The 487,808-nt window shown below is 43.5% G+C and overlaps 2 protein-coding genes and 1 long non-coding RNA gene across 9 annotated transcripts; 2 read left to right on the top strand and 1 right to left on the bottom strand.

Moving 5' to 3' along the window:
• The first annotated feature begins 72,568 nt into the window (after positions 1 to 72,568).
• On the top strand, positions 72,569 to 87,483 carry SSR3 (signal sequence receptor subunit 3). Of its 2 annotated transcripts, none has more exons than XM_040974849.1 (5): positions 72,569 to 72,777; positions 73,698 to 73,824; positions 81,559 to 81,699; positions 85,784 to 85,915; positions 86,893 to 87,483. In XM_040974849.1, exons 1-5 carry the CDS (start codon positions 72,645 to 72,647, stop codon positions 86,957 to 86,959), a joined length of 600 nt encoding a protein of 199 aa, XP_040830783.1. In that variant the 5' UTR covers positions 72,569 to 72,644; the 3' UTR covers positions 86,960 to 87,483. The 2 variants fall into 2 exon arrangements, with proteins under 2 accessions (XP_040830783.1, XP_040830784.1); XM_040974850.1 differs by having other exon boundaries at positions 72,573 to 72,777; positions 81,559 to 81,657.
• A 4,458-nt stretch (positions 87,484 to 91,941) lies between these two features.
• Positions 91,942 to 462,085, bottom strand: KCNAB1 (potassium voltage-gated channel subfamily A member regulatory beta subunit 1). 6 transcript variants are annotated; one of them, XM_040974843.1, is made up of 14 exons: positions 461,761 to 462,085; positions 199,075 to 199,118; positions 165,341 to 165,378; positions 160,728 to 160,807; positions 158,447 to 158,491; positions 154,240 to 154,284; positions 152,406 to 152,449; positions 142,286 to 142,372; positions 115,657 to 115,742; positions 113,961 to 114,081; positions 112,728 to 112,822; positions 103,011 to 103,131; positions 97,311 to 97,399; positions 91,942 to 92,730 (listed from the first exon to the last, which is right to left on the bottom strand). In XM_040974843.1, exons 1-14 carry the CDS (start codon positions 462,033 to 462,035, stop codon positions 92,641 to 92,643), a joined length of 1,260 nt encoding a protein of 419 aa, XP_040830777.1. In that variant the 5' UTR covers positions 462,036 to 462,085; the 3' UTR covers positions 91,942 to 92,640. The 6 variants fall into 6 exon arrangements, with proteins under 6 accessions (XP_040830777.1, XP_040830778.1, XP_040830779.1 ...); XM_040974844.1 differs by lacking the exon at positions 461,761 to 462,085 and adding an exon at positions 447,211 to 447,452; XM_040974845.1 differs by lacking the exon at positions 461,761 to 462,085 and adding an exon at positions 322,082 to 322,712.
• LOC121152675 lies at positions 117,527 to 119,988 on the top strand. Its single transcript, XR_005883295.1, has 3 exons — positions 117,527 to 117,654; positions 118,953 to 119,065; positions 119,434 to 119,988. It is a non-coding gene; the product is annotated as an uncharacterized LOC121152675 (long non-coding RNA).
• Positions 462,086 to 487,808: the final 25,723 nt, after the last annotated feature.

Here is a 487,808-nt window from a genome sequence, read left to right as displayed (position 1 = left end):
AAAAGAGACAAGGGAACTGATTTTATCAGCAAAGGTATTATTGGAAGTATGGACCACAAAATATATGTTAGGAGCAAATTAAAAGCAGGAGGGGCTAGTGGTGACAAAGAAACTAAAGGAAGAACGAATGGGGGAAAGGTCCTCTTGAGACCATATAAATGGTCCCAGTGAGAATTGTTTAATAAGGAAGCTAACCATTTCCTAAATTTAGGGAGCAATGTGCCATGTAAACAGGAAGTTCAATTGGGGCTCTTTCTGGTTTAGTTTTGACAAAAGCCATAACATCTAAGAAGAAAAACCACTGATGCAAAAGGGAGGAAATTGACCAAGACTTGCAAAGGAAGGGGCAAACTGGTTTGTGGGACCTTTAACCTATCACCTGCAGAGAATCTACAAGCATTAAAATCAAAACAGGAGAGAAGGTGTTGGTTTTGGGTTTTTTTTTTTTTTTTGAGAGTTGCTGTTGTGACTTACTTATTTTTTTCTTACTATTTTTCCCAAGTTGAAGGAGTAGTGCTCCTCTCTCTTGAAACCAAACAAGAAGGACACTTCATGGAAACTGTCTGAAGAGTTTTGAATGTGCCTCTGGTGTCCGAAGACCAGGAAGGGTAGCTCTGGGCAGATCAGAGCAGGTGCACTCAGAGAAAGCTACACATCCACAGCAGGTGTGTGTGGTGTATTTGAAGATTTATTTATTTTTATTGCAAAGTCAGATATATATATAGAGGAGGAGAGACAGAGAAGAAGATCTTCTGTCCCGATGATTCACTCCCCAAGTGAGTGTAACGATCAGAGCTGAGCTGCTCGGAAGCCAGGAACCAGGAACTTGGTCCAGGCCTCCCACATGGGTAGGCCACCCCACCAGGCCGTGTGTGTGTGTGTGTGTGTGTGTGTGTGTTTATCCCAATTTCTGGGGCCAATTGTGAGGCTGGGAGGGGCCAGCGTACAGGGATATCAGATTTGAAAGGTGGCTGGTAGGAGGATGTGACCACAGCAGAGGGAGTGGCCACCACAGAGGTGGCCTGGGCTGGAGGAAGGAACTGGAGGACGAAAGCAGGAAGAATGGGCTTGCCTCCATGGTATCGCAAGGAGGACAGACTGAACACAGGGAACCTGCGACATCAGAAGCGGCGACGGGAGCTGAGACTGCCAGTCAAGGAAGACCCAAACCACCTTGCCCCTTCCCAACCCCGGGAGACAGAGAGCCAAACCAGGAGGTCGGCTGGGGTAGGCGTGAGGAACAGCTGTTCCCCTCACAAGCCTTCAGGCCTGCCGCAGTTACTGCATGGGGGAGGGGAAGTTCAAATTTTATGATGAATGTGGTTCCAATTTTATTGAACATTTTAATTACAGAAACAGGAGTATTCTTTTTACTGTCTAAAGAAAGCTTTTATGACCCCAAAGTCGCCAGGAAGGACAGTGTTCTGCTGCAGGCCCGGGGATGTGGCGGGTGGAAAGTAACCCAAAATCCAGCTAGCCTATTTAGAAGGCTGGAAAGGGCAATTGGGAAAGAAGAAGAAAAAAATGAGGCTCTCATGTCATACCTCTGCCCTGTAGAACACTTGTTACGCTGAGTTAGTGAAGTAATACGAGAAGGTCCAAAGTGTGGCTGGAGGAGTGAGCAGCTCTGATGAAATGGACTAGAAGGTCATTGAGGACAAAGAGGTCAAGGCATAGGAGGCCTGGAGACGCGGTTCGTCTCTGCAGACTGTGAAGTCCGCTCTGACACCGGCAAAGACGAGCAGAAAGACTGCACAGCATGTGCCCAACACTCGTGGTTCTTAAAGTAAATTAGTCACTTGGGCACCAATAGAAGCTACGGATGCTCCAACTTCTGGAAGTGGGACCTGGACATCTATATACATGTATTTTTTTTTACCAAATTCCAGGCAACCTCGAATATACAACACAGCTTGAGATTCATTGCTCAGGACTCAGGGAGAGAACTAATTGATCAACCAAGAACACGAAGTAAAAGGACAGAGTAGAATTTCGCTAAATAGCGAACATCCCAAAAAAGCAAGTTTTGTTCTAAGAGGGGAGGAGACAGTGGTCTACAAACACTAGTGAGGGCAACTAGCTCCTTAACCCGTGACTATTGCTAGCTCTTTCTTTTGTGAAAATGAATGTTATTAATTATGTCTCCCCTCAAAAGATCTGCTGAAGTCCTAATTACCAGTGCCTCCAAGTAGGACATTGTTTGTAATTATGGTCACAAAAACGTGGAAGTGGATGTGATGAGTGAAGAAGAGGGCGTACTGGAGTAGGGTGGGCCCCATTCCAAAATAATCGGTGTCCTTACAAGAAGATAACCGCAGGGCTAGCATTGTAGCACAGCAGGGTTAAGCCATAGTTTGCAGTGTCAATAGCCCACACTGGAATGTTGGTTTGAGTCCCACATGCTCTGCTCGCAAGCCAGCTTCTTACAAATATGACGGTGAAGGCAGCAGATGATAGCTCAAGTACTTGGGCCCCTGTCACCCATTTGGGAGGCACGGATGACGTCCTAGGATCCTGGATTTAGCCTGCTAAAGCCCCAGCTGTTGCAGCCAACTAATGAGTGAATTGAAAGATGGAAGGGTCTGCTGTCCATTTCTCTGTGTCAGTCTCTCTTTAGAAAATAAAAATGGGACTGGGAGTGATAGCATAGTGACTAAGTCCTAACCTTGCATGTGCCAGGATCCCGTATGAGCTCTGGTTCGTTTCCCAGCTGCTCCATCTCCCTTCCAGCTCCCTGTCTGTGGCCTGGGAAAGCAGTTGAGAATAGCCCAAAGCCTTTGAAGCCCAAGCCCTCATGGGAGACCTGGAAGAAGCTCTTGGCTCCTGCCTTCCGATTGGCTCAGCTCTGGTCATTGCAGCCACTTGGGGAGTGAATCGGCTAACAGATCTTTCTGTTTCTCCTTCTCTCTGCAAATCTGACTTTCTAATAAAAACAAACAAATCTTGAAAAATAAATAAAGAGAGCGCATGTAGTCACAGAGGTACCCATGGAGAGTGCCTATGTGATCTTACACACAGACTAAGCAGACCTGAGCCAAAGAATGTGAACATTGCTGCCTAAGCACCAGGCAACAAAAAGAAAAAGGACTCCCGCACAGGCTTCTGAAGAACCTTGGCCCCAGTAAGTTGGTAGTTTTAGGACTTAAAGCCCCTGGAACTAAGACAATCAATCTGTGTTGTATGGCTCCACCCCATCTTGGTTCTTTATTACAGCAGTCCTAGGAAACTAATTCACTGAAGTTGCTCTATTCCTTGTCTTATATTCCACTAATAACCTCTGCTGTATTCTGCTCACATTGTCTGCTTGCATACAGCTTCTCAGAACAACAAAACCAGATGGAAGCCACTAGATTAGATGCTGTTAGAACAAGAAAAAGTTATTTCCTACCTGGTTCAAAGTGCTTTACATACTGTTGCCAGAGTAGTCAACCCCAACACCCGTGTCTACACTTACTACTGAACAAAGACACACTTCACAGGCATCTAGTAGCATGTCTAAGGAGACAGATATATATATGTTGAAGTTATTTTTTAGGGATGAGTATTTGTAGCAGTTGTCACCTTGGGAGAGGTTTCCTGGGGACTCCCCAACTAGATGACTGGACTCAAACCCCAACACAGGGAAAAAGCACAATGTATGTGGTATAATCTGGACTGGGCATCTTTAATTGCTGATACCTGTGTAGTGGACAGCATGCCCAGGTACACATGGGTGTGACAGCCTGCACATCTAGGCCAGTAGAGGACATGGTGTGCCTAGTCAGAGGATGGAAAGCAGATGACGCTAGATAACTCCCCTGGCCAAGCTTTGCAGCAAGTGTCTGGGTCTGTGGTTGTACTAAAGTGGACATGGTCAGCCAATACACCTCGAAAGATTTTCTAAAGCCTAGTACAATGAAGCCAAGAATGGCTCCGAACTATCAAAACCACTAAAAACAAAATAACAACAACAACAGCAACAAAACCACTCAACTAACCCCCTCAGAACATCCTTCCCCACATAGGCCTCTCTGAGATATCATCAAATGGCCATCTTCCATCACTGTATGCTGATGTCCTTTGATAGCAAGCAGCAGCCCCTTCCACCACCACGCCCCTGTAGTCACAGGAGGAAAGAAAGGACAGAAACATTCGACCCACCCATCTTCTTCCATACCAAGACCCTTGCCACCCTAATCGGAGGTCCACATGGGCATGCATCTCTCTCAATATGAGAAAAATATTAAAAATAAAATAAAAAGCTGTCCTTCGGGATACCTGCGTCCCATAATGGAGTTTGAGTCTTAGCTCAAAGCTCTAGCTCCAGTCTTATGCACACTGTGGGAAGCAGCAGATAATTGTTCAGATACTTAGATTCTTATTACTTCCAAGGGAGGCCTGGATTAACTTCGGGGCTCCTGGCTTCTGCTAGTTTATCCCCAGCTGTTGTAGCCACTGGAGGAATTAACCAGCAAGTGGAAGATCTCTGTCTACCTTTAAAATATAAATGAATAGATACAAAACTACTCAAATTATTTTAAAAGAATAGTTATTTTGGAAGACATACGAAAAATAGACATGCATGCCACTTTCACAAGGAAATAAGGAATTTTAAAAGTCTCCATAAAAGTGGGCTGACATTCTGGCACAGCTGGTTAAATCACCCGCTGCAATGCCTGCATCCCTGTGGGAGTCAGTTTAAGTCCTGGATGCCACACTTGGCACGAGCTTCCTGCTAGTGCACCTGAGAAAGCAGTGGAAGATGGCCCAAGTCCTTGGGTCCCTGCAACCCGTGTGGAAGACCCAGATGGGGTCCCAGCCTCTTGACTCACCTTGCCCAACCCTAGCTAATGTAACCATTTGGGGAGGCAACCAGAAGATGGATGGTCTCTCAATTCTGTCTCTCCCTCACTCTCCATGGTTCTTTCAAATAAATCAATATTTAACAATAAAATGAGTATCTCTGACACTTCTTTAAACACAATCAATAGTTATTAAAAGATAGTAATTCCAATAGAATTCTGACTTCTCAGCATAATTCCCTTTTTCAAAAAAAATTTTTTTTTGAATTTTTATTTGAAAGGCAGAATTACAACCAAGAGAAATCTTCCATCTGTAGGTTCATTCCCCCCACATGGCTGCAATGGCTGGAGATGAGCAGGTCAGAGCTGAGGCGATCTGAAACTTTTTCTGGATCTCCCACGTAGGTGCAGGGACCCAAGAACTCGGGCCATCGTCTGTCACTTGCTAGGTACAGTAGTAGGGAGCTAGGTTGGAAATAAAGCAACCAGGACTTTGCAGGCTGAGGCTTAGCTTTGCTATGCCACCGTCCCAGCCCTGCAGTGTGATGTTGTGTCTTCCAGGCATCTCGGACATAATAAGCCCTTTACAGAAATTTTGGTTCCTTTCTAAGCCACCCAGGTCCAACCTGCCCTTCCCAAGTTTTTCCAGTTCAGCAAATGATAATAGAAAGCTTTGCTTTCCCCTCCTGTTAAGTCCTACAGCTGCTGTCACAATAAATCACAAATCTGTTTCTTTTTATTCCTTTTCTATCATTTTGGTCTATGTAGCCTCAACTGTGATTTTTCCAACATGGTTCTAGCTCCCCTGATCCCAAACCGTACCCCCAATATCTTTACCAACGAAGGTCATAGAGTTGAAAAACATCTTGCCCTGGCTCAGGTGGGATTTTGCCTTTTGTTAGTCTCTCCAAGCTCGACCCATTCAATTCATTTCTAAGCCCACAGAGCTTAAGCCTGTTGACCTCTCAGTTCCTGGGACCAGCCCCACTCCTTCTCCCTCAGGGCTTTGCATAAACTGTTCCCTTTTCTTTTGAGCGCTCCCTGCAAGCTCCTTTCAGTGGCCTAGTTGCTCTCTAGTTGGTCCAGTGATTGTGATGCATTGTAGGCTCTCAGTACTTGGTGAGTAAGTGCAAAAATGGATTTGACTGGAAAATTCTAGTAACCACACATTGACAAGTGAGGAGGACAAGAGGAAGTGCCTGTTGGAAAAACCGAAGTTCTAATGGGGAACCAAGACCCCTTCCTTAACAAGTCTGCCATTTCATTGAGCAGATAAAAACAACCAAAATGATGAAAACTGCAATATTTAGCTAGGGCAAAACAATGCAAATGCTTTGCAGAAGGTAGAATATGAATTACAAATGAATAAGAAATACCCTGGTGGCAGCACTGCCGACGATGCTTGTCAGGTGATTAGCACAGACTCGTGATCACCAACATTTCATCACCAAAAACTTGTTTCATTATACTTCTCTCATAAGCACCTCATAGTTCCTAAAGTGTTTGTCTCCCAAGAAACACTATTTACCATGCAATAATTAATGTATTTCTGAATGATATGTAGTCCCTAATTGGGCATACATTAACCCCTAGTTAGGGCATATGAACAACATTATTAACAGTGTAAACCCAAAGTAGGGCCAGATGGCTTTTTGTGTTTGTACACAGATAGAATTTCTCACTGGGCTTTTTGGGATACTTCAAATACTTTGCCAACTCCCACCTGACATTCCATTCAGAGCTTTAGGTTGTATCTTTTGTAATGAACACAATACCCATGGTTTCTTTCTTTTCTTTTTTTTTTTCATTGCGAAAGTCTGCCTGTGGCTCTTTACAGATTAGTAGCTGTAAATGAATGAGATTCTCTGGGGGAAAAGAGAAGCTTTTTTATCACTGCATTTTAAAAACTAGGTAATGGAGGATTGATAGTCTATCAGAGCCAGCCGATAGAGCAGACAGTGCTGTGTGGTGGCAGAAGCCACCTTGGAATCTTACACGCTGCCTCTTCCCTCTTCTCTTTTCAACCAGTGGTTGCCATGCAGCAGCAAAGAGAGATTATGGAAAGAAATGAGTAACACTTTCATTTGTAATGGGACTATTTGGTGTCTTTGTATCTTGCCTTTATGACAGAAAGTAACAATATATACTAGTCAAAACTAATTTTACCACTAAAACTCTCTGTTCTTTCTCTGTGCTTGTTACGTAATTTTGATTATTTTAGACACTGAGTTCCTAAGAAGTAATTTCCGTCAAGGGAGGGAGGAATATGTAAATATTTTATAGACATTTGATCAACACTCCTTCCTGTGCTTTAAGACTATGTGGAACAATCAAGCTAATGATACTTTTCCAGCTGTCAGTTTGAGAACAGTTTCTAAAACAATGAAAATTACAAGAAAATCAGTGTTGCTGTAGAATTATTCAAAATATGCAAGCAAATCATGTTATATAAGTTCCAAAGAAGAGGAGTGTTGATCATGTGGTTATTGAGCAATCTAACACCGGAACTCAAGATATTTCAATTCATAATTTTACTAACAGGTGCACAATCTTCCATATTTTTATAGCTTTTGTGTGGGAAGTAAGCTGTAGTGGGGCTGGTGATAATTTTGGCTTACTAGACAAATGTTTGATAGATCAAACTTTTTTGGTGCTTTATGCATCCCAAGATGGGTCCAAATTTCACTTTTCTTCCTTGTCAACATGTTTATAAATACCCTCATCTTGAGATTTTAAAGGACTCTGCAAATGGATATGATTTTTCTCCACTTGGGAGCCACGGACGAGAAGTCACAACCACGCAGACTCTTGTAAGATGGCACAATTATTACAAAGTCATAATACGAAGCACAGGAGATTCTTGAATTACCTGTATTTTCACTTTTTGTTTTATCGAGACAAATACATGTCATTTAACATTTTTCTGTTTATTTACCTGTTTGAGACAGAGTCAGAGAATGCCAGATAAATGAGCAGCAAGTGTCCTCCTGAGCTATTGGCACTCACAACACACAGCTGAGACAGGGCCGCGAAAGCCAGGAACTGGGGATCAGTTCAGGTCCGTCAGGAGGGAACCCCGTTACTGCCGTCACTGCTGCTCCAGGGTTCACACGAATGGGCAGCTGTGATCAGTAACTGGGGATTGGACCCGTGGAATCAGATGTGGCAGGCCTGTAAGTGGCTACTGCTAGATGAAATGCCCACCTCCTTTAAGCCATGTTAAGTGTCCAATTCAGTGGTGTTAGTAACATTCACAATGTTGTACAGCCATCTATTTCTGAAACTTTTCTATCACTAGGCATATGTTGACTAAGTAGACATTTGTGAAATAATGCATGCTCTAAAAAAACATTTATCAACTATTCACCATGTACTGTCTTGTACCAGAAACCAAAGATGCACAACGTGAGATGAACAAAGAATGAAAAGTGAAATAAGTGACCCATTTTCAGTTCTTTGTGCCTATAAGTAACCACATGACCAAATAAAATACCATTAATAATATTAACACTGTTGAATTCAGTGTTTCATGTGTGTTAATTTCATCCACAACAGACTTATCAGACAAATGATTTTTTTTGTCTTTTTAAAAATTTATTTTTAATTTTAGATTTTTAAAAAAGATTTATTTCATTTTTATTGGAAAGTCAGATATACAAAGAGAATGAGAGACAGAAAGGAAGATCCTCCATCCGATGATTCACTCCACAACAGCCAGTGCTGTGCTAATCCGAATCTGGGAGCCAGGAACCTCCTCCAGGTCTCCCACACAGGTGCAGGGTCCCAAGGCTTTGGGCCGTCCTCGACTGCTTTCCCAGGCCACAAGCAGGGAGCTGCATGGGAAGTGGAGCTGCTGAAATTAGAACTGGCGCCCATATGGGATCCCGGGCGTGTTGAAGGCGAGGACTTTAGCCGCTAGGCCACCAAGCCGAGCCCAGATGCTGTTAACATAGTTGATCAGAGTGGGATGGATCAAGGGCTAGGGAAAAGTGGGTGTGATTATTGTTTTCAAAGTTTCTAATACTCCCACTTGTTTCGGGGAGGGGGTTAGTGGGAGAGAAGAGATACTAATTCTGATGCTAAACTGAAGCAAAGGGTGGCGGAGGAGCTTACTGAAGATTACACAACAAATAAAACTTGGAGGTGGGCTTCCACCCTAACTGACGACTCTTGAGTTTGTGTGCTTAATCAATCTGCAACATTTTAATAAAAACTAAATTAGGTCCTGACACTGTGTTGTGTATAGGATGACTGCCACCTATAGCACTGCCATCCACATGGCTGCCTTTTGGACACGCACATGTTCCACTTCTGATCCAGCACTCACTGACACACCTAAGAAAGCTGTGGAAGATGTTTAGGATTCTTGGGCTCCTTCACCCAAGAGGGAGACCTGAAAGAAGATTCTGGCTTGACTTCTGACCTGCTCAGCTCTGGTCATGGTAGCCAAACATTTGAGGAGTGAGCTGAGGTAGATCTGTTTCTTTCCACTTACCACCGCCTCCCCCCACTAAAGTGTCAGGGACTAGAAGAAAGCCACGGTTAGGATTTCAACTTTGAAAATGGAAATCAGGAATTCAATTTCCTAAGTAGGATCTGAGCCTAATCACCAATCACCTTTGCCGTTTCTTCTTGCATCAAGATTGGTTTCCTTTAAGCTGTCAGATCAATTGTAACAATGTTCCCATTCCTTCCCTAGGGAGTGTTACTATTAAGATACTTAGGGATAATCTCTTTTTAGTTGGCAGCTGTAGTCCTCTTTCTTCTGGATCAGTTCGCCTGGAGACTCACCCAGCCCTGTTGGGATCTCGGAGAGCCAGTGTTTGCTTTCATCATGAACTTTCTCTTCCGTTTGTATTCTGTTTGGTTGATTTTTGCTCTGTGTTATTTCCTGATTGCCTTTGGCTTACTTTGATTTCATCTCCTTTTCTTTTCCCCCCTCTGCCTCTCAATTCAAAAATCTGATTACTGGTCTTCAACTTTTCTAATGTAAACATTTAAACATTGCAAATTTACACCAAATCATTGCTTTTGTTCTATTATGTTTTCTTATGTGGATCTTTGAGCTTCTTCTTTTTCTTCTTCTTTTTTTTTTTTGAAAGATTTATTTATTTTTATTGAAAAGTCAGAGAGAAGGAGAGAAAGAAAGGTCTTCCATCCACTTTTGACTCACTCCCCAAATAGCTGCAAAGGCCAGAGCTGAGCTGATCCAAAGACAGGAGCCAGGTGCTTCTTCCAGGTCTCCCACATGGGTGCAGGGTCCCAGGGCTTTGTGCTGTCCTCAACTGCTTTCCCAGCTCGCCAACAGGGAACTAGATGGGAAGCAGGGCCTCTGGGATTAGAACGGGTGCCCAGATGGAATCCCAGTGCATGCAAGGCAAGGATTTTAGCTGCTAGGCTACCACGCTGGACCTCCTCCATGCATTTTTTTGAAGTATCCTTCCATGTAAGTGTTGCTGAATGTTCAGCCGAAGAAAACACTGATGCATGCATCAGTTACAGATGAATAATGGGATTTTCATGAACTGGTTTTTTTTTTTAATTAAGATTTTATTTAGTTAGTGTTTGAAAAAGAGAGAGAAAGAGTAAGAGAGAGAGATCTTTTGTCTTCTGTTCACTCCCTAAATGACTAAAACAGCTGGCATTTGGCCAGGCAGAAACCAGGAGCCAAGAACTCCATTTGAGTCTCCTACTTAGTGGCAGAGGCCCCAGTGGACTGTCTTCTGATGCTTTCCCGGGCGCATGCATGAGGAGCCGGGTGGAAAACAGAGCCACCAGGACTGGACCAGCACTCCCATAGGGGATTAACCGAGTGCGTCACAGAGCCAGCCCAGGGAACTCTCTTTTCAAGCCTCTTTCTGTTGATGTTAACTTCACAGTGTTTGTTCCTGCCATTACCTGGACTAAACGTCCCTACGTTTCCAAATTACTTGTTTTCGCATTTGTTGCTTCACCTCCTGAAACCAAGTAAGGATTCACAGCAGTGAGTCAAAGAGGGGACAGTGGAGCAGGGGACAGTGGAAGAACCTTGAATGATGTTAGCAAAGACACCGAGATTGTGTTCATCAGTCAAAGATGGGCTGGATTGACTGAGCCGCTCTCAAAGTTCAGTAACTTAGGACTTCAAAAAACAGAGGGTTTTCTTTTGCTCATGTTTCTTGTCCACTGCACATTAGTTCTGACCCCAGCCTACATCTTTATCTGGAACTGAGAGTGATAGAACAATTGATGTCTGGAACATTGCTGATCATCACGCCAGAGAGAAAAAAGAACACAGAAAACTGTGTGCTGACTCCCAAATCTTCCTCAAAATGTCCTGTTACCTCCACTCCTATTTCCTTAAGTTCAATCAGTCTTCTGGCTTTGGCTAATATCAGTGGGACTGGGAAAGCTAGTCCTCTCCCAGGAGAGAAGACCAAATATCTGTGAATAACGCAACATCACACCAAGCATTCAAATATTTTCTCTTGTAATCATGTCAACCTTCTGAAAACAGGCAGTGTGGTATTGTTCCATTTTGCAGATGAATAAACTAAGGCTCAAAGAGCAATCTGGCAAAAGTCAAATAATGTGGAATACAGGACCTGAGCCCAGCTAGTCTGAGCCCAGTGCTACACGGCTATTAAGGAAAGAAAAGGGTTGGGTAGATAGGTTTGGGAAGGACAGTAGCAGTGATAAAGGAAAGAAAAGGGAGACATTAAAAATAAGTGCAATGGGCCCGGCGGCGTGGCCTAGCGGCTAAAGTCCTTGTCCTGAACGCGCCAGGATCCCATATGCATGCCGGTACTAATCCCGGCAACTCCACTTCCTATCCAACTCCCTGCTGTGGCCTCCGAAAGCAGTTGAGGACAGCCCAAAGCCTTGGGACCCTGTACCCGTGTGGGAGAGCTGGAAGAGGTTCCTGGCTCCCAGCTTCGGATCGGTGCAGCACCGGCCGTGGCGGTCACTTGGGGAGTGAATCATCGGATGGGAGATCTTCCTCTCTCTGCTCTTCTCTGTATGTCTGACTTTCCAATAAAAATAAATAAGTCTTTTTAAAAAATAAGTGCAGCTACTTTGTTTGCAAATTAGATGCAGTGATTAGGCAGGGCTGAAGAGATGCTGTTTGTACTGTGCAAAGATAAAGCCCCAAATCCAAGGGTCCAGATGGAGTTAGCATCCACAAAGATATCCCCGTCCTCTGTGCCCGGCATGTTATCAAAATCTCAACACTTATGACTGTTTTCTGTTGTTGTGCATTGTTGTTTTATATTGTAAAAATATTAGTGACTTGCATCAGCGCCTTGGAGCAAAACCAGCATCTACAGCTTTCTGGAGCAATTCTGTGGGAACTCAAGGGACAGATGCTTATTAACATAAGCATAACAAATGGAAAACATTGTTAGTATTTTTGAAAAGGCTTAAAGTCTTTGTTCTGTGAAGTTTTTCCTTGTACAAAAATATTAAATACTTTAAAAAATTAGCTGGGGAAAGAAATAGATACTTCATTCAAGAGGAAATAACCAGTAGTCACATATGGGAAGGCTGGCGTGTTGACTCAAACAACTAATCCTCCACCTCTAAGTGCCCACATCCCGTACGAGTGTTGGTTTGTGTCCTGTGTGCTCACTTCCCATCTCGTTCCCTGTTTGTGGACTCGGAAAGCAGTAAAAGATGGCCCAAAGCCTCGGGACCCCACATCCTTGTCACAGACCAGAAGTTCCTGACTCTTGGCTTCAGATCGGTTCAGTTCTGGTTGTTGCAGTCATTTGGGGAGTGAAGCAGCAGATGGAAGATCTTTCTTCTGTCTTTATTTCTGTAATCTGCCTTTCCAATGAAAATAAATAAATCTTTAAAAAATAAAAATGGGACCTGGTGCAGTAGCCTAGCTGCTAAAGTCCTCACCTTGAATATACAGGATCCCATATGAATGCTGGTTCTAATCCCCGCAGCTCCACTTCCCATCCAGCTCCCCGTTTGTGGCCTGGGAGGGCAGTGGAGAATGGCCCCAGGCCTTGGAACCCTGCACCCACATGGAGACCCAGAAGAGACTACTGGCTCCTGGTTTCAGATCAGCACAGCTCTGGTTGTTGCGGTCACTTGGGGAGTGAATCATCGGACAAAAGATCTTCCTCTCTGTCTCCCCTCCTTCTCTCTGTGTATCTTACTCTCCAATAAAAATTAAAACAAAATGTTAAAGAAGTGTACAACTGTCACAACTTAAATTTTTTTTATTCAATTAATTGCTGTTAGCTTGAAGGGCTGGCATTACACCTGGGGAGCTGTAGGGGAGCATATACTAGCATGCAGAAGTCAAAGTTCATCATCTGGGAGTGGACATTTTTCTGAACATGAACGCTGATCTAGTAGTCCGAAGTGGGCGAGTGGGGAGTTGGTGCCATTGCCCAAATCCCGCCTGTGATTCCTTGAGCAGCTGGAGAAAAGTGCTCCAAGTCTGTCCCTTGTCTGTTGACATAAAACTTTTCAATCTTTTATCCTACTTCTTGGAATGGATTCTTGTTTTTTTTTTTTTTTTTAATTGGAACGTGACTTACAGAGAGAGCAGGCAGATCTCCCATTCGTTTGTTCACTCTCCAAATGGCCACAACCGACAGAGCTGAGCAGGTCAGAAGCCAGGAGCCAGGAGCTTTCTACAACTTCCCATGCGGGTGTAGGGGTGCAAGGTCTTGACCTATCTGCTGCTGCTTTCCCAGGCCATAAGCAGAGAACTGGATGGGAAGCGGAGCATCCAGGACACGAACCAGTGTCCACGTGTGCTGTCTTAACCTACTATGCCAGGACACCAGCCCATAATTTTTTCTTAAAAAAAAAAAAAAGCAAGAAAACCTAATTAAACAAAGGTTCATTGTGGCATTATTTATTATAGATAAGATTATGAAACAAATGCTGAACAACAGAAGAATTAGAAATATGATGTCGCTATTAATCTATATTACATAAACTACACACTACATGGAACATGCTTCTGACACGGTGTTAATTGAAAATGGCAGAATGCACTTTGCAATTATCCACTACAGCTAGAAAACAGAGTCAAACAAAAAGTTAATATGCTGAGGTGACAAGAATCTAGGCAGAATTTTTCTCTTACTTATTTAGATTTATTGTGTAATACAGATAGAATATTTATGTAATAAGAATTCTATTTTTAGCGTAAAGAAGAAATAGGACACTGTGACCCTTTTCCAGCCTGCCTCTCACTCGAGGCTTCAGGGCTTCGTTAAAATGCAAAGCCCCGTATCCCCCTCGTATTTGGGATTTTCTGATAAATATCTCATGAGATGCGTAGTCTGAATCTGAGTGGGTCCTCTATAAGGGAGAAGGGCGCTGTGCTGGGAAGCCGATGACCTTGGGAAGACCGCATAGGAAAACAAAGTCCACTTGTTGGGTCGAGAACATTACAGATGTTAAGCGGGCTCTTTGGAAAGTCTAGAAGGCATAGGACTTTAAGCATTTTAAACTCGTGGTAGTCATGCTTTGAAAAAAAACCCAGTATATTTTTGTCTCCAACAACGTTTCAGGTGTGAAATCTTTACATTTGAAACCGTAGATTTAATAGGGACTCTGAAAAAAATGGGTAAGACACAAAGATCTGTTTCCAGATCGTTGGATTGTGAAGCGAGGTTCTCTCCTTACTTTTGCGCAGGTTAACAGATAGGTCCACGGTAACAGATAGGTCCACGGTAACAGATAGGTCCACGGTAACAGATAGGTCCACGGTAACAGATAGGTCCACGGCGTGACACTGACACAAATCTCTCCCTCTGAAAAAATCTGATGCTTGGAGAAAAGCATTCAGCCATTTATTTGGAAACGTAACTGAAACAATGTTTAAAGGCCTTTCTCCTTTGTGTCCTCACTTTATTGAACACCTTGTGGCGTATCCCCTCTCATCAACAGCAGAAATACACAAGCCAGACCCGGCCGCCCAGCGTGGGCTGGGGGAAGGGGCCGCACGCCAACAGGAGCACGGTGAGCCTTCAGTTTTGGTGGTTAGGTCTCCATAGCAGCGTTGACATGAGTAATGAGCCCGTGGATGGATGGGGGCTGGGACGGGGAGTGACGAGGTGTCTTCCAGGACTCCTGGGAGCCGCCTAAGTTTGGAGGCAGAGGACGCGCCGGCAGCTCCCCTCCCGCGGGCTGGCCGGGTGGAGAGTGCGCACGTCCGCGCGTGGGGCGCGGCAGGTGGCAGGGCAGCGCACGGGGGACGGAGAGGATAATGAGGCTGTGGAGTGTGGGAGGCCGGCAGGCAGAATCTTGGGGTGCTAGAGAGAGACCGGGAAGAGGCTTTTGTGTGTGCGCCCGTGTTTCCCTTTTTAGATCTTTTCATTCAGGAGGCGTCTCCGTGGAGACAGAGATGCTGCGTCCCCTGGGGGGCTGTCAGCGCCACTGGCAGAGTTGCTGGGGGAAAGTGAAATACTAGGTAAAGTAGATACCTTCAGCAAAAGGCCAGAGGCGGCGCTGGGAGGAAGGGGTGGCCAGGGGAGAGGAACCCCCGCCCCCGACAGCAACTGGCTGAAAGAGTTTCCAAGAGTGACTGAACAATCCCGACCTGCTGGTTCCGTGCTCCCTCAGTTCTGGGACAGCTGGGCGAGGGCTGGGCCAGCTCTGCTCTCACCTTTGCTGTTGCTGACAAATGTCACAGTCTCAAAGCACGACGTTTCCCCGGGACTCTCTGAAGGAAACCCAGGTGGGGGCTGGGGAGCACAGGCTTGCAGGGACTGAAGAGACCCTAGGCTCTTGACGCCCTCTCAGTCCTTTTTCTGGAAGCAGCTGCTGGTCAAAGATGGCCACCAGGAAGCACTTGGGAGGAGATCACACACACACACACACACACACTTGCAACAACCACATCTGGGGCTGCCTTTCAATTCAAACGCGGAGTTATCTGTCAACATTCCTGCTTCTGCGGTCGTATTTATATCGTGACTTTTGGAGGAAAGGATGCCCTGGGTTGAACAAAACCAAACCTGCTAACCACGCACTTAAATTATGGGTAGCCGCTGGGAGTGCCACGTAGGTACTCCAACTGACGGTTTTTGGAAATTACCTTCCACACCAGGCTTGGGAGGGCTGTCAGGCAGCCACTTCACACAGCGGACCTCTGCTGCTTTGCCAATGGGATGCCTTTACGCTGTATCCACCAAACCAGATAGGGAAGAGGTTAATACCCCTCTCTCCGGTTATGCCAGAGAGGAGGTGCGAACAGATGCTTGTTTGTTGGAAGTGCTATTTCAATTACCGGCCACAGGATGAGAGAATTTGGCATGTTTCTGGCTAGACTTGAATTTGTTTTTATGATTAATTTCTGCTTATGGCCATTGGTACTGATTTTTTTCCCTTTATGTTGAGGTTGTGTATTTGAAACATAAGCTTATGTCAGAAATCAGAGGCCTATGTAAAGAAAGATGTAATGGCCATGTTGTACAAACATGGGAAAAACGTAACCCAAAACGCAGGTGCCACAGTGCTCGCTCAGACCGTTGTGATCAAGAAAAGTGGTCCAGACGAACTCGCCTCAGCCCGGCTTTGCACTCCTCGGCTTGGGTTTTGCTTTCAGTAATTTTCACTTAGCACAGACCGGGTACTTTTGCAGAATCTGAAGGTGCTTCAAAAAGTTCATGGCAAACGAAAGTAAAAGATAACGAACAGAGTTGGGCCTGTGGTATAGCAGCTGCCTGCCACATTTGCATTTTTCTTTTTTTTCTTTTTTTGGTTAAGTTTTATTTATTTTTATTCGAAAGGCGGATCTACAGAGAGGTAGGTTTGTGTGAAAAGAGGACAGCCCATATAGTGCAACCAAGGAAACTGAAACAACGGCGGGGCCCTTCGTGCCGGCCTGAGCCCAAACTCCCGCCATCAGTATGTGCCTGCTGAGTGTTCCCCCACACCATTTCTCCTTGTGAAGTCCTAAGGTTCATCCCAACCCCGTAGCTGGGAAGGCAGAGTTGAGCCAGTTTCCCTTCCTTGTTTACAAGCAGGAATAGAGCCTTTAGAACATGATGGGAAGGGGCAGACCTGGGCCATACAACCAGAGGAGGTTTCTATTGCAACAGGTGAGTCTGGGAAATCCTTGCTGAGAAGGTGCCGCTGACGTGAAAGCATGGAGAGGGTGAGCCCTGGGATACCCCAGGTGAGAGTGTTCTGGGCAGAGGGAAAAGAAAGTGGAAACGTCCTGAGGCAGCAAGGAGCGTGCCTGGAGGCTCGAGGGACAAAGCTGCAGGTCTGTTGATGGATGCAGCAGGTTAGGGAGAGGGCTGTAAGAGGTGAGGTCCAGCAGGCAAACAGCGCTTCAGGAGATGTGACAAACAGCTTCTTGGCCATCGTAGTGACTTACTCAAAATAGGGTGAATAGCCACTGGAGAATCTTGAGCTACAAAATAAGAATGTTTTGACTTAACCTTTTGATATAAAGATTCATTTTTCATTTAAAGGACAGACTTAAGGGGGGCGGGGAGAGGCAGAGAAACAGAGAGTGTGTGTGAGAGAGAAGGAGAGACCGAGAGAGATGTTCCATCCACTGGTTCACTCCTGAAATGCTTACAACAGCCAGGGCTGAGCCAGGTTGAACCCAGGTGCCTCCTCTGGATTTCCCATGTGGGTGCAAGGGCCCAAGCCCTTGGGCTGTGCTCGGTTATTTTTCCAGGCACATTAGCAGGGAGCTAGATGGGAGTGGAGCAGCAGGAACATTGATGGTGTTGCCAAGCCTAAGTGTTTGCTGCTCTTTCCAGCCCAGGCTCTCAGTGAGTTAGCCAGGCTCTAACACATGGTGGGCCCTCAATAAATATTTCCTGGATAATGGAATGATGGGCTTTGTCTCCTCTACGGGAAGAATTTGAAAGAATAGGCTTTTGTGGGGAGGAAAATAAGAGCTGAATTTTGGATATACTGAGGTTATTAAGTGTCTAGGCAGCTGGATTTCCAAACCAGGAGTTGAGTGCAGGGTTCTAGGCCACACCTACACATCTGAGATCATCAGCATTGAGATGACATGGAAAGCCACGAGATTAGATGAGATCACCTCAAGAGAATACACACAGGAATGACACATTTAGAAGTTGAGATTCAAAAGAACTAGCGTCAAAGACAACAGAAGGGAGGCGTGTTGAGAAGCAAGGCAGGAGGCAGAGCAGGCAGGCCTGGATTCCTGTAGGCTGTGCGAATGAGCCGGGAAACTGCTTATGTAAATGCTGCCCACGGGCCAAGTAAGACCAAGCGCCGACCCTGGAATTCGACAGTGTGTGTGGGCACACCGATTCTGACAAAAAGTGCTGGTGGAGGGATGAGGGCAAAAGCTGATTAGCATAAGCTCCATGGAGAAGGGAAGGAAAGAAATGCGAGGCAACAAATACAGAAAAAAATCTTTTCAGGAGTTTTGCTACAAAAGGGAGGAGAGAAGTGGAGGAAGAGAATCAAGGCTGGCTTCATTCTGTAGACTAATGAGAACTTTCAGGGCTGTTGAAGAAGGTCTAAACGGAAAGGAAGGGTGGGTGGAGCAGTGTGAAGGAGAGTTGTTGATGAGGTGACCTCGATGGGAGGAAGTGGCAGGATTCATTGCACGCTCCAAAGGGTTGGTCCTTGCTAGATTCATCCAAACAACAAATAGAAGCATTTGCTGGTGGGTGGTAAAAATGTTGGTGGCAACTTGGAGAAATTTTGTTCGAATTGTTTCCATTTTCTGAGAAGTAGGAAGGCAGCTATCAGCCTGGGGTGGGGATGGAGATTTGAAGAGAGAAGGAAGGGTGGGAAATAATCATGGAGGAGAGTGGAAATGGACGAGGAAAAGAAATACAATTCGAAGGCAGTCTTTTATTAAGGGAACTTGTAATTTATGATGATGGGTTTGAATGATGTTCTGCAGTTGAAACATTGTGCTGTCTCACCTGAAGTCCACCTGACAGAAAGACAGGACAGGATTATTGCTCCAACTCACCAGTGGGGAAATTGCTGTTCTGTGACTGGTTAAGGTCACCTAACTGGTTCAGAAAGAGCAGTATGACCCAGTTCCTCTGACACTTGCTGTACTTATTTCACTCAGGGCTGCCCAGGGGCCACGGTACCCTGAAGGCAGAGATGGGAGATTACTCAGGGTCAATGTGGTCCAAAGAAGCTGCACGAATTAGAGGTTGGGTTCTAGAAGGAGCCAGATTTTCAGCTGAAGAGCACCATGGGATGTGTGCCAGCTTAGACAGGAACTGTGGAAGAAAAAAAAAATTGTAAGATGTGTTTGATGGACAGGGACTGTCTACTTGATAAGACAGAATTCCAAAGTGGTGTCTCTGAGGATACAGTCAATTTATAGATGTTGAAAAAAAATTTTTTTATTGTTCATGATGGTTACATAGTTGATCAGGGTGGGAATGATCGAGGGTTAGGGAGAAGTGGGTGTGATTGATGTTTCCAAATTTTCTATTTCTTCTTGTTTCTGGGGGAAGAGTGGCGATAAGGGAATGAGCCATAACCAGCCCGCCCCCCCCCAGCGCTCTAGCGCCCGGGGGTAGGGAAAGGCCTCCCGATACCCACCCACCATCCTGATGGATTTGCAGATACTCCTGAGCCAACATTTACAATTCAGAAAAATTTGCCGCACAAACCCATTTTTTAGCATCTGTTGAATAAGTGGAACTCCTGGCAAGCCTGGGCCCAATACTTCAGGTTTTATCTTTTTCTCCTGAGTTTATAGGGAAAGAGGAGAAGGAAGCTACTCCTTGCTATCAAGCCACATCGGCAAGCAGGGCTGAGACATAACCATTTGACGGCGCCTTAGGGACCCCAATGTGCGGATGCGTGTTCCAAGGGCGTTACTTGAGTGGTTTTGATAGTTCTGAGCAGTTGTTGGCTTCATTGCTGCAGGGTTCAGAAAATCTTTTCTTGTAAGATTATTTTTATTTATTTTTTTTTAAAGATTTATTTTTATTATTTTTTCATTGGAAAGGCGGATATACAGAGAGGAGAGACAGAGAGGAAGATCTTCCGTCCGATGATTCACTCCCCAAGTGAGCGCAACGGGCCGATACTATGCCGATCCGAAGCCAGGAGCCTCTTCCGGGTCTCCCACGCGGGTGCAGGTTCCCAAAGCTTTGGGCCGTCCTCAACTGCTTTCCCGGGCCACAGGCAGGGAGCTGGAAGGGAAGCGGGGCTGCCGGGATTAGAACCGGCGCCCATATGGGATCCCGGGCGTGCTAGGCGAGGACTTAACCACTTGCGCCACCGCGCCGGGCCCGTAAGATTATTTTTAAAGGAAGATCAGATTTATGGAGGGAAGGAAAGACAGAGAGAAAAATTTTTCCATCTGCTGACTCACTGCCCGATGGCTGAAACAGTCAAAACTGAGCCAATCTGAAGGCAAGAGCCAGCAGATTCTTCTGGTCTCCCACATGGGTGCAGGGTCCCAAGGTTTTGGGCCATCCTCAACTGCTTTCCTAGGCCATAAGTAGGGAGCTGGATGGGAAGCAGGGCCGCTGGGATTAGAACTGGTTCCCATATGGGATCTAGGTATGTTCAAGGCAAGGACTTTAGCCACTAGGCTATAGCACCAGGTCCTACATTTTTTACATATGAAATAGCCAAAAAATTTGAAGCAGTAGAGGACAAATTCTCTGTCCCCTAAAATTTGAAATAGGAGCTTCCTATTTACCTTCACATAGAACCTCTATTTATGTAACACGCAGACTGAACCGTAATTATGATTTTGCTAACATTGGCATTATTTGGCCTTCTTTCTTATTCTCCTGAGCTCAATTTAGTACGTGCAAAGACTTTGAACAAAGCTCGGACGTATGTCACTTCTTTCTTAATACTTGTAGACGCCTCTTGGGGAAACATTTGCCCTGGTGTGGATAGAGTGTGACTTTTTAGACAGAGCTGCCGGTAGCCCGGATGAGGAGCACAGTGGCTCTGCCTGGGAGCTTGGCAGGTCTGTGTGCTGCACCCTCGCAGCAGGTGCTGCAGCCCAACCTGGCCTAACCTGTTCCCAATCCTGACTCATGTTCACCAGTGGGAGTTGTAGAGTAGCATGGGAGTTCCCCAAGTTTCCCTAGCAAATCCCCTCCCAGCAACAGATCTCACGTTTGCCATTGGGTGCTGCCATGCTGACTGACATGGCTGGCACTCATTGCTGTGTACTGCAGCCTAACCTGACTGACCTGCACCAGTTCTGGCTCTTACCAATGGATACTGTACCCTTGCCTAGCATGGCCTACTCCCAGACCCAGCTCTCACGTGATCTGGTGGGTGTTGTTGCTTAGCCTAGCTGATTCCACACTCATTCCAATTCTTGTGAGCACAAGTGGGTGCTGCAGCCTAGCCCAATCCAGCCCAGCCATAACCCAGCCCACACCCAGATCTGCAAAGTTCCAATGTTATGGCCATTTCAGGAGTCATCCAGTGGATAGAAGACCTTCTCTTTCTATTTTTCCTTCTCTCTCTGTGAAATTTGCCTTTCAGGGCCTGGTGCAATAGCATAGTGGTTAAAGTCCTCGCCTTGAACGTGCCACGATCTTATATGGTCACCGGTTCTAATCCCGGCAGCCCTGTTTCCCATCCAGCTCCCTGCTTGTGGCCTGGGAAAGCAGTCAAGGACAACCCAAAGCCTTGAGGCCCTGCACCCACGTGGAAGAATTGGAACAGCTCCTGGCTTCGGATCGGTGCAGCACCAGCTGTTGCCATCACTTGGGGAGTGAACCATCAGATGGACGATCGTCCTCTGTGTCTCTCCTCCTCTCTGTATATCTGCCTTTCTAATAAAAATAAATAAGTCTTTTAAAAAGCTCAAAATCCAATAAATAGGTCTTAAAAAAAAACAACAAAAAAAATATTTTCTCTGATCAAACATAGTTCCAAGAGAGATTTTGGGTTTAATTCCAAGTTTTCTCCATAGGAAAGATAGTTGGAGATTCGATTTTGAATCGAGATTGCATTCTGCTGCAAGCAACACAAAATCCTACAACTAATGCTCTAAACAAACAGGGCTTTGGTTTTCTTACAGCTGGAATTTAAAGGTATGTTTTAATCGGCATTGACCAGCATCTCTGAGCTTCTCCTGGATGTTCTTGGACTGTGTTAGCTTCATAGTCCTACCTAGCCAACTGTGATTTCAGAGATCATCAACTTCCAACTCCGACAGGCAGGAAGAAGGAAGAGCATACCACCTGCGACATCTGGTTCCTTTTGTCAAGAAAGTAAAAGCATTTCCAGAAGCCGCCTCCTTCCAGTAGGCCTCTCCTGAGTGTCAACGGCTGGGCCCGGATCACAAGACTTCCTTATTAAAAGGGAGGCGAGAAAAAAGAGAACAGGACTCAGACTTGTTCTTCTCAAGTTGTGTTGAATGGTGGCCTCCCCAAGAGCGTTTGTTGACATACAGATTGCTGGGATCAGTTCCAGTAAATCTGAGATCCTCATGTACTAGGCTGGCTTAGGACTTGAGCTGCATATTACTGAAAACTTCCAGCTAATAGTGATGCCTTTGGCTTTAGAAAAATATGGACAATCACTGACCTTACATGAGCCTCAACCCTTGTGGTACATTAGAAACATCTGGAGACCATCACTGAAGATGCAGGTTTGATGTTGTGCAATGTAGGTTAAGCTGCCTCTTGAGACGCAGCATTTTGGATCATAGCATCCATTTGAGTCCAAGCTGTTCCACTTTTGATCCAGCTGCCTTCCATTGTACAGAGGAAGGTAGTAGATGATGGCTCTTGTACTTGGGCTGCTACCTTCCATGTAGGGACCCAAACGGAATTTGGAGGTCATGGTTTTGGCCCGGCCTATTCCTGATGTTGCAAACATTTGGGGAAGAATACAGCAGACAAAAATCTGCCTATCTCTCTGTGACCCTGCCTGTAGATCGCTTTGCTTTGTTTTTAAAAAACAGATTCTGTGGGTCTCACCCTTAGATATCTAACTTTAATTTGTTGATGAGGTCCAGGCATTCTTGATTGCTAGGCTCTCTAGACTACCCTAATTGTAGTCACAGATAGGAACCCTTGTTATAGAGCAACCACAGTCTCTTATCGAGGACTGTTATCAAGGTTGTGTAGTAAGGAAGAAAAGAAAGAAGGAAAGGAAACAAGACTACAACAGAATTAGATAGTAGTTCCTAAACTTTTTTTTTTTTGGTCATTTGGAAATCTTTAAAGAAATCAAGCACTTAAAACAGTTACCATAGGGCCAGTTCAGTAGCTAATCCTCTACCTGCCAAGCCTGGCATCCTGTAAGAGCACCGGTTTGTGTCCTGGCTGCTGCACCTGCCATCCAGTTCAATGCTGGTGGCCTGGAAAAGCAGTAAAGGATCCTGTGCACGCATGAGGGAGACCTGGAAGATGCTGCTGGCTCCTCGCTCTGGATTGGCTCCTGTTTGATGAAGCATTTGGAGAGTGAAGCAGGATCTTCCTCTCTGGTTCCTTCTCTCTATAAATCTGCTTTTCAAATTATAAAAATAAAATAAATCTTTCTAAAAAAAAGAGAGAGACACACAATTACCCTAGACAATTACCATCTCTGGGAGATGAGAGCATCACATTTTTAAACTTCCCAGGGGATTTTTAAAAAAAGATTTAATTATTTTGATTGGAAAGGTAAGCTTACAGAGGGAAGGGGAGACAGAGAAAGAGAGCCTCCGTCCACTGGTTCACTCTAAGTGGCTCCAACGGCTGGAGCTGAGCCAATCTAATGCCAGGAGCCAGGAGCTTCTTTTGGGTCTCCCATGCAGGTGCAGGGCCCCAAGGCTTTGGGCCATCCTCTCTGCTTTCTCAGGCCAAAAGCAGGGAACTGGAAGGAAAGTGGGGCAGCTGGGACACAATCCATGTCCATGTATGGGTTCCCAATGCATGCAAAGCAAGAATTTAGCCACTGAGCCATTGCGCTGGATGTTACACAGACAAGTTTGGAAACCCTGAGGGTTAAGAGAAGATGGTTTTATCTGAAATTAAGCGGAAAGTGTGAAGGAATGTTATTCAAATTAGGAAAAAGAATCCTAAGAGTTATTTGATGGTTGTTCCCAAGTAGGTGAGAAAATCTTACAAACAAAATTGCAGTTATGCCTCTGAAGTGAGGTACAGCAAGCAGGAAACGGGATCGCCCTGGTCGGAGCCCTCGCGTTAGATGTAAGGAGAGTAAGGAAAAGTTTCCTGGCTGCGTATGAGTCCAATGAAACGTGGTATGGTGAGAACAGACTGGGTGTAATCCTGTCATTTAAGAACTATAAAAATAATACAGATTCTCATCTATTTTGAATGTTTTAATGTCATTCTTTTCTGAAGCTGAAGAGGTGGATGAAATGACCTGTCTAGTCTTCTTCTTTAAAAATTTCCTATTTTACTTCTCTTCATCTCATACCTGAACTTTAAAGACAGACCTCTGCATTAACAATTCAAAGAAAACATGACCTTTGCCTGTCTGTCTGCCTGAACGGATAAAATATCTGACAGCTGGTAATAGGTTGAGATGCCACTAGCTCAAACTGCTTGCATCTCTAAAAGGCTATTTTGAGCTTCTGGATGACACTCAGTACAGCCAAATGGAGAGGGTCAGCCACATTTCATGGGAATGGGGTTCTGCATCTGAAATGTAAATGCTATACCTAAGGACGATTCCCTATTGGGGCTCAGCCCTGCAAACACACATTCAGACATATACACGTACACGTGTGAACAACAAATGGCAATTATGTGTGTCGAAATAGAGCCATATTTAAAACATACATTATTTTGAACAAGACAATGTCCCTTGTTAAGATGAGCAGGAGTCACCCTCTAAGCTGGCTTGCAGGCAAGGCAATGGATGTTCCCAGGTGACGTTTAACCTTTTACCGGTAACATGTATGAGTGTAGCTGCTGCAGCTTCAACAGCAGTGAAAAAACCAGCAGGTCATCATCCCTGGAGCAGAACTACACACCAGTGGATGGTAACTTGCAGAACCCATGTTAAAATGAAAGGGAAAGAGCCCGGCGCCATGGTGTAGTGGTTAAGGTCCTCGCCTTGAACCCGACAGGATCCCATATGGGTGCCGGTTCTAATCCCAGAAGCCCCGCTTCCCATCCAGCTCCCTGCTTGTGCCCTGGGAAAGCAGTCGAGGACGGCTCAAAACTTTGGGACCCTGCACCCATGTGGGAGACCTAGAGGAGGTTCCTGGCTTCGGACCAGCATAACATCGGCCATTGCGCTCACTTGGGGAGTGAAACATTGGATGGAAGATCTTCTTCTCTGTTTCTCCTCTCTGTATATCCGCCTTTCCAATAAAAAAAAAAAAAAATGAAAGGGAAAAAGAATATTTTCTCTCAATAGTTGAATGGCTCCCAAATTTTGCTGCAGATTAGGATCTACATGAGACTTTAAGATGCTTTGATTCATTGGTTCCATTTAATTTTCTTTTAAGACACAGAGAAAGAGACGTTGGTGAGAGAGGTTGATAAGGAGGGAGAGAGAGGGACAGGCAGAAAGAGGGTGAGAGAGAGAGATTGAGAGAGCTTCTATCCACTGGTTCACTTGTCCCAATCTGTCCATGTCAACTGGGCTGAGCCAACAGCAGTCTCATGGACTCAATCCAAGTCTTTCCTGCAGCTGACCCCTTCTACCTGAGCTTCACCTGGCGTCTCCCACGGTGCGCTTGGCAGGAGTCTAAAATCAGGAGCAGAGCAGGGACTCGTACCCAGCCACCCTACTCGAATTTTTGTTAAGATATTTTTCTGTCTTTTTTGAGTTTGTGTTCATGTTATTTGAGAAGTAGAGTGGCAGGAAGAGAGAGGGAGAGTGGTGGAGAGAGAAAGTCTTCCATCTGCTGGTGGCTTGCCACGTGCCTAGAACAGGCAGGGCTGGGCCAGGCAGGAGCTTAGGAGTCCAGCCCTCCATCTGAGTTCAGTGTTTGAAGCACCTCTGCCGACTCCCGGGATGCTTGAATAGGAAACAGATGGCAAATGGAGTACCATGTAGGAGATCCAGAAGAAGCTCCTGGCTCCTGGCTTTGGATTGGCCCAGCTCTGGCATTGTAACTGTTTGGGGAGTGAACCTATGGATGGAGGAAAAATAAATGTCTGAAAAGACAATAACAAGTGCTAATAAAAATGTGGAAAAAGTGAACCCTGTAAGTATTTTTAAGAGATACAATAGTATCAAATTTGGCTGTTTCTCAAAATATGGAACATAATTATCTCAGGATCCTAGGAATATGCTTAGAGAAATCAAAACATGTTCAAATAGAAACTTGTATGAGTGTTCATAGTGCTGTTATCCATAATAACATGAAGTTTAAAAAAAAGCTGAAATGTCCATTCACTGATGCATGAATAAAAATTCCATCCAGGGGAATATTGACTTGGCAATAAAAAGGAAGCATTGCCATATGCTACTATATGAATGAACCCTGCAAACATTATGCCAAGTCAACCACAGGAAGCTACACATGACATGACTATTTTTTGTGAGATGCCAGATAGGCAAGATTTTCTATAGAATCAGAGAACAGATTAGCAGTCTCTCCCTTTCTTCTTATCCCAAGTTCAAATTTATTTTCTGATTCTATAGATTTATCTATTTGGGTATATCATGTAAACCATAGTTTGTTTTTTAAAAATTATTTATTTATTTGGGATGCAGAGAGAGAGAGAGCACGCGCATGCTCCCATTGTTTCATTCCCTAAATGCCTACAATGACCAAAAGTGTGATGGACCGAAGCTAAGGGATGGGAACTCAATGCAGCTCTCCCACAGAGGTGTCAAGCACCCAGTTGCTTTAGCGATCACTACTGCCTCCCAGCAGCTGCATCAGCAGGAATTGGAGTTAGCAGTCAGAGCCAAGACTTGAGCCTGACTACTTTGATAAAGGACACAGATGATTAAAAAATATGATCTTGCTTATAAATTGAGTCAAACTTACAAAGAGAGGAAGAGACAGATCTTCCATCCCCTGGTTCACTCCCCACATGGCCACTTGGGCTGGGACTAAGTCAAGTGCAAGTCAGGAGCCTGGAGCTCCATCTGGTCTTCTGTGTGGGTCCAGGGACCCAAGCACTTGAACCGTTTTCTATGCTTTCCGAGGCAAGTTGGTAGGGAGCTGGATTGGAAGTGGGGCAGCTGGGATTCAACAAAAACTGGTGCCTATATGGGATGCTGGCACTGCAGATGACAACTTAATTCCTTGTGTCACAACACCAGTGCCCTAAGCTGGTGTCTTAATTACTAAATTAACTGCCTATCTCTGCTGTATTTTAGTGTAATTAAATCATCTGTACAATTACATGACAGGAAACGATGGAATGATTTAAGTCTCTATATACTGACTCAGAAGAATTAGTTTACTCTCACGTAACACTCGCACGCCTGAATTCCTTTGCTGAGAAGTTGGCAAACCTCTTGCCACAGAACTTGGTTCTTGTCACTTCTCTTGGCCCATGTCATTGGTGATCTCATGCTGTCTCCTCATTTCAAATATTTCTTTCTCCACAGCTCACAAGCAATCCATCAGGAAATTCTGTTGACTTGAGTTTGAGAATCTATCCACAGTCCAGCCATGTCGTACCGTTGTTGTTCCCTGCCTGGTACAAGGTGTATCATCTCTCACTTCTGCAATTTTGCCCGAGCCTGCCGGTGATTTTCTCACTCTGTGCTTGTTCTCTCCAATCACATCCCAATCTAGGAGGTAAGGCAACACTATCTATCCCAGCTCTGGCCAAATCCCAGAACACTCAGCCTAAAACTGGAGTCGGTTGTGGCTTCCGAGCGGGGGGTGATCGTTTCTGCTGTTTATCCTTCTCCCCTCCTGGTAGTCTCTTGCAGGAGTTCCTGAGTAAGTCAAGTGCATTCCCGCACGGTCTTTGGTCTAACTGAACTTTCTGACTGAAATACATTTCCACAGTGATAAATACTGGAACATGTGATTTACTGGACTCTCCTTAAAAATCACAAATATAAATAATGCCAGGCCCCGAACAGGCCCCTGTAAGTTAGGCATCCTGAAATGTGTGCTGAACTAGCTTCATAGTAAGTCTTCTCACAGCCTCTGCTGGCTGATTCCCCACCTGCTTCAAAGCTTTGCACATATCTCCACGAAGCCTGCATGGCCTCTGTGTCTAATATTTCCACTGTACCTCCACTCACCTCTCTTATTTTTTTTCCAAGGCACATACTCTCTCCTGATGTACTATATAGTTAACATGTATTATCTTTCCCTAAATACTTGTCCAGCACATTGATAGGGATTATCTACTATTATGGTGCTATGACATTGTGTGGATATTAAGACTTGACACAAGTTGTGTATCTTTTCATTCAACTATTATTTATACCCCGTGTTTATTTATTTTCCTTCTGGACGTTAGTCTCTTTACTTTTTATTTGCAAAACGCTCTACTTAGTAGAACTATTAAGCCTTTGATTATAATATAAATGAAGAATTTGATCTCAAAAGTAGGTAAATACTCCTTTCAAAGGAGCTTATGGTTGAAACATACACACGCTCTCCCAAATAGCATTTGGAGGAGGATGTGAGCCAGTTGCTATGCAGGAAGCCAGTGGCGGGCCTGCCAGGCATTCTTAGAGCCAACCTCAAGAGAACAGTGTGGGAGTAGGGCAGAGGAGACCCGTGTGGCAAACCACCAAGAAATGAAAGGGAGACTCCTTTGCAGTTACATTTTGTTCTCACCTCCTACAAGTTGGCTTGCTCACATCATTCTGTAAAATCCTAGAGTAGGCCTTTTTTTTCAACACTTCACTGTACAAGTGTCACAGGATACTTCAAGTTTCCTGGAAGTGACTCATCCCATATGATTTCAAATATTTTAAGTGTTAAAGAAAACTCTAACTTCTTGTCAGAGTTCTGAGAGGCTTCTTGGGGATGAAGGCAGACAAGTGATGCTCTCAGGAGGAGAAGCAGAACTCGAGGCTGGGATGGCTCCTGGGTCAGGTGCAATGGATGTGCCCAGGAGTCCACAGATGCCTGCTTGGGGCCCAAGGCTAGTCACATGCACCCAGGAAGGGCCCACAGCTCACAACAGTCCTCGGGGGTAGGGGGAGGAGTATTAATTTATGTTGCTTGAATTTTTTTCTAATGTCTCCCGGAGACATTTTGGATATTCTTAAACCATTTAATCTTATTATTTAATCTAAATTCATTTGAAAAATATTATAAAATTTAAATACCCATAAACTTACACCCATGACTAAACATAAGTGTTTTCAATGACTCTGTCTGTGTATCTACCACGTGACATTCTTCGTCTTCTGGTTTATAATGTGATGCTCTGGAATTAAAGACAGAAGGATCCCAGTGTATGTAAAATATGCCGGGATTAAGTCCAGCTGTGAAGAGTGAAGTCTGGAAACCAGTAACTGAGACAGGACTACTGTTTTCCCGTTCCATCTAGCAGAACCTGTTGGGTAGCCCACCGACCTTCAGGGAGCATGGTGGCCCCCGGGATGGAGCTCCTCCGAGCTTCCCAAAGCTACTGTCCTTGAGCTATAGTACTTAATGACTAGGAGAAGGTGGAGGAGGGGAGATAGAAGATTAAGTGTCTTTTTTTCAAGGAGACTCACTATAATTTCTATAGTTACCCATTTATTTTTTCCTGCTTATATATGATTAGCTTGTCACCTGATGACATCCCGCTAAAGGAAACCTGGAAAATGCAGTTTTAAAAATGGAGCACAGTGTGCCCAGAGGAAAAACAGATTGTGCTATTAAAACAAGAGGGAAAACAATATTTGGAAGCCACGTGTAATCTGTCCGCCTTTGCTTTCTAGTCCTGGGGGCTGTGCTTGGAAACCGGTGTCTGTGATGTTGTAAACGCTCTGTAACTAAATCTGTTTTGGGTTGTGGAGGCTTGTCACAGTGTGACAATCCTCCCTCTGCAGGGTTAGCATCCCTTGTAGATACTGCTTCTTGTCCTGGCTGCTCCAGTTCCCACCCAGCCCCCTGCTTATGGTTTGGAAAGCAGCAGAGGATCGCATTAGTCCCTGGGCCCTCTGCAATCATGTGGGAGATCCGGAAGGAGACCCTGGCTCTTGGCTTCAGATCAGCTCAGCGCCTGCGACTGTGGCCATTTGGGGAGTGAACCAATGGTTGGAGGACCTCTCTGACTCTCCTACTCTCTGTAAATCTGCTTTTAGAATAAAATAAATAAATCCTTAAAAATGTTGGGCCTGACACATCGGATCAATGGCCAATTCTTACCTTACTAGTGCTAGGATCCCATATAGGTGCCAGTTCGTGTCACAGCTATTGCACTCCCCTTCTGGCTCCCTATTAATGGCCTGGGAAAGCAGTAGAGTATGGCCTAAAGCCTTGGGACCCTGTACCCGCATGGGGGACCCAGAAGGAACTCCTGGCTCCCAGCTTTGCATCGGCTCAGCTGCAGCTGCTGAGGCCACTTGGGGAGTGAACCAGCAGATGGGAGATCTTTTCAGTTTCTCCTTCTCTATATAAATCTGATCTGCCTTTTCAATAGAAATAAAATCTCTTTGAGATTGAAAGTCTGTTTATATATAGTTTCTTGCTTAATGCTGACATACTTAACAATGTATGCCAGGATGAGAGTCAAGAGTCCCCTAAAGTTATTTATCAAAGTAGATTGAAGCTTAATACATGGTTTCCAGGAACCAGCCCTGTGGCCTAGCTGGTAAAGCTACCTCTGATCCTGGGGTCCCATGTGGGTGCCAGTTCACGTTCCAGCTGTTTCACTTCTGATCTAGCTTCTTGCTAATGCGCTGGGGAGAAGCAGTGGAAGATGGTGAACTGCTTGGGGTCCTGTGCCCTCACATGGGAGACTCGGATGAGGTTCCCGTCTCCTGGCTTCAGCCTGGCCCAACTCGGGCTGTTGGAACCATGTGGGGAGTGAACCAGCAGAGGAGGATCACGTTCCCTCTCTCTCTGTAGCTCTTTTACAAATAAATAAATAGATTTTTTCTTCTCTAACCAGGAATATATATCACATGTCAAAGACAAATAGATAATGTTGCCCTGTTCATTATCCAAGCAATATTCCTAACGCATAAACTGTTTGTGATGCTTTTTTAAAAAATGATTTATTTCTTTTTATTACAAAGTCAGATATACAGAGAGGAAGATCTTCCGTCTGATGGTTCACTCCCTAACTGGACACAATGGCCGGAACTGCACCAATCCAAAGCCAGGAGCCAGGAATCTCCTCCAGGTCTCCCACATGGGTGCAGGATCCCAAGGGCTTGGGCCATCCTCTACTGCTTTCCCAGGCCTCAATCAGGGAGCTGGTTGGGAAGTGGAGCTGCTGGGATTAGAACTGGCACCCACATGGGATCCTGGCGCATTCAAGGCTGCTAGGCCACCGTGCTGGGCCCTGGGACGCTTCTTTCGGCACATGTGGGACATGCCACAGCTCTCTGAAGCACAGGCTGGCAATGGCGATCAGAATGACAGGTGCTGTACTTGAGGGAATTGTGTCTGGATGTGCCTTAGAATTACAGGTTATCTGCCATTCTTCATTCCCCTCTATCTAGTTGTAGCAGGGTCTTCTCCTGATGGAGCCTGGGATAGCTCTGCTTCACTTCGGGCTTTCAGGCCTTCGAGAGATGCGTGCCTCTAAGCTCTTTTGTGCAATCACTTTACAAAGCGGGAAGACCTGGAACTAGTCTTGAATACCAGGAAGCAGAGAATTTCCTGTTAAAAAATTAGTGAGAGATAACCTTGAGAACTTTACGATTACCAGGAAATTTTTAAAAATAATCATAAGAGAATCTTGCAGACATTTCTAGCTATCTGGATGCTAGAAGTACATTATTCTTCCCTCCAATAGACTCCTATTTATTTATTTTTAAAAAGATTTATTTTTATTATTTTTTTTATTGGAAAGGCGGATATACAGAGAGGAGAGACAGAGAGGAAGATCTTCCGTCCGATGATTCACTCCCCAAGTGAGCGCAACGGCCGATGCTATGCCGATCCGAAGCCAGGAGCCTCTTCCGGGTCTCCCACGCGGGTGCAGGGTCCCAAAGCTTTGGGCCGTCCTCCACTGCTTTCCCGGGCCACAGGCAGGGAGCTGGAAGGGAAGCGGGGCTGCCGGGATAGAACCGGCACCCATATGGGATCCCAGGCGTGCAAGGTGAGGACCTTAACCACTTGTGCCACCGCTCTGGGCGCTATTTATTTATTTTTAAGATTTATTTATTTTTATTTTTATTGTAAGATCAGACATACAGAGAGAAGGTGGGAAAGAGAGGAAGATCTTTTTTCCGTTGATTCACTCCCCAAGTGACTACAACAGTCAGAGCTGCGCTAATCCAAAGCCAGGAGCCCAGGGCACCTTCCAGGCCTCCCACGCAGATGCAAAATCCCAAGGTTGGGTCATCCTCAACTTTTTTCTCAGGCCACAAGCAGGGAGCTGGATGGGAAGTAGAGCTGCTAGGATTAGAACCGGCACCCAAATGGGATCCTGGCATATGCAAGGCGAGAACTTTAGCTGCTAGGCTACTGTGCTGGGCCCGACTCATTCCTATTTAAAGTGAATGTATTAGCTGATATTCTGCAGAACTTGGCACTGAGAGCTAATTCTGTCAAGTTAAACTCCAGAACCACCTGGAGAGTGCATAATCCAGGAGTGGGAGTGGCCTAGAGGGGAATAGTGGGTTCCTCCCTCTTGGGGTGCCACTCCCGCGGGAGGGCACAAAAACCAGGACAGGGGCTGGGGTGGCTAGACGGAGAGGCACCCAACAACATCTGTGTGGGCTGGATAGGGGAACTGGTTAGATGGAACTAGGGTTCAATACCCATTGACATGTATGAGAGCCGAATGGGATGTAGGACAGACTGGACTAATCTGCTACACATACTGGCAAACCAGAGTAGCGGGTGAGCCTGGTGTGGGTTATTATGGGTCGCTCCGACTAGCCTGTAGCTCCCACTGGTTTATGTGAGGGCTGAGTATGTGCTGGGCAGAACCAGGCTGGACTGCAACATCCATTGATTCCAGTGGAAGTCGGGGCTGAAAACAGAACTGACCTAGCAATTGCAACCACCAGCTGATTGGGGTCATGGACTGTGCCGGGTCCTGTACTTGCTAGTACATACAAGAATCTGGTCTGGGATCACCTCAGACAAAGTTTCTTTGGGGATCTCCCCAACTGAACTGCTGGACTCAGAACCCTAACCATGAAAAGACAGAAGACAGAGCAAGTCCATCAACCACCTCAGCTACATGTTGGCAGTGAAAAACTGGGCAAAAGGAGACTCTAAGATTGACTATGTCAGCCAGTGGATTCTTCAATGATCCCATCATGCTTGGAGTGGCGAGATTGGCAGCAATTCATAAGTGTTGAACTATCAAAACCACTTGAGCAAGACCCTCGAAGCATGCCCCACATCCGGGACCTGGGATGGGTGGGAGACCGGGTGGGGCTTCTCCCTTAATATTTCCCTTTACCTCAGATCCATGATGGAAACAATATGGAAATAATAGTCTTACCCACTTTCCAGTAGCCCTTGAACTTTTTACCCCAATTAAGTATGTAAAGATTGTCAAAAATATAATACAAATGAAAAAAGTTAAAAAAAAAAAAAAAGATATTCTGGGCAGGAAGCAGAGTAGCCTTTGAGCTATCCAAATCTGATGGCATCACCTTCTGCTCAGGCCTCTAGCAGCTTTTTACCTGACTTAGAAGGACAGCATGTACAGGGAGATCTGTGATGTAAGTTTTTGAAGTACCTGCACATCTCGGCCTCTGTACTCACTGTGCTTAGGTTCGTGCACGTCCGCTCTCTCTTGCTCCTTGCTGCTTTGCTGCTGCCCGTGTGCCTAGTTCATTTCCATCACACAGTGTCTGTGTTTTGGGGCTGCTGTTCCTGGAATGTTCCCCAGAGAGCTCCACACCTTACTACTTTAATACATTTAGTCTCTACTCAAATATCTCCTTCTAGAGACAATGCCTGTCATCATATCCCCTTCACCCTCTTTCCATTTCTGCTTAGCACTTGTCCCTCCCCAGTATGTCAATCAGTCATTTATTTGTCATCTCCCGTGATTAGAATATGAACCCCAGCAGATTAGGTTCTAGTCCTTTTTAAAAACGTATTTTTAAAAAGATTTATCTATTTTTATTGAAAAGTCAGATTTACAGAGAGAAGGAGAGATGAAGAGAAAGATCTCCCATTTGCTGGTCACTCCGCAAGTGGCTACAATAGTGGTGCAGGGTCCCGGGCCATAAGCGGAGAACCAGATGGGAAGTGGAGCAGCCAGGACACGAACTGGTGCACATATGGGATCCTGGCACATGAAAGCAAGGACTTTAGCCAGTAGGCAACCACGCCTGGGCCAGCAAGTGATTATTTATTGAACAGTAAATGTTGATTGCTTATGAATGATCTTGTTATTCAACATAGGAGTATTTACAACTAAATAGGATACATGGATTAGTCAACAAATGTATATATTTCAAACATATATATTTGAAAGGCAAAATTACAGAGAATGGGACAGATCAATATCTTATGTCTCTGGTTTGCTATCCAATTATTGGAAGTGCTGGGGTTAGCTTAAAGCCAAGACTGTCCACAACTACTAATATCGTGGGCACCCCTTCAAGTGGGTGGCGTGGGAAATGCTCAGCTATTTCCTAATTAGTTGAGAGATCACCAGTGGGGAATATCATCCCTTCAGCCCTGCAGCTTCCTGCGCAGACAATAAAGGGTCAGGGAACACTCAAAAACCCAAGACCCTTCCGAAAACCCGTGTGTCTCCCTCTCTGCTTTGAGGGCGCTCCATCTCCCCAACCGCTCCTGGTGGGTGCTTTCCCTGTCCTTCCACGGTCACCTGGTCACCTCACAAATAAAACTTCTCCGCAACAATTAATTCCCGGCTTTTTATTTCTATGGTAAGCTGAGGAAGGAACCATCAAGCTTTGCTGGGAAGAGAACCCAGAAGCTAGGAGCTTCACCTTGGTCTCCCAAGTGGGCCACAGGAGCCCAAGTACTTGGACCATCACCCACCAGTCCCTGCCACGTGCTTAGCAGGAAGCTGGATTGGATGCACAGAATAGTGGACTTGAACGAGGCAATGTGGCATAGGGTTGGCTTACGCTGCTGTGGCACAGTGCCCACCTTGGGTGTTGCTCGTTCTTACATGTTCGGAGGTGAACAGTCCTACACAGGAGTAGCATTTCCCTGCTAGCCAGGTCCCTTCTACTTCACCATTTCACCTTCATTGGTCTAGGACTTTTGTTTTTATTTTTTATTTTTTATAATTTTACTTAGTTGATTAGGGTACAAAGATCCAAGGGCATCAGGAAAATGGGTAAGACCATTGTTTCCACACTAATATTATTTTCCCCCTTTATCTGGGGTCAGGGTAGAAACAAAGGGAGAAACCCCACCCAGCCTCCCACCTACCCCAGGTCCCCGGTGTGAGGCACGCTCCCAGGGTCCTGCTCAAGCAGTTTTGATAGTTCAACAGGTCTGAATTGCTGCCAATCTTGCCGTTCCAATTGCGAAGAAATCTATTCAGGATCCATTGACTGACACGATCTCTTCATGGTTGGGGTTCTGAGATCAGCAGTTCAGTTGGAGGGATCTCCAAAGAAACTTCGTCCAAGGTGATCCCAGGCCTGATTCTTATGTGTGCTTGCCAGTACAGGGTCCAGCACCGTCCGTCGCCCCAGTCAGCTTATGCACATACTGGTCATTGCAGTTGCTGGGTCAGTTCTGTTTCCAGCCCTGTCTTTCATGTGAACTGATGGGTATTTTAGTCCAGCCCAATCCTACCCACTTCATACATGGCCCTCACATAAACCAGTGGGATCTACAGCCTAGTTGGGGCAACTCCCCATAACTCCCACAAGACCCGCCCCTACCCTGGTTCCCATTTATGTCAGTATGTACCTCAGATTGTTCAGTCTGTCCTACATCCCATTTAGCTCTCATACATGTCAACAGGCATTGAAGTCTAGTTCCATCTAACCAGTTCCCCTATCCAGCCCACACAGATGTTGTTGGGTGCTTCTCTGTCTAGCCACCCCAGCCCCTGTCCTGGTTTTTGTGCCCTCCCACAGGAGTGGCACCCCAAGAGGGAGGAACCCACTATTCCCCTCTAGGCCACTCCTACCCCTGGATTATGCACTCTCCAGGTGGTTCTGGAGTTTAACTTGACAGATTTAGCCCCCAGTGCCAGCCTCTGCCAGCTGGTGCTGCGGCTAAGCCCAACCAACCCTCACCCCTCTAATTTTTGCTTGCACCAGTTGGAAGAGTCAGCCCAGCAGATCCGGTTTTGCTGCTGTGTGCTGCCCTTGTGGTTGATGTTTCTTTTGTTTTTCCTAGACACAAAGCAGCAAGGATAAATTGGGAAGGAGAAGGAGTTTTTTGTGGTGCCTGCTCACAATTTCTATGATTTTCTTTGTCAAAATTTATTTCCCTGGATGGTGCTGGATACACATGGAAAATTGCTACTATTTCACTGCCCCCTGTCCACCTCCAAAGGGGCTTTGTTTTTCCCATAAACTTAGTTTTTCTTCTGGCAAAAAATACAACAGTTTATCACATTTCTGGCTTTTCTCAATTAGCATCGCATTCCAGTCTTGTCTCTGGGGTCTTTTCATTCATTGCACACGAGGCCTTCATTCCAAGAACTCTCCAGGCTGAATATTTCACCCTTGAAAAGGCACTTGCATGGCTTCTAAACACAAAGAAAATAGAGGTACCCCAACTCATTAAATATGTAGTGAAATGTCTAGAAAATATACTGTTATCTTTAACGCGTTAGTTGGTAAATTTAATATTCGCAAAAATGGTATTATGCTTGAAATGTGTTCATAGATTATGGTCTTGCTTTCAGAGTATGAGTAATGTCTGTGGAAATCATGGCTGACCAGAAGTTAAACGCTGTGCTCCTGGCTTTTAGGAGCATTGCCATGTCTGTGTTCTTTCAGCTTCATTACAGCTCCAAGCCTTTCACAGGACCTGCCATTAAGAGTGAGTTGAGAAGGGACAGGCTGGCCAAAGAAGTGTGACTAGATGGTGCCTTCCAAGCGTGAGGAAGGAAGTATTTTGCCCTTGTTGTTACTTGCAGCCATCTATCTAGCCACCGTAAAGAGACGCAGGCTTGGGACAAAGCCTACACTACGGTGTGTAGGGCAGAGACAATAAAATGCTCTGGGGCCTTGAACATGCACCAGTGTACTGAATTGATGAGTGAGCTGTCTGCCCTTTTTCTGAATCTCAAGCTGTGTGTGTTAGTGAAGCTTAGTGTTTTCTTTAGCGCAACTGCTTAAAATAAACCTCATAATGAAAGTTTAAGAATTGTGTATGGGGCCAGTGCCGTGGCATAACAGTCAGGACCCTGCCTGGGTGTCTGCATCCCATATGATCACCAGTTCATGTCCTGGCTGTTCCATGTCTGATCCTGCTCCCAGCTTTTGCCTTGGGAAAACAGCAGAGGATAGCTTAAGACCTTGGGACCCTATACTCATGTGGGAGATCTGGAAGAAGCTCCTGAATCTTGGCTTCAGAAAGGCTTAGCTCCAACCATTGTGGCCATTTCTGAGTGAACCAGCCGATAGATCTCTGCCTCTCCTTCTCTTCATGTAACTTTGCCTTGCAAAAAAAGAAAAAAAAAAAAAAACAGTAAATTGGGCCCTGCCCGGCATGATAGCATAGTGGTTAAAGTCCTCGCCTTGAACCTGCCAGGATCCCATATGGTCGCCGGTTCTAATCCTGGAACCCTGCTTCCCATCCAGCTCCCTGCTTGTGGCCTGGGAAAGCAGTCAAGGAAAGCCCAAAGCCTTGGAACCCTGTATGTGTGTGGGAGACCTGGAAGAAGCTCCAGGCACCTAGTTTTAGATCCGTGTAGCTCTGACCATTGTGGCCACTGGGGGAGTGAATCAACAGATGGAAAATACCCCTCTGTCTCTCCTCCTCTCTGTATATCTGGCTTTCCAATAAAACTAAATAAATATTTTAAATATGTTTTCAATATATCTGAAAGGTAAAGACACAGAGACAGACATAGATCTTTCTGCCCCCTGGTTCGTTCCCCAAACACCTGCAACAGTGAGAGCCTGGAACTTAAACTGGGTCTCCCACACGAAATGGGGACCCAAGTACTTGAGCCAATGTCCGTTGCTCCCCAGGTCAGTGTTAGCAGGGAACTGCAATCAGAAGTGGTGCCCAGATACGTTTAAAGAAAAGGAAAAACAGAATAGAGTAGGCAGTTATGCTAGCACTGACATAGTTAACACTCATTTGGCATTAACCAGGCCCAGGATGCCTGCCGACGATCGGCAGCCTTTCTCCCAGCAGTGTAACACTTGACTACATGTAAGGCAACCTAGGCAGTTGCCTACGACTGGGGCAGAAAACATTTTCATATCCTTTATCTGCCAAAGGGTGAATAACTGGAACGTATTAAGAAATTACTATAACTCAACAGCAACAATACCAAAATAATTCAATTTTTAAATGAGCAAAAGACTTGAACAGTTCTTCAAAGAAGATCTATAAGTGGGCAACAACTGTATGACAGATGCCAACATCACTAATCACAAGAGGAATGCAGATCGAAGCTACAACGAGCCATGACCTCACACCCATGAGGATGGCTGTTATCCGACGAAGGGAACGTTACAGGAACTGGCAGGGACACGGAGAACTTGGAACCCTGTGCTTTCTTAGTGGGAGGACAGCTATTACTGAGAATGGTATGGATGTGCTTCTAAAGAATAAAAACAGAGCTACCACACAACCCAACAATTCCACTTTTTGATGATACATACAGAAGAATTCCAAGTGGAATCTTGAAGAAATATTTGCCTAGCTGTATCCCTGGTAGCTTTAGTCACATCAGTCTGAGGGTGGAAGCAACCTGGATGTTCACTGACACTGAATGGGTAAGGAAGACGCGGTGTGCGCCTTGGAAAAGACACCTTGTCCTGGTCTTCGCAATGGATAAGCCGTAAGGACTTGATGCTCAACGAAGCAAGCTGGTCACAAGAAGACACACACTGCGTGGGTCCTAATGACAGCAAATGGTTGACAAAATGGTAGAAACAGAAAGTTGAAAGGTGATCGCCGAGGGCTGGGAGGCAAAGAAGGAAATCAGTGTTTCGTGAGCCTGGAGTTTTGGGTTTGTGAAATGCAAAACGCCTGTAGGTCTGACTCACAGTGATGTCAATGCACTGCCAACACTCAGCTGTACATAGCAGCGGTTCAGAGGGCACACTTAATGTGTGTGCTCTATCTCAATGAAAATAGAACATTCTAGACGTAACAACTGTGGTATATTCTGGTTCTAAAACATCTAAGTGAATACTTGCAATTATTGGATATATAGACATGAAACTGTAGTATCAAAAACTAGTGGAAAATATGAAGTCCTATACCCTATGAAAAATAATTTCCCTAAACATTTTTAAAGATGGAAAGCTTGTTTTTGAGTACTAAGAAAAGCCTCCATATCTAGTGGCTAAATTCAGAGCCCTTTTTAAAAAGATTTTAATTTTTCTATTTGAAAGGCAGATTTAGAGAGAGAGAAAGAGAGAGAAACATCTTCCATCTGTTGGTTCATTCCCCAAATGGCTGCAGTGGCTGGAGCATAACTGATTCTTAAGCAGACAGAAGCTTCTTCCAGGTCTCCCAAATGGGTATAGGACATGGGCCATCCTCTGCTGCTTTCCCAATCCATAAGCAGGTAGCTAGATGGAAAGTGGAGTATCTATGACATGAACCAGTGTTCATACGGATACCTGTGCCACTGATGGAAAATTAACCTGCTATACCATCATGCCTTCCCTAATTAGGAGCCATTTTTTTTTAAAGCAAATAATTATTTTTACTTGAAAGGCACATTTACAGAGAACAAACCACATGGCCACAATTGTCAGATCTGGGCCAGTCTGATGCCATGAGCCTGGAGCTTCTTCAAGGTCTCCCAAGTGGGTGCAGGATTCCAATGATTTGGACCATCTTCTGCTGCTTTCCCAACATATTAGCAGATGTAGCAATACAAGAGCAAGCTTTACCTATTCCACGTCATGCTGGCCCCAGCAGTCTTTTTCTTTCTTTCTTTCTTTCTTTCTTTCTTTCTTTCTTTCTTTCTTTCTTTCTTTCTTTCTTTCTTTCTTTCTTTCTTTCTTTCTTTCTTTCCTTCCTTCCTTCCTTCCTTCCTTCCTTCCTTCCTTCCTTCCTTCCTTCCTTCCTTCCTTCCTTCCTTTCTTCCTTCCTTCCTTTTATTCCTTCTTTCTTTCTTTCTCTCTCTTTCTTTCTTCTTTCTCAGTTCCTTCAAGCCAGCAGCCATTATTGCTAAACATTACATACAAAATCTGAGATCAATGGTGGTATTTCACAGAGTTCCTAAAAAACTTTAATTAAAACACAGATTTAGGGCCTGACACAAGAGCGTAGCAGCGGTTGAAGTCCTTGCCTTGAACGTGGCTGGGATCCCATATGGGCGCCGGTTCTAATCCTGGCAGCCTGCTTCCCATCCAGCTCCCTGCCTGTGGCCTGTGAAAGCAGTTGAGGATGGCCCAAAGCTTTGGGACCCTGTACCCGTGTGGGAGACTCGGAAGAAGCTCCTGGCTCCTGGCTTCGGATTAGCTCCACCTTTGTGTCCGCTTGGGGAGTGAACCATCAGATGGAAGATCTTCCTCTCTCTTTCCTCCTCTCAGTATATCTGCCTTTTCAATAAAAATAAATAAATCTGGGCCCGGCGCGGTGGCGCAGTGGTTAAGGTCCTCGCTTTGCACGCCCGGGATCCCATATGGGCGCCGGTTCTAATCCCAGCAGCCCCGCTTCCCTTCCAGCTCCCTGCCTGTGGCCCGGGAAAGCAGTCGAGGACGGCCCAAAGCCTTGGGAACCTGCACCCGCGTGGGAGACCCGGAAGAGGCTCCTGGCTTCGGATCGGCATAGCATCGGCCGTTGCGCTCACTTGGGGAGTGAATCATCGGATGGAAGATTTTCCTCTCTGTCTCTCCTCTCTGTATATCCGCCTTTCCAATAAAAAAAATAATAAAAATAAATCTTTAAAAAAAATTAAAAAAATAAATAAATCTTTAAAAACGAGACAGGTTTAATTTGCTGCAAAAATCATGTCCACTTCAGTTCATAGGTTTTACATCATGCGCACTTTCCCAGGTCTTTCTGAGAATGCCTGGCCCCTCGTGCTGTGCTCCTCGTGCCGTCAGCATGGGACCTCCTGCTTCCCCTCGGGTTCATGCCTTGCCTGGCCCATCCCTCAGCGCCAGTCTCTCAACGTTTGCTGCCTTAGTGGGCTGCTTGTTCACATCTTCTGGGGCTGGTATGGAAGACGCATCCCAGTTAGGAATTTAGCCCAAGAGATTTGCAGCCCTCTCCTCTGCATGTAGAGCCTGCTGAGCTGCTTAGGCCGGCCTCGCTGGCTCCCACACACCTTGGGTGAAATGTTTTGTCCCTAGTAGCCAGCTGTTGGAGCGGCTGGGGAACAAGCTCTCCCCCTGGTCTGCTCCCTGCACGCACTTTTCCTGCTCTCCAGCAATCACCTTATAATTATCGCTGGATCTGCTCATCTCAGTGTCCTGTGCGTTTTACCCGCCCTGTCCATTCTGGGAGAGGGAACAGAGAGAGGCTGGGTGTGGTCTAATCCAGGCGCCGGACAGGCGTGCTAAGAAGGGCCTTGTGCTTGGCTTCCAGCATGACGCTGGCTGGAATCTTTGAAGGATCATTTTCCACTAACTTGGTTCTCATGTCATTTTTCTCGCACAGAGTCCAGGCAGAAAAGCACATCATGACATTTCTTGTTTCAGCAAGGAGTGACGGCGATCTGAGATTCGGTCTGCTTTCTTGATGCCCTCTTCCTGTGCAGAGTCCCCACCACGCCTCCCTCATTGCTCACCCGGAGCACAGTGATGAGTGCTGGGAGGCCAAGAGGTGGGTGCAGCTTGGAAGCTGGAAAGGACTCAGGAGAGCTGCTGGCAGGCAATGCTTTTTCCTTGCAGCTTTAGGATAGTAGCAACCCTCAAATGTAAAAATAATTTGTCCCCCACCGCAGAGCTTGGGAAACCAAACGGATAAAATAACAGAGTTACAGGAAACTCTGCCCAAAGAACTAATATGTTTAATACTAATTGCAGATTCTTGGAAGAGTCGATTTGCTTTTCAGTGGCTCCAAGTACTGACGTTTTTGCTCACAAGGAAGTGAAATACATAGAGGCAATGAAATAGATTGCGTAAATTCTTGCGTGGCAAAGTCCTGGGTCTCACATGTTTGCAGTTGCTTTTCCCGTCTTGATTATATCCCATACTGACCAATAGCTGGGATCCTATTTCCCTAACTTGACACAGTGTTACAATTTACCTCTATTAGTTGCTAAGGATTATAATGTAAATGTCAGGTCAGTCATATAGAAATTAAAAACAGATTTACCTTAAGGTAATTTTGGTTTTATTGGTTAACAGGATGGCTAGCAGTAAAGATTGCTTTGAAATGTAATTATGCAAATAGAAGCCATTGCTATGTAATTCAAGTGGATTCTTTGTGGGAAAATGAATCCATAGTCATCTTATCAAATACTTATTTAATTGCCAGACTGCTACCTGGCCAGGATTTCCACAGAATAAAGATGATGCAATCAACACTCTTTTTTTTAAGATTTATTTTTATTGGAAAGTCAGATATAGAGGAAGATCTTCCGTCCAATGATTCACTCCCCAACTGGCTGCAATCGCTGGAGCTGTGCTGATCCAAAACCAGAAACCTGGAGCCTCTTCCTGGTCTCCCACGTGGGTGCTAGATTCCAAGGCTTTGGGGCCCATCCTTGACTGCTTTTCCAGGCCACAAGCAGGGAGCTGGATGGGAAGTGGGGCTGCTGGGATTAGAACTGGCACCTATATGGGATCCTGGTGCATGAAAGGCGAGGACTTTAGCCACTAGGCCACTGTGCTGGACCCCGACAAATGCTTTTGCTTGAGAACCTCGTAGGATACTGTTCTGGTTACTCCCTCTAACCCCATCCTTGAGATGAAATCCCCCACTCTACATTAGGGCGTCTCCCATGGTGAACACTGCTGACAGCAGTTGAGCTTGACAGCAGTTCATTAGTCACACAGAGCCTTGGGGAGGACCCCGCATGCCGCACAGGTCACCGGGAGGAGTGACGAGGCATTGCGGCGGGAGGCTGCCTGGCACACAGAATGAGAGACAGAGAACCTGTATTCATTTGTTCAGGTCCCAAATGCCCAGAACAGCCTGAACCGGGCCAGAATGAGGTCAGGAGGCAAAGTTCAAGCAGGAATTCCCACAGGGGTGGCAGGAACTGAAGCACCTGAGCCCTGCCTGCTGCCTCCCAGGGTGCCCTGCACATTGGCAAGAGTCAGGAATTGGGAGTGTTAGTTATTGCAGGAATCCCACCTTGTCACTCAGCTAAGGAATCTAGGCATCCCAAGCAGAGTCTATTTTTTCTTTAAGATTTATTTACTTTTATTGGAAAGACAAAATTACAGAGAGAAAAAGAGAAAGATTGTCTGTCCCATGGCTCACTTCCCAAAAGGTTGCACTGGCCAGAGCTGAGCTGATCCAAAGCCAGCAGCCAGGAGTGTCTTCTAGGTCTCCCACATAGGTGCTGGGTCCCATGGCTTTAGGTCATACTCTACCACTTTGCCACACCACAAGTAGGGAGCTGGGACATGAACTGGTGCCCATATGGGATGCCAGCTCTTTCATGGGGAGGATTAACCAATTGAGCCATCATGTTACCTCCTGCATGCCCCTGCCCAAGCGGTATCCTAAACAGTGGACCACAAGTAGACAGTGTTGGATGGTGCTGGCTTTGTGTGTTGGACTGCCTGGGGTGAGTCAGTACTGAAGGCATTTGGTCCCAGAGCTGCCATTCATTGATTCTGCAAATGGAAACTTTAGTAGTAATCTCCATGAGGTGAAAAAACTCCAGAAACATACCAATGAGATAAAAATTTGTTCTATTTATATTTTAAATTGTAAACACTTAAAATATGCAACACTTTTAATATGTTTTTCCACATTTGCTTTTTAATATGCCAGGATCTTTGAAACAATGGAATTAGCGAGGCTGGCATTGGGGTGCAGCAGGCCTAAGCTGCTGCCTGTGACCCCAGCTTCCCACATAGCCCTGGTGCCTGGCTGCTGAGCAGCATGAAAGAGTAGTGGTAAATGGCCCATGGCCCCCATGTGGGAGACCACCATGGGGTTCCTGGCTCTTGCTTTAGTGTGGGCCAGCCCTGCCTGTTGGCACCATTTGAAGAATGAACCTGTGGCTGGAAGATCTTTCTCTGCCATTCAGAGAAAGAAAGAGAGAAAGAAAGAAAAAAGAAAGGAAAGAAAGAAAGGAAGAAAGAAAGAAAGGAAGGAAGGAAGGAAGGAAGGAAGGAAGGAAGGAAGGAAGGAAGGAAGAAAGAAAGAAAGAAAGAAAGAAAGAAAGAAAGAAAGAAAGAAAGAAAGAAAGAAAGAAAGAGAAAGAAAGAAAGAGAAAGAAAGAAAAGAGGAAGGAAGGAAGAATGGAGGGAGGGAGTAAGGGAGGGAAGGAAGGAAGGAAAGAAAGAAACAAAGAATAGAAAAATAAAGTCTTAAAAAAAAGAGAAGAAATTGGCCCAGTGTTCTTTAACTTGTGGGAGGCCCTGCCAAGCAGACTTCTCCCCAGGGCCCCAGCCCCGGTGGCCTCTTTGGGCTTACCTCTGGGCTCTGTCCTCCTTGGTCTGCACTCAACATTCCCATCTCTGCAGGCCTGCAGCACGTGGGCTTGTTCTTCCTTGCAGAGCATTTGGTACTGAATGCTCCAGCCAACAGGGCTGCCCAGTGTGCCCAGGCAGCCTGTAAATACTGAGGGGAGCTCTGTGTTCCTTGCAGCACAGGCTTATCCAGCAGGAGTGTGTACCCCTGGAGATATTTTTCAGGACTTGTTTCACCTCTTGTACTTGGCAATGAAAGCACAAAGATGCGTGCCAGCACGTCCTCAGGTTTGCTCTAATTTTACATCTCGAACGGCCTTTGAGTGAAAAGATAAAGGGCGTTCTTTGGCTCCAGGAGGTTCATTATGACTTCTCTTTTTCTTTCCTTCCTTAGTGAATTACTATGCATGATTTATTTATGATATATCAAATAGTTGCATGGATAAGACAGAAACCTCACCATCTCTTCAGGAATCATCAGCAGTAATAACAAAGGAAAACTTTCTGAAAAGAGAGAGAAGAAAAAAAAAGTCTTTATGGACATAAATATCCCAACTGACAACATTACATCCAAAAGCTATAATAGGAAATGGTTCAAATTCCCATGCAGGAAAGGAACATGTTCCAGAATAATGGCTGTACAAACGAGTCCAAAGAGTTCCAGCTCAGTCAAGTTCATCATTCCGTTTTCCGGGGGTAGATATGCACAAACAGCCCATGAGCCGTTCTGAGAACTGTTTGCGGAGTCCAGGGCAGCTGTGGATGCTTTGATGATGACCCTGCGGATGGTAATGTTCTCAGATCTGGACATCAGGAAATCCTTAAATATGTCCTAGATCAGAGAGAGGGAAATCATGCTGACCCTGAACGCGATTAGGAGTTCAGTGACACCTCAGGAGGGAAACAAAATATCCGAAGTGGGTTAATGACTCACCGAGGCATACAGTGTCCTGGAACAGGGAACCGGTGTCCTGCACGCTCCTGCAGGGGGTGGACGCTCTCAGACGTGTTCTTTCAGACTGCAAATCATTTGACAAATGAGTGCATAAGAGCCGCAGCAATGAGACAAATCTCCATTACCTCCTGATGCAATTCTGATCTCATTTGGACTGTGGCTTTTGTTGGAATCCTGTGTTATCTTTGAACTATAAATTGTGCTTAAAACCTGCTAAGTAATTTTAATGTGAAGCTTTGCAAGATATAAAATTTAGTTGAGCCCAGCACAATGATTCAGTGGCTCAATCTTTCCCTTGCAAGCCCTGGCATCCTGCTGTTCCTGTCCTGGAAGCCCGCTCCCATCCAGCTCCCTGCTTGTGGCCTGGGAAAGCAGTCGAGGATGGCCCAAGGCCTTGGGACCCTGCACCCGTGTGGGATACCCAGGAGAAGCTCTAGACACCTGGCTTTGGATTGGCTCAGCTTTGGCTGTTGCGGCCACTTGGGGATTGGCCAAGTGGACCAGTGGGCAGAAAATCTTTGTCCTTCTCTTTGTCTCTCTGTAAATCCAGTAAAAATAAATAAATCTAAAAAAAAAAAAAGGGAGGTGGGGAAGAAAACTTAGTCACAGCACATGGAAGTATTAGATTAGAGACACTAGACAGTAAAGTACTTGGGGAGTGCCAAAATCCCTGGCTTGGATGTGAGGTATTAGTGGCAGGTGAGCTTTGCATCGGGCAGATTCTTCCACTGGGTCCACTGCACTGAGGAGCAGAGTACAATGGCTTTATCTTCTCTCTCGCCCATAAAAGCGTATTGTAGTGCAAAGTGGCTCTATTGGAGAGAAATGACATACACATCATGCACATGGAGCTCTACTTACTGTTACATTATTTCCTTTGCATAACTATTTTTTTTTATTCAATTTTGCTTATATCTGACCTGAAAGGAAGCTATGATTTGCCAGGTCCACATCAGGGCTAGTAAAGGCACTCACAGACACCAAAGGTCAGAAAACTCAATCATCTAGTAAAAAAATGTTCTAATGCAGTGTTTCCAAAAGCCAAAGGCAAAGCATGATTCATGGTCCAGTTATCTATTTTTTTCAATAAAGTTTTATTGGAAAGAGAACCAAGATTAGAGTGAGGCAAGTGAGGCAGGGTGACACCAATGCAAGGTTAGATCTTGTCTTTTTTTAAAGGTTTTTTTTTTTTTTAAATCAGATTTACTGAGAGAACAAGAGATTGAGAGAAAGATTTTCCATCTGCTGGTTCACTCTCCAAGTGGCTGCAATGATCAGGGCTGAGCTGAACTGAAGCCAGGAGCCAGGAGTTTCTTCTGGGTCATCCAAGTGGGTGCAGGGGCCCAAGGTTTTGGGCCATCCTCTACTTGTTTCCCAGGCCACAAGCAGGGAGCTGGATGGGGAGTGCAGTAGCTGGGACATGAACCAGCGCCCTATGGGATCCTGGCACAGGCAAGGTGAGGGATTTAGCCACTTAGGTTATCCATGCTGGTCCAGCTCTTGTCTTTATTTAGACTTGTATAGCTTGATGCATTTGGGACAGGAGATATTAATTTTATTTTTATTTAATTAAAAACATTGATTTATTTATTTGAAAGACAGTGTAAAAGGAAAGGAGGAAGGGAAAGGGAGAGAGAGAGAAATCTTGCATCTTTTGGTTCACTCTGCAAATGTATGCAAGAGCTGGGCCAGGTTGGACGGAAGCCCGCAGTTTGGATATCTGTGCAGGTCTCCCACATGGGTGACAGTGAATCAAACACGGGGCCCGTCTTCCAGAGCTTTCCGTGGAGTACTGGCATGGCATCGGAAGCGGAGCAGCTGGATTCAGTGTTCTGACCTGGGGTGCTCGTGGCACCATGGCGTTAGGTCCTATTGTTATTTTTTCAGTTTCCTCTTCTTCTTTCCAAACAATTGCAGAAGGAATTTCCATATGGGAGATGCAAGGCAATCTTAATTCTTGTCTCACAATTTTGATTGAGGAAAAAATATGGATCAATAAAAGGCCATAATCTTATCTATCTCTTTGTTCAAAACAAAAAAGCCATCAGCAGGGGGTGATGGAGGGCCCCCTCCTTCCATTCTCCCCCAAGAAGCAGGAATGTCAGGCCCAGTCGGCTTGCTTTCTCATGATAAAACTCAGGGCTCAAAGCTGGGGAACTCAAATCTGCTGGCCGATAGCTTCGGGGTGGCCCTCTGCATCCTCTAAGGCTTGGGAAATGCCATTCACGTTCCCGTAGGGGGTTAACACTTGGGTCTGGCCACCTGGAGCTTTGGGGGAGAGTTGGTATTGTCAAAGTAAACTTTAACCAGGAAATAGTAACGTATTAGCCCACCTGACTGCTTACAAAATGATCAGCATGAATTTTTATCAGAATATTAAAAAAAAAATTCCTCATTTGGAAATCAGGAAAGCCCGTGTGGTAATAGAGTAATTTTACCTGATTTCCTCGGCCTGGATGGAGTCCATTTAGAATTTTACATTTTCTGAGATGATTTTTTTTAAAAATTCTTTTTTTTTTTAAGATTTATTTTGTTTTTATTGGAAAGTCAGATATACAGAGAGGAGGAGAGACAGGAAGATTTCCAATCCGATGATTCACTCCCCAAGTGACAGCAACAGCCGGAGCTGAGCCAATCTGAAGCCAGGACCCAGGAATCTCCTCCAGGTCTCCCACACGGGTACAGGGTCCCAAGGCTTTGGGCCATCTTCGACTGCTTTCCCAGGCCACAAGCAGGGAGCTGGATGGGAAGTGGAGCCGCCGGGATTAGAACCGGCGCCCATATGGGATCCTGGCACATTCAAGGCGAGAACTTTAGCTGCTAGGCCACCAAGCTGGGCCCAAATGCAAGTTCTTAACCGCATCCTGTAACTACTTCCTTGGCATCTCAATTTTAGTATATACACAACCAACTGTTATAAATCTTTTTTTTCCCCCAAGCTAACATGTTTTTGAGTTTAACCTAAGTCAGAGTAGCACAGGAACAGTGGAAGGATCAACATTAACATTCATCACATGTATAACACCTGAGTACAAACTTATCATCAAAGTTTCTTTCTTTCTTTTTCTTTTAAGATTTGTTTTTATTAAAAGCCAGATATACAGAGAAGAGGAGAGACAGAGAGGAAGATCTTTCATCCGATGATTCACTCCCCACGTGGCAGCAACGGCCGGTGCTGTGCCAATCTGGAGCCAAGAGCCAGGAACTTCTGGGACTCCCACACGGGTGCAGGATCCCAAAGCATTGGGCCATCCTCGCCTGCCTTCCCAGGCTACAAGCAGGGAGGTGGATGGGAAGTGGAGCTGCTGGGATTAGAACCGGCGCCCATATGGGATCCTGGCACATTCAAGGCGAGGACTTTAGCTGCTAGGCCACACTGCCTGGCCCAACATCAAAGTTTCTATGCAATTGCATCTTGTTTAGCATTAACAGTCATAAATTAATAAAATATTTTGGGGAGAAAATTAAGCCACAATTTAAACTTTGCAGAATATAGTGGTTAAGCATGCTTTACAGAACCTTGCATTTTAGCAATTGAAGAATAGAAAAGTTTTAGGCAGGTTTGCAGGGAAATCAACAACCCGGTGAGTGAGGAAGAATTTAACTCTACATCCTACCTAGTAAAGTCCAGAAGCAAATAGGGAGCCGGACCAGTAAGTACAGGCTGAGCGATTCTAGGCTAGTTGGCCTTTCCCTGGCTGTTCCAGACTTTGCATATCTGTCTCTCTCTCTCTCTCTATCTGAAATCCCAGGTGGGAAACCTGATCAGTAAAGTACAAGCTGAGTGATTATCAACTAGCTGACCTTTATTAGTCTCTATCTGAATTGATTTTGGGGCTCACAAGCAACCCTGATGGTCGGTGTAAGAGAGGCCTGGGAGCCAAGGCTGGAACTAGATAAGGACCAGAGAAAGCCTCCCCTGAGTCCAGAAGGAAATTTACAACCCTTTTACCTCTGAGTGCCACCTGGGGCTCCTGGGTGTAGTTCTGATGTCACCAGACCCTGTGAGAGGGTTTTGGGGGAGATACAGTAATTTTCAACCTAAATATCCCAATTTGTTGGCTGGCCTTTCAGCTGCTACTCTTGTAGTAATGAGAAAGGAGCCCTGTTTCCTGATTAGCAGTGTCCTATGTGAATGGATTTAGAGTGGACAATTACATACACTTACACCATATTTATTAAGTTAATGAGAAGAACCTTGAACAAAAATTTCCAAAGGACTTACAGCTGTGATTCAGAACTATTGAAAACTACAATGAGTTCATTTTTTTTTTGTTTATTTTGTTTTTAGATCTTACATCAGCTAGATTTAGTTTTAATATTGAAAGTTGCTTGGATTTTGGCAGCGTGACGAGTGAAAATATGCAGCTTATGGACATTCTCAAGTGAATTTATTCCGCCCGCCCGGTCAGCAATGAGGGCGGCTTTTCTTCCATGCAAAGGCTGTGAAGAGAGGAAGAGCCGTGCGACAATGACAGGAGGCAGGGGAAGGGAGACGCGCAGAGCTGAGAAAGGCCTGCTCTGGGCCACCAGGGAGCTCTCTCAGCCCCTGCTGGGGGAGGCCCTTTAGAAGTTGCCCACATGCCTAGCATGGCATCGTGGGGACATGGGGTCACCTTCCTCTCCTTCAGTTTCATGGGTAGACTTTTTGTACTTTCAGAAAGTATGTCCTCACCAAGTAGGCAGAAATAAAATTAAATGATTCGCATGCTAGACATTTTTAAGTTTATCTAATCTTCCGACTTACTGCCTTGCCCCAGATCAGAAACAATGCTGAGTGAGCTTTCAGTGCTCAGATCTGGCCACATGGTTTGTTCACCGGGCCCCTGGGCTTCTTGCAGAAAATCCATCTCTTCTGGCTTGGCACGTAAGCCCCACTTGCTTTCAGGGCTGGAGCCGTGGGCCACCGCACATGCCCCAGTCTATCTTCCATGTGCTTTGTAAAAAGTTTATTTAGTTGAAAGGCAGAGAGACTGAGAGCTAGAGTGAGAGACACAATGAGAGTGAGAAAGTGAGAGAGAGAGTATATCTTTCATCTGGTGGCTCGCTCCCCAAATACCTACAAGAGTAGGAGCCGGTCCAGTGTGAAGTCAGGAGCCAGGAACTCAGTGTAGGTCCCCCACGTGGCTATAGTGATCTGTATTTTTTATTTGCCCATTTTTTTTTCTTAAAAAATTTTATTATTCAGATGTTTATTTGAAATATAACACATGTGCAGTTTTATGGAGCACCGTGTAATATTTCAATACATGTTCATAGCCTAAACCAATGAAACATTGTTAGATTTTTATTATCCTAAGTTCTTTGCTTTTGAAACATACTAGCCCCTATCTTTAGTTATTTGTACAGCAAGTAATACATTATTGTGGACTAGAGTCTCCCTGTTGCCTGTGAAATGCTAGGATTTGCCAATTTGTTTTTAAAGAGATTTACTTTCCAGATGTCTGCAACAGTTGAGTCTGGCAGTCAGGCCTAGCTGGAGGAAGGACCTGAGAATTCAAAGAATCAGGCGTCTTAAGTGAGAGGGAGGGCCTCAGATACTTGATTCTTGGTACTTCGTCCTCCCAAGATGCGAATTAGCAGGAAGCCAGAGTTGAAATGGTGGAACTTGGAGCCAAACACTCCAATATGTGGATGCAGAAGTCCCAGTTGGTACCCTAACTGCAGCACCAACAGTTGGCCTGTTTGCCTCCCATTTCCTTCTGCTCCTTTATGCAGTACAGTCTATGCGCAGTGCACTAACCATAGAGTACACCTTGTGTTGGTTATGCTCGCACACACCTGTATAGAGCCATGGCCACATGAATACAGTAACAGGGTCTTCTTCCCACAAGTTTCCTTGTGTCCTTCTTGGTCTGCCTGCGTCCCACACTCAACTTCAAGTCTTGCCTATTATTAAATTCCAAATGAATAGGATGTATGATACTTACGGTTTTATTTATGCTTTTTTTTTTTATAGAAATGCAACTGGAAGGTTTTATAACACAGAAACGGTGCAGAGGGGAAGAAAAAGAAAACACTTTTTTTTTTTTGATAAAAGAGTTGACAACTTCATCTTCACATTTCACAATAAAATGAAAATTACACTTTCAAATATCCCACTTCTTCCCTCCAAAAACTACTCTTTCTTACAGAAAAGGGGAGTAAATAATCTTTGTAACGCTATTAGCAAACACCTGGAGTCCGAGCACCAGGATCTCAGGTACAGCAGAACAAGTGACACCACCTGCTGTGAAGAGGCCTCCCCGCTGTCCTTTCCTGCCCGGCCGCCGTTCCTGGATGTGGGCACCATCCTGGGACGGGCAGGATGTCTCATCACTGCGGGCCCTGGCATCATGGGTGGTCCCATTCAAGCAGCAGGTCTCACTGGCCTACCCCCAGGAGGAGGGCCCATCAATGGCACTGTGGGAGGGTACCCATATGGAGTGCTGGTGGGGAGGTGGGATCATCACCCCTGCAGGAGCAGAAGCAGCCAGTGGAGTGGGAGGTGTTTCCTGGTTGAAGCACAGCCATTGTTCTGCGAAACAGGCTCCCAGCCTGCTCTTCCATCCATTTCTGATAGCAATCTTACATTCTCTTGGTGTTTCCTGCCACTGCATTGTGCATTTCTCTCAGCTGGAGAGTCATGGCGAGGTGTGTATTGCAGCAGTCACAGTAACACTTGGACACGTTGCTGGGCAGGCCCTCGGCCTCTCTGTTCCCTGCTACCTGGAAATGCTGCCACACCTATGGTTTTAGAACTATCTCCTTCCACACCTCTGCAGATATTGACCCGTATGGATAATTTTGTCTTTTCTTCTTGCCAAATAGCTTGCTACTATGAAGATAAGTCCCTGTCTATACATCCATTCTCTTGCTGCTGCTTTGCCTTTTCCTTTTGGCACTTGAACATGGAAGAGAGCTTGGAAAAAAAGGCACAAGAAGGCTGGTCACTGCCCATGAGGCAGTCTCCTGGCTCTTTGGCACAGCTCATACCTAATAGCAAACCTGACCTTCTTCCCCAAAGCCTGGCTGAGCCACTAGGTCCTCAGGACTCTGATGGCAAATCCGCACCCACTCATTTATGCACAGTGAGAAAGTGCAGCAATTCAGGTGATCACATTTCATATATTTTTTAAATGGGTCTTGTAATATTTATGTAGTCTTTCTTCCAAGAAACTATGAATACATTTAAATAATGAGTTGCCATTATATCCTGGTAAATAGACTGCTAGAATTTACAAATGAACAATTGGGGTGAAATAAAGAACTCTAGGTACAACTGACAAACTCCTGTGTTTCCTCCAAATCCAAGAGCCAGGGCAGCTAACTGGGTTGTGGGCAGGGGTCCAGCGGGAGCTCCAACAGCACCTCTGTGACCTTGGGAAGTGACAGGGCCATCCTTGCCTCAGGCATGGCACCTGTAAGGTGGGGTGATGATACTGTTGACAGGGCCCGAGGGCAAGTGGCAAGGAATCAAACCACTCGAGTTCCTGCTGTCTTGAGCTCTGTGCATTGCCAGGAGTTGGTACTGGACTACTGCAAGGAAATTAGAGAGATGAGACCAAATATTAGTGAAAGCATCCCAAGATGCTAACAAGTTTTAAACGAACACTTTGTGTTAGGGATACTGGCTTGCTTACCTGTATCTTCCCCTCTTTCTTCTTTTTAGAACACAGGGCAGAAACGTAGGAGAAGTGAGGCGTCCAGGAGGCTAAAGTCTCTGCTGGGATGTTGCTCACAAAAAGTTAGAAAACCAGGGCTGCTCACTCAAATAATGCTACATGCATAAATGAGGTCCTAATGAGTTGAGAAACTGCAGAAAAGAGTGAAAATAAAAACAAAAACCAAGGAGGCATTGCATGTTCAACTCTAGTTTCTCTTCAGCTGCAGCTAGATGAAAAGGAGGCAGCTACAAGAGCAGGCTGAGCAGGCCCGGTAGAAAATCTAAACAAAGCGTGTCCAGCAGTTACCCTTGCAACCTGGGCAGGGCAAATAGAGCACCTGGGCAAGAAAAGAGAAGGCCTCCTTTGTGGACATGCGAAGATAAGCTGTTCAGCGGCTTTGCAGCCCAGGGCCTGGCCGGAAACAAGGCACAAATGTCCAGGAAAGGATTCAGAACTGAAACCAGAGCTGCAGGATTATAAAACGTTGAGGATTTGTGTCAGAAGAACCAAATCGTGCCATAATCACTTGTGTCTTTCCGAGGTTACTCTTTAGCAAAAACTCGTGTTGACTAATGCGTTAGGATTCCACTGTGCTAATGAAAATCTTTCTGGATGAAGATCAAGGGAGAAACGAAGAAAAAGGAGGATGGGCAGACATGGATGAAGAGTGAGGGAGAGGCAGAAAACAAAGCAAAACAAAACACAGAAGGCCGAAGGTTTTGATGTGTTGGGTTTTCAAAAACATGAGAGGTCCACTGGGACTTCCTGGAAAAGGCAAATTGCAGGCTGCTGGTTCTTGGTAAGACCAGGCATCAAACACAGCGAAGGCAATGGACATTGGGTCTCTTGCAAGCTCAATTTTGGTTATCTACACTGGATTTAAATGTGTTTTTAAAATCTTAAAAAGAAGTCATTTTGAGTAAAAAAAAAAAAAAAATCCCCATTTCTGTTATCTTACGAAACCCAGCGTTCTGGCAGCTCTGGGCCAACATGCCTGTCTACAAAGTGTTGGCAGAACCTGTGTGTGGTGGCTTCCTCCAGACCAGCACAATGCCAGCTGGGCCCGCCCCACCCGTCTGAGCCACCATAGGCTGCAGGGTGTTTCTGCACCTGGAGGTATCTTGGAGGTAGGACATAGGCGCTTCTGGACGGTCTGGGCAGAATGCCTTTGTGTGTGACGGCACAGGAGAGGAGAGAGAAGGGAAAACTGTGGAACAATCGTTGGGATTCCTAATGCACAGGTCTTTGCCGCATCTAAACATAACCATGTCTGGAATGAAATCTTTTCAGGGCAGAGGATCCTGCCTCTTTAATCATGTGTCTCCAGGTAATTTTTGGAAAGGCAGAGTTGTGCAGAGAGCGAGAAACAGGGAAAGGTGTTGGGGAAAGAGAGACTCTAAGTAGCTGAAATGGCCAGGGTTCAGCCAGGTCAAAATCAGGGGTCAGGAACTCCATCCGGGTCTCCCAGGTGGGTGGCAGGGGCCCAAGCACCTGGACCATCCTCTGCTGCTTTTTCAGGGACAGTAGCAGGTTTCTGGACAGAACTGGAGCTTCTGGGACTCAAACTGGTGCTCATATAGGATACTGACTTCACAGGAGGCAGCTTCTCCCTTGTGTCCATGCTTGAGGCCAGAGGATGACACAGTGTGTTCTCAATATGCATTTATTAAACAGCATATCAGGTGACAGTGATGCTCTCAAAACAGTACTTGCCTTTAAAAATATTATTTATTTATTTATTTTTATTGGAAAGTCAGATACACAGAGAGGAGGAGAGACAGAGAGAGGAAGATCTTCCCTCCGATGATTCACTCCACATGTGACAGCAATGGCCGGTGCTGAGCTAATCCGAAGCCAGGACCCAGGAACTTCCTTCAGGTCTCCCACGCGGGTGCAGGGTCCCAAGGCTTTGGGCCGTTCTCAACTGCTTTCCTAGGCCACAGCAGGGAGCTGGATGGGAAGTGGAGTTGCTGGTATTAGAACCAGAGCCATATGGAATCCCGTCGCCTTTAAGGCAAGGACTTTAGCTGCTAGGCCATTGTGCCAGGCCCAGTACTTGCCTTTTTAAAATGTCACACAAGGGCCAGTTCAACGGCTCAGCAAGTTAAGCTGCTAGCTGCAGCACCAGCATTCCATATGGATGCTGGTTCAAGTCCAGCTGCTCCACTTCTGATCCAACTTCTTGCTAATGCCCCTGGAGAAAATCAACAGAGAACAGCCTGAGTGTTGGGGAGCCTGCAGCTATCAGGGGGGACCAGAGGAAGCTCCTGGCTCCTGACTCCTGGCTTTGGCGTGGTCCAGCCCCTGCGATTGTGACCATTCGGGAAGAAAGGGATGGAAGACCTTTGTCTCTCCCCTTCTCTCTGTGTGTAACTCTGCGTTTCAAATAGATAAAATGAAGTGTGGTTTTCTGAATATCACCTGTTCCCAGCAGACCTACAAACCTTTCTTAAGGTTCCAGGGAAGCTAGTCTCTTGCTCACCGGTGAACTGAATAGGAAAATTACTGGGCTCTTCCAGGACTTAAAATGAGCCTCATAGGAAATGAGCCAAGAGCCCAGCTGCACAGCCGGGAGGTATGCGGGGGATTCTCCCCGTGCATAGCTAAGCAATGTAAAATGTTTAAACAAGGACATACCGGCTTCCACCAATTCAATGACTAACTCTTGTGTGAAGCCGCTGCTTTCACTTTGTTAAAAGGAAACCGCTTTCCGTTGCTCCAACATACACTCAGATTCCCCCCAAGATGTTGATGCGGACAGCAAACGCTGGCCACTCATTAACCCTGTTTATGAACCAGGGATTCCAAACTTGGTAGCCCGCGGGCTAGGAAGGTAGCCGACAGCAGCGAAGGCCGTGGGAAAGCTGAGCAGGGCAGCCCCTCTGCGCCCAGGAGCTGCAGCTGATGCACGAGGGCTGCACGATGCCCAGGGCTGCCAGACGTTGCAACTTGTCAACAGGAGCTAAATACACAGACTGATATAGACATTTTCCGATGAAGCAAAACAAAACAGGCCAGGCGGAGACCTCAGGCTTTTGAAATCCAATGTTTAGGCAGGTGGAGGATAATGTTCCTTTGTGTAGGTTTTTGTGGAAGGCACCTTGGCAACCCACCCTCCGTCCCACTGCCACCCACCACAAAGGGCCTCGAACCCTGGGAAAGGAAGCTTTGGTTTGATTTTTTTTTCTTTGAGTGTATTTTTAAAAAAGCATACTGAAATTATTACAACGAGAGAGAGAGAATCATGTTCATGTATCAATATGCAGAGTACCCATGTGGAAATGAATTAGTATTAACTGGAGGCAGCACCAATGCACGTCGCCAGCCGGCCGCTGAAGTTGTGCACATTAGCATAAGTACATGAGGATGTGTGTGTATAGGGATGGCCATAAAAGGGCTTCAAAAGTTTCTTGAAAATGTACAACACTTTGTCATTCTGCTTTCCATGAACTTTTGAAGCATCTTCGTATTTTGGCTATAGGTAATTGACATTTGTTTTAAGATGCATTTTTCAAAAATTCCCCGGTTGTTTTAGTATTTTTCTTTGTTTCTTCATTATAACCATGGGGGTGGAAGCGTATCCCTTGCCCAGAGCTGTTTTGTTTTGAATGTGGGGAAATGAGAAAACTCTTCAGGCTTTGATCCCCAGACCAGACTGCTTTCTGTCTCACAGTGAGGTCGCAGACAGGACATGGGAATGGAACAAACGCTGAGAACCTGCACTGGCCAAGACCGAGGCCACGCTGTGACTCCTCGCACTTGGCTTCTCTCAACAGGAATAACGGAAATCAGGGTAAGGGTGCTGTCACTTCCACTCTGCTTGTGTGTCTTACTTCGTGGGGAACAAATTGTGACTCGAAGCAGAGCCAGTTCTGGTTTATAAGCTTTCCTTTGTAAAGTGGAGATATTAATAATTAACTTGAAGGATGTTTGAGACCATCTCATGACACCCAGATGAGCAGCCAGTGCAGTGACGGATTCAAAGGCAGCGTAGTGTTATTGCTGCTACTCGACATCTTCTCTTGCGCTTTATTACTTTGATCTTCCAGCGTGGCCCAGGGCCGGCAGTACCGGAACTCTCTGGATGGTTGTTGAAGATGCTGTGTCTGACCAGCATTGAGGAGTGATGGGTCCAATACCTGTGACACCCACATGTCAAACCTAACTGCTAGTTCAAGTTCTGGCTGCTGTGCTGTCGATCAAGCTTTCTGATAATGCACTTAGAAAAGCAGTGAAAGATGAACCAAGTGTTTGGACCTTTGCACCCACATGGCAGGTTCCATTGGAGTTCTAGGCTTCAGCCTGGATTTGCTGCTGTGGCTTTTTAGAGAGTGAATCAACAGGTGGAAGATATTTCTTTCTCTGTGTTACATCTATCTCTATGGTTCTGCCTTTCAAAAAAAAAAAAAACACAAAAAACTTAAGAAAAAAAGAGAAGCAAAGCATGGCGTCTCAGCACCACCCCCATAACCTCTAAGTCAAAACTCACACCGTGGGGACCAGTGCAATGGTTCAACTGGCTGAATCCTCACCTTGCAAAGTGCCAGAGATCCCATCCAGGTACAGGTTCACGTCCCAGCTGCTCCAGTTCCCAACCAGCTTCCCACTTACAGACTGGGAAAGCATGGCTCAAAGCCTTGGGACCCTGTACCTGCGTGGAAGACTCGAAAGAGGCTCTGGGCTCCTGGCTCCAGATCAGCTCAGCTCTGGCTGTTGTAGCCACTAGGGAATGAACCAGCAGCTAGAAAATCTTTCTCTCTGTCTCTTCCTCTCTCCATAATTCTGATCCGCCTTTCCAATGAAAATAAATAAATCATCAACATTTAAAAAATAGAACATTGTAGCAAAACCTCAGGTAGGGCAGGTGAGTTTGGGCCTGCACAGTCCAGAGAACTGCTTTCTAATGTGTGCTTTTTTTTAAATATGTAATTTGGAAAGGTAGATGTACAGAGAGGAGGAGAAACAGAGAGGAAGATCTTTTACCCATGATTCACTCCCCAAGCAGCCACAATGGCTAGAGCTACACCGATCTGAAGCCAGGAGCCAGGAGCCTCTTCTGGGTCTCCCATGTAGGGCAGGGTCCCAAGGCTTTGGGCTGTCCTTGACTGCTTTCCTGGCCACAAGCAGGGAGCTGGAAGGGAAACAGGGCCACTGGGATTAGAACCGGTGCCTCTGTGGGATCCCGGCACATACAAGGCAAGGACTTTAGCTGTCAGGCTACTGCGTTGGGCTCATGTCTTTTGTTTTTAAAACTTAATATATTTTAAAAGTTCTTATATAGTGTTCCAACACTTAAATTGTTTTATACTGTCTACATAATATATACGTGTATATATATATATATATATATGTTTAAGACTCATTTATTTTGACAGGGACCCAAGCACTTGGACCATCCTCTGCTACTTTCCCCAGATTATTAGCAGGGAGCTGAATCAAGAGTGGAGTAGCTAGGACTCAAATTGGCATCTATTTGAGATGCTGGTACTGCAGGCAGCAGCTCAACCCACTATAGCACAAAGTCAGCTCCTCCTTTCTTCCAGTTTCATCTGTTGAACCAATATGACATGTTTGGACTGTGTGTGGCTGATGGAGCTGGGGGCTCAGCGCGTCTGCCCCAGGGTCTCACGTGTTCGTTGGCTGTGGCAAGCACGGTGGAGTGTGATAAGAGCATGCGCAGGGCCTTGTGGCAGCACAGGGCAGGGCATCTGCACCCACTTGGGGTCTACCTGGCTTCCTGGCAGGAAATCAAAGCTTCCCTCAGATGCAGAGGGGAGCAAAGCGGCAGAGCAAGAAGCAGAGATGCAAGCCTCCCGGTCTCTGGTTTTTCCTGTGGGGTCTGAGACAGGAAGTTTGCTTACCTCACTGGATCACGTAGAAGAAAGCCGCCGTTCATGGCCCACACAGAGTGGAAATCCCTCCTAGGCATGCAAATGCACAATGTCCAGAGCACCAGTGTTCTTAACTGCCAAAATAATGAGAATGAAATGGTTCTGATAGGTAAGTAAGATTGGTCATATCTATACAACACCATGTTTTTAGTAATTAAGAGAAATAAATTTTGGTACCTGCTGACATATGAATCAACTTGGGAATGGCAAGTGGAAGAAGCTGGAAACAAAAGCTTAACTCTTGTGTGATGCCTTTGGTCTGAAATGTCCAGATTGTGCTATCTATATTCTATTGATTTCATATATCGACACAAAGTAGATTAGTGATTGCTTAGCGCAGGACATGGGCTGCGGGATGGAGTGGTTGTTAAGAGATATTGGGTTTCTTTTTGGAGTGCTGCAATGTTCTTAAATTTAGTACAATGATAGTTGCACAATTCCATGAAAAAAAAAACATTTAAAATCGTACAAGCCATGACTCTTTGAGTTCTGTCATGTGATTGATACCTCAATAAAGCTTCTTTTTTCAAAACACAGGAACTAAAACACCTTTATGGACAGAACCCAGGCACAGTTCTAAGTGTTAATTTGCTGATTTCTTCCACACCCGGTGAGGAAGAAGGTATCACTGCATGAAGGAAAACCCGAGCTCAAGCCAATGGCTGCAGTGATCCACAGAGGCTTTCCGGATCCACAGAGCCAGAGCACAGTGGGCTTGGGATGCAAAGCCAGGGGCTGGCTTGAGCGGACACGCAGTTTAACTAGGATTCTCCATTCTCCTAGCTCGGGTACCCGTGAAATCTTGAGTGCTATGTTCGGATTGTCCTGGGTTCTGATCTGGGCCCTGCCTCTTACCTACTCTCACTGATCCTAGGTTAGCTGCTAAAATCAGTTTTCTTGCATGTTCCGAGCAGATACTAACAGATTTCTCACAGGGTTGGTGCTGAGCACAGGAACTGTGTACGCTGAGCCATTGTTAACGCTGAGGTCCTTCCTTTATGCAGTATTGGAACTTGTTTGGGAATTGCAAGGCAATGCCCGACGGGCAGCCTAGTGCTGTGGCAACACTGGAGAGTCAGCTTGTTATTTCTTCAAGGACAGATTTTTGCCTTCCTTGTAGAAACGATCTGATATACCAGTAGTCTGGCATGCCAACTTTTACGTTCTGTAACTCAGAATTGAAGTTTCAGATGAGGCCAAAAAATGATTTTCCAGAGGCAGTAGCATTTGAAAAGTTGAGAATTTGCTTTTTAATGCATGAAAATAAGCAAAGTGTGGGATGGAGAAAGAAATGTGTCACTCCCCCTGTGTTGCCCTGCAAGGGCAGAGTGACCTTACACAAGAAGAAAAATGCCAGTAATTTCCAAACTAATCTAATTTTGCATTTCTGGATTTTTTTTTATTTAATCATGCAGAGACAGATTTATTTTTGGAATGTATATATATAAAGACCCCAGCAACACAGTGACAAATGAACTCCTGTAAGTTTTGCTGGCAGAAACCCATGGCACAAGGCTATACGAGCTCATTTGCAAGGCAGGGCAACAAGTCCAAGGCCACGGCGGTTCTCTGAGTATCCAAAATACTTCTTCAAGCACAGTTTGTGACCAGAATTTTGGTGGTTTGGCGGGGGGGATGAGGCAGGGGGGAAGGGGAGTTTGGCACAGAGCAGTATGATTCATAGCTGCTTTCATCGCCTGTTTCTTCCTCTCACTCCATCAGCTGGCTCTGAGATGTCCACACCGTGGGAAATGCATCGCCATTGGTCCTGTCGTTTAGGTCACCTCTGCGTCCTTGCCCCTCTGAGGTCTGTGAGCGCATTCCATTGACTTCCTCCAAAGCTTGTATTGAATCTTCCCACTCCTCTCTTAACCGCTTTGCTAGTACTCACCCAGGATACCCACTCTCATGCCTGAATGACCACGATAGCTTTCTGAATGTTCCTTTTGTTTCTCCTATGCTTTCTGCAGGGACTTATTCACAGAGCACCCAGAGGGGCCCTTCAAAATATAAAACTGGTCAGTCCCTTGCCTCGAAGTATTATCCATGATCAAAATGGTAAACATAAAACCAGAACATAGAAAGCATATGATTGCAAAAATCTGTATGTTTAAAAAAAAGGTTTATTTTATTTATTTGAAAGAGTTACAGGGAGAGAGATCTTAGAGCTGCTGGTTCACTTCTCAAATGGTTGCAATTATTGGAGCTACATCAGGCCAAAGCCAGGAGCCAGGAGCCTCTTCAGGTCTTCCCATGCAGGTACAGGGGCCCAAGCTCCTGGGCTGTAATCAGTTGCTATTCCAGGCCCTTCACAGGGCTGAATCGGATATGGAGTAGACCCGGTTTGCCCTTTGAGATGCAAGCACTGTAGTTGGTGCTTGATCTACTAAGCCACATTGCTGGCCTCTAAAACACTACTAAAAATCAGATCATAGCATTAAAACAACAATGAAATACTAGAAATTTAGGGATTAGAGGCTTGATAATGTTACATGCTGTTAAGGATGTAGAGAAAATGGAACTCCCATACAAAGCTAGTGGAGGAGAAAATATAACAGATTTAGAAAAATTGTTTGGCAATATTTAATAAAACTAAATGTGTGCTCTATGACCCAGCAAACCCCCTGCTAACATCCCCTTTGCTGGTTCACTGCTTAAATGCTTGCAGTGGTCCCAGCAACAGGCTGAACCTCGGGGGCGAGGCGCTCAGCCCGGCTCCCACATGGATGGCAGTTACTTGAGTCATTTCTGCTACCCCTCCCCCCCTCGAGTATGCATCATCAGGAAACCAGAATTGGGCTAGAATTGGGGTGGAGCCAGGGGTGAATCAGGTACTTGGATATGGGATGTGTCCATCCTAGCCATCAATCCTTTCTTTCCTGTCTAGCAGCCTTTTTAGGAAGTAACATGACATAAATTTAGAGAAACTACTGTTTACACTAGGCTTTCTGTGGAGCTTAGTGGGAAAAAAAATGGAGACTATCCCAAGATCCTAACTACCCAGTGTAGTTTCCTCTTTCACACAAAGTTAGGAAGCTTAATGACCCCTCTTCATTATTATCAAGTATAAAGACTGGTTTTAGCAGTAGACCATTTTGTCGTGGTTGTTTTAACTTGTAGGGAAGGGTATTAGAAATGACCTTGTACAGCAGGCGTTTAGCAGCCAGGAAGTTGGTACACACTCATATTCCGTACTAAGAGTGCTCGGCCCCCGACTCCAGCCTCCTGCCTCCTGCTAATGCAGGCCCTGGGAGATAATGGTGATGGCTCCAGCGGTCATCTGGAGACCTGGACTGAGTTCCTGACTCCAACTTTCAGGCATACAGAGGGTAAGCCAGCATATGGGAGTTCCCACTCTTTCCTTCTCTTTGTGTGCCTCTCAAATAAATTTTTAAAAGTTGACTTGAGTTTTCCTCCATGAGTTGACTACTTACTGTTATGTAAAAATATCTCAGTCATCTCAGTAAATGCACAGAGCTGGTACCATCCATGTAAGGATAGGAGGGTACCTGGAGCAAAGACCAAGTGCTGTGGAGCTGCGAAGCCAGCTTCTCCCTCCACCATAGCAGCACCATCTGCAGCAGGAGACTGGATCCCCTCCAAGAGCACACCACCTCCTTTAGAACTTTTATGGGCCCGATTTTTGAAAGCATACTCATTCCATATGTAGTGGTTTGGATGCATATGCGCACTAATGGCTTTTATGCATGCAAACTGTGCAGATGGGCAAAGGAAAATGAAGTCAGGGGGTTGATGCTGAGACAGATCATTAGCCCTGGACATTCCTGCAAGCCACATATGGGTCCTAGGAAAATAGCCTCTCTCAGAACTGGCAAATGGAACTTATTGTAGACTTTAAAATTCTTGGATTAGAAAATTATAAGGGAAAAGGTTTTTGGAGCTTTCCTTTTTCGGTGGGGGGAAGGGGTTTCGTGTTTCTCTTTTAAAACACACATCTATAAAGGTCAGCAATTTCAACTAGCAATGTTATCACCAAACTCCATCTTTCTTCTGAGGTTCCTACTACATATGGACCACATCACCCTTAACTGATGCAAAAAAAAAAAAAAAACAAAAAAACCCAAAAAGCAAAAACCCACAAACCTATAAAGAACAGGTTTCCTTAAATTAGCTATGAGCTACACAAGATTTTCTTGTTAGAAGGAAAACTAAGCAGATTTCGGGGATGAATGCTGTACAATAAATTATATTATATTATAAACATTTACTATCTCATATACAATTCATGAATAAATAATTGAGCTTGCATCAGAAATACCAAGCTCTTTTATTATGAGTATTTTTTTCCACACAAATTTACTTAGGTCTAACAACTTTGGAATTTAGGCATTTCTGGGCCTGGTGGCTAAACCCTTGCCTTGTACATGCTGGAGTCCCTTATGTCCCACTTGGGAACATCTCATTACCTGAGTCAGCAGCACTGACTGTTGACACGTGCTGACCTCTGTCCTTCTTGAAGCATTCCCTTGCCCTGACTGCTGCCTACTGAACTCCAAGTTGCCTTCTTGCCCTCATTGCCCTCCTCTTTTTCTTAACGTTTCTCTCCTATGCTTCTGTCTTTGTCTTCACTCTATACTTGTTGAGCAATTTCATATGTTGCCAATAAAAACAAACAAATCTTCCAAAAAAGGAATGTGAGCATTTCTAAAATAGATGCATTGTTGACTGAACAGGGTATTGAGAGAATAAGGCAAGGGTCATACTCATGGAATTTTGGCAAGTAGATATACCTGAAATTGGATGCAACAAAGACAGAACATGTTGCAATCTTGGTATTGAATTGGAGGATGATACCTATTGAAACAGAGTGGTTCGGGAGGCATGTGTATATGGGAACTCCCAGGAATGTTGCGTCCATACTTTATGACTCATAGTGTGGCAAGAAAAGCAAAGGCAACATATGAGATTTATTTTTATTGGAAAGTCAGATACACAGAGTGGAGGAGAGACAGAGAGGAAGATCTTTCCTCTGCAATGGCCGGTGCTGTGCCAATCCAAAGCCAGGAGCCAGGAATTTTTTCCAGGTCTCCTACGCAAGTTCAGGGTCCCAAGGCTTTGGGCCATCCTGGACTGCTTTCCCAGGCCACAAGCAGGGAGCTGCTAGGATTAGAACTGGCGCCCATATGGGATCCCGGCGCGTTCAAGGCGAGGACTTTAGCTGCTAGGCCACGCCGCCGGGGCCAACAGTACCTCTTTAAACATAATCTTTGCATTCTTTGTGTCATGCTGTTAGGAGAATTTAGCTGGGTTAGGCACAGCAGCCTAGTGGTTAAGGTCGTAGCCTTGCATGTGCTGGGATCCCATATGGTTGCTGGTTCTAATCCCGGCGGCCCAGCTTCCCATCCAGCTCCCTGCTCGTGGCCTAGAAAAGTAGTCGAGGATGGCCCAAGGCCTTGGGGACCCTGCACTAGCTTGGGAGACATGGAGGAAGATCCTGGCTGCTGGCTTTGGATTGTCTCAACTCCAGCCGTTGCTGTCACTTGGGGAGTGAACCATCGGACGGAAGATCTTCCTGTCTCTCCTGTTCTCTGTATATCTGACTTTCCAATAAAAAAAAAAAATCTTTAAAAAAAAAAAGGAACTTGGCTGAAAAAGTGAAGACCATAGATGCACTGTGCTAGGGGCTGCAAAACGGTGGCAAATTAACCAAGACATTCCTTGTAAATTATTACTTTCTCTAAATCCAAAGCAAATGGACAAAGAAGAACTTCTCTAGATGTAAAAGTTGATATTTAACAGAATGGGAGTGTCAACAGTATTACAAATTTTAAATGGTTCGAAAGAAAGCCTTAATATTGTTCCCATGTTTGCTAGCTATAACCACTGTAGAATCTCTGTTTGCCCTGGGATGTGAACAAACTTTCACAGACTCATTGCCCACACTTCCCACAAGAGGTCTTGTCCAATACTCACTGCCCTCCAGCCTTTATCACCAAGTAAATGGTATTTCTGTACATGCAATCTGAACATGTTGATGTTGTGGGAAAAAAAAAAAACTACCAAGTGGATTCCTGTGAACTCGAATTTCCCATCAAACCCTTCAGGTTGGTGAGAGGGCACGCAGACATTCAGTGTTGGAAGGAACCGAAGGATTCCCGGGTCTCAGAACTTAACAATGTAGAAACTGAAAGAGTCCTCGCAAACCAAGAGGATTGGTCACACTGCCACTTGCTCACCCACAGTGGTCTCTAACGTCCTTATTGGTGGCAAAATACTTGCTGTCATGTGGTTTTGGTCTGTGTGCTAAGTTCATGGCAGGAAGCCAGCATGGTGCAGAGAGGCACGGAGGATTATTGAATAGCAGAATTCTATTTCATGATCTTCCTTTTACTCCATCTGGCTTCTTGCTGCACTGTGGCAGAACACACACACACACACACACACACACACACACACACACACACACACATAGACACACACACACTTCATTCCTAAAATCTCTGCCCTTTTTTTTCTTCACCATCAATGCTCCTTTTGAGGAGACTGTTCTGGCACCTCTGACTACAAACAATTTTTCTTTGCAGTTAATATTTAAGACCTTTTCCCAACTCATATGTCTTCTACATTCCTTTAATCTTTTCCTCCTTGTATAAGATAAACTTAATCAGGTACAAAATTCATTATCAGGCCAAGGTACTTATGAAGCTCCTGACTTCTGGCTTTGCATGAGCTCAGCTCTGGCCACTGCAGCCGTATAAGGGAGTGGGCAGACGATGGAGAATCTCTCTCTCTTACTCCTTCTTGCTTAGATCCGCCTTTCCAATAAAAATAAATAAAATTTTAAAAACCGGACTAAATGTCTCCATACAAAAGGGTGCTTTGTTTGGGAGAAGTGGTGAACTCTTCCTGACTTCTTCTGCCCTTGATCAAATGACGATGCTTCAAAATATTACTGCACTGAGTTCCCAACCCCTTGCTGCAGCCTGGACCCAGCCTGGACCCAGCCTGGCACACCCGTGACTGTGGCAGATATTTGGGGAATAAGCCAACACATCTCTCTCCCTTTCAAATACAGAAATAAACACAATTTAAAAAAAAAGTGTTTACAGGTTTCAAGTGAACAGTCTGTGTACTGAGTCATATACCAAAGTAAGATGGATCGTCTCTGAAACCTTAACGAAACGCCAATCCTTGCTCTTGGGGTCCTGCAAGAAGCAGACACAGCCCTTACAGGAAGCATCTCCCCAGTCCCCCCAGGCATGGGCCTTTTCAGCCCTAAAGAGCTCGACCTCTGTACCGTGTGGCTGCCCTTCACACACTCTCCCACCTCCAGGCTGCCTCCCAGCTGCAGTTGGCTGGCCCAACTCCTGCTCCTAAGAGCCAGCATTGCCAACCAGCTCACCAGGCTGGAGAATTCCTTCAGCCCCTCCTGCTGTTTGTCTCTGCTTCCGGCACAACAGAATTCCCAGAGTGCTCTCAGAAGTGTGTGCTGCCTCTGACTCTTTGGTGAAAAGAGACTGGGGTGTTGCTTCTGGTGAAGACAGCTCCCTACGTTGTCCTCTGTGGACTCCTGGGTGGAGAGGATTCTGTGGACAGCGTGGGCAGCTGAAGGTCAGCAGGGTTCAACTGAGAGAAGTGAATTGAGGCTGAGGGGCAAAGAGGGGTTTGTATTCCTGTGAGTCAATCCACTATGATAGCTGTGTAAATTCAATGAGAAACTCACAAATTAATCTGTTAACAATATTCGATTGTGTTGAATGACAATATGAGCTATCTTATCTTTCTGCATTTTATCATAAACATATTTTTATTTTCAAATTCAGACATGAAATATTATTTTAAAAGAAGGAAAAGAAAATAATGCCTCTTGGAATAATCGATGTAAAAGGAAGATAGAAGCAATGTAGCTGGCTACTAGCAGCGGGATGTCTGAATCCGTAAGAGGCGTTCCTAAGGTGATGCCCTCTAAGGTCGGCCCCCTGCTCCTGGCTCCCATCTCTTGAATGTGTCAGGGTGCTTCTGCTGCTTCCTGCGCTGTCCTGACTCTGGGGCTGTGTTCCTTTCCCCTCCCAGCACCCTGCTGCTTTCCTGTTTGAATGAGACACTGTTGCCTGTTGTTCTCTCTTTGGAAGAATCTCTTCCCCCCCTCTCCCCTGGGCCTGTTACGTGGTTCAGAGCAGTGGATCCTACAGTACAAGAAGAATTGTGGTCTCCAGACACTAAATCAGAGGCTCCATCTCTTGACATGGTGACTGAGTGAGCTGGGACGACCAGAACACTGGCTGGTAATTTTCTTCAGGAGCCCCCAGGATGAACACTAGCTATTCTTTGCCTTCAAGAGCTATGGAGATGATATCAGCTGCGGAGTCACAGATCAGCTTTCTTCCAAGAAAAGAACCATAATGTCCACCTTGAGAGAATGACACCCACACAGACAAACATAGATGAGATGACGAAAAAGGAAGTCCCAGTGTTATTGTTAGAGCCTCAGGGTTCAGCAATGACAGAGCTTCCTTTTTACTCATCTCAGCTAGAAATTTTTTCTTTTTTATGATTTATTTTTGGGGCTAGTGTAATGGTTCGACAGGATAATCCTTGCCTGCCATCACCAGCATCCAATACTGGCACTGGTTCAAGTCCTGGCTGTTCCACTTCCAGTTCAACTCTTTGCTTATGACCTGGGGAAGTAGCAGAGGCTGTCCCAAGAACTTGGGCCCCTGCATGTACGTGGGAGACTGGAAGAGGCTCTTGGCTCTTGGCTTTGGATCAGCTCAGCTTCAGCAGTTGTGGTCATTTTGGGAGTGAACAATCACATGGAAGATCTTTGTCTGGTCTCTCCTTCTCTGTAAATCTATTTTTCCAACACAAATAAATAAATATTTTTAACTCTGCTGCTCTCCCAGGCCATGAGCAGGGAGCTGGAAAGAAGAGGAGCAGCCAGAATATGAACCGATGCCCACAAGGGATCCCAGCACTTGCAGGTGAAGGGTTAGCCAGTTGGCTCACTGTGGACCTTCTTCCTTACTTTTGATCTCTGGGTTACAGTTACTTTTGCTGGGTTTTTGTCTTTGCACTTGAGAAGGGGATCTGTTGTTTTGTGGCTGAAGGCGGTCAGACCTCCTTACTCCTCTTTGGAGATGATCCCCTGAGTTTGGAAGGGGCCACTTGCTTTTGTATGCCACGAAAGCCTGTATTTTTCCATGGAACCTTCTACTTCCCTATCTTTTCCCTCTCTATCTGCACATTTTCTGTTTTTTTTTTTTTTCGCCTGGAAATTTCTCTCTTGTCTGTAAGCAAGGGAGTGAGATCAGAGATCCTTCATTTAATGTTTTACAGATACTAAAAATATTTTGAAAGCATTTTGAATGACATGGGAAAAATATTTGTAATTGATGGCTTCAATTATTGTAAGTACATACTAGCTAGTCATAGAAAAATATTAGAAGAAAATATATCAAAATATTAACAGTGGTTATATTCGAAACATAAGATTGTGGGTGATTTATATAGCACAATCTCTAATTTTACAAATGGACATAATTATTTTGTGATTACAAAATAATGAGTTAGTAAAATAAATACATAAAATGTGATACATTCATCTAAAAGACAATTTTGCAGTCATTAGAATGTTTTAAAGACATTTTCATTGACATTGAAATATGTTCACAATGGGGCAATTGAAAAAGTAATCAAAATTATATAGCACTCATTGCAGATATGTGAAAACAACTAAGAAATCTTTCAAAATATTAACAAAAGAGTTTTCTCTTGCTTTTGAAATCATGGCTAATTTTTGCTTTCTTCTTTATATGTTCTTGTATTTCCAACTCTCAAAATCCTTTTAAAATTGTATTAGTCAAGGTTCTCCAGAGAAAAAGGACAAATAGGCTGTACACACACACACACACACACACACACACACACATGAATTATAGGGATTAGCTCATGCCAGGAAGTCCCATGATACGCTGGATCCACTGGGAGGCCCAGAAAAGCTGGTGTGTACTTCCAGTCCAAGTCCAGAGCCCTGAGAACCACTGGGACCCACAGTGCTCACCCCAGTTCAGCGCCAAGAACCAGGAGCAGCAGTGTAGGGCAAGAGAACAGGAACCCAGCTCCACCTAGACTAAACACACCCTAACTCCCCCTTTGCTTTGTATCTGGGTCTTCAACATGCTGGCTGAAGCCACCCTCACGGATAAGGATACAGCTTGCTGACTCAAACACCGATCTCTGCCAGAGTACCTGCTGATGCCCCAGGGACGGTGCTTTACCAGCCTTAGGGACACCTCTTAGTCTGGTCAAGTTGACCTAAACCAACCGTTACAGTAAGCAAGCAATAATAAGTTTCTCTGGAGGAGAACAGGTTTGAGAAAACAATTCTTTCTCTCATCTATAAGTCTGCTATATCATATTGAACACCTCTTTTTCTAACTGCCCTGTCCTTACTGAAGCAAGTAGAAGAAAGGGGTTATCCTTTTTGCTAATCAGAGACAAGTCTTTAAAATTTTCAGCAAGAAGCACTCTGTCTTCTGGGAACCAGTTTTTAGCTGTTTTATTTTCCAATTTACACAAACATATGTATTTTTTGGATTTATTTATTTTTATTGTAAGATCAGATTTACAGAGAGAATGAGATACAGAGAGAGAGAGATCTTCTATCCATTGGTTAACTCCCCAAGTGACTGCAATGGCTGGAGCTGAGCCAATCCGAAGCCAGGAGCCAGGAATCTCCTCCAGGTCTCCCACGTGGGTGCAGGGTTCCGAAGCATTGGGCCGTCCTCAACTGCTTTCCCAGGCCACAAGCAGGGAGCTGGTTGGGAAGTGGGGCCGCCAGGATTACAACTGGCACCTATATGAGATCCCGGCGCACTCATGGCAAACACTTTAACCGCTAGGTTATCGTGCTGGGCTTGACTCAATTATTCTTAATTACTGTAATAATAATAATCATTATTATTCTAGTGCTTCTAAGATTTTAGTACAGTATCTCTCATATAGTAGCTTCTCAATAGATAATTGCTAAATGAATACATGAACTAACCAACTAATTGCAGTGACTGGAAGTGGCTTGTGTAAATAAATCATCTCTCCCGGGTATCATTAAACATTATACCTAGTAAATGTTCTCTATCTCTTCCTTTAAATTAATTTGCATAATTATTTTGCATTTCAAATGGAGTTTGAAACAGGAGCTTCTTTGTTCCTTTTCCCTCTAGATGATCCATTTGTCATTTTTCATGGGCCCTGGTGACAAGCCGCCAGTTGCTTTATGTATTGGTTGGTCTAGCTGCCATGTCTGCCACAGGAATGTATGCTAACTGTGACCTTGGCGGCCTTTCTTCCACAAAGCCATCCACCGCGGATCAGAGAAACTGGTACCCATATCTTTGAGAGCAATAAATGTGTTGCTAAAATTATTTACCGTAATCTGATTAATTACAGAATGATATAATAGAAACATAAAGTGTGAAACTTGCAGAGTAGAATGGTTTCATCATGGAATTGAGCTGTGTCTGCAGAATTCCCTAACTTTATTTCGTTATTTATACATATTGTTTATCCTGCTTGTCTATTGTATGGTCTGACCTGTATATGCTACAACCTTAGGTCCAGGTGCACTTCAAAGTATATAGGTTTGGGAGCAAGAAAACACAACTTTACTACTTAGTGTAACTCTGGTGGGGGTCACTGGGGGCTACTCCGACTGGGCTTCAGTTCCCGATGGTGTATATCAGGGCAAGAGTGTGTGGTGGGCAGGGGTGGGCTGCAGCATCCATTGCTTTATGTGGGAGACAGGGCTGGGAACAGAACTGACCTAGCAATTGCACTACCAGTGTGTGCGTAGGCTGATGTGGGGGACGACAGAGCTGGACTCTGTACTGGCCAGCACACATAAGAGTCAGGTCTGAAATCGCTTCAAATGGGGTTTCTTTGGGGATCCCCCCAACTAAACCACTGGAGTCAGAACATCAACCATGGGGAGCCACTAGGTTACTGGGCTGGGCCTGGCTGCTCCAGTTCTGATCCAGCTCCCTGGGAAAGCATCAAAGGATGGTACAAGTCCTTGTGCCCCTGTACGCAGGTGGAAGACCTAGAGGAAGCTCCTGGTGATTTGCTGGCCCACCTTCGGCTACTGTGGTCATTTGGGGAGTGAGTCAGTGGATGGAAGGTTCGTCCCTTCTTCATGTAACTCCGCCTTTCCAATAAAAGTAAGTTAAAAGGACATTGACATAGAGAAACAAACCCGAAACATTTTATTTATGAATTGTTTATATACGTAGCAGTGAACAAATGAATTAGTATTGCACTAAAGCATTTTTAACTAGAGTAAATGGGGGAAAAGGATGACATTTGCTAAGGTAGGAGAAACTGGAAGAGTATGTTGTAAGGGAAAACAGCAATTTCTTTTCCTATCATCACCAAATAATAAAGACAGAGAATTTTAGGTTATAAACGGAAAAAGAAAACAGGTATTTTTTTTAAAAAAAGATTTATTCATTTTTATTGGAAAGTCAAATTTACAGAGAGGAGAGACAAAGATCTCCCATCCACTTCCCACTTGGTTCACTTACCAAGTTGCCACAACACAGGAGCTGAGCCGATCCGAAGCCAGGACCCAGGAGCTTCTTCTTAGTCTCTCACATGGGTTCAGGGTCCCAAGGCTTTGGACTGTCCTCAACTGCCTTCCCAGGCCACAGGCAGGGAGCTGGAAGGGAAATGGAGCAGCTGGGACACGAACTGGCACCCATATGGATGCCAGGCATGAGGACTGTAGCCACAAGGTTACTGCACTGGGCCCCAAACCCAGGTATTTTTAAATGAATACTTTATGTTCTCTGAATTATTTAGTAAATCTTTTTTTTTTTTTTCCAGTGTTCTGTGAGTTAATGAATACCTGCAGACTTTGGGAGTACAAAGTGACTTCAAAAGTTCCAGGAAGATGAATTAAAAGCTGATGTGCAGTCTGAGCTTTCTTAAGACTTTTCTTGACTATTGGAGAATGAGAGGATTTCTATTTCAGGAAAACACTTTGGTAGAGAATCAACTGGAGAAGATGCAAGATGGAAACCCAGTTAGGAAGGACGTTGTGGAGGCCGATCAGCAGTTGGAAAGCTGAGGAGAAAGAGATCCTGAAACATGTTGATATAAAGACTCACAGCTGTTTCAATAGGCATCTTCAAGCTTTCCGAACTTCAGAGGAGACAAGCGCTACCATCTGCCCCACCACCTGCCCTCCATTGTGATTCTTCACTCGCAATAACTCGCAATGGGAGTCACTATGTGCAGCCCAGGGTTCCTCAAGTATTTAATGGAATATCAATGAAACAAAGCAGAAAGGGCTCTACATGTGTGCTGGGTGCACACTGAGGATGCTGAGCGTATGTGCGTTCGAGGAACGCACACCTTTAATTTTGGATTTCGGAAGACTTTAGATCGAGCCAAGCTGTCAGGAGCTGGAAGACACAATGCCAATAAAGTTTTGTTACTCTCTAAAAAGTACGCACGAAACTACAAATCCCGACCTGCTCTTCGACGTGGACGCGTCACACGGCTGGTCAGGACTACGCAGGTCTGGCCCGCTTGCCCAATCACAGAGGGAAGCCTGCGTGGAGTGACGCCAGGCTGGCCAATCGTGGCGGAGCTCTCGCGGCGTCTCGCCGAGTCCCGCCTCCTCGCCCAGCGCTGACGGGTCGTTCGCGGATACGGCGGCCGCCCGGGCGGGACGGAGGCCTGAGCTGGTGCGGCGTCCTGTGCGGCCTTCCCGGTCCGCGCTCCCGCTCCGCCATGGCCCCCAAAGGCGCCTCCAAGCAGCAGTCCGAGGAGGACCTGCTGCTGCAGGACTTCAGCCGCAACCTCTCGGCCAAGTCGTCCGCGCTCTTCTTCGGGAACGCGTTCATCGTGTCCGCCATCCCCATCTGTGAGTGCCGGAGCGAGGCGGGCCGGTGGGGGACGTGGCGCGGCGGGCCGGGAGGTCCGTGCCCTTCGGGGCTCTGGCTCCGGGGCCGCCGCGTTCCCGGGAGGGGTCGTGCTGCTGCATCGCGGGGCGCCTTGCGGAACCCCTGTGCTGAGGCCGGGGTGCTGGGATGGCAGCTCCGAGTCCGGGTTCAGACAGGCCCCAGCCGGGAGTCCGCTGCGCCTACGCGGCGTAGCGCCTGCAGCTCCTGCCCAGCCGAACGACCCACTTTAAAGCGTGTGCTTACGGCAACAGCTGCCTGCCCTCGAGCCGGCAGAAACGAGGGAGGTTGGCCCAGCGCGCCAGGGGTCAGCCGTCCGCCCCCCTTAAAACTTGTGGTAACCCTTTGAAGAGCAGTTAGCGGGCTCTCACTTGGAGCAGGAACTGTTCGCAGTCCCGGCCCGGATCAGTTTTAGAGCTGGGAGTTGCTGAATTTCCGTCTTACTGTATGTCTCATCGGTGCACTATTTTTGGGCAGTGGAATCCAAATGTATGTTTCTAAAGCCTTTATAAAACCCGACGTTTCCGAGGAGTTGGGGTGGAGCCTCTCGCTCGCCAGCCAGCCCAAACCCGCATGGCCTTGATTTCACGGACAGCCACGTCACCAAGCGAGGAGTGGTCTGGGACCGCACGTGGCGTTGTGCACGGCCCCCACTCAGACACGAAGTACTGGATGAATGAAGCTTGAGGTCTTGTGATGTTGGTGGGCTGGAGTTTCATTTTAGAAGCAGCAGGGCTGGTGGTAGGAAGGTTATGTTTTCCAAGGGCTCTGAGCTGGCCGTCCCTGGATGTCTGTGTTCGCGGCATGTTCCCTAGCCCTGACAGTACTTTTGCAGGTGACTGCTGTGCTGGTAGTGACTCTGTCCCCTTTTGTCTCCACTCAGGGCTGTACTGGCGAGTCTGGCATATGGACCTCATCCAGTCAGCTGTGCTCTATAGCGTGATGACCCTGATCAGCACCTACTTGGTGGCCTTCGCCTACAAGAACGTCAAGTTTGTTCTCAAGCACAAGTAAGTGCATTTTCTCGGGAGAGAGCGTGTGTTATTGCATTTGCTATAGTGAGATGCCCAAAAGATCGTTTGTGCATGTTGCTTTGACGACCTTTTAATTTGAGGAACGTATTTTGAGGGGAAGAAGCAGGTGAAGCAGGGCCAGTGGTCAGCGATGGACGCAGGCTTTGCAGTAGAATTTAAACTCTGAGGCAGCAGCCTTGAGCCTGGGGTTCATCAGAAAAGCAGATTCAGAGCTCTGTGAACACGGCAGAAGCTCTGGCAGGAGTTGTTCTGAGCTCGCCATTTACCACATGTATTCTTTATGGAAACAAAAGAAATGGCCTTTTCTTTGTGTTCAAATTAAAGTAATAAACTCTGAAGTTTTCAGTGTTAATTACATTTTGAGAAAATTTATTTTTATTGGAAAGGCATATTTATAGAGACAAGGAGAAGCAGAAAGATCTTCCATGCATTGGTTCACTCCCCAAATGGCTGCAGTGACTGGAGCTGAACTGAGCTGAGCTGAAGCCAGGAGCCAGGAGCTTTTTTCGGGTCTTCCATGTGGGTGCAGGGTCCCAAGGTTTTGGGTCATCCTCGACTGCTTTCCCAGCCACAAGCAGGGAGCTGGATGGAAAGTGGAGCATCCAGAATACAAACTGGCATCCATATGGGATCCTGGAGCTTGGAGGTGGAGGATTAGCCACTTGAGCCCATGTGTCAGCCTTGTTTTTCTTATAAATAAATGGAATGGAATGGATTTCCTTTGTGCGCTCTTTCCCCACCCTGCAGGCTGTGGGTGGTGAGCCTGTGGGTGGGTGCGGCTGTGGGTGGTGAGCCCCAGGGTGGGTGCTTTCTGTCCTGCCTGTCAGCATGGGGATCGGTAGTTTAGGGTGCATCCTGCTTACGTGGTGTAAAGCACCGTACCCTGTGTACCCTCAGCCACGTGACGCAGGTGCTGTCCTTGCATGCAGAGTCTTGGCCTCTTTGTTTGCTGTCACTTGCCTTGTGTCCCTCTGCTGTGTTGCAGTGTCCTCTGGGGCCCTGGCATGCAGCTGGCCAGCCTGCACTTTGAGAAGTGAGCCTCAGCTCTTTGTGTCTGTTCTTGAATGTGACTGCGCTCTCCTCAGGCACAATTCCCCTCATTTCTGTTTCTGCATATCTGTGGAGCACCAGGGTTCTTGCCTGGAGAACTCCTTCCTGTGCTTGGCTGTCCCCATGATGGGCTCCTCCTGGTGAGATGATCTCGGCTGAGCTTGCGAGGAGCGAGCAGAAATGCCCTGGGCAGCCGCACGTGGCCGCAGCACCTCCTTCCCCTGCCGTCATTCCGGATGCAGGAGCTCGGGTTTTGCGGCTGAGTTGTGCTGGACCAGTGCAGTAAGCAGCTTGTCATCCTGCTGGGCAGCCCGCTGCCAGCTGCCGATCCAGGATCCAGCCCCATCCAGCCCCAGCCCTGCTGGCTGGGATAGAAAGTCCTCAGACAGGACTTAGCCCTTTAGGATCCCCGTGGATCGCAGCCTCTTGGCGCCTTGGCATTTTCACTTGTTTGTGAATCATTTTTTTGTTACTTCTTTGGATTCAAAAGTCGGGTTCTTTTTACCAATTCATTTTTAGGTTAGGTTGCCTGAGAGTAACTGCTGTGTTTAAGTCCTTTAACATAGTTAATGGTGCATTTGGTTGTGTCAGGTGTCAGTGTTACTGACTTAATAGAGTCCCTGAGTGGAAGTTTTTTGTCCCAGTTTGGCTGAATGCGGCTGGGTGTTGGTGGCCCTGGGACTTGACTTCTGAGCCAGTGTCATCCGGCTCTGCGCTCCAAGCTCTGCTGCTTTTCTGTGCATGGTCACAGCATGCATTTTATCCATGCAGGCTTCAGATCCCTGAGCTGTAAAATGGGCTCACTTAATACCTCATATGTGGGGAGAATAAAATATGCTCACGTGTACTTGCCAAGTATAGTGGCTGACTTTTCATTTTCAAGATTTATTTTTATTGGACAGTCGGATATACAGAGAGAAGGATATACAGACAGAAAGATCTTCCGGCCACTGGTTCACTCCCTGAGCAACTGCAGTGGCCGGAGCTGAGCCAATCCAAAGCCAGGAGCTCTTCTGGGTGCAGGGTCCCAAGGCTTTGGGCTGTTCTTTACTGCTTTCCCTGGCCACAAGCAGGCTGCTGGATGGAAAGTGGAGCATCCAGAATACAAACTGGCATCCATATGGGATCCTGGCGTGTGCAAGGCGAGGACTTCAACAACTAGGCTACCACACCGGGACTGTGGCTGTCTCTTAATAAATGTTTATTTGAATGCATGTACAGGCTGGGGATAAGTGAATCCCTAGGAATTTTTTTGAAAGATTTATTTATCCAAAATGCAGAACAGCTGGGATCTTCTGTTGATTTATTCCCCAAGTGTCCCCTGCAGCCATCTGCTGGGCCAGGATGAAGTCCAGAACCCAGAATTCCATCTGGGTCTCCCATAAGGTGGCAGGACCCCAGCACTTGGGCCATCACCTGCCTCTCAGGCGGACTAGAAAGACACTAGATCTCAATTTTTGTTAATAAGATTTATTTATTTTTGTTGAAAAGGCAGATTTTCAGAGATAAAGAAAGATCTTCCATCTACTGGTTCACTCTCCAAATGGTTGCAATAGCTGGAGCTGAGCCAGTCAAGAGGCAGGAGCTTCTTGTGGGTCTTCCCTATTGGGTACAGGGTCCCAAGGGCTTGCGTCCTGCTCTGCTGTTCTCCCAGACTGCAGCAGAGAGCTGGATCAGAAGAGGAGGAACTGGGCTGTGACTGGTGCCCATGTGGGGTGCTGGCGTAAGCAGGTGGAGGGTTAGATCTGATTCTTGAACCAGGGACTCTGATATGCAACCAGGACACTGACAGGCTGGGGCTTCACTGCTCTGCCACACGGTCTGCCCATGCAAAGACGTTTTTAGCCCAAGAAAAGGCAATAAATGTTTTTCTCTGCGAGAGGTTCTGACATTTTGGTGTAAAAAATGGAAATGGGTTTTGTGGGTGCCCTCTTTTTTTAAAAAATTTATTTTGCTGATCTTTACATTCCCCCTTGTTCTAACACTGCTCTAGTCCTTTAGTGACAGTCACAAGTCCACCGTCCTTCTATTTACGTGTATCCTACCTTGTAGATATGAACAGTGGAACAAAGTCCAGGATCCTATTGTCAAGATATATTTAACAGTTTCATTGGGAATCAGTTTTTTATTCAGAAGTAGAGATGCTTTTTGAAGGTTTATTTTATTTGAAAGTTAGAGTTATAGAGAGAGACAAAGGTTTTTTTGTTTTGTTTTTTTTATTTATCTTAGTTTTTTAGGGTACAAAGGGTCAAGGACTACAGGGTGAAAGTGGGTAATATCATTGCTTCCATGCTAATATAATCATTTTGCCCTGTATCTGGGGTTAGGGGAGTAACAAAGGGAAAAGCCCCACCCAACCTCCCACCCATCCCCGATCCCCAACAGGAGGCTCGCTCCAAGGGCCCTGCTCAAACAGTCCCGATAGTTCATCAGTTCTGGGTTGCTGCCAATCTCACCGTCCCAACTGCAATGAAACCTATTCAGAGTCCACTGGCTGACAGTCTCTTGATGGTTGGGGTTCCAAGATCAGCAGTTCAGTTGGAGGGATCTCCAAAGAAACTTCATCTGAGATGATCCCAGATCTGATTCTTGTGTGAGTTTGCTAGAGCAGACTCCAACACCATCCGTCACACCAATCAGCTTATGCACGTGCTGGTCATTGTGATTGCTGGGTCAGTTCTGTTTCCAGCCCTGTCTTCCTCGTGAACCAACGGGTGTTGTAGTCCAGCTCGATCCTACCCACTTCATACTGGGTCCTCATGCAAACCAGTTGGAGCTGCAGCCTAGTTGGAGCGACACCCCAAAACCCCTATCAGTTCTGCCTCCTACCCTGGTTCCCGTGCTTGCCAGTAGAGACAAAGGTTTTTTTATCTGCTAGGTCATTTCCTCAGTTGCCCCAACTCTGATATAGGCTGGGCAAAAGCCAGGAACCAGGAACCTCACCCAGGTCTCCCAACACTTGGCTATCTTCTGCTGTTTTTCCAGACACAGTAGCAGGGGGCTGGAGGAACTGGGGACTCCAGGCTGCCCTTGTATGTGGTGCCAGTGCTGTGGGCAGCGGCCTCTCTGAGTTAGTGTCTAGGAGTCCTAGTGAGGGCTTCTCCCCGAGCTGTGCTTCACCAATTCTGCTTCTGGACACTAGCTTGTGTCTGTGTCCCAGCACTCTGACAGTGGAGGCGTCCATGTGGTTTTTACATTCAGCTAAGAGAAGTTCCTGCTGTAAGCCCTGGCCATTCTTCTTTGCTGATATTTTGTAGAAAAAAAACAGTTAAAAACAGTTTGATACTAAGTTACAAAAACTTAAGTGTCTGATCTCCTGGAGAGGTTCAGAGAGAAGGGTCGGCCTAGTGTCTCAGGAGCGAAAGTGCCTGGAGAGACAGTTGTTACATAATGTTACTCTGGTGAAGTGCAGTCCTGCAGCGAGGGCCCTAAACTCTTTGTTTTTAAATTTATTAAGTATTTGAAAGGCAGGATTAGAGAGATGGTAGAGATAGAGAGCATGCAAGGATACTCCTCTGTCTACTAGTACATTCCCCAAATGGCTGCCAGCCTGTGGCTGACCAGGCTTTCTGCCACGTGGGCGCAGGGTCCAGGCTGCTTTTCCAGGTCATTAGCTGAGAGCCGGATTACAAGTGGAGTTGCCGACAGCATTGCAGGAGTGGCTCAGCCTGTTGATCCAGTACCACTGGCCCCATTTTGTAGTTTTTCCCCCTAGAATTATTTGACAGGCTAAAGTAGAGGGGTACGCATGCACACATGATCATCCTCCTTACTTTTTAAATATTAAAAGCACAAGTTCTAGGGTTGAGTCTTTGGTGTCCGTTGAGATGTTACTGTTGTGGGGGTTGGGGCAGATGCAATAGCTCAAGTGGCTAATCTTCCAATTCCAAGTGCTGACATCCCAAACAGATGCCAATTCATGTCTCAGCTTTTCCACTTCCCTTCCAGCTCCCTGCTTGTGGCCTGGGAAAGGATGAGGATGACCCAAAGCCTTGGGACCCTGCACTCACATGGGAGATCTGGAGGAGGCTCCTGGCTTTGGATCAGTTCAGCTCCAGCCACTGCAGCCATTTGGGGAGTGAACTGGTGGATGGAAGATCTTTCTCTCTGTCTCTGCTTGTCTTTGTAAATCTGCCTTTCCAATAAAAATAAATAAAATATAAATCTTTGAGACAAAAATGGCAGCTGTTACTTGGGATGCACATATCCAACCTGAGTGTCTGGGTTGAGATCCCTGCACCTCTCTGGAGTGCAGCTTCCTGCTAGGTAAGCCCTGGGTGGCAGCAGGGGTGGCTCCATGAGCTATGTCCCTGCCACCAGCCGCCCACCTGCCACCCTCCCAGTCCTGGCTACTGCCTGGCCCCACCTTGCCTTGCATTTGGAGAATAAACCAGCACAGGGCAGAGGTCTTTCTCTCTTTGTTCCTTCCTCTCAAATAACATTTCTTTTTTATAAAAAATTAACTAATTTATATTTTGAGAGGCGTATTTACTGAGAAAAGAGACAGAAAGATCTATCCATTGGTTCACTTCCCAAGTGGCTGCAATGGTTGGAGTTGGCGTATCTGAAGCCAGGAGCCTGGAGCTTCTTCTGGGTCTCCAACATTGGTGCGGGGCCCAGACACTCACCCAGCTTCTGTTGTTCTTCCTGGCACATAAGCAGGGAGCTGAGTTGGGAGTGGAGCAGCTGGGACCAGAATCTGTGCCCGTGTGGGATGCTGGTACTACAGGCAGAGGGTTAGTTTTCTGTGCCTCCACACTCAAATGACATTTTTTTTTAAAAAGATTTATTTATTATTATTGGAAAGTCAGATAAGCAGAGAGGAGGAGAGACAGAGAGAAAGATCTTCTATCCGCTGGTTTACTCCCCAAATGACCGCAGTGGCCGGTACTGTGCCAATCCAAAGCCAGAAACCAGGAACCTCTTCTGGGTCTCCCATGTGGGTACAGGGGCCCAAGGCTTTGGGTTGTCCTCGACTGCTTTCCCAGGCCACAAGCAGGGAGCTGGATAGGAGGTGGAGCTGCCGGGATTAGAACCGGCGCCCATTTGGGATCCCGGCGTTGAAGGATGTGCTAGGCCACGTCGCCGGGCCCCTCAAATGACATTTTAAAAATATAATAACTGCTTCCTTCTCTTCCTTTTCTTTAGATTTCTAGAACTTTATTTCTTTTTCATTTTTTCCCTCCTGTTCCTGATCTTTGTGAAGTAACCTAGTTAAAAAGAAACTTGTAAAAACTTTACAAAAAAGGGCTAATTAAAGATCTTGTTTTTAGCAATATTAGTTTATTGAATTTTTGGCTTGAGAGAGGTACAGATGGGGTTATGGGAAAATTCACCGTTTGTGTGAAATGTTTATCTCAGACTCTTGTGGTGAATGAAGTTTGGAAACTGTCGTCTTGCACAATGTTTGAATTTCCTTTCCAAAGTCCTTCCCGATGGTATAGGAACGGGGAGGTTGCTGGGACACGGTGAGCTCATTTCTGTCTGGTCTACTTCCTGCTGGGAGGTGGCAGATGGGGAATTTGTTCAATTTTGCTGAAGATCATTCTGTATCTTGTGTATATATAGCCAGCCAGTAAGTTGCTCTTGTACTATAAAAGAAAGTGTGTTGTATTAAGGTGTCATGGTCTGCAGAGACTTCTAAATTTTATCATCCTTCAGTAGCAACTCCTGATGACTTGGACCTGTGGATTTTCTTTAGATATGTAATTTAGATTGACGGTTATTATGTACATTTTTTCCTCCTCTGACTTGACAGCAGAGGTCGCCTTTTGGATAACACTTCCGACCTTTTGCAGCTCATTCCTTGTTACCTTTTGATACAACCCACAAAAGTCAATGTTTAATTCAAAAGTGACACGGTCAGTCTCTGACTAAGTGGTATTGTTTCTTTTGAATGAAAGTGCCCTTTGGAGTAGAGTTAAAAGCATAACCTGAAGAAATTACAGCTTTTCTTTTTTTTAAAAGATATGTTTCTTTTTATTGGAAAGGCAGATATAGAGAGAGAAGGAGAGAGAAAGATCTTCCATCCACTGGTTCACTTCCTGAGTGGCCTCAACAACCAGAGCTGAGCTGATTAGGAGCCAGGAGCTTTTTCTGGTTCTCCCACGTCCGGGTGCAGGGTCCCAAGGGTTTGGTCGTCCTCTACTGCTTTCCCAGGCCTCATTGGATCCTGGTGCATGCAAGGCGAGGATTTAGCCACTGGGCTACCATGCCACACCCACCCACAGCTGTTGGTTTTTTTTTTTTCCCATTTGTTTATTAGCCTTTTTTTCCACTCTCCTGTAATTTCCTTGGAATTAAAATCATGTATCATTTGCTAATACTTTCTGAAATTTATTTGTTGAATGATTAAATTATAGGTCAGAACAAAATGTAGTTATAGTGATGTGTAGCTGATTGTGCTAATAACATTTGACTTTTATATCCATATCAGATACTTAAACTTTGGAAAATTTTCCCTTTTAAGCAGAAATCAAAGCACGTCTTGTAAGTTTCTTGGACTCCTTTTTTGGCTAGTTATACAGTGTAATAAACTCGGAACTTTGTGTCCGGTTGATGTGACTAAAGCATGAAGTGTCCGGTGCCTTCCTTGCTGTGTGTGTGTTTCGGAGATGTGTTCGGCCCCGGGACGTGTGACAACATCTTTCTTCTCTTCAGGGTAGCACAGAAGAGGGAGGATGCTGTTTCCAAGGAAGTGACTCGGAAACTTTCGGAAGCCGACAACAGGAAGATGTCTCGGAAGGAAAAGGACGAAAGGTTGGACTCTTACGGTGTTTGTGGTCATCGGAAGAGGAATGCGTTGGGGAAGCCCAGTTTTTATTTTGGAATATAGACTTTGGGCTTCGGAGTCGTAGAGGTGGCAATGGGAATAGTAGTAGCTGATCTTTTGAGTCTCTGATACTTATCAAATGCCTCTCTTTGGGTTATATGCGATTGACTTGCTCTTCTAAAGCCCCTCGAGAGAGGTACTGGTGGCAGTCCCACGTTATGCGGAGGAAACGAAGGAAGAAAGGGCTTGGATTTCTTGCGTAGCTTTGTAGATCGGTGCGTGGTGGATCCACAGTGAGAACCCAGGCAGTGTGATGAGCTGGTGCCGTAACTGCTGGACTGCAGGCCGGGGAGCTTCATCCAGTGCTCGGTCAGCCCGTGAGAGCTGAGCCACCTTAGAGAATAACTGGGTTTGTCTCCTGTCACTGAAATCTGTTCCACATTTGTTAGCCTCCACTCCCCGTGTTTCAAGCCAGCTGTTTTCTGAGAAGACTGGGGGAACAACAGTAACGTGAGAGTCATGAGGGGTTACTTTTCTTTAGATGTAGCATTAGTAAGGTGCTTTGTGGAACAGAATTTCTTACCACACTTTGTTCCAGAGACACTGGGAGACTTGCACTGTCAATGTATATATAAAACAAAATAATGCACTTTTAAAAGATGAGGAAGAAGTGTTTGAACAGGACTTTGGAGTCGGTCACAGTGGCTGAGCCCCAAACTTGCTTCTGAGCTTCTGAGAGTGTGGGAAGCGCGTGAGGTCATGCTGCTTTCACTGCCTGATGAGAAGCAGTGTGCGAGTCCTTCTGAAGAGAAACTTTCCTGGCACAGATTCCTGGAAGGACTTTATCAAGTGAATACTTATTTAAGGGACACTGAGTAACTTCATGAACAGTTTCTTCTACCGCGGTTTGGGAAGGGCACCAAAATATTATTGACATGATTATTTCCTGTGGCGGCTTTACAGAACGCAAGACATAATACTAACACCGTGCTGGTGAGAGGCGGGTGGGGGAGGCGGTGTGAGGTCTGGCTGCAGAGCTTTGTCGTGGCCTGCTTTTGCACCCTTTTGGAAACCCTTTCTATTGAGTTATAATTATTAGAACAGACTTTCGTAACTGGGATGTGTATCACAATTATCCAAATTCAAAGTGCTTGTTAGCGTTCCTTCGGATTGTGTGCACTGCATTGGGGTGGTAGGTAGTTCTCTTCTGACCGCCACCCTGGGCCTGGCGTGGGTGGGCACAGATCTCTTCTGACCGCCACCCTGGGCCTGGCATGGGTGGGCACAGATCTCTTCTGACTGCCACCCTGGGCCTGGCATGGGTGGGCACAGATCTCTTCTGACTGCCACCCTGGGCCTGGCATGGGTGGGCACAGATCTCTTCTGACCGCCACCCTGGCCCTGGCATGGGTGGGCACAGATCTCTTCTGACCGCCACCCTGGCCCTGGCGTGGGTGGGCACTGATCTCTTCTGACCGCCACCCTTGGCCTGGCATGGGTGGGCACTGATCTCTTCTGACTGCCACCCTTGGCCTGGCGTGGGTGGGCACTGATCTCTTCTGACTGCCACCCTGGGCCTGGCATGGGTGGGCACAGATCTCTTCTGACCGCCACCCTGGGCCTGGCGTGTGTGGGCACAGATCTCTTCTGACCGCCACCCTGGGCCTGGCATGGGTGGGCACAGATCTCTTCTGACCGCCATCCTGGGCCTGGTGTGTGTGGGCACAGATCTCTTCTGACCGCCACCCTGGGCCTGGCATGGGTGGGCACAGATCTCTTCTGACCGCCACCCTGGGCCTGGCGTGGGTGGGCACAGATCTCTTCTGACTGCCACCCTGGGCCTGGCGTGTGTGGGCACTGATCTCTTCTGACCGCCATCCTGGGCCTGGTGTGTGTGGGCACAGATCTCTTCTGATTGCCACCCTGGGCCTGGCATTGGTGGGCACTGATCTCTTCTGACTGCCACCCTGGGCCTGGCATGGGTGGGCACAGATCTCTTCTGACCGCCATCCTGGGCCTGGCGTGTGTGGGCCCTGGTTCTTGTTGCTGGGAGCTGTGTCAGGACAGGTGGGTTTCTCGGACATGGAAGGTGCTGAGTGTCATCAGCATTGTTGGTGTCGCACAGGAGCCCCGCACTGGGTACAGCTTTGCCCGGTCTGGGCTCATGGCTGATGCTGACCGTGGGTGGGACCAGACTCGCGTTATAGTCTTGGATATTTCTCATTTCAAGAGACTTGAAATAAGATCAGGCTCATACATTCCTCTTTGCCTAGTTGTGCGTGCTTCAAAGACCTGGTCACTTGGAATACAGACTGCTTACCACTCTGAGCATGCTTTAGAAGCACCGTCTGCCTCCTGATGGGCATAAGCAGAGGAGAATCACACTCAGTAACGTTTGTCCCGAGGCGTGAGGGTTATTTCCTCTTGATTTCCTGCTGCTCTGTCATTTGACGTTATGTGTAACAGCTGCCTTGCAGTCTCAAGTTTTCCCTTCGTGTAGGAAGCTCTGTTTACAAAAATGACTCCTTGGGAAGTGCTTGCCCAAACCAGATTTTCTACCAGTGAAGCTTTCCTGCAACCATTGGCAGTAAAGATCTGGAGGGATTTCTGATTGTTTTGAGACCAGAATATGGGTGGGCTAGAAAAAAGTTGGGAACGCTCTCGGGCAGTTCTGTATATTCACTGATGAAACCCATGGCCTCATTGGTAACTAGGGTCACCTACGAGACTGGGCCGCTGCTTTAATCAGAATCCTCAAGATGGTTCTGATTCAGGGCATGACAGAAGGAGAGGGAGGGAGAATGCCGTGCTAAGGCGGAGTTTATGTAAAGTCTGTGAGTGACCCACTTCAGGCACCTGTTCTCCTTGGGTCTTGAGCTGGAGCAGGGGTGGCCCATGTCCAGCCTGTAGACCGTGTAAGGCCCCTGGAATCTTCTGATCTGGTCCTACCAAGGCAACTACAGGAGAGACTCAGGATTCAATAATCCATGGCAGACTTATTTTATTTTTAAGCTGATAGTTTTTGTGTGATCCACGAATGATGTAATAAATATCCCCATGAGTCTTGATAGAGAAAGGGTTCCCCACCTCTGTGTCAGAGTCTCAAAAATGGAGGTGATTGGTTATCTAGCACTAAGCTGTGTTAGGACTATGCATCCTACTGGGTTCGATTTTCTCTGGCCAATATTAGGATTTTCTAATGATGTTAGGACAGCAAGATTCCCATATTTACAATTTCATATCTAAACTCTGAGTTCAGAAGACATTTGATAGTTGGCAGGTGCATTTAATGTAATGTCCTTCCCTTTGATTTTTTTGTTTAAAATGACCTACAATAAATATGTATATATACACAAAATGACCTACAATAAATATGTGTATACACCCAACTAGTGGGTTACAAGATACCCTTGTAAAAACTGCTGCTGTCCAGAGTTAATACTGACGGGGAATAAGGGCTGCCCTATGCACTGGCACCCAGGACTTTCCTCCTTTCTGTGTGAAGAGGTAAGGCTGGTAACATGCTAATAATATCATAACAAGTAAAACAGATAGGAAAATGTAAAAGGGTTTTTGCAAAAGTGAGAAAATGCTGATCCAGCAGATTGAAGTCAAGAGGTTTAATAACAGTCTGTTTCTGAGAGAGCACAGCTAGTTTTGGGCGTTGGAATTGTCTTTTGCGGTGTGAACTTGAGGGTTGAAATTCATAAGCTGTAAAGATCCTCAAGTCACCAGGACACAGGTAAAGAAAGTTCCGTCAAGCTGCTCATCAGTCAAGCTTTAGGGGAGGTGCTGGGGCGGGTGCTGGGGTGCTGGGGCAGGTGCTGGGGCGGTGCTGGGGCGGGTGCTGGGGGCTCCCAGGGGTTGCAGTGAGGCTGTTCCTTCCCCTGTAGCCCTGCCTGATAGGCAGCAAGTGTTTAATTGTTCTTGTTTTTAGCACTAACAGAAATAGCTTTTTCAGTGACACAAAGGATCGTTTTCACTAAATTTAAAATCAAAAACACATTCTCACCTTTGAGCATAAAGAGAAACTTGCGTTATGATCAACTAGAGCTCTATAGTATTTAAGGTTTTTAAATCATAAACTTGTTTAATTTGTTTCTGTGTCTCCAGAATCTTGTGGAAGAAGAATGAAGTCGCTGATTACGAAGCTACAACATTCTCCATCTTCTATAACAACACTCTGTTCCTGGTCCTGGTCATTGTAGCCTCCTTCTTTATTTTGAAGAACTTCAACCCCACAGTGTATCCTTTGTAAGAAGCCTGACAGCAGTGGGTCCCTGTGGTTTCAGCCTCTGCAGACCTCGGAGTGGAAGAAGGCTGCTCGGGAGTCAGTGGGATAACTGATTTTAGACAAGTTTGTAGGCATTTGCAGTAACTTGGTTTGACTCAAAATTCTCTGAAGTTTGCAGATGGTATGATAAGTAATAAGCATTACAGAACCACCCTACATTGTGGGATTTATGTACAGCTTCTGCCAAACAGGTTCTAAGAATCTTAACAAACTGGACTTTGATAACTGCTGGCTTAAGGCATGAGCCTGCTGCTATTCTCGGACTTGGGGTTGGATGGGTGGCTAGTGTAGTTAAATAGACACAGTTCATAGTATTCAGCAGTGTGTCTTTATTTGAGCTTGTGGGCAAGACTTGGTCGTCTCTTATTAAAGTAACACCCTTAAAGGAATGTACCGGAATGTGCAGCCAAATTGTGAGCAATTGGAGAATATGGTGTGGTAGAAGATCAGATGCCCTCAGTTTATATCTTCTGGGAACGCTGAAGTCGTTTGCTGAAAACTGTCCGTTTTGTAGGCTGGGAATAGCTGTGGATTTTGAGAACCTCCTTGCTTTTTCGAGCCAGTTACATCAAAACAGTGATTGACAAGGAGAACGTGCTTTCCCTTTGCTGCTGGGGGGGAGGGAGAACAAATTTCTCTCCGTGTTCTTTGATCAGGCCGCTCCTGAAGGTTAAATAGGATTCAGATGTGTTCTAGGTTTCTGTCCTGAGTTTTCTCTTTAAAATTGGAACCCATTTCCTGTGAGTGTTTTTCATTCCCAGTGGTCTCCTGGCTTGTAAACTGAATTTGCAAACAATGGAGCCGCACAGCCTGGTGAGTTCACTGGGCGTAGGGAGGGGAGCAGTGCATTCCAAGAAACGGTCTCTTTCATTTTGTTGACAAAGTAATTTTGTTTTCTGAATTTTGCCTTAACACGAAACTCTTACAGGAACTACATTTTATCCATCAGTGCTTCCTCCGGACTCATCGCCCTCCTGTCCACTGGCTCCAAGTAGACCACGGCAGCTTAGTCCCCGGCTCTGTAGCCGCGGGTGGCCTGCGGTACAGGGTGGTCAGGGTGGGAGGCACACAAGATGTTTTTCTAGTCTGGAGTTTGAGGGCTTATTTAAAAAACTCTCCAGAATGTAATCCAGTATTTGTTTATTGGCTCTTTTTGACAGTTGTTTAAATTAAATAATCAAAAGGGAGACTCCAAGTACCAGGACATTTATTAAAAGGCAAGAAGTATCTCACAATGTGTAATAATTACACAAGTGGGGAAAGTCACTCGTTTCCTTGGTCTGTCAGAGGTCACTGTAACCTGGGTGAGGCTGTTATTATTTATAATAGTAGCAAGAAGTTAATAACAGGTTCTCTGTGTTCCCAGCACAGTATTATGACTTTGTAGAAACCATAAATATCAGAATGAATCCTCTTCCCAGGGGACTGGACAGAAGCTTCGTGTTGACACCTCTCTGAATTTCTCATTTGAAGTAACTCAATATTAAAAATGTGGTTTTTCTAATTTGTGGATGCAAAACGTGTGGAAGAGTTGTTATTTTTGAAAGAAGAAAGGCAGCCAAGGTAGTAATCTAAAAATAGTGCGGAGGCATCTGAGCGTGGTCGTGCGGGGCTCAGGCGGGCTGCTCGGCCTGCGCCTCTGGCCCCGGTGCCGGAGGTCGGTGTGACCTGCCATGTTCTGATGTGTGAAGACATTGGACTCATTGTTTCCTCTGGCCAGGGACTCGGGCCACTGAGATGTTGAGAGCCTCTTTTGCTGATTATTGACATGTGAAAGAGACCAGAGTCAATTTTAGGGGTGGAATTCTAAGAAGCCTTTGGGTGCTTGTCAGCATTTTCCGTGAGGACTTTCCCCACTGGCTGCTCAGGGCGCCCTGGACTCGGAGTCCATGAGCTCAGCTCCTGCAGTCCAGCTCGTGGCAGGCTCCTGTAGGGTTTGGGATTTTTGATTTTTTAAAAAGCAGATTTTACCATTTCTGCTGTGTTTCATGACTTAAAAAGGTTTGGGAATTTTTTTAAACTGATACTATGATATTGATATCATATCACTGTTAACTCTTGACCACCCTAGTAATTTCCTATAAATGTTATCTTAAGGAAAGTATATTTCTAAGCTTTATTTCCCACTTGTTGTGAGATGATTGGCTTTCAGCTTTAGAAGAGGGCGAACGTCAGAACTGTTGCTGCTGCGCACTGTGCCTGGATCGCGTGCCTGGAGGGAAGCCGGGCACCGTGGTCCCTTCACTCAGTGACCCGGATCAGCGTCTGCAGCTGAGGATCATGTCTCAGAGTTGCGGTTCTTTACCTTTCTTAGGTGTGTTATTTTCTGAGTGTCAACACTGGATCGTGTGTAGTGGTTTGACTTTACCGTTGGTGGTCAGGAGTTTGTTGATCGAACGCATTCACTTATCCCGTGGTTGAGTTTTGGGAAATGCTTGCCACTAGGTGGCAGTGCCTTGCAAATGGGGACAAGCCCACCAGCATTCCCAGTGTTCTGTGAGAGAGGGGAGATGGGGGAGCAGCCTCATGCTAAGGAATTCCTCAAGTTAATGAGCCGGGAATATATACAAAAATGAATAGAATAAGTAGAAATTTCTGTCCTGAGTTTTTCCCAAGGTATTCTTTTCTGTAACTGTCTATGCTGTAAGATACTTGTACCAAAGCACATAAGGCATACGTTACCGATTTCCATTAAGGATTTATTCCTCTGGTACTTACTGTTGGCTAAGACCTTTCCACAGAATTCTCCTCCGCCCCAAAAAAGCTTCTTGGCACATAGGTTTGTGATGTGCAGAATCTGATTTAGATAAGAACACACTGCAGAATCATCCTAACAAGGCTCCAGACCAATACCAGCAAGTAAGATCCTGCTGCAGTGGGATTCAAAGCGATTCATGTTTTTTAAACCCTTGAGAGGTAGAAGGTTAAAATACTGGAACGTCTTCGTTTTCCTACTCTTAGTTCTCTTGTTTACAGCAAAATAAAAATATTGGGTTGAAATTTACTGGTTGTCTTTTTTGGTATGTGGCAACTTAAAAATACTAATACCTCTGATTAAACTTTGATTTTTTTTATTATTATTATTTTTTTATTGGAAAGGCAGATATACAGAGAGGAGAGACAGAGAGGAAGATCTTCCGTCCGATGATTCACTCCCCAAGTGAGCGCAACGGGCCGATGCTATGCCGATTGAAGCCAGGAGCCTCTTCCGGGTCTCCCACGCAGGTGCAGGGTCCCAAAGCTTTGGGCTGTCCTCGACTGCTCTCCCGGGCCACAGGCAGGGAGCTAGAAGGGAAGTGGGGCTGCTGGGATAGAACTGGCGCCCATATGGGATCCCGGGCATGCAAGGCGAGGACCTTAACCACTTGCGCCACCGCGCCGGGCCCTAAACTTTGATTTTTAAAGTTTCGATTTCCCCTAGAGTTTCTGAGAACCCTGTGGTAAGTACAGGACAGTGGCACTTTGTCAGCTGTCACTGCACCGGAAGAAGTGAGTGTCAGGGCTCTGCCGCGTTGGGCCACTGTCCTTCCTGCCCTTGGTTTCCGTGTCTGTAGGGAATGTTCCAGTCCATGTTGTGCCAGGAGATAGGCCAGGAAGGGTACATATGTTGTACATGGCTCTGGTGAGGTGACCTTCCCTCCTGGGACTCTCGGGCAGGGAGTTGCTCTAAGGTTGAGGGGTTGAGAGGATCTTTGCAGTGTTAGAAAGGTGGGAAGAGCGGTCTTCCTCTGGCTGGCTCAGTCCCCACGTGGCTGTGATGGCTGCAGCTGGGCCAGCTCAGAGCCAGGAGCCAGGAGCTTCCCATGTTGATACAGGGGCGCAAGCACTTGGGGCATCCTTGATTGCCTTCCCAGGTGTGCTAGTAGGGAGTTGGATTGGGAGTAGAGTAGCTGGGACTTGAACCAGTGCCCAGATGGGATGCTGGCACCCACCACAGGTAGCAGCTTTACCTGCTACATGTTGCAGGGGTTTACTTTATTGGAAAAATGGCTATCCAGTCTCCACATCTAAGTAATATCTGTTTGCTTCTTTTTTTTTTTTAATTTTATTTTTATTGTAAAGTCAGATATACAGAGAGAAAGATCTTCTGTCTGATGATTCACTCCCCAAGTGACTGCAATGGCCAGTGCTGTGCTGATCCAAAGCCAGGAGCCAGGAAGTTCCTCTAGGTCTCCCACGTGGGTGCAGGGTCCCAAGGCTTTGGGCCATCTTCAGCTGCTTTCCCAGGCCACCAGCAGGGAGCTGGATGGGAAACGGATGGGAAACGGGGCCGCTGGGGCCACTGGGGTTAGAACTGACACCTATGTGGGATCCTGGCGCATTCAAGGCGAGGATTTTAGCCACTAGGCCACCGCACTGGGCCCTGTGTTTGTTTCTTATTTGATGGTTCTTCTTGTTGAATTTGAGAAGCTTTAACCTTAGTGCATAGTATTCTAAAATCCAATGAGAAACTAGCCATACCTGTTTTCCAATAATAAGGGAGACGAAAGGGGGCCAGTGTTTTATAGTGGGTGAAGCTCCTTTGTGCCTCACCAGCATCTCATATGCAGCAGTTGGTGTCTCAGCTGCTCCACTTTGGATCCACTCACTGCTGATGGCCTAGAGAAAACAGTCTGAGCCCCTGCTACTCATGGAGGAGACCCAGTTCTTGGCTCTTGACTTTGACCTGCTGAGCCCTGACCGCTAGGAGGACTATCATGGGAGTAAACCAGCTGGTGGAAAGTATGTTTAACTCTGAAAGGAAGAGAGCGAGATCTTCATCTGGGTCACTCCCCAAATGGTCACCACAACCTGGCCTGTGCTGGGCTGAAGCCAGGAGCTTGAAATTCCATCTGTGTTCTCTGAAGTGGAGCGGCTGGCGTTCACACTGCATGCTCGTGTTACAGGCAGTGGCTTAACCGGCTGCATCACAGTGCTTGCCCTGAAGTTTGCTTTAGATTCCTGTACTCAGCACTGCTGAGCTGGTGGCAGTTTGTATCTAGATGACATTTACTTTATGTCATCTGTGTTTTTTAGATAGAAAGCATGCCTTATAATGAAGGATCAGATAGTAGTTCGTGAGATTGAATGCACAAAATGCTTTTATTGCTCTGTGCTAATGAATTGCATTTTCCAGTTGACAACTCAGCTGACCTAGCAGCCCAGTGAGTTCCTGGGCTGACGACTCTGGGAACAACTGAAGAAATCCATTTGCATCCATCTCATTCCCACAGGCCCAGCCCCAAGCTCCCTGGTAGCATACAGAGGTAGTAACGGACAAGAACATGTGATGTTATCTCCAGCTAACATTTTAATGTTTAGAACTTAACCGTGAAATACATGTCCGGAGGTGATGACAGAAAACAGGACTTTAAGACAATTCTTTTTCTTGTAAACCCCAAAGTGATTTCTGTATGGGGAGCCTGCTGGCCACATAAATTAGAATTTCGTACATGCTCATGTCCAAATAGAGTTCAAGAACCACCCTTAAGCCCACCTTTCCCCTCTGCCCGCAAAGGAAAACCGTGTTTCCCTCTTGCGCAGGTAACCCACACACCCAGTGTCAGTGCCGGGTTTTCTGCGGTGGGGTATGTTTTGAGAGTAGCCGGTAGTACCAGAGCTAGTGTGACAGTGCAGCAGCGAGTCCGTTTAGTCCATGCAGAGAGCTTTCGTGCATATAGTTGATTGCATATACTGTATTCTCTAATTAGACAGGCCTTTAACCTCCTGCCCATCCCTGGGCAAGTTCAGAGACCCCCCATATTCAGAGAGAGCCTGTGGTTAACTTCGTGTTCATAACTCCTCAGGAGTGCCAAACATTGAAAAATGGCAGTGCTGTTAAACAGTGAACATGGGCTTTCTGGTTGCTTTATCTACAGAACAGTGTGTGTATTATTTTTAAAGCTCAAATATTTAAACTTACAGAAGCTGTGCCTACAAGCAATTGAAAGTATAAAGCAAGTTTTAATAAAATGTAGTAAAAAAGAACACTTAATTGCAGGTACATTACATTTTATTCAAAGCTAAGTTTCCATGTGGTGCAGTAACTCCTTCCCTCATAAACTATGCATAATATTTCTCAAGTTATGGGCTTTCATATTTTAGCATCTGTACGCATACATGGAGGAAATACCATTATTAGGATCCTATTGGACACCCTGGGTAAATTGTAGCACAGGGCCAAGCAACAGTAAGTATTTAGAAGGTAATGAGCAAGTTTCTAGAAATTTCAGTCTTGTAGAAACACAGGTGAAACAAAACTTGCTAATATGAATGTGAAAATGGAAAACTAAACTTATTTCTGACAAGGATATCCTACTGTTTCTTACACAATTCATACTGCATCTGTGGATTTTGTTATTTGAAAAAATAGATCTGTACGGCATTTAAACTACCAAGTGCCTGAAGCTGTGGGCTTCCCCCCGTTCCCACTGCGTAAGCGTGAGGTGTACAGCGCAAGGACAGGCGACTCCAGTCCGAGGTAAGAAAATAGAATGGAATTTCTTGGTTGTGAGTGTTCAGATGTGCTCGCAATCCAGGGGCACAGTGGTAGTGACAGCAGACACCGCAGAGAATCCAGGGACACTAGAGGCTGAGCAGCGGGCTGCTAAGTGACTCGGAGAACTGGCTAGTAACGCGGTTCGGTGGGCTACAGGCCGCTGTTGGAACCATGCAGCTTCTGGGCTCATGCACTGCCTTAGGATCTGTAGTCCTTTTTGCTGTAGGGTTTGTTGCGCAGTATGTTATCAATCTCATTGACCACGTGGGATGTCATCTTTGGGAGAACCTAAGAGCGGAAGTACAAATGACATAGTTAGTACTGCTGGTCACGTGTTTTCTGTGATCATTAATAAGCACCACCGTGTGTAAACTGCCACTGGGATGCAACCTCCCCAGGAGACTCGTCGGTTCCTCGAAGCCAGCTCTTGTTTGCTGACTGAAGAATAAAGACAAGGAGTGAGCGAGTTCATGGAAATAAAAGTGGGTCTATCCAGCAGAAATATAGTAACAAATGTTTTGAAACTAAAGTGAAATTAACATTTTATTCCATTCAGAATTTCAGTATATAATCAATATAGAAAAGTAACATGCTTTCTTTAGTCCGTCTTTAATATGCCCGTGACTGCTTTATGTCTCTGCATTTGGACACGGCCCAGCCTACTTTCACGCTCTCGGGCCACAGGTGGCCAGAGGCTGTGGTTGCTCACAGCACAGGTCAGAGAACAGTCACAGCAGTCCGTCTGCAGGAACCTGGCACAGGGTTCATCACATGGGCATGGAGTAGCGTGGGACTATGAGGCGGTGGGAGTGTGGCAAAGTTAGCGATAGGAGGAGCTGGGGTAGAGTGGAAATCCCAAATGCCAGGTTATCCTGGCATTGGGATTGGGCTGTACCCTGCAGCCCCTCTCAGAAGGTCTCGTCTGGGAGTGATCTAACCCTGGGAGGCTGTTTGAACAACAGCTTCTAGGGGCTGAAAGAGGACGCACATGTTAGAATATGCAGTCCAACCCAGAAACAACACGTTCCTTGATAAGGGTAGCCATAGCAGCTTGGGAAAATGGGAGCCGAGAGGCATTTTGGAGGATAATGCAAGGCTGACACTAAAGGGTTGGTGTATGGAAGAAGTTGTCGGGGGAGAAAGCTTGCAGCAAGGTCGTTTGGAGTTGAAGGTGCCCGTGGGCTGTCTGTGGGAAGTGCAGCTGTGGAGCTTCATGGTTGTAGGGGACTGGATGGAGGGCGTGGAGCCCTTTGCGGGACAAGCTAAGTGAGGCCTGGGAAAGGATGAGCTCACCCGGACCAGTGTTTACTGTGAACAGTGGGCCAGGGGCACCTGTTGCTCCATAGGAAGAGGGACAAAGGCTGACTTTCTGGAATGGTCTGACCCTGTGTGGAGACCGTGGTGAATGCAGTTATGACCGGCTCTGAGGTTTCGGCTTCCTTTCTGCAGCAGTCATGTTGGCCGAGGTGACCTTGTCTCCACTAGTGCTGTTCTCAGAAGTCTGGAGGTTTGGCAGGACAGTAGAGCAGCTCAGCCTGGGAAAGTCGTGGCGCTGGGTAACACTGACCGAAGCTAAAGGCACCAGCTGATTTCCCACTGCCGTGTCCCTAGATTGTGAGACCGCTCACAATCTAGAAACTAGATTGTTTTGTGTCTAAATACAATGTGTTAGCTATGGGAGGAGGAAAAGTCTTCATTTATTACATCCACATGTCAGAAGAGATTTAAACACCACATGCAACAGCCCTCCCTCCCCTGCAAAGCATTTCAATGAAATGTGAAAAAAAATCAGAAGATCAACATTTTCAAGGGAAGCCACACTTTCAGGATTCTAGATGAAGTCTCTAGACTTCTAAAGCATGTTTAAAACATTTGCAACTCTATAAAGTTATGAAACACCCCCGCAGGCCTTCAGTATTGGAGCTGTTACACTTCTGGAATAGTGATGGCACTGGAGGCCTGGCTGGCGGTGCCAGGCTAGTGGCACTGCCCCTCTGGACGTCAGGGTGCAACAGGTTTGGCTGGGCTGTGGTGGTGGTCCCTGTGTGGGCGGAGGAGCAGTGCCACATCTGGGCATTTGAATTGTTGATGGCAGCTGGGGATTAGGTTCTGGGGAGGTGGAGTAGGGAGCTACATGGCCTGGATGTGAAGGGCTTGGCCGCAAGGAGACTGATGGGAGGGTTGTAGAGCTGGTGGCGGGAGAGGTGCCCCTTCTGGGTAAGGGGAAGGTGGCCAGCCGTGCAGGTGCTGGCGCACTGTGGGCAGTGAGTGAGGCTCTGACTTACACACACACATACACACTCACACTCCTTGCACTTTTGCACACATTTGGGCACATTTCATCCCTTGGGACAAGCTGCCTACCTAGCCTGTGTGAAATGGCCTTTCCTCACAAATACTGTCATTTCACTGTCCCAGTCTTCTACAGTCAGTGCTGCTGGCCCTCTGTCTCTGCCCCCAACTTCTTCATCATCTGCTTTTTGCCACATCAAGGGGGCCAATCCCCACTTGCCAAATGCAGCCACTTGAATGCGAGGTCTGTACAGGTGTGTACAGGTTGGCCTGGTAGGTCGCCCTTTCTAGCTCTCCCTGGGCGGTCTGACCTCTCTGGTTGGCAGTGAGTACCCTGTGTTCACACGCTGAGAAGCCCCACTCCTCGTTCTGCCTTCCAATACAGGATGTCTTTTTCTCAGACCTGCAGGATTCGTTCTCTCCCCTCTGGCCTGGACAACTGCTCTTGGCTTTCCTTCTCAGCACAGTGACCAGAGCAGTCAGATAGGAGCATGTCTCTGCAAACCTTCCAAAGTGTCTGTTACTTGGAGAATGAGTGCTGAGCCCATGGTGGCTGGCTCCAGCCTCTTGAGCTGGGTCACACTGGCCTGAGGTTGCTGTTCCTGGAACAAGCCCAAAAGCCTCTCACCCAAGGGCTATTTTCGTGTTCTCCATGGCACCTGCGAACGGACTCTTCACATGGGAGCGAGTGTGAAGAACGTGAAAGCATGTGGAAGGCAAATGGCACTGGAGTTCAGCTGTCCCAGAAGGGCCTTTTGCAAAGACTGCTTAATGGAGGCCCACACATTTCTGAATTAGTCTCCCAAGGTGTCCTATTTATTTACTCGATAGCCCTTTTTGCTATCTAAAATTAGACTGTAGGTTTATTTGTCAGTTATATTGATCAGTGTCTTCTGTTGGAAGAAAAGCCCCTGGCAATATTGTTCTTGTTCCCTGTGGTATCCCTAGTACCTGGCCCCTAATGGATCCTCACTGAACTGCCGAATAAATTCAGGGAAACAGTTTTAATTTACTCTTAACCTGCTCACAAGCTCTGAAAAGGCAGACTGTGGTCCTTAGCTCCTCCGGTTCCTCCCTGTCCTAGCTCGGTGCCAGGCATAGACTCAGTGCTCCAGAAATGCGAGTAGAATTGAAACCATAGGAGTGAATTACAGTTCTTTTGTGCCAGACTGTTCCCCTAGCCTCTCAGGATGGTGGGACCAGAGCTGAAGTGAAAATGAGAGGAGGCAGGCTGTCACAGAACAAAGCATTCCCCATGTAGGGGGCAGGGATGTGTGCAGGGAGCCCGTGGAATTGTGGGCCAGGGATGGGGTTCTTGGCTGTGGAGAGGCAGTGGGACTGTGTTTTACAAAGGATTTTCTAAGCTTAATCAAATTTGTCCCCACCTTCATCTGCTTCCTTCGGGCAAAGGCAGCGGGGCTACTGGCTTGTTTCAGTGACAGGTGGGCAGGGGAGAAGCTGGGAGACAGTTCTGGTCTCCAGGGAGCCTGTCTCAGCAGGCTGTGGCCCTGGCAGGAGTGGGGGGTGCCATCGTTTGTGGGGTTAGCGTCTGGCAGGACTGGGAGGGGGGCAGGCTCAGTACTGAGATGTGACTGTTGGGGAGCACCAATCTTAGCCCATCTCCCTAGACGGGAGCACCCATTGTCCCACCCTTCTGCTGTCCGTAGCAGGCAGGTTCCAATGCCCTGCCTTCCCGGGAGGCGAGGGGTTTGGGGTTGGGCCTCTTAGCTTGTTTCTAGGGAGAAATGATGCCTCAAGTCCAAGATAGAAGACAGAGTCCATTTCTCTTGAAACACGGCAATTTCCCAAAGCAGACAGTTCTTAAGTGTTAATTTAGGGTCATAGACTGTGTGGCTAACTGGAAGGTCAGTAGAACAGCAGGAAAGACGCAGGTCTCTGACCCCAGGGGCCTTGCATTGCTAAGGAGGGTCACGCAGTTAAACTGCGTAATCATAAATGTTACAACGGGGAGAGGAAATACAAGGGTGCTTCAAAAAGTTCATGGAAAAAGGAAGTGATGCTACAAAAAAAATCTTAAAATCTTACATAGTACATAGTTTTCTTTTGCATAACACATTTTCCGTGAAGACTTCTTGTGTACATGGAGTCTTAAAAAAATTTTTTTTGCCTCCAAATATACCTATCTCAATTTTTTTTCCATGAACGATTTTTGTTCCCTCATTTAGGAAGCCTCAGAGTAGAAAGGAGGTGTGTGGCACACAGTAGGGATGCGGTGAACCTGGTGGAAGGAATGCACGGATGACTGATGTGTGTGTGCTGTTGTGTGACAGTTACATTTCAAGCAGGTGCTGCAGTGGGCTGACAAGGTCAGTGCCAGGTGTGGGCCCGGAATACAGTGTGCCATGGACACAAGCCCAGCTGAGAAGTGAGCCCCAGGAACCTCGCCTGGAACTCAGCAGGGCACAGCCGTGGATCTGGGCTCTGGGAGCTTGTTCCGGCACCCCTAAGGTCTGCTCTGCCCTGACCCTGCAGGTCAGCCATGGCAAGAGCCAGGCTGTGGCCTGGAGTTCTCCTGGAGCTCCCTGAAGTCAGCCCTGGAGGGCTGCGGGCCTCACCTGAATGGCACCAAGGTTTTCGATGAGTTGTTCCGGAGTGGATGTTCCCAGGAGTACGGAGCTCACACCCTCGTTCCTCAGGCACCAGGCTGTGAAGAAAGAGTACTGGGTCAGGGTCCCCGTGTTTGCTAGTAAAGAGGAGCTACAGCGAGGCGTGCTGCAGCTCAGACCTCTCTTTGTTGGGTGGAGGAGCTGCAGCTGTGGGAGTGTGAGACTGACAGCCCCTGCTGTACACGGATGCTGCATAGAATCCGCACATCGAAAGGCTGGGCAAAGGTCTCCCTCTCTTGTCTCAACCATGGGGCACTGAATCCAGCTGCATTCTTGTTCCTCACATCACTGACACTGCTCGTCTCAGGTGTCTGGATGCTGGCTCGCATCAGGCCTGCTTGTCTCCCGTTTTGCCTCTTTAGGTCATTCCCCCCACGTGTTGCCCAGGGACCTGCTTCCTGACAGCACTCATTATCTAAACGACCCTCTCTGCAACCCTCCACACTCTCCCTCCCTCCTTGTTCTGTTCCTCCAGCACATCACCATCTCTGCTGCATTGGTTTCTGCCCTCCTAAGGGCAGCTCTGTGCCAGAGGGAGCTTCCACAGAGCCAAGGTCGGCTGCCTCTTGTGTTCTCCACCATGCTCCCCTATGCTGCGCCTTGGCCACTTAGCAAGCTTCTCTCCATCCCTTGCACATCTCTCTTTCCTGTTTCTGAGATGACCTTGTAACCACTACCCTAAAGCCCCTAACCTGTCTTGGTGGATGACCTTTCCCTTACATTAGGTAGCAGGTTAGCGCTAGCAGGTGTAATATTCCTTAGTTCCTCACTTTCTTGCTAGGTGAACGTGTCCGCATCCATATCCTGCAGTCTGAGTACACACGCTGCTCCAGGCCAAGGACGCACTACCCTTGCCTCTGTCTCCTCTCACTGCCTTCACTCATTCCTTACCTCCTCCCTACTCCTGGATTGCTTTCAGTTTCTGACAGGTCAGTGTAGACTCCTGTATCCTTCTCCTTCACATCCCTGTCTCCTCACCGTGTTCCAGAAGCCAAGCTCATCAGGAAGTTCCTGTTGTACAATGGCCGTGTCAGTCCTGCGCTGCCTGGGCTAAATGTTACTGCCCATTGAGGTGCGCGGCCTGCTTGATGCCCCTGCTCAGGAACCCCGCAGGCGTCACAGACGTTGGCCACTTGCGCCTGGTCTCTTGTGGTGCCAATCTCCTTCCCAAGCTGCTGGCTGTGCCCGGGTGTTTCTCCAGTTCAGTTGTCTTGCTGTGCCTGTTCCCTGAGTCCCAATTCAGGATGTCTCAGTCAGGTGTGTGCCTTTCTTGGAAAAGCTCCTGTATGGTCCTGATGCTGGTCGGGGGCTAAGGCCTTTTTTTTAAACCTGTTAGGATGGAGTTTAACACAAAATGTATGTGTTTCATGTGTACCTTGTATAATTTTTTACCTAATTTACCAACCATTGTTGGTGCGCCTGTCACCATTTTCAGTCCAGTTTTAGCATATGGCCATCACCCCAGGAAGGCCCCTCTTGCCTATGTGCAGTCACACTGGGCCTTCCTCCAGCCCTGGCCAGCCAGCAGGCGGTGACTTTGTCTCTAGTTTTGTTCTGTTCTAAACATTTCATCCAAATGGAATCACACAGTATGTGGGCTGCTGTGCCTCGCTCACTGAGCATGTGTGTATTTCTAGGCTCTTCCGCCACGGTGCGGCTCATTTCTTTGAGGTGCTGGACTGTATTCCATGGTGTGGATGTGGGGATGACCGCTGAGGTTTCAGCCCCTTCTCTCTGCCTGAATCTGCTTCCTGCACCCTCGGCTCTGCCTCGAGCTTGGCTTGCCCTCCTGCCCCTGCTCCACACAGCTTTCCTGCACCCAGAAGCAGTTTCTCTGATAGTGCCGCTTCACTGGCTGGAAGTCCTTCAGCGTGTGCCTAACATAATCATTGACCTTGAAGGTGACAAAACCTGATGTTTTATCCTAAAATCTCTACTTTTCAGCCCATCCGTCCAGCCTCAAAGTCTCTATTTTAGGAGCACCAGACTGTAAATCCTCTGTCCCCAGGCGTCAGACCAGCTCCCTCCTCCCGTCCTTCCCTGGCCTTTCCCCACCAAGCTGAAATGTCCTTCTGGCCCTCCTCTCCTTTGCCCCACCAAACGCCTGCTCAGAACGTGAGATTCCCCAGGGGTGGCGTCTCCTGAAGCTCTACTCTGGATCCTGACTTTGGTTGGGTGCCCAGACTATTCCTCTCGTGTACCCTACCCCTCCCATGTCCTTTCATGTATTATAGCACTCGTATTAAAATGATCTGTTGCCACAGGCTGTGAGACGTGGCACTGCAGTTGGATGCTCAGCGACAAGTTCAGTGCCTGGCACATATTTGACAGTTTATTAATAAGTTTGTTAAATGCACGCCAGCGTGGATTGCAGGGGTATGTTGCCAAGCACCTCTCCTGCTCTCGTTTGCCGAAGGCCCTGCAGTCCACTGTAACTCTTGTGTTAGCAAGCTCAGGCCTTTCGTGGCAATCACTAGATCATTCCACCTGGACTCTAAGAAACGTAATCTAGGGCTGTCTTTTGGGGAACTATATTATTACCTCTGCACTTAGAACTTCTCTTGGCCCTAGTGGGAATTCTGAAGGCAAAGCAAACCGTTGCCCATAAACGGTGTGATGTCGGCAGCTGCTGATTGCTCTGACAGTTTGCCAGGTGCAAGAAAACCCACTGGGCCGAGGTGGCCACGCCCACGGTTAACACCTGCAGCTCTGTGGAAAGTTAGCATCCCTAATTGAGTGTTACCAGCAAGCACACTCAGAAATGTCTGTTTATTACAGGTGTGCGACTGGGGAGCCGGCACAGTTAGCTTCAAGCAGTTTGTTTCCTGCCCCCGGATCTCCCTACCCCCACTCTCAGAGCAGATCAAAGGCAAGATGACTGGAAATCATTTCCCTTTTGGTTCTGGGGCTTCTGTGGTTAAAAACAAAACTACTTATGTCTAAGGGTTTGAGCAAGGAAAAGGTGGGGGTGCAAAGCATGTTTTAATTTAAGCTGAGATGTTGTAAAGAGAGCGTTGCATGTGTGGCTCACCTCCAGGGAACGTGTCTGCAAAGGGTTTCTCTCTAGAAAGGCACTGATCTTCAGTTGCCTTCAGAGCTGACCTGCGTGCACTCGGGTGCTGGCGGCTTGGTTCCCTGTGGATACCAAGCTTCCCAGGCATTCAGATCCCTTATATGAAATGAGGCCATGCTTTTATATACTCATAGCCTTTGCACATCATCTCTTAGTTGTCGCATCATCTGTAGATTACTTAGAAGACCCAGTGCAACGTATACACAATGCAATAGTTGCTGTCTCGTTTAGGGAATAGTAACAAGAGGAGTCTGCACATTCAGACAGGTGCAGTTTTTCTTTCCTTCCTTCCTTTCTCTCTTCCTTTTTTGGTGTGAGCTTGGTTGAATCCATTTATTCAGAATGTAAGGATGTGGAAGCTGACTACACTCCGTTCATATGATCGCCCAGCACACGTTCATGGCTGCGCACGGTGCTGCTCTTCCTGCACATTCCTTTGAACGCATGCCTGACCAAGGCTGATGGAACTGCAGGTCCGGGGCGTCTGATTCCTTATAGAATATCAGCATTGCCACTTCCTGAGCATCTTTGCTTTATAAATTTTCAAGTTTCACTTTCTCAGCAACTTTGTGAAGTGTCTCTTATACCTACTTTATACACAACAGTAAAATAGTTAATGTTTTTAGCATAATTGTTAAAATTGCGGGGTACTAACTGGTCACATTAAGTATATTTGACTTTTAAAATATTTATTTCTTTTTGAAGGAGTTACAGAGACAAGTAAAGACACACAGAGACATCTGGCTCATTCCCTAAATTGCTGCAACACTGGAGCTGGGCAGATCCAAAGCCAGGAGCCAGGAACTTTCTCTGGGTCCCCTGCATGTGTGCAGGGGCCCAAGTTCTTGGGGCAGCCATCCTCCACTACTTTCCCAGGACATCAGCAGGGAGCTGGATGGAAGTAGAGCAGCTCGGACATGAACTGACACCCATATGGGATGGCAGTTTTACAAACAGGATTGGCTTGTATGCCGCCACACCAGCCCACTGATTTTTTTTAGACGAGATTTAAAGAGAGTTTTTTTCAAAAGAAAGGATTTAAGGGGCTGATGAGGTGGCATTTCAGGCTAATCCTCCACCTGTGACACCAGCCCAGAAGAAGCTCCTGGATCCTGGCTTTGGACCAGCCCAACACTGGCCATTTGGGAAGTGACCTAGTGGGTGGAAGATCTCTGTCTCTCTCTCTCTCTCTATATATATTACTTTGACCTTCAAGTAAAAATAAATCTTAAGAGAGAGAAAGACAAACAGTTCAAGCGGCAGTTATTCATTTACTTAGGTGCATTTTCTTCTGCGCTCCCACCTCTTAAGTGACTTTTTATCCATCTTCCTGACTGTCAGAGGTGACTGACTCTCAGTTTCAGAGGTATCAGGCTACTGACAAATACCCTTTTATTCGTGTGTGTCTTGAACTTTATATCTCACTGGGTAATTGGGAATTCTTCAACAAGTTGATGAGAAATATGTGACATAAAAACCATGCATGGATTTCAAAACTGTTTTGCACCAAAATAAACTCTCTTGTGTTGTTTTTCATGACTTTTTTTTTGAAATCCTGTGGTGTTCTGATTAGTCCCAGTTTCTGCTATTTACTAATTCTTACAAAGTAATTTTTTTTTTTTTGGAATGGGCATCCATCTTATTCCTTTCTCACAGTAAATGTGTCAGTTCTTTTATCTTCAGTTTCTTCATCTGTAAGGTGGCAGTAGCAGTGCAAGCCCACGATTGGCACCTGTAAGGTCAGGGCTGGTAACAGTGTGTGTGGGATTGTGTTGACCATCAAGGAGACGAGAACAACACGATCCTGGCACCCAGTGTCTGTCCAAGGAACTGAAAGCTTGAATGTCCTGCTGTCCACTGGAGCCACTGATCATAAGATCTGTCCAGCCTGACATGAGATGTGCTGCAAATACCAAATGCGTCTTAAATTTTGAAGACTTAGTATGGGGGAAAAAAAGCATAAAGTACCTCAATGTTTTTATATTTGTTACATTTTGAAATGGCAGTATTTGTCTATATTGGATTAAATAAAATTAACTGAGGTTAATTTTACTTAATTTTTTAAATGACCACTAGAACATTGGTGATGTGTAGTTTCCAATTGTTACCGCTGACCATGACCTTTTCATGAATCCATAGCCTTAGAAAAGCAATTTTCATGGTCCACAGGATACTTCTGGGTAAGGCTGCTCCTCTGGGATTGATATTCCGTGTGGCAGTAGCCTGGGGCCTCTGTCATTGCCCTGTCTCCTAGCCTCTGTCACCAGCCTGGGCTCGGCTTCAACAGAATACAAACTCAAGCCAGGAGCAGTGGCTGTCCCTGCACAGTTCACTCGTGACACTTGAGCGGGTGTGTGTGTTTTCACTGGCGTGTTCTTTAACGGTTCTGTGGCTGAGGGGAAGCAGTCAAGAGGAGGTCCACGTGGAGATGCCCGTGAAGTGTTTCTCATGGTACTTACCAAGAGTTTATTCTTTAGGGATCATTCTTGTTCGGTGGCGATTTTGTCATGAGAGGGGTGCGGACCGAGAGGAGCTCCGCAGAGGCCTCCCTCCCTCCCCGCTGCTGATGTTCTTACCCACGGCGAGCTGAGGTAGGGTGCAGCCCAGCCGCTCCGCGATCGGGGACAGGTCCTTGAGCTTGTTTTGCTGCTTTCTCCCTTCTTCACTCACGATTCGTTCCTTCAGCCACTGGTAGCACTAGGGGTAAGAAGAACAGCACCGCCGAAATGAGACGTGTGGTGAGGATGTGATGGCAAAGGTGGTTAATTCAGCAAAAGAACCTTGTGGCGAATTCCTGAACCTTCTTGACCCCGACCCTCATGTTTCTCAGTGACAAGGACACTGCGGCACAATGCCAAGAGGTGCTTCCTGTGGTCTTATTCCTTGCTTATTAATTATTCCAGTTGATCACCATGAACAGAAGTTAAAACCTTGACATACAAGCGATTATATTCTACCAAGTGGAAGGGATGATGCTTCTTACTGGGATATCCCAATTTTAGAATATAGCAAAGAAGAAAAAACGATGGTGTTACTGAGGCCTGTTGTTTACTTTTTGCTAAGAAAGTTGGGTGCCAAGCATTCTGATTGGAGTAAGTCTGTCTCCTGTGCTTCCTGACGCTGTCTCTCTTGCGTCCAGTGCACTCCTAATTTCCCGCTCTGCCTATAATGGGACTTTGTTGTAGCGCTCTGCTTCTTCCTACAAGTAGACCTGGCGCATCTGATAGGGACCAGGCACATTGAAAACATTTTAAAATCAATAGGCCTTCCCAAATATACATTACCTATTGGGTAACTATTGAGACTTTAAAAACAACAAAGAAAAAACTAAAGAAACTCGACACCAAAAAAAAAAAAAAAAACCGAAAAACAAACTATAAAAAAGCCCGGTCCTGTTCAGTGCACTATAAAATGAGCCTAATTTTCTACATGGAAAGAGAAAAATGGCTCAGAACTTCTTCTCAGCGCCCTGCTTTCCAGGAGGCCGTGCTCTGCGATGCAGGCAACAGTAGTCTGTTCTGTGCGGAGCTCGCACTAAGCTGCGACACGCAGAGGAACGAAAAGGCTCTGAGAATGCTGGTCTGCTCTAGTGAAAATACTAAACCCCCTAACACAGAGCGGCAGCGCGCGTTCTGTGCTGCGTGTATGTGTCATGCGGGGGCGGCCGTAAGGCTTCACCTTCCCAACGACAGCAGAGCGCGCCACAATTGCACTTGCCAGTAGACACCCCACCCACATGACTGCAACAGGCTGTTGGCTTTGGGTTGTCTTGCCTTTTTTTCTTCTTCTCATCATTCTGTGACTGTTTCTAAAGAAAAGGGTAACCGCATTGTTTTGTGATTCACTGTGATTTTTGGAATGATTCAGCAAATGTTAAAAAGAGAAGGGCAGGGCGCCCCTGCTACATCTTAGGCTGATGGTCGGCCTCCTCACTTGGGAGCTTGCTTGGGGAGGTGGCCAACGCTTTCCGGTCCACGGCCCTGGGACGCTTCGGCCCTTTCAGAGGAAGGGTGGCCTGGAGTGGCCCTCCAGAGAGGACAGCTGGTGCCAGTGGTGAGGGCCGAATAGCTACAAACAATAAGTGCTGTGGGGGGGATCCCCTGGCTGCTGGCTGCATGAGAAAGCCCTGAACCTTATTTTGCTGTCCTCTATGGGCAAAATATCGTCAATTCTTACTTAAATTTCATAACATCTTTCGTTGGCTAAAGTAACTGAATGTTACCCAAAGAAACAAAAAAATATTGAAAGCTACCAGTCAGATGCTTTTGGATAATTGCTTTTTCTTATAACCAAGAGAGCTCCCAAGATTTGAATATTTGTCATGCAAGCAAAGAATGGCTTATTTGTCAATCTAATAGAACTTGATTATATGCAGTGCTTTTTTTCCTATAGAATTGGGTTAAAAGTTAGGTGTGTATGCAACCAAAATACGTAACATATTAAGTTGAGAGATTTGTAAAAGTCAGAGGCCAATTTATTTAATTTATTTAATTAATCTATTGAATCCCTCTCTCCCTACCCTCAGCTGTCATTGTTGCTTTACTCTGGAAAATTTATGGAGGTTAGGGTTTTTAAAAAGTAGATGCATGATGTTTATACTGTTTTTCTGAAGCAAAAGGCAACAGGTTGCTTCAGAAATAAACAGCTTTAACTACTGTCCAAATGGAGAAATGTTAGTGGAGGGAGGGAAGTTGAGGCCTGATTAATATATTAACTAATTGGGGCCTGGCGGCGTGGCCTAGCGGCTAAAGTCCTTGCCTTGAATGCGCTGGGATCCCATATGGGCACCAGTTCTAATCCCACTTAGAACCAGCTCCACTTCCCATTCCAGCTCCCTGCTTGTGGCCTGGGAAGGCAGTCGAGGAAGCCCAAAGCCTTGGAACTCTGCACCCATGTGGGAGACCTGGAAGAAGTTCCTGGATCCTGGCTTTGGATCAGCATAGCATCGGCCGTTGTGGTCACTTGGGGAGTGAATCATCGGACGGAAGATCTTTCTGTCTCTCCTCCTCTCTGTCTATCTGACTTTGCAATAAAAATAAATAAATCTTAAAGCTTAAAAAAAAAAAAGAGAGAGATAGTAACTAATTGTGGAAGCCAACCAATGTTTTCTATAGGAGTTGATGGTGGGGGCCTGATGTGATGACTCAGTGGCTAAATCCTCACCTTGTATATGCCAGGATCCCTTATAGGCTCTTGTCCTGGCTGCTCCACTTCCCATCCAGCTCCCTGCTTGTGTCCCGGGAAAGCAGCAGAGGATGGCTTAAAGCCTTGGGACCCCTGCACCCCTGTGGGAGACCTGGAAGAAGCTCCTGGATCCCAACTTTGGATGGGCTCAACTCTGGCCAGTGTGGCCACTTGGGGAGTGGAACCAGCGGCTCTTTTTCTAAGTCTCTCCTCTATAAATCTGCTTTTCCAATAAAAATCAATAAATCTTAAAAAAAAGTTGATAGTGGGTGTCATTGTGTGCAATAATTAACCCAGCTTGCTGAGCATGGGCAGTAATACAAGCATCAGAAGATGGAAGACTGCCCCTCTGCCCACTTTATTGCATGGCTGACCCTACTGCACTGATTAGATGTCGACCTTTCTTTTCAAGCTGAAGAAGTGGGAGGCAGGGACATCTTGTTCCTATCAGTCTCCAGGCATGGCTCTGTGGCTGCCACTGGTGAGGGGCTTGGCCAATGTGGCAGCCAGGCAGAGTTCGAGAAACTGGAGCTGCATGGGTTATTAGATTGACCTTCAGTTTCTGATTGACCATGAATACCTCTGCCTCCGGGCGGCATAGCTTTGCTGGCAGTCCTGTGGGATTCCCTAGTGCTTGTGGCCGCCACGATGCTTTATGAGTAATCTTTTTATGGGTCTGTCTCAGCAAGGCCCTGAGCTAGTCCTTGTAGGTAGAGACAATCCAGTTTCTCCCTGTACCCTGAGCATCCATCGGGGTCTAGGGCTGAGTAGATCCTTAGTAAATGTTTACCAAAGGGACAGTTGAGTGAGTTATTGCTTTGTGGCTTAGTGGACTCTTTCATATGTGTCTCAAAATTCTCTGTGTTTTCCTAAAGCCTATTTTTTTGCCCTCTCAATACTGTGGTCATTCCCTGGGTAATAAAACTGGGGTGGGAATAATACTTGTCTCCAAGCCTGCAATGGCTAGTGCTTAGTCCTGGACTAGAACTCGGGGAAAAACAGTAGACCTATGGGCAGAATCACATTTCCTGTCCAGACCTTGTCTGAAATAATTTAGCATTCATCATCATTGAAGGCTTCGATTTAAACTTCCAACTCTTGGATCCAAAGCAGCAGTCTTCACTGTTGAAACACCTAGGTAAAGTGCCAGACTAAACAGTCTTCTTCTGAAGTTACACTGTAATGCAGAATCTTTCATTTCTTAATGTCAAAACCTGGGCTCTTTAGGCTGGCCTCACTCTTCTCCCAGCTTGGATTCAACTAAGGTTTTCAGACTTGTTGTTTCCCCTTTAACAGAGGGTATATATTTAAATTTTTTTTCCCAGGAAGCATTTTGCTAGCAACAGGAAGAGCTTCCAATAACTTTTATTTGCACTGTTCATTTCCATTTAAAAGCTGCACGCCTTTTGATCTTCTCTTACGGGTTCTTGCATTCATTCAACAAATATTTATTACGTCTCAGTTATGTACCAGGCTTTGGGATGAGTTAGATAGCTCTGCTCTAGAAATATCCACGGATTGTTATGTAGTAACTTGAGAAGTGTTTGGTAGCTAGGGTGTTTCCTCTTCAGTACCTCCCTCGCAAGCCGTGTTTGTACTGCTGTCTTGGGGAAAACACCCACAACTACGTAATTGACCTGAGCTCATCATTGAACTTCACCTTTCCCCACTGTCATCGATCTCACAGTTGGCACATGATCTAATCTTGGCTTGTCTTCTCTGGACTGAAGCTAGTAAAGGAACCAATACTGTTCTCTCTTAAGGATGGAAGCTTGCAACCACTAGCTTTTCAGCTTTTTGCTTCATGAAGAAGATCCACTCCTAGTAGAACAAATTATACCTACAGGCAGAGCACTAGAGGAGACTAAAAGTTTCTGTGAAGTTCAACTCCATGGGTGGAGTCACCATTGATGTCTGCCCCCAACTCCACCTTACCAAGGATTGTTTGTGTGACCAATAGAGTTCTTCTCTAACTAAATTAGTCTGAATTGAGATCCGTCACTTGCAACAAAGACATCCTATACAAAGTGTTCATGGAAAAACAAAAGCGGTGCAAATGCTCTGTTTTATAGAGTTGGACAAGCTTCACAGAAGTGGAGACAGCCGAGGTCTGTCTTTGGAGATGAGCAAGGGTTCCACAGAAGGATGAAAGAGAGGGCATTTTCTGGGAAATAAAAGAGAGCACAATGCTTTTGGGCAGAAAATATCGTAGGTTGTGGAAAGAGACAAGCATGGAAAATAGGCTCAGTTAGATCTCCAGGGGATTTCCTGAATGCTTTGCTGTGGAGCTTGGACTCTGTCCTGTTAGCAGGGATTGGGAAGTCATGAAAAGCTTTTAAGCAGAATTACAATTTGGTCACATTACGCTTTTAGTAAGATCATTGGCCACCATGATGGGTTGTTGAGAAAAGAGAAAATTTGGGCCTGGCGTAGTAGCCTGGTGGCTAAAGTCCTTGCCTTGTAAGTGCTGGGATCCCAGATGTGCACCGGTTCGAATCCTAGCAGCCCTGCTTTCCATCCAGCTCCCTGCTTGTGGCCTGGGAAAGCAGTCGAGGACAGCCCAAAGCGTTGGGACCCTGTAATCCGCATGGGAGACCTGGAAAAGGCTCTAGGTTCCTGGCTTCAGATTGGCACAGTACCGGCCATTTGGGGAGTGAATCAGCAGATAGAAGATCTTCCTCTCTGTCTCTCCTCTTCTCTGCATATCTGTCTTTCCATAAATAAATAAATAAATAAAAGTTAAAATAAAAAAAGGAAAACTTTTAGGAGGCTACTGCTGTAAATCTGGCAAAAAGGGATGAAGATTTAATCAAAGGCTGAATTGGGGGTGGCTCGAGGATTTGGTGCGTTCTTGGGCAAGAGCAAGGAAGGCAAAGAACAAAGTGTGAGGTAATGCCTTGGCTTCTGATTGGGACGACCAAATGGATGGGTGGGTGTACAGTTAGCCAAAAAGGAAGGGTAGGCTCAGGGGGTTAAGAGCAGATCCTGTTAAGTAAGACTAGTGCTCCTGGGACATCCACTTGGACACATCTAAGAGGCTGGAAGTATTACTGCACTGCTCAGCACTGAAGTCAGCTGTTGACGTGAATTTCTTTTCCCGTCTCTTCCCTTCCCTTCCCTTCCCTTCCCTTCCCTTCCCTTCCCTTCCCTTCCCTTCCCTTCCCTTCCCTTCCCTTCCCTTCCCTTCCCTTCCCTTCCCTTCCCTTCCCTTCCCTTCCCTTCCCTTCCCTTCCCTTCCCTTTTCCCCTTCCCTTTTTCCCTTCCCCTTCTCTTTTCCCCTTCCCTTTTCCCCTTCCCTCTTCCCCTTCCCTTTTCCCCTTCCCTTTTTCCCTTCCCTTCATCCATAACTGATTTACTCTCCAAATATCCCCAACAGCCAACTCTGAACAAGGCCAAAGCCAGGACTTAGGAAATCCGTCTGGGTCTCCATGCACATGGCAGGGGCACAAACACTTGGGCCATCTCTGCTGCTTTTCCCAGGCCATTAGCAGAGAGCCGAATTGGAAGTGAAGGAGCCAGAACATGAATATTTTTCATACTGGGTTAACTCATCCTTCACTTGCAGTGTAATACTTAGACACAAAATAATGACATCTTGATTTTTATTGGTATCACAGTGCTGCATGTTTATATATTATTTATTGGAAGATTGAAGTTGCCAACTTATCTACCTCTCCAACTAGTTATCTTTGTTTTTTTTTTAATACTGTTAGGGATGTTTCAGTATTTACTTATTTTATGTTTGATTCTTTTTTTAAAAAAAAATTTATTTATTTTTATCAGAAGGACAGATCAGATTTACGGAAAGAAGGCGAAACCAAGAGAAAAATAGTCCATATAATGGCTTACTCTGCAAATGGCCACAACAGCTGGAGCTGAGCCAATCTGAAGCCAGGAGTCAGGAGCTTCTTCCAGGTCTCCCATGCAGGCACAGGATACCAAGGCTTTTGGCCGTCCTCAACTGCTTTCCCAGGCCACAATCAGGGAGCTGGATGAGAAGTGGAGTAGCTGGGATATGAACTTGTGCCCAGATAATACTCACCCATGTGCAAGGTGAGAATTGAGCCATGGAGTCCTTTGAGTTTGATTGTTTTGATTTTTGTAAATCTACCTAGGTGGCTTTTCTAAGGGCACATGTGTTACTCCAGATCACTTCGGTTGGCTATATAGAGTCTGGAGAGTGTGCGAAGCTTGAGAGAAATGGCTGTATGAGTGTCTGCTTTTCTCCTTGGTGAGAGCTCTACACGCTACGGTTAAGGGTGTTTAAGTAGAAATGGAGATGACTTAGTCACCATTAAATAATTTGTATCTCCCACTCCCTGCTTTCTCCTTTTACTACTGCTTTTGTAAAAATTTTCCCAGCTTTGTGCAGGTTTTCCCCAAACACTGGTGCAGTTTGGACGATCAGACACTCAGCTCCCTCTTCCTTTAAAAACCTGCTGTTGACACATTAGAGACACAAATGGAGTTCTTGGTTGCTGGCTTTGGTCCAGCTCTGGCTATTGAGGCTGTCGGGGGAGTGAATTATCAGATGGAAGATGAATTCTTTATGTGTCCCTCAAAACCTGGATTTGAGAGAAATTAAGATGTCTGTGAGGGAGATAGTTAACTAAGTCAGGAAGCCCAGATGCTAGTTATCAACTTGATCTTCAATGAGTTTTTGGTTTTGGATGGTTTTACAAAGTCTGTATGTTTCAGTCTTTGCATCTGCAGAAGTCTGCCCTTAAGGAGGAGCAGAGTGAGAATGAGCACGCAGTGTGTGTGGTGGTGACTGGGATTGCCTGGCTAACCTCTGAAAGGTGGTTCCCATCATGTTATAGCTCGCCGTGTGACGTTCCAACTTCACGACATCCGTCACTTTCCCTTTTTAGGACAGCATTCAGTAAAGCACATGAGGGATTTAACACTTCAGGATAACATAAACTTTGTACTAGACGATTTGATCCAACTTTTGGCTAATTTGATGTGCAGTAATTAGCTGTATTAAATGTGTGTTCATGAGCAAGTGTTGTGGGGCGGAGGGTTATGATGCTGCTTGCAGCATCAGCATCTCTTATTGGAGAGGGGTTTGTGTTCTTACCGCTGTGCTTCTGATCCAACTCTATGTTAACGCACCTGGGGAAGCAGGGAAGGATTTGCCCACGGGCTTGGACCCTTCCCAACCACACAGTAGATCAGATGAAGTTCCTGCTCCTGCTTCTGCAGCCATTTGAGGAGGGAGACAATGGATGGAAGATCTCTCTCTCTCTCTCTCCCTTTCTCTTATTCTATGTTTCATATAAATAGATATGTAGATAATTGAAGCTTTATAATAATAATGTTGAGCTTAGAATATTTTCAATTTATGGGCCCATTGCAGTAACGTAGTGGCTAAAGTCCTTGTCTTGCATGCCCAGGAGCCCATATGGATGCTGGTTTTAATCCCGGCAGCTCTGCTTCCCATCCAGCTTCCTTCTTGTGGCCTGGGCAAGGAGTAGATGATGACCCAAAGCCTTGGGATGCTGCACCTGCGTGGGAGACCTGGGAGGAAGTTCCCGGCTTCTGGCTTCAAGTTGGCTCAACTCAGGCCATTCTGGCTACTTGTGAACCAGCAGATGGAAGATATTTCTCTGTGTCTCTCCTTTACTCTGTAAATCTGACTTTCCAATAAAAATAAATAATTTTTAAAAAAAGAATATTTTCAATTTACTGTGTGTTTATTGGGATACAATACCATTGTGCATTGACCAACAACGGGTACAACAAGTTGAAAACCACCTGTATCCATTTTTCTTTATAAGGATAAGTGGAGATGAGTGAAAGCACTTAGCATGGGCTTGGCACATAGAGGGCTCAATAGCATCCCAATTCTCAAAGCTTCTTTCTTCCCTCCACCCCCCCATTCTTTACTACCTTCCTCCCTTCCTTTTTTATACCTTCTTCCCTAAGGTACTTTCAGTGTTTCTTGGCTGACTTGCCTCGATTTGGTTCAAAATAATCTTCAATTTTCATGACCTTATTCAATACTGTAGGATAATTGTTTCTTATGATAATACAAAACTAGAAACTAGGATTATGTCAACATGCTTTAGGAGATATTTATATTGGGTTGCTTTAGAGGACAAAAAAGTTAAAAGCTCAACTGTTGGAGGCAAAAAGAATGGAAAAAGACCAATGCCTTGAGAAGGTTTTAATTAGGGAAGCCGGAGATGGGCATGGCCACACTGATGCAAGGGTGGGCAATGCGGGCTTCACCTGAACTGTCCTCCTGCGAACTCTGTGCCAAGGGTGGCTCAAGGTCTGGCCAGACACATGCTTCCTCCTCGGAGAACTAGGCTCTGTCTGAATGTTTAAAACACCTCTGTTCTGCCTCCCTTGCTATCACAGAGTAATCTGTGATTCTAATGTTATCGCACATTTCTCTCAAGTTTTTAAAAACAGTCATGTTACTAATAAGGAGAGATGTCTGGAGTACTCTCCAAATAAATTAATCATCAAACTGTCTGAGTGGAAGTAATTTTGTTTCTCTGGTCTTGAACATCTTTATGCTTTAGAGCAGGGTGTAAGCCCAGAGGCCAAGCAGCCAGAGCGGATCTCTACAACCCCCAGCCACAGAGCGTCAGTCTGTCTGCCGAGGCCCACCCTTCTCTCCCCTGCTTGCCAACACACAATAGGAACCCTCAGCCAACCTTGGGGCATACTTAGCTGCTGCCCTTTGCCTGCTGGTGGATTAAGCTGCCACAGCTTGAATTTCATTTTGTCAAAGAAAAGGACTAGCAGATCTTACAGAGAAGAGGAATTGTTATACTTTGTTAGCCCCCAAGTAGGAAGTGCTTGCTGTAACATAAGGATGAATAACCACAGAGGACATGAGCTCTACAAGTCCAAGCAGGTCAGTGTGCACTTTGGCCCCAGTTCCCAGAGGAGGAGGATTTTCTGTGTAGGCAGATTAGGAAGGGCTGACTGATGTCTGGCCAGCGGCAGAGTCCTCCGGAAGGCGCAGGGGAGCCTGCCAGCAGCCACTGCCGGGCCGAGGCCATGGCCTGCCCGAGCCGGGAAGCCCCGGGCTACTGCCGAGCTGTTCCCATCTGTCTCCCTCCCTCCCACTCCCGGACTTTTCTAAGACATACCTTCAGTGAAGCCCGGGAACTTTCGGGCACCCCGTTGCCGTACTTTCCCGAGATGATTCCACAGGCGAGGGGAGACCATGTCATTGCACCAACTCCTATGAAAGAAACAAGTTGCTGTTGTTAACTGGGATCAGAGGTGTAAATGTTAAGACAGAGTCTGGTTAGCTCGGGAGGCAAGCGGCCAGAGAGATGAGTTAGTGCCAGCATGCATGTCTGCCTTACGACGCAAGGATTTACAAACCGTGACCCGGTCTTTTACGGGTTAAGTAAGCCGGCACTGTCAGTTCTTGGGCGGGAGCCATAGGAGAGGGCTTTACAAAGTTCATGGCCCCTGCGCCTTCTCTTTTAATTCAGTATCTCCACTGATGTTTTGAAGTCCCCACATGGAAGCGTGACTGAAAATGTGGCTTACCCAGGAGATTTTGATATTTGATACCAAAATTCACATTTCTGTTTATGCTGTGAGGCAAGTAGGGTTTTTTTTTGTTTTTGTTTTTGTTTTTTTTTTTTTTGCACAGAAATTGGGTGCTTTGTGTGTCTGCTCAGTGCCTCACCCAGAGCAGCACCCAGCAGGAACACGTGCCTCTTCCACAGTGAACACTGGCCGAGTGATAGCAAAGCGAGAGGAGTGGGCATCACTCCTGTTGCACCCTTTTTCTTTTCTTACCCAGCATTTTCTGACTGAACCTCTATGTCTTAGGAAGGAAAGGTATTTCTGGAAATTGTTTGGCTACATAAACCTGAAATTGTGACTTACTCCTTCGCCCCTGTCTTAATGTATTTTTATTGTCCATGTTTCTTCCCTAGAAATATTGTGTGCATGTCTGCCCCTCTCTAAAAGGATGACTACCTACCTACATGAGCATGGAGTGCCTGCCCTCTTTGTTGCTTTAAAATGTATGGAGCACAGTGCCAGGCACCCTGGAGATGGTCACATAGGTGTGTGTGAGCGTGGCTCCTTGGGAAGGCGGTCATTGGCAGCACACAGCTGCATGCTGGGCTGAGCAGGCACCCTAGGAAACCGGAGTAGGTCTTTTCCTTTATTTTCTGAACACCTACTGAGTACACTTCTGTGCCAGCCCGTTTCCAGCCCTGCTGGCCTTCCGTCCCCGATGCCCTGGAGACCCCATACCAGCGCACTGGATTCTGCCATTGTCTCAGCAATGCTGAGTTCTCACAGCCACTGATTCCCTGTTGCTAAAAATGCTCGGAAGATTTGATTTTGGTGATTACCTATTTTATGGTAGAGTTCTGGCAGCTGGACCTCCACTTTCTCTCTCTGGAAAAGATGATATTCAGCTTGTTCGCACACTGGCGGGATCATATTGAACTGTCTTGCTACGGAATAGGCTTCCTAGGGAGAAACAAGATTGCAGGTGAATTTATAGTGTTGCAAAATAGGCTTCCCTGTGATTTGTATGCATGTAAAGTGTTCATTTTAGGGGAATCAATATAAGCCAGGAAAGCATGTAAAATGTCAAATAACCAGCAAAGTTGTGCCCATCAGTGCCACTGACAGCAATACCTCACTATTTTTTGAGAAGGTTTCAATACTGAGTAAAGTCTGGGGCAAATTTGTCCAAGCAGAATTAAATAGATGATTATAAAGAAAATGTGGTTTGACTGTTTTTAGAATCCTAAAGATATAAAAATATGACTCACATATACACGTGATCTGTAATTAGTGTTATAAACAGTATTGTTCAGTGATCATTTTAATAAGACTGGAATACTGTTCATGTGTCTCATTAACTGTAATACTCGCTGTACTCTCTTGCTCCCAGAGAAGATCTAAAACATGGTGCCTGCCGGAGATCTAAGCCCTCCCTGTTGTCTCGACTCATCCCCAACATTTGACTCTGCAAAGATGGAATTGACCTCAGAATTCCACTTCCAGAGTGATTGTGGGACAAGTTTGCAAAATACCTTGCTATTTATACATGTATCTGAAAACAATCATAAGATATTCAATCACAATTAAAAATAGAAATGACAAGGCTGGTGCTGTGGCATAACAGGTGAAGCCACTGCCTGGGATGCTGCCATCCCATATGGTTGATGGTTTGTGTCCTGGCCACTCCACCTCTGACCCAGTTCTCTGCTAATGGGCCTGGACAAATGTGGGCAGTGGCCCAAGTGTTTGGGCCCCTGCCACTCATGTGGAACCCAGGTGAAGCTCCCAGCTCGTGACTTCAGCTTGGCCCAGCCTTGACCATGGTGTCCATCTAAGGAGTGAAGTAATAAATGGAAGCTGTCTCTGCCTCTCCCTCTGACTTTCAAATAAATACATAAATCTTTTTTAAAAATAGAAATGACCAGTGTGGAGTTTGGCCTAGTTAGGACTGTTGGGAAACCACTTGCAATGCTTGCATCCATGATTATGGTTCAAATGGTTAGGTCCTTGCAGCCACATGGGAAATCCAGATGGAGTTCATGGTTGCTGCCTTTGGCCTGGCCCAGCCCTGGCTATTGTGGGCTTTTGGGCAATGAACAAGCAGTTGGCAGACTGGTTGCTCTCTATCATTGGAAGAAATAAAAATTAATATAATAACAGGGCCTGACACGGTAGCTTAGTGACTAAAGGCCTTGCCTTGCACTGGGCCAGGATCCCATCCCAAATGGGCGCCAGTTCTAATCCCAGCGGCCCACTTCCCATCCAGCTCCCTGCTTGTGGCCTGGGAAAGCAATGGAGGATGGCGCAAAGCCTTGGGACCCTGCACCCGTGTGGGAGACCGGAAGAGGCTCTGGGTTCCTGCCTGTGGATCAGCTTAGCTCCAGCCGTTGCGGTTGCTTGGGGAGTAGGAATTAGTGGATGGGAGATCTTCCGCTATCTCTCTTCTTCTCTGTATATTTGACTTTCCGATAAAAATAAATAAAATCTTTAAAAAACAGAAATATAGCAGAAGTAAAAATACAGAAAGGAGCTTACCATGATCTCCATAGCACTCCACCGTGAGGTGCCCCAATACATTGCCATGCCTTGGTTGATCACATGTGTCATGGCTCGAACAATCTCTGTGGAAGACCATATAGAGCACATGTCATGGGTTTCTCTACTTCTCAAGATTAATGTTTTACTTCCCTTCTCATCAAAAGTTAGACGTTTAGTGCAACTAGCTGTTTGATTCATGCACTGACTTTGGCATTATCTAACTGGCTTGAAGGCTGGCAGTACTTTTGGGCAAACTGGCATTCTGTTTTTAGTTTGTGGCAACAACAGAAAATGGTACGAGAAAACAATGACCATTTAAGCTCTTCCTTTATTTTTGTTGCTGGGTAGTTCCTGGCCTGATAAAAGAATACATGATTAGCCTCCGTCAGAACCTGAATGTCTTGGCCACAGGAGTGAGAAGTGAGAGAAGGCGTCTGTTTTGACTTGGCGGAGGGGAAGGTCATTGGGGTTGCAGGCCTGTCTTTCTTTGCATGTTGGAGCTGCAGAGCTGGCCCTCACACCAAGCGGGCTGTTTCATAGTGATGAATCAACAACAATCTGTTTAGTGCAAAGATAAACATATTAAATGCTGAACAAACAGCTGAAGCCACAGTGGCTCACAGCCCACAATGACACACCCTGTCCTTGACCACTTGAAAATGAATTTTGTTCTAAGACACCCGTGTCATTGATTTCACCAGGGCCTGCTGATGGTTCCACCCAGTTTGCTCATCAGCCTCTTTCAGCCTGACATCACACTTCCTAAATGGGAAAACAAATCCCTTCCCCAGAAGGGTGGAGTTCTGCTACTCTTTTTGGCAGAGTCGGATGGGAAGGAAGCAGAACTAAAGAGCATGAGGCGCTTCAGTTTGACCGAGTGAACATTCTCAGACAAATTTGGATTTTTAAAAGAGCAGGTTAATCAGACACCCAGGACGCCAGCTTGGCTGCCACTTCCCACCGGTCGCAGGCCTGTGGTTGTTGAGTAGGCTGAGTGTTTTGCAGAGAAAGTTCTTGCCCTTGTCTCAAGGGGTAGCTGGGCTAAGTGCGTTCTTTCATTTTGATGAGCGAGCCCTAATTGACGGGGTACACGCTTTGCTTGTATGGCTTGTGTCAGCTAATTTAAGTTGCTAATTCTTTGTGTGGATCACAGGCATGCTTCCATTCACATTGTCCAACACAGACAGAATCTGATTTATAAACAAAATATTTTTCTTTGTTGGTGAGAGAGTCCCAAGTATCAGATTATAACTAGAACTATGACAATTCATTCTCCATTTCTAAAACACATCCGGGGGCCTGAATGGTGGCATAGAGTGAGCTGTGACCTGCAAGGCTGTCGTTTCCATATGGGCACTGATTTAATCCCAGCTGTTCCGTTTCATATCCAGCACCCTGTTAATGCGCCTTAGAGATCAGCAGGGCATGGCCCGAGTGCCTGCACTGCTGCCACCTGTTAAGGAGACCCCAGCAGAGTTCCATGTGCATGGCTTCAGCCTGGCTTGGTCCAAGGTGTTATAGCCATCTGAGAAGTGATGGCTTTCAAATAAATAAATCATAGAAAAAGAAAAACCCCAAATCTGATAAAGAAATGAGAAGATTTCCTTCTCTTTTATTGTGCAAATGGAGATGAGTGCCGAGGTAGACGTTTCATTTGTGGAAACTGAAAACCATTTATCTGAACCTCTGCTTCCACAGTGCCAGCCAGCCAGCAGTGTTCACGAGAGGCGTGCCGCAGCTGCGACGGTGGATCCGGCTTAGTGCTGAAGCTGAAGGGCTTCCCAGAAAACAGCCTGAGCCTCGCCTCTGCAAGCAGAGCAGGTGTGGCCACGTGCCCTCCACACGGCCAGTCTTCCTGCATCTGTTCACTGAGTCAGCACATGTGTTAAAAACTAACATTTTCCTAGTCACTGTCAGCTGCTGGGCTCATCTGTGTCACAGACATCCAAGTTCCTGGAGCTTAGAGCTGAGTGGCCAAGATGGAGAAGTAACCAAGTAAGTCACCACAAAATGTGAAGGGTTAAGGTGAGCACTGGATGGGAAATGAAAGGGAGGACCTGTCAGAGCAAGGAAGGTGTCATGTAGCAGCAGGTTTAAGCAAGGAAAATGCAAAGGAGCCAGCCATGTGACGGACAGGAGGAACGCTTCAAGGACAGATGGAATGGCATGCATTAGGGCCTGAGACGCCTCACAGCTGAGCAAGTTCAGTAACCAAGTAAGCCATGGGCAGCGACCTGGTAAGGAAGGAAGCAGGAAATGAGATGAGGTTGGCAGAGGGCAAGCCAGATGACTTGTCTGTTCAGAGTTCAGTGTCCTGTGGGGGACCAAAGGGAAAGGTCAGGCAGACGCTGAGTGAGCTGGGCCTGGAGTGGTGGATTTTTCAGTTGATGTGTTCACTGATTGCAATCAAATTCTTGGAAGTTGATGAAAACTGCCCAGGGAAAGTCTGCCTCCATGAAGTGGTAATTGCCACAGCAGAAGACAGAAAGACCCTGGACAGGGTGCTGTGTCATCAGCATCCAGAAGGACAGTAGGGCACCCAAGGCAGGTGGAGGGACGTTCCAGAGCAGAGGTGTGAGTACTGTGGACCACAGGAAATATTGCAGTCAGAAGGGTGTACAAGGAAGCAGGGGACTATGGCTCTAAGTGGCCGTAAGAGCCTGTGCCAAGGCCAGGCTGGGCAATGAAAGCAAGCTTCATTCCCCCAGCCGATTCACCAGCACCCGGGAAGACAGCCCTTTGAACAATTTTGTGAGTGAATGGAGAAGAGAAATAGGGCCTGACAGAAAGGTATCCATGTGAAAGGAACTTTTATTTTGAAGAGGAGAGGTGGAAAGGCAAGCCTTATACCATTGAGAATGATCTAGAAAAGACGGAGTTTTATGGAATAGAGGTTGGGAGGGAAGGGAAAGGCTGAGTGAGATGCAAGAGGTGTTCTTGGAGGAGGGAGCAGCATGGAATTGTGGGAGACGTGGGAGAATGGAGAGGCTGGGGCTGGAGATTTATGTTGTGACAAATCAAAATTAATAATGTATGTTGAATTAGTTCATTTTGTTATTAATATCAGAGAGAAATTTCCCCAATTTGTTCAGCCAACAAGAGAACGTCGTGATGAATGAAGTGGGTTTTCGACATGATGCTGGTAGGTGAGGGCACTAGAGGGCAGCATTGTAGAAAGAAAAGATCTGCAGCGTCACCTCTGTGTCCAGGAAACACTCTAGTAACATCCTAGCCAGAACACCGGGTGGGGCCGACTTAGCCCTTCTGTCCAGTCTCCTTTCATGCTTTTCCAGAAGACCCGGCTTCTGTGGTTTTAGCCCTCGACTGCATGTTCTGACAGCCGCAGGATTTTGCAAACTGCACATCCAGACTCCACTGAATTTCTAGTCTACTGGGATCTCGGCAGGTGAGACCCTGGTGTTAGTATTTTAAAAATTCATTGCAAATGGTTCTAGTGTGCAGCCAGGGTTTTGAGCCACTGTACTGGTCCACATTTCTGGTTGCAAAGTGCAGCTTCTGCCGCAGCAGCAGCTTTCAACACTTACCTGATATATTATTTTTTACAAATGCTAAGAACCCTCCTAGGTTAAGGCTCATTGTGTATGAAAAACTTCCAGTCACACACCCGCACGTGCATGATTTGCAAAACCATGGCCAAAATGAGTCTTGACAACATGGCATCCAGAGGCGGCTCAGATATCGTTTCCCCATCTTGTTGAGCAGCAAGCACACCCAAGTCCACCCTTGTTCTTTACGTCTACTCTCCATCCCCAGGTTAGCATGGTCCTCTATGGAGAGAATGTGTTTTCAGGGATCAGTGTCAACTCTGGCATTTCTGCGGGCCCACCTTGGCACAAGCGAGTACACCTAGCTTGAGGATGCACATTTCTGAATGGCGGGGAAACCCACCTGGGCGCTATTTCAGTCGAGGGCTGCCATGCCCACTGTCTGCCTGTGGAGCTCCGTGTGGAGTCTGCAAGAGAGTTAAAGCTCAGAGGTTGGAGGGCTGCCGTGGGTGAGGGGGAGCAGCCTGCACTAGAGCCTGCGTGGTGGATTGCGCTGGACCCCAAATAGTGAGCTCCTTGACCTTGTCAACAGGTGCAAGTCTGCATTGCTCGACACTCTGTATTATGATTCTGAACTTGGACATTGACTGGTCATAGGAGTCTCTGGCTCTGGAATTTATATAAGCAACTTAAGGACAGTGGGCTTTGAATTTTCAGTTTGAGGATGCTCAATCTATGTCCCTATCTCCCACTCCTGTGTTTCTGCCCTCCCTCACCTCATTCCAAACTGAATAAAAGTCTGAATAAAAGAATAGCTCCTTGGCCTTGTTGTGGCTTCCCTGGTACAGTCAGACACAGGCTCATCTGTGTCCTCAGCTTAGTCTTTGCCAGGTCTCGGAAAGAGGTTCTTGGTGTTTCTCGCTGTTGATATGATTTCTTCCTCCACCAGGCATCTATGCTTCAGTCCCAACGAGAGTGACCTGTTCATCTCACATGTGGATGAGAATAGTCAAGTGGCTTGCTCAAGGCAGTGACGTAGTTTCCAGTGCGTTAGCCTCGTTTCCCTGTAATTCTCTTATCACCAAGTCCAGCATTTCCACCTTGCCACCCAGACCCACTACTGCCTTTTGACATTCTCCAAGAAGTAATTATGTAAAATATGACAGCAGCATCTAGGTGAATGGATACTCTAAGGTGGACTGTGTCAGCCGATGGACGTTGAAAGCATTCCCTCCTCTTTGAATCGGCGAAATCAACAGCATTTGAGAACTATCACAACCACCTGGGCAGAACCCTCAGAGTGTGCACCACATCAGGACCCTGGGTCCATATTGGGTGGCCATTCCCCATCCCTGGGTGATGGGCTGGTTGGGATGCTGGGTGTGGCTTCTCCCTTGGTATCTCCTCTCTGTCCAGGCACAGGAAAAAGAAATGGAAAACTTGGGAACCATTATCACACCAACCTTTCCCTGACCCTTGATTTTTCCCACGCTGACACCCTGAACAGTCATGCAAACATCATCTAAAATAAAAATTGAAAAAAAATTTAAACTGGCAAAATCATGTTGAATTAAACCCTTCTTATACACTGAAAATAATTATAACAGAAGACCTCAAAATCTAGTCAACCACATATAGAAAGCTATGATAAATATTATGCATTCCCTTCATTTACCTCATTTAAAATTCTGTAGGGTCTTGTGTCATAGCTTAATAGAGTAAGTCTCTGCTTGTGGTGTCAGCATCCCAAAAGGACACCGGATCATGTACAGGTTGTTTCACATTCCATCCAGCTCCCTGCTTGTGGCCTGGCAAGGCAGTGGAGGATGGCACAGGGCCCTGGGACTTTGCACCTGCGTGGGAGACCCAGAAGAGGACCTTAGCTGCTGACTTGAAACTGCCCCTGCTCTGGTCATTGTGGCCATTTCGGGAGTTCACCAGCAGATGGAAGATCTATTTCTTTGCCTCTCCTTCTCACTCTGTAAAATATGCCTTTCAAATAAAAATTTTTAAAAATCTTAAAAAACTGTCTAAAGGTGGTATTTTTAAGAATCACTAACTTTCTGTTTTGTGATTCTCTTCAGGTTTGAGCTCTTCTTCCTGAGAAATACCACAAATGATGTATCAGTGTGTGTGTGTGTGTGTGTGTATCAGTATGTGTGTGTGTATCAGTATGTGTGTGTGTGTGTATCAGTATGTGTGTGTGTGTGTATCAGTGTGTATGTTTTCATGGACTGAATGGTCAGTAACTCAGTTGAAGGTCTTTAAATTTTCAAACAGATTTGTCAGCTCTTGTCACTGAACATGGCGCTCCTCTTCAGGGCTGGTTGTCCAGCAGGTCACTGAGGACTAGTTGCATCTTTGACTCTGTTCTACTATCTGAAGCCTCGCCTCCCCGGTGCCTTGGTGCAGCCGTCGCTGGCATCGGAGGTTGTATGCTTCCTTGTATGTGTTCAGCAGTATCCTCTTTGGACCAATCTGAACAAGACTCCCCAGATTCACTCTGATGGGGTTGTTTCAGTCACATGGACCAATAACTGACCAAAGAAAAACTAAGTGGGCTGATTGGCTTACAACTCTATCCTGGATCCAGCAAGGCAAGGACGGACAAGGAGAGGGAGGCAGTCTTCTTCCAGTTGGCAGCATGCTGGAAGAAGATCTGGGCGCCTGATAAAGTAAGCTGCTTTATGGGCAAACACCTGATTATTTTCGTTGTGGTTGGGGCACACAGAAATATGGTAGTGGAAACTGACTCCATTGAGTTTTATGCTGGGCTCTATGCTGAGAGCTTTCCTAACATTACTGCATGGATGTTTAGCTACAGTCCTGTGAAGTGGTATTATTATATTCCCATTTTATACTTATAGAAACAAGATCTGAAGAGATAGAAAAATAAAATCAGCTTTAAATTTTCTGCAAAATTAACTGTACTGCTCACTTCCACGGTCAACAAAATGAAGCATAGAAATCTTTTCCCTTTTTATTCATCTACATTTGTCTTATTAAAATATTTATTTATTTATTTAGATGATTTTTACATGGTTAATTAGGATGTAAGGGTCAAGGGCTACAGGAAGGTGTGTGAAACCATTATTACCACATTCTCTTTTTTTCTCCTTTCTGTATATGGGGAAGGTACTGACATTCAGTCAGATACTGGGATCTAGCCCTGCTAGACAGGCCCCCAGCCCTAGCTTTCGAGTGGACAGGCATGTGGTCATCAGCAATGTTACATTCTAACAAGTCCGGATTCCCATGTGGGCTGGTGCATGAGTCTGACTATACAGATCTTCCAGTCTCTCCCAGTGCCCTGGCAAGTACCACTGCCCTGTCATTGGGAGTCCCTCAGGATTCATTCCTCACCTACATGTATAGTGGCCTTTAGCATGGATGCCCCTAGGTAGTAATTCCACACCCCTAAGACCCCAAAGCTCATCGCCAGGTAGCCAGCGGGTGTAGCACAGTTCCACTGTTGCTCTGGCTGCCCACAAGCCCAGGATTCGCCCACGGCTTGGTAGCAGTGGATGGGAGTTAAGACCTCCCGCAAAAAGCCTGTCCTGGCACGGATTTTCCCAGCCACAGCCATGTGTCTGTGAGATTCAGACACCTGTGCCTCTGAGCGGACTTATGTGGACTCTGCACACCATCATGGCAGCAGGAGGTGCAGCCATGGTCCTGAGCATGCCCAGAGTTGTCCGAGATCCACCTGCAGCATGATCACTGTGGATGGAGGAAATTCTTGGACTTCAATCCCCAACAGGAAGCCTGTCCCGGCACGCATTCTCCCAGCCATGTGGCTGTGGCTGGGAGATTCAAACACCTGCACCTCTGAGCAGACTTACCTGGACTCCCTACATCTGTCTTTTATGCCGACACTTTCAATACTGCTTTTAAAGCACAAAGATGGCCAACAATATTCATGTCAACTCAAGAAATAAGACCTTGGGCACGTTAAAAGGAAATGTCCTAGACAAAACACTCACTAAAGAATAGTTCCCCAAATGTTCTCTGAGCTACTATAAAATAAGCTTGACGAAATCCTGCCAGTTCTGCATGGCATCTTAGTATTTCTGTATCTGTTATCAGTAGGACAGTTATTCTTAGAATTGGGTGCAACTGTTATTGTACTACAGATATCAGACAAGTCTAGATTTCTGATTTTTAAAATTGTGTGAATGTCAAGCTCATTGGTCAGATGGAATTGGATATTAACACATTGTTGCTTAATCTGTCTTCCTGCCTGAAGCTTTTATGTAGACACATATCTACCTTTGGACTTCTTAGAACTAGCCTTTCACTTTGTTCTAAAAAGGAATTCTGTCTCCTGGATGCAACAGTAAAGCAAGCAACCTGGCAGAGAATGGGTAAGAGTATAGAATGTTTTTGCCCTAATGAGATTTTGTTTTGGCAAATCTAGCTTCCTGCTCAAACAGGAAGTGATCCTCACTGCTCCCTCAGGAGTGCAGAGTGGGCTTTGCTTTCTGCTGCTGCTGCCAAGGCCTGGAAGGAGGTGCTGCCTTCGAATACATGACATTAAAACTTCTATTCCTGCAGCCAACGGAGCACACTGGTGGCCTCGTGACCAAAAAATACCTCTTTGGGGTCAGCAGTGTGGCCCAGCAGATTAGGCTACTATGAACTATGATGCTGGCATCTCCCATTGGAACACCAGTTTGAGTCCTACCTGCTCTACTTCTAATCCGGCCATTTGCTAATGCAGAATGATGGCCCAAGTGCTTTGGCTGCTTACATCCACATGGGAGACCCAGATGGAATTTCTGGCTCCTACCTGTGGCCTAACCCAGACCCAGCCATTCCAACCATTTGGAGAAGGACCAGAAGTTGGAAGATTCTCTCTCCCCCTCTCTTTGTTCTTTCTTCCTCTGTCGCTCTGCCTTTCAAACGAATAACTAAATGTTTTACAACAATCTTTTAAATTTGACATAATGAAGTGTGATGATATTGTCTTTCCAGTGGTGCATAACCTGGTAAAGAGGAGCTACCCAGCCGCCAGCATGCTCTGTCTGTGAAAATGGAGCAGCTGTCTGTGCAGGAGCCATTGTAGAGGGACTATCCTGCTTCCCCAGGCTGCCCAGGGCTCTCTTCTTTCCCTTTACCTATTTCACTGTTCCACAGCTGTCTGCTCTGTCTGGAGTCTTCAGCCTGCTCCTTTGGTGCTTTCCTTTCCGTTTCTGAGGTTATTCCTGATCCCCATGCAGAAAGGGCCATGCCATTTCCCTTGTTTTCTCCATTAGGCTCTTCTGCTAAGGAAAAGATGGCATTTCTCTGACACAGGCATGTAAAGTGGTCACAAAACAAATAATACACCTCTGTCTTTATTATGAAAATGCATGCAAGCTGTCCCTTCTGTACGGCAAATACAGCATTTGCTGTAAAACTGCAGTGATGGTTTTCTTTACAGACACAGCGGGAGGCTGGCTCATGCTTGCTGTCTAGCTGGTCTATCTCGGCACCATCACCTTTTCCACACACAGACTCCCTCCTTGCCGTGTGCTTTGGAGGAGCCACGCCTGGCCATGAGGCCAAAGGCAACGGGAAGCGGTCAGAGTATGAGCAAAGCTGTGGTCCTCTTTCCTTCTAACTGGGCACAGAACTCAGGCCCAAACCTTCTGTGTGTCTTCAAACCACATGTCGTGATGCTTATATTAGTACTAAGGCCTTTATCCCTTCTGAGATAATAAAAAAAATAGTTGACACTTATATGGCATCTAGAATATGTCTAGCAATATGCTAAGCACTTACGGGTTTATTATTGGTATTCTTGTTCTGTGCATAAGGAAACTGAAGTATAATGAAGGTGAATAAATTAACTCAAGTTTACCCTGACAGTAAATGATGGGGCTGGGATGTGAAGGGTGGAAGATAGGCTCTAGTTTACTCCTGGCCACAGAGAGCTCTTCAGATGTTAGAAATGGGCAGACCTGCATGTAACCAGCAGAGCGGAGAGGGAAGCCCTGATAGAGAGCCCTAGGTTATATTAAAGGAACAAAATGCTAACTGTGCAACTCCTTTGTGAACAAAGAAGAACCATATCTGCTTCCAGAATTCACCCACTTCATACAGGCACTGCCCTGTCTGTGTGACCACAAGGCACTGCACCATGACACAGTTTCTCTTCCCTAGTTGGCCTTCATTGCTCTGCAGCTTTTACACATGACCCTCTTTCAACATAGAAAGGATGCAGGACAAAGACCGATGGAGAAAGAGGTCATTGATTTCCAAGTTGCCCTTCACCGTGGACTACCAATTACAATATAGGAAGGGAAAAGGCGGTGCTAAGCAGGTGAGAAGGGGCAGGGTGCTTATTCCAGGTAAGAGGACCACAGTGCCTTGCTGGAGAAATTCCAGTCAAAAAAAGAAAGAATTAACTGAGAGCAGAGCTCTTCCAGATTTTTATTATGCATTCCAACCAGTCCAGAAAAAGAAGGAAAGAGGAAAATTCTAACAGTGCGGAAGGACACACAAGACGTATGGAAGATGTTCCAAGTGGCCATGCTGGGCATAACTGCAGCAACGAAACAATGACTGCATGGATTGTGAATCACAGAATAAATCAGGATCCTGGAGCTCCTGTCGATATAAATATTAGAATCTATTAAATAAGTCATGACAAGTTAAAGCCCTTCCCTCAGTAGAATACAAAACAAAACGTGTAGAAAGTATGATGGAAATAGAAAATCAACAATATTTGTTTCAGGCAAGAATCATAATGAAAGCCAAAGTTAAGCAGGTGGGGACTTGTGATAGCAAACAGGATATTTGCTTAGTTCCTAAGTACTTCCTTCCAGTGTTAAGCATTACTAAAGGAAAGGCAGTAACTTGACGGTGAGAAACCTTGTAAGGATCATCTTAGAAGCAAGAATTCGAGGTCAATGTCATCAGCACTGAACAACAGAAAATCTACAGGCCTGGGGTGACGCACTGCAGGGTCATTCCTGTCGCTCTGCCGACAGAATGGCTAATCTGGATTTAATCTCAAAGAAATACCTGGAAAATCCTACCTGAGGGACATTCTACAAAATAACTGACCAATATCTCTAATGTCATGAAAGACAGAGTCTGAGAAACTTACCCAACTTAAAGGAAAGGAAAGACCCAATTGCAACGTGAGAGCCAGGCCAGGAAAGCGTGTTCATGGGACAGCGGGAAGCACATGAATAAAATCTCTATATTGGTATTGCTGTGTTAATTTCCAGATTTTGGTAACTGCACAATGGTCGTAGATGTTAACATTTGAGGGAATTCCAATGACAATTCTTTTCTACTGCTTTTGCTACTCTTTAAGTCTGAAATTATGAGTGGAAAATTAAAAGTCACAATAAACAGGTGCTTTACAAGGGGCGATATAAAGGACTGGCGTTGTGGTACAGTGAGTTCAGTAGCCACTTGTGGCATCAGCATCCTATAATTGAAGGTTGATTTGAGTTCTGGTTGCTCCACTTACAATCCAGCCAACAGCAAAAAATGATCCGAGTGCTTGGATCCCTGCTTCCCACTTGGGACACCTGGGTGGAGTTGTGGCTCTTGGCCTACTCTAGTGCCTGTGGCCTTTGGGGAGAGTGAACCAGCTGATGGAAGATCTCTCCATCTGTCTTTATTTCTCTATCTCCCTCATCTCTCACTCTTTTGCTTTCTATTGCTATACCTTCCAAATGAATGAATCTATACATCATATATATATATCACATATATGTGATGCTATAAGATAAAATATATAATCCTTTGATGCCTTCAGAAGGAATGAGTCTGACTCTGCCCAGCTTGTTTCACAAGTGGCAGGGGGTTCTGGCACTGGTATATTTCTTGGGGATTGGTTGATTTCTGATCTTGGAACCTGGCTGGGTAAACTAGCATTGGTTGTGAATTTCTGAACCCCAAGGACTGGCCCTGGCATTGCTTCTGTGTTACAACTGTGGTCAAAATGGTAGTCATGGAGCTGGTCCTTCGGTGGTCACGGAGCTGGTCCGTCGGTGGTCATGGAGCTGGTCCTTTGGTGGTCATGGAGCTGGTCCTTCGGTGGTCATGGAGCTGGTCCTTCACTGGTCACGGAGCTGGTCCTTTGGTGGTCATGGAGCTGGTCCTTCACTGGTCACGGAGCTGGTCCTTCGGTGGTCATGGAGCTGGTCCTTTGGTGGTCATGGAGCTGGTCCTTCGGTGGTCATGGAGCTGGTCCTTCGGTGGTCATGGAGCTGGTCCTTCGGTGGACACGGAGCTGGTCCTTTGGTGGTCATGGAGCTGGTCCTTTGGTGGTCATGGAGCTGGTCCTTCGGTGGTCATGGAGCTGGTCCTTCGGTGGTCACGGAGCTGGTCCTTCGGTGGTCACGGAGCTGGTCCTTCGGTGGACACGGAGATGGTCCTTTGGTGGTCACGGAACTGGTCCCTCGGTGGTCACGGAGCTGGTCCTTCGGTGGTCACGGAGCTGGTCCTTCGGTGGTCATGGAGCTGGTCCTTCGGTGGACACGGAGCTGGTCCTTCAGTGGACACGGAGCTGGTCCTTCGGTGGACACGGAGCTGGTCCTTCAGTGGACACGGGGCTGGTCCTTCGGTGGTCACGGAGCTCGTCTTTCAAGAGTATGAGCCTGTGCTTCACAGCAGCTAATTGAAAGCAGCAGCTAAGTGTTCAGGCAAAATCGTTTCAGTCATTTCGTCCCTTCTAGGACTTGGTATGGTCTTGCGTTTGTCACAGGTGAGAACAAAAAGACATCAGATTTACTTTTATTCTCAATTCTTGAAATGGGGTGTATCCAATCCAGTCGTAGTCAGAGGTATGATAGATATTAGGACCCACTGACATATCCTTTTATATGATCCTGAGGCTAGCAGTCAGATGGTCTGGAATCTAGATCAAGTTTCTCCAATAGTCATCAATGGGACCTTGAACGAGTGGCTTAGATTTTTGAGTTTGTGTGTTGATATTTTGAAGGAAGTTGTTCTAAGCCAATTTATCCATATTAGTGTCCAGACTTACACAGCTTCCTGGATACTGTGCAAAGCTTAGTGTTCTTTATCTGGCTCTCTTTTTCTTACCTCCTAATTTTATCACCTAATTTCTTTTTTTTAAATGAATAACCTCTTCTTTTAAATTCGAAAGTCAGATATACAAAGAGGAGAAGACAGACAGAAAAAAAACCTTCTATTCAGTGATTCACTCCCCAGGTGGCCACAATGGCTGGAGCTGCACCGATCTGCTGTCAGGAGCCTGGAGCCTCTTCTGGGTCTCCCATACGGGTGCAGGGTCCTAATGCTTTGGGCCATCCTCAACTGCTTTCCCAGGCCACAAGCAGGGAGCTGGATGGGAAGAAGATCCGGCAGGATATGAACTGGTACCAATATGGGATCCTGGCGCATGCAAGGCAGGGACTTTAGCTGCTAGGCTACCATGCCGGACCCAATCACCTAATTTTCAAAGGAGAATATGATACAGCTGGCAGGTATAAGTAGGTATTCCTTATTTATAGAGTACTGGATCCTATAAGAGGAGCAAGAAATAGAAGGTCTCTGAAGTCAGATAAAGGCAATTTAAGAAAATTACAAGCCATTTTGTTTACGGATGTTGGAGCAACATTGAGCATTGATTTACGAGATCCGGCAGTCGTGCAAATACATCATGAGCAAGTGAAGTTTATTTCAGGAACAGCAATGTGACTCATCATGTTTTCATTTTTATGACTAAGAACTTGGTGTCCACGGCTGAGAGAAATAGTTTAAAAGGATTACCTTTCCTTTCTCCTATCAGTTTCCATTTTCCTTTGGGTAACAATTGCTTTGTTTACTTGGAGCAACACTAAGTCTTCCCATATTTTGTGCAAAACATCTCTCAGTGTAGCTTTCCACATGGTCACGCCTGTAGGAAACACGCGTCTCTGTCTGTTGGCAGTGTGCTCTCTGCAGTTCTGGCCTCTGCTGCAGCCTCCTTGACTGCTCTCGGCTCGTTGCGCAGGAACTGGCCTGGCACCTGCCATTCCAACATCTGGGAAATTCTCCTTTTACTTCGTGAGTGAGATCCCCCGGCTTCCTCTCTGTAGCTTTAGTCTCACATCTTGACAGAGCACATTTTCCAGTGGCTTCTGAGAAACTATATTTGTGAGCTAACAGGGTCAAAATGGCATTATTTCCTCACCCTTGGTGAGGAGGGATGGAGTGGTGATTTACTCTCAAGATGCCTGCAACAGGTGGGGCAGGGCTGAGGCCATAACTGGGAACTGGGGACTCAATCCAGGTCAGCTGAGTAACTAGGATGGAGACAGTGACCCCCCCGCCCCCGAACCCGGAGCACACACAGCCTTGTCACTTGCTTTCTTCATTGCCTTCCAATGTTCTAACTGAATTTCCGTTACTTTACTCTTTGCTTCTCATCTCCTTTGCTAGTTGGAATGCGTTCTGCAAGAGCAAGCAACTTTGTTTTGATTCCTGGTAGGTGCCAATAAGCACTCCAGAAGAACTCATTATCAGAGTCAGAATAACTGACGGAGCCTCAGTGTTTGTGCCCTGAGTGCCACCTGGTGACATTTTAGGTTTATTCAGGTGCTTTTACGTTTTGTTTTTTAGACAGTCTGCCGAATTTCATGTTCAGAAAAGGAGTAGGAGAAATGAATGAAACAAACAAAAATTGCAGTGGAGGAACTGTTTTTAGATTAAAAAGGATTAAACATCCATGACAAGTAAGACATATGGGATTCTTCATTATATCTTGAGCCACCTCTCTCTAAAAATTAGAAATATGTCTTATAAAGGAAAATTTCCTGTGGCTTGTGTACTATGTAATACTGGTGTGTAATGCCATGGCGTGTGAGTATGGATATCGTGCTACTGGAGTTTAGGAGACTATCTTTTCTTTGGGAATAGGAGAAAGTTTTTTTTTTTAAGGTTATTTATTTTTATTGGAAAGTCAGATATGCAGAGAAGAGGAGAGACAGAGAGGAAGATCTTCTGCCAGTGATTCACTCCCTAAGTGACAGCAACAGCTGGAGCTGCACCGATCTAAAGCCATGAGCCCAAAGCTTCTTCCGGGTCTCCCACATGGATACAGGGTCTCAAGCCTTTGGGCCGTCCTTGACTGCTTTCCCAGGCCACAAGCAGGGAGCTGGATGGGAAGCGGGGCTGTTGGGATGCAAACCCGTGCCCATATGGGATCCTGGCACGTTCAAGGTGAGGATTTCAGCTGCTAGGCTACTGTGCTGGGCCCAGAGGCAAGTTTTTGTTAGGGAAATTTCATGAGAGTCAGGGGGGAGAGTGATAAAGTAAAGGCAAATTCAGCACAGTTTGGTATATGTAGATAAAGAGTAATGGATGTTTGTTCTTTCAACTTTTCATAGTTTTTAACTCCTCAAAATAAAAAGCTTGGAGGCAACCCAGAGATATCCCAAAAAGAAGGACAGAGAAGAAAAAAACAGCGACCCCATAGCCACTGGACCTCTGGTCTCTTCAGAGACTGACCCCTCGGCTGCTAGCCGCAAGGTGCATCCTCTCCACCAAGCGTTGCTGCCTCACTCACTGCTTTAAAAACACAGAAAACACGAGTTTGAAATCAGCTCTTGCCCCTGTCCTTCGGAAGTACAGAAACAGAAATTGCTGCCTCATTCTAAAATTTGATCTCGGCTGTGTCTTGGTGTTTGACTGGGGTTTTGATGATCACATCCTATAATGCTTGTATGGTCCTAAAAGTGTGCAGAATGTTTGTGGAAGGCACTGTGACTTAGAAAACATTTCCCCTTAGGTCACCTTATTTTACCTCCATAGCTATGTTGAAAATAGCCAAGAAATGTGATATTTTCTTCTTACTTGACAAACAAAACCTTGAGAAATGCAAAGTTGAACAGCACAGCTAAGTTCATACTCCCAAGAGCAGTCACCTCAGCCCCCAACACCAGAGCCCAAGTTTCTTCATCACACGTGTTAAGATACCCTGGAGCGGTTGAAAAAAAACGGTGCTTCTTGCTCCAATTTATACAGCTGTGACGACAGACTGGGTGGTATTTGCTTCTGCCTGCTGACTAATTTTAGAGCAGCAAGGACACGAGTGGCCAGAAACTGGTGCTACGCTGTGCCCTGGAGCCCACCTCCCGGCTGGCTCCAGCTCGCCTCCAGGCCCACACCTGCCACTGCAGATGGGTCGCAGCACATATAGACATGGAATCCCCCACGACTGAGTCAGCACGGAGCTCAAGCCTATCACCACCTCGTGCTCTGTCTGAGACACGGCAGTTGACCCAGACAGCAGGGGCTCACATGAGTCATGAAGCCACAGCTCAGCACACCAAGCAGCTTGGTGCTTTCCACCTGACAGCTGGACGGGGCGGAAGTACGCTCCGTCCTCTCACTCTGCTTTTTCCTTAACAGGAAACAACTGGGAAAAAAAAGAAGATGACATCCTTTCTGAGGTGGGAGGGGTTGGCACACGTCTGTAAGACGCAAATGAAGAAGCACATGGGACCTACCCTGTCTTTCCGTTTTGCATCTCACCGCTGCTACATACTGAATCTCTTCCTCTTTCACTGTGGGGTGAATATGGGAAGAGGAAAAAAAAAAAGATATTGTGTGTGTGTGTCTGTTTATTGGTATGCAGCAAACAACTCAACTGCAGTGTCGGAATATTCTTCGGATTCTCAAAGAAAGCACAAAATAAAGCAGCAGCTGACAGCAAATTGTTTTCTGGAACATAGTTCTCTTTAAAGCCAGCACTTATTTCCCTGTAGCCTTGGCAGTCTTCACTTCGTGTGCTATAGTGGCGGGAACTTTTCTAAGGCTCCATGTATCTGTCTTTGGAACCTAGCTGGAAAGAATATCCTATAACAAAAACTCTGCTCTTGATAGGTTGAGTATCGGCCTAATCCACACCCAGAGCTTTGTGGAGCTCTGTCGCTCTAGAATGCCCTAGAGAAGTCTTGCGGATGTGAGCTGGAGTGCAAACATCTAGCAGTGGTGAATTCCAGTGGATGCGCCTCCGCGGGGGCATTTGAGATTACTCAGTCTGCTTAAGGAAGTAGGAGAAGCAAAGGTGATAAATGAAAACTGGTGGAGAAGCAAGTGGCAAGTGAGGCATGGGCAGACTTTACACAGCGTGCCTGACAGAGAACAGGATGCGTCAGCTGTGAGTCATGGTAGCCACAAAGGATGAAATGTGTGTGCCGAACATGTAAAGAGAATGGAAAGATGCAATATATACATATGCTATTTTGAAATATGCTAAATATACTAAAAAGCAAATTGGAGACTTAAATGAGGTATTCAATCGAGCAACCAGTTGATGAGCTCCGTTCTGGTTTCGGAAACTCTTTGCCTGAGAAAGTCAGTCCTTAGCTTTCATAAGACTAAATGATTAACTACCTGGTGGCCAGGTGAGTCTGTCTCTGAGTCTTTCCAATAGAGCTAGTACGCTACTAACCTCGATACTATCTGCCCTTGCTCAAACCTCATTCTGGAGCCATGACAGGGAAGGCCAGTTCATCAGAGAGAATAGATCACATGAGCTCCGTGTGTCCCAAGGTTCAGGTGAGTGGTGGGGCCTTGTATTCTATCTATCCTAATTGTTGTAACCTCTCCTTTCTCCCTCACCATCTCAGGATTCCTTTGATTTGATCAGTCTTGTGATTTATACATCTTAATTTATTGTGTGCATTTGTATTTAAAACCTCTAAGACACGCTGCATCAGGCTAATTTCCCACATGAGAAATTTACAGGTGGACTGTGCATACAGAACAATAAAAAAAAGGACAGGCCTCACGTCCTAGGCAACACCCTAAGCATTTTATACATGTGATCTCAAATGAGCCTCATGATCACACAGAGTGGATGATGTCATCCGCATTTTACAGAAACTGAGCTGGAGGGAGTCTCAGCAACTCGCCTATGCTCATTCAGCTGGTAAAGAAAGGGGATGTGAGTTAGGATTTGTTCGACTGTAGAGTCATGGTTAGACTTCTTGGGAGGAGGCCACGTGTTCCCCTTCCTGCATTCTCAGGTCTTGAGTTTCCCTGTCCAACTTCCAGCCCTCGTAGCTTTCTGCTTCCATGTCAGGACTGATTTTTCTGCCGCACCTATCACTGAAAGCCACTGTGGTGCTCTGGCTGTGTGCTCTTTGCGTCCCCAGGAAGAACCCACTTTTTTTTTTTTTTTTTGCGAGAACTCTGTCTCTCCTAGGGCTTCCGACAGCACTTAGCACGGAGTTAGGTATTCAACAGATTGTGATGGGACAAATGAGTTAATTCCAATGTGGGGATTTTTCTAGAGAAGATTTTGGGAATAAAGTCACAGGCATTAGATAACCTTTCGTGCTGAATAGACTAACCTTGGAAAATTTATGACTAAAGCAATTTAAGGAACATGAAGAGTTTTATAACACATTTTTGAAAGGAAAAAATGGGTTCAAAAAATTTCCATTGTCAATCCCGTGGCTTAATTCCTGGTTGACCTTGCAGCTATGTAATTTTCATCACACGCCTACCTCTGGGCTTACTTTTTTCACAGTCAACTTCAGTTTGAAAGTATTCAAAGCAAAACTCCCGAAATGCACAATTTATACTTTCCAAGGTGTGAAGTAAGTGCTGTTTTGAATGACACATTGAAACTTCACAGAATGCGGTCTCCTTCTGTCCAGAAGTGATCCATTCCTTTGTGCTAGGCTTCCAGCTGTTGGCTGTGCAATAGTTGTCTGTTTTCACAGTGGCAGTCCTGGGGTTACTTCAGTTCACCCTTATCTTACTTGATGGTGGCGCCAAAGGTCAAGAGTAGTAATGGTGGCAATGTGAATACACCAAAGGAAAGCTGTAAACTATTTCATCAAAGTGAAAAGGTGCAAGTTCTTGAATTAATGAGAGAAAAACCATGTAGTGAGACAGTTGAGACCTATGGTAAGGATAAATTTGGGAAACTATACAGCAGGAAAGCGTGCAGGCTAGTTTTGCTGTAGCACCTCAGTTTATAAAAACACAGTGAGTGATCAATTATTAGTTAAGATGAAAAAGGTATTCAATTTGTGTGGGTGGAGTGTAGAGTGATAAGCAGGAGAGAGCAGGCTCAGTGTGATCCCACGTCCCAGGCATCCCCTGGGAATCTTAGAAGGCAGTCTGTGCAGATAAGGGAGGACCAGTGTGTTGTGTGTGATTCAAAACTTCAGACATCTCCCATTGTGGCCTTCAGGAAGCTATGTGAAGAAAGGGAATTTTATATATAAATTTATATATAAAAGTATACATTTCACATATAATTATGTATAATTTTTTCTGTGTCACCTCTGCTCTCAGGTGGGAGGCCTCAGTGGGAAGGGTTACCTGCTCTGGGTGCACAGTCTGAAAGGATGCCAAGCCAGGGTTGGCAGGTGCCCAGCTACTGCCCCTGTCCATGTTGTTCCAGGGAAGAGGTCCCAATAAAGTGGAACCAGAGAAGGAAAGAACTCTCAAGGAATCCAACCATCTCCATTCTCATTTCTTTTCATTCTTGAGTGAAATAAATTTCTGTTTTTGTAATACGTTTTGAAAAGGGTGAAATATTAACTTGAGTAGGTTGAAAGAATCAGTAAAAGTTTTGAGAAACTGTTCAAATGGGGGAAAGAAACCTGCTTTAGTTAAATTGGGACACTCCCCACCCTTCCAACAGGCCTGGTAGAGTTTGACTCATCTTCTTGGATATGAAAATCTTTTTGTCCAGACTAACTTCTTGAAAACTCAGCTGTCCCAGCTTTTTAAGCCAAGAGGTTGAGCTGATGGGATAGGCAGTAGAGGCCCTCAGTAGCACCCAGTCGGGGTTACACATGAAAGATGCTAACTAATTTTAACTAGATGCAGTAATCCTGGGGGACAACAATACTACTGAAGAATCAGCTGCCATTCACTTCTGCTCATTCAGGTGTCGTTAGTTTTCAGGAGAGGGGGTCTCTGGATGTGATTGTTGCTGCAGATGAGAAAGGGGATACAGGGGTGGCCCAGCAGTATTTGCAAACTACCCTGGGAATCTTACCACCACCTTGAAATGTGTTGAACTAAGTCAGGTGCCAGAATGCATGTAGATGTTAGGAAACCAAGGTAGGTTTTAAGTACAGAAAAATGAATTTAGATATATTTGCCTTTCACCCAAACACTTGTTCGTTCATTCATCCATGCAGTCCTCCATCCGACAGATACCTGTAGACACCTGACATGTGTCCTGGGCTCTCCTAGGTGAAGGTTACAGACTGGTGTGGTCAAACATAGAGGCCACTAGCCACATGTGGTTACTGAGCACTTTATATATGCTGGTCGAAATTAAGGCATACCCAAGAGACTTCAAGGATTTTATATGGAAAAAAGTAATTATTTTTGCGTTTATTACACATTGAGATGATAAGCTTTGAAATATTGGATCAAATAAAATACGGTATAATTAACCTCCCTTTTACTTTTTAAATGAGAACAGAGAAATAAATTACAGTTGTAGTTTGTATTATATTTCTACTGGACAGTGACATTAATTTCTTTTTGCTATTATATGTTTTAAGGGATAGGTTGAAGGCCAAAGATAAAGGCAAAAAGAACTAACAAATGATTTTTTTCCCTAGGTTTTAGTGACTAAATTTTTGTTTTGAAACTACTTTGGTCCATATTGTAGTGTTATTTCAAGTTTCTAATCGAGGCGTCGGAGGATGGCCCAGGAGTATAGAGTTCTGACATGAGAGAGGCAGATGGAGCTCTTGGTTCCTGGTTTTTCTGGTCCCGACCTGGTTGTCGTGATTCTTTGTGGATGGAAAGAAGATCCTTTTCTACCTATCTCTCTGTTACTCTGCCTTTTAAATAAATTAATTAATCTTAAAGAAATTTAAAAGTACTTCAGAAGTTAAATATACTGTCTCAGTATTCTGAAATTAATGAAATATAGAAAATCTTATGCTTTCCATTTTTGGAGTTTGTTGATTAATCTAAATTCTGGATTATTCATAGATTCCTGCTGGCATATGGCAACACTCAAAAGATGGTTTAGAAAGAAAGAAATACTGGCACAATGGCTTGATTGACTAATCCTCCACTTCCAAAGCACTGGGATCCCCATATGGGCGCCAGTTTGTGCCCCGGCTGCTCCACTTCCCATCCAGCTCCCTGCTTGTGGCCTGGGAAAGCAGGGGAGGACGCCCCAAAGGCCTGGGACATTGCACAAACATGAGAGACCCAGAGAAAGTTCCCTGGCTCCTGGCTTTAGATCAGTTTAGCTGAGGTCATTGTGGCTTCTTGGGGAGTGAGCCAGCAGATGGAGGATCTTTCTGTAACTTCCTTCTCTCTGTAAATCTGCCTTTCATATAAAAATAAATAAATTAAAAAAAATTCAGCTGAGAAGTTTCAAAACATGATACTCTCATCTCCTTAAGATGGTGATTAGATGGTAATTGTCTAGGGTAATTGTCTTTTTTTTTTTTTTAAGATTTATTTTATTTTCATTGGAAAAGCCATTAGCCAAGAGATTCTTCCGGGTGTTCCATGTGGGTGCAGAATCCCAGGGCCATCCTCTATTGCTTTCCCAGGCCACAAGAGAGGGCTGGTTGGGAAATGGAGCAGTTGGGTCATGAACTGGTGCCTATGTGGGATCCTGGTGCTTGCAAGGCAAGGGCTTAGGCCACTGAGCCATCACACCAGGCCCCCAAATAACTAAAGCTTTAAAAAAAGAAGAAAATAAATAAATAAATACAGAAAAGATTGATAAGATGGTATTGTGGGAATTAGGTAAAGCTAACTTTGTCCTTACCACTCTTTATTTGTAATTAAGACATCTGGAAAATTTTATGTCTGTACTAACATGTTAGCAGGAAAAACAAATAGTTTGAACTGAGATTATTGCAAAAATAATATTTAATAACTCAGAAACTTTATGAGATTAAGTTGTCTAAACAACAAACTTTAAGGAATTTTCAATTCTAAATGATTTTCAAATTAAAAATGAATTAGAACTCAACTCAATCTTAAAAGCCACTATGTCCACGAATAAGTGAATTTTTTCTTTCCTTTTTTCTAATGCTGTGTAAACTAGAAACTTGTGCCTTCAAGTGGCACAAGGTTTTCCATCTTGAATCATAACTGCTGTCGCGTTCATTCATCTCCTGCCTGGAGCAGCAGGAAGAGAGCAGATAGAAAAATATACCTGGGACTTGGGAACGAGAGGAGGGCAAAGTAGAAGCTCCCAGCTCAGTCTCTCCGTCACAGACATTCCCTGTTAACAAGTCCACGTGACTTGGGTTATTCTGCACGTTCTTTTGCCTGGTGGGCTCATGGAAGATATGAAATCCTCATGGGAGTGTATAAAAGTGAGGAAATTAAGAGTATGAGCTCCATAGAACACAAGAACTGTTAGTGACTTTATCGGGAATGATACAATGTCGTAAGAAAGAAGAAATGGGACGTGGGGCTGATTTTTCTCCAGGATTGGAAAACATGCCATGGTTGCCAGCGATTGTAGCAAGAGGCAGATGGCGTGACAGATGCTGTGAAAGAAAAATGACTTACTAGTTGGTGAACCTGAAAAAATAAGTAAGATGGATGAAGGAAAAAGTCCCCAAGTTCCTTCCGTTGCCAGGAACATCATCCCAGAGCTGTGACTGACCACCTGTATTCCACAGGGACTGCAAAAGAACTGTGTCGCTCCTGTCTCTTCTGATCACGTATTTGGAACTTACGGCTCTTCTCTTCAGATAACTTTATTTTCATCTATCGATTTTCTAAGAAAGAAGAAGGGAAGGTGACAGCTAATCGGGTAGCCAGTTTCAGTGCGAGATGAAGCAGGTGCTGCAGCTAACCCTGCTCTGGCTCCGTGGGCTGCTGCATGATATGTAGACACTGGATCAAACTTACATTGCTGTATTTAAAAAATGCTCCCAATGAGCATTAGCTCTTGGTACAAATCACATGCATGGATATGATATTTTAGTCAAACTGAAGTGGAGTTTGTTTAAAATGTGTCTCAGGGTTAGATGCCTGATGCAGGCCAAGGGTGACATTTACAAGGCTAATGTGCGAGGACTGTCCAGGGTCCCCAAGTTTTAAATTCTGCTCTACGTGGGAATCGGTGATGTGGAATAGCCAGAGCTGAGAGTCCAATATAGGAGGGTACTTCTAATGGTTCACGTTTATTTTCGGTACAAAATAATTGTGTAATCCATACATAGCTTTTTCATAGTACATGTTTTTTTCATGAACTTTAAAAAAAATGTGCCCATGTGTAGATTTCAGGTATGTAAATTTAACAATATGTGCTTGACACTAAATATTAGACAGGAATAGGTGTAACAGGCTGAAATAATCCTTGTGAGTCACTGAAACAAGAAAAATAAGTGGATAAGATTCACAGCTTTCCTGTTATTACAAAAAAGAAGGCGGATGGATGTGGTATGCTGTGATAATGGGATTGTCACTGTGTTTTGCACAGGTATCGAATAATTAAAGACTACAGAGTAACTAACTAATATAAGTTACTGTATGGTTGTAGGAGTCATTTCAGTTATGCAGAATATTTGTCTCACCTATTGTTTTTAGAAACACTGATTCCCCTGATAAGACAGAGCTCATTTACATGAACAACTTCCAGTCACACACCCGCACGTGCATGATTTGCAAAACCATGGCCAAAATGAGTCTTGACAACATGGCATCCAGAGGCGGCTCAGATATCGTTTCCCCATCTTGTTGAGCAGCAAGCACACCCAAGTCCTCCCTTGTTCGTTACGTCTACTCTCCATCCCCAGGTTAGCATGGTCCTCTATGGAGAGAATGTGTTTTCAGGGATCAGTGTCAACTCTGGCATTTCTGCGGGCCCACCTTGGCACAAGCGAGTACACCTAGCTTGAGGATGCACATTTCTGAATGGCGGGGAAACCCACCTGGGCGCTATTTCAGTCGAGGGCAGCCATGCCCACTGTCTGCCTGTGGAGCTTCGTGTGGAGTCTGCAGGAGAGTTAAAGCTCAGAGGTTGGAGGGCTGCTGTGGGTGAGGGGGAGCAGCCTGCACTAGAGCCTGCGTGATGGATTGTGCTGGACCCCAAATAGTGAGCTCCTTGACCTTGTCAACAGGTGCAAGTCTGCATTGCTCGACACTCTGTATTATGATTCTGAACTTGAATACTGACTCATGATAAAATAGCTTACTATTCAGCTATATTAAATTTTATATTAGAAACTTATATAAGAAACTCAGAAACATAAAGGTTTTTTGTGACTCTAGTTTAGGCTAGACAATGCTACAGTTACAAAGCTCATGCTACATTTAAGTATCAGAATGTTAAACTTGGAACCTGTATTGAGGGATTATACTATTGTGATAACATGGGGACAAATGGTGGAAGGAGAAAAAGGGAGGGGAAAAGCAGGCAGTGGGATGGACCCCCATGTCTATAAAACAGCATCGTGGGAAATAATAAAACATTTCATGAAGCATTGACTCATTGTTTAATTCTTTGAAACTCGTTTTTAATGATTTTAATCAGTTTTTATATAAGATACAATGCTATCTTGTCAGCATTACATAGTTTGGTTCCTAATTGAGGATTTTCTCCCTCTTTTCCAAATTGTGTTTTCTGTTTGAATGACTCCTACACTATAAATCCCCATATTTGACGGAGGAAAAGGGCTGAGGTGGTGAGTGGGAGAAGGAGCTCCCCAAATCCCAGCCGTGTGGCTGTCCTGTGCATGGCGTTATTGCAAAGGACACTGTGCCAAAGAAAACAGTCACTAGGCATTTTCAATGGAAAGCAGTTTCCATGTTTCACAGAGTTCACTAAGTGGCATTTTATTTGACCTTTGTTGACAAACTAGCTTCGGAGCTCCATTTTAGTGTGTCATTTACTGCTGTGTGACTTCATATTACTTGTGCAACAAATACTTTTTATGCGAATAAAAGGCTTAAGATTTGTTTTATCAAAAATATTCAATGTTTGTTTTGCTCAAAATATGCTTTTAAAGTATCTTCGATGGATAATTTCTGTCCTACTATAACTTTATAGTAAATTTCCAGTTCACCCAGAATTAAAAAAGTAGAAAACTAAGAGAAAATTAGTTATAAAAATGTATATATTTGACACATATCTGTGGTTGAGAAAGAGATCAGCAACAGAGAACTACGGCCTGCAGCTGCCCTGGGCGGGTGGGGCTCAATGCTGCTGCCATGTGACCTGGGGCCAGTGTGCCACTGCAAGACCAGATGATGAGCCAGCGATGAAGTTAGCAAGAGAAAAGAAACTATTTGGAAGAAATGAAGATGAAATCAAACACATCAAAACAGATGGGATGCAGCAAAAACAGTATGGAAAGGGTGACTGAACTTATCATTTGCATGATGGCTGCCTTACATCAGAGAGAACATATGGCACTTGTGCTTGTGGGATTGGCTTATTTCACTGAACATAATGGTGTCTAGTTGGGACCACCTAGTTGCAAATGGTAGCAATGTTTAAGTGCCTGAGTAATATTTCATGGAATGTATGTACCACAATTTCTTTAACCACTCCTCTTTGGACAGGCGTCTGGATCGGTCATGTCTTTGTCATTGTAGATTCACTTCTCCAGTTTCCGGTGGATTCCTGCTCCCACCTGGCTGCCGTGGGAGCTGTAGCTGCTACTGGATCTCTGGCTGCCACTGGAGCCTGGACAACTGTTCCTCAGCTGCTGGTGTGTTTTCTGTTCACTGCAACACTTCTCCATCATCACTGCTGCTTCCCTGTGTCAAGGAGGCCTCCAGGTACCTGCTTCCAACTGCCTGACCTCGATCTTCCCCTGGAATCTGCTCCTTGTGCTTCACCCTGTGTAATGATCCCCTGCCATCCCAAACCTGCCTGCTCCCTAAACCACACTGATGACCACATTCTTCCCTCCTAAGATGTCATCAAGTGGCCATCCCTCATCTCCATATGCTGGTGCAGTCTGGCAGCAAGGAGCAGCCTTTTCCACCCCCATCTACCCGGACTGTCTAGAGAGAAACGATTGAAAGCATTTGTCCCTCCAACTTTTCTCCAAACTCAACCTTCCCCACCTTAATCGATGGTCCACATGCGTGTGTATCCTTCTCAACTATGTCAACAATATTAAAAATAAAATGCTAGAGAAAAGATAAATACCAAGGAAAATAATTCCCATAATAGTTTCTATGTTTAGAAATGCTATGCACTCATGCTATTTCAATCATTTATTTCTTCCTGAAGATACTGTAGTTATTCTGTAGTCGCATAACACAAATAAGTCTTCACTGAAACACATTTGTTTCAAGATCTTAAACCACCTTATGAATCATCAAAGACAAAATTAGCTAAAGGGAATTTTGTGCGGATTTTATACTATCCTAATTCTTTGAAAAATGGTAAGCTGCATCGTACTGCAAAGCTCAGTAACCAAAGCATACCTTTTTCATCTTTTTTTTTCCCCAACACCTTTGTCCTCAGTCACCTGAGTCAGGTAAGTGATAACCCATATGATGTCAAGCCTGCATCAAGTGGAACATCCTTCAAACTGTCCCCTTTCCCGTGCATCCCAGGCAGGTGTTGTAAACAAGTATGCATTGGAGAAAACTGCCCTTCAGAAAGTTGTGATAGTTCCCACAAGGACAGGCTTGAGGCAGGTCTTCACACGGTGACAACAGGAAGGGGCTAACTATTGGAATCCTTTGGAAACCAAACAACCGCATTGCAATGAAGGAGCTTTTGAAATCGTTCTTTCTGTAGAGGATCTTATTTTGAAGTTTTTCTCCCTGCTAATACCTTTTCTTTAGGGTTAACACTTAGCATTTGTTACTACAGGCCGGCAAGTACTCAAACCTGGGGTCATTATAAAATATCAACAGTTACGGCTAAATTATAAATTCCCTGTCTAATTGACTTTATTTTGTGACTGATGAAATCGTAAAAGTGGATGAATGTGGAAACAATGAGACCCGTACCTCGGGGTCCTGATACCAGAGCCTTTGAAGAAGAACCTTCAGGAGGTGCAGCCCTGGCCCGCAGGCTGGCTGCAGAGGTGGGAAGGCGTCCATCAGCCAGACAGCTCCTTGTTTTCCCAATCAGCCGCATCAGCTTAAACACATTTCACTTTCCACTGTCAGTGGAGCAAGTACTCAAGCTAGACTCACCGACTCCGGAGTCTCTCATGGCATTCTGCACTCACCTTCCATGGGGGTGTTGCTGTCTGGCCGGTTGGCAAAGACCACGTCCACATACTCCAGTTGCAGCCGCTGGAGGGAGCCCTTCAACCCTGGGAACATGAGCAGGGAACCCATGAGTCCAGAGCTGAGCGCTATTAAACACGGCTAGACATGGGATTCGTTTTTAAAAATACATGAAATACGATATTGTGTCAGCTGGCCCCTTTAAAAATATATCAGAACAGACTTTGCTCCCGACAGAGGAACGTCGAAGGGCTTTTCAGCGACCAGCGTTCTCACTGGGCACATGCTTTGGAATGATATTCTGTGATGCATGCGTGGCAACATCCAAGGTTTGGAGTGGAAAGAAGCTTCTCTTCAGGAGTTATTTTTTTCTTGCATCATTCAAATGCAAGTTGATGTTTATGTTTAGAATTATTCAGTGGCCTTCTAGTGTGATGGAGAAACATTTATTACATATCAACCTACTAAATTTGCATAAATCATAATGATTGCTTTAACAGTATTTGATGGACATAGAGATTTAACAGTACAATGAAGGGGTTAGCAAACATGCTTTCTGTGACATTCACTGGAACAAAATTTAAAGAACCTAAAATATATCTGTATCCCATGATGTCTATTATTTGCCCCTCTTTAGGGTATAAACAAAACACAAGAAACCACTAACTCCAAGGAGACAAGAAAAAAGAGAACTCAAAAAGAAAAAAATCTGGAGTCAATAGCCTGTTTGTTAGCCCTAAGCATTGGGCCACATTCCTAAGAGGACTCAGAAAAAAAAAATACCCAAGTTCAGTTAAATCAATAGTGCCCTGAAATAGAAGGTATTGTATGTGATATTATGTAACTGAACGCTGGCTGTCTTCAAGAGTCACTTTATTTCATTTTCATGAGGCACTGCATTTCCTTATCAGCCTTTTTAATTCCCTAGGAAGACCGGAGGTTTCTCTCTTTTTATTACAGGCATAAAATTAATTGCATGTTAAATGAGGCTCTTATAAATTTAAATTTGGCTCATTTAAATTTGATTTTTCAAGCTGGTTTATCAGCCAGCCACAGTTACTTTCCTGACAGGAAAATGGAATGCTTGAATATAGTTCCGGAAATATTTCCCATTCGTGGAGACAGGATCGTCCGCGATGCAGAGGTGGCTTGTCAAAAGCCTTGATGGGGAGACTAGGGCAGCCACGTGTCGGGGGGGCCGAATGCCTCCTCCTAAAATCTGTTGTTACTCTCAGGTCCTGGGTATCACCAGCTGTCCCAAGAGGCAGCATAAAATCAAGTTCACCTTAAAAAAATTGCTATGATAGGGCTGACGTGATGGCTCAGTGACTAAATCCTCGCCTTGCACAGACTGGGATCTCATATGGTGCTGGTTCTAATCCTGGCTACTCCACTTCCCATCCAGCTCCCTGCTTGAGGCCTGGGAAAGCAGTCAAGGATGGCCCAAAGCCTTGGGACTCTGTAACTGTGTGGGAGACCCAGAAGAGGCTCCTGGCTTCGAATAGGCTCAACTCCGGTTGTTGGGGTCACTTGGGGAGTAGACCAGCAGGTGGAAAAAATCTCTCTCTCTCTGTTTCTCCTTCTCTCTGTAAATCAGTCTTTCTAATAAAAGTCAATAGTTGAATTTATATGTATTTCTACCTATCTATATCTAGATCATCTATATCTATATCATCTATATCTATATCTATATCTATATCTATATCTATATCTATATCTATATCTATATCTATATCTATATCTATATCTATATCTAGATATCTACTGTGATATAAGCCATTTTTGGAAAAATTGTGTGTAGGGAGGAAGTTGGAGATAGGCAACCAAGGCAGCAAGTATCTGAGGTTTGAAAGGCTGGAAATCTGAACTCTGACATGCCTGCCCTCTCGCTGGGTTTTTTGATTTTCCTTTTATGCTTCAGCTCTCCAACCTACAGCGGCGTTAACAGTGCTTGCCACCTTCAGAATCCCTGAGTCAGAGTGTTGTGTAAGAATGACGACAGAAATCTAGTGTGGCAGTGATCCAATCGTGTTCACATCTAGAAATTTCCAAAGGGAGAGAGAGCAAAGACTAAGTGCCCCCAGTTTTCCCTGGGCTCTGTGGTATTGGAAGGTGGAACTACTGAGAGTTCTGGCCCAGAGCCTGGCATTGGAAGTAAATGTTCTCTGATCATGATCCCCTTTCCATTGTGTCTCTTTTTTTTTCTTCTTTTTAAAGATTTATTTATTTTTATTGGAAAGGCAGATATACAGAGAGGAGGACAGAGAGGAAGATCTTCTGTTTGCTGGTTTGCTCCTCAAGTGGCCGCAATGGCCAGAATTGAGCCTATCTGAAGCCAGGAGCCAGGAGCTGCTTCAAGGCCTTCTTCTGTGCGGGTGCAGGGTCCCAAGGCTTTGGGCTGTCCTTGCCTGCTCTCTCCGGCCACAGCAGGGAGCTCCCGTATGGGAACTCGGCACGTGTAAGGTGAGGACTTCAGTCACTAGGCTGTCTAGCCAGGCCCATTTTGTCTCTTTCGAACAGTTCTGTGGACCAAGAAGAAGTTGGTGAAGGAGCTGTGACTCATTTGGTGCCATTGTACCTCTGTGTGATCAGGCCTTTCCCCAACAAGTCATGACTTAAGTAATTGACTAGTCCATGTCACAAACAGGCATCAGGTCCCAGATTGATCCTGCAACTATGCTGGACTCTGGGTATACAGATACTCAGATAACCTTCATCTCCAAGGAGGCAACAACGCGCATGGAGAACATATGCTGGTGTGAAGTTCACAGTTCAAAGTCATCATGCATACCCATAATGACATGGACTTGCGATGAAGGCAAGTCTCACGGCGGCTGACAATTCCTTACACCTTTTGCTTGATAAATGCAGAAATTGTAGTGTATCCATGTGAGACCATGAGAAGCGGTGTACTGTGTCAGTCATCCCTGCTCCTGCTTGCTTTGTAGCCCTATGAGACACTGCTCTGAAAGTCTCACTTTGAAAATCTCAAATCACACCAAATTTGGATTTTATTCTAAAGCAATGTCAAGTGGTGAGAGTGGTGGGGCATAAAGAGGAGCCAAAGAGCCATGTGTGACTTCAGTCTTCAGTGGATGAGTTACCCTGCTGCAAATGGGCTATAGGGGAGCAGTCTCAGTGGGACTGGAGGCCCATGGGGCTATGCTGAAGCCCTGAGGAGGCTTGTGAGAAAGGTCCGGAATGAATATGAGTAGAAGAGGACCAGATGGTGAGCTGTGCTCTGCGGGGTAGAGGTGAGAGGCAAGCAGGAAGACTCTTTGGTGCTTGGCCTGACAAGGGAGGGGGCGACAGGTACCAAGATAGGAAGTCAGGACACTATCTGACGGGGGTGGGGAGTCTGAGCTGCACACCCACCATCCCCGAGGGACCTGACAGCATATGGGATAGTCCTGTATTCAGAGGAGGACAGTGAGGCCCAGGGCACTCATTTGGGTTGGCCTGGATGACCTGCTGTCCCTTAGTTTCTCTGAGCCTGTTTGTTATCCACAACTGCATCGCCTTTCTCCTTTGATCTCTCGCTTGTGACTGAGAACTGAATCGGGTGGACTTGCCTTTGTCAGTCTGGATGCATGAATCTTACAGAAACAGGTCAATCAGAGGAATAGAAAGACATGTTCAACAATTGTCTCCTTATCAGCCGTTTAGGGTTTAGCCCTAACCAACAGGCACTCCTGTCCTAGCTCCATTTAGCAAGTTTGTTGAGTACTGGCTGGGGGGGTCAGACATTATTTTAAGTTTAAGTAGGCATGCTCCAGACAGAAGTGGGGGCAGCTGGAGGATGCAGTCAGAATCCCAGCAGGTAAGTGCTTTTGGGCGCCAGGGAAGTAAACGCAAGGGCAATGCATGCACTTGTAGAAGGCACCTTTGACATTAGGCAGAGTCTGGGCGCTGACCCAAGTCTGTGTGTAGTGGTGGTGGGAGGCGGGGAGACAGCAGGCTGAATGTAGGAGAAGCAGGAGGAACCTTCCCGGAGAGATAACTAGATGTTAACTGGCCTCAAAAGCCCACAGCATGATAAATTATGTAGAGAATGCTGTTTTTAAGTGAGAATAGTAAAAAAAAAATAAATTCATTGTTCCTTAGATTATGATCTTGAATAGAAACCACATGGTTTGGCAGGTGAACTTTAATTCCACTGAAGCCTATTTCACAGGTTTCTAAAGAAACAGACTTTTTCCAGAAGCCAAGCAGATTAGCACAGTTGGGGTGAATCTAGTTTTAGTGTGATAGGTTGAACTGTGTAGAAACAAGAACATTGATTCTGCAAGGGTTCTATTCAAATATGCTAGGTGGTGACCTTTTGCATCCAACATGCTTGCTTTCCTTCCTGGCTTGAAAAACGTTGCCTTATGGGCCCATCACGATAGCATAGGGGTTAAGGTCCTCGCCTTGAATGTGCCAGGATCCCATTTGGGCGCCGGTTCTAGTCCCGGTAGCTCCACTTCCCATCCAGCTCCCTGCTTGTGGCCAGGGAAAGCAGTCGAGGATGGCCCAATGCTTTAGGACCCTGCACCCACTTGGGAAACCTGGAAAGAGGTTCCTGGCTCCTGGCTTCCGATTGGCGCAGCATTGGCTGTTGCGGCCACTTGGGGAGTGAGCCATTGGACGGAGGATCTTCCTCTCTCTCTTCTGCTCTCTGTACATCTGCCTTTCCAATAAAAATAAATAAATCTTTAAAAAAAGAGGAGGCAGCTGAATAGTAATTTATAGCTATGTTAAGGTGTATAGAACCCAGTTGTTTCTAAACTAATAATTGTAATGTCAATGTAGAAGTCATAGGATGTGGTTCAGAACTTGCACTCTTTTTTTTTTCTCTCTCTCTCTCTTTTAACATGCTGGTTACACAATACCATGTGAACTAATTCCATTATGTTATAAATTGTTACTGATGTAATGCCAGGGTTTTTAATTGATTGGGATGATACTCTGTTGGCTCTATCTTCAGACCAGAGACAGTCTCCCCAAGAAACTGTTGAACTTATCTGGACAATAAGATGCTGGACTCTATGCTTTGTAGATGCTTGCAAGGAAATAATCTCAACTGAATCTGAACCATAGTAATGCAGCAAGAATCCACCATGGGGGGGGGCGGGTTTTGGGGAGGGAAGGGGGGAATTCCAGAGCCTATAAAATTGTGTCACATAATGCAATGTAATCAATAAAAAAAAATTAAAAAAAAGAAAGAAAATGTTGCCTTAAATAGCATACAAGTCTTTCCTATATAATTTTCAGTAGATCTCTCAGCCAAAATTTGAAACAGATCTGGTTTTTCTCGAGGTTGTGCTGTATTAGAGTCACATATGGGGCTGTGCCTCCCCTATAAAATGTGGTTATTGTGGATGAGTGATATGAATTTACATGAGCAGGGAGCATTGGAAAGAAGTCCTGTGGTGTATCTATTTTGTTTTAAATATTAGTCTGAAAGGCAGAGACAGGTGAAATACTCAATCCACTGGTTCACTCTCCAAATGCTGGTAACAGCCAGGGCTGGGCCAGGCTCAAACCAGGAGGCTTGAACTCAGTTATGACTCCTGCATTGGATCCAAGTACTCAAGCATCACCTTTGCTCCCCTGGAATGTGCATTAGCAGGAAGCTGAAATTAGAAATGGAGCCGGTGAAAGAGGTAGCATGATGGTTCAACTGGCTAATCCTCCACTTCGAAGTTCTACCATCCCGTAGGGCATCACTTTATGTCCCGGCTGTTACACTTCCCATCCAGTTCTCTGCTTATGGCCTGAGAAAGCAGCGCAGGATGGCCTAAAACCTCAGGACTCTCCGCTTGTGTGGGAGATCTGGAAAAAGCTCCTAGCTAAAGGCTTGCAGTCGTTGGGGGAGTGAACTAGTGGATGGAAGATCTTTCTCTTTCTGTGTCTCCTTCTCTATGTAAATCTGCTTTTCTGTTAAAAATAAATAAATCTTTAAAAAATGAATGGAGGGCCCGGCGCGGTGGCGCAAGTGGTTGAGGTCCTCGCCTTGCACGCCCGGGATCCCATATGGGCGCCGGTTCTAATCCCGGCAGCCCCGCTTCCCTTCCAGCTCCCTGCCTGTGGCCCGGGAAAGCAGCAGAGGACGGCCCAAAGCTTTGGGACCCTGCACCCGCGTGGGAGACCTGGAAGAGGCTCCTGGCTTCGGATTGGCATAGCATCGACCGTTGCGCTCACTTGGGGAGTGAATAATCGGAGGGAGGATCTTCCTCTCTGTCTCTCCTCTCTGTATATCCGCCTTTCCAATGAGAAAATAATAAAAATAAATCTTAAAAAAAAAAAAATGAATGGAGTTAGGACTGGAATCCAGGCACTGCTGTAGGAGATACGGTGTCCCAAAGCAGCTTTTTAATTGTGGGACCAAACTCACGCTTATTAATTCAGAAACTCTTGAGCCAGACTCATTGTCATTTATTCAAAATTTTACTCTTTGATAAATCATGATTTTTTGAAGTGCTGAGGATAGAGGTTAGCATTTATTATTCATTGGAAAGTGTGAAACAGAGCGTTCTGATTGCTTGCTTCTCTCGCTCCTGCGTGACAATAGGCTTGTGGCTTGAATCACACAACGAAACAAATGTAGACTCGGACACAGCTTCTGACCTTAAAAGCCTGCAAACAATTTTCTTGTTCTGGAAATTAGACTTAACGAACGATTTCCACTCTTTTCTGTCAAGCACTAAAGGAATTTGATCTGCTAAATTCTAACGTTGGCATAAATTGGGGCTTAATAACTGTTTGTGAAATGGCTGAATGAATAAGTGGAATTTCAGAGCTCTGAAAGGACCTTGGCCTTCCAAGGAGACGTAATAAACCTATTAGTGAAATTTCTTCTCCTTCCTTGTGAATCTACTGAGCTGTTATTTTAAACTGGATCTAAGCCAAGCACTTTGGGTTTGTTAAAAGAAAGGCTGTTCATCTGAATGTTTTCAAAAGAATATTATACACAAGTGAAACTGATTTTAAAGGGTGTAAATGAACTCAGGTGGTCAAGGTTGGCCAGCATGCAGTGGTGTGAACTTGACATTATGTAGACTCCAACTGAAAGCATATACACATGCCCAAGACTGAACAAGGTCACTTTCATCAAGAACAGATACCAGTGAAACCAAGGATGATGATTTGCAAACCTCCGCACACACTATTTTGTGTTTAGAAGTCTCAAGTCCCTGCATGTCTTTACAATTCCTTCTTTAGTTTCAGCTAGCCCACGCATGTCCTTTGAACTGCCTTCCTTGTACTCAGGAGCCCTCATCTTTGGCTGAAACCAAGAACTGCAAAATCACACCAACAATAGCAGCAGAATAGTAAAAAAAAAACACCAGCTCTTCCTCAGCCTCCAAAGTTTGTAATTTCCTGTGCAAGTTTGAATCTGGGTCAGTTTGAGTTTCAGTTGAACTGGTTCAGCCATCCTGAGAGATTAATCCTTAAGAGAATTCCTGGCTTATTTAAAGGAGATGAAATTTAAGAGGGAATTTCTATTAAGTTATATGAAGCCTGAAGAAGACAGAGTTGAAGGAAAGAATTCTGAGATTCTGCACACACTTCAGCAGACATTAAAGCAATAGGTATTTGAGGAAGACTGTCTCCACTCTTTTTCTCTTTGATTTTATGTCTCTCTTGATCACCAGTGTGAACCATTCTCTGAATTTATCTCTTCCAATCAAATAGGTTAAAAAGAAAAGAGAACAAAACAAAAACAAAATCAAACAAAAAACTAAGACCGTTTCTGGCAGCTTCGACCAACTCTGTGGGAGAAGACACAGCCATGAGGCAGGTTGGGTCGGATTTCAGCTTTACATTGGACATGGCTTGAGATACCCACACCTCAGGTCGGAATGCCTGGGTTCAAGTCTGACCCCAGTCTCTGTTTGAGCATCTGCTAATGTACATATGGGAGGCAGTCCAGGGTGGCTCAGGTGCTTGGATTTCTGCCTCTTAGGAGACCTGCGTCCAGTTCCTGTTTCCTGGATTCAGAAAGGTTTCCCCCGACTGTTGCAAACATCTGGGGAACAAGTCAATGGATGTGAGATCTGTTCAGTTGTTTCTGACTCTCAGATAAAATAATATTGAGTACTGTGGATTCTGTTTGGACAAGGAATTGGAAAGTGCCTTAATAAAGACTGCCCTTATCCACAGACTGCGGATTGAGATATAATTCAAATAGAACAACAATAATGTTAATGATGATGATGACGACGGCGATAATGGTAAAAATAGCATCTATCATTTCTTGTGTTCTGAGTAGATCACAGACGTGCTGCTCAATGAGGTCTTTCTAATTTCAGTCCTGATACAGCGATCCTGTGAGGTAAGAGTATTTATAGTCTGTTCTACAGTCAAGGAGACCGAGACATAGTGAGGTTCAGTAACTTGTACAAAGTCACCCAACTCATCAATCACAGAGTTGGAATAATTACAAACATATGTCTGATTTCTAAGCCCATATGCCTACAAATATGTTAAAAATCAGTTAGTAAGAAATATCAACCACATACAAAAACTTTGGAAACAATGGAACTATATTGTTAAAAGTACATATGCACAAACATAAATACGTATTTATGATTTTTGGCTTCAAAAGCTTCCATTTTAAATTAAATGACTGAACATTAGAACTATTTTTTTTCCTACGCAAATATAAGGTATTTGGAAGTAGTTATTTTTACAAAGGTTAATAAGGATTTCCTTTTTCAAAAATCTTTTGAAAAGATTTAAGAAAAAAATCTTAAATGACACAATAAATGGGTATTTGTAACACATATAACCTACAAAATCGAACTTTGCTAATGTATAAAGAAATCTTCCGAGTTAATAAGACCAAGACAGAAATGAAAAGAAAACTTAGTTTAAAAACGTGGAGTTAATTCCCAGTAAGACACAGAGATATGAAAAGAAACTAAACTCACTAAAAATTAAATGCATACATAAGCAAGGAAATAAAATAAAATAATAAAGATTATCTAGCCAATTTTTTATATTCTTTTTAGAAAATACTATGCTAAAATATGCGATATTCTATTGGCCCAGTTATACCACCTTCAGAATCTCTCCTGTTTATGTAAGGATGGTCACTTCTTTATTCATTCTTTATAATTTTAAAAGCTGGAAATAATCCATAAGCTGTGTGTACGTAAACTATATTTTAATTCAGAAAAAACAAGGTTTAGCTTAATAGTGACAGCCTGAATCCTTTGTTGTAATCCATGCATTGCTGCATCCCTAGCTAAGTGAGTGTACAGATGGGGTAGATGAGTCAGTTTATACTCTCAGGAAACATTGGCAGGACTAAGTAGTGGGTCATCAACTTGTGTAGGGTCAAATGAAGTGAGCAAAGAAGTGTTTTACTTTTTAAATTTTTAAGGTGATGGGCTTAATTGCTATTTCATAAATTATTCTGAATTATAAATGATATAAATTATAGATTATTAGTTAGAATATGATTTATAAATTATTATAGGTAATTATTCCATAGTATGAATTACTCATAAATAACTCAACATTATTTCTGAAAAAGAGAAAATCATTTGTTTCAATGATACGAATATAAAGTTATAAAAATCCTGGGCTTTCATAAAAACTTACTTTCTAATTTTCATTTTTTATATGAAAGGCTATGAGACAAAGGAACAGACAGAAAGAACTCTTCACTCCCCTAATGCCGTAACAGCCAGGGCTGGGCCAGGTCAAGGCCGGGCCTCAGGGGTTCAAAGCTGGTCTCCCGTGTGGCTGGCAGGAGCAGCGCCATCTGCTGCTGTCGGGATGTGCATAAGCAGGAAGCTGGATCTGAAGCAGAGGCGCTGGGGCTCGAACCAGGCACTCTGACATGGGATGAAAGCATCGAAAGACACATCCTAATAGCTGCACCAACTACTTCCCTCCCAAATCTGGCCTGTAGTTCAGGGACTAGTCACTGAGGAAAGTTCTAGATGTTTGGCTTTTCTCTTCGGAGATCTTTTTTCTCCCCTCTGTGTCTCTGCACCTCACGCCGAACTCCAGGAAGAAACCCAGGTGATCCTGACTGCTTTGCTATCAGATTCCACCCCCTCTCCCATTACATTTTGATTTTTTTCTTGAAACAAACAAAAATAAAATGGAAGCAGCAGCACCTACCTTCGATAATATGCTTTCTTGACAACCCTCTTTCTGTTTCCGCCCTGCCAAAAACAAACAAGAAAGTAAATGGCTTTAAAGGGAGGTATGCATGTGTAGGTATTTAATCTGTTTCAAAAGTGCAAAAGAGATGTCATTCTTACTTAGGCTGAGTTGCTACTTCTATCCCCTATTCTCACTAAATTCTGCGCTACTGGAGCCTGCGGAGGGAGAGTTGGTGGGACACATGCCGAGGGAGCCTCTTCCTTGGAGGTTCCCAGAAGATGAATTGGCCATGATTGCCACCACACCATTAATATCACTCAGCATCAGGTTCAAGTTAATCACGACTCAGCCATGCACACCTTGTCCGCATGACACACAGTTCAACTGTCTTGCCTTGCTGTTAACCTTGCCAAAGGGAAAAATAGACAAGATTGCCAGGCTATTGATCTCATTATCTTTTCTGAGAAAGGAAATAAATCTGAAGGTGTCTTTAAGCTCTTAGGGAAATTTAACAGCTGTTTGCTGTTAATGCAATGAATCCTTGAATTCGTGTCCAAAGAAGACAGCCTCAGAGGCAGAAAGAAGTGTGCTCCTTGAATTCTGAGGAATTGAAGTGCTTATTCAACACCAGAGTCTTCGGCAGTCTCATTTTAAAATGCCATGGTTTGTCCTTCATCTTTGTGAATGTACCTTCACTTGTACCTTTGATAAGTACATTAGATAATGGGGTGTGCAATACTCTACCACCCAATGGATCTTGCAGATTGCCTAATTTCCGGTCTATTTCTAGACATGCTGGCGAGGTTTTGTGCACCTTAGCAAAGGCATCAAGCGATGACATTCTAAATCAAAGCACAGCCCACATCCTTCTCACTGGCACTCCCTGCCATTTATACGCAGACTCTTACAGCGATAGAAATCAGAACTCCATTTTTCGGTCATTAACACCATTATCCACTGGCTCAAAAACAATACCACACTATTACTGTGTGTGTCCACATATGCATATTTTGATTAAAAGGTTTCTAAAGAAGAATTGGCCTCTGGCTCCTGTTTTATTTTTAAAGTGTTATTGTATCAGCTGCAGGAAGGTAAATAATGCTTTTATTGTTTGACTTGAGTCTTTTTGGTTAAGCTTTTCCAGCAGTTTTTGGAATTTCCTCAAAAGCAAACACCCAACAGTTGTACTGGTACATGGATTAGCTTGCTGTTGTCTTACTTGTATGTCAAAAAGGCCAGCAGTCCTCTAATTCCTGCGCAAGAATTGAAGTACCAGTTCAAACATTGGCAGTCTGACCCATTAGAAGCTCATTCATCCTGAGAAATTTGTTCTGCATTCCACCACAACAGGAAGGTTTCCCCTTGTTTGCCTAATAGCTAGTGACAACAGTAGCTCTGTGTCATTCTCCAATGGTGTAGCCTTTTTGATCAGCATTCTTGGAGGCCTCTGCGAAACAGTTAAAAGCTCACATGTGGAGCCAGGCAAGACCTTTTAATCTTTGCATTCCATCTATGAATTCTGGCGGGTTGAATGGTTTTTCCTCTCGGATGCTCTGTGCTTGTTTCCTTTTCCTGAAATTTGAAGTCTATTTTGGAAATAGATCCAAGTGTGAGTTTGATAATTGCAAAATCTCAGTGAATCACTTAGTAATCAGTAACCACATGCTATGGGAGTATATTGCAAAGATGGAATCATAGGCTAACTGCTATGTCCTTAGAGCGAGGGGAAAATCATTCTCCAAGACAATTAATTTTGCATGTTAGATATAAAGCTGTTGCCTAGATAGGTGAAGTCATGGCTGATTGGCTGCTTCTTGTCTGAAAGGGAAATAAAAGACGTTTCACTTACTTTCCACCCCAGTAGAGTTTAGTTGTTATGACCAGGCTGGACCTCCTGTGTATCAAGCAGACAAGCAGAAATAGCAAATGAATGGAGATTATTGGATCCATCATATTATAATTTATTACTATTATTAATATAACACCATATAGAATTTGCTATTGGGCATGGTGTAACGGTTCGATTGGCTAGTCCTCCCTCTTCAAGCACCATGATCCCATATGGGTGTTGGTTTGTACCAGCTGCTCCACTTCCCTTCCAGCTTCCTGTTGTGACCTGGGAAAGCAGTTGAGGATGGCCTTGGGATCCTGAACCTCCTGGCTCTTGGTTTCAGATCAACTCAGTTCCAGCTGTTGTGGCCAATTGGGAGTGAGCTAATGGATGGAAGATGTATCTCTCTGTAAATCTGCCTTTCCAATAAAAACAACTACATTTTTTTTAAAAAAAGAATGCGCTATTGTGCTCCATAACTTAAAAAATTAATATAGAGATAAATTTGCTAACTGTGTCACTGAAACGTAAGGACAGTGGAAGGCTGATGGCCTAGGTCTTGCAGCCAGCTCTCAGAGGAAGAGGCTGAGGGGAACAATCTTTGCCTGGGGATAGAGGGTGAGACTGGAAAAGAAAGAGTGGTGGAGGGAGAGGAGTGAGAAGCCTACAAACGGTACACAGCGAGTCAGCTTGCAGGGATAACGGTTGAATAGGAGAATGTAAATGAAAGAACTTAATGGATGCATTGATTATCTTAGTGGCTCAAGTGAGCAGCCACCAATGAACGCACTTACTGTTTGACATTCATTGCTCATGTACTTTCCCTGAGAGCAAAGCCAGTCTCTGCCATGGACCAAGGGACCCTATTGACCCCAAGTTCTTATACTCTGTGCCATTATGCTCTGGGGCAGGAATTGACTACAAAGAAATAGGAATGAGAAAGTAAATTATAGTAAGCAATCATAAATATTGAAAATAAAAAGGAAAATGATTCCTTTGAGTGCTTTATTAATATCATTTTAGGAAATTAGTCCTTAACTTAAGGCTGCATCTGAGGGAATGAAATGTGGAAAGCTTGTCAGGAAGCTTATTATTATCTCTAAGTCATACCGAAGGGCATGAGGCTTAGCAGCATGATGTTAGAATAAGAAGTATGCCTTGAGGACCACAGGTTTCTAATTTAAAATTAGGAAACCTATTTCAGAGCAAGTAAGTTATTCCAGATATGTATCCCAATTGAATAAGTTTAAAAAAATTATTTGCAATTCAAATGTTAAGACCATGGGCTACCACGGTGGCATGGTAGGGCACTTCTTTCTTTCCATGCCAGCATCCCATACTGGGCACTGGTTCCCTATTTGGGCACTGATTCAAGTCCTGGCAGCTCCACGTTGAATCTAGTTCCCTGATAATGAACTTGAAAAGTAGAGGGAATGGCCCATGGCCTTTGCCCTTGTGCCCACGTGGGAAGAAGTTCCTGGCTCCTAGTTTTGGATTAGCCTCAGCTCTGACTGCTGTAGCCATTTGGTTATTGACTCTGTTTCTCTATCTCTTTCTTTAACTCTGATTTTCAAGTCAAATAAACAAATCTTTTTAGAAAAGATTAAGATAAAACTTTTGAAATAAAACATTTGTAATTCCATCAACTCTAAAGTTGATACTTTTGGATTCATAGGTATGAAAGGATAGCATGATTAATGATAACCAATAGGGAATGATGTGACAATTCTGACAACCTGGTTGCTACAGGAACAATTTGTTGAAAATGTTAGCAACCCCATCCTACAGAAGTTAATTCCCTGAAAAGTAATTTGAATCCTTATAATGGAAGGTGTACAGATACATGTGCCTGGAGATTACATTCCCCAAATGGGCTGATGCACTTTGCAGGTTAATCCATCAACTTGATGATACTTATTATAATAGTAATCTGCCAGAGGGGAGTGAAGTCTCCTTTATTAAATACTTTCAATCTCCAACGAAAGCTGTGTGGAATGTTACAAACAATGCACAAGCACTTTTGATTATTTAGAGCAGTTGGATATATCGACGCTTCACATTTGCTCAAAACACCTCTATGCACTTTTTCTCCACAGTTGGGCCTTCTGTAAGATGTTGGTTCCATATGGGTATACACAACGGTGGATTGCAGCCTGGCAAATAATCACTGACTTCCAGCAATTCAGTTCAGACATGTACACTCGTCACCTTGCTGGTATGGCCCTTCAGCAGCAGGTATGCTTTCCATTGTATGCAGGCAGGGAAACTGAGAATCAGAGAAGTGAAGCAAGATGGCCTGGATAAGAGCTAGCAGGTGGAGTGCCAAGACCAGATGTCAAGTGTGTTAGCTGACAGCATTTGCAGGATCAGTGCTATGATGCTTTGGTTTATCTCGTTACTAGTCTTAAGGGAGAAATTGTGAGCTATTGTATGGTGACAGCTTGGATTTTTATTTATCAGACTGAAAGACATTTTGTGAAATATGCACATTAATCTGTTTTCTCTAAAAGGTAGAGGTAATAGATTCTGTGACTAACTATGGAATGATTGCGTGTTTTCTGGGTAAGGCAAGGAGAAGTTACAGCACTGAAGTTCCTCCTTCTGCTTCAGTGAATCTTGCTGCATACATCACTGTATTATTAGTAGACAGGTCCCTGTTGGAAGGTAAATTATATCCCAACAAAGACATGTTAAAGTCCCAACCCTAGTGCATTAGACTGTGAGCTTATTTGGAAACAAGGTCATTGTAGATGTAATTAGTTAAGATGTGGTGGGCTCTGCTCCAGTGTGCCTGATGTTCTTACAAGGAGACGTACAAAGGGAAAACACAGATGGCAGATTAAGGAATGCTGAGGCTTGCTGGTGACCACTGAGGCCAGGAAGAAGTAGGAAAGAATTTCCACCTAGAGTTTCAAGGGCTGCATGGTACTGTCCACACCTGGATTTTGGAATTCTGACTTCCAGAACTGTGCAAGAATGTCTATGTTTCTCTAAGCCACCCAGTTTGTGGTGCTTTGTTGTACTGCCAGTTCTTCTGTAGGTAGTGCTGCATGGACCAGCAGTCCAGGCCACCAAACAACCCACACAAAGTACAAGACTGTGTGCTGATGTGAATCATTTTCCACATTCAAGGTTAAATTTTCTTCTAACATTCTTGTTACCTGGGACGAACCTGGGGAGGTTTCTCTTGCTGAGGAGAAGGGGGCAAGGAGAAAGGTGGCCAAGTATTATTTGTTTCCACACCCTTAAATGTCTGGGTTCCCACTTCCTCAAGGCCCTCTATTCCTACCGCACACTTATCCCAGACTGAGGGGTGAAACAGTTCTAAGGATACACAGGGCTCTTTCCTACCCTTCTCATTTCTGCTGCCACAGGAAGAGTCCATGACTTGCTCAATAGGAAAGCCTGTCTTGAGAATGTCTTTGGTTCCTAAGTTGTGGAAGCGGCTGTAAGTATGTACACCTGAAAACAAAGTTCTTTGTGTAGCTGTTTTCCCTAATGTTGCAGCATTGCTATCTACTTGGCCATCCCAGATATCACCCCCAGACTTGTTGGATGGTCATTGTTGGCTTTCTTCTTCTCAGGTTGGGAAACAATAGCTGTGGTAGAGGAAAGTCACAGAACTGGAGGGGCACTTCCCCTCAGCTCCTCATTGGCTACAGAAGGTGATGGGATAGAAAGGTAAACACATCTTCTAAAGCTTTTTGGTGAGACTACTCAAGATTAAGAGAAGAAGCCCCTTTCTGAACATCCAGACAATCTGGCTTCCATGACAGATGCTTGCTAACAGTGTCCAGATAAGAAACCTTTGTGGTATTCATCTCAAGGACTCCTTTATTGACCATGTCTCTGCATCCAGAGTTGTTAATAAAATGAACAGCAAATATGAATATGTGTGTGCAGGCAATCAGCATCCTGCTTCCTTCTTCAAATGACTGCAAATGGCAGTTATAGCCATGAGAATGTCACTTTCTTTTCTGTATGAATGTCTTGTGAATATACCCTCCTTTCTGCCTCAACCTTCTGGTGATTCATTGTGACCTATGACTAGTCCATAATTTTCAAAACATAAGCCATGGACTCACATTGGCATTTGACATTTGGCATCAATACTTGATGCTTTCTGACAGCCTTTCAGTCAAGGGTCGTGTGATTTCATTTTCCCTTCTCTGATGCAAAAACAATACATCTCTCCAGGCAACAAGGATGAGGGTAAATGTGTTACCTCCAGCCTTTCTTCTTGATGATGCTCCCCAGAATCACTTCAGCCCTGCAGGGGGAAGCAGATCACATCTCAGGGTAGAGTTCCAGGAAAGCAAGAGTCAACCCAAAACACCAGAGCCATTCCTTGCTTGAGCTCTCATGTGCCTACAGATCCTGAAAATAGAAGCTGCTTTGGGCTGGCAGCACAGTTTCTGCTGTTTCTGCTTGTGCTTGCAGAATCCTGCTCCGGAGCATTTCAGAAGCACCTGCCAAATCCTGACGTGCTGGCAGGAGACCTGCAGTCCTGATACTGAGAAACATTTGGCAGTGTCATTTGCCAGTTTGGTGTTTTTTTGAACCGCCCATCCCATACGTAAATGTCCTGTTTTAAATGGTGTCTGATGGGGGTCAAGGTTACCTTCCAACCGCTGTGGGTCAGCTCAGCTGTGGCTGGGTCAGATAATGAAACCTCACCCTGCTCAAGCAGAAATACTGCCTTCCAAGTAAATTTGCAGAATAATTGAAGACACTGTGTGTGGGATTGGATATCCCAAAGGCCAGGGCTATAGATGTGGCCCAAATAGAGAATGTCTCAGGATCAGGGACAAATTCTGTCGTAAGGCCCAGATATGAAAAGGACACGTACTGAAGTGACCTTCCTGGTCCCAAGGCTGGCTGTGGAGAGGGTGGCTGAAGGTATCTCAATCTTCTCTTCCACCTACCCACGTGGCTCTTGAGACTGAGAAAACTTTCTTGCATGGCCTTCTTGACAGTACCAACATTATGTGCAGTTTGGGCTATCAGAGGCTTTGCAAAAGGTGAGAGCAACGCACGCAGTTAGCATTGTGTCCGTTTGGGTGTTACAGGCGGGAGTGCCTGCCTACCCTCATTTGTCTTAACTTGCAAGGTTGGCCTCTGTTAGGTGGTCTAACCTGTGGTAATTTGCGATGCAGAATGTGGGGTGAGCCCCAGGCAGTTAAGCACTGGATGTTATAATGGCCAGCTTTTTTGTTTCCGCCCATCTGTCTGACTGTTGCTGTTTGCAGTCGTGTATTCTTGCAGGGAGAACCCTCCTGCATCACACACTGACAACCAGTCCCTAACTGATCAGAACGATCATTGTGTTTACATCAGGAATGAAAACAAGGCTCTGTTAGACTTGCTGTTCACTCCTTTCTTGCCTTAGCCTCATTCTGTATCAAGGAGTCAACCAGGCATAAACAACAATGGCAGAGGGGAGACTGTAGGAAAAGGAGGACTGAATAACCTTTATTTTATCTCTTTGAACTCAACAGAAAGCATCAGTGATGTGGGCTCTGACCCTCCCTAATGATCCTTAAACATGGATTTGCCCTTGAGAAGGACGAAACTCATGTAAGGAAAATGCACCGAGACCATTGATGATGAACCTGTCTTGGCAAGGCCATATTCACCTGGAGTGGGATGTGTTCAGCCTGAAGGTAACTGCTCCACAGTTCTCTTAGACAATTGCAGGGCTGCTTGAACAGTTCTTGAAGTATTTAGCTGATATGGTTCTGGGAACTGCGTATCTGGGTTCCTGCCAGGAGGCCAGGGGTCCCCAGGTGTATCCCAAAATGTATTGCTTGTGCTGGGATTGAGATGGCATGAGCTTCATGTTCACATTACTGAGAGCTCTGATGAAATAAACCCTTTCCTACAGCCCCAAACCTGCTCGTGGCTCCAAGGGAAGGTAGTTACTAGATGGGCCTCCTCATGCAGAAGAAGGGAGGCTCTCTGCAGTGACCCCTGCCCCTGCATTCAGAGAGGGCTCTGCGTGACTTTGTAGAAAAGCTGTTGGGTCTCTTGACAGCTTTGGGGAGCCCCACATTGATGTCTGAGCAGCCTGTAATACTAAGGTGGAGATGGGCTGTCAAACAGGAAGAGTAAACCCTGCTTTCCCACATGGAGGACATGGGATGAGAGGTGGCCAGGGTACTGTGAGACCAGCTTGTGGAATCTACGCACCCCTGCTCACTTGCATGTCCAATCCCCGCCCCCCCCCCCACTTCTATGAACACAGCTACCTCAGCCCTTCCCATAGACGATGGACTCTATTTCCTGGTCCTACCTCACTCCAGTCCTTTCCTCATCAAGGACCAGTGGTGGGAAGCTTTGGGTGAAAAGAGAGGGCCAGAGACAAACAATGTCTCCAGTTGTAGATATGAGTGAAGAACAGGGTTCCCACTGTGTGCAGGAGTGCTTCCCCTCCTCACCATCACATCAGAAATGATCTGGGCAGAGAGCCTCACTCCCACTGGTGCCTCCAGCAGCTACTGACTTACTTTCCAGCAGCGTAGACCTCAGCTGTGTCAAAGAGGTTAACGCCACTCTCATAGGCAATCGTCATCAGCCGCTCAGCAACCTGGGAGGGTACAAGAAAGAAGGTCAGTCCAGAAAGCCAAATGCCATTGGCTTTCAAGAGCACAGAAATTTGACTAGCCACTCCTTGTTTTCCTCAGTTGTAATTGTAGGGAGATAGAAAGCAGATCAAGAGACTATATGGAAAGGCTAAAAGTATCCTTGTGTGCAGACACCATGGGTCAGAGTGTGCCCTCATAGGGCAGTGAGGCCGGTAGATTTGCATTTCTCACTCTGCTGGGGTGACTGGTCTGACAGCATTGTCTGTGGTATCCTAATCTGTCTGACAAAGTGGGTCATCTGTGCAGCTGGGGACCAATGTAATGTCTCCTTCTCAACGCCTTTCTCCAAGCCAATAGGTTTTGGCAGCTGGGTGGCTTCTGGCCTGAAAGCCTGTGACTCTTCCGAGAGGCCAAGCAGACTTTGCTGGAGAAACAAACACTACACAAAGACCTGATGCTTGTAATGTTTCTGCTGCCCACAGTTTTCAAAATGTCAGGCGCCATCGCTGAGGGGCTGCTGAATCAACAGAGAGGAGGCAGCCAGTGGCAGCCCTGACTCACCAGGGATCCAGTTCCCCATGGTGCTGGCAGCAAATAGGACTCAAGGTTGCTTGTTCCTGCTTCTGTGCTGCTGAAGCTATGGCTGGGGGGCAGAGAGAAGGACAGCTCTCAGCCACAGCTTCGGGGGACAGCTGGAATGGGAGATCAATGGGCGACAGTGGGTCAAAGCTGCTATTCTGTTATGCTAATTCACTCACTAGTCTGAAACATTGCACGTGGCACACATAATTATAATTGATTTTTCCATTATGGTTTTTGATGGTGGGCTAAAGTTGCTGCATTGGCATCTCCAAGAGGAAATATTTTTTGTTGTTTGGAAAATTAGCATACCAGGAAAATGAAGTCCATGCAGATCTTTTAGCATAAAGTCTTTGATTTGCTGTCATCAAAACATTTATCCTAGCTCAAGATTGAAAGTTGAGTTTCGTTTTTCTCACTATGACTATCCTATGCTTGAGAAATTATTGTGCATGCTATGCTATGTGACACACTGGTGTATTATTACCGGGAAGCATGACAATTAAATCTTAGCTAGAGGGCAATTTTAAGAAAAGATGGAGAATTCTAGATGGAGATTTGGGCTAAATGATAGCAGAGATGTACCCCACCCATAGAATTTGGAGACTTGAATATGGAACAACAACAACAACAAAAAAGTCACTGAATTAAGAGTGAAGTTTGGCTCTGGCCTGAGTATTCTACTTACTGAGTAAATAACCTTGGGCAAATCATTTGACCTCTCTGAATTTCCATTTCTGCATCTTTCAAATGAGGCTCTCCTCAGGGAACTTATGCCCTGTGGAGTCTGATGGCTTCAGGGCAAACTGTTTTCACTTTCTTTCAATCCAGGTCTGCAGCTCCACAAGGTAATGGGTTAGGAACAGTCAGGTGACACTCCTGAGCCAGTGCAATGTAAGGAGAGGTCTGCTGAAGACTCGGGGGGGGGGAACATTTCTCCCCCATCAGAGCTTCTGGGGACAGCATTCTTTCTTGAAATGGCTGTTTTAACGGGGCAGGGGGTTTCTGCAGCTGATTTAAGGACCGAAGAAGTGTTGGTGCGCAAAGGAGTAGTGTCAAGAGGATAACCGGGGAATGATGTGTGTGTACGCATGTGTGTGTGTGTGTGGGGGGGGGTGTCAGGGTCAAGAGGAAATTGGGGAATGGAGTGTTGGTGCGGCAGGAGAGTTGTCCCTGAAGTTTGCTGCACTTCTACACTGCTAGTTTTAAAGTAAAAATAATTTTCCTTTTCTTATTGGGTATGGTTATTTGAATTGGGTTCCTTGTTGTTGGCAGCTAAAAGCATCCAAACTCTGGGGATCAAATGCTATAAAATGATAACATATATACTTACCATTATTTCTTTTTAAATTCTTTATTATTAATTACATTGCATTATGTGACACAGTTTTATAGGTACTGGGATTCCCCCCACCCCTCCCCAAACCCTCCCCCATGGTGGATTCCTCCACCTTGTTGCATCACCACAGTTCAAGTTCAGTTGAGACTCTTTCATTGCAAGCATATACCAAGCATAGAGTCAAGCATCTTATTGTCCTGATAAGTTCAACGGCTTGTTGGATTGCCATTATTTCTTAAAATTGATTTTTAATTTTTGTGTTCTACCTTGGTTTGATCTTGACAGCCAATTATTTTTGAGAGGCATCTTGCCAAGGAATTTCATTTGGTGTTTGAATGCTTTTTATGATGTCCCATTCATGATATGGTTGACCTTTGTCACCCCCTGCTGAGGCAGCATTGGTGGTTGCATTACTCAGACATCACAGTGTGGTCATCCCCATTAGCCTACTTTTGTATCTGATTTGTGTTGAACTTGTCTGAAGTCAAAGAGGAAATGGGGAAAAGAAGGGAGGTAATTTATTGCTGCTGGGTTATCTGTACCACGTAGGGATTGGTGGGCTTAAGTCATTTGGCCACTGGTATGCCTGGGCCTGGCTGTGCCTCCCAGTCTTCTCCTTCTGGGCGTCTCTCTGCAGTGATGTGGGCAAGGCCACAGCTGCTCTCTGAAAGGTCACTACGTATTTGTTTGGTCTACATGCACTGTGAGCACCTCTGTAACCATTCATTACTATTGTACAGTTTTGAGATTTGGAATTTCAAAGTGATTCAACTCAGGCTAGCCCTGAACAAGCTGAACTGGGAGAGCTGATCTAACTGCATTAGGGGGCAGACAGCTTGAGAGTGCAAAGACCAAAGGGACGGTCAGTTACAGTCGGCCTATCTGCTCTGAAAGGGAAGATGCTTCATCTTATTTTCTCCAACTACCATACCAGGCAGTAGAAGGTTACATGCATGCTAGAGACAATGGATTTTTACTGTTAGTGCTCCCTGCTTCCTTGCCACTTCTCATCTGATTTAGAGTCTGGAACCTCTGCTGTGTTAGCTGTACGTTTGCGTCTGTGCCTCCTCCATACACTCCTACCTGATGCCAATCAGCAGGCTCTGTGGATTCTGTGATGTGGCACCCAGGTCTTCGATCAGAAACAGAAGACTTATTCTAGCTGCTGAGAGTGTTGCTGCTGAATGACCTTCAGCTCTCTGAAAACTGCATTTTGCTAGTCTCATAGCCCAACATCAGAGGCAGGTCAGCCTCTAGCTAATGATTGGTCTGCAGGGTTACAAAAGCCTGGTTCTCTTGTTCCAGCTTGGGACAACTCTGTAGGAAGCCGTAGAGCTTCCCACAGGGCCAGTCAAGGTCACTGTTAGACTGTGTCATGATCTGCTCTATCCTGCTCCCTTCCCTGCCCTGTGTTACCTCCAAGAGCGCTTGCTAACAGCTGTACTGCCTGCTAATTTGCTTTTCAGAGCCCGCTTCCAATGGAAACTCCCCCCTGACACCAGCCCTCTAGGATGACCACTACCCAATACCTAGACAGGCATTTAGGTAGATAGGAATAAAATCAGTGACTCGTCCCTGCCCTGTCCTCCTTCTCTGATTTTTTTTCAACCTCTATTGCCCCAAGCTCCTTATGAATGAAGCTAAGCATTGCCTTGGTACTGGGTCTGCTCTGAACCAGGCATCCCTCTAAGCGTTATATAGCCACCATCCCATTCATCTTAACTGTGGTTCTGTTAAGTGAGGAGCCTGTTTCCATTATGCCACTGTGTCAACTGTTTATGTTAGTGAATCGGCTACCCAATGGCAGTGAAGTGGATTCCTTCAAGTGAACCCCCTTACACACTATTTCTCTGACTCCCCAGGGACCTAGTGAGGTCAAGGAACGGTCAGAGGGACCCAAGGTTGTTGCCCATCAAGGAGTTCTTGATTTTCCATGCCTGCAAGTCTCACTTATGCCATGAAGCTATTCCTTAAAGACAAAGATAATGTCACTGTTGTGAGTGTGTCAGGGAAGATCTGAAAGAACTTCCTGGTAAATATTCACTGTGGTTGTCAGCAGGCTAAATAAACATCTAGCCCGGGTGACCTGGTAGTCTTAGCAACAGAACCTCAAGGTCAGCACTGTCATCCCATTTCCCAGAGGGAGAACTGAGAGTCAGGGAGTTGGGGTTATCTTGCCCAAGTCAGGGCAACCAGCCACCGGGTTTGTGGTTTGATTTGGGTTTTCAGGGCTAAAATTGAGACTGTCTTTTGTAAACTGGGACCAGCTGATCACCTTCCTTGGTGCTAAAATAAGTAAGTAAGTAATCAAGTAAGTAAATAAATAGCAGCAGCAATAATTTTTTTTTCATAAAGTGGCTAACACTAATTTTAAACTTTCATTCTTTAACTATTGATCCTTCACATGAGATTGACAGCTTTGAGGGTTATTAATAGACTAAATGTGAAAAATATAAGAGGTAAGACAAAATGGAGAAAGAGTCTTAGTTTTAACTATTTCCTGTGATCTAAACACTCTCCCTTTAAAATGTTAGGATCCTGAGAAGAAGATTTCTTCTGTAGCCCCCTTCAGCAGCATCCCCCCTCCATGAACACAGTGCACGCCTGGATAACTTACCTCATCTGAAATTTGACCTCCGAATGTCACCCATGTTCCTAGAGAAAAGACAGATATTTGCAAATTACTCATAATCACCAACACTGTACTGTGCGTAACAAGAGAAAACTCTAATGTCAGGGTGATCTCTATAGGTGGCGCTGTTGGCTTATAGAGGTACCTGGAAAGGGACCTGGGAGGCTGCAGTCGCGGTGATCCTCCTCTAAGTTCCGGAAGGGTCTGGTCTGCGTCCCTGGGGAGGAATGCAAGCCTTTTCCCCACTCAAAGCCACCAACTCTGCTAATGCCAACGTTGGCCTGAAAGGTGCTTTTTCTTCAGCTAAAGGATCGTGAATACTGGCATCCAAGAAGTCACTGCTCTTTGGCCCATTTTGGCTGCACATCTGTTCTTACTCTCACTTTGCTAAGAAGCCACCTGTTTTAGAAGTGAAAACAGGGCTTTGGGCCATACCTCTCCCCTTTTTGCCAAAAATAAAGCATGGGGCTCTATTTTTGTGTTCTGTCACTTTTCAAAAGGAGCTCTCTCAGATGTCCTGATAGACCCAAGAGGTGACACGTATCTTTATTGTGACTAGTGCTACAGACTAGAACTCTCCATCGGTTTTAGGGTGCGGTTAGGAGTAGTCGCTGGAGAAAGGCCTGGAGGGGGGAGGAGCACTAACCGCAGCCCAAACCATGCATTTGTAAAACAGTAGGGAACAGACAGTGAATGGACACTTAACATTTGGGTCTCCAGGCACCTCATTCTTTCATTCACCCATTCATCCACTTAAAGTTTTTTTTTTTTCTTAACTGCTAAGCATTTATTTCAAAATGGAGTCTTAGAAAAAAGTAAAACAAAGTTTAAATAAAAAAATGCACGATGCGTGGAACCTGCGTTATGGGGTAGCGGGTGAAGCTGCCGCCTGCAGTGTTGTTTGCCATATGGGTGCTGGTTTGAGTTCCAGTAGTTATGATACCACATTGACTTCAAGTAAACAATCTTTAAAATATGTGTGACTCGGAGTTTTGAATAACTCCATGCCAGGCAATGACATTATACCCACGTGCTAGAGCTAATGAAGTGATTGAATCAGTTACTGTCTTCCGGGAGCTTGCAGTCTACAACACTCAATCATAAGTGCTGTGGTGACACAGATCAAGGCAGTAACGGTGGGAGTGTTCTCCCTGGATGGGAGGGGGGTGGTGCTCCAGAGGGGCTTCCTAGATGAACTGGCACTTTTTAAAACACTTTTTAATTTTATTTTTGATGTTGTTTACACAGTTGATAAGAATGCAGGCCTATGAGGACCACTGAATAGGGTAGGGAGGGTCAAGGTATGGGGGAAAATGGGTGAAACAAATGCTTCCTATTTTTCCTTTTCTTCCTTTTTCTCCTGGGAGAGGGAGCTGCTCCCAGCTGCCAAACAACATCAGCACCCGGGGATGGGGACCTCCACCTGGTGTCATTCATCACTCCAAGGTTAAGAAAATCCTTTCAAGGTCCATTGGCTGACAGTTCACTGCAGTACATCCACTCCACCAGATACTTGCTGCCGAATCTTGGACAGGAGAGTTGTCCAACCTGTTCTCTCATTTTCTTATGTGGCATTCGATGTCCTCTGAAGGCTCAAATAAACCGGCTGTCATATCCGATAAGCACCGGGACATGCTGTCCACTGCATGGGCATCAGCAATTGAGCAGGCTCAGTCCTCATACGTGCATTCCAAGGATGGATCACAATTCCTGTGATTGTATTTTGAGTTCAGTGGTCTAGCTGGAGATTCCTCCAAGAAACCTCAGCTGGGGTGACCCCAGGCGTGACTCTTGCATGTGTCAGCCAGTATAGAGTCCAATTCAGTCTGTCACCCATGTCAGTATATGCATACGCTGGTGATTATGGCTGCCTGGTAAGTTCCATCTTCAGTCCCACATCCTATGCAAACCCACAGATGCTGTGGCCTAGCCCAACCCAGCCTGCCACAGACCTGATCTTGTGCACACCAGCAGGAACTGCACTCTAGTTGTGGCAATCCCCGATAACTCCCCACCAGGCCTGTCCCCAGCCCTGGTTCCTGCACGTGCCAGTATGTTCAGCAGACTGGTCTGGTCTGTGCTGCATCCCAGTCAAGCTCTTGTACACACCTATGGGTGTTGCAGCTTAGCTCAGCCCACCCCACCCCACGAACCAATCCACATAGATGTCAATGGATGCTGTCACCTTGTCCAGCCTGGACTGCCCCCAACCCTGGTTCTCACGCACACCTCAGGGAGCTCACACTGTGATGTAGTCATATGGGAGGTAAACAAAGAAGGAAGGCCAGGGCGAGAGTATGGGCAGGCAGAGGTAGAAGACTTTGGGGTGTGTGGTGAGCTGTGTGTGGGGCAGCAGGCACTCTGTGTTAGAGATGTAAAGAAATGCTTTTGGAAATTTGTAGTTTGCATTTCATAACAACAGTTATGGCTACGCTTTATAGAGTTCTTCCCAAATGCACAATAGTTTGGTAAAAAAGTTTTTTGTTTTTTTTTTTTAAAGATGTATTTATTTTCATTGGAAAGTCAGATATACAGAGAGGAGGAGAGACAGAGAGGAAGATCTTCTGTCTGATGATTCACTCCCCAAGTGGCTACAATGGCCAGTGCTGCGCCGATCTGAAGCCAGGAGCCAGAAACCTCTTTCTGGGTCTCCCATGCGGGTGCAGGGTCCCAGTGTTCTGGCCTGTCCTTGACTGCTTTTCCAGGCCACAAGCAGGGAGCTGGATGGGAAGTGGAGCCGCCGGGATCAAAACTGGTGCCCATATGGGAACCTGGTGCGTTCAAGGTGAGGACTTTAGCCGCTAGGCCATGGCACCGGGCCCCAGCTAAAAATATTTCATGTTGTTATCTCTATAATTCTGACAAATTTGCAAGGGAATTTTGTTAGCTGTATTTCCAGATGAGGAATCTCACATATACCAACATAATACCTGTAATACACAGAATTCCCCAAATATGCTTGGTTCCAGTTTAATTATGGTACTTGAATTTTACATTCTTTAGAATTAAGCTACTATGGGCCCGGCGCGGTGGCGCAAGTGGTTAAGGTCCTCGCCTTGCACGCCCGGGATCCCATATGGGCGCCGGTTCTAATCCCGGCAGCCCCGCTTCCCTTCCAGCTCCCTGCCTGTGGCCTGGGAAAGCAGTCGAGGACGGCCCAAAGCTTTGGGACCCTGCACCCGCGTGGGAGACCCGGAAGAGGCTCCTGGCTTCAGATCGGCATAGTATCGACCCGTTGCGCTCACTTGGGGAGTGAATCATCGGACGGAAGATCTTTCTCTCTGTCTCTCCTCTCTGTATATCCGCCTTTCCAATAAAACAATAATAAAAATAAATCTTAAAAAAAAAAGAATTAAGCTACTATAACAGCATGTTTTCTCTTGGTTCTCAGGGAATAAAACAAAGGTAGGGTGTAATTTATTTTGGTGTTATACTCTGTCTTTAGAGGACATCTATATGCAGCTTGCAGGCTAACGTGGTGGAAATCTATTTGGTATTTTAATACGTTTTGAGGGGCAGATATTTGGCACAGCAGTGAAAATGCTGCCTCATGAGGCTGGCTCCATGGCATAGCAAGCTAATCCTCCACATGTGATGCCAGTATCCTGTATGGACACTGGGTCAAGTCCAAGATGATCCACTTCCAATACAGCTTCCCGCTGATGTGCTGGAAAAGCAGCAGAAGATGGCCTAGTGCCTGAGTCCTACATCCACGTGGGAGACCCAGAAGAAGCTCCTGGCTCCCAGCTTTAGTCCAGCCCGACTCTAGCCAATGCAGCCATTTGGGGAGTGAATCTGTGAGTAAAGTCCTCTCTCTCTCTCTCTCTCTCTCTCTCCCCCCTTCCTCCATCCTTCTGTCTTTGTAAATCTTTCAAATAAGAACAAATTCTTAAAAAATGCTGCTTCAGATGTTCAGATGCTTGCCTCTCATATTGGAGTGGTTTGAATGCCAGCTCTAATTGGGAATGCAGAGTCCTGCTAATGCATACTGGGACACATCAGGTGGGTCCTCGTCCTTGTCACCCACTTTGGAGATATGGATTGAGTTTTGAGTGGCTGTTGGGAGAGTGACTTAGCAGTTGGAAGATCTCTGTCTCTCTCTGCCTTTCAAATATAAATAATTTTTTGGCTCTGCCCACTGCTGCCATGTTGATGGGTGGAGTCCAGGTGAGTCTGTTCAGAGGTACAAGTGTCTGAATTGCCCAGCTCCCAGCTCTGGCTGGGAAAACCCATGTAGGGCCAGGTTTCCTGCTGCAGATCCTAGCTCCCTGTCCACCACTGCTAAGCGGCGGGTGAATCCTGGGCTTGTCCAAGCAGGAAGTCCAGGAGTTTCTTCTGTCCACAGCAATCATGCTACAGGCAGATCTTGGGGATGGCTCTGGGTATGCCCAGGACCCACTGGTGTGCACGAGATCTGGCATTGGGAGAGGTTCTGATGGAGGAGCTTGGGCAAATATTCTTTCATGACATAGTCCTTGCAGGTAAGCACAAGAACCAAGAAAAAGAGCAGTCTGGACCATACCAGGTAATGGTACCCACTGGCACATATTTGGTCCAGGTTGGGGACAAACAAGGCTGGGCTAGTTCATATCACCTGCTGGCAAATCCAAGCACCAGAATGGAGTGTGGGTTGGACCCATTTCACATGAGGGGCAGTACTGGGGGCTAGCTGGGCTGGGCTAGGCTGTAGTCTTTAACAGATGAACTGGGACTGGGTTGGGCTGGGCTCAGCCAGGCTACATCACCCAATGGCAAATGCCAAGGAGAGGTGGGCAATGCCAGACTGGGGCTATAGCACCTAACCAGCACACATGAGAACCAGGGGGTTGGGGAGGAAGCAAAGGCAATAGGGGGGCTGCATGGGGCTTCCCTGTTGGATCACCACTCCTACTGGAAAGCATGAGTTGGGATGGGGTGGGGCAGACCAGACTGGGCAGGGCCACAATACCTGTTGGCCTCATGTGAGCTAGATCAGGCTGGGTGGACTGTTCCTACTGGTGCATGCATAAGTCAGAATGAATGTGGATTTGATGGGCTCTGCCATAGCATCATTTGACAAAGGCTGGCACAGGTGGCAAATTCTGTCAAGTTAAATTGCAGAACCATCTGGAGAAGGTAAGATTTTGAATGAGAGTGGGCCCAGTAGGGAAACAGTGGGTACCTCTCTCTTGGGTTGCCACTCTGACTAGTAAGCATGAGAACCATGACTGGGGCAGGCATGAGTAGACAGAGTGGCAGCTGCCAGTACATGTGTGGGCTGGATAATGGGCTGGTTGGGTTGAACTAGGCCACAATGCCCATTGACATGTATAAGAGCTGAATGGGATGTGGGACAGACTGAACCAGTCTGCTGCAGGTACTGTATGTGCATGCTGTACATATGGAGCCTGGATGTGGCTTCTCCCCTTATATCCCCCTTTTCCCCCCAGATACAGGAAGGAAAAAAAGAGAATGTGGAAATGATGATCTCACCCTCCTTTCTGTAGCCCTTGACCCTTAATCACCCTAATCAACTGTGTAAAAATCATCAAAAATAAAAATTAGTAGTTAAAAATAAATAGTTCTTAAGAAAATAAAACATTTGATTAAGTAGCTAAAACATTAGGAGTGTTGTTAAAATTTTCTGATTTCCAGTTTCTCTTGACAACAGAGAGCTGATGGCCACAAGTCTGTGAAGAGCTATGCTTTTCCAGGTTAAAGCCCCACATTTGCTTTTATATCCCCAACACTGAAATAAAACAACAGCTATCATTTATATTAAATGCGTACTACTATGTTTCCTGTTGTAAAATCTCAAGGAAAAAAAAAACACAACTGAATGTTTTGGTGGGAAAAAATTGTCCTTACTTTGTGGTGCATGGGAAGAATAGCCAAAGAAAAAGCATTTGATTGCACTGAAAAATTGCATTTTCAAGCACCATAAGAAAACCAGCCTTGACTGCTCCACAGGAAAAATGGGCATTGAGAAACTTAATGGAGTGAAGAAATGGCAGCATTTGTTTTTTGCATGAGAATAAAATAAATGAGCTGCTGTGAAATGAAATTCTTTATTAAGTGAAAAAATTGCTTGGACATCATAAGCTTTTTGCAGATAACAAGTTTATAAAAGAAGTCTCTTTTGAATGTTGCAGAAATTATGTGTCCAGAGTATAAACAGGCATTTGCAAATGTTCATATACCCAGCACCACTGTAGCTCAGCATGCTAAAAATATGGCTAAGGAACTTTTAGAAGAAGTTCAATTATTGGTGGCATTTTCTATTTGAGCAAATGAGAACAGAGATACCAATAATAGCGCACTGTTAGCGGTATTTATGTGTGGTGTGGTGAGAATTTTGAATGGGTCAAAGAACTTGTAAAAGGCAAAACATCAGAAAATGGCTCACTCTGTGTGATGAACAAAGGTCGCAGGCCATGTGGGAGTGTAACCTACATGTCAAACGTGCGGTGTTGCTATGGACAGGCTGCTAAGCCTTGGCACTGCTCTGTCGGGATGCTGTATTAAAGTCCATTGGTTCTCTCATTCATCAAGAATTACTCTGGACTAAAATGCTAAATTGGGACAAGTCACAGATTCAGTCATTAGCACCCCAAATTGTCTATTTTTCTATGTGTTCAAGTGAAATCAGGTCAGTATTTACTTAATGAATTTGCTGGCGTGTGCTGTGGTTGTATAACTGCTCCTGTCATCAAAGGCAGCATCCAATGTGCACGTGGCAGTGAAGGTTTGTCCAAAGTCCCAAGCTTCTTGCTGGTGCTGCAGCTCATCCAAACACTCTGAATGTTCTTCTAGAGGGGCAGTCACAAGTATCTGCGCAAATGTCATTTGTTTCTGTGATCCAGCCAAATTTCAGTCTTTGACAAATCGATTTGTTAGGGAAAAAAATCGATTGTACTTTCCTACATTGCAATCTGTTTCCAGACATGGAAATAATAATTTGAAATTCATTTATCAGAGGCCAGCACTTCAGTGTTGCTGGCTGAGCCCTTGCCTGCAGTGCTAGCATCCCATATGGGAGTTGATTTGAGTTTTGGCTGCTACACTCCTGGTCCAACTTCCAGAAATGGCCTTGGAAAGCAGTGGAAGATGGCTCAAGTATGCCACCCAAGTAGGGACCACTAAGAAGCTTCTGGTCCAGGCTTTGGCCTGGCCATTCACTGTCTCCTTCTCTCTTTAGTGCAGTTATTGAAACCAGGACATTAACATTGGTATAGTAATAGACATTTTACAGCGTAACACTTTTTGAATTTTACAGTCCTATTTTCTGTTCTGTAACTTATGCAATATCCAACATTGTGTTTAGTTGTATTTCTTTTGACTCTTTTCCGGTCTTTCAAGATCTTGATTTTTTGGGGGTTGATGAAAAACTGGATAGATTCGGTGATTGCTGTGATTTGGTGATTTCTGCTGTGCAGATGGAAGTGTTTATACACTGATTACACTTTCAGAACGTTCAGGCAGGGAATTTGCACATGCAGTTGCAGTATTTATTATGCCATGGTTAACATTCCTTCACTCGCATTCAGCAAGTATTTATTGAGAGTATGCCCATATCAGGCACCATGCTAAATAATCACATTACAACTCTGAGCATCACTAGTTATTCTTTCTCCTCTTGTGGAGTATATTTATGTAAAAGACATAATAGTGAGAGAAGAGTTCCTAGGGCCCGGTGCGGTGGCCTAGTGGCTAAAGTCCTCAGCTTACACACCCAGGATCCCATATGGATGCTGGTTCTAATCCTGTCTGCTCTACTTCCCATCCAGCTCCCTGCTTGTGGCCTGGGAAAGCAGTCAAGGATGGTCCAACGCCTTGGGAAACTGCACCTGTGTGGGAGACCCAGAAGAAGCTCCTGGTTCCTGGCTTCAGATTGACTCAGTTGCAGCCATTTCAGCCACTTGGGGAGTGAGGCAATGGATGGAAGATCTTCCTCTGTCTCTCCTCTTCTCTGTAAATCTGCCTTTCCAATACAAATAAATAAAATATTTAAAAAATATTGTGTATATAACTATTTCTTTCAGAAAGAAAATATGAAATGCATAGTGTTGATTGATAAATGTTGAAGAGTCACTTTTACAAAAAAGCTATAATATATAGAATATCAGGAGAATGTGTGAAAGTTTTAGTATTATTTATTTGAGGCATTCAAAAAGAAAGAGAGACAGAGGGACCGTGAGAGAGGGAGAGAGAGTGTATGCTTCCATTGGCGGTTCACTCTCCAGATGTCCAGATTGGCCAGGATTGAAGCCAGGAGCCAGGAATGCAATCCAATTTTCATATGGGTGGTAGAAACACAGCTGCTTGACCTATCATGGCTATGTGCCTGGCTCTGCTTTAGCAGAAAGCTGGAGTTAAGAGCCAGAGCTGAGTTCAATCCAAGATACTTTCATGTGTGACACAGGTGTCTTGGTAAGTGTCTTAACTGCCAGACTAAACATCTTCCCCAGGTGTGAAAATTTTAGCTAGAATGGCATGCTAATGTTCATTAGGAAACTGGTGATTAGAACAAGACCTGATGAACACGAAGGGTCTCATTGTGCAGTTATCTGGAGGGAGAACATCCTACCTGGAGCAAACAGGGAGGCAGGGACATGCTCTACATGCTCAAAGACAAAAGGAAGCCAGTATGGCCAAGGAAAAGAAGGTGAAGGCCAAGAGGTCCTGGGGGTCATGTTTGCTACAGGAAAGACACTGGTGAGGCTAACAAAGATTTCTGAACAGGGAAGTATACATTTGACTTTTTCTCTGTTGTGCTGAGACTGGATCATAGAGGCAAAGCTAGACTGAAGATGCCAAGGCCAGGCAGGAGGACGGTAAGGAGGCTACTGTGACCATGCAGTTGAGACATGGCAGTGGTTGGGTCCAAGGTAAGGATGAGAACCGAAGAAATTATTGAGGCAGTTTTGAAGGAGAGGTAACAGAATCTGCCGACTGAAAAAGGATGTAAAGTGTGAGAACAGTCTACAGAGAATGAGGAGTAAATCTAACATGCTTCAATATGGATTTAACAATGATGACTGTAGATTGATAGAACCAAGGTCAAATAGATGTGGTCACCATGTAGAAGGTATTTAACTTAAGGATGGTTAAAGACAAAGCACATCCATCACTGAAGAATTAAAGATTTAAGATTCAAATCCTGGGACTGGCATAGTGGTGTAACAAGCTAATCCTTTGCCTGCAAATGCCGGTGTCTAATATGGGGCTCCAGTTCTAGTCCTGCCTGCTCCACTTCTTTTCCAGCTCACTGCTTATGGCCTGGGAATGCAGTGGAGAATGGCTCAAGTCCTTGGGCTCCTGCACTCACATGGAAGACCTGGAAGAAGCTCCTGACTCCTGGTTTCAGATGGGGTCAGTTCTGTCCATTGTGGTCATTTTGGGAGGGAGCCAGTGGATGGAAGACTTCATTCTGTCTCTCCTTCTCTCTGTAAAGTATGTCTTTCAAAATCCAGACCTCATTGAACATGTGCAGTCTCTTTGTATGGAATTACTCTAGACAAGGGTAGAACTGGAGGTGGGTCATTTCCAAATTGTGTGTCCAGCAAGGAACAGAGCAGAAACCCAGACTAGAGCTGACATAGCACTGAGCTGTGGGTGGCCTTTTAAGGCCGGGTTAGCTTGTCCGGGTTAGCATGTGAGGCTCTGCCCTGCATTAAAAATTGATCTCTTCCCTATATCCTTATGGCCAAAATCCTATTTTCTCTTCAATACCCAGAGCTTCAGCCTTGGAGCTTAGTGCTGCTAAACCACAACTTCTTTAGCTCTTTCCTTTGGTCAGTCAAAATGTGTCTTCCTACATCATTATAATATTTTAGGTCTCTTTGCACAGACTCTGATCCTGAGAAGCTACCAACTGCTTGATTTCTTGTTTCTTTATACACAAAAAGTTGGGATCTTCCTTCATCTCTATTATTTCATGACTGTGGTTGGATTTTGAAAGAAGTTATTCCACCCACTCTTCTCTTAGCGCTTTGAAAAACTGCTACTGCCAGCCTGGTTGTGTCGCTTTGTAGCTGCATGCTTTGTTTTGCCCATCTCTCCATCCAACTGCAATTGTCTTGAGGGCAGAGACCAAGTCAAATTTAAAATTTAAATTTTCACCATTGGAGTAAAGCCTGTTATGCAGCAGATGCTTAAAAATAATTTGTTTCAACATTTAAGAAACAGACAGGAAATGTGTTGTGGCATGGTGAGTCAAATTACTGCTTGGGACTCCCATATCTGACATCAGAATGCCTGGTATAGAGTTCCTCTACCAAGTCTGACCTAGGTGGTTAGTGACGCAGATCTTAGGAGGTGGCAAATGCTGGCTGGAGGTCATGCGTTCTATCATTTTCTCGGGAGAGTAGGATGGAGTTCATGGCCCTAGTTTTGACCAGACCTAGTACTGCTGTTTTGGATGGTTGGTTGGGAGTGAGCCAACAGATGGAAGATCTCTCTCCATGTCTCTGCCTTTCAAAGCAAACAAGTACACATTGAAAGTAGGTATCTGAGTCTTAACTAGAAGGCCCCGCTATCCCAAGGACACTCACACCTGTGGTTTACCACCTTGAACAAAAGGTTTTTACCTGGACCACTCATGTGACGATCTCAGAGGCCTCCCAATGACACTGCTGGTCTTCTATAGACTGATTATATTTGGGGTCTCTGGGAATGGGATGACCAGAGCAATATTTTTAGAAGATCTTCAGGCCATCCTAATGATAGGGTTGAGTACCACCATTCTAACTCTTCCAACTGATAGTACCTCCTCCTTGTATTTACTCCCTGACTCACTTCTCTCATCTTTTATTCAGTGCCCATTTTCCACAGAGGAAGGGGACTGGCCCAAATTTCAAATACTTGGTGAGGGGCAGAGCCAAAGTTAGGGTCTGAATCCAGCAGACTTAGCCATCTCCTATGTGACAGGAGGGCGTAGAGAGGCCTCTGGTCTTACTTTTACTTATTTATTTAGTGTATTTCTTTAAAAATTTTTGACATTGTTTACATAGTTGAGAGGGATGCAGGGCCATGCAGGTCTTCGATTAGGATGGGGAGGGTTGTGGTATGGAGCAACAGGGATAAATGTTTCCATTCTTTTTTGTCTTGTGTCCATTGTGAGGGACAGAGAAGGGGCCTCTCCTTGCTGTGAAACTACACAAGCACCCAAGGATTGAGGACAGTCATTTGATGACATCTTATAGACCCCAATATGTGGAACAGTGTGCTGGGGATGTTACGTGAGTGGTTCTGAGAAGTTGTCGGTTTCTTAAGTCCCAGGGTTGAGAAAATCTTCCCAAGCTCTGTTGGTTGATGAAGTCCACCTTAGTGCATCCATAGACCCAGAAACACACTGCAAAGCTTGGCCAGGAGATTTGTTGTACTGTGAGTCGACCAAATCTATCCCCCAAAATGAGTCGGAGGCAAACTCTTAGAAGCTCAGGCATCCTTATTCACCAGGTGAGGGTGCCAACCGGTGTCCCATTCCTCCACACATTGAAGAGGGGAGCAGCTGTCTCTGGTCTTTGAATAGAAAAGGCTAGGTTGTACAGTTGTGGTAGGTTTCTTCACAGTGATGCTGAATCAAAAGCAAACAAACACAACCTGAATTCTTAGAAATCTGGCCTGAGGGCTTGTCTCTGATGTTGGAGCTGGGATGTTTAGACAGATGCAGAGGTGAGCAATGGGGTTCTTTACCTTGCTCCTTCTTCAAGAAGGCCATGGACCAGACAGCTGCTCTGCTGGGGAGCCGGGAGAGTGCAGGGTAAAGCAGGCACAGGAGGGCAGGCATGGGAGGTGATTGGGATTGGTCTTGAGTCCATCACCTGCTCGCTAGCAGGTGGTGTGGTGGTGGTGGTAATCGCAGCTCTGCAGGGTTTTTAGGAAGATTCAGTGAAATGGGAAAGTGCTTCTCAGCCCTGCAGCAGCGAGAGCCTTCGTGCCCAGTCTCAGCCCAGTGGGTCTTGCACCCAAATCCTTGAGAAACCTCATTCTGAAATTCCGTCATGCCAGCCTGAGGCACACACCAACCTGTGTGCAATGTCTTGGCACATACTTGTCAACAGAACGAGCATGCCAGGAAATCTGGAGACAAAGTGCCACTCGTAGCACACCTGTTATAGCCAAGGCGGAGATGCTGGAGGCTGACCTGTGCCTTGGCTTCTGGGTAAGTGCAAAGTGCTATCTTCTGCAATGATGCAGGCAGTGTTCCTCCTTGTTCTGGCTTGCATCTTTCAGTGTTTTCCAGAGTCTTCCCCTTATTTTTGGATCCGCGCTGCAGGCTGGTCTTTCATTTTTGGCTTTTAGAATGTTGCTAATGAGCATCTGGCCAGAGTTAGCAAATGCGATAACAGCTTGGCCCTTCCTTTTTTTACCTTTTTTTTTTCTTTCAAGAACCAATAATGTCCCCCAGGATCTCCAGGGTTGGAGATGGGATGCTCTCACACCTGCATTTTACAAAGGAACTTGAAACAGCTGTTCAATGAGGCAAGGAAGCAGCTGAGGCCATAGCAGTGGTCCTCCCAGGTAGAAGAACAAGAAGTATTCTTGTTTTCAGGTGAAGAACACATACACGCATGTTTTTTTCCACAGGCCCCAACATTATCTAAAACTCTTTCTTCTGCTGAAAGTTTCTATATAAGTAGTTGGTAAAGTGGAAAACTGTGGCCTAATGAGAAAGAAACTTTCAGCCTCCACCCAATGGACCCATTGTGTTTTCCTAGATCTTTCGGAGCAAGGTGCTTCCCATACCTCAGCTTGAATCCTTAGGACAATTTCTGCAGGGTATGGGTAATTTTGGCCATCCCAGAGCCGAGGAAGCAAGTGCCGGGAAGCGATGTGCTGCAGCTGCTGAGCGGTGGATTTATCCAAGGTGAGACTCTTCCTCGCTCCTACCTCTCCCCTGCACTGTTTCATCCTAGTAACAGCATCCTGCTCCATGGACTGCCCGCAGGCCTCTACTGAATGTTTTCTCACCAAACTTCCTTCCCTGTTGTAAGCTTGGCACCTTTCTCTGCCTCTATTTTGAAGGTATGGGGATGAAGACTGTCACCCCTGCGTCCAGCTGCCTGGCCACTGTCCTGCTCTCAGATTCTCTCCATTTCACCCGAGGTTAAGCTGGACCTCTGGAGTTTTTCATCCTGTGATCAGCATTTTCAGCCTACTGCACAGGGCCATCTGAGACTTGAAACTCTTAAACCTTTCAGAACTCTGGAGCCAGGGCTGAGAGCTGGGTATAATAGAAGGAGCTGTAGGGCCCGGCGCGGTGGCGCAGTGGTTAAGGTCCTCGCCTTGCACGCCCGGGATCCCATATGGGTGCCGGTTCTATCCCAGCAGCCCCGCTTCCCTTCCAGCTCCCTGCCTGTGGCCCGGGAAAGCAGTCGAGGACGGCCCAAAGCTTTGGGACCCTGCACCTGTGTGGGAGACCCTGGCTTCGGACCAGCATAGCATCGGCCGTTGCGCTCACTTGGGGAGTGAATCATCGGACGGAAGATCTTCCTCTCTGTCTCTCCTCTCTGTATATTCGCCTTTCTAATAAAAAAATAATAATAAATCTTAAAAAAAAAAAAAGAAGGAGCTGTGGGGCAGGCTGTCTGTAGTGGGAAAGGTGCTGGCAGAGGGGAGCTGAATCTCCCATTGTGAGGGGCTGGGGTAGGGATGCCTGGCTGGGGCTCCCTGGAAAAGCTATAGACCTTGAACTATCCTGATGTCTGTGTGAAGGACTGAGGTTTGAGAAGTATGTTGCTGGGAATGACATGGTTCTTTATGATCTCCACGGAGAACTTTCAAACATTTGCTATTTTCTTCCTTTATTAGATTTAAAGATTTACTTAAATGTGAAGGGATAGTGCCAGCTACATTTTGTTTTAAGATGTATTTCAGGGTACTTTGCTTATTTCTCCACTGATCTAATTAATATGGTTTAAAGACCAAGGTGAGACATTGGACATAGTTAAGTTTAGAAAGGTAACTGTGTGATATAAAGCAACTTGCAAAGAATATCAGTCTTCTCCAATGAACGTAAGCCTAAAATAGGGTGAAATTTCAATGTGCTGAGTCTTCCTTCAGAAACAATGGCCCACTCTCCACCCTTGTGTGTCAGAATTGATGATACAAGGATTTAAATTCATTGCTTAATCTACTTAAATTTCCGTATGTAAACCTGATTCCTGAATTGAGCCTGTTAGGATGTTTTAAAAACAAAGCCAGATAGCTCCTGGATGACTTTTTCTTTGCACATTTTAATTGTATTGATCATGTGAGTGAAAAGAAAGCAGTACTTTCACAGTCAGAAGCTGCAATTTGTTTTGTCGTCTTTGTTTTACTCCTTATTAATGGAAATCCACTCATTAAGAAGAATTTTAGAAAATCTCATCTCTTCCAACTTTCTGGGCATTAGAAGAGACCATGTTTGTTCACCTTTTGTCTGAAGCTTTTTTTTTGGTCAAAATTTCCCACGTTTTGTTGTACTGACATTTACATACTGCAAATAATTTCATGCAGTGAGCATCAAGGTGGATCTTATTCATTCTGTTCTTTGAAGAATTCCTATAAAAATATGCAGCGAGTCAGTTTACACAGAAGCTGTTAGAATTAAATTAGATCCTTACTATGAATCTACTAAGACTAAATGACAATTTCTGGTTTTAAAAAACATCTTATTATTTTTTGAAACTCTATTTGATAAGCGAAGGGATGCAGAAACTGAAGGAGCTCTTCCACCCTCCAGCGTACTCCCCAGACTCTGGCAACAGCTGAGACTGAGTCAGGCTTGGAGCCTGGAATTCAATCAGGACCTCCCACATGGGCGGCAAGTCCCAAACACTGGACTATCTTCTTGCTTCCGATGGTGTGCATTAGCAGGAGGACGGATTATAAGTGGTGTTCAACATAGGCACTCTGACAAGCAGCATTGGAGCCCCGGGCAGCACTGTATCTGCTGAGCCAAAGGTCTTTTCCTATTGTTCAAACAAATGTGAATATTTTCAATATCTTGTAAGGTGGGATCTGTTTACATTAGCTCAGCTCTGGCCATTGTGGCCACTTGGGAAGTGAACCAGCAGATGGAAGATCCTTCTTTCTGTCTCTTCTTTTCTATGCAAATCTGCCTTTCCAATAAAAATAACAGATCTCAAAAAAAAAAAAAACCCCAGTTTTTATCCCTCTGTGAACCCTGAGTTCCTGGAATATAATATGTGATCTATCTATCTATCTATCTATCTATCTATCTATCTATCTTCAATTTGTTTCTGAATTTACTAGTTGCTTTCTTCCTTTTTAAAGATGGGTAATTACAGAGGTAACTAATACAGAGCAAAGAGACCTGCCTAGTGTTTCTCCATCTTGGGTCATTTGGTAATTGATCAGGAACCTCGGGACCCACTCACTATGAGGAAGAGCTAGCTATTCATTAGGAAAGTACAGACAAGTGATGTGAAGAATGTGTATCGGGGATCTGACGTGCGCACTGCGTGATGGCTCCTCCAGGACGCGTGCAGAGTTCAGAGTCCCCCTGAGAATCCACACTGTTCATCTCTGTCTCTTCCACACCGGAAGAGTTCAGTTAGTAGGTCAGCTCTCTTCCAAGTCCTAGCAAACAACCCTCTATCATTTTATTGAAGATGCAACTGAGCTCATATTGAGGAACAATCAGTTCACCTTTGAGACTTTGCTCCTGTCTAGAATGGTTTAGAGCTAAGAACACAAGTGCTCACTAAGCCTTACTTTTCTTCTGATCTCAAAAAAGATCGTATTTAAAGCTGAAGCAGTTCCAGGAAAGGATAAATGATTGTTCCAGAAGCTGCGTGAAAGCCGACGTCAGCCTCAGAGCACATTGATTCCAACAGCACACCCATCCTCACGAAATTGGGAAAATTATTATTTACTGTGGAACTTTTGGAAGTGACACATGGAGAGTTATGAACAGATCAAAAACATTTTCAGATTCTTGAAAATCTTGAATTTTAATTAGATGCCAAAAACCAAATGAAAAAGAAATGCTGCAGCTGCCACTTCTTTGTACATTGGTCACTGAAAGTGGCATTCAGCCTATCTCTGTTTGACTGTGCCTTCTGCATTCTGCCTGGGAAGAAAAATGCACTCTGGTGCTGGGAACAGGAGTGTTTAGCTCAGCAGTCTGATGAGCAAGCAACTCAGGAATGGAGCCATGTTGGAGCTGGGCAAGAGCAGAGTTGAAACTCTAGTCCAGGGACCCTCAGCTCTGGTTCAATTAAGAGGACCACCTCGCATGGATGCACCACCCAACCCAATATATTCTGGCTTAGCAGGTCTCAGGAAAGGCCCAGGCATGGGTCCCTATGTGACTGGTGGCAGCCAAAGTTGACAAGTGGCTTAGAAAGTGGATACGGACATTGTAGGAATGGACTCAATCCCTCTCTAAGTTCCTAGTACAGTGGGGAACCTCAGAGCAGCAGGAGGAGACACAGTCAATACTGGACCTAGGGGACAAAGAACAATTCAGCACAGGAGGTTGAAGGTGGCCTTGACCTCAATCTGGAGTTTGTAATGCCTCATACTGTCTTTAGCCTAACAGACTAAAGGATAACAGACAGTTCCTTCAAGATTCTTTTTGGTGCTTTGCCCTTCATTTTATTAGCACTATTAACCTTCTGCAAAAATCCCAGTGGCAGCAAGTGTCTCAAAAATAGCTGAGTGGAAACACAAAAGGGTGAAATGAAAAGTGCCTTGGCAGCCTTGTTTCTGGGACAAGCTTACAAGAGCCCCCAGCCCTGCTAGAGCAGAGTGAAGAAAGACACGTCAGTTTGATGGGGTCAGGCTGGAATCTGCCCCCACTGGAGCTGTATGGGATGATTAAATTCATTTCGAACCTTTGAAAGCTTAACTGAAGCCCAGCTGGACATGGGCTAGTACATCATTATATTGTTCCTATATATTTTATTCACTGCAGGTGACTTGACTTTGCTTTAATAGGTTTTTAGGCTTGTGACACTCCTGTTCAAATAGAAACAACACATGGTCCAAAGACAAATGTAAATATATTTCTGTTTTCTGTGCTGCTGTTTCCCACTCACAGAAGAGGTAATTGAGAATCTACTGTCTTATTCACAGGGTTCCAGTGTGTCAACTGGAAGGGTGACAAATAACCTCCAATCCCTTTAAATAAAATGTGCAGGAAAATTACACTACTAAATATATTTCATCCATTTAACCCGTCCTGTATACCATAAACTCCTAAATAAAAGCTCCAACTTAAAAGAAATGTTTGTAAGATAGGTTTAAACAATAGAAAATGTTGATGAAATTGAATGCTCAAAAGACCACAAAGATACCAAGCAGATAGTCTCGAACATGCACATAAGAAGTCTTGGGTGATTCATGTGCCTCATTCATATTCCATAGACATGAATTAAAGACCTTCTTCAACCCCCATGTGCTATAATCTCTCATTCTTTAAATTTATCTTCATGTTATTGAAAGATAAAAACAGAAAGACATGGAAGCATATGCAGAGAGATCTTCCATCTGCTAGTTCACTAGACAAATGTCCACAGCTGCCAGGACTTGGCCACGCCAAAGTCAGAAACACAGAACTCGTCTAAGTTTCCTCCATGTGGGAGGCAGGGACCTAAGCACTTGAGCAGTACCTGCTGCCTTTCAGGTGTACATTAGCCGAATCTGAGCTGAAGTTCAAACCAGGCGCTCAGATCTGGGACATGGGCATGCAAAGCTGCAGCTCAACGTTTTCCTTATAATCTCTCACTTCTGCAGATCTTGGGCAGTTACCTTCCTCATATGCCCTGACCTCAAATTCTTTCCCTGCTTCCAGGCTGTCTACTTGATGTCTTCAAGTCCTTCTTTAACTGGGATGGCTAGAATTCCTATATGCCGTGTTTCACCATTTAGAAGATGCCCTTGCTCTATTTTCAACTCCGCTGTTTCCCTGTTCTTTCACTGATGGAGCCTGTTAAAAGCCTAGATCTGGGTGAACCCAACTGCCTGGCCTGCTGCTCATCGCCATAGTCAGGATGCTGCCTATACTGGAGGAATATCGTAGATTGCAGAGACTGATCCTTGTAAGTGTGCATCTGCAGTAACTGTGCATGTCTTGCAGAGCCTACACGGTCCATGGTGGGTGTTCTGAGCCTGCCTCATTTTGTCAGGCTCACGTCCCACCTCACTCATTCCAGCATTGGCAGGTAACAGCACCTTTTGCCTCATGGAGAAAATGAACCGTCAGCCCCTTGACATCTGTACCAGATGCACCCACCTACCCACAGCAGAGAGTATCAGTGCCTTTCCCGCCTCTCCTTGAGTTCTGGCTGCCTGAGGACTTCACGCATACCCACTACCAACACTACTTCAGGTGATGTGTGCCTGTACCGGCTCCCATGTGTCCAGGAGGCTTCGGTCTAGAACCATATTGATGATCTCACATATCTATTCCTCCACTGATTTTTACAAGTTATCTCTGAATAGACAAATCGTCTTCAAGTCCTTGTCTTAACTTCATCACCAAATAAGCTGGTACCACTCCTTCCTGCTGCTTCCGGCTGGCAAGGAAGAGGGTTGCCTGTTCTGTTCCAGGCTCCTGTTTGCACTATAACTCGGGGACCTCACTTCATCAACCACTTCTTATCACTGTGTCTCTTCTTTGCTTTGAAAGCTATTTTATTTATTTCATTCCCAAACCACTTTTTCTTCATACTTATCTTCTATTTGCCCATTTTTAATTTTCCTTTTATCTTTTTCCTTTGTTTAGAGAAATATCTAGAAACTACCACTTCTTGTATAAATCTAAAAGCATTGTGACTTAATAAGGACATCCATATTAGCTCTTTTTCTGGTATTTCATTTTCTGCCTTTAAACATACTTAATTTTACCTGTTTTTGCTGGTTTAGCCAAAACCCACTTACCTCCCAGTTGCAATAAATTTCTGCACAGGTTCTCCTTATGTGCTCACAGTTAGTGGGCAATTACTGTATTATTACGTTTAATTGCTGTAAAAGTGAGACAGCTTGGGTCATGGTGCTAACCTCCCTGCCTCTACTTCCCGTCCCCTCCACTGCCATCTGCTCTGTGATGGTTGCTGAGTCACAGTAGAAACAGGATTCACAAAATCAAGCCCCTCCCTCCGTCTGACAAGTGTTCATGTCAGACGGCGTGTGGTAGTTCCACCAACCTACAAACCAACCCCCTACTCCCCTGTTAGGGACTTCCCTTACCCAAGTACATGCCCAGAATAAGTCAGTACTACTCCTGGGCTAGTGAACAATATGCCAATTGGATCATGTTATGCACAAAAGAAGGAACTGTGCCTGTGCAGAATGCTGAGTCAGGTGTATCTGCAGGAAATGCTGTAGGTTGGCAGGGAGCACGCAACCCTCCCCAGCCTGTGCAGTGCCTGATGGGGAGCTAATGGGAAGACCTGCTCTCTGCTGCACTTCGCCATTTGTGAGCAGAAGTCCCTCATAAACCTTGTCTGGGTTGAATAATGGTTACCCATTTCTATTTGCAAGTGAGCCTGAGGTTGGTAACCCTGTGACCAGAATGGCCAAGTGACTCATGGAGTTAAATATGACTGTAATCCCCAGAGTCCCGGGCACGGCCTTGTGCTTTCTGTAATACTTCTGAGGTCATTTTCCATCATTGTCCTTTCCACAGTTTCCAGGTCATGCTCATTTCAGTTCCTATGATTTTCCTCTTCCTGAGATTTGTTTATCATTTCACTTGGGAAATTAGTATTATTGAGTTCCCCAACCATGCCAGATAATGATTCAAATGGTGAGTGATCATATACCAGCTCTGTTTTCTAGAGCTCTAGTCCAATGGGAAAAGTAGATTCTCAGATGATTTCAATACAGCATCTGAAGGGCCAGTGCTGCTAAAGTGATTATGGAGGCAACCTATGGATGGTTCGGGAAGCAACAAATACATCCACACCCATGTGAGGGGTGAGCAGGAAATTTAACAAAAACAAATGTCTGGGCCTTTCTTTCCTTATCAAGCTGACAGATTCCAGCAGCATTTTCTTACCTCCCCAGAATCAGTTACTTCCTGGTCTGTTCCGATTCCATGTCTTGGTCCTCTGTCTCTCCATGTCTCTGTCTCTATCACGACATTGTCTCACTGCCCCATTCCTCGTTTCCTCTCGCTTACTCCTGGCCTTTGGTACGCTTCCACCGCCCCTAACGCCGGCAGCCCTTGTATGTGTTTTCATAACACCTTGCGGTTTTCTTGGAGCGCTGATTGTATCTTATTGCATTCATTCATTCCCCCAAATGAGCCCCTTCTCTGGTCTATGCCAGCCTTCTAGTTTGTTTATTTTTAAAGTTCTTTATATAGTGTGTGCTCATGTGGGCCCCTGACGAGAGTGAGGAAGTTCAAGGCGTGGAACAAGGTGAGTAGAACATGTTTCAATGTTTTTTCTTTTTCTCCTGTATCTTATGCCAATGTTCTGAACTTAGAAGCCAACAGGAAATAATTGTGATGAAGAGCTTATCATGAGCAAACACAATTAGCAAATGTAGAGTCCTTTATGGACATGAGCCCCAAAACTTTGATGTCACCTTCTCTTCACCCTACAGACTGAATGCTATTTGCAGCCCTGCTATACTCCCCAGCATGGCATTAGCTGTATGTGCCAGCCATAAGCACATGGATGGCTGAGGCACAGAATACAGTGCTCTACAGGGTGAGCAGCAGCACGTGGAGCAGCCACTGCATCAACAGGGTTAGAACAGCAACCGGTCCTTCCTGGCAGGAACTTCAAGGCAGCATATCACTGTGCCACTCCCGTTTGTCTTGCAGATATTGGGACAGGAAACAAAGTCACGTGGAGTCACCCAAGACCGGTGTGTCAGGATCAGTCTGTAGATGGTTGCTACAAATCCCGATGCCCAAAGAAATCTGGCCTAGCTAGGCTGCTGCTTCTGCTCTGCTGGGGCCACAGGGAAGGCTGTTACCAAGCGTATGTGGTGATACAGGAAGGGAGCTGAGTGAGATACAGAGAAGCAGAAAGAGGGGCCCGACACCATAGCCTAGTGGGCAAATCCTTGCTTTGTGTCTGCCGGGATCCCATTTGGGTGCTTGTTGGTTTCCTGGTTGCTCCGCTTTCCATCCAGCTTCCTGCTTGTGGCCTTGAAAAGCAGTAGAAGATGGCTCAAAGCCTTGGGACCCTGCACTTGCATGGGAGGCCTGGAAGCAGATCCCGGCTCTAGGGTTTGCGTCGGCTCAGCTCCAGATAACGTGCAGTGAACCAGTGGATGGAAAAACTTTCTGTCTCTCCTTTTGTCTGTAAACCTGCCTTTCTCATAAAAAAAAATCTTAAAAAACAAAACAAAACAAAAACGGAAGGAAGCAAAGCGCTACAGAAAGCTTGTTGCGAGGCATGGTGGACAGAGCAGGTGGGGCTCCGCCAGCTTCCTGACTCTGCCTTCCAGTGCACAGAGACCCCTATGGTAGACTCGCAGCTCTGATTTCATGACTGCTTGCTACCTCATCACCCATTTCTGAGAGCTGCTCGTTGGGAGCCTGCTTCTGCTCTTGTTTTAATTAGCTGACAGGCATATCACGAGCCTTGGTAGTATTTTTGCCTGGCTCTCATGGAGTCCCGTCTTTCCATGTTTTCCTCACGTCCCTGATCCTTTCAGATGATTGCAAATACACAAAGGTGAACAGTAGATTACCAAGGCAAAACTATAGCTTGGCCCTAGAAAGGGGATACTTTGCAAGTTAGGCAAACTGAGGGCGCAACCAACAAGCATCAGTTGACCTGCTTAAGCTCTGAGCCTACCTCATGCCATAGAGAAGGTTAGGAGAAATTTCTGGCTGCTAAAGACACAGAAAGGCCTCAGATAAGCTCTAACAGAGGGGCGGGCACCCAGGGTCTGAGAATGTATGCTCTTCTTAACTCTCCAAAGTGTTCATGTGTTTATCTTACCAGCCACAATTCCTCCTCTTTGGGTAAGAGTTCTTCAAACGTAAGGGCGGATATTTGGTGTAGTGGTTACAGCACTGTCTGAGATGCTCACATCCGGAAGTGGAGTGCCTGGCTTGAATCTCAGCCCTGCTCCCAATTCCAGCTTCTTCAGAGACAGTGGGTGATGCTGAAAGACGCGGTGTCTTTGCCACCCAAACGGGAGACCTGGATTGAATTATTGGCTGTCAGGGGGAATTGAAGAATAAACCAGTAGATAAGAGCTGTCTCTGTCTCTCAAATACACACACACACACATATATAAAACATATATTCATGTGTGTGTGTCTATCTATCTATCTATCTATAGAGAAATTCTCAAAAAATGTTAAAACAATATGCCCCAACCTACTTCTGGGATGCAGTTTGAGTGGATTTAAACTGCTCTGCAGCTTTGGGGGAATTTTTGATTGACTGCAGTTCTTCAGTGTTCGGTTCAGCAAAGGATGTATAAATCGGCCACAACAGTGGACTCTGTGGCTTGGGACATCTGTGGTCATCCTGCCACTCTGAGGGCGGCTTGAGGATGGGACCAGTCTCGAGCCTGTAGTGCTAGTCTGATTCTCGGACAGTCTATATGGGTCTACTCTCCAGAAATTTCTGTTTTTGCTTAACTTGAGACCTTTGCTTTGAGTTCTGCTATTTCCTTACTCTGAAAGATTCCTGATTAATTTCTATTCAGTACGCCCAAGGAGAACTTGGCCTTTCTAATTTTGCTCAGCAGGAGCCCCGATGGCTTGTGCCATGTCCAGTTTCCCCCTGTGTTGACCCTCTGAGCCAGTCACCCCCCAGGCACCATGCCCTCTGTTCAGGACAGCACCTGGGATTATTTTATTACCTGCTGGAGTACAATCCAATTGCATTATTGATTGAGATCATGAAACTTTCATCTGGGTTTTCTGCAGCATAGCATAGGGTTTAGAAAAAAGGACCTTTCCTCAGCTGGGGGGAACTACCGGGGTTGCCCTGTACCGAGGCAAGTGTTACACTGCTGGGAGAAAAGCAGGCAGTAGCTGGTGGGCATTCTGGGCTTGGTTTATACCAACTTTGTATTCACTATTCTAGTATGCCAGCATAAATTGTTCATTTTTTAAAAGATATGTCAGGAATACAGGCCCCAGGGAAGGGTGCTGCAGATTGCCCAGGGAAGGGGGTCTGGGGATATACTGCAATGGGAGTGGTTGAGGGCATCTCTGACAGGGAAGGAATGACCTCTGGGGTCTTCCATGGACCAGGCCACTGCACTCGTAGGTAGGCAAGAAAGTTGAGATGGAATGGTTTAGAGGGGGGAACCAGAGGGTATGTCTGGATCACACAGAGGCGTCCACTCATGTGGGAAACCTGAGTAGGGATAAATAGCATTGCCTGCTGCCTGTTGATGCACATAAAACCTAGGGCTGGGAGCATCCCTGGATGGGTTAGGCTATAGTAGCTTCCTGAGACTGTTGGAGCAGGGGTGAGCCACATCAGGCTGGGCTGCAGCACCCAATAGAATGTAGAAGAAACAGATCTCTGGGCATGTTTTGTAAGGAACTTGTTGGGCTCACCTCTGTGGGACTGCAGCATCTGCTGGTTTGTGAAATAAGCTGGAAGTGTTGATGGGCGGAGCTGGGTGGCACTGTGGAATTCACCTGTCAGGAATGGATCTAACACTCACGAGAGCTAGGGCTGGGCAGAAGTCAGAATGGGCCAGACTGCAGCACCCACCAGTACATGTAAAGACCAGGACTGTGGGCAGACCATGCCAAGCAGGACTGCGGCATTCAAGGCTGGGAGCAGACTGGTAGAAGAACTTAAGGAACTCCCCTTTTAGGCTGAAGCTCCTCCTGGGGAGCAGAAGAGCTGGGGTTACAGGTTGACCAGGCCAGGGCTTGGAGTTGGCCAGGTAAGGGAAAATTGGGGACTCTCCTGCTGCTTCTACTGCTGAGTGTGAGAGATGGAACTGGGGGCGTGGGTAAATGAAGATAGAGCTGCAGTACCTATTGGCCTGCATTTGAGCAATATCTGGGGGCGAGCCAGGCTGTGCTAGGCTGCCACACCTGCCGGCATGGGCACAGGTCAGCTAGGTTAGGCAGCAAGATCAGCTAGTATATGTTGGGACTGGGTCCAAGTCATGTCAGGCTGGACCACAGCACCCCTGGCAGGCACAATAGCTGATGCTGGGAGCAGGCCTGGTAGGGGAACTGTGAGTACTTCTCTGTTAAGCTGCAGCTCCCACTGGTGAGCACTAGAATCAGGGCTGAGGGCAGGCCAGTCTGCACAAGGTGACAGCATATGTGTGGACCAGGTCTGAGCGCATGTCAGGATGAGCTAAGCTACAATGCTTATGGGTGTGAATGAGAACCAGATGGGATATGGGATGGACTCAGACTCTGGCCACAGAGAAAATCACAGAGTGTGTGTTTTGACCTTAGAGAACATGTGTCGGGACAGGGCCTCCTCAGTTGCTGATGCCTGTGCTGTGGAGAGCATGCCCAGATGCACACAAGGACATGACAGTCAGCTCATCTAGACCAGCAGAGGACATTGAGTTCCTCATCAGAGGACGGAAAGCAAAATAGATTGAACCAATCTCCTGGCCAAGCTTTGCAGCAAGTGTTTATGGAAGCACACTGAGATGGACCTAATCAGCCTGCAGACCTTGATAAGCTTTCATTGTTGTGGTGCAATAAAAGCCAAATACATCTCAGAACATCAACATTACTCCAAGGGTAAAACCCTTGGCACATTCTTCCCCACATCAGAGTCTCTAAGACATCACTAAATGACTGTTCCACATCCTGGGTGTTGACACAATTTGACAGCAAAAAGTGGTCTCCCTCTCAGTCTCCCATCCCAGCCTACCAGGAGAACAAAAAGAACTGAAAAAAAAAAAGCAAAATGACCTTTATGTAAATGAATAGATCTGCAAAGTACAGCAACTACTTCAAGTGTGGGAATTATGGGGACTTCATGGCATCTTTACTATTCACAAGGGATGGGAAGAGCCGTGTTAGACATTTCATCCAGGGCTTCCATACATAGAACAAAAGGTCTACCATCACTTTCTTGTTTTGAAATCTCTTCTGGAGAGTGGTGGGGGTGACACGATGGCTCAATGCCTAAATCCTCCCCTTGCAAGTGCCAGGATCCCATGTCCTAGAGGTTCCACTTCCAGTTCAAATCCCCCCCTTGCAGTCTAGGAAAGCAGTAGAGGATGGTGCAAAGGATTGGAATTCTGCACCCACATGGGAGACCTGGAGGGGACTCCTGGCTCCTGGCTTCGGATTAGTTCAGCTCTGGCCATTACAGTCACTTGGCAACTGAACCAGCAGATGGAAGAGCTTTCTCTGTGTCTCTCCTTCTTTTCGTTAATTTGCCTTTTCAATAAAAATAAATCTTTAAAAGAAAATCTCCTTTGGAAAATCACGCTGGTGTTGGGGCTATGACATGGATCCTGGTCCCATTCTGTCTGTGGAGCTTTAGTAATCATTGTCCATGCTACCCGTAGGGGGGCGAGGAAGGGTCATTCAGGTTCTAACGTTTTCTAGTTCAAGACTAGAGTAAAGGCATTTCCACCCAGGTACCAACTGGCACCACGCTGAATCTGACTACTGTGCATGGCACTGAGGGGCAGAGTTAGAAGGGGCCCTATGCACCTGCTGCAGCCACGCTGTTCCCAGGGAGGAAGCTGAAGTCCAGGAGATGAAGGGATGTGAGTGACGCCAGTGGCCATGTGCATTCAAGGGTGATGGTGGATGGGGCTGCTGTGGTGGAGGGGAGAAGGGTGTGGTGTGGAGTGTCAACTGTGTCCACTACTGGCCTTGAGCAGGATACTCCTCCTCTCCCGAGTCTGTCTTTCTTGGTTGAAGTGGCTACATGGACTAAGCCTCCTTCTCACGACTGCAATGCTTTTTATTGAGACCTTGATTATCAGTTGTTACCAGTGCTAACACACTGCTCACATTGGTGCTGGGGAGGATCTCCTCTCTTCCACTCTCTCATGGTTTTGTAACCATTCGTTTCATCTTTGAATCATAGATTAGCAGCTGAGGGCTGTTTATCCCTCTGCAGCTGTACTGAGGGAGGGGTGTGTGTGTGTGTGTGTGTGTGTGTGTGTACCCAAGCAAGCAGGCACACATGGGTTCTTGAGTGAATCCCCTTGGAAGAACCCTTTCTTTTCCTCTCCTCTAGTTTCCCCCTAAGCCTCGATGCTGCTAGTGTGAGACATCAGGCTGTCATTCTGTCATCTGAGCTGCAGCTTCACTCTGAACAGATTCTTGAGAGCAAAGGCAAAGATATACGCCCACTCCAGCAGTCTCTGGTTATTCAGAGGGTAACTGAACTGTCAGCAATGACAAAAACAGCTGTTTATTTGGGAAGAAGTCGCACACAAGTGTTACCACACACACACATGCAGTGACACGGAGAGACAGCACCGGTCTGCCGCTGGTGCAGCCCACAAATGCCTGTACACGCCAGGGCTGGGCCAGGCTGCCCTGGGAAAGCAGGAACTCAGTGCAGGCCTCCCAGATGAGTGACAGGGTTCCATTACTTGAGCCATCACTGCAGCCTCCTGAGGTCGGCATTGGCAGAAGCCTGGAATCAGGTATCAAACCAGCACACCAACGTGAGAGGTGGCATCCTAGTTGGGATCTTAACTGCTGGGCCAAACGCCAATCCAGTGGCCACTAAAATGCCTTTTCTCCCATTATCAGTTTTTAAAAACTTATTTTTTTCCCTATAAAGTGAACAAATTTTACAGTACAGGTTTAGGAACATAACGCTATGCACTACCCCCCCTCCTGCCCACATATTCCACCCACCCTCCTCCCTCCTTACCCCATTTGCAAATTTAAGGATTTTATCCATTAAACATTTCTCTCTATAAAATCATAATTTCAAATTAGAAATATTGTGAAACAATTTTCTAAAAGTACAGATGCCAGTTCATTTTTAATGTGTATGGCATTTATTCAAAATAGTCTTTCCAGGAAGAATGACAGCCTGAAACTCCTCTGTTGTATGTTTAATATTCATGTACCATTTACATTCTGTGGGTATTTTCATCTTAAGATCACTATGTGTCATACAGAAAACTTGGTGAACTGTTTCAGGGAAGAAATTGTACTTTAAAAATGATCTCTCAAGTGTTTCTCAGAGACACATTATAAATACTCGTGACTGTTGCGGTGATGTTGGTATAATAATGGGTGATGTGGCTAGTTTTCACAGGCTGTAGCAGTAAAATGGGACCCAAGAAGGGTGTCACAAAACTACTACCATCCATGTTAAATATTTAATCTCATGTTCTCTTAGTGTCAAAATATTTAGAGAGATGCGGTGAGAGCCTCTCTAAGGCAGAGGGAGATGAGCCAGGAGTGCATTCTGCACATATGCAAAGCATCACGGAGAAGCCCACAAAGTTTATTCTTAAGATTCACTATTTTTGCTGTAGCAGGTTTTTTACTTGGGGAAGGTTCCAGGCAAGGCTGAGACCCAGACAGCAATGGCTGAATGGCCAGCAATGACAGCTCTACCTGCCTGCCCAGGAGCCTTCTATGGACTTCGCTTCAAGAGGAACCCTGACCAGCCCTCAGCTGGGCAACGTGTTCAAGCAGGGGAGAAAGGTGGTTGCTGGCATGTGCTTACCACATACTGGTTCATGCTTTTTCACCTCTTCCTCCTCTTTACTCAGCTATAGAACAGAGTGCCAGCTCTGGGAACACCTGTGCCTGGTGTGCCTCACTGGTTGGAGAAGGAGATCTGTGTTTCTCAGAGCTACACAGACAATTCCAACAGAAGCCAGAGTTGAGAGGAAACACCTTGGGAGTCCCAGAGCAGACAAGTACTCTATGACATTCCTTCAAGAAAGGGCCAGGGGCAATAACACAGGGCACTAGGGTGGAGTCAGGGGGACTGCCTGGGAGTTACAGCCTGGAGGTTTGAGTGAAGCAGTTTCCCTAAGGCATGGAGGCATGGAGGGTTCTTTCCCTTTGTGCTTAGACCCAGGCCATATTCTGCTGGCAGGGCAGCATGAAGTACCCCTGGGACTGTGATCAGCCTGGAGAACTACATGTAGAATGCTACTGTTTTCTGTTGCTTAGCTGGAAAAAGTGTAAGTGACCATTTAGCCCTAATTTCTGTTCTCCATAGCTTCCAATGTCCTATATCATTAACCACCCACACCTCACTGTTCACTGTGCCATTCATACCTGCATAATGTATAAAAAAATCAGCAAAAATTCCTTACCTGAGTTAGCTGAGCTCTCCAAAAATTAAACAAAACAAAACCCCCAGCAGTTATGGTGTGTGTGTGTGTGTGTGTGTGGTGTGTAGTGATAGAGAGAGGAAGAGACGTTTATGATGAGCAATTGGCTCACGCAGCTATGGAAGCTAAGACATTTCAAGAGCTGCAGTTGCCAAGCTGGAGACCCCAGGGAGCTGATGGTGTGGTTGTGGCCTGACTGCCGGCAGACTCGAGACTCCAGAGGAGCTGGTGCTTCAGTTTGCATCTTGAAGGCTGGAAAAGCCCAGTGTCCCAGTGCCAAGCATGCAGGCTAGAGGAACTTTCTCTGATTCCTAGGAAGGTCTGCCTCCTTGTTCCCATCCAGCCTTCAACTGCATGGGTAAGGGAGGGAAATTTGCTTTATTCAGTCCACTGCTTCAAATATTAATCACATCCCAAATGTCCTCATAGACATACTCAAATATCTGGACATCCTATGGCCCTGTAAAAGCTGACGCATAAAATTACCCAGGCCATGTCTTTTTGCTGGCAGACATCTTGTCTGCCAGGAAGTACATTTGGCCCAGAGTCAAAGGCAACCCCTTTTAAGCACCTATAGGAGACCTGCATACTGTACAATTGCCATGGCTCCTAAGAGGACACTGTTTGGAAGGGTTTGTCAGATGCCTTTGCAACTGTGGGAGAAATAGCTTTTCCCAGTTATCCCTTAACCACAATCCAGTCTAGACTCCGTGCCATTGTGCATGGGGAAGACTCCTTGTTTCCTTTGTCCATCTCCTCCTAACCTCTGTTTCCTTTTCTTCACTGTTATGCTGCTGGGGAAGCCAACGATCGGTCCAGTGGGGTCTCAGCAGTTCGTGATTTCTATCTGGATTCTCAGTATGACCCAAGGAGCTTCTTTCTTCATTCCTCAGCAATCAAGCCATCCATCCAATCCTCCATTCAACAAATACTTGGGAGATCCTATTGCTTGCAATGGACTGTGATTTACTAGGAGTACAACAGGGCTGTAGACAAAACTAGTATGTGGTCTGGCTGACCCCAGAAACTGGGTGTCTAAACCAGCCCCAGTATTTCAGTCTTCAATCTCCAGATGAGCTCCACACATGGGCTCACTATTGTCAGAAGTTTTGGATCTGTGTCTCCACCCCGGAGCTCCCTCTAGCTCTCCGTTTATTCTCGCATGTCCAAAGGCCAGAAGATCACAGCTCTGTGCTGCCCACTCCTCAGCAGTGCTCCTGCGTCCTGCCTTACCCTAAGATTTCAGCTCAAAATCTCGGAGTTTGGGCATGTTCCCGAGTTAAGAGAATCTTCCCTTCTGCACTCCAGGGTCACCAATGCTGTTTTTCTCCCTCCTAAATGAGCACCCCTTTCCTCTACATTCTTCCTAACGCTCCCTCATCATCAATTCAGATTATCCCAGTCTTCATTGCCATCCTTTTCTCAAATCTAGCATTCACATTGCTGTCAGAAAAGAATTCTGACACATTAAATCACATTCTACTCCCAACCACCACATTTTCAATAGCCCCTCACAAGGTACAGCAAGATTCTAAAACTTTTTTTTTCCTTGGCAAAGGATGCTCCTCCTACCCCTGAATGTAATATAAAACACTAAAAAGAAATTCACTTTCAAGACGCGAGAAGACTTGGAGGTGATTAAAAACATGCCTGGAAGTCAAAGAAACCAATCTGAAAAGGCTATGCATAGGGTAAGTCCAATTGTATGACTTTCTGGAAAAAGTAAAGCAGCGGAGGCAGTTTGATCAATGGTTTCCAGAGGCTGAACGGAGAGATGAATGAATATACAGAGCTTAAACGATTTTTCAGGCAGCAAAACTTTTCTGTGTGATTCCGTAATAGGAAGTTTGGTAGTACTACAAAAAGCTCTGGAAAAATAGAATTAAAAGCCACGTTCATTTTGATGCAAAAAAAAATTTGAAATCCATACATCTAAATGTACTTCAAAAAGTTCATGGAAAATGTGTATCACAACCAAACTACCCATGAATTTCAATTCTTTTTTTGCACCACAATAAGCTTATCCTTTAATACTCTTCCACATACTTTTTGAAGTGCTATGTACACTTTACGCATTTGTGTAAGCAATGGCGGTTTTACTTCTTTCTCACTGGTTTCTTTGCTTCCAGTCTGGACAGCAGTACACTCTCAGATCTATTGGTGGGAATTTTGTTTTGCTCTCCACCCTTTTCTTCTTGGCAGAGCTGTGTTCCTTTAGATACATGAGTTCAAAGCCCAGTTATTTCACTTCTCTGCTCCTGTTTATGCATGTTTTTAACTTAGTCAAAGAAAATTTGACCAAGCAAGAGCTTCCCAGTCACACCTATTCTGGTAGTCAGAACTGTTAGCTTTAAATGTGACCTTCGGAGCATTTCAAGAAAAGACATGTGTGATCTTTGGGTTACCTAGAAGTTATTGTTCTTAACTTCTACAACCACAGTTGAACATTAGGCCGTGACCGGGCTGGCATCTGAAGTCTACAACAGTAACCCAGCTCCATTGGGCTTGACAGCTGGGGTCTACGGAGCCTGACAAATTATCTCTGCCAGGTACATTATTCCTTTGTGCCAAGTGTCTCCTCTGGCTTACAGGGCAGCTCAGCAAAGTTACCCACAAATGCTTATTCAAGCTGTCAAGCTTTGTTACCTGTTTTGAAAGAGGCTAGTCAGCTCCGTGAACTTCCTTGTTTCCCATTTTTTACTTAGTGTCTTATCACTAATGTTCAGGTTCTCAGAAAAACTTGAAGCTCAAACTCCTGCCAGTATCACAGTTGATGAAATTGCCTGCAGCTCACACATGTTGTATTTTTAAAAAGTTGTCATTTGTCTTTTGGAGGCACTTCACTGGCACCTGAGTCTGTTACAGTATTAGGGAATTTCTTTTAAAAAGATTTATTTATTTTTATTGGAAAGGTAGATTTACAGAGGAGAGACAGAAAGATCTTCCATCTGTTGGCTCACTGCCTACGTGACTAAAATGGCTGGAGCTGAGATGATCCAAAGCCAGGAGCCTGGAACGAGGAACCTTCTGTGGGTCTCCCACACAGGTGCAGGGTCCCAAGGCTTTGGGCCGTCCTCTAGTGCTTTCCCAGGCCACAAGCAGGGAGCTGGATGGGCAGAGGAGCAGCCGGGACAGGAACTGGTACCAGTACCCATTTGAAACGCTGGTGCTGGCAGATAGAATATTAGCCAGTTGAGCCAACACATGCCCCTGTTAGGAACTTTTGGTTGGATTTTCTGTGTACTTAAATGATTAAGTTGTTTCTCACCATAGATATAAGTCTGGAGATAACGAATCAATGATTTTATTAATTTACATTTCCAGATAAATTTCTTTTCTCTTTTTTAGAAAATTTCTTTTTTAATATTGTTTACATAGTTGAGAGGGATGCATGCCCCTCTGGGTCTCTGATTAAGGTGGGGAGGGTCAAGGTGTGGGAGATGGTGGGTAGGACCAGTGTTTCAATATTTGTTTCCTCCTGTGTCCAGAGCAGAGGAAGTGGTGGGGCACACCCCTTGCTGTCAAATTATATCAACACTGTGATTGTGAAGTGAACAGTCTTAATGCACTAGTTTTTAGTGACTTTCGTGACCCTGAAGGTAACACTTCCCTAACCTTTGTCTTCTAGTTCCTCAAACTCATCTCTATTGGTCTGATCTTCCATACAACCTCAGCCACCCTTTCCCAGGGGGCACACTTTCAGCTTTGTCACTGCCAACAAATGGGATCCCTCCATTAGCTATTTTAAATACTTTTCTTTCCCAAAAGATTTATGTATTTTCATTGGAAAGGCAGACCTACAGAGAGAAGGAGAGATTAAGAGAAAGATCCTGCATCACTGGTTCACTCCTCAAGAGGTTGCAACAGCCAGAGCCGATTTGAAGCCTGGAGCCAGGAGCTTCTTCTATGTCTCCCACATAGGTATAGGATCCTACGTACTTGCCTTATCTTCCACTGCTTTTCAAGGTGTGCTAGCAGGGAGCTGGATTTGAAATGGAGCAGTCAGGACTTGATTGTTGCCTGAAGGATGGTTGACACAGCAAGCAATAGCTTAAGCTACAACACTCTACACTGGCCCCTCCATTTTCTCTTGAGTCCATTTTTAACATGCCCTAGGCCCTACCACTCCACTAAAATGTTTTTTCAATCTTTAACAACCTTTACATTTCTAAACCAGTCAGTTCTTGGTCCTCATCTTGTTTGATCTCAGCAGTACTGGATTGATCACCCCATCCTTTCTGAAATGTTTTCTTCACTTGGATTCCAGGCTTCATTTTCTCTTGATTCCTCCTCCTCTGGTCATAGTGGCTACTCACTTTTAGTTTTGTTTCTGTACTCCCACTCAGTTTTCCATTTTTTTTTTCATGTTGCATTTACTAGGTCCAAGACCATGTGCTTCAGTTCCTATGCTTTCTGTATACATGTCTGCGGTTAAAATCTCACCCAGTATTGTTGTTTGAACAGTAACTATAGCTTGATGACTCACAAGTTATATATTGTGCCCAAATTTTCCTTCTAAGCTCTAGGTTGATACATACATTTGTCCATATGACAAGTTTTTTTTTGATATCTGATAGATACAACAAGTTTAATAGGCCTCAATCTAATTATCCTAAGCATTCCCTCATTCTCCACCCTCACTCATCAATAGCTCTCTAACATTAACCAATAACATCAACACTTTCTACAAGCTAGGCAAAAAGCCTTGAGAGTCATCTTTCAGCTTTGTCTTTTCTCTCATCGCTGACATGGACTCTAACTTCACTATCTGCCTTCAAAGCGTAGCTGCAATCAGACTACTTCCCATGAGTTCCGCAGTTACCAGCTATGCTGGATTCTCCCGGGAAGAGCTGTGTGGTATTGTGTATCTCTTACCACACCTGGGAGATGGCTGGAAGCTTCATGCATCATCGTTTCAGACTCATCCTGATGCTATTGGAGCAGCCGTCTTTACTCATTTCTCTTTAACTATTCACATTTTCCAAGAAAGCAGTTTTTAATTCATTAGTGTATATTAATATGTATGTATCCCACCTTGATCTCCGAGAATTTAAAACAAATTACAAAAGTACATAGCATGCATTGCAGTATAGAAAGATAAATAAGGAAATTAGATAAAGGTAAAATAAGGACAGGAAAAGTTCAGGTGACGTAAGAGGGGTGGGATGAGCAAGGTAAGTCCATGCTCTGAGATCCTTAATGGGGGTGACGCCTGAGCCGCGTCCTCTAAAGCTAGCACTAGGATCAGCTCCTTTCTGTGTAAGGTGGCCTCATAAAGCACCATGGACACAATATCTGAGATGATTCCTCAAGATGAACCACGAACACAATGATTCTTTGGGTCTAGAGAGCAGCAGAGAGCCTTACCGGGTAGGGAAAGATTTGGAAGCAGACGTATAGCAAGACTTGGCAGGTCTGTTGATCTGAGGCTAGAGATCTCCCACCCCTCAGCCCACGCCACAACCAGTTCCTGGGTTCCTCCCAGTCCCCATGTTCCCACCCATCCCCATTCAAGTTACCTCATAAGTACTCACCAAGACCCAAGCAAGACACTCTGAGTCCTGATTTTCCAAGATTCCTAGAACAAAAGTAAAGTAACACATGGTCATTGCTTCCCATGGAATGACACATATCGTACTGTGATGAAAGCATCTCATTTTTGGTGGCTTAACCCTTGCCAGGAGCAGTGACACAGGCAAGCTGCAGTGCCAGACGTCTGGTCATGGGAATGTCTGAGTTTGCCATTTGTGTAATGGGAAGCTCAAAATCTCAACCTGAGAACAGCATACCATGGCCACAAGACACAGCTCAGCAGTTCCAAATAATCTTTTTATAGATTTGTTTACATGTTTATTTTCTTTCTCTGTCTTTCTGGAGTCCAAATTCCTTAGGGCAAGGAGTTACTTATTCACTGATTGTGAATTCATTGACTGATTACAATGCCTGGTGCACAGTAGTGTGCACCTGAATGCACAAACTGGCTTCTAAAAAGAACATTCTTTCTAGTTAAATAGAACAAGTACAAAGCTATCTTTTTGGTTTGACTTCTTTGTTTTTTTTTTTTTTTAAGAGAATACAACATAAAATTATCATAGGAAGTTCATTTTAATTGGCTTATTATTTTATGTTTCAATATTCTTTGCTTTCATCCCTAAAAGTTTACCAAGAAAAAGCCATACAGTTTTGGTTTTTAAATAGAGATGAAAATAGGAATTCTCATATCCATTTGCCTATTCTTTTTTCCTGTGGAGATCCTGGTTCACCCCACTTTTCTCTCTTCTGCCCAATGGCTGTCAGAGCAGAAACAAAATTCAGAGTAAGGAGGCCTCATCAAGTTAGTGAGGGAGTCCCAGTGGAGAGCAGTAAGATCTGCAAGAACCAGTGCAAGAAGTTGTATGCTAGTGACACTGGTGAGCTGTGCATGCCTTGTTCTCTGATCAGTTGCAGTTTGTAATTTTCCTCTTTATTTCCACTCCAAATGAATGAACAAGAATAAAACTTCCCCACCAGTGCCGAGGCTAGGCTTTCTCAGGCCCCCCCCCCCCCAGGATTTGCCACCAGTTTTATTTTTGTAGTATGTTTATTTCTTCTGCTTCTCACTGTTGTCAATGCAATGACACCTAAGCAACACAATTAATTTGGTTATGTACCCAAAGTGCATCATGTGGAGCGTACTAAGTTGCTTCCCAAGACGCCTGCATCACACATTGGAGTGTCTAACTTGAGTCCCAGCTGCTCTACTCCTCGCCAGCTTCCTGTCAATAGGCATCTTGGGATATAGCAGATGACTCAGGTACTTGGGCTCTGGCCACTGCCACTGGACACCCAGGCTGCCCAGGGTGGCCTCTGGTTTTAGCCTGATCCAGCCCTTAATATGGTAGACATTTGGTGAATGAACCATCAGTTGGAAAATTTCTGTCCCTGTCTCTCTGCCTTTTAGATAAAACAAAAATAAGTACATGAAAACAATTTTTAAGTGCAGCATTTCACAAGAAGTTGAAAGACCCTGTTTTTATAAGTAGATGAGTGATCCTTTCCCTTCTTCACTTGTAAGACGGCATATTGATGTATGTACCATTCAGCTAATACCGCTTTTATTGGTTCTAATACCATACCTAATACCATTCATCTAATACCACTTTTATTGGATCTATCATGTGAATGCAGGATCCCAAGGTTTTGGGTCATCCTGCAGTTCTTTCCCAGGTCATAATCAGGAAGTTAGATGGGAAATGGAGCAGCTGGGACATGAACAATTCCCATATGGAATCCTGGTGCTTGCAAGGTGAGGATTTAGTCATTGAGCCATTGCACCAAGGTCCTATCTTGATATTTCAAGCCTGTAAAACCATGAGCACAAATAAATCTTGTTTTGCTGCTGGTATTATGGTACAGAAGGTAAAAGCCTACCTGTGCAACATTCTATGTGAGTGCTGGTTTCTGTCTGCTTCACTTGTGACCCAGCTCCCTGCTGACGGCCTGGGAAAGCAGCCGAGGACGGCCCTAGGGTACTAGCCTTCGTCATCCACATAGATGAAGCTCTTGACTCATGGCTTCAGCCTGACTTAGGGTTAACCATTGTGGCTATCTGGGGAGTGAACCAGTGTTTGGAAGATCTCTGTCTTTTTCTCTATCACTCTCCCTCTGTAATTCTGTCAAAATAAATAAGTCAATATCAAAAATAAGCCTCCTTTCTCTCATAAATTACCCAGTCTCAGATGTTATGCTGCAGCAGCATAAAATAGACTAGTACTAGGGAGAATAAAGGAAACCAGACCAACAAAACCTACAAGCAAATGATAATAACCACACACACACACACACACACACACACACACACACACACACAGAGCCCGATATTCATTTATATATGAAGAATTTGGTCTCCAGAAGGACACACTCAGCACTGATGAATCAGTAGGTATTTAGTGAGGGGTCAGCAGCGCTCTGTCCTCAAGGAGCCTGGACTACAGTGAGGTACAGAAAAGCAAACGTTTGCTTACAGACAGTGGTGTGGGCGCTACCAGGTTGGTCTTTGGGCGGCCATGTCAGAGGCTACCGAGGCTTGGCTTTGCATAACTGTGTGGGTGTCCTGGGGCACAGGATCTAGATGTGGGTTTCCATGTGATCTTAACTTCTCACTGTGACCCTGAGGATCACATGGAGAGAGCCTTGGTGTGGAGCACTGTGCTGAGTGAGACTGTAACAAAAATATTCTTTGCAGCCAAGAGATTTTCCTAGCAAGCTCAGACCAGTGAGAGTATGACACTGGGAACTTCCTGGGCAGTACGCACAGTGGAAACACGTGTCCTATTTTGCTTATAATAACTTAGGAAGAAAACATTGACTTGACTCTGAGCTTGGAAGACTGTCAGGAACTGTCAGCAGAAATGAACTGCAAAGCAGCAAGTACCAAACATGGCCCGTTTTCCTGTCCCTGTTGTGTAAACAGCTGGGAGAACTGTTCTGGAACAAAAATCTTAGAAAACATTCAAGTGTAAGACAAGTTCAATTATAGGTAAATATTCGATGCATTGGAGGTAAGTCCTCATCTTTGAGTCTTGGTGTCTATTTCCTTTAACCCTGCAGTTCCTTTAACAGCTTCTCTAAATATCTCCTTCCTCTGGAAGGAATAATTACCAAATTAAGGTGGTCACTTTTTTTTTGTGTGTGTGGCAGTGTGGTAGACAGGCTTCCCACTTGCTGGTTCTCTCCCAAGACACCTGCCGCATGGGATGGATGGCCAAGCCAGAGCCAGCATCTGGGAACTCAGCTGGGTCTCCAATATAGGGGCCAGGAACTGAACTGCTTCAGCCATTGTGTTGCTTTCTGCTTTCAATGTACACATTATCAGGCAGCTAGAATTGGCAGAGGAGCTGGGATTTGAACCTATGCGCTCTGATCCAGATGTGGGCAACCCAACTTGCAGCTTAACCCTGTGCCAAATGTTTAACTCCAAGTGGCAACTTTCATGTGAGAGGCCTTTCCTGAACCATGCATCTGTGCGTGGCTCTTATTTTATGCAGGTGTGTCTCTGTCTGTGAGCCTGTACCACTTAAAACTCTCTTGCTACATGAAGGACTTTGCTTTCTGGAGAGGACAGAAGGAACGACCTGCCTTCAGTCCTGGGAAAGGGATTTCAACACTGTTTCTGTGAATCTGAGCGGCACATCTGTCTCCTCCTGCTCTTTGTGTCTGCACAGTACTAAGTATAGATGTGGCAACTGTCCAGATACTCTGATCCATTTAACCTCTTTTGGATAATGCAAATACAAAGGAAACAATCTGTGGAAAAATAGAAGGTATACTTTTTTTTTTGGTTTGGAAATATTTTGGAATTCATGCATCATTTTCTTCATAATATGCATCTTCAATGAACCTTTTGAAAACCCTATACATTTCATACATTTGATCTAATACATTATTCACTAGTTTGTGTGACTATCACACAAAATAATGACCAAGTTAGCCAGTCATGCTGGGATATATCACACTCTGGAGTCCTTACCCTACCTTTATGGAGATTTTGTAAACTCCCCATGATCTTATATTACATACGTAGCAACAATTTTTACATAATTTCACTTCATTTCTTAGTTTCTTGTTCTTCACATGAAGGGAGATACTTAAAACTTCTGTAACCACATCACATTTTCAAACAGATTGAACTCCCCATTTGATTCAAAATAGTTTCACTGCACAGGTTCACCTATTTTATCTGTGTCAGATATACCAGAAAGGAGTCTCATCCTGTTCATTTTTAGTATCTGCTCCTGTTCTACTCAAAATAAAAGCTCCTCTTTCTCAAGTGAACCTCAACTGTTCTGCTGCTAATATTAGAAATGAATGACATCAGTATGGGGGCACAGGACTCTCAGCTTTGTCAGTCAAATTTTGGAAATCCTAACACTTAAAGCTTCAGGAAAGAGTTACCTGGAGAACTCAAAGGCTGTGCCTCTGCTCTCTGACAGCTGCCTGATCCTTCAGTGACCACGTGACTGACCTTGTGTGAGGGCAATGGTTAGATCCACGCAGAGGCAACCGAGATCATTCCTAGCAACATTTTGCGGGGCATTCAACAAAGAATCCTTTTGCTCTTAAGACAATATATGTAGTTGTGAAAAACTGAAATCAAGTGTCAGCTGGGCTAGTATACCATGCTACTCTCATGCTCACAGCTCCTTTACAAATCAAAGATGCGAAAGGCAGCAGATTAGCAGCTCAAATGTGTTGTCTCAAATGGCTTGCTTCTGAATGTGTGCCTTAGACATTATTTGCAGCTTTAAACTGAGAAGAGAGGAGTATGCATCTTGCATTTGGCTAAGAAAAAAGTATATTACATTCATCAGGGATGGACTGACTCTGTAAGTAAGATGTTCCAAAGGCTCCGTCAGGCTGACAAGCACCATGACTCTGACCTGCTTGTCAAGTGGTCGGGTCATGACATCATTTACCATCTCATGTTATCTGGACATCATTGTGGTTCCCCTGAGTGACACTCTGATAATATTTGTGTGTCATGACTTATAGGGAAGTCTTTTTTTTTAATTACAAGAAACATGCATTGGAAAATTCAAAGCAAAGGTTCATTTGCCAGCCAGTGAGATTTGATGGCTGCACAAGAACATCCATTTTGACAACCATGGAGATGACGACACATGGTGAGCACATTGTCTCAGGAGGACACTCAGTATTCATCACTAGGGGGTGAGCAATGACTCATTGGGAAACCATTAGGTGCAAAAACGATCCAGTCAAGCATTTTAATGATAGACATTGCATATAGCACGTGGGAATTTTGAGTCTCATTTTTACTTAAGAAGTGATCAAGTGGAGTAGAATTCTTTTGAATTCTTTGATTTAAAGGTTTAAGTCTTATTCATTTTTTTTGTACCTACAAAATCACCTGTTGACTTGTGTCATTCTAAGAAGCCTAGAAAAATAAGGGGAAAAAAACCTAAGGTTTTTTTGCAAGTAATTCTAGCTCTGCTCCAGGCCTGTGCTTTGCTTTGGGAATGGGCTGAGTGGCATGTGGCTGCTTTTCTCTTAGGGCTTAGATCATGGGAGGGGTAAGAGACATGAAACAGTGAATGATTTCATTATGTTAAATTAGACTACATTTGACCTGATGATGCCTCTGTATTCTGAGTCCTTATGTAATGTGCTGCAATTTAACATTACATAAATGAGCTGGAAGCCTAAATTAGGAGTATTTTGTAGCAAATAGATGGGTCTCAGCCAATCACCACAGCTGAGCTTTAGTCAATCACAGGCTGCCAGCTATGAGACAGTACTCAAGTAAGACTGACACTGCGCTGCAGCCAACCACGTGGCTTCTGTACTTTGCTTCCATTCTCCACCCGTAAATGTTGCCTACCAATGTTGGCCCAGCAGTCTCTGGATCACTCCTGTGGTTCTTAGGGTTGTCTGTCATATAAACTGTCTATTGCTCAATTAAACCCCATTAAATTTTAGTTGCCCCATTTAAAAAAAAAATATATATATATATATATATTATTTGAAAGCCAAAGGTGAGAGAAAATGAAAGGGAAAGAGGGAGGGAAGAGAGAAATCTATCCCCTGGCTCCCTCCCCAAATGGTTTGCAATGGCTGGAGCTGAGCTGATCTGAAGCTGGGATCCAGGCGCTTCCTCTAGGTCTCCCGCATGGGTACAGGGACTTAAGGATTTGGGCCATACTGCACTGCTTTTCCAGGCCTTTAGTAGGGAGCTGGATTGGAAGTAGAGAACCCTGGATGCAAACTGAAGCCCATATGGGATGACAGAGCTGCAGACAAAAGATTAACTTGCTATGCCACCACACCCACCCCTTGCCTCATGTTTTTATTTTCACAATTATAATATCAAACAAAAATAGAGTATAATTTCGTTGTGTAAGGGGACATTGAGCTGAATGGTCAGGAAAAGCACATCTGGGGAAGTGACATTTAAATTGAAAGCCAAAAGAGAAGTAGGGAGTAATTTAGGGGAAAGAATGGGGACCAACAGTCTGGGTAAAAGCTCAGAGACCTGGAGGAATATGGTGATTGAAGAACTGAAGGAAGTTCAGGGCAGTAGAATAGGAGACAGCAAAAGGTGGGAGTGATTCCAGAACAGTCTGGTGGGGGGTTATAGAAATCAGATCAATTTTGATCTGATTTGTTTGATTATGCTCTTCAATACCTTATATAGATTATGTTCCACATTTTGCTGTTAATGTGAAGGAGTAATGGAAAACTGGAAAACTTATGCAGGGGGAATGGGGAAATGAGCTTAAAGAAAACAAATAAAGGAGCTGGGAGACTCATTAGGTAATCCTAACAAGATATGACGATACCTTGAAATAGGACTTAATGCAATAGAGAGAACCCAGGAAAAGCAGATATTCTTAGCAGGTGAAATCTTTAGGACTTAATGTTGGAAGATAAGAGTGACAGCGCAGGAGGAATTGGTCTTTCTCAAGGTTCTGACTGGATCAGCGGATGAAGATGTGAACTTGAGTCTGAAGCAGAGTTTACTGTTACAATAAATAGAAGCGTTCTGACTCATATGTTATCACATGAGGTTGAAATATCCATGAAATACCCAGGTAAGTTGCCGGTGGCTGAGACTATAAAGAGAATGTTTCTACCTTTGAGGGTAGGGGCACTTTGGGCTGTGTTAGCTGCCAAGAAAGACAGGATCCTGATGGAGAAGAGAGCCAAGGATGAGTCTTCAGGAGTTCCAGGACTGAGTAACAAGACAATGCCATGGCAGCAATGGAAAGTAAGAGGCAGTGACAAAGATGGAGCAGGAGGTCAGGAAACTATAAGTGAGGACATTTGGCACAGAGGAAGTGGGTAGCAGCAGTGAAGGCTGCTGAAAGATCACCCACAGGAGCAGGGGGAGATTCCTTTGTAGTAAATGGCACAGGAGTGCCGACAAATGGCTACGCAGGCACAGCAGCCATTACATCCCAGGCTGTGGCTGCAAAGCCAGGATAGGCAGACCAAGAAGAGGGCGATGCAGAAATGGTACTGACCATCTGTGTATAACCTTGAATAGTTTGCTCAGCCTCTAGAGACCCTGTCCTCCTTCATAACTCAAGATAGTAACAGTTTACCTCTTATAAATATGGTACAAACTCTAGCAGACTTCAGTGTTAGTCATTGTTTGCTTGCTAGTGTTTGGATATGGTTTGTACCTCCTGTGCTCCATGTGCTGCTTGCTTTCTCTAGGGCACGCGTTGGCACCTAGAATCGGGAGTGGAGACGGGGCTGAATTCCAGGCTCTCCATTTACTTTGGAATGCAGGTGGCCCAAGCAGCACCTTAGCTGCTGCACCAAAACCTGCCCCTTCATCAAATTTTAAGTGAAACTTAGCACCTTGTTTAGCTGTGAGCATTGGTGAGAAACCACAGTATTCCTGTAGCTTTGCCTTCAATGGAATTTTTTCCCTATTTTTCTACCATATCACAGTTGCTGCAGAGATCTCCAAAACCAATTTACACTCACTACTTATATTCATAGCCCTCTAGGCATTGTGGTATTTGACCCACTCTTAGAACTTTTTATTTAATTCATTAACAAGAAAGTGTCTGTATTACTTGGTCACACATTAGTTTTCAAATACTTTGAAGTATAGATACTTTGAAGCAGACTTCAATTTAATTAGAAACCTATCTATTTTATGTTACATATTTTAAAACTCTTTTTTCCCCACCAGGGCTTTTATAGTGGTTTCTGTGTCCCAAATCCCAGAAGTAGATGAAAGGTAAAAGTTGCTTTAAACATGCCTTTGGGTCTATCCATCTGCCACAAAGCAACATGAGTTTACAAGTGTTGCTCAACATGAAGGGAAAGCAATCTTGAAAAGTTTTCAAAAGCGAAAGTGAGCTATACAATAGCCTGCTGTAACCATTTAAAATGTGTATGGTGTGGGTGACAGTGTTGGTGATTAGTCTTTCTTATGTATTTCATCTTAGTAAATTAAAACTGTTTTCTTGGGTCCTTAGTGATCTTACTTCTAAACTGCTTCCGTTATCTCTCTTTAGGCGTAAGTACCTTGACTGAAGGAGTATGACTGAGGGCTCTTCCTGAAGAAGGGGACCTGCCCAGACCAGGGGCTCTGGTGGTGTCTCACCAGTTGTCTCGATGGATAAACAGTACTTCCTTTACAACAATCCACTTTCAGGTAAATTGTCGAATGGATTCACATTCACGCAAGCATTTCAAACAGAAGTGATGGGTAAGCTGGGAACCTGTAACTTGTGATTGGTGTGAGGAGGGCGGTTTTGTGGAACTGCAAATGGATATGCACTACGTCCCATATCGGGACAGATGTCCAGGAATTGCACAGTGTGGGGGGAAACCACAGGCGTGATTCATGTTGAATGTGGAGAATGCCAGCAGGAGGAAACGGCTAACCACTGCCTGCCCAAGTGTGTCTGGCAGAAAGTAGAGTAGTGGGAAGACGAAGAAAGAACGGCTCCCAAATGGGAGAATATAATTTTCCTCCCTCCAAATCTTGCTTGAGCCACACCACGCACACCTGCCTTTCTCAAAGAGTATGAAGGTTTCCAAGCATCCTTCACTTCACAGTGATGATTTGCTTTAAAACCCAGAATTCTACATGGTGAATGTAGCACCTCTGCTATCCACTGCGTAGTGAGAGCTGCGTTTAGTTTCTATTATAATGAGCTATGCCATTTTTAACCACAGAACAAGACAGAGAGGCCTACTCCCTGGGTAGGAGTTCAATGCTCTGCATCCCTCTAATTCTCTCTGCTGAAGGTGGTGGTGCTTTTTCTGCAGAGAGCTGTATCAGCTACATGGCAGAGGTGGAGATTGGGCCTGACTTATGGGGAGGGTGCTGTTTCAATAAGCACTTAATCAAAAGTAAATGTTTTCAACCATCACACACTAGTTTGCCTTAGCCTTGCTTGACGGGGAAGTGGAACATTATTGCCTGTTTTCCCAGGGTGCTGAATCCTTTACACCTGCCGTCAGAATGCCTTATATCCTAACACAGGCTACAGTTGCTGTGTCTGAGGTTGTTTTCTTGCCAAACTGAGCCCCATGGCCTGTGTGCAATAGCTCTGTATAGTCCTGACACCCAGCACAGGGCAGAGTACCTGGTGGGTGTCCAGAAAGGCTCCAAGTGGATGCTCTGATGAGACTGTGTGACTACTTTCTGTGATCTCTGGTTGGTTAGGGAGCTCTGTGGCTTGCTGAAAAGCAGGGGTAGTCGAGTGCAGTGGAGTGGAGAACTGCCTTTATCGCTTACTATCACTGAAACCTTGGGGAATGTATGGAACCTCCTGTGTCCCATCTGTTCCATGAGGATAATAATAGCAGCTACTTCATAGGGTTGTTGTCAAGATTCAATGTGAGCATGGAAGCTTTTAAGATAGTGCCTGGCACGTAGTGAATGCTCTCCAAGTGCAAGCTGTTATTACACAGATACAAATTTGAAGCTAAGCTCTGCTCCTGGGAGCTATGGGCACCTTATCCAGAAGGGTTTGCTTCTCTGTAAAGTTAAGCGAAGGAACACAGTGCATGTGGTGGTCTTTGTCTTATTGCAATCAATGCTGGTGTTAAGATTCCTTCTAATTTTTCAAGAAGGTAAAGTCTGAACCTACATGGCAGGATGTCTTCTCTCCAGTCCTATACTTTATTTTTTCCTCTGTCTTTCCAGTTTCCTATGGGCACTCTTCCCATGGGAGGGCCAAATCTCATTCCTCAAGGGTTTATAGGATCGAAGCCTGGGGCTGGGACCAAAGATGTAATTGCATTGGCAGCCTGTTTCTATTCGGTGTTGACGCTACTTTTTAATTCCAGTCAGCTCAGCTCCTTAAAGCACTTCCAGATCTCATCTGAATCTTCTCAAAACTAGAATGTTAGTCCAAGTCTCCTTGTGCCCACAAAAGCAGAAATGCTCAAATCCTGAAGATCTCTTTGTCTCCTCTTTCTTTTGGCCTCCACCACTGATGTCAGCAAGTCCTCATGCATCATACTGCTCCTCCATTCTGATTTCTTCATCGCCGCTAACAGGTCACAATCTGTGGCTAATGGCTTTCCACCTGCTCTTCTGCTTTTACAGCCTCTCCCCTTCCCTCTTGATTTATCTCTGATCAGTCTTCTTACCTCTTTTTCTAATTATTGTTCATATCTTACTACCCTTCCTCAGTTGCCAAGTATTTGATGGTTTTATAAAAACCTTTGATTCATCTTGACTTCCTCATAATGCTTAGAATCAGGGACATGCAGTGAATCAAATGCAGGTGCGCCCTGGCTTTATTCTGAGCCCTGTTGTAACTGCCTAATGATGGGTCAGGCTGGAATCCTTGCGTCCATTTACTCTTACTATTCATCTCACTTTGATCTTTTCATTCTTGATAGCTCAGTTGATGTCTCCCAAGCAGGTAAAGTGCATCTTGCTCAGCGAAGCTGTGTCTGCCGGAAGGTCAGGAAGCTGGCTTCTTGTTGTGACAAGAATTATCCACTATCAGCAGTGGTAATTGCTGTTCTAGATACACAGGTCTTTATGTGCCACTTTCTACAGAGAGAAGCCCTACCTAACAGATGTATGAGAGAGGAAAAGAGAGTTCACTTGCTTGCTAAACAAAAAGTCTTTAAGCTATTAAGAGACAATCTTGCTGAAAGTTTCTTGGAAACACAATCAAAATGACTTTTCCTTGGACCAGGATGAAGTTTTATTAAAGCAAATAAGTTTTAAAAATTGAATTCAAACATTTTAAATTAATTACCACTTGGCAACTGCAGAATCCTGTGAAATAATTTTGCTTTATGCATTTGTGGAATTATTTCCTGCCAAGAAATTGAAATAATTAATTCCAGCTGGTTAAATCACTACGGGTACTTTAAGTCAAATGACTTAACAGTTCTAACCAAGATCTAGGGGACTAAACTTTAACAGGATAGAACCCAGCATGAGCGGCAGGGTAGCTGGGGAGCTAAGAATGCTTTTAAGGATGGCCTCCGCTTTTCACTAGCAACAGGATACACTAGGATGCTCCAGGTCTCCAGTGTCACTCAACCCTCTGTAGCCCCAGGGTCTCCGTCTGTGACATGTGGGTAAATCCAGTGTGTGCCTTACCTTGCTTATGGGCAGTGGTAGATACCAGAAAGATGAGTGAGGTGCAGTGCCTCAGGAATCGGCTTGTTGAGCTTCAGTGTTCAGTACTGTTGCTGTGATAGTAACTGCTAGGATTAATAGAAGCTCTTAGAAAAACTGAAACAAGTGGAGAACAGACACTTTATCATTTGTTGCGCTCTCGAGGGGGAACAACTGACTTCAGTTCCATGGATTTATGGATAGATTTTTGCAGTAAAATTAGATCATTCACACTGTCAAGAACACTGTTGAAATGTTTGGATATTTAGCAACAAAACAACTAAGAAAGATTCTGAATAGAAGTGGAGGCAAATGTTTTGCATGGAAGAATGCTCTTAACTATTCTTTGTTCTTCAAAAACTCAACTCAAATTCAGGCCGAGAAAAAATTTAGAAGTGATTTTATTGAAATTGTTGCAGTGGTAAGTAAAGCTGGGGGAGGGCGAGAGGGGAAAGGATTGAGGAGAAAGATTGGAAAGGAAGAATAAAGTATCACGTTTTATCTGCAATTGTTTTGTGAAGAGTTCCATGGGATGTGTTTTTTTACACTGATTTATTTAAAATGCATTTGTTAATCATCTGCCTGTGTAAGGATTGACAAGAGATAGACCAAGCCACTGCCCTCAAAGTGGTCCTACAAAGTGTGGTTGGAGGAACAATTATGCTATCACATCGTGATTTAAGGAGAAGTACAGGTGCAGTGGACACATTTTACTGTCAAAATACAGGGTTTTTTTTTTGTCTATCAGAGTCCAAAGAATCCTCACTATTGAACCCGTAAGGTGAAGTTACTGTGAAATCTTAGTATCAAGAAGGAATAAATGTTCCAAGGATTTGAAACAATGTGAACACAGTGATGCAGAGAAAGGACTCTTAGGATAAATCCTCTAGTCACCTGATAATGGGGATATTAACTATTTTTAAGTCTCCATTTTTACTTCTGTAAAATGGGTGCCTCTTAATATTTAACAACATGTTTTGAGCAACAAGAAATTGCAGAGAAACATAAAATTGCTCCTGAAGATAGAAATATATGTATATATATAAATATATATATATATATTTAAGATTTACTTATTTATTTGAATGGCAGATATTTATAGAGAAGAGAGACAGGCAGACAGACATACACACACACACACACATATGCAACGGAAAGAGAGAGAGAGAGAGCAAGTCAGAGAGAGCTTTCATCTGCTGGTTCACTCCCCAGATGACTGCAATGGCTGGAGCTTAGCTGATCAATAGCCAGGACCCTGCAGTTGCTTCTGAGTATCCCACATGGGTATAATGACCCAAGGACTTGGGCCATCATTGCTGCTTTCCCAGGCACATTAGCAGGGAGCTGGGTCGGAAGTGGAGTAACACAGCACCTGTAAGAGATGCCAGCACTGCAGGCAGAGGCATAATTTACCACATCAGAGCCCTGGTCACAGTTACTAGAAATCATAGAGTCAGCTTGTGGACTGCAGAACACCGCATCATTTGTGCTAATAGGTTTCATGTGTGGCTACGTTTTTTGACCAATGCCTTGTTTTCCTTGACTGGGATAATGATATAAATGAAGGAATGGATGGAGAGATAGAAAGATAAATGAAGGAAATTTTTCTCAACGAAGTCAGGAAATGGCTCTTTTAACTAGAGAATAGTGCTCAGGAGTTAAGCATTTTCCCTGTGATTTCAAGAACAAGGAGTAGTCTGATTCGTATTAACTCATTCCTGACTTTTACATGTATATGCAGACCAGGATAGGTATACCGATTTCCTTCGGTTAACAATGTGTCTAAATGCTAAGAAAACAGTAACCACTCTACAAGAAGACAGAGCAATCAACCCAATCTCCTTCTGCATGGAGAGAAAAGAGAGAAAAAGAAGTTAGAAGTAACTATCTGTACTTGCTGCTTCCGAATTCCCCATCAGCTGCCTAGCACCATCATTCAAGCTGCGTTGAATATGAGGAGAGATGAGTAATCAGACAGTCTGTGGGAATTTCCAACTGTGTACTCCTGGGTTCCAACAGGCCTGGAGAATTACAAGCCTAGGGCCGGATACTTGCAATGACAGGACCTGGCCAGCAGCGAAGCAAAGCATGGCACCCCGGCTCTCCTCAACAGTATGGAAGTTGTCTACACATTTTCTCTTTCCTTTTGGGAAGAAAGGAAGAAAGAGAGATTCCTGAAAGAGAGCTTGAGTCTTTAAGTCAGGACAGAATTATCTTTGAGTGGGATATTTTCAGTGCCTCTTTACCTGCCATCTGGAAGAATCGAGACTAATGAGAAAAACAAGATCAATGATCAGGAAACAAATAGGACTTTTCTCCCATATCTAAGGCAAGTAAGACTCTGTGCACACTTAGCATCCAGAGGGCCAGTGGCAGAACAAATCTTCAACAAATGTTTGTTGAAGGTAGATTTTAACTTCAAAAGATAAAAATCACACAACAAATCTCTAGAGCATTGCAGTATGATGCTATAGAAACATTAAAATGCTTTCTGAAATAATATTCATTTATAGCTGCTGTTACAGGCAGAGAGCTAACAAAACTATGTTGGGACTCAACTTTGTTCATTGCTGAGTTTCAAGCAATGATTATCTCCCTGTGGTCTCACATTACAAGCTGCTTTCAAATATTACAAGGATTTAGCTTTCCTTTTAACATAGGTTACTGCCAGAGGCAAGATAACAGATTAGAGTTGCTATTGATCTTACTTGGTTAAGAAAATCCTCATGTCCCATGCCTGCAAAACATCTTGAGAATAAATATATATCATTGCCTCAGCTGATATGTAAAAGGAGGGAAAATATAGTCTAGATCTATTATTAAAATAGCAAGCATTTGATGAATGTAGATTCAATTATTTAGAACCTGTGTATTTAACTCTGGACCATGTGATGTTAGTTACATAAAAATTCTCTGAAATAAATATTTGCAATAAAAATAATGACCAAACAATAGTGTATGCTTATAAAGAGATCCTGTATAAAGATTGGGAATTGATCTAGTTCTTGTCTCAAAGTGAATTTAGACTAACTTGTAAATATACCAGTTCTATAGTTACAGATATTCTAGTGGTACTTAATTCTATTCTCAAGGGATTATGAAACACTATGATTATTACATTTCTTAGCATATTCCCACTCAGAACACTCTTTCTTTTTCTTTTTTTAAAGTCAAACCGCAATTTGCTTTCTCAAATATGTTTCTAACAATAAAAAACAGAGTTAAAAGTCTTTGGGGGAGATTTTGCTCTTTTAATAGTGTCTTGCCAAGCAGCTATTCCTTTACAAATGTAGAGAGGAACCTGCTCTGGGAAGATCTTTACACTTAACTTGACTCATTTTGTATTGAGTACTTTGAAAGAACTGACTGGATGCCTTTGTTGCCATTCTGCAAAAATTGAGATTTCGCTGGATGGGCAGAGCTTGGGTATGGCTAACCATTAGCTGAGGGAAAGTGAGTTTCATGGCAAAGGGACTAGATTCAGACATGGTAATTTTGCTATGGATTAAAGGAGCCAACTTGGCAAAGAAGACAGCATTGAAGGTTAGTATAAGAATTATAGTTTTGCCTATATTTTGCCTCAGATTATAATCTTTTTCTTTCTCCTTTTCATATTTACCCTCCTCTCCTCTTTTTTCCACCCAGACTCCCTGTAATTCCATTAAAGTTGTTTTTAGAGAGCCTGAGATTGTTTATGTCCAGACATGAGTACTGGTAACCTATAAATAAGATACATGTACATTTATCTGGTAGCTCTTGGGGATAACTGTGGTAGGTTCTGGAAGCGTGGAGGAATATAAGTTAGAAAAGAATAGAATCATTCTAAATCATGGTAGGATGTAATAGAACTAAGCAAGAAGTGGGATGGGAACAGAGAGGAGAAACTCATGTTGGCAGTAGTTGAAAGCAGCTTCCCAGGAAAGAAAGATAAAGGTCCAGACTTAAGGAGAGAACATGTTCCAAAGTGAAGAGGTGGGGGGCGATTTCCCAACAGAGAAACGTGTTTACACAGAGAGCCACATCTAAACAAAACCTACCTTATAGTGGGTCATAGCGGGGCTAATCTTGAAATAGACCAAGAAAGATGAATCTGGATGAAGGTGACAAGGGCTTGGTTGTGGTGTTTAATTTGAAATATAACTTGTGGGTGATGTAGAACTATCAGAATATTTAGTCAAGGATAATATGTTTTTCAATTTGCATGTCTGAAAGATACTGACAGCTGTGTGGAGGATGGATTGGAGGAGGCTGTGATGGGAGGGAGGGAGATCACCTAGGAAGCAATTCCAGTCATCTGAGAAGTAAAGTATGAGTGTCTACACTAGAGCAGCTGCCTTCACTTGACACGGGGTCTCTGAGGGACCTGGGCTTGCAGTGCTATTGTCATTGCAGCTGGCATGATTTTACAAACTCTGAAAGCATTGTCACATATGTGGCAAATGGAGGGAGACCAACCCAGGAAACTTTCCTCCCCAAGAAGTGCTGAAGCAAATGGAAAGCTGACATTTGGGAATCAAATGAAGAATGAGTTACAGGTTAGCCTTGATTCCTAGATATTCACAACCATGGTCATTGCAGGGAAGACACCCATAAGATGGCAGCATGAATGTTAGCTAAGTAAGAAGTCAGCTACCCAAATGTTCCCCTAGACACCTTCAGGGTTGATGTGAATGCAGTAGGGAGGCATTCAAGAGGGAGAGGTGGGGAGGGGGCAGGAGACTGACAGGAAGGAAAAAGCGAAGGAGAAATGGCATTTGGGGTCTGGGTGATGGGTGTGACCACTCAGCCCTGACACACGGGCCTGTTATTCAATGCTAGTGGACAACAGGCCTGAGAAAGGATGGCCATGGCCCACTAGACAGCCCACAGTGTCATGAGAAGAAAATATTTGACATACTCAATGTGCATTTTAATCTCATGGAAAAGATCTATTTCTTTGTGGATTTTATAATTACCATAGTATGAGTACGCTAATACCTGCCTATATTTTTAAAATAAACATTTGTACATTAGTGGTGTCTGTTTTTCCTAAGTCATGTACATAAAAATAGTTTGGAAATATCTACTGTAGTGCACACAAAGCACTTACGTTCTAATTAGGGAGCTGAAATGACATGCAGTATATACATAAACAAACACTCTCATTTGTTGTGTTTTGTTCTCCAGGTACACACACACACACACATACACACACACACACACACACACACACACACACATACACACTGTGTGGTTTTGATTCTGAGACCAGAAGAGACAGGTAGGATAAAGAAAGTATAGGACACAGAACAAAGAAAATGCTGTTTCATTCTGTGCAGGGCTGGGCCCTGGGGGTGAGGGGCTTGTCTGATGGTGGGTGGGAGAATCAATCCCCAGTATAAAGGAGTTTCCGTTGTTTCTGTGAAGGGAAGCAGGAAGCAAACATAGGAACCTTCTAAACAGCCGTCAAGAGCCAAGACTTTAAGTTCCGCAGGAGGCTGGCACATTGTTAGACTGTGTAAGAGAAACTCCATTTCTTCAAAAAGGCAGTTGAACTTCTCACATAAGCTGTGCCTGAGATCTGTTTTCTGGTTATTGTTTTTAAAGTAAACATACAGACAGTTCAGATGTTTGCAGAGCCAATTTAAATCTGCATGGTAGGTACCTGGATGCTGAGAGTAATGTTCTCTCTACCAGGAATTTGGGTAAAGTTATTACCTTATTTATTCCTGATAAAGAACAACTGTGAGTTGGTATCTCCCCCATTTTCTTTCTTTCCTTTTTTCACAGTGCTGGGTTTCGACACCCAGTTTTTTTGTTTTAATTTCATTTCATTTTATGACATCGTTTCATAGGCTCTGGGATCCCCCCAACCCCTCCCCATGCCCTCTCCCCATGGTGGATTCCTCCACCTTGTTGCAGTAGTACAGTTCAAATCCAGTCATGATTCCTTCATTGCGAGCATGTACCATGCATAGAGTCCAGCATCTTATTGTCCAGATAAACTCAACAGTTTCTTGGCGAGACCATCTCTGGTCTGAAAGCAGAGCTGGCAGAATATCATCCCCTCCAATGAAAAGCCATAACATAACATCAACAACAATTTACAACATTATGGAGTTAATTGACATGGTTTTGAGTGACCAATATGTTACAAGATACAAGTTCTTAACCACATCCTGTGAATACTTCATTGACATTTCAATTTTAGTTTCTACACAGAACTGACTGCTATACACCTTAAAATGGCTATAGGGTACTATTCAGCTGTCTCGTGTCTATTTTCATTTTTATATTTAGCAGTTTATAGTATTGAAGCATAATTTTTTACTGAACTTGGCAAATTTTGGGATAGTTCAAACTGGCTTATAACTCTAACAAGGCATATATCAACAGTTGAGGTGCAGAACAGTTTTACGAGGGGTGTGCAGAGAAATCTTCAACACCTTAGTGAGGAGTAACTAATCTTTGTGTCCTACCTAGTAAGGTATGTGGGAGTCCAAGCTGACCCTTTCCTGCCTGGTTCTAAGCTTTCCTTATTGGTCTCAGTTTATCTAATCTAATTTTTTAGCGGGTGGTTGGGGGGCGGTGCTCCAGAGCGACCCTGATGGTCATTGCAAGATAGGGTGGGGATCCAAAGTTGAAACTAAGTAAGGACCAGAGAAAGCTACCCTCCTAAGTCCTGAAGGGAGTTTACTGTTCTGTTTCTGAGGTCCGCTCAGGGCTCCCGGATGTTGTTCCAATGACATTAGATCCTGTGAGAAAGGATCTGGGCATCTTCCATCCCATGTGGGAGATCCAAATGAAAGGGATCTTCCCCATTTTCTAAAGCAGAACATTGTGTCAGAGAGAGATTGGGGAACTGATCCAAGATTTTTTAAACTAGTTGAGTGTGAATGTGAGAATTCTACCCACATCTGCCTGATTCTGTGATGTCATGCACCTCTGAAATTCCTTATGAAAGGAATGCCTCTAAGTGGGCATTTAGCCTGGCGGTTAAAACACCGTTTAAGATATCCATGTTCTACATCAGGGTGCCTGGATTTGGCTGCTGGCTCCAGTGCCTGACCCCAGCTTCTCCTGCCAATGCAGAGCTGGGAAGGCAGTGGTAAAGGCTCCAGTCACCCTTGTGGGAGATCTGGATTGCACTCTAGGCTCCTGGCTTTAGCCCCAGGCAAGAATCATGATGAATATTTGGAGAGCTCTCTCTCTCTTTCTTATCCTTTCTATTTTCTTTTCTCTCTCTCTTTTTTTCTTTCTCTCTCTGCTTCTTAAAGCACAAAAGAGAGCAGAGAGTCACACTTCATTTCTGATCACCCAGTGTTGTATTTGATTGCTGGCATCTGTTGCTTCTCTCGCCTTAAGGCACAGTGGTGATTACTACACCCCATGTACACATCAATATATTCTAGTAAATATCACCAGATCAGGAGCCGGCAGCCAAGCCATCCAAATGTTTTATAATTCCTACCATATGTGTTGATTGTGTCATTACATCGCCTGTCCTAATTAAGAGGAAATGCATCTGAGTTGAAGAAAGTGGGTCTGCAACTGCCAGAGACCCTGAAATAGAATTCCCGTGAAACTCAGGCTTCTCAGCCCCAGTGTCACTTGCATAAATCGCTGAGTGATTACACGTGTGCTGTCCACCCCAGTTTTAGAATAATTAATTGTCCCTGGGAACGATGAAATGCATATTTCTGTCAGATATACACATGTGGGCAGCTAAGGCTAACCTGAGAAACCCAAGACAGTAGAGGTGTGCTCTGCTAAACTGTTGATTTGCCAGAAAGATTCAACCTTCTATCATGTACTTGGGGTCCTATAGTCAGTGGGAGGTGCTGGAGTCATGGGCAGCAGGGAGTAATTACTTGACATATTGAAAAAATGTATCTGGTTGGTTGATACTGATGTGTTGTGAAGGGTAAATAAGGCCACATCTAAGTAGCATTTGGTGAAAAATATCTGCCTCATTTTGGATTGAAAGCGAAAGCTATGATTTTTTTTGGAAGGGGGGCGGAGATTAAAATTTAACCAAAACCTGATTTATATTTTCTTTGGGAATTTGCATGGCCTATTGTTGAAACAGGTTTATATGTCTTAGCTCCACCAGTCTGTCAATGACAAGATTCATTCTAGCTATGCATGGAAAATCATCCAGGCCAGCCAATCCATTAGGATGATTACAGGCAAAATTCAGAGAAGGAAAGCAGAGAAGTCCTGTTCAAATAGCAATGTTCTTTGATTTTTGAAAGCCTAAAACGATGTTTACACAGCCAGATAATTTAATAGGAAACCTCTGGGTCACTGAGTTACCCAGCCTCCCATCATCTCTCATGGGTACTTTGTCTCTGAACTTCTTCATGGTGATAATAATTTAGTTTGTTTGATTATCCCTTAGAAGCTCCACACCTGGCATAAGGCAGGAAGGAGGGGGGCATATTAGCCTTGAACACTGAGGACCGAACCCTGAGGACTTGAGGATGTGACCCTGCAAGCCTGGACATTAGATGTTCTGCACACCATGCTCAGAATGCACAAGTCAAGGTGAGCAGAGCATGGTTCCCAGCATGAAGCATTCTGCATTGGGGATGTTTACTGTCAATCCAAACTCCATTGTTACACCAGGAGGAAAGCAACTGAGACGAATCCTCACATCGGTTTACTTTTGAAAACAGTGCCTTGGAACTGATGGTCTCCATGACTGCAAGTTACAATGTGGCTGGGAATTCATTGATTAAGTACACAAAGAGAAGAACACGGTGTTTATCTTGACAAATGAGAATGGCACCACGTATGACAAGCATTTGTATGAGCGAGGAAAGATCACAGCAGTCTTGTTCAAGTCCATTTGTTCAACAGTTTTTGAACAAAAGGGCTTAAAAAAATTGATTTAGGGAAGCTCTTCTCCGTAGCTGAATGTGTTAGGAAGCAGAATGGTACAATGCTAATGAGAACTTGCATTTAAAATAGCTTGCAAATCACTGCTTTTGGTCATTTAAGAATATTTCCATGTTTGCAGTGAGCTACTTTCAGTCACACCAGATGACTGATGCATAATTATTACATTCATTTATTTCCCAGGCCATTTCTGAGTGTCACTGAACACTGAAGCAGGAACTCCTGCTGTACTGTTTCTTGGTCTTGAGCAAAATAAAGCTGGTAAACAAAAAATAAGCAGAGACTGAAAATTAATTGGTAGCTATGAGGGTTAGTGCAGCCACAGTGCTTATGCAGGCTGAGTAGCTTAAGTCCATCTACATGAAGCAACTGCCTAAACTCCTTCATGTAATTTGGCCTCAAATCCTGTTTTTTTTTTTTTTCTCTTATTCAACCCCACAGGGCTTGTCTTCCCCATGTTCAGCTAAGGTGGGAAGTTGACAAATGGTTGTGAAGGCAGCTGTCTCCTTGCTTGAGACAGCTGAGGAAGAAGTCAACATTGCCTGGTGACTCCTCCTGAAACACCTCCCGTGCTGTCTGTTCCTATCTTAACCCAACCGCCCCCGCCACTTCTGGTCCCCACCTTTGAAAATAGACTTCACTCCTGTGGGCCCATATTTAGAACATGGCAGAATCAACATTTGTCTTATTCCAGCTCCCCGAGACTGCTGAACTCCAATTCTAGAAGATTCTAGGAGAGATGGTGAAGCTAATAAAAATAGAATGTGTTTTTCCAGATTTTTCTGCCCCAGAATAAGCCAAATTCTGTCTTTGTAAAATAACATGTTTTTGTTGAGAACTGAACTCGCTGCACTTATTTTCATTAAAGATAGGCAGGGTAAGTAGCATTGCTGTTCTGTGGGTGCCTAATTAACCCTGCAGAAATTAGCTGATTTTGTAGGGAAGAAATGGAGAATGGAGTCAACCCAGAGTCCTCTATTTCTTCAGTGTGTGCTCACTTCCTAAACCATGAGACTTTGCTCAGTTGGCAAAGAAAAGGCATTAAAAATAAAAAGACCCTTTACCAGCAGGGAGAATGTGGGCTCCCCGGCTGGATAACCACTCTCACTGGAGAGTGTGAGTTAGGACGGGGGCAGACCAAACCAGGCAGGGCTACAACACCTGTGGGCCTTGTGTGAGCTGGAGTGGGGAGGGGCCACATTGGACTGACTGTTCAGACTGGTGCAAGCAAAAATTAGAGTGGGTGAGGGTTGGTTGGGCTTTGCCACAGCATCTGCTGGCAGAGGCTGGCACTGGAGGCTAAACTGTCAAGTTAAACTCCAGAGCCACCAGCAGAGAGCATAATCTGGGAGTGGGAGTGGCCTAGAAGGGAAATAGTGGGCATCTCCCTCTTGGGTTGCCACTCCCACGGGAGAGCACGAAAACCAGGACAGGGGCAGGGGTGGCTAGACAGAGGGGCACCCACCAGCATGTGTGAGGGCTGGATAGTGGAGCTGGTTAGGTTGAACTAGGCTTAAATGCTTATTGACATATATGAGAGCTGATCAGGATGTGGGTCAGACTGGACTAGTCTGCTGCACATACTGGTAAGCATGGGAACCAGGGTAGGGGGCGGGCCTAGTGTGGGTTATCGTGGGTCGCTCCGACTAGGCTGCAGCTCCCACTGGTTTATGTGAAGGCTGAGAGTGTGCTGGGCAGAACCAGGCTGGACTGCAACACTCATTGGTTCACATGGAAGACAGGGCTGGAAATAGAACCAATCCAGCAATTGCAACCACCAGCTGATTAGGGTGATGGACTGTACCAGGCCCTGTACTTGCAAGTACACACAAGAATCTGGTCTGGGATCACCTCAGCCAAAGTTTCTTTTGGGGTCTCCCCAATCAAACTGCTGGACTAAGAACCCTAACCATGGAGAGAAGTACAGGTTCCATGGTCTGCCATGGAGTGCAAGTGCCAGAGCCGAGCCTCCTCAGAGGCTCAGACGGAGCAGTAGAGAACATGACCAGGTGCACATGGAGGATATGGCAGACCACAGGAACCTGCAGAGGATACCTGGTACCACAACAGAGGAAGGACAGAACAAATCAATCAACTACCCCAGCCATGTGTTGGCAGTGAAACTCTGGGCAAACAGAGACTCTAAGATGGACTGTGTCAACCAGTGTATTATGCAGCAACCTCATTGTGCTTGAAATGGCAGCAATTCATAACTGTTGAACTACCAAAACCACTTGAGCAAGACCCTCGGGGCATGCCCCACATCAGGGACCTGGGATGGGTGGGAGACTGGGAAGGGCTTCTCCCTTTATCTTCCCCTTTACCCCTGATACAGAAATAAAATGTGGAAATAATAGTCTTACACACTTTCCTGTAGCCCTTGAACCTTTTTTTTTTTAAAGACTGATTTATTTATTTTTATTGGAAAGGCAGATATACAGAGAGGAGAAGAGACAGAGAGGAAGATCTTCCATCTGATGATTCACTCCCCAAGTGACTGCAATGGCCGGTACTACATAGATCCGAAGCCAGGAACCAGGAACTTCCTCCAGGTCTCCCACATGGGTGCAGGGTCTCAAGGCTTTGGGCCATTCTCGACTGCTTTCTCAGACCACAAGCAGGGAGCTGGATGGGAAGTGGAGCATCCAGGATTAGAACTGGTGCCCATATGGGATCCTGGCACATTCAAGGTGAGGACTTTAGCCCTTACGTTATCGCACCAGGCCCGCCCTTGAACCTTTGTGCCCTAATTAACTGTGAAAATTGTCAGAAATGAAGAAAAAATGGAAAAAAAAAAAAGCCTTTTATCTTTAGGATCTTTTCCTCATGCTGCTGTGGTAACCATTTTCAGCTTGGCAATTTAAGACAGAGTCCAGTTTGTGCCGATGAATAGATGAGTCACAGATTCCTTACCAAGATCTAGCTCTTTTATTTTGAACAACTTAACTTCAACCCTCCCTAGAAAGAGGGAACAGAGAGAAGGAAAACAGCTCATCACTTATTCTGTCACATGAGGGATGTTACTTCTTGCCTCATAAACATTTATCAGGAATAGACTGGGTGTCTACCAGAAGAGAAGGGATCACCTTCGCCTTGCAAGAGGCCGAACGGTTGCCACACAGGTTGATTGGACAGGAACTGTAACTTGAAGTAGGAATGACAACGTGCAGGGCAGGAGGAAATGGAATGCTGAGGAGTACAGTGTGGTGGGTAGAATGGCCTGCAGCAGTAGGATAGTGCAGAAGGATTAGTTTTCATTAGCTACCTGGGCAGGGGTTAATGCCAACAACACAGCAAGGGCAGGAAAGGTGTTGGTATGGGCATGAACTGGTGAACGGCAGTCTCTCAGAGGAACAGGGTGTACCTCAGGGGTAAAAACTCAAGAGACCTGTAGGGTAGCATCTTCCTACCCATCAGAGAAATTTCTTTTTCTTGCAGCGGTCTCCTTGGCAGCCCACACTCAAGGCCCCCCACTCGGCCTGTGTGAGCCTGTTCTGGAGCCTTCCCCTGCAGTGGCCCTCCAGCGTTTTTCCCTATCATGGGTATTCTCAATAGTGTCTTATTTTTATTGTTTAGATGGCCAGCTAAAATAGATGAGGACAAAAGCTGGGTTTCCTGTCCCTTTCTCATATCAAAGGTGCCAAAAATTAACATTAGTATTTACTGAGTACTTTTAGTGTACCAAATGTTGTTTTGTATATTTTACAGGTAGAATTCATTTAATTAAACTGTCATTATTTCTATTTTATGAAAAGGCAACTGAAGTTTCAAAGATTAAGCAACTGAGCCAACTGCCTGCTAGTGGAAGCAACATTTTCCCGCAGGCACAGGGGTTACCCATGTGACCTCTCAGGGTGGCCCCACAGGCACGGGGGTTACCTGCTGCACGGGTGTGCCATGTGACCTGTCAGGGTGGCCCTGCTTCTTCCTTGGAGTGGCTGTTTCCTCTCTGGAATGAGCATACCTCCTTTCCTTTAATTTATTAAACTTGTGCTTCTTTAGATCTCAAACTATAATAGGACCTCTCAACCACCTCCTCCTGGAAACTTGGTGCTATCTATGTAAGTACTTTCACTGGGATTTTTCTTAGAGTCCGAAGCAGACTGTGAATCCTTCTGTTAGTAGCTCTATATTGTATTGCTTTGTATGGGCTGTCTCATGCTGGTAGTTATTTCAGAATACTTATTTGAATGCATTTGAATAAGGGGATAGAGATCGAACTGTCAGTGCAAGAGGCCGGAGGGTGGCTGGGGAGAGAGGTACCTGTTGACACCAGAGTCCTTTCCGAGACAATGAACATTTGGGTTCTTTTCTCTAAACGAATTGATCTATGTCTTACAGCTACTGCAGAGCGTGCAGTCCTCCGTAACATAGTACCTGTCACGAAGGCATTTTTATTTCTGGAGATCACAAAACTTCTTTTTAATGTTGTCATGAGTGGGTATTTGTGCACCTGCCAAGGCTGCGGTGTTAATAACCACTTCCTTCGAGGAGCTCTTTCTCTTTTCCCATGTGCCGCTACTCTCTGCCCCTGACTCTTCAGGAAAGGGCAGAGCAGCCAGGACAGATTCACTGTCATGGATCTGTGGAGAAAGAATGATTCAGCTAGAACCATTATCCTTCATGTCCCTCCCCTGACTGGCCCTTTCTGCTCCCATTCTTAGGGGGACGTTAAGTCCAGGAGGAAGCCAAGTTAGAGACAGAGGCTCCAGCAGCAGAAGTAATAAAGGAGACACTTTCCCTGAACTGGGGCAGTTCTTTCAGCTCACTTAGGGTACTGCCGTTTGTTTTGAAAGAGCTTCTCTTATCTGAGTTTTGCTAAACTTTCTATAATTACAAAACAAAAGAATCTTCTAAAAGGGAAAAGCTTTGCCAATAGGTCAGGCAATCAGTGAGGCTAACCATAATTGCACCATAAAGTTCTCTCTGATCTGGATGTGAGGACCTTTATTTTGTAAATGAGGACACAGGTTCTGAGTGGCTGAGGTTAAGTGGTTTGTCCAGGGGCAATCCAACAGGGAATGTTGGGGCTGAAGCCTTTCTTCTGGCATTCAATTCCCAGAGGCTGTTTCTCCCTGCTCTAGGTACTCTTTCGCCATCTTCACCATCAGCCTTTATTGCCTCAGATGGCTGCTTCTATTCTCTATTTTCCTTAAGAAAGGATGCAAGTGTCTTGTTTTTAAGGCTGTGTGTATTTGCACTGAGTGAGCAGGTGAGACTGAACCACACACCTACTAAACTGGAAAGCTGGCCTTGGGAAGTTCTCCCCTTTCATGATTTCCAGATTTTTCTTGTTTTGGCAAAGAAAACAACTAAAAAGTGTAGGAAAGCATACTACATTACTGCAGAGAGAGTCAGTGAAGAAAAAAATGAGTTTAACTTGTTAGTTATTTAAAAAGGGTTGGAGTTCTAGTTCATAGGATATTATATTATTACGCACAGCTAATTCCCACAACCTGGTTCTTTACCACGAGCTGAAAACACCAGACTCAAGGAGTTATCTTAGGAGGTTTATTCCAGCGGGGCAGGAGCAGGGTTGGAGGTGGTGGAGAGGCAAAGAGGAAGAAGGGGAAGGGAAGAGCAAGGGGAAGGGAGACCGAAAGGGGAAGAGAGAAAAGAGAGAGAGCTGTTGGAGAGGTGAGGAGGAAAAGGGGAAGGGAAGGGACGCTGGAAGAAGAGAGAGACAGAGAGCTGCACCTGGGGGCCTTTTTGTCTGCAAGGTGTGGGGGGCGGGAATTGGGAGGGATTGAGGGCAGGTCCCAGGGGATTGGTGCCTGCAGGTTAATGCGTAGAGATGATTGGTGAGTGCGCGGGGTTGGGGAAGGGGCTGGGAGATTGGGGATGGGATTCTCAGGTGGAATGCCAGGTTACGTCTGATTGGTGGATGGCTAGACTGGCGCAACTTTCCTGAGTTGTGAGGAAGAAGAAATGGCGCCGGGTCCAGGGTGGGATATTTGAATAACTCTTTGCATAACTGTTCTTAAAGAGTTCAGCAATTTCTTTCCTTTAAGGATCCAAACAGCTCGTGAGAGAAATAAACTACCCACCCAAGGATGGACTCTGAGGCAAGGAGTCTGAAGAGCAAGGCTTTAGCTACAGCCTCGCAACTGGTGAGCAGCACCCACAGCCCTTCGCGTCCCTTTTTATTTCCTCTGGTCTTCCCCCCTGGGTCATCAAGGGTTACAATTTTACTGAACGGCGTACAAGATGGAGGTGTGTGATTGGATGTTACTGGGCATCCAGTTGAGGCTCTTGCTGATCCTTCCCCACTTGCTTGCCCCCTCTTGTTTGCTCACTCACTGTTACACTGTTTGAGCTGAAAACAAGCTAGTAGGGAAATGGTTACATGTGTAAGTAAGATAAGGTTTGGGAAAAGTATCCTATAGTTGCATCAGACTGTCCTGGGAATAGGAAGCTTGCAGCCTGCCCACTTCCGGGATACCTGGACACATACAGGCAAGCTGGCGGGGCTAAAACCTTGTAACATTTCTACTCTGCAAATGAACAACCATCAGTAGATTGGCCCATATCCTGGATATAAAACTTTCCATTTTGCAGACATGTAGATCAAAAAGAATCATGAACATATTGCTTTGAAAAATATGATTATTATTTTAAAAGTCAAGAAATGATGAAACTGCTAAAAACTAGCTTCTTTCCTGCACAACTGACAGCTCAGCATGCCCGCCTCTCCATTCCTGTGCACCTGTAAACTCTGCGGCTGGTCTAAACCTCAGATCTCATGTAGGCCAGAGCACACTGATGCCAACAGCTCTCACCACAGACTTCTGATCTCAAGCAGAGCTGTTTCGACAGGTTTTGAATGAGTTCATTAATTTCTAAATAGAATAAAAATGTACAAATGTCTTGTTCCTCCCTCACTATGTCATTATTGTTGTCTTTTCCTCAGTTTCGCTTGGTCAGGTATTGTGTTGTTGGTCCTGTGGAAGATGTGTCCATATGGAACAGGGATCAACAGCCTTTATTTAGCAGATATGTTCCACTTTGGAAGACATAGTGTCACTGTTGAAATTGGCATCATAACAAGAAAGCAGGCATGGATGGTATGTACATGATGGTGTTTCAATAAAACTTTTTGTACAGAAACAATGGGACCACTGACTTAAAGTTGACCAACCATAGGCTCTGAATAATCATGTACCCAACGGATTCTCAACATGTGACATTCAGATTAACAATATCAGTATTACCTCACAAACTTTAGAACTGCAAATGATCAAACCTCGGCATGTACCACCTGGCAGATTTAGTAGACAGAGGACACTGATTCAGTAGCTCTGGGATGGGGGTCTCAAAACCTGACTTAATCACAGGTTCTTGGATGGCATGGATGCCATCCTGCAGATCCAGAACCACCCTTGGGGGACCACTGCTTTAAATGGAATTCTTCCTGTATGTGGGAACTGGGCAAGGGGCATGTGGTCACCAGATTGCAGGCACAGTTGGGAAACACAGACCTGCTTGTTCCTTTAATTGACTCCTCACTGTGGGGAGAGGGTAGTTCACCCAGGGAAGTAAAAGCAGTCAAGGTCATAGCAAGGTGAGGCTCTTCAGGAGCTGGTGTAGCCAAGGTGTTATGCAGAGAGAAAAGCTCGCACAGGGTTGGACTGTCCTCTTTTCTTGAAGCTGTAATTGGCCCAGCCAACCACATTGGCTTGTGTCCATGTGTAGGAGACAGCAGGAGAGTGCTCTGAGCCAACTGAGGAGGGCCTAGAGCACACACAAGCCCCGGTTCTCCATGAGAGGCTGCAGGGTGGCCACACTATACTACTTTGCTGTAGTGTCAGATCATGCACTTCCAGGGCAGATTTACCAAACATAATGTGGAAGGGAAGGTTTCTGTGAAACATGTGAGTGACAGTGGCAACAAATCTACCAGAACACTTCCAGTAGACCAGCCAAGTCTCTTCCATTTGCCTTCATTTCCAACAGTACAAGGTGAGAAGACTTGAAATTCTTTAACCATGAGGTGTCCCTGATGTGAAAGGACAGACTTGCCAGAGGCAGCGGCTAATGCACAGAGAGCTCAGATATGAAGCCCTGGATTCTGGCAGGCTTGTTCATGGTTTTGCAAGCCAGCAAGTAAGTAGACACTGGAGATCATTTGAACTGAGAGTGGAGGTGGCCAGAGGAAGAGAATCAAGTAGAGCGTGCTCGTGGGTTTTCAACTGGAAGAAAGCGATTGGGCAGGATTATTTACCCAGCCACTTGCTCAAGCAGCATTTGAAATTTTATCTTGACTTCCATTAGTTGGACCTTATGGAGTGCTTATTATGCAACTTGCAGTTACATCACACAGAAGGAGTCTTGGTTGAAGCCTGCATCTAGTACTTTCCAAGGAACAGGTGGAAGAGAATATCAGCACAAGGTCAATTGTTGGGACACACAGTGTTGGAATATTACTAGGACGCCTGAGCACAAGACTGGGAGCTGTAGGACTAGCCTAGCTACAGTCCTAAAACTACTCTTTACCGTCACTCTGATGGTTCTTGAGTCCTTGGAAATATTTGCAGTCTCATCTCTCAGCCCTCCTTAACCTCCCAGGATGTCTGATCCCAATTTCTCTCTAATTTTATTTCAGAAACATTTAAGAAAATAAGATATTGTTAACTCCGGACACAAGATTCTACTTCCTGTGCTTCTGGCTAGATTTTCAGGGTTCTAGAGTTGTTTATCACATCCGTGTTTCAATATCAGTAATCAGTGATGCTTCCCTTTAGCTTCACCAATGAGTAAAATTCTCCCAGGCACTAAGTCACACTTTGACCATAGTCAGCTAGGTCTTCTCTACAAAAATCAAAGTGTGCATAAATAACATTCATGCGTTTTTAAAATTAGCAAATGGTGGAGCCTGATGCGATCGGTCAGTGGCTAAATACTCGCCTTGCAAGCGCTGGGATCCCATATGGGTATCAGTTCATGTCCTGGCTGCTCCACTTCCCATCCAGCTCCCTGCCTGAGCCTGGGAAAGCACCGGAGCAATGGCCCAAAGCCTTGGGACCCTGAGCTCATGTGGAAGACCTGGAAAGAGCTCCTGTCTCTTGTCTTCAGATCAACTCAGCTCCGGTCATTGTGGCCACTTGAGGAGTAACCAGTGGATGGAAGATCTTCCTCTCTATCTCCTTCTCTCTATAAATCTGTTTTTCCAATAAACAGATAAATCTTTTTTAAAAAATTAGCAAATGGTAACTGAATTTAGAGCCTTAGGGTAGGTTTTTAAAAGCACAGTAACAGACATGAAGTAAGTCTTCCTCATTGTTTAATTTAGTCTTGATGTTTTTTCTTTGCCAAGGAAACTTCTGGCTCATTTTATCTATAATGCTTTGAATTAAAAAATAGGTCCATATCCTGAACACATCTCCAAGAACGTGCCTGTTCCTGCACTCTTCCTCAGGGTTCAGAGTCATCTGATGCAAGACGCTGACTCTCCATAAGGGTCTCAGGATGGCCCCTACTTTTGAAACATGTCTGTGCTGTGTTAATGGTGAGCAATCTCCATTTCCTTCCTAAATTGGTGGGTCCAGATCTGTCTAGCAATTTTCCTTTGTACTTTAATTTTAAAATAAAGTAAAAATGAGAATCAGTCACTGTGACCTAGCAGTAGTGAAATGGTTAAGGATTTATAGAGCTATACAGTGGGATATATGCAGCTATCCAAAGTGTTTTAAAATATAAAAAGTGGGGGCCCAGCACGGTAGCCTAACTGCTAAAGTCCTCACCTTGGATGTGCTGGGATCCCATATGGGCACTGGTTCTAATTCCAGCGGTCCTGCTTCCCATCCAGCTCCCTGCTTGTGGCCTGGGAAAAGCAGTTGAGGACAGCCCAGAGCTTTGGGAACTTGCACCCATGTGGGAAACCCAGAAGAGGCTCCGGATTCCTGGCTTTGGATTGGCTCAGTTCCAACCATTGCAGTCACTTGGGGAGTGAATCATCGGATGGAAGATCTTCCTCTCTGTCTCTCTCCTCTCTGTATATCTGACTGTCCAATAAAAATAAACCTTTAAAAAATATATAAAACAGTGGGAAAGTGCCATATACAAGACTGAAAGGCAGGATTTGCTACGTTAACATCTCCATGAGTCTGGGGATTAAATTCTGTTCAAACCACTGCTGAAAGCCATGTGGCATCCCCTGTACCATTGTCCCTTGTCTTGGTCTCCATCCCATCCTCCGACCTATTTGTCTTCTATTACCTGTAGGTTTGGCTCTCGTTTAAGCACTGGGCATTCTCCCTGGGATTTGATCATAGCATTCAGTTCCCCTAGCTTGGCCTCAGGCAATCTTGAGGACACCCAGGCATTCATCCCCTTCTTGGTTTTTCTTTTCCCCGGAAACCCTTTGGACTTCAGCCTTGCATCAGTCACTACTGGTTATATTTCTTTGCCTCATCCAACTTTCTGGAACACAGAACTTTTAAAATTTAAGAATCTGTGGTTTCATGGAGCTTATGAAGTAGCATACTGTCTGTCTGAAGAAAAATCAAGCTCAGCTCCTTGCAAAGTCAGTAAAAGATGGAGAACTGACTTGAAAAGCGGTGGTTTGAACAGAATTTAATCCCCAGACTCATGGAGATGTTAGCGTAGCAAAGCCTTATGTCAATGGTTAGTAGATTGGTGGAGTAAGTGTAGAGACTTGACCTAACCATGGTGTCTAAGACACAGTGAGAGCTCTTCAGTTCACTGGGGATGTGCCCTTCCGCCGTAGTTCTTACAACAGAGTGGCTATATAAGCAGAGTGTGTGCTTTCTTTTTCTCTGCTTCCTACCTCACCTTGCCAACTTCAAGAATGCTTAAACAAATGGGGTCATTTGACCTTAGACTGTAAACCTCCAAACTGTGAACCAAGGAAAAGTTTCTTCCTTTCTAAGTCATTCTTGGATATTTTAATGACAGTAATGAAAAGTTGACTCGACTGGCCCCTGTTCTCATGGTTTTGTCTTTCTTTTGGTGTGTCTCCCATTTGTTTTATGACTAGTGGATAACTTGTAGGAGAGATTAAGAGGACATGACCTAAACTTGGTGAAAGCACTGGTAGATTTTCTTAGAGGTGAGGTGACTTTAACCAATGACCTACCTAACGAGTACACTAGATCTGACTGGACATTTTTGATATTGACAATGATGACTGAGTCATTTAAATTACCTAGTTCTTGAAAGCTTAGAGGCAGTAAGAAGGGCCCTATAATCTTGTTAGAGATCTAAAGAAGTGATGACATTTTCAATATTTTATGTAAGAAAACTAAAATTAAAAAAATCCTGAATTCTAGCATTTAAAACTTCACATACTAATTACTATCAGAAAAATCATAGCTTTTGAGAACAGATAAGCTTCTGAAAGTATCTGATATTCTGAAAAATTTCAAGACTCAAATTCATTTAAAAAAGTTAGATTTTAAAAATTGTTATAGGAGTTAAGCTGCATTTTCTGATCTTATCTGAAATGACCATCTGGGACCCCGTGTTGTGGCTTAGTCGGTTAAACTATGGCTTGTGGCAGTCATGTCCAGGAGCAGAGCACTAGTTTGAGTGCAGCTACTCTGCTCCAAATCCAGTTGTCTGCTCATGTGTCTGGAATGACAGTAGAAGATGCCTCAAGTACTTGAGTTGCTGCTGCTCATTGGAAGACCTAGATGGAGACCCTGCTATGGAAACAGAGAGGGCTGTGGACCACTGCACTCAGACAAAAATCCCTAGAGGGGGCATTTTGCTCTTCTCTCCCATCCCTGGGCTTCCTCGAGGCACAGGTGCCTTAAACATAAGGCCTCCTGCATCAAAGTCTGACACTTGGAAGGCCCTGAACGCAAGCTGGTACTCCAGTCTCAACAGCAAAAGCCAGAGTTATGAAGAAAGATATGCCATCCAGGCCAGATCTGCTTTGCATAAAACTTACTGAGATTAACCACGTGAGGATGCTGGTGATAATGTTCACTGCCGTTTACACTCCTTCGCTTTAGCCTTCCTGGTGCCCCTATCCCTCCCTGTGCCCATGCTCCACTGCCAGCAGAATAAAATCTATCTGTTGAATGCATGCCCTTGTGCATTTCCCCAATGCCAGGCAGTTTTTCCCATAATGGGAGTTTTCTGAGGAAGGACCACATTTAGTCTAAAAGAAGAAACAGCACAATTGTTGACGTTGTGGCTCCTGTGCCAGAGCGGATATATGAATCAAGAAGTTTGTCTCGCATTGCCTAAACTGTCTTCTTGGCAAGCAGAAGCTGCCTGCCACCTGCCCATTCGCCTTTAGAGACGCCCTCATGTGTCTTCTTTCTTTCCACTCACTTCCTCTGACTTTCTCGTTTCTTCCCGATTCTGCCTCACTAGAAGTAGAATTATATTTCTTTTGTGGTCTGTTTTCCTCTTGCACATTCTCCAATAGTAAATTGTGTCTAGAACACCCTTTAGTGTGAGACCCAGAGTGTTTTGAGAGCTAAGGACTACTAATCCTGGGAGACGGCCCTGTTCTGCAATCCCTCTCTCTTCCATCGGCCTGCAGGGTGGGACAGCCAAGCAAGTAGTCTGCTCAGGTGAATTTTCTTAGAGCTAAAAGAATCTCTTTGGTGGCTTCATAACACCTCTTGGCAGTCTAAGGCAAGAAAAATGCAGTATCAGCTGTGCCACTCAGGATTTCTGCCATTCTCCACAATTCAGCTCCAATCATCCATTGGCAGCCAAAGGCCAGTGCACTGATTTAATTGCAGAGCAACAACAACAACAACAACAACAATCTAGATTTCTAAACCTTTAAGCAGACTCTTCAATAAGATACAGACTCTGGTCCAACACTTAGTATTTTCTAAAACAAATCTACTCTGGGGCTCATCGGTCCTGAAAACCACTCAAGCACTAAACACCTTTCAAAAGACATCTTGTCAAGTTGTCAGAACAGGAGACTTGAAAGTGGTGCTGCTGGTGACAGACTGTGGCATCCTTACCAACATCTAGAAACCTGGATGGCGTCAAATGGCAGAGCTGGGAGGTTCAGAACCAGCTCAGGGGAGAACAACGCTGTGGGAACCCACGAGTCTCTGCCGTTGCCTATCAAGCTGGCAGAAGAATCAAGCTGTGAATAATTCCTTTCTGGCTAGCATGTTGTAATCTGCAAATATCTTTCTGTACAACGGAAGCTGTTGAGGGTTTATTATTTTTTTTTTCTGCCTTGAGCCAGAGCACATGGAAAGAGTTTGAAATCTAACTTGGCCAGCCAAAAGAGTAGGGTGGTAGTGAGAGTTTATCTTCACAGTGATGTTATTGGAAAGAAACAAAGTGGCCCAGAGGATGACCAGCTGTCCTACTTTCCCACACTGTGCTACTGTTAGTGAAAGACTGGGGCATTTCTGAGTGAGCTAGTGCTGGTCTTCCTGAAGGTGAATTCAAGTCCCCAGATTGCAGTGCTTAGACTTCATTTGCATAAAGAGTTTCCAAGCAGTGGGACTCAAAGGGGCCACCATCGGCCATGATGAAAGCTCCCAATGCCAATATCTACCCATTTATATAAAACTTCTAATGCCTGGAAATGTTGACACATTAAAAAAGAAATTGCAGTTGCCCTTGGTCCTCCTAAGTTTTGGTAATGTGCCCATTCCTTGCTCTACCCAGGCTGCTCTCTGAGAGGTCTGCTGTACCCTAAACCAGATCTGCACCCCTCAACCATCTATCTCTGCCAGCTTCCCATTCTGTAGCAGCAGCTCTCAGACCCAGTAAGGGCTTTACCATCTGGCAACCTGTTAGCATCTCTTCAGAGGGTTGTAGCTGATAACTAGCTTAAAGAACTCAAAGGGACTGAATGTGGAAGATGTTTGAGAGAACATCGAGGGCATCTCAAAAGCTGTGCAGTGTCAGGCTGGCTTTGTATGCAGCACCAGTCATTGATGTTGCTCAGCTAGACTCTGCTAGTAAATGAACTCCACACCCTAGCAGCCTCTACCAGTGAAGATTATTTGTCTACTTAATTTCCATGTCCATCACAGGCAGGAACTTCTGTTTCCTGTGATCACTTGTGGATCCCAAAGTAGTTGACCACACTGGGAAAGAGACAATTTGTCAAAGCCCCACTGTGGCACTCCAACGCTCCAGCCAGTAAGAGAACCTGGTCTCATCTATTCCCAGCTCGGTGGCCAGAGAAGTTCGTGTGGCCCTGCTCCACTGTGAGGGGGCCACGCATACAACACTGCTTGGCTTTCAGAAGCCAGGGCGTCAGGAAATTTTCAATGAATGGCATAACCAGGTTCTCCAGACTCTGATTCCATGGTCTGGATGGATCCTGGAAGACAATATGGATTTTAAAGCACTCCAGGATTTTAGTTTGGGAGGTGTGTTTGGAAACATGATGGATGAACTGAGCTATTGCACCCATGACTGTACAGCCACTCGGCACTGTCAAAGCCGTTAGTGCTCATGACTCTTGATCCAGTGCTCTTTTCAGTTGGGCTCACCACTTCTTTAAAAGAAGAAGCATACTTTCTTGCTTCCTCCTCCTCCCTTCTTTCCTTCCTTCTGCCCTCCCTCCTCCCTTCTCTCTCTCTCTTTCTTTCTTTCTTTCTTTCTTTCTTTCTTTCTTTCTTTCTTTCTTTCTTTCTTTCTTTCTTTCTTTCTTTCTTTCTTCCTTCCTTCCTTCCTTCCTTCCTTCCTTCCTTCCTTCCTTCCTTCCTTCCTTTCTTTCTTTCTTCCTTTCTTTCATCTAGAGGAGTAAAACTTTAATGAAATATTAAGCATCTGTGTGATACTAATGGGGCAAGTCTTTGGGTCTTGGGGATCTCAACCCATGTTAAATGAATGGAGGGTCTTCCCGGATTTACCTGGGCTCTATTTTTCCCAGGTCCAAGAGGATTTGGGTGAGCAGGGTAGGAAGTAGGCAGCCATTCCAGGTTAGGTTGACTTCTCTGTATTTGCTTCTCACCTGAAACTGCTCTGCTTTCCTTGACTTTATCCCTTTCTCCATTCCTTGCTCTTGCTCTCTTCCTAATATCCACAGCATTGTCCAGATCCTCTCACTAAAAGCCACTGGGCTATTTTCTAACACTGCATGTGCTTTGGTGCATGTTACTTTAGTCCAGTAGACTCTTCCCTCTTTTACTGAAATTTCCATCCTTGAACCAGCCAATTGGGGTGTCATCACTTAGCTGCAAAACTTCCTAATCCCAAGACATGATATGAAGTACTCCCCCAAAGCTCCAATGGCTGTTGAGCTTATTGATATTTTTACATTTTATTTATTTATTTATGACACTGAACAGGTGTCTCACCTGGGTAGTAGGAACTCAAGCACTTGATCCCATCAGCTACTGCTCCCCCTCCAAGCTTCATTCTACAGCTAAGTATTGAATCCAAGAACTCTGATATGCAATGTGGGTATCTTAATTTTTAGGCCAAATGCTGAGCCCCAAATTTCATTTTTAATTGGCAAACATTAGTTGTGTATGTGTATGGGTGCAATATGATGATCTGATACACGCTTCCAACACAAAATGATTAAATCAGTCTAATAAATTCATTGCCTCATTTACCTATAAGTTTTTGTTGTGGTGGAAACATTTAAAATCTACTCTTCTAGTAACTTTGAAATGAACAATGCTTTATTTTCATGGATTTTTAATTTACAATTCTCTTCTAAGACTGATCTTTCCTTCTCTAATTCTGGTAAGTTGGCTCAGAGGCCAATGTCTCCCTCAGCAGATTATTCCCCTTAAGGGCAGAGACCAGATCTCTCTCTCTCTCTCTCTCTCTCTCTCTCTCTCTCTCTCTCTATTTCCTTAGCATCTTGCATAATTGCTGAGCTTATTTGATGTTCAGAAAGGAAGAAGAGAGTGGAAGAAAGGTAGGAAAGAAGGGAGGGAGTAAGAGAAGGGGAAAGAAAAAGAAGCTATTTTATTTTTATCCCTAAAAGTCAAATTCCCTAAGGTCTTTTTACTTATCAAATTTACACCTCCTTCCCAACCTCACTGAATTTAGCGATTCCATGGTTAAGTGCTCTGGGATTTTTGTTTGAGCTGGAGATTAGAATCTAATCTTGATTTTCTATGAGATATTTATGTTATTTTGGAGGGTTTAAGTTTTATGTTCTCCTAAATCAAAATTGAAAGGATTTCAAATATCACTGGGGACTTTCCAAATGAATATTCAGTGCCCAAAGAACACATATCCCTGCCCAAAATGAGCATCAACCATTGTATAGAGGACAAAATCCATAAGACAAACCACGGCACTCTGGAGCAGAATGCCAGTGAATAATTCTCTGGAATCCAAACACTGGCTGAGAAATTGAAGCCGGCACATGAGTCACCTTCGTTTCCATTCCTTTCCTCTAATCAAGGATGCGAAGGGCAGCACTGGAGGAGAACCAGATGTGTTTGAAGACCTGAACTAACAGGATGCCCTCCAGAAGCAGAAATTCCCTTGCTGCATGAGACTACTCAGTGGTCCCCCTGCTCCTGCAAAGGCAATCACTGGTCTCCAGAATCATGAAGTGTCGAAGTGGAAACTTGCTAGAAAGATGGCTTAGAGCAATCATGTCCTCGCAGTCACTGAAGCCAAGCATCTGGCATCTTCATCATCAACCACATTCACCCCACCACAGGTGAATCCATTGGCTCTACAGTCAGATTCTATCTGGAATGGACTCATTTCTCACCACTTCCACCATCAGCACGTTTCCTGATACAAGCAGCGCAGCCTTGCAAGAGTCGCCTTGCCACCAGCCATGTCCCAGAGTGATCTTGTTAAAACACAGCTAGACCCCATCACTGATCAGGACCTCCTTCCACACAAAGTCATCTAATACCTGGTCCCTGTTGTCTTCCTGCCTGCTCTCTATTCTCCCTTTGTTCAGTCTCTCGTTCTCTAGGAACTCCCTAGCTTCTCCCCAGTCCATCTTACTCCAGGCATTTGCAAGAGCTGATTCCTCTTCCTGAAGCTGGTTCCCAGATCATCATGCAGCTTCCTCCTTCATCTCCTCCAGTTCATAAGTTGGTTTTCCAGGGATGCCTTCTCAGCCACCCTGTTAACAAGCACATTTTCTGCTTTCAAACCATACCCTTCCCCCTCCTTTTCTTCATTTTTATGTATAGCACTTATCACCCAACATAAGAGATGTTTTCTCCATCTTGTTTATCATCTGCTTTCCTTTAACAAAAAGAAAAGTCCCACAAGGACAGGGATTTTGATGGTCTTGTGTGTTACTAAGGGTCCAAGGCCTGGAGGAGAGTTTATTGATGCAGTAGGTACATTTTGTTGGGTGAAAAAGGATCAGAAGTGAATAAGAGCTTAACTCTTCCAGTAGGGCTGCCATCTGCCTCCCTTGGAATGCCATGAAAACTTGTATGCAACCCTCCCTTGGAGGAAATGAAACAGATGAACAGGAAGTCTCCCTCCAACGGAGGGTTGCATACAAGTTTTCATGGACTAACTAGCTGGATATCCCACAGGAACCAAGTTCTCTTGTTTAAACACAGTCAGACCAATTATTGTTCTCAGAACCTAGAAACTCTTCTAGCTCTGGTGGTTTTCAGTGTTTGGTTCCCAACAATGAGCAGTGCCTTTTTCCTCTCTGGAGCTCTCATCCTTCTTCTGTGGGACTCACTCTCAGCTCCTGTCGAGGCCAGCTTGGTTCCTGATTCTATTGGTTCCTGAGCTTGGAGCTATCCTAAGGCAGGAGAAAATTCAACCAATAAAATGTGTGAGCATCAACTACCTTTCAGGTACTGTGCTGAGTTCTGGGACCCCAGCAATGACTGATCAGGGAGGCTTGCAGTGAGGGTTCGTGTACAAAAGGAAAAGAGTGTTGAGTGAGTGATGCAGCACTGGTGTTCAGGGTGGGGTGGGAGATGATGAGGGGTCAGTTGTCATGGATGCCCAGGGAAGGGATCAGACTGGCCATGAGGGGCTCAGAGGAAACAGATGGGCTGATGGGGAGCAGGCTAGCAGGAAACTTCCAAGCTGTGCAAACACAGTTCAACAGCCACATTGAAGAGGGAAAATCATGGGGTAAATGAGGTAAGGGTGGGAGCAGCTGCTTGGGAAAGTGGCTCCCACTCCCATCTCTCCCTGCCTTTGTTCTGGGATCCTGGATGTGCCCTGGCTTACAGACATTCGTTAACAATCCTCACTGGCGAGCTTGGAAGCATTCAGATTCTGAAGAGCTGAGTTTGTAGCATTTGTTACCCTCCCCAAGTTTGTTCCTGCAACTCGGTTACAGCAAATCCACTTCTCCCATAATCAGCTTTGTTTGCTATTTTATTTCTGAAACGTGTTCGGAAGATAAAGCTGCTCTGCCCACTGCCCATTGACACACACATTAATCATCCTTGTTCAGAAAGCTGGACAGGCTGGCCCCCACCTTCTGGAGCAACCCGCTGGAGCCTTTCTGATGAACCCTTACAGGACAGTGCCTTTCTCCACATGATGCTGTGGGTACCAGCTTCCCTGTTTGAAGGAGAGTTGAGGTAGGTTACAAAAATAGGGAGGCACACTCAGAATAACCCGGCTTCCCTCAGCACTTTCCATGCTCTTAGCTTATTCTTCTGGAATCTTCGCTTTGCCTTATTTTTAGAAGAATGAACTTGAAAAGCTATTTTTCCAGACTGGCATAGCTTCAGTTTTCTTTGCTACTCTTTCCCCATGACACCTGCAGGCACGTCCCCTGCATGAAAGGCATGCTTTGCCTTTGGTGCCACTCATCTCATCACCTTTGCTTCCTGCTCATTTCTGAGAGGATGAAAGTAGGGGGAAAAGGGGTGACTGCAGTCTGCCACAAAGCTGGCTCAGCTTGACTAAGGCAGGTCCCCTGCCCAACAGCAGAACAGAGTCACCTGCCACCAGCCTAGACTCCCCTGGTGTCCCATCCCTGGACGTACTCTGACACTGTCACAGGTGGGAGGGAATCTCCAATTGTTTACATTTTATACATCCTACGTTTTTTCCCACGTCTCTCCTGAAAGTGCTCTGATTTTTCCAGGGAGAGACTTCTTGCTCTCAATTCAGATGGCTGAGGATACTTCATCTCCCCTTTGACTTAGGAGAAGGACCCATTGCCCAGCTCAAGTAAATTCATCCTTCTTTCCCTCTGGCTGGAATCATTGGTCAGGAGTGGCCACAGTGACTAATAAAAGTGAGGTCTGAGACCTTTGTTCCAACGGGCAGTGAATGCCTCTAGGAAACCTCCACACCTGTGAGTGCACCTGGACAGAGATGAAAGTGGGGTGAGATCAAGTCTTGGAGCTGAGACCCACAGTCCTTAGAATCAGATTTATCCGGAGGGTCCTTCCTGAATGAGCCACCCTATTTCCTCCATTTCTTCTTAAGAGAGTTATTTCATTCTGCAAAATAATGACTAACCTTTTGCTGTTGTTACTATCCACAAGAGAACAGTTCCTCTCTGGGATGCCAGTGTTCTTCCTTCCATCCACTAGTGTCCTTGACTAATTCTCCTTGACATCTTGTTCAGATCTGTCTCCTCACTCATGTTTGGTACCTGCGTGTTCTACATTGGCTCCTTTCTCTAAGCTAAAGACAAGTCCTGTCTCACATTCTTAAGACTAAACCAAACCAAAATACTCTCTTTTCTTGGGACCTTCAGTCCTTCAATAAGCCCTTGGTTACCTCCAGATTGTCCCTCTTGTTCCCAGCCAAGCTAAGTGGAAGTCGGACTGTTCCAGAAACGTCCCTTCCTCTCCTGCCATTACTCCTTACCCACACACTGTTGTGGTTTCTTCCCCACCAGGTCATTGCAGTGATGCCTACTAAAGCCAGCAGCAAGTTGACAGCCTCCAAAAGGCCTTTTCTGTGATTGACGCTTTTAGTCCTTGTATTCTTTCACTCTGCCATGGCATGTCACAGTGTTGGCCTCCACTCATTTTTCACTGTCTCTTTCCTGATTGTTCTCTGGTCTTTGACATCTGGATTCTCATCTCTGCTGACTGTGCATCTTCCCCATCTCTCTTAGAGTTTGAACTGTACGCCGTGAACTCAGCTGTGCTTCCTCTGCTCACCATTCTGTTCTCTGGAGCTTAATCCCATCAGCTCCAGTACCTTCCACTTGCTTCACACAAGCTTGCTCCTGAATTCCATGTTAGGCATTTCACTGGGGACACCCTGTGACAGAGTGAACACAGAATCTCCCTGAATAACCAATTCTCCACAAATAATTGTTTGAAGAATAACTGAAAGAATCCCCACCAGCTAAGACACTAAACTCAAGGTTTACAGACCCTTGAGTTTACAGAACCTCCACATACTGACAATATTATTTTGATATTCTGGTCTCTTGCACATTCCTTCCCTACTGGCTAATTTTCCTTCAAGTGACTATTTTGCTGGCTATTGTCTTTTACAGTATCAACTCAAGTTTTTCTTTGTGAAACCTTCCCTGGGCCACACATATGTGCACAGGTTTTCCACACAGGTACAGTTGCTTGTTTTGTTATACTTTTGCTTTTGGAATCTCACAATGCCTTATAACTCATTTTGAAAGCATTATAGTATATGATAATAATATTTTGATTAATTACGGTTCTGTGTGTATCATTAGACAATGAGCAGGTCTGGTTTCATCTTTGCCTCTTTCTAGCCACGTGACATTTAGCTTCCCAGAGCACCGGTTGCCTCACTTATCAGACCAGGATGGTGGCAGCAGCCAAGCTTCCATCATAGCAATGCTTGAGAATGAGGCACTGCAAAGGGAAGAGTGTCAGGAAAACTACATTCTATACCTGCTCGGCATGCTCCAGCCCCTGCAGCTACAGGCAGTTTTCTTGTCTGAAGAACTTGCATAGGCTGACTGTCCACACACGTAAAACCATTTTGTAAAGTGTGAGAATCTAATGACCAGCATTGCTATTGCATTGTTGCTTGGCTTAAATTACCCACTCTGACCACAAAGCCAAATTAAACTACATCCATGCAAGGGTCAATAAAGAGAGCCACGAAGGAGACTTACTTATTGAATATAGTTCTTTGACACATGGAGTCTTTGAAAACATACAGAAAACAAGTATTGTGGAAAAAAAAAAAAACTAGGCATGCATTTCAGCATATTTTTGCATTCAAATAAAATTTGTTAATTCTGCTTTCCTGTTACCCTTTTAAAGTTTCCTTATATTTCCATCATAGGAATGAAATTGGTTTAGCATTTTACATTTCTTTCATTTCCTATAATGGGAATTCACTTTCATCGAGGGCTTTTTTAGAACATCAAGCTAAGCACTCAATAAATATGTGTATTTTTAAAAAGTCAATTCTATGGGCTGGTATTGTGCCCTGGCTGATCTACTTCTGGTCCAGCTCCCTGTTAATGGCCTGGGAAAAGCAGCAATATATGAGCTAAAGGCTTGGGCCCTGCCACTCATGTGAGACAGTTCCTGGCTATAGTTTGTGGCCTCATTCAGCTCTGACTATTGCAGTCATCGGGGGAGTAAACCAACAGATGGAGGAGCGATCTCTTGTTCTCTCTGTCTCTTCCTCTCTATAACTCTGCCTTTCGAACACATAAATATATACACATATTTTTAAAAGTGTAATCTTCACAACTTCTTTAAGTAGGTATTGTGATTATATGAGGGCATAATTGAGCCCTCCATTGAGTAAGTGTAGCCAAGTCATGAGGAGTAAAGTAGAGTCATTTAGTAGTGAGAGAGCCGAGTGTGGAACCACAGCTGCTCCAGCAAGACCAAAATCAGCCCCACTCGCCTCTGTACTTCTGCTTCTCTATTGGGAAAAGCAAGGATAGGTGGGAATGTCTACCTACTTGCACACTAAACTTGACACTTCTGCTGCAATTTCCATGAGCCAATTTCTGTAAAGCTTTGGAGTGGGACTATCTAGTGCTAGAAATTAAACTTCAATTTGACATACCTTCTAAAAAACTATATTTGACAAATGAACACTTGTTGTACGTAAACTGTCGAGCAAGCAACACACGTTCAGGCTTTAGTTCAAACTCTAGAGAGACTCGGAACTTGTGGCCAATGCCAGTGAGGAGAAGTCGGTTTTTTGCTGCTCTCTGACTTTTCATTTCTTACAACAGGGTCAGAGTCCAAGAGTGTAAGATTAGAGAGGTTCCTAGAGGAAATCTCATCCTACCTGGTAATTTTTTTTTTTTCCTGAGGAAACAGATGCATGGGGGATAAGTGGATTTCCTGCCATGTCATCATTGCCATGTGGGTGCCCTAAGAGGAAATCCAATCACTGTTCACACAACTCTATAAAGCAGTACTACGATCACTCCTTCTCTGCAGATAAACAAATAGGCCTGCAGCAATCAGTGACTTGACCAATGTGAGCAGAGCCAAGGGTGTAACCCTGGAATCAAGCTCCTCTTCACTGCTTCCTTCTGAATTTGTCTTGAGCTCTCCCATCTTCAAACACACATGAAGCCAGGAGTAGGTCCCTTGCCTGTCCCATATGGGTCAGAGCCCTTCTTCACATAATTAACCCCATAATGTTGGAAATGGTTGTTGATGTTATGTTATGGCATTTAATTGGTCGGAATGATAATCTGCCAGACCAGAGTTAGTCTCCTCAAGAAACTGTTGAATTCAGCTGGGCAACAAGATACTGGACTCTATGCAAGGCACATGCTTGCATTGAAAGAAATAAGACTAGATTTGATCTGTAATACTGCAATAAGGTGGAGCAATCCACCACAGGGGGAGGGTAAGGGGAGGGTAAGGGGGAACATCAGAGCCTATGAAACATTGTTATAAAATTAAATGCAATAATTAAAAAAAAGAAAGTTAAATGACATTTGCTCTTGCTTGCTGAGGCCTGTCATGGTGGGACCCAGAAAGGCCTCTGGTCCTCTCCCGATGGATCATGCAGATCCTAGCATTGTAGCGATCTTCTCCTATGAAGGCCACACACAGTTGCAGAGATACCCAGAAAGGTTGGAAATACATTTCATCACACGACCTCACGACACAGCTTCTCTTAAGAACTTGGTGGGTTTAGGAAAACATTTTGCTATCCCATGATGTTAAAAGGATACAGTAGAAGCAGGTGTGTGATGCAGTGGGTTTAACCATATTTTGAGATGCCTACATTTCACATCCACTTGTCTGGGTATAAGGCCCAGCTCTTTTCAGATTCTAGCTTCCTGCTAATGTGCTCAGGAACACAGCAGATGATGGTCGAAGTATTTGGGTCCCTGCTACTTACATGGGAGATGTGCATGGAGTTCTTGGCTCCTAGCTTTAACCTGATCCAGCCCCTTAACGTTGTGGATATGTGGGGACTAATCCAGGATACAGAAGGCCTCACTCTCTCCTTCTCTTACTCTGCTTTTTAGATAAATAAATACTTAATTAGACATGTCTTTCCTGAAGAGGTGGGTTTATAAACATTTAAAATGCAATTTAGCTTTTGCAACTTTGCTTTGCATTTATTCATTTCTTTTTAATGGTAAGATCTCTTTTGAACTCCAAGAGGCCTTAAGTCTGACTTCCCCAAAGCCTTTCCAAATTATTCTTTACAGAAAATGAAAATGAGATTAAGGTCTCTGTTTATGGGTTGGCTGCAGTGAGGGTGATTAAATCTGTCCAGATTGCATACACCCTGGCTCTCAGGAAATTTCCAAGGCTTTTGTGATGTTTTTCCCACTCCTGGCTGTAATTGTTTTTCAGTAGATAAAATTGCTTTGTGGATTTGCCTTGTTCTGTTGGGATGACATAACGAAAGGAGACAGTTTTAGCTGCTCAGCTGCCTTGAAATCTTTTATTTGGCCTAAGAAGCTCAGGGCTGCATGTGTTTTCCAAATTAAGAAACTGCTAGCTGGCCAGCTGCTGCCCTTGTTGAGCTACACAAATTGTGCTTTTTCTGCTAAGAGACAAGAGCTGAGAGCGAGCTGTGGTACTCAGGGCACATTGTTACTGCACCCCATCACACTTACGGAGTCATGTGCAGCCCCTGTGGCATTCGCAGGCACTTGCACACCAGTTTTCAATGTTCTAGAGATTTCTTTATTTGAACAGTGGAGCAATAGAGAGGCAGGCCAGACATCAAAACAGATTGTTCTTCCATTCCCTGGTTCACTCCCCAAATGGCAGCCACAACTATGACTGGGCCAGGTTGAAAACAAGAGTCAAGAACTCCATCTTGGCCTCCAACCTAGATGTCAAGACTTCAGGTATGTGAACCATCTTCTGTTGCCATCCTAGCCTCATTAGCAGGATGCTGAATCAGAAGTGGAGTAACTGGGACTTGGACAGGACATTGCCACTGGAAATTGAAGCTTACCCCAATATAATTCCCACTTATTGCCCATTTGCCAGGTGCCAGGAGTTGTTCTAAGTTCCTCACCTGTATTGGTTCTCAAAGTGCAGCATGTTTTTTTTTTTTTTTTCACCAACATCAACATTACACAAGTGCATGCACAAAGGGACATTCCAGTGGCCTGCTGATCGAGCAGAATCTCTGGGGTGGGGCCAGCACATCTGTGTCTCAACAAGTCCTACAGCTGATTCTGACACATGAGTCTAAGAACCATGATTTCAAATTAATACAGAAAGCAACCCACAGAGGCAAGTAGTTTTATCCTTATTTTTGAGTTGACTTCATTGAAAGGTTAAGTAACTTTAGTCAAAGTCTCACTTTTGGCTACCTGATGCACAACCATGCAACTTGCTTTGCTCCTAGAATTTTATTTTCTCTGTGAAGAAATTTTTGGGTCCTCTAAATTGTTCTCTCTTCCATATGTGCAGTATGTTGTATCCAATCTTTCTTTTCAGCATTGCACTATATGGCAAATGGCCCCTTAGGTTTGCCTGAGCCCAGAGATGCTGCACGTAACTCATCTTCAACCCCATGTCTAATCTGGGGTAGGAGCTGATGAATGTTTGCTTAGAATAAATGAAGAAGTGGTACAATCACAAAGTTTCCCTAACCCTGTGCTGCAACAGAGGGGATTTCAGCCCATTTTCAGTACTCGCTAAGAAGCAAGAACTTATCAGTGGACCATGTTCATGGGGCTACCTGTGGTTGTGAAGGCAGTTTCCCAGCTTATGTTCTACTGTGACCTGCAGAGTTACGCTGACTGCTATAATATGTGAGAACACCTATTGGCCATATGCAGGAGCTGTTATGTGCAAAACACAGTGAAAACTGAAGGGCAGATTCCATTGGTTCTCACTAACATTGATTGCCACTGCAGTAGATTCAAGCCTTAGTTCACGTGCTGAGCCCCCTTCTTGCAGACTGGGCATCAGTAATTTCTCAAAGCCTGTTGTAGACTCTACTCTGAGATACTCTAATGTTCTAGAACCAGAATGATACCCCAGGAAGTGAAAATAGTATCAGCATGCAAGTTGATGTTAAGAGTAAGAAAGGGCACTGACATGCTTGGGGGACTGTAGCAGATACACAGACGGGGCAAAGACTGAGAGATTGTTTTAAACCCTGTCTTGGCTTTCTCAATAACCTTGTGGTGGTCCTCACTGATTAGACCCTTTTTCTGGTAAGAAGACTGAAGCGCAAGAGGTTCATCTGCATGGAGCACAGAGCTGGGGAGTGGTAGGTTTGAGACTTGAACCTCACGCTGTGGCCAAGCAAAGCACTGCAGTTAAGATGCACTGCATGCGTTCTCCCAGACTGCATGTGGTGACCACACATGTGATCCCTTTGTCTTGCCATGGGAAGTCCTGGCTGTCTCAAGACTCCCAGCAAGAAGGCCATCTCAGTTCAGAATCTCACGTTGGGCCAAAATCATGAGCCAAAATAGGTTCACTCCTTATAAATTCACTCAGCTTTGGGTATATAGTTGGTTGCCATAACAGAAAACAGACTGGCACACAGGCCACAGTGTTCTCTGTGTAATTTGCTTGACCCTTTGGGGAGGGATGGCAGGAAGCATACGGTTCAGGGAGGGCTCTAAGTCCTCAATGCTAGAGATTGTGGGAAGCCTCTGGACTCTGTGTATCCTATCTTCCTCCCTCCATTTCAAGGAACGTGGTTTAGTCACATCAATTCCTACCACATGTGTTCTGAAAGAGCAAACACTGGACCCTCAGCCCCTCAGTCTTACAGCATTTTGAGTATTATCCCCAAGACCCTGATCTTACAATCCTAGCACTGAGCTTTTGGCTTCATTGATTAGTTCTATGTTTAACAATATTTTCTTTCTGCTCAAGAAGCACATTCCACAAGAGAGATCGGTGAGTTACATCCTGTTAAGCTCGTTCTAACTTGAGAATCTCCTAGGCTACAGAAGCACGTGGTACGCCTAACCCACCAAGCAGCCTAGCTTGGCAGCACTGCACCAGTGGAGGATGGTTGCTGATCCTCAGGTCGGAGGGTCTGCCTGCGAGTTGTGACTCAGCGCCACTGTGACATGAAAAAAGAGTGTACCATGGACCTGGGAAGAAAGTTAAGATTCAAAGTTCCAAGTACTGATTCTATATATGCAAATCACTTTCACACCATTGCAAAGTTATAAAATCACAAGTCAAACCATCCTAAGTCTGGGACTATCTATAACTGACCAGTTGTACTTCACACTCACCTTCCAAACAGCTTAGAGCTCTACTTGGTAACAGCTGGCTTTGTAGGCTCTGTCTCTTCTCCATGCCTTTGTCCCTGAGTGGCCTGGGGTGGGGGTTCAGTATTGACGTGGGAGTAGCACGAATGTTTGCTCTGGTCCAGCTGAATATCAGCTCACCTCGCCGTCTCCGGGCACCCCGGAGCAGCTGCCCTCAGCCACCATCACACGGAGGGAGGATTCCAGCCTTCATCTGGGAAACTGCAGCAAAAGCCACAAACTACACAAGGAGCAGGGGTGATGATATCATAGTGTCCCTATTTATGAAAAGTTTATTTTGCATAAAAGGCGATGTATTTTATTTCTTGCCAAAATGGAAGCAGCTTTAATAGAATTTAGAATATCATTGGCCTTTAAAAGCTCACTTGTGTGGGGGTATTTATATATTTCTAAGAGGAAGTCTGTTATGATGTGACAGGTGGAGCAATTGAGAACTGACAAAAGTTTAGTTAAGACGGAGGTGAGAAAAATGAATGTGAAGGTTAGAACATAAATTTTATGTAACAAGGTGCTACATCTTTTCTTCTTAAATTAAATGACATTTGTGTATCACTCATATATAACTAGGTGTCTAAGACCCAGATTTTCTGTGCAGTGTGTTTTATAGAACTGTGCTAAAGAACCTCTTTTAGAAATCCAGAGACCTCTTCTACTGTGACAAGTGAGTTTGAAACACATCTGGAAAGCATATTTAGCCCAGTGGTTAGGACACTTGCATGGTTTATCGGAGAATCTAGGTTCAGTTCCCCGCTCCAGGCCTGACTCCCGCCGCCTTCCAACACAGGCCTTAGGAGGCAACCATGATGTCCCTGTCATCCAGGATTGGCTTTCTGGCTGCTGGCTCTGGTCTTAGACCACCCAGGCTGGTTAGGTATTTAGGGAATGAATCAGCAGAAGGGAGGCTCTCTGTGTGTGTCTGCCTCTCCAATTAATAAAAAATAATTTCTTAAAAAAGAAGAAATACGCAGAACAAGAAGCCAAATATCATTTCTTGATTCTCATTACTGGGTCATTAAACATGCACACATACTTACACATGCAGACCCACATACATATACATATATACACACAAGATGTGTGTACACAGATACACACACACATACATGTCTATGTGTGGCAAGATTTGGTAAAAGCAATGGGACAGTAGTTCTTCCTTCTTTCCTTGCTTTTCCTCTCCCTTGAAAACATGCTTTCAAATTTACTATGATGTTACACACTTCTGTGCCACCTGGGGCTGGAGAGGGGAAGGCTGTAGACACCCTGCAACCTCACCAAACTGTTCCAGTGCATCTAAGAGAAATGGGGCATATACTCACAAAAAATACATACAAGAATGTGCATAACGGCTTTATGTATAATATCCACAGACTGGGAACAACTTTAATCAACAACAAACTGAACAAATAAGCTGTGGCATGATCCTTCAGTGCACTATTATGCCGCAATGAAAAAGAGCAAGCTACTGTGATTCATGGCAACATGGATAAAGCAATCAGATCCAGAAAGAGAAAATCTGGATGATTCCATTTGCACGTGCTTCAAGAACAGGTAAAGCTATTGCATGATTTCAGAAGTCAGAATCACTGGCAGGGGTGTCTGAGACAGAGAAAATCTTTCTGGAGTGAAGAGAATATTCTAGATCTGGACATTTCTGTGTTTATGTGAGCATAAACATCTGGAAAACAAAAGAATCCACTTGTACATTGAACATCTGTGAATTTTGTTGATCTAAATTGCACACAAATAAAAATTGTAAAGAAATAGGGAGGAGCTATAGTAGGAAAACCTACACATCAATACTTTACCAGAAGAACTCGGGGCTGTAATAATTCTAGCATTTCCTTTATGAAGGGACAAGTCGTGATAGAAATGAGACAACTCTGGTCAGTTGTCATGTGCACTTGGCCTTGGGGTTATAACTTCATTTTCCCTTCTAATCCTCATTTCAACCTGGAAAGTTTACAGAACAGATATTTTTCATCCCTGGTTCAAAGTGTGGCATCATTATTATGAAGCCATTCAACAAGCATGTGTCAAAGTTGGAGTAACATCCCAAATGTGTCGGCACCATGGTGGGTGTGTTGTCTGTATTCTACCATGCTGCTATTCCAAGGCAAATGTTACTTACAAACTATGGATTAAAAATGCAAAGGGTGACTCTTTTTCCAAAGACTAATCAAGGATACGATGTTCATGTTAAGACACCCAGGGCTGTCTTGGGTGAGCTTTCTGGACAGATGCACTCACTGACATTTCAGGGACAGGAGGAATTGATTCTTCCAGGTTTGTCAGATAAAATTCAGGATGCCCAGTTAAATCTAAATTTTAGATCAACAATAGATACGTTTTTAAAAATAAGTATGGGCTTGGCACAATAGCCCAGTGGCTAAAGTCCTCACCTTGCATGTGCCAGGATCCCGTATGGGCAGCAGTTTGTGTCACAGAGGTTCCACTTCCCATCCAGCTCCCTGCCTGTGGCCTGGGAAAGCAGTAGAGGATGGCCCAAAGCCTTGGGATCCTGCACAAAAAGGGGGAGACCTGGAAGAGGCTCTGGGCTCCTGGCTTTGGATTGGCTCAGCTCTGGCTGTTACCACCATTTGGAGAGTGAATTCGTGGATGGAAGATCTTCTCTGTCTCTCCTCCTCTTTGTATATCTGACTTTTCAATAAAAATAAACAAATCAAAAAAATAAGTATCCTCCATGTATTGCATGCAAGGTATTTATACTGACATGCTATTTTCTGTTCATCTGAAATCCAGATTTAACTAGGTTCCCTGGATCTTTCCTGGTTACATTGGGTAGCATCGTTGACTTTCATCCCATTTTTTCTGGGATGCGTAAATTATAGAGCCTTCATTTCATAGGCAGGAACTCATTTTGACTACAAAACCCCAAATGTATACACAGGCAAAACCCTGAGGAAAGTTTTTTTGGGACAGGGGACACAGTTGTGGCTTGGAGCCTGGGGGAAGAAGTACCTAAAAGTTTTTCTTGTTTTTTGTTGTTGTTGTTGTTGTGTTTTTACTGAAAATTATCCTGTTTCAAGAATAGGAAGAGTCTTTTTATTTTATAAATGGATTTATGGCCAAGTTGCTTTATGGAGTGTTTGCAGAGCGCAGAACAGAGGAGGAGACAGTGACACATGGGACGCTCTTAAGACTTCCCAGTGTTGCTCCTGTAGTCGTTTCCATTTGACAATTTGTGAGAATGAAAAGTTTTCTCAGAATTGCCAGTTACTAAAACAGCACCAGTTACAGTTTCTGAATTAATGATTTGGGGAACACAGAAGAAGGGGGCAGAGGAAGATTGCTTTCTTGTGTTTTTCCAACAGGTCCTTCTACAAATAAATGATTTATATTAAGATAGTCCAACAACTCTGAGATGCAACTTACAGGGAAAAGAAATTGCTAAAAGCCACGGATAATTCATGCAAAAAACTTTTATGAACTTGAAATATCTCTGAACACTTTTCATTTGAACAATCTAATCCACCTGCCCAGGTATTTATTGGATTAGCTAGCCACTTTGACATAATGATGATTGCTGGGTTTCCTTGCAGGTTTCCTGTGCTTTGAGAGAGCCAGGTCCTATCCTTCTGCTAACTTTGTGTCATTTTCAGTAGCTACATAATATTCTTGGGAGCAGTGTGGTTTGAATTTAAGTGCAATAATACTTTAAGATAAACAGAACTCATAAAGTGCCTAGGAGTCCACAGCAAGCAATGTGTTTTGATGTGTGTACATTCTTTGAACAAAACGAAGATGCAGAGATACCAGGTTCATTCTTAATGGATAATGATTCCCAAGGATGGTTCTAAACGAGAGCTTGGGGGTGATGTGGCAGTCTTTGCTGGCTGGAGTGTCGATCTTATAAAGTTGTAGGAACGGAATGCTGAGAGATCTCAGTGCTCCATCAAACCACGGTTGAGGATACTGTGGCCGATAGAACCTGTGAGCCCTGGCATGGTCTTACCCACCCAGTGGGGACCATCACGTCCAACTTTATAAAGTCTTACAACCTTGGAAGATACAGATTCTGTCCTTTATTTTCTTAAACAGAAGATTATTGAGTACCCACTAGGGTCCAGCCTTCTTCTAGCTCTAAGGACACAGTGCTGGACCAGGCAGCTTATGTCCCCACTGTTACAGAGCAGTCCCCATTGCTCCAATGACAAATCCGCAAATAAGTATGGTTTTGTATTTTCTCCTTTCTCTGTGTTTTAGCATTATTTTTCCGCTCTCAGTTTCTGCATAGTTCTCTAAAGCTCACCTCTTTTTGTATTCTATCATTTATTTAAATCCCTACCAGAGAGAAGGAACAGAGTCTCAAAAGGGGAACTGTAACCTATACGTGTTTCAATCTTTGCTGTTCATGAGCTGCCATATTCCATGCAAATTGCATATATTGTGATATTGTGCTTTGCTACATTTTTAAATTAACTTTTTGAGGGACAAGAACTCCTTTCTTTCATTAACTTTCAAGTCAGAGCCAACTACAGAGCAGAAAAACAAAATATTCAATAAAAAGAAAGGAATGATAAGAAAAGCAACACTTCCCTTCTGTCCCAGCCTTGCCTAGCAGAAACCCACCCTCTAAGACTCTCCTGTTACACACAAACAATTTATGTGACTTTTCCATCTTGCTTGTCCTGGTTGTATATGGCCAGCATCCTTTTTGACCATCTGAGACTGCAAACTTCTGGAGGTTAGAAACTTTTCTATTGAAATTCTTTCTGGGAAGGCTGAAGCGGGGCCAAATGGTTTTTGCAAGACAATGAGTAGAAATTCAAGATGAAAAAGCTCAGGTCCTTCCTGACAAAAGGATCAGATTTGTTCTGGTTCAAGCTATTCACCAAATTAATGCAGACAAAGATCATAAGGCATGGCCCTGCGGGAACCTAGCTGAAGGGTGAATGGAAAGAAAATACCTGACTATGAAAGCATGCAATCACTGTGATTGCAACTTTACAGAACAGGGGTGTATAAAAGCCAACACTGGGCCTGGCGTGGTGGCCTAGCAGCTAAAGTCCTCATCTTGAACGCGCCGGTATCCCATATGGCCGCCCATTTAATTCCAGTGGCCCCACTTCCCAACCAGTTCCCTGCTTGTGACCTGGGAAAGCAGGATGGCCCAGAGCCTTGGGACCCTGCTCCCACGTGGGAGAACCAGAAGAAGCTCCTGGCTCCTGGCTTTGGATCAGCTTAGCTCTGGTGGTTGTGGTCATTTGGGGAGTGAATCTTTGGATGGAAGATCTTCCTCTTTGTCTCTCCTCCTCTCTGACTTTGCAATAAAAAATAAAATAAATCTTTTTTTTTTTTTTTTAAAGCCAAGACTTCAAAGGGAGTGGAAAACTATGAGAATTTGAGAGGAGTAAAAATGTCCCAATGATATTTTAACACTTTCTGGGGCAAAGAAGAGTTGGGTGACAATTGGAATTCTCTTTAAGTCGAGGGGAAGGTGAGCCTCTTGCCCTCATTGGTCACCAGTTGGACTCCATACAGAGAAGAGAAGTTGATCCCACCAGCACCATACAGCTACCAGGTACTTTGGGCATATGATATCATTGAATACCTCAATGTTGATGTTACTATTATCTCTATCTGTAGCATTTTGTAAGAAAAACAGGAAAATAAGCAGATTGGGGTTGCTCAGTGAGACTTAAAGCCAGGGTCTGAACTGAGACCACATAGGTCAAAAGTTCTTTTCCTAACTCTTTTACCACATGATATGGCTTTGGGTTCAGAAGTCTCTTTTGATGTGGCTTTCCTAACAGTCGGGATAAATGCATCTTTTTTCCCCAGTCCTGGTACTCACTAGGAGGTACTACAGCCTAACCTGACTGGTCTGCACCCAGACCCAGCCCACACACATACTAACAGGGGATGCAGTCTTGCTCAGCCTGGTCCACCCATAGCTCCTGCTCCCACAGTCACCAATGAGAGCTGCAGCCTCTCAGGGGAGCCCCAGAGTTCTCCTACAAGGCCCAATCCCAGTCACGGAACTTGGACATGCTGGTAGGTGCTTTAGTCCAGCCCACAAAACCTGTCTGTAGTTTCAGCTCTCGCTGGCAGTTATTGCAGCCTGGCTCAGATAGACACGGCTCCTGCCCATCCTGGCCCCAAGCCTAGCTCACAGAAATGCTAACAAGTGCTGCAGCCTTGCCTAGTCTGGCCCACCACCAGCTCAGGCTCTTGTGCTGCCTAGTGGAGTCTGTGGCCTGGTTAGGGAGTTCCCTAAGTTCTCCTTCCAGGCCTGTTTTCAGCTCCAGGTCTTACTTGTGTTAGGGGTGCTGTGGCCTCCTTGGAAGGTCCTGCCCTTAGTCTTTGCCTTTGCATGTGCCTGGCCCAGCCCAGCCCAGCCTCCTCCCAGCCCCAGCTCTTGTGACAGGTGAGTTCCATGGTCCAGCCTTGCTTAATTCCTAATGTGTGGTGTTATAAGCTACTGATCTTTGTGTATTCACACTCAACTAAGGTCTGAAGGAAGAATTCCTGACATGAAAAATGAAGTGATTTTAAGCCAAAATTAAGCACTTTCCCCTGGTGTTCAACTACTCCTCATTTATCACATATATATTTCCGTTGCTTTGAGAAGATAAATGATTGTGCAAGTAGGGCTGTTAATTACACAGTTTAGCTCAAGGAAGGGAATAAGGGTGGAACTTCCTTCAGATGGATGGTTCTGTACCCATCTACCCTGGAGGCCTCTCTTGGATTTGCAATCAGGAACGCAGTAGCTAGAAGGCGTTGGAACTGCTGTTGTATGTGAATGGAGAGAAAATACGGATTCTCCAGTCATCAAGTATACTACACAGTTCACCGACATCATTGCTGTGGGCTTTTCAATTTGTCACTTTTGTTCAGTAGAGGAAATGCAAATAGTCTGAACTGCACATGGAGTCTTGTCTTGGATCATCCAGGTCTTTCATCTAGCAGAATGTGGACTAATGTTTGCACCATTCTGTGCAGCCATCTTATCCACAACTGTCATAAACATGGCTGTCTAAGCATGGAATTTGCATGATGTCTTGATACTTATTCCTATATTAAGTGATATGCTTGATCAAATTTAATTGTATTATTTGTGAATATGGTAGAAGGCAAAACCTTCAATTAATAACTAAATTGGCTTTAGTTGGACATACAGCAAGTCAAAACCAAATGGACAAATAAGTAATTAGCAAAAACAATGAAATCTTTAAGGTTAAACTAGACAAGGCATAAAACTACTTATTAAAGTATGACAAATGAGTAAGTTTTTAGGTGTACATGTGTTCAGCTAACATAACAGTGTTATTAATTTTGAATGTGATCAGGGGCTAAATTAATTATTTCTTAGACAATGTAATATCTTTAATATAATTAAGTTCACATCAGGTGCCCAGGCATTCAAATTGGAGTGCCAATTACACAAATTCAATTTGCCTGCTTCTCCTGCAGCAACTCAGGAAGCAGTGCCCTGGTTCCTGTCTCACACGGCCAAGAAGTCTGCTTCCTCAGACAAGTTTTGGGAAAGTTCTGAGGGTTCAGCTGGGCCTCGTGGCTTCGCCCTTACTCTCAGCATTGCTGCTTTGCTCCTGTTGAATTTGCCAGGAGAAGGCCATGCTTGGAGGCTCAGTGTTCCTTATCTGCAATGCTGGAGAACAGAAATGTTTTGGATTTCAGATACTGGAATATTTCATACACATAATGAGACATCGTGGGGGAAGAATTCAACTCTAAGCATAAAATTTCTCTATGCTCCTATATACCTTAGATACACAGAGCTTGGGATTTTTCATATACATAATGAACCATCCTGGGGGAGGACCCAAATCTAACCACAAAATTTGTTTGTATTGCATATGTACCTTATATGATAGGCTGAAGGTAGTTTTACATAGTTTTTTCTAGTAATTTTATATATGAGACCAGGTAGGGAATTTTTCACCTGCAGCATCAAAAAGTTTCAGATTTGGGAAAATTCAGAGTTTTGGATTGGGATGTTCAAACTGTGTACATAGGTTATGTAAAATTATGGATGAAAATAAAATGCTAAATTGTCTTTTTTTCTAGGTGTCATTAAGTATAAGAAATAATGTAAGTATAAATATTTCCCTCCTTCAACAATAAAAAAGATAGCTATAATATCAAGGAAAATAGCAATAGCATTTGTCACTAGTGATTGGCAAATTTGTAGAAAGAAGGAGAGACAGCGGCTGTTTGATCTGCTGCTTCACTACCCAAATGGTCGCAATGGCAAGAGCTGAAGTGATCCATAGCCAGAATTCAGGAGCTTATTCTGGGTCTCCCATACGGATACAGGGTTCTAAGACTTTGGCCATCCTCCACTGCCTTCCCAGACCACAAACACGAGGGTGGATCAGAAATAAAGCAGCCAGGACAACAGCTGCTGTCCACGTGGGATGCCGTCACTTGCTGGCAGAGGATTAGCCTGTTGAAGCACAGTATCAGCTCACACCTCATTAGCACATCCCCCCTCCAACCAAAGAGGATATTTAAGCTTTAACTATTTGACTTTTCCCTTGACTCGCATACTTTCTAAGACTCCTGAACTCGGATTTTCCCCTGTTTCTGTATGCCAATAAGCTTGTCTTTTCTACTATTTATCCTACCTATTGCCAGTGCCTTCTGGCTAACTAGTGGAGGGGGAAGAGAATGTTTTTCCTTTGCCTTTTTATAAGGCAGGGGAGAGAAAAAAAAGCTGATGTCAGGGGCAGCTGGACAGGTGTTGTGGAGTAAGCTGCTGCTTGGGTCTCTTGCATCCCGTCTTAGAGTGTCTAGGTTCCAACTCATGGCTATTCTGCTTTCTGATCTACCTGCCTGCTAACACATCCCTAAGACATCCTGGAAAGCAAACGAGTGATGGCACAAGTGCTTGGTCCCCTGACACACACATAGGAAACGTGGTTGCAGCTCCTGCCTACTGGCTTCAACCTGGCCCAGCCCTGCTTTTTAAGGCCATTTGTAGAGTGAACCAGTAAAATTTCTCACTCTATGTCACTCTTCCTTTCAAACAAATTAATCTTCAAAAAGAATTTAAAAGAAAAATAGTGATGCTAGGGGTGGTCATTCGGTGCAGTGATTATTATACCTCTTGGGACATCTACATTCTCTATTGGAGGATTGGGTTTGGGTCATAGCTCTGGTTCTAGTTCCAACTTCTGCTAATGTGCCTCTGGGAGGCACTTGGGTGCCTGTCACCCACTGGAGACGTGCCTGCGTGTCTGCCTCCTGCATTTCATCTGGGCCTGCCCAGCTGTTGTTGGTATTCAGGAAGTAAGCCAGTGTGGACAACATCTCTGTCTTTCTGAATATCTTCTTGACTCTCCAGTATAAATGAATGGATAAGAATACAAAGATGAAAAAGGAATCATTCCAAAATTTTAGCTTTCTCAGCAGAAAGTAAAGGCAATTGATTACCACTAACTGAGATGGGTAAAGCTGGAGAAAGATAGGTTGGGTACAGATGGGGATCAGGAGTTGGGTTTGAATTTTTTAATCCAAATTTGGGGAGAAGTTCAGTCTATAAACAAGTGTGAATATATAATCATAACTTTCAGATAATTTGGATTATTTCATAATACATATTTCAATATACATTTTTAAGATTTATCTTTATTGGAAAGGCAGACTTATAGAAAGAAGGCGAGTCAGAGCATTGATCAGTATATTATGATCATGTTCTCATGTGGATAAATAAAATGATGTATATTGCAAATGATATATTACTCAAGCACTTAACCATTATCTTGTTTAATCCTTACACACGCATACCACATTGCTGCGGTGACAACAATGCTTGTTCACACATGAGGGAAATGAAGCTTCAACAGAGAGAATGACTTGGTCAAGATCACCACCAGTGTAAGAAAGAATAGGATGCAGGCATGAAGTTCATGACTCATCCCTGCCTCTAAGACAACATTCTAGCTCTACTCTTCCGGGATTATAAAAAAAAATCAGATAGAATTCATTGCAACAGCCAGGACATTGACCCCAAATAGAATCCATAATGACACATTGTACATATTGCATAACATGGTTCAATGAAACTTCTGTCTAATCTGATCATTTATAGCTGGGATAAATTCACGTAATCAAGCCCAGCATTGTAGTGATAATTTCTTCCATGTTGCATAAGCAAGCCTTCATTGTTCTCCTAGTGACCTTGTCTCATTTATTTTCAAGTGGGATGTTAGTTCAAAGATCTAATTCAGTTCCAGCATAAGTCCACTGATCTGAGATGATCAGCTAGAAGGAGATCGTCACTTATTCAGAGTTTCACCTTTTCAAATATTTAAAAGACAATGGCAATGATTATGGAGAGGGTAAAAAATGTTTTTGTTGCGTAAATTCTCTTAGGGAAGCTTGGCCTTGACGTCCCTTTGGAGTCAGTGACTGAGGAAAGGATGACGGTGAAGGGGCCGAGGACAACGCAGGCAAGGGGTAAGGGGGAAAAGCACCAGCTTATACAGAAGGGTGAGTGGCTGAGTGCATTTTCCCCTACGTTCATGAGGACCAAGAGACTGATGCAAACATTGTGGTTTTGACAAGAGACCTGCAGCTACTGTGAATTCTGCTTTGCACATCCTCTTTCTATCTACACACTCTAGAAGATATGCTCATATCAAATAAGGTGATTATTTATTTATTTAAAAATAGATATTTTTTTTGCTTAAATACCTGAAACATTTCATCCTTATGCACTACAGAATGGTCTGTCTGTAAAATCCTCATGTTCTGTGCACAAGTGGCGATGTAGGTCTTTGTTGATCAAATGTATAGAGTCCACAGGCTAAGAAAATTAGAAGCTCTGCCACTTTCTAAGGACTTGTGGTCCTCCAGGTTCCCCCAAGATGCTTCTCACACCAACTTGTGAACACCTCATCACATGCCTTGCCATCCAGCTGGAAAAGTGTGTCAGGAAATGCAAGAACTCTCCTAGGAATAACCGATTAGGATGGATTTCACAAGCACCTGTGGTGTTTTCTAATTCAGGTGGAAAACTCTAGCCTTTCCTAGGGGACTCCCAGTAAAACCATAAAAATCGAATTACCGCAAGGCAGTTAGTTTGTAGTGACTAGGAGTTAGGGGGAAGGACAGGAAAGGAATGGCCCTGGCTGGGAGGAGATGACCAGAGCCGGACCTGGGCTTTGCAGCAGGAGCAGAGCATTGTCTTTCCTTCTTTCCCTTTCACATCTGGCCTGAGATGCCATACAAGAAAATTAACTTCCCTCTATGTAGGAGCAGCTGTTTTCTACGGAGGGACTGAGTTGATGAAGTAAAGTTACATCATAATTGTAGTTATGTTATCATTAGTAGTGAGAAGCAAAGGGCAGAGCTGATGTGGAGTACTGAAAGAAAATCCTCAAGCATCGTTTTACCAAAAACATCCATCTCCAAGGAGTGCCCTAGTGTTTTAAACGATGAAAAGGATCCACTGCCTGAACCTGCACCATTGGACACGGTAGCTACCAGCCACACGAGGCTATTGTTCCTTGGCATGTGGTAAAAAGTAACGAGGAATTAAGTTTTTAATGTTGTTTAAATTTAATTAATTTAAATTGTAAACCGTGCCTAATTCAGTTCATTTAAGGATGGAAATATGGTCAACTTTTTTCAAGTGTAAATTTTATGCCATCAAATGTAGCTCAAGTATTCCAATGAAATGTCAGCATCTCAATTGAATGTGCTTCAAATAAAAAACACCAGATTATTCACTAGATTTAGAAGATTTGGTAAGAAACAAGAATGGAAGATATCTTGGTAATTTTGTCACATACTGGTATGTGAATCATGATATATGATGCCTTACTGAAATGAAAATCAAATGTCTTACAATTATTTTTACTTGCTCCTTTTCATTTCTTTTCATTATTCCAACTACAGTTGCTATAAAATTTAAAATTGCGAATGCAGGCTAGGCTTACGGTGTGGTGGTTAAGACAGTGCATGGGATGATATGAGCATCTGATATGAGCATATCTGAGTTTGAGTCCAGTTCCACTTCCGACTTTAGCTTCACCGGCTGTACAGGGATTGCTTAAGTACTGGGTGCCTATTACCTACACAGGAGATCCAGCTTGAGTCCCAGGCTCCTGGATGTTGTGGACAGCTGGACTTGCAGATGGAAGAGCTCCCTGCCTCTGTTTCACTTTCTCTCACTCTGATTTAAAGTGAAAAGAAAAAAATTTTTGAGTAACATATGTAACTCCATTATATTTCTATTAGATGCTGGTCCTCCAATTCTTGTTCTAATTTGTTAATTCTTTTTTTAAAGATTTATTTATTTTCTTATTGCAAAGTCAGATATACAGAGAGGAGGAGAGACAGAGTGGAAGATCTTTCATCCATTGATCCATTCCCCAAGTGACCGTAACGGTTGGTACTGTGCTGATCCGAAGCCAGGAGCCAGGAACTTCCTCCAGGTCTCCCATGTAGGTGCAGGGTCCCAAGGTTTTGGGCCATCCTCAACTGCTTTCCCAGGCCACAAGCAGGGAGCTGGAAGGGAAGTGGGGCTGCTAGAGTCAGAACCTGTGCCCTTATGGGATCCTGGTGCATTCAAGATGAGGAGTTTAGCTGCTAGGCTATTGTGCCGGGCCCCTCTAATTTATTAATTTAAAAGCTTAAAATAACATCCAAAGCACCAAATAGATTTTGGTGGGTTATTTTTTTACAGGTGAATTTGCATAAAAAGAAAACAGTAAGACTCTTTTAGTACAAATAGTGCAGTCACGTGGGTTGGGAAACATGGCACTGACACACAAAAGGTAAAAAAAGACACCTAATGAGGTATCTTGCACAAACAATTTGTGCTTACTGGTAGCTCAAAAATGATGATTAATTTTTTTGTACCTGCATCTCCTCCAGAAAGTTCTCATCTGTTGGATCAAGAGCCTCTTCTCCAACCTGCAAAAGGACCCACTGTGGGAGCTTCAATATGTTTACTAAAAAGCAGTGTCAGTTTCAATCTTGGTAAGAGAATCCTCGGAGTCTGCAAACAAGGCTCTCTCTCTCTCTCTCTCTCTCGCTCTCTCTGTATGAGGCCGGAGGAGCCTGTGTGATATGAATACCTGAGCACGCATCCACTCATATTTCATGAGCACTTCCGGCCACAGAGACTTAGTTTCTACTTCACCAACTCCGATACAACAGCCACTGCATTACAACATGCTAGAGGCATGCTACCAACCGAGTGGGAAGCTAAAGGCGCTGCCACTTGGGAAGACGGAGCTGACAGGCTAGTGGGAGTCCTCTGGGGCATTCTCCTGACACCACAGCCCCTCTGGTGTGAGCAGACTCTGTCTCCGCAGGCCTTCAACAGGGTTGGAAATCAATTCTGCTCTAACAAACCAGAAAACACCGCTCTTCCAGCCCCTTCTTGTTTTAGCTAGTCAAAGACACTTCTGCAGAAATTGGTGCAGCCAGTGAGGGAAATGTATTTACAAACTTTAAAGTGTACTTCGTGGAGCCAGTGAGTTACTTAAAGATGCTGTTGCATTTTGCTTTATAATATTATTTACACAGAAAGCTCGGAGAATGGGAGTTTAGAAGGTGGCTTTATTTCTAAATTTGGGGGGGAGGGGAAAAAGTTTTCTCTTGGGCTTACAAAAAATAGTGGGTTTGATTGGTACCTGGCTGCTGGCATCACTCAGGAGTTCCACTGTGAGCAACTATGGAGGGTACTCCCTCCCCCTGCAGAGGCCAAAGGAATCATGAATGTGTGAGGAAATCACAGTATTTAAAAATGAACATGGAACTTATGTTATTCTGGAGTGTCTCCAACTTAGTGTTGCATGTCTTTTGAAAATCAACTTTACCCAGTGGCCAGCCCTCAAACCCACATGCACCTGCTTGTAAGTGATGCGTTAAGAAAAGGTACCACGTAGTTCTTCTCTGTGATCTTTAGTGGAGTCACATTCGCTATAGAAAGTCAAGCATTCAAGGATAACGCAGTAATAAAACTAGGGCCGGGGGACAAAGAAACCATAAACTGAGGGTTTAAAATCAAACACTCTAATGTGACTCTAGGTGACTAGTGGAAAAACAGCTGTAATATATGGGATCTGTCAGAGTTTTCGTTAAGGTAATCCATTAGCTCATTAACAGCATTGACACAGTGTTCTAAATTTTGAGTTACAAATAAAATTTGGCCTTTAAAAATGTTACACTAAAAAAAAAACCTCTACACCATAAATTTGCTGCAATGTTTTTATTAACAAAGACTACTGAAGCAGATTGGCACACAGGATGAGGTCTGTCAAAAAGGTGAGTGGAGCATTGGGAGCTGGCCATGCTATACGGAGGTCTCCATCCATCCCTCTCGGAGGGCTTACAGGGCCACAGCATGAACGCTGTGTAAGACTGAGTTAGAGCCTAAGGATGTAGGCTCTCTCTCTCTCTCTGTCTCTCTCAAGATTTATTTATTTATTGGAAAGGTAGATTTACAGAGAGAAATATCTCTTGTCTGCTGGTTCACACCCCAAATGGCCACAACAGCCCGAGCTGAGATATTAAGCAGGGAGTTGGAACTGGAGCAGTCAGTACGTGAACTAGTGCCCATATTAGACGCCGGTGTTTGCAGGTAGAGGATTAACCAATTGAGCCATTGCCCTTCCCCCTGGATATTGATTCTATTTCAACGTCAGCAAATTATATAAATTAAAATAGCAGATTTTTTGGTGATGTATCATGTGTTCTTTATAAATATTTATGCTAGCAATCTGTTTGTTTCTTTAAAAATGATACCATAAGTGCAAGCCTACTCTTAACATTTTAAACAAATTGTACCACCAAATCCAATTCTATGATGTTATTAATCTTTCAAACAGAAACACGAGTCTCTATAAATCCAGCCTAGTAGACACTGAACTATCAATCGATGTCATTTTAAATGCATTATCCCAAGGTAATCAATTAGGAATGCCTTCAATCTTTCACTATTCTGACATGATAAATAAATCATAACAAAGCTAGCAGACTAGATTCCTAAATGGAAATCTTTCATTTGTACATTGTAGGTAAAGTAGGATTCTTCTTCAGGACATGGATTTTGATAGCTGGAAGTCTGAATATAAAACACATGGGGTCCATCTAAACACAGCACAAATTGTAGTATCTTTGCTTTCCTGAAATTAAACCTGGGGTGTGGATTCAATAGTCTTTCCTTGCCTTACTGGCACTGGTCTTTTGGGGTGATGGGTAAAAGTGAATATGTTTGATTAAGCAGGGTTGGTGATGTTATTCAATCTTCCATTAGAAACATAAACTGGGATGTGCCTTTTGACAAAATAGGGAAGCAACAATAGGAGCCATCTTTTTTCATCTTTAGGATTCCCCTATAATTCTACTACAGTTCCATCTCCTTCCTTCTCCACTGCATCTTAATGGCAGGGTGATTGATATTCTTGACTCACTGTGTTTCAGCCAAGTTATTTGAATGTTTTTGTATGTTTATGTATTTGAGAGACAGACTTGGAGGCAGAGAGGGGGACTGACTCAGAGAGCGCCCATCTGCTAGGTCACTTCCCCAGTGTCTGCAATGACTTCTATCAGAGGATGGCATCAAGAGCCAGGAAGTCAACCTGTACTTCCCACGTGGGTGGCCACACAGGACCCCAAGTACAGTGAGGAGCCAAGGCCTGCAAACATCCCACGCATGGCGTTTGAAAATGGATCTTCCCCTGGCTGAACCCCAACATGTCTGCAGCCACAGCCAGCCAGCACTTAATTGTGACATTGCAGGAATCTCTGAGCTGGAAGGCCCAGCTAAGCCACATCTGACTTCTCCATCGCAGGAATGATGGACAGTAAAAGTGGACTTTAGCCTCTGCATTTTACATTGTTACATGGCACTGGACCATTAACAGTGCCTCTGGCATCCGTGATGATGCATTCACTTGTCCCTGACTTGTCACTGTGTTCAGGCTGGGGTCCGCCTCTGACTTGCTCTATCTGGCACCAGCGCACTGCCTGCACCTGCCGAGAAATGAAGTGGGAGAATAGAAAGGAAGGAGGAAAGGATGGGGAGAGAAGGAGGTTAAGTGGAAAAGACAGGCAGAAGAGCAGACTGGAGCTCCAGATGATGTGACAGAACGCTGAATTAATGGGCTGGGCTGCCACAAACAGTCCGTCAAGAGACAGACAAGCTTAGAGTAAAGTTCTGCCCTTGAAGGGCAGGGTTGGGGATGTTCTAGAACCATCTAAGGTGCTTTTGTTGAACATGTGACTACTTGGTGCCTTACCAGCTCCCTTAGCCACCTTAAGGCGATCCTAGGCACCTGTGCTCCTGGTTGAGAAGTCGCAGCTACACCCTCAATTCAAAGGCAGCACACCAGGTTTAATAACAGTCATGGCCATGAGATAAGCCACGGGGCCCCCTGGTACAAAAGCAGCTGTACCCTCTGGCCAACAGCTGCCTCCTGTGACTGGGGGACTGGTTCCTTTTCAGACTCAGTCACTGGCTCTGCAGAACAGTAAGGGAACTTGGAGGAAAAGCTTGTTGAAAGGGACTCTGAGGGCAAAAGCCAACTAACCACGGGATGAGGAGCAATAGCAAGGGTCGTACCATAGCCTACTGAGGGTGCTGGCCATTCAAGTGCTGGATCCTAGGGCGGGAGGTTAGGGTGATTGAACTCCGAGGGCCTTTTCAGTGGTAGCTAATGTTTGGAACTCATTTGGTCACAAAGATGAGGTTCTTCATATTCTGTCTTCAGCTATCTTAATCCAATGCTTCTGCTGTCATGCCACATGCCTCCCGTTTAAGGTGCCAGAGCTACAGCATTCCCTGTTTGCAGAGGTGGTGACTCCCAGGATGTAGAAGGTCACCCTCAGAGTAGGAGGGGATGAGCTCTGGGCGTAAATAACAACATCGCAAGAATACTTGCTAGGAGACAGTGTGGATGCTTAGCTTGCAGACAACAATGGGAGAGAGAGTGTCACAGAAAGGAATAAGAGCCCACAAGGTAGGTCTTGGAGGCAAGTGGTGGGGCAGGTGGTGAGCTAGGGTGGCATGTGATGTTGCATGACAGCCATGGCCCCTTTTTATCTCCCACCTCAGCCCCAGTCCCCTAAGCTTCTTGGTGGACATGCGCTAAACAAACAGTAGGACATCCAGTAGGGCCTGAACCAGACTCGCAGAGCTCTGCAGTGTCCTTGGCAAGAGACAGCACACAAGCACCTGCTTGTGGAACAGGTGCCACGGAAGACTCAGGACTGAATGGGAGCAAGAGCGGCTCTGCCCAAGCTCTCATTGGCATTCAGTCTTCCCACGAGAGACACCATTCCGAAACAAGGGAAGGGAGACACCCTGTACCACCTGAGAATACCCATGCTCACAAGGATGAGGAACGAAACTCATAAAATTAAGCTCAGTGATGGAGAAGCAAAGAAGGGGACAGATTGCACAGCTCATTTGGAGCATGAAGCTCTTACCCATGTCAGGGCTTTCCACTTGTCAGGAGGGCAAGTAATTCTGTATGACTCCAGAAGTTCACACTAACAGTTAAATCCCAAGTGAAGAGGAAAAAGTAAAAAGAAAGGTGCATTGGACAATGGTAGAGCAAATGCTAATTCAGAGGTAAACGGGAGCTTTAAATGGCATCAGGCGGTTGCCTGGAGACTGTGGATAGAGCCCTGCATGGCTGGCGGAGGGAAGGAGAGTCTGCCTCTGTTCGTACCATCTCTGCTGCCTCCTCCCGCCAAGCCCTTGTGCTCCTTAATGCTGCAGAATTTCCTCTGCAGCATGCATCTCTCCTCCCAAATAAAAGAAGAACTCCCAATGAAACTTAAATCTGTCTTGACAACAGGATGCTGGAATCTACCATTGTCTTTGCCTACAATGTCATGACACACTCAATGGTAGAATGATGGTTTTCTGACTGTTGCTAAAGGACTACACTATTATAACAATATGAGGGGAAAGTGGGAGAGTGGTGAGGGATAAAAGGGGAAATCCATGACCTATGGAACTGTCTCATGAAAAATAAAACTTAAAAAATTATTTATTTTTGTTGGAAAAGTAGATTTACAGAGAGGAGAGAGTTACATCTTTCATCCCCTGATTGACCACTGGTTCACTCCCTAACAACCACAATGGCCAGAACAAGCCAATTCAAAGCTGGGAGCCAGGAGTTTCCTCTGTTTCTCCCACATGCGTGCAGGGTCCCAGGACCTTGGTCGTCCTCCATTGCTTTCCCAGGCCTCAAGCAGGGAGCTGGATGGGAAGTGGAGCAGCCGGGACATGAACTGGCACCCATACGGGATGCCAGTGCTTGCAGATGGAGGATTAGCCAATTGACCCACTGTGTTAGCCCAGAGAACTTCCCTTTGTTAATCATGGTAGCTCACCTCTGACCATCAGGAAGCAGCACGCACCCCATGTGGTAACCAAGGGAACAGCAAAAGCAGGATTGCGTCTTCTCTGAAATTTCTCCAACTTCAAAAATTGTTCTTGTGAAAGCTTACTGTGGACAAGCTTAGGTTTTATTTCCTTCCACACTGGACGATCACAGAAACAGGTTGTTCTCCTACCCTACTGTCTTTTCAACTTTTTACACCTTTATGTTTCTTTGAGAGAAAGAGAAGGAGTTGTTTACTACTGTTGGTTTATTCATTAAATACCTGCAACTGGTGGCACTGGACAAGACCAAAGCCCACAATCTAGAAACCAGCCTGGGTATACCATGTAAGTGGCAGCGGTCCAAGAACTTGCACCATCACCTGCTGACTCCCAGGTGAGCATTAGCAGCAAGCTGGAACTGGCAGCAGAATTAGGACTCAGATTTAGGCATTTGTTATGGGATGTGGGCATTCCAAACTGTGTCTTCACACTGCACCAAGTGCTTCCCCTCACCCCTGCTTAATCTGTCTGTCTGATTACATTCAGCTGTCAAGAGTCTGCTTTAGCACCCTGTGCATATCTCTTAAAGCACAGCACACAGTGTTCCAACCATGGAGCCCCTGCTCTCCTACTTGCTGCCCCCCACGCCCTCATCAGCTTTGCCTGCCAACACCTCCCCCTGCAAGGGATGTGGCAGGAACTCAGAATTCTTTAACTCTCCTACATCTTATTTAATGCCTAATCAGTGTGGTAGAGGGTCTGTGGGACTACACCAACATTGCATTCCTGAAAATGTTGGTGAACACAGCATGTGTTTTTATTCAGGGATGTTTTAATTTCTAAAATGTTTTGTTTTCAGTTCCTCACTCTTCAGGGTGCAAAGACCATGAAACAATTCAGAATTCCGCTTTTCCTTTCTTGATCTCTCCAGCAACTACAACGTGCGGTAAATAAATATATAAATATATGTAGATATATTTGAACTATCTCTTTGAGAAGAAATTTTTTTTGTCATGAGAAAAATAATCATTCCCTTCCATCACTAATCTGCTTGATCAGCTCCAATTTTTTAAAATCTCATTTATTCAAATTTCAAAACCACCTGCGCTCACTTCTGAAGCAAATTTCAGCGATATTGTCACTGTCCACTAAGAGTTTTCAAGATGGGGGGTGGAGGCAGTGAAGGGGAGAGTCCCTGTGCCTATGGGACTGTATAATAAAAAATAATAAAAATATAAGTGATGGAAGACACAAGTAATAAAAATAACAATAAATGAAAACAAATGTTGAAATACATAAGGCACTTAGCTTTGCATTTTAAAAATAGTTGGAGTAAAGGACAAAATTCCAAATGATGTCTACTTTAAGCCAACAATGCAATTCAGAGGGGCTGGCATCATGCATATGTGATCCAACCTTGGGTTGCAAGTATTGGGAATGGGTCTTCTCAGTTGGCAATGCCTGTGGTCTGGACAGCATGTCCGGATACACACGGAGGGCGCGATGGCTAGCTCATCTCGGTCAGCAGGGAATGTCAAGTGCCTTGTCAGAGGGTGGAAAGCAGAACAATTTGGATGATTGTCCTGGACAAGTTTCGCATCATGCTTGTTGGTCTGTACATGCAGTAAGGCGGGCTTGGCTAGCTCATAGAACTTGGAAAGATTTCCTCAACCTAGAGTAATGAAAGCAACTTCTCTGAACTATAAAACCCACTCAAATAATACCCTTAAAACAATCTTCTCCCCCCATCAGGGTCTCTAAGTTATTATCCAATGACTAGCCCCATTCCCTGTGTAGTTTGACAGCAAGAAGCAGCCTCCTACCTGTGGACAAGGGAGAAAAAAAATCCTGAAACATGTGTTCCACCCACCTTCCTCTGTACCAGACCTTCTCAACCCTAATCAGAGGTCCGCATGGTAGCTCTCAACTATGTAAACAGTATTAAAAACAAAAAAAAATTTAATTTAAAAGAAGATAATTCAGAACTTATTTTACCCAACACCAATAAGGCTAAATTTATAAATAAAATAGTAGGGGGAAAAAAGAAATCATATAGGGATGAAAAGAAATTAAAAGGGGGAAAAAAGCAAAGATGATGGAGATTTTGAAATAAAGGTGGAAGATCACCAGCAACTGTCACAAATACTGCAGAATTTTTTATTTCTCATGAGAAGTTACTTGAAAAGCATACCTTTGTTTAAACATGGATCTTTGTTAAGGATTTCCTGTGGAATATTAATGGGATTCTTTATGGGTGGGTTTTCAGAAGCACCAACTTAGTTTAAGGGATATGAAGATAAGGGAACTTTAAGAAAATCTAAAAGTCACAACTTTGAAGAACTAGAAAATTGTGTTGGGGAGAAAAACACCGTGAGAAATGATGGACAAGCTCCCCCAATTAGTCACAACACAAGTCAGTCAAATCACTTGAAGGCTGCAAGTTTCCAAATACATAAGAGCTATTTTGATTTGTCTCCTAACAGAGAAAAGAGAATGCTTTAATGGACACATATCTTTACATAAATACATAATGTACCATCATGTACTAACTGGTGGATGTGTGTCTTATCATGGCAAACCAAGCAAGCCCAAGCCTATTGTTCCCCAGCTCCTCCTTGTGACTCAGGGTCTCGTGGATAATAACCTGTTTGTTGTTGTTGTTTTCAGTGCTCAAAAGAGTGTGCAGAAGGCTCAGATCCAGAAAGCTGACCTTGTCCTCAAGTGCAAGCAACAATGCTCCCAATTCATCCGTCCGAGCTAGCCTCCAGAGTTTGAAAACTGCATCTTTCTCTGAATTACTTTGTTAGTGGTGATCTCAAATCTCCTGGTATTCTGGGTTGAGGGCTCTGTGTTTCTATCTCTAAACTTTTCCTTGTTGCATCATAAATGTTGGACGATAGTTTTCATCCAGATATTTTCATCCTGGAACTTGAGGTCAAACTTTTTCTAATTTTTCTTTAAATCTAAATCTAAAAATTGCATTGCTTCTTTTCACTTTGAAGGGTAAAACATTAATAAATGCAAATTTCAGATTTCAGAGATTTTTTTCTTTACGTATTTATGTGGAATAGACTAGGAATGCCGTATAAACACAGGCACTCTGAAAATTAAGTAATATCACTTATATTCTTCTTTCTCTGGGTCTCTCTGTCTTTGTCCCAGGAAGAAAGCTGGGACTATCCTATCACTCCAATTTTCTATTCTTAAGTTGTAAAACAGTGGCATGCTGACAGGGACACAATAGCATGACAAAGATGTCTGAGAAACATCTGCTCAAAATTCAGCAGCTAAATTAACGCAAGGGCTACAACAACAGAAAAGCATGCTTTATGAACATCAGCCACTTCAAGATTTTTCTTGCATTGCTTTATATCTGATAACCTTAAAATCAATTTTAGTTATTTGAGAGGCAGAGGGGGAAAGCTCTAATCTGCTGTTTTACTCTACAAATGTGCCTGTAATGTCCAGGATTGTGACGGTCTGAAACCAGAAGTTGGCAGGTCAATCCAGGTCACATGGGGCAGCAAGAGACGGATTACCTAAGCCATTAGCACTGCCTCCTAGGGTCTGAAACTAACAAGAAGCTGGAATGATGATTTGGAAGTAGGAAGGAGTTGCGATGTGATACAGGAGTTTCTTCACTGTCATTTGAATTGCTGTGCTGTAAACACCTGAGGACATGGTTTTGATGATTGTCACGAGCCTTAGTTGATCTTTTATTATGAACAAGTTAATTTATGTTCTTTATTTTATTTTATCTTCACACCAATCGTGAGGCTGATTTTCCTCGTTTTCAGAGAGTGAAACATTCTCAGTAACATTTGTCCTGCTTATGAAATGTTCATTGGGCAACAGTTAAGACTTGACTGAAATTCTGGCCAGCTGTAAGCTGAATGTCCCTTTTCCGGCAGGTGCTGCTCTCTACAGCAAAGTGCAGCTGTCTCTTCATTATATGAGTATACGCTGTTCCTTTTCATTCATTTACTTATGAACTTCAATGTTGCCTACTTGTCATGGACCAGATACATGACAGCTTTTCATATATACAGGTTGCATTATTTCCTCTGAGTCTTTCTTCTGCAAATTCAAAAACAATGCAATGTGATTGATGTTCTTTATTTCTTAGGTGTCTGCCAGTAGGGGTTTGTTTGTTTGCTTGATTTTGCTAATAACTATTCCAGATAAAGCTATGAACTCTACGGACACGGGCAACATAATTCAGAGCATGGCTGGCATGAAGACACCGTTGTTATTTCAGGCAAATGCTTAATTTGCATGTGATTGAAGTTTGAGCTCCTCCGTTCGTTCATTCCGAACACTGAGATGGTTCCACAATAGGCTGAACAAAATTGGATTGGATTGGATTCGATTCAGTTAGCACAGCAGTGAGAAGCTGCTCCCACAGCACACTGCAAGGCGGCTTCATCAACTGACTCTCTGTCTTCCTTCTATTCTTTCACACACAGACTGGATCTGATGATTAGTCCACTCTGTCTTTTGCTGAAATGTGGATTAATAAAAAAATACTCCGATACTGTGATTTCTAAATCAGTTGGTAAAGAGCTCTTGCCCCAAGTTCTTTCCAATCACCTATGTGTAAGCGACTACAAGACCTGTGTCTGTCCTCACTGTTCAACACCAAAAGGCCATCCCATTACCAGGACGGATGTATTTCCTACAGATTCTGTCCTGACAAGAGTCAATAATACAACTTTTCACATTTCCTTGCCTGGAGTGCAAGATTCTCAGATGCAGCATTCTCGATCTAAAGCAGTTTTGCTTGGTAGGCCAAAATAAGTTAACCGTGGAAATAGCTAGCAAGGCATACACTCATGATTCTATTTTAATTCAGGTGTCATCATCTAAAACTCCAGGCTAATTGGATTTTGATAAACTTGACATTCTTTTTTTAAGATTATGCTTGAAAAAATACAGATTTTTAAAAGTTTCCAATATGCAACTTAGAGAATCTAGGACCATCATAAAAATGCATTAAAATGTAATTTTAAAGCTGGTACATTTTTCCCCCTAAATTACCAGTCCATTTCAAACATTATTACTGCCGAGATCAGTTTTTCACTTTTGTCAGTAGGACAAAGAGCATTATAAGGCCTTCTGAATGTTGATAGACTGCCTGGCAAACGCAGCATGCGTCCCAAGCACAGCTGAATGAAGCAAATTACACTATTTATCTGTTAATCCTTCTTCCAGAAAAGAAATTAGGCAGCTTATTGCTTATCGGGGGAAAAAAATTCTAGGATCAGTTGGTTTCATTCTGTCCATTTAGGATGGGAGCCGCGGGAGGAGCATGCTGCCCTCTGTGGGGTGTCTGCATATGCTGCTGCGTACGCAGGTGGAACAGGACGTGCTGGGCTCTGGAACCTCACATACCCTCTGTAACTGTGCACTCTCATCTTAGTTTATCATATTTTTCTTTAGTTTTACTTTAATTTTAAAAGATTTCCTGGTTGGCGTTTTTCAAAGTATAGTCATTGAACTACCTTCCTCAGAGTCACGCATCACCTCAATCAGGCAGACTCTCTGGGACAGGGGCCTTCTACTCTGATTCATGCAATGGAGGTTGTAGTAGAAAGATGCTTCAAAGACAGAGAGGCTTGAAAACGGAAGCGTGGTTAGACCACAGGGCCATGTGGAGAGCATCATCTCCTCTGGTGCTTCCTCTTGGATTAGGAGTACAGTCAGTGATGCTCACAGGGACAGATGTTCTGAACTGAACGTCTCAGTTCTTTTCAGTGCTCCAAACCCAGGAGTGCCGCTCACCTTTGGCACTGCCTGTGGTAGAGCCTGTCTAGAAGAAAACGAAATGCAGATATGAAGGGATGTTCGGCTTCTCCTACATTCATACATTTTGAGTAAGACATTACAGAAAGGACTGGACTGCAGCCTGGAGAACAAGTGGAGTCCACAAGGTAGCTTCCTTGAGGGAGTGAGAGTAATGTAGGGGTAGCAACGAATCCCAACATATGTGAGATAGCAGTTTTTAACTGGCATGTCTCATTAGTTTGTCATTAAATTGCATCCAGTATTTTTCAGTGGAATAAAATGGCTTGTCATGGAACAGAATATAAACTCTCAGAGTCCACTCTGCTACTAGTAAGGATAGTTACTGCCTTCTGAAACTATGATTTATGGCATACTCATATCGTTCAACTTATAGTGGGGTTGTGTCCTGATAAACTAATTGTAAATTAAAAATACTTCAGTCGTAAGTGCAACTTGCAGGTATTACACCTAGAATGTCATAGCAGAGTTTAAGCTGTTTACTCTCCTGGGAGCTGCATTTCCCAGCCATTGTTCACTGTCACAAGAATGGGTCATACTACGTGGCACCAACCTAAGAAAGTACTGAAGTTCAAGGTGAGAAGTAGAGTTTCCACTGAATGCTGTAAGACTGTAGCTTGAGATGGCTGAGGCCACTTCACATATAAACGTCATTTCATTTTTTAGACAGCGTGAAAGTCATCCCAAGCCCTATGATGGGATGAACAAAGTTGTCACAAAACTCTCCCCTCTTTCGAACATGTCTTATCTGACATCTAGAATGTGTCTTATGAATGCTAGCATTTCTTGAGAAAGTCCATGTAACTGTGCCTTTTCTGTCTATAAAACACTTTCTCTTTACTTATATCTCAGGGACTTACTGACCCCCAGTTACCTGAGCCTGCATTCTGTCCCTAAGTTCCCCCAGTAATTTGTACTTCATGTAATTTTGGACTTGTCTTTCTTTGGGAATGAGTTCTTTTTGCCTGTGATAATCAGTTCTCATGCCCTGGGTTAATCTGGAAACAAATGCATTTTGCTCTGCCGCATCATAAAGTTAAAAGATTGTTAAACCTAGCCTTCATACATTGGGTGACTCTACAGCTATATATATGAATGTATTAGATCGCAACAGAAAATGTTACTTTTTCTGTGGTTATAGGCAAAGAATTTGAGAATCACTGGATTATATCTCTTTGCTAAAGAATAAAAATTAAATATTAATGGACACAATCAATGGATACAGTTCTCTGCAGCCCCATGACAGAGATCACAGGAAGAACAAGCCACACAGTATCATCCTGACCGAGGCTGGAGGCTGCAGACTGCGAGAATAACCCCAGAAAAGGAGGGCGAGAGAGTTATTGCTATCGAATGCTGTCCTGGCAAGGACAACGTCAAAGGTATGTAAGCTCACAGATGGTGTGGCTAAGTTGTTAAAAGCAGACTTTATGGGTGGGCATTCTGGCACAGTGGGTTAGGCCAGCACTTGGGATGCCCCCATCTCATCAGAGTTCCTGGGATCGAGTTCTACCTCTGCTTCAGGTTCAGCTCCTCCTTAGACTCACTCTGAAAGTCAGCAGATGGCAATTGAAGTACTCGGCTCCCTGCCACCCATGTGGGAAAAGCAATGAAGGTCCTTGCTTGTGGCGTTGGCTTTGCTCAGTTCCAGCTGTTGCAGGAATTTGGGGAGTAACCAATGAATGGGAGATTTCACTTTCCACCTTTCTTCTTGTCTCTTTCTGTTTTGCCATCTTTGAAGTAAGACTGATCATTGCTTTTGTTTTGCTTTTGGCACCCACCCAAACTCAGAAGGCAGTCTCTCGGGCTTAGGTGCCTTAAAAGAACTTACTTATCATCCTGATTTGGTTTTATTTTATTCTTTCCCCTCATTTGAAAATCAGTGAGTTGTTACCAGCTACTAGCTTTGGACATGTGAATTATGCATGAATCTAGGTACAGTATCTAAGAGAACCTAACATGCATCTCTACATCTATGGAACTGCATCAATAAATGCATAGTGGCTTTGCATTATGCAAGAAGTTTTTATATTCCTTATATTATCATCAACTTTCAAACTGTAGTTTAAATGATTGTTTGCCATGAAAGCATTCTTAAATGTAAAACTGTGTTACATTTTCCAGACCAGTGGATTGCACAAAGGGAAGAATGACTCTTTTCTTTGATAATCACTTAATGAAGTCAGTATTCTCTAATCCTCCATTTTAGTTTTTGGGGCAGTGGAGAGGGCATTTCCTTGGGGAGTCTGAGACTCTCAGAAAGAAATAGCAAAGTGAAACGCCCTGCTGTTTCACTTCAGAAAGTATAACCACTATCTTGGCAACAAAGATGGTCAACAAAGACACAACAATAAAACTCTGGGCAGACATCCAGATCATAAAGCATCCGCATCCTCTCACGTTGACTGACTTGACCGACGGTTAAGATCAATTGCAGACCTGCTGAAGAAACAGGAGTAATTACTCCTGCAAAGCCCCCACTTGGCTGCTGACTTTGTAACAAGTTGTTCAAGGCAACAGGGAAGACAGACTGGCTGGACCACAGAAGCAGATGGTCAGCAGGGGCAACAGTGCTAAGGGAGGGTTGTAGATCCCCAACTGGGTCAGATGGTTCCCATGGAAGTACAGTATGAGATGGAATAAGTGAGTTGATCTGCTTTAGCATCCCTTAAATGCTTCTCTGCTAGGGTCTTGGACCTGGAAAACTCAGGGAAAGTGTCTTTGGCCAACGGTAGCAAACTATGGTAGTCTTGATGCTCCCCAGCCCTGCAAGAGGTATCATGGGCAGAGCAGAAAGAAATCATGAAACACTGCTATGAACTTCAACCAACTTATCCAGAAGTGCTTCCATGGGGTCTTTTCTTTTACCTGAACTGAGTGCCAATTAAGAAGAACCCTTGGTGAAGGGTACCAAGGAGTCAAGCTGGTATTATGAAAACAGATGTATAGATGTATAGGCTTCACCTGTGAATCCCTTAAAATGTTTCTGCTGCTAATATTAAAATGGCCCCTCCTCCAACTTGTTATTGACATTGACTGTAACATGAACACTTTAACTTCAGAAATTGTCTATTTGTACCAGATCTAGCTATTTAACCTTTTCCATGCTCCCTGCTGGGAATTGCTTTTCCCTTCCAGGAATTTTTAGCAGATTTCAACCTTGTCTTTTTAAGAGCATGCTTTTTAAAGGATCTGGTGTTGCTTTGACGTGATTGAGGTGGAATTATGGTCAAGTGGCACAGAGTGCCCAAGCCCTGCCCTGTGACATACAGCCTTTCTGCCTTTCTCACCAAGCACCAAGGAAGAACAAGTACAGAACAAGAACTCAATGAGATGAGCAACAGGAAGAGTGCTCCAACTTGCTGGGAGATTGCTGGCCATCCCATAGTGAAATCACAGGCTTGGAGGCAGGGATATAGTAAGAGACAGAAATACAATAGATCTGTTGCCCTCCCTTAGGCTTACATTTCAAACCACTCACACTATGGGAGGCTTAATGAAATGAAAGGAATGAGCTGCCCAAGTTTGAAACGACCAGTTTCCCAAGGGAAAGTCGGCTCTATTTTTTTTTTAACCTAAAAGATGAGCAGAGAATTATGTGTCTGCTTGCAAATCTTTGAACACACAGAACGCTGGCAGACACCACCCAGTTTGTGTATTCTGGATCTTTACCAATCGATGTATGAGCCCCTGGGACAGGCAGTGTGATAAAGGACAGAGAGAATGACAGTCCCTTGTCTCTGGAGGGAAGCAGTACCTACCCCAGTGGGCTGCAGTCTTGTTCCTGGGGTATACACTGTCTGCCCCCACCGGGTCTACTGTTGCTTTATACTTCAGTATTTACAACAGAGACATCAGCGATACTTGAACATGGAGGAGGAAAAAGGGAACAAATTAGTACTGATTGGTTAAACTAGGTTGCTATGCTTGGTGCTTAGTTCTATCACTGGGCTTAAGTCTCACAACTGTCATTGAAGGTCATCAAGGCTGCTTCTGTTTCACATCTGAGGCTGAGCCACTCATGTAAGGTAACTGGTGATAGATAACTAAGCAGAGAGGGCAGGATTGCAACCCGGATCCATCTAACTCTAAGACTGTTTTTGTTATCTGCTATATGTTTGTTATTTGCTACTCTGGGAAATTCCCGGAGTATTGAGAAACAGACCACTGACCAGCTGTGAGCAGATGTGCCAAGGCTCCACCAGGGGGCTTCCTCAGGGACATCTGCCAGGTAAGCTCTGCCTCCCAGTGGGAGGAGGAAGAAGGGAAGGAAGGTGAGAGAGTAAGAAGGAGGTGCAAGGAGAAGAAAGAGAAAGGAAAAAAAGAAGAAAAGTGGGGGGTGGGGCGGGAGGAGATGAAAATAATCCTAACTTCTATTACTCAGCTCTCTCTAAGTCCTATAAAAAATGCTGCCTGACTCTTTTCAGCAAAGGGTTCTAAAGATAACCAAGCCCAGCTTCCCTCTCCACTCCCTGCGGCCAGTCTCACTGCCCACAGAGGATGATTTATTTCCAAGTGGGCTGCAATCGTTCCTGGGGTATACATTGTCTGCCCCCACTGGGTCTACTGTTGCTACAATGATTCTACAATGAAATCTGGTCTTTGGTGGAGGAATTATTGATCTCTTAAGGTAAAACTAGACAATTGAAGTAGTTTCTGTAAATCTGCATGTCATGTGATTAGGCCAAATTTAACAAGATTGGTAGTGAAGGCAAAACACTCGAATGATAAGGTGATAATAATAATAATAATATAAACACTTTGTTTTTTGTTTGTCAGCCAATTTTTTCCTGCTACAGCATTTTCACTGCACTATGTCTGGTCCTTGCAGTGCAAGTGATCAAAAACATATTGTCCAATCTTCATTTCTTGGGTTGCTCATGTGGATTTCCTTCCCACACCTATTTTTTCCCTCAAGATAGAGCATTCTACCAAAGAAAGAGCACTCTACAAAAGATTGACCTGTAATTTCTTTCATAATTTGCAAATCGCTTGGGGCTGGCACCATGCTGTAGAGGCAAGGTTCTGACTGTGGCACTAGTATTCCATATAGATGCTGGTTAGAGTTCTAGAAGCTCCACTTCTGATCCACCTTCCTATTTATGCACCTGGGAAAGCAGCTGATGATGGTCTAGTTGCTTAAGCCCCTGAACCTAGGAGGGAGACTCTGAAGAAGCCCCTGGCTCCTGGCTTTAGACCAGCCCACTCTTGTCATTGTGGCCATTTGGGGAATGAACCAGTGGATGGAAGGTGTCTCTGTGCATCTGGTTCTTTCTCTTTCCTTCTTCTCCTCTCTCTATAACTCTGTTTCTCTTTTTAACAAAAATAAATAAATCTTAAAAAAATCTACAAAAAGCATTTCTAGATTTATCACTGGAAATTTACTAGAATCCTATACGTACAAATAAATGAATATATAGTTTTTTTATCCTTATAAACATTAGCAACTCAATTTTCTTAATCCAATCAATCCCATAAAATTCATGAATCCTCAGAATTAAACTCCAAACTTTCCTATAGTTGTTGTTTAGAGTCTATAGATTCACTTGAAAGACTTTCGGGGCAAGTGCTGTGGCACACAGAGTTAAGCTGCTGCTTGCAACTCCACCTTCCCATTTTGGAGTCAGTTTGAGTCTTTTCTATTCACTTGGCTGAAAATGTACCCGAGGGGCCTGGCATTGGTAGCCTAGTGCCAAAAACCCTCACCTTGCATGCTTTGAGATTCCATATGGGTACTGGTTTGTGTCCTGGCTGCCCCATCTCCCATCCAGCTCCCTGTACTCATGTGGGAGACTCAGAAGTGGCCACTTGAGGAGTGAACCAGTGGAAGAAAGAATTTTCTCTTTCTGAATTTCACTCTCTCTCACTTTCCCTTTCAAATAAATAAATCCTAAAAAAAATTTTGGGTTGTGCTTCCAAAGATTACGAAACAAATTCCATAGCGATGAAGATTTTAATGCCAACATTACCAGTATTGATGCTGCTAAATAATTTCTAGATTTAATATTTAGACAAGTAGTTATAATTTCTCAGGTGTAATGAAAACATTTTCTATTCTATATATTTTTATTTATTTGAAAGGCGGAAAAAGAGAAAGAGACATCCTGTGTTTGTTGACTCAATTGCCAAATATTTGTAATAGCCTGATGTAAGTCAGGCTGAAGTTAAGAACTTGGAACTCAATCCAAGTATCCTGCATGAGTGGCGGAGACCCAGCTGTTTCAGCCATCATTTGCTGCCTCGCAGGATACGCATTAGCAGGAAGCTAAAATGAAAAGCAGAGCCAGAACTCAGTGCCAGGCCCTCCAACCTGGATTGCATACAATATGAGCAGACTGTTGGGACAAACACTTGGCACAGTGTTTGATATTTTACTCAAAAGATGGGTAGTCAGAAATCAATCTCATAAAAATGACATCTCACGGTGAAACACAAGATGCACAAAATTGGCTAAAGAAACCTCAAGCTATTGTTTTCACATCTGCTTAACTCAGAAACAAAACAACTTCATAGCATTTCAACTTGACAGCTCTATTTTTTAAAGGCTTTTGTGCTGCTTGCTTTCATAGTATTATTTTGATTCCATATCTATTGTTTTATACCAGGCTCACATTATAACATACCAAAAAAGTAGCTAAAATACTGACAAAGAAAAGGAAAAATGACAGGTCTTCCTTGAAGGATCTTACTGCTGGCTGAAAATGACATATTGCAAACCAAATTGTAACACAATGATTCCTTACCTAGAGTCTCAGTAGAGGTCTAGATGAATTAACATTGCATTGCTAACAAGCAGTTATGGGTTTTTGTATAGATGAGGTAGTGTGCTGGGGTTAACAGAGCAATACTCTTAAGTGCAATGCATTCACAGTCTTGGAGAGACCAGATAAGTCTATAAAAATTTAATGCTGTATGAGGAATAATGGGAGTGGCATGTGGTAAATGCCATCATCGGTGTATGGAGGAGTGTAAAGTGGTGCAGTATGTCTCTTCTCTTGGGGACAGGCAGAAGTAAAGGGGGAGTGTGCAATTGTGCAGCCAGGAGGATGCTGGGTCAGGCTTTCAGGAACCAGGGGAGACTTTCCAGGCTCCTGAAGAACAAGGAAAGGAAAATCTTTAGTCACAGCAATGGCAAGGGTGAAAACCAGAAGCATGGGAAAGAAGCGTGCTCAGGGAATCCACAAGAAACTCAAACACCAAATACCAGTTGGATCCTTTGGGTAGGGAAGTGATATGATCTTAATTTGTGGAGAGAGAACAGGCTGGAGTTGGGGAAAGGTTCAGAGGGAAGTAGTGCCATGGTCACAGTACAGGAAGGAGAAGCCCTGTGAGTTGGACACCAGGTTCAGTTGCAAAGGTCCCATTTGAGGGCACCTGATTCTACAGCAAGTTCTGATGAGTTTAGAGGCGAGTATTCCAAGGACCAGAAAAGGGTGGACATAGGGACTGAGATGTGAGGGAGACTTTAATTGGAAGCTAGGCACCACAATTTCTCATTACAACTGGTTTCAAATGACCTAGAAATCAAGCTAAGTGGGAAAAAGAACAATAGGAAGTAAAAGATTATACTCCTAATTATTGGACAGTCTTAAGACACTGGGCACTGTGTCTCATTCAGCTCTCCCAACAGCCACCATGGATTGGAACTGGTGTCCTTTCTGTCACAGCTACAGAGGCTGGGACCCAGATCAAATAACACATGGCAACTCAGAAGGTAAGGCTGAGTTTGCTCTCAGATCTGCAAGCCTCTGAGGCTCAGGCTACAGATAAGATCCAGTGGGAAGGAGGAAGCAAGGTAGTTCCTGGTCCAAAAAGTTGTGAATGTGGAGGGGCCCACGGCATCACTCCATCACCATTTCATCCACCTGTCAGAAAGCAGGGAACAAGGGAGATGACTTGATAGAGTGAAGGTTATTTATTAATGGCGTTGCCAGACCACTTGGCGCTGTGCCTCTACCCACCTGGCCCTGCGCTCTCACTGGTATGCCTTCCTGCTGCACCAAAATAAACTCCAGGTTAGGATTTTAGATGGAAAAGATGAAATCATAGAAATCTTACAAGAAACCCAGAGATTAACCCCCAACTCTCCAACCACTCCATCTCCAAATCCTAACACGTTTAACTACATAAAAACTAAGCATTTCTGGGAAAACATCACTTGTCTCCCACCTGGTATCCAAAAAGATAATTTACTTAATAAAGATCTCTAATTCACTAATAGAAAAAAACGCTGATAATTCCATCACCATATGAACATACAGAAAATTAAAAGGAAAAGAAGAAAAGAGGAATTTCAAATATGTGGAAAGGTTCAAATGAAAATTTCATTGACAAACCATTTGCTGTCTGTTGGTTTAGCAAGCACCAGCTTGTAATAGTAATGATATTACTATTCATTGCTAGGGTAGGGAAAACAGGCTTTCTCAAGCATTGCCAACCAGAATGCATATTGAAGCTAATTATTACAGAGTGATGTGGCAGTGTGAATGAGAACTTTGAACAGACATCCCACTTAATTCTACAATTCTACTTCTAGAAGTCTCTCTTAAAGCTTCCCTAGCTCACACCTATGTATAAAAATTCAAATGTCATGTTGTAAAATGCAAGCATAGTTTGTGTGTGTGTGTGTGTGTGTGTGTGTGTGTGTGTGTGTATACATAGAAAAAGAATCAGGAACAATTTAAACTCTTTGATTTGAACCCTTTAAGTCAATTACAGTATAGCTAATTAAATGATCTACACACTGATATGATTAGACCCTATTAAAGGAAAAAAAGATGAAGAACAATTTATATATTACATCATCATTTTATGAGGAAACAAAAAATACATGGGATCTTCAAAAAGTTTATGGTAAATGTTTTTTTAAAATTTTTAAATTATATTTTGACAATCTTTACAAAGTTAATTAGGGTAAAAAGGTTCAAGGGCTACAGGAAAGTGGACAAGACTATTATTTCCAGAGTTTCCTTCATGTTTAAAGGGGGGTTAAAGGGAGAAGGCCCACCCAATTTCCCACCCTCCCCAAGTCCTGGATGTAGGGTATGCTCCGAGGTTCTTGCTCCAAGTGGTTTTGATAGTTCAACAGTTATGAATCACTGCCAGTCTCGCCACTCCAAGCGCTATGAGGTCTTTGAAGAATTCACTGATTGACATAGTCCAACATAGAGTCTCTGTTTGCCCCGTATTTTGCTGCCAACATATAGCTGAGATGGTTGATTAACCTGTTCTGTCTTCTCTCTTTTCTTGGTTAGGGTTCTGAGTCCAGCATTTACCATCTCCCCAATTGAAATGGTAAATGTTTATTATGAAAAACCCTGGCTTATTTTAAAATTTGTTGTGTCAATATAAGTTTACATTTTAATTTTTTATTTCATAGACTTTTTGAAGTGCTTTCAGAAATGGATTTGTATGTGTTTGTATGTGTGTTTTCTTGCATATGCATCAACTATTAGCATGCATAGAAACCTGGCTAAGTTCCAAAGCAGAAGAACTAAAGGACTGCTGAAAGGAAGACATAATTGTCACTGAGCATTCCTTTTTACTACTTGAATTGTTTCACCATGCATACATCTATTCCATCTTCAAAGATGAAGAGTAGGATATAGCCAGATAAAAGAGTGAGAAATGATATATCAGAGGCACAGGGCTGCAAGGAATGAGTCCAGACAGAGCTTTAACTGATTATTATTTTATATCAGGCCATTTGTGATTCCTTGAGGCCCTACCTGATAGGGCCAATCCCACAAATCATTGCCAAAGGGACTGAAGAAAAGAGAAAAAGAAATTCTGAGAACTGTTTTACATCTAAGCTTCTTGAATAAACCTAGTAACAGAAACCAGAAAAGAACAGTTAATCACAATATTCAGAGGCAAATCCAGTCTCCCCAGAAAAAGTAAAAACATCGTACATGGGGGACTGGCACAGTGGCATCGCAGGCTAATCCTATAGCACCAGCATCCCATATGGGCACTGATTCATGTCCCACCTGCTCCACTTCTGATCCAGCTCCCTGCTAATGGATTCGGAAAGCAACAGAGGATGGCTCAAGTCCTTGAGCATCTGCACCCATGTGGAAGACCAGCAAGATGCTTCTGGTCTCTGGCTTTGGATTGGCTCAGCTCTGGCCATTGCAGCCATGTAGGGAGCGAACCACCAGATGATCTCTCTCTCTCTCTCTCTCTCTCTCTCTCTCTGTCTTTGTCTCTCCTTCTCTCTTTAAATCTTCTTTCACACTAAAGATAAACAAGTGCTTTTAAAAAATCATGCATAGTGCTATGTAGTGATTTTCCTTAATCCAAGGATAAAACAGTTTTGTAAAGATAAATCATGTGAAAAGGATACAGTAAAAAGGATTTGACTTTATGTAAAGAAATTAGATGACTAAAGTTGGAGAAGACAGTTTGGTAAAGGGGCGAGATCCTTGTGTGACAGCAAAAGAAACTTAGCACCAAACTACTCATGCCTGACCGTTCAGTTTGTACATTAAGCTTCTATAGCATTTATATTTTCAAACATACCATTCAAATATAGGAATATTCAGATTCTGTAATCAAGGATTCAAGCATATGAGGTCCATAAATGGATATCTCATTGTTTCATAAACATTGCATTTTCAATTAAAGAATCCAGGTGCTTTTCATGGGTTATTTTTGCATAAAGTTTATCGAGAGGTATAACTGATTAAGAATATTATGCCAAGTTAGAGGGTAGATTTCCACACAGTGAAAGCAAGGCTGTAGGCAAGGCTGTCTTGGACTCCTGTGGCTCAGCCACTTTTCAACAAGAGCCGGGAGAAGCCCTGGTCCCTGCTGACTTCATGGAGTTGTATGTATATATTCATGGAAATGTGTATCATGAAAAAACTGTGCAGAGATTTCAGAACTTTTTTTTGCCACAAAACAAATATCTGTCAATTCAGTTTTCCATGAACTTTTTGAAGCATCCTTATATTAATGCTTGTATATCTCCCCCAGAAGGTTTCAGACATAAGACCCTTTGAAAAAGATGAGGCATTTATGCCAAAAATTAGTCTACAAGAGAATTCATCAACATCAACATTCATCCAGATTTTCTGGATTTTAAGATAAGAAAAAAATTCTGCAGAAATATTGGGAATGAGCATAAGGTTGACAATTTATATTTTGTCTGTCTTGGACGTTGACAAACATGCCAACATGTCCATTACTGTCTGCTCTCATCAGGTGTCATAAATGCAAAGCAAACCTTATCATATCACAGAACATTGAAGAAGGTACTCTCTTTAATTTTTACTTTAAAGATAATATACATGCTCTTCCTTATGTAAATTCATGTGATTGTCGGTATATAAGAGCAGTTTTTAGAAGGAATGGAAGGGTATTCCTGTCCATTGAGTGGTGAGCTTTAAAAAGAGAAAGAGAGGGAGGACCACTTTGGCCTGGCTCAGCTCTAGCCTTGAGGCCATTCGGGGAGAAAAGCAACAGATGGAGAATCTCTGCCCTCCACTATGCCCCCAGGCCCAATAACTGCCTTTCAAATAAAAATAAATAAATATAGCCTCAGTCAGGATAAAAAGAAGGTCCAGTGTTGTTTTTCTTATTTATTTACTTTTATTGGAAAAGTCAGTTCACAGAGAGAAGGAGAGACAGAGTGAAGGATCTTCCATCCACTGGTTCACTGCCCAAATGGCCACAATGGTCAGAGTTGAGCTGATCTGAAGCCAGGAGCCAGGAGCCTCTTTCAGGTATCCCAAATGAGTGTAGATGCTAAAATCTCAGGACATCCTCTACTGCCTTCCCAGATCACAAGCAGGAAGCTGGATAGAAAATGGAGCTGTGAGGACAGGAACTGGTGCCAAAATGGGAATCTGGCACTTGGAGGTGTGCAATTAGCCAACTGAGCCATCATGCCGGGCCCTAAACCATTTGTTGTTGTTGTTTTTACAAGAAATAAGGGAACACGCGACAAGTGCAGCATCAACATCATTACCTAGAAGCGGGAATGCCAAAGGCTTCGTTGCAAAGCCTAAAAGGCCTCGGAGGTGGTGGTGGGGTTAGGGTGGCGTGTGGTGTTGAAAAAGCCTGCAGTGTGCCTGGGAAAACACAAGCTGAGGCTTACCAAGAGGACTAAAAATGGAGCAAGGAAACACAGGAGCCCTACAGGGTTCACTTGCTCAATCAGTAGTCATTTTCTTCATCCCTGTGTAGTCTAGACACTGACACAGGGGATAAAGTCACTGGGGCAGGTATTATAATGTAGCCAGTGGCAAGTAGCAACAGAACTTCTCAGCTGTTCTTTTGAGTCCATTGTTCTCCAATGAAAAACATTGTTCCAAGATCAAAATGTTTGAAAAAATGTTCAGAGAAGAACTGACATTCAGATTAGGGGCAATGGGAGTAACACAGCTCTTGTGGCTAAGAAAGATTCGATCTGCAAGGCTTCTTTAGAGCTTGTGGACCCAGAAACTGGAATGGGCAGGGGCCCTGCAAGAAGTCAAGTCAGCAGAAGATCAAAAGGTGCCCATAGGCAAATATTGCCCTGATTTTTAAAAAGGATTTATTTATTTGTATTGCAAAGTCAGATATACAGAGAGGAGAAGAGACAAAGAGAAAGATCTTCCATCCAATGATTCACTCCCCAAGTGGCAGCAACGGCTGGTGCTGCACTGATGTGAAGCCAGGAGCCAGGAGCTTCATCCAGGTCTCCCACATGAGTGCAGGGTCCCAAGGCTTTGGGCCGTCCTTGATTGCTTTCCCAGGCAACAAGTAGGGAGTTGGATGGGAAGCGGAGCCACCAGGATGGGAGAGCGGCGCCTATATGGGATCCTGGTGCTTGCAAAGCAAGGACTTTAGCAACTAGACTATCAAGTCCAGCCCTGCCCTGATATTTTAAATTTTCATTTCTGTTTAGGAAGATTTACAGAGAGAGAGGGAGAGACAGGAAAAGACCTTTCAAGTGCTGGTTCACTCCCCACATGGCCACAATGGCCAGAGCTGGGCCACTCTAGAGCCAGGAGCCTCCAGCCCTGTCCTCCACTGTCTTCTATTGGATGGTCTATCCCACTCTCTTCAGGGTTCACTCTGGAAGCAGTGGAATGGCTACATTCTTCAGCTCTTTCTCCTTCAGCTCAATTCCCACTTCACTTAGTGTAACAGGAGAGTTCAGTTCCTCCTCCCATCTCCTTTGAGGTCCTTGTGAGCCCCTTAGGACAACTAGCCCCAGAGACCCACTGCCACCTGCCCATATCTCATGCCACTGGCGTCTATGGTCCCTCTGCAATGTGGCTCTTTCTTAGAGCTCCAACAGGTCCTCAGATTGTACTGCTGTGGGATCTCCAAAAGGTAAAAGCAGCTTAGCTATTTCCTTCCTCTTCTTTGATTTCAACTATGGCAACAGTAAGGGAAAGTTTTTCCTATGTCTCACATTTAATTCTCATCCTCTTTCTACTTTGTACTATCTCATCCATTTCTCAGCTCAGAGCATCATTATTTTGTTTCCAAATAAGGAGGTGGAAAAAATAGGAAGAGGGGGACTGTTTGTAATCTCCATTCACTTCAAATCTTTGTCTTGTCTGTTGACCTTTCATCTTTTTCTTCTTGGGTTCCTCTCCCCTTGGAGATATTTAAGATCTCAATTTGACTGGCTGAACACTAGGTGGCCACGAACGAAAAGAAGCAAGAGTAACAGAATGTGTGTCTAAACTTTGCCCTAGCACCCACCTGGAAAACAAATCACTGTTGATAATTTGGATAGTAAACAAAACAAAGGTGGATTTCCTCTCTCATAGATACCAAATATGTGGCTACTAGACTTAAAGACTAGAGAAATGCTATAAGTATCAAACACTTCTTTTCCAACAGGCAAAGACTCACTCGATAGACTGTGGTATGAAGTGGTTTCGTGGCTCACTGAAACTTATAGCTAATGGAATTGCAGATCGATTTCTCCCTGGAAGATCTTCCATGCTGTGGTGCAACACAGCTCCATTACTGTGCTGCATTCTATTTAACAACTCGATTAATGATTGTGCTCCGAGCACAAGATGCAATTATTGAATCTGTAGATAGCCTATGGCTAGCAAGGGCAGACTGGCTGCAACAATGGGCCAAGACTAACTTGATTAGCTCAACCCAAATCATAATTATGTCTTGCAATTAGTTATATTTAATACAATAATGTCATAACTACAGCATAAGAGTGACCCAGCTAAATAACAAAGGAGCACTTAGCTCATATCCTGGAAGACAAAACTGGAATAGTAACGGTGCTAATAATGAGATAGAGCAGTTAGGAAATTAAATAGATTTGGGGCTGTGTTAAGGGAAGATCAGCATCCAAAGAGAGAGTCATCTTGGTACAATTTGACCTAAAAAACTACACACTCCTTCTCTCCAGCCAAGTACTTGGAACTCCTTCCCCAAAACATTCCATGTCACTTCACTTCCTGTGAACAGAGTCCAACTTCCTTGCTTGTAGTGCACCATGCCCTTCACTATACGCCACAATTATCCAGGCTTATTTTATACAGCTGTTATTTCTTATGTTATCCTGATCCAAACTCTCTGCCACCCTGTTTTTTTTATGCCTTTGCTTCTTTACCCATACTGTCCCAAATTTTCTCCTCTGCTATGAGGTACAAGAAAGTGAGGAAGGGAAGGCCTGCTGACTGTTAGGTTAGAATTTTGAGGTGGCGGAGCAGTGTCAGGAACACCTGCTATGGAGTTGCGAGCTGCATAACATGAGCACCCTAACGGAAGTCACAGGAGTCGGTAAGGGCTGTGCAGAACTGGGGAGATGCTGGCTGCATGCGTGAGGGAGAGAGAGAACACATGGCAGAGAATCAAGCATTTTGTGGAAGGGAGCTGAGCAGAAATGAAAAGTGCCACTGATTTGGGATGCCTTCTACCTTTGTCATCTTATTTGTCTCCAGAAACCTTCGAAACTTGATCTTCTTCAGCTCCCCTGACTGCAATGTAGAATTGACAGTCTTCTGCCCTGTGCCAAATCTATACCCTGAATATTTCTCTACTATATAGCTCATGATTATAATTATTTTCCATTTCTGGCTCTCATACTGGACCAAATGCTTAGAAACACAGCTATGATTACCTATGAAGGCCTAGGACCTGAACCCTAAAATTGTATCAGCATCAACAAGATAGCATCTGGCACATACTATACTTACATCTGTGTTAATAATTTAGTGGTATACATAATGTTAAATACGGCTTGAAATTGTATTTCTGAAACTATGATGCTCACATTAGCAAATAAAAACTGTACTAATCTTATTATGAGCAAATCATCTGTTTATGAAAACATATTAAGTAAAAAATGCTTTCCAATCTACACTAAGCCACAGACACTGAAAAGCAAGCCATTAGGGTCATGTGGCCCCAGCATTGCACTCCTGACTACTTAGAGCAGATGTAGGTGAATTTAAAACTTCTATTGAGAAGGAGCAAAGTACCTGCTATTAACAAAATCCTGATGCTGTTTTTTAAAATCTTGATTATGTGAGTGGGCTGTTCTTCTACCATAGTAACATGCTATTTTCTTACTGCTTTCACATTTACCTTTGCCAGAGTTTAAAAATATGTTTGATTTGGTGGAATTAACCTTGGAAAAGGAACTGTATTTAAGACACAGAGGCTCATTGGCCAACATTCTTGTCAACTCTTTTTAACCATTCTTCAGGGCATGGAGTCAGCTGCAACAGGACAAACGCTCTTTCTGTTCTTCTGGCTGATAAAGTTCAGACATGCATTGACAAGAATTTGCAGACCCTTCACTTTGCTTAAGGGGCTGACACTTCAAGTTGCTATTTGCTTGAGCTGACAGAATGCCCTGTTTATCAGATTAAGCACTTTTCTGTGTATAAGAACCTATTGATTTCATCTTTCCTCCTAGGAACTCAGTTAACGAAAATCTAAGGAAAAAAAAAAAAAGACATGTCAGGCCTGCTGATTCACTGCTTGTGAGTGAAAATGGGCAGAAAGGCCGTGACCATGGACCTCAAGTCCCCGCCCTCTATCTGGCCTCTCACACATGGCTAGCTTTGTGTCGGCTGAGCTGAATCTTCAGTAGTGCTGTGAGGAGGCAGCCCCACACATGGCTACATGCCCTGGGCCACTCAGTGTTTGCTGGTACTTCCCCAAACCATTCATGGTGTGCTCTGCACTACTTTAACAGCCAGTTCCACCTCCTGTAAGGACCAAGTAAGCTCTTTGCAAAAAAAGATACCTTGCTGGGCCCAGCATGATGGCTCAATGGCTAAAATTCTCACCTTGCAATCGCTGGGGTCCCATCTGTGTGCAGGAGTATGTCTCAGATGCTCTACTTCTATCCAGCTCCCTGTCTGAGGCCTGGGAAAGCAGCTGAGGCTGGCCCAAAGCCTTAGGATCCTGCCTGCATGTGAGAGACCTGGAAGAAGTTCCTGGTTCTTGACTTTGCATTGGACTACCTCTGGTCTTCATGGTCATTTGGGAGGTGAACAGCAGATGGAAAATCTTTCTCCTTTTCTCCATAAGTCTGGTGTGCTTTATACTCTGGGTCTCCCTGCATTTTCTTGCTGGATGGACCAGAAATGCAAAACTGTGACTGCTCTTAGCATGGGCCATTATCTAAGTCATTTTAAAATGACTTAGAAATACTTACTTAGATACTGTTACCACTAAGTAACAGTTATCTACAGCTTTACTTTGAGAGATTTGTAAGACATGCTTCTAAGAAACATACAGTAATAAAGGTGGAGGCATGAATATCCTCACAGCTCAGAAATGACAATGGACACTGCAGCTGACTCTGCTCAGTGTGATTGTGCCTATAAGACCAAGTATATGAGGCTGAGCGCTAGTTTCAGTGCGTCTCAGCTTCTTCATTTACCTACCTAAGAGATCTCAAAATGCTTACTCTTTGTTTTCCCTATGTCTAAAACAGGAATGAGAGTAGTATCCAATTGCTATGGGTTTGGGGAGAATAAAATGAGATAGTATGTTTAGTGTGCTTCACACAGTATGTGGCACACACTGAATCCACTGTAAATAAAGATTGGTATCTCTTGTACAGAACTGGGTACATTCAGGCAAATAGAACTTGGTGCCATGACTTCAGGAATGGTACTCACATAAGCAGTTCCTTAGAGAATACAAAGGAGAGAAAAAGAAAGAAGCAGAAAATTTCAAGAAAATCTAAGCAGGACTGCAATTGGCTCAATAAGAAAATGAGCTCCTAAAAATTGGGGAAAAAAAGGAAAGAAGGAAGGAAGGAAGAAAGCAAAAGAGAGAGGAAGGAAGGAAGGAAGGAAGGAAGGTAGGGAAGTAGTAAGGAAGAAAGCAAGAAAACGAGCTCGTTTGGACTCACACTGCCAAGGACTAAATTCCCAGGAAGCCTAGACTACAGTCCTCTAGGTGGGAGCTGTTCTCATCTTCGTATCTGTTGAGCATGAGACAGCCTGGCTCGATAAAGGCCAGTTGATTGGAAAAGAAAAAAAAAAAAGATATTGTGCTGAAGAGGCCTTGCAAATTGGACATTGCCTATGAGATTTTAGGGGAAAATCTCAAATCTAACAATGCTCTGTGAAGTGGGTGACCTCTGGCTAGGATCTTATGGGGTACCAGTTCTGAGCTTTAGGACCCAATCATCCCCTGATGAGTATAAAATACAAGTTATCGCCCTCAACAAAAGGTAGGTGCTGCAAAATATTTGGTGAATGAATGGTGCTTGAATAAATGAGACAGCCTCTGGAAACCTTGTTCACCAGAATCACTAAAATGTCACTGACTGAGGAAAAGCGCACATTGGCAACATTTCCTGGAGATGGATGGAAATTATAGAGCAGGGATAATGAAATCACTTGGCACTCATCTAGCATGCTTCCTAATTAAAGTGCATGGCATTATAGACCAATTTAGAAAACACAACTTGGTCTATCAAAGGCTAGAGAGAGCCAAATTGTTGCCAAGAATAGGGTGACCTTGAATATTTCAATGGAAATACACGTCTATGCATTCATGTTAAAAATATAATCATATGTATAATGATATCTAGATTGTGGTTTCACAGTTTCTATTAATTTTTGACTCATGTTTCTGATAAGACTCTGAAAGAATACCGATTTTTCATATATTTTAATAAAGGATACATGTTATTCTGAGAATTTGAGAGCAAATGTAAAAAATGGCTAAATAAGTTATTCCAGTTCTTGACCATTATTCTATGTGATATCCTCCAGCTTTAAGGAGTAGTAACCATACCTAAACAATTGAATTACATGCAGAGTACTCTCTATGTGTAAAGATTGTGAGAACTTCATTCCTCTATAATGTTTGCTAAACAAAAAGACATTTCCAGGGCTGACATTATTTTGCAATGGGTTAAGTGTAAACATCCCAGATGGACACTGGTTTAAGTCATAGCTGCTCCACTTCTGATCCAGCTCCTTTGACACACCCGGAAAATCAGCAGAAGATGGTATAAGTACCACAGCCCCTGCACCCATTTGGGAGACTCAGTGGAGCTCTTGGTTCCTGGCTTAATCCTGGCCCAGCCTCAGTCATTGTGGTCACCTGGGAAGTGAATTCATGGATGGAAGATCTCTTTCTCTCTGCCTCTGTAACTCTACTTTTCAAATAAGTAGGATGTATCTTTTTAAAAAGCCATTTCCACAATAATTCTCTTTTTGGTTGTTCTAAAAGTAGCAAGAGGTAGGAAGTGGCAGCCTCAGGTTATAAATATAAATTCCTGTTCTTATGAAAGTATAGAAAGATTGTTTAGTAGCAAGAAAAGTCAAATTCTGCCCAGGCTGCAATAACAGAAACACAATATGAAGTGCCACACACAGTGTCCCTACAGAATTTCTCCCAGTATTATATATTAAACCATTACCATGGCAACTTGACTTTCAAGGACACACAAAAAAATACCTCAATTCCTTTCTTCAGAATGACACAGATCTCATACAGAATCAAGGGATTTGTTTAAAAAGTACTTCTGCAATGCTATTTTAAATGACTAAAAGATGGGCTTAGGAAGGGGATTGGATGTTTGTACAGGATGAAGCTGCACATTCTCACAGTCTCAGTGGCCTGAAGGCCCACTGTCATGATGTAAATAAAACCAGATCAGTATGCGTTGACTGGAGCTGTCTGATAAATGCCAAGTGTTCCCTGAATCCCAAAGAAACAGTGGAAGTATTTCACTGTGGTGTTACAGGGAAAGATGCTAGAAAGCCACAGGACCTTGACATCTACCATTTTACATAAAGAATGTTGTAGTCCTCAGTCACTTAAGAGGGTACTTTTAAAAGTTCATGGGAAAACAGAATCAAAACACCATCTTGTTTTGGTGCAGAAAAAAATTTGAAACCCATGCCTATTTGGTCATAACCTGTACCTGACATGAAGTTTGTAAAGATCCCTCAAACATATATATGTATGTCAATGTGGCAGAAAAAGGAGACATTTTCAACAGAAACAAGCCAATAATAATAACAATAACAACAACGATGATGATGATGATGATAAAGCATTGAGAAGCCAAACCACAATGGTTAAATCTGCAACTGAGTCACAGAAACTGCTGATCAGGGCAGTCAGTAGAAACCATGAGAAGGTGCCACCCATGGGTATAGATTTATGCTCTTGGAAAAAGTATTCAAATTTAAGCTCTCTCTCAAATATAGGTAGTATCCTTTTGTAGTGAAAGAGTTGATTTTTCTATACTGTAAGCAGTTTCCTCAACAGTGTAGTTTCCTCAGATATATCAATCTAAAATACCCTAGAATACTAAGAATGCTGGTTCAGGAGGTGAGAGATGCCAGATCCCCAAACATCCTGCGAGCTGTCAGGAGGCTTTCTGTCCTTTGAGACCTTGTTTCCAGGGGTAATTCACTCAGGAACCACTGGATCTGTTGGACAGGAAAGTGCTCTAGGGCCAGTGACAAAACAGGAAAGAGAATGCTTTTGTGCTGCTTTTCAATCCATTCTGCAAACCCTGAGGTGTTCCCTGGCCTGCCTTGCTATATGTATGTATTGAGTTTAGTCCCATCAAATGTCTATTTAACATGATCATGCCCAACAAAGCACACAGAGTTACAAAATTAAATGGAGGAGAAATGTGAACTGGGAGCTCTGCTCCTTCCTGTCATGTCCTCCCCTATGACTGGCCCTGTGGGAAAGTCTCTTTGGGCTTACACAATCCTGAAGTTACATAGCCCTTGACAGCCCTAAACACTACCTGCCTGCTTCACATGCTGTTCACTAGGAAAATCCAATTGGCTCCTGCCTTGGCCTCCACTGTGATACCTTCTTAAGGGATTTTTTCTGGTTACTTTCTGTTATGCCTAGTGTAACTCTTATGTACTGACTTTGGAACATGACCAATGTGAGATGAATCTCCACCTATTTTAAGGTTTAAGATGTGCTAGAATGATCTTCATTTTATGAAATCAGACTTCCTGGTTTCTACAAAACTTCACTTTATCTGAAATGTAAGATGAAATCTAAGAGAAAAAAATTCAGCTTATAAACAGAGTGAGGACTAAAGCCATTGGGAAGTTGGCTGTTTGGAGCCCAGCATGCGTTTTGCTAGCGCAGTGGTACAAATGGTGTTAATGGTATATGGGTTCCAAGAGTAACCCGTGTAAAGGATTGTTCTAAAATGTGGGCTTCTGCAAGGAAAAGACAGAAGGAAAGTTTGAAGCAGTGGAGTCAAGGCCACATAGCAAGAGGCCAAGAACAGTGACTGAGAGTTCCAGAACCATTCTGCCTGACTACAAACAGCACCATCATCACCAGCCTTGGTCCTGACAGATTAATCTCTGAGCTTGCTTATCTGTAAAATATGATAATAAGGTAGTTTTTAAAAACAGGTATATTTATGTTAAAAGCATTGTGACACAGAGAGACTGGTCTCCTATCTACTGGTTCACTGGCTAGATGTCTATAGTAGCTGGGACATACATGGCAAGCAAGAAGCCACATACTCAGCCATCATCTGCTGTGTACCTGGCACATCAGCAGCAAATAGGATCAGAAGTACACAGTAGCAAGCTCTTGAACTGGCACACCAATAAGAAATGTGGACATCCCAAAGAGTGGCTTAACCCACTGCATGGCAACACCTTTTCCTCAGAGGTGTGCATGAGAAAATGATTAATCTGTGCTAACCACGTCACTTGCAGCAAGGGCTTTTCATTTTTCAGACACTTGTTCCTTTGGGTGTGAGCTACTTGCACCCCACCCAGTACTAGCTATTCCTGAATTAGGAATTTAGCCAACTTAACTATATACAGCAAAAAAAGCAAAAAACCCATATATATATATATACACATATATATATTTCTCATATATATGAAATAAACCGTGGTTCAAGCGAAATTTGCTATGAGTTGGAAGGGAGGAAAACACGGAAGGGAGCCAGAGAAAGTTCTTGTGGAACTTTTGCATCCACCTCTTCCTGGACCCCAGGTACTCTGCTCCTCTGCCTCTCAGCCTGGGCAAACCTGCAGCTTGACACAGAAGGGTACTTGAGGTGGTAAGTGGGAGCAGGGTGGGGAGCATTTCCTCCAGGCTTGCAGAAGCCCAGTGGGAAACCATTCTGAGATGTCTTTGGAGGGTAGCCTTGGGTGAGAAGATGTCTTCGCTCTGGGCTCATAAGCTCAGCTGAGCTCAGCTGTGCACCATGGTAGTCACCAGTATTGCTTGCAGAGTTGTAGCCACCTGTGACCCAAGCATGTGGTAACAATGAACTTTCCTGTCCAAGTTTGGTGTGGCTCTGGGACTTACAAGGTCCAATGGCGTGTGGGCACAAGTGACAGCCATGATTTCTGGGCAGAAGTCCAAAGAGCTGTTTGCCATACTCTCTTCATTGGTTGGCCTCTGCCACAGATGATGTCCTCAGAGGTGCCCACCTTGTCACCTCTGGTCTCAGTGGTAGGACAATGCAGTGTGCACTCTGTTTGTCCAGGATGACATTGTAACGTGAGCCAGAAATAACCTTTGCACTGAGATTTTGTAGCTATTGTTTTTTTTAGTATAATTTCCATGAATTTTAAAATTTATTTTTTATTTTTTTTAATATTTTGACATCTTTACATAGTTAATTAGGGTAAAAGGTTCAAGGGCTACAAGAAAGTGGGTAAGATTAGTATTTTTTCTATATTGTTTCCTTCATGTTTAAACAGGGGTATTAAGGGAGAAGGCCCACACAATTTCCCACCCTCCCCAGGTCCCGGATGTAGGGTATACTCTGAGGTTCTTGCTCAAGTGGTTTTGATATTCCAACCATTATGAATCGTGTAGCTATTGGTTTTATTGACAAAATGTGGGAGTGCATGGCTCCTTTCACTGTCAGACTGGAAGGTCTGTCCTTTTCTCCAGTGTAAGGTCCTGACAACTCTCAAGAACCAATTGACTGTATGTATGTGGACTCATTTCTGGGTTATTCCTTCTACTCCATTGGCCTTTGTGTTGGCTTTTATGCCGTATAGTACTATTTTAATCACTGTAGCTTTGTAGAATATTTTGAAATAAGGTATTGTGATGCCTACAGCTTTGTTTATTGTTATTATTTGCCCTCAGGATTGTTAGGAAATACTTTGTGGTTCTGTCTGATTTTTGTGTGTTTCTGTGAATAATATTACTGGCATTTTGATGAAAATTATTTTGGAGCTGTAGATCGCTGTGGACTGCATGGTCATTTCCTGTGTTTTGTGTGCCACATAACATTTTCATCAGTGGTTTTGTAAATTTACTTATTGATTTTGGAAAGAAGGAGCACACATCTACTGACTTACTTCCTAAATGCCTCAATAACCTGAAGTGGTTTAAGCTGAAGCTGGGAGCCAGGAACTCAATCCAGGTCTCTCACTCCTGGAGTATGCATCAGTAGAACGCTGGCTTTGGAGGATGAGCCAGGAACTGGGTCTAGGAACTCTGATACAAGGTGTGGGCATCTTAACTTCCATGCCAAACATCTGCTCCTCATTATTGTTTTATAATTTTTGTTGCAGTCATTTTTCATTTCCTTGATTAAGTTTATTCAAAAAAACTTTTGTTTTTTTTTATTACTATGAATGGTGTTGCTTTCTTAATTTCTCTTTCAGAAAGCTCATTATTGTGGTGTAAAAATGCTATTGCTGTCTTGTATGTTGATATTGTGTCCTACCATGGTAATGAATTCATTTATCAGTACTAACAGCATTTTGGTAGAGTATTTATGTATTTCTGTGTATAAAATCATGTCATCCACAAATATAAGACATTTTATTTTCTCCTTTCTGATTTGAGTGCCCTTCATTTTTTTATCTTATCTAATTGCTCTTGCTATGAGTTCAATCAATAAATTAGGTTGGCATATAAAAAAATAAAATTAGGTTCCTGCCTCTTACCTTATACAAAAATAAAGTAAAATGGATCAAAGACCTAAATATATGATCAGAATAAATTACTAGGAGAAATCATAAGGAAAAAACTTTAAGATGATGGTATAGGCAATGATTCTCGGCTGAGATACCAAAAGCATAGGAGCAAAAGTGAAGGTAGAAAAATGGAATGATATCAACTGAAAAGTTTGTGTGTGGTATGGGAGAAATTGAGCAGAGTGAAAAGATAATGAGTGGAGGGAAGAGGCTAATGCAGTGGCTTTCAGCACTGGATCTCGTGTAGGTACCACTTTGAGTCCTGGCTACTCCAGATCCTAGCTCCGTGCCAATGGCCTAATCAAGTAGCAGAGGATGGTTCAAGTCCTTGGGCCCATGCACCCATATGAGAGACCTGGGAGAAGACCTGGTTTTGGGCCAGCCGACCTTTGATCATTGCAGTCGTTCGGGGAGAGAAACAGCAGATTGAAGAACTCTCTGTTTCTGTCTCTGCTTCTCTCTATATAAATTTGTCTCTCAGATAAAAATAAATAAATCTTACAAAAGGTAATCAATACAATGGGAGAAAATATTTCCATCGTTCATACAGCAAGCAAATAATTTCCACAATATAGAAGAATATGCAACAAAAATAACTAATCCTATTTTTAAATAGGTACGATGATCTGAAGAGATATTTCTCAAAAGAATACACCCAAGTGGCTAAAAAACATGAATAATATCACTATTCACCTGCGAAATGGAAACAAAAACCACAATGAAATATCAGCTCACCCCAGGTAGAATGGCTTTTGGCAAAAAGACAAAAAGTAATAAATGCGAACAATAAGGAAACTCTTAAACATTGCTAGTGGGACTGGAAATTAATGTAGCCACTGAAGAAATCGAAATGGGTATTACTTAAAAAAGTAAATATAAATGTGCCATCTGATCCTGCAAGCTCACTTCTAGTTATATATAAAAAGGAAACAAAATCACTTTATCAAGGAGATGCCTGAACTCCGTGTTTGCTGCAGCACTGTACACAATAGCAAATAAGAAACCAATCAATTACCCATCAACAGGCGTCTAGATAAAGGATTTATCATCTATCCACTATATATTTATATAAATGTATATACAATAAATTCTTATTCTTCTCTGAAAAATAAGATCTTATCATTGAAACAAAATAGATGGAAGTGAAAAACATTATGTTAAATGAAGTAAGCCAGAAATAGAAAGACAAACAGCATATTTTGGCCTATAAATAGGAGCTCAAAGGAGTGACCTGAACATGGGAGAGTTACTATCTGGGGAGATGGAGGATGGGGGAAGCTGGTATAACGGGCACCAAAACACCATTGCAAAGAATAAGCTCCAGCATTCTGCAGCGCCACGAGATGACTGTAGTTCACAATCATACTGTAAGAACAAAGTAGAAGAGAGGAGCTCAAAAACTCCTCACATGTAGTGATTTCATGGTCATGGATTGATTATTTGGGCTGAAACACCACCTAGTGCCCTATAAATAGGCGCAAGTGTTAAATGTTAATAAAGCTGTTTTAATGTTTAAGATTGAAATGCTAATCAAGCTGACTGGTCATTACACACCGAATATGTGATTGATCGTGCTGAAGCCCTTAAATATGGACAAGTAAAAATATCACTGGGCTCTGCAGCATCCCTCCAGTATTTTTCTAAATTGCTACAACATCTTTAATCTAAATTTCAAAGCTTTTGGCTATTCCTTGATTTCATATAAGGGAATAAAGCCTTATGTATTGATTTTGTTGATTTCAGATTTATTTTGGAACACTAACGAGATGTGAAGGAAAAAGCTCCAGATGGAAAATCTAAAGTCAGAGCATATTTAGTTGGGTTACTGGCTCTGCCGTTCTCCATCTGCGTGCCCACTGACCAAGTCAGTTTTTATCTTGGGGCCTTGGTTTCTTGGCCAAAGTGCAGGAAACTTGTACTAGACGCACAATGACAAAGCAGCACTATGTGATGTGTTGCACCTAGTCCATACTGAGGAGGGCTCCATTACACCTAGCCCACACTGAGGTGAGTTCCTTCCCCTAATTTTTCATTAAATCAAGACAAAACAAATTTTGGCCAACATTAACACCGAAGCACATGCATATGAAACCCACTGGGCTAGTTTGTTATCTTTTCTGCGTGCATTCAGTCAACATATTTTTTTTCAGCCATTATTATGTGCCATACTCTTTTAGACCCTGGAACAACCAGATGAAAATCTAGGCAATTATAGAGTTGAGAGTTTAGAGGATTCCCAGTTTCTCAGGAAACATGGAATCCATATTTCTGTACATAACTGCACTCTTGAGATTGGGGGTGAAGTCTGTTTCTCTAGGCACAGGCTGCTATGGGCATCTGAATTTGTAATGTTTGGACCATATGCATTCTGAGACCTTCCTTTCGAAGTGCCATGATTCCAAAAGTGCAACACTACACCATGAAAATGGTGTTTTCACCTGTGTTAGAGCAAATCATTCACTGTGGATGCACATTAAAAGGGAAGTAGCTTTTGCTCTCTCCCTTTTGGCTTCACGATCTCTCATTTGTCTTTGCTCTTTCTGAAAAAAATACACTCAGCACAGCATATGCCTCCTTCATTTTCTTCCTTTTCCTTTTCCTTGTCACGTGTAATGTCTACAATGACCTTTACATTCAGATTAGCTTTGTAAATAACCAGGGGTATCCAGATGCTAGTTATTTATTTTAAAGATGAATTTTATTTATCTGAAAGGCAAGATGACACAGTGATACAGGAAAAGACAGAATGAGTTCTTCCATCTGACTCGCTCTCCAAATGACATCTAGAGCTAGAGCTGGGCCAGGTTGAAGCCAGTCCCAGATGGGTGAAGGGGGCCTAGTTCTTAGCCATCTTTCAGTAGGAACACTGGTCGGGAACTGCATCAGAAGTGGAGCAGCTGGGGCTGGAACTGATGTTCTTCTAGAAGAAGCCACCATGGCAAACAGCAGCTTAACCTGTTACTCCACAACATCAGCCACATAATCTGACATAGGGTTGTGATGCAGCAGTTGAATGGATATTAACAAGTCAATTAAGCAAGATCCTGAAACGTCCCTTTTTGTTTTGCTGACTCTGTCACAATTATCTTCTGCTGTGAATCCAAGAAGGCATGTAGAGAGTAGCATAATTCTGATGTGTTTTGTAAAAAAAAAAAATACGTGGACTGGTAAATGCTAATAAACAGTGTGCAAAGTTATTGCAAAGCGTTTGTCCTGAATCTATTCTTTGTATTTCTTCCTTTCCTGCTGTTTCACTCTTTGCTCTCTCTTCTAGGATTCCATGTGAGCCATCTTTTTGAGTCATTTTCTTGCCCAATATCAGGGTTAATAGCCTCAAGATAAGGAAGAAGAAAGAACCACAAAGCTATCGCCACACGCATCAATGGCTACAGACACATACTCCCGCAGTGCACACACATCTATCTCATTGCTCAAGTGAAAGACAATGAAAAGACTGCTTTTCTCTGTAAAAATTTTTCATCTAAAACCTGAGACATAGTAAGCCAAGTTTCTACCACAGCAAAATTTTATCAACCAAGTTATAAATGCTTCAAAATAGCAAGACATAATGGAAACCCTGACACAATCTTAATTACACTGTCACCAGGCACAATGCTAAAGAATGCGCCTCAATGTTCTTTGCTAATGCTACGATTTGGTCCTATAGATGTGTCTAAAACAGCATTCCTGATGCTGACATGCCTATTTCACCTCTGAGTAAAATAATTACTCTGGCTTCCAGATCAAATGGATTCTTCTCAGTCAAGATTCTAGAAATATCTCCCTGAAGTTGAAAAACAACACGAACTATAGAGTGCATCAAAAACATTCACAAAAAAGTGAAAATTGAGAATATGTGTTTGTTTTGACGTAAAAACTGAAAATCTATGCTATTTTTCACCTACACATGTTCCTAAAATTTCAGAAAACTCTTCACATGCGTTGTTTTCAAAAACTTTATTGCACCAAAAAAATTATATTTTAATTCCATTTTCCCTGAAATTTTTTTTAGTTTCTACGTATCAATGGGCATAGTGATGCAAATCATTTCAACAACAGCACCTACACTGAGACGTCAATACGCTCTAGGTCCTATGCTAATGGGCTCACGTGTCTGCTCTCACGCGATCATCAGGGCATCACCTTGTGCCATAGTCTCTAAGCAGGTCACTCTCTACACCTCTACACCCTGATCCACTCTGCGCCTGTCTTGACCCTGGACGCTGACCTTTCTGAGCTTTATCTTTGGAGTGTCCATGCTTCCTGGCTCCTGCCAGATCCCCACGGTGGAGAGAGTGTGTATGTTGGATTATTCTGGCTCTGTTCCTTTGGGGTCGAGCTCACTGAGAGGGACTCTCTTCAACAGTTTCGCTCTCTTCTTCAGCTCCCAACAATTGATCCCTCTGCTCCTGCTTTCAGACCTGGAGTCATCGTGTTGTAGCACAGATGCTCCACCTTAACCATTAAGTGCCCTAACACTTGCCTATACTTTGGCCATCAGCTCCTTGTTAAACCCTCTCAATTGCTCTTGAGTGTATCGTGAATTCTTCGGAAATTAAATAATGCAGTACAATCATGTCACATTTCATGGGTTGCAAAATACTGATGCTTGGAATTATGACTCTTGTCCACCACTTTACAGCTAGTATATATTAGTGTCAAGATGTGAATTCAGATTTGATGCTTGGTTCTTACTCGGTATGGCACAGGGTCTGTAACAGGCTCTTCATTGTGTTGGTTTTCTGCAGAGCTGTTGAGAAAAGGATCTGGGCTTCCAGCCCAGGAAAAAATCTGGCTTTACTTTACCACCAGTAAGTTGGATGATGTTGGTTTTCTAAAGCTGTTTGGCTTCTCTGTATCTAAATTCCATCATTTTAAAATGAGGGAAATAGGATTTGCTCCATTTACTGCTCAGGGTTTTTGTAAGAATAAAAATGAGATAATACATGTGAAAGGATGTGAGTACTATATAAATGCAACTTCCATTTTCTTAGGTCATATATTTTGTAGCAATACTCAGATGCAGATCGGTACATATATATATTGATGTGTATCCATTATGTGCATATGTATGGAATTTGTTTTCATTCTGTAGATCAAAATACCATTATTAACATGACACAAAGTTTTGTCAGTGTACTTATTCTTAATTGCCCACAGTTCAAATTTGCATACATTCTAAATATTAGGACTCTGCATTTACATTCAAGCAGTTTTAAAGATATTAACATTTCTTTCATAATGATAAACTTTATAGTGAGGAATATCTGTAACCTTAGCAAATTTGGCAGTATAAGCATGAAGGTGTATTTTATAAAAAGGCCTTATGTCACATGAATAGAGAAGGGAAGTTGAGATACAAATAATCATAAAATTCCTTTAAGGATGGTGAAAAGTTGAATTTTGCAAGTTGCTGTTAGTGTCGAGGTAAGTATCCTGGGAAACAAGTTCCTGGAATGAGAACCAATGCTTGCAACCGTAAATCATCAGGTCATGAGGAATTCCAGGAACCTTATCAACATGGTGCTCCGTCATGGGGCAGTGTCAGACAGCCAGACTCACAGAGAGCTTCAGGAAATTGGTGTCACACAGACCCCAGGAGAGGAAAAGCCAGTGCAAAGGAGCATGCCCCACTGCCAGCCCACTTTGCCTTCTTCCTCCCTGATGAGGCTGGCCAGCCACTTTTCTCAAGAAAAAGTGGGCACTCACACATGACCCTCAAGAGAAGTCTCACCTTCCTCTAGCTATAGTTCGGATTCACCCTGATGCTGGAAACATCATTGAATTGGTTCATGACGACTTTTATTTTTCCCTATTGGAAAGGGACATACTGGCTTTCTGCTTCTTGCTCACAAGAATCCTAGATTTTTAGACCTGAGAAAATATTGCACAGTATGATGAAGGAGAATTCATCGTGTCTCTGTGTACTTGTCAAACGTCCTTATTCATGGTTAGCTTTCAATCAGACAGCAGGCATACGGCACTTCATGCTTGTGTCCTATAACGCCCTGCCTTAGTGACAAGGAGGGGCTCCTCATGGCCGTTACCTGGCCTGTACCACTGAGATGCGAAGGCATATGCAGGCCGTAGAGCAGAACAGTTAAAAGGGGGGCCCTGGAGTCAAACAGCTATGGTGACTCTGGTCAAGTTTCCTTTCTGAACCTCTGTTTACTCATCAATAAATTAAGATAATACCACCAATCTTACAGGCATTTTAAATGAGAACAAATATATGCACTTACCAGTGAGCGTGATACACAGAAAGAACCCGATGCATACTAACCTCGCTCTATACATTTTTGGCAAAGCACTTAACATATTATGTAAATGTACTTCCATTTTTGCCTTTCCACTCTCACCTCAGCTGCTATGAATCATGCCCAGGACACATAAATATAGATTGACTGAATCAAGGAAAAATATGAGAGAAGATCTCTGCCCTCTAGGAATTTATTAATGAGTTGGTAGATGAGATGTTGGAATGACAGGTAAGCAGTAATTATGTACAATGCAAAATAAGTGGCAAGAAGATCTCAAATACACAGCTGAGGGGGTTGAGGGAAGGAGGAAAGAGAGAGAGAGAGAGACAGAGAGAGGGAGAGAGAGAGAGAGAGAGAGAGAATATTTCCGACCAGATGGAAAAAGAAGGGTGCATGCAGAAGGCGGCTTTGCGCTTCTATCATCACCCCTAAAATGGAACAGTACTCTAAAGAGAATTTTGCTCTCCACTCCAGTTACTAAAACACTGATAATATTGACAGTTTTGTCCCCTCAGTTTTCTGGGGTTTGATTTGGTGCTATCATGGTGCCAGGTAGCTATATTTACTTTCTGTTGTTGCTGTAACAAATGATCACACATTTCGTGGCTTCAAACAACATAAACTCATTCTCCTACAATTATGAAGGCCAGAATCTCTACATTGGTTTCACTGGGCTAAAGTTAGGATGCAGACAAGCCTGCTTCTTGCACCAAGACTTCCACACAGAATTGATTATTGATTTCCTTGTCTTTCTCAGCTACTCCAGGGTATTTGTTGCGTGTCAGCTCACCCATCCATCTTTGGTGCCAGCGGCATTAACATTTCTCTCACTTGTTCTTTTATCTGATTATCCTCTGTCTGACTCTGTCATAGTCAAATTATCTGTTTCATTCTTGTGGCTCCATTTAAGACTCATCCACATAACTCAGGCTAATCTCTCCACCTTAAACAATCTTTTAATCACATCTGCAAAGTCCTTTTTTTTTTTCGCCAAAAGCATGCACAGACTTTGGGGATTAGAATATGGGTATCTTTGGAAGCCATGATTTAGTCTACTACAGTATCCAATAAAATAGGGAAGGGATGAAGTATCTTTCAAAGGATTTTGTCCCCAACCCTTCTTCATGAATTAACCCTTCATCATGAATTCATAGGATATAGTTCCTTTGCATGCACTATGTCTACCATTAATCAGAATGTGCTTAAATTTGTTCACTGAATTTCATTTTTATACGTGAACTTGAAATGTATGTTTTCTACTGATGCTAAGGAAGTGTAAGGCAGTCACTATTTCCTAAGAGACAGAAATTTGGAGCAAAGATGATTAAATCTGAGTTATTGGGAGGGGTTAGGGGACATGAGTGTGCTTGACATGAGCCAAGGTTTAAAGGCTAGCCCTGGCTGAACCCAGGCTCGTGGTCACTTCTGTCGGAAAAGGCAGCTATGAGAAATTCTTCAACCCTCGGGGAGAGGGTAACTCACAACAACCGATTCCTCCACAGTAATTCGGCCACTCAAATGCACCCAGAATTAATCTCATTATTATGGGCTCTGACATTTCCACAATTGGCATTTGTACACACAGACTTTAGGGAAATTTTATTGGTTTTTGTGTAGTGAACACTCTCAGTCATTCACTTTTCATATGTTTAAAATCTCCAGGAACCTGCTTTCTTTCAGGCTAAGCTGTAGCCTTATTTTATGCCCTAAGTTTGGTATCCATGTCTTCTGCCACAAGCGACGTTCTCCAGAAATATTCTCCAGAAATGTGGCCACAATCTCTGTCACTTACTAGACTAGGAGATGGCAGCCACACTGCCAGCTGCCATGTGAAGCCCATGTGACACTGCAATTGTGAGTGTCACTTAGCTCTGCCCATTCTAGCAGTGCTGTGTTCCCATAGTTACTAATGCATGTCAGGGGGAAGGGGAAGCAGGGAGCAGTTCAGAATGATACATAGCAGGAGAAAAATAAATAGCATAACTAAAACTGTGAGGTGCTCCAAAGGTGCTCACTGCCTGTGTGAGCACAGAGCCTTGGCTTCTGAATGCAACACTCCAACAGACCTCAGAGCCCCAGGAGCCCCACTCTACCCAGAGAGCCTCTGAACAGATGCATTGGAGAAGGAAGGGGCTCAAGTGCATGACCACATTACTTATGATCAAGAAATGGGAAAGGAGCAGGAGTAGTAATAGCAAGTCAGTCATACCATGATGAGAGGCTTTGGTGGGGGATGAGGGGACTAGAATAATTTCCTAAGGGGCAGCTTTGTCTCTCAGCTCACTTCATGCTGGCCACCTTGCAAATTTCCCTTTCTATGGTGTCACTCGGTATTTAAGGATACGTAATGATTTTGTCATCTCTGGTTGAGGCAGATTCCTGCCCCTGGAGTGTGGGTGCCTCACATCCAGGCCAGCTACCCCGGAGAGGCTTGCCACTCCTAGACCTCTGCTTCTGCCAGTACGATCTCCTCACTGTGTACGTGTGGTTCGCACACCCTCTTCACTTCTCTTGTCCACTGCCTGTTCTTCAACAGTGGGACTAAACCCATGCTCTCCAGGAAGGCTTCTTGAAGCTCTTTGATCAAGATTGTCCTTTCCCTTTCCTATTTCCCACAGTGTGTATTCCTGCCTAACTCATCAGGACATAAACATCAAATGAATTTACTTTCCCTATGACTGCTTTCAATACCCCATTCTCTTTTCCACTAGGTTATATATATATTTAAAATGTATATATATACTTTGGTCCAGCATAGTAGCTTAGTTGCTAAAGTCCTCACCTTGCCTGCACTAGGATCCCATATGGGCGCTGGTTCTAATCCCAGCGGTCCTACTTCCTTTCCAGCTCCCTGCTCGTGGCCTGAGAAAGCAGTCAAGGACGGCCCAAAGCCTTGAGCCCCTGCACCTGCATGGGAGACCTGAAAGAAACTCCTGTCTCCTGCCTTCAGATTGGTGTAGCTGTTGTGGCCACGTGGGGAGCGAATCATCAGATGGAAGATATTCCTCTCTCTCTCTCTTCCTCTCTGCATATCTGACGTTCCAATAAAAAAATATATCAATCTTAAAAAAGATTTATTTTTTATTTATTTAAAAGGCATAATTGCATACAAATGTGTACAAAAAGAAAGAATCTTCCTTCTGTTGATTAATTCTGCAGCAGCTGGGGCTGGATAAGGTCAGAGCTTCCTCTGGATCACTTTTACAAGCGCAGGAACCCAAGTACTTGGACCATGTTCCATTGCTTTCCCAGGCACATTGTCAGGAAGCTGAATCAGAAGTAGAGCATCCAGGACTCAAACTGATTCCCATGCGGGATGCCAGCAGTCACATACAAAAGCTTAATCTGCAATGCTTCAATGCTGGTCCCTATATTGGCTCAATTCTGTAACTTTTCAATCACCTGTTAAAACACTTTCTAAGATTCATCTCTGATCCTTTTAAAATCTTAACCTCAGGCAGGCATTTCACACAGTAGTTAAGATGCCACTTTGGGTGCCCACATCCCACACTGAATTTGAGTGTCAGTTTCCTTCCCGATTACAGCTTTATGCTAAAGTGTGCCCTGGAAGGTAGCAGCTGATGGTTCAAGCTGGGTCCTTACCACCTACATGAGGGACTTGGATTAAGTTCCTGGTTCTTGGCTTTGGTTCACCTGTTGCAGAGTAAACCAATAATGGAAGATCTGTCTGTCCATATCTGTCTCTCCATTGTCTTTAAAAATGAATAAATAAATAATTTTTATGCTATTAAAGGGTTTGCTATTTGGGGTACCTGCACTTATTATCAGAGTGCCTTAGTCCATTTCCAATTGCAGCTTCCTGCCAATGCACATCCTAAGAAGCAGCATGTGGCAACTCAAGTACTTGGATTCTTGCTATCTGTGTGAAAGACCCGGACTGAGTCCCAGACTCCTGGCTTTGGATTTACCCTGCCTTGGCTGTTGTAGGCATTTGAGAAGTGAACCATTGAATGGGGAATCCCATTCTCCAACTTTTAAATAAATAAATAAATAAACGTTAAGAATGTCAACCCATATTTAATTTGTGAACGTCTTCTCTTGTCATCCCTGACTTTAGCTTACTCCAGACACTTTAGGCTCATAAGAGAAGGGAAAGAAGAATCTTGGGCTTCCCAAACTTTACCCGCTCTCTTTCTGGTACCTCTCCTCTGGGGTGGGTCTAGAGACGGAGAGATAAGAAGTCCTCTTTCTGTTCTGCTGATGGAGATCTCTAGTCCTCTCCATGTCTCAGTTCTCACTGTTACCTTGGCTCATTTTCATGGAACTCAGTAGGTGAAAGTTGGTGAACACTGTCAAAGGGACATTTCACCACTACCTTTGATTATGAGATGGTGCACAGTTACAGGCAAATTTCCTAGTGATTTTCTTCCAATCTCCCTCTGTTGGCTGTCTTTGGGATTTGGGAGAAAAATACTCCATTGTTTTGTAAGGGGTTTGGGAGAGCAGGAAGACCACTGCATAACTCCACAAGGAAACCTCTCAATTTTTTCCATTGGCCTCTTCATACTAACTTGGACAAAGATGGTGCCGAGATTCATTCTGCTGAAATCCTATCTCAACAATCCCCAGGGGAACTGTTTGGCTCTTATACTTGGCAGCTTTCTGAATATATAGTGTATACAACTAACTTCATTCCCCAAACTATAAGAAGTCCTGCATTAGATACCCGCTTCTCTGTTTCCTAAAATTGTGAAGCTATGGTCTTTAACCTTTTTGGCTTGTCAGACTGGTTATGAAGACAGCAGCACAACTGGGTCTGGCAGTCTTTTAGCTTCTCCATTTGCAAGCATAGGCCAGTTAGCTCTTCTTTATTTGATATTGACCACAGATTGGGTAGGCTGAAATCCATGATTTACAACATGCAATATGACAAAATTTTTGCTAAGTAATCTACTTCATATTATTTTACATTGCTTTCATTTATTTAAATAGGTGATATCTTGCCAATAAGGATCAAATTTGAAAAAATAGATATCATGTAATATTTCTATTTAAACATAAACCCTACTAGGGTGCAAAGCAATCAACAGATAAGAATTAAATTTGTTAACCTGAGTGGAATGAAAGTAGCAACACAGACTTGTAGGTCCTAGGAGCTTGTGCTGTAATGTTCTGTGATGACGGTGGTCACCTAAACACTAGGGAGATCTGAGGCCGCTAGGTTGATAAGAATTGCCACCTGTGTGGTCTAATGGAGTTGTGCCTGTGTGATACCCAATGATAATTCCATTCATTCAAACCAAACAATTCAAAGTTCAAAATTATAAATGTAAATAAATTGATTGAATGCTTGCCTTTCATTTTAAAATTGATTTATTCTTTATGATAATATAGAGACAGATTTGATAAAGAACAAGTAAATTTCTAATACATTTGTTTATGAAATGTTTGACTTCCAGTTTCTTAAATTGAGGGGTTGGTGTTTTTCTTTAGAAAAATAACTTTCTGAGAATATTTGAAAACTAATGCATGTGTTAATCTTTTATTTTAACAACCAGTCAGTTTAAATTGTGGGTTGTGCACCATTCACTTAACAATACTTATTTAAAAGAGAAACACAGCCAGAAGAATCCTAGATTCTTGGTCATCAGACGCACAAGTTGGTCATAAGATGATTTGTATTAGGCACACATATTAAAATGTCAAAATCAAAATATCAAAATCACTATTGTGTTCTTTATTCAGTCCTCTGAACAACCTGTGACAACATTGTGGTCATCTGCATTTTATCCAGCGTCAAAAATTGGCAACACAGAATTCAAACTCCAGGCTGAGAGCTCCACACTGAAAACTCCATGTGTAAAACATTATTATCATCATCACATTTTTTTGTCTCTTCTCATCCTTTTCTTTCCTACCCTTTCACCAAGTGGCCATGATCTCCATGAAAATAACTGCAATATCCTCATAATTAGCTTCTTGATGTACACTTGTACCTCTGTGGTCTATTTACCGAGAAACCTAAGAAGCCTTCCTAAGACACGCCAGACCATGTCATTTCCATGAGTCAAATCCTGCAATAGCTCCATCTCATCCAGAACCTCCCCATGGCCCATGAGGTATTCAATCTGACTTTTGACTTCTGCTCTGCTTGTAACCCTAACACAGTAATGCCAGCAATGGTAACCATAGTGATAACATGGCCAGTCAGTGGCTTCCCATCTATACATATGCATCATCCTTGCCCCAGAGATGAGCTGAGCTATCCTGTAGCCTCCTCTTTTGGAGGGCAGATAGCAGCAGCACAAAAGCCTCAGAGTCCTTAAGTTTCCTTTTGCAGACAGCTCTTCATTACTTCAAATTCAGTAAAATTCACTCTTGTTCTAAAAAGAGACATCAATTAATTATTCTTTTGAGAAACAGGCATCCTGCAAGAATTTTTTTTAACCAAATAAATAATTTGTGTTCTTATGAAGATAGAACAGCAATCATAGCAGAGTGATAAAAAAATTATAAGTTGAAAAAGTTTCTTTATTTTCATAAAAATAACTTCTATTCTACAATAATATCAATATAGTCTCTGCTTGGCTAAACCTGGAGACTAGTATCTGTTTGTCCTCATCTTTGTCCCCATGTTTTGATTGTCTGGTTTCCTATATTGACACGATGCCTGGATTGTGGGTACTGCTCTGTCTCTCCATCTTCCGAAAAATTCCCAGGAAGTAAGAATCTGAGGTACGTGGAAAACAGATCATGCTAACACTTTTTTCAGTGAATTAATTTCATCTCAGAAACTTCTTCCCAAACTGACAGGAAATTTAATTTTCAGGCAATGTCAGTCTTTTTAAAAATATTCATTTATTTTTATTTGAAAGGTTTTACAGATTTACAGAGAGAGGACCAATCTGAATGGACCCAGATGAGGTCTCACTTGGCCCTGCTGAACTTTGGGGTTCATCTCTCAAAGTTGCCATAGACATTGGGAAAAAAAGACTAGAAGGATGAGATATACCATGCCAAGATTCAGTCAGTCCCATCTGTGCAATACGTCCAAATCATCAAAGGAATTTAAAGACTGTTTATCACTTTTGTTATTTGATCATTGCGAGTATAGCTTGCAATCAGATGTTCTCTTTCCAGCACTTGATCTATTCAAGTGTCAGTTTGGTTTTTAGGAGAATTGCTTCATAAATCATCTTGCTGGAGTAGATATTTGGCGCACTGGTTAGGAATCCACTGGGGGAACCCACATCCCAAATCAAAGTACGTGTAGGTTCAACTCCTTGGCTCCACTCCAATCCTAGCTTCCTGCTAATGCACACCCCAGGATGCAGCAAGTGATGGCTCAAGTACTTGAGTCTTTGGTAGCCACAGAGTATCTTCAGCTTGGGCCACCCCCTGCCACTGTGTCCATTTGTGGAGTAAGTCAATAGCTGGAACACCTCTCTCTGTGTGTTTGTCTATCTCATGGTCTTTCAGATAAAAAAAAAAATCAGTAAGAACAAAAATAAGCCACCTTGTTTAATTGCCTTCTCTTCAAATAGATCAATTGTGTCATCATCTCACGCAAACCCCCATTCTTAGCAGAACAACAACCCCAGCATCCCTGTACAAGCCATCCATAGCCTCAGCCCCATCACACACTTATACTTTCTCATTTAAAACATCACAGTGAATGGCCCGCAAATGGTCCTTAAGGACATAAGACTTCTTTAGAGTCTAAACCACAGGACAAATGGTTACAAGCATCCTTAACTCCCATCTCTACTCTGGTTATTTCAGTTTTCATTTCTCTTGGAGCCCATACAACTTGAGAGCCATCTTATGTTCTTTTATGAAACAAGATTGGGCATATGTCAATATAAGAGGAACTGTGGGGCCCGGCGCAATGGCGCAGTGGTTAAGTCCTAGCCTTGCTTGCCTGGGATCCCATATGGGTGCCGGTTCTAATCCTGGCAGCCACACTTCCCATCCAGCTCCCTGCCTATGGCCTGGGAAAGCAGTCGAGGACAGCCTAAAGCTTTGGGACCCTGCACCCGCGTGGGAGACCCAGAAGCTGGCTTTGGATTGGCTCAGCTCCAGCCCTTGTGGCTGCCTGGAGAGTGAATCATCGGACGGAAGATCTTCCTCTCTGTCTCTCCTCTCTGTATATCCACCTTTCCAATAAAATAAAATAAATCTTAAAAAAAGAGGAACTGTGTACAATTATTACTTTGGAGGATGCATGGAGCAGGCTGGCTCTTCAACAGTCAGGGTCAAAAGCAAACAGGATTCCTATTTTTGAAAGAAATAAGAACTATCATGAATACTAAGAGGACAATTCTAGTAAAGAATTCAGGCTGTGATAAAGCCAAGGGAGTTCTATGATAATGCAATCGTACATAAGCTCTTGTGGTATTTGAAAACTGGACCAATTGAGATGGGCCATTGGGGTAGAAGGTAGGCTGCCATTCAGGATGCCCACATTCCAAATCATAGAGTTGATCCTGAGTCCTTGGTAATGCTCTTCCATTACCAAGCCAGCTTCCTACTAATTTGTATGATGGGAGACAGCAGATAATAGCTTAAGTACTCAAATATCCTCCACCCACACGGCAGTTTCAGACTGAGTTCCGATTCTCCTGGCTTTAGCCTGACTTACACTTTTAGGGAGTGAACTCACAAATGGAAGATATCACTTTGTTTCTCTGCTCTTATCTCCCTGTCTCTCTTCCAATTAAAATGAAAATAGATGAAAGTATTGAAAAAGAAAACTGGATCTTTCATACATCCATTCATCCACCCAATTACTCTACTAATTACCTACAGAATACCAGATGACAGTGATGAGACTGGAGATGACCATGACACAAGAGTATTCTGAAACAAAAATCCCAAGAAGGCATATTGCATGGTCAAAGAACCTCATTTCTTCTCATCCTCTTGCCCCATCCTATATTAATATTAATGAAAATTATAATGGTTAATAATTGGTATTTTACATATAGTACCATATACCATCTTCAAACAGACCTGAAACTCTGAAAAGGACCACCAGGCACATCTTACAGGACCTTCTCATAAAGATACAACCAGGCAGACAGATGCTCAAGGACTCTTAGCTACTACACCATGCTCCCACATAAGCCATCTCCCTCTATTACCCTATGTATGTATGTGTTCCTCAAACACAGAGCAATCAAAGCAAGTGATGAGTTATGTGATGAATTCTTGCCCCCCTCCCCACAAACACCCATCAAAACACCTGAAGTTTCATTTATTCCTCTCTTGAAGCAAACTTCTAATAGCTCAAGCTGCCAAGAACAAAAGTAAAAGTAATGGCAGGTTCTGAGGGGCAGTGAATTAAGCTACAACTGGTGATGCCTCCCAACATATTTTCGAGTGTCCGGTTCACATTCTGGCTACTTTGCTTCTTATTCAGCTTTCTGCTAATTTGCCTGGGATGGAGCAAATGGTGACTCAAGTACTTGAATTTTGGCCACCAAAATAAATGGCCCACAGATGGTCCTTATGGACATGAGCCTTCTTTAGAGTTTAAACTCTAATCTAATGCTTGTGAGAGACCCAAATGAACTTCCTGGCCCCTTACTTGAGGCTAGCCCTCCCCTGACTGCTCCAGGCATTTGGAAAGTGAACAAGTAGGTGAAAGATCGATCTTTTTCTGTCTCCCCTTCTCCTTATTCTCAGCCCACTGGTCTGGGCTCAGCCGTGAGATCCTCAGTGTGCAGTCTTTGTACCAGCCCCTTGATCTATGCCTGCCTCTGTCCTGGTTTTCTGGCTAGAAACACTGAGCATCTGAACCATTCCAACAGAGATGTCACCTTTTAATCCTGAGTCACTACTGGCATAAACGTACACTGACCACTGTAATGGAAAGTAGGTTGAAGCTGTCCAACCTTAGAACTAAAGCCAGAAGCCCAATACTTTAGGCTGTGTAATGTGTCATTTGGCTCTGTCTTTTGCCCAGGTTGTTGAAACTAAAACGAGCATAATATTACTTGCCATGCGCTTGCATTCATCTTTTTGTAAAGGTTAGAAATAATAATAATTAAGTTCTTTCAATATTTTAGTTTACATTAGGCAATCGATTTAAAGTAAGATTTTATTGGAAAATTGTGCTAGTTGGACATTCTGATAATTGCCATTTGTCTTTTATGAAATCCAATTTCCAAGGTATTTGCATCTCAAGATGGGGATAGACTAAGTTAAAATCCTTAGCAAAGTAACACAATCTCACATATTATCACATAATCACAATCACATGATCACAACACTTTCTGAATGTTTTATAGAAACAGCTAATCATTGCTAAAGACAAATATTTTAGTCAGTGATATTGTCACATGATAGTATTGCCTGTCTGATGAGAAGTGATGTTGAAGGACACATATTAAACTCATCAATTTGCCTCACTAAAGGTCATGCATGATCTATAATCGAGCAGAATCTATTTGCAAAAATAAACATGTAGGCTTTATGTCCCTTTGTGCTTTCAGCATCACCCAATGCCATCATTCTTGTATGCGCATTAGGCTCAAGGAAAATATGTCTTCTGAGTTAAAATGCATACCATGCTGGCAATAATTCAGGGAAAGTAAGGATAGGTTAGGCTCTTCTCCTCCCTGTCCCCAGTACATTACCACATGGACTTAATAGTGTACACTGTAAACTGCACATACCTGCTTCTGTCTACATAAACAACAATGCTATCAAGTTGAAAGTACACAAGGATAGTATGTAGCAATATCCTCTCTTTCATATTTTGGAATTTCTTTTTCCACCCGTGCATTCCATTGCACCCTTTGCATCCTAGCTCTGTAGTACGGGATCCAGCACAATTCACCATCAGCAAGGTCCCAAGGGCTGATCTCATAGCCTCTTACTCAAGCCTTGCCTTTTTTCTAGTACCAGGAAACTTTCTGATCAGGAGATACAGAATTATTCCTAGAGACCAAGGTTAAGTTCTGGATTTTAAAAAAATAAATTTGGTTCATTTATTTGAGAGGGACAGATTTGATCCACTGGTTAACTCCCCTAAAACCTTCGACTGTGGTTCTAGAATAAAGCCAGCGACCAGTAGCTCTGCCTGTGTCTTCCATACAGGTAGCAGGAAGCCAAACATTTCAAACTAGATCTATTGCTCCCCACAGTGCACATTAGCAAGAAGGCGGATCAGAAACAGAGGTGGAATTTAAATCCAGGCACTCTGACACAAAATGTGGGTGTGCTAAATGACAGCCTCACACACTGCTCCATGTCACTCACTCTTAAGGTTGACTTTCCTGATTTCTGAACTCCCAGTGATTCTTTTGTCTAATTCATTTTGATTTGCAGCCACTAACATTTCTCCCCAAATATGATACAATCTGGTACTTTTTGCTTACATGCCAAGAAATGATTTGGGATTAAGAATCGAGTCTTGGACCCGGTGCGGTGGCGCAAGTGGTTAAGGTCCTCGCCTTGCACGCCCAGGATCCCATGTGGGCGCTGGTTCTAATCCCGGCGGCCCCTCTTCCCATCCAGCTCCCTGCTTGTGGCCTGGGAAAGCAGTCGAGGACGGCCCAGAGCTTTGGGACCCTGCACCCGCACGGGAGACCCTGAAGAGGCTCCTGGCTTCGGATCGGCATAGCATCTACCGTTGCGCTCACTTGGGGAGTGAATCATTGACGGAAGATCTTCCTCTCTGACTCTCCTCTCTGTATATCCGCCTTTCCAATAAAAATAAAATAAATCTTTAAAAAAAAAAGAATCGAGTCTTCAAAGTCCAGTTTTGCAGGCAGTGGTTGAAGAGCTGTGAATCTTTGGAAGCAGGTGGAAAGAACTGGGGGATACCAGCTGCCTCTATTGATCAATGGGGCAGAGTTTTGCAGAAAGAAACTGCATCTGATTTAAAAAATCTGAAAATGTGTGTCAGAATATGCAGAAATTGTATTAATAAGAATAAAAGCTGCTTCATGATTAAAACAAAAGAACTGGAAAATCTGATGCGTTGAAGTGAATAACAGTGATACAAAGACTCAGGAGAAGCATTTCACATCCTGCAAGATACGCCTCCTTTCCTGCTCCACAACATTGCTATGACAGCATTCACGGAGAGCAGCAACAGAAGTCTTTCGGAAGGCCAAAATTCTGCAAGCTGATGGCCTCGGAACTTCGCAGGTACTGCATGTAAGAAAGCAGGAGGCACTCTGAGGACACCCAGGACTAGGAAGGCATTAGATACCCGGAATGCACTGCTTACAGTCATGAATTTTGGACGCAAATACGGTTTTGAAGGCATGAACATTTTAGTTATAGCTTGATCTTTATGTGAGAGAGGTAAAGAGCGATCCTTACTAGGTGCTAGTGAGAGGCTGAAGGAAACTGAGCAGACTTGGGTAGTAACTGCTGTTAGAATTGCCAAGTCCCAGAGAACAACATTACAATGTGATCACAGGGGCAGGCACTGCAGTGCAGTCATGGAGTTTCCTGCATTCCACACTGGATGGTGCTGGAGTCCTGCCTCTGTTTCCTGTTCCAGCTTCCTGTGAATGCATGCTCCAGCAGGCAGCAGATGCTACCTAAGGATCTGGGTCCCTGACACCCAAACGGGAGACAGAGGAAGTTCCTCTCCTTCTTGGTTTCAATCTGGCCCAGTCCTGGGTGTTGTGGGCATTTGAGGGCAAACCAACAGATGGAAGATTCTCTCCTTTTCTTTCTTTATTGTGCTGCTTTTTAAATATAAATAAATAAATAAGATTTTTTTCAAAAGTTGTCATACTGGAATCATACTTGGTAAATGAGAGCTTTTAATTCTGACTCAAAACCTACAGCAGAGCCTTTACCCAGAGAAAATCCCCAGCACCCTGCACTCTCCACATTTCCATTATTTCTTCTGCCTCACTTGTCCAAGATTCTAGAGAAAGTGATAAAGCTAGAATGCAGAGTGCTTGGAGGTTCTTTTAACTATTTCCTTTCTTGCATAACCCATTTGCATATGTATGGCAAGACATGTAACAGCCATATAAAAGTTATATGCAAAAGATATTGGCATCCTCCTTACAAACCTGTGAATATACAATTTCTAGGATAAAAGGGATTTTGTGGGTGTAACTAAGTTAAAGGTTTGGAAATGAGGAGATTGTCTTGAATTAGCCAGTTAGTTCTGATTTTACGTCCGCAATTCTTGTATTAGGTAGGTAGAGGGTCAAAGTGAGGAGGAAAATAAAAATAGCTGTGATGACAAATCTAGACAATGAGCGCAGGCTTTGAAGAAGCAAGGAGATGCCACAGGCTAAGAAGTCTAGGTGACTGAGAAGCTGGAGAAGGCAAGGAAATGGATGCCTACCTTGGGCCTTGGAAGAACACAGCCCCGCAGCCGTTTTAGACTTCTGATCTCAAGAGTTATGAAACAAATCTTCATTATTTCAAGCCACTCATCCTGTAGTCAGGTTGTTATAGCAGCAATAAGAAACTCATGTCTATAGGTTTCTAGCTTTGCATCTTGAAGTTACTTGTGTGTTCCCCTTTAAGTCACCTCCTGCATTGCAAAGGACCAAAAAGCTCCTCTAAAGCTACCGGAAATACCTCTGGTAGAATTCAGATTCCTCAAGCAACTGTTCACCTCTCATCAGGGAATCTAGCCAAGCTTTTAAGGACTGCATCTGAGCTTTCTGATTTCCAGAAGTTTGCTTCTGGGAAAACTCTATTTCATGGAATATAATACCGTAAACTCTGTTCTTGGAAACATAATCAAAGCCATTACTTAGAGAGAAGTTATAAGTTAGATCATAAAATTTGCAACTTTGAGCTTCCATTTAGGTCTCTGTAATAATAATTCATTTATCTATTCTTCATTCAAATTGAACATTGCAGGGTGTTAACTAGCAGTTAAGAAGTGCCTGATTCCTATCGGAGGACCTAGGTTTGAACCCTGGTTTTAGCTCCCGACTCAATTTTCTGGCTAATACAGTCCCTGGAAGGCAGCAGTGATGGCTCTGCAAGGGCTCTGCTACAGTAGATGTGCCTTCTGGTTGAAATGAATTTGCAGAGAACATTGGACTTAGCATTTCCTGCAGTTGAGTTCTAGGGCACTTTCCTGGAGCTGTGAAACACTAATCTAGAAAACTGCCCTTGTTAAGACTAGCCACAGGTGGTTGCCTTTGTGTGCAAACCTTCCAGGTGAATGAGCAAAAATCCACTTGTCTACAAGAATATACCAAAAAAGCAAATTTGTTAGTTTTCCTCTGGTTTCTTAGCTACCAGCTATATCCTAGATGTGGCCTTTTCCTATTTCTTTAACCGAAAAACTTTAGTTGTCACCAATTTAGTCTTTACAGACAATAATCACATGGGAGCTATTTATGACATCAACAGGCATCATTATTCCTAATAAAAAGGTTAGAATATTTTTAAAATGTTTCACAGCATTTTTTTCAAATATTGACTAGAATATTAAAAATATTCTTTTTCATCCCAAAACATTAAACATGCCAAAAAAAAAATGGAAACAAAGATACAAGTGCAGGCATTGTGGTTGTCTCCACTTGGAAAGTTTGCTTTCCTTAATGGAGTGCCTGGTACTTCATTTCTGATCCAGCTTCCTGCTACTGTGCATATTAGGTTGGACAGAGCAGGAAGCTGGCCTGAAGCAGAGTAAGAGTGAGTCCATGGTGGATCAGCCAGGTTTTATTTCCTGAGGAATGGCTGAAATACCCTGCAGGAACCACTCAGATCTTGTTTTAGCCAGCTCCAATGAGTTCCCTGTTCTATGACACAGGCGACTCCTCCCATGCACAAACCAAGGAGCTGTCATCTCCTTTCCCCTTGCCTAAGATGTATGAATGCCCCGTGTGACACAGCCTGGGCTGCTAAGTGCCTCATTCAGCCACCTTGCCATGTGGCAGTGGTCTTGGGCCATTTCCCGCCAGTAAGCAGATTATCAAACGCTCTCTCCTAACTAATAAAAATCCTTCGCCTGAACTAAAAGCCTTTCTCTTTCTCAAGTGCCTCCAAACCTCACGGTGCACCTTGGCAAACAGCAGGCAATGCTGCAGGGACTTGGGTCTGTTACTCTTACTGGGCAATCTTGGTTCTCTGTACTGAAAACCCTAAACTTCTACTTCAAATTATATCCAGCACTGGATAACTTAAGTAGGTAATTGTAAGGATGCTTAAACAAGAGTCATAATCACAATTGGAAATCAGAAAATGAAATTGAGAAAGAAAGGGCTGGAGCCATTGCGGAAATTAGGAAGCTGAGTTTTGGTAATGACCTTCAAGTACCGGAAGCCATAACAAAGCAGGAAATTACAGCTAGCTCATTTTCATCTCAGTGGAAGATAGGCAAGAAGCTTATGGCTTTAAATAAGCTTAATGGGCTGCCAGAAAGGATTTTGTAATGATGAAATTTTTGGATTCTTGCATAGTTCAGTGGTAGAATCATTTGACCAGCTGGGGAGAAGAGGAAAGACAAAAGGAGACAGTGAAATTGGAATATCTGGCGTGTCTTCATGTGCCTTCCCTGGCCTTAATGGTTTCTTGCTTCTTCAAGTCCCTTCTCCACTTGCTCTCCGACTTGACTGTTCGGCTCCAGAGAATAGACAGGAGCTCTGAAATGTCTCACCTTGTTGCTTTCTCTGAGGGCCTCAGTGCCTAATGAATGATTCTGATGCTTAGAGAGAAGAGCCGAGTTTCGTCATGACTGTCATAAAAGGAGATTACACAGAGCTTCTTAAGAGGCCTTTACCAGTAATTGCTGCATGGTGTAAATTGGAAAAACAGGGCAGATTTCTCATGAGGACTGGACCAGATGGTCTGTGCCAGTGCTCTCAGAGTCCTCTCTAGCTGCTAATTTCAAGGGGGGAAAAAATCACTGCTGGGCTTCTGTTTTGGTTTCCAATCTGGGTGAAAACCAACCTGCAATCAGGATTTGCAACTGTGTTTTGATTCTGACTTTCAGGAGCGAGCTTTCAAAGGAATGTCTAAAAGCATGGAGGAGGCTGAAGCACGCTCAGCACTGAATGCCTAAATGACCACTTTTCTGGCAATTTCTAGGAATTGACATGTAGCACTGTCCAATCAGTCTGGGCCCATGGCTTTGGCAGCTCCTTTCTGAAGCGGCAGGGCTTTCATTCCTGTGACTCGAGCACACTATTGCCTGGACCATAATTTACATCTAGATGGCGAAGGACAGAGTTTCCAGGAACACTCTGGGGTCCCTGTGGGCCTGCAGGAGGTAGAGAAACCTGGTCTGGGACATTCAGCACACAGCAAGATTTTGCTTCTTCTTCAGATAAAGTCTTGAGCTACAAACTGTGCATATGTAGAGAAGAGAATTGCTCTTTCTGAAAGTGCTTCCTTCCCTGCGTTGAAAAAATGGGCATAACTGAGAAGCTGCAATGCAGAAACTAAAGGGACACAAGGAATCATGGCATGTCATGAGAAGGAGTTTGGCCCTGGCCCTCCCTCCAGCTCCCCAGGTAACTCTGATCAACGAACTGACTATTCTGCATAAAATAATGTAACGGTACTAAATGACTCCTAAATTTCCTTCAGTAGCAAACATTGCTATTTCACACATGTCTAGTGATCACGTAGTATTATTAACTGTCAATATTGAAAAGGACTTTTAAGTGACTTTCACCTTAAATTCTTCAGCCTCAATCACTCTATTTCCTCATTCTGAAAAGAGTAAAAAACTGGTGTGATGCCAAAAACATTGGTTAAGCATGTAGCATGATTAATTCACAACCTTGAGGCTGTTTCTATTCTAATAACTCTATATATGGGCTTCGACATTCTTAAAAAGAAAGCATGAATCAATGTAATTTCCATTCTTCTCACATGGCGGCTTTCTATCTGAAGGAGGGATTTGAAGAATACTCAAAGATATCAGCTATTTTATATTTTGGTCAAATTTGTTGGACTCAAATCTCAGACTGTTTATAAACTGACACTCTGAGGATTAACTAGCAGTTTGATGAAATGAACTTGAAAAATCAAACTGGAATTCAGAAATCCGATTTTCCTTTTGAAGGCAATGGAGTATTTTTATTTGTTCTCAGAAAATTTCTCCAACTAGCATAGATTGAAATATTGGCAGATTAAAAAAAAAACTCTCTAAAATAAATTCATTTTAAAGAGGGTCAGTGAGTATGTTTGGGATTAAGCTCTCCGTGTTTAATAAACAAACCGAAGATTAAAGAAAAATAAAACTATTTCTATAAACTCCGGATTGCAAGTTCATATCCACATGTGCACATGCATGTGTGCTCGTACACACACACACACACACACACACACACACACACACACACACACACACACTTCTAGAACCATGGACCTGGAACACTTGTCTAGTAACTGCCAGGTGGTTCCCTTCCCTCCCACCTTTTTCTCACCATCCCATGGATGCCAGACTTTGCTGCCTTACAGAGGTGGAATGAACTCTGTGTGCTTGAATCAGTAACAACTTTTTAGGAAGACTTCTCCACCTCCCTGTTCTCACCATTTCGAGTCAGAGAGAAAAGTCCACACCCATGGGTGTCAGTGCAAATGACAAGGGGACACCTCCTCCACTCCATCCCCCAAACCCTGGCATTTTAAATAACTGAACTGCTCTCTTTCTCTGGACTGAAATCAAATGTTTCTATCTGGAACTCAGCCACAGAGCTGGCTCTTCCCCTCTTCCTCCTTTCGTCCCACATATTTCCTCCCACTTTTCCCCATACAGAGTCTCGCAGGCAGGCATGCACATGCGCGTGCGACACACACATTTGGTGCCTTTTACGTAATCAGCGACAAGACTGATCTTTCACTTGAATTGCTTTGATTCAAACTCTGCCCACCATACGTGGGAGGTGAAGGATGGTGCATGCTATGAGCGCTCTAATCAAGAGGCTGTGGAAGGAATCTCATGAGAGGAGCATCTGGTATCTGGTCTGAGCCTTTTCCACACAGTTTCAGTTCTCTATTGGAAAACAGAGAACGTTATAGAAGTCCACAAAAAGTCTCCTATTACAAACTTACAACTCGTAGGTTTTTAAGGGGGAATGCCTACCAGAGTAATCGTTTCCTAGCACAGTTTTATAAGCTGACACCCTGATGGAATACCCTAATGGTTCCTCACTGCTGATGTTCACCACGTGTCCAAACAGCTTACTGCCACCTCCACAGTGTGGATCCACTCCAGGAATGGTGACAGCATTCTCTCTAACCACTGCACTGAACAACTCTCTGAATGATTAAAAAAGAAAAGCCAATTGCAAAGGTTACACATGTTATGCTTCTGTCTACATAATATTTTGGAAAGAATAAGATTATAGACTGATCTTGAGTGGTGGTCAGGAGTTGGAGGAGAGGGGGTCCATGTGACTCTAAAGGGGATAGTAAGAAGGAGCCTTGTGATAATGGGCGATTCAGAATCTTCACTATGGCAGCGATTATGCAAATCTACATGCAGGATAAAACTGAATAGACATAAAAACAAGATGTCAGTTAAGACGCCTGTGACCTCCATAGAAGTACCTCGGTTCCATACAAGCTGTGGTTCCTTCTTCCAGCTGCCTAACAACACAGACTCTGGGAGGCAGTGGTTCAAGCAATTTAGTTCCTGCCGCCCATGTGGGAGGCATTGTTTCAGCTTCAGACCTCAGGTATTTGGAGAGTTAACCTGTAGAGCGGATTTATTCCTTTCTCTATGTCTCAATGCCTCTTGAACAAATAAATAAAACCACACAAAGTAAATGCATCTATTAATGGCAAAACTTGAATAAACTCTAGATTGCCCCATGTCGACTTGCTGGTTTTGACATCCCACCATGGTTATGTAAGTTGTTATCAGAGGAAAATAAATTTTAAGGGCATGCTGAAATTCCCTATGCCCCTTTTTTTTCAAGCAAATTCTACAACTGTGTAATATTTCAAAGAAAATATGCATATCAAAAAGTGGTTAATCTTAAAAATTAGATTGGAGGGAATGGAATTTTAGCTCATATGATATTTCTTTTTGTAAACAATTTTCTTAAACTTTTCAAAGCATGCTTTATGAAACTATATAGTACAAGATGGTATTGATATATGTACATAGGTGACATGCACACACACACACACACACACATATATGCTTGAAACAAAATTTTTTCCAATGAAATTTGGTCCATCAATGTTCAAACCGATCTAGAATTAAACTGACAATTTCAGAATGAGAGAAGAGAATTTGCTAGTTAAGGTGGCTAAAGCGCAGATTCTGAATGATAAAAGCATTGAGACCATGTCAAGCACCAGTGCTTGATCATTCCACACAGTTGTCCATGTGTGAGCACTTGGCACAGTGCTGAAGATGCTGTCTGGAATGTCCACCCAGGTTGGACTGCCCGGGTTCAAGTCCCACCTCAACCACTTCCAATTCCAGTTCCTGATGAGGAGCACCCTGGGAGCCAGAGGTTCAAATACTCGGTTCCACACCATAGTTATGAAAGACTCAAATTGGGTTCCAAGTTCTTGGCCTTACTTAATCTTGGATGTTACTGGCATTTTGGGGTATGAGCTAGCAAACAGAAAATCTCTGCATCTCTGTCCTTTGAATAAGTAAATATAATAAAATAAAAAGTTTAAGATAAAGCAATGTTGGACCTGGAAGAACTGCTGGGGACAAGCAAAGTGGGTTGTTGGTATGGCTATAGTTTCTCATGTCCAAGACGGAGTCATCAATCCTAAAACTTAAAGAAAGCTGGGAACTTTAAAATGGTTAAACTAAGTTGACATAGGCATGAGAATCCCCATGTAAAAATGCAGCCTTCCTGAAAATATCCCCACAATAGGAAATTCTGCTGTTGCCTGACTTATGTGCCTTGGCTTACTCAGCTCAGGCTGGATTCTGGGACAGAGCAGGTGCTTTCATTAATGCCTTTTGACTAAATGATTGACTCTTCGTTGTCTGGTAAAGAAAGTGGTTCAGGGATTCATTCTAGCAGCTCTCCCTTTCACAATTGTTTTTGGAAATGAGAATATTGTTCTGACCACAATGAGGAGACAATAACCTTCCAGTATAATTCCCTCAGAAGACATTGTCTAGATTATTTACTTGAACCAACCACCTTCCCAGTTCTGTAGCAAATTATTTTATTCTCTGTTGTTTGTTATTGATAACAAGTAGTCCTTGTATACATGGAACACTTTGGTGACACCAATGTGAAACTATAAGTAATTCAGGTAACAGTATACCAAAAAGCTTGTAATTGGTCTCGCTCCCCTCTTCTGACCCCAAGAAAGCTAGACTTGTATTTGACATAACAACACAATCACATATATAAAGGTCACCCTGAGTAGACTGTAAAGACAAGGGTTGGGTCACAATGACACACACGCATATGCACACAAACCATCTGTCATGGATGGAACCATTCAGAGTAGGAAAGGAGCTGGGCATCTTATTCGGGTGCACTGAAGACCCCACACGGCTAACGTTTTGTTGGGGAACAGCAATCCTTAGCTGCCAGTGATGAAGTATACACAGGAGAACCTTGCTTGCTTATGGAGTTTTTGGCAAACTCAGTTGAGCTGTAAGTGTTATGGGGGAAAACCTGAAAGGAAATCCTCCAGTTTCTGAACAGCCTTGGAACAACACACTCTTCCAACAGTCATCCATAAGCAACGTACCGCAAGCAAAGAGGCACGTTCCATGAATGCTTCTGCTTTCCAAAGGGCAGGTTCACAGGGCTGCCGACAGGCTGGTGACCACAAGCCCAGGGGCTTCTGGGACCTGCTTTCACTCTGCAGTGTCCTGCCCCTGGGGCTCTGCCGGGGAGGGCAGCAGCTCGGCCAGGTTGCAGCAGCCGAGTGCAGAGAGCCTTGTGGTGTTCACAGGGCAAGCTGGGTGTGTGCCATAGCAGCAGTGCTGGAGGAGGTCAATGAACTGGAGACTGCAGTCTCATTCACGGCACCATCATTGTGGAGCCTCCCTCCCCATCACCAGCAGAGGAGACACTTCAATGAGCCAGTTGGAGTTGGCTTGCATTTGTACTGCAGTTGGGACTGCAAACATACCAAAGCTATGTTTACTTTGTTTTTTTCCCCACTTAAGTGCTTTTTTTTTTCCCATGGATCCAAAAAAACACTTTACAACAACCTTGCTTGGCTTGATATTTGTACAGTAAGAAACCTTACCTGTTACTCCTCAGAGAAACTTTTCTCAAGGGCAACTTTTATAGAAATAGATTTCATGTTTTTCACAACTGTGCATGAGAAGCATGGTCTTTTTGCATGCATTACTGTGAATATCATGAGTCCACCCTATCCTAGAACATCAGCTCACCAAGACAGGAGACAGTTAAACGCAAATGGTTACCAAGATTACATCTCCAAACTGGAGTAATGAAAGCTCTTAGAAGCTGGCACAGTAGCATCTCTCCACATTCCCAAACATTTCCACCAACTAGAAGTAGCAGCTTTCAAGAACTCCAGCCAGGAAAGCTTGCTACAAAGCAGCTATGATGAGGCTACAGGAGTTGCATAATTGAAAAATGAAATTTTCTAATTATCAAATTTATGTCATTCCTTATTAAAGAGAACATCTGCTATTCCCAAGAAGAGTTATAACTATGAGAAGCAATGAACAGCAAGAGGGAACTTGCAAATGTCTGGTGAAGCTGGAGGGATCACAACAATTGGCTTTCCCTCCACGTTTCCCAAGATCTACATTGTATCTCAAGCCGTGACTTAGCTTTCAACACAGTACTGCTCAATGTAATTTGCCATTACAGGGATTTCTTGCTGCAATAAAACTTCCTTGAAAGCTTTGCACAGCATTTGCTCTCTCGGTCTTTGAAAAGAGTGCAGGACAAGGGACGGGAAACTAATTTTGATGGTATAATCGCAGAAGCGAATCTGCCATGAAATAGAACACACTTGCTATTGAAAACTACCCCAGTCTAAATACCGTTTTCTGACTATTGTGTATTTGTTTATCCTATCCTATTGTTTCTGGAATCGACACAGATCCTAAGAGGCTAGTAATACCTTGGAATTCACAAAATGGGCTGAGAGAGAGAGAGAGAGAGAGAGAGAGAGAGAGAGAGAGAGAGAGAATACACGTGCAAACACGAGCTTTTCCACCGTTCATGGAAATTATCTTAGAAACACCCGAGAACTCTAAACTGAGCAACCCGCCGAGCACTCATCAAAAGCGACCGCCTGTCCGCCCTGTCCGCACCGCACCTGTACAAACACGGACACCCCGGGGAGAGGGAAGCAAACATCCATACCTATATTTCATGCCAGTCTGCTTGGCCGTGGACTCTTTGAGAGAAATGTGATGCTGAGGGGTGAACGTGCCCAGGCTGCGCGCGATGATAGCCACGGTGCGGAACTTGGCCCGCGCTGCGTTCACCACATTGGGGGCGGCGGAGCCCTGCTTGTTCAGAAGTCGGTCCTCACCATTCCGACTCTTCAGATTGTGCTCTGTGCAGGCTATGGAGACTTGCATTGCTTCCCTGGGCAGCGTACGGAGCCTCTGAGAACCCCAGAACAGTGATAATCGCGAAAGCTTCAGCAATCGGGGGCTTCTGCTCCACCTGCAGCCCCTCCTGATTCCCGCTTCTCAGGGCTGCCGTGGGACAAGCCCTGGCAGCTGACTTCCGAGCCGGTCAAGGAGTCAGGGGGCGGTTGCGGTGCAGGATAGAGTCCCGAGCTCCCAGAGAAGTCAAACAGGCGATCGCGAAGTTGTCCAAGCAGCTGGATCGCGGATCCGACTGGGAGCTCTTGCAGGGCAGGAGGCTCTGCCAAAGCCCACAGCCAAATGCAAGCAGTCGGAGGCTGCTGCAGAAGCCTAGCGCTGAGCCTTCATGATGAGCGCACGCGGGCGGCCCTGCCCGGAGCAGTCCGCTGGGCCTGACTGCGGGCGCGCTGCTGGGCTCCGGCTCGTGGCAACGCAGGCAACCGCAAGGCGCGCCGCCCGCACCCTCTGCACCGCAGGCAGCGCCCCAAGCAGCCGCCAACTGCAAGCCCAGCCCCGGCGACCCGCGCCCTGGTCCACGCGAGCTGCCGCTCCCTCCCTCCCCAGCGCCGGGAGGACGTGGGAGCGCCTCAGGACCCCTCCCCACTCATTCTCGGGGCGGAAGCGCGCCTTGCCGAGCACGAGGGCCCTTTAAGGAGCACCTTGCTCTGTGTCCACGTCCAGGAGCGTTGCTGTCACAGAAGCAGGAGGTCTGCTCCTGGAAGAAGGGCTCTGCTGAGACTCGCGCTGTGCCCTGCCGCAGCACAACAGTTGGAAGTGTCGGAAGGCCGAGTGGGGGTGCTTCTGCTGCGGGATTAACACGTGAATCTGCTGTGACTGGCTTGCTGAGACACCGCGTGCAAGCTCTGCCACGCGCCTTGCGGGCTTCCTTTGCCCTCTGCTAGTTAGTGCTTCAGCATCTAAGTTTGGCACTTCCTGAGCAGCCACAGTGCACACTTTTTGGATCAAGTCTGCTAACTTCCTGTAAAATCTTTGGTTATGTAGTAGAGGTTGGCATGGGGGGAAGACATAGCAAGTCAGTACCATCCAGGAAGTGAACAACAGGTCCCAAATCACCGCCCAGGATGGGCCTGGCCCTGTGACAGAACTGTACCCCTCGCTAGCCAAGCAAACACCTGTGGCCAGGCCCTGAGGACAAGCTCTACCTCTGAGCTAAGGAGGACCAGAAGACAGCCCTGTGGGCTCTGAACCCACAGGAAGCAGGAGCATCGTCTGGCGCAATGACAGGCGCAGAGTAACCACTCAATACATGTGGCTTAACCAAGCCAAGCACCAGTAGGCTGACAGCCTAACTTCCCCTCCAATGTGCAAGGGCATAAAACCCTTTCATGGAGTTAGTAACAATAACAGCAGGATTTCTGCGAAATCGGCTTCCTAACAGTAGGAGACAGCATCTAAATCAGCAGTTCTCTGCACACCATCTCTACCACGCAGCACAGGTCAGTATGGAGAGGGCGTGAAGCACTGTGGTCCTGGGAACGGCAGAACACTCAGTCCTAAAGGGGCTAACGATCCTGGTCTGGAGGGCGCATTTGGTAGTGTTGGAGTGAGTCGTGCACATGCTCAGTAATCAGAGTCAGGCGGGGAAGGAGCAGGGGGTCCTGGAGAAGGTTCTGCATTCTCACCCATTTCCCAGGCTTCTGCTGTGTCCCTGGATGGGGCTCCACTGTGTTGAGGAACGCAAGGTGGCTGAGGCAGCCCTTGGAGTAGGGCAGGGCTTAGTCTGGGGTAGGGAAAAGCCTTTGAATATGATCAGCAGGCAAGGAGGGGAGACAGTTATCCCAGGCCTTGGCAAGTTAGGGGCCATCACGCACTGACTCTGACCATGGGGCAACATGAGGAGAAAGTTGCTGTCATCGCTTCTTTGGAGGCAAGTGAAGTTGGAAGGATGATGTTTCCAATTCCCACAAAATGAATTCTATTCCAGACATAAGGCTTACCATTTGATGGCCTACAGATAAGACCGAAATCACATGGAGGACTCCTATCCTTCGGTGGCCACATCCTCCCCACTCTTTAAAACACAGAAGGGGTGATTAATGTTCAGTTATTAGGAAGTAGCTTCAGAAGGAGTAAGTGCAAGTGAACCCAGAGCGTCTTCTTCCCACCCACGGCTCATGGCAGAGGACCTGAGCCCATCGAAACCGCCCGGAATAGACAGCGGTGGGCAGAGAGGAAGCAGATCGCTAGAACCTTTGTTAGCTTCACACGAAGCCAGCTCATCAGAGATGATCAATGTGTATCGGGAAAGGAGTCAAATGAGAAGAGGAAGCAGTGGGAGGAATCAGAGGGAACAGCTCAAAGAGCGGACAAATAAAGCAGGCTGGGAGGCGAGACAGAGTGAAGTGACAACCATCTGGCCAGAGGGGTCAGCAGCCTGGTGCCTTCAGTTTGGGCACTGGGAGAGGAGGAGGTGATGAGGGGGTGCCAAGGGCTGTGGGGATAGCAGTACCAAACGCACAGGGAGGATGGAGCGCCCAGAAGGAAAGGGCAGTCTGCACGTTGTTAGCCAAAGGGGCTTCAATTTTGCCAAGAATGAGCAGAGCAAAGTCTGAAAGCAAAGCCAGAACCAGAGCAGGGAGCTGGGCATCAGCATAAAGCATGACAGCCGGTGTAGCCGCGTCACCTCTCTATTCCCCTCAGAGGTCCTATGCCTGGCAAGCCCCTGCTCTAGAAATGATCGTGAGAGAGGAAAATAAGAAACAACGAAAGCAGGAGGGAAGAAGGGCAGGAGGGGCATGGATGGGAAGTTGCCAGATTCTTGGGTAAACTTGATTCCCTTAAAAAATCAGGATCAAAGACCCTGTGCATCCTAGTTGGAGCATAGCTGCTCACTTCAAAGGAGTGAGTAATTGGCCCACATTCGTGTCTGCACCTCTTGTACATGGCTGAGTGTCCACCCCTCTAGCCCATAGCTCCAAGAGCATCAAAGAGCTCAGGCCAGAAGATGCTCAGTGCATGTCTCTCTCTTGCTGCCCACAGCAGCATGCCTTCTTAGATCTGATGCCATGCAGGCATTCTGACAGGCAGCCAGTGGCTTGGTGCCTTTCTCTAGCCGTCTTCACCCCTCCTAGCATTATGGGAGCCCTGGAACCAGTTAACAGTTGGTGGAGAGAATGCTAATTCTTAATAAGTGCATACAAACAAACCACATGCTAATTAAGCTGGAGGAATTAGAGATGCAACATGCATTGTGTTGTTGCATTAGGATTTGGAAGTGTTCTCAGTGCCATCATTTCAGGTTTAAAGAATATCCACTTTAATATATGTATATTAGTGACAATATTAATGCAGATGTTGAGGGGTGGGACTGTGTTCCCCAAAATTTCATGTGTTGAACTCCTCCCTTACCCTGGAACTTAAAAAATGTGACAAAATTGGGAGATATGGTCATTAAACAGGTAACTGAAATACAATGAGATCATAAGGCTGAACCTCACTCAATATGGCCAGCGATGAAACTGTGAAATATATTTTGATAATAGGATGCTGGACTCTCTGCCACTGTCCATACTTACTTACACTTAAATACTCAAATGATGGACTTATGACTACTTATGAAGAACTATACCATTGTAGTAATATAGGGGAAATCAGTGGAGGAGACGGGATTTGGGGAGAGGAAGGGATATCCCAGAGCCTACGGAAATGTATCAACAAATAATAAAATAAACAATTTTTTTAAAATTAAAGGGTTAGTGTTGTGACTGAGAGGGTTATGTTGCTTCAGGCACTCCATGTTAGACTGTCAGTTTGAACCCCAGCTACTCTACTTCTCTTCACCTGGGAATTTAGCAGAAGCTGACCTGAGCCTGACTCTTGCCATCCACATGAGAGACCCAGATGGAGTCCTAGACTTCCAACTTCCAGCTGGCTGTTACAGCCATTTACAGAGTGAGCCAGCAGACAAAACGATCTCCTTTGGTTTTTTTTACTATTTTTTCCCTCTTATTCAGTCATTAAACCTTTCAAAGAAATTTAAAATAAATTTTTAAAAAGAAGAGGATTTTGGGAAATAAGCAAGTGGAGTCACAATAAACAGATGGTTATCAAGAAGCCCAGGAGAGAGGCCTCAGAGAAAGTCAACTCTGCCAACACCTTGATCTTGGACTTGAGCTTCCAAAATTGGGAGGAAAGAATTCTCTGTGGTTTAAGATTCCTGGTAGAAGGTGCTTTGTAATGGCAGTCCTAAGAAACTAAAGCAAATATAGATATAATTTATTTGTATTTAAATTTGAATGTTATTGGCCACAAAAAAGCTATTGGAGCTCACTAAAGAAGCTGCCTCTAAAAATTATTATTAGATCATCAAAAGACTGTTGTTATGCTCTGTACATCTTAAACCAATGTTACAAATGCGCTCCAATGAGAAGCTCCCAACACACCTTGTTTATTCTTTACCAGAGAGTAGCGGTGTGGAAACATTCTTAGTTCTTTCCCTTGTTATCTTTTTGTTGGGCCTATTTGCAGAACTCTTTAAGCCTTGCCTCATTCGGGGAAGCCAGGAATCAGCACCTCTGAGGTTTCATGAAGGCAGTCAGCAGAGCCTGTGCCAGCAGATTACAGCTGGCATTGCCAACTCAGCACTGTCACTTCTCATGAGACCTCAGGGCCATCTCTACAGTTCTTTCTGGCTCATCTCTCATGGCTAAAATGTAAGGTGGACACCCAGTTGTCTCTAGGATCCTCTTCTGTTCTGAGAGTGACACAAGGTGTGGAGGTTACAGCAATTCGATTTTGCTTGGGCCTCAGCTGCTCCCTATTCATTACCCCATAATTGGATTTCTTAGCATTAATGTCAGTCACATGGGGTGGCAGTGACAAGGCTGACACAATGCTTCACATCCCCATTTCTTTTCCACCCCATGCTCATCTTTGAGCCCATAGTTAACTCAAGCAACAGCAAGGGTAGAGTCTGTTAGGGTTGGTTGTGACTCATCCTCTGCCCCGTCTCCCTTGTGCCAGTGAGTCAGATGCCCAGTGTCTGTGCACCTCAGGGTCCTACCTCTCCAGGGGCGGCATCGCCCTTATCAACTCCATGCTGCCGATGAGGAAACATGGATTGCAGTGTTCCCCAGTGCGTATCAGTGGCAGCTACCTCCAGAGACATGGTTCTTAATTTCTCACTGCAAAAACTTTCTTTAAATGGCAGTATTTTATAAACATCACCTAGATCAGGTCATTCAGGTGGTATGGCTGTAAACGACATCACTTAGAAGAAATCTTGTTCCTGCTGTGAAATATATTCAGTTTAAAATCTAGCATTGGTGGGGGGAATCCCCAGTGCCTATAAAACTGTATCACATAATACAATGTTAATAACAACAAAAAAATAAAATCTAGCATTTCCACAATTAAATTTTCTTGCTTGGTACCTTTAGAGCATATCATCAACCTTTTCAAATGCTTCACTATGTGTTATTACTATTGCTCAAATTCCCCCCTTCCCCAAATTATTTGGTAAAGTTCTGATTAATTCAATTTCTTTCCAGTGAAGTTAGATCCAAATGGTTTTATGTGGGGTCCACTTAGAAATTACACTTCACATTCCATTGGAAACTACAGCCAGCAGGAGCCAGGAAAACATTCAATTATGCAGACAGGCAAAATCAGATTTATCCAAAACAGATAAGAATCTGCTGATATTAGAAGAATTTTAAACATGCAAGTGTACAGATGGTAAGCTTTTTTGTGTGTGTGCCTATCATTTGTGATTGAAAGAGAAATTATTAGGGTAAGAACTTGCTATTTATCTGAAACTCTTTTTTTTTTTTATTGTTGCTTACATTGTATTATGTAGTACAGTTTTATAGGCGCTGGGGATTCCCCCCACCCCTCCCATACCCCTCCCCCCATGGTGGATTCCTCCACCTTGTTGCATAACCATAGTTCAAGTTCAGTTGAGATTCATTGCTTGCAAACACATGCCTAGCATAAAGTTCAGCGTCTTATTGTCCAGATAAGTTCAGTGGCCTCTTGGGGAGACCTTCTATGGTCTGAAGATAGGTCTAACAGAGTAAAGATCCGGTCAGTTAAAAGCCCCAACAAGGCCTCAATATCAATATACAACATTATGGAATTAATTGACATAGTATTGGGTAAACAATATGTTAAAAATAATGCAAGTTCCATTCTTCGAAACATCTGGGTTGAGACAGTATCAATGACAGGTTCAAAAAATAACAAACAACCATACAAAAATTACAGGTTAAATCAAGGCAAACATGTGGTATCTAATCTTTTGGGATTCACTCATTTCCCTTAGCATTATAGTTTCCAGTTGTGCCCATTTAGCCACAAAGAACTGCATTTTGTTTTTTTTTAATAGCTGAGTAGTATTCCATGGAGTAGATGAACCAAAGCTTTCTTATCCAATCTTCTGCTGATGGGCATTTCGGTTGCTTCCATGTTTTTGCAATTACTGATTGTGCTGCAATGAACATAGGGGTGCATGTTGGTTTGTCGTAAAACAGGTGTTTTGGATATATTCCTAGGAGTGCTATTGCTGGGTCATATGGTATGCAGATTTTGAGTTGTTTGAGTGTTCTCCAGACTGATTTCCATAGAGGCTGTACCAATTTGCAGCTCCACCAGCAGTGGAGTAGGGTTCTCTTTTCCCCGCATCCTCGCCAGCAAGCGTCGTTGGTGTTCTTGTTTATGTGGGCCAATCTTGCTGGTGTTAGGTGGTACCTCATCGATGTTTTAATTTGGATTTCCCTTATTGCTAGGGAGCTTATCTGAAATTCTTAAAACCTGAGCTTTTGACAAATTGCACCATGGAAATTAGCATGGGCTTGCATTTACATGGGCGAAGCTTTGGGAGCAGCAAAGAAAGCAAAATTGAGGGTTCAAATTGGAAACAGAAGAAACTTCAAGATATCTACCTACCTGACTTTCTGGAAGGACAGAGAAACTTCTCTAGAAAACTCTGAGGTGAGGCACAGCTCAAATTCCTCACTTGTCCCGAACCAGACTATAATTGGTCAAAGAGTAGGTAAATATATATGAAAGATGGTCCAACTGCTAAAGAAAGAAACGGGGAAAATGCCTATGCTGAGCATCTAAATCGACTGGACTCAAAATGAAATGTTCTATAGGTGGAGTGACACAAGTATTCAGGTTCAAGGCTTGTACAATGAGGAGAAGTGAATTATACCCTGCAAGAATTTCTCACATAAAGCCAAGCTTGCGCAATGAGTGGAAAAATAAGAAGTCATCAGAGCTTTCAAAAAATAATATTTTAAAATTCATCCACTTCTTTCAGTTTAAGTGTATCCATCTTCTTAGAGAGAGGAAGGCCATTATTGCACACACATATCTCTTTACCTCTCTAACACATTTTACAAAAAGGTGTGCATTATTGGCACAGCAGGACTTGTTCCCCCCAGACCTCAAGAAATTGCTAAAGTGCTGATGATTTAATGATAGTGATCGATTAAGGGTTGAATTTTGATCTAATTATGACCTGAAAGGGATGTAAAGTAGACTAACACCGTGCACTTCCTCACTTTTCTTTATTCCACTCACTTTGGAAGGAAGAGTGTTATAAGAGAAGCATATCCAAAATCCAATGAGGTATTTTTTCTTATTCACACCCTTCCTTTTGGCAACTCACAGACCACATCAACCTTTCATTAGATCTAGAACGAAAGCCATTCAAGGGACATAGGAAACGAGCTCTCTGACACCTCACATCTGTCATAGCTTGGCTATCATCGAAAAGACAAGAAATAATGAGCATTGGTGAGGAAGTGGGAACCCTGGTCTGCTGCTGATGTGAATGAAAGATGGTCTAACTGCTAGAACGATCAGGAGTAAGAGAAATAGGAAGTTAATCAGGAAGTTCCTCAATAAATTAAAACTACCATGTGACCCAGCAATCCCACCACTGGAAATACATATCCAAAGAAAATGAAATTAGATATAGATATAGATATAGATAAAGATATAGATATAGATATAGGTATAGTTATAGATATATAGATATAATCATGTTCATTGTGGCAGTATGCATAATAGAAACATGTCTGTCAGCAGGTGAATATATAAAAAATATGGCATATTGTTTAAGATTAATAGAAAGGAAATCCTGTCCTTTGCAATAACATAAAGAACATTATATTAAGTGAAATAAGCCAAACGTAGGATGACAAGTGCTTGTACTTTATGATCTCACTTTTGTTTAGCATCTGTAAAACCCAAATTCACAGAATGATATGTGCCAGAAGCATGGCATAGGGTGAGATGTGGAATATTAATGAAAGGTTCCAAAGTTTCAGTTATGCCAGATGAGTGAAATACAAAGATTTAATGTATGACACTGTGACTATAGTTAACAACACCATATTGCACACCTGAAATTTTTTGAGAGTAAGCTTAAATGTTCTTGCCACAAAAAAAGGAAAAATGGCAATTATGTGAGACATGAGATGTGGCTATATTCACTTGACTTTTATTATTTCACAATGTGTACAGATAGCAGGTCATCAAATTGTAGACCTTACATATGTGCAATTTTATATGTTAACTAACTATACTTTCATGAAGCCAATGGGAAGGGATACTTACCCAGTACCAAAGCAGGAGTTAAAGGCAGAATCTAAACCACTATCTAGATACACTGACTTATATTTATAGATGCTCTTCACCCATCAAACTGCTCTGTAATTTTGAAAAGCTCAACTCTGTCACCTTTGAATTCATCAGATTACAGAGTACTGTATTGTCTGAAGTTTTTACAACATATACGAATTACTTTTGGAAGTCAGATGAAATAAAATAAAAATTTATAGTTATTTTTATGTTATCTAATTCGTACAAGTTCATTACAGAAATAATTTAGAAAGATAAAATATTTTTCTCAAGCATACGCCAAACCTGGGTATAAAACTGAGAAGAAACAGACCAATGAGAAGGAAAGCTCGACATGCACTAATACACATTTCCATTGTCATCACTGACAAGATTTTGTCAACATCTTATGATTTAGGAATTCTTTGATTTTCTGTGTGTAATTTTGGGATTGTTATTTTTGTTGCTTCTTTTGCTGTTTTCCGTAGTTAAACAGTTTTCAGGGCACGCGTCAGTTACTGCATGCTGTCACACTGTATTGTTTTTTCATTTGCATACATAGTTGTTTTGGGCTTCTACACCAGGAGGTTTGTATTTCTGAATTCTAATTGCAGATAAAAAATATTTGCAACAACAACAAAAAAAGGGTCTGTAGAGAACATACTGATTTTTACCTTGCCATTATTCCCTGAACAACACATTATACCAACTATTCCCAAAACTGTTCTATTTTTTCAGCTATTATAAGTAATCTAGAAGGCCCACCATAATGGCTCAGGCACTAAATTCCTGCTTTGTAAGTGTCAGGGTCCAATATGAGTGCTGGTTCGTATTCCGGCTACTCCAGTTCCCATCCAGCTCCCTGTTTGTGGCATGGAAAAGCAGTCAAAGATGGCCCAAAGCCTTGGGACCCTGCACCCACATGGAGACCCAGAACAAGTTCCTGGCTCTTGACTTCAGATGGACTTAGCTTCAGCCTTTGAAGGAACTTAGGGAGTGAACCAGCAGACAGAAGTTTTTCTCTCTGTAAATCTGCCTTTCTAGTAAAAAATAAATAAATCTTTTTAAGAATAAGTAATCTAGAGATTACATATGTCAATGAGAGGATATGCATAGGTTCTTTGCAAATACTGTACTATTATAAAGGAGGCATAAGCATTCATGGATTTTGACATCCATTGGGCTTATAGCACCACAACACAGGAATTAACAAGTTGTGACTGAACGATGTATTTTAGATCTATTGTCATCTCCATCATGACTATACATTTTTTTCTTTGCTTAGGGGACAAGATCTATATCCCAAGGAGACACAAAAGTGGAGGACTCCATCTCTCTTCATTGGGCTCATTTCCTAATTTAGAATATGACCAGCATTCTCTGGGTGGCTGGGCTGCCAATCTACATCAGAACAACTGGTGTAACTGATACATACTTGAGGGGAAAAGAATTGGGACAATTTGAGAAACTATGGTAATGTCTAAAAAGATATGAGCAGTAACAACAAAACAGAACCTAGGCATGAACAGCATGGGGAGGAGATAACATCAGCAGAGGAACCAGCTTCCGTGCAGAGGTCAAGTGGCCTTATGGGGGAATAGTGAGCAAACCACTTTGGACAGAACCTGCTTTGGAAAAGGGTTTATGTAGTCAGCAATGCAAACAAATATACATAAACCAACAGAGGTCTGTTAACAACAGCCTGAGGAAAAGGGCTAGATGAAGACTCCTCTTTCATGGCCAATCAGAAGAGGACTCTGGTAGGGTAGAGCAATGTTAGCCGTGTTTAAGCAAGATGAACCTGGGAGCCAGGTGTAAGGTGGCCTGTGATATGAGACACTCAAGTCAGGAAGACTAGCAGGAGATTGCTGCATTCAGCTAGCCATATGGTAAAACCTGCTAAGGAAGGCTATTCCAATTGCCCATTGAAAGCATAAAGTGATGGGGAAAATTTGTGCTGTTCACCGTGAGCTAGATGAGCAGTTCACAAAATTATGTACAGCGAGTCTGTTTGACAGAAGCAAACATCATCTATCTGAAGAAAAGGGGCTATACTACACACTCCAATATGGTAGTTGTAGTCTGGCATGATAGGTAATTCATATTTCTTTGTTTTGTGAGTACTTATTACTTCTATATTATAAAACAACAAACGAAGAGATGCCTTGGAAAAAAGAAATGTAATTGGAAGTAATAAGATTCTTATCTGGAAGGAAGACCACTTACTTTTTCCGTTTGGTTCATAGTACCCGATAGAGCAGTGCGCTTGGTTTTCTTTTTGACAAACAAGCATCTAGGGTCAGTATATGCAGAAAATGACTTATGATCTTTGCTGACTGCCATGGATAAGAATGTAGCAGAACAAATTACTGTTGGTTTGCTGTTCCGTGCATCTGATAAAGATTGTTGCTGGGGAGTCAAGCCAACAGTGCTGTGACGATTAAACATGCAATATAAAAAGGTCTGTATGAATTCTACCAACCAAGTTGGTTGACTCTGTCCTTGGCCCCTAGTGAAGGGAGAAGAACTACTACAATCTCTTTGTTCATCAAACTATGTGAGCTGAGCTCCTCGGGAGAAAAGGATGTGTCTCAATCTGTCACAAGCCAATGTAAACAGCTTCTGTACTACTTCACACTAACTGAATAAACAGTGTAAGCCAGCGTCGGGGCCAGCGTTACAAGAGGGGGAATCTGCAGGAAGATTATAGAAGTGGAGTCATGGGGCCAGTGCTGAGGCACAGTGACTGAGCTTCTACCTACTGTGCCAGCATCCCATAGAGTGGTCAGTTCTAGTCCCAGCTGTCCAGTTAAGATCCAGCTACCTGCTAATGAGCCTGAGAAAGCAGTGAAGATGAGACAATTCATTGTTCCTTTAAATCTACATGGGAGACCTAGAAGAAACTTCCCACTCCTGGCTTCAGCCTGGTACAACTCTGACTATTGGGACCATTTGGAGAGCAAACCTGGGGATGAGAGATCACTGTCTCCCCTTCTCCCTCAGAAATGATGCCTTTTAAATTAATTAATTAATTAATCTTTAAAAAGAAATGGAGTCAGAGTGCCAAAATTTCTGGGGCATGTCTGACAGTTATGGCTTGCCTGAAGTATCCTGCTCACTCCTTTGCCTTTCCTTGTACTTGCGCTTTGCATAGCTGCATGATAATGAAGTGCAAGAAGACGGGAGTCATACACTGTGGCATTTCTATGTCCAAGTCAAGAATAATGGCAAAGGAACAGGAATGAGAAAGGTGTTGGGAAAACAGAAGCATAATGAAGATCAAATGTAGAAGACTTAAAGAGATGCAAAAAGCTTAAACTTAATCCACTGACTGAACTCCCCAGGGAGGTGTCTAATCAATTTGGGGGAATGGTTAGAGTATTTGTTTCCTAGGGTCATCATAATAAATTACTGTAAACTTGGTGTTTCAAACCAAGTTTGTAGTTTCACACAGCACAAATTTGTTCTCTCCTAATTCCAGATGACCAAACTCAGAGATTGAGCTCTTGGCAGGACTTCACTCCCCACAAAGCCTATCAAGAGCAACCCATTCCACACCTCTTCCAGATTCTCAACATGCCCTGCGTTTCTTGTCCTGGCATCATTTCTATTTGTGCTTCTGCCTTCACATGGCCTCCTTATCCATATGGTTTGTATTTTCCTTCTCTTTCTCTGACTCTCTTGTAAGGACACTTGGCATTGGATTTGGGGATTACCTGGGCAATCTTATCTACAGATTCTACACATTATCTGCAAAGACAAGTTTCCTAAATAAGATCATGTTTATGGGTTTTAGAGATTGGAGTGTGGACATGTCTCTTTGGGAGCCACCAACCAGTAACCACAGTCAGTATGGGGAAAGCAAGCGTTAAATGCAAGAAGGGCAGAGAACTATGTGGAGAAGGCAATGGATTGTTTTGACAAGAGAAGAAACTGAAGAGACTACATGACTATATGAGGGTATGGCCTGGCTCAGAACCCGGAACTGAGCAGCTCCTAGAAGGCCGTGGACTCTACAACGGATCAAGAGAAGGAAAAGAACAGAAATTCCTACAGATCAAATAAAGTTGTGTAGGCCTGCCAATATCCCACACAGAAGCACTTTGTCCTGACACGGAATTCCTGGCCTAGAAGAACCACATCCTAAAGGAATGTTCTACCTGGCAGGATTTTTAAGCACTGAACTCATTGTGAGAAAGGAGTGACCCAATGAATGAGCATCATTGGCCCAGGAATTATGAGATCATATTGCTCCTGCAATACTTGAAAAGTAAAAAGAGCAATGAATCTAATAGAATCTGTTGAGCCATTGTACCAACCCCTTGAATTAAGTTTTAACCTGAGGTAGATTGTGCTGGAATAGTGTGCTTAGTATAATCATTATAGGACTCACTAAGAAAACCACTCTCATAAATAGTATTAAAATCAACAAAATTAAAAGATTTAGCACAAAAGAAGCCAATCAGAGAAACCAAATAAGTAGCGTGCATTTGTGGCATGGTGTGTAAGGCCACTGACTACAACACAGGCATCCCGTGTTTGTATGAGAGCAAGTTCCAGCTGCTCCACTTCTGATTCCACTCTTTGTTACTGGCCTGAGAAAAGCAGCAAGGGATGTGCCAAATGTTTGGCTTCCTGCCACCCATGTGGGAGACCCACGTGATGTTTCTGGCTCCTGGCTGCAACCTGGCCCAATGCCGGGAAATTTACCAGTCGATAGAAGATCCCTCTCACTTTCTCTACCTCTTTCTCCGTACCTCTGTGAAATAAATAATAAATGAATTTTTTTAAAGGCAGGCTGGGAGAAAAACCAAATAAGAAAAAGGAAGGAAGACATTTAGAAAACAAACTGCATCGTGGTAAATGTAAATAAAGTCATATCAATAAACACACTAAATGTGGCTGGTCTAAATGCAAAGGCAAAGATGGTCAGCCTGGGTGGGAAAGGAAAGCGGCCAATAGCACGGGCCAGTCTCACTTGTGAGCACGGTGAAAACCTTTAACTGCAGTTGAGGAATAACCGCAAATCACGCCTTGCCATGTTTGAAAAGAATTATCAGCCGTAGCCAAGTAGTTTATTGGTTGGATTACCAACCAGGACACGTGCGTGTAAGATAACATACTAGGAGAACGAAGGGAAAAAATGTGATCAAGGCAATAGATCCTGGAAAACGCATCGGAAACATTTATTCACAATAAAACGCTTCCCCAAACGAGGAACTGAGGAGAACTTAGCTAACCTTTTAGGCTGCATTTTCATTTTTGAATATCTGCAATAACATCATATACATGAGGTAATATACAAACAAAAAGACTATCTTTTTCCTACCATGAAGAATAAAGCTATGTTGCCATTTCTATTCAATTCCAGAAGGTGCAGTTAGTATAGAAAAAATAAAGCTCAATTAATGACACTCAGATTGGAAAAGAAAAAGCAAAACTATACTTATAGATGACATAATCTGTACGCAGAAAATTCTAAAGTATTCATCAAATCCAGTAGAACTAACGAGTAGATTTAGCAGTCACAGAATATAAAATCAATACACAAAAATCAATTGTTTCTAAGCACTAGCAATAAACCATGCAGAAATAAAATGAAGAAAATAATTTTGTTGACAATTACATAAGAAATAAGATACTTAGAAATTAGTTGTTAAAGACATAAATTTTCTATATTGAATACTATAAAACTTTGCTCAGAAATTGAAGGAAAAATATAATATTCGTGCTTTTTCATTGGATTAGTCAATATTATACAGGTAGCAATTCTCCTTAAATTAAGCTGGAAATTGTATGTGATCTCCATCAAAATCCCTCTTGCAAAAAAATTTTTGTAAGAATTGCCAAGCTGTGCTGGCATTGTGGCACAGTGCATTAAGACAGCACCTGAGATGCCAGCCTTCTATGTAGGTTCATGTCCTGGCTGCTCCACATTCCACTCCACACTGGGCTCACGCTCCTGAGAAAGCAACAGAAAACGGCCCCAGTGCTTGAACTCTACCACTAGGGGAGACCTGGAAGAAGCTCTTCTTGGCTTTTGGCATCAGCCCAGCCCAACACTAACCATTGTGACCATTTGGAGCGGTCAGTTAGAAAATTTCTCTATCTCTCCTCTGTGTGTAAATCTACCTTTCGAATAAAATAAATAAATAAACCTTTTTTTTTTTTAAAGAATAGGCTTGACAAGCTAATTCTAAAATTTACATGAAAATGCAAAAAATCAAACAATTTTAAAAAGGAAGGACAAGACTGAAGGATTTACACTATCTGATTTCAAAATTTACTACAAAGCTATAATAATGACAAAGTTTTAGCTTGGTAAAAGATAGATAATGACTACTGGGAGAGAATAGAGAATTCAGAAATGGGGCCTTGCCCTCATGAACTATAAATTTATTGCTTCACAGTAATGCCAAGATAATTCAATTGAGAAAAGATAGTCTTTTAAAAAAAGTGATAAGTTTAAAAAAAAGTGATAAGTTTAGAATGTTAAAAAAAATCTCAAATGTTCTCAAATTCTATGCAAAAGTAAACTCGCTATGTTTTGTAGATTTATACTTTGGAGTTAAAATTTTGGAAAAGCCTTTACACATTTGGCTTATTGAACATGACACCAAATCACCCAAAGAAGGAAACAATGATAGATCAGGCTTCATAAAAATGAAAACTGTTTCACTATAAGAGATATTGTTAAGTAAATACAAATATTAGCCATACCCCATTTTTTAGGGAAAATGTTTTAAGTAATGTACCTGATAATGTGCCTCTATTCAAAATATAGAAAGACTATTTGATGATTCAATAGAAAGAAGATAAATAATCCCAACCGAAAAACATAAACTGGTGGAAAATTTCCAGACATTTTTCAAAAGAAAATAAAATGAGTTGTTAGTATGTGAAAAGATCACTCTCAATAGTCATTAGGAAATTCCAAATTAGAGCCCCAACGAGACATCCTTGCATACTCATAGAATAACACCACCACCACCACCAACAGAGTTAGTAGGACTGGAGAAGTTAGAACTCTCACGCTTATTTGTAAGAATGCAAAATCCCATTCCTGAGTGGGGTTTATTCTTTATTACTTTACATTGCAGAAGGATAGCATGGGGCAAATGAAAAACCTTTCCTCCACTTTCTGAAGGTATGCCGAAATGGACAAAACAGATTAATAAGAGAAAAATCTGTCCAGTTTATTAACACGCATAAGCATGGGACTCATGTAGAATATGAGACTGTAAGAGGAGACAGGTGATTGAAGCTTAGCCAAATAACAGGGAGAAGAAAACTGGAGGATGATTTCCAGGCAAGTTTAGAATAAAAATGGTTAGTCGGGAGAATTAGTGAACCTGGTAGACAGAAGTGAACTTGTAAACGATTCTCTGTGGAATGTGAACAAGCCCAAGAAACAGACATTACCTGTAAAGTCCATTCTGCCGTGAGCTACATTCCTCAGCATCCTTCAGCATGATGAATAATGAGATTTCTGGGAGGCAATAGAAGGCGGTGTGTTCTCTTTGGAAAATACACCTTGTGGAGATAAAGGAATTCCAGAGTCCCTCCTCAGTTTTCAGTGTGGAGTGGGTAAAAGGAAAACACAGCCCAGGTGAGAGAAATCCGATTAAGTTTCAAAAGCCTCAGCATGTCCAAGCTCGAGTCTTGGAGTGGAGGGGTACAGTTCTCAGAGAATCAGCATAGTTTGATCAGAACAAAGAATTGACTACAAGTCATCGTAGAGGGAGGTTAGGGTTCTAGGAAGTATCCAAGATGATTTTGCAGACCAAACCAGGAAGAAGGGTGAGGGGCAACGTCTCACACAGCAATGAAGTCATTGCCTGGGATGCCTGCTTCCTTTATTAGAGTGCTTGAGTCTGAATCCTGCCTCCGTTTCCAATGTCTGATAATACATATCCTGGGAGGCAGTAGATGATGACTCAAGCAGTTGGGTCCTCCAGGAGGAACTGAAAATGAGTTCCAGGCTCATGCCTTCGTCTTCACACAGCCCTCGTTACTGGAGGCATTGATGGAGAGAACCAGTGGGTGAAAGGTCACTTCAAATCTCTGCCTCTGTCTTCCTTTCAAACAAATAAACAATTTAGAAAATGAAAGAACAGTGAGTTTAATTACTGCACTGGGGCAGTTCTCCAGAAGGATCTAACATCCGTTTAAAAAGACTTCATTATTTGAAAATCAGACTCTCACAAAGAAGAAGAAGAGGAAGGGGGAGGAGAGAGATCTTCCCTCTGTTTGCTTACTCCCCAAATGGTTGCAATGGCTTTAATGGCTGGGGCTGGGCCAGGCTACAGCCACATTGTTCCAGATATCCCATATGGGTACAGGGGATCTAAGCACTTAAGCCATAATCCACTGCTTTCTTAGGCCGTTAGCATGGAGCTGGATTGGAAGTAGAGAAGCTGACTCTCAAACCAGTGCCCATACGGTATGCTGCCTTGCAGGTGGCGGTGGTTTTACCGTTTATGCCAACCCCACAGTCTGCACATTGAACATCACAATAGATTGAGAGAGAGTCTAAGGGAATTCAGAGAAGAGCCTTCTAGGGCATGACACTGGGTCCAAGACGGTCTCCAGGGATGGCAGTATAGCTACTGCTCACGATGACTCCAGAGGCAAGGCAGCCTCACAGTTGCCCACTTTGTGAAATGGGAGATGAAGTAACAAGGATTGACAAGGCCTCTAAGGTTGTCATAGAGCTCATCCAGCACAGACCAGGGTACTGAGGCTTATAAGTTAAGATCCTGGCTATGCAGAAGGGCCCACATGATGCAGGTAGGTCAGCTTTGGGACACACAGGCATTGGGTGGGCACAAGAGAACTCAAGATGAGCAAAAGACCCTGGGGAATGGCACAAAGATCAGTTCTGACAGGGACTTAGAACTCTGCACTACCTAAATATTTACCCAAAGCTCCTAGTTTGATAACGCAGTTACCTTTAAACAGCAGGTACAGGGTCATTCTTTGTCCTCAGCAGAACTAGATCTTTCAGACAAAATAAAACATTATCCCCAAATTACTTCCTTTGCCATCTGTTTGTGTACATTTGCCAGATGTGGAGAGCTCCAAGCAAGTTGAGGATGAAAACATATTACTTTTAACTTGTAGCCTTCCGAGTTGACTGGCCGAAAAGGTGATTCTGTGATCTCCAGCAGCCAAACCTTTACAGGGATCACATTTTGCATGATTAGCACTTCTCCTTAAAGGACTGGATCTCCAGAAGCAACAGCTGGGGGTTGAAAGACATGTTTCTGCAGCAGTTGAGTCAGTCCCTCAAGCCCAAGGGTGCTGATTTAAACCCTAGGTGTTTCTAAGTTCACTTACAGATCACTTAACCCGTTGGTAAATCTACAAGGGACATTTTAAAGTGAGATGTCCGCCAACAGAAGGTAACGGGAAGCAGAGTCACCACGTCTCCTTGCTAGTCAGATCAGGTTGTTATGTCTCACACACGCTGGGGAAGTGGCGAGGGGTTTGCCCTTTCCTCAGGGCTCGCTCATTCAGCAGCACGGTATATTATTTATAGCATATAATTGTTTGTTATAAAGCCATCCGCATGGGGGCTGGGGAGAGAAGGTACTTGGATTCCTCACATTTTTGGCTTAGGGTTTTTTCTTTTAACTGAGTAGGAGTCAGTTATTTAATGCTACATGTAGGTGAGTGAGAAAATATGCTCCTTCCAGCAAATGGCTGACTGATTTTAATTTCCCTGTAATCATTTTTAATTGTTAGCTGTCTTTTGAAATTCAAAAGATTGTCATGTGGAGGAGGGAGGGCATTTGGGTGTGTTATTGCATAGGGCAGAAACGGGACCAAGAAGAACTGGCGGTGGGCAGGTTGGGCCCATGGGAAGGAAGTGCTTGCTGGCAATGTGGGCTGCTCAACAACACACCAGGCTCCCACCTGGAGCTTTCATGAGCTTCCTGTCACTGCAAGAATGGAAACGGCAGCCACAGGCTTAGAATTTGCTTCTCTGACAGTTAGTGGAGTTAGCTGGGCAATCTTTGCAGTAGTAAGAATGTTAATGAACTAAGACGCCATGAATATGTTCTTTGGGCCAGTCCAGCTTTCTTGTTTGTTTAAAAAGCATCATCTGGGCCTGGCACAATGGCTCAGTGGCTAAATCCTTGCCTTGCATGTGTCAGGATACTATCTGGGTGTCAGTTTGTGTCCCAGCTGCTCCACTTCCCATGCAGCTTCCTGCTTGTGGTCTAGGAAACCAGTAAAGGATGACTCAAGACCTTGGGACTCTGCACCCATGTGGGAGACCTGGAAAAAGCCCCTGGCTCTGGATCAGCACAGTTTCAGATTTTGCAGCTACTTGGGGACCGAACCAGCTGACGGAAGATTTTTCTCTCTGTATCTCCTTTTCTCTGTAGATCTGCCTTTCGAATAAAAATAAATAAATCTTTAAAAAAATAAAAAGCATCATCTAATGTCTGAAATGGGAAAGTTCCTGGTGTGTACATGTGACCCAAACCCAATCAAACAAAGCGACCTAATTCCCAGGGTACAATGATTGGCTCAGGAATGGGCATTTGACCCGACCATTCAATAATACTCAATTCTGGGACTTTGTACTGGGAAAAAGCAGCTTTCCTAAATCAGGGCTTGAAGTTGCTTAAGCCTAAAGTCATCTAAAAATCCTTGTAAGGAAGTGCTTGTTTGAGCATACAGTGACCGTATATGCTGTGATGGTGCAATCTTATGGTAGCTTTCTTCATTGTGGTGTCCACTATCCCCTGTTCTTACGTAACAGAGACTCAGCTCCTTGATCCTTATTTCGGCAGCTTTCAGAACGGCAGAATGATTAATTGTATATACCCCCATTCCTGTTCCCCAAGAGAGCTTGAATGCATCAGCCATCAGCATCCACGTGACAGCCCTCAGCAAACTATGACAGCAGCCTTATGCAAGGCACTCTCCCAAACCCAATTCCTTGTGATCATCAAAATGTAGTGTGAAAAGTTTTCATGATCATTTTTGTGGGAGTGCTGTATTAGTCTATGATTAATCAGTCAATCAATTGATCAATTAAAAAGTAGATGGAGTGGAAAATCTCTCATTAACTGCTTCCCTCTTCAAATGGCTATAACACCAAGAGCTGAGCTAGAAAGCTGGGAGCCAGGAACCGCATCCTGATGCTCTACTTGAGAGAGAAGTAGCTGGGTCATCCTCTGCTTCCTTCTCAGGCACACAGCAGTGAGCTGATTCGGAAGGGGGATCAGCTGAACTTGAACCCATGTTCTGGTGTAGTAGCAGTATCACAGACAGCATGTGCCACAAATCCAGCCCCTAAACTTTTTTGTGTGCGTCTGGATGTTAGAGATGCCAATTTTAGCATGGCACCATGGTGTGGAACAGGCAAACCACGTTATATTTCTCCCTAAACAATTTCCTAGGCCCTTTCCAATTTTAGTTGCCAAAAATTTTCATTTTTAACTTGTCTTTATTTTTTTAAGATTTACTTACTTTTATTGGAAAACCAGATTTACAGAGAGAAGGAGATACAGAAAGATATTCCATCTGCTGGTTCACTCCAAAAGTATAAAATAGTATAATTTAGTATAATAGAGTATAATATAGTATAATATAATATCAGCTGAAGCTGAGCTGATACAGAGTCAGGAGCCTCTTCTGGGTCTCCCATGCAGGTGCAGGGTCTCAAGACTTTGGGCCATCCTCAATTGCTTTCCTAGGCCACAAGCAAGGAGCTGGATGCAAAGTGGAGCAGCTGGGATACAAAGTGGAGCAGCATATGGGATCCTGATGCATGTAAAGCTAGGACTTTAGCCACTAGGCTACTGGGCTGGGTCCATAATTCTCTTCCAGTTGTTTGGTTTGAATTTATATTAGTGTTGAGATTGATTGATTGATTGATTGATATGGATGGCACTTAGGTAGTCCACATACTACATCAGAGTGCCTGGGCTTAAGTTACAACTACCACTGCTGATTTCAGCTCCCCACTGCTGCACACCTGGAGCCAACAGGTGGTGGCTCAAGAGCTTGGGTCTGTGCTAACCACAAGAGAGATCCCGGGTGATTCCCCAGCTCTTGGGATTTTGAAGAACAAAAAAGCAGTTGAGAGATCTTTGTCCATAACCCTACAGCTCTCTAATAAATAAATAAAGTAATGAATTAATAAAATAGTTAAAAAGAAAGCAGTTACCTAAAATACAAGGCAGAATTGAATACATGCCAAAAAAAAATTTTAGGTAATCAGAGGACAGAGGACAAAGGAGAGATTCATTCTGAGATAAAAATCAGAGAAGGCTGCGCAGAAGAAGTGATGTCTGTCACAGGCCTTGAAAAGTGAGCAGGGTATTACCAGGTAGGCAGAGAGGAACAGGACACGCCACGTCAGGATAGAGCATGAGCTAACAGGCAGACCCAGGAAGTGGTGGCAAATACAGAGCACAGCAGGCAGCATGGGACAAATTGCATGAGTGTTGGCAGAGTGTCAAGGGGAGGCAGAGCAAGAGGGAGGCTATGGGCCACCTCATGGAGCACCTGAAGCACCAACTTAGTTCAAGAGGCAGAAGGGGCCATGCTAGAAAGGGTGTGTATTATCTGCCTTTTTATAGTTTTATTTTGGACATTCTAGTCTGCAGAAACTCAATTCCATGCCTCCTGTCTGTGCCCAATTTGTTTCCATGACAGTGATATCTGTAGTGCATTCATCCTTAAAATCCCACACTGAAATAATTTCAATGCAATGATATTACTGGTCTCAAGCCGTAGATAAGATCTGGCTCACGGCACCCTCATAGATAATGGAAATAGTTCAATACCAACAATTTCAGACCAAGAAGCCAGAATAAAAGTGGTTTGTTGGAACAAAGTAGCCTATAAATAGTCATCCTGGGATGGAAAGGCCACGTTGCTAAAAGGCCCTCCAACTAATGGGCTGCTGCTCCATAAATCAGTGGGAGAACAGAGAGTGGCACACGTGGCTCCCACACCATCAGCTCGGCAGGGAAAAGAGAGAGAACCTGCTAATCAGTGTCCACGTGCCACCAATGTAACAAAGTTCACTGCAGTTTGCTTTTTTATCTGGGCAATTGACAAGAAAACTGAAAAGGAAAAAATCAGTCTGCTTGCTTTGTAAGACGTATCACCTAGCCCCAAAGGTCAAATGAAAAAAAAAAAAAACGCTCTTGGAGTTTGCTGCTACAGAAGACAAGAGGATGGAGAGGAGGTTGTGTGAAATCAGATCAACGATTCCAAAGTTAACTCTGAGATGGCAAGGAAGGGAAAATCCCTAGCCTAGCGCTTTGCAGCTAATCCTTCGTCTGCTCTAGGGCTCAGCTGAGAAAACATAAGCCGATGAGAGGTCATGTTCTCAACAGTCAGCCTGCGTGGTTGAACAGCAAATGCTGTGATGGCTGTCTGAGAGCCCACCAGGAGAAGCCTCATAAACCCGGGAAGAGCTGTTGATAATCACTGAAGACAGGTACCTGAGCCCCATCAGCTCTGCTCATGGCCTGAGCCATGGCCACCCACCAGCTTCTAACACAGCCTGGGACCCCCTGCCTCAGTGTGGGTGAACCCAATGGTAGGCAAGCACAGCCATTCCCCACAGGAGACAGCATCTGCCAATGCATCTGCAATGTGGGGTGGCTCTGTCTCTGTAGCTAGCCAGTGTCTGACCTTGAGATGGCATCCTGGTGTCCAGTTCTTGGCTGATTGAGGTATGATCTTGGGAGCCTCAAAGAACAATCAAATCTTGGGCCCGGCGCGGTGGCGCAAGTGGTTAAAGGTCCTCGCCTTGCACGCCCGGGATCCCATATGGGCGCCGGTTCTAATCCCGGCAGCCCCGCTTCCCTTCCAGCTCCCTGCCTGTGGCCCGGGAAAGCAGTCGAGGACAGCCCAAAGCTTTGGGAACCTGCACCCGCGTGGGAGACCCGGAAGAGGCTCCTGGCTTTGGATCGGCATAGTATCGGCCCGTTGCGCTCACTTGGGGAGTGAATCATCGGACGGAAGATCTTCCTCTCTGTCTCTCCTCTCTGTATATCCGCCTTTCCAATGAAAAAATAATAAAAATAAATCTTTAAAAAAAAAAAAAAGAACAATCAAATCTTGTACAGTAGGAATATTCCAAATTACTTTTTTTGTATAAACACTTCACATTCGGCTTTTCCCTGCCTTTATTTTTAACATCATATGGTTTTCAAAGATGTAATGACAGCTACTATTCAGACTTCTTCATAAACACCTCTTGTTACATGAAAATCCGAAATTCTCAGGCTGCAGAGTGCATTGTGTCCTAACATATCAAAGGCAGAGAAGAAGAGAATACATCTGTCTTGTCCCTTCCCCTCAAATCTCATTGATGGGAAGTGCATCACATGTACACACCCAAGCTAACCACAGAGCCGAGGGCATGAGCCTGCACATCCAGCTTGGATCAATGGTTCTGAACTTTGAGCAGGCATCAGGATCACTTAGAAAGCTATGTTTAACCAAATGACTGGTCTGCTTTTCCAAAACTATGGCTACAGCAGGTCTGGGGTGGGGAGCATGAAGTTGCATATCTTCATGTAAAGCCAAGTTGATGCTGATTACTGATGGTTCACATGACAACATGGCTTCGACACATCAAGGTTCACCTTCAGGCGCAGCTGAGCAGCTGAGCCTCCCCATCAATGTGTGACTGCTTGGAAGAAAAGGAATAAAATCAGAGTTCTGTCAAGACAGCAGCCAGACTGGGCCAGTGAGAGAAAGAATAGAAATGTGTTGAACACTAGCCTTCAGTGTCTCCTGGGTTGTCACCATGAAAGCCTGTCTTCATAAAGAGGTGGTGTTTTCTGTGGTCTGTGTCAATGCTGGATTCTTGTTTACCTGATTGGAGGCTGACACTGTATAAGGGTTGCACGACCAGCTGCCTTTTGTGTGTCCTCTCTGTTCGTGGTACACAAAAATGGATGCTCTGTGCTGAACAAATATTACTGATCCATCAGGGCTCCGTGAGAACGCTGAACCATTCTGTAATCTGTTAATTCCTCCTATTTTTGGCTGTTGCTTACAAAATAAGCTTTACTCCTGGCACAATTTTGGTCCACATTAGTTGAGGATTTAATTGCGGCTTGTGTTAGGAAAAAGTGCCTAAGTTTGTTTAACGGAACTCAGAGGTGACGCTGCAGATGAGCGAGCTTTCTTGTTCAGATAAGTCCATAGGTTTAACATGAAAGTTCAGACACTGATGTGTATTGCTAAGCTACTGATTCCCATTCGCCACAAGTCTTCAACTGAGCTCCTGCATAAACATAGGTGTCTGCCTTGAGCAGTTTGGGAACTAGGATGTGAATACGCTAAGTAATGCATTTGGGACACTCAGCTTTCCGTGGTGCCTGGGGCTTTTCCCACACATGTGCAGTAAGCTGAGACATTTTGGATCTATGTAACTCCAGATACTGAGGGAACAGAAAACATATTGTACAGCATATGAATACTGCCTTTCAACCGAAGAAGATGAGCTGCATAAATGCTGTGCTGTCAAAGTCAAGCCCATTAGCTGTGCCTTTTGCCTGTAGAGTTAAGCAGCATCTGAGACGCCAGAAAAACAAACAACACACGAATGAAAGCTTTGGTTTATCACATATACACAGTATTGCTCTGCCTTCTACCCAGCAGGCAAACAGGGGAGAAAAGCCTTGATAAGAAATAAAAGACACTACCTTCAGTCAAGTGACTCAGTTCTAGCATGGATCGGCTCAAGCAGTGGGCCAGGGAAGAGCACAAGTGTGTATTGTTTGGTACTTTGTAGTGGGTTTCCTGCATGGAAGATGCTGAGGTGATGTCCCAAGCTCCCCGCTGACACATCCTGTCAGGGGAGCCAGGTGCTTCCTTGCTATCATACCCACTCTGTCTGACCCTTTCACTGCTTGGGAGTCATTGCAGCAGCCAGACTGGGCCAGTTCAAATACAGGAGCACTCTAGACTGGCAGCGATGGCTTCCACATCAGGCAATGAAAAATTCAAGCTCTCAGTCTTGGACCATACTTTAACTAACAGAGTTTTTGCCATGCAACAAGGTTTCTTTCGCCTGCAGGGTGATTGGTTCAGGAAACCTATAAAGCTTTTATAGACAGTTTTAAAAATGATTAAAGTTCATTGTCACAGAGCAACTACTCTTAAGAAGCCTCACTCTAGGAATTCTGGGGTGCTTTTTCCTGTTGACTTCACATTTATATTCTAGAACACATTAATAGAATGACCACTCAATATAAATCCACCCATGTGGAATCCACCCCATCCATTGGTATCTCCTAAGGTCACTAACTCATGGTAAAGGACTTATTCCCTCATCCAGACTGAGGGATGTGGCCAGAAGGACAAAGCCATTAGCTCTCCTGGGGACCCTGACAGCTACTCTCACCAGGCTCAGGCATATTTCCAAGTTTCTGCCAGTATTATAATGTACCCAAGTATCCCATGTACTCTCTGTCCTCTAGAGCTTGTTGTCATCTTTTTCTCCAGACTAACTCTAGCCCATCCTATTCTTACTATGTGTTCACCCCACCCCAAGCCCTTGCTATACTTCTGTTAATAACCTTATATATTAGTAAGAAGGATAAACAATTAAGCATACTAACTTTCAGAACCAGCATTGTGGCCCAACAAACTAAACAGCCACCTGCAACATCAGCACTTCATATGAACACTAATTTGGATCCAAGGTACTCCAGTTACTATCATGCTCCCTGCTAATGTGCCTGGAAATGCAGTGGAAGATGGCTCAAGTACCTGGGCCACTGCCATCCTCATATGAGATCTGGATCGGGTTCTAAGCCCCTGATTTCAGCCTGGTCCAACACAGGCCTTGGAAGCCATTTGCAGAGTGAATCAGCAAATGGAACACTTCCCTCCCCACTCATCTTGTTTTCCTATAGCTCTGTAACTCTGCCTTTCAAATAAATAAAATTAGTCTTTAAGAGGTATGCTTAATTTCAAGTGATTGTATGCCATAGTTTTGGCTTAAGTCTGTTGTTTAAAATTCAGAAATTAGAAGTTAGAGCCTCTGTGACACATAAGGCTAAACTTACATATGCAAGCATACTTATGTGTTCTCTTCACTAGCAATAAGTCCTAGCATCAAGATTCTAGTTGGTGTATAGTAAGTTATTAATCATTAATCCAAGCTCTTCAAGGGGATGGATGTTCAATTTGAGTTTCTATTTTTTATGAAGATGAGCCTTTGTGTATCTTCCAGCTTCTTAGTGATGCTTCAAAGAGCGATATGAAATAATTGATTCAAGAAAATCCTGTGTAAAGCCACAACATCACTCGCATATGCCCCGTGGAAATTGAATGTATCAACTTCCTGCAGATAGAAAACTGTGGTTGTTGGCATACAAGCCCCAAGTCACCTACACTCGCCGCACAGGATCTGAGTCATCAGTGCTGTGAGCCCTGCCATCAGCTGTGTTCCCCTTGTGTGACCTGAGACGGTCTCAACCGCATCCCACAGCACCAGCCTTGCAGCTTTCACTGCTTCTCCCATGTGACCCAGGAAATGTCCCATCAATGTCTTAGGGCATTGAGCTTTTCCAACAACAGATATGCCACTAGATTGGAAGAAATACCTTAGACCAGAAGTACAATCATTAATGGAAGGGGGCAGCCAAGGGAGTAACTTGGTAATTTCAGAATTAGAACCAATTAGAAAAAAGTATCTATGAAGTGCCACAAAAGTAATTCAAAATACTAGTGAAACTAAGGAAATTCAATGAGACAAAAGAAAATACAGATAAATAGTTCAATGAAACACATGTGTGAGTGAGAAAATTAATCAGCCCAGAGATAGAAATCCTAAAAAGGAATCAAACAGAAATCTTAGATGCTAAAAACTCCAAAGTGCCAGCATTGTGGCATAGGGGGTTAAGCTACCAGCTGAAATGTCAGCATCCCACAGGGTCACTGATTCAACTCTTGGATTCTCTACTTCTGATCCAGCTCTGTGATACTGCACCTATGAAAGTAGTGGAAGATGGCTCAAATGCTTGGACCTCTGCCAAGCATATGGAACACCTAGAAGAAACTCATTTCCTGGCTTCAACCCAGCCAAAGCCTTATCAATGCAGCCATTTGGAAAGTGAACCAGCGACTGGAAAATACACTGTGTTTGTGTGTGTGCATGTGTGTGCCTGTGGCTGTGGCTTTTTTCCTCTCTCTCTTTGCAAATCTGCCTTTCAAATAAGTAAATCTTAAAAAAAAAAAACTCTAGTCAATAAAAACATGCAATGCAGAGCTTCAACAACAGAATATACTATGTGCAGAAGTAACAAAGACATTTTAAAATGGGAGAACAAACTGAAGAAAGCGTTTGAGATAAGTGGGACACCACTATGTGAACAAATACTAGCAATTTTAGAATACCTGAAGGAGAAGAGAAAATTCATTGAAAGGTTATTCAGTGAAACAATAGCAAAAGACATCCTAAATTCTGAAAGATGTGGACATTCAGATGTAAAAAGCTTAAAATTCTCCAATTAGAATCAATCAATTTTTTTTAAAGATTTATTTTTTATTATTATTTTTTTATTGGAAAGGCAGATATACAGAGAGGAGAGACAGAGAGGAAGATCTTCCGTCCGATGATTCACTCCCCAAGTGAGCGCAACGGGCCGATACTATGCCGATCCAAAGCCAGGAGCCTCTTCCGGGTCTCCCACGCGGGTGCAGGGTCCCAAAGCTTTGGGCTGTCCTCGACTGCTTTCCCGGGCCACAGGCAGGGAGCTGGAAGGGAAGCGGGGCTGATGGGATAGAACCGGTGCCCATATGGGATCCCAGGCGTGCAAGGTGAGGACCTTAACCACTTGCGCCACCGCGCTGGGCCCAATCAATGTTTTTTAAAAAGAAAGCTTCTCCAAGATTTACTACAGTCAAATTGTCAAAAGACAAAGACAATGAGAATTCTAAAAGCAGTAAGAGAAACACATCAAGTCACAAGGGCAGAATCTTCACCAGAAGAACAGCAGACACATCAGTATGAACATCATCCCAGGCCATAAGAGGATGGGTGATGTGTTCAACGTCCTGGTAACTAAAGACAATCCACAGTCAGGTCAACCTTCACAAAGGAACCAGGACAATGCCTTTCCCAGACAAGCCATGGCACATTGGGGTGACAAGAACACATAATACATTTTATGAACAACCAAGAAGAGGGACTCAAATATCCCAACTGTAAATGTTACGGAAATGGGAATGTTCCCTACTCTGACTGGATCAGTACACATTGTATGCATATGCTAAAATATCACACTGTACCCCATAAAATGTACAGTGACTGAATGTTCATTAAAAAGAAAGCAAAATCTGTGCAGATAAAATATTAAAAGTTATACAGCTCCCACACAAATTCATGAAATCACTTGTCACTTCTAGCAAGATCACCAGACTTTAAAAAAGTTCTAGTTAAGTTACATGAAAGCACTAAATAGACGATGACCTGAGTGTTGAAAAAGATCAGACTGTGACACTTCCCATTCATGTCCAGGGAGCTTTGGCTCAGCTACCTGTGAAGGCAAAAGTCTTCCTACATCGCCTACAGAAGCCTCCCAGATACAAAGAGGATTCCCTCAGCAGCCTTGACGCAGGAGCATGGTCAGGTAGTCAAAACATCAAGCTTTCCTTGGAATCCTGATAAGGACTCACACAGGGGTGAGTCAGAACGACCTCTCACTAGGGACAAGAGCCTCTTATCCAGACGCTATACCATACCGTTGAGGGCATCACAGTTTGCAGAGTGGGTGCACATGAAGCCTGCTGAATGCAGAACAATGGGTTCTAGGAGCAATGTACCATATGCCACACAATAGGAGAAGAAGGAATAGGAGGTGGAAGAACTGGAGGAGGAAAAACAATGAAATCCCTTTTTCCTGAGCACAAGTTGGCCTTGGGAAATTTTTAAAAATAGATTTTAGGCAGAATGTATTTGGATCTTGCTTCCATTACTTAGAAATTCTCAACTTTATCCTCTTCAACAGGATGAACTGAACCTGTTGCCGTCTAGAACCAGTCACTGGTATACTGGATTCTTTTTCATTCTTCCCTCCTTAAAACCTTTGTTCTTGCCATTCTCCTACATTGTCATTTCTTATTCCAAAGTTGATCAGTCCTAACAGTATTCCAAGGTGCTAAAGAACTTCCAATTTAACAAAAGATCTCCCAGATTCTCCCTCCCTACCTCTAACTCACATTGATAGATGCCTGCTGGAAGTTGCCATTCTTGTTAAAATTTCTTCTGAGTCAACAGTTTTTGTCAGTCATCAACCCTCTTCATCTTGCAGATCCTTGATGAGTTTTCAGCTCATATCATGGGGATCTTGCCAAAGCCGACTCCCCAAATATTTGGGGTCTCTGTTTCTAGCATGAGGTCTGTGCTGAGAAGAGACTGGTGAGGTAGAAATGACCTCTCCCAGTGACCCCTATCAGCCTGATTCTTATCAGTGGGCAGGGATCAGACCACGTAAGGTCTCACAGAATGTGTGTAGTTAGGGGCTTGAATTGTATTCCAAGATTGATGGAAAACAGTGTTGCTTATCGCAAGAGCTTTTCCCTTAAAACTTCAATGCTTATTCCTGGTCATCGTCTGCACTTACTTACATTTCTCCTTATCACAGATCATTGCATGACCAGCCAGTTTTTCCAGGTCTCAGTTAAAGAACGTCTCCATCAACTAATCCATCCAAATATCTTCCATCTAAAATCTCTCATGCTAGGTTCATTTTTTTTTTGCCATAGAATTTACCATTGCCTAACATTATATTATATAGTTTTGTTCTCAGACTTCAAATGATATCATAATCTCCTGGACAAATACTAGAAAAACAGATTTCTATCCCAAGTTCCCAAAAATTTGTGAAGTTTTTGAGGGTGCTTAGTGATCTGTATTTAACTGGATGATTCTGACCCAAATGGATCTTAGATAGCCACATGGAGGTCCTGCCCTCCACACCTGGACAGCAAGGAGGTAAAAAAATCCATTTGCAAAGAGGAAGAGTTTCTACTAGGAGAGGGTTGATACAATTTTACCTGGCTTAACTGGAGGAAAACAGCCATCTGGCTAAGCAAATTGCTTCTCTGGAACATTTTAAAAACTATTGTTTCTGCCCAAATCCTGTTTCATAAGTCTCCACAGTCATTGTGTGATTTTGATCTTGTTACTTTATATCCATGGGTCTGCATTATCGCCTCCATAAAATAAGATTATATTAAATTAGGTATTATTTCAGATCTCAATAAATCCCACAGAGTCTTTAACTACAGGATCTCATTTCCTAGTACTTATACCCTTAGCCCATAACATGAAATAGAATCAAATGCTGAGAGATAAGATAGGCCCCAGAACTATGTAAAAACTTCCCATGGTACCAAATTGCCAGTTAAGAAAAATACTTTCAAAACCCTAAAGCGTAGTCCTGCAGAATCACCCAGGAGTTCTGGACATCTGACCATAAGTGTTTTCATGCTTTCAAGTGGTTAAGAATCTGCTCATTCATAGCTGTGCCTTGAAAAGTCTCTAAGAAGAAACCATCCAAACAAAAGAATAAGGTCAGAAGCACCGCATGACCAATAATAAACACCACAAACACAGAAACACTTATCTGTAAACACGGAGTGATAGAGTTATCATTGCTTCATTGAGTATAACTTGTCCAATAGTGCAATTTTTGTTGAGATCAGCCAAGAAGAAAAGTTAATCAGGATAAAAGAGAACCTACTCAAATGACAGCTTTGAAGCAATGTGGAGGGGACTGATATAAGAGCTGGAGAAACGTCCTTCGCTTCGTTTTTGTTGGACCAAGTGCTGTGCTAGGAAGTGGAGATACAAAGATGATTAGATGGAAGTACTTGTCCTCAGAGGACTGAGAATTATGAATGGACAACAGCATGTAGTCACTGAAGACTCAAGGAGATGGGTTTTGGCAATGGAGAGAAAGGCCAGAACAGGTTCCCAGAGGATGTAGTTGAACTAGGACTTGAAATGCAGTAGAAGTTCACCAGAAATGTAAGGAAAGAGTACCTAGCAGGCGCCAAATACACTCGTTATGTCATTTTGTCAGAATTTTTATTGTCACTATCAAGATCAACCTTCAATATGGGTTTCTGACTTAATTTGGCCAACAGAGTGCCACACAGATGATGGTACACCAGTTCCTAGAGGCTCTGCATCCAGATCCTGCAGTCACCAAGTGAGCAAGCCCAGGGGAACTTTCTGGTAGGAGAGCGATCACAGGAAACAGAGCAGTTTTAAGCCTGTCAGCTCCGAAACAAGCCACCAGCTGATCACAGGTGTTGGGTCAAGTGTAGCCAAGATCTTCTGACCTGGCCAAGATAAATAGCTTTTCTCATGAACAATGGCGAATGGTAGCTTCTACATTTTGGAGTGATTTCTCGTGCATTAACAGATAGTCCAAAAAGTATCTTCTAATCGAATTTATGGTAATGCAGTGCTTATATTCTGAATCAGCATCACATAGAAGCTGAAACAGAATGTCTTTGTTATTACATGTTTGTAAATGCCCACCATCTTCATCACCTCCCCTGTATATTTCTAATCAAATACACCAAGAAAAAAAAAAGCCAACAAAAAACACAGCTATCTCATAGCCTCTTAGAAGAGCCCACTGTGAAGAGAATGGACAAAAACTGGATCCCGTTCTCTTACCTAAATGCATTATGTAATAAAGCGGTGGAACACACAAATTACTAAACCTAGCATGTCTGGTTTCTTTTACCTCCTGTGTTGACCGCTAGTTTAGATGTTGCTTGGTTTGGTTTGTTTCTATTCTACCTCCTAAGCCTAAATACAAAGTTCCTATGACTGTGTTGAGTTGAGCACAAGTGGTCCAGGAACACTTAATTACCTGTGTACCCAACAACTTGGTGAAATGCCAGGGGTTCAAGACAGCTGCATCTCCAAAGAGATGTCTCTGTGGCATCTTTATTTACACCTGCCACTGACCCATGAAGCCTTCACCTCTGCAGAAATTTTTAAAAAGGTGTTTTTTTTCTTGTGCATGAAGAAAATGTAGAAAACTTTTTAAATGCCTTGAGTCCCTTTTTGCCAAATATTCACTAAAATAACGCCTCAGATATAATCCAATATGGAGAGGGAGCCTGGTAGAGAGTAAATGCAATATCACGATCCTGCAATGTTTGCTTGTTTTGTTTTGTTTCTCTGGGTTACTAGCTTTAGAAAAGGGAATACACAGGGTGCTTGCATCCTAGTGAACTAAACGAAGAACTGACCTATCAGTTTCTGGGCAAGGTTCGCAAGAAAGATAAAATTTAACCATGGTCTGCTCCCGTTAACCTGCTCAAGATTGTTTCCTGTCACTCAGCGTAAAGACAAGGACAGCATATGGGCAGAGCATCTAACTGAACTCCTTCCAAATGCTACAGTAAAGGAACTTTCTTCTGTAAGCAAAACATAAACCACATTTTACAAAATTACATAAATAATTACATGAAAATGCATGCATTTGAAACTAGTAACACTGAATAAGATCAGTGGGTTGTAGCAAAGTAGTTTTCTGGTACTGACATGATCACTGTGGGAAATTAGAAAAGTAGGATGTGGAATTTCTCTGAAGTTCTCTTTAACAGAAAGTAAAGCTAGAATTATATCAAAACAATAATTTTGAAAAAACTTAACTCACAAATGAGAAAACAATGGATAGCATCCTAAAGCACTGGAAGTAACGAAGCTTCCAAATGGTTGGGAGATAACTGAGCTGATTTCCAAAGCCAAACTCCAAAACAGTGAGGAAGGTGAGAGGCAGTCCTACACCATTTCAGAATATCCTTTTGTTTGTAAACTGGTAGTGAATTCGCTCTCTCCACACTCCACTGAAGATGGAGTGAAGAATGAAAGAGGGAGGCAGGGGAGGAGGGTCTGAAAGTGGCTCTACAGCCTTTCCCCGACCCCTTTTTCACAGCCCTTACATCTATCCCTCCCCCCTCCCTGACACACAGAGTCAGCCTGAGTCCTGTTCTCTGGAGATGCTAAGCCAAAGCAGGATTCTTCCTGAAGGAGAACCAATTGGAAATAGTGAATGAGCTGATATGACCTATGAAGAATCTCATTTTTACCCACTTACTTCCAGATCCTAGGTAGACAAGTGTCAGCCTATAGACTGGGAGTGAGAATAATAATTTGGAGATGGGCCTGGCACGATAGCACAGTAGTTAAAGTCCTCGCCTTGAGCGGGCCGGAATCCCATATGGGCACTGGTTCTAATTCCAGCAACCCCACTTCCCATCCAGCTCCCTGCCTGTGGCCTGGGAAAGCAGTTGACAGCCCAAAGTCTTGGGACCCTGCACCCATGTGGGAGACCCAGAAGTGCCTGGCTCCTGGCTCCTGGATCCAGATTGGCTCAGCTCCAGCTGTTGCGGCTGCTTGGGGAGTGAATCATTGGACAAAAGATTTTCTTGTCTGTCTCTCCTCCTCTCTGTATAACTGGCTCTCCAATAAAAATAAATAAATCTTTTTTTAAAAAAAGAAAAAAATAATAATTTGGAGACAATCCAATCAGCCCAAGAAGAAAATCAGAGAATTAACATGGTGGGAGATGGGTCTGTCAGGGTTTGGTCAAGAAATTAGAATGGAAATTAGAAGCAGCAATTCTAGGATTATCAACCATCTCAGGGCAGAAGGACCACAGTCTGTGCACAGCTGGTGCAACAATGAAGACACAGCTTGAGAAGCCTGTATCCCACAGCTGAAGCTTGAGTTCAAGGTCCGGCTTTGCTTGGAGTCCACCTTCCTGCTGTTGAGCACCTGCCGTGCACCCTTGAAGGCAGCAGGTGATGGCTCAATTCCTTGGGCTCTTGTCACTCAAGTGTAAGATCCAGGTTGAGCTCTGGGCTCTTGGTCATAGCCTGGTCAAGTTTTAGCTTTTGCAGTCACTTCGGGAGTGAACCAGCAGTTGAGAAGTTTCTGTCTGCCCATCTCTGTTGGTCTCTCTCTCAGTTTTTAAAATAAATTGATTTGTAAAAATTTAAAACACTGCGCCCTGAAGAGAAAATATGATGTTGCAATAACAGCTGAAGCACGAGTTTATTAAACTAGAGGATTAAAAAAAACATTGCCTTCATGAAATATCATTGCTACGATGCTTTAAAAAAAACATTCAGAAGAACTAAAAGGAACTCTGAGAGATTTGAACGTGCTTTCTGAAACACAAAACCCAATGGAAAAATAAAAGGGTGATATCTGGGAGATTGTTGAGAAAGAATAATTTCAAAAAACAAAGATCCAGAAAGCAAGAAGGAAAAAAAAAAATACATGACAGAGAATTGCAGGAGAGAGCCCATCTCCAGGACAGCAGTGACATTGGGAAAAATAGTGTGAGGAGCTTCTCTAAGTTCCCAAAGATTTAAAAACCACCTCAGCAGCATAGAGTGTAGGAATGGGGATTGCCCCATACTGGGCAATGGAAGCCTCAGAAGACAGGAAACTACGGAGATGTGTTGTTAAAACGCTGAGGATAAATCACTTCCAACATATGTTTCTACTCAGCCAATTCATCATGGGGCAAACGAAGACATCTCAGATACCTTGGAGTTCTCTAGGTACCACTGCTGAAAAACACTGGGGTTTATTCCATGAGAATAAGGAAGTGAACCAAAGCAAAGGAAACCATCCAAGAAATACCAAGAACAGAGAAGCTCTAATCAGAAAGCGTGTTAGGGCCCGGCGCGGTGGCGCAAGTGGTTAAGTCCTCGCCTTGCACGCCCGGGATCCCATATGGGCGCCGGTTCTAATCCCGGCAGCCCCGCTTCCCTTCCAGCTCCCTGCCTGTGGCCCGGGAAAGCAGTCGAGGACAGCCCAAAAGCTTTGGGACCCTGCACCCGCGTGGGAGACCCGGAAGAGTCTCCTGGCTTCGGATTGGCTCAGCTCGAACCGCTGCAGCCACTTGGGGAGTGAATCTTCGGATGGAAGATCTTCCTCTCTGTCTCTCCTCCTCTCTGTATATCCGCCTTTCCAATAAAAAATAATAAAAATAAATCTTTAAAAAAAAAAAGAAAAAAGAAAGCGTGTTAGAAGGATCATGCTGGGCAACAGAGAACGGAAGTTCCAGAACAGCAATAAAGCAGGGACCTGTGGACACAACCAGCACCAATGGGAAAGCAAAGCACCCCATGAGCTGTTTTCTAGCCTGTCTGTTACTGTACATTTACTGTAGAGTTGTACCTGTCTGAACAATGTGCTCCCCTACAAAGTAAGCCAAGAAAGAGAAACCAACACACCCAGAACCAGAAACAAGAAAATGTAGTTCAGAAGGCAAAGACGGCATGGCGGTCACAGGGCATCATCTGTGGAGGCAACTTCCAGGGCAGCCAGGCCATGGGGGTATATTGGAAGCTTTCAGGAGTATCCTAAAGCAAAATAGCAAAATTAAGCAAAATTACCTCTTGTAATTTATTTTGTAAAATATTGCATTGAGTAACTATTGGAAAGTATGGAAAGAATCTGCTGTATCAAGAACACTAAGAAAAATTAAAAAGGCAATTTCAAGGAAAAATGTTAAAACACAACCCCCATGCACTATGACGTTGGTGTTCTTGATTTTTCTCCCAACTGTCAGCATTTGCATGTCTCTACAGAGGCGTTTTGGTAAAGCCTTAGAAGGCCATGCTGCCTGCCGCAAGCAGGCTGGAGGTGCTGGGGAATTAACAACCCTAGGGAGCAGCCTTCAAGGAGTGAGGAACAGGAGCTGGGATATAAATACCCAACGCCCTCACCCCTCCTGTGGGATGACACTGAGTGTCCACATCATCCCCATAGTTACACACTGTTACCCTTTGAGACTGTGCAGCGTGTTAACTTCCATCCCCATTAACACTTCCTTATCCCCATACTGGTGTTTCTTGAGCCTCCCAAATAAACCACCGGAATCTGAATTCTTGTCAGAAGTTCTGATTTCGGAGGAATTCAGATATTACAGATTTCAGTAGTGCAGAAGGCTTCACAGGCATAATAACATTAACTGCAAGTTTAGCCAAAATTAGAGTATAGTTAAATCAAGAAAATAGGAGACAAGAGGCTGAGGTGTGGTCATACAACAGATTTAAAACCTCATTTACCATATTATACATTCAATATATTATACTCAAATTCAACAATAAAAAAAGCGGTATTCTCCCAGGATTTGAAAGCACAGAGATCTATAAATACCCTAAGGAGCATCTTAAGGAATCGGACATGGCTGTCTCTGAGAAAAGTGAATTGGAATAAGTGAGAAGTTGGGACAAGGAATTGCGTATTTTCATACAGAAACCCCTTGATACTATTTGATATCTACAGTACTATTATTCTTCATTTCTAATAGAACGGACTATTTTGAAATAATAAATGAGAAAAAAAAAGATGGAAGAAAGCAATGAAAAAAAAAAAAGCGGGGACATGTCCAAATGTTTTATGATCAAAACTGTCTTTCCTCAATGGGGCTGTAACTCCTTCACCCCAAGACTTGCATTAAATCCAAAGCAGGGTAACTATACTTTGCAGAACCAGGAAGCCGTAAAGCTTGTCGATTGTAGGGAATATTTTTAGACAAATACTTCTCTGCCTACTCCCTTCAGCCTTAAATGACCTCATTATTAAGTGCACGTGTGCTTCTCACACCCCTTTCCCCCCTGCAATATGATGCTATCCTGTGGTTTTCAAGTTTAACAAGTACCTCTAGATCGCGAGGTTTTGTTTGTACTTCTTCCTTTCAAAGGCGTTTTTATCCTTGTAAGAATCCTCCAGAAGGAAAGATTCAAGTCATTACTAGTTTAGGGTACAGAAGATATAAGAGCTGACCAAGACAGTCTGTTTTTATGAAATCTACATCCTATGGTGACAACTGAAAATAAGTGAACAGATTTTTTTTTAAAGTTATGATAAATGCTGTGAAGAAATTACAGAGTGGGATGTGAGTGAGAGAGCAAGTGCAAAAGGGCTCACCAAGACATGTGGGGAGTGTGGCCTCTGAGGATTGCCCTGGAGCCAGCGGTCACAATGGCTTTCCGTCATGAAGGTGTTTGCAATCATAAAGCAACAGAAATGGGAAAGGACACTTAGGTGGAAGAGAAATGGGACTAGGTTAACCCAATTTGCCACTTTACTAAAGGCCAGCTCTACTGGTTACCTAGCAAGAGACTACCGATGACATGAGCTCCACCAAGTTAATTTCCTTTATGAGACTTGTACATGGAAAATGGGACAAAAATATCCTTCTGGTGTGAAAAGCTTGAACTCCAGTATTTTATCAATGCTTGCATCCATGAATGTTTTGAAGATTATATTTATATACAAATCCATTGTGTATTCTACATGAAGTTGCGTGGGTGTGTTTTCCACCGCTAGGGAAATATCTGAACATTAGATAAAATCTTCCAAGTTGATTACATTTCAACAAACAACATTTCTGATTAAAATACCAATATCTCAAAATCTTATCTCTAAAACAGGAATAATGTTCTGCTGTTTGCTTTTTTGACCAAATGTGATGAAATGTAGGGACCTGTGTTCCTTTAATTACTTCTTACCTGCTTTGAGCCTAGTAGGACTCATGTGACTGAAAACAAAGTAATATTGTAGGCGTTTTTAGGTAATAACCTTGCTGTTAGCTAGCTGGCTTATAGCTTAAACATTCATTCATAATGTCATGTCTCATTATATTGTTCATTTTGCACAATGTTGGATCAGAGACAGGATGTTCCAGTGGGCTGAATCAATGGCACAGCAAGCAATGTCATTTAAAAAAATTGCCTGAGTATTTCCAGAACCAACTGCTGGAAGCTGGTGAGTAACTACAAATTGTCAGTCTAAACAATATGGAAGAGTTGAAGCTGTTACAAAAAACAAGAATGTTCTGAGTCTAAAATCTCTAAGGCAATTGCAAAACCATTTAACTTCTACCAAACCCCTACTCAGGTGGCAACTGGGGAAACTCTTTTTAATGTTTGCTCTTTATTGTTTGCTAGCAGCTGGGCTGCAGCTTTAAGGTCTCTCTGGACACCCCCTGCTTATACCCTGGGAAAGCAGTAGAGGATGGCCCAAAGCCTTGGGACCCTGCACCTGTGTGAGACACCCAGAAGAAGCTCCTGGCTCCTGTCTTTGGATTGACTCAGCATCAGCCATTGTGGCTATTTGGAGAGTGAGCCAGCTGATGGAAGATTTTCTCTCCTTTTTTTCTTATCGCTGTAAATCTGCCTTCCAATGAAAAATAAATAAGACTTAAAAAAAAAAAAAGAAAAGAAAAAGATTCTGAATAAGTGATTCCACTTCTAACAAACTCTTCTTTTGCTCAACTTCTCAGCTGTGCTCCAGTTTCCAATTCTCCAGCAAGTAGTCTCCCCTTTTCATTCAGCCATCAGCACATCAGCTCTTTTATTAGTTCTGCATATATTTGGCAAAGCCTTATTCCTTGCTAGACTTGTTTCAGGAACTGAGAACACAGCAGAATAGGACCAACGGCTCTAGTCCTGAGGTGCTGCTTCTAGAGGGAAGACAGGAGGCAAAGGAAGGCAATAACACAGAAGGGAATCAGCTGGGAACTGGCTGGAGAGTGGAATGAAGATTCTGGCTGGTTGAATCTGAGATGGAGCCAATGAGATGAGAACAATCCCTTAGTAAATGAAGCATTCCAGGCAGAGAGCACATGTGCAAAGGCCCCGAGACAGAAAAGCCAAGAAAAGCAGTGGAGCAGGATGCAAAGTTTCCAAGCCACCAGTCACTGTTTTTATAGCCACAAAACAATATGCATTGTGTGTGTGTGTGTGTGTGTGTGTGTGTGTGTGTGTGTGTGTGGTGTGTGGAGAGAGAGAGAGAGAAATTAAAGGTCTGAAAAGCTATTCCCAAAATGTCAATAGTCGTTTTCTGAGCAAATTTTATTCTCTACGTTCTTCGCATTTCCTCTCTTTTCTAAATACTATACATTAATTAATCACATACAATAAATCAACTATTCTGAAAAGTTTCATTTATTTTCTTATAATAACATTGATTAAAATTTTAATAGTTCTTCTTGAGGAATCTTATGTAATTCTTATACTATATCTCTTACAATAAAATATGAATTCAGGGAAAATCATCCTTTAGCCCATTGAGAAAAACCTTCCTTAAATATTTTAAAATCAAAATTGGCTACAGTGCTAAATTCTTTGGACTTAAGTTTGCCTAGATATAATCAATGAAAATAAATTGTTTGGAAGTATTTCAAAGAAAGTGATTAATCCAATGTAAGGGTAAAGCCAACAAACTGTTTTCTATGTACTGGTACCCAGCCTTCCTGTTCAAACCTCACATGCTGTGAGGACACATCACCTGATCTGGTTTCTGCTCCAAGGTCACCAACTACCCTCAAGAACCAGAGCACAGAATGCATTAGAGTTGGTCTCCCAGGGGTGGTCATGTGGCATAGCAGTTAAGATACTGCATGGGACATCCAGCACTTAGGTCAGGGTGCTTGCATTTAAATCCCATCTTTGCTCCTGATTCGAGCTTTCTGCTGTTGTCCACCTGGGGAGGCCACAGATAATGGCTCCAGCGCTTGGGTTACCATCTCCCATGTTGGAGATCTAGATTGGGTTTCTGGCTCCCAGTGTCAGCCTGGAACTTCTCCGGCTGTTGTAAGCATTAGGAGTATAAACTAGATCTTTTTCTCTCTCTCTCCTCACTCCCTCTCAATCTCTCCTTTCTACTTCTCTGCCTTTGCAATAAGTGCTTTTTAAATATTCTTTTATGCCTCTTAACGGGTCCTACTTCCTCTGGTCAGGAAAGGGTCAAGAAACATTCACAGTATTTATTAATATGTTTAAAACAACAAATAAGCGCTACATTCCTTTTTTATAAAAGTTAGAATACTATAGTCTTAGAGTAAGGATGCCATTCTGGAAAATAAACAATTACAGTTTCACACAGGTCTGTGCTGATCATCAGTCTCCACAGTCTAAGAGCCCTGGATATGATCGTATCAGTGGGCAGGCAGTGACAGCAACTGCGACCCACAGAAAGGCCTGGGAGGTGAGAAACAACGCAGGAAGATGGAAAAGGGCATTTAGAGAGGTTTTAGCTAGGAGGCAATGAAAAGCCCCAAGCCTGATGTCGCCTGCAGCTTTCACCCTCTTTGCAGTTACTGCAGCATTTGTCAAAACTGTTACAGCTCCTGCATACTGAAGGGTCCCAGCACGATCACGAATGTGCAGCTCACACACGTTCATTCTCTTGGTGCTTCTGAACACAAAGACTCATGGACTCTGCTCCCAGAGACTGTGATTCAGTGGTTCTGATCTGAAGATGCCAAATTTATATCCTTACAGCTCTCCCAGATGAGGCAGTCAGGTTGAAAAAGTAGAGATTTGGAGCAAAGCTGGCAGGCCCTTGGTGAAGCAGTGCATCTCAGTGATATACTGTGCAGGAGCTGAATGGCAGCCAGCACCTGGGGCAGCTGCTCTTTTGCTAAGTGGGAGAGTTTTCCAGCACAAGCAATCATCTTCAAAGGACATAGGGGATGCTTCACATTTCCAACCGGGGTGATCATCAGAATCTTTTTATTACTATTACATAGTACTAAATTACAGAATAAATTACAGCAATAAATTAAAGTTACAGAAAATGCATATTTTGCGAAAAAAAATCTATGCGTGTATCTCAAAATTATTTTGTACAAATATAAATTTGTACTAACTTGCTATAACAAACCATCACAGTCTGAGACACTTTTAAGGATTAAGACGCGTTTGAAATCAACCCCTTCCATAGCAATATAAATTCTGCCAAAATCAAATTAACAAAAATACCAAGTTGGTGGTGAAGTTTGGGTGGAAGAAAAATGAAACCATTAGTGCTCTATGAGGGACAACACCGCAAATAAGTGATCTATTTAGGGGTTGACATTATGGGAACAGAGGGATAAGCCACTGCTTGTGGCATCAGCACCCCAGTTCAGAGGGCTGGTTCTAGTCTCAGGTGCCCAGCTTGTGATTAAGCTCTCTTAATAACACACTTTAGAAAGCAGCAACTGATAGCCCAAATACTTAGTTCCTACTAGTTGTTTCAGAGATGCAAATGGAGTCCTGGGCTCCGGGGCTTCAGTTTATCCCAGCTCCAATCATTATGACCTTTTGGGGAATAAACTGGAAAATATCCCACACCATATCTTTCTCCTCCTCTATCATTGTTCCTTTAAAATACGTAAATTAAAAAAAAAGGAAAGAAATCAGCAGTTTTCAAATGGGTCACTTGATTTAAGAAAGGAGTGGCAGATCATGTATACCACTTTGAAAGAAAAAAAATTCATCTTACTTGTGTCTTACATGGACAGGAGCAGAGGTTGACATCAATGCCCTAGTCATCTCCACAGGTTCAGCTTGCACAAATGTGACCAACAAAATGGAGGAGCACACTTCCCATTCCACTGCTGCTAACACTGTTGTGCCCAGACCAGCCACAGATAACAGCCGAGTTTTCAATGGGAAATGTAAGCAAGTGGGATCAAGATCCTGAAACATTTCTGCCAAGGACTGAAACAGAAAACAAACCATGGCTGTATTGGTTTGAACCTGAAGACAGAGCACAGCAAAGCAATGGCTGCCAAAAAGCTGACATGGCCCAACCTGATCAAAAGCAAAACCTTCAAGGATTCTCAAAGCATCATTCTTGCTGTTTTTCCGGGTGTCTAGGCAACAACAACATTTGCTGATTATGAGGGCATTTTGGAGATTTTGCCAACATTTTAGCAGAAAAATGATAGAGAAAGCATCAGTATAATCTTCTCCACCACAAAGACATTCTGCTCACTCCTTTTATCAACCAGGGACAATTTTACAAGAATGTTGCAGGGAAATAATCAGGCATTCACTTTATAGTCCTGATGTGGCTCCATCTGATGTTTCATGGTTTCTAATCTTAAAAACAAAAAAAGGTCTTTAAAAGGCACCCGTATTTCTTCAGTAAATAATGCAAAAAAGTCTGTATCGACATAGTTAAATTTCCTTTACCCTGAGAACTAAAACGTTAAAAGAATTTGCCTCTTTCAAACCTGCCTTACAAATGATACTTCAGGGTGTTCTCTTGACAGCGAAAAGGAATAGCACCAAACAAAACCAAAGGCAAATGTGAAGAACATCCCAGTAAAATGACAACAGAAGACTAAACCAGTGAACAACCCATTCCTAAAATGACAGGACCAAATTACCACCCAAACATATTAACCCTGAATGTAAGTGGCTTAAACTCATCAATCAAACGTCATAGATTAGTAGACTGGATTAAAAAACAAAACCCATCTATTGATTGCCTACAAGAAACACATTTCACCAACAAAAATCAGCCGAAACTCATGGATTTTCATGCTTTTGATATTAGTTTTATCTCTTCAAAGCAGTTTCTTCTGATTAAATTCTTCAGTGATTCATACATCATTCAGAAGCTTCATTTTCTTCAAGAAGGTTTTTGATTTTCTTTTCCATTTCTTCAGTGACACATTAGTCATTCAGTAGCAAGTTATTTAACTTCTTGGTGTTGGTAATTTCTATTTTCTTTCTGTTGTTGATTTTGTACTGTGGCTTTTTATTTTAGGGGATGTATAGTAGCTGTGTAATGGAGACTATCATAGCTAGCAGCATGTTATTTAACTTCATTCCATTGTAAATTTCTATTTTTCTTCCTATTGTTGATTTTTATTATGGCTTTTCATTTAAGGGGATGTACAATAAATGTGAAATGGAGACTAACATATCCAGATGTGAGGATACAATGCAGTTGGCATCTCTACTTTCAGATAAAGGTGGACACCCAATGAAACTGTTTACTATATCTTAACAGTAGGATGCTGGACTCTCTGCCATTGTCCATGCCTGCAATGATGGGCATAAGACTGTGTATCATTAGTAATGATATAGGGGAACTCAGTCGCACGAGGTTATTGGGGAGGGGGTAAGGGAAATCCCAGAAACCTATGGAACTGTATCATAAAATAATAACAACAATAATAAAATATTTAAAAAAAGAATTAGATTTGAGGGCAGCAGGATGGGTTAAACACGAAAAATGAGGTAGGAATGAGAGCTATCGTCATGGACACCAGATATAAGAAGGTCAAGGGCCTGGCAGCGTGGACTAGTGGCTAAAGTCCTCACCTTGAACACACCGGGATCCCATATGGGCACTGGTTCTAATCCTAGCAGCTCCATTTCCCATCTAGCTCCCTGCTTGTGGCCTGGGAAAGCAGTCGAGGATGGCCCAAAGCTTTGGGACCCTGCACCCATGTGGGAGCCCAGAAGAGGTTCCTGGCTCCTGGTTTCAGATCAGTGCAGCACAGACCGTTGCGCTCACTTGGGGAGTGAATCTTCGGATGGGAGGTCTTCCTCTCTGTCTCTCCTCCTCTCTGTATATCTGACTTTGTAATAAAAATAAATAAATCTTAAAAAAGAAGAAGGTCAAGACTCTGCTGTGTGTTTAGGCTTTTGATGTGTATATCAAGTAGTACACAAGTGGAAACGGCAATAAAGAATGTGATTGACATGTCTGAACAAGTGTAGAAAGAATGTTTGTGTCGGTTAATTTAGTGGTTGCGCTTTCCACCAGGTAATAGGACTTTCTGAAACATGATCTTGAATCTTTCATTTAAGGCATGCAGGTCAGAGAGAAAATGAGTTGCTGAGTGATTTAATGGTAAATATTCCCATGATGAAATGAAAAAACAGAAAATACATGGACAGGAAAAGACAGGAGGAAAGACAGTGAAGGTTACAATTCTCCTTAAGTTTTAGGATTGACCCCCTCCCCTCACTTATGCTCTGGATCTGATTTTTCCTGAAGTTCCCCATTCTCCTTCCTACACTGTCAGGTTCCCTCTTCTTATAGGATATGCCCCATCAGCACATGCAGGCATGTAAGTCAGAGCTGATGACACTGACCCCCTTCAACACATTGCCCATTTGCCTCCTTGGCCACCCCTTCCTTATTTTATTCCTAGCTCCCTCACTGTTCCTTCTCCTTTACCTTTACTCGTTTCTCCTCTCCACAATCTAGGCTCTGTGTCTGAATCTCTCTCCTGAACTGTTATCTCAGCTCTAAACCCTGGAGTGATCTTTAGCAGCTCTCCCTTGCTCATTCTTTATATCTGCTCTATCAGCCTGACCACCCACCCCCAGCTCTCTCTTCATGCCAGATCCAGAGTCAGATACCCCTCCAGCCCCCATGCCTTCACCTGGGGTGCATCAGGAGCTCTTTGCCCTTGCCAGTTCTTGTCCTATTCTTAACTCAATATAAAAAGCATTGTCAACTCCTACCTTGACTATAAAAGAAAATAAAGTCTTTAGAATGGCTTCAATTGCCTTGAGATGTCACACTTGTGCAAAGCATAGGCCAATGTGTAGAAAGATGATTCTCCCAGGTGTGATAATCCACAAGGCCTCTCAGTTAAAGAAAGGGAATTTTTGAAGGCAAGAAGGAAGCAGAAAGTGAAAGAAAGCCTCTTCTCTTGCTTTTGTTTCTCTGAAAATCTAATACCTTTATTTCATAATGGTGACTAAGGAATTTCAGTATTTATTTATAACTCTGTGACCTTCATTGTTCCCAAGTGGCTTATAAAACCTTGACAGGAGGTTTTATGTTTTTACGTTTTCATTTCCAGGTGAAATTTCTGTACACTTGGGAAAAACACTAGTCTTACTTTGAAATGAAAAATATGCCTTGCTTTTTTAACGTACAAAACAGGGGAAATAATTCTTTGCCTTCGACTTACATGGACTCCTAGGCATGAATCAGTCGTAGAAGTCCTTGACTCTTGCCTTCGTGGTGCACCCAGCCTGTCATCTCAGAGGGCTGCAGGCCCCAGCGACAAGCTGTGCTTATTCTTCCAAGAAACTCATTGGCCTCCTAGCACAAGAGCAGCTGGCCAGATGCAAGAAAGCCATTTCAAAGGTCTAGCTCGCCTGGACTTGGAAATCCAAAAAGAAATCATCTAGTATTTCCTTGCTGAGAGGGAAGCTAATATTTATCACAAGCCAGAATCGTTTTATCTTCTGGTGTAGCTTCATATTCATATTTCTACCATCTAGATAAAGCAAATTTACCATTGCCTTTAACCAGTGGAGGCACACATGTACATACAGGAAAAGGTAGGGAAGCAGACTAACTTGGTTGCTGTTGACTAGTAACTTTTAAGGATACTATTGACAGAGTTCTATATGCTGTAACATACAATTTATAACTAGGCTACAAACTAAAATTTTCTTGCCTCCTCTTTTCTTGCTTTATTTTGATGTAACACCAAAAGTAGGTAGCTATGCTCTAATATCTGTATATTTGGCACTTCCTTCCTCCTACTCTTCTGCAAATGACTGGTCACATGTCCATGTTTTCATGCTCTATTCTAAGAACGAGTTTCTCTTTAGGAATTCATTGTAAGGAATAAGTCTTTGTCTTGGTAAAGAATCCTGCTATGAAACAGCCCACAAAGGAGCACGGTGGTCACACACTGCCCAGACTTAGGCAGGAGATTTTCTTTTGGAGTCTTTAGAACAAAGTTTTCAATGGCTGATTTCTTTATAAGTGCATGGATCTATAAAACAGTCAATGAAAACATGATAAGGCTTAAACAATCCTTTAAGTAGTTTGCTGATCTAACTTTGCTTTCAAGCATTTACTATAGTAAGTGATGAAGTGTTTCTGTTGTTTTCAATATGCTGGTTGTATAATTCTATGTCTATTGCAGGACCATACAAAACTCAGTTCATAGAGTACAGAAATATTACTATCTACTGTTAATTTTAAATAAATAATTTTAACTGTTCTGTTGACAATAGCAGTTATTTTTTTAATTAAGTCATCAAGTTCTTTTAAGTAAATTTTAAAAAGAGTCAAATCAAATGATTTTAAAAACTATTATAAAAATGACAAAAACATATTAGGAATCTGAAGATTCACAAGGGTGTTTCCTAAAGTCAGAAAGAAAGTCTTTAACTCGTGTGGCTTCTTGGATTAGCTCGTACATTAAAAAGCTATTCTTTATTTTTTAAAAATGTTACATTACCTGAGGGAGAATAATAAATAAGACTGTTTACTAGGACAGCATATGACAGTGTGTCAAATCCCTTTATTCTTCCTGTTACTTTAGTATTGGTAAGCTCTCATGAAAATAAAGAGCCAGGAAGTAAGAACACAACAAAATTGCTTTTGGATTATGTCATAGTCTCTGGAGTCCAGGTCTACAAAGGCCCCTGGGAAGCCATGAAATGATTAAATATTTGTCTCCAATAGAGAACATTTTTGTTCTGGCAGCTTCCTCCACGGTGGTAAGTAGCATCAGCATGCATTCAGTTGATCTAACCAAAACTGGATTTCCCACCATTGTTTTTCCCTCTCCCTCTGTCCTCACATCCATTCCATCCTGTGAAATACGACTCGGAGCCAAGCATGTGTTTCCTTCTCCTGTCCCTTCCCAGCCCATTCTGTCCAGTCTAGCAAAGGCTACAGCAAGTAGCCCCACTTCCATTCCTGCTCATCTCCAACCCATTGTCCATACAGCAGCACAATGATTATTTTGAAACATAAATCAGATCACATATTAAAATCTTCACTTAGTGGCATACAGGTAAAGATGGCAGATTACATTTGCATATGAATTTTATTTCCTTCTGAAGTCTCACTAAATTTACAATAAACAGGTTTTCAAAGACATAGACCCACAGGGACAGGAAAAGATAAAAGCAGACTAAAATAATAAAGTTTTGCAGGTTCAGAGGAAATATACAAAGTGTGAAATGCGACTGCAATTTTGAGAAAGATAAATCTTAGACCATGAAAACAAGCAAACAGACAATCAAACTGGTTTATGCTGTAGATCTTAAATGGCTTAAAAAGTGATGTTTCTGGATTCTAAAAAGTGCTATGAATCAGGGTAAGAAACAAGGAAGCTGGCCCAAAGTGTTTAGGAAGTTCTTCCCTAGGCCCAATATCTGAAAAACTACTGTCTCTCCCTGATTATCTCCCTGCCTCTCCAAATCCCATCAGAGATTAGAGCTCTGTTCTCTAGAAAGGAGACCCTTGGACCCAGCACACCACACACAGCTGAGGGAAGTCCCCATACAGTAAATGAAGGGATGGCGTGTTAAAAAAAGGAAATACTCAGAGAACAAAAAGGGAGGGGGTCGGTTGCTGCCGATTAAAAACAAGAGAAGGGAAAACTCACTAGAAAATTTTGAAGATAAAATTGAAGTTGTCACCCAGAAAAGTTGAATAAACCAGTAGATGCTATGTGAACAAAGAAGACAGTGATTATCTCAAATGGTTCCAGAGGCCCCACATTTCAATGACAGGAATTCCAAGGAAATAGAGAGAAAGCAAAAAACTGAAACCGTTTGGTACGGTTCCAGGGACGAAGGGTGAAGATTTCCCAAAGAAGACCCCAGGGCGTCCAGCACAGTGGACAGAGTACATTTACACCAGAGAACATCCAGCAGGTGATTTCAGTGTACTGGGACCAAAGAGTTGTCGCCAACGGTTCCAGAGAAAAATCTAAAAACAAAACAATCTACGTACAAAGAAGAAAGAAACAAATCGGCCATGGGCAGATCAACAACAATAGAAGGTAAGGGCGACGGAGTGAGACCTCTACAATTCTTTCCTTCTGTCTCTCCTCTCTGTATATCTGTTTTTTCAATAAAAATAAACAAATCTTTTGGGCCTGGTGTGGTAGCCTAGTGGCTAAAGTCCTCGCCTTACATGCATCAGGCTCCCAAATGGGCGTCGGTTCTAATCCTGGTGGTCCCACTTCCCATCCAGCTCCCTGCTTGTGGCCTGGGAAAGCAGTCGAGGATGGCCCAAAGCTTCGGGACCCTGCACCCGTGTGGGAGACCCTGAAGAGGCTCCTGGCTCCTGGCTTTGGATCAGCTCAGCTCCGGCCGTTGTGCTCACTTGGGGAATGAATCAGTGGACAGCGATCTTCCTCTCTCTCTCTCCTCCTTTCTATATATCTGCCTTTCTAATAAAAATAAATAAAATCTTTAAAAAAAGATGCATCTTTAAAAAAACACATGCTATTTCAGGACACTGGGATAGTATAGTGTTTCTTTGTATGTGTAAGTCTTCCTATAAATAGCAAACATGGAAAATATGGTATCTTCTCAGACCTTACACAATATTGGAATATGTGACCTTCATGACCTATCTCTTCAGCCATTGTCTTGGGTGGAAAAGAGCAAAACATTTCAAATAAAGGGATTCATTTTTTTCTGTACTATGCTGCACATTTTGCATGGCACGCCTTATTTTGCCATTACTGATATTCTTACCACTTGAGAATCACATGACTTCTCACACCAAATCTGAAATCATCTTGGACAGAAGTAGACATGGAAATATTGCACGTCTTCTTCCTAATGGTTTCTTACTGCATCCTTTTCGTTTTCCTAAACTTGTATCTCCTGAAATCCAACTAACGTATGAACTCTTTTGTGGATTTGTTCACAAACTTTGGCTCTCCTCATTATTTGCTTTTCTCCATCATTGAATTTTGCCAAATGGTTCCATTGTACTGTACTTCATTCCAACAATAACACGTTTATTTTCTACCATTTTCACAGTAAGAATTTCATTTTTTTAATCAAATATGTTATAAAATCACCATTTTATTTTTTGATGTCCTTGTTTTCATGGTGCTTGTAGCCCTTTTAATTCTGTTTTTGCTACATCTCATGGGTTTTGATGTTTCTGTTTTTATATTATTCTTTTCAAATTAGGTTTTTTTGCTTATTAAATTCTTTGCTGACTCATACAGTAGCATCATATTATTCAAGAAGGTTTTGGAATTTCTTTTTCATTTCTTCAGTGACACATTGATCATTCAATAGCATGTTATTTAGCTTCATGCATTATAAATTTTCTATTTTTCTTTCTATTTTGGATTTTGTTTTATGGCTTTTCATTTAAGGGGATGTATAGTAACTGTAATAGAGACTATCATATCCAGATATGAAATTACAATACAGTATGCATCTCTACTTCCAAATCAAAGAAGGACTCCCAATGAAACTGTTAAATACATCATGGCAATAGGATACTGGACTCTGCCATTGCCCCTGCCTACAATGTCAGGATACACTTAAATGGCAGAATAGTGGACTTAAGACTGTCTAGGAAGGTCTAACCTATTTTAACAATATAGGGAAAATCAGTGAGGGAGGAGTGAAGGAAATCCTAGAGCCTATGGAATTGGATCATAAAAAAATACATTTTTAAAATTCCAATATTTTGAAGATTAACCAAACCGTCATAGCAGTGAATGGACTGTTAAGCAAGGATGTGACTGTGGGATTCTCTACCACTTGAAGCATTTGTAGAATTACCTTACTGCCAGGCCCACAGGTCACATCTGTCACCACATATAAGAACATGTTAGAGTTTGTCAGGCAGCGGTGGAAGACACTACTACACATCAGTACGCAACACGCATTGTCCCACTCTGCTACTTTTGATACTCCTATTTTCAACATGGGTAATTTCGAGATATGGAATATTGCTTGGGACAAAATAAAATGACAATCTCATTCTAGAGGATACTCCATGAGGCATATATGACATGTCAGCTATGCATACAACCTTTTGTTCAGTTGGACGTTTACTAAGCTATGCAGGGAAGTTTATGCCATTTTCACATTGAATTTCACTGTTGTGACCATTCACTTGCCACTTTTCTCAAAAGAATGGGACTCAAAGATATAATATTTGTCTCAAAGTAATCGAAAGTGGTATATTTATAGCTCAATTTGCTTTTATGCATGTACCATGTATAGGACAATTGGACATAATGAATTAAAGTGAGTACATTTTTACTTATAGAGTGCATGCACATAAGAAAATTGCATAACCGTATGTAACTCTCATAACACATCCTGAATATGCAACAGAGCTTACGGCAGAACCAGTGCTCACAACCTTGTGCTTTGTCCCACCATCTTCTTTATCAGCTGCCTAACACAATTTGTAGTTACGTATCTATTTGGTTATTGACTTTTTTGTTGTGTATTATATGTAAAATCCTCAGGTCAGAAATATTGTGTTTATTAACTGCTATACCAAAAGTCTTCCAAAGTTTCATGGAAAAGGAATACTGTGAAAACACTATGCATGAGTTGTAATTTTTTTGCACCGAAACAGCTATCCGCTAGCTCCATTTTTCATGAACTTTCTGGAGTACACTTGTATACTCAATGCCACTCTCGATAAATATTCTTAAGTGTAAAGATAATGAAGGAATGACTTATTTATTTTTACTTTATGTGCAAGGCAAAGAGACAGAGAGATCTTCTTTTGGCCGTTTCACTCCCTAAATGCCCAGAATAGCCAACAAGAATACAAGAATCTGCAACGCAACCCAAGTCCCCCATATAAATGGCAGAGATCCAAGTACTTAAGGCATCATCTGTGACTTTTGCAGAGTGCCCTTCAGCAAGAAGCTGGATTGGAAGCAGAGAAACCAGGACCTTAGCCAGTGATACTCAAATGTGATGTAGACACTTATATGATGTCACTTTCGAGATGTCACTCTTAATATAAGAAACAAGCCTAGAGGGTGATCACTTGGCACAGTGATTAAATAATCATTTGCTACATCCACATCACATGTTGGAGTGCTTGGGCTCAAGTCCCCACTCTGTTCCCAATCCAGCTCCCTGCATGTACATTTTGGAAGACAGTAGTGATGGCTCAAGTAACTGGGTTTCTGCTTCCTACACAGGAGATTTGTATTCAGTTCTGAGTTCCTGGTTTCAACTTTCCAGCATGAGCAAATGAAAACATTTCAGGAGTGAAACAAAAGAGAAAGTAGGGGCTGGCACAATGGCTCAATTTGCTGATCCTCTCCTTGCAAGGGCCAGGACCCCATATGGGTGCCAGTTTGTGTCCCAGCTGCTCCACTTCCCATCCAGCTCCCTGATTGTGGCCTAGGAAAGCAGAGGAGGATGCCCCAAAGCCATGGAATGCTGCACCCACCTAGGGAGACCCAGAAGAAGCTCCAGGCTTCAGATCAGCTGAGCTCCTGCCATTGGTGTCATTAGGGAAGTGAATCAGCAGATGCAAGATCTTTCTCTCTGTCTCTACTCTCGGTACATTTGCCTTTAAAATAAAAACAAATAAACCTTTTAGAAATAATGGATTTATGGACATATCTCTACAAGTGGAATAATCAGCACAATTCCTGAAATGTAAGGCATCAGCATGTAAATGTTAAATGTGGAATGAAATAATTTTCCAGTTAATGTTAGCTTTCATACTTTTCCTATGCAAAAAGGTTTGGGATTGACATTATAGTGTTCCCAAAAGACGCTGGTCATAACCGGAATTTATGAACACCCAAAAGCAGGAAATAAGGAAATAAACGTCAAAACTGGAAGGTCTTTGATGTATTTCAGGTTTTTTCCATTGTCCCTCCTTTCTGTATCCATAAGAATGGATATCGATATAATCCATAAATGTAATTAGCTTTAATCCTATCTCCCATGAAGGGCCACAGTGTGTATATGTGCAGTTGTACATTTTTGCATGTAACTTAGTGTGGTGCTCATGTTTGAGTGACAGAGCGACCATAGGCAGTTTATCCAATGAGGGAAGGAGGAAAACAGGACACAGAGGTGCTGGCGATGTGCTCCTGACCACAGAGGAAGCAACTGGAAATGCTAGAACGTGAATGCAGGTGCCTCATGTCACATGACTCTCTCCATGTTGCAGGAACACAGCTCCTGATGACAGTCACGCTGACCAGTGTCCCCCCAGGCCCCAGCACCATCCTTATAGGATGCCATCCTGTTCAGAGCTTCCCTGGGAAGCTGTGTTGAAGGAATGTCCACCATGAAGAGCTTTTCTGCTCAGTCATGTTTTTTATTTTTCCTTCGGCATCTCTGTCAACAGTACAAGGTCAGAGTGAGACTCCGATCAGTGTGGGAAGGAAAGGAAACGGGTGGACACAGTTGTAAAATCAGATCCATGCTGCGTAAATCGAAAACAAACATCAATCCTCTCCCTTGAGGTTTGCACATTCCTTTATTTATCCTTTTAATCATTCTACGCTTCTGCTTGAGCACCTGCCCCTAGACAGTCATCATGCTGGGTGAGGGTTCACCAAATTCCTCAGGCGGAAAGGCTAGCCGAAAAGAAGCAAGTGCTGATTGAAAGGAGGGACGTGGTTAAGGTCCAGGCTGTTGTGCTTCATTTGTTTTCAACATGACAGCAGCAGCAGACAGTTTGGTTTCCACCTGGCTATTGCTGGTCCCAGGCCTTGTGATGTTTCCTCAAGCATTTTTAGAAGTCCCTGGAGTGTATCTCATGTGTGGTTATAAGGAAGCCTTGTCAGCTTTCACTTTACAAAGCATCAATGTTCCGTCCTTTCTGTCTCCAGCCTGCCTCTTCTGAATCCTGAAACCAGTGCTGACATGCAGCAGCTCAAAGAGAAGAGTTTCTCTACGCTCTTCATGGTCCCCTCTGTTGGAGAGCCTCCAAAAGTTCACCAAGTCCTTACTTAAAGAGCTTGTTCAAGCTGGACGTAGCTCTGTGTTCCTTCTGACCTAGGTGTTAGCAGGGGCTGGATCACAAAGAAATTCAAGTGACATCTGCTACTCAGGGCTTCAGTTATCTTGTTCTGATCACCACCCATCGCTCTTCCACTAGACTCACTTTTCTGTCTTTGCCCTCTTTCCTCCTGACAGACCAGTCATATCCTTTGGCCAGGACTTCTAGGAAGCCCACCTACTAGTTCCACAGTTTGCTGGAGGCCTGGCAAGAACTAGGGTCCACACATACACACAGAGCATTGCTCTAGTGCAGAATTTAGGGAGGCGGCACTGGATGTACCTGTTGAGCGTTGTTTCCGTTTTCTGTAGCGAGGCAGAGGCTCTCAGGGAACCAGCCCTGGACACAGTCTCCTTGTAACTCCATTTCACAGAGAACAGGACATTCTTCCCTCCTGTGCTTGGAGACAGAAGACGTGATTATGCTGCAAGCATTAATGAAGGTGATGGTACGTGCCTATCCTGAAGTGTAGAGGTAGAGGTATGAAATGATGGGACATCATTTCCTAATCTCCTGTGCTAAGAGAACAGGAAGCTGCTGAAGGCCTAAAGTAAGAGTCATGAGGAAAGATAATTCTCACTGGAATTGCACAGAAAGTCTCTCCTAGTCTATATTCTTGGTATGGAATATATTCCAATTTTTTTCCTCTAAGCCAAGCTTTTAGAACTTATTAGATATCTTTGAGGAAAATATTAGTTGACATTTTCCTTGAAACTACTGTATTTCTGCAAATGGCCAGTGCTCTTAGCATTAGATCAAAACTGTTCATCCTGTAAAGGAATACAAAGAATCTCCTTCTTTTATTACTTATTGATCTGTGGGAATAATGGTCTACACTTGTTCACACGAGACCGAATAAATATTTTTTTGGAACAACATTGCAACCAAGATAGAACTTAGAAGATGTTTTAAACCATTAAATATTGCAGAATAGAAAAGCCTTAAAATGACTTCGCCATCCCTGTAGGGCTTAAATCTATAGTTGGAGTTTACTCTTTTTATATGCTTTAATTTCTGTGTAGTCCCTGGCAGCTCCAGGCTCTGCATTTTCCTCTTTCCAAAGATGTTCATCCGTTATGTCTGTGTCATATAACCCACTATGGTTTGATTTGCCCCAGAGACAAAACACTCTTAATCATTGTGCATAGAACTAATCAAAACCGACGGGAATAGTAATGGTGTCTCCTTCTTACAAGACAAAGAGAACAAGTGCTGGGGACAAGTGCGAGATTGGCTGCAGGAGGTTTTCTGGATATGGGATGCTACATCAGCTACCAAAACACTGAGCACAAGTCTGAAGATAAAGCTCATCACCATGTGATCCCAGAGTCCTTCTGACAGGTAAGTGGAGACTCACAGTTCACCAAACATCTACCTGCTGAGATATCATGACCAAGTCGTCTTCAGAACTGCAACAGGTACTTGCCTCGTTCAGATGTATGAGCGGGCATATTATACGATGAATCGTCTTTTTTATATTAGTAATAAATACCGAAACAACTCTAGCACTTGCTTGTCCAAAATGGTAAGAAAATCAGCTCTACTGTTTACATTCCTGGTATCAAAGTAAGAAAAAGGTTGGTGGTTTTCTTTGTCCGTACAAAATGATGATGGAAATTCACTGGCTTTAAAAGGAACAAAAATCTTTTCAGGGCAGATGGGCTCAACAGGAAGGACTGTTTTACTCAAGTCTGTGGGAAGTCATTTTTAAATCTGGAAAAATTAAAATTTTTGCATATCTCACTCCAGATGCCTGATTGTATACTCAAAATATAATGTAATATGACATTTTAAAATATTTGAACATTTTTTTGCTATTGTTAGTAGATTTTGGACAGAGAAACTACAGTTATGATAATCATGTCACCCAAATGAATAGCACAACATCTGGATTGCAATTTCTACAAGTTCATCAGAATCAGCCCCAACTGGGCATCATCATTGCTGACTGAACAATATCGGCCTGGTTTCTCTGACACAGCAATTCTGTGGAGTCTGACCTGCAAGAATACTGTGGCATCACTACAATGGATTTGAAATGTTATTTTCATACTTCCAGCAAATGAAAGTCAACTGGCCTTGACTTTGCATGTCTATTTTTGCAGCTAGTGCTGCCATTTCAACAAATGGTCATGATTGCAATGTTCTGTTTCCACTCGGGTTGGAAAGAAAATAAGTCCCTGGGCAAACAAGAGTTTGATCCTTCAGGTTCATCATGCAAAACCTAAAATCCTTCGTGTTGGAAGTGCTGATGAGAAGAGCACAGGCTCTGAACAAACAGATCTGGCCTTAAATCCTTGCTCCACCACCCTGCAAGGGCAGCTAGCAACAATTTTCTCAATCTCTCCGAGTGTGAATTTCCTCATCTGTAAAATAGGCCCAATACTTCCTATTTGTTGAGAGTTCAGGAGCAATAAAAGAAAATAAGAAACCAAAATCCAATGTCTGGCACTAGGTCAGGCCTATCAAATGTTATACTTGTTCCCATCCCATCCCCGTAGAGATACTCTGCACTGGTAATGCTCAGGGTCAATATTGGACAATCTTCCTGTGAAACAATTTTGTCATCTATTATTTATTGTAGTTTTGGCCCCAAACTCAAGAGCCAGATAAATAATTATACCTGGCTTTTTTCCAACCATCTCTCCAGTGTCTAAAACTGTTCATGAAATATTCAGACACTCAGGAGGGTTTGATGAATGAAGCAATGTAACCATTGGCCCCAGGGTACCCAAGTTGCTTAGAAACAGGGCGTATCTATGTTCATGCCAGCTCTCGGTAGTAACCCACAGGAGCCACAGTTCATCCCATCAGAGACCTTCTTTAATCTTTTCTCAGCCAGTTACAGACACAAGGAATTTCCACTATTTCTCAGTAACCAATCAGAGCATCAGATCACCAAGAAATCACTAGAGTCACCGTCCTGGATTAATCAAGTCTAAAATAAGTAAAAGTTCACTCTACTGACTTAACTGAATTAGAATCTACAAAATAGGAGAGTCAAACAGTACTTCTGAGAACCTCCAATGGTCCAGAGAATCTCAACTTGCACCCACACATTACATGCAAAGGCTCTTCGAGACCCAGAAGCAAAATCCCAGGACACATTAGGTTGAACCATAAGAAAGTGTCATTTTTGTACCTCAAAAGTGGTCATATAACAGCAATTTCATAGAGTTCAAGTTCCTGTCTCACCGTGCACCAGCTAACATCCCCTGGGTGCTTTGCTCTTCCACAGAAGGAACTGGTTTGTGTCATTTCTCTCTTTGAAAAAGTTTCCCTGGCTACTCATTCTGAACAAGCCCTTTGGTCAGCGCCAGAGGCATTCTCTCCCCAGCATAGCCTTTTGCTGAGTTCCCCTCTGTCCTGCCTCCCAGGGGTTTAAGCTCCTGCAGGGGTGGGGACTCCTCCCTGGTCTCTCTCTTTGGAGCATGGGATCAAGTTGTTGCATTTGCCTGCCTAGCATTTGCTGGTTTTTCAACATTGAACTGAAAATATGTCATTTCTCCTGAACTTCCCCTCTTCCATCCAACCCTTGCATGCCAGAGTTCACCTCTGCATGAGGTGACTGCAATGCCCTCCCCTCCTTTGCCTGACCTCCACTTTAACATATCTGGTTATAGTAAGTGGACATGCAGGACATGATTCAGATATGAAATAAACATTTCAAAGCCTCATGAAAATGAAACTCAGTTTGTCCATCTTGTGTCCTTTAAGCCCTCAGCATATTATAGGATTGTTAAATGTTAGTTGGATGGGGATTTATGGATAAAAGACCAACTCTTGCACAGTACAAAGGTCAAGGGCACAGACTGCCTGGACTCTCATCTTTGCCATTTAATATGTAAGTTACATTCTCCTTATTTCCTGACTTCTTTAGCTTGGCATTCACTGTTGGAATTTGGGAGAGTGAACCAGAAAATGGAAGATGTCCCTCTCTCTCTTATTTTCAAACACAATCAACATAAATAAACAAATAGATTTTAATAGAAAGGCAAAGAGGCTGATAAACTTGATCCTATCCTGGCGACCAAGGGAGCATAGGCACCAACACCATAGGCGGACGGCTTTCCTGCCCCCATCCCATTCTTGCCCAACAAGGATTCCTACTGGTGTTAGTAGCTAGGTGAGTTTTTCAGTCTAACCCTGACCTTCCTGCTTCCCCGTTTGCTCCACTAAATTCATCTTCCAAAGGCTAGTTAGAGGGCTTTTATTTTGCAGCATCATTGCCCATGTCTTAAAAGCCTCCCGGGTTTTCCTCCAACTCTTTGAACACAATCATGACTCTGCCTTAGGCCCTGGGTTCCAGCTCCTGTCCGTGTCTGCAGATGCCCTTCGCACCACCTACTCTCTCAGCCCATCCACGCTGCACACACTTTCAGAACCTTGCCTTCAGAACTCAGCCCTGTCGCCACTTCCCAGGTAACTCCTCCCTAAGTACAGCAAACCACTACAACAAGTTCTAGAAGTCGCAAGTATCATCTTTGCCACCTGGTAATTGGTGCAGAATAGTCATTTGTTTGATTGTCTCTCTACATAACCCCAAAGGGAGACAGGAAGCTCCATGACCACATCTTACCAATCTGATTCTGGGCCACTAAAGCCTGGCCTGACACCTGCTCAGAGCAGGGGCATCATAAGTTGCTGTTCACAGTTTAAAAACTGAAGGAAAAATTGTTTTTTATTTCTTCATAACAAAAAGTCTATCTTATTTAAATAATCACAAAAACCTTATTATTTTAGCATTGAAAGACTTCAAGTCTTCTAGAAGCTGTACCTGGGGACGCTAAGGCTGCTCTTGTCTGTGGCCACGTCAGAGTTGGGGGAAAAACGTCCCTCCTGTTGTGTGCCCAGCCTGTGCTGAGCCTCCCTCTCTTTCTGACTCTCTGAGTTCAGGGTAAGTAAGTTCCCTTATAAGGCTGCCCCCACCGCCAGAAAAGAGATGAACCAATAAGGCTAGATGCTTGAACTCTGACCCAGGAAGCTCACTACGCCACCATAGCATTAGTACCACTGTCTTTAGCCCAACTTCTCCTTCCATTTTGATCTGCAGGTCAGTCTCTTGTTTCTGCCCCAGTCTCCTGTATCTCCCAGCACTTCCAGGGAGTAAGTCTTGCAGGGCCTGATATATCTCAGTGAGAAACTCCCTCTGCAGCCTGCTGTGTGCTCAGACACTGCCTGGGGCTGGCACTCACACACAGCACATCCATGAATTTTCCAGAGTCCTTCATTACCTTTGAGTAATCACTATAGAATCATGAGAAGCACCAAGGGAAACCAGACTCTTAGCCATGAATGAGAAAGCAGCTCCTTGACTTTTCCATGACTTCATTGTCTATTGTGAACTCTGTGGGCATACCATAATAATAAGGAGCAAACTGCTCTCGGACTGCCTTCTCCACAGAGGGCTTAATTGATTACATGTGTGTGAACATTGCCACAATGCTTGAGCTTAGTCAACCAAGGATGTGATTTTAGAATGGAATCCATTACACTGAAGCTGAAAGGCACATGTGTACCTTCTGACACTATCTCCAGGAAGCAACAGCTGATTACCCAGGTAACCAGCCCCTCACACTGACTAATGTCTAAAAATAATGCATGCTTGCATATTACACACACACCTTATTTGCAGAAACTGTTTAACTACTAAAACACATCAAACAGTAAGCAAACCTTAAAGACAATCTCTAATCCATAACTCATTTTGCTCCCCTTGCCCTTATTCTCCCCTTTTGACCCATGGTATTCAGAATCGGGTGTTGCAAAGTGCAATTAAGGGGGGTGGAACTGTAGCCTGGCCTGCAATACTGAACGTGCAAGTTATTCCATATTCCGTGGTGCACCTGTAATACAATGCCATCCACATGAGTGACTCAGGTGGAGTTCCTGGCTCCTGGCTCCAGCCTATCCCAGATCCAGCTTTGGGGCCTTCGGGGAGTAAACCAGTGCCTGTACATCTCTCTCTTTCCTGATTCTGTCTCTCCATCTCTGTTTCTTCTTCACTGTTGCTCTTCCTTCCAAATGCACAAATCATGAAGGACCCTTCCCCACTCCTTTTTTAAAGTACAGTTTTGGCCACCATAACCTGATCCTTTTCTCTAGCTATTCTATGTTATCCTTTCCGTATTGATAAAAGCCTCACTCCTTTGCACCTGCTTTTCTCACTGCCTACACTCACTGACAACGAGCTCAGCTCTTGCTTTGTTTGACATCAAAAACAGCCTGATAATTCAGATTCCATGATCACTCACAAAGCGATTTTTTTTCTCTCTTGTTTAAATCTTTGAAATCTCTACTTTACATTTGTTCAGCCCTGCTTCGTGGCACAAACTCTGTGGAATATCAACTTTGAAGCATCCAGCCACTCATTTTCCTACCTCATGTCCTCTTTAAGCAGGTAATGAATAAAGAGAATGTGAAAAGGGAAGAGAAGTTTCCAAAAGGGCAGCATGTGGGCACCTGCCTGGAGCCAATCCACAGAGACTCCAAGAAGGCCCTGTGGGGAGCAGAAAAAAGCACAGAATGAAAGAGGCAGCTTCCAGTCTCTGCACCACCACTCACTCCTGTGATTTTAGGGCAGTGTCTGGACCTGGTCAGGTGGTGGGCAAGAGGTGCCTTGCTAGTAGGTGTAGTTGCTCAGCAAAATGCTAGCACAACACTGTGATCAGCTATTGCTTCATGCATAAGTGAATCAGTTGATGACTTACTCATCCTTGGAGTGTTTTGTAAATATTGACTGTTGTGGCTGCCTTTCCCCCTTCCCTTTTTCTCAAGCAAACTAGGGGACCAACTCCACCTTTTCAAGCCTTCTGACCTCCAGAAAGCACAAACAGAACCTGGAGACCATCAACTGAATGCTACGCACGGCAAGTACAGGTCAGGGTTGTAATCTCCAACTATGTGAAACTAAGGAGAAAATCTACATACATTCCAGTCCTGATGGAATTACCTTCTTTTTTAAAATTTATTTATTTTATATTAATTACATTGAATTATGTGACACCGTTTCATAGGCTCTGGGATTCCCCCCACCCCTCCCCGTACCTGTTGTAGTATATTAGTTACTCGATACCATGTCAAATAATTCCATAATGTTGTAAATTGTTGTTGATGTTATGTTGTGGCCTTAGTTGATCGGGATGATATTCTGCCAGCTCTGCCTTCAGAGCAGAGATGGTCTCCTCAAGAAACCATTGAATTTATCTGGACAATAAGATGCTGGACTCTATGCCTGGTATATGCTTGCAATGAAAGAATCTTGACTGGATTTGAACTATAATACTGCAACAAGGTGGAGGAATCCACCATGGTGGGAAGGAATTACCTTCTTGACTCAACATTCCACAAAAAGCAAAATAGTCATTGGGAAAATTAAGCCGACCTGAGACCACCTATCCATTGAAGGATGGACTCTGAAACAAAGAACAAACAAACAAACAAACAAAAAACAGAAAGTGAAGCAGTTCTTGACATCTGGTCTCTGGAGTGGTGACCAGCTAAAGCGAAGCAGCCACCACCTTCAAACATCCAGCTTCTTTTATCTCTGTGAACTTGTTGTTGTTGCTGTTGTTGTTGTTGTTGTTATTTAAGATTTATTTAATTTGAAAGGCAGCTTTTACGGAAAAAGAAGGAGACACAGAGAGAGGTCTTTTATCTGAGGATTCATTCTCCATGCGACCATGAAATTGAGAGTTGAGCTTATCCAAAGCCAGGAGTCAGGACCTTCTTCAGGATCTGTAGCATGTGGACACAACAACCTAAGGACTTGGGCAAGACCCCACTGCCTTCCTAGATCATAAACAGGAAGGTAGAAGGGAAGTGCATCAAGCAAGACATGAACTGGTACCTATATTGGATGCGAGCACTGCAGGTGGAGGATCAACCTGTTCTAAGCCACAGTGCCAGCCCTGCCTTTCATCTCTTATACAGGGATCCCTTCCCATCATTTTGAGTAACTCAGGAGGCACAATCCAAACATAGCTCAACTGTTCCAGGGGTGGTAGGGAATGGTTTTTTTTTTTTTTCTGTTACTGGACAGGTAGTTTTAGGGAGGGGGAGATTATACTCAAATCCCATTTTTCTGAGCAGTTGCAAGAACGGACATGTAAGAGAACTTGTAAGGAATCATCCTGTGGTTGCATAGTTGAAACTGTTAGGAAGTTGGAAATCAGCCTATGTGTGAGTGAGGGCTTGAGGAAAGCATTTCTTCAGAAAGCAACTTAACAGCTTTAGAATGCACCTTGGAAGCAGCCCAGTATTTTACACCACAAAGCCCTAGGAAGCTTTTGTCTGAACTGTTCCATAGTCCAGTAGCTTTGTAGGTGGTTCCAGTCTTCCATCAAGGAAGGTCCCCCACCCCCAGCATTAGACAATGGATTTTGGCGAGTGTCATCAGATGGGCTACTCAGTCTGAAAACACTGGTCAATAAAACAGCCTTTGATTAAGACAGGCATCCTACAGAATTGCCTCTGCATAGTGCCCGGTGGACTTCCCAGGCTAAAAACACAGAGTAGTAAAACCTTCGAGGAATTTTACCTAACTCACACTCGGAAAATTCTTTGTCCAGGGGGAGAGAGAAGAAATGCAGAAGAAACAGAAAGAAGAACTGGAACTCACCGTGTTAGAAACCCCAGTCTAACTGTAAACCAAGCACTCTCCCTCACATTCTGTCTGGAGAGGTGCCCATCTGCTCTGACAGGTGCCATATCTCGTTAAACCCTGCTACCTTGTTTATCATTCCTGTGTGTCTTACGCCTGAATTCTTTCTTGCACAAAGACAGGAACATATTCACTCATTTCTGCTAGGAGAGCTCATCAGTTAATGTACTTTGAGTTTCTTTTGCCACTTAGTCCCCTTGCCATTGGGAACCTGGCATCACAGCTGTACATAGGCTAAGCTACATCTTAGGAAAACACACCACTGGGTCACTTCACACGGTCATCAAGTAAAATGTAGGCATGAATGACTTCACAGACCAAGCTGAATTCCAAAACAGAGTTCAGCAAACCCCCACACCTCTCTCTTGAGCCCACCAAGGACTCAGTGTATGCCTTGTGCCACTCACTTCAGTCCAACACAATGCAACCTGACAGTTGCTAGGAGGTACCTGCACAGATCAGCAATGATGTCCTGTGGGGGAAAGAAGAAATTGGCACAATCTACTGATGAGTTCGTAGTTTTGAAGAAATATCAGAAATGTGATACTTTCAAGAACAGTTTTTAAAACATTTTCTCAAATGTAGATTATGGAGCCTGCTAGTGTGAAATTTGCTTGTTTCAAATTCTTTCACCTGCTCTAAACATTTCCCCTTCCTTCTTGAATAAGATTTGCTACATGGAGACAACACAAGCAAGATGCTGAAGGTGTTTGACCTTGATAAGAAAATAAACTCTTTGAAATGAATTTAGCAGACACACCAATAATGAATCTGTCTGCCAGCCTTTACACATTGTGTTTCCTTATGCCTCTGGGTCATGGTAGAATTTCCCAGAATTTTTGTATTCTGTTCACAAACGTATGAATGTGCAAGTGTCCACACTCCAGAAAGCATCAGAGTCAGCATGAACTGAAATGCAGTCAGTCTATGCAAATTCTTTGTAAAAGAGCAGAGCCAGGACATCTGTCGTGGATGGTCACAAAATATTGGACAATCTTTTTCATCCTCAAATACTTCTACTCTCATATTATGATTGATACAGTGTTGGCTTATTCATTTGTGTGAACATTTTACATAGGCATGAACCCTTTCAGGTTCCAACTCTGAAAAGCACACATTCTCTGTCATTTTGAAAAAAAAAAAGAAAAGATATCTATTAACAGAGGTGCAGTCTATTTCCCTGCCGTGTTATCTTGGCATATTTTTTTTTTTTTTTGCCTGGAATAATGATCCAAATCTCACACCGAATCAATTTCTACAATCCTTCCAACTTTTGCCCCTCTTCCCTCCAAATCAGATTGTGTGTTCTATGCACTACTTACGTAATTGTATACAAATTTACTTTCCTGCTTGGTGGTTTCTTTAAAACAATTCCTTTAAAATGTTTTTTAAGAATGTTATTCCTCTTGAATACTGAACACATGATTTACGCTAACTATAAAGGATTATTATTCATTAAGCAGAGCTAGAGAAATATCTGCAAGTTATGCATTCTTATTACCACGTAGTTTTGAAAACTATACACCTGGAATAAATATCCTATAACAGGGGATTCTCATTAAGTGTGATTGTCACTTCCAATTACTAAGAATGATATTTCATTATGGAACCTTGGGCATGCCCTGAGTATGCACCACGTCCTCTCACAGTCAATGTGCCAGCTAATTAGTGACCATTGTGGTAGCAGGGCAGGTGGTCAGGATGCAAGCTTCTCCAACAGCTGACTTGCATCAGAATTTACAATTTGCCCTAGTTGCTCACAGCATGGAATTCAGCTCAGCATCTGCACAGGCAAATATTTTTCCCTTCTTATTAACATAAACCTTCTTAACTCTCTCCAAATATAACACAGGAACACCTTCCTCCCCCTCCCAGTTGTCAAGAGAGGTTCTTGGCCATCAGAAATGCCAACAGGCACTCAGGAATCTAAAAGCTCTTAATGAGCATGCTTTCTGCTCCCCTCTCATCCCTCGTGCCAGTCTCAGAAGGCATTGATATTTTTAACTCCATGTAGTCACAGCTGCACTTCAGCCCTGTTCACACAATGGGATGCAGGCTGGTGGGAATGGAAGGCCATCAGAAGGAAAGGCAGATGTTGGCAGAGGCGTAAGGTGGGAGCTTCTGGAGAGAGGACCAGAGGCCACCCTTGGGAACAGGAAAGCAGCTTAACAAAAAAAGTCAGGAATCCCTCCATGCTTGGATGCACCAGGCCTGGTCTGTATCACGTTAGAATGTCCACACTACAAAGAAAGCTCCAGGGCCACAAAAAGATGTTTGGGGATTTCTTTTCATCATTTTGACTACTTATTTATTTAAATTTTTCATGTTACAGTTCCATAGGCTCAGGGATTGCTTCCTCCACTCTCCCTATTCAGCCTTCTCCCCTATTTTCCCCTATATTATTACAATAGTATAGTCCTTCAACAACAGTTACAAGTCCAATTTCTACTACTTAAGTGTATCCTGACACTATAGCTATAGACAATGGTAAAAAGCCCAGCATCCTATTTGGGTCTCTGCTTAGTGCCAGTTTTAACCTAATTGCACCCAAATAAAGTGCCTGGTTTGCTTTCTTCTCTTCGATAAGGCAAAAATGGTCCCAATTGTCTAACATTCCTTAGCCTTCATTATCCTGTTAATGGCACCATTGGCACTGTGCAGTAGAAAGACCTGCTGAAGTGAAAGTGAGCAGGCCCTCTAAGCATTTCCCCTCCCAGGGTTATCTTTCTAATCATGTCCTTGTGGGCACAGAGAACATGGCTTCTATTCTCTCAGTCTTAACAGGTAGTACTTCATGCAGCAATACAAAATAGTGTTAGTTATATATTGCTCATGAATTTTTTGTTTGCTTGTGAATATATTTTATGTGTTGCTTCAGTTCCCACAGCACATTCAAATTAGGCTATTCAGATGGATGTGTTTGTAGAAACATCGAACGATCATAAAGGACACTGCAGTGAGCCTGGGGAAATAGAAACAGAGAAGAGGGAGTGATTGCCAGAGTCCAGGTGGAGAAGCTGTTGTGAGTTCATTATTAAGGATCAGCAACCTCCGGTCAAGAGTTGTCAGTTGTTGAACAACTACTGTGTCCTTACTACATTATAACAAACTGAGATGCAAAGATAATTGTAAATAGTTTGCAGTTAACTTTACTAAAAAAGAACCAAGTTAATAAGTCTCAGTTATGGTCAATTAGCTTTTCTTTGATTTTGGTCCACAAAGGATAGTCCAGGGGTAGAAATGACTTCAACATTTATCATATTTTGGGTTTACTGATGTTCTTAGACTCTTTTCTCAAGCTCTCCCTCTTCATAGTTCTTGTTCAGATCCTCAGGAAGGTTCTCTTTGTGGTGAATAACTGTCAAAAGAGTGAGCAAGAAACAGACCAACAAACCACTCAACTCAGAAGAGAAACTACATTGTATATCAACAACTGTGATTAAATTCTGAGTTCACACTCATTGGACAGGTTTACACACCTAAGTCAACTTTTGGAGCCAGGAGAAGAGAATACTCTAGTAAACTTAAGGCATTGAAAGTTCAGTATTTGGACTGAGTTGCCATCAATTCAATTCTGACTGCCTCACAATGGAGGAGGGAAATATTCCGAGGGGATAAGCTAAGAATGGCTGCCCAAAAACCTGGAGGCAAAAATGCTTGGGAATGACTATAACTGAATCCAGATGAGCACAAATGCCCCAGAAGTCAAAATATATGGGAACAAGCTCCCCAGACATTCTGGATGACATTTTACCAGAATCCTGGAGGGTTGACCTTGGAGTAAAATAGAGAGGCTTGTCCTGACAAGGGCATGCCAGCAGGACCCCACCCTATCAGAAAACTGGGCTCTGGACCAGCGCTAATGGGCATGAGACAGTGGATTGCTCGGCAAAGGGAGTATGGGGTGTGTGGGAGGGAGGACCACTGAAGGAATGGGGAATTTTTACTGGCCAGGCTACTGCACTTGAAAGACTGCAGAAGATGTTGAGTACCATGTCAAAAGATGGAGAGTACAACAGGTTGGACAACCATCCTAGCCAAGCTTTAGAAGCAAAGGTATGGGTGAGTGAGTGCACTAGGGTGGACTTTGTCAACCAGTGGACCTTGGAAGAATTTTCTCAACCTTTGAGAGACAAAACCAATAGTGTCTCAAAACTATCGAAACCACTTGGAACATTCTTCTCCACGTGGGGGTTCCTAAGATGACATCAAGTAGACATCCCCCATCCCTAAGGAACTAAAGTGGCTTGACATCCTGAAGTAGCCCCTGTCCTCTTGCCCCCTCCACATCTCAGATGCAGAAGAAAAGGGAAGAAAAGGAAAATTGGAAACATTTGCACCACCCACCTCCCTCATCCCTAATCAGTGGTCTTTATGGGCATGCATCCTTGTCAACTATGTAAAAATCATCAAAAATAAAAAAATTTTTTAAATCAAAAACAAGCTACATGCCTCCCCTAAGATACAATGGTGTGAAAGATCCAGAGTATGTTTTGTATTTTGAGAGGAGAAGGTAAGAAAAAGAAAGCATTAATGAATGCAAAGAAATATCAAGCCCAGCAGGACAAACATTAAATCCTGAAGCTCCATCTGTGGTAATCCTGGGTATACTGTGACCAAGACCACCTGGCTTGTGTTCTTGCCAGTTTCAGCACATTTTTCAGCTCTCAGGTTGGGAGTGCAACAGCTGCAGCCCCCACAGCTTGGCTTGCCATTGCCTTGCTTGGGAGCAGTCTGCAGTCATTCTGCCCCTGCACATGTCTACCTGTGTACCCAGGTTACTCAAAATACACTTTGAGATGAATACAGGTGTAAGCCTTCATGCTTCCATGGCTCTCTCAGAGTCTACCCACGTGACTGTTCTTTAAAGGCTGCGTGCCGATGTCTGCAGCTCTCAAAGGTTTGCATGGAGGATTGCTTGCAGGTTTCCCCAGCAGGCACTTCACACTGTTACATCTTAATATTTCTGGAGTCTCCACTGCAACTTCACTCCCAGAACTTCCCTGGAGAATCCATGCAAGGATTGCAACCCCACAGCCTCCCAGCCTTTTTTTTTTTTCAAAATCTCAGTGAAAGCCTCCATGACTCTTCTGCATGCCTGCCAGGTGGGCATCAAGTACATGATGCCAAGGTCTGTGACTGGCATAAGCTGTCCCTGAAGCTGCTTGAATCATGGCTGTAATTCCCAAGTGCTTCAGGCTCTCTCTCCCTGGCTTTATTTATTGATACATGTCTCCTTTTTACCTGTGCTAATATCCTCACTAAAGGTTTCTCCACTGCATACTCCCATTCCAAACACAGTTTTTTGCCCCTTTTCTGGCAAGACTACATTTTTTTTCCAAATCTTTCCACTGTGCTCCTTTTTGTTTCTGATTCTCACTATGAAGTCACTAATGGTTGTTACGCTGCAGCACAGACACGTTGCTGCCTTGAAATCTCGTCCATGAACAAACCAGTCATGGTTCATCTTCCCAGTAAGATCCTCATTTCTACTTGAAACCTTTACCATGTGTGCCCTTTAAAAATTATTTATTTATTTTTGAAGAGTTAGAGAAACAGAGAGACTCTTCCATTTACAGGTTCACTCACCAGAGCTAACACTGGGCCAGGCATAAGCCAGGAGCTTTGAGCTTCATCCAGACCTCCCACATGAACCATCCTCTGCTTCATGTTCAGGCCACTAAGTAGGGAGCTGGTTAGAAACAGAGTAGCCACAACATGAAACGGGGCCCATATATTATGCCAGTATTGCAAACAGAGGCTTGATCTGTTACACCACAGTGCCAGCTGCTCTCCCACATGTTGTCAATATATATTTAACAGTTAATTGAGAGCCCACCTTTGATTTTTAAGTAGAGATGCACACTGCACTGTGTCTTCACATTTGGATATGATAGTCTCCATTACACAGTTCCTCTAGATGACATATGTGTACACACGTTTACCTATACATCTATCGGTCTTGTATTTTGTAAGAAGTTTGCCTTATATCAGAGAAAACATTGTTTGTCCTTTTGGGATTGGCTTATTTTAAGAAAACGTTTTTTATGTTCTTTAACACCAAATTCTATTACATTTGACACCTCCAGCGATTTAATTTACCACATGTGAATCAAAGTGGAATAATGGAATAATTGCAGGGGAAAATCAATCAAAAAATACTTTGGCTTAAAATAAAATAACTAAAAATCCATACCAAGATGGATTTTTACCACTTTTATCTAAATAACTGGGGGATAAAGATGCAAACAGAGATACAGACACAAACCAATGTAAATCAATCTATAATTTTTTTTTAATTTAATTTTGTTTTATGACACAGTTTCATAGGCTCTGGGATTCCCCCAACCCCTCCTCATGCCCTCCCTCCTATGTTGGAATCCTCCACTTTGGTGCAGTATTGCAGTTCAAATCTAGTCATGATTCCTTCATGCCAAGCATGTACCATGCATAGAGTCCACCACCTTATTGTTCAGATAAACTCAACAGTTTCTTGGGGAGACCATCTCTGGTCTGAAAGCAGAGCTGGCAGAATATCATCCCCTCCAATGAAAAGCCATAACATAACATCAACAATTTACAACATTATGGAGTTAATTGACATGGTATTGAGTGACCAATATGTTAGAAAATGCAAGTTCTTAACCACATCCTGTGACTACTTCATTGAAATTTCAATTTTAGTTTATACACAACCGGCTGCTATACACCTTAGAATGGCTATAGGGTACTATTCAGCTGTCTCGTGTCTATTGTCATTTTTTTTATTTAGCAGCTTATAGTATTGAAGCATAATTTTTACTGAACTTGGCCTTGAAATGTTGCCTCTTTTTTGAAAATATCTTCAGAGGGCTTGAGTTGGCAAAGAAAGGAATAAGAAATCATGTTTGTGATTGTCTTTTATGTGATTTACAAAAATCCCTCAAACATATAACTGTAAATTGCATATCCAATTAAGCATATAGAATTTTCGTGTTGGATTTTTAAAATTATTTCACTGACATGTTCTCTATTGTATTTAATGACATAACTTAAAACTCTAAGAGAATTAATTTATATATGTTTAATACAATCAGTCTAGATGTCCAACTCAGATTCCCCCTTGACCTCTACACAAATGGATAGGAACATAGAATTTGCTTCCAATATAGACATAAAGGAATATGACTTCTATACATCATAATTTTGACAATATCTATAAAGATATAATGTGTGCAAGACTAGAATGTAAAATAAGCCTACCAAGCTTTGAGCCATGATCTGGAAATGAACGTTTCTCATGAAAGCCTGAGCCAAACTGCTGCAAGTGGCAGGAGCTTGACATAAAGATAAGCCAAGGGACAGCAATAGGCATTCAGATCTCAGTCTTACAGTGTCTAGTGTGGCCAGTTCCTGGTAATACAATAAATGTGGTGACCAGGAAAAGGACAATGCAATGAATGCAAAAAATCATAGAAAATACTCTTCTTTGGATAGGTAGTTTTTAGCCCTATAACTAAACAATAGTTCTCTTCCTCTTCCCACTAACATCTCATTTCTACTTAAGCTCTTCTTTTCCTCCTTTTCCTAGATTTGAAATATTGGAGAATAGCTCAAATGAGCACAGTCTGGACCTCCCTATAATCACAGTAAAAAGAGATCAGCTTGAACACACAAGTAGAATCATTGATGATTAGGACAGGAGCTAAAGAAGCAAAACAAACCTTTCCTGTTTAAAAAAAAAAAAAACACTGATAGAAACATGGACTAACTTTTAGAAAATCCTAAACTTACATTCAGCAGAATTTAGTAAATATTGCATTTAATAAGAAGAAAGAATCTGGGCCTGTCACAATGGCTCAGTGAATAAATCCTCGCCTTACATGCACCAGGATACCAAATGGCTACCACTTTGGGTCCCAGATCCTCTACCCACCCCCCATCCTGCTCCATGCCTGTGGCCTGGATAAAACGGTAAAGAATGGTCCAAGGCCTTGAAATCCTGCACCTGCTTGGAAGACCCAGAAGAAGCTCCTTCAAACCGATTCAGTTGCAGAAGATCCTTCTGTATTTCCTTCTCTCTGTAAATCTGCCTTTCCAACAAAAATAAATAAATCTTTAGAAGGATAAAAAGAGAAAAAATATGTGGTTTATAAAGAACACTTTCAGATAAAAACTAAAATGCCTGAACTTAAGAATACATCAGCAGAAGCTAACAGCCTTTGAGAACTGCAGGAAATAATCAATGATTTGAAGGCACTGTCAGGAAATTCTCCCAAGAACAAAATACTAATAACTTGCATTTGTTAAAAATGCATGAATTCTTAGCATTCTGTCTGGTACCCTTAGTATGAATTAACACATTTTACTCTTACAGTGTTATTGTAAGCAAATATAAAGCGCATTTTACAGTTGCTGGAATTAGTCTATAGGGTAAATAAATAAAGTGCCCAATGGCACACAATTTGCACTGTGGGCTGGAGAGGAGTTTTAAATTCCACTTTTACAGATGCTTGACATAGTAGTTAGGGCACCACTTAGGAAGCCCACATATTCTAGCAGAGAGCCTAGGTTACGATCTGCCCTCCATTTAGGATCCAGTTTCCTTCTGATGTGCACTCTGGCAGCAGATGACAGCTCAGGAACTTAGATTCCTGCCACCCACAAGACAACCCTGGATTCCGTCCTAAGTTCCTGGCATCAACCTGGTTCATTCCTGACTCTTGTTGATATTTGAGGAGTGAATTGTGGATGCAGCGCTGTCTCTCTCCCTCCCTGTCTCTCCATATACATATACATATATATGTATGTATTTATATATATGTGTGTGTGTGTGTGTCTTATCTCTTTACCTTTCTTGCCTTTCTTTTTATTGTTTTTTTTTTTAGATTTATTTATTTTACTTGAAAGAGATACAAGGAGAGGGAGAGAGATTTTTCATATGCTGATTTACTGCCCAAAGGACTGCAACAACCCAGGTTGAACTTATCTGAAAACAGGAAACAAAAACTTTTTCTAGCTCTCCCACGTGGGTGCAAGCGATGGGGCTTTGGGGGCATCCTATGCTACTTTCCAAGGCCATGAACAGGAGCTGAATCAGAAGCGGAGCAGCCAGGATTAGAGCCGGCACCAATTTGGTGTGCCAGTGTTGTAGTTAAAGCCACCATGCCAGCCCTCTTTGTCTTTCAAACAAAAATAATTCAGGAAAACTAATCCAATAAAATTTTAACTTTACATCATCACAGCTTTACTACATCACAGATGTAGTGTTATTTTGCCTTTGGAGCCTATGCTTCCATTTCAGGAGTGAGTGCCTCTAGACCATAATATTTCTATGCTACCCAAAATTATTCTTGAGCAAAGGCTAGCAAGCCTTTTGAGCAAAGAGCTAAGAATAAATATTTTCAGAAAAAATATTACTTACCATACAGTCTCTATAACAACCAGTCAATTCTGCCACTGTATTTGGAAAACAGGGCATACAGTAATAGATTGGCACGAATATCTCCCAGTAAAACTTCATTTGCAAAAACAAGTGGCAGGATAAATCTGTCAACTCCTGTTCTAGGGCACATAAAAGATGATTATCATTTTGGAGTATGAAGCTAATACAGCAGTAATACCAAAAACGTCAAAGGTAATACAAAAATCCAATGAGGAAACATCGAGGAAAAACTACAGATAAACTTTTACACATTAAAATATGCACAAATAAGAGGCATTACATATTGACCTAATAGGGCTTAATCTAGTAATTTAAAGAAGTTCAACTTTTAAAAATTTGTTATTAAAATTGAAAATATAAGTAATTAGAATAAGTAAAATATATTATCAGGTTTTTTTCCAGATGACCTTTCAGAACTCAACATCCATAACTAATTAAATTTCACAAACCTTGGTACAGAGGTTGATGTGGTGAGATAGCATGCTAACCCTCAACCTGAAGTGTCTGCATTCCATATGAGTGCCAGTTTGAGTTCTGACTTAAAATATTTTTACCAGGACTTAACTTTCCTGTGTTTTATCAGAGCCTAATTCACCTGCAAGAAAGAAAATCCAGCTTCAGCTCCCTCTGGTTATCCTGTCCAACCTGACATGGCAAAGCTGAGCTGTTCACAGCTCTCGGGCACAGGTTCGTCAAAACACTGTGACCTACTCATAGGACAGTAGAAGGTTTTTCATAACCCCACAGTGCTAAAGATCTACTTTTATTCAGTACATTATGGTCATCTACTAACAAAAATTATGATGCATATTAGAAACTAATTTAAAAAAATTAAAACAGTATCCGAGTCAGTAAGATATGGATAAATGTTGAAATCATCAGATATAAAATTCTAAATAATTATGGTTAGTGTACTGACAGCATGAATGGGCCAAGAACACAAGATGCAAAAACATGCAGAGAAATTAGAATGCCAAGAAAGAACCACAAATAAATGCCAGATATCAAAAATATCCACAGAAATGGATAACACCTTTGATAGCCTCATTAATAAATGAAGGACATCACTGAGAAAAGAATCTCTGAGGTGGAAACTCCCTAAATCATTTTAAAGAACCATGTCCTGCCGCCATTTGGGAATGAATCAGTGGATGGAAGATTCTCTCTCTCTCTCTCTCTCTCTCTCTCTCTCTCTCTCTCTCTCTCTCTCCTTCTCTCTGTAAAATCTGCCTTTCAAATAAAAATGTCCTTTAAACAGAATAAAACCTCATGTAAGCCGTGGGTTTTGGGTGATAATGGTGTACCATTGTAGACTTTCTGAATGTAACAAATTAAACACCATTGTGTGTGATGTCATGGTACAGTTTGCATGTGAGTAAAGTTTGTTATATGAGAACATTCTCCTTAATTTTGCCATGAATCTTATATTGCTCTAAAAATAAAGTGTACTAAACAAAAATTAATGAACAGAGAGTAAAGTGAGTTGCTGCATAAATTCATGTAGTCTATATGTAACTAAAATCTTTCAAAAGTGACCAAGAATAAGAAGAAGATTCTTGGTGAAATAATGTTATGGCTGAAAAACTGAAATTTGATGAAAAATCATAAATCTAGATCTAAGGTCAATTAAATATAAACACGGAAAACTATGCTGAGCCATACTATAATCAAATTGCTTACAATCAATGGAAACAAGAAACTACTAAAGACAGCCAGAGGAGTGAAGCGCTACACAGTATTCAAAGAAATAAACAAAAGAATGGCAGCAGATTTTCCAAAAGAAACAATGCAAATCAGAACATGAAAGCTATATCACCAAAATGTTATGGTAAATCTTTACAGAATAAAAACAAAATCAAATGGAAACCTGGTTCTAATGAAAACAATCACCAGCATCAGAAATGACAATTATACAGATTGGTTTTAGCTAATAATTTTTATTGTATTTAAGTTATTGTAAATCATAATTGACTGGCCATAAAAAGGAATTACAATACATTACAGGTTTGAAGAATGTGTGAGGGGTGTGCATGTGTATGAGAGAGAAGTAAAATGTATGACAGTGGGAAAGAGCTAGAAGGTGAGAAACAAAATATATTTTTAAAGTTCTTATAATATAGGACTGGCATAGTGGCATGGCATGCTAATCAGCATCCCATATGGTACCAGGCTGAGGCCTGACTGCTCAGGCCAATCCAGCTAATGGCCTGGGAAAGCAGTGGAAAATAATGTCCCGTCCTTAGGCATCTGCTCCCTTGTAGGAGACCTGGAAGATGCTTCTGGTTTCTAGCTTCAAAAGGCTCAACTCTAGAAGTTAAGGCATTTGGAGAATGATCCGGCACATGGAGGATATATTTCTTTCCTCTGTGAATTTTCTGCCTTTCAAATAAAAATAAATCAATCTTTTTAAAAAGTAACAAAAATAATTAATCCATAGAGAGAACAAAAATTATTTTAAAAAGGAAACATAGAACACATACAACAGATGCAGTGATGGTGAATTTAAATTTGCTAGTAAAGGCCCTGGAGAGAGACAACAGTGAGCTGTGTAAATCCTGAGCCAGAGGATACCTAACTTCTGGCTCAAAGCATTGCACAGGTCCCACTGGAAAAATAATATTGACTTAGCATCCCTTGAGTTCCATTTACATTAGGTCTGTGTTGCCCCCAAACCTAATTGCAGCTGTTTCCCACAGTGAGAGGAAAAATAAACACATGGAATGGGCACCAATGACAACCCTAATTTAAAGTCACAACTAGTATCTCCCTAATCCCGGATATTGCTGGAACCAGGAGTTGGAGAAAGGCTGAGCAGGCAATGGTGGCTACAATATGGGATCACAGTGTGCAGAGAGCAGTGGCCCAGGAGCCGTGGCTGTGAAGAGCATAGCAGAAATGTAGCATGGAAGCCCAGGACTGAAACTCACTAAAGGGAGGGACACAACTGACAGCAAATGCTGAACTGGGTACCAAACAGGAGCCGTACAGGTAACCTGGAGACCTCTGGACAACACAGCTTAATAAGCAGCCCCAAGGGAAATAATCTGCTAATCAGAGTTGTAATGACAAAGGGTAAAAGACAAGATAGAGGCACGACGATTAGGTTGCTGATGCCTCCCCTACAAAGGAGCAAAAGTTTGTCAGGAATACACTGAGGAACTAGGCGGAAGGAAACATTTCTAAAAATTGTTAAAGTTTACTAAAAGCAGTGAGAAGAATATGCAGGAGATCAAGGAATTTAAGGAATACTTTATACAGAATAGAGCAACACTGAAACAAATCAAGCCGAATTACAGCAAATAAAAATTCAGTGGAGAGCCTCAAAAATTGAATGAGTGGAGCAGAACAAATAATGTAAGAACTGGAAGAAGATACCTCCTGCAAGCATGTTCAAACAGAAAGCTGAAAGAAGTGAGTAAATCTAACAAAGCATCCAAAAATTATAGAAAAATTATAGAAAAAAATCCAAGAATGAAGGCTGAATGTAAGAGTTATGGGAGTTCCTGAGGGTGCAAAAAGAGAAGCTAGGTAAAAGATATATTCAGAGAAATAATAAGTAAGAACTTCCCTGGAGAATGAAGCAGGGAAACCAAATACAAGAAGACACAGGATGCCATACAAACGATCAGAAGCAACCTTGCCATGAAACATCATACTCAACCTCTCTTCAGTGAACAATTTTTTAAAAAGATACTTAAATATGCATATGAGACAAGGCAATTCACTAATATAGGAATGCCAATTAGATTCATAGCTGAGATCTCAGAGGAAAACCAACAGGAAGAGTGAATGGAGTGACATGACCTAGATCCCAAAACAGACAAACAAAAATCATCATCCCAGAACAACATATTCAGCAAAGCTTTCCTTTGTATTTGAGAATGAAAGAAAATACTTCCAAAGCAAACGAAAGCTGAAAAGGTGTGTCTCCACCCTACCTGCCCTACAAATATTGCCCAAAGATGTATAACAGACAGAAAAAAGAATACCAGCTACCAAATCCAAAGGCAGATGTGGAGAATAGCTCAATAAAACAACAACAGAAAGTTCAAAGCAATGAGAAATTATTGCTAAAATGACAGGACCAAATTGCTACCAAGGTTAATGTCAGCATTAACCTCGAATGTGAATGGCTTAAATGAATATATATCAAAAGGCATAGATTAGTGGACTCCATAAAACTTCAGACCCACCTATCTGTTGCTTACATCAACAAAGATATGCGGAAACTGAAAGTGAAAGGATGGAGGATACTCCAGGCCAATGGAAAGGAAAAACAAACTGATGTAACCATTCTAATATCAAACAAAGTAGACTTCAACATGAAAAGAGATGAAGAAAGACACCATGATAAAGGGAGCCATTCAGCAAGAAGAAATCACACCAAATGCTAGGACACCTAGCTATGTGAAACAAATATTAGTGGACTTAAGGAAAGAAATAGACACCAATAAAATAATAATGAGGAACCTTAACACCCCCGACTAACCTCATTGGACAGACTGATGAGATAGAAACTCATCAAAGAAACAGTAGAGCTTACTCAGATAACATAATAAGTGGACGTACGTGACACCCGCAGAACGTTTCATCCTGCAGACACAGGATACACGCTTGTTTTCATCAGTACAGGGAATGTTTTCCAGAATTGATCACTTTACATGCCACAAAACAAACCTCAGCACATTTTGAAAATCAAAAACATATTATGCATCTTCTCACACCATCGTGGAGTGAAATTGGAGACCAGTAAGTTACAGTACTCCAGAAGATATGCAAATACTTGGACACTGAACAATATGCTGCTGAATGAAGAGGGGGTTGTGGAAGACATCAGAGAGGATGTACACTTCCATTACTGCTATGCCACATGGTGTTGGAAGTCCTTTCTAGAGCTCCTAGGCAAGAAAAAGAAATTAAAGGAATTCAAAATAAAAATGAGGAATTAAAATTATTCCTATTTACAGACAATATGATTCCATATATAGGAAAATCACAAGACTCAATCAAGATGCTACTGGAACTAATACAGAGTCTGGCAGGGTTGCAGGGTACAAAACTAATGAACATAAATATATGGCTGAGCATACACAAATAATTCCATGGCTGAAAAAGAAGCTTGCAAGTACAGTCCCCTTTAAAATAGTGGAGAGGAACCTATAATACCCAGGAATCAATCTAACCAAAATGTAGAAGACCTTTATGATGAAAATTACAAAACATTAAAAAAGAAATAGATGAAGACATTAAAAGATAGAGAAATGTAATGCATCCTTGCATATGCAGGATTAATGCCACCAAAATTCTCATATTACTGTAAGCAACAAACAGATTCAATGCAATCTCAGTCAAAAATCCCTATAACATTCCTTAGAAATGGAAAAGATGATACAAAAATTCATTGGGAAACACAAGAGACCATGAATAGCCAAAGCTATCTTGAAGAATAAAATCAGGCTGGAGGAATCACAATCCCAGATCTCAAGACATACTATAGGGCAGTGGTCATCAAAATGGTCTGATACTGGTACAAAAACAAAAAAGATCAATGGAACAGAATAGAAACCCCAGAAGGGAGCCCACACATGTATAGCCAACTAATCATTGACAAGAAAACTGAAAACAATCCAGAGGAAAAGGCTGGTCTCTTCAACAAATGCTATTGTGACAATCAGCTGGGAACCATGCAAAATAAGAATCAAGACCTCCACCTTTCAGCTAAATGGGTCAAGGACCTGAATCTGCACCAAAAAACCATCAAATGATTATAGGAAAACATAAGAAGCATTCTGCAAGATATAGGCAATGAGAAAGACTTCTTAGAAAAGTCACCAAAAGCACAGCTGGTCATAGCCAAAAATAAGCAAGTGGGACTGCATCAAACTAAAGTTTCCATACAGCCAAAGAAATGATCAACTAAGTGAAAAAGCAACCAACAGAATGGGTGAAAATTTTTGCACACTACACTACACAACATATTGGGGACTAATATCCAGGATTTACACAGAGCTTTAGAAACTCAGCACAGCAAGGCAAATAACCCTGTGAGGAAATGGGCAAAGGAAATGAACATGCATTTTTCAAAAGAATGAATCAAAAGGCTGTTGGACACATGAAAAATGCTCAGGCTCCCTAGCTGTCAGGAAAATATAAATAAAAACCTCAGTGCAATCCCACGTGAGATTGGCCTACATTTGGAAATTTACTAACAACACTTGTGCTGGTAAGAAAAGTACCCCACTTCATTGTTGGTGAGAGTGTAGACTAATGCAGCCCCTGTGAGAGTCAGTATGGAGTGTGCTAAAACAATTGAAAAGTTGATCTACTGCATGACCCAGCTATCCTACTCCTGAGAATATATCCATAGGAAGCAAAATATGCAGATGAGAAACTGACCTGCTACCCTATGTTTATAACAGTATTTGTTTTTGTTCTGTTTTAGTTTGGTTTGGTTAGAAACTTTTATTTTTGTTATTATTATTTTTCATGAAATGGTTTTATGGGTGTAGCTAGTCACCCCTTACCTCCCTTTCCTCCCTCCCCATCATCCCCTTCTCCTACTTCTCCCATATTATAACAGTAGTATAGTCACAAGTCCAAAACTCTGCAACTTCAGCACACTCCTCTTCTGCAGATGACAAAAACAAGATGCTGAAGATCAGTCATGACACAGAAGGCTTTAACAGAATTTTCAACTTGTCATAATTGACATGCATAGAAAACACTACCTAACAGCAGTAGAACATACGTTCTTTTCTTTACTCAAAGAACATTTACCAGAAAAGAGCATATTTTAAACTAGCAAATATCAACAAACTTAAAAATTCAGGCTATACAAAGTGTGTTCTCTGCTTCTATTGGAATTGATAATTGGAAATTAGCAAATCTTCTAAGGTATGTACAAGAATGTTAATGGCAACTTGAAAATCCTGTGTGCATCAAAGGTAAATACATAAACGAAGCACAGTAGATCCATGAATGGAGTATCTACGACTCCAAAAGAACAAACTCATGACATACAGCATGAATGCATCAAGGAAGCCAGACCAAAGAGAGAGTGAAAATAAACTGCATGATGCCAATCAAACAAAGTTATAGAAAGTTCAAGCTAATCTATGCTAAATTAAATTAGATCAGTGCATGCCTGGGATGAGGAACTGGGCATTGCAAAGGAAGAAAGCTCTACCAGTGAAACTTTAGGTATTAAGCAGCTGGAATGGAAGACAGCTGGAATCTATGCTCTTGTAATTCATGGCCAGTTCAGTTTCTTGTTTGTGAGGCTTGTGAGTCAGTGCCTAGGATTGCCCCTTTCGCCTCTTTTTGCTAATAATGAGCAATAATGGATCAAGCAGGTGGAATAGGATAAAGACACATTTAAACAGATAAAGAAATATTAGCCAGTGTGAAGCAGAGAGGGCACACACCAGGAAATAGAAGAGGACAGAACAGCAGAGGGGAACCCAGAGACTGACAGACACAGGAAAACAGCAAAAACAACAGTATGGCATTGCAGTGACTGATAGCCCAGTGCCATTCAGCAAATAGAAATCTGAACAACATCGGCAGCTGGAATCCCACCAGCAACAAAGAAGGAAGGGACGTTACCCGGGAGCTCCAGAGGTGAACCCAGACAAAGAACTGCCATTCCTACTGGTCTGTTTGATTTGACAAGGAGCAGAGACAAAGTGGCAGATCCCAGACAGGCAGTGTGGGAACAGGGTGGATTTAACAGTCCAGTCTACCCGCCTAGAGCCAAATAAGGTGTCATTTGTTTAAGCAGGCAGAGGCAAGGGAAAGGACTGAGCATATGCTGAGCTGGGAGTGAATTCATTTCTGACTCAGTGAACTGCAATAGCATGGCATCCTAAGGTTTCCACCCAAGACAGCTCAGGATAGCACTCAGACCTGATGGACAGCAGATCAAGAACTCTAGTAGTGGCATGCCAGGACCCATTTTGTACAGTGTGGCAAAAGTTTTCAGAGTGCAGATGACAACAGTGAATTGTGCACATGCTGAGCTCACAAGAACTCACTGAGCTCATTGCATTGCACTGGTCCTAAAGGAAAATAATACCAACTATGGCATCATACAAGTCAAAATAGGTCCGTGTGGCACCCAGACCTAACGGCCAACATGTTCCAGCAAGATCAGTGCCGCCACCAACAACCTAGCTATATAGAACACCTGGTGTCTCCCTAATCCTGGGATCTGCTCCAACTGGAAGTGGGAGAAAGATTGCAAAAACAACGGTGCAGCCTCAGCAAGATATCACAGGAGGTTGAGAATGGTGAGCCAGGAGCTGGGACTAGAGACCATGGTGGAAATCTAACATAAGAACCCAGAGCTCAAATTTGCTGGAGGGAGTAGCACAGGTGACTATAAACAAAAAGCCATGTACCAACTGCAATAAGTAAAATCAAACAGTAGACCTGTGGGTGGCGCAGCTTAGAAACCTGCCCCAAGGAGAAGAATCTGATAACCAGAAGTACAATGACCAAGAGCAAAAGAAGAGACAGAGGCAAAATGAATATTACTAAAAACTCCTTTGCAAAGGAGCAAAAGCAATTGCCAACCTCTGAGTTAACTGAAGAAGACATCGAGAAAATGGGGGATACAGAATTCAAAACACTTCTTTTAAAACTTCTTACCAACAACAAAAACACATAAAGCAGGCATACAAGGAACCTAAGAACTATGTCACACTTGAAATGAATCAAATGAAAGCTGATATATCAGAAATGAAGAATACAGTGGAGCAAATTAAAAGTTCAATGGAGAGTCTCCAAAATAGAATCAAGGAAGCAGAAAAAAGAATCTCAAAATTAGAAGATATTTCCTGTCACCACGGGGGAAAAAACAAAAAGCTGGAAGCAGAGCTGGATCAAGCCAAAAAGAAGTATTCAAGAATTGAAGGACACTATTAAAAGGTCAAATATAAGAGTTAATGGAGTCCCACAAGGTGCAGAAAGAGAAACTGGGTTTTAAAATGTACTTAATGAAATAATAAGGGAAAATTTCCCTGATCTGGAGAAAGAATTGGGAAACAACATCCAGGAGGGGCACAGAACTCCCAATAGGCTTGACCAAAAGTGATCTTCACCAAGACACATGATAATCAAGCTCTCTTCAATTGAACATAAGGAAAAGATCCTTAAGTGTGCACATGAAAAAAAAATCAATTCACATATAGAGGAATGGCTATTAAACTCACAGGAGATCTCTCACAGGAAACTCTACAGGCAAGAAGAGAATGGAAGGACATATTCCAGATTCTAAAAGCAAGACAATCATTAGCCTGGAATAATGTACCCAAGAAAACTTTCTTTTGTCTTTGAAAATGAAATAACATTCTTCCACAGTAAAGAAAAGTTAAAAGAATATGCTTTTATCAAACCTGCCCTACAAAGGATACTTCAGGATATTCTCTTGACAGAGAAGAGGAATAGCACCAAACAAAACCAAAGGCAAATGAGAAGAACATCCCAGTAAAATGTCAACAGAAGACTAAACCAGTGAACAACCCATTCCTAAAATGACATTACCAAATTACTGCCCAAACATATTAACCCTGAATGTAAGTGGCTAAAACTCATCAATCAAACATCCTAATTAGTAGACTGGATTACAAAACAAAACCCATCTATTGGTTGCCTACAAGAGACACATTTCACCAAGAAACATCAGCAGAAACTGTATCTCATGGATTTTGATGTATTTTTGTTGTTGGTTTTATCTCTTCAAAGCAATTTCTTCAGATTAAATTCTTCAGTGATTCATAGATCATTCAGAAGCTTCATTTTCTTCAAGAAGGTTTTTGATTTTCTTTTCCATTTCCTTAGTGACACATTAGTCATTCAGTAGCATATTATTTAACTTTATGGTGTTATTAATTTCTATTTTCTTCCTGTTGTTGATTTTATAGTGTGGCTTTTTATTTAAGGGGATGAAGAGTAGCTGCGTAATGGAGACTATCATAGCCAGATGTGAACATGCAATGCCGTATGCATCTCTACTTCCAGATAAAGATGAACTCCCAATGTAACTGTTTACTATATCTTGACAATAAGATGTTGAACTCTCTGCCATTGTCCATGCCCACAATGATGGACATATGCCTGTGTATGAAGAACTATGCTATAGGAATGATATAGGGGAACTCAGTGAGTCAGGGAGGGAATAGGGGAGGGGAAAAGGGAAATCCCAGAGCCTATGAAACTATGATAATAATAATAGGTAAATATAAAAAATAGATTTACTGTGGAAAAAAAAGTAATGAGCAATAATGGGTCAGGGAAAGCATACATAAAGCGAGGAAAACAGTAACCCAACCAATGTTACCAATATCTGGTAGGGCTTCATTTTGCTTTCTGTCAGGCAGGGGGAAGCAGGGGACGTTTATTTGATTTTTACTTCATTACTCAACCCATAATAGCTAGCAGAGTTTGGGCACTTTTGTGTCAACCCTTGACTGAGTCTCTTTGGAAAGTTTTCTCCACTTATAATAATTGCATTACGTGCTTCCGAACTTGTCATAGGAGACATACCAAGATGTACATAGGCTTTCCCAGCAACCAGTCTGAACAATTAAGTATGGAGCCCCATATAAGTCCATGCAAAGAAGCAGCCTTGAATGGTCATGGCAGAGGCAACCCAGCCCCTTGAAGAAGCAGTGCTGTTCCTCTGAAAAGCAGACTGGCCCTCGGTGAAGGAGGTCAGCATCTTCCATGGGACTGGCCAACCCTGAACAGTTGTGTGACTGCTCTGTGAGCCAGGCACACTGCTGCATCCCCCAATGTTACCCCCAAGAACTTTTTGCCATGCTCTTGATCTGGAGATCTGGTGTTCCCCCAGTGTGACCTAACTACTTAGTATTTGTTTACTTATATCTCTTTCTCAATTCCTGATCATAAATCCTCATTTCTGAATCTGCACCCCTGAGTTTTGCAGAAGGCATGCCTTTGTGTTACCTCTTAACCCTATGTTTCTATTTTTAAAATCACTTTAAAAGCACTTACCTAATTCTTAGATATTGCCTCAGTTAGCCCTCCAAGGTCAGAAGGCAGAGTGATTGTCCCCATCTTGCAGATTAGGGTCAGGTTCACGGGTATAAAGACCAGACCTCAGTCCCACAGAAGATGGCAGACACCTGACCAATTCCAGCACTTTCTAAGTGACCAGCTATCTTTGGAAATTGTCTAAACTGATTTTTATTTTTGAACTTATTAGGGATGTGAACTGTCAGAAGGAATGTGTTTACTGTATAAGTGAAGGGTAAAATTATATTTAGAACTAACACTTTTTATGTTTAACACAAATCTCCTGGGTCTCAGTGCTAAGGGAAGGATGGGATGGCAAGTGTTTACAGCTCTACAAAAGGAGAAGACCTGGACACTGGAAGAGGAAGTAAGGAAAGTGACTGAAATACAGCCATACACTGCTGTGTGATGAAGAAGTGGGTGCAGAGAAACTCAGCCAAGGGAATTCATCAATATGAGAACACCATAGAATGCGTTCACACACTTTAAGGTGGCTAGACTGTCTCTAAGCAACATAATTTTTGATAACTGACAAAGCATCATTATGTGGTCCCCTCCCTACACTCTTGGAAGTTGCTTGAAAACAAGGGAAAAGGATGCAGAGAAAATGGAGCAGTGAGCCTCATGGGACTCGCCAGAACAGAAGCTTTTGATTAAGGATCAGCACAGTTCAGAAGCAAATTGTCTTTGAATCTCATTAGTGTATTGGGCCATATTTTCCTAAAAGGAAAACTTTAAAGTTGCTGCTCAATCATTGCTTTTGCTTTCACACTTGGTTAATTGCCAGGTATGAGAAAAACGTTCCTTAGTTTGACATTTTCATCAGAATTTGTAAGAGCCTTAATTGGTGTTTTATTTTGTAAAAGCACATTAGTAGTATTCCCATTTGCCCCAAGTCTTACCACAATGATTCTTTCTAAAACACAACATTTATTTATTGAAATGTAGAGATGCAGATAGAAAGAGGGAGTGATGAGAAGGGAGAGAGGACCCAGCTGCTGATTGGATTCCTCAATGCTTTCAACAAGTAGGGCTGAGACACAAAGCCAGCATTATTCAAGGAGTGTCAATTTCCAAACAAATATACAAATTAATGGAAGAATGGATAAAGCCTGAAAGAATATACTACAAAATGTTTAAAAATCACAGCAGGATGATGGAGAACTTTCAAAAAATCTCTTATTGTTTGAGATTTACTTACAATGACCTTACATTCCTTTAGATATCAGAAGATCAAAAAAGGCATTTAAATAAAATATAAAGTCTTTGAACAGTATTTAATAACATGAGTTTCTCTTGAAATAAGCAGTTTGTAAAGCGAAATACATAGAATGATATTGGTTTCTTGATGTTTGTGAATACTTACAGTAAAAAAATGCTATAAGTCAAAGAACAACTTTCTAGGCGGATGAATCTTAGGTGATTTGCATTTTTTTATTTTTCTGCATTTGTCCAAACTTTCCAGAATGATAACACTTGTAACTGGTGAAAAAATCCACACTGGGAGAAGTCATAAAGGGAAATCAGGAAAAGACTTGTCCAGTAGGTCATTTGTTCAATACGCTTGAAGCTATGTTAGTTATCCACTAAGGAGAAGGGACTAGTTCTCTCTCCCAGGGAACAGTGTGTGAAACAACATGGAGCAAAAGAGGGAAAGAATGGTTTATATGAGTAAGTTCACGTAGTGCAGCACTGTTTGCAAGGTGCAAGCAAGTGAACCTGAAGAGGAAGTGAGCTCTAAGCAGAGTCCCAGTGAGAGGGAATGTGTGCTACACTGAAGAGGTTGTCTTGGTTCTGCCTGCCAGGAAGGCTGCTGATGGATTTTAAGCAGAGGACTGGCATGATGTGACTGGATTTTGAGACTGTTGAGTTTGCTGTGGACAATAGATTACAATGGGGCAAGACTAAAATCAGAGGGATGAGGTTTCTTGCAGTGGTTAAGGTGAAAAGTAAGAAAAACGCATGCAGATTGAATACAAGATTGAAAACAAAGACGTATGGGACAGGCATTGCAGATAAAAGCTGAGTCTAGGCAGGTTGGCCAAGTTTCTTCAGGAGAGAAAAATGGAAAGCTCCGGAAGCTGACTAGGGTTCAGGAGACAGATGGATGCTACTCCCACTTTAGACCAGCTGAACTGAAATGCCTCTAGATCATCCTTGCAGAACTTGTCAATAATCACATGGACCCAGCAGTCAGAAGAGACGAGATTTCAGAGCTGTGAGTTCCAGGGGTAGTTCACCTACAAGGGTGTAGGTAAGCTCACCAGTGAGGAAAGTGTAGAGACCAGGCCGCCTGCCAAGCAGGAACTCTCAAAGTATCCTTGTTGGAGGATCCAGCAATGAGTCACCTCATAAGGATTCACTGATGGAAGCAAAGGTATTGAGTCAGAGAGATCATGTCCTGAAACTCAAGAATGAAGTACAAAATGGAGGAAACCTCAAAGAACAAGCACAGTACCCCAGGAACTTGTCCGTGGCTTGTCACAGAAAGCACACATCACCTTTTCTCTAGGGGGAAAGGATGTGAGAAGTGAATAGAAATGAAAAGGTGAAGGAAGTTGAATAGGTGAGAACAAGACAGGAAAGCAGCCATGGTGGTGGCAGGGAGGCGAGCATGCAAAAGGGGATGGACTTGGTTGTTTGTGAAAGAGACACGTGAACAAGATCGTGTGTTGAGAGGATGGAGACAGGCAGGACATGGAAGAGAATATAGGCAATAGAAGCTGTCAAGAGCGGGAAGGATAAGACACACTGAACAGGAGGGAGACGATGCTGATGCGACCGACAGAAAGGAGGGAATAACTGGTTCTGTCTTCTGATTCCAACACCTAGTGCAGACCTGGGCAGCAGCTGCCATGGCTCAGCAGGGAGACCAGGGTTATATTTCCTAGCACCCAGCTTCAGCCACAGCTCAGCCTTTTGCCATGCACAGGTACATGGGGAATGAGCCAGTCTCTAGGGGAAGGGTGTGTGTGTGTGTGTGTGTGTGTGTGTGTGTGTAGCTCTCTTCCTCCCTTACTCTGTCTCTCTACTTAGTAAATAAATAGATACAATTTTTAAAGCTCATGGAAAAGAATAAAAAAATAACTTTTGTTAAAGATTAAATTTTAAAGGAGATGCTAAGGGGTTTTTTTTTTTCCCACAGAAAAGAAAAGGCAAACTCGGGTGGGATGCAGGGCACTGGGCACAAGAAGGGAGCTTCAGCACAGCAAGAGAACACTGAAGGGAAGTTTGAAACCAAAAAGGTGGGCCAAGGGAGGGAGAGCATCAGGGCCCAGGGGCAGGAAGACAACCCAGCCGGTATGGGACAGGAGAAGGCGCTGGGGGATGGAGGACACTTTTTGACTGGGTTCCCAGCTTTGCTTAAAACTGCCTTCACTCACCTTTCAGTGGGTGGAGGCAGAGCAGTGAGACTCGGAGAAATATTTTAGTTATGCAAAGCTGAAAGACAGCAAGCTTTGTTTCACTTGATTTATGAAGGTTGTTTTTACAATGTGGCCAGCTTTGTTATCAAGCCCCACCCCGTCGCTTGTTCCAGGCACTGCCTTCATCAGGTATCCTCTGGCATCATCATCACCCCTCTCTCCTCTTTCACTGCTAGCATCTCTTTAGTCTCCAAAGACTGAGCACAGCTGCCTTCCTACCTCCTGCACTGTGAACTCCACCTTCTTACTTCACCTCCTCATCCATTATATTCTGGCCCGGAAAACAGCTGCTAAATACAGCGACTGGAGCTGCAGCAAACTGAGCCATGCAGAGCCTGGCAGCAGCAGCAGACTCCACCCAGCAGGAAACTGCCAGAATAAAAGGTGATTGCAAAAAAGGGTGGGAATATAGAAATTAGAAAAAAAAAAAAACACCTTTCTCGCCTACTTCTAATTTATCTCTCTGTGTTGTATAAACCTTTGTCTGATTTGACCAAAAGATGGTATGGATAAATAAATATATCAGCAGTTGTATAATAGTAGCCGTGATAATAGTAACCATAACAGCTGACATACATCCAGTATTTCCTTACTGCAGTTTGTGCTGCAGGTTCTACTAATTTATTTGAAGTTTACAAGATTCCTAGGAGGTAGGTACCATGGTTATAGATGGGGAAGTGGAGGGTCATCAAAATTCATTTGCTCTTGATGGCACGTTTAGTAAGGGGGCAGAGGTGGTGGCCCAAGCCAGGCATTCTGTGTCGACAGCAGGTTATAGACCATTTACACTCACACTTTTCTCGTGTCCACCACAGAATGGCCTTGGCAGGCCTAGATGGTACACTCACTGTACTCATGCTGTTTAACAGGTCTGGTAACTGAATCCAGCAGATTAAGAGACAGTGACAACGAGAGCTGTATCTGAGGCTGTGGCAATAACAGGCAACAGCACAGTTCCAGGAAGATGTTAAAGCCAGACTGCTTTCAGGCATGCCCCAGGGACAGCTGAGTTCCACTCAGCCAAGTCGAGTGCTAAAGGAGTCTGGTGGAGCATGCAATGTCTTAAAGGGTTGGGGTGGGTTGCCAGGGGTCCTGGGTCTGGGCCCTCAGAGTGCTGCTGTCCCTAGTCTCATGGCCCCAGAGCCATCCTTTCCATCCCTTTCTCCAGAACTCCTTTCCCTGAGACCCTCTCGTCTCTTCCTCTAACTGTTGCCCCCTTGACTTTGAAGCTGCCCTTTGTTCTTCTCTATCTGCCGCTCTGGCTCCTCCCTCAGCTGTCCCACAGACCCTCCTTTCCCTTCACTCCAAGCCCTGCCCAGCTTTCCTTATCTCACTCATTGACTCTCAAGAGTTAGTTATTTTCAAGGTATTCTTTAAGTCAACTATTTCAGAATATTTTCAAAAAATCATACTGAAGTTTGAATTGGAAATCTTTGTAAAGCTGCAACTACTTTTGGTTTAAAAGATGTTTTAGTGGGTCACTTGGATGGTAAAAGATAAAATTCAGAGTAAATTCTGGAAAGGAAGGCAGGGCATAAAAAGGACCAAACATATTTCCTTAAGAAAATGAGGGTGAATTTGAGAAACAGAGATAGAGGAGCCATTGTCCAATAGTGGAGTCAAGATGACTGCCGTGAATTTCGGTTGAGTTGGCAAAATTAGCCAAGGGACTCTTTAGAAAGGCCAATGTGATGTTACTTGCACATGTGAAATGCAAAGCTCCTTTGTATTCTTTGATCTTCAAAAAATTCTGTTAGCAAAGGACTTCTGAGAACCTGTTCTGTAAACCCTCCTTCCTAAAATAAAGGGTGTGCCAATTCAATACCTAAGTAGATAAACAGTATAGACAGGACTTGTGAGACAATCCACAAGTACACTAACATACGAGAGGCACCTAAATTCTTAGATGTCTCCCCAAGGCGACTGGGGAGGTTTTGCCTGAGTGAAGGACTTCAAAAACATGGAACATCTACTTCACATAAATAAATTGCTGGTGTTGCTCAAGAGACTCAGCTGGAATAACACTGAGGAAGCAATATAAATTATCATTAATCTCACACAAAAGACAAATCATATTAACATTGTGGTACCTAACCCTTCAATGTGTTTCCTAAACTTTTCACATAGTAACCTTTCACATACTGCAGTCTTTCTCCCAAATTCTAGAGCTGTCTTTTCAACTTCCTGTCTATTGAATATCAGACTTGTTAGGAACCAAATTGACCTCAACATCTTCACTCCACCTCACTACATTGCCTGTCTCCTCTCAGTTATTTACTGACATTAAGGCATTGATGTATCAAGCCTTGGAGCCATCTTTCATTCCCTCCATTCTCTCCCACATCCCCAAGGCCAATCAATCCCCAAGTTCAGTGTGTTAAGCATCTATGGTGTCTCTGCAATTCAACTCTTCTTTATCCTCCTGTCACCCTTACTGGTTCCCCAGTCAGACTTCATGTCTTCATGACTGAAACTCTGTATAAGCCGCCTGAATTGTTCCCTTCCCACCAACCTGTCCTCTTTAAGCCCACACAACACATCACAGCTCATTAGATCAACTGACCCAAGGTAAAGTTCTATACAATCCTGATACTTATAGATATGAAATCACTCCACCGTTTGCCACCAGAAGCATCAAATCCCTACCTGGCATTCAGTACTCACCTATATATATTGCTGTCCCCATTGGGTGATAAATTTGCACCAAACTAGAAAGGGTGAGGGAACACAGGCAGAGGGGTTATAAGAGCATCTAGCAATTCCTCTACCTGTGGTCTGTGGCAGAAGAGAGAGCCCTCCCCAGATGTTGACCTTTTTAAAACGTAGGGAGGCAGAAAAGAACATGTCTATACAGGTGAAAAGCAACATGAGAATTTTATAGTACCTGTATAAATTCCATGTGGAGCTCAATATCCATATTTCCATGGCATCTTCTTCCTATGTTCCAGGTAAAGTAGGTGCATCCCAGGAAAGGGGGCATTTTGACTGACAAACTGGTTTGCATATTTGGGTAGGGGGTCGTAGGTTGCAGATACTGCCAGCTCCCCAGACCCACTTAGCTGCCTTCCCAGCCCATATCACTTTGACTCTCTCTCTTGATTGCATAACCATATGTTATAGGTTGAATTGTGTTCTATTCTACACACATGGAAACCTCGTGTTAAAGTTTTATTTTTCAATACTTTTTCTTATTGCAGATCGAGTTTTACTTGCAAAGCAGACAAGTGAATGCGGAAGGAAGAGGAGAGGGGAAGGTACCTTCCATCAGAGGTGCAGGAGATGGGAAGTATCCTGAAAGGAGGAGGGGAAGGGAGAGAGAGAGAGAATCCAACTGATCTTCAATACTTCTGAGTGTGACTGTGTTTGAAAATGGGGCCTTTAAGGAGATGATGAAGTTCAAAAATGAGGTCCCTAAAAGGAACCTGGTCCAATGTTGCTCATGTCTTTGGAAGACAAGATCTCAACACAGATGGAACAGAGCGAGGATTGGTCTTATGACAACACAACCATACAACCATCTAAAAGTTAAGAGAGAAGTCTCAGAGCAAATCAAGCTTGTTAGTATTTCAATCTTGGACTTCTAGTTCAGAGGTGTAAGAAAACAAACTTCTGTCTGCTATGTTTTGTTGAGGCAACCCTACTGAACTAATATGTCAACTTCAAGATCCATCCTTCTGGGGATCTGTGGGACACTCTACAATTGCTTGCAGGTTTATTTGGTCCCTTGTGTAACATCTAGCGTTCTGTCTAATCTCCTCTGAGTACCTTCTTTAGCCATCTTTATAACTTATTGTACCTAACTCAGAACCTTCTAAGTAATGGCATTCTGAAAGCCATTTTGAAAGATATTTAATTGGATCAACATGAATTTTATTACAGAATAATTCATTTAAATATTACTATATTCCAAAACTGAAAAAGGAGTGGTCATTTGATCTAATGGCTAAGACTCTGCTTAGGGCACCCAAGTTCCATAGTAAAGTGCTTGGATTTGAGCAATAACTCTGATCCAAATTCCAGCTTCCTATGAAAGCAAACCCTAGGAGTTAGCAGGGTAGAGTTTAAGTACCTGGTCCCTGCATCCCATGTGGGAAACCTGGATTCACTTCCCTGTCCCTGGCTTCAGCCTGGCCCACCCTTGCCCATCGCAGGTATTTAGAGAGCGAGACAGAGGATGATCACTCCTTTCCCCCTTCAAAGAAATAAAACATAAATAATAGTTTGCAGCAACAACATAAAAATTGTAAGAAGAAAACATTATTGTAAACATGAATACAATGTAATAAAATTCTAGGAACTTTCATAGTGCTAAGTATTTTACTTTGATATTGAATACGCAATCAATGTGTTAAGCAAACCAAAATAGATTTCTATTCTTTAAAAAATTTACATAGTTAAGCACCTCCCTTGCACATTGTAGGCATGGTTTGAATCTATAGCTGGCCAGTGTGGTACAAGTGTTTATTTAACCTGGTTCTGTGCTTGCTCTGCCATTTACTAGCTGAATAATCACTACTAGATTATTTCATCTCTCCAAGGCCATTTCCTTAACTGTAAAATGGAAGTGTCCCTTTATAGGATTGCTATGAGAATCGAAGTAGAAATAGGGTTAGAGAACATGGGTCGCATCTCAATTTTCTGGCATTTATCAACTGAGTGACCTCTAACAGGTTACTTAATCCCTCTAAGTCTCAGTTGGCTCAACTGTAAAGAAACAATGATTAAAATAACAGTAAGAGGCTTTGTGAGTATTATTTGGGTATCTGAAATAGTACATGTTCAATAAATGACAAGTAATAGAACAAGTCAGCCTGATGCAGAGCCTCCCAAATAAAGAACATCCAATAACTATTACTTAATGATTATTACTTGTGCCAGAAAGCACATCAAAACTCAGTTATCATCATGAATCTCATGGGTGAAAAGCAGCCTTTTACTATACTCAATTATAAAGTTGCAGGAAAATTGAAGCAATTTAATCTTCTCCTGAATCAATATAGTTCTGAGCTAGAGTAATGACAGAGCAATATGTAGTCTCGTCACTTTCCATCTATTTTATTGGTACCTTTGATGTCTGGTACTACTCCTCCATTCAAACAGCCAGAACTCTACATGATAGGGCTCTTTCGCACAATTATGAGCACAGAGGTAAAGCTGTGATGAAACTGGCTCAGTTATTCGAGGTGTGCTTTCTGAGGAAATGCTAAATAAAATCCTTGTATGCTGCTGGATGCTTCTGTGTGAAATTACAAAGGAAATCAGCTAAACGATGTCAATGCAGGGCTGGAAGGAAGGTCCAAATCAGAGCATTCTAAAAAATATTTCTTAACAGAAACATGGATTTTTAGTTTTTAATCCCTTCTTTTGAAACAAGGAAGCAAAGCATAAATACAGTTCAGTTTTTTTTTCAACAGTTAGCATTTGCATCTGCTTTTGGCATTAGCACAGCATGTAAATTATTTTTACAGTTGACAATTTTAAAAATTGTACTGTCAAGTATATAATAAAAACCTGGCAAATACTTCCTAGATTTTAATGAATCAATAAATGAATGGCTCCAGGAAATTAACAGACCTTAATCACTATCAGCAATTCTAAATCAGAGTAGAGAAGAGGAAATTCGTCATTTTGGTTAAAAATGGTCTCATGAGAAATAAAGGCATTTAGTTAAATATTTTGTCTGTATCTGTTGTGTACTAAGTACACAGGATCTAAAAAAAAAATCAGGATAAGTTAGATTCTTCAGGCTCTCAAACTCAAAAGTCCTCTTCCGAATCAATGGCTCTCAAGGGAGAAAGGATTCTAGAAGGGTTCTACTCTCTTTCCACTGCTTTCTCCTTTAATTAAACAATGGAATGGTCTGGCAGGAAAGGCAAATCCAGGTTTCTGTTGCATTAACCTCCTCTTCTCCCTCCTTGTCCTTAGGGGAAAAATCCTCTCAACCTTTTAGGATAGAATTTCTGGAGTAAAACCTCAGAGTCATAGCACACTGGACGGAGCCAGAGGGCCTTGTCAGGGTCCCCTGGCCTCCTGGTTTTCAGCTGGGGCAGCATCAGCTTGCTAGGGGAGATTATTCAAAACTATTTTTTTCCTACCTGCCTATTAGATCTGTTTTAGACAGGTGTGATGAGCAATATAACACTTTTCCTGCATATCTATTCTTCCTTGATTAGCTTTTTTTTTTTTTTACAAGCAAGAAACCAGTCCACATGAATGCAGAAAAAACCTGCCTAAGAACACAGTGGAAATCTCAAATTCTGGTCTTTTTACTTCCAAAACTGAGATTTTTCTAACACTAGAATCCCAAAATGAGCTCTGAATGTGGTAACCCATGTTGAAATTTACGCAAAATGTGAACTGAGAAGAAGATTCGTGATTTTTTTTAACAAAATCCCAAAAAGACTGATCACCCCCTCTCCCCAAAATTAAAGTCATAAATTAAAATTGCATTGATAATTTCTCATGTAATTCCATGAGATACCTGTGCACAGCAGTCATAAATCAGAAATCCCATATAGTGCGATTTCAAGGACACAGTAGGAGTCCTGTTTTATAAGAACTTCCCAGAATGATACTGTACCTTTGCCTGAAATCTTCTGGGCTAATAGATTTGGTCTGTTCAAATACAGAATACAGATGCCTCTTACAGCATACAGTGATTATGAAGTCATCACTCTGCAAAATACTGTGAAGTGACTATAGGTACGTTTGGAGAATGTGGAAGAGACAGGTGAATGACAGGAATGATACATAACAAGGACGAGGATAACTCCATAAGGAGAGGAGGCAAGTGGGCCTCAAACATGCAAAGCATCCCTGTTAGCAACTGTCCTGTAGGGCGAAAGTGAAAGCCAACTGCGCCCCACCCAAAGGCTCATGAGCCCATCTAAGCACAGTGGCTTCTTATATCAAATAAGCAGATAACACAGTCAACCGGCAACATGAAAGTCAAACAAGGATCATGTTGCCGCAAGGATGCTGCTTGCTGATTCGGGGAGTTGAACAACTATCAGCATGCAAAATTAGTTAGAAGCTGCTACATCTTCTAGCAATCAGAGCTCACTGACATGACAAATGTCCCCTCACTAGCAGCCCAGATTAGTGCCACATTTGTATCCCTGCACCGGTGGCTCTGTGCCTACTGCTTTCACTGAGTTGCTGTGAGACCATAAGTGCCTGTGAAAGCAACAGATTGACTAAGGATCAGCTCCTGCAGCCTTCTGGACCTTGGGCACACCTGGCAGCCTGACCTCAGTGACCACCGTCAAGAAACAGACCTTAAGAAGAACTGACAGGTGCCTGATTGTCTGGTATTTTGGCCTCAGGTTGAAAAAGTCTGGAGGCACGGAAGGACCCACCCACCCACTCATTATTGAAAAAAAAAAAGGCATTTTGTTTTTCCTTGGACAGTTTTGTTTTGGTGAGTGCAGTAGATCCTGCTAACTAGTTCTCTCCTGATGGCTGCTCACACAGCTGAAGAGCTCCTCCTGCTGCACATTCATCAAGAAACTGGCTGCAAAAGCAACTCCTCCTTTTAAACCTGTCAGCTCCACATTTCCAACTCCCACCCAAGAATACACTGCTAAAGCCAATTGTTACTTGAAATGAACAAAGGGAAAAAATACCAAGTATTCAGTTCCTAAAATTATGTTCAATAAAACTGGAGACAAGAAGGCTAGACTTGAGCAGTATCTTCGCTCTCAAACATATAGTGCGTGAGAATTCTCCAGAGGAGCACAATGAAAAGAGAGAGATAAAGGAATGGTTCATAGAGCTGTAGAGGCTGAAAAGTCTCATAACCTGTGACTTGGAAGTCGCAAGTTCCAGGAAGCTGATGGTGTAGTTATTGCTGGGTTCCAAGGACCTGAGGCTCAGAGGAGCCAATGGTGTAAGTCCCAGGCTGAGGGCAAAAGACTGATGTCCCAAATCGCTTGGTCAGGCAGAGGGTGTGAATTCTCCCTTTCTCCATCCTCTTCTCTTCCACACCTTCAACTGACCAGATAGGGGTCACCCACATTAAGAGAAGAAATTTGTTTATTCATTCTAATAACTCATAGTCATCTCATCAGAAACACCATCACAAGCAAATATCTGGGCCTTCCATGGCCCAACAACTTGACTTAAAATAGCTATCACATACAACTTGTTGTATTTCTTTTTAGTTGCATATCATGTTGATATTGGCTGAGAGTCTATAATTGATGTTTTCATTTAGAAAGGGAGAAACTGAGGTCCCTAGAGAAATTAACAGACTTGGCTCACTGTCTCAGATGACTGACAATAGAGTTGGGAGTAAAATCTAAAGGGACTATGCTGTTTCTTTCCCACATACCACCGGATGATGACTGGTCTTCAATAATCATATGTTTTATTTATTTATTTATTTACATTTTTTAAAAAGTAGATTTACAGAGATAATTCATGGCAGGGAGAGAAGACAGATCCTCACCTTCTGGTTGCCATGGTCACAGCAGCCACAGCTAAGCCAGGACAAAGTCAGGAACTTCATCCTGGTCTTCCACACGGGTTGCAGGAACCCAAATACTTATCTGTCTTCTACTGATTTTCCCAGACAATTAACAAAGTGCTGGATTGGAACTGGAACAACAGAGACACAAACCGGCACGAACAGGGTATGCCATGCCGCAGGCAGCAGCTTTGCCTGCCACACCACCATGCTGCACCTCTGTGTCTGAGTTTTTCTAGTTGGTTAAAACCAGGAAGGCTTACATTTTCAGAGAACACATTTTCCTCTTCCTTCTTTAGTCCTCATCTTTCTGTTGCTTTGCTCTGCCCTCCTTCTCTGCTTCATCTCACACTTTGGTTAACTTGTCAGTGATCTTGAAAACAGTTACACTGCCTCCCACCATGCTGAATCAGGGTTGAGCTTCTTAAGACATAGGGTAAGACGGAAGTTACCCTTAACACAGAAGCTCTGAGACCATTTTCAATGAAAGATAAGTTGGTGTGGGAGGAACTTTTATAAGCAGGGTACTTTCCCCTCTGAGAAATCAGTATCTGTGCGTTGAGGTATTCAACATTTAAATCATTTTGTAGGATCTTCCTTCCCTCCAAACAAGAAGCTTTTGTTAGACACAATTTGGCACTTTTGATGAGTCTTACGTGTTTTTCTCTAGAAATAAAATGCTTAAAGTCCACCAGCAAATAAAATTCTCAGACTAGTTCCATGTAAAATCAATAACAGCAAAGACATGGATGAAGTTGTGTGGGGCTCTGTGAACAGATAGAACCACCCCAGGTTAGAAGGCCTCAAATGCACTCAATCTTTTCTATGGCTGGTGAAATCAAGCTCAGAGTGTATTCCCAACCTGCATCATTGCCCTGAGGACTCTGTATTTCCTATGTCAGCCCTCTGGCCTTGGTCCTCTTGCCTCCTGTAAGACTTCACAAAAATTTCCAATTGACATGAAAGACCCCTAGCTTATCTCAGTGAGCATTTGCCACTGATGATTGGCCTGGACATAGGAATAAACATGCCACTACCCTTAATTCTATTTAAATTCCATTTGAAAGAGGTAGCAGGGTGATGCTTTAAAATTGTGTTAGGAAGCTCCATTTTCCCTCTGACAGTCACATCCTGCCAGAGGGAATTACAGTATTTGCTTATACTGTCTGCTTTAATAACAGCTTTTTGTGAATGCAGATACCAGGAAAATAGTTAGGGTTAAGTGTGAATCCACTGGGTATCAAATGCTCATCTTGTTCCTAGATCAGGGATTTTTGTCAGATTGTATCTGAATCCTGTAGAGATTTTGGAAACTATATGTACTGGGCATGTTGCCAAAAATACAACATCCAAGCTACTATTTCCAAATTGAAGTGCATTTGGAAAGCATCTGTGGTGAGATTTCTTATCAAAGAAGCTCCTTGCCTGATGACACACACATTCTCAGATAGTCTATTCCCCGAAATTTCTTGTATATACTGAATGAATGTAAAACTCCTGAGGAGACAAGGTGGTGGCAGCTGGTGGTAAGAGGAGCTTGTAGAGGGGTCTACTAATAAGTTGGACAATTTGGTCGTTGATTTCAGATGGAACTTTCAAAAACTGACTTTCAAAGTAGTCAGCTAGTTATGTCCTTGAAGCTTTCCAAAACCTGCAGTGTTTCAGTTCTCTGGAGAGAAGGTGACTGTAGGGAAAGTGGAGAGCCCTTCAAATGAACACCGGAGCATGAGAGTACAGACACGCCAAGTTCTTGCATGTGATTCCTTTGTTAAAGCGGAAAATGTCCTGTAAGCATGAAGAGCTATTCTCAAGGAAGGCATACTTTACATCCTTGCCCTTTAATGGGCCTAATGATAGAAAATTGCACAAAGTAAGCTTTGCTGCTTAATGAAACATATAAATCTCCTTCCCTCTTGCTATCCTAATATCCATCAAGGAAATTCTCTCAAGCGCTCTGCCTTATAGTCATTGCTAATTTCTCCATGGACAAAATACCACTTGAGAGAAATTTATATTAAAATGTGGTCTTATGGATTAGAGCTCTTCAAAAAGGTGCTTACTCAATGACATTTGTAAGAGAATGAAACCAATATAGATCATTCTTATTCTTAAAGTGGAAGTTCCCAGAAAGGATATCATAGATCAAAATGATACAATTAGAAATTTTTTTAAGTGTGTGTGTGTGTTTCCTCCTGTTATCTAATGTCCAGATTTGTTACTAATAGTCTAAATAAGAGTGATGCTACCAAGATGGCTGACATCAACAAAATGGAACTTACCTACATATAACAAAAGATCAAAACGAGGTAAAAACAGAAACCATTTCCCTGGAGTATTTGTGGCAAAGTGTCAGAGTGCAGTAGGGATAGGGCAGATGTCAGACACAGAGATACTGGATGATCATTTTGACATAGCACATGATAGCTGCTGTCCTCTTTCTCAAGGTCAAGCCTGAACCAAGGGGACTTTGATTAGCAAGGAAAGGGTGAGCAGGAAGCCCATGGCAGCCCCCATTCTCGCCAGACACTTGAGGCACTTACTGATAGATAATCTTGCAACACTCCCAAGCTCTAAGCCCAGTCTAAGGAGCAAGTTATGACACAACTGCATTGCCCTGAAGAAAAAGCATGGCTCACATTGTGCTGGTCCTCATCCTCAGACTATGGCAGCACTTGAATCTTGACACCTTGCCCTCTGGAGTCCTAGGAACTAGCTGGAGTGTTGCTGCTAACCACTCTACTGACTCAGTACCTTGAACCATCATGGAGGCTCTGTCCACCCTCCCACATCCGCAGGAAGCACCTGGATGGCCTACTCTGAGTAGCCTGACATGCAGGGACCAGAAGAAAATAGTGTGACATACCCACCCTCCTGATGCTTGAGAAGCTATCAAGGGGGCCCTAGTCATACTTTTTTTTTTATATAATTGATCATTATCTTTTTAAATATATTTTTATTTTGAATTTTGAATTATGTGGTACATTTGGTATAGGCTGGGATTCCTCCCCAAACTCCCACCCCCAAAGATTTTTCCACACTTTACTACAATGGTTTAGTCTTTCATAATGAATCATAATTCTATCAGTCTCTTATTTAAGTGTTCCCCAACATTGTTGGTACAGACTATGTCAGACAGTCCAGCATCCCATTCTCTTCACATGTCCAACAGTTTAATTGGGAATCCATCTTTCATCTGAAAGCAGGGATGCATTTTGCATCATACCCCCACATCGGCATATGGTAGACCCCAGTACTCCGTCACTATACATTTCCATAATTGAGAAGCCATGAAACAAGGCCAACAACTGGTATGGGTTAGAACAATAGCCACAACAACATCAAAAAATTATAGCGCCACGAAAAAAAATGCACCATTGAGTAACCAACGCATGGGAGAGTAAAAGGAACCACAGAAGTCTCTTGGGAAAAATGATGCCACTGTGTAATCCATGAGCCAGCAATGAATTCAACAAGAGAAAAGAAATTTGGAACAAACAAAACTGAAACAAAAATCATCAAAGCACAGAGGATACAGCCAAACAAACAAACAAACAAAAAACAGTATGGATCGGATTATTGAAGTTACACTTTGCATGTTGGTTTCCTTATATAAGAGAGAACATATGGTATTTGTTTTGTGATTGAGTCATCTCACTGAGCATAATGGTCTCTAGTTGGGACCACCTAGTTGTAAATAGTATAATTTCATTCTTCTTAATAGCTGAATAATATTCCATGGAGTAGATGTACAAGTTTCTTTAACCACTCTTCTTTGGATGCATATCTGCATTGTTCCTATGTCTTTGCAATTGTAGATTGTTCTGCCGCAAATATAGGATTACAGATCCCCTTCTCATATGTAGATTTCATTACTATTGGGATATTCCTAGGATACAACTTAGCAGGGTTGTATGGCAGATTTATTTGCAATTCTTCAAGCACTCTCCATACTGATTTCCACAGTGGTTGTACTAGCCTACACTCCCAGCAGCAGTGAAGGAGGGTGCCTTTCTCCCCACATCCATGCCAACAGGTGTTGTTCGTTGAGTTCTGAATGTAGGCCATTCTCACTGGAGTTAGGTGGTTCCTCAACATGATTTTCATTTGTATCTCTCTGATGGCTAGGAAGCCTGAGCATTTTTTCACTTGCCTATTAGCCATTTGAATCCGTTCTTTTGAGAAATGTCTGTTCATTTCTTTTTCCATTTTGTTACAGAGTTCGTTTTGGGGGGTTTTATTTGTTTGTTTGTTTTGCTGTCCCTGGGTTTCTGAAGCTCTTTGTAAATCCTGGATATTAGTCCCCTATCACTTGTGCAGTGTAGTCACACTCTTCTTAGCCACAGAAAACAATTAGATAACCAGGTCCAAAGAGCTCAGTCCAAAGGAAGCAGACAGGTATCCTTGCCACCCTCCCCACGAAGGAGTCGGGTTGTCTTGTCCATTCACCCTTGGCCCACAGAACTTAGTTGAGCTGTTGCCCTAAGACGTTCAGCTCACAGAAGTTCAAGAAATCTGACAAGCAGTCTTGCTCACCCATCCACAATCCCAGAAAGCAGCAGCACAGTATTTCCTGGAATGCTTGGCCTGTTAAATCCCATTGGAAGAAAGCAGGCAGCCATGCCCACTCTGTTGTCCATGAAGTGGTTGAGCATTTAGTTCTCAAAAGCTCAGCCCACTGAGAAGCAGAGATTTATCCATACCCATCCACTCTCAGTCCCATAAAGCAACTGGAGTGATTTCCCTAGCTTTCAGAAACTAACAGGCACCTCCACTCAACTACTAGGCACACAGTCCCAAGCCTAACTGGACTCACAGGGTGGCTTCATCCTCACACAACGCACACAATCTAATGGACACCCCAAGTCCACAGCCATGTAAGCGGCTTCAGTGGCTGCCAGTGAACCAACTCCACCTCTGGGAGCTGCATCCCAGCTGTGGGTGGCTTCACACAACCTCTGAAGCCTAGATCACTTGGATCCCCACAGATATTTCCTCCAATTACAGCTAGAAAAGCTAATTGACACTACACAGAAGTTCTCACCTGCAACCAAAGCCTCCAAAGGGTATCCAGTCGATGCCTTAAAACAGATCAGCAGCAGGAAGTCACTTACTATGAAAACCACCCTAAAAATCAGAGAACTCAATTGATCCACCATATGCTGCATATACATGAGCAAAGTAAACAAAATACATGAATAAACAAGATAATATGACACTTCCAAAGGAAAACACTCTCTAACAACAGACCCCCCAAACAAAATTAATTCCATGATGAAAATTCAAAATAATGATTTTAAAAAAACATAATAAGAAATGTGAGAAAACATACAGACATGTCAGTGAAAATAAAATTGAAAATGAGAGAGAAATTTAACAGAGTGACCATAAAAAAAGAACAAAGTAGAAGCAAAAATTTTTGAACCTCAAGATAGGTTCAAGAAAGAAAGATAGGGAAAAAGATTAAAAGCATAGAGAAATCCCTCAAGATTTATGGGACATAACGAAGTGAGCATTTGTATTATGAGTGTTCCAAAAGGAGAGAGAAAATGTGCATAAAATCTATACAGTGATTTAATCACTGAAAATTTTCCAAATTATGAAAGAAAGATATGAACATCCATGTCAGGGAAGTTGTAAGCATCCCTAATGGATTCCACCAGTAAAGATCCTCTCTATGGCATATTATAGTCAAATTGTCAAAGTGTAAAAGAGAGTATTCTAAAAAGCGCATGAAAAAAAGTGTGAAGTCATTTACAAGGGATTCTTCATTAGACTAATGGCAAACTACTTGACAGAGAGACAAAGATAATAAATTCAAACTCCTGAAAGAAGCAAAACTGTCCCAGAGAAATGAAGGAGAAATAAAGACGTCCCATGATTAGAAAACTACTGAGGGTATGCATCACCACCAGACCATCTCACAAGATATATTTAAGGAATGGGGTAGGCACTTGGTGAGCAGTTAAAAGGCCACTTGTGATGCCCACACTCAATATCAGAGTGTGTAGCTTCAAGTTCCAGTTGTACTCTGCATTCCAGTTTCTTGCTAATGTGTGCCTTGGGAGGTAGCAAGTGATGGCTCAAGTAGACAGGTGTGGGTTCCTTATTTGTTAAACCCGTGTTGAGTTCCTTGCTCCTGACTTCAACCCTGTCCAACCCTGGTTGTTGTTGGAATTTGAGAAATGAAACAGTGAATAGGAAAGCTCTCTTTGTCTCTCTTTCAAATAAATATAATTAATTAATATAAGAGAAATGCTTAAAAGAGTCCTATACTGGAAGCAAAAAGATAATTACTACTATCTGAAAGCAAACAAAAGAGCAAACTGAATAATAGAGAAGATATATAAAACCAAAAGAGAAGTGAATGAAAATCCATGAGCAAAGATGCTCCCTAAACCACATGATGAACATAAGAGATAAGAAAGGAGCAAAGGACACACAAAATAACTGAAAATTAAGAAGTCCACCAAATGACAGGAGTATGTGTTCATTTATCTATAGTAATCTTATATGTAAATGGAATAAAATTCTATAATCAAAGGCTATAGTCTGAATGGATAAAAATTTTAAAAAGATCCGATGACATGTTGCCAACAAGAAACTCAATTTTTTCATAAACTTCATGTGTATTGAAAGTGAAGGGCTGGAAAAGACTCAACATATATGGAAATCAAAATAGACAAATAAGACTTAAATTGAAAATCTTTAAGCAGAAAGGTATTCATTGTTCAGTGATAAAGCAGTGAATTTAACAAGAGAAAATAATTGTGAATAAATACATACCCAATGCTAGAGTTTCCAATTATATAAAGCAATCAAATATAGCTGTTTCAGATAAACAGTCTAAGAGTGAAGCACAAGGAAACAGGAAAATGGAAAGGGCGAAACAAATCTAAAATAAGACAAAGGAAAGAAGCCAGGAGCCTGAAACCCCCTGCAGGTCTGCCACGATGATGGTGGGGGCTCAGGTAGCTGGGTTCTGTTGCAGGGCCTCCTCAAGAGAACTGATAGGGAGCTGGAAGAGAAATCAAGCAGCCAGGACTTAGGTCAGAGATCATATGGGATACCAGCATTTTTGCACCACAACAGCAGTCCCTTACGCACACGCACACACACACGCCAGTGTTGAAATTGCTGAGAAAGAAATAAAGGAAGCAATTCTATTCAGAATGGATAAAAATAACAAAATTTCTAGGAATAAGTTTAACCATGACGAAAACAAGAACTACAATGATAAAAGATGACACACTACAAAGAACAATTTCCCATGTTCTCAGATGGAAAAAATGAAGATAGAAATTATAGGGTATGTGTGTCGGGACATTGGTGTGGGTTAATGTTCTTTGGATATGACTCCAGAAGCACAGACCACCAAACCCAAAATTAACAAATTGGATTACATCAAATTAAAAAGCTTTCACATAGCAAGAAAACAATAAACACCCTACAGACTGAGATAAAATATTTGCAAACTATTCATCCAGAATATATATAAAGGATGCAAGAAATTCAAAAATTAATAACTATAATCAAATTTTTAAATGATTAATGATCTAAATACACATTTATTAAAAGGGGTATACAAATGATCAACAAATGCATGAAAAAAATTTCAACATTAGAAATCATCAGAGAAACATAAATCAAAGTCACTATCTGATATTGTCTCACCTAAGTTAAAATGACTATTATCAAAAAGATGAAAAAACATTAAATGTTGGCAAATTGATAATAAAGAATGGGGAACTCCCACATGCTGCTGGTGGGAGTGTAAATTAGTATAATCCTTGTGGGAAACAGTACAGAGATTCCTCAAAAAACTGGAACTACATCTGCCTAGCCATCTGACTTCTGGATAGGTAGCCATTTAATATGTTGAAGAGACATCTACCTTCCTAAGCCTTTTGCAGTACTAATAGTCAAGAGACAGATTCAACCTGTGTGGGTGAATGGATAGAGATAATCTGGTATTACAGAATGGAATGCTTTCCAGTCATTAAAAAAAGAAGAAGACAATACTGTCATTTAAAACAACATGGATAAACCTGGAAGATACTATACTAACTAAAAGAATTCAGGCACAAGAAGACAAATAGTGTACATCCTCACATTTATTTATGTGGAGGCGAAAATGCTGGTCTAAAAGTAGAGAACAGCACGGGGTTACCGGAGGCTGAAAGGATGGAAAGAATGCATTCTAATGTTTTCTAACACAGAGAGAAAATAATAATCATCAATGATTATTGCATACCTCAAAAGAACTAATAAAAAGCGATTTGGACGCTCCCAAAGAACAAAGAGATGATGTATTTCAGGGGTAAAACACATCAATGGTCTATTATCTCTTTCTGATCATCATACGTTGTATAATTGTGTGAAGATGTCACATGGCACCCCACAAATATGTGCAATTGTTGTATATTACTTTAAAAATAAAATATATAATAAAGCAGCAAATTTAAACAGAGAAAAAAAAACACAAAGTAATTAAAACAAATAGATATGGCCCAGAGTAATAGTTTTAATAAATGCTGCATTTATATAAGCTGCCCTGTGTACCTCAAACAAAGATAGAACCACACACAAAACCCTGAGCAGACAACCCGGGGTGGCCCCGGATTTGGCCATTTCCCTCTTCACCTCAGTTTGGAGAGGAGATTCAGCTGATCAGCAAACATGATGTGCAGCAGGAAGCCGGGCCCTGTGATCTCAGACAAATTTACAATCCCTGCATGAGCAGCCCTGGGGAGCTAGGGAAGAAGGGGTTTATTGAACATGCAACTGATCAGCCCATTGCACTGAGAACTAACTTTCAACAGTCTGAAAGAAAGGGTCAGTTCGAAATATTCCATTTTCCCATTGGTCAGAACTTCTCAACAAAACAAATCTAAACAGAAAACAACGGAAATTGTTCTCTAAGTCAATTCTGATTGAGAGTTTTGCCAGTTCCATCTTGAAGAGCGACAGAACATTACTGTTATATATAATTAAGTTTAGTTACTATGCAATCATGCATACAGTCTCCATTACATAGAGTGGATGCCAGCTATTATTCTGCCATCGTTGTAAGGTGCCCAGCACACTAACACCTGCAAATGAAGGTCCTGTGTCTGAACAAGCCTTATTTGTTGCTTGTTGCACTCGAGATTCAAGCAGTAAGGGAGAGCATACCAGGGAAATATCATTCACTACAGAATGCTGCCTTTAAGAGCTTATTTATGCCTCGAGGTACTATTGGAGACAAATGGACAGTACAAGGATGTCTGAAGAAGAATATATAAATCAACAACTGTAGCATAGTGTGGTTTTATTTCGTAAGATGCAGGATCAAGGTGTTACATAGAACACTCCAAAGTCATGCACTAAAATAAAGCTCCTTCCTTCAGAAATAATTTCTCCATGGTGTTTCATTATAATAACAGAAAGCTAATGAATAAATAGCGTCTTAAACTTTCTGAGTTTTAAGGCAATCGTCTTACCAATTTTTCAGATTATGCTAGGCAGCAAGTCACTTTTCTTTAAAGAACACATATTTGTGACATATCTTAAAATTAAGGTTGTCTTCAAATTGATGGGTATGATCCGTACTCAGTACAGATAACATAGCATGCACATATCCTGAAAGAAAATCCCTTTGAAGAAAAACGGGAGGCTTTTGGCTCAACTCCTCTCATGTAATAGATATTAAAAAACAAGATCTCCGGGGCCCAGAGCAATAACCTAGTGGCTAAATCCTCACCATGCATCTGCTGGGATCCCATTCAGGAGCCAGTTTGTGTCCAGCACTTCCAAGAGGTGACATCCTGGGTGATTCCCAAATATCCCACCACACTAGGTCACTAAATACATAAACTAATTCACACAAACCCAAAAGATCCTTCTAAGAAGCTACATGAAAAGCCAAGTTTTCTAGGGGCCACTTTATTGAGGAAACTTAAATAAAATACGTCATCAAAAAAAATCATTGACCAATTTATTACTCTGCAAATGAACAGCTACAATCTCAGTTTAAAGGGATACACAAGTGGGGTTGCATTAGATTATAGTGGATTAAGCATCATCATCACCTATAACACTCACATCCCATAATGGACACCAATTTATGTCCCAGTTGCTCCACTTCTGGTCCAGCCCTCTGTTAGAGGTCTAGGAAAAGCAGGACAGATGGCCCAAGCGGGTCCCTGCCACCCACACTAGAGATCTAAATAAAGCTTCTGGATGTTGGCGTCAGCTTGAGCCAGTTTTGACTGTTGCAACCAGGGCTGAAAGACCTCCTTCACTTTCTTCCTTTCTCTCTCGCTCTCTTCCCTCCCATCTCCACCCTCTCTTGCTCTCTCTCTCACATTCTTTCAAAATAAATAAATTATATATATAAATGTATTAATGTGTATATATATAAAATATATCCATGCAATAGGATGCTAGCCACCCCAAAGCAAAGAGAATGTTTGCACAAAGATGATGAAAACTCCCAACAGATTTAAAACCACATAAGAAAAAAAGATACTTCATTTATTTCCTTTAATAAGCATCATTTACAGATATGCCACATCTTGCCTACCCATGTATACAGACTTCCAAAACTTCATGGAAAATGCAGCTTATCTTTTATTCCATTTTGCATGGGTACTTTAAAGTGCCCTCATATATTTCATTTTAAATGTTTCCAGTGCCATGATAAAATAGCATAATGCTATCATTTATTTTGGGGTCATCTGTACTTTTCAATCTTCTTGCGTTAATATCTCTTCGATCCTACTACACAATTGCTTAATAGGTTCTTCCTTTACTACGAGTTCTCAAATGCATCCTGTGCTCCCCTTTGCCTGTCAATGGCTAAGAACTTTAGAGCCCTTCTTCACGCTAAAAATCGAGTGTGCACCTCAATGAACCACTTGTGCTCTCAGCTATCCTATGATGTAGCATTGAGAATTATTCTCAACTCTTTGTCAAATATAAAAATGGATATTACACGTTCTCATCACTTCCACAATCTTTCTTGCACATTACGTACTTCGACTCCAAGGAAACGACATTTGATTTGCTCTTACACAAACATCCTCTGGGCATGTGCATACAAGAAGAAACAAGGAACTCATACCCCAGCCAGAAGCTGGATGATCCCCACACCTCCGTCCCAACATGAAAGGCTTTCTTTTAAGACAGGTGAAAAGACAGGCTTCATGGCCACTTGAACCACATTCATCCAGTGTTGGACTGCCTAGTTTCATCTCCTCCACTTCTGATTCAGCTGCCTACTAATGTCCCTCCTGGAGGCAACAAATGACATCTTGAGTATTTGGTCCCTGCTACTCATGTGGGAGACCCAGTCTGAGTTCCAGCCTGCTGGCTTCAGTCAGGCACTTGGAGAGTCAACCAGTGAATGGAAGATCACCTTCCATCTACCTTCTTGTTTTTTGAAATAAATGAAAACTACAAAATAAAAACACTTTTTAAATATTTGTTTGCTTGAAAGAGTTACAACGAGGCAGGAAGAAACAGAGAGAGACAGACAGACAGAAATATCTTACATCAAGACAGTTGTAATGCCCAGGGCTGGACCAGACCAAAACCAGGAGCCACAAACTCAGTCTGGTCTCCAACCTGGGTGGCAGGAGCCCAAGCACTGGAGCCATCTTCCACTAATTTCCCAGGTGCATTTGCAGGCAGCTAGATGGGAAGTGGAGTAGTCAGGACTCAATCGGGCATTCATACAGATGCTGGAGAGGCAAACAATGGCTTTAACCCACTGTGCCACAAGGCCTGACCTCAGGTATTTTTTACAAGGTCTTTTGTTCATGGGAACAATGTAAAAATCCCTCTCACATCTTCAGGGAACCCTCTATGAGCCAGAGGGAGAGAAGGCCTTGTGGGAGAGCAGCAAATCAACAAATCAACAAAATCCAGAGTGAGACTCAACAGAAAAAAAAAAAAAACAACTTGTCATTTATGCATAAAAAATAAAGCCAGGGGATGTCAGAGGTACAAATATAATTTTAAAATAATAGACTGACAACCATCATACACAAGAAAACATTTTATGCTTGGAAGAGTAAAGGTAAATAGAGCTTCAAAGGTTCATGACGGAATCCTCATGTTGATCGACAGAGTAAAATTTATGGCCAGATTCTGTTAGACAGATGTGTGATTCTGTCTCAACACCCGAGCGGCCAGCCAACATGCCTTTCCTCTCACTGAGCTCTCATTCTGCATCAAGAGCAGACACACCTCCAACATCAACCCCAGGGGTGGAAACAGAAACAGCAGTTCTCCCTGCTCACACACTCGTAATTGATCTCTATTGTAAATGCAGGTAAAGTGCATTATTCCTTTTGCTGGGCTTGCTACCAAGAGACATGGAATATCTCAAAGATTCAGAATGTAAAATGTATAGACAGCTTTCGTGGGAAGCATACTGTAAAAGGAGGCTTGAGTCCTGGAGCTGACCATCACTCAGTACTGGGTGACCCAGATGGTACTAAACATCTCTCTTGGTCTTGGCAGAGCAGACATACGAAACAAAAAGGGCCTAGCATAATGTTCCAAGAACCAACTCCGTTACTTCTTTGCAGGTCTTTGTGTTACACATGATTTCCTTCTTTTAGGTAAATCAGTAACTCATATATCAGGCGTCACGGCATTTGCCAGGAAAACAAAATGAGTAAGAACATTGTCTGCCGCTCTAGGCACCTTCAAGTGCAGTGAGAGACGGCCAAGTACACAGATCATTAAAAGCAGCCACATGAAGGAGGCACGAAGCCGAATGGGAAACCAGTGGGAAAATAATTGATCTTTCTGGAGAGAGCCGCCTCATTAGTAACATCCAGCACTTCCTGGCTTCTGTTCAGAAGGATGTGATGACTGAATGGAACATGACACGTGAAAGCATCTTAGAAAGTATAATGCTCTCTTCTCAGACATCCATCTTATTTTTCCTGCTTCTCCTACCTGGTAGCATCTAAACTGCAGTGTTGAGCAGACTGTCAAGAGACAGAGGCGAGCAGGGCAAGCCATTCTTCTTGTTTCCTAGATCAATCCATCATATTTAGTTGACTGATCCTGAAAGGCAGTGCCCTCTGTAGCCAATGGGTTGAGACTCAGAACCAAGAAGCATAATGTGCAAGACTGTGCAGGCTTGACAGCCGGTATTGACTCTTGTATTTTAGTATGCTTCAGCATCAGCTCCTCGGCTGGGAGACAGGATAACAAGTGATGAATCGCCTTGTGGAGCATCAAGGTTGTGTGCACACTAGATGAATCTTCATGCCATGACAGCCATACAACATTTGGTCTTGATTTATAATTCTGTACAAAATTAGCCACTGCTGCAAAGGGTAATGAATTAATAAGATGAAAGTTGAATTAAAAGCACTTTTTCATCTGAATGTCTACACACAGACAAAAAAAGTTATGGCTGGCAATGAACTGACACAAATAAAGACAAATACCATATATCTCTTTGCCCACTGCCAGGATTCTGCTGGTGCCAAGAATGTGCTCATTGTCGGAATTAATCACCAAGACCAAATGATACTCCTCAATGACTTGAAAAATTAGCTGGATGTGCTGAAGAGCATACATCAAATATTTTTGGTGAGATACACCCTGACATCTTTTCCATAATAGTTTTATTTACAAATTACTAAGTTGATCCAACTTCCAGGTAGTAATTTGGTATCTGTTGATCATAATCCCTATGAGGTTGGCATTAGGTGACAATCAGAGGGGATATTTATGAAATTAAAATCAAAGGAAAGTGCCATAATTCATTTGAAAACATGAAAAAAATCATAAAAATAAGTGAAACCCTAAAAGATTTGGAGTTGGAAATTCTTGCTTTAAGCTTGAAATCATAACCAGGGTTGTTGTGTTGGTTGGTGGCGCTGTCTCTAAGTGCACTGGTTCAACAGTAGCCACTGGCATCCCATGGCCAACACACACTTGAAACATGGCTAATGGTGGTGAGAAACTAAATCTTAATTCAGTATCAACTTTCATTTAATCAGCCACATAGGACTTGCTGTTACCATATAGGGTAGCACAGCATGAATCCTATTTTCAAAGAGAGCTGAATAAACACTTCAACTTTCATATTAAAAGCAATCTTCTAAATTGCCTAATCATAATTCTTCTGCAATTAGTTACAGACTAGAGAGAGTCTATGTTCTGTGAATTCCATAATTTTGTGCAATGGTCTTCCTTCAACAAGTGCCCACGGGGAGTTTTACTTCCTTTGACTCAAGTTTGAAGCAGCTCATCAAATGAAGGAGATCAAAAGTTATTTTTACAAATTTGGAGCCACTGGAGTGGGCAGACTGCTCCCTGGGCAGTTCCAGTGTCAAGCTCTCTGTTGCTTTGTTCTGAAGCCATGAATGAGAGTTCTGAAGATGCCTCAACGCTGGCTGGCAATAGCTTTATTTTGAGTCATCAGCAGGATGAGCAAAAGGAATTTCACAAATATCACAGGTCTGTGAGACAGCTTTCCAACTGCATTATCCTTAGTATTCTTACTATTATTGTTATCTTGTTATTATTATTAGAGAGAGGGAAAAAAAATCTCCTCTCACTGGCCCACTCCCCAAATGTGCAAATGCCTACAGAGCCAAGGCTAGGAGCTGGGAACTCAGTATGGACCATGTACGTTAGCTGCAGGGTCGCAGCCAACCTGGCCATTAGCCTGCTTCGCAGGGCATGAATGAGCAGAAAGTCATCTTCTCCTTTAAAAAAATGAAATAAACAAAACATTCATTTACTTTAAAGGCAAAGTTACAGAAAGACACAGAGCGAGAGAGCTTTCCACTCATTGGTTCACTATCCAAATGATCATAATAGCAAGAGCTGGGGTAAGCAGAACCCAGGAGCCAGGAGCTCCTTCCAAGCTTCCCACATAGGTGCACAGCCCCACATGCTTGAGGCCACCTTCTGCTGCCTTCCCAGGCACAATAGCAGGAAGAAGAATCAGAAGTGGAGCTGCCCGGATTTAAATTGGTGTCCCATATCGCAGGCTGTGTCACAGGCAGGTGGCCGTACCCACTACACCACAACACGGATGTCCTCCCATCTTACCCTTTTTAAGTACGAGACTCATATCTGAATAACATCTGTGATACTCTCCAATTCTGAATTTCTAAAGATTCACCTGAACATATGATAAAAATAAGACAACTCTTTTCTCAAGCCCATCACTACTGTTATAAACATTGTTTTGTAAAACTGTGTTTTCTATCTTTATTGAAACAATGTTTAAGAATGTTATACTATTGTGGTTTTAATGATCTGTGATTACAATTTCCTGTATATGAGTGAGATGGTCATTTTTCCATTCAATTATTGCTTACAGCTGTTGTCTATTCCCACTGTAGTGCTTTTGCTTTTTACATATTAACTTTTCATTCAGTGAAGAATGAAGCCTTTTCACTGTAATGTATACCAAAATAGGTTATTTCAAAAACAAAAGAAGAAACGGCGTTGACAGGCAGGCAGGAAGAAAAACTATTGTGTTCCTAGAAGTGTATCTGCAAATCACATAGAATCTGTTACAAACGAAATAAGATTTAAAAATAAATAGCAAAGCAGAAATGAAAAAGGCTGAAGAAATGAGTGAGCATTGTGGCAGAGCGAGTTAAACAGCCACTCGGTGTGCTGACACCCATTTCACAGTGCTGCTTTCCACTGGCAAGCCGCAGACAGTGGCTCAAGAACTTGAGTCCCCGCCACTCACGTTGGACACTCAGATGAAGTTACTGGCTCCTGAATTCAACCTAGTCCAGCCCCATTCTGGGAATAAAACAGTGGAAGACTCCCTCAAACCCCCACTTATCTCCCCTCCTCACCCCTCTTTTGCCCCTTACTCCAACACTCTCAAATAAGCAGATATATCCTTTTTTTTTAAAAAAAGACTCAGGGAAAAGGAGATCGAAGGCAGCTAATAAAAGGATCTGCTATGACAGCTAGTTAGCCTTACTTGCATATACCAAGTGATCAAAATTATTACGTTATTGGTTGTAAAACTGACCTAAAATTGGAAGAAATATCAGTCATATACTGTACAGAAATGAGCAAATATGACTCTATTGCCATTTCATCTGTCTTTCTTACCAGAAAAAAAGCAGTCTAAATGTATCCAAAATTCTCTTTCTATTCAGTCTGGCCTCAGGCAATATTTGAAAAGCGACCCCACGATTCTTACGATAAAAGCGCTTGAGCTGTCAGCTTCTCACAAACTGGTACATGCCCAACACTAGAACATCAGGCATCCTAGGCAGTCTGCAGGATGTTTGTTCAAAGGCCTTGTGAATTCTTAGAACGCTTTCAAAATATCTAAACCAGAAAAATTCAAAACCATGGCATATTTAGGCAAATCACGTGAGTAGGGTTTTTGTTTGTTTTTCATAGAAGTAGTGAAAGCCCACAGTTAAAATACTTACCAATAATCCTTCACTCATTTTCATCTGAATCAAGAACAGGTATTTCGTGGGTGGTCAGCTTGCTCGCTCTGGCCTTCACCAGTTACGGCTGGGACAACACTGACCCATTTCCTGAATGTACAAGAGGCCACGACTACTTTTAAAAGGGCAGATAAACATGCCTGAAACACTCATTAAGTCTAAAATCAACGTGAACTGGAGCCATCACAGGGAAGGACAAACGCCCAAAGACCCAGTCTACCAGCAACAGGTTCAGAGACCTGATGTAACAATAGCCACTTTTTTCTTGGCATCTGTACCCTGGAGAGGATGGAGGTTGGTATATACTGAACAAATTATTCTATCTTCCTGTTCAGTCATAAATGAAAGGCCAACAAAAACCCCTATGAAAACAGAAGCACAGATGGGCCACAGGGCGAAGGGTGACAGAGGGCGAAGGGTGACAGGGGGCGAGCTGGTGGGTGTAACGGTGCCTCGTGCGCTTTCTGAGCACTCGGAGGCGCCAGCCTGTACCTACACAGCCCTGGAGCACCTGCTGAAGAGCTGCCCACGGGCCAGCCTTGGCACAAAGCCTGCAGCTGCAGCAAAGTCCTGTCTTCAGGGTCGCTCTGAGTTAATACATTATAGTGAAGAGATAATTGCCTGGGGAAGAGAGTGGTTTAAGGAGCGGCTGCAAAGTCTGAAAAGGAAGAAGCGATGTGATGATTCAAGGGCTCTCACTCAGCTTTCCTTTCATGTGAATGAGAAGGATTTCAATGACTCCGCAGCAGCACTGCAGAGCCACAAAGGCCGACCGACCGCAGCTGCTGTGGGTGCTTCGCTGTGCCTCCCTCCATGGGTGTGCCAAGACAGACCCCCAGGCCTAGCAGAGACAGGGTAGCCTCCCTTCCAGACTTGCTCCCAAAGTGTGCGTGGCAATGAAAACCAGAATGCAGCCACGGACGTGTGTCTGCTCCCCCTCGTGTTCCACTGGCCAGCTGTGTTTTCAAGCCCTCTAGCCTGGGCTGAGGAAGCAGCTTTGACCAGCTCCACTGTGAGACTGTGCCACAAAAGGCTTTTCAGGATGACAATCTGAGCTCCTTGCTTCTTCTTCTTTTTTTAAGATTACTTACTTTTTATTGGAAGGTCAGATATACAGATAGGAGGAGAGATAGAGAGGAAGATCTTCCCTCCGTTGATTCACTCCCCAAGCAGCTGTGACAGCCGGAGCTGAACTGATCCGAAGCCAGGAGCCCGGAGCCTCTTCCAGGTCTTGCACATGGATGCAGGGTCTCAAGGTTTTGGGCCGTCCTCTACTGCCACTTAGCAGATACTTCAATAAGCTGAACAGTTCTTTCTGCGAAGAGTGAATTCTTGGGTAAAAGTCTTTGGTCAAAAGTTTCTCTAGATGTTAGCAAAGTGTCTGTGTGACTGTTCACGGTTGATTGAACTGCTTCACGCCTCAGAACACTAATTTGTAAAGTGTCGGGGAGGGTATATTAAGTAAGTCCTATGGAATTCTTGAGTTCCGAAAGTGGGTGTGCTTGTTCTTTGCAAGCGAGGAACGCGTGTGGAGGGCGCTCTGCAACAACACAGTGCAAAGAAAATCGGACTGTGAGGAAGCGCTGACTCCCAGAACGCGCCTGGATTTATCGGTGCAGTGGGAGAGGACACCCACAGCCCGATTACTACTTTATGAGTTTTTAATATGTTCCCTATTAAAAAATGTATTCCCTTCCCTGCTAAATTAATTCTTCTAAAGCTAGAATGTCCCTCCTTACCTATGGTTGAAGGAGATAAGAGTTTCTGATTTTAGTCACTAAAGAGTAGAAGCCACTCGGGATGTAGATGAACAGAGGAAAATATTCCCGTAGCCACACAAAGAAAGAACCAAAGTGAAACTCAAGGACTGAAGCAGGACAGACCTCACGAAGAGCAGAGCGGAGTCCGCCCAACTGCCACGTGAGGAGACATGAGATCAAGACAACACAGCACCTCACACGTCTGTCCCCTCCGATTCGCTCATTGCACGGTGTGATCGACATGTGGAGGGCACCTCATGGTGTTGTTCTAGAGCATTCTGTGTGCCCGCAGGCTGGTGCTTTAAGAGGGGTTTTCTGGGGCCAACACAGGCTGAGAGGTTGAGAGGAGAGCGTGAGGCCTGCCACCTGCCCTGACATGGTGCTGACAGTGCAAGCACATCACCACAAATGGTCCAGAGACACAGAGAAAAAGACATGAGGTCCTGGCCGTGGAGACTGGATCCGCTTCCAGACTTTCCACTTGGATGAGCCAAAAAGCTTCCTTTAAGATACACACCACTTGGAGTTAGTTTCTCTAGGACTTACAGAGATGCGATCTTTTAAATTAATTTGCATCCGTGTTGATTGGCATATATTGCATCTATAGGTTTTATTTTAAAAGCAAATCAGTTCAACATTAAAATCTCAATGCAGAATATTCTGCATATACATATATATTCCATCTACAAACAGATACAACTACTAAACAAAATATATTTCAGTCCAAATTTAAAACCCAGAAAAACAAATCTCCAGATGACAAAACAAAGGAAGGAGCAGAGACAGAAAATATGCAATAGGAAAAGACAACGCCTTCCCGTCCTCAACTGGGAGATAGGGAATATGTGTTTCCTTGGGCCAACACAGGTAGTTTGGGAGTATTGTTGATAATAATCCAGCTTTATAAACATCTGTATTCTTGTCACGGGTTGGGTCCGTTTAGGTTGTCAGCTGTGATTTCCTGTCCAGTAAGGGGCTTTTGGAGAAGCTTCCGGGTGCTCGGCTGCCAGGGTTCCATGAATGACACTGATCGCAGCCACATGTGATCTTGGACTGTACTACCTGATAACAATGCCTTTGTTTTTCCTGGAGCCTTAGGTCATGCTGAGTGTTCGGTTTATCGTGAGGGCCTTGAGCCACATGCCATCAACACAACCTCTAACTTCTGCAATGATAAATGAAGGCAGCCAGCTGTGCTTACAGGACCAAATTCCAGCAAAACCTCTGGATACAGGGCCCAGGCAAATTTTCCTGATTGGCTGTGCTCTGTACACATTGTCACATGTTGGACTGCATACAAGTGCCTTTGGGAGAGAACAATAGGAATCCCCGAAGTTGGTTGTGCTGAACTGCACCCTAGATGCCTCCTGCTGATGCTATTACTCTATACACTTTTGGAGTTATAAAATGAAAAAAAGAATGAAAGGAAGGAAGGAAGGAAAGAAAGAAGAAAGCAAGGATGGAAGGAAGGAAGGAAGGAAGGAAGGAAGGAAGGAAGGAAGGAAGGAAGGAAGGAAGGAAGGAAGGAAGGAAGGAAGGAAGGAAGGAAGGAAGGAAGAAAAAGAGAAAAGGAGAGGGGAGGGGAGTAGAAGTGAGAGAGAAGGAGAGGGCCTTCTTTAGCCTCCTTATTCATTTTATATAGATAAAAATAACATGTGGGTCCAGCACAATGGTTCAGTTGACTAATTATCCTCCCTCAAGCACTAGATCTCATATAGGAAGCGGTTCACATTCCAGCTGCTCCACTTTCCATCCAGCTCCCTGCTTGTGGCCTGGGAAAGCAGTCGAGGATGGCCCAAAGCCTTGGGGCCCTGCACCCACATGGGAGACCCAAAAGAAGCTCCTGGTTCCTGGCTTTGGACCAGCTTAGCTGAAGCAGCTGTGGCCATGTGGGGAGTGAACCAGAAAATGGAAGATTTTTCTCTCTGGATATCCTCTTTGTAAACCTCCCTTTCCAATAAAAAATTAAATAAACCTTTTAAAGAAAACAAAAATAACACAGGAAACTCAATCTGCAAATAATAAAAAATAAAAATGGCTGTTCTATGACACACACACACTCACTCGCCATCTGTGCTTTGTAATTTTCCAGACTTACCTTTCTCGCAAGTGTTATCTTTTCTGTTTATTATCTGCCATATCCCCCACTAGAGTGAGATTCTCAAGGATGCTTAAAACGTAAAGCTGTCTTTCCTGCTATTTCCCCAATGTGTGGAATCATACTACCAGGCAGGCACCTGGTTAACAGCTGTTTAATGAAAGAACAAATCTACTGTGTAAAGGTAGAAACAGTAAAATATAGATTTTTGTGCATGCAACAGCAAAGATGACTATTGATTTTACAAAATACCTTCACTAACAGTGTTATCAGTGCTATTATAAAATAAGTATTAGTAGATTTGGCTATCTAATTTATCAGCTCCTAGGAGAATGTGCTTTGGATCACCAAACAATTTTGAAAGTCATAAAACTTGCAGAATATATATTTAGTAAACACATATTGTAATGCAGAAACCAAGAAACAATGAATGTGAAGACAGAAATAGAAGCCCCTCAACATGAACTGTTGGTGAGGGAGGAACAGAAAGAAGTCACATGGACTCTGTCCATGTCACTGAGTCTCAGGTTCCCACACAGAGTTAAATCCCTGGAAGTGAAAAGGTCTGATTCTCGCAATACCATTGCCCAGCCTTAGGAACAATGCTAAGCTCTATTGAACTGAACAGGTTAGGGTCTTTTACAAGGAGTAACTGGGGCTGCTTCTGCTTGGAAAAATCAATAGATTTGATTATAGCTCCAAGGTTCAGCCCCACGTGCTGATCACCACTTAAAGGGTTCCTTCATGTGGGCCAGAGAGCTGATAGAAAACCAAAACAAGAAGGTATCCTTAGAACCCACTAACATTCAAGTACACCGACTAGAAAGAATACTCTCTAACATATTTGTCTAAGAAGATAGGTTGACTAGGAATCCTGACAGGAGAGATGACTGTCCAGACGTGATTTTCACCTTTTGGGACATGTTGCCTGGTTGTCATAATGAGATGATAACCTCCATGTTGTAATGATAACAACAGTGAACTTAAAGATGATATGCTAATAGGTCTGGTGGACAAGCAGTGGGAAGAAGCTTGGAGAAGTAGAGGCCCATGGCTCTGTGACTTGAGTACACTGGATCCGAAGCTGCAGAGCTCCTCCTTGGGAAACACCACACTGAGCAGAAAGAAGAATCCAGGCTGAGCAAAAGCCAGTCAAGGTGGCTCAGGAGCCCAACAGGGCTGGGGCTGGCAGTGAGGCCACAGAGCACGTTCTGAAGGAAATCATGGTGAGAAATCTGTCAGTCAGTGTTTCCAGAGTAACTTTGCACGAGAGAAGATGTGGTAGGAGAGTATGGGAGAGAGATTTCCTACAAGGAATCTGCTCATGGCAATAGAGGCTGCGAAAGCCTAGGATTCACAGCTGTGAGCTGGAAACCCAGGAGACGCCATCCATTTCAGTCCAAATCCAAAAACCTGACAATCAGGAAAGCAGACAGGGTCAAGTTCAAATGTGAAATCAGGTAAAGCCTGACTTCCCAGCCCAGTTAGAAAGGGGGAGTTCCCTCCTAGTAAGTCTAGTTGGTTCTACTAAAGCCTTGAATTCATGATTCACTGAATGATGCCCAAGCACACTGAGGAAGACAGCCCATCAAAAAATACCCTCCCAGGCATAACCAGGGCAGTGTCTGACCTAGTGTCTGGGCATCCATGGCTCAGACAAGGTGACACAAGAATTCACAAATGACTGAAGAGTGAAAACAAGATGGGTATCTGAAAAGAAGCAGAAACAAAGAGGGCCACGACATTATGGCAAACATGATAAGGCAACACCAAAGTGTCTTAAAATGCAAGATTTAAGGATCTATTACCTATGGCAGTAATGCCATTAAGTACTGGGCATCTTAAAGCCATCTTGGAAGTTTTAGTAAAGAAAGCAAACCAGGGAGTCTAAGGGTGGGGGAGCCTGTGGAATGATTTTCTTGCCTGAATTATCTGGCAGATTGTCTTCCAGCCAGCAGTGAAGTCCCCTTTGTTATACTTATGCTTAATAATTCATTGATTGGACAAATATTTACTAAGTTCTACACTACTTGTCAGATTCCAGCAATGCTGCAATTAACCATACACACAAAAAAGCCTGCTCTTCTGAAATTCACACTCCAGCAGAGAGAGACAGATAACATAGAGTAAACAAGCAAGGTTGGAAGGTGGAGCCAATTCAACACTTTCGCTACAATGAACAGGAGCCTTTTGAGAAATGGCATGCAGAGATGCTAGGCCTAGCCAGTGGTCATGTCAGGAAACAAGAGGTCTCTAACCGCAGGTGTTGTCACTGCTGAGAGAGGAGAGCTGTAAAATTCCACAAGCAGGGTGAACCACTGACCACTTCCACACCCACACTCCACAGTCACCAAGCTTCTCCTTCATTCTGCCTTAACTACTTAAGAGGAAAATCAAATCAAGGAAAATGACTACAGACAATTGGATCAAAATTCTTCATCTAAAACTGCTCCACGGAACCCCTGATGGCTTGTACCCTTTCCCCAATGGACACACCAAGACCAAAGCCAGGACTTGCTCTCAACTGAGACAAGCCCAGCCTGTGACAAGCCGGCAGCCCCCTGAGCCAGCCTGTGGCCCCATGGTTCCCTGACCCAGCTCTTTTACAGTCACCTGAATGAAGAGCACAACTACACCTGTGCTCCTGGCCTCTGTCCTTCCCACCCCAGTACTCACAGGACCTTCCGCCACTTCTCTACACATTCCTGGGGACTCAGCGCAGCCACCACCAACACCCAGACCACACTGGGCATGCTGAGCAGACAAACAGATGACGAACCTACAGAGATTAACGGGGCAGTATACCCTTGGGTTCTGCCACAGTCTCAAATCCAATGTTCCAGATAAAAAACATGGTGGACCTTGTTGGAAGCCCTGCAAGACAGTCTATAATGCAGGAACAGGGGCCTGGACCAGAAGACCCTCATACAGGCCCAGTGACTGCGCAGTCCACAATGACACCCTCCAAACGAAGGCCAACTTGCACTTAGCCAGGGCTCTTCCCACCCACCCAGCTCTCCCTCCCAAACTGGCCCATGGTGATAAAGACCTAAAAGAAACGACAACAAGATACAATACATGATTCAGTTCTGGGTTCTAGTCTTTAAAAAAGACTGTAAAGGCATGAAATATGTTTTTGGTTGACAGGAAAATGAATGGTAGGTATTCAGTGAATGTAAATATTGGTGATTTACAGGAAGATTTAGGATAGAACATCCTTACTGCTAAGAGACTTGCAAATTATGCTCCAGAGCCTTGCAAAAACAAATGGGGAGGGAGGGGGGGTTGTAGAAATGGAGCTTGTAAGACCAGGAGCAAGGAGCAAAACATTAACAACACATTCAAAAAATAACATAGAGATCGTTATATTATATTTACAAACTTCTCATAGATTTGAAATTACTTTCAAAAAAAATTTTCTAAGTGTTGGCTTTAACAACTAGAGAGCTTTTCTGAATATAGCTCTTCTACCCCCGACCACTGGAGATTCATTGCTGTGAGTATGCATGCATTTTCAGACATCTGATATATCTGAAATATTGAGAAGCCCCAGTTGTTCATTAGCTAAGTGCAAGCAGCAGAATCACTTGAGGGGAGGCAAAGGTATTCATCATGAGGAGGTGACTCATGATAACAGAAAGTGAACAGTGGGGGCGGGGGAGGAGGGAAACCGCTGCCCTAGCTCGTCATAGCCAGACTGAAGGGCTACGATTCTCAGAACACTGGTGGGCTTTCAGCTAACCTTTGCACATTTTCCAGAACACTCTATGAAGGAAGGGTGGGAATGAGACACCTACTTTCCTTTCCCCACTGGCCATATCCAGAAATGTGTAGCCTGACAGAGTCCCTGTGCTATGGAACTCCTAGACAGATACCTACCTGGGTGGATCGGCATTCCGGCCTGCAAGTTAAGCCACTGACTGCAAGTCAGCAGTTGATGTTGGAATGCCAATCCAAGCCCCAGATGCTCTGCTTCCCATCCAGCATCCTGCTAATGTAGCTAGGAAAGCAGTGGAAGATGGCCCGTCTCTGCCAACAACATGGTAGACCCAGATGGAGTTCCTACTTGGTAGTCTGGGTCCAGACTTGGTGGTCACAGCCATTTGAGGAACGAAGCAGTGGTTGGAAGACTCTATCTCTTATCTCTCCTTCTATATCACTTTGCCTTTAAAAAATTAACAAATCATACACACACACACCTGGGTTAGGTTATAACACCTGCAAGTCTGATAAAGGATCAGGACTTCTCAGAATCTCAGACACACTCTCATATTTCTTTTTCTCTGACAACAGCAAATTTCCTCTTGTCCCCATCAAGAGGAATACATACATACATTCAAAGTTAAATTTCCGTTCTAGAATTGTATGAATTGCCTCCTATCAGCCACCATTTTGGGGGAAGTTTCCTTTCTTGATGGAATAGCACACCCCAGTGGTGTTCATGGGAACTGCAGGTGAATTCAGAAAGTTCTGTCACATAGGCTTACTTAGCCCACAGTTGGTTACAAAAATCAGATTTAAAACGCTTAATTTTTTTTTCAGATATAACTTCTGACTGAAATTTTGATATGATAAAATGTGTTTGTGTCATTTAGCATTGTCCTCAAGCTCTGAGTTTCTAGTATTTTCTCTGTGTTCCACAAACCTGACTGCTACCCTGGAAAACCACATGAGATTTCAAAACAGATAGAATTTCCACCCTCCCAATAATATTGCAAGTCCAAGCAGCATCCCCTCTCACTTCTGCTCAAATTCTAAAGCTTTTTTTTTTCTTTTTAATCTAAGGGGACACTTTCATAACATGCTTATTTTAGAATTTCTGTTTTGATCCATGGAAAGCAAACACGTTTGGCTCCTTCTGAAGAGGCTGCTTTCACCGGCCCCTCACCAGCAGCCAATTCAAGTCTCCAATAATAAGCTAGGCTTTATGTTCCTCCCAAAGTACTGGTGCAAGGAGAAACATAGCCAGAGGGCCTGGAGCAAATTAGCACAGGACCAGGGCTAACCCAAATTAGCCAGTCTAAAATAAATCACGTAGGCATTTTGTAAATACAACCCCGTGCACAAGGAGTAGGTTTTTTTTTCTGGAATATTGATTTTCTTTCTTTCTTTTTTTTTTTTTTTACTCTTGCCTCCCACTTTTATTTTATTTTATTCTTGGGATATTGATTTTCACAGCTGCAGCCATAGCTGTTCTTCAAGCAGGTCTAAGTGTGCCGTGCAGTGCAGAAACAGAAGCAGTCCCCGAGATCCGTGGTGAAAGGCTGTTTGGCTGGGTGGGGAAGGCCGGGAGGACAAGGAGTTCAATGTAGGAACAGATACGCTCTGCTTCCTCACCGTGTTGCCTTGCAAACCATGAAAGCAGAAGGGGCATGAGGAACCGTTTCTCCTGGGTGCCCAGTCTATGTCCCTTGGCAAGAAAGACTGCTGAGTTTCATTCCAAAGACAAGGAAGCCAGGACTGGAGTGGGGAGAAGGGAAGTGGATCTTCAAACCCCTGTGCTGGAACATCACGTTGTCACTGTGACAGACCCAGCAACAGGTGCTCAGAATGAAAGACAGTCCTTCCCACTTCTTTGAAGCTTTGCTAAAATAAAGATCAATCGAAACTCTGTTAGTTACCCAATGCCTTTTGATCCTTGGGTGTCTGTGTGCCAGGTGGACAAGGTGGCTGTCTCTCTCCTCTTCTCCAGCTCACCCCTGATCCCAGGCCCCACCAGTGTGTAGCACTGTGCTGGTCTCAAGCATTTGAGTTCTGACTCATCTCCTCTGAGCTCAGGTTGGGCAGAGACAGACAGACAGCACCCATACACGATATACTCTCCCCAAATGCTCACAACAGCCAGGATGAGGACAGACAGAAGTCAAGAGCTAGGAATTCAATCTGAATCTCCCATGGGGCGGCAGGTACCCAACCCCATGGGCTGCTCCCAGGGTGAACATTAACAAGTCGCTGGAATTGGCAAGTGGAGCCAGGACTTGAACTCCCAGCACACTGACATGGGAACACGGCTGCAGACTGATGTCCCATCTAAGGAGAATCTCATGCACTGTGACAGACTGATGACATGGGCACCGCAGGCTGGTAGGAGCTTTAACCCTTTGAACTTCATTCTATCTCAACTGTTTTCATTCTAGATGCAAAGCTGGAAAGGGAGGTTGGCAAAAGACAGTTTCCTATTACACCATTTAGAGAGTAATTTGCTCCAGCGCCAGCCTGTGTTTGCAGTGGAAACAAAGGAGAAAACCCATATTCCCAGCAGAAACTAGATTTGTTCTGATAGAGGCAAGGACTTTGCCAAAGCAGGTGAGGAAAGGAGGGCTCTTTTGTTAGAGTTGCTCAGGATTCCACCTGTCAGAATCCATTGGCTTTTGTCTAATTCACACACTTCTTCTTTCTCAAACCCTCAAGATGACTAAGCGATGGGTTCCCCGCACTGGTTACAAAGGAGACTTGAGCAAGGGAACTCTTGAACTCCAGCAGCAGTGGGCAGTGAGCCACTCGTGGTCTCATTTACAGTTATGCAAGTCTCACAACACTGTGGTGAGGACGTTTGAATCATGTCTGTGCCACAGATGAGGATGCTGTGACTCAGTGAGCAGCATACCCTTACCTCCTGAGACACTGAGAGAGCTCTGCCTTGCTCTTCCTACCTCTCACCTCCTGAATGGGCACCTCGGTCAGGCAACACACAGGGAGCAAGCACTTTTTAAACACAATCTGCTACAAGACTGCAAAGCCTCCTAAACCCGAGTCCTTGTGTTCAAGGTGATGACAGCATAGTGTTGAGACTAACACACATACACCTCACAACTTCTGCCCACATCAAACAGAGCCTGGTCCATGCTCTTGGTGAGAAGGGAGAAGCTATAGTTGGATTCAAGAAGCTTGGCAAAGAAGAGTCCATTCAGACAATGAGTGATGATCAGTGGAGACTCATGGTTCAGAGCAAGGGAGGGAGGGCCAGTGTGTGGAGCCGCAGGACAGAGGCTAGTGGCAGAGCAACAAGAGGAGAGCCTGGAAAAGTCGAAGGAGCACTCACCGCCAGGAGGTCACACGCGTGTGCGTGTGCGTGTGTGTGTGTGTTGGCATGTTCTAGGTGAGACAGGGGCCAAGGAGCTGAGAATAAACAAGGAGATTAAGGAGAAAGCATCGGACTTGGACTCAAAGGTCAGGGTATCCAGGGCCAGCTTTGATGGAAGCTGGAAATGCGACTTCAGCCAAGTCACCCAGCATCTCTGAGCCTTGACCTTTTCAGCTGTGAGGTCAGAAATGGGAGCAAATTAACTCCAGCATCAAACCTGTGTTGGTAATTGCAACAGTCCCCCAGCTTTCCTCTGCTTCTACTGCTCTCATCTCACCTTCAGCTCGAAGCTATGGAAGATTTGAGCCTTGGTTGACTAATAGCACACTATTTTTCAAAAAAAAAGAAAAGAAAAGAAAAGAAAAGAAAAGAAAAGAAAAGAAAAGAAAAGAAAAGAAAAGAAAAGAAAAGAAGCAATTCTTCAATTGCATGAATATGGACAAACTCTGCCATTGGAGAGAGAAAATTAGGAGAAAGAGAATGAATAAATCATTATTGGAAATTGTTGGGGCCTAAATAATGCCAAACTGACAGATGTCACTTCTATTAACCAGTGTCATCTCCTCCACTGCCCACCCACTTCGGCTTCACTGATTTATAAGTAATTGGCAATACTAATAGGTGATGTTAAGCCACCTAATATCCAAGATTTCCTGGGAAAGAGCTGAGGAAACCTCACTGCTGTGTTTGCTAGAAGGATATTGTTGAGAAAGTTATGCATGTCAAGTAGAAGAATCCGAGAGAAATTTCTCTCTGGCCTCCCTGTCAGAAAGGGCTGCCTTTCCTAAACAGCTGGCTTGTCCACCCCCAGGAGCTGTGGTGCCGAAATGCCTCCAGTTCCTTCTTTACAGTTCAATGCTGCTCTGGGAGGCACAGGGCCAGGTGCAGGCAACCTTGTGCAGGCACCCTGCCAGGCCCGTGGTGTGTTCCCTCTCCAAGCTTCATGCTGTCTTCCCTTCCTGCCCCTCTTCTTTTAAATTTATCTTTTGTCTTTCAGAACCATATGCCTCTGGGCGCCATAGCTGCATTTGGTAATCAGAAATAAAGATGTACCAAACCAAACACACACAGGTGCAACGGGAAGCTTTGTTTCCTACAGCAGGCAGAGTTGACAATCTGTGGCCCCAATAGCCAGATCCAGCCTGGCGCCTCTTGGTATGGCTCACAAGCTAAGAACACATATTAATATTTTTTGTTAGTTTGGGAGGGTAGAAAGCTCCCTTTGTGATATATTCAAATGACATAAAATTCACATTTCAGTGTTGAAGTTTTATTGTGCCGCAGCTCCACCCACTCACATATGCCTTGTCAGTGCCTGATTGTGCGCTGTAAGGGCAGACCCCAGTAGCCATGACTCAAGTGAACGTGGGCCTCAGGTCTAAAGTGCTTCCCACCTGGCCCTTTACTGGAAAGGTGTACTGGCCTCCGAATTAGGACTATTTTCACAACTGTTGAGCTCCTCTTACCAGTGTTAGCATTGTAAAACAGCTTGATAGCTAGACATCTGCTGATTCCCGACTTATCCTGGTGGTGTTTCACACTTCTTCCATTAATCTATCCCTCGATACATTCTAGCGTTGTCTCAGGCTTTGGTTACCGTCCAGCTCAGAGTCCAAGGCTCTGTAATAGAGACAATTGACTTCCAGCCCCTTGGAAATGACAGGAAAAGCCACTTGGGAGACTATTTTATAGCCACCAATAAAAAGATTTTAGGAGATCCTGTTTTTGTTGAAAATCCTAATCCAGCAGAAAGATCTACACAACAATTTGGCACTTTTTTAATGCTACATTTGAACAACTTCCTTCAGGGTCAGCTGATATACGTGTTCATGTATTTACTGAGTTCTTTCCTCTCCTGGTCAACCTTAGTTAGAAATAAAACCGAGTCTCCATGGCAACACAACATAATGCTCTCTCAAGGCAGCCAAGCAGCTGGTATTGGGCTGAAGGCAGCGATGGCATTTGACCAAATTAGGAAGAGAAAACGCTTCCCCAGGTCTTCCAGACCTCTCAGAACACACAGCTCAGTGTGGAACCCTACCGTGTGAATTACACACACGCAAGTGTTGTAGTCCTTTGTTTCTGGGAATATTCTCTTGCCATTCCTGTGCTTAGCTGCAGGACTGGCATCCTTCTGTAGCCTCATCAACAGATGTTACCCAGTAAGCAGAAAGGGTGCCTGTGTTCGGTGAGTGTCTCTGAGTACTCGACATTTCTAGGTCACAGCTGCCCCTGTGCCACACAACTCCATATCCCACTGAAATCTGAATCCTGGTCACCCATTCTCTTTCTACTACATGGGAAATAATACCCTTTCAAAAAGAACAAAATAAAAAGCACAAGAAAAAAGGCGTTTTAATACACACTTGGCTCCCTTCCAACTCCTCTTTTCCTGGGAAAAATAACAATAGCAAAATAATAACGTAAAAGTTAAGCTGGCTCCTAATTCTACCCATGTTTGTAAACATCAAGGTGAAAACCAAGTTGGGGAAAAACCAAGAGAATCCCTCTAATATGCTTTAAAGGATAATCTTTTAAGTAAAGATAATGAAAATGTGTTTTGAAGGAATAATCAAGGAAATACCACAGAAATCTGGTCGGGGTGATGGAAGGATACTGGGGTGATGTGGCAGACACAGCAAATTCAGCTTAATTGGATGCCTTAAGTACTTCCAGTGGCCAGGGATCATTCTTACGGCAGCTGCCTCTGCTCTAAGTCTGACTCTGAACAGCAGTCACATGAGTCACGTTTCTTGCAGAGTTGGGTACAGCAGCGCGTGATGTTCAGTGAGCAGGACACGGCGTCCACAAGGTGGCAGTAGCCCCTGACCTGGTGTGTCACCCCGAGGTAGAGGGCAACCACTGCTACCGTCCAGCATGTGGGCTCCAGACCCCAGCTGCAACTGGATCAGCTCTGCTTTCGTTAAATAAATGGTCTCCACTTCATCACCCTCTAAAAAGTCCAAATGAGCACATACATTCAGCCACACATTGGCCCATAGCATCAAGATTACCGAACTAAGATTTCTGAGAGAGTAGGTGGGGTGACTAATGATTGAGGTGAGTTCATGGGAACACCCCCTGACAAATACATGAACACAGATACAGCCCAAGGGGCAACAACAGGAGCCCAGGTGGATGGATGAGTTCTTGCCAACCATGTGTGCAAGTGTCACACTGAGTTTGAAGCTCCTGGCTTTGAGATGGGCATGGCAGGCACTCCTCCTCAACCCCAGTGAGCAAAGCCATCGGTGAGATTTTGGGGGGCTCCACTTCTAGTGCATGATGGGGGAACCTGCTCGGTGCTCCCTGTAAGTCTAGAAGAGTCCATTCCTCTTCCATGTAAGTCCTTTATTCCATAAAGAGCCTGTAAGAATACATGGGTCTCCAGAGAAGGACTGCATCATGGTAAATTAGCAAGATGAGCTGATAAACTAGGGCAGAAGCTACTGCCCTGAATTAGAACTTCCAATGACGGAACAGTGAAATCGCAGGAGCGGCTTGTACAGAAAGAGCCAGTTGCGACTTGAGCTAGGACAATTGCTCTCCTCAAATGCTCCATTGTTTGCCCAGTTGGCAATGCCCCTGCCTTTCTGAACAGCTTTTAGTCAACCTCCAAGAGCTTCCACATTCCAGAGGCAGACCAAGGAAGTTTTGGGACAAGGGCTGCTGGGCGATTTAGCTAAGCACAGGCATGCCTTAGAGAGTTCTAGAACAGTAATCGCTCTGAAAAGGAGCTATACATCATATCTTAGAGTAACTTACAAAGATCACATACCCACGCCCGTAACAGGAAAATAATAAGTTTCTCCCTTTCATTAACCTTTCACAAAATAAACAACAGTATTGGAAGGGTCATGCACAACCAGTCATCTGTCTTGGGCTATCCTGATAATATTGATAATTACTTCCAGAAGAACTTGAGCCACTTCATTAGCAATTAGCACAGACCATGATTCAGGTTCAAAAGGAAATAACAGTCTTGAAGCACAGACAACTTGAAAAAAAAAATTCTACTCATCCCTCGGGAACTCTCCTCCTAGACCTGCTGAATCACCTCCCTATCCAGAGCTGCCGATGCTCTCACCAGCAGCCCAGGGCGGGGACCAGCTGAGCCGGACTGCCTCTGAGAAGACAAAGAGAATTGAACACACAAGACGGTGAGGTAACCCAAGGAAAAGAGCTCACCACATGACCATCCTTTTTTTATAACATTCTGTATTGCTTCAACCCTTATCTCTTTCAACAGAAGCCAACCATCTCTGACTTCCGTGCAGTGCCCTGCTTCTCTACCATTGCAGTCAACAGTACCTGTAAGCCATGCCTGTCTCGGCCTTGGTGGTTTTCCGCAAGGAAACTCCATGGACACGTAAAAATCTCTCCAGGTTTTTCTGCTCCACAGGTCCGCTGGGTTTACCGGGCCAGCAGGCTTCCTGGGGCTGAGGCTTAGTAACCATAAGATGTCTTCTGCATTTCAGAGCAGATTCGCTGCTCCTTGGTAGGCCCAGCTTGGGGCTGGGAATATCCGCACAGGCGGGCTTATACAGATGCATGCTTCTAAACCCAAAGAGGCTGGGCTGGTTTCATAGCGCTTAGCTCTAAGACTGGCTGCGATGGACTCAGGTTGCTAGGCTTTCATGTGACCCTAAAAAGAGCCTGCGTGTTTTCAATTTCTCCCCTCATTTTTTTTTTTTTCTGTGCAGGAGCTGGCACAGAAGTTCCCTGTAGAGCTGATGGAGCCATCCAGGCCTGGGCAAGGAGCAGCCTGAAGGGAACCAATCACTTTTCTCATTCCTTTTAAAAGTTCTCAAAGTCAAATATAAGAAACCACGTTTTGGCTCTGTGGAAAAAATGTGGGCACGCTTTCCCATGCCTTGCTATTTAGCTAAAAGGAAATATTTTGTTAGGATAACGGCCAAATATGAGTTCCTAAGGACTGTAATGCCTTGGGAATGATTTATGAATGTCTGATGGGACTTCTCAACATTATCAAGGATTTTACAAATAATTTTCATGCTAATAGAATGATTCACGTGGGTTAAATATCCATTAACCCTTTGCTTTTTCAGATACAGCTGACAAATGAAAGAAACTATCAACAAGTTCTTAACCTATAAGCAGCAAAGGGCCCACATAGACATAACCAACTTTTTCGACAAAGGTATCAGGAGAGTCTATGGAGAAAGCTAGCTTTTCTACAAATGGTTCTAGAGCAACCTGAAACCCAGAATCAAAACAAATAACTCCAAAATGAATGAACCCTTGCGTTAACTCTTATTTATCTTGGGGTGGATGCCGACATTCTTCACCTTCACACCCGGATCGAGTTCTGGCTACCCCAGTTTTGATCTAGCATTCTGCTAATTCTAATAAATTGTGGCTCCCTGCCAGCTCTGTTGGAGACCCAGATGGAGTTCCGGGGACTGGCTTTGATCTGGCTCAGTCTTAGCCATTGCTAACATTGTGGGGTGGGAGTACTGAACAGATAGAGACTCTCTCTCAATCCAGGGCTCCCATGTGGATGGCAGATGCCCAATCCTTTGCAATATCACAACTGTCTCCTTGGGTCTTCCGCATTAGCAGGAAGTTGGAGCCAGGAGTAGGAGCCAGGTATGGGTTCCCATATGGGCACCTGTTTGTGTCCTGGCTACTCCACTTTTGACCCAGGTGCCTGCTTGCAGCCTGGGAAAGCAGCAAAGGATGATGATGACCTTGGGCCCCTGCACCCATGTGGGAAGCGCAGAAGAAGCTACTGACTCCCATCTTCAGATTGGCTCAGCTGTGGCCACTACAGCCATTTGGGGAGTGAACCAGTGGATGGAAGATTTCTTCTTCTCTTTCTCTCTCTCCTCTCTCTCTCCTACTTTTTCTATCTGTAACGCTGCCTTTCAAATAAATATCTTTGCCTTTCGAAAGAAAGAAAGAAAGAAAGAAAGAAAGAAAGAAAGGAAGAAAGAAAGAAAGAAAGAAAGAAAGAAAGAAAGAAAGAAAGAAAGAAAGAAAGAAAGAAAGAAAAGAGTCCATGAACGCTTTAAAAAAAAAAAAAAAGGAAGCATGTGGTAGGGTGGAGTTAAGAAATATTTTCTCTCTCTCACGAGAGCTGTTAGGTAAATCTGTGTGAGCCATAGAAGTGGTTCCTTGGATTGAGAACATCTGGAGGTTGAACCTGCCGAAGTTCCTTTCAGGAAAGAGACAGAGGTGACCTGGCAGAGCAGATCCTGAATCATGAGACAGGAGCCCACCCCTAGGCACCCTTCTCTCTCTGTCCCCTCAGTTTGGAGCCAGAGCAGGAGACAGGAGAGCAGGAGAAAGCCAACAGTTGCCTGAAATTGAAGTTTCTTTTCATCAAGTTCTAAAGTTGATCAGTGTCATGAGAGGTCCCGGTTTGAATGTAGAGTAGAAATTATACTTAGTAAGGGCTCACTTTGATGATCAATACAAATTGAGAGCAGTTTTAAACTGAGTGTCGTAAGACACTAAGAAACATCTGTGAAACCATCATCTGGAGGCACTTGCTTGGCCCTGGGATCCACCTGTGTTCTTCCACACATGATTGTTGTAGAATTTGGAACTTGTCAGAGACAAGGCCAGAGAGGCTGGGTTGGCAATTAAGGCAACAGTCACGTAAATTGTTGATATTGGGCAGTCAGGCATTATGAGGACTAGAATCCAATGCAAGTTAGCAAGAGCACAGGCCTGGAGGTCAAGTAGGTAGTAAATTAAATCTTTGGCCAATAGCCCACTAGTTGATAGGATTGACACTGTGGTTTAGCATGTAAAGCCTCTGCCTGCAATGCCAACATCCCTTATGATGCTGGTTCAAGTCCTGGCTGGTCTTCTACTCCAGCTAACAAGCCTTGGACAACAGCAGAAGATGGCACAAGTGTTTTGGGGCCCTGCCATCCATGTGGCAGATCCAGATGAAGCTCCTGGGTGCTGGATTTAACCTTGGCATTGTAGCCATTTGGGGAGTAAACCAGTGGATAGAAGATCTCTTCCCTCCCTTTCTGTAACTGACTTTCAAATCTTAGAAAAAAAATAACCTTACACTACTTGATTATCTTGAACTTTACACTACTTGAATATCTTAATCTCTCTGAATTTTCCATTTCAACTTCTGAAGGCGCAAGGCCTGCACAGATCTACATGTGCTCTGCCCGTACATGTGATTTGTTTCTCTTTTTAATGTCCATTTATATATTTTCATCTACTCGCATGTCAAGGCAACAGAAAGATTCAACCAGTGTCCATATAGGATGCCGGTGGTAAAGGCAGTGGCTCAGCATGCTGCACCATAACACCAGAACCAGAAGAGAGGATTATTGTTATAAATGTGCAACTCTTCTGGAACTCTACTCAGTGAAGTAGTTCTCTCTCTCTCTCTCTCTCTCTCTCTCTCTCTTTGAAGATTTGTTTATTTTTATTGGAAGTTCTAGTTTACAGGGAGAAGGAGAAACAGAGGGAAGGATCTTCCGTCCACTGATTCATCTGATGCTTGGTGGCTGCAGCAGCTGGAGCTGAGTTGATCCGGGGTGGGGAGCCTGGAGCTTCTTCCAGGCCTCCTGCATGGGTTGCAGGGTCCCGGGGCTTTGGGCCATCATCAACTGCTTTCCCAGGCCATAGGCAGGGAGTTGAATCAGGGGTGGGTGGAGCAGCCAGGATATGAACTGGTGCCCATGAAGAATTTCGGTGCTTCGAACTGGTGGATTGGCCAGGTCAGCCATTGTGCCAGGCCCTCTGCCCAATATTTTCATCTTAAAAAGAAAAAAAAAAAAGCAACACAAAGAGATAGCTAGACTGAGGAAGAGAAGATGCTTTAACTGAAGGTTCACTCCCCAAACACCACCAGAGTAAGGACTGGTCCAGTCCGGAGTCTGGAACTCCAATTTTATCTCCACTGACGTGGGTTGCAATGACCCAATTACTAGGCCAGTATCTGCTGCCTTCAAGGATACATTAATATGAAACCAGATCAGAAATAGAGCATCTAGGACGCAAATCAGCACTCTCAAGCTGTAGCTTAGCCTATTTTAGCACAACACTGGTCCCTGTTTATGTATTTTACATCCTCAAAACTACTAGTCTACCTTTTGACATTTCATTTCACTGTGTAATCGTCACTGATCAAAGTTTTGTGGTAACACAGCTGAAAATGTTACGCACCGAAAAGCCCTCCTCATATTTCTACCGTGGAAGACAAATGGAATGCTCACTTTGCTAACTTCGTGGTAGTATGTTCTCAATGGCGGGGAAATTTATAATATTTGAAATATACAAGTCCTATCAACATTCTGAAAAATTGTGCTTTACAAGGCTTGCTTTGCTAAAATCTCTCAGGATTATCCTAAGATGAAGGTTAACTTGGAGCAATTTCAGTGTTTGGCATCTTCCCAAACAGATTTAAATATTAGTTCAACTAAGTCACAACTGAATTTTTTAAGAGGTCACTTTTTTTTTAATAGCATACTGGATAGGTTATAACCAAAAAGCAGGAAATAAGTAAATAGGCTTTCACAAAAGCCAGGCTCTAAGCCTCCTGGGATAGTACCTCAATTCATAAGCCATTTACATTTTCTCAGTCATAATTCAAGACTGGTGTTCTTATTCCCCAATCCTCACCAGTGTTAAGGCAGCACATAAGATGCAGAGAGCTTTTTAAAGTAGGCAAAATGATGGCAGCAAGTGATGCTCGCTTCAAGTGGAAGATACAGAAAAAATAATGCAGATGGAGGTCCTAGGATGCAGAAACCAACATTTCAAAATAGCTAAGTGAAACCTCGAGTTTACAGAATATACAGTGTCTCACACATGTTGGTATGGTAAATAGTTGACATTTATTAAGATAAACTACAGTTGTCAAATTGGTTCTTTGGCTTTGAAAAAATTAAAATAAAGCCTGACAGATTTTTAAAATTTCAGGTGCTAGCAGGAGAAAAATCTGCTGGGTGAAAATGTCCATTCTCTAACAGTGTCAGATAAATGAGGCCTAATTATGAATATTTTCTGCATTTAGAAAAGTTATCACATTCATCTTCATGAGTCTCCCTTCCCCATCCCCATAACAGAAACGTAGTGGTTTAGTCAAGCCTTAGTCTAAAAGCAGGTCAAGTTTGTTCTTGGGCTACACACCATTGTTGATTTCCCCCTCTCCTTTCTCACCTGCCTCTTTATTTGCTGACTTTCCTCCTTGTAAAAACCCAGGAGAGCAGGTGGTCTGGGCACAGCTGCAGCAAGAGTAACACCTCACAGAACCCTTGAAAGGCTGAGGCTTGAGCTGCTTTTGTGGCACACCGGGTTCAGCTGCTTCTTGCAACAGCAGCATCCCGTATGAGTGCCAGTTTGAGTCCCCATAGCTTTGCTTCTGACCTTGTTTCCTCCCTGTTAATGTACCCGGGATGGCAGACAAAGATGTCCCAAGTTCCTGAATCCCTACATCATGTGAGACACCTGGGTGGAGTTCATGACTTTGGGTTTTTGTGTCCATTTGGGGGGTTAACCAGCAAAAGGAATAAATGTCTTTCTGCTCTCTCTTCACTTTCCACTTCTCCCTCCATTCCTGTTTTTGTTACTCACCCTTTGAAAGGCATAAGAATTTGTACATTTACAAGTTACTAAAGCTGGGATAGGAGTTCTGTTTTTAATATGCCTTTACTATTATCCAGGTGTAACCTTTTGGGATATCCATCTTTTCAGAAAAGTTTGTAATAGCACTTAAACTTTGGTGGAATAGTGACACCAATTAAGCTGGCAGGAGGTCAGCATCCTGTAAGGATTTGCATAGTGGTATCAGGGGACACACAGCATGACAGCAGCTTGGTTTGCTGTTACATACTAATTTCTTAGCCTATTTTGTCTATAGATATCCAATTCAGCATTCACTAAGCTGCAGTTACATAAGTCATAACGTAGCCATTGTTGCTAAGAGCCTAGTAAGGTCAGCATCGTGGTGGTTGTAGGAGCCATGGGGCATGCAGTGTTCTTTATGCAGACCTGATTTAAGTTCACAGTCTTCAATCATGGGCCTGTCTTTGCTATACTTTCTAGATCATTCCTGGAAAGTGAACTGGGAAGATCATAGAGCAAAAGTCTGAAAGAACTACAAATGCTTCTATGGTTAGATGCTTGATGAATGAATTGCCGCATTCTCCATTGTAAAGATAGACTGACCTAGAGGGAATTGGGGACCAGTGCTCCTCAAGTGCTCTTCAAGCTGCTGCCGTTGGGCAGGGGCGGGTGATCAAACAGGTGATCAAATCAGCCCCAAGGCCACAGGTTGTGAGTGTAAGCCACTAGGAGGCATGGAGGACTCCGATTTCAGAATATACTAAGAAATGCACTACACACAACACTGTCACTCAAGCTGTTGACTCAGAGAGTAGTGTTTGTAACTTTGTTTCTGCTTGTGTTATTTGCTTCCTTAGATTCCACTTCTCCGACAACTTAACTGTTCATATGTGTTTTTTGGTGAACAAAACTACTTTGGAAAATATCCCAATTAATCTTGATAGGTTCAAATTATTTGGAAGAATAAAAATGATTATACCCAGAGTGGGGGCGTGGAAGCCCAGCTGAAATGGTGTGTATTGGGCCTTTGTGTGGGGGGGACAAGAAAAGACAGACTATCCTCCTTCTGCTGGTTCACTCCCCATGTGGCAGCAAAGGCCAGAGCTGAGCTTTCCCCTGCCTTTGGCCATTTTGGTAGTGGTACTGTTTTGTAGTTTTAATTTGTATTTTTTCAGGTCTTTTTTTTTTAATTTTTTTTTTCCTGGATACAGTTCCTAAGGATGAACATAGTGTTGTAAAAGTGCCCCTTAAAAATACATCTGGTCAGCTTGGAAAATAACACACTGAGTCATGGGCTCTCTGGGTGCTCCCCAAGAGCCCTCTGACCTTTGTTTCCATGCACCTGATCCCTCCTCATGAGACAGCAGCCGTGCCTGTGGCCATGGAAAGGGGCGACGGCAGCAGCACAGTCTCCCAGCTGGTGAGGGAGGAATAATGCATGCATTACAGGGAGCCATGGCTTGCCAGAAGCAATTGGAGGAGTAGCAGGAAAAACTCATAGGGGCCCAGGATGCTAGCTGCGTGTTCCTGAATTGACACACCAAAAGCTGTTTCCTTCTACAGAGTCCCATATCCCCACCAGGCTCAGATCAGATCACCATGAACAGGTGTCTGTCCTCATGGAAACAGGAAAGCTGAGAGGCAAGCAGGAACACTAGAAGATGCACCCATCACGTGGCTAAAGCCATGGCACTGGACCAGGCTCGAATGCAGGAGTAACACCAAGCACTTAGTACTTGGGTCACTCCATCATGCAGGAAATAACCAAAGCCTACTTCAGCATCCTCCTCCAACCACAGCTTGGTAGCCAAGACCAAAGACTGGCCAAGCTGCTCAATATACCCATTTCCTTTACTTCCTAGGCTCAAATATGGACTACAATGCTCAGCTTTCTTGTAGGTGAATGTGATTATGTGACTGAATAGCAACCAATGTTATTTCTGTTCCTTGGGACCACTTCATGGCCTGCTCCGTTAAAATGGTGCTCCACATGATCTGTTCTGCTCTCATCTCCTCTCTGCTGAATTGTTTTCTTATTAATATCTATTAATTAATCTATTTGTTTTAATTTGAAAATCAAATCTACGGAAGACTGGGAGAGAGATTGTCCATCTGTTGGTTCACTCAACAAATGGCCAAAATGGATGGAGCTGAGCTGATCTGAAGTTAGGAGCCAGGAACTTCTTCTGGGTTTCCCACTTGGGTGCAGAGGCCTAAGGACTTGGACCATTCTCCACACTGCTTTTCCTGCTGTCAGCAGGGAGATGGACCAGAAGTGAAGCAGTTGGGAATAATCCAGTATCTGAATGAGATGCCAGTGCTGCAGGCAGAGGATTTGCTTGCTGTACCACCACACCAGCTCCTACTGAATCATTTTCAATGCCAGCCGCAAACCAGCTTAGAGAACAAGCATTCATCAGCCTAGGTCCTGCCCAAATGGACCTTCATACATCCTGATAAAAGAGAAGCTTTTTATGCCAAATCACAGAGGGATCAAGATTTAGCAGCTAGGGTCACCTCTAGATACACGGGCTGTATTTCAAGTCTGTCTACGGTGTAGCCTTAGTCAGCATTTAGGAGTCTCTCTTGCATTGGGAACCACAAACAGGTACCTGGTGACCAGTGACACATTGAGCCAGTGAAGCTTTGAATTCAGGTAATTACATACATACCAAGGCACAGAAAACCCCCTGTTTCTTCATCCTTGGCCTGGAGAGTTTTGGCTAAAGCTTCAAGATCGGTACTTGAGGACGTTTATCATAGCAAGGGAGTCTTTGGGGAGTGGGAGGAAATCACTGCATCCACCATCATCTTCAGAGAAACATAGGCAGGTGCTTGTAAAAACTGTGCTGCTTCCCTCTCTCACACAGCAACGGCTAACATCTCAAGCAGGACATCGGCACCTGCCATATAGTGACCACCAAGGGCTAAAGTTGAATAGTCCAAGTCAGCTGCAGCTACAGTGATGGAGTGGGTGGCAGGAGGAAGCAGCAAATGATTCTGACTCAAACCTGCATTCTAAAACTGAGTTCAGCTAACAGAGGACACCACTGGCATGCCTTCCCAGGTCTTTTGATAGAGGGAACTTCAGCAGCAGAAAAGCTTGGTGAAGCCTTCACACGCACAGTGTACTTGATGGCACGGCCTTTTGTCACCAGTCTGTGCTGCTTCACAATGTAGCCCTTTGCTAGACATGTAGCGTAAGAAGTGAGGCTTTCTAACATCCTACCCTGAAGGAGACCACAGCATGGTGGGCAGTGAAGCTAAAGTGACACCTTGGGAGTGTTCAACAGTCAGCCTAAAGTAAGGCTTTCCATTCCAAAGACAAGGAATTAATCCACCAGACATGGAGACATGATTGATCAGATATGAATTGATCGGAGATCCCTCTCTTGGTGGCATGTAAGGGGTTCTCATTTGCCTAATGATTGCCCCGTGTCTCTAGGCTGTGTGCAACTAGATTCTTTCTTAATTCGTCACATGCAGGGTCATGCCCAACAAGATGCTCAACCAGTGACTGCTGGACATCCATTCTCTGATCTCAAGTTTGATTCTCAACGAATGAATCTTCTGGCATAAACTCAGATTCTCTCACATAAAGTCAGCCAGACCCTTCTAAGTTCTTGGATCATGGGCTACTCTGTTAACAAGAATTGCATCTGTTCACTTGTCTGTCTTCACACAGAACCATACCTGGCCTTCTGCAAGTAGGCAGAAATGAACTGTGGGAAGTCCAGCAGCTTTGATAAGAGGGATGAAATACTGTGTGCCTCAATGTCTCTACTGTCCTAGATAATAGCAAACATTTCTGAGATGTGTTAATCACTATGACCTACATTTTTACTCACTTGTTTATGCATCCTGTTAAAAGTGCCCATATTTTAATGATTAAATTGGCTAGGTCTAGAATATGCATAAAACCTTTTGTATTTTACTTCCAAGTTACTTTTCCTCAGAAGAATATTGGTTAAAGAAATCCTTGAAAAGCCATCTGTAGGAATCACAGTGCACTCTCATAAATACTAGTTGAGCACAATAAGATACTAAGCTCTTGGGTTACAAATGAAGCATACATTTTGCAATGTACACTTGGAATCACTCAACCTGAACTATTTACCTAGTCTTGAATATACGTTGTGTATATTAAGTGTCATATTTCAATCTGTATTTCAGACAGCATGAAAAAGCACATTATTCTTCTAAATTACTTCTACATTATCTATTAATTTTTACAACAGTTCTCTGCAGTAGTATCTAGCCCCCTTTCTCAGTCAAAGAAATCAATGCTTTGATAAGTTAAGTTAATTATAACTTAACATTTAACTACTGTCATGTGTGGGTGCTGTTTTGGAGTGTTCCTCTAATTTCAGAACTCTACAGCACCCTCCATTGATGTAGAGAGAAATGATCTGCCATATGAAATACATCAGCATTGGAAAGTCACTAGACAAATCAGAAATGGATGATATTTCAACATAAAAAATTTGTATTAGACTGTTTGAGGGTCCAGCATAGACATGGCCTAGTAAAAATGGCCCTCATTCTTGAAACTTTATTTCTTGAATGTGGAACTTCTGAATTTCCTCTCTGTCACAAACACTTTCTTCAACCATTGAACAATACCCTTGGTTTCAAATATAGGTCATCGTCAAATATGAGTGTAATGAAATCCACAAATCCCTCATGAAAATGAATTAACCTACTGCAAATATTTTAATTCCCTCTTCCCAGAAAGGAAATTAGAGTAAGAGTCCTCAAGCAATTCCTTATTGATGACTTAACCAGAAACACACAGAATTTTTGCCATTGGCAAATGTGTAATAACATTAGAGTCCTGTAACCAACGCTTCATAGATGGGTAAATGCGTAAATGTTTTCTGAGTTAACCATACTTATCTTCCATATACAGGTCTCCAACGGAAATATTACCTCAGGGTATACTTTAAGGACCTATTAGATCAGGAAGGTCTGACAGATTGGGTCACTGAGGCCTAAAACCCCAAACCTGATAAAACTGGGCACAGATAATCTAAGATTATTGAATTATCTCATGCTTTAGGAAAACCTCTCAGCCGGACAATCCAAATTGCTGAGACATAATATAAAAGATGGACTTTACCACCCATCACTTCTGCAGCATCACTACCTGTTCCAAAATATAGCACAAATAGGCCATGCTCACTGCCCTGTGGGCTGAGCACTCACTTTCTGCTTCGCTAGCTGCTCTCTGGGCAGGCTACAGTCCTATCCCAAACCCCTCTGTGCTATATATTCTACAATAAAAGTCTACTCCGCTTTAATCCATCATCTCTGCACCTCTTTGAACCCTAAAATCCTGAAACCAAACACATATTAATTTCTTCCTGGAAACAATCAGGCTGTAGAAATTTAAAAAAAAAAAGAATGGGACATTTTGAATTATTGATGTTATATGGTATAAATATATAGGTATGAAGACCTTCATTCTTTTATTTTCAATGATATTTATGTAGTTTATTAGGATGGGAAGGGTCAAGTATTAGGGGAATGTGGGTGATACCATTATTTCCACATTTTCTTTTTTCTTCTTCCTGTATCTAGGGGAAGAGGGAAGAGAAGGGGAGAAACCCCACCCAGCATCCCAACCACCTCAGTACCCGGGGCTGTGATTAGCCACCCAGTGTCATCCCAGGATCCCCAGTGTGGAGCATATTCTAGGGGTTCTGCTCAAGAGGTTTCTAACAGTTCAATACTTTTGAAATGCTGCCGATCTCACCAATCCAAGGATGAGGAAATCCTTCCAAGGTCCATTTGCGGACAGACTCCACTTTAGATTCTCCATTCACCCAGATATTTGCTGCCAACATTTGGCTGGGACAGTTGACCAACTTGCTCTGCCCTCCTTCTCTGTTAAGGTGCCAGATGTCCTCTGCAGGATCCAGTGTACTACCATGTCCTCCATGTGCATCTGGGTATTTTGTCTACTGCTCTGTTATAGCAAACTGAGGAGGCCTGGCTTTGATACACGCACTCCATGGTCAAACCACAGATTCTGCGATTCTCCCTGTGTTTGGGGTTGTGAGTCCAGCAGTTCAGTTGGGGGATCCCCAAAGAAGCCTTGTCTGAAGTGATCCCAGATCTGATTCTTGTGTGTGCTTGCTAGTATAGGGTCCAGCTCTGTCCATCATCCACTTCAGCCTACGCACACACTGGTATTTACAATTGCTGGGTCAGTTCTGTCTCCAGCCTTATCTCTTATGTAAACCAATGTATGCTATCGCCCAGCCCAACCCTGCTCACTACACACTCAGCCCACATGTTCACCAGTGGGAGCTGCAGCCTAGTTGGAGCGGCCCCCATTCACCCCACGCTTGCCAGTGGGAGCAGCCTTGGTTCCTGTGTTTGGCAGGATGTACAGCAGAATGGTATGGTCTGTCCCACATTCTATTCAGCTCGTGCACATGTCAGTGGGTACTGAAGCCTAGCTCAACCAAACCAACCCCACTATCCGGCCCACACTTATGCCAAAGGATACCATCACCTGTCTAGCCAGGCCCACTCTCAGCCCTGGTTCTCATGTTCACCAGTGGGAGTTGCAACTCATACAGAGATGCTCATTCCCTCCTAGGCCCATTCCCAGTCCCAGATCTTACACTCTTCAAGTGGTTCTGCAGTCTAGCTTGACAGGATTTGCCACCAGTCATGGCACTTGCCAGCTGATGCTGAGGCAAAGCCCAACCAGCCTGCACTTACTCTGGCTTATGCATGCACCAGTGAGTGAGTACCATCAGTTAGCCCAGCCTGGTTCTCACCAGACTAAGCTCACATACAGGCGAGTGGGGCAGTGATCTGCCCCATCCCAGTTCTCATGCTTGCCAGTGGGAGCAGTAACCCAGTTGGGAAGTTCCCTGCAACCCTCCTACCAGGCTCACACACACACACCAAGATCCATGTATGCTGGTGGATGTTTCAGTCCAGTCTGGCATGGCCTGCCTCACCTTGGCATCTGCCAGCTGGTGTTGTAGCCTGACCTGGCTTGCCCCCAGTTCCAGCTCATACTCATGGGTGTTACAGCCTTGCCCAGTTCAGTCAGCCCCCAGTCCTAGCTCTAATGTGAATTGGGCTGGTGTTGCGGCCCAACTCAGCATGTCCTGCACCCTATCCTGGTTCTCAGATATGCCAGTTTTTTGGCTGGTCTGGGCTACTACACCTAGCCTTGGTTCTTGCACTTTATCCTGACAGAAGTGTTCCCCAAGCTCCTCTATAACGCCTCCTCCCAGTGACAGATCTCACACACACCAATGGATCCTTGCCCAAACCGACTTAGTCTATCTCCTATCCTGGTAGGAAGAGTGGCCTTGCCCAACCGGCCCATACCCATTCCAGTTCTTGCTCTTGGTTGCTACAACCCAGCCACACCTGGCCCATGCCCAAACATAGCGCTTATGATTCAGCATGGGTAGAGACCTAGCCCCGCTCATTCTACACCCACCCTGACTCTCATGAGCCTCAGTGGGTGCTGGTTAAAGTCTAGCACAGTCTAGTATACCCCAACCCAGTCCACACTCGAGCCTGGAGACATTGCAGCCATGTTCATTCCCAATCATCACTCCCCATTCCAGTTCTTGTGCTCACGAGTGGGAACCACAACCCATCCATGGTGTCCCCTTAGCTCCTAACCCGGCCTGGCCCCTGGTTGCTCATGTCAATGGTTTCTCTGACCCAGCTTAGCATAGTCCAACCCCTGTCCTGGCCTTTGCCATGGGATACTGCAGCCTAGCCTGGCCCGGACCACCCCCAGTCTCAACTCTAACTGGTAGGTTCTGCAACCTAGCTCTGCCCAGTCTGCTCCCATCCCTGGCTCAACACCTTCACGCTTTTTCACTATACTGATTAAGCAAAGGACACAAAAGGTTATTATCAACCAATGACCGATAACGTTGCCCAGAAGATCACCATGGAAGACATGACTCTGGATCATACCCAATCCAATTTTTCCTAATTACAGCACAAGTTGTGCTTAAAGGAATATAATACGCAAGGAAACCATCATGAAGGCTTGGCTTTGTTAAGTCTTTTTCTCAGAAGCTCTTCAATAATAGATCGTGATGTTTTGAGATCAAAGAATTGTAATGAGATACACTTCCAGCATCAATAAGTTCATTTTCTCTTTCTTTGAATGAGAATATCCCCCTCAGATCTTTCCTCAATGGGTCTTAGCAGCCCCTACAAGTGCTTCAGACCAGTCACTCTGACCAGGAATTCTCACTGTATCTTCAGAACATTTATAGAAGTTTATCTCATTCTAATTTTTAGGTGTTTCTTTCTGAGTTGTGACTTAGATTTAGAAATAACATTTTCTCACTGCTTTGGTAAGTGGAAGTTGGGGCCATTTGTAGTGTGTCATTCCTACAAGCTTTTAGTTTGAATCCATCATTCAACTCTTAGTTCAACTCTTAGTAAATGTTCCTGTGGTGAATTTTTCTGATTAGGGATGCAAACATGGGGGCCTTTCAGAATACGGGTTTACTTTATTCAGTAGACTAGAGAATTTCTGCCCCACCCTGCAATCTCTACAAAGAGATTTTCAATATCATTTAATGAAAAATGGAAATATCTTTAATTCCCAAGGATTTTGCTGTAAAAACAACAGGAAATAAATACTCTTAATTTCATGACTACAAACCACTTTACTCAATAAACTTGCCTTCCAACAATTACTTGCAACTTTCACCTTCCTCTGTGTCGTTTGAAGCCAGGGTTCAAAAAGGAATAGAAGGCAGAATTTTATGGATTTTCCTTCTATGTATCTGTCTTTCTGTGATCTCAATCATGGGACTCAGAGACTATAGCTATGGTCAATGTGTTATCCACACTCTCGCCATCAACCCAAACCACCCTTCAACAAGCTCACACCTTCCAAACAGGCAAAACCAATGTCTTTCCCTCACCCAAGCTCTCAAGGTGAAATAATTCCCACAAGATTGCAAACTTGTGTTTACTATTGTTTTTTTGAAAGGAAACTTTTGTCTACAACCCCTTCATTCCTCTGACTTGCCCTTAAAAATTTCAATACTTGTGTCCTGTCACTTCTCACGGCTGTGTGCTTGCAGGGGTCTCTACTGCATCACAGTTCAGGGAGCTTTGTTTGCCTTTTGCACCAAGTCCCTGTTCTGTAGTCAGACATTCTTACATGTCAGTTATTGTAAGGCCATGACAACCAGTAAGCTTCTCAGCACTTTGGGAAAGAAATCAAAGCATGCACTCCTGAACACCTGCAAGCAGCCTCATCCAAGGGCACCGTTCAAGGCACTCTACCTGTGCGGCATGCCGGTGGTGTAGGCGGTGGTGTGCTCGCTGGACAGGTCACAGAGCTTCAGGTACCAGTTCATCTCCACTTCCCGCAGCTGTGCCAGTTGCCGTGCCCTGAGCTGGCTTTGCCCTGAGGGGCTGAGGCTGCCGTCTTTGACATTTTCTGAAGCTTTCTTGGGAGATCTGTCCTTACTCCCTACAGAAAAGGCAGACTGCTTTCTGAGTTTGCTGGTCTCCTCGGTTATCTGGCTCCCTGCCGCTCCTGTCCGGGCTGCCAGCATAGTGGAGGCTTGTGTCTGCCTTCCAGACAAAACTAAGTGACTGTCATTAAACTAATTCAGATTGTTTGTTCTGCTTCGGCCTCCTTCCTCATCCCTGTCCCCCCCTGCCTCTAACCTTATCCTGCCTCACAGCTGTAACTGAGCCAGGTTGAGGCTCGCTGGTAAAGATATCTCTAATCTTTCCGAAGGAAGAGGTAAGACAGCCACTACCCAGGTTATCCAAGAACACAGACATTTTAAAGGTGACCTTAACGACTTGGCAGCTCTGCAGTCTCACGGACTGATTTTTTCAGCAAAGTTAGGGTTTCTGCTTCATTCAGCAATGATAATTCTGAACCTGAGATCACCGGCGCTCGGCAAATTACACTTGATTGTGATGTTAGAATTAGAAACAAAATTATTATCTGGAGACTCTTATTATCTGACTCTCTTAATTAGAATCCCTTTGGAGCTTTAAGCCTTTTACTATGAATGTCCTCAAATAAGCTTCACAATATCAAGACAAGGGGAGAGCTAGTTCTCTCGTGAAAGGCTTAAGACAAAATTTCAATGTATTTTATGCTGCTTTGGGGGAGGAAGTTTGTTGAGCGTCGGTGAACAATCAAGTGTTCTTTTGTTCCTGATGTAAGAATGGTGAGCCCGCCATAACTGCTGCAGTGATCAACCCTCTTAGCAAGCTTACTGGGTGGAAGGCATAAAGAGCATCTTGTACTTGGGGACACTGAGGCTGAGGGGCAAGGGGAAATGTAGAAGAGCTGGTGGGATGATGGAATCCTGCGTGTGCAAGTGTGTTTGCAGGTATGCACGGGCGTGTATGCCCACTGCACAATGAAAACTGGTTCTAAAAGGGGTAGGAATGGTCCATGTCCTTGTGGTTAAGGCACAGTAGGCTGACCCACACACATCCACAGGCCTGGCTTCCGTTCCAGCTCAGAGAATAGGGGTGTTAGTGCTCCCTGGAGGAATCCGTTACAAACACGTATTTGGTGATCTACCAAGTCCGAAGCATCTGTGAAGCAACCTATTTCCATTCCGTATCAGCTATCCCTGTGTCTGCTGTCTGTAAAGGATTCAGAGAGATATGTCAATTTTTCTGTTCATGACAGGACTGTAAGTTAAAGAGCATAGAGATATGACACAGTCTCAGAGTAACCTGAGAGGGGCAACAGAGGTTAGAAGAAGTGAGAGGCTCTTAAAGAACCAAAGATACAGTTGGCTCCTCTGGAAAACAATGTCATTGTTTCAGAGCACACCTCTGGCTATTAATTAATCAAAGCCAAGATTTAGGTGACAACAAAACACACCAAGCAGGATTTTCCGTATTTAGGTAAAAGATGTTTGTTACCGGTACTCACAGTAGTCTAGGGTTAGCGATGTGTAACCTGAAGCAGGGATCCAGGGGCAAGGTTCAGCTCATGCCAACCAAGGGGACCAGTACCTCCTGAGGCTATGGGGAGTCTTAGAACTTGCAGTGCCTGCAAGCTGCAGCCCCTCCTCCTGCCCCCAACCTCCAGAGTCACTAGAATTGTTGAACATGGCAGCAATCAGGCTCCCCAAAGCGTGGGCTCTGAGGACACTCTTCCCAGTGTGATGCCCTTGGAAATCCACTTGCCTGGGAATGCAGAGGGCATCACAGTTCCTTTGGCCCACCTGTATGTGATGGGAAGGGAAAGGATGTTGTTAAAGATTTGGTCAGGATTTCAGTGCGCCTGAGTTTGAATCCTAACTCCATCACTGCTTTGCTCTCTCATCTTGGACAAACTGCTTATCCATTCCACGCTTAGGCATTTTCATCTATAAAAGCAAGGTCAATTCTCCCCTTGTCCTGTAAAAACAGGGCCCAAAATTTCTTTAATAGGGTTTTTATTGATAGGTGGAAACTGTTTCCCTTCCCTGGGAGCCTGGGTGAGATCAGTAAAATAGAGTAGAAGCAATGCCAGGTGACAGTGACAGCAAGCCAGAAAAGGCACCCAGCTTCTCCCTATTGTCATCGGGATGTTCATCCTGGGGGCTGCCAGCTGTCATGTCAGGATTTGACTGTCAACAACGCCATGTGGGAGTGCACCTTGCCAGTGCCCTCAGCAGTAGCCCCAGCAGGTTCCCGACCACAGCCTGCAGCCTCAGCCAACTCTGAACCAGCCTGCTTGGCACAGAGCACAATCAATCCATCAATCCCAGACAACATTTGACTGCAATTGTAGGAGGCGCCCCAAGTAAGAACCCACTCTCTTCCCAAATTCCTGACCTGCACAACCATGAGCTAAAAAAAATGGTTGTTTGCTTATCACCATTCAGTTTGGGGATGAGCTATTGTGCGCACTAGCTCCAGAATTCTGCTTGTATCCTCATTTTAAACATTTAACAAAATGTGTATGATAGACTTAGTACAATGTCTGGAAGATATTAACACACGGTAAGTATTACTATTTATCCTCCAGATTAGATACCATGGCAACACTAGAATTCACAATGTCTGCTTACACTTCCCTTTTCCATTTGAAAGGTTGAGTATTAACATAAACACACTTAAGTACACAACATTTTCCATCATAAACTAAGTTGTTGCAAATGATGAAATGTCTGGTGCATTGCTAAGTATTGTTATTTCTTAATAAAGTTGTTACATCTCTATCAAAATGCAGTCAATGGAATTTAAATCCCACAGCTACTTGATATCTATCAGTGTCCATTTTAAAAATTCATGAACAAGCTCTTCTTTGGCAGTTGGAAATTTTACATTGCTCCCTTTTCTCCCTGCACTAGTTTTTCCAGTTCATTTCTCATTCAAAATTTTGCTATGATAGGTATTTGAACACTGAAACTGTTTTATAGATGACCCTTTAAAATAATTTTCTGCAACAAAAATGTGAATATAGACAAAACATTTAAGTGCCCACACTCTAATTGTTTTACAGTTTTACAGTATCTTTTGCTATCACGACTAATACTGTACATGATTAATCAAAATTAAGTTTTATAAATTTTAACAGTTTTTCCCTTAACATTAAAAGGAAAGTTTTATTGGAAATACATCTTTTTAAAACATGGGTGGGCTAGGACTTTTCTGAAATGGAGCTTGTGTTCGCAGAGGAACATAATTTATTAGTCAAATGAGACAAGATATAGTATCAATGTTAGCAGCATGTTTTTTCATTTTTAAAGATACATTTTCTGAGCAATCTTATTTACATAGATAATTCAATGAAAATGCAAGTTTTGCTCTAAAAAAATTATTCCATTCTTAATAAAAATAGATTTATTTGTAAAGCTTATAAAGAAGGAGGGACAGAGAGAGATCCTACTCCATCTTTTGGTTCATTCCCCAGGTGGCCATATGTGCAGGGCTAGGACAGGCCAGCCAGGAACCAGGAGCTTCGTCTAGGTCTCTTACATCTGTATCAGGGACCCAAACCTTTGGGTCATCTACTTCTTTTCCCAGGCCAATATCAGAGAGCTGTATTGGAAGTAGAGCAACTAAGAAATGAAAGATCAAATGGGATACCAGAGTCATAGGCGGCTTATCCGTTATGCCACAGTTCCAGCCCCTCCATTCTTCAAATTTCTCTCTCTCTGCATATATATACATATATAAAAAATTACATATCTGATATAATATTATATCATATATCTGAAATATCTGATATAATTTCTGTAGTATTACATATATAATATACTTAAGTCTGATAAAAACTTATGATATTTAATAATATATGATATATATAGTATTATCTATATACTCACTGTGATGTGCCACTCAAAGTGGTGTATTTATGATGCACTACCACCAACTGTGAGATTGGGAGCTCTCAGAAGGCTCTAAAGATGTTGGTGGGAGTACAGACTAATGCAGCCCCTGGAAACCAGCATAGAGAATGCTCAGACGACTGAAAATTAATCTAGCATACAACCCAGCTGTCCCACTCCTGGGAATATATCCAAATGAAATTATATCCACATACTATAAACTGGCCTGCAGCCCTATTATAGCTGCACAATCCACAGAAGTGAAGACGTAGAGACACCCAGTTCCTGTCCACAAATGAAGGGATAAAGAAACTAGTACATCTGCAGAGGGGCTAAGATGGCCAGTCGGGCTAGGAGTGTGTAGCCCTGAGTGGGAGAGAACGGTGGGAGAAAAGTGGTGCTCTGCAGAACTGAAATAGTAAAAATTGCTGCATTAGATAAGCAGAGTTCACAAGACACCTGTGGAGAAAATGTTAAACTATGTGGATGAGGAAAAGTGTTAAAAATGTCAAAGGTTTCAGCCCACCACTCAACAGGAGGATAAGCAAAAGTGAACTACAGGGAGACCACCCACCTGGCAGACAACTACCTTGTGGTTTTGGGGCTGACACAAAGAGAGCCTGATCAGGCAGACTCCTGTGAGAGTCCCCCGAGAGGGAGTGCATGGCCAAAAAAAAAAAAAAAAAAGCCACAGGAGCAAAGGACTGTCCCCAACACCCTAGAAGGGAGGCAACACTGCATGGATTCCACAGACTGCTAATCGTCCCCAGATCAGCACAGCCTCTCCATCAGGGAGCAAGCCACTGGGGAGTGAGCCAGCTGAAGTAGAGAATTGGGAGATGAATTTGGAGTCCACTCCACACACTGAAGATCTGCACCCTAACCCCTCTAAGAATAACCAGGGCCACCCAAAAGGAGCATGCTGGAACCCAGGAGGGCAGAGACTGGATCAGAATCACCTACACAGATCCTGGCAAGCAAGGTGGAACTGAAAACCAAACAGATTTGTGTGGGCAGACTTGGATCCTGTTGCACAGATTCCAACATCTGGTGCATGAGCAAGAAGACGTAAAAAGCGATGGCTGCCCAAGTCAAGTCAAGCAGTCCAAGCATGAGTGCTTGAGTGCTGGGAACAGTTCAGACACCCACTTGAGCAGTCCAGGCACCTCACGGGGGAGTCAGTGAGCAGCAAACACAGGCACGTTGACAAGAGGATTGGCAGTGGCTGCAGGAGAGGTGGGAAGGAGCAAACCCATTGAGCTGCACATGGCTCCATGGTGCTGGAGACCAGAAGCAGGGCGAGAAAGAATGAAGCACTCATCATCAGGCATGTGGCTCTGTGACTCCACAGGTGCTCCAGTTGCTGCCTCAACCAGTGTCCACAGAGCCAGGAGACCAGCAGCCCCAGTGTGCCCAACACCTTAATGCAAGTCCCAGGTGCCACCAGGTCCTTGTCAGCAGCTAGCAATAAACAAAGGGAAGTCTGCTTTGAAGTCCAGGGAATCCATCCCTCCTACCCCCAAAACACACACACACAGAGAGAGAGAGAGAGAGAGAGAGAGAGAGAGAGAGAGAGAGAAGGGATATTCTCTTGCTACCATTTTCAAGTCTCTCTAGTCATCCGTGAAGACTCAAGGTAGACCAGCCATGACTCATTTGTCTCAAAGAGCAGTTACCCCAGTCACCAACTAGGACAGGATAAGGAAAGACTGAAGAGAAATGACATAGTTTAAAGTACGGCAGTAGCCCTATGGTCCCTGGTGCCACTGAAACCATGAGTGAAAGAGTGGCTAGGCAGACAAAAGCACAGATACAGCAGGCAGGGTGGCATGAACTGCGGAGACCAAGGTGGGACCGAAGCATGGGAACCCAAGGCTGAAGCTACCAAGAACAACCAGCACAAGCAGCCAGACACCATCTCAGATCGAGAATGAATAGGAACCTGGGTACAGAACGGGAACAGTAAAATCTACCCACACAGCAGGAGCAACACAACGAAAATGCAGAGCCTGCCTGAAGGGCAAGCCTGTAGGTCTGAAAGACAAGAGACAGGGTGACAGAAGAGCTGCAAGCCACACCAATGAGGAAACGCGTGTTTCCCTCAGAAATGAGCAAAGCGCCATCACTTCCTATTCCCTGGGAATTCTTCCATAACTTTAAGAGTATCTACTAGCAACAAGTTCTTTATTTGAAAACACATGGCTTTCACTTTTATTCCAAAAAGGATATATTGTCCGAGTATTTGTGTTTCTTTTCAGTATCTTGCAGATTTTTTTCATCTCCTTCAGGTTTCTGTACCACCTGATGAGAAGTCAGTGATTTGAGGCTATTTTACCTTTGTATGCAATGTGTTGGGTTTGGGGGGCTTATTTCTGTATTTTGTGTTAAAGTATTTACCTGGGTTTTCTCTGTATTTCTAGAGCATGAGATTCACTGAAATTCTTGAGATTGTATGTTTCTTTTTTAAAAAATAAACATATTTTAATACCATTTTACACAAAATTTTTTAAAGATTTATTTATTTTTATTGCAAACTCAGATATACAGAGAGGAAGAGAGACACAGAGAGAGGAAGATCTTCCATCCGATGATCCACTCCCCAACTGGCCACAACAGTTAGTGTTGCGCTGATCTGAAGCCAGGAACCAGGAACCTCTTCCGGGTCTCCCACATGGGTGCAGGGTCCCAAGGCATTGGGGTGTCCTCGACTGCTTTCCCAGGCCACAAGCAGGGAGCTGGATGGGAAGTGGGGCCACTGGGACACGGGCCAGCATCCACTAGGCCACCGTGCCGGGCCTCATTTTACACAAATTTTTAAAGATTTGTTTATTTTTACTTGAAAGAAAGATTTATAGAAAGAAGGAAAGACAGAGACAGAGAGATTCCATCTGTTGGTTCACTCCCCAAAATGGCCAAAATGGCCACAGCTGATCTGATCTAATGTCAAAAGCTCCTTTGTGGTCTGCCACCTGGATGCAGGAGCCCAAGGACTTAGGTCCTCTCCACTGCTTTCTCAGGCCAAAAACAGGGAGCTGGATTAGAAGTGGAGCATCTAGGACTTGAACCAGTGGCCATATGGGATGCTAATGCTAGCAATCAGAGGATTAGCTTGCTGAGTCACCACACAGGCTTCAAGCACTGTTTATTTAATTAACTAAATCTGGAAAAAAATTTGGCCACTATTTGTATAGTCTCTCCTCTCCTCTGAGACTACAATAACATAAGCATTAGACGTTTTGATACTGTTCCTTACTGAACTAATCAAAAGCTTAGTGCTGTCATGATACCCGAGTCTCATCACCTAGGCCCCACATCACATCATAGGGCAAACGACGTACCTTTTAAGAGAAACAACACTTGCATAAATTTTGTTGCTCTATTTTAATATGAGTTATTGTTGGTGATCTCTTATTGCACCTAATATACAAATAAGCTTTACCAGCATCCATGGAAAAGCAGTACATACCGTGTTGCATACCATCTAAGCTAGCTAGCAACTGCAGGGAAGCATGGAGCCCATCCTACATGATCCAGCAGTGCCACTGTATTAATGAACAGCACACTGGCTATTTGTTCCATTAATGACTTGGATGCTTTTTCTTAACCTTCTTGGTATAAGGCTGCTTTCTTTCCTGTGAATTAACTAAAAACAAGTCACCTAGGAGTCACTTTGTATTCCTACTGCACTTCTGCTGTATTAATATGCTACTTGTTTTCTTTAGCACATTGTCACAATGAAAATAGAGCTCCCCTCGGGAGACTTAGAACACTGCTATTCTTGAGGCATGGAGTGTCCCTATCTAAAAATATTTAAGAGCAAACAAACAAATAAAAACAGGTCAAAGCTGTCAGGTGAAATGTATGCAGAAGCCTCAGAGGTTCTCACTGCCTTAAGGAAATATCAAGACAATGCTAGAGGGACCCCGGCAGCCTCCTACTTAAATCTAGAGATGAGAAAATCTGCTGCTTCCTCTCCACCTGCTCTCCCTTGAAGGAGAGGGAGGGCTGAGCATGAGCCTGTGGGTAAGCAGAGTGAACAAAACGGGAGGTCAGCGTTGTCTTTGATCTCGTTTCTATTTGCATCCTGTTGCCTTGGTTCCAGTCCTCAGATGGATCCTAACTCAGTTACTCATGATAATACTGGACTCGGGTTGTGTGGGGGAATACAAAGCTTTTTTTACTCCATGTTAAAAAATAGCAAAGAATGGTCTCCATTTTAGATGCGTGACTTTCTTGCTTCCTACACTGATCTGCCCTGCTGTTTGGTAGAAAAAGCACAACTTTGTTTCTCACCAGGTTTAAAGGAATACCATTTTTTATTAGTTAAACACAACTAAATAGTCTAAAGGAGGCTTTCATGAATAGTTTCCAATACAAAGATCACACAGCTTAAAGGAAAATTTCAAGAATAAAAACCATAACATCAACTCCATGGCATAATAGGCTAAGTTTCTATCTTGAGCTCAGGCATCCCATATCGGCACTGGTTCATATCTTGGCTTCTCCATTTCCAATCTAGCTCCCTGCTTATGGCCTGAGAAAGTAGCAGAGAATGGCTCAAGTCCTTGAGACCCTGCACTCGTGTGGGAGACCCAGAAGAAGCTCCTTGCTTCAGATCAGCTAAGCTTCAGCTGTTGCAGCCATTTGGGGAGTGGACCAGAGGATGGAAGATCCTTCTGTGAGTCTTCTTCTTTTAAAAAGAAGAAAAACCACAAACATTATAAAGGAAGTAAAATAAAGCATGTGCATAGTCAAGAAAGAGGCAGTCCAAAGAAAGGAGTGCCTTAAAGCATGAATTCAGTGCTGAGACACAGGGGAGTGTAGCAGGGATCGGGGGTGGATCAGAACTCTGCTGCGAGTCAGCTAGACGAGCTGAGCAAATAATTCATCTTCCTGAATCTGTTCCCTCTGGCACATAAAGAAAATACAGATCATGATACTTCAATGAAAATTACAAATATTGAGTGTAAATCATCTGGGATGTGGTAAATGATCAATAAAACATTTTGTCATTTTATTGCTCTATTATTTCCTTTAAACATCCAAGTGTTTTCTAAATGCACCAGTGCATCCACATATTCTTTCTTTATGATATAAGTGCATGCACACTGAAGCACCTGGCCCAATTTTCTTTCAGAATCTGCAGGTTTATTTATTCTGTGATTGCCCTGCACTCATGAAATTCAGACCCTGTCAGCAGGGAACTCTGTTCCACTATGACTGTGACCTAGTTTAGGACCCACTCTGCACTGACTACTTAATGCTGGAGAACAAACCCAGAGATTTTCCCCTACGAGTATTTAAAGGGCTTAACATGCTATGGCTAGCTAGGATGTAAGTCAGGAGACTGGGGAGCAGGATCAGACGACCATTAGGGCATCAGACTTGATCTGTCCAGGGATGAGATAACAGAAGGGAACCACCCATATGCAGAGATGCAGACCCGCCTCCCGAGCTGATTACAGTGCCACGAATATCCTTACAATCTCTTCCAAGCTCAGGTGTAATATTCTTTCATGGAATTAATAATGACATGTAGAGAAAAAAAATTGGGGCTAGCACCATGGTATACTAGGCTACACTTTTGCTTGCAGTGGTGGCACCTCATATGGGCATCAGTTCATTTCCTGGCTGTTTTTTTTTTTTACTTGGAAGGCAAAGCAACATAGCGAGTACACATTCATGGAAATGGGGGTGGGAGATACAGAAACAGAAAGAGATTTTCTATCCAGCAGCAGTCAGGACTGGACAAGGCCAAAGGCAATATTTAGATACTCCCATCTGGTTTTGCACATGGGCATCAGGGACACAGTACTTGACCCATCATCTACTGCCACCAAGATGTGCTTTAGTAGGAAGTTAGATTGGAGAAAGTCAGATAGAGCCAATCTGAAGCTAGAGGCCATGAGTCTAGAGTGGCACCTGGCAGTGTGGTGCAGTGAGTATCTTGCAGTGCTTGACAGTTCAGCTGGCAGCATGAAGAAACAGTGCATTTAGCTTGACCCAATGTTGGAGTTATACAAGCAGAAGGGGGGGGGAGCACAATGAGAGTAACGACATTAGAACTGGAAAAATTGTAGTGATGGACAATGGTTATGTCTGGTTTGTGAACAAGAAGTGGAACACAGGAAACCGATGATAGAAAAATAAAATGAGAACAAATTTCTGAAGGCCAAAGCTAATTGCACACTGCCATGCTTCTCACTGTCTCTCAAGGGCCAATGAATTTACAGATGGATAAGAGGCCAAGGTCAACACAGGGATTGTATTCTGTCCACTGAATCTGCTCTCACAGCTGTCTCTTTAGGTCGCATTGACATTTTTTTTGGTCCAGCACATCTTCTTGTATTGTTAAACACCCAGGTATCAGAGGACAATAAATCATAATGTCCACCTGACCCCCTGATTACTTTGGTGACCATGCCGCTAAACTGTTTTATCTTGGTACCCAGATTACATGTTACCATGTGTTCACCCAATGCATGGGCAGATAACCAGTTACCATCCAAAGTCCTTCTGCAGACTCGGTGTATGTATCCAGGAAGAGTGAAGACCTCTGTTCCTGCTGCTTCATAAACCAATGGCTGTAGTCCCAGCTCTCTGTCAGAGTCCAGCTTGACTCTCAAAGTAAGTTTATGAGAAATAGGAAAAAAAACATGAAAGGCCAACTCACCTAGCAGTGCGCAGGCCCAACCCTGAAACTTCCTGGTTTTAGAAAATGATGAGAATCCATTTTGTGTTCAGGTGATTCTTTAGAAGATCTGCTTATTTTTATTTGAAAGATAGAGTTACAAAAAGACAGAAAGATTTTCCATTCTGCTGTCCACTCTTCAAATGACCATAAAAGCCTAAGCTGAGCCAAGCTGAAACCAGGAGCTAGGAGCTTTCTCCAGGTCTTCCACATGGGTACAGGGACCCAAGGCTTTGGCCTGTCCTCCACTGCCTTCCCAGGCCACAAGCAGGGAGCTGGATATGAAGTGGAACAGCCAAAAATACAAACTAGAGTCCCGATATGGGATGTCAGTGCTGCAGGTAGAGGATGAGTATACTCTGCCATTGTGCCATGTCTTTCTTTCTTTCTTTCTTTCTTTCTTCCTTTCTTTCTTTCTTTCTTTCTTTCTTTCTTTCTTTCTTTCTTTCTTTCTTTCTTTCTTTCTCTTTCTTTCTTTTTTTCTTTCTTTCCTTCTTTCTCTTTCTTTCGTTTTTTTCTTTCTTTCTTTCATTTTTTTCTTTCTTTCATTCTTTCTTTTTTTCTTTCTTTGCTGAGTTTCAACTAGCTTTTATTGTGATTCCTCTGTTTCTTGCCAAAAACTGCTGTACTACAGCACAGCAGACTGGACCTGTCACAGATGCCCAGTGTGGCACTGGAATTCAGGGCCTGATGACTCAAACCCCAAGCTGAACCTCCTCGCACTGTGCTAGCACCCAGGACCCAGGCTGCTACCCAGACTGAGACCCCCTCAGCTGAGGGATCCCCTCAGCCTGTGCCTCTCTGCCATCATCAGACCCAGGTTAGGGCCAGTCTTCCATAGAAGCTACCAGAGGTCCTTGAACCTTTCACTTTGAACCCAACTTAGCCCTGTGTGGCTGAATAGCTAACGTGAAGAATCATAGACCTATGCACTTTTCAGGTTGGATGCAGCATTTGATTTTGTGAAAAGCTACCCAAGCCCCTTAAATTTGCAGATGGATTCACCAAGGCCAGGAAGGTTGAGAGACTTCCACATGGACACCCAACTATGAAGATGTTGACACAACAATGGAGGTGATCAAATATTCACTGAAATGCCTGACATGCTTATTAAATACCTTGTTCACAGGACAGGCGTATCTCCACCTGCAGAGCAGATTTACTGTTTGCCATTTTCCAAATGCAGACACTAAAAATAATAGGTTTTCAGCAGCTTTCCAGGCAAAATTTAATGGCAGGCTAGAATTCAAGCATTGGTCCTTTTGCCTTATGGCCTTCCTATTTGCCTTTAAAAAAAAAAAGTTATCTGTGTATGTAACTCCCTACTGCAAGGATAGACTAACAATATTAAGCATTGTTACATAACTTTAATTTGAAAATGTCCCAGGCAGTTGTTGTCTGGGCTGTTGGAAACAGGCTTCCCCATGATCTTTCCATCATAAAATATTCTTTGTTGGAAACTTCAGGGATCTTAGAACACATCTCACTCGTCAACAATGAGGTATATCATAAAAACTCAAAGCTTCCAAGTAGTCTCTTCCATTATCAATAATAAATAAGAAGTAAATGAAACACAGAAGGCTAACTGTTGAAACAAAATGCAGCTGATGTCTACTTACGGAACCATCGTTCCTGACGTGTCTGCTTTTTAGACCAGAGCCAAGCACTCCATTTCTGTCAATCCTGCAAGAATTTCTGAAAAGTTCAAGTCAGCAACATGAGAAAAAAAATTCCTTTCTACGAACGGTGCAAAATTTGGTTTTGTTTGAAGGGAAATCCTGCCATCTCCCTAGCAAGAGTTGTGTCGCACACAGAAGAAACAAAGCAGGTGACTTCAGCAGCCCTAGTTTTATACAAGGGTTTCTAAACTTTCTCTTCAGCCTGGATGGGTCTTCACCACTCAGCTTAACACGTTCAGGATACAGGTGCAAAATCAGGAACAGGTGTATCATTCTGGTGACTGCACTAACCCTATGTTCTTAAATCTTCCTATTTGTGCTGCGATTATTGAAGGTTACATTCACTGTGCACCAACGTATATCATGCAATGTGCTTAGTACCTACTGTGCATCTTCTTATATAGATGTCACAAGTCTATAAAGTAGGTAGCCTTATTATCTACAATTTACAAATGAAGAAATTGAGGTTTGGAACAGTTAAGTAATTTACTCAAAAAAAAAATATGTTCTAGGGAGCCAGCATGATGGCATAGCCAGCTAATATTCCACCTGTGGTGCTGGCAACCCATATGGACGCTGGCTGCTGCACTGCATTTTTTAACATGAAATTAAGCAAAATGCAATCCCAAAACTGAAGATATGTTGGGATTATCCATTTCTGGGGGCCAGCATCATGGCTCAACAGGCTAATCCTCCATCTTGAAGCACCAGCATCCCAAATGGTTTCCAATCTGTGTCCCAGCTGCTCCACTTCCAATCTAGCTCCCTGCTTATCTCCTAGGAAAGTAGCAGAGGATGGCTCAAGTCTTTGGGCCCCTGTATTCACATGGAAAACCTGGAAGAGACTCCCGGCTTCAGATCAGATCAGATCAACAATAACCACTGCAGCCTTTTAGCGAGTAAGTAAGTGGATAGAAGATTCTCACTCTTTCTTTTTCTCCTTCCCTCTGCAAAACTGCCTTTCAAAAACAAACAAACAAAAACGACTGTTTTCTGAGATGGAGTAGTTAAGGCAATGCACCTTTCTCCTGGCTTTCTTTCTCTTGATGAAGCAAATCTGGCTACCCTGTCACCACCCTGCAAGGGATTGCCCACAGAAATAGAGAGCTGGTCGAGGAGCATCAGATAATTCCATACATTCACCTTCACTCACCAAAGATGACATCAAGTGGATCAAAGACAAGTTGCCCCAGCCAAGGCCTAGCTAAGCTATAGAGAATTCTAAGAAAATCGCTGTTATATTAGGCCAGTAAGTTGTGATGTGGTTCGTTATTCAACATTATGTAACTAGATCACAGTCCAAACTAAGGAGGTGCCAGACAACAAGGAAGTAGAGGGTCACTGGTAAATGTTAGCCTTTGCAAGGGGCCTTTTCACTACCTACAGACTACGGTCATTCCACTCTTCACTCCAGCAAAGGATATAGTTCTCCCTGTATAGATATAAAGAGGCAAATTTATAGGGGATCTTTGAGAGCCTATTGGAGTTGCCCATGAAAAGTGTTCTTTTCTAAATGAATTTTCAATTCTAGGGCAAAAAAGTATTCTTTCAATGACTGCTCTTTTGTTAGTATTTTACCAAATGTTGGGTTGGATGACATTTGTACTTTGTGACCTACTTACAGACTTTCCTGTGTATTTTGTTTGCTTGTTCCGCTTAGAAGGCCCATTTGTCTTTCATAGCTGGAGGATATTCTTTGATGTTCCCAGGACTCAACCTGTTACATCACGTGTGGCTGCTGTAGCTCCCTACTCAACCTTGCCCTGCTGCTGCCTCCCTTAGAATAACTAACCCTCAGTTTGGGCTTTGGCCTTGAGCTCTCAGATTTTTCAGCTTCTCTGCCAGATTTTGCCAGGTGCTGTCTCAGCCTTGTGGCCATTTCCTGAGCTAGAACCCTGAAAATATGTTCTTTCCTGCCACCGTCTCCTGTCACAATCCCCCTTCCTCTCTTCATGGGTAACCACAATGGTCTGACAGTCAGTATCCACATTTCCAGTATCTCCTACCTGAAAACCTTGCACCATATTTCTATCTGTTATGTCTTTCTAAGACATCAATCTTACCAAGGCAAGGATCTCCCTGATACTTCAAAAGTCCAGTCCAAGTCAGACTAGCACAAGGGCATTCATGATCTGCCATTATCATCGTTACTCACTCTTTTCTCCTCCTACGTCAAAGTTTCCAATAATGCCACCCTCCTATGTCTTCCTACATAATTTATGCTGTATTTGAAAATACTATTCCTGTTTTCCCCACTCTTTCCATTGTACAGCCACGTCTGGAACTCCCGCTTATCCTATAACACAACTCCGCTGTCACCTCTGCCTGGAAGCTTTGCACATGTTCTTGTTGCTGCTGGTATCTTTTTCAGTTAAGTGACGCAGAATAAAACAATCTTTCACAGGTGGGTTCCCTGAATGGTAATCTGAGTGTCCTTGGGGAAAAAAAAAGCCTCTGTATCCTATTAGGCAAATTTAATTTTTACAGATTTTAAAATAGATTTTAAAAGATCTATTTATTTATATGAAAGTCAGAGCTAGGGAGAGAAGAAAGGAAGAGGGAGAAAGAGAGAGATCTTCAGTCTGTTGGCTCACTCCCCACATATGAACTCCCCAGAACAGCCAGCCCTGGAGCAGGCTGAAGCCTCTTCCAGGTCTCCTACACGCATGACTAGAGCACAAACACCTGGGCAGTCTCCTGCTACTTTCCCAGGCCATTCACAGCAAATTGGATCAAACGTGCTGTAGCCAGGGCTCAAAACCAGTGTCTATATAGGATGCTGGATGCTGGCCTTGCAGGAGGCAGCTTTACCCGTTTATCCACAGTGCCAGCTTCTGAAGCAAATTTAATTAATAAAGCTTTATGTTACAATAATAGGATATAACCTTTGTCCTAATTTGTAGTTATTTAAATCAGTATATTATGGGACATTTAGTAAATAGTAAATGGGACATTTAGTAAATAAATGAAATATATAAAAATATATTTATAAATATATTTAGAGATATTTATATTTAAATTTAAATATATATTTAAATAAACACATAATATATTATATAATATATTATTATATTAATATATATTTTACATATGATTATATATTTATATATAAATTATTATATATTTTATATAATAATAAATAAATAATAAATTGTATACATTATATATTATATTTCTATATATTTAAATATATTTATACTTAAATATATATAAATAATATATAGATTTCATTTATTTACTAAATACATATATATACATAGAGAGAGAGAGAGAGAGAGAGAGAGAAAACCTAAAATAAATATGGTAAAACAATTCCAGTTATGATGACTAAAAGTTCGTTACAGATTTTTTGTCTTGCTCATCTAAATTCTTGGTATTTTCTAAAATTACCATGTTTCTATATAAAAGTAGAATACTGGTGCAAACTATCATTGGATTTAACCAGAAAAATTCTACAAGCTTGGTTTCTGGAAGCATAAAATATACAGCCAAGTCAAGTATAAGGCCAATGGCAAATCCATAGATCAATTAGAGGTTCAGACCTGTAATAGGATGAAAACACAGAAGTTCTGCAGTGCCAAGATAAGAGATTTATTCATGTTCCATGAGTAACATGGAATGTACGAATTTTCTAGATAGCAAGAGAGACTTGAATACAACTACTATTATACAGATATTTCAGAGGTACTACTGGGGTTTGTAACTAGTGAATTGAGCAGAAAGAAGAAAAAACAGAAACGCGTATTGATGGCTGTATGTTTCATGCCTAAGACATGAGGCAGATGGGGATGACATGGACACCTCTAGGGACAAGAGAAGGAAGAATCTGGAAATACAGAAAGCAGGCGATGAGTGACCAGACTTAGGCAGCAGCGACTGCCTGCTCCTGAAACTCAAGGTGGGTTTTTTTCAAGGGGCAACTTCTCAAAAAAAAAAAGAAAAAAAAAAAGATTATTTGCGCAAGAAGACATTTTCACACTTATTGCAAGTTTCAGGTTTCCTGGAGCACTATTAGTTGGCAAAGTCAAATTTATCATAGTTACTCTGAATCTACATGAATTTTTAGTAGCTTAAAATAAATAAACAGAACCGTGGTTGCTATTGATGTTGTTCCCTTTTGATCATGCAAAATCTTCGTCTTGACAATGAAGAATTGCTGAAGTGAAAACCCAAAAATATGTGCGAGGGAATCAGAAGGAATCATGCAGGAAGCGATCCCTTTAATCCTGAACATCTAAAGCTAGAGAAAGGCATTAGAGGATCAGCAAACCCAAGCAAGAGCTGAGGACAGGGAGAAGCACAGTAATTTTTTAATCTCTTTATTGATATTTTAATGTAATTTAAGACTAATTTATTCTATGCTCTTTTCCAAAGAGCTAGTTTATTTTATCTCCTTGATGTTTTCATAGCCATTTATAATTTCTGTTGGTTTACTTATAATTTCTGTTGGTTTATCATAGTCTGGACTTCAGTGAGAAAGCACTGAATGGAAGACTGACATGCCTTCTAACCTTGTTGGTAATGTAAATTATGTATTAGGGAGAGATCCCACCAGCTATTTCACTCCCCAGTTTATTCACTAGACCAGGACCGGATCAAGGCAGAAGCCAGTAGACAAGAACTCATCCAGGTCTCTCACCTGGATGGCAGAAAACCAGTTATTGAGCCCTCACCACTGAATCCTTAGCAAGAAGCTGGACCCTGAACCAAGCAGTGACCTAGACACTCTGCTAGGGCACAGGGGTGTCTACACTGGCATCTTATTCACAAGGTTGAACGCTTAACCCTGATGAATCTTCTTTTCTTAAAAGTGTATTTGTTTATTTAAAAAAATAGAATTACGGAGAGAGAAATCTTCTATCCTCCAATGACCACAACGCCCAGAGCTGGACTGGACTGAGGCCAGGGCACAGGGGCTTCCTCCAGGTCTTTTGGTTTATTCTCAGGCAGAAGCTTAGCCTACTCTACCTCAGCATTGGCACCTGGATGCTCCAGTTTCAATCCAGCTCCTCCTAAAAATCCTGGGAATGTAGCAGAGGATGGCCCCAGTGCGTTTGCCCTTCCCCCACATGGAAGACCCAGTAGAAGCTCCTGGCTCCTGACTTTGACCTCTCCCGGCTCTACTCATTGTGGCTATTTGCTGAATGAACTAGAGGATAAAGACCTTTCTCTCTGTCTCTGTAACTCTGCCTTTCAAATAAATTAAAATTTTATAAACCTCTTTGATTAAATCAGGTATGACCACATTATCACATTTTGGTAAACAAAAGCACCATAAAGCCTGAGACGTTATCCAGCCAGCACTGACCCTCCAAATTTCAGTTCTTTGTAATAATGCAAGTTAAGCATTCATAATCCAAATTCTAAAACTCAAAATGCTCTAAAATCTGAAAGTTTTTGAGTGTCTACATGGCAACGCAAGTGGAATCATCTACAACCACCTTCCTGTGATGTATCAGACCACAATATACAGACGCACTAAAACATGATCTGCACTTAAACTATTGACATATGCCTTGTTAGAGTTATGAGCCAGTTTAGACCATCCTAAAATCTGCTAAGTTCAGCAAAATTATGCTTCAACACTATAAATTGCTAAATATTAAAATGAAAATAGACACGAGACAGCTGAATAGTACCCTATAGCCACTTTAAGGTGTATAGTAGCCGGTTCTGTGTAGAAACTAAAATTGAAATGTCAATGAAGCAGTCGCAGGATGTGGTTAAGAACTTGCATTTTCTAACATATCGGTCACTCAATACCACGTCAATTAACTCCATAATGTTGTAAATTGTTGTTGATGTTATGTTGTGGCTTTTCATTGGATGGGGTGATATTCTGCCAGCTCTGCCTTCAGACCAGAGATGGTCTCCCCAAGAAACCATTGAATTTATCTGGACACTAAGATGGTGGACTCTATGCTTGTAATGAAAGAATCTTGACTGAATTTGAACTGTAATACAGCAACAAGGTGGAGGAATCCACCATGGGGGAAGAGCACAGGGAGGGGTTGGGGGAATCCCAGAGCCTATGAAACAGTGTCACATAATGCAATGTAATTAAAATAATAATAATAATAAAATTTCATGAAATTGCCTTCTAGTTACATATACAAGGTGTATATGAATTTCACTGTGTGACTTGGGTCCCATTCTCAAGGTAGCTTGTATGTATGCAAATATTCCAAAGCCTGGAATACATCTTACCCCAAGCATTGTGAATACCAAACTGCTTGCCGAGCTGGGCGGGACCCAATCATGGTGTCTAACCTCCCTGCTTCGTCCAACACCAGCCTACAGATGAAGGTCCACAGCAGATGCAATGGCAGCAAGGGCCCAGAGTACTCATGTGGTCCCTGGGGCGACAGGCTTGAAACTCCTCTCCCTAAGCACTACTGCTGTGGTGTGGCATTTACACCTGCAGCCTTGTGGCTCACGCTCAGGCTGGCACTCTGCCGCATGTGCTCCTTGGCTAGCCCTACCAGTGTTGTGGAGAACATGGCCTCTGTTTACCTCCTAAGGAATTGGCGACTGCCAAAGATCGCAGTGCATAGGCTAACATGGACACAGTACCAGTCATCATTCTAAACATCACATACACACATAAAAACAATGATTACTGAATGCTGATCATTTCCATCAGTATTTATTACATGCCACAATGTGCCTGGCAGACAGAATTTCATATACGTCTCAAAGCAGCCTTAGTAAATGCTAGCACTGTTCTATTTTAGAGATGAGAGCACTGAGGCTGTGGGGAAACTCAATAATTTTCTTAATGTCACAGAATCAGCAAATGAAAGAGTTCAGATTCAAATCCACAGCAGTCTCACTTCAAAACCCAAAACAGCAAACACTACGAGATCTGTAAGACTTCTTGAATCACAGATCTCCAGTGAACCATTCTCTTTTTCAGAAACCTCAGAAAACCAGAGTCCTGTATGACTCATCCCAACACCACTGTGCTTGTCACAAACTTCGTCCATTTTCCTAGAACTGCAGTCCTCACCGTCGCTTAGTAACTTCTGCTTTAGGTTGTCTGTTCCTCAAGCAGGGGTGAATCACTGAGGTCAGTTCATTTCTCAGGCTGGTTGTTCCATGAATCTCTCAGCCAGTCTTTTGGAATGGTGTCTCTGAGCCTCTTGGCTTCTGAAGAGTACCCACTTCTGTTCAGGGCCCCTGAGGGCAGAGTGCAGATGCTGAGATGGGTCCCAGCTCAAGCCTGAACATCTGGCTTTGTGCTCATTCCTCGGGTGAGGAGATTTGCTGTCCATGGATGTGCAGAGTGTAAAAGCTAATCTTGTAGGAACTTGTAAGGGTCTATGCAAAGATGAAGGAAACTGAGAGGTTGTTGGAAGGCCCACGCATAAGCTTAAAAAAAAAGTGGAGGGGTCTTGGAAGTCTAGCAGCACACCCTGCTACGTCAGTTCTGACTTCATCCCCTCTGTGCCGATCAGTCCTCCCTTTGTGTTTGGGTCTCCACTCCTCTGCTCCATGTTGTGGGAGACTGCCTGCAAGCTACACTTCCCTGCTTTCTTTGCAAAGAGAGCCTGGAGCTGAAGTGAGGTAGGAGGGAGATGTTGGAACAGAAGGCTGAGAGAAGCCAGAATAGTCCTCCAAAAGCTCTTTCTGCTGTGACTCCAACAGTAGTTGCCTCACCTCCATCATTCTGGCTAGCCACACAAAGACCCCCTCAGTCTTACCCTGGATGATCCTTCATCCTGGGCTCTAGGATTTGCCCATTTGTCACTTTAACCCATGACTGGTAGCTTCGACTATTGCTCATCTCTGGGTTGCTCACTATTTCCTGTTCTTCCGAGAATGTTGTAAGCACTGACGCTTGTGTGTGTGCTGCCTTTGTCAATGTACTCTGGTCGAGCCAAGCCAGCTTTTAGGTGAATGGCAGAGGTTGCGCGGTAGAAGTAGTAATCATATTTTAGGGTGTCTATTGACTCTCAACTGTCTTCAGCTGAAAACAGCTCTTGCATTAAAGTGATATATTCCTGTCACATTCACCCCAGTAATCCTCAGCGTTCCCCTTCAAATCATCCAGAAAAGGCAGAAGGGCTTAGAGAAGAAAAACTCTTTTTCTGCATAAGCAAACTGGCAGGGTAAACATATGCATTTTCATAGAATTCTCATTTTATTCAGACTCAGAGAAAAAAAGTGAGGAAAACACTAATAATTCAAAAGAAGTTTATAAAAAATAGCATTTGCATGTTTATAGACTAGAAAGGTTTACATGTTTCTAAGAAGCAACAGCTACATCATTGATCCACTTCATACTAAGCTCTCCAGCCCTTTACAAGAATACAGTCTGTCTCTTCTGTCTGGAAGGCATCCACCGTCTTTCTTCTGCACCTTTGAGGATGAAGATAGGGAGAAGAATTCTCAGCAGGTCAGAGGATGCCAAAGCCCATGCTTTCTACTCTGCTCTAGGGGGGGTCCAGCTACGCACTGCCTTCCACTCCAGGAACTACTCCACATCATCTGCTGCACCAAAACTCACAGGAGAAAAGTGCTCCATGAAGGACTTGTCACAAGGGAAATGGGAGATTCTCCAGAGCAAACTCCAGGATGTAAATGTGGTGAAGAGGAGCCTCTGTGGCTGCAACTATCCAGGCTGACTGGGAGAGCTAAGACAACCTCACGGTCACAAATGGACACAGCCTATTATGTAAGTTTAGCACTAACATTGGATTAAGTCTGTTATTCTTTGTTGTGGAGGGAGCTGACCTAGGCCTGCAGCATCCCTGGACTCTCCCCACTAGCCACCAGTAGCATTGGATGCTCAATTCATCTATATGGGATTTTGCATTTTGCCTAAGGTTGAGAACTACTGAAGAAAGAAACTGAAGTTTTTCCAGGAATCAAACACTGGTTTCCTCTGAGTGTCTTCTGTGTTACATGCATCAGCTGAGACTCATAGATAGCAATGGCCATGGTAATGGAGCAAAATTCAGGAAACGAGAATTCAAATACTTCCCTGGTCCCCTAGCCTCAGGAGCAACACCACCAGAGCTGAGAACCACAGTGAGAGGCAAAATCCGCCCCCCCAGCCAGTGTCAAGTAGCATAGACTGGGCACTGCACGATGTTAGAAGGCATGACTCACACAGACTGTGATATGAATGAAGATCTTGGGGTTGTACAATGAAGCAGCCCTGAGTGTTGCAACATTTCAGCCATCTGTCTCTAGTCTGATAGAAAGCATCTCAGACAGGAGGAAGAATAAACCTAGTAAACAGTGTATTTTGGATTGGAAACCGTGACTCACTTTAAAATGGGAGACCACATCCAGATGGCATCACATCTTTAAATATTAAAATAGATCTTCAGCTTTGGCAAGTTGTACAGAAAAACACAAAACTTATTTTTACTATTTTTGTTTTTATTATAAGGACTCTCCTGGGTTTCTTGAAAACTGGTGGTGCAGTGGAGGAAATTTGGGCTCTTCCACAAGATCTAGATTTGAGCCACACTTGGAATGGTTACCAAGGGGGGAAAAAAAAAGCAGCATTGTGACCTTAAGAGCGGTTCCTCATGGAGAGAAGGAAAAGTTGGACGCTTTCCATTGGCCTTTAAGAGACGCACAAAAAGTCATTGGCAACCAAAGCATAGCTGCCAGATAACACTGTAGCTGGGGCAAAGGTGGCCTGGAGCAGAGCCTAAGGCTGGGCAGCAGCCACCAGCAGGGACACTGACCTAAGCCAAGAGTCAGAGCACTCCAACCATGTCAGAGTTCCAGTCTCTGAGTGGACTCAGTAGTTAACTCAGACATGAACATAAGGATAGAGAGGCTATAGGCAGAAGAGGTTCTGCTGTGCAAGCTGCATCTTGGTAAAGCAGACAGGGCGGACACCGAACTTGGACCCGAGACCTTGTCCTCAAGCTATGGTCATGGCTGAGTTTTCTGAGGAACTAGACCAGCCTGATGAGAAGATAGAGGGGAGGAAAGAGAAACCCTGGTGGCCAGCACCATAACATAATAGATTAAGCCTCCTACAATTCCAGCATCCCACATGGGCACCAGTTTTTGAATCCTGGCTGCTCCACTTCCAATCCAACTCCTTGCTAATGTGCTTGGAAAGTAGTTGAAGATGTCCCAAGTCCAATGAGAGTCCTGGAAGAAGCTCCAAGCTGCTGGCTTCAGACTCGCCCAGCTCTGACTGCTGTGGCTACCGGGGGAGTGAACCAGCGAATGGAAAATCTCTCTGTCTCTCCTTTTTCGTTGTAAATCTATCTTTTAAATGACAATATAAATAAATTTTTTAAATTTTGTTTTTAATGATATTTGCATAGTTGCGAAGGATGCTTGCCCATGTGGACCACTGATTGAAGGGAGCGGGAGAGATGGGTCAAAGAATAGTGGAAAGTGGATAAGACCACTTTTTCCAAGTTTCTTCTTCTTCTTCCAGTATCTGGAATAGGGGAAAGAAAAGCGGAGAAGCCATACCCAACATCCCAACTGCCTCAGTACCCACAGATGGGGAACAGCCACTTGATGGCGTCCCAAGGTCCCCAATACGGAACATGCTCCAAGGGTTCTGCTCAAGTGGTCTCAGTAGTTCGGATATGCTGTTGATATTGCCTATCCAAGAATGAGGAAATCCTTCCAAGGTCCATTGACTGACATAGTTCACTTGAAAGTCTGAATTCGCTCAGATACTTGCTGTCAATGCTTGGCTGGGGTAGTTGTCCAATTTGTTCTGCCCTCCAACCTCTGTTATGGTATTTGATGTCCTCAACAGACACCCATGTACTATCATATCTCTCACGTGCATTTAGACAGGCTGTTCACTGCTACATTATAGCAAACTGAGGCAGCCCAGTTCTGACACATGCACTCCAAAATCAGATCCTGCGATTCTCCCTGTGGTTGGAGTCCAGTGGTTTAGTTTGGGGGATCCTCAAAAAACCTTGTTTGAGGTAACCCCAGATCTGACTCTTACATGTGCTAGCAGTTGTTGTCTTCACCCACTGTACTATAATGTTATCCCAAGGCCTGAAATCTATATGTTAACTACTTTGAGGGTTTTTAAAAATATGTGTATTTATTTATTTTACTGCAAAGGCAGATCTACAGAAAGAAGGAGAGACAAAAAGAAAGATCTTTCATCTGCTGGTTCTTTCCCCCACATGGCTGTAATTGCCAGAGCTGAGCTAATCTGAAGAACCAGGAATCAGGAGCTTCTTTCAGGGCTAGAAGTCCAAGGCTTTAGGCCATCCTTCACTGTTTCCCAGGCCATAAGCAGGGAGCTGGATGAGAAGTAGAACAGCTGGGACACAAATCAGTGCCCATATGTGATGCTGATACTTGTAGGCAGAGAATTAACTAGTTGAGTCATTGCGCTGGCCCCAACTATCTTTGAGTTTTAACAGATGCATCTACCCATGTGATTTAAATTGCAATCAAGATATGAAACATGACTAACATGGACATTTGGCCAATTCAGACACCCATTTCCCATATCCATGTGCCTGGGCTCAATTCCCACTCTTTGTTCTGACTACAGCTTCTACTTATACAGGTCCTGGCAGGCAGCAACTAACAGCTCAAGTGGTTTTGACCTCAGCACCTCCATCAGAAACTGTCAACTGAGTCCCTAGCTCCTGACCGTGGCCCTGGCAGAGTCCCAGCCCCACCTAGCAATTATGTGCATTTGGGAAGGAAGAGGTAGACACAGTAGACAGGAGTCATCTCTTCCCTGTCTCTCAAATGAAGTAATAATAATAATAAAAATCAAACATTACCAGGAACCCAGAATGTTTCCTTGCTTCTCTTGTCAATCCCTAGAAACAACTGCTCCATCTGTCTTTGTTTCCACCATCCTTTCCTCTCCTCTCTCTGCCTGCTGTCCCTGTTCCAAGACTATGCAGACACTTCAAACTAATGGAATCAAGTAGTACCAACCCTTTCCGTTAGCAGGAAGTCCTGAGGTTCACCTGAGAAGTTATAGCCAAGTCCAACGTCATGAAACTTTGACTTGTGTTTTCCTCTCAGAGTTTTATATAGTTATGGGTCTGACGTGTAGGTCTTTGTCCATTTCAAGTTCATTTGCATATAGGTGTTTGATAAGGGCCCAACTTTTCTTTTGCAGATGTCCAGTTTTCCAGCATTGTTTATCGAAAATTCTATCCTTTCCTATAGATTGGTCTTGATTCCCTCAGCAAAAAAAAAAAAAAAAAAAAAATCATTTACCCACATATGTTAAGGTTCTGGGCTCTCTTTTCGGCATCGGTCCATTGATGGTTTGAAGCCAGAACTGTGGCCTGGCAGCAAGTTTTGAAATCAGGAAATGTGACTCCTTGACTCCTTCAACTTTACTTTTCACTTTCAAGATGATTTTGGCTATTTGGGGTCCCTTAAGATTTCATATGAGTTGGAGGAGGGGTTTCTATTTGTCTACAACATTTCCCAAACTGGAGGGAAGTCTCAAAAGGTCAGCCTTTGGCAGGAAGGCAGCCAACAGGCCTGCTCAATTTGTCCCAAACCAGGCTGTGGAAAGCGTTTGCCCTGACCCCCAGAAGGAAGGGACTGGCCCTTGGCTCCTCATCCATGGTGGTCATCCCATGGTGAGCCACTTCCATGCCATTTTGCACCCAGCTGCTACATAAACAGAGCTGGAACCCTGACCCCAGGGGCCCTTGGCAAGGGCAGGAGGGGGCTCCACATCTGTTTCTTGACAGTTAATTACCATTCATCCCTAAGCCTAAGATGGTTTGAAGCCCATGCTTACTCAGCCTTGCAGCTTTTGTATTCAGATCCCATTATTTTCCTGCAGTACTCTCCCTAGAAGCTGCCCAAACACTCCTTTAGGGGTCATTATTTCCCATTTTCCTCAACAGCTAATATCTGTTAACCAAGAATGTCTGGCACCTATTTCATCAGTTCCTACTGAACCCCAGAGTCCATTCTGTACCTATCCCACCTCCACAATCAGTAGTTACAGTGACATCCCGAAATTAGCCATAGAAGAGTGTTCACACCCAGCAATCAGCAGATGCTGCAAATCTGAATCCTTGTTTGCCAGTTTCTCAGCATACCAGGGATAGGGCAGCCTTCAAGGGCCCGCTGAGGCCTAGGGCTCCTCAACATGAATCACTTCCCTGTCACAGAGGGCAGGTCCACAATGTATGAGACCACTTTCTAGGCCCTTACTTTGACTGCGTCCACATTTCCATTAAAAAAAAATGTCATTTGAAACTATGTGCCTCACAGAGTTTTGAGTGTAGTCCTCTGTTCTTTTACTTTCTCTCTTGCTCCTTAATAGATTAGATTCTTGGGGGTTACTAAAATAGAAATTATCTGCATTAAAATCAAACAGAAAAGGAAAGCACAGCTTCAAGCTAGAAGAATGTTACACTCTGGATTGCAGAGGGAGGATAAAGAACATTCTGTATCAGGCTGTGACCTAGAAGATCGCGTATTATTAAATATAACTACTTGAACAAATAGTACCTCTCCTCCTAGGACAACTGGCACCTGTTCTGTTGTTCCCAGGGCAAATGCCACAAAGCCAATTAGCAAACAACCTGCATCAAATTTAAACACTCTCCTTACTTCTACAAAGCCTGGTGAGGCCTCAGAATCACCAGAGACACTGACCTTTCGGAAGCACAAAGCCAACCATAGGGAGCCTGCAGCACAGGCCTGCAG

This window comes from Ochotona curzoniae, unplaced genomic scaffold (genome assembly GCF_017591425.1).
Source record: "Ochotona curzoniae isolate NIBS_2020 unplaced genomic scaffold, NIBS_Ocur_1.0 contig_2599, whole genome shotgun sequence".
Classification (NCBI taxonomy): Eukaryota; Metazoa; Chordata; class Mammalia; order Lagomorpha; family Ochotonidae; genus Ochotona; species Ochotona curzoniae.
This window is presented reverse-complemented; position numbering and strand designations above follow the sequence as displayed.

Bases quoted from the DNA above. Each gene is read 5' to 3' on its own strand.
- SSR3 (XM_040974849.1), top strand. From the start codon at position 72,645: ATGGCCCCCAAAGGCGCCTCCAAGCAGCAGTCCGAGGAGGACCTGCTG. The intron at 72,778-73,697 runs GTGAGTGCCGGA...GTCTCCACTCAG, and splicing joins CGTGTCCGCCATCCCCATCT to GGCTGTACTGGCGAGTCTGG. The intron at 73,825-81,558 runs GTAAGTGCATTT...TCTTCTCTTCAG, and splicing joins AAGTTTGTTCTCAAGCACAA to GGTAGCACAGAAGAGGGAGG.
- KCNAB1 (XM_040974843.1), bottom strand. From the start codon at position 462,035: ATGCTGGCAGCCCGGACAGGAGCGGCAGGGAGCCAGATAACCGAGGAG. The intron at 160,808-165,340 runs GTAAGTTATCCA...GTACCCTCCCAG, and splicing joins GAGGTCAAATTTCAGATGAG to GTTGCTGAGCGGCTGATGAC. The intron at 97,400-103,010 runs GTAAGAACATCA...CTTTCTTCACAG, and splicing joins CCTACCTCAGCTCGCCGTGG to CCTGGTGCCTGAGGAACGAG.